The sequence below is a fragment of the Aedes albopictus genome, chromosome 2 (genome assembly GCF_035046485.1).
Source record: "Aedes albopictus strain Foshan chromosome 2, AalbF5, whole genome shotgun sequence".
Lineage (NCBI taxonomy): Eukaryota > Metazoa > Arthropoda > Insecta > Diptera > Culicidae > Aedes > Aedes albopictus.
Genome location: NC_085137.1, coordinates 287,443,858 through 287,985,027, shown reverse-complemented (window position 1 = coordinate 287,985,027; position 541,170 = coordinate 287,443,858). Strand labels below are relative to the sequence as shown.

Below are 541,170 nucleotides of genomic sequence, written 5' to 3'. Positions count from 1 at the left end.
ATTTTTTACAGCTTGATATGGATCCAAACTTCTTGGGAAAAATAATTAACGACAAGTTTTGCAGATAACTTTTTGATTCTGAATTTTTGAATTTACTAAAATTTGTCAGTTTTTGATATACTTTGCATTTTACCGATCATAAAAAGTATCTAAACCTAATGCTAATTTAAAACAATTTCCATAAAAAGATAGACAATTTTATGAGGAAAAACTTTGCCGAAGACAGCATGGCGTTTTTTCTATCCGTTTTGGAGTTATTCACAATTGTAGCATACTCATCAGTTATTTCTTAGCCTTCTCAACCACATGTTCTAGAACTTAAACTTTCTCACAGTCCAGAAACACATTTGACAAAAAACCTACCGTCTTCCTAAACTCAGCTATTTGCCACTTGGTTACAAGATGGCAAGCAGCACTTCAATATTAATTATTGCTTATGCTTATTCTCAAATAACCCAGAACGACGACCCATGTCGTTGTCACCTCAAGAAACACTTATTATACAATTTCCGACACATACGGTAAACGACCGTAATTTGATTCCTTCTTTACCGCGAAACATTAAGGCACTTGAACTCAATCTATATTTCTTACATATGCACTAATTTACCGGTCTGTCACCAAGAGCATAGCAACACAAGCAGTGGCGCCTTACTCTCACTATCTTTAATCTCTCATTCTTTCTCTCTCTCTGGATTCCCTTATTGAACCGTATTGATCTTAGCGCAACTCCAAGCACCTCCCATTAGAATAACAATAATAAAAAGATAAAGAAATGTGCATTAGACTTAAGTTAGCTGTAGTTTGAAAACCTGAAATAAACGCAGACTGTTAACAACCATCATCGGGATATCATGTAATATTACAAAATATCACATGGCGACCGTGACAGGACTATTTGGTAAAATTTGAATTTTTAGGTATTTCTCTAAAAATGTCACATAAGAACTTCCCAAAACCACATACAAAGTAAAAAATCACATATGCTCTACATGTTTTTGTCTTGATTGTGTTTAGGAATTATGGTGACATCATTATTTGATTTTTATTTTTTCTTATTCAACCCCTTCATATAGAAATCAACTAGCAAAGATTTCTTAATAATCTAGCTCTCTTTACAAGCTTCGTACTGCCTATTGATGATTTGTTGTTGCATGAAGAAGAAGAACGATGGTGTTTTGAAAAAAATTCCATCCCTACAACACAGGGGAAGTTTTTAAAATGCCTCTATAAAATCTAAAACAAAATTTAATTAAAAACGGTTTGATGTACGGTGTAAGACTTTGGACGGACTACATATTGAACGTATAAATTTAAATTTAACATCTTTTTCTTGATGAGGTACTTAATTTGTAGTCAAATCAAAGTCTAACACCGTACATCAAACCGTTTTTAATTAGATTTTGTTTTAGATTTTATAGAGGCATTTTAAAAACTTCCCCTGTGTTGTAGGGATAGGATTTTTTCAAAACACCATCGTTCTTCTTCTTTTTCATGCAACATCAAATCACCAATTGGTTTTTTAATGATATTCTTCACAAAATGTTGAGCCATAATTTCGCGTTTATCTTACTATCCTGTCAATATTCTCAATTATTTTTCTACATGAAGACTTATGAGTCCTGGACCACTGAAACAGCCCAAGAAACAGTGGTAAAGTGAATAAAGGCGAATACGTTGATCCATGCCAAATTCAAATCGCGATTACGAACATCTTACGTAAGAATTCCAATTTTTAAATACTAAGTTCCAATTCAAGACATTCTGAAAAGCAGGGCATGTCTTTTTTACATCTACTGATTTGAACTATCTTATCAACACCGAAAATAAGATACACCGAGGCAAATTGAAACGGGTGAGGTGAGATGAACCAGTGAGTTAACGTAATGTTATCCAAGGTTAGAACAATTTGATTACCATAACACATACACGACATACAATAAGACAAGGTAGGCTATTATTGGTAAACAACAGTTTTGGACGTAAACAAGTAACGTCATTTTTATTGTCCTATATGTTGATCAAAACGATAGGGACTACTAGAATGTTTTATTTATGTCTTTGAACGATTTGAAGAACATCAGTGAAAAACAAAATCGGCATGTTTTGTGAAATATATCACCTTCTAAATGATATAGAAAATGTGCCGTGCGTTTGATTGTGTATTATGCTCGTATAAACCATTGTCAGTGCATAACCGTTAAAAATGTCATGGCCCACTGAGGCATCTCAAAATGGTACCTAATGATAAAGTTTCTCTCCAAAGAAAATGGATTTGTCAGCGGAAACAAAAATTCAATGAATGATGCCACCCTTAATTCCTTAACATTATCAAGACAAAAACTTGTTGAGCATACTGAATTTTTTACTTTGTATGTGTTTTTGGGAAGTTCTTATGTGATTTTTTAATACCCAAATACCCAAAAATCCAAATTTCACCAAATAGAAAATTGTGAATAACTCTAAAACGGATAGAAAAAAATGCAATGCTGTCTTCGGCAAAGTTTTTCCTTATGAAATTTCCTATCCTTCTATGGAAATTGTTTAAAATTAGCATTAGGTTCAGATACTTTTTATGGTGGGTTAAATGCTCAGTGTATCAAAAAACGACAATTTTTAGTAAATTCAAAAATTCAGTATCAAAAAGTTACCTGCAAAACTTGTCGTTAATTATTTTTCTTAAGTAGTTTGAATCCATATCAAGCTGTAAAAAATATAAAAATAGTGGGTATTGCCAATTTTTGTACGGTAAAAAATATTTGTATGAAATTCATTACGAAAAATTGCCATTTTTCAAAAATCTCGCCGGGGCGACCCCTAAACGTCATTTCTGAAAGTTTCCGTCATACAAAAGTTTGTTTCTAACACCCTTAGCTATCATTTGCAGGGTGAGCTCCCAAGCTTTTCGACCATGTGCAATGAATACTGACTGGCTGTCAAAGTTCTTGAGCAAATGTAGGCTTTATTGTGATCTTATTGCTGATCTAAATGTACCTTTGAAAACCTCTATAAGTGTGGTCCACTTGGTTGAAAGGCGCTCTTATAGCGGTTGTCAGAAGGTTTCGATGGAATCCGTAGTTTTATTGGCAGTTTTATGAAATTGATCATGAAAACTGTTAATAGAGCAGAATAAAACTTGAAATGTTACTTGGGCCTCTCTCTTCTTGGATTAACGTTCCAACTGAGAACTGAGACACAGCTTGCTCCTTAGCATAGAATTTTATGAGAACTTTCATAATTTTTAACTGAAATCCCCCACATCCAATGTTTATTTTGCATATGCTGGGAATTCTCCATACATATCTGCTTTGATAGTCCAGGAACTTCTGCTAGATTTCCTTCAAGAATTTTTCTGAAAATGCCCATAAGAACCCTTTTAAATATTTCCCTAAGAATTGTTCACGCATTCTTCCTATGATACCCCCAGGAATTCCTTCAGGAACTCCTGCTGACATTCCTCCAGAATTTCTTGCTGGTATTCCTGTAGGACTTTATCCAGTAATTTCTACAAGAATACGCTGAATGTGCCCCTAGAGCCATACTACTAATGAATAGATCTAGCGATTTTCCTAGGAATTTTTTGAAAAGTTCCTGTATTAATGCCTTCAGTTATTACTTATATAGGAATTCCTCTAGAGATTTCACTATGATTCCTCTGTTAGATTTCCCAATTCAGCATCCTCTATGGATTTCTCGGGGATCCCTCAATCCAGGGTTACCTCTTGGTAATCCTATACGAAAATCTTTTGGTATTGCTTTTGAAAGTCCTTTAGAAAATCTTGTTGGGAATTCTCCTGGAATTCATGCTAGAATTTATCAATCCATTCTGCTGTGATTTCTCCTTAAACTGCTCCAAGTATTTATCCAGTACTTTTTTCAGGAATTCCTCCATGAATTTCTCAAAGAGATTTCTTCAAAGATTGCAGTAGGGATTCCTTCAATAATTTTTCAAAGAATGTTCCAGGAATTCCTCCAGTAATGCTTCCAGGGATTTCTACGGTGATTGCAGTAAGGATTCTTTCATAAATTATTAAAGGGATTTATTCAGAGCTCCTGAAAAGTTTTTTTTGCTGACACAACTTACGGGATTCCTTCGGGAGTGTCTTGAGGGTTACGTTCCGTAATTCCTCGTGTAATTTCTCCAGAAATTCCCTCGAACAATTCTTCAAAGATTTCTCCAGAGATTTTTTTAGAGATTAGGCTCTGGAAATTAAAGTGGAAGGCAGCGGAAACGTAGCCAATTCGGGCAGTATGATTGTCTATACTTGTCAATCAGATGTTGTTTTATTAACATTCGTTGACAGCTAAAGTTAGATGTTATGATTTAAGCTGCGCTAACCAGTGTCAACTGTATTCTGTAGACCACAATTGCTATAAGCTATGAGAAAGCAATGTCCAGTAGGGATGTTATGACATTTTTGGAAGAGAAGTTTTGACATTTTATATGAAGCGAACCCCTCCTCCCCTCATTGGCGTTACGTAATATTTGAACAAACTCAAATCAGACCCTCCACACATATCTCCGTCTCTGACGTGCTCAGAATATTTTTTCATGAATAAAAAAAAAAATATTTTCAAAATGTCCCGATTATGTCAGGTATCCGATTTTATCAGCCCAAAATGCTACCAGGGGCTGACAAAATCAGGTCCTTACTGTATTTCGATATGTGATTAAGATGAACAATCAGGGCAGTATCAATGTTACTACAAAAAAATATGACTTTCGCTTACATGAAGAAAAAAATTGGATCTCCCAAAAATCTAAACTTATTAAATTTTTCTAATGAAATTGAAAACTCAGACCCCAGTACTTATTTGAAAAAAAAAATACAAAACAATTGAAGAAAGTACGGTTACATGATAAAATATCAAGTAAATCTCCTGTAAAACTTTAAAAGTTATCCCGGTTTATGGTATTACAGTGAAAGACATTCGTTTAGCCGAGACCAAAAAAAAAATTCAAAAAAGTGTCAGGGAACTCATACAAAAGATTTTATGATAAAACTTTTTTATCGTAGGGATAGTATATCTAGTACTGTTATATAAAAATGTTATACATTACACGTACATATACACTGAAACAAAAACGAGGATAAAAACTCTTCAAATGCCATTTTTTGCCTAGACATTCGTTTAGCCGAGGTATGAATGAAAATGAAAAATTGGTTTTCAATAGATTTTTTTGCAATTTCGTGAGTATATTTCGAGGATATACCCCAAGGCATTTTGTTTATGGCGTGTTAGCAAGATAATTGACCTTAAAAGTTTATTTATTTGTGAAATTCAGTGAAATATTATAAAAAAAAAAATGTCCCGATAAGGAGAAGTGATGATAAACAAATTTGTTTAAGAGAAATGGTTTCTGTAAACACTCAAACGTAAGCGAGATTAGCAGTTTTGAAAGTATGGCACAGAATTATTGTTAGAAATGTTCAAATAATTGCAAAAAATGTCATGAAAAAATTAAGTATATTTTTTTTTTGGTTGGTTAAACCTTAAAATGGGATTAATAAAAGCTAAAATAAATAGTTCTGCGTTGAAACAAAGACATGCCCGAATGCCTGTGGAGTATACCTATTTGATACTATCATTACTAAATGAGTTAGTAGACTGCTAAGTGAAAGAACTGCAAGAAATGTCAGAATTTTTGTCCCTGTTTATTTAAAAGCAGGTGCTCATACAAAAATGCAAGATATGGTCTAACAATTGGCTTATTTCATTCAATCTGAAGAAATATATTATAAATGAGTCTTAGTTGTGAACCACATTAATTTTTAACATGATTTATTTGAAAAGAACGTCCTCCTCTCTTCTTCTTGGCGTAACGTCCTCACTGGGACAAAGCCTGCTTCTCAGCTGTTCTATGAGCGCTTCCACAGTTATTAACTGAGAGCTTCCTTTGCCAATGACCATTTTGCATGTGTATATCGTGTGGCAGGCACGAAGATACTCTATGCCCAAGGAAGTCAAGGAAATTTCCTTTACGAAAAGATCCTGGACCGACCGGGAATCGAACCCGTCACCCTCAGCATGGTCATGCTGAATACCCGTGCGTTTACCGCCTCGGCTATATGGACCCTAAAAGAACGTCTAAATTATGGAACAAGTAGTTCATGCTAGAAATTTGAATACTTTCGGTACCATTTCTCGAAATGTGGGTCGTCCAATGTATGTTATTTCAGCCAGAATACAGTCTAGAATATATTGGGAGCTATTAGAAGACGTAATAGTAGTAAACGCAGTAATTTATGCAAGTTAAACAATCATATTTCATCAAAACAATAATTAAATACGTGATTTTTTTTATGGTTTGCTTTATTTTTTTCTGTTAAAAACATTATTTTCGTAAATTTTCAACCTGCACTCGTCATGAAACTTTCATTAGATTATTTTGAAACACTTCCCATAAAAATAACTACATTAAATCTTAATTTGGAAATATTTACAATATTATGAATTATTCATATGAGATGCATGCAGAATTAATATGGCAACACTTCCAAAAACGATCTAATTCATGATTTACAAGTCGATCTATAATGCAGGTCACCATACAAAATGATTTTGTTGGATATTTTTCGAAATTTGTTTTTTATTATGGAATTTAAAAAATTGTACAATTCGGTTAAACGAATGTCTAGGCAAAAAATGACATCTCACGGAGTCAAAATTTTGATTATTATTGAACTTTCATGTACCTCGAATTTTTCTTCGTAGAATGTTAGAACTTCGGTTATAATGAATGAATGCAAAATTTGAAAATATTCTATCGGGGAAATTTTGAGTTAGCTGAGTTTTAGGCTATTTTCCATACTAAAAATCAATAATCACTATTTTAGCCCAAAAACGTCCCATACAAAATGTATGGAAAAATGTTCGCCGATGAAATATTTTCTAGTTTTCCGATTATGGATATATATCCCAAATACTAATCATTTTCGAAGAAAAATCCGAGGTACATGAATGTTCGATAATAATCGAAATTTTGACACCGTGCATCTGAAGGGGTTTTATCCTCGCTTTTGTTTTAGTGTAAATGTAAGTGTTACACATTTTTATAAAACAGTACTAGATATACTGTCACTACGGTCACTACGATAAAAAGTATTATCATAAAATCTTTTGTATGAGTTTCTTGAAACTTTTTTGAAATTTTTTTGGCCTCGGCTAAACGAATGTCTATCACTGCAGTGTATACATGTATACATTTATAATTCCTCCCAGCCAGTTCAAATTGACAGTTTAAATGTTATTTAATCCAGTTTTTTTTTACATACTTATTGCATTTTGTAATAAGATAACATAACATTATTCAAAACGCTGTTTTCACTTACGGAAAAATATCTTTCACATGAGTTTCTTATTTTTAAGATTGGGTTTCTTAACCAAACACACTCTACTTGAAATATTTTTTTTTTCTGGTTAGCAATCATTTAGATCTCATAATAAATCAATCTTTTGGTAAAGGATATTTTTTCAAATTGCATTGAGATCGTTTCATTTTACTCCACCCGTATAAAATTGGAGCTTAATCTTTATTTTTGCTTTTAGCTGCTCTGAAGCCATACTTAAAAACGTATTTTATACGAATCAGAACAGCTTAAAGCTCAATTTGTTGTTGTTATTTCTCGCATACAACAATTTGCTACAGGAAAGTTACACAGAGGTAAGTTGAATGGAAGTTGAGCATAAGCTTTTTTGCGCTATGTTAATTCCGCATCAGTTTTGGCGGTAGATGGAACAAATGGTTAGTTATTACTCATGATAAACGGTGTTGAAGAATTGGATACCTATAACAGGATCTAATTTTTTTTTTCAGATGATCAACACCTACAACAACTGATTAGCAGTTGTTTAGATAATGTACCCGGATAAATCACAATTAAAATGTAATTGGAAAGTGCTAAGCTGTTCAAATACCTTGCTGCATTAGATGCTGATGGTGCTTGAGTGCTTTCAGCCAAAATGACGCTAAGCCGATGAGGCTGATGTGGACATCAATCATTATACACATAGTTCAATAATAAGATGCTGTGATTTAATCTCTCTATTGATTTTCATTCATCCTCTACATATAACCTTATAAGGCTTAAACAAGGGTTTAAAAAATGTTTCTCTTCGATTGATTCTTTGTTGCAGAAACATATTTTTCGTTGACACGAAATGAGAAAAAATATTTCTGGGATTGTTTGGAAATATTCATTCCAAACGATTTCCGTTGTTGATGAATATCCGATTTGCGGTCTTTGACTGTGACGAGTTATCCGTTAAGTATTGAAGGTATTTTATACATTTGAAATCATCAAACACGAAAGCGTGTGCTATCTTGAACGATTCTGATGGAACCTATCTCGATCTATCGCATTAAATCATTTTAATGACGCTTATACCGTTTGCAAATAAAATCACCTGTTCAGCCAGTTCGAATGCAGTGAGTTTAGGACTTCCGCAAAGCCATATCCATTATGTAGGAAAAGAGAGCTAACGTTCTTGAAAAACTCAATCTTGTATAGGGTAATTTTGATTTTTTCGGCAGTTTTGTTGAAAAGAAATTTAACATTTACGGTTATTTTTTTAAAATAGAAATACAAAAAATGATAAATTGCTATAACTGAACGATCAAGTGGCAGGAATTAGGCTCGATTTATCCATGCAAACATTTCTTCCGAACAGCGATTCGTACACGTTTAACATATTTATTAATGACTAGAAAACGGTATATTACGAATATGAACTGTCCTATGTTGTGGTGTGATATATACTGATTGTCGATGGAAGAAAGACTACGTATCTGCTATTTGCTGCTGGTAAGATACAGCTCTGCACCGGCTATTCGGATGCTGTCCGAACAATAACATTATTTTTAAATCTCCGAAACAGAATGCTAGAGTTCTGAATGACTAAGTAATATTTAATTGTCATTCGAATTTGCCTGTTGCGGAAATTCCGCATCAGCGTGAGCATGAGCATAGACACAATTCGTAGTTGCTACTCCGTGATTGACCAAAGCAATCGAAATTTCACAAGGAACCAATGAATAGGGCTTGGGACTAGCTTACTATTCTCAGTGTGCACAGTTCGAGAGCTCTAAATTATGGTAAGGTCAATAACGGAGCCAGCCACGTCCTTGCGGTCATTGAGGATGGAAGGGAATGTCACCTATGGTTGGTGATGTAATTTGACAATGGATAAATAAATACTAACTTTCGCGCACAATCGTCCACTTTTCTATACGAAAACATATCTAATAAAAGAAATCTTGTCGCACGTCTCCACCCCATCAGGGAGTAGAAACTTTAAGCCCATTCCACGCAGGAATGAACTGAACGCAACAAAGGACTTATCAATAAACCAAACCATTTACATTCACAACATGTTACAACATAATGGACTTATCCATCGATGAACCGAATTCATCGCGGTCCGAGAATTTTGACACTAGAGCGGGGTCTGTTCCAATCAGAATCGTCCAATTCTGATTGGAAACGGCCCCGCTCTAGTGTCAAAATTCTCAGACCGGTTCATCGGTGGATAAGTCCATACTAAACACTCGCGCATCTGTTTTAGTTTTCGCGCGAGATAATTGCGATCGCGGATGCTTATGCTGCGATACTCACTCCATACAGGAGCGATGCATGCACAGCAAAGAACATCACGATACTCTCGACCATTTTTCCTCAATTAAACAATCTAAAAAGAAAATCTTATCGCGCGTCTCCACCACAGTATGAAGTAGAAGTCTTTAGTTCAATCCACACAGGAATGAACTGAACGCGACGCTTAGAGTTATATTTACTAAAGAATGTATCGTAGGATCATGATTCACTTTGGTCATATAGCTTTTTGATTTTGAATCATGCCGTGAAGACTTTCGCGCTATTGTTCGCTTCATGCAGAACAAACAACGGATCATTCACGTCAGATAATCGATCACTGTTTCTTCTCAAAACTTAATCTTGTCTGCAAAACCAAAGAGTCAGCGCCGTTACTTGAAGTGACGGACTATACAAAGTGTGCTTTAGAGAATACCAAATAAAGTGTACGACTATCCAAGTCATGTTATTTTACAACGAACATTCACAATAAAATAATAGCATGAAACGAGCTCACCCATTTATGTGTCTCCATCGCTAGTTGTCTGTTTATCTCGACGTCGAACAAATCACAAAGGCAAGCGCGCACTCCAAATTTGCCTATTGCGGAAATTCCAGCGAGAAAAGTTATTCGGCTTATTTTCAGCGTATACACTACCCGTCATAAGTACGGACTCACAAAAAGTATTGCAACAATATTGCATCACCCTGACTCACCTCGATATCTCCAAAACCTGAGGACTTACAAAGATGCTGTCTTCAGGAAAGTTATTCAGAAGACCAAAAGCAACAACTTTTCTGAAGGCGGCATTTTTATAGGAGTTCTGGTTTTAGAGATAGCGAGGTGAGTCAGAGTGATGCAATATTGTTGCAATACTTTTTGTGAGTCCGTACTTATGACGGGTAGTGTATGTTCATAATTAACCTTTGTGCACAATGTTCGCTCTTCGATCGAACAAAGTTCGCTGTCCCTTCAGGACGCGCGCCGTTGTAAAAAGTACAACACTACCAAAAAACATCGCTCGTCGTATCAGGTATCAGAAGGCCGGCTCCAGAGGCACTTTATCCTCCATTTGGGACATTTGTGCCATCGCCATACATACAAGCCTATTTCATCATTTACCTGAGGGAGAATGGGACAAGGGATGGAATGGGATTAGGAAAGGGAAAGGTGATGAAATAGGAAGGGGTGCCCTAGAAGAGGGAATGAACGCATAAGCGCAACGAGAGCTCATAGCCCATACCACAACGGGTTTCAGTGCCCTGAAAAGGACATTGTAAAACGCATAAGCGTAAAGAGAGCCTATAGCTCATTGGAGGTAGCTTGTGACGTCATGCGACTTTCAATATGACATAGAAAGGCACGTCATCGAAAGCATCCTCAATATTCAAGAAATAACCCAAGCAAAAACTATAGTAAAACGTATACGTTTGAGCGAGTACTTTCTTGAAAACGTATACAACTTTGTGTAAAAGAGTCACTGTGGACATCCCAAATTGGAAGGCATGTGAGTTCACATGAACAGGCATGTCAGCCAGACGAACCTCACAAATGTGATACAGTGGCGTTTCGGTTTTATCACTAGTCGTTTTAATCACTTCACGGTTTACTGTTCGATTTTATCACGATTTTCATTTCGTTTTTATCACACTTGTTTTAAAACATTCCGAAATCAATATAAAATCAATACAGCATTGTCCAGTCCACCAAAACAGTTAATAAATATAAGCTACGACTTATATATTTTGCAGCTGAACAATTTTAGATAAAAAATTTACATTTATTTCTCGTTTCGCCAAATTCACGGTTTCGTTTATATCACGGTAAAATTTAATTTGAGCGTGATAAAACCGAAAAACCACTGTACTCGACAATGCATTTCAAGCATTTCAGAAAGAACGAGGTAACCAGATGAATCTGGAACTCATTCCTTCTTTATACAACGCACGCACCCTTTCGGGATAAAACTAAGGAGTAATTTCACGCCATGAAAATACCCAATAGCAAACCACAAGAGTTCAAAACATGTTTGAAATACTCAAATGCCTTTGGAGAAAAATAGGATAAACCCCCATTTGTACCTGGAGATTTGAAGTAAGCAGAGCTTTTTAGGGCCCACTAAGTCGATTATATAGCTATAATTCTCAAGTGGAAGCTAGAGATTTGTAACTGTACAAAAGAATGGTCTATCCGGAAATATTTTGAACTTGAACAGATCAGAGTTCCATTCAGAAATACCTTTTGCGGTTCGCACAGGCCGCAGAGGACAAGCTTCTTTCAAAGCAATAGTTATGGTATACCACAATAAAGGGCGTTGTAGGTACAAAACCACAATGAAACTCTCTTGGAGTAGCAATGGAAGCGAGTTATTCAGAAAATTCGGTCGCAACTAGTTAGTACAGGTTCCCTAGTTCGTTGAGCAGGGTCGCCTGAATACGCAAATTTTGCGAAGGAACACTCAATAGTGCAAAGAAGGTCAAATGGAGACTCCTCATCTGACACATTCCAATCAGTCAACTCATGACAAATTCTGCTCATGCAGAGTTTGGTTAGGTGCAATTCTAGACGAACATTTGAAAAGGGCCTATCTGCTTTGCGTAAACAAACAAATGTTTTCGGCTTTGTAGGGCCTATATGCATCCACCCATGCACATCAACACATTATCAGAAAGAGTGTTCTTCAAGCTATCGGGTAAGGGTGTTGATGTGCGTGGGTGGATGCAGATGGGCCCTACAGAGACAGAAACATGTTTGTTTACAAAAAGCAGATAGGCCCTTTTCAAATGTTCGTCTAGAATTCTATGTTAAGTTATCCATGAACTGTACTACCGAAGTAATCCATCAAACTGAAGCATCTCAAATTCATGTTTGAGCTACTTCAGATGATGTAATCATCGTAGCAATATTGCCAAATATCAGCAAAAAATGCTTTAAACAAGAGCTTGCTTGAAGGCATCCATAAGGAAAAGTTGAAACATACTGTTAACGTTATTCTAAGATATAGCATGCTCGAGGCACGACACTTCATTTATAATGAAAGAAGCAAACTGGGTTCACAAGGTAACCTATACAGAAGTTACCCTAGGAAAATGAACTTTTTGAAGTAGAGTCACTTGGGCTACGCACGCTTTTTACGCTGGAAATTGGTCAGAGGTTTCCTAGCTGTAGCCACTACCCAAACTAGACAGGATTACACTCTACACAATCATAGCATAAAAAGGAAACATAAATGACAAACCAAATCGGTGTCAATTGAAAAACGCCAATGGCGAAAACGCATTAAGCAAACCCATATACACTACCGTTCAAAAGTTTGGGGTCACCCCCTAAAAAACATGTCATTTTTTTAGGCCCATATCTCTGACAATTTGCGTCCGATTTCAAAACCCTAGGTTTCATTCAAAAGATAATAAGTCAAAGAAACTTTGAACATGATTTAAAAGAAACTTTTTCAAAAAATTTTGTATGTAAACTAAACCCAAAGTCGCCAAATTTTCTAAAAAATGAATATAAACTTACGGCAGTGTCGCTGGAAGTTGGGTCGACCAAATTTTAAGATGAGTGCGGTAATATGACCCATTTTCTATTAGCTTTCAACTGCTTTTTACAGAACTTAGCTAAAAAATCTAGAAAAAAAGTTATTAAGTAAATTAATCCTTGATGTCATCGACCAAAAGTTTGGGGTCACCCCTCAATATGATGTATCGGCCAAAAGTTTGGGGTCACTTTCCTTAAACATGGAAAAGTGATTTGGTGATATCTTCGTTATCTATAGTTCTATTTTAATTATATAGACTGTACGAATGCTCCAATACCAACTTTTGCCAGGGACAACTCAGGACAAAAAAGGATATGCTTTCTAAAGTTTTTAATAAATTTCACCATTTTATATTTTCCGTGTAGCGCAAATACAAATTTATCACTTCTGGAGCTCGATTTGAATAGGTCGTATGTGCTTTTGCCGATATAAAATACGTTCAGTTTATTTTAGTCATTGTAGCAATATGGCAGATATTTTGCAAACTTTTAATGATGGAACAGAAAGCCTATTTTGTGAGGATTCTGCTGTATGTATCAACTTTGCTCAATTTCAACGGTTTTCGCTATAATAAGCGAATCCAACTGATCGAGTTTTTAATCGACAAAAGCACATACGACCTATTCAAATCGAGCTCCAGACTTATTATTTTTTTTTTTTGAAGTTAAAGGGTGACAACTATATTACTTGAAAGAGCAGCCTATGAGTAGAAGAAGGATGAATTATTGATTGAAATATTAACATTTTATACTCCAAAAAACGGAATTCATATTTTTAATTTTTTTTTCACCTTATAACAAAGATAATGTATTGTAGTTTTATGATGCTTAGTTAAAAGCATACCAGCTTTTTTATTTCAATGACATTTTCACTGCCAAAGTGGCCTAAGTCATAAAATTGAAAAAATAAATTATTCGAAAAAAGTAAAATAATAATATTTTGAGAATGGAATGTATGTTTTATGTTATCCAGCATATGAAAGCTTGTTATTGGACTGTTTGGATGCACGTATGGTGCAAAATTAATAAGTCACAAAACTTTTCAAATATTCATATACTGTACCTTAGGAATTTTGGTAACTTTTAAGTTAAAAAACGGTTCATGTCGTCACGTGTCGCCGCAATTTCGAATAGTATATCTTAAACATCATGTTTAGGGCTGCATAAAAACGTTTAAACTTTTTGCAGAAATTTGCAGTTTTTCAAATTAGAGCTTCACATGTTTTGAACAAACTTGATTGGATTTGATCGAAAAATGATCATTTAATAAAACTGAAATTGATTTTCTAACAAAAAACGCAAAAAATGTGGGGTTTACTGATTTTTATCGTTTTTGAAATTATTGAAGTTACGTAATTTTTGAATACCCCTTTTTGAACACTAAAAATACTATATAACATATCTAGACAACCTACAACTTCGATTAAACACATTAAAAGAGTTTTGGCCGAACTTTATCTTTTTCCGACCATTGTACCGTAATCCGGGGTCAAATTGATCACTTTAAAACAACTTTTGCGGATAACATTAGTGGAATTCCAAATATTGCCAAAAAATTTTCTGTAAAATCAGTACCCAGTGGATCTCCATGGAACCACGTGACAGAATTTTGTTCAACAAATTTAAACTTTAAGTAAAATAACTCCAAATATCAAAAAATTGGAAATGACACTTTGGGGCGAAATTGATCAATATACAATTAAGCATCGGTTGGAAATGAAACTTTCCTTCTCCGCTTAATGTTGCTCTTCTAAAACCGAATAACACGTTTAAAATCTTACAACTTGTGAATTTAATACTTTAAATGCAAAATTAAATTGTGAAATTTCCCCTTAAACGCCTAAAGGTAGGCAATTTCATTTGAAATAAGTGATTTATGTCACAATAAATGACTATTTCAACATAAAATGAACTTTTTTGGACTATTTCATGTTATTATCAGCTACATGACTTTCCAACCAAGGCTCGACAAAAATGTTAAAACAGAGAATTTACGGGAAGTCCTATTAGCAATCGATTGTTTAGTAGCAACGATTTCAGCTAAATTAGAAATACATATCAAATTCCTTAAAAAATATGGCAAAACTAACTTTTTCTAAAAAAATAAAAGTCTACGCTCATCTCTAGACATCTACGAACCAGATGACGTAAAAAGTTTAAGATCATAACGACTCTTAAGAGTTCCTAGTATGGAGTTACAATGTAGTACCCGAATGATCAATTTCACCCCGCTGATCAATTTGACCCCGGTTTACGGTACCTCCTAAGGTTTTTCGCACCACGATAGCGTTGCACTGTGGCTGATTTCGTCATTTTAGCACGCTTAATTAATAACTTTTTACCTATGACGTTTAGCGTCATGGTGTCTCCGAGAAAGTTTTTCACTATCACACGGAGCTTCTTTTGAACTATTGTAAAAATTGATCAATCCCCCTAAAAGTGAGATTGAAAATTTATGTTTTAAATTTTTCAAGATACAAGTTTGGCGCCTTCACAGAATTTTTTGAAAATGTTGTTTGGAGCAACTTTGTCAAAGTTGCCAAGTTTGTAACTCCGTTTGTAAGAAAATAGAAGTCGATGATAAGTTTTCATGTAACGTACTTCATGAATGTTCCAGAATACGCCACATACCTTTCTTTACATTCACTCACACACTTACAATACCAATTAAAATGCAAGCTAACATAAACTGTCAAATAAACATGTTGAAGATATAAATAAATCCCATATAAGAGTAACATAAATGGTTATAAGTTTCTATACAAAACCCATCTTACAGTCTCTAACAGTTCGATGATTTTGGCTTTCTAAGAGAGACAATTACTTGCAAGAAATTGCCTATAATTTATTTACATATGCTTGAAATATGGCCCAAAAAACTATAGAAAACGTTATAACTATTTTATTTTTGAAATTAGCGGGTTGTCATGCTCGGAGTAATTGTGTATTTCACCATTATCTATAACTTTGTAAAACATGAGAAAAATGTAGAATCAATTATTAGAAAGTTATTGCGAAAAAACCCTTTTCAAGGGGCTGATGATAGAAAACGTAACATATCTTGAAAAGTAACGGAGTTACAAGTTTGTCAAAGATGCTCCAAACAACATTTTCTTAAACTTTTGTGAAGACGTCAACCGTGTATCTTGAAAAATTCAAAAAATAAATTTTCTATCTCACTTTTAGGGGGATTGATCAATTTTCACAAGTATTCAAAATAAGCTCCTTATGATAGTGAAAAACTTTCTCGAAGACACCATGACGCTGAACGTCATAGTTGAAAAGTTATTAATTAAGCGCGCTAAAATGACGAAATCAGCCACTGTGCGTTGTGCACGTTCAGCGTGCTTGTCAGAGCTGGGTAGTACCGACCCCAACATTCTACTACATGTAGGGTTATAAAGCCAAACAGTCTATGAATTAGGGAAGGACGAATCTCTGGGTATTATATGAGCAAACAAAATGAAATTATTCACTTATACAGTGCAATTCATTGGAACTAACTATCATTCCAAGAGAGGATGATCACTAAGCACAAATGGTCAATGAATATTTTTGCAGTTAAACTAGGAAGAACAGCTATTGAATAAAAGAAGGCAAAATGTCTGATAGAAATATAAGTACCTCAAGAGTCAATAATTATTTCAGTAACAAAACTTAAAAGAACAGCCTATAAACTAAAGATGGAAAAAATCCTAAACAAAAAATCAAACTGAATTGCGATTAAATACTACATTAACACTTAACTTGAAAGAACAGCCTATAAAAGAAAGAAGGAAAAAATTCCTATGGAAATGTTAGTGGCTGAAATGCATATGATTTCTTTAACAGCACTACATATAATGTTCTCTAAATGAGTACCAACAAAGACTCATCATTTTTTTTATTCTTAAAGTGAGTAAAATTTTTGTTCATTCGACCTTTTGTCCATTGGACATTTTGTCCCTTCGACCTTTTCGACCATTTGTCCTTCGACCTTCTGCCCTAAAGCCGATCTACCCACGTTACGGGTTTTGCGCGTAAATTGGGGTTTTAGAGCATAAACTCCTTGCCTTCTTTGTTGTTTTTTTTTGTGCCCTTTTAGTCCAAAAATTCTCTTCTCTGTATAAAAATTAATCTAAATTACACACCAGCATCCTGTAGTACTGAAATTGCGCACCACACTTTCCACTATTTCAGAGCCATCAGGCTTTATGAACAACTTTACTGTAGAGTTAAACTTTTTTGGGGGTCTCCAGTTAGCCTAGTGGGCTATGGATAGTCAATCCGGAGGCGGCAGATTTCTAAAATTTTCTCGACTCCCTGGGAGTATATCATTGTGCTTGCCTCACAATATACAAATTCATGCAATGGCAGGCAAAGAAAGCCCTTCAATTAATAACTGTGGAAATGCTCAAAGAACACTAAATTCAAAAGAGGCATACCAAGCTCCAGTGGGAGCGTAGAGCCATAAATAATAAGAAGAATAAACTTTTGAAATGATCTGAAACATAAAAAAATCATTAGACTCGACTGTCCTACTGGAACTTGGTCTTTCTTCAATGATAACACTATGCCCAGGAAAGTCAAGATATGATTCCGAATGAAACGGCAATCGAACTTGCCGTCTCCGGATTGGCGATCCAAAGCCTTATACACAAGGCCATCAGGAGACACCAATCATTAGATAAAACTTTTGATTATACTAAATTTTAAATGTACATTACAACATTAGAAATACAAGTATAGAGCTGGTCATTACTTACTTACTATATAATATTGCATTGAGAAGCAGCCTAAATCACTTGCCTCTTTAGAAAAAACAATAGTGCAAAAAAAAAAAATGTTTTCAATACTCAAACAGAAACTTCATATGGGATAAGCTGCAAAATATTACATAAATTTCAAATTAATTCAAACGATTCCTTCTCAGTAGTAAACCACACTGTTTCCGTGTCGCCAACGATTAGGTGATAAATAAGTGGTTTGATCTTCCAACGCTATAAGTCCATCACCTGTGCGTGGAGACCACACGACATCAAAGCAAAACCAGAATATGTGAGCCTCATCGGACACGCATCCTCATCAAAGCTAAACATTCTTTCGAAACCAATCTAGTCAAGACGAATAAAAAATCAAAACCAAAACGTCTGACGGATATGCCTCCCAGTCGGAGCTTGCTTTCCAAATAGTCAGCATCAAACGCGGGCGGAATAGAGAATGGAAGAGCAACCGCCAAATCTAGTCGCACAGAAGAAAATTTAATCTCGTGAAGTGAATTTGGCTGATCAACAACCAACCAACCAACCCTTTGCTGGCGCTCGTTGTTCACAATCAGTTCCCACGCGAAAGTTACTCGAAATCAAAGAAGAGCACAGGCAGCAGTAATCGTGCCGGTTACGTCGAAAAATGGAAAAGCTGCAACTGTGTCGAGCAAACAGAAGTGAAAACTCTATCCTGTGAAGAAAGAAAAAAATACGGAGGAAATCTCAATCCGGAAAAGGCAGCATAACATACATAAAAGTGAGCTTCCTCAAGCGGCACTGCGGGAACACTTGTTACAAGTAAAGCTGCCAGTGCGCGGTGTGAAAGCTGCCCGAAACCAACCAAAGGAAGATAGAGCATAGAGAAGATATCAAAATTAGATTTAGGGAATTTTAAGTGCTTTATTGTATAAAGATTTGCGGCGCGATTCTGGCTTCCCTGGGGTTTCCGTTTTCTTTCTTCGCCCGTCCCACTCTAGGCGGGATTTGTAAGCCCTGCATCCGCATCCGCACCGAGTGCTGATCTGCCGGTAAAGTGTGAAAAGTGAAGATTGTAGATTTGGAGCATTACCGCGAGTGCAAGTGTGAAAAGCTACGCGTATTGTTGGAGAAAACCCCACCAGACTTTTCGGCTGTCAGACGAGCAAAGTCAGCAAAGACGGCACAATGCGGCGAGGATATGTTAGTTTAGTGGCATGTAAGTGATGTTAAACATTATTCATTCGATCGTTCGTTGGGGCTGTATGAAATATGGGTAAAAAATACTATAGTATCAACGACATATAGGAAAGTATTGATTGATTGATTGGTTTGTCTTTATTAGAGAGACTTTCAGCCCGTGGCTGGTTCGTCTCTATATAGGAAAGTAATTATTTCCCATGAAAAATGTAAATCAGAAAACTTGATCCTTCCTTCAACTGTGGATGGAAACCGATTTTGAAAATATTACCGTCGTTGGGGGTGAGAATGGATCAAAAATGCATACTTCTACACCTACAGCCATCTTAATAACTTATGCCTCTTTGCATGAAAAAGTCCTTTGATCACTGAAATGTTATCTTTGTTAATGCACGCACAGTGTATCAAACAATTGATCGTACAGCAATATTTTCGTCAAAATAATTTTCATAACTTTTTTATACGTCAATCAAAAACGCTGAAACCGTATATTGAAGCTCCGTTGGTAAAATTATGAGCGAGATTGAATAAGTTTTCGGAAAGTTTCAATACCTATATCTCAAAGAGTATTGGATGAAATATTTTATTTTTTTTTAAGGGAACACTCACACGTGAACATTTTATACGCAATCTTGTTAGGGTTAATTTGTTCACTACAATATATATGAAAAATCTTTTTATGCAGTTGACGATGTGTATAAATTAATCATATTTTACACATATAAAACCTCAAACAAAGCTGCATATGAAAGCCTTAGCTATAAGCAGTAACACAACAAAAATGAAAAAGTTTCATAAGTGTATCGTAAAGTAGTTGAAAATGTTTACAATAGCCTTAAAAATTGTAAGATACAACTTTTAAGTAATTTTATTTTTGGAGATACTGTATAAATCCTTGTAAAAATAAATGGCTCTCATGATTTTCTAAAAACAGTCATTTAACTGGGTTTTCAATCTAGACTACTGAACACTTGTTTTTAAAATTTTGCACACCTTCTAAAAAATTAAAATAGCGAAAAAAGTTCGATAATGTTCGGAAATTGTTAACTTTTTTGTGCAAATATACTAATCTCCAGAATGCTCATGATATAGGCAAATTATTTTTTTCAAGAAAAATCTCCACTGCATTGTAGCGCAATTCTTAACCCTTATGTGGCCGGCAGGTACCCGGGCACTCATTTAAAATACACGGTGTAGAAAAAAGTAAAAAGTTTGCCGGCCACATAACGGTTAAAAATGAAAAAAGGCCATTTTTGAGGAACCCCTTTTTTTCACGCTCCTCCAAATCATGTTTTCGCAAATAAAAAATACCTAAAATGAAAAATTCGCATTTTTTTTAAAATAGGGAATGATTTTTAGTTTATGGACGAGTAAGTTAGAGCAAAAAACGGAATTTTATAACCTTTTTAAGATATTGAAAGCAGAGCTTAAAAGTTTGACCAAAAAATAGACGTTTTTATTGGAGTGGACCATTTTGTAGATATAGGAGATTTTTCCTTCGAAAATATGAATTTTGAAAGTCGTTGTTGCATGATATGTTATGTGTACATAACTGTTAACAAGCATCCATACTTCCCAGATTTTTTATCGTACCGTCAAGGTACCATTCACCGTGGATCTAAAAGAGGATTCAGGGCAAATAAGGGCTGTCATTTGACACCAGTCTTATAAACATTGTTGGTGCCGCTATTAATTGCCTTCATTATAGGTTAAAATTAAAGCAACACCCACAGAAGTAGAAAATTTTTCACAAAATTTGGTGATATAGTACAATTAGTAGAGGGTAGTAAGGTCGCCTAATTCCGTGGTAGGTCACCATTCACCGTGGTAGTAGGGACCCATTCACCGTGTATGAGAACACACCAAATTTTGGATTTCTCATCCAGCAAAATAATTTGCTGGATGGACATCAGCAAAATATATTTTGCTGAGAGATCAGTGATGACAACTGATAAATCAGCAAACATTCGTATCACTGGATAATCAGCAACATACCTGTCAAACACTTACAGTTTCCCAAAAATAATTACGCACCCACTCTCACTTCAAGGTTAATTAAAAGGAATGCATGAGATTTCCAACGGAAAAAGACGTCGGAAGCAGCTAAAGTAATGTGTGACACTTATAATGAACATTTGCAGTGCTGTTGCACTGCAGGAAAACAGAATTTTATTGATTATTTAAAGTTTATTCTCTCGCAAAACAAATAAAAAACAACAAAAAAATCCCGCCGGAATTAAGCGCGGACAAAATTACTGGTCAACCAGCAAAATATGCTGTCAAAACGCATTGCTGAATAGCCAGCAAAAACTTTTTGCTGGATGGATTGCTGTATTTACAGCATGTCAAAAACCAGCAAAATTTTGCTGGTTTTCAGCGAAATGAAAATAGTGTGAAATTTTATTCTATTTTGTTTAAAAATGATCAAAACAAATCAGCCAAGGGAATTTTTTTTTCGTTTAAATTCATTTCAAGTAATAACTTGCAAGATTTTATTAGAAAAACGAATGTTCAAATTTTCATTTTTTTTTTTCTAGATATATGGGATAATATGGGGCACGGTGAATGGAGACCATTGATTTCACTAGTTTACAAAATAAAACGAAAGTCGTGAACTTCTGTCAACGACCAAAATTTTTGAAGTACTATTCAGCCCTGATTTCGAAACCGTGCTTCAAAAATTTTTAAGTAGAGCAGTTTTTGAGTTCTTGCTCAATATCGAGTTTTACAGCTTTTAAAAATATGGAATTTACTAAAATTCAAATATCTTGCGTTTTGTTCAACAAATTTCAAATCTTTTTTCATAAGTTAAAAGCTGAATACAATACCATTCAATCATCTGAATGCAGGTTTTGCGTCAGATTGATGAAATTCAAGATACTGTGAGTTTTAGGGACGATCTCCTTAAATTTTAGCCAAATTTCCAAAAATATATGAAGAAATGTATTTTTTTCAATGAGAAAAAAACAATATAAAAATTCTTTCTCAACGTTTATTTGACATATCATATGTAGGCGAGTTACAGCTCAATCGGATCATTGATTACGGAGAATGAGATGTGTGAAATGAGAACCTAGAAATGAGCGACGTTGCTTAAAAATAGAACAAAAATCGATTTCAAATCATCAACCTTGTATGGAAAGTCGAAAAAATTTCCGCTCTACTGTAATTTTTTTCCTTCACGTTTTCGAACTCAGGGCATGATTCTACACCAAAAATGATCATCAGCTTACCAAGTTCAAAAATGCTGTAAACTAGTGTTTTTAGGGTACCCATTTACCGTGCCTTTTTGTTTCAATTAAATAGTACAAGTGATCGTACTTTCTTGTTAAACTTACTTCGGTAATGCAAAATACATGCCTGATATGTGAATTTAATTGCTTCTTGATGAAAAAAAAAAACGTTACTACATTTAGTTTATCGCTTAAATCACCTTAGCGCAGTTTTCGTTTTTTCACTATGATTGCAGTGAACAAGCAGAAACCCGCTTTATGTAAACACACATTAGTGTCAAAATGATATTTTTAAATGTTTCTAATGAGTGTTTTGTAATGATAACAATACATTAGTGTTGTATTGATGAAATTGAAGAGAAATGGTCATATCATTCAATCGTAATATGGAAATAATAAAAAAAATATTCGAAGGCACACGGTGAATGGAGCCCCCACGGTGAATAACTCCTTGACGGTACAAATTTTATTCGCTACAGATTTTTGAAATATTGAAAAATCTTAACAAAATGCCATTTTGTGCAGATTTTTATTTTGTGAGGTGTTTTCATTAAACCATATTTTGAATAATACCAAACATTTTCCAATTTTTTCCAAGCTATTCTAAACTTTAGTATATTGTGAAGATTTCATAGAAGAACCGAAATAAAAAGACCAACCCAGCTTCGAGATAGAGCATCCTGAACATTTTAAACTACTTTGCATTCGATACATTCCTTAATACACGTTAACAAAAATTAAAAAAAAAATGTGATTTTATAAAATCTTTTTGACATTGATTTTAGATAACAAATACAATCTCTGAAATTCTGAAAATAATCATAGTGTCTCAGATAAAAGTGCTCTTTTGTATGAAATTGAACAATCAATATTTAAGACTTGGCCTGCCTCGCTTAAACTAAGTGTTCTTTGAGCACTTCCACAGTTATTAAGTGTAGGGCTTTCTTTGCCTGCCTTTGCATGAATTTGTATATTGTGAGGCATGCACAATGATACTCTATGTCCGGAGAGTCGAGAAAATGTTTTCGATCGGAATGGAAATCCAACCCGCCATCTCCGATCCATAAATAGTCTTAACCACTAGGCTAACTGGAGACCCAATGTTTTGACTTTTTTTTACCGTCTACCCCGTTGGTTTGAACGACACCTCATGCAAACCAACGGGGGTCATTTTTTAATTTGAACTTCTAGTAACCCTGTGGGCATCGAATAACACACTGATGGTAACCCTTTTCGCTGTTTTGTTTTGATTCTGCGTTCCGTTTCACCAGGTTCCATGAGCAGAATGACGTTTGAACCGTTTTTAGTTTGAACGATGTGCAGAATTGAGAGATGTCGGCTTCTTGGACTCGATTCGTTGCAGCGACGGCGAAACATCCAGCAATCTATGTTCATTGTGAAGTTGCTTAATGGCGAAATTGATGCATCCTCTCTTCTGTCACGAATCAACTTCCGAGCTATGGAGAGGCAACTAAGGTCTTCAGCTTTGTTGTTAACTGAATTTCACAGACCAGCCTACGGCTTCTACGAACCACTATAGTTTTTAGTTTAAATATTCATGTAGACTTAAGTCAGATGAATTAAATAAATAAAAGAAAAGAAAAGAAAAAGAATTGAGGTCAAACCAACGGGGGTAGACGGTATCAAATTTGCAAATCAATATGAGTTATATGTTTTTGTAGTAACTCATAACTAGCAATCGTTGAAGATTCAACGATTTTTTAATAGTGGAGTTTAAATGTGTTTTCCTCTGTTTTTTTTTTTTAAATTTATTATTCAAAAGTTTTTCAGATTTGTTTTTGTATTCAAGATATTGTTAAAGTTTATATACCCAAAATATCTTTCCAAATATTTATATTCAAACTTCATAAGAAATTTAGCTCAAAATTTCTACAATACTCTCCTAAGATTCCACTAGCAAGTAGCTCCAAATGTTAAATACTCATTGAGGAAGAAACATGTGTTGTAGATTTCTGCATGGTTTACGCAAACTTTTTTATCTCCCTTTTTGGCACAGACCTACTGGTCCATATCGATATATGCAAACTTTATTACCAAAAGTGCCTCCAGGATGTTGAGATGCGTAGATTATTAGTTTTTGGTGGATATCGAACGGTCTGACGTTTGGCCTGTGTCGTTTGACAGTTGCTTGCAACTTGCACGCACCAGTCCAAGTAACATTTTCATGGCCAGTTAGCAGGCCTGCAAAATCAGTGTCAGTCCAATTTTCCCTGTTTTTCAGCCGAAAATGAATGACTGCGGCGGTGAGTGCCCTATACGCTACCACGGGTGAAAACACTCAAATACAGAAAATTGAATGGAAACTTAGCCCTGACAGCTCTCGCTTCCAGCACGCTGCGAGCGAGTGTGAGTACCTATTTTATTTCGCTCTCGTATTGCTGATCGGAAAGCAGCATTGACAGGAAAACCGAAACGGAGAAAATGAAAAAAAAGCAAAATATCGCTATCAAGAAGGCCTGTCGAAAAATTGCAGCAGTGCCAGTTAGTCTTGTAGAGGTTTTAAGAACCATTATAAAACCTAATATCTTCCATTTTGGTTTTATGGAGGCTTTTAGAATTTCTAGTTTATTTGACAAAATGTTACTTGGGCAGTTGATGTCTGATTCGTCTGAATGATTCTGAGATACCCACAGGACAATTAGTTTGTCCCAACTTGATTGTTCACGATTTGAAAAGTACCGATGTAACTAATAAGCATTTGAATAAGCCGTATTTCTGTTTTATTCCTGCATTTGGTCTGTTTACTGCCGTATCATAACAGTTCGACTGCTACACTACCTAAATTAACAATTCAAATATTCACACTTAGTTGAGCTAGGCTAATTTTCAATCTTTTGCCGAGATCCGCACAGCCGAGTACTCAGCAATGGAAATTTAACTGAAATATCGGCAAAAAAGCAATTTTATTCATAGCAGCACCTATGGGTGCCGCTGGCATCAAACTTCAAACGTCAAGTGTTTATCTGAGATTCAGCAAATGAACTTTAACCGAGATTTGCACAGCCGACCTCGGCATTCTGTTTTAAGTGTGATTACTTAAAATCTGACAGCAGTTTCGTAGCATTTCAAATGCACGGCATGTATCCTCGGCGTCAACCCACTAAACAGATTAAACCAGAGGTTCCCAAACTTTTTGCTACCGCGGCGCCTTTTGAAATTTTCAAAATTTTTGCGGCGCACCAACAACTTTTTACAAAGAATATTAATAATTTGAACACCTTCAGTTCAAAATTACAAATATAAATCGCAAAAAAGCCTTCAATGTCATGTTTTTTTTATAATAAAAAAGAAAAATTGCTTAAAGATTCGCAGAACTTAACACAAATTTTAAATTTCTGAAGGATTGCATTGAAAAACTTTTAATTTTTAAATATAGTACCTAGATTACCAAATTTAAGGGAAAATAGATATAAAAATGAATTGTTCAGAACCTGTCAGAACGGCTGACAGTGACGGTGAAGGGTCATGTTTTTGTATTCGGTACTTAAAAAACTCAACTCAACAACTCAAAAAAGCGGTTTCAGAATCATGCATGAAATCGACACATAAATTATCGCAGATTTTTCACGATAAGGGGCTAAACCAGTCTATAGGAGAAAATATTAATCATAGAGACAAACTAACAAGTTATGATAGTGATGTAAGTAAAAAATATCGTCCCGAAATGTTTGACACAGCACGAAGACCTGGAGATTGACAGTACTTATAGATGATAGTATTATGGAAAGAACTTCAAAACAGTTTCTGGAAATACCTACTTTGAATTACAAGCTATTGATAAAATCGAAATTTTCAAAATTTCGGATATATAAAAATTTTGTAAAAATCTCAATGCTTCATGAGGACATAATAAATTCCGGAAAACATTCGTAGACTGGAATATTTACTATTTAATTGAAAATTTTTGAAGAGGGAAAACCCCTTTGAATGACTTTCTTTTGAAGTCTTCCACAAAAAAGCCAAAACATTAGTATCGAATACAAAAAAGGGTTTGATTTGACACTAATTTTACAAAACAATACAAAAACAGCTAAAAATTCTGCCTTTAATAACACTATTTTACAGCATTTTTGAACTCGATAAGCTGATGATTGTTTTTGGTGTAGAATCATGCCCTGAGTTCGAAAACGTGAAGAAAAAAAATTACAGTAGAACGGAATTTTTTTCGAGTTTCCATACAAGGTTGATGATTTGAATTCGATTTTTGTTCTATTTTTAAGCAAAGTCGCACACTTCACACATCTCATTCTCCGTAATCAATACTCCGATTGAGCTGAATTTTTTACTGTAACTCACCTACATATGATATGTCAAATAAACGTTGGGAAAGGATTTTTAAATTATTTTTTTCTTTTTGAAAAAATACATTTCTTCATATATTTTTGGAAATTTTTCTAAAATTTAAGGAGATCGTCCCCAAAACTCGCCAATATCTTGAATTTCATCAATCTGACGCAAAACCTGCATTCAGATGATCGAATGGTATTATATTCAGCGTTTAATTTATGGAAAAAGATTTAAAATTGGTTGAACAAAACGCAAGATGTTTTATTTATATTAAATTCCATATTTTAAAAAGTTATAAAACTCGATATTGAGCTAAAACTTAAAAACTGTTCTACTTTAAATTTTTTGAAGCACGGTTTCGAAATCAGCGCTAAATTATGCTTCAAAAATTTTGGTCGTTGACAGAAGTTCACGACTTTCGTTTTATTTTGTAAACTAGTGTAATAAGAGTTTGTTCTTTGTGTTTTGGCCCAAGAGCCTGCGGCGCACCTGAGAGATGTTCACGGCGCACCAGGGCGCCGCGGCGCACAGTTTGGGAAGCACTGGATTAAACAACTGCGTAAGCATGATTATCTATTATTTGAAATGTTTCATGGAATCGCGGATAAAACAATCTAAGATTACCTTGGCGATCGTGACGTTCAATCAGAATAATATTAAATCAGTATCAGCGGTTTACGCTGTTTAGAGAATCACCCTATTACTGCAGTGTTACACATGTACATAATCACAAACTAAAAAAATCTAACCTAACCATTCTATTCCAAATTCCTCTGTTCTTCTGCATCCGGGTCACACTGGATAGAACGAATGCCGTGTAGAGCACAAAACACGACCAGATTAACCCCCACGTTTTTCTGCGCTTCGCTTCGTTCCATGAAGCTTCTCCTATGGGTTTTGGAAATATAGGGAACCCCGCGGCTAAGACGTATGAGATCTATTAAAATTGAAATGAGAACTCATTCGAAAAATTTATCGCCCGTTTCGAATGCCGTAAACTAGCGAACAGTAACAATGGCAGAAACAGACGACGACAGGCGTTTACTATAATTGGATTCAATCTATCAACCAATCACTACCTATCGCTCGCTTATCAGTCCGAGCAAATCGATTTCTACTGGTTTTATTATCGCTTATGATTTCGATCAAATCTTAATAATATTTTCCTATTGCGAGATTAAGGACATTCCTGCTACTTTCGAAAGCATATTTTTACACCTCTTGCCCAACCGATTTAGAAGCTTGGGCTATCATCATTGGAATTATTATAATCTCACACTAATCAGATTATAAGAGAAACCGTTTCTTTAACGCCAAACTGCTTCTTAAATAATTTGTCACTGAAACAAAGTAACTCATTTCAATGCATGAGTGGCTTGGAAAATGTGAAATCTCAATTTATCTTGCCGCGAAGCTGACACTTATGTCCCGTAAAATATCATAAAATGAGTTTCTTCAAAGATCGCAGCGCCGACCGGATAGATTGAACGAACCTAGAACTCAGCCTAGGCGGCTTTTTATCAACGAACGTACTATTTTCAATGTTGTCTGTTCAAACCGGTTGCAACGTTTTCATTCAAAATACGAAAATTTCAGAAACTTAAGCTTAACCGCCAGTCAACAGAACGTGCGCCCTACGATGATGGCGGTGTGTGTATTCAATTATCATTCAGATGAACTCAACACGGCAGCATACGTGAGCAGTAAAATATGGCTTAGCATAAATTAGCTCTTACCTGTGGAAGAAATCCTCCCATGTCGAATCGTCCCCAAAACTTTGCCCACACTAATCGATGCGGATCTATTCTTGTGGTCCGCGTAGCTAAAGATGGTAGCCCACATTTTTCTTCACCTAATCCCGCTATTAGCATTTGGCATCCCTTCCGAACCGAAGTCCACTGACATATACAAGATGTTTGATAAAACGGTACAAGCCCACAGTCATAGTATGTTGCCAAGATTAATCAATTTTAACTAGCAGCTGTCTGGGTAGATACCGTTCTCACAGTGTTTGCATACTATTTGAAATATTTGATTATGTTTTATTTAGTTACACATGCTTTTCCCACTGTGAATGAAGCAGTTTAATTTGAATATAGGCCATTCCTCGCAAAAAGTTCACTCCACGTGTTACAGATTATCACAACATTCGATTAATATTGGCCAGAAAAAGTGGATCAGTCTTCATCTTCTATTCCCCAAATGAGGAGCGGCTGATCGTCGTCCAGAGAAGGATGGCTGTGCGCTATGAACTTGCGGATGATTAGGAGGTTAGTGTCCAGTTGTGCAAGCCAGCTGCAAAATAAAAACAATTGTAATGGAATGTAAGCAAGAGAGAAACACGGTCCGAAACCAATGGCGTCGATTTTAGCGATTAAAAGCGACGTAAAATGACGATTGTAGGCTCAATACGTGAAACTGTGGATCTAATACTTATGACACACATGTGATACAAGAATCACTGTACAATTGCGCTTGAAATGAGTGCCATACTGAAAATTCTCTCAGTTCAAGTCAGTCTTGTTGAAATTTTCTTGACACTGCGTACCGTTGTACAGGAATCACACTCGTATCACATGTCTGTCTGGGGTATAACTTATTGTTGATTCAGTGTTATCTTGAATTTTATGTTGAGCTGAATAAATTATACAAATGGTCAAAATTTGCAATGGAAAATTAGTGATTTTTAATAATTGATGCTCCACTTGTTGGAATTGCACTACAACACTGTCCATAAAGGACTCTGAGTAGCCTAGTGGCACCGACAAATTACCGGAGTACACATGGAGGCGCATGATTGTTGGTGCCTACGCTACCCATGTTAGGGTCAAATATAACGTTCATCGTTTAAAGGACTCTCATGCCTGCTGTTCAACGTCGCCCTGGAAGGTGTTATGCGACGAGCCGGGCTCAACAGCTTAGGCACGATTTTCACGAAATCCGGCCAATTTGTCTGTTTTTCGGATGACATGGATATTATTGCAAGGACATTTGGAACGGTGGCAGATCTGTACACCTATCGTTGGTGTGTTCGACTGTTTTACGAGACTATTTCGTGGTGGCTTGTCAGTCTTGACAAAAATAAAACACTATTTATTTTCTTGTACTGACTTTTCGAACCCTCTAAGCAGAATACCCTCTTCGAATGAGTGTAATCAGTTTTGTACCTTTTAATTCCGCCCTATGTTGCATATCCTTTGACACATACGCGTACTTTCGATATGGTGAAGGAATTCGTCTACCTCGGTTCCTTCTTAAAGGTAGACAGCAACGTTAGCCGAGAAATATGAAGGCACATTATCAGTGGAAGTCGGGCCTACTGTGGGCTCCACAAGAATCTGCGGTCGAAAAAGATTCACACTCGCACCAAATGTACCATGTACAAAAAGCTGATAAGGCCGGTGGTTCTCTACGGGCACGAGACCTGGACTATGCTCGAGCATGACATGCAAGCACTCGAATTGTTCGAGCTGCGGGTCCTTAAGACCATCTTTGGCGGTGTGCAAGAGAACGGTGCGTGGCGGCGAAGAATGAATCACGAGCTCGCTGCATTTTACCGCGAGCCTAGCATCCGGAAGCCGGAAGGCGGCAGAAGCTGGAAGAATACGATAGGCGGGGCATGTTGTGAGAGTGCCGGACAACAACCTTGCAAAGCTAGTGTTTGCAAGAAACACGGATGGTACAAGAAGACCTGCAGGGCATCGCGCAAGGTGGGCGGATCACATAGTCGAGTGTCTCGATTCCAAAGCGTAGTCAAAATGGAAAATGGACTTTTTACGGCCGAATTTAGTGACATCCGATTTAAAGAACACCATACTAGCTGTCGATGCAGAAACACTGCGTCTTGACGTTGCTTGAACACGAAATACAGCTTCAGGTCGATAGCATATTGAAAGTTTCATGCGTTTGAGGATAGAGTTGACATCATTCATATACAACAGGAATAAAAACGGTCCTAGATGACTGTCCAGGGGAACGCCGGACAATACCGTGAACGGTGAAGAGATGTAGTTACCAATTTTCACAGACATACTGCGACTGGTCAGATAGGATCGAAGCTAGATGAGGAGGTTATTGTTCATGCCTACCCGGGCAGGAACGAATAACTGACACATAACTGAACTGAAGCATACCAAAGTCAGGTATCGTACCAAGACAAGGTATTTGTATTGAAAATAACCTATTTTGGTATTTTGTAGGAATTGATAAAATACCTCAACGGGTTATTGGTTTGGTTTTAAGGACTGCTGATTCAGTTATGGGAAAATCGCTATTTGTATGAAAAAATCACAGATTATTATTTAGGTATTGCCATGCCTGATGTCATTATTCAGGCGTTATGCATATAATACACACCAGTTATTATTTCAGGTATTTTACCTCTTATGCAGGGCTTCTTAATACCTCATTTAGGTTGTAGGTATTCAGTTTTCCATACCTGAGTTTGGTATTCTTCAGTTATTTTCTCCTGTTCGGGTAAGTTTGTCAAATTTGGCCACAGCGATTTGGTGATTCTTTTTATCAAAGTCGGCAGAAATGTCAGTATAGATGGCGTTAACTTGATGGCCGCTTTAAAACTGGCGTCAGTTACGACGTAAAGCACGTCAGGATGGAGGTCGTCGATCGTTTTGGAACAAATCCGTGCTGATCCTCAGATATATAATGTGCGTAACCATGGACTAATTTGTTTAAAACGATCAATTTCAACAACTTCGGTGTGGCACACAAAGCAGCAATACCTCTGTAATTTGACACATTTCTTTTCAGCCTTTCTTAAAAACGGGAAAAACGTGTGTCTGCTTCCAGCAATTGGGGAAAACATACTCCGGAAAGAGTCGAATCGGCGAGGTTAGTATCGGATACACTAAGAATCTCATTCTAGTCTATGCATTCCAGGAAGTTATTCATTTCATCGAAATTGGATCGACTGAAATCGTAGCAGATACTTTCAGAGGTTTCGTGAAAGCAACGATAGGGACATCGCCTTGTATACCAGATGACTCACAAAACTCTTTTATTTATTCATGTTAGGCTTATTGAACTTTTGGAGTAAAAATGGATCTAAACAAATGTAGGACATTTGATTAGAAAAGGACCTTTTTTGCGAAAGTCAGATGATATACATTGATCTTGCCTACCTTTAGGCGTATAATGCAGGTCATTCTCAATTTTATATATTTTATTTTACGTATGAAATACATCAGTTGTAAGAATTGAAAATCCTTATTCAGATTCAGCATTATCAAATATAGTTTGTTCAATAATTTTCCTGTCTAAGAATATTATGTCATTGGTTGATCAACTTCACCGCGGGTTGAAAGTTTTCAAATTTGGCCATTTGAACATTGTTTTAGAAAATTCTGGATTTTCTTCTTAGAATTTCGTTTAGGGGACAATGTACATGTTTTGAAAATATTTGTTTGGAATAATATGCATTATACCTGTTTTTATTGATAAGAATAGATGGAAAATGATCACTACGATACTTCACAGCTTTTTTTTTTCTATCTTTATTATAGAGATTTTCAGCCCGTGGCTGGTTCATCTCTTAGAATTTTAGATTCATTACATAATTTCATTTTTGTTTACACACTTTACTTTTCATACTCCTTGTTTTTATCGGAGAAAAATCGGTTGATTCAACTGTTACTACATCGGTTTCCTCAATATCTGGGCTATCTTCCGATCCGTCGTTCTGGCAACTCTGCTTCTGCGTTTTACGTTTGGGAGTGTTCTCTTTCCTATCCGATGACAGCCGTCGCTTGCTTGGTAATTGTTCTTCGTCTGACTCACTCTCTGTTGATTCAGGTTCGCTATTGTCGGCGTTCACGTGTGTGGGCATTTTAACTTCAGCATTTTTAGGCATTCGTTTTGGGCTATCGTTGTTGTTTTTCAATGTACCTCGTTGTCGTTGTGCAGCATCTAGCGGTGGGAAGTCGGCTTCCACGAGAGCGTATGTTTCGGTGGTCGTCCTAACGGTCTGTGTTATAACACAGTATACGTTCGATTGCGGTGTGGTGGTGTTGTTGATATTTCGGAGATGAGGTTTCTTCGTCTTCGGTTGACTTGGGTATGTGATCATCGTGACGTCATTGGCGATGGTCACATACGAAGGGATTGGGTGAGTGAGCTGCATTCTTACAACTCTAACACCATTATAGAGCTCAGGGAAATAGTGTTTCCACCTTTCCCTGGAAATGGAAAGAATAGTTCCGTATTTCCGAAGGTGTTCAACAATCACAGAAGAAGGCGTGTTGGGCGGTAAATCGTGCACCCGCACGTTGATTGCTCCATCCTCTACATTCACGGGGATCTTGTATTCATTTTCACCACATCTGATGATGTGCTGCAAATGGCGAGTGTCTTGGTAATAATGCCTGGCGACGTCCATGTCTACCATTTCGATGCAAACACAGTTTCGTACATTGTGAAGCTGGACATTTCGGATGTGTTTAATGTCCAACTTCAGTTGCTCACATATGAATTTATGCACAGCAGGCACCTCAGGTGTTCTGGGTAAAACACTGAAGTCTACCACCAATGTGTTTTCGCGTTTTGCACTCATTTTATGACGATTGGTATAAACGCGTCCGGTTAGCGCAAGCTTTGGCTGTCAACTGACTTCACAGCTTTATAAACTGCATTCAAAATTCACAAGGTTGTGCAAAGAAGGTAGAGGAAAAAGTGTAACTGTTTTTTTTTTGTTTTTTTTTTTTATCTGGAAAGCCGCCTAGTAATGGTTCCTGCACGCAGTTACAGTACAGTACTACAGTAGAATTTTGCTTTTTTTGTCGTTCTAGGCTTCGTCCCCCCATTGCAGTTTTCTCAAATATACGTCAATGTCCTAGATTCTTTATACGTTTGTAAAAGGTAGGACTTACCACAATGAACTACGGCCATGGGAAACTTCCCAGACAACCAATTTGTACGTATAATGAAGTTTATGTTTATGTTATACGTACTTTTATGCGGTAAAGTTACATCGCATAAGATGCAGTAAAAGTGCCTTATGCGTACAGAAGTGGAGGCGCTATACGTGCATTGACGGAAAAATAATGACGCTATATGACTTGAAGCGATACCTTATGCGATGTACGGTATACACTATTGCGACGTAATATAGTACCTACCTTATGCGACTTAAAATTATTTGAAATAAAATAAATCATGTCACCTAAGTATCGAACTAATAACCCTTAGTTTATCGAGCCGCACTTCACACTTAGCACCAAACACTACTTATGAAACACACTGATTAAATGTCATGACATTCTAACTCACCTCAGTGCTTGTTGGAATGCACTTGGTTTCCGTGCGCTGTACGTGTTCGGCAGGCTCTTTGGAAATCAAAATGATGTAGCATGATTTCCCGCACAGTTACCACTACTCCTCTCTTGCTAGCACCACCCATTGTTAATTATAAGGTCAAGAAAACAAAAATGATGACTTTGTAACTTGTTTTGTAGCCATGATGATGACTTTTCACTTTCTTTTAGCTTTTTGGCTCTCCAACAGCACCTCTTTCATTGTTATCACATATCACATTGCAATATGCCAACGTTAACGATTCTAGCTTATGCGAGTTTGTATGTACATTTGAACGAGTTTATTTTCACTTTTATTCGATTAAGTTTGTACACCAATGCGAGTTAAACTGACATAATTAGAAAAGTACCAAGCGGAAGTCGTATAATCATCGCAGTACGCAATTATGCGAATTCATTTGACACTATGCGAGTTCACTCGAACGCTTTAAACTGTGACCCATTACTCCTAAAAGAAGGTTGGCGAGTTCAAGGCCACCTGCTACAACTGCATTCAGTTCGTGCAAGTGTGAGAGATTTTTCACAATAGTGTGATGTTTCCGTAGTTTTCAGGTATTCCAGGAACAACAGCCAACAATAACAGCTTTTTAACATCCGTGTCCTTTTCTCCTTTCATGATACTTCATACCTTTGCAACAATAGACAACAATGTTATGTTCAACGATCCGCATCCTCTATCAGCACCTATTTTGAAGAATAACTTGGTTTCACAAAGATGTCTTTGTTTTTCTACTTTGTCAATTAAACCTTTTGATGTGGTTATAATAAACCACAGTTTTTGTTTAGATGTTCCTATTGTTTTTTGAAAAATCGAACGGCACACATGTTGATTTTGATTTATGTATTAGCTGTTTAGGTACGTTAGGAGGAACTGCAATATCCATATTACAGAGGATGCTGCTTAAGGTGAAGGTTGCTTGAGATCATAACAATAAGCTTGGATCTCGCTCTAATCACCTTCTTAACCACCCACTCAAAATAAACAAATCAGATGGCGCACAGTGAAGTGTAACTTGGTCAAACAAGCAAAAACAAATCTGATAAAATGAGCCACATTAAAAAAGCAATTATTAATTTTGATTTTTTTGCACCCATTGATTTATTGAATCCGCTTACCGACACATTTTTTTTTCTTAAAAAACATTTTAAAATTTATTAAAATTCAGTAACAAATTTTGAAAACGACGTATAATCAATGGTGTAGTATTGATTATACGTCATTTTCAATTTGTTACTGAATTCATGCTTTACACAATATTGTTAGTATAAATCCCATTGTGCGCCGTTTTATTTATGTTTTTTGACAACTCTCTCCTCTCTACTCTCGCATTCTTTCTCTCCGACCGTAGAAAACTACCGTGTTATGGGGTGATATTAATGGATGCAAGATGCAATATTAATTCATAAACAGCAATAGATGCGATGGTCCCGTTTCCCATTGCAATTACATTGACTGTATGATATTTAAAAAAATTACAATGATTGGCAGAAATACAGCCTTGTTTCACGATAAACGTGTACAGTGGTTTGATCAATTTTACCCTACGTTGAACAACACCACTCAGTTTCACGGTACGCTTTTCCGTTCTGGCGAACCATGATTGAAATTGATTCGGGTTTTCGACCACAAAAGTGGAAAACGCGTAGGTTTTTCGCGACAAACGGTTGATTAGGTGAAAGTGTGAATAGTTTCCAATAATCGATTAAGTTTTCAGAGTGCTACGTTGTTTGGAAGATTAATAAAAAGTGATTTTAAGAAATGGGCGACTTCGACAAGTACGATAAAAAGTTCAGTGAGTGCTAACATTTTGGCACGAAATTGTGAAAACAATGTGAAAAATGCAATGTAGTGCTTCCCGACGGACAGGAATTATACTTGGCTACAACAAGTAGCAACCTGAGTGCATTTCCAGAAGGTAAGCAAGAATTGATAATTTGTTCGCCAACTTCCGTGCTACTCAATGACTGTGGTGAGGGGAGGAAAGGTGTAAGGGGGTGAGTGGCTGCCATACTCGCTGCCATTTTGAAACCCCTGGAACTATGTCCTTAATTGTGTATCTTGTGGTCAAACTACAATTTTTCTTTATCAAGGTTAGACCATCGAAAGGCCCATCGAAGGGCCCATATAGCCGAGGCGGTAAACGCACGGGTATTCAGCATGACCATGCTGAGGGTGACGGGTTCGATTCCCGGTCGGTCCAGGATCTTTTCGTAAAGGAAATTTCCTTGACTTCCTTGGGCATAGAGTATCTTCGTGCCTGCCACACGATATACACATGCAAAATGGTCATTGGCAGAGGAAGCTCTCAGTTAATAACTGTGGAAGTGCTCATAGAACACTAAGCTGAGAAGCAGGCTTTGTCCCAATGAGGACGTTACGCCAAGAAGAGAGAGAGACCATCGAAAGGCAGGCTTTTCTTACATAATGATTTTGGCGCATTGATAATGCATGGTCTTCTAATGTTAGACAATGATAAGGTACCGTTTTCATAGGATTCCTTACTCATTAGGTATACACATATACACATTAAGTATACACATCCAAAAGCATACACAATAGGTGTATACACACCTATTACTGAATCACCGCATTGATATGATTACCCTTAACAATTTGAAGAACATTGCTGCGTCGTTGAGTTTTTGTGCAAACGTGTTGTTACCCTCTACACATTTCGGTAAAGCAAATAGTGCAATACTTAGCTATACGTTGCGTTTTCTGTACTGCCGTGAATCGCAAGTCAGTCCCATCTGCATTTTGGGCAAAAATGAGTTAATGGCCGTTTTCGATCTTTCTTCGGATGATCTTTCAGCTGCATAAATAAAAATATATAGTTTGTTCAGTGAAATTGAAAAACAACATTAAGTCAGATTGTCCCATAATGAAATGTAATCGCAAGTCAGTCCCATTACGAACTAGTGTACCCTCTAGTACAAAACCTAACATTGTTTTAGCCAGTTTTATATTTTTCACTGTTACGTGTTCATGTTTGAAGCAATGTGTGAAAGCTTCATGATGATTGCAGAAGTTTTCAGTTCATGGCGATTTTTTAGAGTTTCACATAGAAATCGAATTTGAAAACTTCAGAGGCCATTTTCTCAATGCCTACTTTTTACATATGGGACCGACTTGCGATTCACGGCAGTGTAGCAGCCGGTGTTCGTTTCCTTTTGTGCTGTTTTTGAAGTTTTTTTTCAACACGCAAAAACGGCTACGCTCAAAAATGTGTTCGGCCTGCACATTTTTAGTAAACATCCGTGCCGCACATGACTGTGTTGGAAACACACATTTTTTTAAAATTGCTCGTACGCTCACATGAGCATGTATTTTGCAATTATTTCGACATGGCAACCTCACTGGGTTTATAAACCACCTTCAAATACCGAAAAATATTGATATTTTGCAAAAATGTGAGCGTGCGAGCAATTTAAAAAAATGTGTGTTTCCAACACAGTCCCTGTGCGGCATGGGCGCTACTCAAAAATGAGAGCTTTTGTTTTAGAGAGAAATTTGGTAATGTTACGCGAACGCGAGCCGCTACACAAACTTCGTATTGGCATAGAGACGTATTACGCCAATATATTTTGGACTTTTCTATTTATTTATTTCTGCCGTGAATGTGCAAAAAATATTGGCGCGTCACTGTGTCCATAATAAATATGTCCGTTCGCCTATGTTGATCGTATCGGTAATGATGCAGTGTAATATTCAAATTTATCTTCTAAAGTGAATCGTTTTTGTATATTTGAAGGTACCATTGAGTACATATTTTTAGCACCAGTTTTTTTTAATCTATGTCAGGAAGAATGTTCCTTTTTATGCGATCCAATGCTGTTTCGGAAACGTTCTGAAAATTGTTTTTTTTTCTCCAAACACAAACTTTTGGTTAGTTTTCCTCGTGACTTTTCGGTTACATTTTTGAACTTTGGACATTTATGACACCACGTGTTGCTGCTCCACATGTGACAAAACCTGGTGCTTTTTCACTTTATAGGGGGATTAGGGGCATAATGGACACCCTAAGCAAATGAGTATGTTAGGCCTTTATAACGGACAAAATCTTAACATATTATCAGTTGGCTTACAACTTTAACTTGTTTCCTTCGTATTTCAATCATTTAAAGCAGGTAGAATTTCATTATTGTGAAGAAATAATAAATTGTAAACCGTGTGTTTTTTAGGCTGGCAGGAAAGGTACGGGGCGAAATGGACACTCATCGGGGCATAATGGACACCCCTGCATATTTTATGCTGTATCTTTGATAACATCGACCAGTTAAGTAATTTGCCTACGGAGATCAATGTAACAGATATAATACTCCATCTTAGACGAGTTTACATAACATCAAAGTTAATTTAATAAATTTTAGGCTAAAATAATCGGATTGATTTTTTCCAATCTCACTAAAACGCCTAACAGTATGCAACGAGCGTACATCCATTAATAATTGCCAGTGTTTATTTCGCCCCGAATCGACTACAACATTGAAACTGCTATTTTGAGTAAATTCTGATCAAAAAAATAATACTTTATCCATTGCTAAATCTCCTTAACACTTATGCATTAAAAGTTTTATGTAAAAGTCAACGGTTTCGGCAAAAACAGGGGTGTCCATTTCGCCCCGGGTGTCCATTATGCCCCTAATCCCCCTACAACACAATCTGTTGCTTATCATGACGGACACCCTAAGCAAATGTGCACGTTAGGTATGTAAAGCTGAGAATAACTTATTATGTATCATATTAACATATTAATATATCATATGACCAATGTTATCAGTACTTTTGAAACTTTAGCGTATGCACAACGTGTTTTAACCATTTACCGCAGGTAGAATCACTTAATTGTGGGAAAATAATGAATTGTAAACCGTGTGGCTTTTCTGGTTGGCAGTAAAGATGGACACCCCCGCGTATTTTAAGCTATAACTCTGATTACATCGCTTGATTGAGTAAATTGTCAACGGAGATCCATACTTCAAATGAAATGCTCCATTTTAAATTAAATTGTATTAGCTTGAAGTAGGTTTATGCTAAAATAATCGAGTTGATTATTCCAAACTCTCTAAAACGCTTAACAGTATGCAATGCACGTACATCCTTTCGTGATCACCAGTACCGTAAACCGGGGTCAAATTGATCAGCGGGGTTGAAATTGATCATTCGGGTACTAGATTGTAATTCCATACTAGGAACTCTTAAGCGTCGTAATGATCTTAAACTTTCTACGTCATCTGGTTCGTAGCTGTCTAGACATGAGTGTAGACTGTAGAATTTTTGGAAAAAAGACTGTAGAGTGTAGAATTTTTGGAAAAAAGTTACTTTTGCCTTATTTTTTCAAGGAATTTGCAATGTATTTCTCATTTAGCTGAAATCATCGCTACTAAACAATCGATTGCTAATAGGACTTCCCGTAAATTCTCTGTTTTAACATTTTTGTGGAGCCTTGGTTGGGAAGTTATGTAGCCAATCAGAACATGAAATAGTTATAAAAAAGTTCATTTTATGATGAAATAGTCATTTAGTGTGATAGAAATCACTTATTTCAAATGAAATTGCCTACCTTTAGGCGTTTAAGGGGGAATTTAAAAATTTAATTTTGCATTTTGAGTTTTAAATTCACTAGTTATAAGATTTTAAACGCTTTATTCGGGCTTAGAATAGCAAAATTAAGCGGAGAAGAACCAGCCTCGGGCTGTAAATCTCCCTAATAAAGCTAATAATAATAACAAGCGGAGAAGGAAATTTTCTTTTCCAACCGATTGTTACCGAACGGTAACTTAGTGCTTATAGTGGGGAATGTAGGGAAACGATTCTATAGTTACTCCAACGGTCGATTCGAAGAGTGGGCGTCGTGCGTATCGACTCAATGCGCGCCGCGTTACGCCAACGCGCAATTAAGAGGTGGTGAGTTCTCAGCAGCCGCCTGAAGCATGCGGCGATGGGGGCGGAAAGACAGAGCGTTGAGAGAAAGCCGAAGAGAACATCTGGCGATGGGTCTGCGAGGTGTCGACAAGAAGTGTTCGGAGGCATTTATTCGCGACTCGTGCTTGGAGGCAGAAGTGCCAGATTCGGTAGATCGGTGTTACCACGTTTGGACCTCCGATCTGGGCAGCTATTTCAGCCTCGTGGGTGAATAAGTGAATTTTGTACGGTGGATGGGCTGTAGCAGCCGCTAGCTCAAGACAACCCGCCGGCACCGGCGGACATTCCTTCGCTGCTCACCTTATCGTCGATCGGTTTGTCCGGTCAGAATACCACGACCACCGGACTGAGCGAAGCACCTCCGAGTCAGACGACACGCGGAGATCACGTGGGCAGTTATTTTGCCGAACCGCTACGGCCTGCCGGCCGCGTCGCTCCTCGGCCAATCGTCGATCACCTCGCCAAGCCTCCGGATCAACCCCGGTCCCCGGACGATCGTCCGATCACCTCCGCCTGGCACCTCAAGGTTGTCCCGTCCGGCACACGAAGAGTTTACCAACGCGCCTTCGGGGAAACCTAGGACGAGATTCACCCTCAAACCAAGCCACCAACACCCCTTGGTGTTCACCTGGTCGCCGTCGGGGACCCTAACGACGGCCCTGTTAGCATCAGCTGGACGCCCGCATCACCGGCGGCGCAGAAGAACGGCGCACTCCGGTCGCCTACCCTGTACCGCTCTACGGTAACCGTAAACCGGCCGGCGACATGATGGACGAGATCCGTGTTCCGTCGCTTCACCAGCCACTGCGCGACGCCCTCTTCAGAAGTTAATAAATCTGTAAGTAATTCGAATCACTTTTTAGGTCAAACCCCACCGAAAACTTCCCCATCCGAAACGCCCTGGGACCCGGGAGTCAAAAGAGGCCTTGTGAGCCCACCCCGGAAGCTGCCGTTGGCTGGACCAGCAGCTTGGGGCTTGGGCTCGGCTCCTTCTGGGCCGGCGCGTTCGACTCCCGGGGTCAAAAGTTGTTTCACGATGCTTAATTGTGTACCCTGATCAATTTCGCCCCAAAGTGACATTTCCAATTTTTTGATATTTGGAGTTATTTAACATAAAGTTAAAATTTGTTGAACAAAATTCTGTCACATGGTTCCATGGAGATTCACAGGGTACTGGTTTTACAGAAATTCTTTTGGCAATATATGAATTGGCACTGATATCCGCAAAAGTTGTTTTCAAATGATCAATTTGACCCCGGATTACGGTACCCGAGCAGGAATGAATAACTGCCACATAACTGGACCATACCAAAGTCAGGTATCATACCAAGACAAGGTATTGGTCGGTTATCCAGGTATTGAAAATAACTTATTTTGGTATTTTGAAGGTATTGATGAAATACCTCAACGAGTTATTGGCTTGGTGTTAAGGACTGCTTGAGGTATTATTCAATTATGAAAAAATCGCTATTTTTATGGAACAATCTCCGATTATTATTTAGGTATTACCATACCTGATGCCATTATTCACGCGTTATGAACACAATACACACCAGTTGTTATTTTGGGTATTTTACCTCTTATGCAGGGCTACTTAATACCTCATTCAGGTTGTAGGTACCGTAATCCGGGGTAACATTGATCAGAATTTTCTTTTTCTATTCTTCTTGAATAATTCTCTTGTTAAAGTAAACGTTAGATGTTTTATATTTTTTTTTTATTTTATTGCTACATCTTCAACTATAAAGTTGCACAGACTGTTGTATTAAGAACATTACATAACATTATTTTATCAACTGCAGGACAAACGTAAAACTAACATACATCAAAATAGACAGAAAAACTTTTTCATCTGATTACATTGAAGTTCAACAAAAAAACATAGAAAAATAACTTCTGCTTGATCATATTCATGGCTTCCAAACATATCGTGTACGGCGTTCAAATTCTCGAAACACTATTCCATCAGGCCAGGTCGATTTACGCAAAGCCGAATCCTTCCATCGATCTTCTAGAGTGACTTTGAAGGAGATAAAATCTAACAGATGCAAATCTGTGCGTTTCGAAACTAATTTGGTCACGTTCAGGCAGTCTCGAGTCGGAGCACCCAAACATCGAGAAACCATGGCTTCTATATCGTGCTCCGTAACAGCGTTGTCAATATTGGTCAACAGCAACGAGAAACAACCATCGTACATTGTCGTTTGAACGTCATGCTTCCCAGTCGTATCGCGCTGCGCATCGCTGTTGTAGGTAGCCGTACCCATTGTTGGTGTTGCACTCGTCTCTGCAGAAGCGATAGGAGTAGAATGGCGCAATAGTCCATTGGCGGGAGGTGTATCATCCGTGATCGATCGTTGCAATGAATCCACTATTAACGATACCTGGGTCTTCAATTCTACGATCTCGGAGTGTAGTTGACTTATGTCCACGGTAGGCGACGATCTTGGCGACGATTTTCGTTGGTTGGTCTTCCATTCATTGAATGCCGGTAAACATTGGGGACACATCCACATCGTACCATTCGTTAGAGTTCGAAGATTATTCATATTCATACCGATGCAAGCAGCGTGGAAAGAGTTGCCGCACGGTCCATTGCACACAGTATACAATGCCAAATCTGTGTATATGACGATCGAGCATTTTCCACATTTCTCCCAATCATTATAGGGTGCTGATTTCTTTTCGGTCATCCTTTCGGCACAACTTGAAGACACGTTTGAGTATTTCACGTGAAAGCGATAGTAGACACAAAACTCTACCAATTATCAACAGTTGCAACAATAAATTCGGTAGAAAACTTGCATAAACAACGAAATAATTCGGAAGAACGTATGACTGCGGCAGAACAATTGGCCGGGGTTCTGCTAAACCGAACTAAGCGCCAAAAAGTTTTTTCCGAGATAATTAAGCTTAAAGTTCAACCACTCAGAAATAAACAACAGCTAAGATTATTTGAAACTTTTTCGCACATATGTAACTTACAAGCCTTTATTAACCATCAGAGATGAAGAATAAATGTAAATTATTTAAAATCATCGATATAATAACACTTAATTTCTAACTTACTTTGCACTCAGTTCACTCTGGCTGAACAAAAACATTGGAATATGGTTTATAGTTCAGTGTGGCTGACTGTGTTTCTTTGTTTCAGAGAAAACCAGTCGGAATGTGATAAAAAATCTCGTGTCTATAAAGTTGAAATCGATATCACTCACAATCCTTTACATGAATCAGAGAGGACGCGTTGTATGGTAGCACAGAGGTCTCAAAATAGTGTGAAATGTAAACGGCGGAAGCCCTCCCAGCTCAGCCCTTCCCACCCATGTTTTTATTTTATAGGCGGTACATGTGTATTGTGCAGGCACAGAGCAAGAGCCGAGGACACCGAGATGAATACGAGATTTTGTAGGTTTGAGCCGATTACAGTTGCTAAGTTGCATTAAACAGTTCATGCGCTGAAAGAGTGTGCAGGAGTTGAGAACGTGACGAAACGAGTGTTACTGGATTCATTTGATGTGATTAAACTTTTGCTGCTAGAAGTTGTTAATAAATCCTTGCAGAATGGTGTTTTTCCTGCTACGTGGAAAAAAACCTTGGTGATTCCTATTCCGAAAGTTCCAAAATCTATGCGACCAGAAGACTACAGACCAATAAATATGTTGCCACTATATGAGAAGATACTGGAAACATTGGCTAAGGAGCAGATAATGAACTATGTGGATAACAATGGAATAATTCTCGAGGAGCAGTCAGGATTCAGGAAGCATCATTCATGTGAAACTGCGTTGAATTTGCTGTTGTTGAAGTGGAAGCAGTCTATTGAACGAGGGAAAATAGTCATGGCAGTGTTTGTTGATCTGAAGAGAGCATTCGAAATCATTGATCGATCAAAGTTGAGAGATGTCTTGAAGCGGTATGGGATCCAAGGGATTGCACTGAAGTGGTTCAGTAGCTATTTGGAGAACCGCACCCAAGTTACAAGATATAATAAATCGGTATCATCTGAGACAGCCGTGGACCTTGGTGTTCCTCAGGGTAGTGTTCTTGGACCACTGTTATTCATTCTATATATAAACGATTTGAAGCGGGTGCTACATCGAGTGGAGGTGAATCTCTTTGCCGACGACACAGTATTGTTTTTTGAAGGGAGTAGCACAGAGTACAGAGTGCTTTCAAGTTATGAACGAAGAACTACGGTACTTTTCAGAATGGTTGAAGTGGAAAAAGTTGAAACTTAATATAGCAAAGACAAAATATATGATCGTAACAACGAGGTCACAAACGGGTTGCACAGGTGAACTGCGTATAGATGAAGAAGTTGTGGAACGGGTAAAATCGATGAAGTATCTTGGAGTAATGCTGGATGAAAAACTGAATTTCTGTGAACACATTAACTATTCGATTAAAAAAGCTGCCCAAAAATTTGGAGTTTTATGCCGAGTTAGCCGTTATCTCCCATTTGATGCTAAAGTGACATTGTATAAGACGATCACCGCTCCCCACTTCGACTATTGTGCTTCTATCCAGTTTCTGGCTTCAAAAACACAATTAAAACGAATGCAAATTCTACAAAACAAGGTAATGCGGCTAATTCTGCAATGCGAACGGCTGACTCCACGGGTAATTATGTTGAACTGTCTTCAATGGATGTCAATACGTCAACGGATCGAATTCAATACGTTAGTGTTCATTTTCCGAGTTGTCAATGGAATGGCACCCCAATATTTAACGAGTACTGCATGTTATGGATCGGATATGCATCGATATGAAACAAGATATGCTGGAAGCCTCAGACTACCGAACTACAGAAAAACATGCACGCAAAATTCGTTGCTTTACAAAGGATATAGTTTATTCAACCAATTGCCTGAAGATGCACAACGTACCAACAACCTACGACACTTCAAAAGACTCTGCTCAGAATTTTTTAAAATGAGACCAATAGAATAGAGAGAACTGGATGGGCATACACGGAAGTAGAGTACGATTAAAGGGAACTCTCTGAAGCTGTTGTAAAATATTATCAAAAGATATCTGCTCATAAACCTTCCACGCTACAAAAAATGTGTATGGGTATGAGGTGGGCCATCCGAAAAAAAAAGAAAAAAAAAATTATGCCAAATGATGTCCGTGCATGTTCTAAGATCCTGAGATGTGAAGGTGGAGCAATTTGTGTACTTCAAATTTATGCTGGTCGAAGAAAACCATGAAAATGTTCTGCCAAAGTGAACCAGGTACAAAAAAGTTTTCTAAAATATGAAAGAGATTTGAACTTGGATCATTTAAGTGATTACCAAGCGCGTTACCTCTAGGTCATTTTAACTAGCTGAAGGTCGGTCGTTACGTCTGAATCAAGTTTCAAACATTCTTCTCAAGAATGGTTTTCGTGAAAACGCCAATTTTCGATCAGCCAAAGAATAGAAATACACTAGAACTCCAATGGCGCTGTAGTCACTTTTCTAATTTAATTATTTTAATAACTTTAGTTGCAATAACTTACTATTTTTAAATGGCCATCTTGAAGAGGACCTTTTGTTTTGGTAAACAAATTTAACTTGAAACTTCTAGTACCGCTGCTGACGCTGTAAGGACGTGGCAAACTAGATGTTAGTCACATGAACAGTCGCGGCATTTGACTTCTGTGGCTAGTTATTCTACTAGCCAAAGTGAACTAAGTGTTTGGGGGTTTTCAAGCTTTATTATTCTTATTTGCCTTGTTGTTCAATGACGGCTCCTGGGTTAAATAATCAGTATGAGGTGTATCGACATAACGCATCTATTCAAAACCAGTTCATTTTTGTATTGTTGAGAATAAATTGATTTTTAAATGCAGTGGATTTGGTTCGGTCTGGCTGAATGTGATTTGGAAAAATGGCGATCAACGCCATCGAAACATTATTGGATCCTCCGACACCCGTATTTTTCTTTACGTGTTAAATTCTCTCACAGATTGTTACTATGAGTCGGTTAGAAGTTAGAAATCTGACGGCGATGAAGAAAACTTGAAATGTACATCATCTGTACCAAAACTAAAATATTTCGCTGATTCTATGGAATAGTTTACAGTTCACTCTGGTTGGATGCAATTTTATTTTTTGTATGTTCTGCCAAACGGAAATTTTGAATTTACTCCACGAATAGCTGGCAGAACTACTGGATTTTTACACGGAAAGAAGATCATCATATTCTTCATGTAATGGTTAAGAAAACTAAATTTTTCAAAAAATGGTCTTTGGTTCGGTTTAGCAGAACCCCGACCAATTCAACACTACAACAATTTTATATTTTTAAAAGAAGTACTGGCCCTCTGAGTATGTGTTAAGCTACTCGAAAAAGTATTGTAAAACTTTAAAACATGTTTAAATAGGTTTTTTAATCTAATTTTTGATTGTGCTGATTTGGGGTAACATTGATCATGTCAGTGATCAGTGTTCATTTGTGTTGAAAATACCCTCACATACTAAATTCGGGGTCGCCGATTTCGAATATGTTGTCCAAATTCTTACAAATAATACACTTTTTAAGTTATTTTAGGATCAAAATCCTCTAAACCACGAATAACGTCTAAAGGTAGGCAATGGCTTAAGGAATTGATAGCCGACTTTTAATAAATCGTATATTTTATTGCAAAATCGCATTTCCATAGAAGTTTCATTTATTAAATCCAACTCTAGGATATCATATTGAAGTAATACAGTGATTTCGAACCTCATATTGTATCTAGTATTCACGCCAAGCATGAATGTTTGACAATGTATCTCATTGCGTTACGAGACACAGTTATGAAAAAATCGATTTAATTCAATGTTTATGAAATTCAATTTTCATAAATTGCATGTCATTTAATAGCTAAATGATAGCAGATTACGATATACCATTCCATAGTAGAAACTGATTCAATGTAAAATGCTTGTTTGAACATTTCATGAGGTGGGTCAAGCCGATCAATGTTACCCCGCTGATCAATGATACCCCGGATTACGGTATTCGGTTTTCCATACCTGAGTTAGTTATTCTTCAGTCATTTTCTCCTGCTCGGATAGTGTTCATTTTTGTGGATTTTATTACTTCGTTCTTGCTCATTTGAAATAAGCTGAAAATAAGAAGATCAGGTGCGCTGGTTTTGTTTACGAAGAGATTTGTGCCTTCAAAATCGTAAGTAGGGGCCAAAGTCGGCCATTGTGGCGGCCATTTTGGGATTCTAACAAGTCTGTCCTTAAATCGGAATCAACCGTCAGATTTGACATAAGTTATTTACCCTCGAGGGGCTTCTGGATGGATATTGGAGTTCGTGATAATGTAAATTAAAATAAGTATTATTTACTTTATAAAAAAATACAATTTATTTCATACGAAACGAAAATATTTAAAAAATCTTCAACATGTTCGATTTAGCCATTCTGCCTCAACCATTTTTGTGCGGAGAGCATTCAGTCGTCAGACTTCTGCAGCATCATGTTTCATAAACCGAATAACGCAATCAAGTGACTTAATAGCATCGCTGAACTCTGGACCTTCATGAGTACAAGTATCGATAAAACTGTTGCCTTCGTCCTTGGCCTCTTCAAGCGATTCTTCTTGTAAATGTAAAATGGTCTTTGTGGAGGACAGATGACGAAATCTCGTCATGGCACAAATTTCCTAAATGGAAAAGAACGTGCCTCTGGAGCTGACCTACTGATCTTCTGTCGCATCTCCATCAGAAATGTCATAAGGCAAACAATCAATTAGTTTCCTCCAAGAATTTTGGATGGTTGCTGTAGAAATTTCATACCAACCAGCAGCCAACCATGTAATGTACTATTGTAGGTTAATCTTCTTCTGACGGTCCTCGAATTTTAAGTCCTCGTACGTACTAAAGCATACGTTTTTTGTACTTACCGTGGCCAGGTCAAATTTCTGTAGACTTGCTTGATTTCGTTGTAGAGGCTGTGCCGGTATGAGCCTCTGGGTCTACCTCTGCTGCGATGTCCTGTTGGGTTCCAATCTAACGCTTGCTTGCAGATTTCGTTTCCGTCCCTGCGTAGACGTAGAGTATGGCCAACCCACCTCCACTTTCTCTCCCGAATTTCTGTCACTATCGGCTTTCGATGACATCGACGATGGCGCTCCACGTTGGAGATCTAATATATACAGCAGGCATCTATTGATGAAGACCTGCAGCTGTTTAGTGTTCTCCACTGATACACACCAGGTTTCACTGGCGTATAGTAGCACAGATTTCACGTTCGAGCTGAAAATTTGGATTTTGGTGCGTCGACTGATCTGATTGTTTTTCCACACATTCTTTGACTCGCAAAAGCAGCCCTCGCCATCATGATCTAGATTTAGATATGAAGTTGGGAGTATATGGAAGGCAATCAAAGATAATTAAGCGACGCAACAAAAAAAAGTTACTCAAGAGCCCCCCACACATTTTTTAACCCATACCGCAAAAATGACAGTTATAGGTCCAAGGTTTAGATTTGCTGAATTTTAGGTTAACTTTTTTTTTTTGTTTATAAAGTTGTTCTACACAACTCACCGTGAGATGCGTTGGTGTACCAATTGATCAAATTTTCAGTTTAGATGGTCTCTAAAATTGAGCCCGAATCCGATTTTAAGGCGTTCGCTTCAAAGCCCAAGATGATGTCGCAACTTCACCATCTTAAATCATGATGCATTTGAACAATTTTGGAATACCCATATGATTAATTGCAGAAATCTCCCTTTGCCCCAAGGATCCAACGGTACCCTTGTGGTTAAGTATCTTCATATATTATAAATTGCCGTTAATGGATTAGGCCTCGATTCCGGCAAGAACCAGACTGTCAGCAATAGTTTCAAACACGCGACAAGACACCAGCATAAAATCTTGTTGATGATGCTTGACACTTCCATCAGACGGCACCTGAGGTGAACAATGTGTAATTTAATTAGCATATTCTCTATCATATGAACCCATTACCATTTTACGACAGTTCTTTTTTTCATCCGAGATGAGCGGGATTCCATTCTGGTGACCCAGAGGGCGCCATGTCAAGTTTGGCTCGTGATTCCGTCTAACCGTTTTCCTATGCAAATGTTTAGCATCTGCATAGTGGTTATGGCGGGCTTATTCGTTTTTGACCTTGAAGTTATTTTTGATTAGCTGTTCGATGCGAGTTCATCATCATCGCCGACGGTTTCTGCAGTTGACTGAACCTTTTGGTCACATTCTGCACATTTTTCCTATGGGTACCGCTATGTTTATGTTTATGTATTTTTCATGTACAAATCACAAACCATAAAAGGTGTCTCGGACGTGAAGTTGTTTTCATAAAAGGAACAGTTTTATATCCTACCTACAAGCGGCAGAGTGTGATGTTGGTTTGAGCTGGTGACATATCCGTGAACTGATGCCTACTGCAGAAACAAACATGGAACGGATTGGTTGGATTGGGAATTAAGTCCAGACGTTGGACTCAATACATGCTGAGCTGAGCCTATCACGTTACAATTCTCCAATAAAATCGTTTTATGATCTTTCTGCTACATCGTTGTTAATCGATTATGGATAGCTTGGGTTTGCAGCCTCCCTGATCAGTGTTGTCGTTTGGTGATCGACAGGTGGATAAGAGGTTGTGATCTTTTGATTTCAGGTTGTTCGTCGCTGGAATATCATTCCATGAAATATACAAATATGTTTGAAAACATAGAAATGTAGAACAATGAAAGAATAACTTCAATGTCTTTGTCATTATTCATATACGCTTCTGAAAGAATTTTTTATCGGTGATAGAAATTTCTGATCAAGTCCATGGTTAACGAAATAATACAATTAACTTATAGTTATTTTGAACATTTTCTTTTGATTCATACCCATTGGATTATAAAAAAAATCAACGGCACCTGCTTGTAAAACATCTATCGTGCATTCTGAACACTAGCGAACCTGGTGGTAGAAAGCACGCTTTTTTAAACGGCGAGCATGGGGCGGTACGCTTTGATTTTATTTTATTTTTCTATTCAAATCCATTCCAATCTAGTTCCCCAAGTGAAAATGCGACTTCCATCTCTAAAATTTAAATTTGTTCGAAGATAAGGTAGGCCAGGGACAAAGTACTTATTCGGTTTTGTAATGCCAAGTAATGTTCCCATGTGAGAATCACAACTTGAGGGAGTGGACAACGAAAATGGATTCAATGGTGGAAAAGAATAATCTATGAAAATCGTTGGTAGTAATACCCCCAAAACTGTAGATATTGTAGAATTGTAGAAATTGTTGATTTGTGGAGCATTTTGAGATACCTATAAAAACTCTGCTTTATAAAAAAGTAATATTTTGAAATCCTAGTCAAAGTGGAGAAATGACCGCAAAGCATAATTAAAATGAACATCTTAATTTCAGCTACCTACCAATTAAAGGATTTCCACGACATGAAACACATAATGTGTGGGCAGAAAAACCACATAAACTTTATCCGCAAGCTCTGTGGGATTCCGTTTCAAAATGGTTCATTCAACGCCGTGCGGTGTTGGTGGGATGCGGTAAAACATGATTATCGTGTTAACAGCTCTGATGCTTAATTCCAGCCGATTAGATCCGGGACATTGGGCTGGGCACAGTAGGTATAAGCAGCTGCCACGGTGTGAATAAAACTCTGTCGGTAACAGGTTCTGTCTTGTATATTAAAGTAGATACGGTAGTATGGCTTGAAACAATAAATAAATCATATGTTGATTGATAGGTTTCATGTGTTTACCAATAGTTATAAAATATAAATAAAAAAAATTAAAAGGTTTCAAATAGTTTTCGATCTTTTTTGATTATATTGATTTTAAATATGAAATACTCTGCTCTTCTCCTTCCAGGTGTAGTATTTAGTATATCGCTACTATCCACAGTGCACAAAGCTAATGCATTTAGTGCATGGCAGGCACTCATGCTCAACCCGGACGTTCTCCAGATGCTGATGAACGGTGGTTTTGACACGCGACAGCCGGCGCGTATATTCCTTCCTCCCAAGTTCTACTCCTCGATCCTGTACGACAATGGCCACCGCAGCCCGGAAGAAATTTTCCGCACCAATCTGGAGCTCATGATGGAAGCCGTTTACGATGACAGTCTCCTGCTCAAGCAAAGCCCATCAACGGCATCATTATCACAAGCCGAGCTGACAGCTGGAACGGCACCATCAGGCGAAACGTTCAATCGACCCAACTCAATTTCGTATTCTGATGGTGCCACAGGAAATCGCAATAAAGGAAGCGGAGCATTGGAGAAAAATACTGTAACAAATTTCAAATTGTCCTCGGCATCAACTCCGGAGAAGACGGTGTCTTTGCCATACATTGTGGATCACACTAGAGGCGGCGTGCCACAAATTGCCAGTGGGAACCCTGCCGGAGAGAAAAGACAGAGCTTCGACAGTAGTAGGTACGTGGTTTGATGGCCGGAAATTTAATTATATCCTTTCCATCTTTGTCGCACATTCATCACTATGCAAAAGAAACAATCGAATGAATATGTTAACATCAATGTCTTCTGCCTTGTTCACACATCGTTTAGGGATCGCGTTCGAGTAGCTGGTGTAGGGTACAATCTTCGCCAAGCACTTCCCGGTGAACCAGATGTTGACTATCCGATTCTGGGGCACATTCCGGATACCAGTTTTAAATGTTTGGGACGACGTGATGGTGAGTGAAATAATTTAAAATATGATAAGTTTGAATGATAAACATATTACGAACGAAATATTCTATGAAACTTAAGATTTAGAAGGTTCTAGCAAACAAACAAACAAACAAACAAACAAACAAACAAACAAACAAACAAACAAACAAACAAACAAACAAACAAACAAACAAACAAACAAACAAACAAACAAACAAACAAACAAACAAACAAACAAACAAACAAACAAACAAACAAACAAACAAACAAACAAACAAACAAACAAACAAACAAACAAACAAACAAACAAACAAACAAACAAACAAACAAACAAACAAACAAACAAACAAACAAACAAACAAACAAACAAACAAACAAACAAACAAACAAACAAACAAACAAACAAACAAACAAACAAACAAACAAACAAACAAACAAACAAACAAACAAACAAACAAACAAACAAACAAACAAACAAACAAACAAACAAACAAACAAACAAACAAACAAACAAACAAACAAACAAACAAACAAACAAACAAACAAACAAACAAACAAACAAACAAACAAACAAACAAACAAACAAACAAACAAACAAACAAACAAACAAACAAACAAACAAACAAACAAACAAACAAACAAACAAACAAACAAACAAACAAACAAACAAACAAACAAACAAACAAACAAACAAACAAACAAACAAACAAACAAACAAACAAACAAACAAACAAACAAACAAACAAACAAACAAACAAACAAACAAACAAACAAACAAACAAACAAACAAACAAACAAACAAACAAACAAACAAACAAACAAACAAACAAACAAACAAACAAACAAACAAACAAACAAACAAACAAACAAACAAACAAACAAACAAACAAACAAACAAACAAACAAACAAACAAACAAACAAACAAACAAACAAACAAACAAACAAACAAACAAACAAACAAACAAACAAACAAACAAACAAACAAACAAACAAACAAACAAACAAACAAACAAACAAACAAACAAACAAACAAACAAACAAACAAACAAACAAACAAACAAACAAACAAACAAACAAACAAACAAACAAACAAACAAACAAACAAACAAACAAACAAACAAACAAACAAACAAACAAACAAACAAACAAACAAACAAACAAACAAACAAACAAACAAACAAACAAACAAACAAACAAACAAACAAACAAACAAACAAACAAACAAACAAACAAACAAACAAACAAACAAACAAACAAACAAACAAACAAACAAACAAACAAACAAACAAACAAACAAACAAACAAACAAACAAACAAACAAACAAACAAACAAACAAACAAACAAACAAACAAACAAACAAACAAACAAACAAACAAACAAACAAACAAACAAACAAACAAACAAACAAACAAACAAACAAACAAACAAACAAACAAACAAACAAACAAACAAACAAACAAACAAACAAACAAACAAACAAACAAACAAACAAACAAACAAACAAACAAACAAACAAACAAACAAACAAACAAACAAACAAACAAACAAACAAACAAACAAACAAACAAACAAACAAACAAACAAACAAACAAACAAACAAACAAACAAACAAACAAACAAACAAACAAACAAACAAACAAACAAACAAACAAACAAACAAACAAACAAACAAACAAACAAACAAACAAACAAACAAACAAACAAACAAACAAACAAACAAACAAACAAACAAACAAACAAACAAACAAACAAACAAACAAACAAACAAACAAACAAACAAACAAACAAACAAACAAACAAACAAACAAACAAACAAACAAACAAACAAACAAACAAACAAACAAACAAACAAACAAACAAACAAACAAACAAACAAACAAACAAACAAACAAACAAACAAACAAACAAACAAACAAACAAACAAACAAACAAACAAACAAACAAACAAACAAACAAACAAACAAACAAACAAACAAACAAACAAACAAACAAACAAACAAACAAACAAACAAACAAACAAACAAACAAACAAACAAACAAACAAACAAACAAACAAACAAACAAACAAACAAACAAACAAACAAACAAACAAACAAACAAACAAACAAACAAACAAACAAACAAACAAACAAACAAACAAACAAACAAACAAACAAACAAACAAACAAACAAACAAACAAACAAACAAACAAACAAACAAACAAACAAACAAACAAACAAACAAACAAACAAACAAACAAACAAACAAACAAACAAACAAACAAACAAACAAACAAACAAACAAACAAACAAACAAACAAACAAACAAACAAACAAACAAACAAACAAACAAACAAACAAACAAACAAACAAACAAACAAACAAACAAACAAACAAACAAACAAACAAACAAACAAACAAACAAACAAACAAACAAACAAACAAACAAACAAACAAACAAACAAACAAACAAACAAACAAACAAACAAACAAACAAACAAACAAACAAACAAACAAACAAACAAACAAACAAACAAACAAACAAACAAACAAACAAACAAACAAACAAACGAACAAACAAACAAACAAACAAACAAACAAACAAACAAACGAACAAACAAACAAACAAACAAACAAACAAACAAACAAACAAACAAACAAACAAACAAACAAACAAACAAACAAACAAACAAACAAACGAGCAAAATGCTGGAAAAAAATATTTGAACGATTTAAGGTGCGAAAAATGTTCCAAATTACGTGGATTGTCTAACAAGGAGTGGAGTATCTTGGTCAGAAACCCAAGTAACCACGGTGTTGAAGCCTTATTCCATGCTGATATAGGGTGTATTTAGAGCAATCATTACTTCACATGCAAACTTAAAGTTGATTTAAAGTGGAAATGGGCAATTATAGAATCAAATTACGACTATACTGGTATAATCTTAAATCAGTCGCATAATTGCCATTTCCACTTTAAATCAACCTTAAGTGTTCATGCAAAGTAATGATTGCTCTAAATACACCGTATATCCGCATGCAATAAGGCTTCAGCACCGTGGTTACTTGGGAAGCCCTGTCTAATTCTCGCTCAACCTTTAACGGTTCGTTTTCTACGTGCTTAGAAAAAATGACGGATTGGTAAAATTTTACCATAATCTCAACAGTTTAACGTAACTTCAATCTCAGGAATACGCATTTGTGGAGCCTCGTGGCCGTGAGGTTAGCGTCACCAAGCGTATAATCGTACCATGCCATGGGGTTGAGGGTTCGATTCCCGCTCCGAGTTATGTGAATCTTTTCGCAAAAAAATGTTTCTTCCTCGTATCCACTGGTGCTCCTAATGTGTGTCGTGTTCGTTGTCTAGTGTTGAGCTTCGTTCAATCTGTGCAGCCTCTGACTGAAGACGGAGTCCGTGTCTTTACAAATATACCGTCTAAAATCGCAGGACGTTCGGTATTATTTTTTCACAGATGAACTGTAAGTACTATGCCCAAACCTCCATTTAGAGAGATTAAAAGGGGGTTTCAAGGCTTTCAAGGTAGTTTCAGAAGGGGGGATTTAGTTGCGATGCATGGGGCTTTAGGGAGGTCTAATGCGGGTCATGTTTTCGGTGGCATTTTTGGAAGTTTCAGTTTCCTACGAATTTCAGAAGTTTGACACGGTGTTTTCGAGGGTTTTTTTCCGGGCCTCAGATGCGTTTCGGAGGGTCTAAGATGCATTACATAGAATCCGAGGGAGTTTCAGGGGGTTATTGGTGGTATTTAAGGAAGCATCTAAAGATTAACGGGGCGTTACAGGTGATCCAAAGGGGTTTTTGCAGGCAGTTTAGGATTTTCATGCGGTTCCGGAGGTGTTACAGGGGCCTTTCCGGAGGTTTTTAGAGAATCTCAGGTGCGTTACATAGGCGCCGTCCGCAAATTACGTAGGGGGCAGTATGGCCGAGCGTTACGGCCCATACGAAATTTTTAGGATTTTCATAGATAAAAGCGTTACGGAGGGGGAGGGGGTGCAAAAATTGCCGATTTAAACGTTACGTAATAAATGAACGTTGCCTTAGGGCCTGTGAAAGAGTGGTCTTTGAAGTTCCGCAGGCATTTCAGAAAGTTTTAGAGGATTTTCAGGACGTCTTTGGAAGCGTTACAGAGCGTTTCAAGGGCTTGGGGGAGGGTTTTGGTGTTGGTTTTCTCAAGTGCGTCATGTGCGTGAAGGCATTTTTGAAAGTTTCAGAGGCGTTATAGGAGCGTTTTCGGGGTTTCAGAGGGTCTTAGTTGCGTTTCAGGGGGCTTTTGGTGGTATTTCAGGGTGATTCAGAGGATTTTCAGCGGTTTTTAGGCGTTACAGAAGCATTTTTGGAAGCTTCAGAGGTTCTTATGTGCGTTACAGGGGTTTGAGGTGGTTTTAGAGGTTTTCGGAGCCATTTCAGAAACTGTAAGAATTTTGACCGGGTTTCAGAGGCGTATTGGGGTAATCCTCGCTAAAACGAGGCCGCCATTTACATTTAGTCTAGGATTTCAATTTTTTCTTGCTTATTCGTTAGACTATGATTAAAAAGATGAAATCCACTTTGGTTAGGTTTAATTGATGGGCCACTTGTTTGCCAAGAGGTTGACAAGGTTACAAAAATGACAATTTTTCACCAAATTGCACCTCGCGTGATAACTCGAAATTTCATGTTGTTTCCTCTTTTTGTTTTTATTAACCTTCCGTAACTCGCGCGGTTGACTACCTGCGTCAGCACCACGCTAATACTTGTACTCACAAAAATCGAGATTTTTTCATCGTGTTGTACAAAATACAACAGCGCGATTGCTCGAGGGTTAATGTAAATTTTATGTGTATTACATCAGGTAATGTAACTCCTTGTAACGCTTCCCTAGTTCCAAACGAGACTAGGAAAACTCCAAAGGTCGTTATGCAATTTTGTTTACACTCTACATAACCATCAGATTCTCCAACATCGAAAGCAGCATAAAACTCAAAATGAATTGCGTGAACGCAAAGGGGTTCATCAACCAGGGTTGAAACCAATCAGCCACGCTAACCTTGCTTTTTCTAACCTCGGAAAGATTTCAAGAGGGGAGGGGTGGGAAACTTCAGCTTTTGGGAAATTTACATCGGTAAGGGCGTAATATACCGGAATGTGTGTAAATTAAGCAAAACTGAATACCTTATCTAAAAGAGAAAGCGGGATTTTGGTAAAAAGCTAATTATAAACATTAAGGGGATTTTTCAAGGATTATGACCTATCTATCCTGCCTCTACGTGATCACGTTATACTTAACTAAACGCACATATATTTATACAGTTTTGGCATGCTTATTATCTACTCTATCTAACCAGCGCGACTTACGGTTTTCCGGAATTTGGACCTCACGGATGTCTTTGGGAACTGTTGGCCTCGGGTATGGACGGAAGCACGATCCGGTGACCCTCTGGGAAAACTGGAATAAGTGGAACGTTCGACGACAAGTTGGGGGGGGGGGGACGTCTTGGTAGACGTCAAGCATTGGCGTAGTCCGAACACCAATGGCGTTCCAAAATGGCGTCCGACAATGTCTTCCACAATGGCCGCTCGCTCGTTTACTGGAGGATCCGATACCGTCTGGATGATGGCGATTTCTGGAAGCCCCGACGACAACTAGGACGATTGGCGTAATCCCTCTTCTGCAATTGTCTCCAACAGAATACAAGCAGGGTTGATCTCTGGCTCAGGGGCATACATATTTGGTCTTGGAGAGATCCTATATGTCGGTGGTCCAGCTTAGCGTCGGTCTTCCTTGTCGAAACTCGCAAATAGACGGAAAAAGACCAATTTTGGCCTATTCAGGTCCCGATTAGTGTCTATTTTGGGGTTATGTTCGAGGGATCTTCAATTCTCCGTTAAAATGTACCTTTTCCGTAGTAATCCGTGTCCCACAATCCACGAGGAACGTGTTGCTAGGCTGAACCACACAGTATCCTATGCATAATATATTTCTTTTAGGTTATGTTCACGAATAACAATAACTACTTTTACCTTTGACAAATACTGCACTTCAAGAGAGGGCCTCGTTGCCTCGAGGCTGCACGTTCGCTTCATACGCGGATGGTCATGGGTTCGATTCCCAGCCCCCTCAAAAACACCTCGTCCAGCTACCGGATGCTACAACACGGAGCGCGATGCACAGGGGACACATCCATCCTCCATCAGTGTCTGATGGTGACTGCGGCACTTGACCCTCTTCGAAGGCAGTATGCCTCACACTACACCACAACAACACGGTAATGAACCAACAGCGTACAACAATGGACTATGACTATGAATAACTGGATATAGATTGGACCACGCGATAATGTATCCACACCGAACAACAATAAACGACAGAGAAGCATCTCTTCCTACACACTTGTACTGGTATGCGATAGAGAGCGCGGTAGTAAAGAATAGGGCTGAATATAGATCTTGTAACAGTAAGCTACAGGTACACTATGAAATCGGCACAGAAGCGGTCATGAACACAGAGTGCCTACCAAATAAATGTAAGGAATAAAAAAAAATACTGCACTTCAAACTTTGTTTTAAAAAAATCTTTCAATAGCTTTCTTCGACTATCTCCACTAATACTAAAAAATAAGGAAAAAGAGTTACTTAAATTCACACATTTTTCTAATCAACTATCACTTCGAGTTTTAATCGCGCCGCGCACTTCTACCTATCCTGAAGTCTTGAGCCAGAAAGAAAGAATTTGCAAAGCTAGGATGACTAGTAGGTTTCGTGGTATAGGTTGACTGGTCCTCTATCTTCCATGTCGAGAATTATGCATTTTCCTAAATAGTTTCCGTGTATTGGTGTAAGTTTAGTTGACCTAAATTTGCTTGGAAAATAAATCCTCATGTTTTCACACCTAGATGGGAGTAGTTGTCCCTTATGGGCAAGGTGCGTCATAAGGAGGTAGCCCTAAATATTGCACTTGGCAGAGTCAATGCCTAATTTTGAAACCAACGGTTACAGTAATTCTACACTACATGTTGTAATATGTTCAAAACTTAACATTTTTGTGAAGGGAAGTATAGGCCTTTTATTTACAGTTAAAAATTTTGTTGGCAGCCTTCTTGGATTTAGACGCCATTTTGATTTTTTTCCCTAAATCGCGATATAAGCTGTATTCGCAATCACCGATTGAACTCATCATTAGCAAGCTGAAAGTTTAGGCTTCTCAGAACATTAAAATATTTAGGTGAGCATTGACCGCAACAATCAGATATCGATGAGAACGTGAGCCAACCTCCCATTCTCCCATACATTTTGTTGTAAGCGCCACGCGTATGCAACGCGATGCCATCGATTCCGTTAGGCGCTGTCCATAAACTGCGTAGATTCAATTTTGGCAATCTCCCCCCTCGTAGACTTTCGTCCATACAAAATTTTCGAAATTTATATGGACCCCAAACTTTGGCCAGAACACCCCGCTCTGAGTCTACGTAGTTTATGGATAGACCCTTATCGCCCAAGCGGATGCGCGCGAGAGAATGTTGGTATGGGAAAATGGGAAGTACCATTTGCGAACATGAGCATGCCGAACGCATTTCTTAACATTTTTTTTTTGTATGGGGGTGATTGTGAATTTTCGGCAGTTATTTTTTTTGAAAGTTGTTGAACTCAAATTTGGCCTCAAATCCTTCCTAATCAAGCTCAATTATACGACCAAATTATTCCGACAAAAATCCCTCATGACGAAGATAACAAACCTGTTTCGGAAATATTCTCGCAGTACTCCCGTAAATTTGTCTCATTCTAGCGGTTTTTCGGTGAATTCTCAGATTTCACAGATTTTCTCATGTAATTTCATCGGTATTTCCGTGAATCCGTTATTTGCTTGCCTTCAGACCAGTTTTGATGATTTTTTCATCGAATACTGTCATTTATTCTGAGTCTGTACTCTCTCATACAACGCAAGCAATATTTATGTAATGCAAATTGGAGAAATTAAGAGATCTTTGCTCTTTGGAATTGAATGAGTTAGATTCAGAAGCTTAATGACGTTCGTGCGGAGTTTTGTTCCCAATGAATGAGATCAAAATTAAGATAGATCGGTTACTTTTTAAGGCGTTCTCGTGATCCGGAATGAACAGGTTTTGATAACATATGGTTACGCTTCTAGGAACGATATCTAGACAAAAAAATCTTTATACCTTTCAAAATATATTTTATGCCTTTCCATTGATGAGGCGCTTTTCATAATTGGCCGTTTGACTATCTCAGAAGTACCACGCTATGCTGACGTACGATGTGAACCAATGATGGCCTTGAACGAAATTTGATGTATCCAGAAGACAGTAGATGTTCACCCGTTACTGAACTAATTTAGGAGTCACATGGAACAGCCTTAGCATATCTGAACCAATCTTTTTGCGATTGTTCTGTTCCGCCAAGGGGGGTCACACACAGTTGGAGAAGCGAAAGCCATTAACCTGGTGATATGCTGTTGTAGAAGCAGAGTTGATCGTACCGATTTGTGACTAGATAAAACTCCACCTGGCTAAGCTTGTGTGAATAAATTAGTGGATTTTCGGAGTGAATGTTCTACTCCTAGGTTTTTTTCTATCATCCCATTGATAATCTCTCGGATATATGTATCAGAAAATATATATATGTTCTTTCATTTGATAGCAGTTGTCATAATCATTATTATGAATAGAGTTTTTGTGGTTGAAGCGATGGCGATCTCGCCGCCTTTATGGGTATGTTCGTAATGATAAAATATACATAAAAGTGCAGGAAATTTAAGCTGAAACCTCGTTTTGTTTGATGCTATTCGAGGTCTATGTTAAGTGGACTTCATGCGTTCTGACAAATTTCGCATACTCCTCAATAGATGAAATATAAAAACTGTTCTAAATAGCCGATTGCCCGTTTTCAACGTCTCGCTAGAGGCGAGATGGCTGTATATTTTATGATCTGTTTTTCATCTGTAATAACTCCTACTTATCATTTTCTTTTTTGTTTTCAACAGGATACTATGCAGACGTGGAAGCTCGATGCCAAGTGTTCCGAGTTTGCGCCAATACAGACGACTCCGGATCAGGCTTTGCCTTCCTCTGTCCAAACGGCACGCTGTTCAATCAGAAGTTCTTTGTTTGCGATTGGTACATGAACGTTCGCTGCGAGGAAAGTGAAAATTATTACGGCAAAAACGAGGAGCTGGGAAAAACCACTGCAGACTTTGGAAAAATGATGGGAGCTGTGATGTCGATGGTTGGCTTCCCAATGATGTCCTCGGTGATGACGGGCGTTGCTGGTGCTGATGGGGCACTCAACTATGGCAAACCAAGCTCACTTAACGATGATATTCTGTCAAACGAGAAAAACGGTTACGGCTTTAATACGGTCGATTTTGCCGGAGAAAATCTATCCCCTTTCAACCAGGATGACAACAGGAAAAAGTTTATTCCATCAAATGAAGGAGCGACGGGTGGTGGCGCTTTCCAATCAAAATTCAATAAGGGGAGTAGTTACCAGTCTCACACGAGCAAGGACGTGACACATCCATCGCATCAAGTGTACGTCTCCAGTTTGGGAACTCTATCAACCGACCCACAGTCAGGGTTCGACCCAGTGAAATCAACTTTCCTTGCACCTCACGTTGGAGTGGAACTGCTACCACCGAGATTGACGAGTGGTTGGGAAGCACCATTCAACGCCCAGAAGCAGCTGTATAACGAAGCGGTAAGATACTCAATTTCCGCCAACATCCACTGTTAACAAACTAAAACAGTTGAGTGTTCATTGTCATCTGCACAAATATTTGAATTCCTAGCTGAGATGGCGGCAAACTTAGACGAGGAACATTTCCACTGCAGAATCGTCGTCTGTCTCTAAAAGTTTTCAACCGCAGTGAAAGTAAATTGAAAAGAAGACTGTTCATTCCACCGACTAATTTACTTCCATCCGGTGCAGCTTGCCTGACGTTGCCAACAGATGAGGTTATATAACGTTTGGGTGTGGGACTATAGGATCCTGTTTTAGGCACTTTCCGCAATAACTTGAGGCGGTATCCAAAAATCGACATTGTTTAACAACCTCCGTAGCGCTTTTTTGTATGAAATAACTACATTTTTAGTATGGGCCATACTCATACTCCTTTTAGATGGCTACGTTATTTGTTGATAATTATCCACAAAATCTCATTCTAAAATGTTCAGATTTTCTGGAACAAAATCAAGTCCACTACCATTCATTTCATGGTATTTTTTATTGTTGAAATCTCACAATAAGGTTTGTTGTTGAACAATTGAATTTTTCGATGGTAGTTTATTGTTATTTTTTTTTTAAATATTGCTATCAGGGTAGGCAAAGCGCAAAACTCTAAACGCAATTATCTCGAATTTGTGAAGAATTGGCCCACCCAAATTCACAAATCTGGCTGACACAAATTTTGATTTTTTCTGGGTCATTCGGGGTAATGTCCTAAAACCGTTCTGTTATATAATTCTGAATATCTGGACATTACCTCATAGTCTCTATTGATGTTATATGGCTTCAAAAGACCTAGTTGATCGTTTTGAACTGTACATAGCTCTACCCACCGTGGATGCTGAAGACGGGAACGCGCAAATTTTGGTCATACAATTTTTTTCATAACTTTAGACTGCGTACATCAAAATAGCTGATTTTAGGACCAGTAATGTTACATTCTATGCAGTGTATAGCATAAAATTTTCATTAAAATCGGTTTAGTATTTGCGGAGCTGTTGTTGAATCCTGAGATCTGCAATTTTAAAGTTTTGTACAAAGAGCTCCATAGTAAATTTTCGGCAATTTAAGGACAGTAAAGCACAATTTTGACTATAGAACTACCAATACTGCTCCGATTCATATGTTCTCAGTTAAATTTTGAGTCATTTTGTATGAATATTTTCAAAGTTGTAGCAGTTTGAATATGAAAAAAAAACTAATGGGGTGCCACTTAAGAACTCAAAAACTGATTGAACTTCAAATTGTTTCATGGGAAGTTATTTTTACATTCGTAGACTTCAAGATGTAGACTTAAGAACAGTTTGGGTGAACTAGCACATTCGAAAAATAACTTTATTCATGTTTGTCAAATTTATGAATTCGAGCGTCAAAATGTCTGTACGATAACATTAACCCGCTAATACCCAAATTTTTTATTTTGATTTAAATATCATTTTTCGACATCTAAAATCGATTTAAACATGCTTCGAAGCATGATTCTTTTTAATTCTCGATTTTATGAATTTCGGTTTTTGATTTTTTTTTAATTTTTATTTTTGAACATCCCTACGCTTTTATATTTTTCCTGGAGGCCTATTTGAGATACGGATTTTTTTAGACGAAAACATTTCGAGATTTTATGGCTATTGTCGAAATATTTTTTATCTTGGAATATTATATTTTCCATGTAATTTTTAGGAAAATTTTTTTAGAGTGTATTCAACTCTCTTTACATTACTATGATGAAATGATAATTTATAATATATTAATTGTAGCGGTTTAATACAAAATAAACAATCATTTCTGAAACCTGACTAAAACATCAATTTTTCAATGATAAAAAGACATCAAAAACCATTTTGAGCTATTCAAAACAGTCCTTAATATCATCCGAAATAAAAATAAAAATTGATTGTCCTCGAAACAAAAAAAAAATTAAAAAAATCTCAAACTATACCCCGTCTAAAGGCGGGGTTGGGTATTAGAGGGTTAAGACAAAACTATTCCTCAAAGGGTTTAATACGGGATAGTATTCTCAGTAAGTTTGAATGGACTGACCCAATGCCATCAGTTATAAGTACCGTAAAACGGGGTATCATTGATCACGGGGTAACATTGATCGGCTTGACCGACCTCATGAAATGATCAAACAAGCATTTTACATTGAATCAGTTTTTGCTATCGAATGGTATATCATAATCTGCTATCATTTAGCTTTTAAATGACTAGCAATTTATGAAAATTGAATTTCATGAACATTGAAATAAATCGATTTTTCCTTAACTATGTTTCGTACTGCAATGAGAAACTTTGTAAAACATTCATGCTTGACATAAATACTAGATACAATCTGAGCTTCGAAATCACTGTATTACTTCAATATGTTATCCTAGAGTTGAATTTAATGAATGAAACTTTTATGAAAATGCTCTTTTTCAATAAAACATACGATTTATTAAAAATAGGCTATCAATTCCTTAAGCCATTGCCTACCTTTAGGCGTTATTCGTGGTTTAGAGGATTTCATTCCTAAAATAACTGAAAAAGTACATAACTTGTAAGAATTTGGACAACATATTCGAAATCAGCGACCCCGAATTTAGTAAGAAAGGATATTTTCAACACAAACGAACATTGATCACTGACATGATCAATTTTACCCCAAATCAACAAAATCAAAATTTAGACTAAAAAGACTATTTAAACATGTTTTAAAGTTTTACAATACTTTTTCGAGTTGCTTAACACATACTCAGAGTGCCAGTACTTGTTTCAAAAATATAAAACATGTAGCATTTGCTTTAACAAGAGAATTATTCAAGAAAGATCAAAAATTATGATCAATGTTACCCCGGATTACGGTAAGTTCGCTTCATCACTCATAACATTTGTCTCTAATTCCAGGCCATTTCCGCACCACCGATGCCAAAGGCAGAATTCGAGCTGCTGATGGGACAGCTGTTGAAAACGTGGACCGATATGGGTTATGCCAAAACTTCCTCGTTTGGGCCCCAACCACCGAAAGCCATTCTACCACCGTCGGGCGTTCTGCCACCATCACCGGTTCCGTTCGGCACGAATCGACTGCAGCTCGTCGCTGGAAAGCCTCAAGTAGCTCAAACTTCAGGCACACGTAGGCCCCATCCTGCCGCGGTTCAGAACGTGATTCGAGTGAACAAAGTATTTGTCGCGCCGCAAAGTTATCGCCCATCAAGTTATGTTACTTTCTCGCAAGCATTCATTCCGCAATCTGTGGTCCAGAGGCTCCCCGTGGGAAGTCGTCCCATCGTAAATCCATCAACAGTTCAGATTTCGCGGCGACAAGGCGTTCCAGTTCAAAGAATTTTGCGACCAGCACCGTCGTCAGCATCAGCTGTAAGGAGCGAAATCGGATACGACATAGAAGTTGTTCCCTCTAATGGGTATTATCTGAATAACGAGCAGGAGAGAAACTCATATTTTGATGCGCTGAACAAACAAGCTAAATCGACAAACGGTTTCAATTACTTCGGTGGCGTGTCGTCCTACAATGTTCCGATCAGTAGTATAGGGCCAGAATATAATAGACGTCGTTAGGAGAATTAGGTTTGAGCTATAATCGTTTAGTTTTGTACACACTCTAGTAGCTATTAGGTTTAGGGTTTTGTAGTTGGTATCTAACAGATCCGAAAGTAGTTCCATTTGTGAATAATTTGTTTGTAGCAAATTTCAAATAAATACTGTACCAAATGTATGTTTTGTTTTGCCTTTCTCCAAAAATGACTTTTTGATAGAAGACCCGGAGGGTTGAGTCACATATAGCAATCAGCTCAGCTCGACGAATTGAGGTGATGTCTGTGAGTGTGTGTGTGTGTGTGTGTGTGTGTATGTGTACAAAAAAACTCACATCACTTTTTGGCAGTAAACCTCAACCGATTTTAATGACCGACGGTTCATTCGACGCGGAATCTGGTCCCATTGTTTCCTATTGAAAATGGTTCGGATCGGTCCAGCCGTTCCGGAGTTATGGCCATTTAGGTGTTCCGAACCAGTATCCTTGAAAGGGGCCATCCATAAAAATGTAACAAACACATACATGCGACACATCAAACTGCGGCATTTTCGATAACCTGATAAACAGTTAGCAAGCAAACAGTCTCAGACCATATCTGAACAGGGCCCATATAGCCGAGGCGGTAAACGCACGGGTATTCAGCATGACCATGCTGAGGGTGACGGGTTCGATTCCCGGTCGGTCCAGGATCTTTTCGTTAAGGAAATTTCCTTGACTTCCTTGGGCATAGAGTATCTTCGTGCCTGCCAATAGAAATACACTAGAACTCCAATGGCGCTGTAGTCACTTTTCTCATTTAATTATTTTAATAACTTTAATTGCAATAATTATTATATTATAATTGGCTATCTTTATGTGTCTATCTTGAAGAGGACTTTTTGTTTTGGTAAACAAAATTAACTTGACACTTCTAGTACCGCTGCTGACGCTGTAAGGGCGTGGCAAACTAGATGTTAGTCACACGAACAGTCGCGATATTGAACTTCTGTGGCTAGTTATTCTACTTGCCTGCCACACGATATACACATGCAAAATGGTCATTGGCAGAGGAAGCTCTCAGTTAAAAACTGTGGAATTGCTCATAAGAACACTAAGCTGAGAAGCAGGCTTTGTCCCAATGAGGACGTTACGCCAAGAAGAAGAAGAACCATATCTGAACTGGTAGTGTTCCGGAACCGGTTCCGGGTGTCCGCCGGAAGTGACCAAATATAAAATAAACCAAATCCATGCATGCGACACATCCAATTGCGGCAATTTTGATAACCTGATGAACAGTTAGCAAGAAAACAGTCTCAGACCATATCGGAACTGGTAGTGTTCCGGAACCGGTTCCAGGTGTCCCGCCGGAAGTGGCCACACAAAAAATGTAACAAACTCATACATGCAACACATCAAACTGCGGCATTTTGGATAATCTGATGAACAGTTAGCAAGAAAACAGTCTCAGACCATATATGAACTGGTTGTGTTCCGGCACCGGTTCTGGATGTCCGCCGGAAATGGTCAAATATAAAAGTGAACCAAATCCACGCATGCGAAGAACGACTTTTTTGATAACCTAATGACAGGTTGGCATAAAAAAGACTCAGACCATATCTGAACCGGTTCCGGATGTCCCGCTGGAAGTGGCCAAATATAAAAGTGATCCAAACCCATGTATGAGACACATCAAACTGTGGCATTTTCGATAACCTGATGAGCAGTTAGCAAGAAAACAGTCTCAGACCATATCTGAGCCGGAAGTGTTTCGGAACCAGTTCCGGGAGTTCCGCCGGAAGTAGCCGTATATAAAAGTTTACAAAACTATTGCATGCGACACATTAAATCACGGCTTTTCCGACAACTTGATGACCAGTTATCAAGGAAGTAGGCTAAGACCACATTATGGACTGTCAGTAGTGCCGAAACTAGTTCCGGGTTTCCCGCCGAAAGTGGCTAAATATAAAGTTGAACCAAACCCATGCATGCAACACAGCAAAGCGCGGCTTTTGTGATAACCTTATAAACGTTAGCAACCAAATAGGCTCAGACTATCCAAGAGACTATCGGTAGTGTTCCGCAACAGGTTCCAGGCCGAAAGTGAAACCAAACCCAAGCATGCGATCACGGATATTTAGATAACATGATGTACATTTGCAACAAAATAGACGCAAGCTGTTACGAACACCAGCTTTCGGGCACCGATCTTCTAGCAAGGCAATGAGAACACACGGTTGGTTCATTCAGCCTATGCTGTAAAGCTGTAATTTATTAACTCAATTAGCCTAAGCGTCACAAAACATATAAAATAAACTTACAACTTCGGTGTTTTACACATAAGAACGGATAAATTTGATCCTCTGCGCCCGTGCTGTTGCTTTACTTTGATGATCTATTCATTGATCTATACATATTGACAGCACGGGTGCAAAACAGAAAACAACCGAAAGTTGACATACACATACACACAGTGCACAGGGGTTCCCACAACATTTTTTACGTAACACTCCCCCCCGTAACACTTCGAGTCAGAAGCATGCCGAAGTTTTACCTAATTTTATCGAGATACACGTAAAAATTTTGGGTTAACATTAAACTGATTGGAACTAATGACAACTAACAAACCGGAACGATGCACTTGTTTGAAAGCATTTGGGACATGTTAGCGATAGTCCGCAGAGGACCCTACGATGCAGATATGTTTGCTTTGTATTTCGATCTGCTACAGCTATCTTCGCGTCGTCCAACTTTCAGTGGTAGCACCTGTCCGATAGATATGGCAAGGTTGTTCTTCAGTTTGACGAAATCCATTTCCGCCTATCTCGAGCTCTTGATTGAGGTTATCTTCAGCGCGATGATTTTGGCTTATCGAACTTGATGAATAAAGATCCTTCTTTGGCGCTTGATGACGGTTTGGAGACGAGAATTCCAGGCAGATTCGTGCATCTCGCGTTGAAACTTAGTTTGGAATTTACTCTCTTCTACTGGGTCGCATAGCGCCATCGGGGAATCTTGTTGCATCGAAGTTCTTTACAGTGTTACGAACACCAGCTTTCGGGCACCGATCTTCTAGCAAGGCAATGAGAACACACGGTTGGTTCATTCAGCCTATGCTGTAAAGCTGTAATTTATTAACTCAATTAGCCTAAGCGTCACAAAACATATAAAATAAACTTACTACTTCGGTGTTTTACACATAAGAACGGATAAATTTGATCCTCTGCGCCCGTGCTGTTGCTTTACTTTGATGATCTATTCATTGATCTATACATATTGACAGCACGGGTGCAAAACAGAAAACAACCGAAAGTTGACATACACATACACACAGTGCACAGGGGTTCCCACAACATTTTTCACGTAACACAAGCCATATCAGTGTATTACTGAACCGATTCCGGGTATCCCGCCAGAAAAAGTCAAATGTAACGCGAAAAATGCGAAAAACTGGAAGTGGAAGTGTGCAAATTTGATTCACTTTGTCTCGGACGCGTGAAAACTTGATTCAACAAAAGAAAATATTTTCATTTCGGTTTCTTTCGGTGGATATAGTCCGTGGGACTGTTATTTATCTTTGCGAGCCGCAATCAGTGGCGCATCAGCGCCCCTACGAAAGTCAGCAGCTACGTATACTTAGTTGCCCCTCGGTGTTACGTTTGTAAATTAGTTGTGACGTATGTAAAGTAGTTTTAAGAATTTTCCATGAATTGGAGAATGCAATTCTTGGAAAATTCTTCGATTATTGCATGGAGTGTGTTACGTTTGTAAATTGTTGTGAACATTTTGTCAGTTTATTTTGAATGTTATACTTAGGTTTGTACATCTGTCCCTGAATTTTAATGTGCATTTGTAGTGCTCCAAACATTTTAGGAGTGATCCAGTACAAAACACACAAGCCGTCCCCTAACACGGGCATCAAATTGTAGACGGTCTTGTGTTGTTGCTCAGATCGGGGTGCCCCCTTAGGATTAGAAATTCCTAGACCAAAACAAGCTTTGAATGCAGCAAAAGATGCTGCGAACTAAAAGGCGAACTGCCAAACAAAATACATTTCTAGGATGACTGATGGACCAAGAACAATAATGAAACCTCGTCATCCTGGAATTGGACTTCGTTATCTGTTTAGATAACTGGGCACAATTTATGTTAAGTGTTGTTAGTTCGTGATATGTTGTGCATTTACGGGCCCATATAGCCGAGGCGGTAAACGCACGGGTATTCAGCATGACCATGCTGAGGGTGACGGGTTCGATTCCCGGTCGGTCCAGGATCTTTTCGTAAAGGAAATTTCCTTGACTTCCTTGGGCATAGAGTATCTTCGTGCCTGCCACACGATATACGCATGTAAAATGGTGATTGGCAGAGGAAGCTGTCAGTTAACAACTGTGGAAGTGCTCATAGAACACTAAGCTGATAAGCAGGCTTTGTCCCAATGAGGACGTTACGCCAAGAAGAAGAAGAAGATGTTGTGCATTTGTAATGTTCCATTTTGTTTTTCGTATCTAAGTTCCCAGACGTGGGGCCCGATACGGAAAATAAAATGTGCATTTATGAGGTTCCAATGTACTATTTGTTACATCGGATTCCGCTGAATTTCATTCGGCGCAGCTAATCAGCAACAGCAGCAGCAATATTAAACGGACGAGAGCTCGTGGAACTATTCTTTGCCGCCGCGTACGACTACGGCAATCAGCAGTGACGACTATTGGATTCCCTCGAATTCCGTTCGGCACAGTCCATTCCAAGGACACCTTAAGAAAACGACGAAAAGGGCGAAATAGATTTCGACATCCGAGAGGAATACTTCGAATTCTGTCGAGCTCCGTTCGGCGCAACTGATCCCGCAACGCAGCATAGCTTATAAATTGTTCACGCGGACGATTAGTTTTGAAGAAGATGAACTAGATCTCGACGAGAACGACATCCGAAGGAAATACAGGAAAGCACATCATGGGGCAACAAGTATCGATGTAAATCAGCAATCTTACAACTAAGGCGCCGACGGATCATGTCGACTTCCGTACCTGACTTTTGATCAACAGCAGCATCGAGCACGACTACATACCGTTCACGTAGGTGGTCACTTCCGAGGACAACCGCCACTCCGAGGATCGGTGCATACACATCGGTACGGGCAAGGACAACGACAACGGCGACGAAGAAGTCGAATCGCTATCTCGACGAATAACTTTGGAACCGCAATTACCAGCACAAGAATCGCCTTATTGACGGTGCTAGGATCGGAATCCATAGCACGGGTCTCTCAACAAAAGGAACGAGCGGATGGCGAGACATCATCCTCATCAGTGAAGTTGTCATAAATTATTTATAGTTTTATAATAATCTAACCTAAGTTTATTATTAAGTTATTATAGTATTATATGTTATTCATTTGAGAACGCACACTCATTTTTGGTTCAATCGCCGGCTTTATCAAGTACTCGCCTATTGAATGGAACGAAAGTCAACCGGACGACGACACAGCTGCCGTAATTCTGCAAAGTGACGTAAGCGCCATTCAAAATGTCGATATTTTTTGGTATATTATAAGTAATATCTGGTGTAAAAATAACACTGTGGTATGCCTGTTGTATTAGAATGCAAGATCTAGTCGTAATCTATCATCTATGGAAATAAACTTAGAGGACGAGCTGCATAATTAGTAGCTTAGAGTTTTATGCATAATAACCAAAAATGGGCTAAAACTATCAATGGCGCTTACGTCACTTTGCAGAATTTGGGCAGACAGGCGCTGGTATGGCTACTCACGCGACAGTTGATAATGATGATACGTTTTCTCTGTTCCTCACCAACATTCATTGCCGTGCTACTGAGGATGATGTGAAAAGACTACCCAAGCAACACACATGTTATATAAAAGTTACGACAGCGCAGGTTTTGGTTGTATAGAAGTTTATTTTACGTTATTTCAACACAATGTTAGAATTACGTAAAATAAACTTTTATACAACCAAAACTTGCGCTGTCGTAACTGTATTATAACATGTGTGTTGCTTGGGTAGTGTGAGATTGCCTCGATATCATGGATCGGAAATCAGTCAGGATTAGGAAGTTAGTACCCAAGGGGAGACAAGCTGATATACTACATTTTATTTCTTTTAAAGTTGTGATCGATGCGAAACGGAAGGATTTAGCAATGGAACCTTGTGCATGGCCTGTAGGACTAAGATACCGCGAATTTGAAAATCGTACAGATGTGTGGATACCAAGATGCAAAACGTAAAAGTATATGTAATTTGTAAACCAATGCCAGAAAGTTTTTGCAATAAGTGCCGCTGTTCCGTTTTAAGTAGTTTATTTGTGATTTGAAATGTCTAGTAGATTAAAAAGAAGAAGTAGATAAATATTGATTGCTGTTTTTTTTTTGTATGTCTTATGTTCGGCAGTAATTGCAGTTGTTAGAAATATGTACATGATTGCATTGTATTTAGTTTTAAGGTACATCATTGGGGCAAAAATTGCCTGTTGATGTTTATACACAAATAAATAAGTTAAAAGAGAACCACTAACATGATAAACAGTTAGCCAACAAATAAGCTCAGACCATATTTGGGAGAACCGGTAGTCTTCCAGAACTGGTGACGAGACGAGTAACCCGCCGAAATCTGGTAAACTATAGAAGGATTGGTATATAGTAGGATTGGTTCCCCATAGCGGCGTTTTTGATAATCTGATGAACGGTCAACAATAAAATAGTCTCAGGCCACATCTAGAACTAGAATATTTCTATCTAGAATATTTCGAAATCGGAATATTTCCATCGGAAATGATTTATTAGAAGTGAACCAAAATCATGCATGCGATACATAAATAAAATCGCGGCTTTTCAAAAATTTGCCGAACGGTTAGCAAGAAAAAAGCCTCAGATCACATTAATGTTCGGCTTTTTAGGTAACTTGATGAACAATTGACAAGAACATAGTCTCAGCTGCACATCAAATAGCGGAAGTATGAAAGTGAACCAAATAAATGTCAAATCAAATCGTGGCTTTTTGATAGCCTGTATGTTGGGTAAGATTATAAGTGAAGAAATGGTCAAAGTCTTCATTATTGCAAGAGAACAAAATCGTGACCAAAACGATCTCTTCAAATCACACCATTTCAGATTCCTGCGGCGTAAATGTATAATAGGATGGATCAACATTTAATGGAAAAAAAATATAATTTTATCGCATCAACACCTTATACAGTTTTTTTTAATCTTCAATCTCCTTTTGTTTCTAAAATTACTGCTCACAATTTATGTGTGGCTGGTCGAGCCTTTGCTCTTCTCATTGCGATTGAAATTTGAATGGAAAATTTACATTTTCTGCATTTTTCTCGTTAGAAGGCCAAATTTTACATAAATCGTGTTCCAAAGATAATAATATATAGTCTAAAGTGAGCTGAAATAAACATTGGCGAAGATCACAAAGTTACAGCCAGATGACATGGGCGAAACTATGGGTTTTTGCCAGGGGGTGCACTACAAACAAATATTCATTAGTTCATCCATTCATCATTCATCGCCCCATATTTGACAGCAATGTATTAAAATTCTAGGGGGTGCCTGGCAACCCCGGCACCCCCGGTAGTTTCGCCTATGCCAGATGACTATTTTTTGAAAATTGGAAATTTTACCTTTACCGATCATTTTGCCTATCTCCTGTATTCGACGAGAAAGGCCCTATCACCACTAGGTGGATTAATCTGGTTTTTTTTGTATTCTAGCCTGTTTACTTTACTGTGATCTGACACCCATTCTTTTTACCTCCTGCTTTCGACACAAAGACATAAAACTGGTCTAAGTGCTAGTGGTTAGGGGGGGGGGGGGGGGGTTCTGAAAAGTGCGACAAGCAATATTTTAAGTAGGTATAGTAAAAACCCGTACAAAGGGGGGGGGGGAGAAAATTCCCATGTTGAGTGTGACGTACTAAATGGATGCCCCCTTTCGGATGAAACCAAAAACCCGCTGACACTCACCACTTTAAGCTTTGAACATTCTCTTAAAAACAGCAATAACAAAAGATGGAGGTGCAAAGTTGTTAATAAATTGATGCAATATGTGTTATGTCATAACACACGGTTCGAAGAGCTGTGCTTGCTATAGCCCACTATTGGCTTACATAAGTATTTACGCTAGACCAGTACACTGTTTTGTAATGATGTATTCCATACATTTTACATTGAAAAAAAAAAAATCAGCTACCACGCACTGACATTTTCTCATGGGATCTCGGGAATTCCTTCAGAACTCTTACTGCCTCATGCGGTTCCTCCAGTTATTCTTGCTATAAGTCTCCTGAGAGCTCTTGCTGGATGTTCGCTGTCTGAAATTCCTTCCAGGAATTACTCCAACAATTCAATAGAAACCATTAGCCACAGAATGTCATTGTTGCGAGTGTTCGTGTGACCAACATCTAAGTAGTGTATCGAAAATTAACTATAACTGTTCAAAATGCACTATCTCGATGCATGCTCAAGTAACCATGCTGTTGAAGCTGTACGTATTGCATATATGAAGCGCATATATTGGCATGCATTGCCCTACATTACCCATTAAAGTTGAATTAAAGTGGCAAGTGACGCCACTATTGGGGACTTACTGGTATAAACGTATTTCAACAATAGTGGCGCCACTTCCTACTTTATTTCAACTTTAATGGTTTATATAGAGTAATGCATGTCAATATATGTGCGTTATTGATGCAATAAGTACAGCTTCAATAGCGTGGTTACTTGAGTGGTTGGTATTTTTATTCCAGTTCTTCTATCAAATCTTCACAATATAGTTAAGTTTAGAACAGCTTGAAGAAATTTGGAAAATGTTTAGTACCTATTATTGAAAATATGGTTCAATGATTAGGGGGATTAGGGGCATAATGGACACCCGGGGCGAAATGGACACCCCTGGTTTTGCCGAAACCGTTGACTTTTATGTAAAACTTTTAATGCATAAGTGTAAAGGAACAAGTCATGGTTCTATTTTTCAAAAGTACCATATATATTGCTCCAAATAACCAAAATATCATTGAAATTGAAATATGTTTTTCATATGGTGAAATTCTTACAATTTCGAAGCAGCATCATATAAGATATTACGAGTGTTGGAGTGTGTCCACCATACAAAGAAGTGAATTGTTAGCTTATCTACATAAATACGCAGATTTAGCAATGGATGAAGTATTATATTTTTGATAAGAACTTACTCAAAATAGCAATTTCAATGTTGCAGTCGATTCGGGGCGAAATGAACACTGGCTAATTTTTTTTAACGTTTCAATAATTTGTAGCGAAGAAAAAATGTACGGTGAAAATCTGGGAATTAATAATTATTACTAGCATTTATGTACACTAGGGTGGCCTAGTAATCCTACATTATAGAGATCTGCGGAGGCGGCCATTGTGAGCCAATCGTGCAGAGAGAACTGTCAAAGTGTGAGCCAAAAGAACATGCTTATCGTTCGTAGGAAGGCGTCGTTCGAACGGTATTGCAATCGGAACTAAATAAATTAAAATTATTTATTTTTAATATCGAGGTATTGGCGGCATATGTATGTTTAGTAAAAAGATAAAAATTTATTAATTCTGCTTTCAAAAGCTCATGCTTATGACGACACTTTTGTTGCTGCACTTAACGAAAAAACTTCCATTGCTGCTTCTTGCTTCACTTCTGCCGATATGATTAGCGTAACACTTTTGCATTGAATTTCAGATTTCTTCGATTGCTCCGCTATTTCAACAAAATTTTGAAAAAAAAAAAATTCTACCATAATTAGAAAATATAAACAAAACAACTTGAATCACATCGAAGTCACGCACAAAGTTTGAACATCTAGCTTTGTAGCAAGTGTTGGCAGCTGTTGTAAACAAAACAAACAGCGTTGCCGAATCGACGTATGTAACTTCCGCTCATCTCTATGTAGAGGATTTCTAGGGTGGCCCACACTTATATGAAAAACAAAAATTTCGAAAAATACCAAGTCTTACCTCCTCAATCAGTTGTTTTGGACTCCCAGAAGCTACGTTCAAAATTTGAGCAAAATCGGTTGAGCCTAAGGGGGCGCTCAAAACGCTTGAAGTTTGTATGGGAAAACTTGGCCAAATGTATGCAGAAATTTTAAGTTTTCGAATTTTGCCGCTAGGTGGCGCTGTAGGCGTTCAATAATCAAACCCTTTGGTATTATTGTAGGTGACTATATGCCAGAGAACTTTGTCGAAGACCGGGAAGTGATCCGACGGCTGTGAAAAAAGTTATGCCCTAGGCAAAGTGAGGCAAAGTATTGAGATTTCATTATTGATATTATTCCTTTACATGTATTGGAAAAATAACAATAAAGTTTATCCTCACTTTTCCTAGGGTATAACTTTTTTCACAGACGTTGGATCACTTTGCGGTCTTCGACAAAGTTGTTTGGCTTATAGTCACCTACAATAATACCAAAGGGTTCGATTGTTGAACGGTTACAGCGCCACCTAGCGGCAAAATTCGAAAACTTAAAATTTCTGCATACATTTGGCCAAGTTTTCCCATACAAACTTCAGGCGTTTTGAGCGCCCCCTTAGGCTCAACCGATTTTGCTCAAATTTTGAACATAGCTTCTGGGAGTCCAAAACAACTGATTGAGGAGGTAAGACTTGGCATTTTTCGAAGTTTTTGTTTTTCATATAAGTGTGGGCCACCTTAGTACACATAACATGTCACTCAATACTGATTTTTAAAATTCTTATTTTGGATAGAAAAACCTCCAACCTTTAGAAAATGGTCTATCCCACAAAACACCTACTTGTTGGTCGAAATTTGACGCTCTGTTTTAAATATCTGCAGAGGTTATAAAAATCCGTTCTCTGGTAAAACTACCTCTTCAATTAATTTAAATACATGCCCAATAAAAATATTATATGAATTTTCAACTTTATGTATTTTTTATTTGCTTAATTGTTCTTTTAAGACGCATTAAAAAGAGTTCCACAAAAAAATGGCCGTTTTTCATTTTTAAGATGCGCTAAAATGCGGATTTTTTTTTGAAAACATTAATTTTCCTATATCATGAGCATTCTGGAATTTGCGCAAAAATAATAGAAAACACTAAATATTTTCCCGCAGTTTTCGCAATTTTAAATTTTTAGGAGGTGTACAAAATTTTAAAAACATACCGTAAAACGGGTTATCTTTGATAAAGCGGGTAACTTTGATAGTGTGACAGGCATTGTACAGTTCATCTTTTTACTATGATTCCTTCAATCAGTTAAGAAAAAGGCAAACGTAGATAAATTCCATACGTATGGAAGTCAATATTAGACGTATTTTCATCAAAACCTAGTTTTTATACAGCTTTTTGGGCAAAAAAAACTTGTTGATATTTTTGTCATTTGTGAACCCCTTCAAACATTCTGCTATACAACTTCGTTTCAACTATTTTCCAATGAATGGCCTCTTATTCTCGGTAGATTCATCATGGTAGATTCCAAATTAGGCTTTGAATCTCTTAACCCGTAGCCTACGGGGCTTACAACAAAATTTCAAACCGCTGCCAAAGACGCAAACATCAATATTTTTCAATGAAATTTTGAGGTTCACTTCACTATTAGTTGTAGTTTCAGTTATGCTGGGAGCCACAAAAATTGCACCCACGAGGACAGTTTTATTCCGGTGGACGTCTGGGTCAGGAGGGGTAAAAATTGCATAACCTTCCTTTTAGCAAGGCCCCATTAGTTGGAGTTTAAATGAATTCATCTGAAAAGTTGTTAGTTCTATGTATTATTGTATATTACGTCAGGCCTGGGGATTAAGAAGTATATAGGTGATGTAGAACTTTTTCCAGGCCTCCAAAATATTTTCAATTTTGAGTCTAATTTCTATGCGCTTGTAAAAGATTTTGAGGCACGCAAGAAGTAGTTTTTTCTGTCCTAAGCAAGGTTTTAGGCATATTGAATTAAACTGTAAGTAAAACTTGATGGTAACATACTGTTTTCGTTGGAAAAATCATGTTTTTCACAAAAGTAACACGATTTTACAAGAAATTGCCTACTTTTAGGCGTTTAATGTTTCACAAAAGGTACCGCAGTTATCGCCTAAAAGTATGCAATTTCTTGTAAAATCGTCTTACTTTCGTGGAAAACATGATTTTTCTAACAAAAACAGTATGTTACCATCAAGTTTTACTAATAATTAAATTCAATATGCTTAAGACCTACCTTAGGAAAGAAAAATCTACTTCATGCGTTCCTCAAAATCTTTTACAAGCGCATAGAAATTAGACTCAAAATTGAAAATATTTTGGAAGCCTGGAAAAAGTTCTACACCACCTATATACTTCTTAACCCCCAGGCCTGACGTAATATACAATAATACATAGAACTAACAACTTTTCAGATGAATTCATTTAAATTCCAACTAATGGGGCCTTGCTAAAAGGAAGGTTATGCAATTTTTACCCCTCCTGACCCAGACGTCCACCGGAATAAAACTGTCCTCGTGGGCGCAATTTTTGTGGCTCCCAGCATAACTGAAACTACAACTAATAGTGAAGTGAACCTCACAATTTCATTGAAAAATATTGATGTTTGCGTCTTTGGCAGCGGTTTGAAATTTTGTTGTAAGCCCCGTAGCCTACGGGTTAACGAAGTGTGTTTATACGAACTGGAATCAATTTTGAAAAATGGGACAAAAATATCCATACACCGATAAACGCCTACAAGTATACAATGCCCTAGTATGTAATTTCATATTGCTGAATTTGTTGAGTTCAAAATTTATTTGTAAAACATACAAAAACATCCCAAAACGAGAGAACTCACCATGAATAACATGTAATCATTTGTTGATGTACTGTTAAAAATATATTTTTGCAAAAATATTGATTTTTAATAGCTAAACTCACTGTGTTTTTCACTCAGTACACCAAAAACTCATTTTTATATGTGGAATTTTGTAAAAAAAAAACAAATTTTGATATAAAAATTCAATCTAATATATTCCACAAGGCTTCTCTTTTCATGTAAATACTCCTAAGGTTTCAATCTGTGATTGTTTTTTTGAGATTTGATGTGTTTTTCAGGACACTTAAAGTTATCCCAAAGTGAAAATTCTTGCTCTTATGGAAAATTAAAAGTCACCCAAAATATTTGAAATGATCGGATCTTTCAATTGCAATTGATAACTGGGGCCCCAGTACTTGTTTTAAAAAAATAAAACTAGGAGAAATACTTTGTCAGGAAAAAGTATTGGGACAATTGGCTGAAAAACTATCAAAGTGACCCCGTTTTACGGTATTTGTAATCTTTGAGATAAAAGTTCAAGTTTATTAGTTTTCGAAAATCAGAACTGCCATTCTTTCAGGATTTATATAGTATCTCCAAAAATAAAGTTGTTTATTTCGAATAGATTATTTTTAAGGTTGTTGTGAACGTTTACAGTTTGCTTACGCCCAAATTAGATTAGGATTACTATAGCGGAGCAATATTTTTATAGACCTTGAAATACTGTAAAAGAATGATAGTTAGATCGCGCGCAGTCAGAAAAACTACTATCGTCAGATGAAATCACAGTTGGTCGAAGCTATGATACAGTTGTGTTCAAAATACAGTAATACAGTGCAAAAGAAATTCGTTGTTTCTACTAGCCATAAACCACAACTAAGCGCGAATTCTCGATTCAGTTTTTCGTCCGAAGAAACTCCATCAGGCAGTGATCCAAACTACAGACGATATTATGGGCGTATTAACAGTTAATTTCCGATACACTCCTTAGTATGCCACGTCCGTACGGCGTCAGTAGTGGTACTAGAAGTGTCAAATCAATTTTGATGACCAAAACAAAATGTCCACTACAATATGTGCATTTAAAAACAATAGGGGGATTCACTAAACAGCGTAAACTGATTAAACTGATTAAACGTCGCGATCACCAAGGCAATCTTTGATTATTTCATTCGCAAAATCGTGAAACATTTCAAATAAGCCGAAAATCATGGCTTACGCAGCAATTTAATCTGTTTCGTGAGTACCCCTAATGAAAAATTACACCTCAGGTATGAAACAAATTAAACTAGGATATTGCTTACAGTGCCGTTAGCGATCTTATTCCTCATAGGGGCTGTTCATAAACCACTTAGACCAAAATTTGGCAATCTCAGACCCCCCCTCCCCCCTCGTAGACTTTCGTCCATACAAAAAAAAATAAAATTTGTATGGAGCGTAGACTTTGGACAGAACACCCCCCCTCCCCTAAAAAGTTTACGTGGTTTATGAACGGCCCCATATATTTAAAAATTAGAAATTCCATCACGATATTTTACCAGGAATTTGAATACCAGGTATTAGTCTTTGAATTTCTTCAGGGATTCCACCAGTTGTCCATAAATTCCTCTTGGGATTTCTTCAGGGATTCCTCTAGGTGTTTTCCAGGGATTCCTCAAGGTATTCCTCCAGGGATCTCTCTAGGGATTGTCTCCTGAGTTTCTTTCCAAGGATTTGTAACTGAGCAAAGGTCGTGTTACTCCTAGTAATGATGAAACCCCCCGTCTTGAAGCCTCAGGGTCGGCAAAACGCTCGTGATACTCAGCGAAAGAAAACACTCATAGTTTTGGTTAACTCTGTCTATTCGTGACCAGGGTTAACTTTATTCCACTTCCTTGACGTTTTACCATTTTCCCCTTCTTTTTTTCCTAGCTACATAGAGTCTGTCTTCAACAGTGGACGACGCTTCCCAATAACTTATTTAGGCGCTGTCCATAAACTACGTAGGGGTTGTGTGAGTAAAGTGGACAACCTAAGCATTTTGGTCGTTTCCAGTGGAAATGCGGCAAAATCCATCTGCTCTTCCGAGTAACATGGAAGATCGTGATATACTTTAGAAATCTTGTAAAGGATTGCATTTGAAAAAAAATTTTTTTTATTATTTTCTGTTTTTAATTACGAACTATTAAATTTCATACAAAACCTTTATTTTGTTGTTTTTAATACAAACTTTAAAACACACTTTAATCATTATTGTAAAAATAGGGTAAAAAACAAGCACTGTTTTGAATGAAAATTATATTTTGTCGATGTATTTTTTTTATAACTTTTACTTCAATTTTATCTCACGATATGTATAGCGGCTGATGATTATGGAGTTTGAAAAAAAAAATTTTTTTTTGGTGAATTATTATTGGTCTTATTATGGTAAAATTATTTCCAAAACTAAAATTTTTTTCTGGCCAAATATGTTTTTGTCATTTTTACGTTGTCTTTTTTTGGTTTAGGGTGTAAAACTTGTAATATTTTGAAAATAACTTACGAGAAAACCTTGGCAATGATAAGCAAATTTTACATCATTTCCGATTTTTTACGTGATATTTTAAGTTTTTGTCATTTTGAAGAGGTTTATTTGATTTTAAAGTTTAAGATCAACAATACTATGATGATTCATGCCTAAAGCTTCAATCGTTAAAACATGTTGACAAAATAAAAGCCATGAAACTGTACCCTGTCCATTCTAGCCCACCTGTTCACTTAACTCCTCCCCACCCCTAGACTCAGTTTTGGTCACCGTAGAACAACCTCCCTCCTCTTCCTCCCCCCTCGTAGATTTTTGTTCACACAAAATTTTCGAAATTTTTATGAAGCGTAATCTTTGGTCAGACCCCCCAGTCCCCCCTAAAGGGTAGTACGCACCTGATAAGTACTGTGGAAAAAGATAGGCCAAGAAACGGTCAAGAAATGATTTCGCTGTTAAAATTTCTTGAGCGGTCCGCAGCTGGAAAGAAATGAAAATTGTGTAACGCTCGTAACGCCTGCCGAGAAAATCAAATGGAGATGTCACTTTTTCTCGCGGAAAAATATTCCGTTCAATTATTCCTCAATGAAAAGCGACATTTTGTAACCGGTACGCCTAGCGTCCGTTACTTTGTATATAATAATAGATACTAAAAGTAAATAACTTTGTAAATATTTTTTTAAACTTTAATAATGAATTCACATCCATGACCCTTGTTTATTAAATTGAGTTACTACTGTAGGATGTAAATATATTATTGAATGTTGGAATGCGCCTAGTCACTATGCAATAAGTTGAACACTCGGTAACGCACCGCGATTTCCAGGAGTTACAAGGTCAAGAAGTAGAGTAATGATTAACGATACCGAGCATAAGAGTTCGTAACAAATCCGAAGGTCAGGTTCAGTTCGTGTCCTTGGGTCGGATGGGGAAATGGGAAAGCTAGATCTAATGGAACTGGCAAGAGCGAGATGCAATCAACCCTTAAGAAATAATTAACGACTCTTTCGTAATTGTTCGGGGTTGATGTGTTTCCGGTTAATTTAGGTTCTTAGCTTTCCTATCTGAGGACCAACGTAGACTCTGTCATTTGCCCGGAGACTCGAAAAAGGGTTGGAAGTGTGGCTCTGCCTGTGATCGCGGAAATCGAAGTAGTGTTTGACTTAGATAGATCTTTCACAGTTAATTAATTGTGCTTCAATTTCAGTAGCTAAAACCCAAAGTCAGTTGACTACCAATAGGATAATAAATTGTGTGAGCTAGTTAGAAACTCAAGAAAGGTAATAAATTGATTCTGTGCGTGCAAAGTGCGTGTCCTCATATTCCGATGTCGTACAGCCGTACGACGGCTTTCTATCTCCAGTTTAGATTTGATTTTGCCAACCGCCATCATCCCAGCCACATTGCTCCATCGAGATTTCTGGTGTGCAAATTGACTGACCACCGTCACCACGGTCAGTCGGGCCAACCGTCATCAACGTGCCCAAGCGAGCCGATCCACGTGGAGTGGGTCCGCATTTACCTTTCGAGGTTCGATTCCGCCGTGCTAGGTGCCAGCCCTTAGCCCTAGTAGTGTGCAAAGCGAGGAGGAGAAGTTTGACGCCCCCCACCGTGTGAACCACCTGATCGACTACCAGGACACCATGTGATCGAGGAGGCGAACGATCGACCACGTTTCCCGTATCATCAAAAACAGGCGCCTGTAAGTACCCAATAGAGCTCTTTATTTTTTTGTCCGTGTGCACATGCGACCGACGATCGAATCGATTCGTCAATGAACGACCGGCTGTGATTTTGCGGCGTTCTGAAATTGGCCTGCCGGCGAGAGGTTTATTTGCTAGCGTTTTGTATTTTGGAGAACAATAGATGGCTGGAGATAAAGCGAAGTGAGACACGCACAGAATAGGATAGGGAATAGGATAAGTGAATTTGAAATGCGACATTAAATACAGATTGTGAACTAGAGCATGGTTGTTGGATTCGTAGAATAATAAATTATCCCTTAGATTCCCTTCCGGAATTTGAAGCATGGTTATTAATTTCATGAAAGATTTCACTGCGCGCGCTTAGATTTGAATTTTGAATGGAGTGAAGTTTTCTATGAAGGTTGGACAGATTTCCAGATCGGTTTCGGTTTTTGGTTTGAGTGATGGGTAAACTTCCGATGATGAGATGTGAAAGCTTTCCGGAAACATTTCATAACCGTTTCAATTAGGGGAGAGTCGTTAGTTATGGTATTTCGAAGAGATTGTCATCTGTAAGACTAATGTGGGTGAAATTGGGGACAGCCGAACCGTTTTCTTATCCTTTCCAAGGATCGAACTGAACCTACCTGAGGTTAGGTCTCATACCGGGCAATCGAACGTGCGAATGGTCCTCAATAGAGGTGGCGCATAAGCCATTCGTTATACAACGGAATGCGGCTCGGTAGTCCCATGCGTGTTCTTTTGGAGTGTTAGTCCCTTATTACGGAGTAGACCGCCAGTCGTTCCCAAACGACTTTTTGGCGTGCTACATTTTGGCGCCCAACTAAAAGTACGAATCCTGATATATTGATGAATTTTAGTGAATACTGATAGTTTTAGGTTGTGAATTCGGAATGTAAAATTATTTCATGCTTATATCTCATTTGGGAATTTTGTTTATTCGGATATTCGGATCATTGAGCAATTTTTGGAATTCTTTTTGAGTAAGTGCATTTTTTTTCTTTCTTTATTATACAATTACATTTTTTTTACATTTTGTTTTTTTTTCTTTTTCATTTGTGTTGCTATTATTTGTATATAAATTATTTTAGTTAGATAAATAGGTTGAAATTACAATATACTTGAATTTGGTGAATTATTTTCAAAAAAAAAATGGGAGCAAAATTTCCTCATGCTGATCATCTATTGGATGACGAAATAGATTATGAACTAAAGCTGCGAAATTTTGTGGAAGAGTTAGGGAAAGATTTAAAGGTGAAACAAAGACTGCTTAGAAGGATTTTCTTAAAAGATGCGAAGGAAAATCGTGAATATCGATCTCCGTATTCTATTGATCAAGAATTTGAGTTGATTGCCTCACGAGTGAACAGTATAAGGTGTAAGCTGGCCAAAACTCCGGATATAAAATTAGTTTCTCGTTTAAAACATTACTATTGGCGTGTCCAATGGTGCAACGCGGACAATGAAGAAGCATTGAAGATGAAAGAGTTGCTATTTGGAAACATTTCAAACCTACTCGCGGAACAAAATGCACTTGAATCGTTGAAAAATGCAAGCCCAGATGATGAGTCATTGGAAGAAACCGATACTGAGCTTTCTGAAACTGAGAAATCGGGAGCAGTGGGCGGAAAGAATGTGTTAGTGACACCTTTAGGTGAGCCTCAGCTGACTAATGCAGATAATTTTCTTTCCTTAATTGGGCCTGAGATACCTCATAATACAACAATAACAGGGGCTACCAGGAAACGTAATCTAGGCAATAGCTTGGTTACAGGCAATAGCGACTTTAACAGAGATAGTGAAACAGAGCAAATGAGAGCTAGGATAGCCGAGTTGGAAGCTCAGATACAATCCTTAACTGTACTATTAACTGCGCCGGTAAGCCAAAATAATCCTTCGGAACAGGTACGGAATGAGGGACACGATTCACGACAGCAGAATTATTTCGAGGTTGGTAGGACTAGTAACGACGATAGAACCGATGGTGGTAGCGAAAGAAATAGCCAGAGAGGAAATCAACAGTTCATTAGAGAAGACAGAGGACAATATGACAGGAAAATTGAAAAATGGAATCTTCACTTCGGTGGAGATTCAAGATCAACTTCGTTAGAGGATTTTATTTACAAGGTGAAAGTCTTGGCGAGTATGAACAGAATTCCCGACAATCAATTACTTAGCAACATCCACTTGCTATTAAGAGGTGATGCGTCAAATTGGTTTTTTACATATTACCAACCCTCGTGGACTTGGAGCATTTTCGAAACGAGAATTCGGTTCAGGTTTGGTAACCCTAACCAGGACCAGGGTAATAGACAACGAATTTACGACAGGAAACAACAAAAAGGTGAAACTTTTATCGCCTTCGTAACAGAAATAGAGCGCCTCAACAAACTGTTGACTAAGCCTTTATCCAACCATCGAAAATTTGAAATCGTGTGGGAGAATATGCGACCACACTACCGCTCTAAGTTGGCGTGTTTTTCCATAAGAGATTTGGATCAGTTGGTTCAGGTTAACTATCGGATAGATGCCAATGATCCTTCTCTACACCCAATAGGACCAAAGTACTCGGTACACAATATAGAAAACCAGGACGTTAGCGAATCCGAAGATGAGGAAGTAAATGCCATTGGAAGAAGACCAGTTAGGAATCAACACCAGGAAACGACTCAGAACAGGGGTTCCCAAGGTACAGGTAGAGTAGCGCAAGTAGAAGCAACGTCGAGGACACCAATGTGCTGGAATTGCCGTCAGCAAGGTCATTTTTGGCGGGAATGTAGAGAATCTAAAACTACATTCTGTTATGTATGTGGAAACCCTGGCAAAATTTCATCGACGTGCGATAAACATCCACGCCGAACTGCACCAGTTCAGGTGTCAGAGACAACACAGAACTCGGGAAACTAAGGAAGGAATGCGGCAAAGGGAACTCTAGCATTCCAACCTGTCAACCCGTTCCCTCTCCTAATTCGATTCCATACACAGATCCTTTGGAAAGTTTGTTAGAAATCAGAATACAGACTAATCGATGCCCACATATCAGAGTTAGGATCTTCGACGAAGAAATTGAGTCCTTGTTAGATTCTGGAGCTAGCATTAGCGTAACCAATTCTAAGCAGCTCATTGAAAGCCACGGGTTAAAAATATTGGCTTCTCCTATCAGAATTTGCACAGCTGACAAAACTCCATACTCCTGCGTCGGTTATGCGAACGTCCCAATTACCTTCAAGGAAGTTACGAGGGTAGTTGCGGTGGTCATAGTACCGGAAATAACTAGAAAACTGATTTTAGGCGTTAACTTTTGGGAAGCTTTTAAGATTAAACCCATGATGATGGGAACAAATGGTTTAGAAGAGGTCGCGGAATTGAGCATAACTGAGGACTCGTTTCCCTCCGATTCGTTTCACTTCTTCGTTCATCCAATTGACACGTTACCAATAGTAGGAAATACAATACCGGATGAGTCATTGGACATACCGGGATTAGACCTACCTGGGGCGTCCGTAACTACGCCCGAAACGGTAGAAACCGAACATGATCTAAACCCACAGGAGCGTCATGAGCTAGAAACCATAGTGAGGCAGTTTCCATGCACAACAGATATCTTTTTAGGTCGCACAACCTTATTGCAACACGAAATCGTATTGCGAGAGGATGCCAAACCGAGACGCCAACCAGTCTATAAATGTTCGCCATCGATTCAAGCTGAAATGGACAGGGAGATAGAACGGTATAAAAAACTAGACGCTATAGAAGAGTGCTCCAGTGAGTGGGCCAACCCTCTAGTTCCGGTTCGTAAAGCGAACGGAAAGCTTAGAGTGTGTCTGGATTCTCGTAGGATAAATGCATTGACGAAGAAAGATTCATACCCGATGCGTGACATGAGGGGAATTTTTCATCGTTTAGGCAGCGCTAAATATTTCTCGGTTATAGATCTCAAAGATGCGTATTTCCAGATTCCTCTCAAAGAGGAATCGCGTGATTTTACAGCATTTAGAACTTCGAAAGGTCTATATCGTTTCAAAGTTTGCCCGTTCGGACTCACGAATGCTCCGTTTAGCATGTGTCGATTGATGGACAAAGTTATAGGGTTCGATTTAGAGCCCTATGTTTTTGTCTATCTAGATGACATAGTTGTGGCAACAAAAACGCTTTCCGAACATTTAAGACTCTTGAAACTGGTGGCAGAACGTTTGAGTAAAGCCAACTTGACTATTTCACTTGACAAATCGCGGTTTTGTCGCAAACAAGTGACCTACCTGGGATACCTGCTAAACGAGAAAGGTGTCGCCATTGACAGCACTAGGATTGAGCCGATCCTTAATTATAGCAGACCCAGAAGCGTGAAGGATATAAGACGTCTGTTAGGTTTAGCGGGGTTTTACCAAAAGTTTATTAAAAGCTATAGCAAAATTGTGGCTCCAATATCAGACCTCCTAAAGAAAAATCCTAAAAAGTTCGTGTGGACTGAAGCGGCAGAGGAAGCCTTTCAGGTCTTAAAATCTGCCCTGGTGTCGGCTCCGATACTGATGAACCCTGATTTTTCGCACCCATTTACCATTGAATCCGATGCTTCGGATAATGCGGTTGGGGCAGCGTTAGTGCAGACTATTGAGGGAAACACGAGAGTCGTTGCTTATTTTAGCAAAAAACTAAGCAGCACTCAAAAACGATACGCGAGCGTTGAGAAAGAGTGCTTAGGTGTTTTGCTAGCCATAGAACATTTCCGCCACTTCGTGGAAGGAACGAAGTTCAAAGTGGTAACTGATGCCAGAAGCTTACTTTGGTTATTCACCATTGGTATAGAATCTGGCAATTCAAAGTTACTAAGATGGGCCCTTAAACTACAATCCTACGATATTGAATTGGAATATAGGAAAGGCAAGCTTAACGTCACGGCCGACTGTTTATCGCGATCATTGGAAGCAATCACTGCGACCCCTCTCGATCCAGATTATGACGACCTCATAAAGCAAATTATGAGAGATCCACAGAGTTTTCCAGATTTTCGGGTAATTGATAACCGTATTTACAAACTTGTTAAAAATCAAGGCAAAGTAGAGGACTCACGCTTTCTTTGGAAACAGTATTTGCCTTCGTCTGAACGTGAATCCATCCTGAAAGCAGTCCACGACAAAGCACACCTGGGGTTTGAAAAAACTTTGGCTTCAGTCAGGGAAAGGTATTTTTGGCCACGAATGAGCACACAAGTTAAGACGTTTTGCCGAAATTGCATGACCTGTCAAACGAGTAAGGCCACAAACGTAAATGCAACAGCTCCATTGAATTCTCAGAAGAAAGTAGCAGAATACCCTTGGCAGTTTCTCACCATGGATTACGTTGGGCCACTGCCAGTATCAGGGAAGGGTAGGAGTACGTGTCTCTTAGTCGTAACAGATATTTTCAGCAAATTTGTGATAGTGCAACCGTTCAGGCAAGCAACGGCAGAATCTTTAGTTCCGTTTGTTGAGAATATGTTATTTCAACTGTTTGGGGTCCCAGAGGTCATACTGACCGACAACGGAACCCAATTCATATCTAAATCGTTTCAAGATTTGCTTCAGGAATACCACGTGACGCACTGGCGAACGCCAAACTACCATCCCCAAGTAAACGATGCGGAAAGGGTTAATCGCGTTCTTACGACAGCCATTAGGGCTTCCATAAAAAAAGACCATAAGGATTGGGCAAATAATATCCAAATTATTGCCAATGCAATAAGAAACTCCGTACATGAGGCAACGCGTTACTCGCCGTATTTCATAATGTTCGGAAGAAACATGGTATCGGACGGTAGGGAATATCGGCACTTGAGAGATAACGCGGAAGGAAACGAAGGCCTGGTCAACACAGAAAGGGACAAACTGTATAAAGAAATTAGGGAGAACCTTAAAAAAGCTTTTGAGAAGCACTCTCGATACTATAACCTAAGGGCGAATGCTAACTGTCCGACTTTTGAACTAGGAGAGAAATTGCTCAAAAAGAATACGGAGTTATCTGATAAGGGAAAGGGCTATTGTGCGAAGTTGGCCCCTAAATACATCCCAGCGATAGTGAAGAGAAAGGTTGGAGATCACTGCTACGAGTTAGAGGACGAAAAAGGAAAGCGACTTGGCATTTACAACTGCCGTTACTTGAAGAAGCTTACTTTATCGTCCAAATAGTTTTCCACGTTCTGTTTGAGCTATGCAACCTCTTAGAGGCAACCATGCATCGTAGAATGCTCCAAAATACATGTTTGGCATCAATTCTCACTCCTTGATAGGGCTGAGATGGTAGGATCAAGCTATGGTACCTTTTTCTTAAAAGGACACTATACACTACCATTAGTGCACTAAAATCCACACTGTGGCATAGTAAACCATCTCCTCGTATATCGAGTCGAGTTTCTTGGATGTAAAGCTATGTATACTCACAGAGTGGACCAAGCAGTTAAAACCTGCACGAAAACACAACCGGCCATTCTTGAAGTGCTCCTCTATGAGTTGAGCCGTCCCACAAAAACTTTTTAACTACTGGTGACGAACTTCAAGAATGTGCATGGACAAGTAGAAGACTACTCTGAAGAATAAGAGTAAGAGTAGTTGAAGAAAGCAGTAGATTCTCCAACATAAAGCTATGAACCATTTGCGACAATGAGATGATCACGAAAACCCTGACGAGGAAACGGATTTACCGGATTGGACCATAATTGACGAAGGTGAAGGTAGTCCTGCCTAACCTGATACGTTCCTAATGTTAGTTATTAGTTATCCTACACTTATATAAGGTTAGTTCTTATAGCTAATATTAGTAATTTTCATGAATTTCATACCCGCTGTTGTAAATATGTAGATTTTGAATGGAATTCCTTGATAAAGTTGTATATACGTCATCATTTCGTCCGTCCTTCTTCCGTTGTAGATAAGTTTCCTTTTGTAGATAGTAGTTTGTAGTCTTCTTCATGATATATTCTTCACCGTCAGGTCGTTTTTCATTCTTGGTGTGGAACTAGTTCGTTCTGGCATCGCAATTTCTTCGGTTGAATTTCGTCCAAATCATAAAATCCATTGATCCAGTTCATAGCGTTTCATACATTTCGTCATATTTCCTACCATTCGTACAATAGCCCGGTCCTTGTTTACATTCCTTCAGCAGAATATCATGCTTTCAGCAGCAGTCAATAGAACAGGCTTTCCTTTGAAAATCCCACGTCGCAGCTCCTAAAATAATAAACCACAAAGCAATTAATTCACTATAATGAGGAAGTATAAGAAATACTCCCCCCGTAATGCACAAAACTCTGATGAATTCACGATTTATTCACGTTTTCAGCCAAATTTCCGTGATTCGTGGTGTTCACGCACGGTTTTCGTTTCCACTTTGTTTTGGTTTGTTCAGTTTGACAGCTCGGTCCGAACCGGTTCTCGCGCGGTGCGTTTAGTACTTGTACCGGTGTGAAGGTAGTGTGAAGCTACTGTGAAGTTTATTCGAGGGGTAAGTTGAGGGTTTAGTTCTTTTCAAATTTCGCTTTATCAGATTCAAATCTGGTGTAGAAGTTTGATTAAGATTTAGTGCTTACGTTTTACGAAGGAAGTGGACAAATTTGCCTGAAGGGAAGCTTCGGGGTGGGCCAGTTCCTTGTAAAATAGTCCGTTGCGCTAAATTCAGTGAATGGATCGGTGCTCAACGCAATGATTGGGGTAGATCCAGAATCTGAATGAGCCTGTTTTGGGGTTTTTGGGATATTACGTGTTTTCATGCAGTTTGTAGAAAACTGTTTTGAAGACATATTCTGGTGTGTTGTATGGAAGATTTTCTGGTAGGGGTGCGTAGTACATAGCGTACCGTTCGAAACCGTTGGGTATGAGTGTCAGTATTTTTTTTTGCCAATTAGTTCTGTTCATTGTTGTGAATATCCGAAGTTTGTTTATAAATGTGGTATGTTTCGTGATTGATGTTAGTAGTAGTAGCATTTGCTGGAGACCGGAGTCGAAAGACGCTGATGGTCAGTAGTAGGCACGTTCATTGTTGCTCGTGTGCTATAGATTGAGGAGGAGTCAGCTCTCGTAGTTGATGATGATATCGTATGACCCCGAATGCGAACATACTTTCAAAAATTTAGATACTTACCTCGCTTGTGTAGATATTAATTAAATTTTCCCTACGAAAATTTAGTTAAATCAATTTAACTAAATTTTCGTAATTAAGCATGGAGTGATGTAACCGGTACGCCTAGCGTCCGTTACTTTGTATATAATAATAGATACTAAAAGTAAATAACTTTGTAAATATTTTTTTAAACTTTAATAATGAATTCACATCCATGACCCTTGTTTATTAAATTGAGTTACTACTGTAGGATGTAAATATATTATTGAATGTTGGAATGCGCCTAGTCACTATGCAATAAGTTGAACACTCGGTAACGCACCGCGATTTCCAGGAGTTACAAGGTCAAGAAGTAGAGTAATGATTAACGATACCGAGCATAAGAGTTCGTAACAAATCCGAAGGTCAGGTTCAGTTCGTGTCCTTGGGTCGGATGGGGAAATGGGAAAGCTAGATCTAATGGAACTGGCAAGAGCGAGATGCAATCAACCCTTAAGAAATAATTAACGACTCTTTCGTAATTGTTCGGGGTTGATGTGTTTCCGGTTAATTTAGGTTCTTAGCTTTCCTATCTGAGGACCAACGTAGACTCTGTCATTTGCCCGGAGACTCGAAAAAGGGTTGGAAGTGTGGCTCTGCCTGTGATCGCGGAAATCGAAGTAGTGTTTGACTTAGATAGATCTTTCACAGTTAATTAATTGTGCTTCAATTTCAGTAGCTAAAACCCAAAGTCAGTTGACTACCAATAGGATAATAAATTGTGTGAGCTAGTTAGAAACTCAAGAAAGGTAATAAATTGATTCTGTGCGTGCAAAGTGCGTGTCCTCATATTCCGATGTCGTACAGCCGTACGACGGCTTTCTATCTCCAGTTTAGATTTGATTTTGCCAACCGCCATCATCCCAGCCACATTGCTCCATCGAGATTTCTGGTGTGCAAATTGACTGACCACCGTCACCACGGTCAGTCGGGCCAACCGTCATCAACGTGCCCAAGCGAGCCGATCCACGTGGAGTGGGTCCGCATTTACCTTTCGAGGTTCGATTCCGCCGTGCTAGGTGCCAGCCCTTAGCCCTAGTAGTGTGCAAAGCGAGGAGGAGAAGTTTGACGCCCCCCACCGTGTGAACCACCTGATCGACTACCAGGACACCATGTGATCGAGGAGGCGAACGATCGACCACGTTTCCCGTATCATCAAAAACAGGCGCCTGTAAGTACCCAATAGAGCTCTTTATTTTTTTGTCCGTGTGCACATGCGACCGACGATCGAATCGATTCGTCAATGAACGACCGGCTGTGATTTTGCGGCGTTCTGAAATTGGCCTGCCGGCGAGAGGTTTATTTGCTAGCGTTTTGTATTTTGGAGAACAATAGATGGCTGGAGATAAAGCGAAGTGAGACACGCACAGAATAGGATAGGGAATAGGATAAGTGAATTTGAAATGCGACATTAAATACAGATTGTGAACTAGAGCATGGTTGTTGGATTCGTAGAATAATAAATTATCCCTTAGATTCCCTTCCGGAATTTGAAGCATGGTTATTAATTTCATGAAAGATTTCACTGCGCGCGCTTAGATTTGAATTTTGAATGGAGTGAAGTTTTCTATGAAGGTTGGACAGATTTCCAGATCGGTTTCGGTTTTTGGTTTGAGTGATGGGTAAACTTCCGATGATGAGATGTGAAAGCTTTCCGGAAACATTTCATAACCGTTTCAATTAGGGGAGAGTCGTTAGTTATGGTATTTCGAAGAGATTGTCATCTGTAAGACTAATGTGGGTGAAATTGGGGACAGCCGAACCGTTTTCTTATCCTTTCCAAGGATCGAACTGAACCTACCTGAGGTTAGGTCTCATACCGGGCAATCGAACGTGCGAATGGTCCTCAATAGAGGTGGCGCATAAGCCATTCGTTATACAACGGAATGCGGCTCGGTAGTCCCATGCGTGTTCTTTTGGAGTGTTAGTCCCTTATTACGGAGTAGACCGCCAGTCGTTCCCAAACGACTTTTTGGCGTGCTACAATTTCTTCCCATACTAATCAGTTGTCAAAATTTCTTTGGTAATTAGAGGATTTTTTTCTGGAGAGCTTTTCTTACCAGGTGCGTACTAGACTTAAGGGTCTACGTAGTTTATGGACAAGCACTTATTTACACACTTAAAAATTCTGAAATTTGTAAGTATGAGACATAACTATCAAAGAACGCAAACATATTCAAGACTGATTCACAAATTGAACTCAATTTTACGCGCATCATGTATGTACTGGTTGGTTGCATTAGATGTCATCAAATCCAATTCACCAGAAACGTAGAATCAGTATAATTTATTCATCAGCCACCTTCTCACTCGGTGAAATAGCTGAGAGGTGAGAGATATGCCTCTCAATCAACAGATCCGCTGTTCGAATCCATGCATGTCAAAATTTTGCTTTTATATGTTTTATCTGTCGAATCGGTAGACGCTAAGAAAAAAAAAAATAAGTCTTATTTTGGGGTGTCCTGGAAGACGTAAATTTACATGTTTTGACCTCTAAATTTGTGTCGAATATGTCAGATTCAGGACGCCTAAATTTACATGGTATTTTCTAGGTGTGTAAACAACACCTCTCTGTTCATTTTATCTTGCCTGACTATTTGACCCTTACTTCTCTCATTCCACATAATGTTGATTACACCTTGAATCTAGTTGACTTTTCTGATCACTACATCAACTGTTTCTTCGGCGTCTACTCGTGAAGGTCACTTCACACAATCGAATGCACACTGCCCCATTATTGATTCAGCAGTTCATCAATTTTCATAAAATAACTGAAGGCCGCGGGTTTGCGCTCATTTGAAATTCAAATCCTTAATAAAATATTCGTCATAATATTTTAATATCCCTTGCACCGCAAAAGCGGAACCTTCCTATTTTCCATCGCTGTTTACGGTTTATTTATGGTGAGAACAGCTAAGGAAAACAAACCGAGAGCAGCAGTGGAAGTGCTTCCCTTCTTCTTCTGGGGGTGTATTCGGTACGGTACGGTTTTAACAATCAAGAGATGAGTGATCCAGCTCGAGCGCTTCGTCTGTCCGGTAGATAGAAACAGAGCCGAATCAAGAAGGATGCTTTCGTATATCAGCCCAACTAATCCATCAGAGTTTTCGAGGAGGTTTCTATGAACTGGACGTTGAAGATTTTCTCGAATAAACGGAACTGTTCTCATCCTCGCACCGTAACGAAAGTGTAAGCATTAATTTCACCATATTCAGCTGGTCCTGTCTCTCAGAGGTTGGGTGGTGGAACCAATTTTGATAAAATTAAGCAGATTATTTACCGCAGTTACCAAGGATTACGAAAAGTGTCTGTGCAAACGGCGGCGGGGAGCTTTACTAATAGGGCACCATTACTGCTAGTGCTGGCTATAGAAGAGCTGCAAGTTTAAGCCGGTTATAAATTAAGTACCTTTGTTCGAGCTCCATCGTACAAGATATTATCTTGATCATCGGATTTCATATTGGCGTTTTTAATCGTTGTCCTAATCTTAGCAGCAGTGGTTGGTGGTGGGTGGGAGCGAGAGGTGGGTGGCATTCGGGTGGGACAACGTGTCGTATTTAGGGGTTTCTCGCCTCCCATCGCCCTCCCTACGTTTTGTTACGCTACCGCAGTTTTCGGTTACATTCATGGATGCTGTGGGTCATTGATGACCATGTGTATAGTAGTAGCAAGAGTGGATGACGATGACAACGTGGCGATGATACCACAACACAACACAGTGTTGATCCACGAACTCAGTGAGTACTCCCCGATGAGTGGACCTGCGCACTAGATTTCACGATTCAAAATTTCGTGCAATCGATCCATGCTTTCAAGTTGCCTCGTTACTCTGCCTCTGCCACCGGGTAATAAACCGCAATCTGTAGCAGATTTCACACATGCAAACGAGCTCTTATCATTGCAGAGCTTTTTCGGCTCTCTCACTGGCTTTCAAGCACGTGGAGTCGTTGCATCCGGTGAATCGGGATGAGTATATTTTTCCTCGAGAGAAATTGCATACTCGTAGCGGCAATTGCACTGATACTACCACTGCACTGTGTGGAAAAACCGGAAGATTGCTATCGTACACCGGTTCCCGGCACCACAACCAGTGCACAAATTGTTTCTCCATTATTTGTCTTGCATATGCAATCTAAAGGGCTGAAGTTGATTTCGTTCAGAATTATGAAGATTGTAAAACATAAATAGAATATAATTCTAAACCAAATGATTTACATTTTATTAAAAGTTCCGCTAAGTTGTTGACCTAACTTCTGACTTAACGAAACTGTAGCATATTGCTAAATACTTAGGCTCCAGGTTTTTTTTTTCTTCCTCCGCTGTTGGGGAAATTAAGCCACTGCGTCCAATAAGCTGAACTTTTGTGACAAAACGTACAGGGCGAAAGAACAAAAGCTTCTAAGTTAAGTGATGCATGTTGGAAAGAAACATGATCCGCAACAAACTCTTATCATGTAATGAAAGCTGTAAATCGCTTATGCGTCGATATTCCGAGCCCAACTAACAGACACTCATTTTACAAGCACCTTTACGACGAATTGATTCAGCATGATGCTGAATTACATTTGGATAATTTTCAGGCATAACCTTTGTTCGGGTTTTGTTCACACAAATTTGGAGAAACTATAAAGCATAGTGTTGTGTACAAACTGAACTGTTTGTTGTTAAATCGTTGTACAACAATATAGTAAAGCTGTTATTCAGCTTTAGCAAAAATGATTAAAAATAAAAAAAATTGAAAAATTTTCAATTTCCACGAGAGTTTAGGATTGGAACTTAATGCTGTGGACAAATATTGTGAAATAATAACTACACGTAAATTTACCTAAATCCAGATTCGAACTCGAGACCCGTAGATTGCCAGCCGCATGTCTTTCTATCTGCGCCATCCTAGAGATGATGAATTGCAGCGCTCAAATCAAAACATAAACTTCCCGTGGTTTAATCATGATCAGACTTCGACTCCTATTCAGCAGTGGTGAATTAGCACAACATTCTGGTTAACGACTGAACAACAGATTAATTCAGCTGTTGTTCAGTAATAAACACGTGTATTTCATCATGTACTCTGAGTCGAAGTATGATGAAACGAAAGCGCTTATTTGACTTGCGAAAAACACATTATACAAATACATTTCCTAATTTTTACATGAACTTAATAGCAAGAAGCAGAAAAAAGTCTTGTTAAACTATGTTGTAAACGAATTACTGCGAGTCGAATAAAAATCTTATTAAACGCTTGAAATGTGTTTAAAATTATCATTGTTAATACCAATACGAAAAGTTGAACATTGGCTACTTTTTCAATTGAAATAGCAATTGTACAGTAATGTGTAAAGCATAATTGTAGTTCAGCTAGAATTACTGTTATAAAGCAACAGTTCAGCATGCATGCTTGTTTGCGGCTGGCGATTGTTAGTTGGGAGGTTTCTGCCCATAATGTCGGCTCCTGTCAATGAGCTCATAAGCATTTGGACTAAACCAGACTCATGCAGACTCATACCAAAAGTGGCGAAGCTACCTGGAGACCCGTCGGCCTCCGAGATAGCGTTCCAGCGTAAGAGGAGGGGGATTTGCTACTGTACAGTAGCGGCTCTGGATGTAGGGAACGTGGCGGCCATTGCCGATGCGTTCCTGCGTCTGGGGATACCCGGGTATCTGTATAAGATTCTTGGAAGTTACTTCTAGAATCTCCGTCTCCGCCAGCGTCAACTGTTCCACGCTACTAGGCACACGACAGTATTTGGCCATAATCATCCACTGGAAAGATGCCTCGCCCTCGTCAACGATTTGCCTTGGTTTGATTTTAATATTAGTAGAACACAATTCAAAACGTGTATTAGAAATATAAGTTAATTTTGTTTTTCTGTTTTATCAGTCTGTACGGCAGTTTTGCCGAAGACGTAGAAATAAATAAATAAATAAATAAATAAATAAATAAATAAATAAATAAATAAATAAATAAATAAATAAATAAATAAATAAATAAATAAATAAATAAATAAATAAATAAATAAATAAATAAATAAATAAATAAATAAATAAATAAATAAATAAATAAATAAATAAATAAATAAATAAATAAATAAATAAATAAATAAATAAATAAATAAATAAATAAATAAATAAATAAATAAATAAATAAATAAATAAATAAATAAATAAATAAATAAATAAATAAATAAATAAATAAATAAATAAATAAATAAATAAATAAATAAATAAATAAATAAATAAATAAATAAATAAATAAATAAATAAATAAATAAATAAATAAATAAATAAATAAATAAATAAATAAATAAATAAATAAATAAATAAATAAATAAATAAATAAATAAATAAATAAATAAATAAATAAATAAATAAATAAATAAATAAATAAATAAATAAATAAATAAATAAATAAATAAATAAATAAATAAATAAATAAATAAATAAATAAATAAATAAATAAATAAATAAATAAATAAATAAATAAATAAATAAATAAATAAATAAATAAATAAATAAATAAATAAATAAATAAATAAATAAATAAATAAATAAATAAATAAATAAATAAATAAATAAATAAATAAATAAATAAATAAATAAATAAATAAATAAATAAATAAATAAATAAATAAATAAATAAATAAATAAATAAATAAATAAATAAATAAATAAATAAATAAATAAATAAATAAATAAATAAATAAATAAATAAATAAATAAATAAATAAATAAATAAATAAATAAATAAATAAATAAATAAATAAATAAATAAATAAATAAATAAATAAATAAATAAATAAATAAATAAATAAATAAATAAATAAATAAATAAATAAATAAATAAATAAATAAATAAATAAATAAATAAATAAATAAATAAATAAATAAATAAATAAATAAATAAATAAATAAATAAATAAATAAATAAATAAATAAATAAATAAATAAATAAATAAATAAATAAATAAATAAATAAATAAATAAATAAATAAATAAATAAATAAATAAATAAATAAATAAATAAATAAATAAATAAATAAATAAATAAATAAATAAATAAATAAATAAATAAATAAATAAATAAATAAATAAATAAATAAATAAATAAATAAATAAATAAATAAATAAATAAATAAATAAATAAATAAATAAATAAATAAATAAATAAATAAATAAATAAATAAATAAATAAATAAATAAATAAATAAATAAATAAATAAATAAATAAATAAATAAATAAATAAATAAATAAATAAATAAATAAATAAATAAATAAATAAATAAATAAATAAATAAATAAATAAATAAATAAATAAATAAATAAATAAATAAATAAATAAATAAATAAATAAATAAATAAATAAATAAATAAATAAATAAATAAATAAATAAATAAATAAATAAATAAATAAATAAATAAATAAATAAATAAATAAATAAATAAATAAATAAATAAATAAATAAATAAATAAATAAATAAATAAATAAATAAATAAATAAATAAATAAATAAATAAATAAATAAATAAATAAATAAATAAATAAATAAATAAATAAATAAATAAATAAATAAATAAATAAATAAATAAATAAATAAATAAATAAATAAATAAATAAATAAATAAATAAATAAATAAATAAATAAATAAATAAATAAATAAATAAATAAATAAATAAATAAATAAATAAATAAATAAATAAATAAATAAATAAATAAATAAATAAATAAATAAATAAATAAATAAATAAATAAATAAATAAATAAATAAATAAATAAATAAATAAATAAATAAATAAATAAATAAATAAATAAATAAATAAATAAATAAATAAATAAATAAATAAATAAATAAATAAATAAATAAATAAATAAATAAATAAATAAATAAATAAATAAATAAATAAATAAATAAATAAATAAATAAATAAATAAATAAATAAATAAATAAATAAATAAATAAATAAATAAATAAATAAATAAATAAATAAATAAATAAATAAATAAATAAATAAATAAATAAATAAATAAATAAATAAATAAATAAATAAATAAATAAATAAATAAATAAATAAATAAATAAATAAATAAATAAATAAATAAATAAATAAATAAATAAATAAATAAATAAATAAATAAATAAATAAATAAATAAATAAATAAATAAATAAATAAATAAATAAATAAATAAATAAATAAATAAATAAATAAGAATCAAGTACAAGTATACGAATCGGAGCGGAGGGGGGAGGTGGGTCGGAAGTGCTTTCACATAACCTCAGGAGTCACGCAAGGTTTCATCCTGGGTCCGGTGTTATGCAATGTCATGTATGGCGAAGTGTTAAGGTTGAAGTTCCCGATGGGAGTGGCAATCGTCGGTTCCGCTGACGACATTACGCTTGAAGTCTACGGTGAATCGATCGAATATATTTTTTTTTTTAAACTGAGGTGGTGGCTGTGAACAACCGAAAGTCGGAGCAGCAAGCGGTGATCAGTACAGTGTTTCGAAATGCGCGGCTCAAGAGGCATACGTAGGACTGCCAGATTAGCCTCCATGGTCAAATGGCAGCGCGCGTGGGATAGTTCCACAAGTTTATCCCGAGGGTAGATAGTTGGATTAACAGGCGCCAGGGGTTCCATCTTCCATTCCAATTCAAGGGGTCAAGCGATCCGTGCCGAGGAATGAGTGATCAAAGGGGTGAAACAGATGTTCGACAGAAGATTTCGATCTTTACCGCGTTAATGCAGGGCTCTGGCGTGGTGGACCTCCTTTCCCGTGCAACTGTGGGATTAAGTATAAAATTTAATCAAAAACAAACAAGTACAAGTGGCAGTGGTAGTGGCGAGGTTAACCCCTTCGCAAGAAGTGGGCTGGCTAGGTTGCCGTTAACGAGAAGTGAGGAGTCAGGAGCAGGAAGCTGCGCATGCAGCTCCAGTGTGGGAGCTCCAATTCATTCCCCGGCCAGCCGACCCCCCCGGTCGAATATTGGACGGAAAGTGATTGATGAGGGCCATCAATTAGAAAAGAGATGGGCTTTCTGCAAATAAAGGTGACTGAGCCGCAGCTTGGCAAGATCATCTACTCTGTGTCCACGATGTCCAACATAAGCAAGGACTTTAAAACAGCCCTGTTGCGACTTCGTAAGTCGATGGACAATGCCAAGCAAGATCACGAGAGCTCGAGAAGACTGCAGCAGCGGCAGAACCGGTAAAAGCAAAGGTTACGAAGTCTACCCCGACGGAGGCCTTCGCTTTCGCAAGAAGTCCAAAAGGTGTGGTGGAAGCGACTGCCCGTGATAAGCACACGCAGAAACAGGTGGGGTAGCCGTCAGGAGCTGTTTGGCGCTGCCCGCAAGGCTAAGAGAATACCAACCCCGAAGGTCGGCAGTAATGCTGGCAAGTCGGACCCAGCCGGGCGTCCCGGAAAGCTGGCAAGGTAAAGGCCTGGAAAGGCTACCCAGACAACCAGTAATCGTATAACATGTTGCATAAGATGATAAAGTGGAGGCCATATCCCTTTCGTGACGAACCAGCACAATTGTGCTGTTGAGCGGTAGCAGTTTTGCATATTTTTTTTCATCTGTTTAGACTTTGCTTTATGTGATGTAAACTGTTTCAATAATTCAGCCATTACTTATACTCGTTTGTGTGTAAACAAACTTTTGTTTACGTTGCCTGTGAGATTTATCACAACAAGGTAAACAAAAAGTGGACAAAAACCGTAAAACATCACAAAGTTTTGTCTGTCGCATAATTTTTATTTCTGATTTGTCTAGGTAGTCAAAGCAAGAAATCGAAAGATAAAGAGTAGTTCTTTCAAATGAGGTAAAATAATTGTTGTTATGTTGGGAAATTTGAGAGTTCTGTAGAGCCAAAGTTGAGCCATTTGTATGGAGATTTCAATTTTTTGCGCTCCGTCACGAAAGGGATATGCGTAAATGCCTCCATTTAGGCGCATGTAAAAAGTATGCATATCGCCTCCATTTTAACATCTTGTTCAACATCTAATACGATCACTGGTTGACTGGGTAGCTTTGGAAGGGAACAGGAGGTTGTGACCGTTGTTAGGCTCCCTCAGAAACGACAGAGTAGGTTGCATCAAGGGGAGGAACCCCCTGTGGACAAAAGTCGAGTGGAAGAGGAAGAAGAAAAGACCAAAAGTTGAAGAGATCAGGTGGAAAAGCTCGTCACGGGACTGCTGCAACAGCGCGTCATGCAGGTGGCCACCGCAGCCGTTTGGCTGCTGAAGAGGCCGGCAGGGACGGAAGAGGCCGGTAGACACGCCTTGGTTCAGCTGCCTGTGGTGGGCGTAAAAAAGTCCGATGAAGTAGGAAGAGTCTGAAACCAACCAGTCAACCAGTGATCGTATAAGATGTTGCATAAGATGATAAAGTGGAGGCGATATGCGTACATTTTACATTCACCTAAATGGAGGCATGCATGCGGCCTCCACTTAATCATCTTATGCAACATCTTATACGATTACTGGTTGTCTGGGCAGGACACAAGTAATGGGAATGTACAGGCTCATGGGAATGTACACAGGCACTGACAGGAGCAAACTGTGTAGGAGATGCTGCGCCGAAGGCCATAAGGCGCAAGTCTGCACAACCAGGGATTGGCGGCATGCACCGTGCGGTGCGAAAAAAGCGTGTGCTTCACACAATCGCAAGTGCTCGTCTCCCGTTTTGCCGAGAGACAAGGGTCAAGGGTTGCTTGTCAAGGGTTGACAAGTGATGGGTCGTTTGATTCGAAATTTTTGCAATCATGCGTAGTATCAAGCCAAGTGAAAAGCACGGAGACAAGCACCGAGAGAGTGCAGCGTGAGAGACAGGAGAGCTCCAGCGCGCGGCAAAGCAAGCGAGCAACACACAACCGATTGCGCGTACTCGTCTCCTTCTAGTTTGTTGTGCTGTCTCGTAGCAGAGTGTGCGGCACGCAAAGAGTTTTGAGTCGCACCCTATCCCTGTGCACAACCCTACTAACAAAAGTAGCTGCATAATAGCTTATGGAGCAAACGCTTTTGGAGGAAAGCTCGCTTAAGCTCTTGTACAGCAAACATGTTGGTTGGGAAGTCCACTCATTTGTCTGATTTGTATCGGGAAATCCGTGAACAATATGTACCCTACTGGTTCCAGGTCTTCAAGAAAGCTGCAGTGAACAAATCACAGTACATACAGGTAACGCAGCTGCTCCTGAACCACTGTGACGCAGCTCAGCAACTGTTTTATCAGGCGGTTTCTGAGTGGGGAACGGATATCGCCAGCCACGGGGATGCTACGGTGATCTGATTTTGTTGCCGCTTATCATGCGCAGCTAGAGCTCACTAATACCAACATTCACTCAATACAGCAGCGGGAGAAAATAAGGGAAAACGCACTTTGGCGAACAAAGTTTGCGAAAACAGGTGTTGTGTGTCTTTTCACAAACAATTCCCACTTTCTGTAGGAACTTTACCTAACAATTGACACTCTCAAATTGAAATTTATTAAATAATGCCACTTTTTCATGATCAACATTTTTATGAGATCTAATGTGATGCAAGCGTTTTGCACCAATATCCCTCGTAAAAAGGTAAACATACAAATTTCACGATTGTGTTGGTGAATATTTTGGCTGGAGCATAAATTTATGCTCCACGTAACGAGGCACAATCCAACCTGTCAAACTCTATAGTGAAAAAATAGTTTGCCGTCCCCGTGTCGCCAGCATAGCGGGCGACCGGTAAATTACCAGTCCAGGAGTTGGTGTCAAAACGCCATTCTTCATTTTCTAGCGATCTAAGCGCTATTTGCGATTACAAATCTTAAATATTATAGAATAATTGCCATCAAGCTGGTCCGTTTGATGATTTGGTGCAGCAAAGCAATTGAAATATCAAAAAGTCTGAAACCCTCGTTTCAGGCGTAATAAGCGTCTCTTTTAAGCAAACCTAAGTTCTGTACCCTTGTGTTATTTTGTAACTATTATGCCGTTAAACAGTTGTTGAAAAATCCTCCTGGGATAAGCATATGGTGGAATTATTCCCAAAGACAGTTTTATCACGGGGCTGGATGGGGCGTATTGCTCCGATTGTTTTTTATCTGTATTAACGAGATTTTTAGCTCTAGGCTAGTTTATCTCGGGACCCAAGCTTTTCCGAAGGAAGAACTCACATTTTGTGAGTTTATTGGGAGTGGAATTCGATCCCAGGTCCTCGGCGTGATAGTCACGCGCTTTAACCATCACACCTGGTCCGCTCCTGAGAGAGAGGAGACAGCTCACTGACAGTCACGATGTTTACATTTCTTCTTCTTACTTGTTTGCTCAACTTTAGGCGCCGCACAATGGTTTGAAAATATAAAATTGGTCAAAAATGATTTTCATATTGAGTTCGCTGCTACAAACCATGAACAATTAATGGATTCGTTGCGCTGGTTTGGGAAAACTGACCATCATTATTTTATCTTTTTTAATTACAAAGAACGGAGCCGTATTTTAAAAAGAAATTTTGGAAATTTGACCACCTTACACCATCAATGTGCGATTTTCAGATGGGTTCGCGGTGACAGTTTGTGACAGGTCCTCCTTGACATTAAGTAGCACACAATCGAAGCCAGCTGTCTCCTCTCTCTCAGGTCCGCTCCACTGCCGCGGTTGTTTTGATATGGTAAAATTTGGAACACTTTCGAAAAACGCTTGAAAGCTTCCATAGCCGTTCTTCCAAAGGCAAAGTTCGCATGCAACACTTCACTGACTCTAAGAACCAAGATTTGCAGTGAACAATAAGTGGACTAAGGCTCTAGTTTCAGAGATATTGCCGTTTCTGCTTAAGGAGGCATATTATATCTGTTTACTCTACTACCTATGGGGGCTTCGTGGTCGCCAAAGTAAACGGGGTCTTCTTCTGTAGCTTTTATGCGCCACCACGGTTCGATTGAGCAGTTCACGTAGATGCTGGACTGTACGACGACCGTGCAAACAGGGCAGCGGGTGGTAATAGCGGGTGACTTTAATGCCAGGGCCTTGGACTGCAAAACGGTGAGTCGATAAGGAGAGCGTCCAACATAGCTCTGGTCCTCACAAGTTCCTACCTCATGCTTCCACGGGTCAAGCGATAACAAAGACCGCCAGCTAAGAGTTGTGTGCTCAGCTGGTAGTGCAGCCTGGGCACTGTTGTCCTTCTGACTGCAGCTAGATTGAGGAGGTACGACCCGATCCACAGCGTTGCGGATGTCCCAAAAACGTGATCGAAATTGTTTTGACCATGAAGACATGATTTGTGATCTTTAGTGTCTTCGGCAAAGTTTTTCTATAAAATAAGCCCTAATTTATGGAAACATTGATTGATTTAGCTTTATTTGAGAGACTTTTAGCCCTTGGCTGGTTCGTCTCTATGGAAACATCAGTTTTGTGATCAATCCTCCTAAAAGTGAGAAACGATTTCTATCTTTTTTTGTAAGCTAAAAAAATATGTTTGTTCAGAGAAGTTGCAGACAATTTAACTAGAAATTTCTTTGCCGGACATACACAATTTCTATCTTTTGATTTGTATGTACATTTGAGGCGTTTTTTATGATGCACTCCTTAAAATCAGTTTTTTGTTTAGAACTTTTTCTACGCATTTTTCACAATTTCCACATAATCTAGCAAATGTTTTGCCTTATTTAAACGCGTAACTTTCTCGAAGAAAGTATGTATCTATCTCTCTTATTTATCATGTTATTGAAAATTTTACCTTGAATAATGCTTATGTTTGACATGCCCATTTGTTTACTTTCACACGTTTTCGCAGACCAGGATTTCCACATTTGAAGATATGAAACAAGTTTTATCTATTGCAAATATAGCCAGTTTTAGCCAGATTTTGCCTGTATATTAAAATTCACATACTAGAAATGACTATTATTATAAAATGAGTCAGAGTCATCCTGACCAGCGGGATCAGATCCTACTGAAGATACTGGCCATACTAGATGTCGAACTGGCTATTGTCGGTACCAAGAGTAACTTCAGGCGGAACGGTGTGGAGTCAACAATTGACGTTAGTTTTTGTAGCCTTGGCCTAACAAGTAGTTCGAACTGCAGAATAGACGATAGCTACACTCGCAGCGATCACCTGGCGGTTCGCTACAGTATCGACTACAGCAAAAGCAGGCAGCAGGTAGAGAAAGAGGCGGCTAGGCCAAGGCAACGCCCTCGAAGGTGGAAGACATCATACTTCGACGAAGGGGTATTTAGGGAGGCGCTCCGCGGTCAGCGAAACCTGCTTGGTTTAGACGGCGATGAGCTGGTAGTGGTGTTCTCGCATGCGTGCGATGCGACCATGCCTAGGCGAGTCGACCCTAGAAATGGGAGACCACTGGTTTACTAGCGGACTCAAGCGATTGAGGATCGTAATGGTCAAGAAGAGAGGTGTAAAGGCTCCTTCTGAGCAATCTCCAGAGATGTTGGAGGGTATCATCGAGGCTTTTTTTTCGCATCATGATCCTAGTCCTTGGCCTCCTTTCATACGATAGTCGGGAACTGCGGCTGACGATAAGGAGAGGGTCACGGATGTGAAACTTGTGGGGGTAGCAAAGTCTCTTAGCGTAGGTAAGGCCCCAGGTCGACGGGGTTCCGAACCTGGCCTCAAAAGTAGCTATTGCAGAGACTCCCGAGATGTTCAGGTTTGCTATGCAAAAATTCCTGGACGAGGGAGTTTTCCAAGAAGAGGGGGGGGGAGGGGTGTAAATGGTCTCTCGAGCAGCCAGTTCAGCTTCCGGAAGGGGAGGTCGACCATATACACTATCCTGTCGGTTACAAAAAGAGAGGGGGGATTCGCTACTGTGCAGTAGTGACTCTGGATGTAAAGAACACGTTTAATAACACCGTTTGGTAGGCTATTGCCGATGCGCTCCGACTTCCGAGTCCGCGTTTGGAAAGGGTTCCTCGGCAAGGTCGGGCCAGAGAGAGGCCCCGTGTCGGCACGTCCTTCTTATGTGCTGGCTGATAAGGCCTTACTTGCGGGAAGGTCAAATCGCTGTGCACGCGGTATCAGTTCTTGATACTTGCTGTGCAGTTGGAAGCAGGCATGGTGTCGACCCTGCCTGCCTTCCGAGGACAAAATGAGTGGTTTGTTTGTTTGTTTGTTTATTTATTAACGACACTTTACACAATTGTGCATTCGTGTCGAAAATGAGTGGTGAAAAACGCTCGGGAAACTGGCTAAGCGACAGCATGCTACCTTGGTGGACTCCCCAAAGCGAGTCATCGATGTTCGTTGCTGCAGGCTACGCAGCTAACCTTCAGGGTGCGATATGCACTAGCCCCTTCCTGAAGCAATGCCTTCGTGGTGGTTCCGGAGAATAGGAGGATTTGGCGACCATGGGAATGTTGTTTAGTGAGTCGTGGAAATAGTGGTCCTGGCATGAACTTTTTTTTATTATTTGTTAGAAGACGATCCTCAACCCCACACTACAAGAACCTTCTGTCCGGCTGTCTGTTGAGCAGATTATCCCTCCATGGTTTAGAAAAGAAATAGATTCATGCATCACACGAGTTTCAGTAGTGAATCAATGCAAAAAGACACGAAATGAAAAGACAAACATTCCTACTAGTTTTTGTTGCGGACAAATTCGTAAGCGAATTTACTCTTGCTTATTGGTTGCTTGTGGAGTCGTAGGTGCCCAGGGGATAATATTTTGTGCTTCTATTCCCTCCACAAAACTATTTTACGTGGTTTTTTTTGCAGTCCGTCGTAAAAAAACGCGGTTTTTTTACACGCGTAAAATAGTCAGGTCCACATCCACCGTGACTTGACTTTTTTACGACGGTTTTTGTAATAACGCGGTTTATTTTCGCGTTTTTTTCTTACGCGGTCGTAAAAAAAACTTCAGTGTATTGGAGTCAAATTAAATTCATGAATCTATGTATATCTTGGATATGTGTTTTTTTTTCAACCTTAGGAGACACTAAGTGGTTTATTTTTATTCTCCTTTGTACACTGTGCTCATCACAACCCTTCACCAAGTCCTGTCTGTGACGTTACCATACCTTTCCATACCATGCGCCCTAATTATATTTTTTGTCGTTCCGCTGTACTTTGATTAGTAGAACGCTAAGCAGATCCAGCCTTTTTTTTCCTTTATTTCTTCGTATTGAACGGTTGTTGTTAAACGTATTAAATGATTTTATGAAAGTCGTTTGGGTAAAAACACGCTACATAGCGTTTCTTAGCCAAATAAAAAAGTTGGACACAATTATCAAACAATAAGATTTGAATTTAAGTTCTGTAATACAGCTACAGTTTTCGATAAATACGGTTTACCTTGGCAGACCCATAATGGTTGCAGTTTCCTCATTGGATGCCGACGCATCCGACTTCAACCCTTTTTTCGCCTGGTAAAGGGATGCTGTGCAATGAGAATCGCATCGGTGTGTGGTCGGTCATCAGTAGGATTTGTTCCTACTGGCAAACGATGAGGTTGCCGTAGAGTTTCCACCTCTTCTGCCGTGCTTTTGGCCGCCACCTTCATCGTCTGGCACTGGCAGGTATAGAAGCAAGAAGCATTCCGAGTGAAAAACCGAGGCTCATTCCTTGACCAAGTGTTGCTAGAGTGAAAAGTGGCAAGTTTTTCTCCGGCGGCGGAGGCAGTTTCACTCACTAAAGCAAAAGAAAGATGGCAGAGGCAGTCTCTAGCAAAAGTGTCTGAGACGAGAAAAAATGGATTAAAATGTCATAATTCAGGACTATTGCCAAAGTTTTACGCTCATCGTGCGAAGCGGGTTCGTCTGTGGTGCGGACAAATTGCAACCCTTTTTTCGGCGGCTTATTTGTCTTATTTTTTCCCAATGGGGATGGGAAGATGCTGTGTGTGTGGCGGAAGACCGGAGGAAATCTTAGATAGCTTCTAAGAAAAGGCGAAGAAAACGTGAAATTGGGGGATTTGTTTGATTTCGGGTGCAATCGTGTGTGAAGAAACGGAAGAAAGTAAAGAAGAGATTTGTCTGATGCTGGCGAGGCTGTGAATGGAGAAGGGTTATACGATCCGGCTCAAGAGTCGTGGGTGGTGGGTGGCAGACGTGACCCACAGAGCGAGACTGTGTTTCTCGGGCTTGGAAATAAAAATAATACCAATGCGATAAAGAAAAGATTGTTGAATGTGGAAGCAGTAAATTGAAGATAAATGTGTATTCGGAATTGTGGCGGTAAAATAAAAACTCTGATCTTCATATCTGCAAACCGACAACTACTCGAACTGAACTTATATAGAACGTAATGCTGAAGAAAAGGTATTGCAACCAGTATCTAAAATAGTGTAGTGAATGTGTATAGAATAAATAATTACTCTGCTAGGACTTAATGCAAATTGCGCTAAACGGAGCGAAAAACTAGGTAAAAAAGTTAGTTCTGCTGCAGTTTCCCTGGGAGAGAAACAAGAAAAATCTCCGAAGTGAAAAGTTTTCAATCATTGCTGCCGACAGGAAATGCATTTTTAATTAACTCACATTTTTGGATTTTTGCTTGTTGACGTTGTTACTGGAGCACGGAATGGCTGCTGGTGCTACTGCTGGTGGTGGCATTTGCCTCGGTTGTACGTCGGCGGATGATATTGAAGCGATGCTGGTGATTGTGATGATGCATTCAAATGTGTTGGTGCGATAGACAGCTCCGTGCCAGCCATAGTGCAGTTGCAGCTTCCGAGCACACAGGAGAAAACAGGTATGGAATTGACGCAAGTCGGCAACCAAGAAATCGATAGTTTTTCACGATTTTCTCAGAGATGTATGTTTGGCTTCGACTGGTGAAGGCTCCTTAAGTATTACCGTTAATTGGAATAATTTATTACTTTTATGTTGTGTACTCCAGAATATTTATATTGCAAAATTAATGTTTACACGCTAAATAGAACTTAATTGTTTGATTCAAAACAAGTTATTAAACTTTTGTTTCTGAAATCTGATGACCAGATACCCAAGATGTGCTTCCTCGGATTATGTAGGGGATTGACCCACTAAAAACTTATTCTCTCTCTTCCTTACCTTCGCGATACCCTATAGCATAGGTGCCAGGCACCCCCTGGAATTTTGAATCATTGCTGTGAGATATGGGGCGATGAATGGATGGAATGAATGGATGAGCTAAAGAATAGTTGTTTGTAGTGCACCCCCTGGCAAAAATCAGTTGTTTCGCCAATGCCTGTAAGTAACACACTTGTCACAGAAGAGTCACGGTGGTGCAGATTTTTGTTGCGCAGATGTCACTATGACTTACTTACGAAAAAATACTTGCTTGCTAGTAGTAAGTCACAGTGACTTCTGCGCAACAAAAACCTGCGCCGCCGTGACTCTTCTGTGAAAAGTGTGTTACTTGGGACGCCCGTTAGGGATGACTTCGAGAATGAATACTCTCTATTGGTTAGCGTTCCACCAGCTACCGTCTTAAGTTGTCCTCTTTCCCCTGTAAGCTTGGGTATTGGCTAGAACTGTAGACTACCCGTTGGACTCAAGCTCTCGGATGGGAAGGAAGGGGGGCAACTAAACTTGCTGTTGGTCGGTCCGCCATTTTCTCTGTAGTTCAAGTACGATTCGGGAGATCGTAGAAGTAACGGATTCTCACTTGTTGGCCCACGTATACATCCTTTCAACAATGTTGTCCGGAGTGATATCTCTACCACATATCTCCTTCATACTCGACATTTGTTCCAGCAATTGTTGTGTGACCTCTCAGTGGTTCAGGTTTAGCTGTGTGACCTGCATTACCGTCGGTTGGTTTAACCTCCTCGCGTGTAAGGACATTTAGGCTCGTCCATCGTGTGACCCTTATTCATCGTGTAAATCAGGCATTTTGGAATTCCACTCTCTGGCGATGTGGCCTAGCACTCCGCACTGCCTGCAGAGTTTGCTCCTGTCGGGGCCATTAAACGCCCACGACTTGTACCCTTGCTCGAAGTACTTAAAGCAGTCCTCTGGCGGTTCGGAGATGCCGAGCAGGCACACTGTCAGGCCTACTTTGATCTTGCCGACTGCAGTCGCCTTGTTTACTTCCCCTAAGGGAGCCTTTTTTCCTTAGAAACCCAATACCTCCTAGGCTAGTGCCTTGTAGGAGGTGCCTTTCTTTGCTGCCTCCTTCTTCAGCACTAGCATCAGTCCTGGTGTTCCGGATGCTTATTACATCCGCGTCCAGCGATGAGAAATGATTTGATTGGCCTTGCATGGCCCTCAGCACCTGTATTCGACTTAGTTTTGAAGTTCTACTTTCCTTGGTCTGGCTGACCTCCATTTCTCTCAAAGTTGGCCTCTTGGGACTTGGTTTCCCTGTCGCTTGCGCGTTTTGCAACCGACTTGGGAGCTTGGTTGCTCGCGCTTGCTGTCTCATTCTTCCTCTTTGTTATTCTGCCCGCCACTTCCAGGGCACTTCTTGCCACCCACGAGCCGCTTCTTGCCACCCACGCCCACTACTGTCTGCGTTCAGAAAACGATTTTGAAACTAGTAATTTTCAATGGAAGGTTTAAGATGCTGGGAAAATTTGGGATATTCTCATGTCACGTTCAGTAGTTTGTTTTTAAATAAAAGTTTCAACTTAAAATGAGCAACATATTATCTGATCCGGACAATAACCCCCGAACGATAATCTTCACTGAACTATCTGTTTATTTTCAACAAACTTCGGTACAACTTAACTTCGGGACAAACGGGCTAAAAAAGCTGCATTTCGGTAATCTGAACTTTTATAGAAATCAGAACATCGAAATAGGTTATTGAAACTACATATAATTCAAATAAGCTTATGAAGAGTGAGATTATATTTTTAAGAGATCTTGTCTGGCCATCCAATAATATTTTCATTTAAAAGAGAAAACGGATAAAGCACTGTAAATAAAACACATCGAAATATTGTAATATTAAGATTGGTCATAAAAGCGATAAAATGTATTTATTCAAAAATACAATATCAATTTTGAAAAATGGCTTATGTTATGTACTGGTGGGTCGCCAAATTCTATTATAATCTAAAGTGGGTCGCAAACTGAAAAAAATGAGAACCCCTGGACTAGCACATATCGCGGAACAATGATAGGTCGTAACTAATTGCTGTCCATAGGGGTAGAAATCACAATTAGTGAGTTTGTCGGGAGCGGGGTACGATTCCAGGTGCTCGGCGTGATAGTCACGTGCTTTAGCCATATATTATGTCAGGTCCGCTCCACATCCAATTCCTTGACACTTATAAGGGCGTCGGTGAGTCGCTGGCCTTTTGTTCAACAATTACCATATCATCATATCTCTTCCTGTATTCGTAACGGAGAAGATGGGCGTGGCCGGCAATGAAAGTTTCCATTCCATAAGTAATAGTAATAATAGTGTTAAGGATTTTAACATGGCAACTTTCAGTATACAATCTACGAATTACTTCATTTCCACGCAACGCAATGCAAACTAAAACTGCCGTGACTTTGCCAGTTTCATAAAACCACCGCATATCGCTCCGATCCTTAATTTCATGCACTTCATCAATCACATTCCCTTCATGCTGCATTTTCTCATGTTTTTAAGGCGGATGTACTTTTCTTCTACTTTTGCCACCCTGTATAGCTCTCTTTAGAATCTGGCGATATTTTTCACGTTCGTCACTCACTGGCATTTCTCGTCGAACCAACAACCATTGGGTTGCGCTGAGTGAGTGATACCTTTTCCAAGTAACACACTTACTAGTCACAGAAGAGTCACGTCAGCGCAGATTTTTGTTGCTCAGAAGTCATTATGACTTACTTCTAACAAATTAATACTTACATGCTAGAAGCAAGTCACAGTAATTTATGCGCAATAAAAACCTGCGCTGCCATGACTTTTCTGTGACAAGTGTGCTACTTGGGATCACGTCTTGCACTGTTGTAGTCACTGTTTTATTTATTAGGTATAGCTGAGGCGCTTAGTGCTTCGTACTTAGCTGTTGGATATGTACCACAGAAGATGTCGCATATTGACCTGTGGAAGCATGAGATAGAAACCACCATCATATTCCTATCAGTTTGGGTGTAGCTCTCTTGTTTTTTACCCACCGTTGGACTTTTAGGACCTTACGACTAGGGAAGTGGAACCATCGCGTCATGGCTTCTAATTTTGTCAGATTTTCACTCAAACTCAGTTTATTTTGAACCACTTGACTGATTGTTTTTTACGCGGTTAGATACGAATACACTGAAGTTCTTTTTACGACAGTAATGGCACCGCGTCAAAAACCACGTTATTTAAAAAAACTTTAAAAAAAAGTCATGCTACGATAGATGTGGTCCTAACTATTTTACGTTTGTTAAAAAAACGCGGATTTTTTACCACGTTTTTATAAATAACGCAGTGATTTTACTAGAAATTTTAAAATAAACCGCGACGTTTAAAAAATTCGGGTAAAAAAACGTGTAAAAAACATTAGTGTTCAAAGCCGTGTTCAAAAATTCAAGTCGATTTTGAAATTGAACGAGTTATTGCGAAACAGTGTCCAAATTACCAGCACTTGACCGGCACCCTATGTTTCTCATTTTCAAAATCTTTCAATTTTTATATTAAAAATAGAAATAGCGATAAAACACCTTATGAGTTTGTATAATAATTGAGCATAAAAAAATCATAACAGGACGGAACAATAGTTGAAGTTTTATTTCTGAGTGTAGATTTTTCTTTCGCAGTACATCGCCATTTACAAGGACGGCTAGATATGACATTTCAATTTAAAACCAGTCTGAACCATTCAAAGAATCATTAAAAGAACCTGTGACCAGAAAGTTGAATAACCTTTCCCATTCGTTGGCAAGGCAAGTCGTTTTGTTTCCCACGGTAGACGTGGTCCGAACGTTCCGAATGAAACAAATGTGTGCACATTCACGTTGCACTGTCCGAACCCAGCCAGCCATCCAACCTACAGGATGGAGGGGGTGGTGGTCCAGAGAACTTTCTTTGTGGCAGATGTGAACTGGACACGTGCACGGAGAAGTAGGAGTCCGGAAAGTGGAAAATTTTGCATGTGTGCTCACGGTGAAAGGTAATAAAAGCGCATGGATGCATATTATGTCCTGTGCTGGACTCATTTGCATCGCCTAAACTGAAAAATGAAACTCAAGTGGGTATGTGTATCAAAACGGTTGGGAAGAGCTGTTACCCTTGTGCAGCGTTATCGTGTGTTGGTGAATCCAGCTGTGTCAAAGCTATTCGGCTTTGAATACTAATGTAAGGGTCTGCTTTCGGACCGGTCAGTTTTGAAGCCGAGCATGGCAGTGAGCTTTCATTGCAGCAATTGATTCGTAGTAGGTATGTACGAGCATCGTACATTGATTGGGAAAATGTCCCGGTCATGCGTTACTGGACGTGCACGTTTCCGTACGCAGCATCCGGCAGGGTTGAATCGAAGTGTGGTGGCTATCATCGTATCGTGGAGATGAAGCATCTTCTCATCGTTCATGAAATATTACACTTATTTACAAAAATATCAAATTCATTATAACTTCGCTATTTTTGCCAACACTGTCATAAAATGAACAAACGACGTTCTGGCTTTGCACGATGTTTCGTCACATTAAAAAAAATAAGACACGAACACCGTCTTCAGCCAGAGTATGTACAGACTGAACGAAATTTAACACTAAACAAAGGACATGACACACATTACGAGCATCAGTGGATACGAGGAAGAAACATCCTTGCAAAAAGTTTCATCACTCGGAGCAGGAATCGAACTCTCACCCCATGGCATGGTACGGTTATACGCTTGGTGATGCTAACCGAACGGCCACGAGGCTCCACATTAAATGTCACAAATTTTGTCGTTATTTGTCCCATATTTCGCCTAACGGAAACTGTCGGATCAAGCTGTTTTTGGTGCATGAATTCGAAATTTCTGATTTCGATCATTCTAGTAGAAAGATTGTGCCATTACCAGTACAAGCATCTTGACCATGTGCATGGTGAGAAATCGCTGCTAGCCTTAGCCAAACTAGCTAGCATGGTCGCTGCAAATTAGCCGCTATTGTTAGCCATACGTACATATAAGCGCCCGGCAATAGTCAGCAGCATAAAGTTTGAGGTGCGCCTTGGCAAATGAATATCGCTTCGTACATTGCCTGAGTGAACTATGAGTGACAGAGTGAATGAGAATAGGCCTAAAATAAGTATTGAATGAGATTTTATTAGAGTTTCTCTTAATTTGTGAATTGTATCGTCCAATTCGTATATGCTACTCCGTGATTGACTAGAACAAACAAAATTGCACAAAGAACCTACAAACGGAGCTTGGGAATAGCTACCGCTCTATGTGCACTTTCGAATTCCACGGTGTCGGCCACGTCCTTACGGTCATCGGGGAAGACGAGGAATGTTTGTTTGACGTACGTTGCTACTAAATACCGAGATAATCTCATCTCACACTTTGCGGTAATTTTTGGTTCTCTTTGAGAAATTTTGCTGGTGAGTTTGCCCGGCAAACCAAGTATATTCTCTTTTTGAATTAAAATCTTCCAGTGTACATAATAATAGCGAAATCTTTATTTTTTGTTACCGGTGGAAATCACCGCACATTGATTTTTGAATTTTCACGACTTCTCAGTCGTAAAGCATCTCAAGTATCTTGTTCCCCTGAGGATGCTCATCGTCATCAGGGACACCCAACTCTTTGGTTTTCAGCTACAGCTCTTCATTCTCGATCACGCGTTATATACATCAAATCACTTTTTATCGTACAGTATAGGTCTGGTCCGTTGTTGACCGGCCGTCAATGAAGCTGACTTGAAAACTTCCCACGAACCCATATACTTTTGTTGATAAACAACGGAAGATGATCTGGGACAGCACTTTGTAGGCGCTTCCATTCCTCCAGTAGCTGTTCAGTTTCCCCGATCTTTACTGCTAACCAGTGCAGGCATGTCGCCAACTTTTCCTGGCCATCATGTTGAGAACTGCTGCGATGCGATACCATCCTTACCAGCTATTCTGTTGTTTTTGAGTTGGCGGATGGTATCCTTAACTTCCCTCAGCGTCGGAGTTGATTTGTTTCCGTCCTCTGCTGCACCAACGCAGTCTTTTCCTTCGCTACCTTGACCCTCCATACCTACAATCTTCTCGCCAGTCAGGTGCTTGTCGAAGTACTGCTTCCACCTTTCGTTCACCTCTCGATCATCCATCAGGAGGTTCTCGTCTTTGTCTCTACATAGTGCACATTTCGGTATGCGATACGAAGCCTTTGCGGGATGCGTGCTGGTAGGCAGCTTTTGTAGTATTTACGTGTATCTTGAGAACAGCCCAGTAGTTCTATTTCATTGTACCCCGCTTGTTCTGGGTGGTGTTTCTTTCTATCGAAAGAGATAGATGTACTGCGTCCTCTGCTGTCTGTATCATTCCACATTCTGTCGGGTTCCATGCTGCAGTATTACTGCCCCACTGCTCGCGTATGTTTCAGCAACACTGATGGCACTGCAGCAGCGCTACGAAGGTTCGCACCATAGATCCTGTCCCCCACACCTGCAGCGCTACGATAACAACTCCACGGTTCTTCAGTATATCGGCAAGTATGCCGGTGCTCCCGATGAAGTTGAGAGATCTGCTGCTCCAAGTACTGAACTTCCAACCCAAGTCCATGTCACATGTTGCGAAATTCGCACGGAAAACGAAATTTAAAAATGTTAATTTCAAGGCAAATAATTATATTTCCAGAGAGGAAATGATTGCTACCCGTACAGAGCAATCTATAGATACATACAGGGGATGGCCAAAATGTTTGGGATAGGCAACTTTTTCTTCACTCACAAAAATGTGCAACATGCTGTAACTTTTCATAGAGTGCATCAAAAATTCTCAAATTTTGACTGTTTGTTCACCTATTATATGTGCATGATTGGTAGAAATTTGAGCTCGATTGGTTAATCTTTCGCGAAATTAGAACCGTTCTGGTAAATCACAACTAATTTTTGAACTGTCATATCTCGGAAACCAGTGAACCGAATTACAAGGTTGCAACCATTCATTTGCAAAGATTTACATTCATTTGCTATTATCTCAGTTCAGAAGCATGCTATCGAAAAACAATGTATGGATGAATTTAACCTTGTAGTTTTATCTGAAAGTTTGCCGAATAACATTGGGGTCGCAAACGTATACCAAAGTCGTGAGCGAGCTGTGAAGGCAACTCTCCACGCGGTGAATGTAAATTTCATTCACGCTGTGGAAAGTTGCCTTCACAGCTCGCTCACGACTTTGGTATACGTTTGCGACCCCAATGTTATTCGGCAAACTTTCAGATAAAACTACACGGTTAAATTCATCCATACATTGTTTTTCGATAGCATGCTTCTGAACTGAGATAATAGCAAATGAATGCAAATTTTTGCAAATGAATGGTCGCAACCTTGCCGAATTAAATGATTTTTTAACGTTTTTCAGCAATATATTGATACCCAAGTAACAATGGTAGCTGAACAGTGAGAATGATAGCTGAACAATGGTTGGTTAATGGTGTCAATAGCTGAATAAGCTGGAAGCTGAATATCAAGTTAAATAGTAGCTTGTTGAGTGTATAACGTATCTCTTGTACAGCCTATCATAATATGCTGAATATATTGCTCAATAGAAGATTATCCATCTACTCTACATTTCTTTATTCAGCTTATCTTCAATATTGAAGGTTCAGCATTAAATAAAGTTTATATAAAAAACAACAGAAATAACACTCAGTACCACCACTACAAAAAAAATACTTGAGGAATGTAAAAAAGTGTTGAGGGCCATATTTTCGAAAAACATAAAAATAAATTTGGTTCTCTCCGATCATGGAACGCTGGATTTCAGAACTGCGGCAGAAGCCACCATTTCGAAAAGTAACCTGCACGGAATATGCAAATGATACAGTATCGCTAGATTAAATATTTTTATTTGAATAATTACAAGTCATTAATGATATCCCTAGTGATAAACAATTGCCAGGGGAAATAGAATCGGCAGGTTCCAGTTCCGCGGGTAGTGAAGGTGATGGTTCGTGATGCACAACCTGATGAGCCGGCGGAAAAGGAAATCGATTGTTTGTCAGAAGTACTCGGCCCTTAATCAAACTTCTACAATGAAATAACAAGAGAAGCATAGAAATTGTCAATTGAACATAATATAAGGCATTAAGCATTAAAAAATCTCTTACGGGTTATAAAACACCAATACCGAGATGACGATAGAGATGTGGGTTTTTCACGTCAAAACTTCCACCGTTCCCTAGAAATAAATAAAAGATACATTTTCCCACGCCTTACTAGTATTTTAAGGATATTTACCTGTATTTTTTATTCATTCTGTGTGACTTTACCAGAGATTCGCGATAATCAAAATCGAGAAGCACTGAACTGTAAACAAAACAATGATGTTCTGACAGCTGATGATTGTGTTCATATCCAGCACGTACATCGCTTATTCAACTTCAGCACAGCCTTTGTTCAAAGCCGTTCAGCCTTTAACTAGACATGGCAGTATATAACTTGTTCTCCCACGAATCACTAAGCCCGTACCATTCCAGGTGGAGCAGATGCTAAGGTAAGTGACTATGAATCAATGCACCCAAGTTCAATTCTCAATTATAATAATTATTTATATATTTCTCTTTCAGCCACTATGAACTGTATCCTACATCTACGCCTACAAGAGCCTAATGGTAATTCTGGCTAGAACTCTGTGGGACAAGTTTCAATTTTTTTTGTTAGTGCTCTATAAGTGATGATTAATTGCTGAATTCAAGATGATTAAGCGACTCCAAAACTTCAACTGATCCTTATCTGTTCTATAAATAGAATAATAAATTATTCCCATTCTGGATATAAGCGCTTCTACAACCTTAATTCAGCCACCTGGACAGCGCAAATCAACCTATGGCTGAATAAAATCACCAAAATTGGATGTTTAAGAGCTGAACAAACGATTACAGTTCTTTTGCACAGCTTTTGTTCAAATGAAAGCTGATTTGCACAAGCAACAGAAGCGCTTAATCAACAGTAAATTGTTACCTGGGTACTTCATACGACGCTATAAAATGTAATATTTTCTCACGATGAATAAAGTTATACCGGTTTGACATTCTGACCCATATAGAGGAAAATAAGTCAAATTTGCAATATCACACACAAATTACTAAATGTGTTATTCATTCAATCCAAATCGGCTCTAATATATCTTATCACAGATATCTTGAGAACAGAAGCAGAGAACTATCAGGAGTTCCTATAGCCACAGGTGTAAAAGCGTGGATATTCAGCATGACCATGCTGAGGGTGACGGGTAGGATTGCAGGCTCTTCGGGATCGTTTGGAAGTTGACCATCAATGTTAACTTCTTTTCCCGATCAGCCTAGATAGCTGTGTAGTGTCGGTAACGGTTGTCTCATTTGGCTAAGAATAATACTACGGATCGCCTGATCCAGTGGTAAGAGTCCACTAAACAGGTGACCCCTAATTCATGGTGTTATGCGGCTTTATGCTTACCGTGCCAAGGATTGAATGGTTAGGGGGATCTAATAAAAACCTAACTACAAACGGAGCCTGTGGAGTACTAGGGCGCCCTCCACAGTATTCTGCCCTTACTGCGCTAACCAGAGCAATGATGCAGTTGACCTAGTGTTTCTCCGAGATAATCTGCTATCCTTCTTAAGCCTCAACTGCGAGGCTCAATAAGGGTGAGATTATTAGTATGTTGTTTATTAGCTTTAATTATAACATATATGGCTCTTCGCATTATGCGTACTTCACAGTGTCCTCTGTGTATGTTCGTCTCTGGCGCTCTTCAATCGATACCGAATAGGTTTTTATCGCTGCTCTTTTTTCTTGTGTTGTGATTGTAAGAGTTTGATCGTGCCTAGTTTGGGTAGTTGCTATGGTTATGACACCTCAGATCAATCTTCAGCATAAAAGAACAGTTTTGGTCCAAGAACCTTACTTTCGTAGGGAGGATTTCTATGTAGATGTAATGTTTTAATTAACACCAATATGGTTCCGCATTTTGCGTTTGACCCGATGTTTGCTACTTTCAGTAAAATTGAAATGACAATTTGCGAGCCCCAAAATGTTTTGATAAAACTACTTGTTTGCAGCCTTGCCATTCCCAAATCTTGGTGGGATTATACTGTCAAGTTTATTCCGTAAGTGGATAATGTTTTCGTATGAAGATCAAACCTATCAATTTGACCTCTTTCCTTTGAAATGATTAGAACGCTTTGTCGAGCATCACACCCATGATGTTTTTCTAGCAAACATGCCTCTCTATGGGCACCAACATGCTTACCAAAATGGAAAGTCCACTGTGACTTGTTTACACAATGTTGTTTATGATATCGGAAACGTATTCATTCAAAAATAATTTTGTTTGGGATTTCCAGGATACCTTTGAACACGTACCTTTCGATTCCATATTGGAAGCCGCATGGATTGTCCTATTTATCTTTCAATGATTTCCAATTGGATTTACCAAATGCTCAAAAACCAACATCTCTTCTTGGCATTACGTCAAGCAGCGATTAGGAAATTGAGTGTTTGTGGATGCCCCCGTGCGGGAGTCTTGCCATGACTTTTGAGGAATCTTGCAGCAGAAACGCAATTGAGATAACTCAATGTGGTTTTCCACTTATGATTTTGTCCATCACAAGCCTCAACAGGCTGCTTCATTTGTATATCTTAGCTGAGAATCCGACTGTGGAACTTTGAATCATTTGATATGTAACTACCCAGTTTTTACGCAACTGCGTTTCCGAGTACTCGGTAAACACTTGATTAAGTGAAACTGACCTAAGAAGCCTGAATCTTCAGGATGTTCTGTTGTTCTGAACCCGTTGTGGCAAGTAGCTATAGGCTTACTTTACGCTTTATGCGTTTTTTACAGTGCCCTTTTCAGGGCGCTGTTTGAACCCGTTGTGGTACGCTTATGCGATTATGTCGACCCTATTCCCTTACCTTCCCTTTCCCTATCTCATCCCTTATTCCTCCCTTCGCTCTCCCTCGGGTAAATGATAAATAGGCTCGTATTCATGGCGATGGCACAAATTTCCCAAGTGGAGGAGAACGTGCCTCTTGAGCCGACCTACTGATACCTGATCCTACAGCCACAGGTGTAAAAGCGTGGATATTCAGCATGATCATGCTGAGGGTGACGGGTAGGATCCCCGGTCGGTCCAGGAACTTTTCGTAAAGGAAATTTCCTTGACTACCTTGGGTATAGAGTATCTTTGTTACGCCAAGAAGAAGATAGTTAGCTACCATAACGTGTATAGATGCAACTGATGTTGGTTTTCCGACCTTCAACCCTTCTCATGTACGATTCACCAATTTGTGCAAACTCACGCAAAGTTCGGCAAGGCAACGTTGAATAGTGCAAAAGCACATGCACAGGTACAAAAACGACGTGATCGCACAAATACGCTGACGTGGTGGGTGCCTGTACAATTGGTCCCACAAGTTTCACTTCGTCGTTAGGTCCATCCTCCATATGTTCCAGGTGAGCACGTTTACGCACACTCGTCGTTAGCTTAATGATTGATCGAATTGCATACGCATTTTCACGCAGCATCAGTTGAATAGTATTTCCCACTAACATGGCATACGAGCCGTCGTGTCACGCGGTGGTCGTAAAATTTAATGATTCAGAACGTAGAACCGGGCCAGGGCCGAACTTATGGATTATGCACTGGGGAACATTTGTTTAAATTATGTTTATAAAAGTAACTCCTTTTTTGTTGTGTGTTTAGAAACTTCAAATTTTGTATCAGAGTGTTTTCTGAATTTGTCAGAAAAACTTCGTAGACCACAGCCAATTAAATACTACTTCCGGATTCGCCGCTGGCCCTGTACGGCACTGTACTATCACCATTGCACCGATATGCCGGGGACAGCAATGATGGAACACACCGACGAAACCGGAAACTACACCATGAAGCTGGGCATCGATTAAGGTGCTAAATATTAAAAAGACACGTATGGCGTAGGCCGGCGATGGCGGAGGGACGAATATTGTCGGCGCATGTTTGGTGAAAAGAGTTGTACACATATGGTGTAGATGTAGTACGGATACGGCCTCGAGATGGCATGCATTGCACTGTGGGACATGTGAGCCATTTACTATATGTGTCTCGCATGTTTATGACCAACCATGTGCAATTGTTTCAAATACCTCGCTTCATTTGCCTCCAAGTTTCATATCGACAATTACGCTGGACGGTTGGGAAATCGTTTACGCTCAATTTATTTGCAGTATTTTTTATTATTTATAGACAAGGGGACCCAGAAAGATATTTGATGGACAAATTCTTCGATCAATTATTTAGTACATCGATTTGCTTTTTCATTTCCACAATTTTCAAGTGTGTCATGAATTAATTTCATATAAATTGCATACATTTTAGGGTGTTTTAAAAATTTAACGAACTGTAGCGCTACTATTCGGCGACGCAGGCCTCTGTTGGTGAATACCTGTATATAATTAGTGCTTTTCGCTGACACACACCAGATTTTAATGGCGTTCATTTATTCATTTCATTTCATTTATTTAGTTCAACTTCAAATTCATGATAACACTGAATCAACAATTTGCCGCCATAATACTCGATTTGCAGCTGCAGATCTCCAACGTCGGTCACGCCAAACACTCGCCAGATCACACTCCACCTGGTCCGCCCATCGTGCTGTTTGCGCTCCACGCCTTCTTGTACCAGCCGGATGGTTAGCAAACACCAACTTTGCAGGGTTGTTGACCGGCATTCTTCTTTCAGGATGTTGGGTTCGCCGTAGAGTGCAGCGAGCTCGTGGTTCATCTTTCTCCGCCATACACCGGTCTCTTGCACGCCGCTGAAGATTGTCCTTACCACGTGTCGCTCGTAAACTCCGAGTGCCTGCAGGTCCTCCTCGAGCATCGTCCATGACTCGTGTCCGTAGAGGACCACCGGTCTTATTAGCATCTTGTACATGGTACATTTGGTGCGGGGGTGAATCTTTTTTTACCGCAGTTTCTTCTGGAGCCCGTAGTAGACGCGACTTTCACTGATGCAGCGCTTTCGTATTTCACGGCTCACGTTATTGTCAGCCGTTAGGAAGGAACCGAGGTAGACGAATTCTTCTACCACCTCGAAAACATCCCCGTCTATCGTAACATCGCTGCCAAGGTTTGTCCTGTCTCGCTCAGTCCAACCTATCAGCATGTACTTTGTCTTAGCCGCATTCACCACCAGTCCGACCTTTGCTGTTTCGCGTTTCAGGCCGGTGTACAGTTCTGCCACCGTTCTAAATATTCTAGAAATAATATCCACGTCATCCGCAAAAAAGACAAATTGGCCGGATTTCATGATGATCGTACCCCGGCTGTTGAGCCCGGCTCGTCGCATAACACCTTCCGGGGCGATGTTGAATAGTAGGCAGGAAAGTCCATCACCTTGTCGTAGTCCCCGTTGATATTCGAATGAACTGGATAGTTCACCCGAAATCCTCACGCTATTCTGCACACCGTCCATCGTTGCTCTTATCAGTTTGGTAAGCTTCCCGGGAAAGCTGTTCTCGTCAATGATTTTCCATAGCTCTTTGCGGTCGATCCTGTCGTATGCCGCCTTGAAGTCGATGAACAGGTGGTGCGTTGGGACCTGGTATTCACGGCATTTCTGGAGGATTCGCCGTACGGTGACGATCTGGTCCGTTGACGAAACCGGCTTGGTTACTTCCCACGAACTCATTTAATACTTTAGGTGAAAGACGACGGAAGATGATCTGGGGTAGCACTTTGTAGGCGGCATTAAAAATAGTGATCGCTGGAAAGTTCTCACACATTAGCTTGTCGCTTTCTTGTGGATGGGACAGATTATCCCTTCCTTTCACTCCTCCGGTAGCTGTTCGGTTTCCCAGATCTTGACTACTAACTGGTGTAGACAGGTGCCCAACTTTTCCGGGCCCATCGTGATGAGTTCTGGTGCGATACCGTCCTTACCAGAGACTTTGTTGTTTTTGAGCTGGTGGATAGCATCCTTAACTTCCCTCAGTGTGGGAGTTGGTTCGTTCCCGTCCTCTGCTGCACCAACATAGTCATTTCCTCCGCTGCCTTGATCCCCCGTGCCTACACTCTCTTCGCCATTTAGGTGCTCGTCGAAGTGCGGCTTCCACCTTTCGATCACCTCACGTTTGTCCGTCAGGAGGCTCTCGTCCTTACCCCTGCAGATTTCGGCTTGCGGCACGTAGCCTTTGCGGGATGCGTTGAGCTTCTGGTAGAACTTACGTGTTTTTTTGAAAACGGCACAGCAGTTCCATTTCCTCGCACTCCGCTTCCTCCAGGCGGCGCTTTTTTCCCGGAAGAGACGGATCTGCTACTTTCGCTTCTGTCTGTATCGCTCCACATTCTGTCAGGTTCCATGCTGCAGCATTACTGCCCTCACTGCGTCCTTCGACTCCAGAACCGCTCTACACTCCTCGTTGAACCAGTCGTTTCGTCGACTCCGTTCCACGTACCCGATGGTGCTCTCGGCTGCGTTGTTGATGGTTGCTTTGACTGTACTCCAGCAGTCCTCTAGAGGGGCCACATCGAGCACACCCTCGTCCGGCGCGGCAATGCTGCCTCGAGATTCTGCGTGTATGCGGTGGCGACATCCGGTTGCTTCAGTCGCTCTAGATCGTATCGGGGCGGCCGCCGGTACTGTACATTGTTAATAACGGAGAGTTTTAGGTGCAGTTTAACCATCACCAGATAGTGATCAGAGTCGAAATTAGCGCCACGATAGGTCCTGACGTCGATAATGTCAGAGAAGTGCCGTCCATCAATCAGAACGTGGTCGATTTGCGATTCCGTTTGTTGTGGTGATCTCCAGGTGTAACGATACGGGAAGCTGTGCTGGAAGAAGGTGCTACGAATAGCCATGTTCTTGGAGGCAGCGAAGTCGATAAGGCGTAGGCCATTTTCGTTCGTCAGCTGGTGGGCGCTGAACTTGCCAATCGTCGGTCTGAATTCCTCCTCTTGGCCTACCTGAGTGTTTAAGTCTCCTATGATGATCTTGACGTCGTGGTTTGGGCAGCGGTCGTACTCGCGTTCGAGCTGCGCGTAAAATACGTCTTTGTCATCATCAGTGCTTCCGGAGTGATGGCTGTGCACGTTTATTATGCTGATGTTGAAGAAACGGCCCTTGATCCTCAACCTGCACATTCTTTCGTCGATCGGCCACTAACCGATCACGCACCTCTGTATGTCGCCCATTACTATAAAAGCTGTTCCCAGCTCACATGTGTTGCCGCAACTCTGGTAGATGGTATGATTACCTCTAAACGTTCGCACCATGGATCCTGTCCAGCACACCTCCTGCAGCGCTACGATTCCGAAACCGCGGTCCTTCAGTATATCGGCGAGTATGTGGGTGCTCCCGGTGAAGTTGAGAGATCTGCAGTTCCACGTACCGAGCTTTCAATCGCAAGTCCCTTTTCGTCGCTGTGGTCGTCGCCATTGGTATCAGTTCGCATTCTTCTCTTGTTGATTTTTCGGTGCTAGTCTTTTTACGGCTGGCTCGCAGGGCCTGACCCCAACCCACTAACCCAGGGAGCTGGGCTTACTTTCCCGGAAGCTACGAGTTCTGCATTGGCATTTCCTCCAACTACAGTGCTAAATAGCTAGGCTCAAGCGCCAGTCTTCGCTGGGGGTCGTGTTTTAAATGGGCGCCCAGGAAATAATAATTTACCTGAGTTTCCTCCCCCATTTCAATGGCGTATTGCCGGCGTATATTTGTGTTTGAGTTAAGTTAGTTATTAAAATTTTAGATCACCGAATAATCTGGTTGTTTTTTGATGTTTTTTTTTTTTAAATCGCAGATTGCTTTATTGATCTATGGACGTACTATGGACTGTACTATCTATACATCTACGTCATCAGTACGCTAATAGTAAGCTGTGGTTAAAATTTTTAAACAAAACAAAAAAAAATCGGTCCGGGTTCCGACTAACAAATCAGTTTTTCGAAATTTGAAGGTTTTCCGCTTCCAAAAAAACGGGCAAATTTCAAAAACAAGGAATGCTCAAATGTTACAAAAAAACAACTACTAGACGAAGAAATAACAACTTATTCGATTCCCAGAAGAAAATCCAATAAGGATCGAAACATTGAAAATAGAAAACATATGGCCACAAAAATACCCAAAAAGTCCAGTAAACAGTCATCGCCAAAGACGTTACTCTGCATATATCTAGAATAAATCCTACTCAGTGACTGAGTCGATAAAAAATCGATAAGTCTTTTGTTTTCCTACAAAGTTTTAGTTGAAAGTGGGGCAACTCATTGCCAATGAATTGTCACACTTTTAATAGAAACTGAGTCAAAAAACAGAAACAAGTGACAGAAAAGAAACATTTCTCGGTGTTTTACCTGAGAAGATCCAGATGCTCAATCATCTACCACAGAAACCCGTGGTTCACGGTCAAACGATAATGGCTAGGGGCGTCAAGACACCGCTATACAGTACTCTGCACTAAAATGCCTCGTACTGTGCTTCTATAAGGCCGTCGATTTTCTCAGGGCTCATCACAAATACTCGTAGTTGAAGCAGCCCAAAGCAGCCAGGCAAAAAGACTTGGTCCAAAATAATACGGAGCGTGACAATATGGTCTACAGATGATCGATCGCCATTGGCGAATGTAGCATTTCTTTTTTGTCACTCATCCTCCTTGATGAACACGAGAAAAAGCGGGATGCAAAGGGGTGCCTCGTGGTTGTTTATGAGAGTGAGCAAGAAAAAAAGCTAGATTCGCCAATGTCGATCACCATGGAATCATGGCTGTAACGCAACGATCGGAGAGTCACGTCAATATGGTCCTCTTCTGTATGCGGTTTTTGTTTACAATGCACAGTAATATGATGCTCCGTCAATTAATAATGCGAAGAGAATTGCCGGAGAAAAGAGACACAAACAAAGGCTAAGGGCAAGGGGCCCAAATTACCAAAGCGGTAAGCGAGCGGGTATTCAGCAAGACCATGCTGAAGGTGAAGGGTTCGATTCCCGATCGGTCTTATAACTTTTCGTAGTGGACATTTACTTGACTTTCTGCAATACGATATAAACATGACAAATGGTCAATTGCAGAGGAAGCTCACACTAAATAACTGTGGAAGTGCTTATAATTACATGCTAAAGGCATATCAACGATGCAGCCGGAAGCAGCAACGCGTACGTAGAACGGGGTTGACGAAACAAACGGTTCCACGAGGAGTGAAGAGCGGTTTTAGATGAGAAGAATACAACGTGGGCGGTAATACTGAAGAATGCTGCCCGACAGAACGTGTATCGATACAAACAGAAACGTTAACAGCAGGCCCGCCCCTTTCGGTAGAAAAAAAACTCCGCTTCTCCCAGGATTGCGAGAATATGGAACTGCTCTGCCATACCCAAGAAACACGGAAGTTCTATCAGAAGTCCAATGATTATTGAATATTACATCGTTGTTACGGTTAAACTGAATCAACATATCCTCGCCACAACACTCGGTTCGTGGCTGCAGTCCTCCATGCTCGACCGCTTCCCACATTTGCCAGAACTTTCTGCACCTTGTCAGCTCATCTTGCACGCTGCCCTCCAGGTCTTCTTATGCCATGCGGATCTCTTGCAAAAACCAGATTTGAAGGATTGTTGTCTGGTATACTCACGAAGAGAACCACTGGGCATATAGCGTTTTATACATGGTGTATTTGGTGCGAGGGTTCATCTTTTCTCAGTTTTTACAAAAACAAAAGAAAAAACAAAAATAAAAAACAAAACAAACAGCATTTCAATCCCTTGTTTTAAATAGGATGAAAAGGAAGCGTCCATAAATGACATAGCATTTTTTGTCTGATTTCCTCTTCCGCCTCCCCCCTTGTAGCATATTCTCCCATGCCAATACATAGCTCGTCACACAATCCCAGACTCCCCCCCTTCCCTGCCCACAAGGCCAGGAGGATACTTTCCCGGAAGGTCGGCAGTAATGCCGGCTAGTCGGACCCCAGCCAGACGTCCCGGAAAGCTGGGAAGGTTGAGCCTGAAAGACTGGCCCATGCCGGATGGAAGGGAACAGGGGGTTGCGACCGTTATTAGGCCCTCGGCAACCAAAGAGTAGAGCGAACCAAGGGGAGGACTCCCCTTGGACAAAGGTCGAGTGGAAGAGGAAGAAGAAAAAGCCGCAGGTCAAGATAGTCAGGGACGCCAAACTAAGTAGGTGTAAAAGAGTTGGTGCCAAGCGCGAGAAAGGCGACGCACTCGCTACCAAGACGCCAAGCTCGTGGATCTGGGAGCCGACTCGGGGCGAGATGATCCTGTAGCTGAAGCGCGATAAGGAACGCAAGGGTGCCACCTACAAAAGTTTGGCGGAAGAGGTCCTTGGCGAAGGGGTGGAGGTGAGGGCTCTCACCCAAGAGGCGAATCTGAAGCTGAAAAACCTTGATGAGGTCACCGAGGTGGAAGAACTCGTCACGGCACTGCGGGAACAGTGCAAAGTGCAAGTGACCGCCGCAGCTGTTAGGCTACGGAAGGGGCCGGTAGGGACACAGGCAGCTTTGGTTCAGCTACATATGGTGGACGTAAAAAGTTCATTAAAGTAGGGAAGATTAAGGTAGGCTGGTGTGTATGCCATCTGTTATTCCACGAGCCACCGGAGGTTTGTTTCAGGTTTCTCCAATGTATCCATTGCCACTCCTAAAAGTTGAACAATTTAAAATGCCCTTCCTGGATTTGTCCTCTTTTCCTTCCAAATAACTCCATGATACCGATCCTTTGATATCCATGTTTTCTTCAGTCCTAAAAGTCAAACTTCGTACATACATCGACGATAAGCACAAAAATATCAACGACGAGACTGTGAACATCTACGTGAGTTACATCCCGATGACGTCGGCAAAAAGTAAGAATGTGTGTTGCGGTTCATGAGCGAGTTCCACTGCTTCTACGAAGACTGTCCACCGAAGCTTCTACGGAGATAACGATGACGACGATGAGGATGATGATAACGTTCCAATGCAATGTAATCACTGTTGCTGCTGCTGTTGTTGTACCCTGGACCCTGTTGCTGTTCGATGAGTTGAATATGTTGCGTTCGGCCTTTCGACAATGATGACTATCCGTGCTTCTGCTGTTGTTGCTGCTGTGGCTTGAGTCCTTTGCTGCTTGATGTTAGATCAATCAGTCAGAAAATCAGATGTTAACTAAAATAGCCCTTTGATATTATCCTTTGAAATCTACAGCTAGTGCTGTTCATCCATGCTTTACCCTCTTTTGTAGCTAGCCAATTCAATTGCAACAGCGTGTAGTGATTTTGTTCATGTTTAGAAACTTGTTAGAATGTAGTATTAGTATTAGGTTAAGTTTCCTCATCATTGATGCTGGTTTGTTTTCGCCAATGTTGCTGAATGGATCTTTTTTGGGTTTTGCGGTAAATCTCAATGGCTACGGATGATATAGTTCAAAACAACGTCTCTGCGTCTATGTTGATTCCAAAAGCTGTTTTCAGTGCTATTTTGACTGAAGATAAAATAAACATTTGTCATATAAATGTTCAAAGTCTTTGCGCGCGTAAGTTCACAAAGTTCAATGAGTTGAAATGCAACTTTATTGATAGTAAAATGGACATTGTTTGCATGACTGAAACCTGGCTGAGTGATGTTATAACTAATCAAATGATTTCTATGGAAGGTTATAGTTTGTTACGAAATGATCGCAACAGACATGGTGGTGGCATATGTATTTATTTTAAATCCAATCTGAATTGTAAAATTGTGAAAATGTCTACATCATTGGGTCACGGGAATCTCACTGAGTATTTACTTCTTGAAGTTCGTGGTGGTGGACACCCCTTCTTAATTGCAGTTTACTACAATCCCCCAGAGATCGACTGTTCAGATGTACTTAATGAGCATATGGAAGAATTTACTGTAAAATACAACCATACTTTTTTCATAGGAGACTTTAATACAGATCTTTTAAAAAGTACTGCAAAATCAAATAGGTTCAAGAACACACTATCTGCATTGTCTTACACTTGCGTTAACAATGAATCTACTTTTTTTCACTCAAACGGTTGTTCTTTATTGGACTTGCTTATAACAGATTCTCCTGATTTTGTGCATAAGTTTGATCAAGTTTCTGTGCCATTTGTTTCGAAGCATGATTTAATTTTCGCATCTCTGAATATTTCTAAGATTAAAGCTGGATCAGTCTCGTACAGAGATTATAAAAATTTCGATGCTTCCCGATTAAATCAAGAGTTCCAAAGAATGGATTGGAACTCTATGCTGAGTATAACTGATCCTGATATATTTCTGGATATTTTTAATAATCGCTTGAAATTTCTGCATGAAGAACTTATACCGCTCCGAAAAAGTAAACCTAAAGTTAATCCATGGTTCAATCATGAAATTGAAAAAGCAATTATTGACAGAAATGTCGCATACTCTAATTGGAAACGTAGCCGAAGTGAAACTAGTGGAGCACATTTCAAAAGCCTTAGGAATCGAGTGAATATGCTTATAAGAGATGCAAAACACCAGTATGATCGAGAGAGATTCAACGCTGATTTGCCTAGTAAACAATTGTGGTCTAATGTTAAAAAATTAGGTGTCTCCAAGTCGCAATCGACAGACTGCGGTTCAAATTTCGATGTTGATGAGATGAATAAGTATTTCACTGATAACTTTACCATAGATAATTCTACTAGATTTGAAATATCAGGCAGTTCAGATGGTTTTAGGTTTCGCTTTGTTGAGGATTTTGAAATTATTAACGCTTTTCATGAAATTAAATCCAATGCTACAGGATTGGACGGAATTCCTATAATTTTTATTAAAATTATGATCCCCCTGATTATACCTTACGTTAAACATTTGTTCAATATTATAATTTTGAATTCAAAGTTTCCTCGGGGATGGAAAATTGTTAAAATAATACCCATAAAGAAAAAGCAGAATGTAGATGATATAACAAATCTTCGTCCAATTAGTATACTGTGCGCCCTTTCTAAGGTTTTAGAGAAGCTTTTGAAAGCACAAATATCAGTTTTCATAACAGAAATGAATTTTTTACATCCCTTACAATCGGGATTTCGTCAACATCATGGGACGAATACAGCTCTTCTCAAAGTTCACGATGATATTGCTAGGGTAATTGATAAAAAAGGAATTGCAATTCTGTTGTTGATCGATTTCGCGAAAGCTTTCGACCGTGTGTCCCATAAAAAGCTCTTGATGAAGTTGAATGACTTTTTCCAGTTCTCTGCTGATGCAAATCGGTTGATTCATTCATACTTATCTGGTCGTTCCTAAGCAGTGTGTTGTAATGGAAATTTTTCCAATTTTGATTATATTACATCTGGTGTTCCGCAAGGTTCGGTGTTAGGCCCTTTATTATTTTCACTATTTATAAACGATTTGCCATCGTTATTAAAATATTGCTCCATTCACCTTTTTGCCGACGACGTCCAAATTTACTTGTGTGATAGTCATAATAGTAATTTAAACGAAATCTGTTTCAAAATTAATCACGATCTGCATAATATTTTTCTGTGGTCGCAAAGCAACCTATTGCCTATTAACCCAACGAAAACTAAAGCCATGCTTATAAGTAAAAATAGGAACACAATAGCATATCCTGATTTGTTCTTCAATGGTGAACAAATTGAATTTGTTGATAAAGTTTCTAACTTGGGGATAACTTTTACAAGCAGCTTGAGTTGGGATGACCACATCAATGCCCAATGTGGAAAGATTTATGGATGTTTGAAGAAACTAAATATGACAACCAGGCATTTCAGTACGAGTACTAAATTAAAACTGTTTAAATCATTGATATTGCCGCATTTCGTGTTTGGAGATTTTCTTATAGCAAATGCTTTGATTTCTTCCATTGATAAATTAAGACTCGCGCTAAATGCATGTGTGAGATATGTTTTTAAACTAACTAGATATTCCAGAGTTTCCCATTTGCATAGTCATCTTATTGGTTGTAGTTTTTCGCATTTTTACAAATTTAGATCATGTGTTACCTTGTGTAAAATAATGCTTTCCAAAAAGCCAGGCTATTTGTTTAGCAAACTGAATCCAATGAGAAGCGATAGAAATAAAAACTACCTCATTCCTCAACATCTGTCTGCTTATTATAGTCAATCACTGTTCGCACGAGGCGTTGTATATTGGAACCAATTGCCCCTCAATATTAAATCTAATACAACGATATATAACTTTAAAAGGGATCTTAAGCAACATTTGGCAGCATAAATCAGCAATAGATGAGAGGAAACCTCAGGAACATGAATTCGATAAATAATATCATAGATAATAATCATGGTGTAGTGATAAAAAAGGCTTTCAGCCTTATGCTACGCGAATAATGGTAATGAAATAAATAAATAAATAAGGGACTATAAAGGCCCTGACAGGAGAAAACTGTATAGGGGATGCGGCATCGAAGGCCATAAAGCACAAGGCTGCACGAGTCCACCCGTTTGTCTGGGGTTCAGAAAAATGGCGGCGATATGGACGACGGGGAAATATCCCGTCCAGGAGTTGATATCTACTACCTTTGAGGGCTTCGTGGTCGCCAAAGTAAACGGGGTCTTCAACTGTAGCTGCGCCTCCGCGGTGGCTGATCGAGCAGTTCACGCCAGCACCTGCGTGACTGTATGACGACCGTGCTAACAGGGCGCAGGCCGATGGTAATAGCGGTTGACTTTAATGTTTGAGCCGTGGGGAAGCCGTTTAATGAACCACCCAGCCAACACAAAGTCTTATATGATGTTGCATAGGATGCTAAAGTGGAGGCCATATGCGTTCATGCTTCCATTTACCCGCGTGTAAAGTGTACGTATATCGCCTCCAATTTTGCATCCTATGCAACATCATATACGAACATGTGTTTGCTGGGCAGCTGGGTCAGAACCTGCTAGAGACACTGGTCATACTTAATTTTCACCTGGCTAATGTTGGGACAAGAGTACCATTAGTCGGAACGGTGTAGAGTCGATAATTGACGTTACTGTTAGTAGTCCTGGACAAACAAGTAGTTCGAACTGGAGAGTATGCGAAAGCTACACTCACAGGAGCCTTGTGCTGCTTTAGAGGAAACGGCGGAACACGTTTTGTTCATGCGCTCGCGTATTCACACAATGCGTGACCGCATGCTTGCCACATGCAGGGAGGACACAACCTTGCCCAGAGGATGTGTAGGGATGAGTTTGGCTGTAGTGCCGTTTCAACGGCTATCACCCACATCGCATCTGCACTAGCCCCTCTCTGAAGCAATGCCTTGTTGGTGGATCCAGAGAAACGAAGGGTTTGGCGACCATAGGGTTGTTGTTTATTTGGTCAAGGAGAGAGTAGTCCTGGCATTAAGTTTTGTTGTTGAAGACAACCTTAACCCCACACTACTCGGACCTTCCTATTCTGGTGTCTGTTGAGCAGATTCCTCCCCCCCCCCATGGTTTAGAAGGAAAAAAAGGCTCCCCCTCCTGTAGTGTCGGAGAGTGGCTTTCGGATATATCACAGAGAGAGACGTGTACACGCGACGTTGGTCTGAATAGAACTGAGTTCTTTATTTACCTATGAATCCACTACAAGTAGATGACAGCAAGCACTCTAAGATTTATCCACACAATATTCATAATGATAGTAGTGCGGACACTACACCTCCATCCTTACAAGCTACGTCATTTATGGACGTTCCCAAGTGGGAGCCACATGCTCAATAAGCGAACCAATAAAATAAAAAATGTATTTCTCACAAATTACCCTACATTCTGTGATCAACGTCGTTCGCAGAAAACGCATTTTCATAGAAACTCATCAGGCTACGCTTCATTATTGAATTCCTCATTCATCCAAAAGTTATTGCACGCTAGCTGTAGTAGCTAAAGCATCGTTGTTGGTCTGCTCACCATAGAGAAATTCATCGTATCTTCCCGCCGTTGATGGCATACAGCACACTAATAGCGTAGCAAGTTTCGGGTTCGACCGAAAAACCATCCCATGCAGAATAAGTGGTTCTGAAAATTTCCGTGCCATCGAGCAAGCTGTCGGATGTCGGCTGTGAAGCAAAGTGAAGATGACGGCGGAAAATGCTTTTTAATTAATATGTAAATTTTAAATCTATTTCCGAGTTTGGTCGGCATTAACTTTTCGCTCCGCACAATTGGTTCGAAGATGAACAAGCCCGATAACGGCGATGACGACGGCGATGTGGCAAGGTGTTTAGCACGGGAGGAACGGGTTGCCGACAGGATGGTAGCGCGTTTTTTCCACTGCCTAATTCGTGGAAGTTAATTGGTGTTGAAAGATGCCTTAAAGTTGACAACAGCTGCGAAAAGGTGGGAGTGGGAGTTTTAGCACCATCAGGAGTAACAACAACAGTACCTGGAAAAATCAACGGTGGATCACGTGTTCCTGTGTGCTTTTAATTGCCGGTGCTGTGGTTAGTGGATGGGGAAAACATGGTCAAATGAGAGATGAGTACACATGTGATGCTATAGATTAAAGCCTGTATCCGCAATAATCGGGACACAGAAATACAGCTATAAATCTGTAATAGATATATAAAAAATGCTCAAATTTGGCCTAATAATATCTTAAGCTGTGTTCATTTCACCTACAAAATTTCATGTGAATCGGTGATGTACTTTTTGTTGTAGCGATGAAAGAGTAAAATGTGCGCCATTGAATTTTGTACAGCCCCTAGTTTTGCTAGTCAGCGCTGAAACTTTAAATTTTGCAAAGAAAATGGTTGAAATTTTAAACACAAACCTCTCAATCTACATTCATTGCATACGCAAAATTTGAAAAGAATCGATGGACTATCAACAATTTTATAGTCGAAACATTTATTGGGACTGAACGCGATTTTAGCCCCTCAGACAGCAATTAGTCAGCACCCCTTATTGTTTCGATTGTACTGTTGAAAGTACTATACCAATAATCATCAAATTTTGCAGACATAATATACACATAATCAACTACCTTCTGTGAAAATTTCATGAAAATTGGCAGAGAAATTCGAAAGTTATGAATAGGCAAACATCGCACATGAAAAACACGAACAATTTTCACTTCACTTATCGACACAAGTAGCTTTCATACCAATCGATAAAAGTTGATGAAATTTTGCAAGAAAGTGTCACTATAAGTATCATAACTGCTTACGAAATTTCATAATTATCATCACAGAACTTTGAACTGTAGCCTAAAAGAACCATCTACTATGCGAATGAAAATTGGTCATGATTGTACAAAATGCTGAAAACCACGTCTGTTTGTTTTTCATCCACAGTTAAAAGTAATGAATCGATTTTTATGAAATTTGGCACAAATAATAAACATACACCAAAGAGTTCTGAGTCAATTATTTGGCCAATTTTGTAGATTCATTACAGAGCTACAGCCGTACTTCTGTGTCCCGATTATTGCAGATACATGCTTTAATAAGTCTTTTCAGATGGTTGCAACCAGCCAACAGCAAACGTTAGCTTTGGATTCAAAACAACAACATCAAAAGTAGTAAAGAGGATGAAACTATGAGGGAACGTCTTTAAAAGATTACCATCCGTCCTGGTTTAGCAGGACTTGTGATTTAAGATCCATTTTGGCCACATTTCTTAGAGCACCGATCTCGTCATCCACAAAATTCGCCTTGACGGAGGCTCTCTGAGAGAATTGCGCTGTGCGTGAAATCAATTTTTTTTAACATGGGAAAGGATAGGAGCTGCATTTTCAAATGCTTCTAAAATATTTTAGGGACTTCAGATTGAAAAAAGTGTTAATGTTTTGCAATATACTTTCAATTAGCTACATTATAACTGGTTTTAGACAAAAGTTTTTAAATCACAATGTTATGTCTATAATATAGCGTATCAAAATCTCATTCGATAACATTAAGAACGTTTTGCTTGAAAAAATTTTTATAAAGAATTAGAAGCATTTGAAAATGCAGCTCCTATCCTTTCCCATGTTAAAAAAAATTGTTTTCACGCAAGCGCAATTCTCTCAGAGAGCCTCCGTCAATTCGAATGCCCGAAAACGAAAATGCTACTCAATGTTTACCGCGAGTGAGCAAGGCTACTCATTGCTTTTTCATCTCTGTTTGTTGCTTGGATGATGAGATCCGTGCTTTCGGTATTTGCAAGGCAGCCATTGTGACGGCCATCTTTGGATTCGCTCATATATGTCCTTAATTAATGGACGTCTTCTTGGATGCAATGCAATATTAAACAAGTGGTTATCGTTGAAGTTTCGTCATGCATACAACACATGCTAATTTCGATTGCAAAAATCTGCAAAGATTATGAAATGGGCTTTTATGTGAGTACCCTTTTTAAGCCTATGCATCTATGTTCACCCTATATAGAAAAAAAGGCGATTTACCCGAGCAAAGGAAAAAAGCTCAGTAATAGCAAGTTTTGAAATGGTGATCGGAAAGTGATATTTGTTTGTTTGAGATAAGAGGTAAAAGTACTGACAATAATATCTCAAATCTATTCCTGGAACCACACACTACGAAAAAATCAAAATTACTCGTGACGTAAATTTATTGCACACAACGTAAACAATTCAATGACGTAAATTTATAGGTCTTCTGTCTTAATAGTACGTCATTCTTGTAAAATTGAGTTCAATGTGACGTAAACAATTTGAGAATCGTGCATCATTACGTTTCATATGACTAAATATTCAGTTGAATGTGACAGAAAATTACGTCACTTGGGCGTTAAAATTTACGTGATATGTGTTGCTTGAATATGTGCATCCAAAGTGACGGAAATTTACATGATTTTTTTCTAAGTGTGCAGGGTTCCTGATTTCCACTTTTCATCTTCTTCCACACTCGAATACAGTCAGCAGCGAACGGTTGTCGCTTTAGTTTGTGTGTTTGCATGTCAGCGACGACAGCAAACACCGGCGAACGGTGGGAAGCCAAACATGGAATTTAAACATTCGTCCACATTCGCATCGCAAGCGATGGAGAGGTGGTGCGATTCGTGAGTGAATAGCGCGTAAGAATATTTGAAGTTTTCAAAAAATGTTTATTATTTTCTTTGCTAATCTAGCATTTCAACAACAATACACTAAAAACGTATACATTACACGCAGAAATTCTCTTCTAGTTATGATAATAGCCGCTTCGATCGCTCACCAGCATTCTTCACCATTCGCCATTCATTCATTCGCTTGCGATCCAAACTGCGACGATCGGCCACGAATATCCATGTCAACCAGCTTGCGCATCGCTTCCCACTGGTGATGGGGTTGTGTGTTTGATCACGGCTATCCGTTTGCTGCATCTTTCCCGATTCGCTTCAGCAAAGAGGAGTGAATATGAATGGAGTGAGGCGAATTTACCGATCCTTGCCTGGAACGTCGTCCTCATTGCACATTTAGCTCTAGGTAAGATCTAATCTATAGCAGTGAGCTGTTTGATTGGTTTTCAAATATGAAACTTGGTCAGAAGGTTTAAGTAAAAAATTTTGATATTATTTTCAGTACTTTTACCTCTTATCTCAATCAAACCAATATCACGTTTTGATCGTCAGTATTTGACCTCTACCCAGCTAAGCATCGATTTTTTAAGACACGGACTCGTTTAATGCTTCTTTTTTCTGATTTAAATTTAAAATCAGGGTACCCTTTTGGTCCCGAGACCAAGAAAACGCGAAAAAACTAAAATACATAATTGCATATTTTTTGACCCTAAACATAATTTGACCTCTTTATCGTTGATTGATTGATTGATTTGTCTTTATTAAAGACACTTTCAGCCCTTGGCTGGTTCCTCTCTCTCTTTATCGTATTTTTCCTTAAAACTACAATTCAATAGCTTTCAAACAAGAAAGAAGAAGTTTGAAATCGGTCAGCTGGTTCGAAAGTTATGATTTTTTGGAAATTTTAAGTTTAAAAAAACCTTGATTTCTAGGACCACCCTATCTGAAAATTGGTCCCCCTAATGACGAAATAAAAAAAAATGCGGGTCCAATTATTTTCGAAGAACTACGATCCTACCCAGTTTCACGACAACCGGAATTGCATTATATCGTTTTTCTATGGAATGGTTGTTATATCAAAAAATATACAGAAAGAAATCATGAAAATTAAACAACACGTAAGTTAAGCATCGACTGAAAATTATAGCAATAGCTACAAAATTACAGCCATTTACCGTGAGATGATACTGTTCGCTCAGTAATCAGTCAATCATGCGTACTGTTTACAGACTTTGAGTTATATTCGCTTGAAATTTACATGCAGTAACGTAAACGAGGGCAGCTACGCTCAGTCGTCTGCCTCGCTGCGCGGTCTGCTCTCTCTCGCTCTCTGTGATCGAAGCAGTACAACAGTTTGTTTCTTTATGGTGGAACATGTTTATCTTTGATTGCCTTCTCTTGAGCATGGTGAGACAGCCTAGAGGAGATAGGCGTGAACTCTCACTCGGAAGATCTGAGTTCGATTCTCGTATAAAGATTTTTTTTTAAGTTTCTCTGAAAAGTCGGTGCTATAATTAACACTTTTCTCTCAGCAATCAGACGTGTAATTTTAAGATCACATATAAAATTCTATCGAACACGATGGAGGTCAATTTGTTACATCCAGTTCGTCATAAATTTACAGATTTTGTTCGTAAGTGATTGCCAAAAAAATGTCAGATCTTTCAATTGCAATTGATTACTGAGACTCCAGTACTTGTTTTAAAAATATAAAAATGAGGAAACATACTGTTATAGAGAAAATTATTAGGAAAATTGGTTATTTATTTATTTATTTATTTTTAACTAAAAATTTGGAAGAGGGAAAACCCCTTTGAGCGATTTCCATTTGAAATACTTCTCAAAAAGGCACAAAACCTCTTCATCTTTTCAAAAACATTATAATAATAAAATTAAAATCTAAAGGCTCAAACGGCAAAAAACCCTAGCAGAGCCAGTGTCTTGATGCATCATCGATTGGATCTAGGGTCATCATTTGCTCAAGAGTCATCAAGGGTCATCAATGGATCATATCTGAAAAAAAAAACAAAAAAAAAAAACAGAAGAAACAAAAGATTTTAAACAGCATATGAAATTTCATTTAAAAATTCAAATAACAATTTCATTATAGGTAGACATTTTCTACCGAGTATATCACGTACAGATTCCGGAATGGAATGATTGAAAAGATTCAAACTACAAAAGAATATTTTTCTAGGTAGTTCAAACCTATGGCATACAAATACAATGTGATCAATGTCTTCATAAAATTCTCCGCAATCACATAAATTAGAATCCTTAATATTGATGCGGTATAAATGACTATTACAGATGCAATGATTCGAAATTATTCTCGAAAAAGTACATATCATATTTCTACTAATAGACAAATTTTTGAACCATGCAATTTTATTTACTTTATTACAAATGGAATGACACCAACGTCCTTTATCACTAGAATCCCAAACATTTTGCCAGTTATTCAAACAATATTCATTAAGCTTTGGAAAGTATTCTGATGCATGAAATTTGCGATTAAAAATTATTCCACGATGCACTCCCAGTGTGGCTAAAGAGTCAGCTTGTTCATTTCCATAAATATTACAATGTGCTGGAACCCATACAAGTTTGATTAAAAATCCTCGACAGAATAGATCATATAAAATGTGTTTGAGATCTAAATATGATATGGGTTTTTAAATTTAAATGGATGGAATTCAAAGCATACAAACAGCTCAAACTATCAGAACATAAAATGTATAAATTTGGATCACTTTCACTGATTAAACTGCAAGAGAAATATAAGGCAATTAATTCGGCAATAAATATAGAACACGAACTTTGCAGTTTGAAAAAATGGGCTAGATTTATGTTATAAACACCAAAACCTGCAATATTTTCACAGAAAGATCCATCTGTGAAATAAATTTGGTTACGATTGACTCCCTCAAATTTTCGTTCAAATAATAAACTGGCAAACCGAGAATGTTCTTGTTTTGGAATTTGCTTTAATTCTTCAAGTAAAGATAAATCAACTAAAGGCTGAAATGTATGAATGGTAATATTAAAATTATGATAACTACCAGTAGCAAGTTTTACATTTTTAGCAGAGCAATAAATAAATGAATCTAATATTTTACTTGTTGGGTTAGTTTCATACAAAGAATTTAGGATATTAATTATCGGATGATTATATGAAAAACATTGTAACTAAAATTTACAATTCAATTTTTGAAAACGAATTTTAAGAGGTTCTATTCCAGCTTAAACTTCAATTGATTGAGTATGAGTTGAATTCATTAATTTTAAACAAATTCTCAAACATCGAAACTGATTTTTTTCAAATTTTGAAAAATGAGTTTGAATTGCACTGCCAAATGTAAAACAGCCATAATCCATAACTGAACGAATTGTTGTTTTATAAAGAGTAATCAAATCAGAAGATGAGCCCCCACCAAGTGCCAGTAATTGTACGAAGGAAGTTAATTCTTTTCGAACATACTTTTTGAATATACAAAATATGATTGGCCCAAATTAATTTCGAATCAAACCATAAACCGAGATATTTATAATCATAAACTTGTTCAATGTCATGACCATTTAAATAAAAGTTTATACTGATCAATGAGCATTTTCTAGAAAATATCATATATTTTGTTTTTAAAGCTGAAAAAGTAAAACCATTATCAAATGCCCAAGAATCAATATTATCTAAAGACCATTGCATAAAATGACATAAAATTTCTCTGTTTTTACCACTGACAGATAAAACATTATCATCAGCAAATTGTATTAAATAACAACCATTAGGGATAACAGAAGCCATATCCGATGTAAATAAGTTGTACAGAAAAGGACTTAAGCAAGATCCTTGTGGAAGTCCAAAACAGCTATAACGACTGATTTTGGATGACCCATTATGGAAAAAATGCATAATTTTCAGTGAAAACAAATTATATAAAAAAATTGAAATCATGTGAAGAATTTTTAAATTATTCATTTTATTAAAAAGCAAATCAATCAAAACAGAATCGTAAGCACCAGACACATCAAGAAAAGTAGAAACTACATCCTGTTTTCTATTAAAGGAAAGTTGAATTTGAGATGCTAAAAGTGCAGTACAATCACGAGTACCACGTCCTTTTCTAAAACCAAAATGAGCAGCAGAAAATATTTGATTACTTTTAGCCAACAATTCCAAACGATTTAAAATCATACGTTCCATAAGTTTTCTCAAACATGATAATAAACTAATAGGTCTACGACTATCAGCTAATGATGGATCTTTACCAGGTTTGAGTATACCAATAACTTTCACAAAACGCCACTCAAAAGGAATGACATTCTGAACAATAAACGAGCTATACATTGAAAGTACCGTAATCCGGGGTAACATTGATCAGAATTTTCGATATTTCTTGAATAATTCTCTTGTACAAGCAAACGTTACATGTTTTATATTTTTAAAACAAGTACTGGCCCCCTGAGTATGTGTCAAGCTACTCGAAAAAGTATTGCAAAACTTTAAAGCATGTTTAAATAGGTTTTTGAATCTAATTTTTGATATTGTTGATTTGGGGTAACATTGATCATGTCAGTGATCAATGTTCGTTTGTGTTGAAAATACCCTTACTAACTAAATTCGGGGTCGCTGATTTCGAATATGTTGTCCAAATTCTTACAAGTTATGTACTTTTTGAGATATTTTAGGATTAAAATCCTCCAAATTGCGAATAACGCCTTAAGGTAGGCAATGGCTTAAGGAATTGATAGCCTACTTTTAATAAATCGTATATTTTATTAAAAAGTAGCATTTTCACAGAAGTTTCTGTTATAAAATCCAACTCTAGGATATCATATTGAAGTAATACAGTGATATCGAAGCTCATATTGTATCTTGTATTCATGCAATGCATGAATGTTTGTCAATGTATCTCATTGCGTTGCGAAACACAGTTATGGAAAAATCGATTTATGATTATAATGTTCATGAAATTCAATTTTCATAAATTACATGCCATTTAATAGCTAAATAAAAGCAGATAGCGATATACCATTCGACAGTGTAAACTGATTTAATATAAAATGCTTGTTTGAACATTTCACGAGGTCCGTCAAGCCGATCAATGTTAACCCGCTGATCAATGATTCCCCGTTTTACGGTAAATATTCTTTACCTTCATCCGGTAAATTTTGTAGAACTATAAATTTTATGTTGTCAATACCAGGAGCAGTATTTTTAGTAAGTGACAAGGTCAAATTCATTTCTGATAAAGAGAAAGGAATACAAAGATCAGGAAAATGATTGAAAGAACTATTTTTGTAATTTGTAAGAGTGGGAACAAAATCTGGACATATTTTTGATGCAAATTTTTGAATCCAATTTTCAGAGTATTCCAGAACAGTAGTAGAAGAAGAATCAAAATTTCTTAAATTTCTTGCAACAGACCATAATGTTGACAAAGAAGTTTCTTTATCAAGATTTTCAACAACATTTTTCCAATAGTTCCTTTTTTTGAATTTTGTAATTCTAGTAAACATAGCTTCAGCCTTACAATATGAAAAATAATGTTTCCTACAACCAGATTTAAGAAAAAATTTATAAGCAATAGATTTATTTTTTAACGCAATTGAACATTCATTATCCCACCAAAAAGGGGGACGTTTTCTCTTGAAAACACCTGCAACTTGTTTATTTTTTTGTGATTTATGTAAACAACTTATCAACAATTTTGAAAAGTTGTTGTAGTTTTCAATAGAAGAAAGTGAATTTACACTAGTATTTAATGATAAAGATATCAGATCACTAAATTTGACCCAGTTAACATTACTACATAAATCAGGGATGTAATCACCTTGGGACGAATTTTCAGTTTTTAAATTGAACCAAAATCGGCAAATGATCACTATTATTAGGATCTTCAATAGTTTTCCATGAAGACATCAAGAAAATTGGTTGAAAAACTATCAAAGTTACCTCGTTGCATGGTACACCAAAGTATACTGATATGCTGAATGTTCTTTCAAAACTCGATGTTTTTACTGGAAATCAGCAAATTGAGTTATTTTTTATGTGTTCAACTCATTCAGCAATACGAATTGCTGTCATTAAACTTTTGCCGATATTTTGATTGCTGAATGCTTTTACTGCGTACATGGATCATTAACGGTGCCTTTGGACATGATTCGTATGATTGAAAAGGGTTTAGGCTCAACAAACCATTATAAATATAGGCATCAGTAAACATCAATTGTTCAAACGCAGTTTTTTCGTTCAAATTTGCAAATCCGTATTTGAAAATGATTTCACTATTGTCCAGATTTAGAATAAAGTGCAGTGATACATTCTTTATTGTAATCAGTTGGATTTTTAGCAAAAAGCTGCATTTGAATTTTTGAAAAACGATAAGGGTAGTGGAGGTATTTTGGATCGGGCAGGTATTTTGGCCCACCTAGGGAGTTTTATGATATTTATCACATAATCTCTACTAAATCTTGGTGAATTTTTATTGGAACACGAAAAGTATTCAATTATGTGATGACCTTTATTTTGGATGTCAGTTAAATATGCTGTTCAGTATCAAAAATAGAGAAAATGTTTTCATTTTCAATGAAACGCACGGAAAAGCACCAAAAACAAAGAAGGTGACAAATTTGTAGTCGGCTTCAAAGAATTAAATATTTATTTAAATATTCATTTCATATGAATGTAGTTAGGGCCTTGTAAGAACTCAAAATAAACTGTTCTTAACCTCGGTGGAGCGATAATATTTACTAAAATGGTGGTTTGAGGTATGGCCAAAATATGTTCAACATAATCAGATGTGGACATATTTTGGACCACCTGTCAGATCCATCTCTCCAGTTCCTTCTAAAGGGAGAAAATATTCATGCCAACGTAATGTACTCTTAAAACAGATAAATAGATTAAGTTGGGACCTCCCGTGATCTGGGTTGTTATACGTTTATTTTACAATGGGATTGTTGTAGGTTCGATTTGTTCTAACAACTTTTCGCCAAGTTAAAAATTTCGATTCGATTTGTGTCCTAACAACTTGGCGACAAGTTGAAATTTTCAGGTGTTTAGTCATCCAGTTTAGAAAAGTTGTCCTTCTCGGCAATCAGTTGATGACTGAGACAATGTGATATCTAATGTATGTTTGACAATTTACGTATCATTCAAATTACTTTATTTTTGATGGCCTTTCCACTCATTACAATATGTGTGAAACGCCTTTATATTTAGTAAAATCACTAGACTTCCACACTTCCTATTAAGCGTTACGTAATTTATGCATGGTGACTGACGTCATGCAACAGTTAATAAATACACGTTTTGCGTAATACTTTTTTTTTATGAAACATCATACTACAATGCGTAAAAATTGGCAATTGCAACTAAATTTCTTTTTTTTTACCGTTACGTAATTTCGTAAACGTTCCTGTAGGGATTGAGAGGGGTACTGAGAAAATAAGTTACTGGGCATATACCATTGGCGACGGTTCTTCACCGCTGCCAATGGTATATGCCCGGGGTTCCCTGCCTCAAAAAATGAATAGAAAAGATGTAAACTTCACGTAGTTTTAACTATTATTAAATTTTTGCTGAGGTGGCTTTCATTTCATCAATCAATTGAAGTTTAATTTGGTGGGCCACAATATGTGCACTTGGTGGTCCAAAATAAAATCAGGTGGTCCAAAATAGAAGCCCGAGATCCTTCAGAAGTTTTGATATTTCTTGTATTTAATACAACAATTTTGAGTTCTGTTTGACCTTTTTCGACAGAAAACATGTTGCTCTACGTAATGCCTACTGACATTATGCATATTTTCAAGTGGGAACCTTCTTTTTTCGCTGAGTTGTTCATCCACTTCCTAAAGGGGTCCAAAATACCTCCCTTACCCTATGTGTTGTTTTTTCTTAAACATTGTTTTCAACTATAACTACACACTTTAAATGTTTGCGTAGAAAACATGACCGTCGTTCTCCTAACAAAAAATACAAAAACAAACTTGGTTTGCAACTATAACATCCCTTTATTCCAGACACGTTGTTGCATGCACTAAGTGAACTAAGTGAAAAGGAATATTATGAAACAAATCACGTCATGGTTGGTTAAGCTGATTTCAAATTGTATTCCCTCGTAAGAAATAATGCCATCACAATCTACTGCAGTGCACCGGCTTCCCATCAAGCGATGAATAACCATTCATTATGCTGATGACATTGACGATGATGATAACAAATTTCAGCGACGGTAAATTTATAGAGCGAAGCGCAGCTGGCTCAAGAACTTGCCCGTCTTCGTCCCCGACCTCCGTTTATTGTTCGGATACTCCAACCGTGTAATGCCGATGCCGAACCGAAAAAAGCAATGCCATGAACCGAAAAACAAAGAAGAAAATAGAAGAAGTAAGAAGTAGAATAGACTCATTTGCTCACACGCAGCATCCTTTTATGCTAATGGAGTGGTATTAGAGCGTACCGATCCCTGTCACAGGAGAATGCAGGGCTCTTGCTTTTTCCTTTTTTATGGCAACTCCTCCCGGTCGTCCCCGAGACTCGCTGTGCTACCCCAACCAACCAACCAACCACCCACAACCACCGCAACACGTTTCCATCTCGAGGTGACATTCCCACCAGTGCCGAAGGAAAACCGAGAAGCGAAACGATAATGGAACTGAGCGGGCCTATTCGGTGACAACGGCAAAGATCCAGTCTCCCCATCTCCTTATTTTCCATCAACGCAGCAGCAGCTGAAGGCGAGGAAACCCATCGCTGATGAAATCGGCAGGTGGCGTTGAGCGATCCGTTTGAGGGTGGTTGGGTGATTGGGTGGTTGCCTTGCCTTCGCTTCTGTTGCTGATGTTTACATTTTTGCTGCTAACTGCTGATGCTGTAGTGGAAGAGTGTTGGAAAAACCACTTGAGAAAGGGAAAAAATGCTGGAGGAGAGAACTGAGACGTGTTTTGTGCTGAGAGCGAAGGACCATCCGTTTACAGATACGAGAGTTAATGAATGCACTGTGGAAAAAGTGAGTATGTAAATAGGGGACGAAAAAAATCTGCTTACAGTGGGCTCTGTGGATTCGGAATAACCCGCGTTTAATAAAAGTAACAAAACCTTAGATTTGACAAATATACATTTTCTTCACTTTCAATGCAGATTGTAGGCGCAGTATCAACCCTAGTACCAGGAATTTATGGCACGTTTTTCCGTAGCATAACGTCTAAACATGTCTAAACATGGCCCTAGAAAGAAGGATATTATGGCGCATCTAAGTTTTGGACGTTATTTCGCAAAAAAAAAAAACGCATCGTTGCGACCGGGACATTATTAGCAACCCCCTGATTGTAGTTTAAGAGAATGAATTTATTGCCCTTTTCCGGGTTCAGCCATACATACTGGCCACGTCAATTATACGTATCTTGCCTGAAATTGAAGTATTTTTAGGCAAAGTATGTTTAAATGGCATACTGGCCATGTCCAGCTCAAGAGAGGAATAAAATTTTCCCTTTTCAAAAAAACATTCTACGGGAATGAATTATTTATTTATTTATTTATTTATTTATTTTATTTAATCCAACTGACCCTTACAGGTCTTATTGAATATCTTAAGACTAGTATAAATTTAACAAACGGGAGACGAACCAGCCAAGGGCTGAAAGTCTCTCAAATAAAGATAATCAACATTTAACAAAAAATCTCTTAACGATATAATTACAAAAAACTCACAAAAATATCATTTCAAAAAGGTAACATACATTAACATAATTACAAATAGACACTACATCCAGAAGCATTTTTCAAACCTCAATTATAATATGAAACGAGCACTATTTGAGCAGTTACGTATGTGTCTGAGGGGGCCCATATAGCCGAGGCGGTAAACGCACGGGTATTCAGCATGACCATGCTGAGGGTGACGGGTTCGATTCCCGGTCGGTCCAGGATCTTTTCGTAAAGGAAATTTCCTTGACTTCCTTGGGCATAGAGTATCTTCGTGCCTGCCACACGATATACACATGCAAAATGGTCATTGGCAGAGGAAGCTCTCAGTTAATAACTGTGGAAGTGCTAATAGAACACTAAGCTGAGAAGCAGGCTTTGTCCCAGTGAGGACGCCAAGAAGAGGAGAGAGGATGATAGGCATACATTTTCAAACAATAAACAAATCGCTTTCGCTCTTCGTACATATGTACAACAGAGATGGTTATATTTGCGGTTTAAGGGAAGATGATATAGTTCGATGAGCTCGATGGCTCGGTAGCTTAGTTGGTAAAGCACTTGTCTAGCGAATAAGGGTCGTGAGTTCAAATCTCACCTGAGCTGTGGATTTTTTTTTCCCATTTTAACCAATAATTTACCCATCTGTACATACACACTTATTTTAGAGTCACTTGTTCGGCTGTTCTATTTTCGGTAAAAGTTCGGATTACCGAAGTTCAACACAGTTTTACCGAAGTTCGGTCAATTTTTACCGAAGGTTCGGTAAACATTGCCGATGATTCAGTAGAGTTTACCGAACGTTCGGTATTTTGTTGACGAACTTCAGTAATATGTTTCTGAACATTCGGTAATCTAAACTTTAACCGAAAATAGAACAGCTGAATACGGTACTTTATTTTAAGTGTGTATGTACGTTGAGTTATTTGAAATTCATAATTGACCACACGGATTGGTATTACCGAAAATTTGCACTTTGAGTGAGTCGTTTTTGAGCATCTACCTCTACGTAGTTATCCGTCGTATCAAACAGAATGTGAACGACGCGTTTGATCGCCTTCCAGGTAGCAATTGTTCTTCCTCTACAAGTGATTGAGGAAGCGGTGCCTGTATGATAGGCATACAGTTTCAAACAATAAACAAATCGCTTTCGCTCTTTGTACATATGTACAACAGAGATGGTTATATTTGCGGTTTAAGGGAAGATGATATAGATCGATGAGATTAGAATTGAACCTTATGACAACTAAGTTGCCAGGTCATTAATTGGCTCGGTAGCTTAGTTGGTATAGCACTTGTCTAGCGAATAAGGGTCGTGAGTTCAAATCTCACCTGAGCTGTGGATTTTTTCCCAATTCAACCAATAACTTACCCATCTGTACATATGTACGTTGAGTTATTTGAAATTCATAAATAATTTATTTTTTTAAAGTTTTTTTCGATAACAAATGTGGTACATAATTACATATGTTCCCCTCAATTTTTTTGGCATACGTTGTTTGGAGAATCTGTAGCAAACAAATATATATTTTTATTTATGCTGAAATAAATAATTTTCGGCAAGTTTAAGAAAAACACAAAAATGATTTGATGCCCCGCTAAATTTCAATGGATTTGGCTGAAATTTTGACCAGTTGCTTCTTTGTGGATGCCAAACAAAATATGGTTCTGGACTTAAGATTCCGAGAACATTTTTGAAAAGTTGACATGCGCTCCGAAGATCCCAAAGGACGTGTCTAGAACATTTCCTACAGCGAAAAATAAGCGGATGTGATCTCGCGAAGAATGGTCCACTGCACGAATTTATGCTGGCCTACATACTCTCAGAGAAAGTTTGACGTTTGAGCGGTGTCGAGACCGCTTAAACGTCAAATTTCGTGTGAGAGTAAGCAGGCCAGTATAAATTCGTGCAGTAATCCATTAGTCAGCAGCGATCTGTGAAAGCATGGGCCCAAATCGTTGTGTGAAGAATCGAAGTGGCCTGTTCAACCTGCTCTGGAGAGCAAGTTTGCCATCGAAGAGCTGGAGGCAAAGAAGCCTGTAATTTTGACCACACACTTAGTTTCGCCGAACTCATTGTTTAAGCGATTTTCGCCTTTTTAAACCCTACTTTCCGCTGTTGGATACTGCTTCCGTTTCTGTAACAATGCCCGTAACCGGGAGCAGAAGGGCAGAAGGTTTCCAGCACAGTTTTCTCCGTCGTCGAAATGCCTAAATATTGCATTTAACCCTAAAAGGGATACCTGGGGTCCATTGGAACTTTTAGTGTTAATAACATCGCAAAAAAAAAACATTGCTCTACAGTTTAGTGTTAAGCTAGGTGTCTAGGCGCTAATATGAAATCAAATAAGTTGTTATAAATTATAATATAGAAAAAGTTATTGCAATTAATATAAGCAAAACACCTCAGCTAGTCTGGGACAATAGAAGAGCATGGATTTTCGATAAGATATGGCAATATCTGTAATAAATTAAAATTATATCCACAGCCAGTGAGCTATCAATGGAAAATTTGCAAACTCACGGCCCACTGTAGTAGTGCATTGCTATTTCAAACTTACGGCTTCCTTCATGCTACTGTTTGACTACACTCGTGGCTCCTGCTCCGGTATCCTGTCGTCGCCGTTGTCGTCACGACCTACCTACTACTTTATAACTGAATGCTCGCGATGCTGTTGGATCTTTTCCCGAGAAGAAGATGAGATGACGATGCGAAGTGAGTGAGGGTTTCCTTTTTCGCTCTCGGTGATTTTTCCCTCCCAATCTCGAGTCATGCAGAGGACCAACTTTGCCACCGAACGAACGTGTTTCCATCGTCATCCTCCTTGGTTGGTGGTCCAGAGCTCCACTTGCTCATCTTCAGTTTGATTTTTGAGGTTCGTTGCGGCGGACGCTTTCCTGAGGAGCAAATATCCGGGTCCGGGTCCGGTGTGACAACCGTTTGATAGCGACCGTTTCCCCCCTCTCGGAATGTGCTACTGAGCTTCTGCCGTTTGTACTTGTTATCGGTATCCCTGTGATTTACCACCCCGGTGTGCGGTTTGGGTTTTTCGTGAGAAGAAGAAATTCTTTTCCACGCGCTGCCAAGTGAAGTCGACGAGTCCACAAGTAATTTACTCAAGTGCTGAGAAACTTATTGTTCTTGAGAATCTCAAGTGGATTTCGGTGGATTTCCGTTCCTGCCCAGACAAGTTGGGAAGAATGTTTCTTTTCTACGGTTACGACGATTGTCTTGGAGCAGCAACTATAAAAGAATCATCGGAGTTTGATATTAATTGAGATTGTTCCTCGGAGAAAACGGAGCGAAATTCAGACGTAGCGGTTCTTTTGAAGTGTAAAGTGCAGACCCAAGCGTCGGGACACTAGAGCTTCGGAGCTATTCAACTGACAACCATCTAAATTAAATTCTTCAACCGAAGTGAAGTTTTCTGTCCTGGCCCTATGTCACCGGTTATGACGGAGAGTGCGAAGTAATCCAGAGTGGACGTGGAAAATATTTAAATTGAAAGCCAACGTGAAGGTATCTGGCTCCGGTACGGAAGGAGCGAAAGTGTCAAGTGAAGTGTGATGAATTAGGTGTTTTGTTCGGATTATAGGTGTGAAATAGCTCATGCAGAAGAAAACGAGTGCACATGGATAGTGAATAATTGAATAATTTAAAGTGAAGGATATTCATCGGAGTGGATGAAATATACGCAGGAAATATAAACGATATGTGAGTTCTCACTTTGGATTGTTTGCAAGAAGTAGTTAACCACAAGAAGGTAAATTAAAAAAAAAGCACATACAATTATTTCAAATATATTATTTTATTGCTTATTGCGCTACAAATTATGTATCAGTGCAATTTTGAATAGACCACCATTGAGTTTTTTTTTAAATCCTATCCTCCTCTTCTAAATCTATCTCATCGATAATGCTTTGGTTTTAACATTAGCCACGGAAAAGAAATTTATCAATAAGTATATGCCATAATTTTATAAAATTAAAGCGGTAAAAAAATTGGAAGTACAAAATTGTACCAATAAAAATCATGAAATCACCATAAACACAAACATTGCTTCATAAAAATTGCAAGTTTCAACAATATTTAAAACAATTGCATATAAACAATTGCTCCATAATTATACCATAGTTGCTTTATATTAAACTAGCTGTACCCGGCAAACTTTTTCAATTCAATTCAATTTATTGGAAAAAAAGCATATATCCTAAGTGTACCTGCTTACGATCCCTAATGAATTACATTCTTTTAAAGGGTCGTTAGGTTGACCTAAGCTAAATCTAGTGTGCTCTTATACATTATGGTATGATATAATTATTAACATTATCTTTAATATAACTTTTCAAACATCTCTTGAATTCTAGGATTGAGTTTGAGTTTTTTATATATTCTGGAAGCTGATTGAATATGTTAGGTCCCATATTGATAAATCTTCGTCTTCCTACTTCACTTCTAAAACCACTTTGTTGTAGCATATGAGCATATCTTGTTTGATGTTGATGTCGTGCGCCGCTGAATATCCAGTTGTGGTGTAGGTTGAAATTGTTAACGACTTTGAACATGGTTATTCCTATCTGGAACGTGAAGAGTCCCAACACTGGCAGAATGTTATTCTCTGTATTGTATAACGTATTTGTAGGTTGCAGGAAAGGGAGATTATAGACAGCTTTCACACAGCGATTTTGTTGCACTTGCATTTCTTTCAGGTACGTTTGGCAAGATGTACCCCATGCTGCTATACCGTATTGGTATCGACTATGAATGAAAGCATAGTACATTTTCAGGAGAACGTGTCGAGGAACGTAGGGTGCTAGTCTCCGCAGGATTCCGCATAAAGATGAGCAGCTTGCGACTGTTTCTCGGATATGAACATCCCATTTCAATCTGTTGTCAATCCAAACTCCTAGGTACTTAAATCTGTCTACTTCTTCGATAGTAGCTCCATTTATAACCAACCCCATTGTGGCGCCTAATGTCTCTCTTTTTCCAAACAGCATCATTTTGGTTTTCTGCAAATTCAGCGCCAAGAGATTGTTTTCGAGATACTGCATAATCAATTTTAGATCATGAGACATATCACGATATAATTCTGAGACAGTCTTGGCTTCGTATGAGATCGCCGTATCATCAGCAAAAAGCCTCAGTTGTCCTTTCAAGTTGAGTTTCGCTATGTCATTGACGTATATTAGAAACAACAGGGGTCCAATATTACTACCTTGTGGGACGCCACAATTAATAGTGGACGGTGTACTTTTGATCCCATCTATCACGACCTGTTGCCGACGATCCTTCAAATAGCTCTCCAAAAATTGATTGGCCACACCACGAATACCATAAGCTTCTAGTTTTTTCAGTAGGATTCGATGATTTATGGTATCGAAGGCTTTCGAAAGGTCAAGAAAAACGGCTGCAGCGGACATTTTCTTATCTACCGAACGGGAAATATCGTCGACCAGCTCAAGGACTGCTACTTCAGTTGATGAACCTTGTCTGAAACCAAACTGATGCTGGAACAGTAAGCCGGTGGTATGCATGAAGTTATTGAGCCGGGAGCATAAAAGTTTCTCGAAGACTTTGTTAATAGAAGGTAGTACAGATATTGGTCTATAGTTTGTCGCTTTTTTGGGGTTGCCATTTTTGAAAACCGGATACACTAGAGCTTGCTTCAAACCGCTTGGATAAATGCCAAGAGAAATACTGTCGTTGAAACAGTCACACAAAATGCTGGAAAGTAGCACACTGTGCCTTTTCAGAGCCCCCACTGGAAAACCATCTATACCTGTGGCTTTCGAAGCATCCAGACCAGAAATAATATTTGAAACTTCTACTTGTGTAGTTGGTCGCAGGAACATCGATGTGTTGGATATCGTCATGGTGCCAAATTTGTTGATGTTTCCATCAGAAACGAGGGTGCTGGCGAGGTTATCTCCGATGGAAGAGAAGAAGGTATTGAAGATATCTCCAACACTGGCTGGAACATTCGTTTCCACTCCATTAGCTTCTAGTATCAGCTGCTTTTTCTTTCCCGACTTGTTGCCCATCAGTTCATTGATTTTACTCCATAGATATTTTGGATTATTTGAGGAAAACATTCGTTGATAATAAGCGGATTTTGCTCGACGTTTCGTATCTGCCAGCTTCTTGTTCGCATGAGCTAGAAGACGTTTTAGGTTTTCATTCATTCTATCTCTTTTCCATTTTTGAAACAGATTGTTTGATATCTTGCCCAGTTTCCAAACATCAAAGTTGAGCCATGGACAAACATTAGTTTTCGTCTTAACACGGACAGAGAAAGTAGACGAAAAAGACAGGATCAGTTGGGAATATCGATCTGTGATTAGCTGCAGACGATCCTGAGGTTGCAAGGAGCCGAAGTCGGTTGTTTGAAGAAACGATTGGAAGTTGGAGTTGACATGTCGGTAATTCACGATGGTTTTTGTTAGAATCCTATCCTCTTTTCTCATTTTCTTGTTGAACTTAGTTAAGACATAGCAATGATCGCTAAGACTGCAGTTGATCGTGTAGTTCGTAATGCGTTCAGACTTATCAGCTTGACAAACAACGTGATCGAGTATGTTGGAGCTGCTAGGACGAGTTACATGCGTATTTGTCACAATCATATTGTAGGATGATAACATTTGCAAATACTGTTGAGCCATTCGACAATTTTCGTTGTTGATTGCTATGTTCATGTCACCCAGTATGAAGCATGGTTGTTTGGAATCCAGGGACGAAAGTATTAGCTCCATATGCGAAATAAACCTGCTTATGTCATAACCTGGTGGACGATAGATACCGTAAACGGTAACACTAGGACTCGTCTGTATTTTTACTCCAACATGATGGTATCCATCATCCGTTGCATTAGCCTTCACCGAGAAGTTTAAGCCATCTCGTACAAAAACTGCCACACCACCAGCTGAGTTACGACGACAAGAGTAAGTGCTTTGGTATCCAGGAATATTGTAGAAATTCGATCTGCTTTCCTTAATCCAGGTTTTCTCAACTACCAGAACATCGATCGTTACTTCCAAATTATGTAGGAAAATACAGAAAGCGTCCAACTTTTCGAAGTTGTTCATTCCTCGGATATTAATTTGGAGCATATTGAAACCATCGCATGAGGCTATTTGGACATCAGAATTATTCAAACGGAGATTTGTAGCACGATTGATTTGTTCCATTTCGCTAATTTGTTCAATTTACGGCGAATAACAGGAAATATTACTTCCTGCACGATATGAGCCTATTCAAATCAGCTCGAGATTGAACTTTGATAAGCTTCGAGTTTTGAGACTGTTTGGCTAGTATAATGCCGTTTCGTCCAGGCCAGACGTATTGAAGATTCAACGAAACTTGCCTCTTTTTTAAGTCCCTGAGAATTTCCATTGACAACGGAGACAAATCATCTCTGATGTGGACCTTGTTGGACCAGCCACGAGGCCAACGAACGCCAGCGATCATTGATACGGTCAGCGAACCGAATTTCTTTTTCCTTGCAATTAAAGTTTCTTTGTCGTGGACATTTTTGAAGCAAACTCTTATTGGGTGATTTTCACCCTTCGAGACGGTCACTCTAGTACAGGAAACAATTGAGTTGCTATTTGTTTCAATGCCTAAAGTACGACAGGTTGCATCAAAAAGCGTTTCCGTGTTTTCGTTTGGAATACGTGGAATCCCCAAAAGTATTGCGTTGGCTGATAATTGTGCCCGTTGATGCAAGTCAAGATCAACTTCCTGCTTGTGAACTGCATCTGAAACAGTTGCAGCTTCAGTTGAAAGTATTGCCAAGGATTTTTTCAACTGTTCGTTTTCTACTTTTAGCTTTCCGATTTCAGCTTTGAGCTTGAATATCTCGTCATTGAAATCATCAAGCTTGTCCGACAAGAATTGTTGGCTTCGTTCGATTTTACCAATCAACTTATCTGCATGTTTAGACAGATAATCAGATATAAGTTCTGGCAGCTCTTCCATTTTCCAGCGAGACATTGAGCTCCTAGTTCTAGTATCCTCTAAGAGATGGCGCTATACAGATAACAATCGACGTGCAGTTGTCTCCGGTAGCGACAAAATGTCAGACGAGAATCTGTGACAGCAACGTTGACTATGTGGATGAGTATTACTTACACACGGATAGGGATGATCTTCATATGTAGCTGTGTTTACACGGTGAGCGATGATCGGATTCGATGCAACGTGCTCGTATACGATCTCGAGTGTCCGCTTTCGTGGGTTACGTAGGATGACGTCAGCAGCAGCGAAATACTTGGCGATGACGTCAGCAGCAGCGAAAGACTTGGCAGTGAGCAGCTGATGGAGAGTGGGCAGGTGGTGGTGGGTGTTCGGTCGGTGACGGGGGAATGAAAACAACCAGCAAAAATCTCCGTTTATTGCAGCACTTTCACGATTACAGGACTGATGCTAACTTATGTCACTTATTTAGGCTGGATAGTGGTATGGCGGTATCAGAGCGCAGCGAGGATTTTTTATTAGGGCGGCAGTTCATTAGCAACAGCAACAGCAAGGCAAACATCAGCAGCAGCAACAAACAGCGCAGATTTGTTTACATTTGTATAGGCACTTGTGGTACGAAATGATATGGCCGTTCGACTTTACAACAGCAGCAGCGGCAGCATATTTCATGGGTTTCTCTGGTGATTCTACTCACGGAAACGCAGATATTTGATGCGGTGGGGCAGCAATGATCAATCGGGATCTTTGAGCAGTAGATGGCAGAATTTTGGTGATGATTGTCACGAAGATTTTGTGAAATTAATCGGAGCACAGAGCACAAACAGCTTAGTCACAGCAGGGTCTTGCCTACTGCGTTTTTTGACGTTTTAAGTTTCTAGTCAAGACAGGTCAAGACCAAGCCCCCGTTCAAAATGTACGGAAGATCAATTTTCAAAAACTTTAAATTTTTCCATGTTTTTTGCCTTATAAACCTTCCTTGGGTGAAAACTAACAGAATAAAACTAAGACAATCAGAATCGGATCTTCCATTCGCAAGTTATGCGCGGTCCCACGTGCCACTGCATTTTTATATATATACATTGAAATAACATCATCAAATTGCTTAATAAATCATAAATTTCACCCCGAAGAACGTAAAAGCACTGGTAAATGCTTCATTTGTAATTAACATTTTCACCATTTTTGCAGTAAAAAACGATTGGTACCACTGGACAGATTAGAATACATGTTACAGTCAGACTCGATTATCCACAACGGCGTTCTGAAGCTTCACAAACATATCCCGTGAAAGGATGCAGCTTTCCATTTGCTGAAATTTTGATATTTTATCGAACCAACTTTGACTCGTAAGCAGGCAAAATGTAAGAATTGTTAAATACAGGGGATGGCCAAAATGTTTGGGATAGGCACCTTTTTTTCTCTCACATAAAAGTTCAACTTGCTGTTACTTTTCATAGAGTGCATGAAAAATTCTCAAATTTTGACTGTTTGTCAACCTATTATATGTGCATCAGTGGTACAAATTTGGGCTTAATTGATCAATCTTTCGCAAAGTTAGAACCGTTCGGGTAAAACACTATTTTTTAGACTACTCATTTTTGAGCTGTCATATCTCGGAAACCAGTGAACCGAATTGAATGAAATTTTGAACGTACGGTAACAATATATAAATGCATCACAAATCATTAAAACATAGGTACTTTTTGAACGTTGAAGAAAGTTTTCATGGATCGACACTTTTTGGATTTTTCGTGAAAAAATGGTAATTTTTGACATCAATGTCAATAAATTTTAGTGTTGATATTCCGTTCTAAAGTCTTCTCTTATCAGATATATTGGAGCCTATTCAGATCAAAGGAAGAACATATTTAGTAATTTTTGTGTGGTATTGTAAATTTGACTAATTTTCCTCTACATGGGTAAAATTTCAACCCGGTATAACTTAATTCGCCGTGAGAAAATATTACATTTTAAAACGTCGTATTATGTATCAATATATGAGCATGAGCATGAGCATGAGCATGATTGACCGCCCGCGGTTGCTCCTCTGTTATTGCAAGGACAACTACATTTACACAAAGAACCAACAGGTGATGCTTGGGACTAGCTTTCTCCTCATTGTGTAAATGCTAGAATCCCAATACTTTTCAATAAGCAATACCAGCGCCGGCCGCGTCCGAATGCAGGTCAATTGAGGATAGGGAAGGAAGTGATGACGTGATTCTCGCTTAGGCCAATAACCGAGGAATTCTCTGCGTTACTACGAGAAATCACCAGGAGTTTGGATATGGGAAGGGAAGATGTATTAGAGATTTTGTCTTGGTAAACAAATTGCTACAATCAACGGACTGATTCTTGTTTTGTTTTGCGATAAAAGATGCACACGCGAAAAAATCCATTGAAACCGTCCTCGCATTCGCGTCGTTTTTAGGGAATATTAAAAGTGTTTAAAGGGTCGAGCACTTTTCCACACGAAAACAAACTAAAAAGAAAATCCTATCGCGCGTCTCCACTCCATTAGGAAGCAGAAGTCTTAAATCCATTTCACACAGAAATGAACTGAACGCGACGTTTACCCTAGCTTAGACTGTCTTAATGCTTGTAAGTGAAGGTATTTTTGATACATGACGCAGTTTGATGGGTAACATCATCACACATCATCATGATAAAAAAATATCTCAATTTACCTCAAACAAAAAACAAGAAAGTTAATAAAAAAAATAGTAAAACCACTTCAAAAAAAAGCTGTTTTTTTTCTTACACACCCGCGACGTTACGAATTTAGGCTTGAATAAAACGCGGAGAACGTGGTCTACTTGTCACTGAATGTGTTAAAAATGTAAAAAGTTCGAGAATAAATGGTAACATCTAATTTATTTTTGAAAGAGGGGAAAAGTTGTTGGAGCTTTCTCACCAAATCAGCAGCTCAGCATCCAATTCAGGATTCACGTAAGGGACCCCAAATTACGTCCTAAAACTACCGGATTTTCCTTCGAACTGGTAGTTAATTGCACCGACATCAGTGCTACAGTGCTACTAATGCAGGAGCCCGGAACCACAAACACACTTTTGCACACGCGAAAAGGCACTGGATTTTTTGGATTGGAACACAATTTTATAGAATCGAAATGAAATTAAATTTGACGCAAACTAAATCTTTCAAAAGGCCGTTAGAAAAATCTATTATGTATCAATATATTGTTGATAAACGTTAAAAATTTCATTCAATTCGGTTCAGTGGTTTCCGAGATATGACACTTCAAAAATTAGATGTGTTAATAATAGTGTTTTACCCGAACGGTTCTAACTTCGCGATAAATTAATCAATCGGCCCCAAATTTGTACCAATTATGCACATATGATAGGTTGACAAACAGTCAAAATTTGAGATTTTTTGATGCATTCTATCATAAGTTACAGCATGTTGAATTTTTATGTGGGAGAAAAAAAGTTGCCTATCCCAAACATTTTGGCCACCTCCTGTATATGGATCGGAAGTTTAATCATTTTCTCTTGATCGTTACAATGTAACAGGAATTTAACAAGAACTTCTACGGTTGCTAACATAATACTTATATTTACTTAGAAATTGTCAAATGGTATTTGAGAGCTGTCCATAAATTAAGTAATCGTCTAATGGGTAAGAGCGAGGAAGGGGAAGGAAAAGTGGATCTTGAGAAATCTCACGCGCCGTTCAAAAATATTTGGGGTTTCCTATACGAAAATTTTCATAATAGGGGCAGGGAAGGTCCAAAACAGATGAAAATATCGCATTGGAAATACTGAGCCAGAATGTATGATTTACCAATAAATCAGAAGCGGCATACAAATTTACCTGCCCGTTTAGCCTTTTTTGGGGTATATTTGCGCACACAACTAACCCTCTAATACCCAACCCCGTCTTTAGACGGCGTATAGTTTGAGCATTTTTGTATGTTTTCTTGCCTGGGCAATCAAAACTTTTATATTTTTAGCTGATATTTGGGACTGTTCTGTATATCTTAAATTGTTTTTTTTTTGTCTTTTAGAGCGTACGTTTTTTAAAAACCATTGAAAAATTGATGTTTTGGTTACCTTTCAGATGTCATTGTTTCTTTTGTAATTTTAAATACGTTAATTGATGTGATCAAAACAATTAACGTATTTTAAATTTTTCCTCAACCATTCTTTTATAGTAAAAGAGTTAAAGGGGTTGAATACACACTAAAATGAATTTCCTGAAAGTTACACGGAAAATCAAATTTTCCATGAAAAAATTAAAAATAAAAATATTTTTACAATAAACACAAAATCTCAAAATGTTTTTGTCTTAAAAAAATCGGTATATCAAAATGGCTTCCAGAAAAAAATATAAAAGTGTAGGGATGTTCAAAAATAAAAATTCGAAAAATCAAAAACCAAAATTCGCAAAATTGAGAATTAAAAATAATAATCTCCCAAAACATGTTTAAATCGATTTTAGACGACGAAAAATGATATTTAGATCAAAATAAAAAATGGGTATTAGAGGGCTAATAATCACATGAACGTAACTATTGTTATGGTTGATACAGTCTCTGGCAGTGACAGTGATGAATGTGATGATTGCTAGCTGACTAGTTGTCGAAACGGTCGCAATTTGTAAGTCAACCATATGCAACTCGATTATAAATCGATTGTGTTTCTTCAAACCTGGAACGATAATAAATGAGAAACACTAGTAGGATCGACGTACCGCTGTTTCAAAACTGCCCCTCTTCCCAGATTTATCGGTCCAACAGCGAGGCGAACCAGGGTGGCCACTCAACCAGGAATATCGGGAATTTTCCGGGAAACGCAAACAATCGGGAAAACCGGGAAATTACTGGAAATATGCTTAGAACATCAACCTCCCCTGGTATTGAAAGTCCAGGATAATCATTACTATTGCATCGTTATGGAAGTTAATGTAATTTTTCTAACCATCTTCTTTTTTTTTAAATCCTACGGTACTAGATACGGAGCACAAAATTATATCAAAAGATTAGAACTTTTATAAAGATTGTATAGAGATCTTGAATTTTTTTCTAGATGTGTTTCAAAGAGTTATAATTATTTTTGAAATAGCATAAGGTATAAACGGGAAATTTCATTTAATAAAAAATGCTTTTTCTATTATATTTTGTATTATATATATTCTTCCTAATGCATCACGTTGGTAACAGCTCAGTAACGGTGCACGGTTTGGGTCGAAAATGACCCCCTTGTGAGGGTGTTTCCTGCGATTTGTGAGGACGTCCCACTCGCATGGCCATTAGCGTGGGACACAAAATGACATTTTACTCCTGTACACTTTTTGAGTTCCATTTTGGCCCCATATCAACTGTGCAAAATTTCAGCTCGATCGGAAAAACTATATTTTAGCGCCAGCCATTTCAAGTTTTCATACGATTTAGTATGGGGAAAATCACTTTTTCAAAGAAAAATCGCCACAGGTTGCCCCTTAACCCCTAAAAATAAATCGATTAATGATTTCTGTTGCTAATTTTACGAGGAATCAACCATTCGAAGACCGCAAAGCGATGTAAGGCATGTGGAAAAAGTTATTGACTGAAAACCGAATGACATGCAAACGCTGTTTAACATGTAAGGAATAACAATAAATAATAAAATCTCGTCATTTTTATCGATCGGGTGAGGCCTAATAACTTTTTCCACGAATGTTTCATCGATTTGCTGTCTTCGGTGGTCTGATTCCTTGTGAAATTTCCTACAGAAATCATTCATCGACTTATTTTAAGGGATCTAGGGGTGACTCCTAGCGATTTTTATTTGCAGGAGTAAAATTTCCTCATAGTAAATCGTATGAAAAACTAAGAATGGCGGGCGCTAAAATATAGTTTTTTCCGATCGATCTAAAATTTTGCACAGTTGATATGGTATCAAAGATAAACTCAAAAAGTATACAGGAACTTGAGTTTTTTTCATTTTTTATATTTTCCCATATAAACCATGTACCAGGCTAATGGCCATCTTGCTAATCGGACGTCTTTGATATGGGGGGTTAAAAAGGACATGTATTTGCGTGACATAATTTGTGTATCATCACTCCATATAACATAGTTGGAACTAATATGAACATGTCTATAAAATTGCAAAATATTAAACTTACGTTCCACGCTTTGAATTGCAACTGATACAAAAATGATTGCTTTCTACATTATCATAAATATTTCCCCTATATTAGCGTAATAGTCAATTTTAATACAAAATGCAAGCAATAATAGTGCATAATATCAAATTGTAGCATTATTTGTGCTATTTTTTATTATTTGGGACTTCAAGGCATGATTCTGTTATGAAATATTAGTGTATTCTATAGAAACCCTGATTTTTTCGAGGTAAGGCCCTTTAAAAGGGCGTAACTCAAAAGCTATGCGGCAAACAACAGTAACATATCGTTTCAATTTTAGCACAGACAAACAGACGTAACACTGTTCAAAATGGCTTGGTACATGCATTTAACGATCAATTCAAATTTCATTTGATTTGCGCGATCGTTCCACCAGATGCGCTAGTGTTTGATCGCTTTGACGTTTGCCAGTGTGCACGTTGCTGAATGATGCAAACGAAAATTACAGGCAATTTGTGTAGTAGTGTGCGTGTCAGAAAAACGTCAAATTGAAATCCATCATGGCCGACAGTGTTGCGCGCGGTTCTACCAACAGATGGCAGTGTGCTCATGAAAATGACACCGGGCAAAATTTTTTGATGAATTTTCTCTAAGAGTTACGTCTGTTTGTCTGTGATTTTAGCACTTTAGAGTATCCACATGGAATGAAAATGTCACTTTGTTTAGATTTTGTAGACGCCATGATTTTTCGGCTTAGTGGGTAGTCTATACATATGATCATAAAGTGCATGATTCTGGAACATTTCGAATATTTTTTGTGAGTTTGTCGGGAGTGGGATTCGATCCCAGGCCTTAGGCGTGATGATCATGTGTTTTAACCATCACACCAGGTCCGCTCCACTTTTCGAATTGATTTTTCGAAAACTGAACATTTTATGCAACGATCAAAGACGCTATTTTGAACTTGTATATTTATTTTCATCGAATATTAACTATTTTACAAATTAAATGTGGCCCGAATATTGAGGACATTTTTTTTTCACTGTGTACCCAAATCTTGGCTCATTAGTAAGGTGACGTCAAAATCATCGCTAAAGTAACGTCAACAACATTGCTTGCGTATGAACCAGAGATAAGTGTATTTTAAGTGATCTATTTATAGTTTTGTTGATATTTGGCTCCGAAAATTTAATTTGAAAGTAAGATTGGTGAACAAACAGTGATAATACTTCAGCAGAAATATTGAAAAATGAGAGAATAAGTGGTTCTAGCGCTCGGCAAGTAATAAGCCCACATTATATCCACTAATAGGCCAATTTTTGTACTATAAACTAACATTGCATACCATCGCATCGAATCTATTCATCGTAAGTTTTTGAATATTTACGTTAGTTTACTTCCAAGTGGTGAAACATGCATTGCCTAGAGTGCGTGATAGGGTCAATATCATTTCTAGTGATATTAATTCACGGGGTCTATACACTAAAAAATCTCAATTTTGATGGTAACATAATTAAAGAAATTGACATATTATCTCACGACCTAAATAAAAATATTACATAATATTAAGTCTTCGTAGACGTCAATGCAAAGAAAATCATTGTCGGATCAGTTTTAGACATGTTTGACGTGCTTTTAAGCGTTTACCAGCAACAATCAAACATGAGGCTTACTTTATAGTTCTATGCGCCAAAATTTTACATGACCAATAACACAATCGAACCCCGTTCATGTTTGTTGACGATGAAACGTCAAGCGCCATCGGTTTGTATACAAACTATAGTTTCTTCTCTCCCGAGTTGTATTTTACACCTGTGACAATATCAATTTGGGTAGTGATTAATCCTAAATCAACGAAGGACGGGCGACAGCATGCGGAATGATGTCCTTCGAGATACGATTCTCTTGGATGCAGTTTATAAAGGCTGAGAAATGTACATAAATGTGTCTACTCGGAGGAGGAGGTTGTCCGGATCAAGGTCCGGATCCTTCTAGTGAAAAACAGTTATTAAACAAATCTTTTACATCTGAAACGATGAAAGCCAAGATAAAAACCTAATCAAGTATGTTGAAATGGTATTTCTAGATTTAAATTGAAAAAAAAAATGGAAAATAAAGTTTTGAAAAAGGAGGGATTGAGGTTAGGTTAACCTTCTAATACCCAAATTTTTGATTTTGATCTAAATATCATTTTTCGTCATCTAAAATCGATTTAAACATGTTTTGGAAGGTGATTCTTTTTAATTCTCGATTTTGTGAATTTTGATTTTTGATTTTTCTAATTTTTATTTTTGAACATCCCTACACTTTTATATTTTTCCTGGAAGCCTGTTTGGCCTACCGATTTTTCAAGACGAAAACATTTTGAGATTTTATGATTATTGTTAAATTATTATTTTTTTAAATTTTATTCATAGAACATTTTATTTTCCGTGTAACTTTTAGGAAAATAATTTTAGTGTGTATTTAACTCCCTTAAAATCTTCTACTATAATAGAATGATTGAGGAAAAATTAAAAATACGTAAATTGTTGCGATTGAATACAAAAGAAACAGTGACATTGAAAAGGTGACCAAAACATCAATTTTTCAATGATTTTTAAAAAATGTTAATACGTTTCAAAAGACACCAACAACAATTGTGAGATGTACAGAACAGTCCTAAATATCAGCTAAAAATGTAAAAGTTTTGATTGCCCGGGCAAGAAAAAATACAAAAATGCTCAAACTATACCCCGTTTAAATGCGGGATTGGGTATTACAGGGTTAACAACAGGAGACGCTTGCTGTAAAATTACAAGCCCGCTGAAATCAGCATCGTGTAAAAATAAGATCAAACTTAATTTTGTGTCATTCTGCTCGCTGCTATATGTCGGCGTTAAAGGACACAAAATTACCACAATTATTTTCGAAGTGTGTAGTACTGTGTCACGCTTTATACAAAATTGAAAAAGTTCTCGTACAAAAGTCTTTACGGGGGGGGGAGGGAAGGGATCTAAAATTGTCAAATTTTGCGTTACGTAATATTTGAGTGAGCCCTTAATCCACTTGAATATGAATATGTTTTGAAAGAAAGTAATTAAATAATAGGCAAAAAATTTTAAAGAGTAATGGGATGCACATTAAAAATAAACTAGTATACAGAAAGATCATAAAATAAATGGGATCGCTATAACTTTTTTTTCTTATGAATAATGTCAAGTGACACATTGTACTAGTCTTTGTTTTTTTTATCTGTATTAACGAGATTTTTAGCCCTAGGCTAGTTCATCCCGGGCCCCACGCTTTACTTCCCTTCCGAAGGAAGAACTCACATTAAGCGAGTTTGTCGGGAGTGGGATTCGATCCCAGGTCCTCGGAGTGATAGTCTAGTGTTCTAAACATCACACCAGGTCCGCTCCCCTAACTAGTCATTGTATAAGTCATAACCGGTCAAAATTTCATTGCATTCGGTTTATTGAATCCGGATATATAACAGTTCAAAGTTGACTATCGGATAATTATGCCTTTTTCTAGAGTTTTTTTTTTCTGATTTCATGTAGGATACACTCAAACCTCCATTTAGGTAGGATCCATTTAGGTAAAATCTATTTAGGTCCCTCCATTTAGTTAACGTTACCTAAATGGAATTTGATTGTGTTCAGATCAGTTGGAGTATTTAAGATTAGGTATTAGGTTGGTTTATGGGAAAGAAGTAGTGAGTGATGCTAGGGGGGTGGGTATGGTGGGAGGGGGATGCAATGTTGCCCACTAAACACCCCCCCCCCCCCTTCCATGCATTGTTGAAAAGTGTCAGTATCCAGCGTCATTTCCAGCTGAAATTGAGATAATCAACCATCCTTCCATCATTCAATTGATATCAGTTCCAGCATTGATGACGTCAAACCCGACATCAACCTATCATTCACCTGTTTTTATTTTGGCCACCAAACACAACATAGACCCAACAGTTGTTCGATGTTGGTCCAACAATGGCCCAACATACGATAAAAAATTAGCCGACTTTGACTCGACATTCAATAATTTTTCAGTCTGGCGAAATTTTGCAGGGTTTCTCGCAAGGTTTTTCGTGTTTCGTGCCCTGCCCAGCTAGTCATTTGAATGACAATTCTGATCTAAGACCCTCCAAAACCCCCCAAAACGTCCCTGAAGCCCCTCTCCTCCTGAAACCCACCCCCTCCTGAAACTCCTTGAAAGCCATCTGAAACTCCGCATGATCTCCTTTATTAAAAATTAAAAATTCTATTTAGGCAGTCCCGACTCATTACCTAAATGGAGGTTTTGGTGTAGTCCGATATTTTTTCAAATTTGAACCTTTAATACATAACTAGTTGATCAACTTACAGTTAAAATGTGAGATGCCCTTTTCATCAAGTTACAGCTAGCTAACATTTTTTTTTTTTGAAAAGTGAAAAATTTTTCTGTCCCCTGTGTAGTAGTGCACTAGTGACTCTAGCTGTAAGGTACGCGTTCAAAAACGCTTATTGGGCGGCTACTGCGCTCCTGTGGATACCCGGGTACCTGTACATTCTCATAAGTAACTTCTGGAATCGAGTACTAGTTTACGACATAGAGGTGGATCGAAAGTGCTTTCTTTCACATAACATTAGGAGGCTTCCCAAGTAACAATTTTAATTTTATCAAAGTTTTTTAGCGATCCAAAAATCCTAAACATAAAACCATTGATGCCGACTTGAAAATGCTCTCGAGTTCTTGTATGCCTCAATAAGCCCACGTTCTGGCTAGTTGGCCCAGCCTTATTAGGTTCCACAGGACTTCGTATGCAAACCGGCTTAGGATTTCGGGTTGTATCATAGTTTTATCAATCTACTAAATAAAACCATCTTCTGACTTGTCAAATAATTGTTTTGATTATTTTTCACTCTCAATGTTCGATCGTCAGAATAAATTATGCTTGGTTGTTTATCCAGCCATCAATTGGAAAGATGCAGATATGGAATTCAGATTTGTTTTCCTATTTAATACGTGTCAGGAGACATTCCACGGAAAATTTGTGGTGAATGTGACTGTGATAATGACGAAAACTAAGTGCGTCACACAAACAATGCATAATTTGGAAGTTAAATGCATTTAATTTACTCGGTGGAATTGGGTGCACCTTAAGGGCCCATATAGCCGAGGCGGTAAACGCACGGGTATTCAGCATGACCATGCTGAGGGTGACGGGTTCGATTCCCGGTCGGTCCAGGATCTTTTCGTAAAGGAAATTTCCTTGACTTCCTTGGGCATAGAGTATCTTCGTGCCTGCCACACGATATACACATGCAAAATGGTCATTGGCAAAGGAAGCTCTCAGTTAATAACTGTGGAAGTGCTTATAGAACACTAAGCTGAGAAGCAGGCTGTGTCCCAGTGAGGACGTTACGCCAAGAAGAAGAGGAGGAGAGGAATTGGGTGCAAAAAAGGTTTTTTCAACACAGCGGAGTTTAAAAGACATAATGTAATTTTTCTGACAAAAAAAAATGACGAAAACGTGTTGTATGGTTTAGTTTCATCTTAAGCTGTACGTGAAATCATAAAATTGAGTAATCATTTTTCTGTATTTACATAAATTATCCCGGCTAGGCGACATATTTTTCTGATAAAACTCTGTGTTCCTGATGATTCCTCCAATAGGGCTAACCTTCCTGAGGTAGTCATAACTGAGCTCATGATAGAACTAGCGGTTTTATCACAGCATTTTTTTGGTTTATGTTACGGCCACGAAATCTATTGTTGGTTTTATGCATTGCCTCACAGTTTTGTGTATTTGTTTACAAAAAAATCTCTCCGACAACAACCGCAAATGCAAGTTTTATTGAAATGGTATATAATAAGTGATAAAACCAATTCATGGCTACTTGCAAGTCTTTAACTGAAGATGTTTATAGCAGAAGTTATATGATAGTTTTATGGAACGCAAAAGATTCAAAGTAAATAACTACCACATAAAACTTGTTTAGAACAACTAGCTTTTTGACATGCTCGTATAAAACCAGGATAAAACATGAATAAACCTTCAAAGCATGCTGATTGTTACTTGGGTTACAAGATTTCATCCAGGCTCCAATGCTATGGAACGTCATATACGACAAGGTGTTCAAGTTAAAACTCCCGGTGGGAGTTACAACCGTCGTCTTCCCTGACGGCATTACGCTGGAGGTCTACGGTGCATCGATCGAAGTAGTGGAATTGACTGCAGTCTATTCGAACGCAGTAGTGCAGGAGTGGATGATCTCCAGGAAACTGGCATTGAGTCACCACAAAACTAAGGTGGTGGTTGTGAACAACTGGAAATCGGAGCATTGGGGCTGTTCATAAACCAAGTAGACCAAAATTTGACCATCTCAGACCCCCCTCGTAGACTTTTGGCCATACAAAAATTTAAAAATTTTTATGGAGCGTAGACTTTGGCCAGACACCCCCCTCCCCCCAAAAAAGTCTACGTGGTTTATGAACGACCCCATTGCATTTTTCTTCAAAGCGCTCCGTCAAACACTTGAGGGTGATGATTGCGCCAGTGCCCAATTGCTCTGCGGTGTATGCCAGTAAGCGCAAGCTTCTAGCTGGTGTCGCCTCGTCCACACACTTAAAAAAAAAAACTGACTTCGGTAGTTATTTACCAAAATCTCAACCGTTAAGTTTGTTTTACAGGAAAAATGGTAGCAACTTCGACCGAACTTTGTTAGAGTTTGACAGATACACAATTACATTTTACCAAAACTTGGTATTTTTTACAGATTTCCGTTAAAAATCCGTTGAGATTTCGGTAAAAATTACCGAACACGACTAGCTGTACATGCTAAGATATGGCGGCTCGACTTGGGGCACGACAGCTACTGTGGTAAGCCACAATAGATCAAATTAATGGTCGCAGTGGTACTTTGTCCCCAACAGGAGAAAAAAAGAAGCTGGAAAGTATTTATAGGCTAATGTGTCTGATGATTGCGAGCGCGTCCCGTAGTGTGTCACACGATGTTGACCCACACGTTGATTCCGAGAGTAGTTGGGTCAATAGGCGCCATGAGCAAGTAACGTTCCATCTGACTCAAGTCTTCTCAGTCTATGGCTGCTTCCGACAGTATCTACACCGTTTCGGGCATGCGGATTCTCCCGAATGCCCTATTTGTGCTGGTATAGAGGAAATGGCGGAACACGTTTTGTTCGTGTTTCTGCGTTTTCGCCCAATGCGTGACCACATGCATGTCATATACGGGGAGGACACAATTCCGGACAATCTTGTCCAGAGGATGTGTAGGGATGAATTTGGCTGGAATGCCGTTTCAACGGCCATCACCTACAGCATCGTCTAGGAGCTACATTAGAAGAGGCGCGTGGACTCGGAGAATAGCTAGTTCAGATGCGATACAAGAGGTGGTCCAGGTGTTCGGAGTCGGCTTCGTAGGTCATGCCGGTGCCCTGCGGTCAGAATCAGCCCTTTTACAGCGATTAAGTGGTCGCGGAGAGAACATCCTGTTAGCATTGCAGTTGTGGCGTCGGCCTACTGGGTTGGATCCGATCCCGCGGTTAGAAGGTGTCTCCGATAAGGGCCGGAGTAGGTTAAGGCCTACTGTCAGCAACCTTCTGGTGCTGCTGATAGGGCTTGAATGATATTGATGCTTGCAAAACAATTGAGTGCGGGTGTGGTGGTTGATCCTACCCGCCATCCGAGGACAAAGGGAGTGGTGAGCTGCGATGTACAGTAGCCCCTCTTTGAAGCAATGCCTTCTTGGTGGTTCCAGGGAGACGTAGGGTATGGCGACCATGGGAATGTGTTTAATGGGTCGAGGAAAGACTAGTCCTGGCTTTTACTTTTGTTGTTGAAGACAGCCTTAGCCCCACACTACCCGGACTTTCCTGTTCGGGTGTCCGTTGAGCAGATTTCCCCCACATGGTTTAGAAGGAAAAAAATAATACTCGGCCCAGGATTAATTCTTGAGGTATCTCCGCGGTGATGTAACTCCTCACTGCTACCCAGGTATCGTAGAGTAGTAGGTTGTTCTGGAAGTAGCATTCCAGTGTGCGGCATAGCCGGTCCTGGAATACAATTTGATATATGACGCTCTCGATGGCTGCCCAGATGAAACTGTTGCACCCACTCACGTCTAGCGTGGCAACCGCGCAGTAGCGAATTCTCTTCACTTATTTTGATGCGCTGATCTTATCTAATAGTGTCCACCGTTGATCAACCCTACCGGAAGTTGAACTGGTTATCCGAGAGTCGACAGTCATCTGGCCTCTCGATATAGACCATCAGCGCCTTGACACTATAATCCGCTGTTCTTTAACGCTTTAGTCATGGTTCGTTTAATCGCTGATGACATATGTGACCCTTCTGGCTTCAATGGATTAAACAGAACAGTTTCCCGGCGGTGTCAAGCAGAAAGATTGATGTGTACGCTTGGTACACATCATAAATTGGTTTCCCGTGTGGGCAGTTTTTATTCTCATGATTAGCTAAGAAGTAAAGCTTAAGATCTGTGCAAAATTTATTATTGGACAAAATTTAAGTTAATGTGGAGTTGCTACCCGAGTCCCCACTCGATGCATTCATTTAGACTGAAGTGAAAAGTATGCCAAACAAGACCATTTCATATTGCTGTGCGTGTTCCCCTAGAATGCTAAATTAATAAAGACACCCTTCCTTGTATTAGCGCCTACGTTGCGGCGCTTGAGTACAACCTATAAACTTTTTTATCCTTTTCATTTTCACACCCGCATATGCCACCCAAAGTGTGTCAGGCACTTAAAAAAGATTAAAGCTCTCCGGCTAAAATGCTGCATGGCGCGCTTCCGCTATTGAAAGCGTTTCCATAAATCAAAGGGAAGCTTTTTAGGTGGATGACAGAGTGAGTGAGTGCTGGGCGCTTTTTTTTTCGAGTGTGTTCTATGAACGCCTGATTTGCATCTGAGAATGCGAAAAAATATGCTGAAATGACTATAAAGTACTGGTCACTTCATGTTACTGATTTTCTTTGAACATTTTTGAAACTTGCATTTTCAATTATAGTGCAACTGAATTTTAATTCATTATTAAGAATCGCAATCAATTTTCCCACATGTGGTACATACGTTTACTTCTCTCTTATACGATCAAATTAAGGGCTTAAATATAAACGACTCATAATATAGTGATCACATTCCATAACATAATCAGAAATTGCCAATAAAGAAATAGGGGTGGGAGAAAAAATAAACTACAAATTTTTTTTTTCATCAAAAAAGATTAAGTTTTCCATATATAAATGCGATCCATAATAAAATTAAAAATTCCCAATTGGAAAACATCAAAAAAGCAATTGAAAATTTAGCAATAAATACGAAACAACGTGCAATTAACTTGAATGTAATTCTAGCTAAAAGTAGTAACCAAAGCCATGCGGCGAAGCCGCATAGAGGATTGAGGAAATGAGGCGGCAGAAAGCAGCCGAAGTTTCCGAAATCCAACGCGCCGTAACTGCGTCGATTCGGTTCTGTGCAATCCACAGACCCAAGAATTTGCCCGGTATAATGCTAACAGAGATGTTATCCCTTTTTAAAGTCCGATGAGCGTTAGCAAAATTGCACACATAGTTTCAGTCTTTCTATCATAGTTCTATGATAAGTATGTTCAATTTTTTTGTTGGAAAAATATATTTTTTATTGCAATAGTGATTTATTTGTGGAAATCCTGACAATTTTTATTGCTCGAAAATCAATTATTTATGGGAAGTTTTAATTTATTTATGCACTTTTTGAATTGTTTATGGAACTTTTATAGTTTATTATTGCTTCCACCCCTATTTATTTATTGGGAATTTTCGAAGAATTTATGAAAATTTTCTAATTTATTATGGAGCGTTCAATTGGCTGCCCAAATTAAGTCATATTAAATTTGCATACACTCATGTAGCCTATATATTTTTCTTCTTCTGTGCGGCACTACGTCCCCACTGGGACTTGGCCTGCCTCGCTTCATCTTAGTGTTCTTTGAGCACTTCCACAGTTTATTAATTGAAGGGCTTTCTTTGCCTGCCATTGCATGAATTTGTATATTGTGAGGCCAGGGTGTCGAGAAAATTTTCCCGACCGGAACGGGAATGGAACCCACCGTCTCCGGATTGGCGATCCATAGTCTTAACCACTAGGCTAACTGGAGACCCCATGTAGCCTATACATACTTTTGACTAAGGGTGTTCCGGCTCGAATCTTGGTAAGGTTCTCCTATTATGATGAAATGTTTGCTCTACGATTTTGACACCTCACGGGTTTAACTTGTGCGGTAATGAAACATCCTATTTTCACGATGCTATTATCAAGGCGAGTTATTCCTTCCTTAAGAGCTGTTAATGGATGCTTAGCAATAATAATTTCCGGCATTTGCTTTTTTCTTTCACCACCATCTACTTTGCATGTAATATTGCTGTGTAATGAAATTACTGTAAACGACGTTATCGGTTTTCCTAATTGCTTTCTCAGTTTGCTTGTGCTGATTTTACGTAAGCATTGTAACTAAAACATCACGTAGCTACGTGCTGGCGGCAACATTCACGCTCCCGTAACCTTTTGCAGCTGTAAGCTCATTTGCTTTTGATCTGGATTGCACTTTCCTGCAGGCGCGCACCTATAGCTATCTGAACCTGCATGCATTGGCTCGTTCACAAGTTGCATACATATCGAAGTATATTGAATGCTTTACTGCATGGCAGCAGGGGCACCCGATAGCACGTGGCGTTGTCTGTTCTCAGGAGCATTGCAGGAACAGCAGCGTTGCGTTGGTAGGAAACCAAACGTTCACATAATGTCGGAACCGGATGCAAGGCCACGTAGACTATTCTGACATTTTTCCGGCGCATAAATCCTACTAATCGAAGCGAGTAGCCAATGAGTGAATTCTAATGCCAAGAAGATTAAGTTCAGTGGTAGTTGTTGGATTAAGAATATAATATCATGTTGAAAAGTTTTTTTTTTCGACGACTGCTTTGTAGCCTTAGTCATTTAGTAAATATATGTTGTACCAGAGAGGTTGAAGGATTCCCAAGTAACACCGAAAACATAATCAGAAGTCTTAAACTAATTATTTTGTCCTATAACAGTTGTTTCAAAGTTTTTCAAAACAAATGTTGTCTTGTATAAGTCATATTCATGATTCCAAAAACTAGTCTTCAATGATCTCTTATTAAAAACTCGTATTTGAGTAAATATTTTGTCTTTTCAAAAATATCTGACATGTTGATATCAATTTTGTTGGATATGTTCTAATAACGTTTATTTTGCCGCAATATCACAAGTCTGATTAAGTTTTATATTTGTCTTAAAATGTTCATCAAACAAATTCTCGGTAGGGACTTTTGGTTCTTCAGATTTGTGCTCATGAAAATTCGAGCTGTGGCTTCGTCATATCTTAACGTTTCGCTAATAAATGCAAATACATTACAACACTCCAATTTATTGGGTTTTACATTACAACATATTTCCTGTATTGCACGCGAACTTTCAATAGCGAACTTTCAATAGATTCTTCTCTATACGACTGCCGTCCAACTTACCCGATTATTGTAATAAATAAATAAACTATCACAATATTTTGCAGCTCACATTTATATTTTACGACATAAAATGGCTTGAGTCTTCCTAAAATAGTTTTTTTAAAGACCACTTCAGACCACTTACGCCAACTCGTAGCACTATCAGGAGGATTTGTTTTGCTATTTATAATAATGGTATAAGTTTGCTACTATTTAATGGGATCAATAGTGACGTAGATCGCAAAGGAAACTTCCTTGAATTTCTTCATGCCTACCACACGATAAACAAATGAAAGCCCCTCTACAGCTCAACAGACTCAATATGTTTGATAAGTCGTATTAGAGTAATATTTTCAGTCTTACTTCCAATACTTGTTTTGGTTAAGTTCTGTCGAAACATAATATGATTCATTTGTTCTTATGAAGTCATATTCAAGGGTTCTGCAGTATGTATGCAAACATGTGTAACATGATGACATGTTCAGTATGTTTCATAAGTCATATATGAGTAACATTTTCAGGCTGTCTTTCAATACTTGTTTTCGATAAAGTTTTTGTTAAACATAATATGTTTTGTTTGTTTACATTAAGTCATATACATGTTTTTTCAATAAGTAAACAAACATATGTAACATAATCGAAAGTCATTATTTTTAACTAGGCTATGTTACACTACCGATCATAAAAATGTCGATATGATGTTCAATATGTAATAAATTAAGAATAAAAACTATACTTTTACCGTGCCAATGCTCTACAATTTTGATTGTATTAATTAATAAAATTTCAATTGGATGAAAAATTACCCATTTTACGAACCGACAACAATGTTGATAATGATATTGATTTTCACGAGGTAGTGACACTACCTCCTGTCAAATTTTCGTTTATAAAATCAGCCCAAAAATGTGAAATACATTTTCTTCTTCTTCTTCTGACGTTGTCAACACTGGACCAAAGCCTGTTTCTCAGCTTAGTGTTAGCCTACGAGCACTTCCTCAGTTATTTATTTAGACCTTCCTCTGCCAATGTCAATTTTGCATGTGTATGTCACTTTAAAATTTCTTTATTCATATCCATATAAATTGTGATGGCTATATGCATGACATTGTAAAAAAAATATGCTCAATTTACATTTACAAATTTTCCAGATTGGTAAGCATTAAGCTAATTTCTAATCATATCTCGAATCATTTAGCATGCTGTGTCCAAGTATGCCATTTATTTTTTCAATAATACTATTAATATTTATAAAATATCCAGTCAAATATCCCATTTTTATTAATGATGTATGATTTTTTTTGCAGGAATTAGAAATATTATTTAGGAAAATAAAGCACTTTAGGTTACACATGCTCAAGTAAAACGATGGTTTTAATTTGTTTTCTTTTATTATCTTTCAAATATACGTGTTTATAAGGCGCATTAAATTTATCGAAGTACAAATGCCTATTTCACCAGAAAAACTGACTCGCACCACAATTTCTGGTCATGGAAAGCCAATTTTTAGTTGGAATAGTTTAGCTGAAATAATATCGCAAGCCATGTTTTGCACTTGAATAATTTTTTTTTTTACATTTTGAATCACAGTTGAATAGGTCATGCAACAAACATTGATTACGCTTTAGAAAAGAAACTGAATTTTCATCCTCAATTAGAAAAAGAAGACGTGTAGTTTGTTTATTGAAAGTTGTCAGAATTATGTACTGTAAAACATATTAGGAAACATTATTAAGTATGCTTTGATTCATATAGAACATGATTATAACATCTCAAATATGTTGCCGAAGCTCCACCTTCTGCGTTTTTTAGGTCATATATCTGTCTAAAAAATGGTTTTATTGTTATGAACCAAAACACAGTAACTGGTCATATTGGAGTCGAAATAATTCCTATAGGACATGTTGTGTTACTTGGGTTATGTGGTTCAAATTTCTTAAATGGGGGAGAACATGCCTATGGAGCCGACCTATCAATACCGGAAGGTTTATTATGATATTTGGATGAAATTGAGAAATTAAACCAGCCGGAGTGTATTGATGTTTTTTTAAGTTTATTGGTAAAGCGGGATGCGTCGAGATTCTGGTAAAACTTCCATATTACTTGAGAATGGCATAGCAGTTTCATTTTCTCGCACTCCCCGAGCAGAAAAGAATAGCAGCAAAATAACATATCGAAGTATTTATCTTAAATAACATTATACCTCGATATGCCCTTCATTTGGTGGACATAAGAGGCAAAATAACACAAATGAATACCATAATTTTGTATAAATCACACCTGAAAAATAACAAGTCTTGTGATTTCAATAACGAATGCATACCATAAATTCAAGTGCTCTATTTGTTATCCTGAAGGTATGAAATAACAAAGTAATAGCATGTCTTGCTATTGAATTGAACATTTTTCGATAGCTCCATGATGTAATAACAAATCTTGTTATTCAGTTATTTTTCCAGCTAAATCAACAATACCACATCAATATCTAACTTTGCTCAAATACCTCCATTTGTTATTGTGGTGTTCTCATAACATTGCGTAGAATAATATAGCAATACCAACTTGAGGTATTAGAGCACAGGTTGCTCTTTGTACAGTATTTGTAAGGTATGCCCTTCTGCTCGGGTCCGCTTCCGGAGTCCGTAAATGTCCATATTCGGTTGAGTTACATGCTGCAGTATTAGCGCTCGCGCTGCGTTCTTTATTGCGACATTTGCACCCATTTAGACTCGGCCCAAATTCATTATTATCACAGTCGAATTTCGCACACGACTTCGCAGTGGCTAGCGTAAACATGTTCGGTTGATTTCATGACAAGGGCGTCGGATACACAACAGGTAAACGAAATAAGTTTGATTAGAGTGAAATATCGCTAGAAAATGGCAATTCAGTGGATTATCAAATTATCACAGTAGTCTAAACATTGATGAGAAACCCAATAACTCAAATTTGCAATTTTCGTTGAACCACTTGTTTCGTCGATTCCTTTCCACGTACTTCTTCCGGTTGCTTCAGTCACTCTAGGTTGTACCATGTGAGACGCCGGTATCGTGCATTGTGACGAAGAGTTTAGGGTGCAGTTTGACCATCACCAAGTAGTGATCACCACGGTTCTAACGTTGATCGATCAGGACGTAGTCGATTTAGGATGCCGTGATAATCTTCAGGTGTAACGATAGAAGAGGTTGTGTTGGAAGAAGGTTTGTAACAGACGAACCCCTAGCAAAGCCGAGCGATACGATACAAATCTTATGTGCTGCGACTAAGGGTTGGTGCTACAGGGTTGGACAATTTTATAGCACGCTTTTGCTTCACCTGAACAAAAATCGAGTCGGATTCGAAACTCCTGGATGTATGTAGCTTTGCTACTTGATTCCATCCTGGCAAGTTGTCGGTCCTCGTGCCGTTATTGACGAGTGGAGTGGCTCATCCTGCCAGATGATACTGGCGGCTTGAAGCGGTGATTGGTCCGGGAGATCTAGGGCGGTCGCCGGCTGCTAGAAGCGGTTCTACTCGTTACGCAAGTGAAGGGTTCCACATTGGAGCTAGTGGCATAACGAAATGATATGTCCGGTTGATCGAGGCTGGTCGCCGAGCGGTTCTACCTATGGTGCAATACGGTTGCCACCGGTTCGTGACCGAGAAGATGACCTTTTGTAGAGGCTGTATATATAGAGATATGCAAAGACGACTTCTTTTGATTGTTGTTCTTCTTTTTCGCCAGACTTTGTTTTCATAATTTAGCGGGCGTGCTCGATAGGTAGCCGATTTGACAGTTCGACAGGTAGATTTGGTTTCACTCTTTGCGGGACTGTGTTATAAACAGACTGTAACCTTTTGTTGCTTCGCTGTCGTATGATACGGACAATGGTTTACACTGGCACGTTTAGTTGACGCTAAGTCGTCTGGGCTTGTGTGATGGTCAGCGATCTACAGTTGTATTTAACTGTTGCTTATTTCAGATCACGAAATAATCCAAATTCAATTTAAAAAAAAAACGCCACAGCCATTACAGAGTAACAATACTATTTAATGTTGAAAAAAAAAACTCAAAAAGCGCACCTAATTCTCTGCTGCGAAGAATGCCTAATGACAGTGAAAGACAATTAGATAAGAAGGCAGATGGGCTTATTACTGTGCTGAAAGAGAATGTTAAACTTGTTATTGTCAAACACATAAGATGTAGGAACAGGAAAAGATGGTACACATTAGAGTTGAAAAAATTACAAAAAAAAGAGTGATGAAGCGTATAACAGAGCTAGTATGAGTTGGGTCGAAGCTGATTGGCTACAGTACAAAGTGTTACGGAATGAGTATGCATGCTCTATTAAAATATCAAATGCAGAGTACACGCAAAGAAAAATGAAACAAAATAGAGGAAATGAGTAAGGGGCTGTCCATAAACCACGTGGTCATTTTTTTGGGACTTTTCAACCCCCCCCCCCCGCGTGATCATTAGTCCATACAAAATTTTTTATTTGTCCATACAAAATGGTCATTGGCCGAACCCCCCCCCCCCCTCATGATCACGTGGTTTATGGACAGCCCCTAACTCTCGCTGAGATCAGCCCACTATTTACACCTTGTCTTCAAAAATGTTTTTGTGGCGATTTTCTAAAAGTCCTTACCAAAAAAGTAAGGAAAATGCATTTGGTCACTCAAATTGATGGACCCCCGTTAGTTAGAGCCACGCGTTTTTTGCAGACCCGATCGATATTGATTTTGGCCGCCATCTTGGATTTTTATACCAAAACTTTTTTTCACCATGTTGGCAACCACCGATTTTCAAATTTTTAACATCAATTGAAAACTTAGACATTTATACACAACATATCAAAAAATTAGATTTTCAAGAGGGTTTCGACTGGATGTTTGATCGATCTTTTGGGTGGCTTTCTCAGTCTTTAAGTCGAGAACGAAATGTTTCCTACTCTCCCGACGTTTTGGCCACGACACTACGACCCTTGAGAAAGGCCAAAACCCTTCGGCCGAAACGTCGGGAGAGTAGGAAACATTTCGTTCTCGACTTAAAGACTGAGAAAGCCACCCAAAAGATCGATCAAAAAATTAGAGATAACTGTTTCTCCTGTCAAAAGTTATCTGCTGTTTTGTAAATCATGCCACTTTTGCCCACTGGAAAAATCTAACGGAAAATTTTTGAAACGCGTGATCATGCAACACTAAGCTGAGAGTCAGGCTCATTTGTAATGCTATGTCCAATAGAAAAAAAAAAGATGTTTTGCACAACATCCACTTCACCTTACTAATAGCAAACTCTATTGAAGAGTGAATCTCCCGAAAGCAGACTCCACCACAATTCGTCAGTTGAAAAGCGCCTACAATTTGTCATTGCGGAATGCGAAATAAATTTGATTTCGTTGCTCTTGATTCCTCGCCGACGGTTGATTGAGTTGCCAAGGCATTTGCTTCCACATCAAGATCCGTTCCATCCACGTATGTAGATATACTTGGAATTCAATTTTTCCTGCTTCTGCGGAAACAAATCAGCCAAAGCCAGTAAGGAATCCGGTTCGTTAGCCTGCAGAAGGCTTAAAGGATTTATCCTTTCGTTACTTAATTTACCGTTGTTGTAACTATTAGCGACAAACTCGTAACCACATCTCGTGGGGTTCTCTCGCTCAAAATGGCAAATACCCGACTCGACTGGCAAACAGGTATTACGCATACCAGCACGAAAAGGAAAACATGATTAAACCAGAAGAGCATTTTCAGGTGAGGGAGTTATACAGAAATAATCCACAGCAGAGCATGGGAGAAAATACCCACATTACAATTCCCGCATCGCTTCCTTAGAGGTGAAATTAAAATTTCACGACTGCCAGTATGGTATTTCGCTTCTCATAGGGCAGGAAGTGGGGTAGCAAATAATTTACACAGACGTTGCCACCATGGAGCAACTGGAGGGTGTACGTACATTCTATTCGAAATTCTTCCATCCCGGGTGATAAACGATGATAATTTGCCTTATCTTCCCCTTGAACGCATTTTGGGAATGTAGCAGCCTCTTCTGCAATAAGTCTAAGACAGCAATATGTGAAAGATAACGCTGTGGTTTTATAGGGTTGATGATTTCGAGTAGGGAGTTTTAAGAGCCTCATCGATATCAGTATCAATAATCATTATTGCTGCAATGAATGTTGGTTACAGACGTTATTTGTTAAGATTTGGGTTTCCTGACCCCTTTCATTCCTCATTTACATTGCTTCTTGTTCTTATTACTGTTTGATCTCTAGATTAGGCGCGACTTCCAATAGCGTCTGTTCCATATGGAAGGGGTGGCAAAGTTAGTGGTTTAGTGTCAGATCCTGTTAACCAGCCGTACTGAAGAATTGCAATGGAAAATCAGCAACAGAATACACTCCAACCTTATTTTACATCCGTTTAATAGTTTCCTAAATAAATACATGAAATGTTCAGTAAAGTTCGAAAGGACAACAAAATCCAACCAGAGATAGTTCCTCATATCATTATTTCTTATATTAGATGCAAATGTACAGCCTTCTCGCAACAGCCCGAGCAAGGCTGAATCGACACTCTGCAGACCATCTCTCGTTACCGTGTGCAACACCATCAGTGAGAAATGTATAGAGGCTTGCATCAAAAACATAACCTCATCGAATTCCCATACGATTTGTAAACATTGCCCTCAAATTTATTTTGAGGGCAAGGACGGCTTTATGGACCGACGCCGACGGAACGAAAGAGAAGGAGACAATGATGACGTCAGCGTGCAAGCGCTCATCGCCAACAGCACGCACACGCATGAGAGAAAGATGTATTGAAACAGCCGCTGCTTCGGCTGCTTGTCTGACAGTTGCATACTCGAGTCGTATCGAGCCGAGTGGGAAACGTCGCGAGTCAATGTTCTAAATTTCACCAGGTTAGGCCCATTGGGCAAAGTGGTGTTTGTGAAATGATAATTTTGAAGTAGTAGTCGTGTCATGTCAACTTCGGCAAGCCGAAATCGCACGAAGTTGCCGAAGGTGACGTCACGTTCCAGAAGCTGCGAACAAATTTTCTGGCGAACGTGACGTCGCGATCAGCTGATCGGTTTGTTTACATATTTTTATCAACAAATACAGGCAAACATATACGTTCACCCGGACCTGTGAATAATTGACATCGGTCGCGAGTATTGTTAGCCGCATGGCGATGACAATCTTCGGCTAACCAAGCCGGCAGTCGCATAAAGGCTGTCATAGGCTGTCACGGGAGCACATGGCTTAACGCTAAAAGTTATTCACAAAATATGTGCTCAATAAATATTTTTTTACAAGCATGATATGCCTTTCACAAGATGCCCCAGGGGCGGAAAGAAGTTTGTGCCAGCGTTTTTCAAAATTGTAATCTGGCTAAAATATACCACTGATGTGAGATTAATCTATCTTTTATGCTGAAAACATGGCAGTGCATTTCACATGCCAATAAAAAATAATGCTATGCAAAATACTCTACTAGAACAAGACTTACAAGTACATATTCTCTATTTGAAAAAATACATAATACATTAAATGCGTCGAAAATTTTGAGCGTGGGATATACCACGATACTCGACACGTTCAACAGAAGTAAAATGCTCGGGCCGAGCGCAGCGATTTTCGTCACTTCGTGTATTGTCTATCCGGTAGGAATCAGGACAGACATTCAATAAAAAATGGTCATTTCCTTGGACCACAAGTGTCGCATCTGTTTCGCATCTAGTGCGCTGTGTTGCTGACAACAACGGGAAGGATGCGCACTACTTTTAACATGATTCAAAAACGTCGCGAGTTGGGTCGCGTCGCGACTTGATTGTGCGAAGTCCGGTTTGGTGGCGGCCCGACAATACAGCCAACGAGAGACGGTTTGGGTGAGAGCCGAGGTTGTCATCGGCGAACGAACGCACAGCGAAAGCAGACGATGTGAGCAGTTCCCGACAGTGATGTTGTACGTCGCATGAGTTTTATTCTGTGGGCTGTCATGAACCATGCATTCACAAGGCTGTCATGGGAATAAGAGTGCGACAGCCATCAAAATGCTATCATGATGCGGTACTTCTGGGAAGCCTGATTAGATGGCATCATTGTTCAAATAGAATCATATATTGCTGAATGAATGTATGCAATATAAAAGACTCTTCAGCATAATTTAAGTAGACGTCAAACACTGTTTCAAGTTCCATAGAACAAAACGAGATTTTTTAAGCTAAAAGTAAATAAATCTGAAAGTATTCACTATAACTAAGATGGTGTTTATATTCATTGTAGTTTGAGCTAACGTAGTACAATATCAGCAAGTCGTCTAGGTCAACATTGAGTACTTGTCTTTGTAAAATTTGATTCTTCAAAATTATCTCTGCAACTGACAACGCTACATAATGTTAAACATCGATTGACACGTTTTTGAGATTGATATATTATCTTTCAATTATTCTCTTGAGATTGATATATTATCGTTCAATATATATATTCGATTGTTTAGTTAAGATTATGTAGAAATCAAGTGGCATCTTTGGCATTATTACTTGGCGGGCCGGAGGGATCACGCCTAGCGAGCGAGACTCTTAGGGTCGGCACGTTTCGCTGGTCAAAAACTCAAGTAAAACACACTTTTGATTTTTCACTTTTCAATTTCAACTGACTGTATGAGGTGTGGGGTGTGTCGTTGCGGCCGGCCGGAAGTGGAGCACTGGGGGTTTCTTGTGCGTTCGGTGGACCAACGGGACTTGGACGGGATGACGGGGTGCGCGTGGTGGGTGCTGATCAGGGGTCTTAACGAGGGATTCCGAGAGCTGCGGGTGTTCGCGGCACGTTCTGAGCGTCGGATAGCCCACAACGCCAGGCGGGACTTTTGGCTGTCCGGGAGGGCCACTACCCGAACGAAAGGCGTTGTTTAGGCCTCCTAGGCAGCGGACGGGGTGCCTCACAGGTGGTCACGGGCCTCGGGTGGCCACTATCAGGCTGAATAAGCCTATAACAATGGGTCCTGATTCAATTATCACTACAATACGAATAGAAATTGAACATACTTTCCGTATTCACTAACTTGGATGCCTCCAACGGTAAATTTAACTCTATAGCTCATGGCGCTAAGACTTTGTTAACTACCTACCTTGAGAGGTCAGAACGGAAAATAATTTGCTCTTCACCTGGTTCGACCCCATTGCCTTTTCCCCATTCCCCTTTGAATTCCATTTTTTGTCGTGGATTGTGTCATGGCAACTCTTCCCCTCTTTGGCTCATTTTGTGTATGTGTTGTGTTAGGGCTGTTCAGTGTAGGGTGAATGTGTATTAACACATTTTGTTCTGCTTTTACATATTAGCTAATTTCTAACAACTAATAACGAATTAATAATTCACTAACAGTTTTACTTAAATTCTACAAACAAATACTAACAAATTTATTCTTAAGAACTAATAAATAAAATTAGCGTTTCTTCACAGTAACAGCGTCATTAGAAGAAAAAAACAGAAATTTTTGTCGTCAGTTAATAACACATATTTATGTGGTAGCAGGCAACACTGGTCATGTAGAATCAAAAATAGTTCAATATCACAGATCCGATGTGAGATAGGGCATTAGAATGTTTGACAATGGTATAGTACACCTCAAGTGCAGTACATTGTTTCACGTTGGGACAGAAAAAAATTGCTGGCAACACTGATCATACAGATTCATTATAGTTCAATATCTCTGGTGTCAGATAAGCGATTCGAATGTTCGACAATTATTTCACATTGCGACACAAAAATTGTTATTGCAGGCAACACTGGCCATGTAGACTTAAATAAAGCTCAATACAGGTCCGACTCGATTCAGCCGAATTCAGCCGATGGTTTGGCGGTGCTCCAAGAATTTGTAGAGGTCTAACTGCCACTGCCGAAGAGCTGACTTGGCCGGTGGCAGTCCAGGCTCACGGATACGCAGGTGGAGATTCCTGGGTCGCGGTTAACTACGTGTGAAACGTCGGCGTCTAACTCTCTCGATGGGCAGTGCCAATGCACGGTGGCTTGAAACCGGTAATCCGAGATTGGAGGATCTTCACTTTGGGATTCACAGGAGCCGAAAATCAGGACATGCCTATCTGTCTTCTGCCACGAACCACACACGACTTTTCGAATCACCTTTTCTTCCTCCCTTTAATTCCTTCTTCTCCTGCGATTTCTTTGCGATCAAAATTTTCCGCCCATCTGTAGCAGCACTGAAGTGGAGTCACCGCTATTGCCACCCAAATTCATATGTGCGTTCGATGATTGACTACCAATAGTGTTCGCATGATTCAAGTTAGACGTTATTCTAACTTCACAATATGATACCGTAAACTGGGGTGTAGTTGATCAGTGGGATGAACATGATCACTCAAATACCCACGGATATCGACTTTCAAGGAAGTTACCATTCCATTTTGGGTCTCCAGTTAGCCTGGTGGTTAAGGCTATGGATCGCCAATCCGGAGACGGCGGGTTCGATTCCCGTTCCAGTCGGGAAAATTTTCTCGACTCCCTGGGGCATAGTGTATCATTGTTCTTGCCTCACAATATACGAATTCATGCAATGGCAGGCAAAGAAAGCCCTTCAATTAATAACTGTGGAAGTTCTCAAAGAACACTAAGTTGAAGCGAGGCAGGCCAAGTCCCAGTTGGGACGTCGAGCAATAAAGAAGAAGAAGAAGAAGAAGAAGAAGAAGACCATTCCATTTTAATGTTTCGTCATTGGATTGCGAATGGTTTAAATATAACTGTTGCTTCCTTAAAAGGCAATATCCGTGGATGTTTGAGTGATCAGGTTCACCCCATTGATCAACTACACCTCAGTTTACGGTACCCTAATCTTCCACACCAATAATCAATTGCTATATTGTTACCGTTCGGTAACCACCTGGAAATGTCAAAGGTTTAGGTTTAATCATAATTTAGCCAAAGCATATTCGACCAGATGACATTTGGACAAATGACATTGGGCCAAACACGAGGACGATGACTTAAGGTGAAACATAAAATAATACACATATGGCTGCCACAATGGCCGGCTTGAACCCCTACTGACGTGTTCATGAGCACTAATCTTGAAAATTCGCAAACAAATGCGTCTGATTTGGATTATCTGCTTCTTTTTACAAGTGAGCAAAGCCAGGATAATTAAATGCAGCGTGGTTCGATGCTTCGTTAATCAGATTTGTACCTTTAAAATTTGTATGCAAAATTGAAATAAGATTTATTGATGGTTCTCCTTAACTGATTTCAGGAAAGTGTTTCCAGGATTACCCAAGTAACACACATGTTATATTGAAGTTACGACAGCGCAAGTTTTGGTTGTATAGAAGTTTATTTTACGTTATTTCAACACAATGTTAGAATTACGTAAAATAAACTTCTATACAACCAAATCTTGCGCTGTCGTAACTCTATTATAACATGTGTGTTGCTTGGGTATTGTAGTATTTGGACATTTAAAACATTTGGGAGAATATTACATTGGGGCGGATGACTTTTGGGCGATTGTATTTTGAGCATTTGTCATTCGGGCGTTTGGTTTATGGGAGAATGTGACATAACCAATGGATGAATCACCCATCTCAGTGTCGTAGACTCGTGCTCGATTCTGAAAGTAACTTCTGACAATCTAGTTCAAGTATTCTTGTAACCGTGTACGTAAATGCAAGCTAACTGATTATAGCGAGTTATGTGTAGCTAGAAACTGCCCACATGTAGGTCCTCCTGGCCAAATGGTCACGAACTCTACTGGATTGTGGTCTACTAGGTAAAAGAGGCGCAACATAAGTTTTCATTTTCAAATGCGTTTGAGTTTTTTTTTTATTTATTGTTTTACACGCCTACAAAATATTCTCCTGCACGACCTGCGTTAGAACTTTTCCGAACACTTCACTTCTGTCCTGACCAATCCGACTCTCTCTCCGTCACGAGTTCTTTCTTAAACAACTTTTACGGGTAATTTCGTTCCACAAATCCACTTTCACCATACAAATGATTCGCGTGTAAAATCCATTAATATTGCCGTTTCTTAATTGCCTACAACAACGGTGGCAGCTTTCCATAATGGCAGACTGGGAGAAGGAGAAAAGTCTAAATTGAAACGGCAAATAAGTTATCCCATTGAAAGCATAATCGTGTTCCATTTTCCAAGGAATCTGAGCACAGTATAGTCAAAACTTTTATGTTTTCTAAACGTGTTTGTTTTTTCGATATCATGACTCATTTACTCGACAGAAAACTCCGATGTGGTCTGGATGCTGTAATTATTTCGAACTGGTACCGTGAGTCTGGCTAACATTGATTGACCCTGAAGTGGAAATTGATGCAACATTTCAAGAAATGTGACATAATTACTCATAAATGCACTTCAGCAATGCATAACAGAAAAGTTGCCGAAAAAAGTATTCCTTATTCAATGTGCAGCATAGTTCCATCTCATGAATCTGGAAGTATTGCTCTCCAAAAGTATTTGAATAAATACGAGACCGGTCGAAGAAACGACACGAACGAAACATTTCTTCCGCCGGGGTTTTGTTGCCAAACTCAATTTTCCGATAACTTTGTCTTGCTTCTGCCTTATTTAAACATTTTCGTTCGGAAACTTTTTATGGCTCTGCTGACTGCTGCAAGGCAACACGGACGGAGAGCACCCAGTACGTTCTACAGCGAACTGTGCACGATGCTGGGAACGGCGGAACGTGTACAGTACACCGGGATGGCTCGAAATACTAGTTCCACTCTGGGTGGGTGAGATTTTGCAGTTGTGTAAATTTGATCAAAGTTGGATTGAAAAGTAGAGCTAATGTTTGAACAGTACAGTTGCAGAGAAACTCTCTCTCTGCCGTTGAGTAAACTAGGTGGCTTGAGGAAAAGTATGAACTTTTTGTAGGGTTTGGTGAAGGGAATTCCAGTGAAATAATCAATGGCTGCTCCAGGTTGACTTGTGGTTAAATTAACTTTTTATTCATAAGAGTTGAAGAGGATTAATTAATTATGCATGTTATTTGCTGATTATGATGGGGGAGTCATAATGGGAGTGATTTTACATAATGCAGCTCGAAGTATATCATATCAAAATGTGTGATTTACGATTGCAATGAAAACTTATTCAATTCCAGAGCGGATACTATAGCATCATCTATCGGATGGGTTTCGATTTCCCGTTGCAATATTTTGACGCTATCGCATGTAGAAACAATTTTTCATACTTCCCAGCAAAGAGTTTCACACGTTCCTCTCTGTACGTCGTACCAGCACCAATGCATGCCCTAAATCCAATTATTATCCATTGCTGACTGAAGTGAAGTGTTGAAGTACTGCCGGGAAGTTAGAGTATAAATTCGCCATAAATCATGACTCTGTGTTAGCAGAACGTCGAACAAGTTTTGAGACCAGTGGCACACTAGGTTCTGCTCCGCAAGGGTCACATTTTGCCATCGCAGGAGTCATAGCATAAATTCAGGCGCATTGGCAATCCCCATTTCTACGGTCTCATTCACATCTGTAGAAGAGAACGGAAGGGGGTCGTGCATGATTTTCGTGTATATATGCAGAAAACATTCGCAAACGAGAAGACTTCATGCATGAATTTATGACACTGTGAGTGAGAGTACGTTTATCTATTACCCTGGATCAGTTGCCGTCGATATCGCCAAGGCGGCCCGCGGCGTGCGCCCCAAAAGCTCTGTAGCTCATCGGATTCATGCATTTTAATGCTGTGCTGACGTTGCTAGTTGGGGCTGTATTTTACGCTCAGAACTCTTTCAAAGTTGATTTGCAAGGAATGAAAAATGGACACAACGACAACTAGTCAGTAACACAACAATTCTAAATGTTTATGCCAGTCCATAACATTGGCAATCGCAAGTTTATTTTCTTTTCAGTTACCAAGTCTTATTGAAGAATATCCATTAAGAAATAATACATGTGTTCGAGATAATTGAAAATTTTGAGTAGACCCCGTGAAGAGAGACCCAAGTTATGTATATTTCACTTCAAGCATAATTGGTCAGCGTTAAGTCAGAGAGGACCAAGTAACAATATTGTTGAAAATTATATTTTAAGGCATTTAATTGAGAATTACATTTATTTATTTATTTATTTATTTGTTATAATCCATCTGACTACAAAGTCTTAATGAATAAAAATCCTAATATTAACACAAGAACAAATTATAAAACAGACAAACGACTTATCTTATTTTTGAAACGCACTAATGTCTCTCCAAAGTCAAAAAAGCTCTCTACCAACGTGAACGTTCTAACCATTGATGTCATCGGTTCATTATAGCCGTACGTAGTTTGGTGAAATCTACACTGTAGCAATGACCAATACCGTAAAGATCGTTGTGGGGCACGAATATCAAGCATTGACAGCAAACGAGGTGAATCGATGTCATTCCTCAGCAGTTTAGCAACAAACATCGCTTGTTGTATTTTCCGCCTTTTCGCAAGGGTGTCCATGCTAAGCAGTCTGCATCTAGCTGGATATGCTGGAAGGTTAAGTGGATCACGCCAAGGTAAATGTCGTAGAGCCAATCGGATGAATCTTCGCTGAACTCGTTCAATTCTCAAAGTCCAAGTAACATCATTTGGCGTCCAAACAACAGATGCGGTTTCGAGAATCGGTCGTACCAGCGCACAGTACAATGACTTCAAGCAGTGAGGATCAGTGAAGTCCTTGGCGATTTTTGCAATGAAGCCCAACTGACGATTAGCCTTAGCTATTATCGATGAATAGTGCTTGTTGAACGTCAATTTTGGATCCAGTGTCACTCCTAAATCCACCACTTCTTCCACCCGTTGAAGAATGGTTCCATTGATATGGTAATCAAACCGAAACGGATGTTTCAAACGATGGAATGTCATAACGGAGCACTTCGGAATGCTGACAATTAATTTATTCAGGTGGCACCACTCAACAAACTGGTCGATAAAATTTTGCAGGCGATGGCAGTCTTCTAACGATCGGATTACCAAATAAATTTTAAGATCATCAGCATAGATGAGCCTGCAGTTTACGCCTAATTTCGAAGCGACATCGTTGAAGAACAAAACAAACAGCAAAGGGCCCAAATTACTTCCTTGTGGAACACCCGAAGCGTTGCAGAATGTCGACGACACGCAGGAATCAATTTTAACACGAAGTTGTCTCCCGGTCAGATAAGAGGCGAGCCACGATATAAGCTTGTTGGATGCTCCCAAACGAGTCAGCTTGGCCAGTAGAATGTTGTGATCAATTCTGTCAAAGGCCGCCTTCAGATCAGTGTATATAACATCAACCTGAGCGTGGTCCTTCATAGCAGTTAAGCAGGTGTTGGTGAAGATGAGCAAATTCGTAGCGACAGATCTTCCAGGCATAAATCCATGCTGATCAGTTGAAATGTAGTGTTTTGACTTACTAAGGAAAACTTCACTGACGATGATTTCGAAGAGCTTCGATACGGCTGACAAGTTGGTTATTCCCCGGTAATTCCTGACATTTCTTCTATCGCCTTTCTTGAAAACGGGGAACATAAAGGACTGCTTCCAGATCTCCGGAAATACGCCGTCATTGAGGGACCTGGTGAAAATGACGGAAAGCGGCTCGGCCAGAACAGCTACACAACGACACAGCAATACTGATGGGATGCCATCGGGGCCTGCAGACAGCGAGCTCTTTAACTTTTTTGCGCCAGCGACAACCATAACAGGAGTAACTATGAAAGGAGTCAGACTAATGAAGTCCAGCGGAACACCTGAGGAGGCAGACTCAGCGTGACTTTCAGAAGCAGGAGATTGGTCGAAAACAGAAGCAAAGAACTTAGCGAACAGTTCGCAACACTCCGCAGATGAACACGCTTCCACATCATCGTACACCACATTCCTAGGGATAGTTGGATCCTTCCTTTTGCTGTTGACGAACTTCCAAAAGCTTTTTGGATTTTGCCGAAGATTAGTTTGCACTCTCATAACGTGAGCCTTGTACAATGCTGTATTCAGACTGCGATACGTATTGCTAGCACGCTGAAAATTAAGCTTACTTCCAAACGATTTTTGAGTACGATGTTTACGTTGGCAAGCATTTTTCTCACGTTTTAGTTTCCGGAGTAATGGGGTACTCCAAGCCGGCGTGAACGGTCGTCTTTGGATAGGAACGTGTGTTCGCAACCATCGTTGAACTACAGAACAGAAATTCTCCGCCATTTCATCGACATTTCGACAAGTGTACAAACAGTTCCAGTCAAAAGCAGTAAAATAATCCAGAAGAGCATTGTAGTCAATCTTGTTGAAATCAGGAACTGCTTCATCAGCGGCATGCGACGAGTCGTCGGTCTGTCGTTCACACTCACGTTGAACAGCAAGCAGAATTTCCAGCGGTGGATGAGGCAGATCAATTGGCAACAACGGAACTGCAGCCTCACTAACGATAAGGTTGCAGTTGCTCGATCGAAATATAAGGTCCAGAGTACGATCGATGTGATTACGATGGAAATTTGCTTGGTTGAAGTTCAAAAAGTCCATACCGTCGATCAACGCGGCACTCGCAGGAGATACAGATGAGTTTCCAGTGAGCTGTACATCGCCATCGTCGGTCCTTATCCACTGAAGACGGGGCTGATTGTAGTCACCACATATCAAAATCTGGTCATCATAGGATGCGCGATCACAAAGTTCACGAACAGAGGCCACATGCTCCTCAATCAGATTCACGTTACGGCTACAGTCGGGTGGGATATACACAGCACCAAGCAATAGGCGATTTCGACCAATGGCAACATCTACAAACACTTGTTCCAACGTTTCACCGCTGCGCATGCGGATCTCAGCACTGGCATAACGACGATCAACTGCTATCAGCACACCTCCAAAGCTCGCTTTGTCACTGTTTATGCTGCTACGGTCGCAGCGAAAGACGGTGAACGACTGTCCAAATAATTGTAGGGAGTCGATACGGTCATTTAGTCCGGTCTCCGTCAGAAAGATGACGTCATAATTGCAGTCCATCACGTTCAACAGCAACTCGTCAATCTTGGTCCTGGTACCTCGAACATTCTGGTAGTACATTATCCACAGGGCACTTCTACCCGATTTGCTTAATGTTACAGTTAACGAGAGATATAACGGAGATCCCATTAGAAATTGTCACGGATTTTCGCCAAAATTTTTAAAACATGTTTTATTGTAATTTTCATTAGAACTGGTATTATAGAATTTCCATTCTTCGCATGAAGAGAGTTTTAGAACCCAAATAACACACTTGTCACAGAAGAGTTACCGCAGCGCAGGTTTATGTTGCGCAGAAGACACTGTGACTTACTTCTAGCAAATAACTATGTATTTATATCCAATCCATGTCAATGGTCGAGACATTTGGCACTCGCGCACCACAAAACGGAGGTGTTGGTGATAAACAACCGCAAGTCTGAACTACAGGCAGTGGTCACCACAGGCGGATGCATGATCAATTCTAAGCGCTCACTGAAGCAATTAGGGGTAATGATCGACTATAAACTGAAATTCGGAAGCCACGTAGGACAAGCATGGCAATAATGGTATTGTCAAAGATAATGTCAAATAGCTCGGCAATAGTCTCGATAAGCATAAGTTGCTCGCGGCAGTAGCGGTTTCCATAATACGGTATGGCACCGCTGCACCACTAGCGTGGTCAATCGAAACGTGAAGCGACTCGAGAGTTCCTCTTAGGCTGATGTGCCTTAGGGTGGTCAGCGCATACCGCACGGTCTCAAAGGACGTGGTATGTGTGCTAGCGGGCATGATGCCCATAGCACTAGTGGTTGCAGAGGATGAAGAGTGCTTCAAGCGACGCTGCATAAGAGCTGCGAGGCAAATCGCTAGAACATCGTCTATGCTGAGGTGGCAGAGGGAATGGGCTTCCTCCTGCAAGAGTAGATGGACACACAGGCTCATTCCGAGCGTGCCCAAGTGAACGAGCAGGCCCCATGGCGAGGTGAATTTTCACTTGACTCAATTTCTGTCAGGCCATGGGTGCTTTAGGTGCACAGATTCGGACACGCAGGTTCCCTCACATGTCCGGAGTGTGCAGACTGCGACAAGACCGCGGAGCATGTGCTCTAAGAATGTCCAGTCCACGTTACGTGGAGCAAAGGTCGAGTATGCAGGATGTATGCGGTAGAGATATCACGCCTGACAACATTGTTGAAATGAGGTGTACGGCGGCGGACAAGTGGGATTCCGTTACTTCCACGGTTTTTCGAATCGTACTTGAACTACAGAGAAAATGGCGAGCCGAACAACAGCTAGTTGAGTTGCCCCCCTTCCCCATCCAGAAGTTTGATTCCAACGGGTAGTCTAAGAACTAGACAGGACCCGAGCCTCTAGGGGAGAGTAAACAACTTAAGGCGGTCGCTGGTTGAACGCTCACTATTACGTTGAGCACATAGTGGGTGAGGTGCGATGCAAAGAGATAAGAGATCGGATAAGCGTCGAAGCACACTTTGTGGAAACTATCCAGAACGCATGTACCGTACATAGTAGATGAGTTGCGATGAGTGCGGAGATGCGATGGAGCTGCTTCGACGCATGTGAACGCAAGAGAACGCTTGTCGGGTATGGATTTTATGATTGCGCTCGTTGTGTATGTAAAGCAATGCGGATTCAATGTGTTGGGCATGCTAGTATGTAATATAAAATGCGTTAATATGTTGTTGTTTTTAAACATAACTCAATGCTTTTTCACATGACTTGCATTTTGATGGACCAGACATAATAAAAATTTATCATACTGTCTATCGATCGCCATTTTAATATAACATATTTCATTGCATATAAAATAGTATTCCATCAATTCGTTTAAGTCGTTTAAGTTGTCGGGGCCCGTGGCGTAGTGGTCCACACGTTCGCTTCATAAGCGGATGGTCATGGGTTCGAACCCAGCCCGGCACTTGCAATTTTTCGTCAGCTGCTCTTCCCCCCCCCGAGAGCAGCTGGCACCTGACCCTCTTCGGAGCATATAGCTCTAACGGACCCGGAATTTGGATATCGGCGAACCGCAACTCATAATGGACCCCCAATCGGACTGGAAAAGGAACAGCAGCCACACATCAGCATCATCGTGCTCATCATTCTACCATGGACAGGAAGAATGAAAGAAGCACAAAGGCAGCCAGTTCAATACAGTAGAATAGAATAGAATACATTTAGGCGCTGTACAAAGTGGAAGTGCAGCGTCCAATTGGAATCGCTCACGTAGTACCCAAGTGGACAAAAGAGCTGTAAATTAGGTTAAGTAATTAAGAATAAAAAATTCGTTTAAGTTTTTTACAGCATAATTTTGTTATTATATGTGTATAAGAAAACATTTTATTTTCTCTGTTCGGGATTTAAATCAAGTGATCAATGTTTGATATGGTCGTTTATTCAGTGCATGTTATTCATGTGCAAGTTAGAAAGTTTAAGGTTTTATGGTATTTAACTTAATTGCTATAAGGATTCTGATTGAAAGGTTCTGTTTTTTTCTTTGTCAGGCTAAACTAGATCCCTTTAGGCGAAACTGGATCCATTTCCTCACTTTTTGTTTTTTTATAAAATAACGAAGCAATATTTTCAAAATCGGTTTTCGTGCACATGTAGAGTATGGATCAAGGTATCTTCTGATTTTTTTTCAGATGGAAAATGTTTTTAGTTTTTGTAGAAACCATTTTTAAACAAAATTTCACAAAAATGTGGTTTCTGCAAAAACGAAAAACTTTTTCCACCTGGGGAAAATTCAGGAGATACCTTGATCCATACTCTACATGTGCACGAAAACCGATTTTGAAAACATTGCTTCGTTATTTTATGAAAAATCAAAAACCAAAATAATGAGGAAATGCTTCCAATTTCGCCTTAACGAAAAGTGTGACATCGATTTCGATTGATACTCTTTTACCTAATGTATGATGAATATTGTGTACTTATTAGAGACATCTTTTCTCATAGATATTGCCGAAAATTTTGTAATAGAAAAACCCTATACCCTTAAATAATACATAGGGAATCGCGCCACTTGGGCGGTGGCTTCTATATTCGTCTTTTTTCCACTATAACTCAGTCAAATTTGAACCAATTAACACTACTTTTGGAATGTAGTGAGATAGGTATAGTATCTACCCGTGTACAACATTTCAAGTCAATTGGTTCAAAATTGACTGAGTTATAGTAGAAAACACACGAATATAGAAGCCACCGCCCAAGTGGCGCGATACCCTACTTGCCGATTTTTTGTTTCTTTTTGCCGATGTCAGCACAATCAAGTAATGTTTTAATGCCGAAAATCAGTATAACAGTCTCATATTGATTTAAATTGAAATCAACACTCAGATAGCCCAGTTCGGAAAGTAAAAACATGTGTATACATAAAGACATCGCTCACACGGATATAATTACATTTTATTCATTCTTTTCTCAAATAATTAATTCAATAATCTCAATCTTGTACAGTTACATCAGAGATTTTTTTGAGCTGATCGGTTTTTGCTATTGAAACAAGATCAAAACTGACTAAGTTATAACAAAAAAAAAACGGCCCGCGCAAAACAAAAAGCGGGTGCATTTTATCTTTCCGCTCTTATAGATGAAACGATCATTTCACTATCCACTAGTATGGGACACGCTTATATGGAACAAATAAAATCTCACCCCAGTCGACTTTTTAGATCCCATTTAGGTCCCATATGAACTGTAAAAAATTTCAGCACAATCGGTGAAACTATAATTTATCGCATGCGATTCAAAGTTTGCATAGGATTTACTATGGAAAAAGTTACACTTTCAAACAAAAAATCCTAGAGGTCGGCCCTTGTCTCCTTAATTCAAATCGATCAACGTTTCTTGTAGATTAATCATTTATTAAACTTTCCTTCGAAGACCGCAAAACGATTGGATGATTGTGCTAAAAGTTATTGATTTAGGGGATTCTGGGGTAATACGCACCACTTAAGGAAGATGCGTCCAAATGCATATAAAAAGGCAATAATTTATTGGTTTAATGCATGCATTCATTGCATATACTTTCATTCTAAGAGAAACCAAACAAAATTTCAGCCTTAAAACAGTTCAGCTCTTGAAAATAACGTTTTCTGTAAAGACTAACATTATGGCTTCGTGTGTTTATGCGGGGCAGTATGCACCCTTGCTCGGGGTAAAATGCACTACAACAATGGGGCAGGATGCACTCAAACAAAGGGGCAAGACGCACCACAACATTGAGGCAAGATGCACCGTCGAGTTTAGAAATATTTTTACTTGTTAGATAAAATGCATGTTTTATAAGGTTTTAAGACAAGCAATAGCTCAATTTTGTTTGCGATTACTTACAGAGCACTCATAGATATTATTACAGCTTGTTTTCTATAGGTGCGTTTTGCCCCAACCAATGGAGTGCATATTGCCCCAATCAATAGCAAAAAATTAAATAGTTTAAAACATATAATTTACGTAGATTACTGTTTAAGTTATTTTTCCTATGCTTAGCATTGCCCTCAATGAACTGAATAAACACAACAGCATTAGACGTTTGGTCGGTTTTCATAATCAAATCATTCGACAAACAATCGGGAAAATTATATCAGAATCGTGCTTTTCAATTTTATTCATTTTTCTCACTAATTACATAACCCAGATATGTAAAATTTTCCAGATGCTCATTAATTAAGACGTTCTATTAGACTGATAAGGTTTCAAAGCTCTAAAATCGATAATCCCTGAAAAACAAAGGGGGTGCGTTTTGCCTCGACAGTGCGTATTACCCCAGATGCCCCTATTACCGATTAGTGATCCAACGAACGGCTTTTTGTTTTGTTTTATCAGCAGCACTGCTGCTGCCGTTGCTGCATGGGGTGGCGGGAGGCATCACCACCCCAGAAACAGCAGCAGCCAAGGCAGCAGCTACAGTGCTGCTAATAAAACAAAACAAAAAGTCGTTCGTCGGTTCACTAATCGGTAATAAATCAATTACTTTTAGCACAATCATCCAATCGTTTTGCGGTCTTTGAAGGAAAGTTTAATAAATGATTAAACTACAAGAAACGTTGATCGATTTGAATTAAGGAGACAAGGGGCGACCTCTGGGATTTTTTACCTGAAAGTGTAACTTTTCTCATAGTAAATCCCATGGAAACTTTGAACCGCTTGCGCTAAATTTTCCACAGTTCATATGGGACCTAAATGGAATCCAAAAAGTCGACTGGAGCGAGAATTTGATGTTTGTCCCATACTACTATCCACATCCATAGAAGCGCTTCAACATACAAGCGACTTCATCGATCAAATCACGCGAGTCGTTGATGCGCACGAAATAGGCGAAAAAGGATGTGAAAACAGCATACGCACCCTCATTGAAAACCTCATGCACTATGGCCTATCAAACATCCCTCTTCTCATCTCAAAACTTATCGCATCCGATCGCATCTCACCTTACCCACTATGGTCACAGCCTTAGAGAATTTATACTTATGTACGGTTCCTCTCTTCTCGAAGTCATTCCTGAAGGGCGTACCGCGAAGGTAAGGAAGAGAAAGACTGAGTTATTAGTGGGTCGATCCCCACATAACCCGAGGAATCACCTCTTGGGATCAGCAGATTTTCTCATTCTATAAAAAAAAATAATAAGGTATGGCGGCGCGGCTTGCGGCACGGTGCCAAGTACCGACTATTTGGCAGGTTGTGAGCGCGTACCGTACCGTGTCACACGATGCGCTCTGCGTCATCACTGGTATGGTGCCTATCGGTATCCTTATCGGGGAGGACAAAGAGTGCTTCGAAATGCGTGGTATACGGGGCATATACAGGACTGCCAGGTTGGCCTTTATGGTCAAATGGCAGAGTGGGTAGGACAGTTCCACCAAAGGAAGATGAACCCACAGGTTGATTCCGAGGGTAGATAATTGCATCAATAGGCGCCATGGGAAAGTAACATTCCACCCGACCCAGGTTCTTCCGGGCTTCCGACAGTATCTATACCGTTTCGGCCATGCGGGTTCACCTGAATGTTCGATTTGTGCTGGTTTAGAAGAAACGGCGGCCACCCATGAGGTGGCGCATGGACTCGAAGAGCGGCTAGTTCAGATGCTATTTCACAAGGGTTCGGAGTCAGTTGCGTAGATCATATCGGTGCCCTATAGCAAAACAGTGGCCGCAGAGAGAGCATCCTGGTAGTGTTACTGTCGTGGCGTCGATCTACTGCGTTGAATCCCAGTCCGTGGTTGGGTTCCCGGCAAGGTCAGGGCATTATCAGCTGATTGGGCCTTAGCATCCAGGAGGTCAAATGACGATGAACGTAGTATCAGTTCTTGATATTTGCTGAACAGTTGGGTGCAGGCGTGGTGGTTGACCCTGATTCTAATAAAGTTGACTTTTCAACAGCGTGCATGCTACCTGCATTCTAACGTACATGACACTTGGAGTCAATGTTCAGTTTTGTGAGCGTTGTTGGGACAGACCGGACAGACGGTCGCCTTGGTCTTGAGCTGTTTGAAGACGAATGATCATTTTAATCAATATCAGACTAAAAACTATTTGATAAGCAATGTTGAACAACTAAAAATGTGTCTCAGGGAGAAACAGCTTTCATATTTTCATCCTAGGAGTCTGCACTATATCTTCCAAAAGTTCTACAACGAATTGAGATACAGTTACGATACAAGTAAATTTGCTGAAAGCACTTACGTATCACTTTCGAAACTCGCGTATCGTGATAAACTGTAACAACATCTGTGTGCATAAAGCATTATTCTTTATCTGATTAATTATTAATATGCAAAATGGTCACACTTGCTGTTTTCGGGAAAACGACAACGTCGTCGTCTTCGTCGTCCCCGATGTGAGTAAGTGGATGAAGACAAACTTTCCCAGCAGAAGAAAAATGCCGTTCTTTTGTTCTTGCCAGTTTCCCCCGCATAATATAAAAGTTCTCTAACGTTTCCATCTTCTTGTGTTTTCCGTTTTCTTCCAGGATTATCACCCACACCAACTGACTCCGTCAACACAGGGGAAGTTCCGTTAAAGTCTTTTCCGTACAAGTCGCTGCTGTCGTATGCGACGACGATGGATCAACTGTAAAAAGTTTCCCTTTCCGCGCTTTTAGTGCCAATAGTAGATATGCACTCACGGGACTGCCAAAGTGTGAAATAATTATTAGTGTATACATGTATCTATATACAATGTTGCCGTAAGGAATGGTTTGGATCGCAGAAGCTGGTGGGACTGACGTTCGGTAATTGGAAATCAAATTAAGAGGGATACGTACCACCCCAATTCTGCTAGAGTGTAAGAGCTGGGAAAGTTTAGACTCAAAATTAAGTGACTTCAGTGAAAGTTGTAATTAGTGGCTTTTGTGTACGAGAGAGAAAAAAAAAGTTTCATTCGAGCGCGATGTGCTACGAAAGTTTTCGGAACTCCATCATCATGCCGTGCAGTTATTTCCAACGAAGGCAGTAGTTGCTGACGGGTTCTCGCTTTGTTGTGCATCATATGATTTTACCAGAGCTAAGCCAAAATGGACGTACACGGCCTGCTGAAGGCTGTTTGCTTGCTGTACATTATAAAAGGTAAGTATACAATTAATAAATAAATGAAATTTAATCCATTCGTACAGTCGAAAAATTAGATAAAATATAAATGCATTGCATACATTTGTGGTTTCAAATTGGTACATATTAATGATAGGATTTTAGTACAAAAGTTCTCATGCAACTAGTGGGAACATTTGACTCCTTAAAAAAAGGTTTTGACAAAATTTTCAAGTAACACATTTGTCACAGAAGAGTCACGGCAGCGCCGGTTTTTGTTGCGCAGAAGTCACTGTAATTTACTTTTAACAAATAAATACTTACATGCTAGAAGTAAGTCACAGTGTCTTCTACGCAACATAAACCTGTGCTGCGGTAACTCTTCTGTGACAAGTGTGTTACTTGGGGTCTAAAACTCTCTTCATGCGAAAACTGGAAATTCTATAATGCCATTTCTAATGAAAATTACAATGAAACTTGTTTCAAAAATTTTGGCGAAAATCCATGACAATTTCTAATGGGATCTCCGGCTTTATTTCTGCAATCTATAAAAAGTATAAAAACTAGCTCGAATCAGGGTCGGATTTCCAGTTAGAACATAGTCCCTTCCAAGTACAGAGTCTGTGTAACTCACTAACTAACGGAAATTAGTTCGAATACAATGCGTATCCCAATGATGATCCGAACAAAAAGTATTTAAAGCGAGAGCTGTTTCTCGTAAATTACTCAAAAGCCTACAAAAGAATCAAACCAACCGTCTGACCAAAACTGAAGAGGCCTGAGGGCTTTTTTTCAATCCCGAAGAACAATAACATAAAAAAAAACCTTATCAAACCAAGGACGTGCTCATGTAATTAATACTGCCTAATACTATATAACTTTAACATCACATAACTGGGTTTAGTATCCTCGTATAGGGTGCGGGCACCGGTTTTGGCCAGTCTAAGGGAAATCATTTTATAAAAGTAATCAATAATCCTATGAAAACAACCAATGTGTCAAATGAAAGGTTTCAATCTATATTTTGAAGGAAAAATGCAGAAATCAAACCATTACTTGATTTTTGTATTAAAAGTGGCACTGGCCAAAATAGAAGCACTGTCGCAGTTTTGGCCATATTTTTAAGTTTGGTTTCTATTTTGGCCAATCACGTGTATTTCTTATGGGAGTGGCCAAATTAGAAGCACCCTGGCCAAAATAGATATATGGGAGCTGATAGAAATTGCTGTGGCTCTGTCCATCAATTTGAGTAACCAAATTTATTTTTCTTACTTTTTTAGCGAGGGCTTTCAGAAAATTGGCAGATTAAACATTTTTGAAGACAATGTGTAAATAGTGGGCCGGTCTCAGCGAGAGTTACTTACCCAATACAAAATCACCCTATTGGCCATTAAACATATCTGAGGAAACATCAGCTTTTATCAGTAGCTCAATAATAGTGGAACAGATATCCTTATGCACTGATAAACTAAAAGTATGCAACACCATTGTAATTTCATGCTATTTGGAACTGTCGTGTTGAAACAAACGGTGGTGTGGTATGACCCTTTGGAAGCGACTGGCTGGAATCTGTCGCGACCTTTGACTGAGCGTGAATCTCGATCGTGCTCAATTGGTCAGACGAACGATTACTTCCTATCGAATACATAGAAAAAACGGTTCTCGAGGTAATCCAGGAGAAAATAAGAAGGCCCTCTGTAGTTTATGTTATAAACTTGTGTGTCATATGCGGCAAAATAACAAATATCATAACAAAAAATGTTCCTGGAAAACAAATTTAATAACATATTTTGTTTGTTAAAATAACAACTTAATAACCATGAATTCGGGAAATTTTTCAATAACAATTTTTGATATTTAAAAGTTATTGATAACAAACCAAACGCAAATTTTTTTGAAATACTTTTTAGATAGAATCATAAAATACTAGCTGTACCCGGTAAACTTTGTCTTGCCTACTGCGTTTTTTGACGTTTCAAGTTTCTAGCCACGACCAACTCCCCGGTCAAAATGTATGGAAGAACGATTTTCCAAAACTCTCAATTTTTCCATGTTTATTGCCTTATAAACCTTCCCTGAAACAAAACTGAGACGAACAAAATCGGACTTTCCGTTCGCAAGTTATGCGCGGTCCCCGCGGTCCGCGGTATGCCACTGCATTTTTATATATATGTATAGATGAGTATAACTATTTTCGAGGAACAACTAACCCACCAAGTAATACAACATTATGAGATTTTCTATGGAAATTTGTACACTCTCAATATCTAAAAAATAACCTAGTTTGTTCCATAACAAAAAATATTATGTAAATGTTGTTTGATGGGTGCATATCAACTCGAGCAGAAGCGAATACCTTACAAATATCATGCAAAAAACAAGCTGTGCTTTAATACCTGAAATTGTTATCATAAAAATAAGAAAGTTGATCTCATCAAAATTCTATGGAAATGGCCTCATGATTTTTTTTCCCAGGTTATGATGACGGCATTTCTTAGACAAGCTATTGAAGTAGCGAATGTGATAAAGAGTTAGATAATTTTTGAAATTTAGTTAGAAATAATGTTGAAAACACCCTTGTGCAAATTAAATTTTCAAGCATGAAGTAAATAATTGAAGAACTCGATTGTTTTTCAAAATATCATGACAGTTTACATGAAACGTAAAAATGTGGAATGTAATACACTGTACTGTAAGAACAATTGGATAAAATCATCAAACATTTTTTTATTAGGAAAACAAAGTGTATTTATAATTTCTGAAACAGTCTATGTTGTTCTACAAACTGTTATGAGAACAACACAATAACAATTTGAAGTATTCAAGCAGAGTTTGGTATTGCTGTGGTATTTGTTGTTTAGCAGTGAAATAACGGAAGATCATGTTGTGCTAGTACATCATCGAACAAATGCACAATTTAATAACAAAACATATTGTTGCTTTGTTATTCAATATCTTTTGGATAACAAATACTGCACTCTCAATTTTAGGTATGCTTTCATTATTGAAATAACTTTACTTGTTATTTTCTAGGCGTTATTCATACAAAAATATGGTATTCGTTTTTGTTATTTTGCCTCTTATGTCCTCCTTATGAAGGACATATCGAGCTATTATAGTACCGTAAACCGGGGTCAAATTGATCATCGGGGTGAAATTGATCATTCGCCGACTAAATTGTAATTCCATATTATCAAATTCTGTACGTCCTAATTATCATAATATTTTTACTTTATCTAGTTCATAGATGTCTAGAGATAAGCGTGGACTTTTCAGTTTTTATAAAAAGTTGTATTACTTTTTAACCCACGAGCGATCGCGCTGTTTTATTTTGTACAACACGTTGAAAAAATCTCGCTTTTTGTACTCAGCATTAGCGTGGTGTTGACGCAGGTAGTCAACCGCGCGAGTTACGGAAGGTTAAGGGTTTTTCAATGTGTTTCTTACATAGCCGAAACCGTTGGTACTAAACAACCGATACCACTAGGAAAACCAGCAAGCTTTGTGTGTTCACATTTTTGTGGAAGTTTGATTGGAATGTGGTGTAGCTATTCTGAACACGAATCAGTTTCAAAAGTTTCAGTTTTAGTTGAAAAAATGATTGAATGTGAATGTAGAAGTATATTTCACCGAAAATTGCATACCTTTAGGCGTTTAGGGTCAATTTCAAAATTTCAATTCGTTATTCAAGAGCCGAATTCACTAGTTGTAAAAGTTTTGACGCGTTATTCGTGTTCAGAATAATAATATAAGTTATTCTACCGGACCTGGTGTGATGGTTAAAGCACGTGACTATCACGCCGAGGATATGGGATCGAATCCCACTCTCGAAAAACTCACAAAACGTGAGTTCTTCCTTCGGAAGAGAAGTAAAGCGTGGGCCCTGCACAGTTAAAATAAAAATGTAATTTTATGTCTTTTTCGATGCACATATTTGGAGCATCGAAATGAATGCCAAATTCCATATCGTTTTAATTTTACACGACGTAATGAAGAAGGCGAATCGTGTAAATTTAAACGTCGTTGAATATTACACGAACGTTATCCCGGGTCGTTTTGTTCCCTTTCCATTTGTCCCCAGTAATCTTCCCGAAGCAGCTAGAAATAACACGTTTCAAATCAATATTTTTTTCATACATCATGTTTTATTGCCGATAAATTTCACTATTTAACACTTTCATTTTACGATTCTGCTTGTCGGTGAACTTATTGAAACCAGATTCCGCTCTATCCTGTTCTTTCGCCCGCTGCCTGAAATTGTCGTCAGCTGCTGCAGTTTGCCACCTGAAGTTTGATATCTAGAAATGATCATATGATCATTTATCCACATAATTGTTCAATATCTGCTTCCAGCTTACCAATAATGCGCCAAACTCCGTGTTTTATACACAAATATTTGCCAAAATAAATCACTTCGAAAGCACGATCACAATCTGATTTACTCCTCCGAGAGCTGTTCCTGTTGGCCATGTTTTGTTTTGATGAGGCTTAACGGTTTAGTTTTACACATTGACATTGGCGTATCTAAGATTTTTTCCTAGGGGGTGCCTTGGGGGTGCCAGTTTCAGTGGCTTCCAGGAAATACCGATTCACCCTTAATTTCTGTCATAAAATAATGATATATGTAGGGTGACAATGGGTATTATCGGCAGGTTTGTTCTCTTCGTCATATAAGGTTTTTGTTGACCAAATTTCCTGAAACTTGGTCGTATAATTCAGCAAGGTTGGGAAGGATTTGAGGCCAACTCTGAGTTCAACAGCTTTCATTTAAGTCTTCTTTTGCGATTTTTTGGACTTTCATTATCCATGCTATTCGGTATTTTTTCGCGAATTCTTTCGAAAACTTCTTTTATAATCCGCTTCTATAATTTTAATGAAAATGATTTAGCCAATTTCTTCTAGATTAGTTCAGTAATTATGTAAGGAATTCCTGCAGCAGTTCCGATTGGAATAACTTTTGGCAATTCCGATGTGACTTGCCTAGAAAATTTATTTAGGAATTTCATCAACAATTCCTTTGGAAATTGGAAAACCTCGATTATTACCTTTGAAACTTTTTCGGTAATTCCTTTGGATTTTTTTTCAGTAAAATTCTTTAAGATTTCCTTCGAGAATTTATTTGAATTTTTTTTTTCTAAATTTTATTCAGAAAATCCTTTGATGATTTCGGAAAACTCTTTGAGAATTTCTTAGAAACTTGTTTTGTGAATGTTTATGGAAAATTTTATAGAATATATTTTGGCAATTTATTTTGATATTGGATTTGACCAATTTCTTTTGAAAGCCTAAATATTTTCTTCAGGAATTCCACTGGTAATTCTTATGTGAATTCTTTTGGTAACTGCTTTGAAAGTTCTAAGGTAAATTTATTGGAAAATTATCGGACAATTCCATTGGGAATTTGTCAAGAATTCCATTCCTTTTTCGAGCAAGCCCAGTTTAGAATTTCTGAATTTCCAATTAAGCCATTTTTGGAAGCAATAAATATAAATACAATTAAATCATAAAGAATTACAAAGTAATCACGATAAAATTGCCTGAGAAATTTGCAAAATAACTGAAAAAGAAATTGTTGAAATAATTTCAGAGGAATTATAGAAAAAAAAACTCCAAAGAAAGCGATGATTAAAGTCTAATGAAACTACCACCGAAATTAAAATAAAAACCATGCCGAAAGAACCCTCAAATAAATGGCCATACTGCGGTCTAGCGAATACGGAGTCGTGGGTATGAATCTCACCAGAACTCAATTTTTTTTTTTTAAATTCATCTCTCAATTTGTTAATTAGCAATATTCTGTGCCTTCTAATTAATTACAAGTTTTTTTTTCGTATATTCCTAAAGGAATTGACAAGAGATTTCTCTAGTAATACCTCCTAGCATTTCTCTGGAATTTCCTACTATTCCAGAAACTCGTATTCCTCTAGAGATTTCTATCGGGATATCTTCAGCTGGAATTCCTTAAAGAAGGTCAAGAGGAGTTCCGGGAGTAATACCATGATTAATTTCTAGAGTAATCCATGAATAAAAACTCTAGATAAATTCCTGGATGATTCTTTAGAAAAATCTCTGGAATAATCAACAGCTATCAACAGCATTTCTGGAAGTATCCTAGGGAAAATGCATAGAAGAATCCCAGCAAGAATAGCAGGAAAAAACCCTAGAGGTATTCCTGCAGGTATCATAATAAGAATTTCAAGATGAGATCCAGGAGGCATCGCTGAAACATTACAGCAGGAGCCGCTTATGGAATCCCAGGAGGAGTTCCTGGAGGAAAGCCAGGAGTTCCTGGAAGAATCCAATGATAAATATTTGGAAAAATCCTAGGATCCTCTAGGATTTTCAGAAGGATACACCGAAAGCAAGGTTCCTAGGAAAATTGCCCTGAATAGTCCCAGTAAGTTTCTGAAGAAATTTCTGGAGAAAGTCTTAGAAGAATATCTAGAATAATTCCGGGAGGTATTACAGTAAGTATTTTAAGAGGAGTCCTAGGAGGAATTGCTGGAAGAACCACAGCAGGGATAGCTTCACAAATCCAGTTGAAATTCCTGGAGAAAGACCAAGAGGAATTCATGGAGGATTCCCAAAAGAAATTTATGAAAAAATCCTTAGATAAAATATTTTGGATAAAAATTCCTGGAGGAACCACCGGAAAGCTTATGAAGAAATCACAGGAAAAATATCGGCAGGTATTATTAGAAGGATTCTGGGATGTATCATTGTAGAAATCTCAGCAGAAATCCTAGAAGGAATTGCTGGAGCAAACGATACAGGAATTTCTAGAGAAAATTCATCAGGAATGCCTGGGGGAATCCAAAGAAAAAATTCTTGAAATACCTAGAGAAGTTCCTGTAAGAACCGGTAGAGGTGTTCTGGAAGCATCTATAGCAAAGGCCCTGAGGAATCGCAGAAGGAATTTCTGAAGAAACCTCAGGAAGATTTCCCGGAGGACTTCCAGTTGACTTCCAGCCACAATGGTAAAATAAATTCGTATAGGAATCATTAGAAGAATTTCTGTACGTATCATAGTAAGAATTTCTGGAGGATTTGCTGGAAGAACCGCAGGAGAAGGTGTTTGAGGTATTCTTGGAGGAAGGCCAAAAGGAATTTCTGGAGAATTATTTGGATAAAATCTCAAAAGGAATTCCTGGATGAGTCTTTGGAGAAATTCGTTGTAGAACAGTCAAAGGAATTTCTGCAAGAATTCCAGGATGTTTGCCTGGAAAGATCCCAGCAAAAAGCCAGGAGAAAGCTCTAGAAGAATCCGTTGCATAATTTTTGAAGTACCACAGTTTGAATTTCTGGAGGAAGAATAACTGGAATAAACACAGGAATTGCTTGAGGAATCCCAGCTGGTATATCTAGAGGAATTCCTGGAATTCCGGGAGGAGGAGCAATTTCTAGAGGAATCCAAGTATCAGGAATGCCGGAGGAATATGTACAGCTCTCCTTGAAAGAATCGGTAGAAGTATACTGGAGGAATCCCTGATGGAATCGCAGGAGGGATTTCTGGAGAAATCTCAGGAAGATTTCTCAAAAGTATTGCAGTAAGTAAGTATGCCAGGAGAAATCCCTAGAAGAATTTCTGTAGGAGTCCTAATGAGAATTGCTTGTAGAATTCCAGCTGGAATTCATGGAGGAAGTTCAAGAGAAGTTTTTGGAGAAATCCCCTGTGGAATTTTTGGAAGAATCTCTGGAGGAAGTCCTGGATAAATCCTTGAAGAAATCTCTGGAATCATCGATTGGATGTTTGGAAAAATCCTGGGGAGATTTTCCGGAAGAACTTCCCTAGTAGAATACCTGAAGGTACCACAGTGAGTATTGTTGGAGGAGTTCTAAGAGAAATTGCTGGAAGAACCGCAGCAGAGTTGCTTGAGGAATCCTAGCAACAATTCCCAGAGAAAGACCAATATTAGCTCCTGGAGGAATTCTTTGAGAAATTTCTGGAAGAATCTTTGAATAAAATCTCTGAAGAAATTCCTGGAAGAATCACTGGAGGAACTTCTGAAGATTGTCTTGAATGATACCACCAGTATTTCCTGAAGGAATCCCAGGTATCAAAGTAAGGATTTTCAAACAAATCCTATGAGAAATCGCTAAACCAATCTTTGCAGAAATTTTTAGTATGTGCAACCCCATCTGGACTGCCTGGAGAATCCTAAGGGAAGTTTATTGAAGAAATATCGAGAGGAATCGATACAGCAAGTCTAGAGAAATCACTGTATGAATAGATAGAGGTATTTCTGAAGGAATCCATTGAGCAGTATGTTGATTGTTTTTACCCATATGTATTCAAAACGCTAAAGTGTGCTTAAGGTTTATTCAAATGTGCCATTAAATAATATTAGTATTATTGTAATAACTTTTAAATTTTAGGTGACTGTCAAGGAAAAATTCTAGGGGGTGCCAAATTTGTTCTAGGGGGTGCCAGGCACCCCTGGAACCCCCCCTAGCTACGCCAATGCACATTGATGGAAATTTAGGATTATATCAATGGAAAAATGAACGTATTTCAGCTTATTTTTGAGAAGTACGTTGAAAAATACACTATTCTGTAATACTGCATTGAAACCATTGTAATATTGGGTGTTTTTTCGTGCTCCAATAATGTGCATTGATTTTAATTTAATTTTAGACTTTTACGTCATATCATTCAATGTAAAGTTACACTGTTCACGATTTACATCAAGTTTAAATTTCATTATTTTTTTCTGTGATGAGATAAACTAGCCCAGTGCCAAAAATCTCTTTAAAACAGATAAAAAACAAATTACAATATTTATTGGAGAAGGCAATTTTCCATTCTAACCGATGATCAATTGTATGTTGATCAATGTCGCCCCAAAGTGGCATTTTCATTTTTTGGATTTTGAAGTTATTTAACTTAAAGTTTAAATTTGTTGAACAAATTTCTGTTACGTAGTTTCATAGCTCGGTACTGGTTTTGCAAAAGTTTTTTTTAAGTGTTCATGTTATTTCGTAGTTATTATCTATTTTGCTATTCGCCTCTGCTCGGGCATGCGGCAGTTCCTCAGAGCATTTTCTCATTTTATTAGCATAATAAAAAAGTGAATGTGTGTGTTTGCTCAAAAAAATGCACACTTTTAAGGTATTTCCTCAACTGGCAGGTCAGTGTAACTTTGAAAGTACAATAATTTATTTTTTGTAATTACGTTGTCAAATGCCCTACTTTTCACTCGCGCTAAGAATAACAAAACGGCCTACTTTTATTCACTTAAACAAGAGTGCCGAAAAGTACTACTTTTCGGCACTCTTAAGAGTGCTGAAAAGTAATACTTTTCGGCACTTTTGCCATCATGCACTTTGTTCCAACGGCCGCAACTCTTGCACATGTAGCTGCTACTTCTACATCGTCTGAATAACTTGAATCAGGACCATTTTTAATTCTGATTCGATTGCAGATCAGATTGGTTCAGATGCAGAAACAGCAGCTGAAACTGCTTTTGCTGGTACCCACCTCTGCCCACTGCTGCTGATTGACGTCGGAAGCTCGATCATTTGTGACACCTACTAAATACACCTAGCCTGACTACACCATAGCCTACCTGATCAAAAAAAAAAAAAAAAAACTACGCTGACTAGCATGAAAGCTAGCACGTGGTCTCTACTGAAACATGCTTGGGTACTTAGAAAAGATTGTACTGGAAGGGTAGTCTTCGTAATTACGCGGCTGTTTTGAGATTAAGGATTGAAGAAAAAAAAATGGGAAGGACGGATTTATGGTTTTAAAACTAAATTATTTGCTAACTTATACTAAAAACATTGAAGGGACAAATTGTCCATATCTGCAACGGAACCAAAAAGAAAGGACTTTATCGCAAGACAACGACAAGAAGAGGACAAACGGAAAAGGGCGACGACAGGCAGGAGCGAACAACAACCAAAAGGCGGACAACGAAAACAAGGAACGTACTACATCAAACTCTGACATCAACACGTCTCAAAAACTGGTAAATCTAAATATTGTTTTATGCAATTCAGAATTATAATTTCTATTTTATACTACTCATTTCAGTATCATAATGACTTACTTATCCGTACCGGTTCATTATGCAACTGAAATGAGTTGCATAATGAAAAATAGTTGCATAATGTTCATTATGCAACTCATTTGAGTTGCATTATGAACATTATGCAACTCAAATGAGTTGTATAATGAAAAAATCATTGCATAAAATTTTGTATGGAACTCGTTGCAAAATTCGATTTTTTCAGCACTCTTTGTATTTATCCAACTCGGCAAGCCTCGTTGGATAAATGTACGACTCGTGCTGAAAAAATCAACTTTTGCAACTCGTTACATAAATAATTATTATATATGTATATGTGCTGTTTAGCGATAGCAATTTTGCATATTTTATTATCTGTTTAATCTTTGTTTATGCGATGTAAATTGTTTTAATAATGTGTGCAAAAATACTTTTGTATACGTTGCCTCTGAGATTTTCCACAACAAGTTAAACAAAAAGTGAACCAAAACCGAAAAACATGAAATAGTTTTGTCTGTCGCATATTTTCTATTTCCAATTTATCTGGGTAGTCAAAGCTAGAAATCAAAGATAAAGAGCAGTTCTTCCAACTTAGGATCAATACACGCTATAACCAAGGAGAAGTATTATGAAAAGTGAATGTATCTCAAATGTTATTCCTTAGGATGGTAGATTTGGATCTCTAGTTTTAGAATCTGCGCGGCTTAAAATATTTCATCTTGGTTTTTTTTGTATATTTTTTATTAATTTCATGCAAATGTCGAAAAAAAAAATAATTTTAAAGGTCAATTTCATCCCATATAATATGTATGGAAACAAAAACCCTAGGTGAAATATTTTAAACCACATATATTCCGAATCTAGAGGTCCAAAAATACGGTTCTAACGAAAACACTTTGAGGTTTATTCACTTTTCATAATATTTCTCTTTGAACATAGCGTGCAAGAATTGTTGTTTGGTTGGGAAATCTAAGAGTTCTGAAGAGCCAAAGCTGAGCCATTTGTATGAAGATTTCGCTTTTTTACGCTCCATCCCGAGATTGATATACATAATTAGGGATTGAAGTTTCGACTCTGTTGTCTGGTAGAATCTTTGGTCATAAGTATTTACTTGGAAGAACTTAGTTTGTACTCTCGGTATTCTTTCAATATTTGGGAAATCAAAACTTGATCAGAAAAGACATCACATATATGATGGTGATAACGATTTTTATGAAAATCTTAATTTTATAAGTTTCACCGGCATGCTTTAAATTTGAAGAGATCGTGCAGACCTTTCAAAATAAAATAACGCTCTGAATGTTTGCTACTGCAGTCTATGTTTAACGTGGACCAACTTAACGTGCGATGAAAACTTTCACCAGCTACTAAACCCAAATAAATTGCTTGCAGTGCCTCTCTTGGAAATGCAAACTCAACACCACACTAAACAAAGAATAAATCTTTCTTAGAATCATTCCAAATGCACCGGTAGTTGCACTTCATCCGGCCAGCAGAGCAGCAACGATCACGCTCCACATTCTTCAGAACGTGAACCAAGAGCTGTTTCCGTTCGGTGCCTGCCTGTCTCCTTGCATCGACGTTCGAGTGGTGTGAATACCACAAGAGTTTGAATTTTCCGGCACGTTTTACTGCACTTTTTATATAGTTCTCCAAGTGCATCGGGCATCATGCTGCACCGGGGCCCTGCGAAGCTGACCTACCACCCTCGTTTTGTAAGCTTGCAGGAATGCTCTGGCACCTTTAGGAACAAACGTGGCGTGAAATTGTGCAGTAAAACTGCAGGAATTCCATCATTAAATTCTGAACAGGAGAAAAACAGAAGGAAACAATTTTCATGTTTTTCGATCCAGTTGTGTTCAACGATTCGTGCTTGGAAAACAGTCTCTGGGTGAGTTTAAAGAGAGAGTCTATAACAAAAGAAACAAATTTATCTCTTGGATCTTGTTTTATCTATTATTTATTAGGTTGTACTTACTGAGCATGTTTTTGCTTTTCATGATTAATAACCTACCTGGTCTAAGAATCTTCTATATACCGTCGTTGGGGGTGAGAATGGGTCAAAAAAGGATACTCAAAGTTTGTTTGTTAAATAACAAATGCAATTGAAGTCAGAATAACTTTTTATTTGGTATGTATACTCTTCTATGTGGTTATGATAGTTTAGCAAGAAAGTATCATATTAAATGAATTGCTTATTAAACTACAAATGATTGAAAATTGACCCAATCTCACCCCTTAGAGGGGGTGAGAATGGGTCAAAGTATTCAAAATTGCCTATTCAAAAATATAAGTTAATTTTATTGATCAATCTAGTAAAGCTACTTGAAATACGATGTAATCATTACGAATTAAGACTTAGGTAATTTTAAAAGATGGTAAATCCGCCTAAAAGGGCTAATACATCCGAAAAAATGGTTGAAATTTGATAAAATAACGTTTGCATGTTGTATCGCCATTTTTAGCCACCTTAATCATCCTCATTTAAAGTTTCAACCTCCATGAGAGGAGGGGGGATTGCAATGAGGGAGGGGCGCATTGAAAGATTGATTAAAAAATATATTTTTAGTATACTGCAACCAAACCCTCCGTTATAAACTCTTACGTACATGATCTTTGGCCTCTATATAGCCAAAGCAAATCACTCCATCTCAAGATAGAGGGTCGATCAAATATTATGTTACACAACATTTCACTTTATTAGAACCTCTCCCGCAATAACAATTAAAAAAGATTTTTGAATATTTTTTTTTGAGCCCTAGCAAAACGATAGATTTATTCTTCTTTCTTCAGTATTTTCTATGTATTTTATGAATGATCCTTATAAGACACTATTTTCGAAAAAAAAACATGCTTTTATGAAGATACGGTAACATGGCACCACTCTAACGTCAAATGGGGACTGGAAAACTAGTTAAATTTTTAGATAAGTTTATGTGCACTCGATAATTTGCTTGACCCAATCTCACCCCCATTCTTAATATTTAGACATAGGGTCGAAAGTATTGACTTTTGAAATAAAAAGAGCAACGACAGCCCGTTTTTTCATTGCATCAACCAGGTAATACCTACAGCTAACCGCTTATAAGAAAATTTATGGTAAGGTACTTGTGTTAAACATTCCGAAGGAGAATTTTTTTCAGAGTGATTTACTAGTAGCTTCATCATATAAGTTTAGCCACAAATTTAACAAAAAACGATTATTGCCAAACATTTTAATCTGCATCATGACGTGTAAAAACATCTCCTCTTTGAAATAATATAAAGTTTTCAATATAAATTAGCGATAGTTGATAAGCTATTTCAAATTTTATATTTCTCCGTTTTGACCCAATCTCACCCCCCAGACCCATTGTCACCCCCATCGACGGTATATATAAATGAGTTTGAAACTCCTTTGAGGCAACAAAACTCACGAACGGCTGAACCGATCAGGATGACTCTTGAACGGTTCGATTCGTATTCGTGGTGGCAGTGTTTATATCTACAAAAAGTTACGAAAATCATCTAGAAAAGTAAGAAAATTGATAAAGTACTGATTTTTCATGAGCTGGGAAGGAAATCAACACGATCGAAATGAAACCAATCTAGAGTGCGGTGCTATTTTGAGCTCAATAGTTGTCAAACCACCACAAGACGGCAAGACAAAGTTTGCCGGGACAGCTAGTTATACATAAAAATGAGTTTGAAGCTCCTTTGAGGCAACAAAATTAACGAATGGATGAACCGATCGGCATGACTCTAGCACGGTTTGATTTGTATTCATGGTGGCTGTGTTTATATATGCAAAAAGTTACTTAAACAACTGAAAAAGTGGAAAAAAATATTGAAATTATTATGGGCGGGGAAGAAATAAAACACGATTGCAAAAAATCTTATCTAGAGTGCGATGTCAAAACACCACCAGATTGGCAAGACAAAGTTTGCCGGGACAGCTAGTTGTTAATAAAAATAAGCCGTGAATCCATTAAATAGTGTTTTGTACAGTTCTAACCATTACAAATGTTCTGTTGCAACTGTAGCTGTTCTTTGGATTTTTCAAATTTAGTGAAAAGTTCAGTTCACTCTCCTGTGCAATTAATTCGGGTAAGGACTTTTTATTTCAGGGGTAACTAAGCTTGGTCTAATGGTAGCTTCTTTGTGTTTGATCACATCCAGGGTTCGTAATTTTCGTATCAGTGATACAAAATACGCTATTCTTACGCCAGCGGGAGAGTTTATTGCCACTTTTTTGCATGAGGAACACTTTTCGCTCCCTCTACTTTTCTGGAGAGTAACGACAAATGATAACTGAAAATCTCTTCAACCAGCGGACAATTCTTTTCCGTTCAGCCAAATTTTCACTTACCAAATTCTCACGAGAAGATTTTCAAAGCAAATTAACAAAATTGTGGTCGCCACGTGATTCGAACCTGGAACATGACTAAAATCAAACGCGACACGCGCACTCTAACCACATTACCATGCTAACTACACAGAAGAGGGAATAAATTTGCTCCATAAAAGCTACCATCGTTGTCGTCATAGGAGTCAAGAAAAGAGAACATGATCCAGCAATCGAAAATCTTGCAGCTGTGGGAGTGAGTGAAATAGTTATTCATGCAACAAGTTGCAAAATGATGATTTTTTTAGCACGAGTCGTTTGCAACGAGTTGCATACAAAGTTTTTCGTAATTGCAAAAAATACCTAATCAGAATAATTGTTGGTATAATCTTGCTACAGGTATATGTATCAAGACGAACCACGTGGCAGCGTTCAAGCGCGTCAGCGTGGTGCTCTTGTTTGATCAAGTAGACCAGAAGTTTTCAGCCCTTTTGGCTCGTGGTGCACTTTTGGGAAATGAATTTCTTCGCGGTGAACCTGTTCATTATAGTCAAAGAATCTAATTTGGGGTTCTTAAAAACGCTGTCATATTTTCCAAAGTGTCTTCCCGGTGCAGCGATATATGTTGAAATACTTTTTCTATTGATTTAATAACTGCCAACCGTTATTTGAACGACTCCTCATGCAAACCAACCAGTTTTTAATTTGAACTTCTAGTAGCCCTAAGGGTGGTTTGCTGTTTTGTTTTAATCATGCGTTTTGTTTCACTCCATTTCATATTCTGCTCATGACGTTTTGAACGATGTGCAGTTTAGCGGGGGTCAAATTAAAAAGTGTTCAGACGGTATAACATTGGTTAGCTTTTTTGTAACTTGTTGGAGCTTACTACAAGTTAAACTGTTGATGAACCTAAGACATTTTTTCTTTTTTTTTTAATTTTTATTTTTGTGTATTTTAACTTAAATGCTAATTCTACACTCAACGACATTTTTTCTGTTGTTGACGGTATTCTTGAAAATTTTCGGACAATAATAATCTCCGGTGGATTCCTAACAAGTTAACAAGAACCTTGATGAATTCTTGCGTTTACCCTTGAATCGTTTTAATTATTTTTCAACTATAACTAGATTCCCGGAAGATTCCTGGCAAATTTGCAATAACTGACAAGATTTTCGGTAAATTTCATCCTTGTTTTCTGGCCGATTCATAAGGAAATCTGAGGGTAATACAAAAGCAATCAAGTACGAGAAGCAATGGAAAATTGAGAGAAATTCTTGAAAGCTGCTTGCGAGACCCTATACAAGGTTACACGAGAATTCGTAGCAATACAGGTTGAATTTCTTTTGAGATTGTCAGCGAAGTTATTGAAGATGCACTACAGATTCCTTAAAAATAATTGATGGTTAGATTTACTAAAAAAAAACCATTTTTAAATTCCTCACGAGATTTTTGGTAAATCAAGGATAATCAAAACTCTCCCTCAGCAAGAACCTTGGAAATTTATACAGCGATCGTTCGGAACTTCATTTTGCAGTGCACCACAAGGTATTTTGGAAAATTGTTCCTTAAAGTGATGGCAGGACTTTTGATATGTCTTGCGGTGCACTTGTCGAGACTCTGCGGTGTACCAAGTGCACCGCGGTACACGATCTGAAAACCGCTGAAGTAGACTATGATAGGGTAGGTGTCAGAAATTTGCAAACTCCCGTCGTCGTCATACCCCAATTGTACCATGGGCAAGAGCAAAAGTAGCTTCAGCTGCTGCTTCTATGCATGATATGCAGTCTAAATCTGAATCTGGATAGGGGTCGTACACAAATTACGTCACGGTCTTAGGGGGGAGGGGGGGTTTTGCAGAACGTGACGACCCGTACAAAAAATATTGAGGTCCCATACAAAACTGTGACAAAGGTCGATTTTAGCGTGACATAATTTGTGTATCACCCCATAGTCCTGATTCGGATTCGAGCTGATCAGAGGATGTAAAAGTAGCAGCTGTGTCTACGGTAGTCTTTAAAGTTAGCGAAAAGTGAGTTCTGGCAAAGGTGCCGAAAAGTGCTACTTTTCAGCACTCTCAAGAGTGCTTTTGTTTTAGTAAAGAAAAGTAGGCCGTTTTATCGTTACAACCACGAGTGAAAAGTAGGGGAAAACGCAACGCAATTACAAAAATGTTTTATCGTTCACCTCTTCGTAAGGGAGTTTTCGCAAACCAGATTTTCGCTGAAAACTGGCGTGAGGGAGAATTCGATTTTCACATCTATCCAATCACTTACGTATTTGCACCCATTTTCAAATTCAGAGTCCTGGAACCAGTGGGTTTGGGGAAGATATGTTAAGGTACTGCTACTGAGCATTTTCAGTCAAAAACACGAAAAAAAATGATAGTTTTGACTGGATTTCGTGAATTATTTACTTTTGCCTCAGCATGTAACTTTTTTTTCTTCAACTAACCTATGAAAAGGGTGTATCTGTTCAACTGATCATATTAACGGCAAATTATTCAAGGACTATTCCTGTAAAAACAAATACAGACTAAATTGAGAACTCCCATAGATTCAGTTTCTGATCGGTGTATCTTTTAGATGGTTAGAGTCAGTGCTAAGTATAAAGTTGCAGCGCAGCATCGTATGATTTTAAATGATCTAATCAGAGCAGGATACGCTAGGAAATGCTTCGATTCTGGTCTAACGAAGTGGGAAATATTGATCCCAAATATCACTTGATGAAGGCAAGATTTCATTATTGAAAAATCTGTGCAAGCGCGAACAACGCTGAAAATAGTGTGACAATCGAAAGTCCTCATTTTAGTTGTATGAAGCGAAGAAGATCTTGTGGCTTAAACAGAGCAATTATTGTAACGCTTTTATAAAAACGGGAATACTAGTTTAGAAATTCATGTCACTTAAATTCTTCTAGTTTCACAACTATATTGTGCTTTCAAGTAAAATTGTATACCTAAAGACACAAACTTTGTAAAACTCAAAGAGAATTCAGTGATTCTAGTGTACTATTTCCAATGCAAATAAGAAATAATTTATTAAAATAGGAGATAGCTACAAGTGACAGGATTATCATCCCGACTTAAATAAATATGTATCGTCGCTTGTGTCTCATATGTGTATTATTGCGCTTGTAGAACCTTCAGGCGAAGGTTTTTTTCGTACGGTTTCGTCAGGTAGCCAATAGTTTCATTACGCCCAGGTCAGCGTGTGACACGTGACGTGGAGCTTCAAGCGGCTCCTTAGGGACGACCAAGTCGCAGCCGGGCCCCCGTGCAGATTCCTGACGACAGTCGCAAATGTTACTCAATGCCGCAGTGACCAAGAAGCATCGGTATCGTGGACAACGGATCGTGAAACAAGGTCAGATAAAACTAGTTTGTAGAAAACGTGCACGTTTAGAGAATCAGGACAAATCTAACAGAATAAATCCTATACAACGAAGTTAGAATGCTTTACCACTTTTTGCTGGGTTGATCCGTATTAGACTTTAGTTTATATCACTTTTTTCAGTTTTATCTCGTTTGGGTATTGCTATTGACTTTAAGTAGTCCATTACCTGACCTACCCTGAGAAGAACTAGGCAAATACGTTCTTTCGCAGCACGATTCGTCGTACTGGCGTTTAAGCGAAAAGGTTTCAAAAGGGTAGTTTCAAACCAGAACACAAGCCTTGGGACTACAAATGCCTAGGCATCCCAAGTGTTCAATATGTTCTTGGATATCCGAGAACAACCACACCTGGCAGGAGGCCCAAAGCAACCGACCTTCACAAAGGTCTCAGCTGATAAAAAAAAGCAGTTCTGACAGTTAAACCTAAGATATTATTGTGAATTGTGACGCATATATCCCAGCAACTACTGTGTCGAGCAGTAGCTGACAGGGGGACTTATATTGCTGTAGAGATGCGACTTGACTGAATGTTGAATAGAATAACAATGATTATTTATTTGGGTACAACGTCATACTTGGAATTACAGATTGCTACGATCCTACATCCCTCCCCTGTTTTATACTTGTTCCAACCACGTTCTGTATTTAGTAGCTCTTATAGACCTCCCTGGGCACATTCAATCCACACATGGTATTGTGTAGCAAGCCACTTGAATAAGATGACCCAATGATCCCAAGCATCGGATAGATATGATTTCCATCATTGATCTGAAAGTAATGATATGTGAATTATTATTGTAAACATATAGGTTAAATTTCAAAGAATTGTTTTGTCGATACTGTAATTCCATTTGGTTTCTGCTAAGCTTTCTTTCTCCATGTCTTGAGTCATTTTCAATAGTGCCATAATAGCAAAAGTTTCTTCATTGCTCTTAATTATTGCTTCATTTCATTTCATAGTGTTTCTTTAAACTCTAAAATACAGAACAGTTATTTTGATTAACTACATTACAAGGAAATTTGATCTAGTTCTGGGAAATCATCTCAATATCCCCAATAAGTCAAGTAAAGTAAAGATTTTATAACCAGAGGATCGCCTCTAGGTCAACCTGAGGATCGCCTGCAGGATTTTTTTCATAACCAGAGGATCGCCTCTAGGTCAACCTGAGGATCGCCTCCAGGATTTTTCATAACCAGAGGATCGCCTCTGGGTCAACCTGAGGATCGCCTCCAGGATTTTTCATAACCAGAGGATCGCCTCTTGGTCAACCTGAGGATCGCCTCCAGGATTTTTCATAACCAGAGGATCGCCTCTAGGTTAACCTGAGGATCGCCTCCAGGATTTTCATAACCAGAGGATCGCCTCTAGGTTAGACTTGAGGATCGCCTCCAGGTGGTTTAGCAGGCTGTCATTCAAACTCAGGGCTTTGATTCAATCTCAGGGTTCGCACTAGATTCTAGACTTTTTCTTGCAACCCAAGGGTCGTCATCAATGGGTGTCGACTATGTAGTTATTGATAAAGATCATATTAATCTTTTCCTTGTTACTAATATCATATTTGTATCTTCTCGAAATATTCGTTCTAGTCGATCCCAGTAATCACCGGCCTCACAATAACTTACCATTCCGTTCTCGTTCGTTCATTAATAAGAATTATTCTGGTTCTGCATTATGTTTTTGTAAATACTCATATACGTATACGTATTATCGAACATTCTCTTCCTCATTACTATGTCTGTAGCTATTGGCCAAATCCAATCCTAAACTATTAAATTATCTGTGTCTAAACTATGAGTTTAGATTCTCATTGCCACCTTTCGATTATAGGCTAGTTAGTCTTTTAAGCCGTGAATCAAAACGTACTATAACTTTTTTTTTTATTCGTGTATCATAGATACATTAAAAATCACTATGCCATATAAATGTCTTGTCATTACTCTACCAATTTCAATCTCACACAAGAGATACAAGAACGATGATTTACAAATCAATTTAATAAGTAGTCATTTGTGCACAGTAGAAATATCATGTAAGAAAAATATCTTTCAGGCTAACGTTGCCTTTGTTAATATATTTCGCGATGAAAATCTTATTAATTACCTTTTTATATTCTAACGATATTTTCAGCTTTGGGCTAGTTCATATCGAGATCTACGGCTTTACTTCCCTTCCGAAAGGATAACACTGTTTTCTTTTTTTTTTACTTTGTAGGAAGATACATTTTATCCCTGGTTCTTGGCGTGAAAGTATGCGTTTCAACCATCACACCAGGTCCACTTCATGTGAACTTTGTCCATATTTTCCTAATTACATTGATCTGTAGCCATTACTTTCAATTGTGGAGTGCGGTAGAGTAATTGATCGACGGCCAAATATGAAATTGAAATCAATCTCGTGTATCGACAATTCAAAATCCGAAATTAACAATGATTCGTTGGTTCTAGTTCTCTAGTTATACATTTGATAATAATCGTTTTCAAATTGAATGAATGCAGTTCGTTCTTGTACATATGTCACAATTTCAGCTTCAAATTCATTTCTATACAGAATAAATTGATGGTCTGTTTTAAATCAGATTGCAATTCCACTCTATCTTTGTTCTCAAAGACAATAATTTCGTGTTTATCTACCAAGGCATATTTTTAATTCGTTACTCGCAATTTCGCATAATTTATAGTTGCTTCTTGATTATTATGCCTCTCAAGAAAAATCAGAATATGGCGATTATCTGCCTCTGGCTTCTGATATCAGCGCGAAAGTCACTAATCATAACAGCGTCACCAGATTTAAAAGTATATAATTCCACTATATGGGGTTTGACAGCAAGAACACTCATTCCACTGAGCTACTCTTGCCGTTCGTCACAAATACATTCAAAGACATCTGTCATTTCGCGAAACTCACGTGCTTTTGTTTTCGGCGGGAACACTTTTTCTTTTGTTTTACCTTGCGACTGTCTTGCGGCGGTATGCCTTGCGAGCGTAAGACCGCCGCAGGACTCTAATAAAAGATAAGCGCGATAATACAAGAGCAAACTAATAATAAATAAAATAATAAACTTAAAGTCCTGAATAAGTGTACCGTAAACCGGGGTCAAATTGATCAGCGGGGTGAAATTGATCACTCGGGTACTACATTGTAATTCCATACTAGGAACTCTTGAGCGTCGTAATGATCTTAAACTTTTTACGTCATCTGATTCGTAGATGTCTAGAGATCAGTGTAGACTTTAAATTTTTTAGAAAAAAGTTAGTTTTGCCTTAGTTTTTCAAGGAATTTGCAATGTATTTCTCATTTAGCTAAAATCATTGCTTATAAACAATCAATTGCTAATAGGACTTCCCGTGAATTCTCTGTTTTAACATTTTTGTCGAGCCTTGGTAGAGATGTAAAACAGATAATCAGAAAATGAAATAGTTATAAAAAGTTCATTTTATGAAGAAATAGTCAATTTTTGTGGTAGAAATCACTTATTTTAAATGAAATTACCTACCTTTAGGCGTTTAAAGGGAAATTTCAAAATTTAATTTTGTATTTAAAGTAATAAATTCACTAGTTGTAAGATTTTAAACATGTTATTCTGTTTTAGAAGAGCAAAATTAAGCAGAGAAGGAAATTTTCCTTTCCAACCGATGCTTAATTGTATACTGATCAATTTCGCCCTAAAGTGGCATTTCCAGTATTTTGATATTTGAAGTTATTTAACTTAAAGTTTAAATTTGTTGAACAAAATTCTGTCACATGGTTCCATGGAGATCCACTGGGTACTGGTTTTACAGAAATTCTTTTGGCAATATTTGAACAGGCACTGATGTTATCCGCAAAAGTTGTTTTAAAGTGATCAATTTGACCCCGGATTACGGTACTGTGTTCATCAAATAGACTATAACGTGCGGATGGTAACCGGTCGTAGAAAGCAAAGTTCTATATTGAACAATTTGTTAAATTTGTTTATCCCCTGGAGTAGCAATCTTACTGCAAATTCCGCATCTGTTGTACCTCACCACGGTCGGAATATAAAATCTTTCAATCACTTACCATGTAAATGTGGGGATCAAGTACATTAATTTCTTTTTTCCCAAGTATCGTTATCAGATTCAGTGGACTCTTGGTGGCAAATTATCGCATGGCTTATCCAGCCCTAACCATCTTTGTTTTCATGTTCGTTCAGCTATCGTCTTCAGAAAGTTTCGTAGTACAGAACTTCCTTGGTGTGTCCAGTCTGTTCAATCCTAGCCTTGTTTCCTCCCTGTTCTCTGGCTCCCATCATTCTCCTTTTCATCTGGTCAAGGGTGACTGGAAACTTTTCTCCTACCGGTCGGATGTTGGGGTGTTGCTTTCAATTTTCTTCTTTCCTCTAATTTGGTTTTTTTTTTTCACGCGCCGTCAATTTTACTCCTCGTCGCCAAATGTAGAGATGCGACTTGACTGAATGTTGAATAGAATAACAATGATTATTTATTTGGGTACAACGTCATACTTGGAATTACAGATTGCTACGATCCTACAATTGCCATCATAGGTGATGCATATTGCGTACCCATCGAAAACGGTAACTGGGTAGTGGACGGGTCCAAAATGGCGGCAATATAAACGACCAGGTGGTTGCCAAGGTAAATGAGGAATCCTCATTTAGGATTCATCTGTAGCTGTTATGCGTCTCCTCAAAATGTAAAATAGTGAGCTGACTGACTAGCTACGACAGATTATCTACGAGTACGGATTTCCGTATAAACTGATACGATTGATCAAGCCGACGATGGATCGAGTAATGTACGTACTACGTAGTTCGATTATCAGGAACACTCTCGAGCCTTTTAGAATCTCGCAGAAGGTTACGGCAGGGCGATGGTCTATCGTGCTTGATGTTCAACATTGATTTAGAGTCGTATATTTGAGACGATGGCGGAAACGTACATCCGACTAAAGTGTAAAGCCAGGCGAACAAGATTAGCCATTAATGTGTCGAAAACAAAGTACATGATGGCGAAGGGCTCTACGGAGGAATTACCGCGTCAGCCACTCCGAATTTCTATCGACGGTGAGAAATCGAGGCGGTTGAAGAATTCGTGTACTTGGGCTCACTGGTGACCGCCGACAACGACACCAGCAGAGAAATTCAGAGACGCATTGTGGCAGGAAATCGAGTGCAGATCAACGCGCCCTTGGTGTTTTCGAACGCAAGGTGCTGCGAACCATCTACGGTGGAGTGCAGATGGAAGACGGGACTGGGAGAAGACGAATGAACCAAGAGCTGCATCAGTTGCTGACAGAACCATCGTCCACACCGCGAAAATCCGGAGGCAACGGTAGAGCGGGGCACGTCATCAGGATGTTGGATAGCAACCCAACTAAAATGGTTCTCGAGAGTCATCCGACCGGTACAAGAAAACGTGGTGCGCAGCGAGCTAGGTTGGTCGATCAAGTGCAGGACGATTTACGGACCCTTCGCAGAGTGCGGAATTAGAGACACACGGCTATGGCTCGAGTAGAATTCAGGCTTTAGTTTGACCGGTAAGGTAAGTAAGAGCTGACATCAGAATTGACAGTGTAAAGGTCGATGATAATTTTGGTTAACTTCAATGCTTGGGCCGTGAAACTAGGAAGTCGTTTCATGAACCAGCAGGGTCCAGTCCGGTTACAGGTACTGTGCTACGGCTAATTTTGGTACAAAAAGTACCGGTAACCGCAACGGAGCGGGACGAAAATCGACATAGTTCTAAAAGTAATATTCATCTGTCATGATTTTTGTTTAAACATGTGAAATTATATTTATAGACAGTAAACCAACTTATGACAGTCGTTGTCCTCTAAAAGGGCCTTATCGCAACCAAAACGATAAACTTTTGTGGAAAGATACTGGAAATAATGGTTTGTTACACTATTATAAAGAAAAGAAAGATGGTAAAACATGTAGAAAGAAAGTTCCAATAATTATGAAAAAAGTTTTTCTAATCCCACGCATAAAGCATCTTTCTTCTCATTCTCTGGCAATTTAAAATGCATGAAGTTGCCTATGTTGTTTGCTGCGCTCCTCGCAACATGCCACTCCATTTAACGATCGGTTATCTGACAGTCTCGCAGCACGTGATTTAATTTTCCGCACAACTTGCAATATTTTATATCCCGGGGAGGAAAAACATCACTCAACACGAGTAAACTATCGTCGTCGTAAAATCCTGGTGCACATCACATACCTAGTTGAAGGAGGAAAAAAATCGTTGGCAAATAATCACTTAACCCCTTTTTTATGCCAGCAATTCACTTTCCCCTTCCACCTCGTCAGCATCCCATATCGCCTTGAGGAGAGCCAGGAAAATCTCCTCTGATTGAGCTTCCCACACTTTTTATGTTCCAGCACCGTCTGTTTGTAGCCCCACGGTTGGCTTCTTTTTTACACTTTGCCGATACGTTGAATATTTATTGCACATACATAGCAAATGCCATACGTATCACTTATACGTAGTCATTTGTAGGAGGGAAATACATGCGGCGGCGATGGATGACTGTCGAGCACATATCGCATTCGCGTAGTTCGGATGGGCTGGGCAGGTACCTACCCGGAGCACTTATTCCATTTGGTCGGATCGGTGTACTCCTTTTCCTAGGTTATTTGCGGCGGTCTCCTTCTCCGTTTCTGCCACTTGACAGCTGGAGTCAACGAGTTTGAACGGAAACGAAAACGTCATTCTTGATATTTCACGTTCAGTGCATTTCACATCGGGAGTGGTGTGGCGTGTACCTACGGAATCATGGATGGCTGGTCAGATGGGTCACACGGTGTAGTGTGTTTCGAATTTATGTTGAAGCTGTCGATGATTTATACATGCTATGTATCAACGGGGAAACTTTTGAATCTTTAGAATTTTATTATTTGTTCAAAACTTCTACTTTTAGTCCTTAGCATCCATGGTGATGCAGAGGGCCGAATCGCAAAACCTCCATCCTGGGCGATTGCCCGCCATTGCCTTGACCTGTGACTAGGTCAAATTTCGGTCGGCTTCCTTTATTTTCTTGTTGAGGCTGCGCTGCCATGAGCCTCTGAGGCTGTCCCTGCTGTCCTGCAAAGTTCCAATCTAATGCTTGCTTGCAGGTTTCTTTCGCGCCTCTACGTAGAGTGTGCCCGACTCACCACCACTTTCGCTTCCGAATTCCTGTCGCTATCGGCTCTTGACGACATCGACGATGGAGCTCCACGTTGCTCCACTTTGGAGATCCAATTTTTGGGCAACCATGTACGAATCATATACTACAGGCATATATTGAAGCCGCTGCGTGTTCTCCAATGATACACACCAAGTTTCACTGGCGTACAGCAGCATAGATTTACGTTCGAAGTGGCAAATACGGGTTTTAATGCGTCGACTAATCTGGTTGTTTTTCCATACATTTCTTATACTCGCAAAAGCAGCTATCGCCTTCTTGATTCGTGCACCTTTGTCGATCTTGGTGCCGCCATCAGGCGTCATTTGGCTACCACGATATTGGAAGCTTTCAACATGCTCCACTGCTTGCCCAGCTACCGTAAAGCTGGAAGGGTTGACCATGCTTACACCCATTGATTTTGTCTTGTTGACGTTGATGGTAAGACCTGCCGCCGAGGAGCGATCGGCAAGATAATTGAGCTTACTCTGCATATCAAAGCGCCGTTAAGCTAGGGGAGCAACGTCATCAGCCAGTTCAAAGTCATTTAGGTACTCCATGGTAATGGGCTACCACAGCAACTCACGATTTGGTTCACAATCAACCGCACCGGTGAGGAATAGTAGCGGTGATGGTATACATCCTTCCTTGCCTTACTCCAACGAGGACCCGAATGGGGTCGTACAAGACATCGTCGTGCAGTACTCTGCACGAAAATGCCCTGTACTGTGCTTCTATGAGGCCGATGACTTTTTCAGGGACAGCCTTGCGCCTGAGGGCTCCTCACATGTTTTCGCGATTGAGACGGTCGAAAGCTTTTTCGTAATCAATTGATATCAGGTAGAGATATTCTTGGAATTCATTGATTTGCTCCAGGATGTTAAGGAGCGTGACAATATGGTCCACACAGGATCGTCCGGCACGGAATCCTGCTCGATGCCGTCGGAGAATTGCGTCAATCTTCTCCTGTATCCGGTTAAGGATCGCTTTGCAGAGGACTTTGAGAACGATACACAGTAACATAATGCCCCACCAATTATCGCATACAGTCAGAGATCACCATTTTTGGGCACCTTTACTACGACGCCTTGCCAGTCAACCAGATATGCCGCGGTTTCCCATGTGTTGCAGAATAATTGATGCAGTAGTTGTGCGGATACTACGGGGTCAGCTTTGAGCATCTCAGCTGATATGCAATCGATCCCTGGGACCCTGTTCGATTTCATGCTACGGATGGCTGTTTCTATCTCCTGCACTGATGGAGCTTCGGTGTTGACACGGGTTATGCGTCGAACCCTTGGTGGATCATGCTGAGGTGTTGATGGCGTGACCGACACTTGAAAAAGGTTTCCAAACTACTCGAACCAGTGTTTCAACTAGTCAGCCGGGTCGGTCAATAACTGTCCAGACGTATCTTTCAAAGGTATCGTAGCATCCATCTCAGTCCCACTAAGGCGACGAGAAACATCGCATCGTAGAGAAGACGGATTTCACCGGTATTTGCGGCTTTCTCGCCTATGTCGGCTAAGGAGTCCACTCACGCCTTTTTGTCCCGTCTACATGAGCGTTTCGCTTTCTTCTCGAGAGCCGAATAGCTCTGACGGGCTGCGGCTTTGGCTCCTCGTGTTTATGCTCGATCTATCGCGGCTTTGAAGTTCTTTCGCTCCTCCATCTTCATTCAGGTATCATCTGTGATCCACTGATTTCTCCGGGTGCTTAACTCACCCAAATTATTCTCACCGGTGGCAATGAAGGCATTCTTGATGGCGCACCATTGATCTTCTACGCGTCCACCTTCCGGAATTTCCGCAGCACGATTCTCCTGCTCCTCGACGAAGGACCTTTTCACAGCAGCGCATTCCTGTTGGCGTGTATTGAACCGTCACCCGATTTTCTCCTCCTGTCGATGAACCCGAGCCATGCGTAGGGGCTGTCCATAAACCACGTGGTCATTAGGGGGGGGGGGGGGTTCGGCCAATGACCATTTTGTATGGACAAATAAAAAAATTTGTATGGACTAATGACCACGCGGGCCCCGTATCCGAATCTCGCCGATTAAGAGATGATGATCGGACGTAATGTCGGTGCTTCGCTTGTTCCGCACATTAAAAAGGCTCTGTTTTCATTTTCGGCTGATGCAGATTTGAACAATTTGATTTCGTAACGCCATTACGGGAAACCCATGTCACTTTGTGCCCTGGTCGATGAGAAAAGAACAATCTCCCATTCACTATGTCATTGTTGCCACAAAACTCTGCAAACAGCTCTCTGTTTTCGCTCATTTCTCCGAGACCATGGCGTTCCATGATGTGCTCAATGCTTGAAATCACCTTTCGGAATCTTGTCCTCGACAGTATTCAGTTGGCTGTAATAGTTCTCTTTCACCTTGCATTTCGGCAGCATCGGTTGGCGCGTAACATTTTACCATTGTAAGGTTTCAAACCCGTGTTCTGAATCGAGCTACAATTATGCTCTCATAAATAGGTTCCCACTTCATGAGAATTCTTGTCCGTTGTTTCGCGCTGAAAGTCTTTGCCGTTGAATCAGTTCGTTATCTTTCATTTTTGGTTTCTGATATAGCTTGAGGTGGAAGAGCATTTCATACTCAGCCGTTGGATGCCAGAACAGACGCTGTTTGAGCTGCACCTCCTTGAGACCGTCCCTCCTCAAACTAGCTGAAGTCAGAGGGACAACATTGCTCAGATTGCACTACCAGCTAAGCACATAACTCTTAGCTGGCAGTATTTGTCATCGCTTGACCCGTGTGTGGAAGCATGAGGGACTTGTGAGGACTAGAGCAATGGTGGACGCTCTCTTTATCGACGCACCGTTTTGCATTCCATCATCCATCATCCGTGACGCAATAGTTTACGTTGACATTTTCACTACACGGAGAGTTCTGCCTTTATATGACGTATTTCGTGTTGGTAGAGTTTGGTGTCAAGCATATCCTCGCTGTATGCCTCTTCAGAGGAGTATACCGATTTATGCCGATGAAATCAATGCTTTCCATAAAGCCGAGGAACATGTTTGACCATGTAATGATAGTACTAATCCATTGCATGCCAGACCTCGCTCCATCAGTGCAATGTATAATACTAAATAAAAAAGTGCCGAGAATAACTAGTCGAGGGCTGAAAATCTCGATAATAAATAATGATAATTACTTTCCATCAGCGTAAACAGTCTTTTAAATTTCACTGGAAAGCCATGTTCTGATATTGCTTGACAAAGCCCATTGCTTCACTGAATTATACGCTGCTCTGAAATCATTGAAAAGATGGTGAGCCTGCATACTGTACCTACACCCTATATTAGGCTATCTCTATTATGCTGATACCGAAAAATATGTTCGGTCATTCAGAAATTTGATCGCACTGTTGACAGTTCATCTTAGGTGTTAGGGTCTGTACATAGTAAATATACAGGGGATGGCCAAAATGTTTGGGATAGGCAACTTTTTTTTCTCTCACATAAAAGTTCAACAAGCTATAACTTTTCATAGAGCCCATCAAAAAACCTCAAATTTTGACTGTTTGTCAACCTATTATGTGTGCATCATTGGTACAAATTTGGGCTCGATTGATTAATATTTCGCAAAGTTAGAACCGTTCGCGTAAAACACTATTTTTCAGACAACTCATTTTTTAGGTGTCATATCTCGGAAACCAGTGAACCGAATTGAGTGAAATTTTGAACGTACACTAACAATATGTAAATGCTTTACAAACTATTAAAACATAGGTACTTTTCAAACGTTGAAAAAAGTTATCATAGATTGACACTTTTTGGATTTTTCTCGAAAAAATGTATTTTTTATATTAATGTCAATAAATTTTAGTGTTGATATTCAAAGATTTTCCACTTCTGTTCTCAAGTTATCTCCAATCAGATATATTAGAGCCTATTTAGATTGAAGGAAGAACACATTTAGTAATTTTTGTGTGGTATTGTAAATTTGACTTATTTTCTCCTATGTGGGTAAAACTTTCAATCCGGTTTATCTTAATTCGCCGTGAGAAAATATGAAATTTTATAACGTTGTATTAAGTATCAATATATTGTTGATAAACGTTAAAAAATTCATTCAATTCGGTTCACTGGTTTCCGAGATATGACAGTTCAAAAATTAGTTGTCTAAATAATAGTGTTTTACCCGTACGGTTCTAACTTCGCGAAAAATTAATCAATCGAGCTCAAATTTGTACCAATGATGCACATATAATAGGTTGACAAACAGTCAAAATTTGAGATTCTTTGATGCACTCTATGAAAAGTTACAGCATGTTGACTTTTTTTGTGGGGGAAAAATGTTGCCTATCCCAAACATTTTGGCCATCCCCTGTATGCTAGTAAACATAAATCAACAAAGTCCATTCTTGATTCAAAGAACACCTCAGTAGAGTGATGTTCTACTCATGTCTTGCAAAGCAGACCCTTAGGTTATATGGGCTTTATTCTTACTGTACATAGTCTGCCTTCATTTGAGTTTTCTATGCCTTCGGGCACTACTGTGATGTGATAGCTAATATTGAAACATTGGATTCAATGTTAACATCCAAAGGAAAATGTCATTCATCATTTTTCCTTTAGGCAAAAGTTGAGGGAGGTCAAACAGCAGGTAGGCTGATGGAAACTACACCCGCATAATGCTAAAACTTGCTCGACAGTAAATGTATTCCTAGAAAACGTTAGGTACCCATTTGGATTCGTTGATCACTGGCAGCAGGACGGAGAAAGTTTCTCCCAATTGAGAACGGTAAAATCAAACACCCACCCGTATATTTCGGGTTCACCGTATCCTGCGCGTTTCTCAAAACCGACGAACTTCCAACCGATTACCTTCTCGCTTCCCACACCAACCGCAAAACGTTAAAGGATTACCACCGGCTTCGCCGACTCCGGTTTCGATGAAATAATCGCGAAACCGTTCCTTTCGCGTATTGGTTGTTAATGTTTCCCCAAAGTTGGGTGGCTGTCAAATTAAGAAGTTCGGTTCATTTTTAATGCGGTTCCGAATCACATTTGCTCCCATCAGCAGTAGCGAGACGCGTGGAAAGTTGGGGAAAATTGAACGAAATGAATCAATGTAGAGAGACCGCTATTTATTCTACTTGTTACTGGGTTCTGGGTTAAGGCTTGAAAATCGTTGGAAAACTCAAAACACTTGTGGCAATAAGACAAACAGAAGATCTAAGAAAAGGAATATATCATGGCAGCTAGATTCAAATGAAAGTGCACTGTTATGTTGGGTCTATAGATATCAGGTTTTTCGTAGATGAACTACATATAATGAGTCATAAAACTGAGATTTTTGGAAAACCCTTATTGAGTAATTGGTGCGATACACAACCCTCTCCCTCTGACAGCCCCGCGGTTAAGTCTGGAATACACACCACGAACGAAAAAGCAATCATCAAAATGAGAAAAGTTTTCCCATGCTGCCGTGCCTTGGCAAACAGTGAGGTAGGAAAACTTCGCACCTGCCCGGATTGCACGTGGCTCTACCTACCTACATGTTGCTTGCGCTGCTGTGACAAAGGAAAGTAAATTTGGGAATTGTCGGTAGCGCCAAATTGATTCCGGAATCGTTCACTTGCTCTTTTTTTTCAGTGTTTTGGTGAGAGGGGTGGTGATGGATCCATTCTGGCTGACAGCAGATTCCAAAATTATTGAAATCTCTACCCTCTTCACCTATCGAATATTCAAATGAAGTCTAGCGCCCATTGAAAATGATGCAGAATATTATTGATGGGCCTCTTACACTTGAGTAACGCAGTCTGTCACTGGTAACTATATGAACCGGTCGAGTCAACATGTACTGAATATAAACATGTGTCTATAAATCTTTCGTTATTGAGACAAATTGAGATGATTTCAGTGATAAATGTCCACATGATAATCTGGCGATCGGTTTTTTTTTTATTATTTGAGTAATGCCGTCGTTTTGGTAGAAATTCATCACTTTTTACAGCCTATTGTTTTTACTTTGTAATAATAAATACTAAGGATACGGGTAATGCCACAAAAGATCTAAATACTGGTCGCAGTGGCTCACCCGAACAGAAAAAAAAATGCCTACGTGCAACCCGATCTGACCTGTCCGTAAGGAAGGGTATCACTACCCTTCAGGTCCTATCAGATGCACCAGAAGGTTGCAGGCAGCATGGTCTCCACCAGCACCGGCCCTTACCGGGAGCCCCTTTCCAACCGCGGACTCGGATCCAACCCAGTAGACCGACGCCACGACAGCACAGCTACCTGGACTTCCTCTCCGCGGCCACTTAATCGCTGTAAGGGTCGATTTCGACCGCAGGGCACCGGTATGACCTACGAAGCCGAGCGCAGTGCCCCACTCCGGGCCGCCATACCTTAGTATGGACGTAGCGACACTAGCCAGAAGCTTGCGCTTACTGGCGTACACCGCAGAGCTATTGGACATCATCCGGGACAGTGCCGCTATAGCTGTGGAGGCTCTTTTACAGGCATAATCAACGTTGCTACCGAAGGTGAGCTTATCGTCGATCATCACGCCCAAATGTTTGAGGGAGCGCTTTGACGGGATAGTGCACTCTGCACTCACCACCCGAGCAGAAGAAAATAACAAGTGAATAACATATCAAGGTATTTATTTTAAATACTACCATACCTTGATATGCCCATAATTAGGTGGTAATAAGAGGCAAAATAACAAAAACGAATACCAAAATTTTGTATAAATAACACCTAGAAAATAACAAGTCTTGTTATTTCAATAATAAATACATACCTAAAATTTCAACTGCTGTATTTGTTATTCCAAAGTTATTGAATAACAAACTCATAACATTTCTTGTTATTAAATGTTTCACATGTTCGATGACTTCATGATGTAATAGCAAATCTTGTTCTTCGATTATTTTCACTGCTAAACTAGCAAATACAACATCAATACCAAACTCTGCTCAAATACCTCCAACTGTTATTGTGATGTACTCATAACATTTCGTATAATAACGCCGCAATAACAATTTTAGGTATTAGAGCACATGTTGCTCTTCGCATGGTATTTGTAAGGTATGCCCTTCTGCTCGGGCTACACTGATCAGCTGCTGTTCCGACTTCCGGTTGTTAACAATTGTCACCTCAGTCTTGTGGTGAACCAGCTCCAGTTTCCTCGCACACACGCCTCTACAATCTTGATCGAGTGGTCGATAGTCAACTTCAACTTCACCAAACCTCTGGGGAGACTGTATCGTTCACACACTTCTGCATAGCAAATCTGACTCTTTGCATTGGATACTTTTGGAGCCGGGTTCGGTTCCATCTGAACTTGCACCCCTACGTATGCAAAAAGATTTAGCATACACCGCAAGTCCTTCATCGGTGACCATTCTCTGATCGCCTCAGGCCGTAGCAGTCCTACGAAAGGGGCCAAGGGCTCTGGCCATGACGAGGCAAGAGCCCCTCAATTCCCCAGCTTCTCTGAAGACTGTTCCATGAGAGCCACTAAACCTCGGGTATTAGCCATCACGACCCGATAGTGTGACGCCACAAGCTCTTAATGATATTCTGCATCCTTCGCCGAGCGCGCGGTACAGGTTCGCAATAGCTTGAGTTCATCAGTACGCTGGTGGTGTCACTTTCCTATATGCACTATAGAAGCATCGCATGCACGCGAGAACGCCGTTACCAAGTGGTCACTGCTTAGACCGAGTAAATTTTGGTCACGGCTGAGCGCATCTTTCAATACCTCGTTGATTGCAAGAGTTCGGACTGGTCGCATCATTCGATAACATAGCAAACCATCAGATCGTCGCAATGAACGTGAAGGTCCTCTACCCTATAGTTCGAACAACTTGTTAGACCAGGATAACAACAACTAAAGCCTTTAGTACACGCTTTGCCAATGTGCGCAAATATTTGGCTATTTGACGTATCAGACGTTAACAGACGTTTGCCGTTTGGCTATTATTTGTCAATGGTCAGTACACGTATGACAAATAAATTTGTCAAATTTTGCCAAATATTTGAACATTTGGCAAAGCGTGTACTGAAGGCTTAAGGTTGATGATAGACTCCACTCCGTTTCGGTAAATGGTATTACATACTGGTAATGTGATTTACCAGCTGAGTTTCTCTTGAAGGCCGGGCACATTGGGCCTACTGGGCCTTGGGAAAGTACTTGTCGTTCTCTGGTTTCACAGAATAGGTCAAACACTAGAGAGCCTTAGTGAAGCCTTTTGTCTTAAGGCCTTCGTCTCCATACCGTTGGCACCACCTGCTTCTGGCTGGACTTTTGCAGTCCCACGACATGTGCCACGGTTCGAAGCACCTAAAGCAACGATCAACGAGCACCCACCTTGAGCATTCGTACCTTAACGGATTCATTGAAGTCCGAATCAAAACCACCTGTGAAGGTCACCAGTACCACGCACTGTTACGGCAATATCCCGGCAGGCTTCCGCGATATCATCAATAATAAGAAACATAACTTCACCGTACGTTATATCCTCCAGAAATTTCCTCCAAGTTCATCGGCGTCAAGGCAGCATGCGATAGAATCGATCAATCAAAGCTATGGAATATCAGAAGAGTACGTTTTTCTTGGGATTCTGGAAGGCCGATCACACTGATCGTAAAGGCTTTTGGTTAACTATTCAGCTCATTCGAGTCCCGCCTGGATTGCCGAGTCGCAAACGAACTCACGCCAGTCATGACCGATAACAGCGCTGCTTTTGGGTGATATTTCAAGTGTTTATCATCCTGTGTACCTCATTTTAGCGAAAACTTTATTTGAAAGGGGTGTCATCACCGGCGAAACGTGACTCGTAAATTTTGCTCATAATTTATTGCAGAATAAAACCGAATTACGACTATATTGGAAGAGACTACTCCAACTGCTCTATCCTTTTGAGGAGCGAGGCGAACCTGACATGGTTGATAACTCATTTTGATCCACTACGCAAAGTGGCAAGTCACTCGTTTCGTTATCTCCACCGGGAATGAAAATAATAAAGGAAGCCGGGTCCATGATGACGACGACGACGACGACGATAATGGTGGTGGAGCAAAAATATGTAACACGAAAAAAATATGCTCGTAAAATGGGGAAACGAAATGTAATCCTTCGTTTCTCGATACATCGAGAAGGGTTTTTTTAGTCTTCGGTACTTGATAATCAAAGTTGTGCTTTGATCCAGTTGCCAGCAAATTCCAGAGTGTGCTTCAAATTGATAAGTTTTCCTGTATCATTTTGGTCATCTATCACCGATAAAAAAGGTATTGGAAGAATTCTCATTACGGAGCTAGTATTTCTATTGGAACGTGTCCATGAATACATTAGCATTCCTGTAATGCTTACTAAAAGATTAATTGCATTGCAGAAAGAAACAACTCGCCGACAGATGAAATTTGTTATTCGCTGGTACAAGTGATGCTCCTCAGTGCAGAGCGACTCCTCGACATGACGCTTAATTATAGCGACATGTCAAGTTGATGGTTCTTTTCCGTTGCACGTGTCCTTGTTGACACTTTACAAAATAATGACCCGACTGTTTTCTTTTATGCCGTTTGTTTGGTTGTTGGTCCTACGTGGTTTGCCTCACTGATGAAATGGTTTATAACCTTTGCAGTATTTTATTAAGTTAGTATTGCATTTGTGATGCTGTAATTTATTATGAGTGTATCCTTCTTATAATACAGGTACAACAGCATCAATCCCTAACAAAAATAAAATAAAATATCGTTTCAGCGTTTCCTTGCTGAATTGTTGTTTGTTTTTATACTTAAATTTCCACATACAAATAAATTTGATTTATTTTATTAATAAGCGAGGTTGATAAGAGTAATGCAAGCATGTGTTTGAATCAGATGATAAATAATTTACGAATCAATACGTATACATATATCTGGTATAACTCAACCTGATGCCACATGTGATCAAACCTATTTTCAGGGTAAAGGATGCAAGGTAATTTTTCAAGCACAATGTCATTCTTGCGATGTAATAAAGAGAACCCAACCTTTGACAACGTGAATCACAGTTCCAAGCACACCCCCAATATAAATTATTCCTTCTGCTTTTTGACATTCTCCTACAATATCATGAGGGGCAAAAGTGCCACACACTCCCCACCCCAAAAACACAATAAATTTCACGATCTGTACGCCCCGTATCGCGCCTTTGCCAGCATCATCTTTGGATGAGGCACCCAAATGGTCCTTCTGACTGTCAGGTCAGTTCACGGCTTTACATGGAGACACTTAGCGGGATGTCACACACAATTGTGTTCAATCTGAGCTGAATCGTGATATTTTTACTGGGAGGGAATCAAATAACACAGGGGTGAATTGCTCGAGTTGCTAGTTTATACCAACAACGATGGAGCAAGAACTGAAAAACTGCTGGTGAATAATTACACACGTGTCAAATTTTATATGTCATTCGTAAGAGCATCAAAACGCAGTCTGAATGGGTTTAAATCAACTTGGAAACGAATGATTTGACAAGCACGAAGGCATTTCTCGTCAGCTGACACAACTTGAAATATTGTATGAAACTAATCAGACTATTATTACCATTATAATGGGCCAGTCTGACGTGCTTCCGTCGATAGACAATCCAACAAAGACAGCGTTGCCTGGCTTGAGACTATCTGAAGGGAAGGATCACTTATCTTCACTAGGGTGGGTCTTCACGTGAAGCTGATCGGGATTTCACGCAACGATTTTATTATCATTTCTTTACCAAATATTAAAATTCGTTTATTAACAATTATCGTTAACGCTCAAATTGTGTATACCCCGCATACCAATGACAACGACCCCTTTGAACAAAAATTACTTAAGAAGGAAGTTCAGTACGTGGAACTCTCGATCCCTCAATTTCATCGGACGCACCCGCTTACTCGCCGATCTACTGAAAGACTGCGGGTTTGGCATCGTATTAATGCAAGGCGTGTTTATGATTCAAGATGTGAGCTTTTATAGATAATCATACAATCTACATCGTGATGGGCGATGTACAGAGGCGCGGAATCGGTTACATGCCGATAGAATGTGCAGGTTGAGAATCAGGGGCAGCTTCAGCATAATCAACGTACACAGCATATACTTCGGAAGCACTGATAAAGACAAGGATGCATTCTACACGGAACTAACTAGAGCGCAAGTACGGCCGCTAATCGAGCTACGACGTCAAGACCATGTCCCCAGTAAACATTTTGGTCTGTATAATTTGTGTTATACACTACTATATAAGAACCAATTCAATCGTATAAACTGCACAAAACTGCTTTATACGTAGCAAAGTGGAGGCCATATACATACTTCAGACGATGTTTCGCGATTTCATATGATCATCATTACGATGTCCCGAATAATCGATCGAAAGAATAAAATACGACTTCGGGTGATATGTAATACGATGTCTGAAATTAGCTATAAAAAAGGTTGACACCTAGTCTAGAACACGGCACCTCGTGATTGTGAGTCTAAGCCCGTACCATTGTACTAACTGATCTGCTTTGACATGAGCACAAATTTTGGCCAATATAAGCTAAAGCTCTCTAAAACACCCATGAACTTTGCCTTTGTCTTCCTACATGAGTACAGATATGAAGAATGAGCTGCAATTTTTCCTAAGTCATTGCGATTTCATTTATCACAATGCTGTACTGATATATAGTATACCTAATGATGAGTTGTCAATTTATATACAACTCGTAGCGAGTTGGATTTGCACTTATTACGACATGTTTTGTTTACAACATCAGTTCCGCATTGTCGTCGTCGTCGTCGTCGTCGCGGGAAAAGTTTGCTGCTCATGTAGGAATAATTGTGAGACAAATGTCTTCTTTCGGTAACTATGAACACTCCCATAGATTGCCCGAATATCATTATTGGCAAACAGAATGTTTCCCGTCCCAAAATATAATCAGCAGCCAGGCGGTGATGAGCAAGGCAAGTGAGTTGCTTTTTTCATGTTGCATCGTCGCGGTGCGGTGCCGAAATTCATTAAGTCATTACGATTCCCAACCAAACCTTAATAACATTATATATGACTTGTAAGCTTATGCAAACAGTGACAACTTCAATTAGCACGATTAATGACTTGCTTAAAGCAAACAACAAACTTACTCCAAAACAAATCGCAGCAACGATTTATATACAATTTGACTTGACATTTTTTATCACAACATTCAACGGTTTTTACGATTTTGATTTCTGACAGAGCGATATACGATTTTGAATGCACTTCCCATTACGATCTGTGGTTTACTGGGTCACTGCCGACTAGCTCAGAGAGATGCCTTTTTGGGACTGTTTGAAACAACGCACCTCAGAGTCGGCATGGTTACTTATCCAGTTCCTCACAGCAGGGCATATTCGCGCTGTTGTACTTTCCAGACTCTCCCGGCCTTCAAATCTTCAGCTTCTCGAATTCTGTTTTGTAATCTAACCAGATCTTTTCACCTATTTGGGACCCCTTCTTCCATCTACCTATTTCCTGTCTCCACGCATGACACACCAGATCATGTACGATGAGGGCCTTACGCTCTCAGCGCTCGAGTAGCTCTCGAGGTAGCGATGGCGACTTCCATAGGCCCTTTTTGACTTCAGTTGGCCTAGTGTGTTGATCAACCCCCCCGTAACTTGACAGATGAGCTCAGTTTCGCGTACCTACTTGCAAATCGTAGATGTCGCTACAGTACGTAAACAACGGGTCCATCCTTCACTGACGCAACAATTTTTGTCCATGCGAAAACATCTTTTTGTTGCGTGGTGAGTGGAAGCCAAAGAGAGACTAGCGTTTCGTATCAAAAGGACGTATTCTACAGAAGCGCAAAAACTAATGTTCATTAAATTCAAATCATTTTGAATTTTCTTTTGGTTGCTGTAATAAATAAAATGAAAGCACATGTTTAAACCGTCGTGCATATTAATTTGTTACTGCACATACAAAATTCAAACCGAGGATAAAACTCGAAAAAAAAATTGCAAATGATTATTTTTAACTTCTTTTTTCGCTTTGCCACCAGATATGCAGCTGTAAAATGTTGACATAAGTAGTAATTTATTACTTGCAGGTCCTTATTAACCGAACCAGAAGAAAACATGAGTTTCTGATTAATTTTATGAAAATTGACTATTTTGACTTTACTCGTTTTATCGATATAATTTTCGCTTCTAGTAAACAAATTCATCATGCCGCACTGTATTTGCATTTTCCTACGGCAGAAAAATGAAAACAACACATTAAGGTTCCTGTTTAATGTATTAATATGTTTTGTGCGGTTTGTTATTATTAGATTTCGTCCTTTTCAAAAGTAGCGCTTGCCGCTTTGAATCTGACAGTACCACCCGGACCAAAATTTTTAGGTACGCTGACGTTGTTCGGCAGCTGTCAAGTTACTCCCGGGTTGGTGTTGATGGACTCGGTTGACGACGTGACTTGTCTGAAGTGCCCAACGTTGGAAAAGCTAAAGGTTGGTTGTATTGTACGCCTCCAGAAGCGAATCTTTGCCCAAAATAGCGAGGTTCTATGGATCCGAATGGAAATATTATGACCATATAGTTTGATGGATTAAAAACCAATTACCTGTTGTCTTTCAGCGCTTCAATCTCCTTTTCTTCTCCATCTTTGGCACTATCTTTGCGGAAATCTTCGCACGTTTGCTCACTATAGGTTGGCGATTCTATTATACAAAAACTTTTAAACACTCCACACTGAACTGTAACACTTGTTAACAAACAACACAGGAGAAGAAACCTAGATGCTCACGTAAACCAGGAAGATGAGTTCAGACCGACGGTTGCAAAGATCAGTGCGAATGAGTTGACGAACAACAACGGCCTACGACTCATAGAGTTAGTCACCTCTGTAAGGATAAAGATGGAAGCATAATGACGGACGGACGTGAGATGACTGGAAGGAAGAAGAAGAACTTCGATTAGCACCTGAATGCACTAAGGGGATTCAGGTGGCCAAAAATCGAAAATCGACTTCACTCAATTTGAGATTTAGGTTCGGTAGTTGATAGTAGACCACTTGGACCAGTAAACCCCAGAATATTAGTTTGCTAATCCGTATACTCATCGAGATATTGGCAACAGAATGAGACCATTGGCAATTTTCGGTAAAATGATTGATATGTTCAACTTCGCACATCTTCGACTTAAATTAGAAATGTTGATTTTTTAAAGTAATTTCTGAAAGCTTATCTACTAATCAACCATTCGAATGACATATCGATCGTAGAAAAATTGATTGTAAAAGTTTCAAATAATGCCTCATTAAAAACATCAAATTTTCTCCATACAAATCGTTCCATACAAAAAAAGTTTCACAAAGTTTCGCTTCGGGACTACTTCTATGTCTTTGTTTAGGATCCCTGGGAGACATTGAAATCAAATTTGGCTGCTACTAGCTTCTATTTTTCAATTTCAATCAAGTTGTCGACGCTGATCGAGATATTGTAACATGAAATCACTCTATTGGCCATTAAATACCTCTGAGGAAACATTTGGTCGTCATGGCCGCTTTTCTCGTGGATCAATCATAGTAGAGTCTAAATCTAGTCTTGAATCCCTTAGCGAAGCGTGTTTTTACAAATTGGAATTCATTTTGTAAATTGGAGCAGAAATCTTTATACAGAGATAAACGCCTAAAAGTGTGCAATGCCGTTGTAATTTCATGCTGTTGAAACTGTCGTGTTAAAAAATTGTTTATTTAAATTTTTAAAACCCCTCAATTAAAGAAAGAACACCATGCCCGGCATAACCAAAGGGGCTTGAATAACATTCAAAGACCATTGTAGATCTTTGCGGACCTCTATATTCCTACGCGGACCATTACAGACCTTCATAGAGTAGGACTAAATTCCAATGGGTTTGAAGACCTAAGAAGTATTTATGACATGTTCAATATGTTTTATCATACATTTAAGGCATAAGCATTACAAATAGGGGCAAGACATTATAAAATTGACGCGAAAATATTTTTGCCACCTGTTTGTATGGAGCCGCTTCATAGTGGAATGGTGTAGAGAATGTAGGATCGGGGGACCAAGGCAGCAAAGGACGAACAATCCAACTGCGACGCTGAGGGCAGTTAACGTCTATGAATGTCAATTACCAGCTTAAAACCACCTGGTAAGGCCAAAAAATTGGCCATGTGTCTGCCCCAGTTGACAGCCAGGATCTGGAAAATCAACCAGCTACCGGAGGAGTGGAAGGAAGGAGTAATCTGCCTCATTTACGAATAAGCGAGCATATGAAATGTGAGGACTTCAGAACAATGCCACTTACAACGCGCTACCCCAGATCATCTTCCATCGTCTGTCACTAAAAACGAATGAGTTCGTGGGAAGCTATCAAACCAGCTTCCTTGACAGCTGATCGACAACAAAGTAGATTCACAACGTATGGTAACACTGGCCGACAGTGGATCACGCACTTTGACCACTTGTTCCATTTCTGATGGATTTTGGCCCGCTGATTCCGAATCTGACTTCGGAATTGCTGTAACACGTACAGTTTTTGAGAAAAATAGGTTTTTTTTCACAAAATTTCATATTTTCATAAAAAATAAACTATTGTCTTTATATTATTATTTTTTGATCTGCTCATCTCAACCAATATTAATATTTGATAGATTTTGATCCACTTATTTATAATCTGACCTTAGAATTTCAGTAACACGTACAGTTTTTGAGAAAAATGGGGATTTATTCACAAAATTTCATATTTTCAGAGAAAATAAAATTATTGTCTTTTTAAATTTGAAGTTTTTATCTACTCATCTTAACCAATATTTTTTATAAAATAGATTTTGATCCACTTATTCGTAATTTGACCTAAGAAATACTGTACCACGTAAAATTTTTGAGAAAAATGGATTTTTATTCACAAAATTTTATTTGGAAAATAAAATATTGTCTTTATAGTTTTATTTTTTTTATCTGCTCATCTTAACCAATATTCATATTCAATAGATTCTCGTATACTGATTCGGAATCTGACTTCAGAATTCTGAAACGCATACAGTTTTTGAGCAAAATAGGGTTTTATTTATAAAATTTCATTTTTTCTTTAAAAAAAATGTAATATTGTCTTTATCATTTATTTTTTTTTTCTCTGCTCATCATAAACTATAATTACTTTTGATGGATTTTGACCCATTGATTCGTAATCTGAAATAAGAATTTGAGTAAAACGTAATAATTTTGAGAAAAATTGGGTATATTGATTAAGATGAGCAGATAAAAAAATTAAAATTATAAAGACAATAGTTTATTTCCTACGAAAATATAAATTTCATTAATAAAACTCCATTTTTTTCAAAAATTTCACGTGTTACTGAAATTTTTTGTTCAGATTCTGAATCAGTGGGACAAAATCTATTGAAAATAAATATTGGTTATGATCAGCAGATAAAATAAAATAAAATTATAAAGACAATATTTTATTTTCCTAGAAAATATGAAATATGTTAAAACCCTATTTTCTCAAAAAAATTACGTGTTACTTCTTAGGTCAGATCCTGAATCAGTGGATCAAAATCAATTGAATATAACTATTAGTTAGATGAGCAGATGAAAAATTCAAAATTATGAAATTTTTGAAGAAAACCATATTTTTCTCAAAAACTTTACGTGTTACAGAAATTCTTAGGTCGAATTCCGAGTCAGTATATGAAAATCTAATAAATATAAATATTGGTTAAGAAGAGCAGATGAAAAAATTTAAATAATAAAGACAATAGTTTATTTTCTATTAAAATATGAAATTCTGTGAAAAAAAAGTTACGTGTTACTGAAATTCTCCGGTTAGATTTTGAATCAGTGGATCAAAATCAATTGAATATAAATATTGGTTATGATTGGCAGATGAAAAAAATTGTGATGACAATAGTTTATTTTCCATGAAAATATGAACTTTTGTGAATAAAACCCTATTTTTCTCAACAATTTTACGTGTAACAGAAAGTCTTAGGTAAGATTCTAAGTCAGTATATAAAAATCTAATAAATATTAATATTGCTTAAGATGAGCAGATAAAAAAATAAAAATTATAAAGACAATAGTTTATTTTCTATGAAAATATGACATTTTGTGAATAAAACCCTGTTTTCTCAAAAATTTCACGTGTTACTGAAATTCTTTGTTCAGATTCTGAATCAGTGGATCAAAATCTATTGAAAATAAAAATTGATTATGACCAGCAGATGAAATAAAATATAATTATAAAGACAATATTTTATTTTCCATGAAAATATGAAATATGGTGAATAAATCCTTATTTTCTCAAAATTTTACATGTTATTGAAATTCTTAGGTTAGATTCTGAATCAGTGGATCAAAATTTATTGGGTATAACTATTGGTTATGATGAGCAGATGAAAAATTCAAAATTATAAAGACAAGATTTTTTTTATGAAAATGTGAAACTTTGTGAATAAAACCCTATTTTTCTCAAAAAAAAAAATACGTGTTACTGAAAATCTTAGGTCAGATTCCGAGTCAGTATATGAAAATCTAATAAATATTGATATTGCTTAAGATGAGCAGATTAAAAAAATAAAATTATAAAGACAATAGTTATAGAATGAAATAGAAAATATAAAATTTTGTGGATAAAACCGTATTTTCTCAAAAATTTTACGTGTTACTAAAATTCTTAGGTCAGATTAAGAATCAGTGGATCAAAATCTATTGAATATAAATATTAGTTAAAATAAGCAGATGTAAAATTTAAAATTAAAATACCAATATTTTATTTTCTATGACATATGAAATTTTGTGAATAAAATCCTATTTTTCTCAAAAACTGTACGTGTTACAGGGATTCTGAAGTCAGATTCGAAATCAGCGGGCCAAATTCCATTAGAAATGGAACAAATGGTCAAAGTGCGTGAGAAAAGTTTCAATTTTGTCGACTAGTGTAATTCTCCAGAAATGTCGTGAATATTAGGGTTAAAAATATCCATCGACTTCAAGGCAGCAAACGCCAGTATCGACCGCAGAGAGCTATGAAAAATCTTGGACGATAATGGCTTCTCAGGGAAACTCACTAGACTGGTCGAAGTGACGATTTACGGTGTAAAAAATTGCCTGCTATTCAATATCGCCCTGGAAGGTGTAATGCAACGAGCCGAGCTTAATAGCCGGGCATGATTTGCATGAAATACGATCAATTTGTATATTTTGCAGATGACATGGATGTTATTGCTTAGGATCGACGAAGAGAACTCGAAAATGTCAGTTAGGACCAAATGAAAAATCAATGTCGATATATTCCATAAGGCTCCGATTTTCATCCTACTAATAACAAAGAATTGAAGTACTGTTTGTTTCGTTTCTTAGTAGTTTTTGTTTGAAGTGAGCACACATGAAAGTAAAAAGAAGGGAATCAATAGGTGCCGTAATCGCTTGTTTTCGAATAGGATGAATTTGGGAGGGTGAGATTACCCGGTGGCACTCGTACCCTATATAAGTTGTAGTAAATAAGACTTACTCCAAGTCAAAAACCTTCAAAACTACACTCGTAACATGATCACATGCAGAAAACAGACACACATTTCCCAAATGGAGGATAAGCTGCTTTTGCAGGCGGAATTCTGATGCATCATACTAGGTGTACTGCAGTTGATAACATCAGAGTTAGTTATCAATTGCTTACAATACTTTCATGTATATTTCAATGAAGTCGTAGTTCATCCAAACTATTCTGAATTTTAAATCTTTCTTCCGAGATGTACAATAGGTTATCATACCTAAGGCACTCATATGTGAACTTATACTGTTTGATTCACAGATGCTCCACAAGTTATTTAAGATAATTTGCAAAGCATCAATGATATCCAAAAGTTTTCAGAACGTAAGGCCATCAGATAAATAATTATTACGTAAGTATGAGATGTGTGTCTGATTTCGACAACTGTATTTTATGCAAAAGACTAGTTGAATTGGTTCGATTACGTATCAACTTATACCATACACTCATATACAGCTTTGAAAAATATTCCAATAAGTATTCAGGGCGGCATCCGAAGTGAATTCGGGGTCGTCCATAAATGACGTTGCTTTTGGGGGGGGGGGGGGTGTTTGTGATTTTGTGACGAAGTGTGACGATCGGGGGGGGGGGGGTTGGTTTAGGTGTTTATGATATGCTACGTAGCTTTCTACTAAGCTCATTAACCCTAAAAGGGATACCTGGGGTCCATTGGACCCCAGGCGCCTTTCAGAGCTCGTCTTTGATGGAACACACTCAACGAGGTGCCGAAACTGAGGCCATGAAGGTATCCCTTTTAGGGTTAAATAAAATATTACGTTATTTATAAAGTTTTTACTTGCATTAAGTATCATAATCCAGTAAATCTAAAAAAAAAATAAATATATATTACATGACCTATTTTTCCATCACATAAATGTAAATAACAAATAATGGACATAAATGTTGGCTTCCTTTTTTAAGACATGCAGCTATCGGACGCAACAGCTGTATCTGAGAAAATGGTTTTGAAATCCTGCGTAAAGAATAATGAATAATGGAAGAATGATGTGTATGAAAATAAATTTCAATCAAATGCTTCTCCCGATCCATAGTTTGCTGCTTGCTATAGGGCACTGCATGCCGCTAAGGTTGCAAAGTTTTTTTGGCATAGTGGCAATAATCTAGGAGTTCCTTATATAGTTTCTACAGGACATCCTCGAAAAATTCCTCCAACAATTTCTGAAGGAGCTCCTCTAGCAGCATTGAAAGGAATTACTAATGGTGTTCTTTACAGGTTTACAGGTTTCCCCAACAGGAGAAGGATAACATTATCAAAGGAATTCCTACTGGGAATCACAGAAAAAGCTTCTAAAAAATCCCAAAAGGATTTGGAGGAATCTCAAAAGGAATCCCTCAAGGAACTTCTAGAAGAATTTCAGAAGAAACTCCTGGAGGAATCTTGAAAGGAAATCATAGAAATTCTAAAAGAAATCCCGTGAGGAGCTCCTGGAGCAATGCAAGATGGAGCTTTTGGAGAAATCTTGAATAAACTCTTGGAAGAATCTCAGACGGAGCTATTTGTAGAGTCTCAGAAGAAACTCCTAGTTCAATTTCTGAAGTAATCACGGAGTTGAAGAAAACCCGGAAGGAATTTCTGAAGGAATCCCGAAAATAACTTTTGGGAAATCCCAGAAGATATCCAGATAGAACTCCTAGTGAAATCCAAGGAAGAAAATCCTGGAGGAATTCCAGAAGGAGTGAATGGAGGGATACCGGAAAAAGTTCCTGGAGGAGTCCTGGATAAAGTTTTCTCGAGGGGCGGATCACTGCCAAAACAACTGAACTGAAAATGCGTTAGAAAAATCATGATTTGGCCTAATGCGTTGTAAAAATGCACTAAAAATGCGCGAAAACATTCCATGCGTTGAAAAATGCACAAAATACTCACGTATTTTTAAACCCGAATACACCAATGCGCAACAAAATGCATATCTAAGTGAATTCCTAAAGGAAACTAAGAAGGAACTCCTGGAGGAATCCCAAAAGGTACATCTTTAGGAATCCCAGAAAGAAGTTCTGATGGAATCTCAAAATAAATTCAGGTTAAAATCCCTGAAGAGATGTCCGAAGAAACTGCTGGTGGAACAGAGAAGAAAACCTTGAAAGAACTCCCGAAGGAAACCATGGATTAACTTTTAGAAAAACCTTAGAATAAAAAAAAGTCCCAGAGAAATCTCAGAAGGAACTTTTGGTGAAATCTAAGAAGGAACTCCGGGAGGAGTTCTTGGAAGGATCTCTGAAGGAACCCCTGAAGGAATACAAAAAGGAGGAAATTTCAAATGGCATCCCAAAGGAAATTCTTGGAGAAATCCTAGAAGGAAGTGCTGAAGGAATTAAAAAGGGAGGAATTTACAAAAATGGGAATCCCAAGAGAAACTTCTTGAGGAATTCCAGAATGAACTGCTGAAAGAATTTTAGAAAAAAAAACTCCTGCAGGGTCCTTCAAATGTCATGGTGAGTTTAATTCAAATGAAATGAAATTCTTAACGGATTTATAAGTGAGCAAACTGATACCTTCGAAAGAGCTCCTAGGCTAAAATGGTATTGAACTGTGTTGGGAGCATCAACTTCCTGTTCTTCGGCATTAAGCAGAACGGTGGGTGGTTTATTGCGTCATTAGCTTTAATGATAATCTCCTCTGATTGTACCTATGGTCTTGATGTTGGCGATCTGAACCTGGCAGTCGGTAAAGTTTTTTGTTTCTATGTTAACGAGATTTCTAGCCCTAGACTAGTTCATTTCGGGACCCACGCTGTCACAGCAAATAATTTTGTAATATCCAGGCGCGTAATGTCTGACGACGTATCCAATTTCGAACGTAATTTCACTCTGTTGCATCGTTTTTCAACAAATATTACACTCACTATATGCACCGTAGTTGGCACCGGATAGTGTCAACAAACCCATTCCAACAGATACCTAGAAACAGTATCATATTTATCACTATCGTTTTGAACTGAGTGAAATAGCTGCGAGGTAAGGGATATGCCTCACAATCAACGGATCTGCGTAGGAATTCATGCTAATATTTTACTTATATATGATTAATCTATCGATTCGGTTCTAGCGATTGCTAGACCCACTTTCAAACTGCGGCGGCTGATTTGCTGCGTTAAAAGAATGTAATCTGTACATCACTTTTACGACGCGACTGATGTGCAGCGAAAATGACGTGATAAAACAAGATTTTTTTTGCTGTGTTCTGAAGATAGACCTCGCATTTTGCGAGTTTGTCAGGAGTGGGATTCTATCCCAGGTCCTCGGCGTGATAGTCACGTGCTTTAACCATGTTTTATTGTTTTTTTTTTACAATATTCGTTAAACATACAAGTTAAAATTGAAATCAGAACTACGTTTCGAGTTTTTTTTTCGTATGCTTTAAGACATGAAATTTTTGGTGGGTGGGGGGGCGTTGTTTAAAAAGCTACGTCATTTATAGGGGGGTATCCAAATTTGTGAGGATATGCTACGAGGGGGGAGGGGGTATTAAAATCGCTTTAAAAGCTACGTCATTTATGGACACCCCCTTGAAGGTATTTAAAACAGAGAATTTTAATCAATACTTGCAAAAAAGTATCGGATACGTTTCATATCGTCCTTTTGTGGCTAACTGATGCTTCCCAATATCAAGAGTGTTTGCAGTATCATTTTTTGCGCCTGAGCCAGCCCACAAGTAGTTGGCTATCCACAATTTCACAAAATCGAACGGATTGCACGAACTGTTCTTGGAAGCTCCAAAGAATATTGAGCTTTCTCGAAAATCATTTTGCGAGGCAAGTGAGTACACTAAAATGCGCTATAGTGAAGGTTTTATTATGTACCTGTTGAAAAATTAGGCGGATACAAATTTAATTTTGATTTTTTGTCTCCCCCCTTCAAAAAATTTTGGCTGGATTTGGCATTTTGAGGGGCAGATAAAAAAATATTTTTCAAAATATCGAGTTTTGCTAAAAACTCTTTTACAAATCCGATGAGTTTTTAATATTTTTCAGATTAAATACTTTATTATTTTTATCCCCCCTCGACCAGCCAAAGAGTGGTGGGACAAAAAGTGAAATTGTTATTTGTAACGGCCCAGTTTATGATTGAGTAATTTGATGCGTTTGTAGAATATGAGAGTATTTTTTCTGTAAGCTTGGCCAATTTTAAGCTTTTTCGATAATTTTCACATGCATGATTTACATTTTGTTATAAGTAAAGAAAAATACTTTAAATACATAAAATCAGTTATAAGGCTAATGAGTCCGAAACCATGCTGGGGAAAAATACGTGTTTTTTGCGTACAAAACAATGGAGACAAATGGTTGTTTATTTTTGAGTTAAATGGTGCGCGGTCTTGGTGTTATTTATCAATCGGAACAAATACCCAAATGTCTATTTCAGCTAAGTATTCATATATCGATGATCTACTTAAGAGACCAATTACCAGAGAGACCTCAAGGATTCGTATTGGAGCACTCTCCCCTGGACATACACTTGTCATGAACCGGTAGGTACATCGTTCGTTCGAGGGGCAATAACTATGTGTATACACACCCCCACTTGTTTCTTGTTTGCAGAAGATTGCAAGCGAACAAGCACGGCAAGCGACCAGGCGAAGGAGAAAAAATCGTTTTGTTGGCACATATGTAGCCACCCTCCCAGTCAGCCACCATTAGTTCGCTCTTAAACCACTTGCTGTTCAGAACAGATTGTTTGTGAGGTACCCACCTAATGCTAGTCATTTTCCACCGCACAGCCGGGGCCACTGCTACACATTGCACCCAGCGTCTACGTTTATCTATCTCATTTATCTCCCATCAAATTAATGTTTGCGTTAACTCCGGCACGGTTGCGCCAGTGAGTGCCAGGAGAGGTTTTTCGCGAATCTTTCGCTAGGATTTTCACACCATCGGTTCAAGGGGAGGCTGAGTTTTTATCCTGAAGTAGGTGAACACGTGTGAATGGAATAGAGCATTAGCGTCGATGTTTCATTAACGTTTATGTTTGAATTTCATGCATTGTCGATGAATGATGGTCTTGCTTTCATAGCAAATGAACTATATTGATTATTTTTTTGGAGGGCATGGTATAGTCAATCCTTCACACATTTTCGTATATTTTTTAGCAAATAGCAATTGAATATTTGTTCAACTGCACATTTTGATTACCCATAGGATTGAATTACACTTAACGTACATTTAACCTTTCTGGACGCTCGCCTGCTTGAGCCTGAAACTGCACCGCGCTCGTCTGAATCCGTGATGGATTTCAAGACATCGAAAAACATGGCCTTCACGTGCGGCCAGTTCTCAGGTTTCCCATCGATTGCGGGAATGGGTGCTTTCATCGGTTGCTGCTGGACAATGATGCGGGGTGCTTCCTTTTCTTGGTTTCGCCGAGCCAGTCTCATATCGGGATTGTCGGTCATGGACTGAATCAGCGTCTCGACTAGCAGACAGGTTTTGTTGTGCTGGGATTCGAAAAACACGTAGCTTGCATCAAGCCCGTGCCCAAGGAAGGAGGGTTTTGGGGGTTAAATCCCTCCCATTGCCGATGTTCCGATGTACACTAGACGCCTTTCCGCCTTCAGCCAAAATTAGGAAAAACCCCTCCCTTGTCGCCTTTTCTGTGCACGGGCCTGGCTTACATCCTGTTCAGCCAGCTTTTCGGTGGGCGTCAACGTTATAAATCGCAATACTCCTTGTAGTGGGTTTCCAGGTTCCGCTGGTACAGCTCCAGCTGGACCGGATCCAACTGCACTACTTCAGCTCCGGATACTTCTTCGACAGCTTTGTGGATGCGCGTCACCTGTCTGCGTAGGTGAACAAGCGATTTGAGCTCTGCCATCCTCTCCTTCTGATCGGTTTACGTTGGTATGTGCTCGATCGGCATCGACCACGACGACGGTGCTTGACACTGCATAACAGCCACGGGAAAAAACGTGTTCGGACAATTTCTTCGGCTCACCGCCGCTTTATGCCCGCTGTCGGAATACTATCCAGACTCGGAGCCTTACTCGCCTTGAATGACTTTGCTTTCGTGATGAGCACGCGCTGCTTGTGATTCCAACTAGATCTTCACGAGATAGATCGTTGGTGGTACCCTCCATAAGCAATCGTTCCATGAATGCTGGCTTGTTAAATCCCGAAGTCACCTATCCCCCATTACTCTTAATGACCTTCCACCTCGGCTACGGTCATCTTCCTCCGTATTGCCCATTCGAATTGCTGGATGGTTACTGTGCGTGAGGGATACCGGATGATTCTTTTAAAAAATCTGTATCCCATGGCGCAGTCCATGAACTACGTAGACTCATTTTTGGCCTTCTCAGAACCACCCCCCTCCCCTCGTAGACTTTTGTTTATACAAAATTTTAGAACTTTGTATGGAGCGTAGGCTTTGACCAGACGCCCCGTTCCTCCTAAGAGTCTACGTAGTTTGTGGACAGACCCCATACAAAATTTGGATGAAAAATCTGTATCCCATACAAAAATCAATTAGCTCCTCTAGCTCAAAAATCTGTATTCCATATAAAACGGAAACGGTACGGACGCTCCAAAAACCTGTATAATACAGATAAATCTATATATATGGCATCCCTGCGTGCGTGTACGCTTCATCAACATTTTAGTCTGAGCTGGGTTTTGATCCGGGCTCCAAAGAGTCACATCGATGATGGACTCTGCACCATGCCTACAGTTGGTTTTTTGTCACCTACGTTCACGAAATACACGTTTGTCTAGCAATAGCTTCGAGTAGAGCCCAGACTTTTGCGTTAGCCGAGCAGCTACAGTATTCGAACACCCAGGCGATGACCACAGACTCAATCCCACTATTGTGCTTGATAGCGAATCTAGCATACACGAGAACTGATCTATCGGCCACCAGGGTGCAACAGTAAATGATTCATAAAATCTCATTCAAATTGAAAAATATCGAATCAAAAATGGCAAATTTGTTCGTGTTTTGGGCTGAAAATGCCCTATCTATAGCAGCACTTTAGAAGAATGATCCGTGATTTTACGATTCGGCTGAAATGTTATCCGCGCCCAGGTTATACTTTGACACTTTGTTTCAATGTTTCCTATTTTTGCACCAAAAAGCATAAACAATGAGCAGCAGACAGAAACTTTTTCATCTATTATCCAATAGAAAAGGTGCACTCTCGTATAGTTGCTGGTGTCACGAACTTTTCTGATGATAAGTCTCATTTTCAGCAGGTCTTCCGGAGTGTGCATAACAAACTGTGAACAACACATAGAGGTACCGGGAGAACGGGTGAGGAGACGCTAGAAGTTGTTTTCCCATAAATTCCATATCTCCAAATCACCAAGTCATCGCATCAAACCCCAGTTGTCCCGAAAGGCGGTGAACCGCCGGGCTTCATGTGTCGGAAGCCAGGCAAGGGCAAAACTTTTGCATACAACTTTGATCGTTTGGAACCGTACCACCATCGTCGTCGTCACTACGGGACATCTCGCTTTCGCTTTCCCAGGCAGGCACCCTTATCCCTTCCCCTTCTCCGGGAATCGCTTGCTGTGCGCCATTTGAGTTGAGTTGTTTTTGCCAACGACAAGACAGCTATTCGATAACTTAATAAAATAAACAAACTGAAACTGAAAACTGATGTGTGAATATGTGCCCCAAGTTTAGTGACGACTGGGTCGAAGAGGAAAATTGCCATCGAAAATGCCCCACCAGAGATAAAAAAAAGTAAATATTTCCTTCCAGCAGAAACCCAAACCTGTGGGATACCGTCCGTCGATTCGAGAAAGTGGTGGGAGGTGGTGGACCTTTATCGCACTCTGGCAGTTTCTTATCTGGTGCCCATGCCCATCCGGCCGACATACTTTGGAAGAGCTCGATGCAGCACCGCTCAAATAGGATGGAATTGGAGGCGAACGTCACGGCTGGCGCTCTTCGAGGACATAGGAACCTCACTTTGCCATAGTCATCGTCACATCTTCCATACATAGAGTTAAATTGGGCAGGCAAACAGAGTGTCTATTTGGATAAGAGAAACTTCTTATAATCTTAGGAACAATTTGTAGCTTGCTACGCTATCTTCAACAGAACTTCTTAAGGTAGATGTTAGTTTTGGTAATTTTCTGTCTATGAAGATAGACGCCAGATGCAATCTTATTGCTAAAATCTATCGTAAACAAGAGGGCAAGAATCAATGTGAATCACAGCAATACTTCGTATGTATACGTAAAATTCAGCATATTCCGTGTTCCGTGTCAAAAATTTAGCGCAATCCATCAAAGCAAACCATAGTTCCAGAATTTCAAACTTAGCGCCATTTTGTATGAAAATAGGCATTACTCCGATTAATTATGCACCACAGTGTACATGAGAGCTATAACCTAAAGTTACTATAAAGCAAAACTCGTAGTTGAGCGCAGCTCGGCCTTCGAGGAAACATCTAAAGCAAACGAGGTTCGAATCTAGTGACTGTGAATTAGTTTAGGATTTTGACGAAGGCAGTGGAACAATTCGGAGTACATAGAAAACCGTGTAGCGCCACGCCTAAACGTTGACCAAACGTATCCTTTGAACCTAACAACACCCTAATTACCATGACACCTAGGCCTAAGTGGGCGTAAAGGCAACCCTCTTAACAGCTTCGGGTCCTATGAAGTTGATCATCAATATTAAATTCTTTTCTCGATCAGCCTAGTATCAGCCTAGATAGCTGTGTAGTGTTGGTAGCGATTGTCTCAATTGGCTAAGAATAACACTACAGATCGCCTGCTCCAGTGATAAGAATCCACTAACAGGTGATCCCTAATTCATGGTGCAATGCGGCTACATGCTTATCGTGCCTAGGAATGATGTTTAGGGGGGTCTAATAAAAACCTAACAGCTAACGGAGCCTGTGGAGTACCAGGGCGCCCTCCACAGTATTTTGCCCTTACTGCGCTAACCGGAGCAATAGCGCAGTGGACCTTGTGTTTCTCCGAGACAATCAGCTGCCCTTCTTTAGTCTCAAACTTGAGGCTGAATAAGGGCGGGATTATGAAAATGTTGTTAATTAGTTTAAATTTACACCTATATTTGCATTATGCGATTTACACAGTGTATTCTGTGCATCCTCGCCTTTGGCGCATCTGGTTTTATTGTTGCTGTTCTTATTTGTGCTGTGATCGTTACGAGTTTAATCTTGCCTAGTTTGGGTAGTGGCTACGGTTAGGATAGCTCAGATCAATCTTTAGTACAAAAGAACAGTATCGATTAATCTTTGTAAAACTTATGCAAAATGGTACAGCCCAAGTGGCGTTAGTCCAAGAACCTTACTTTCATAAGGGGAATTTCTATCTAGGAAATCTTGTGAATCCGGTGTTTGCTATTTTCAGTGAAAATAAAATGGCAAACTCTCGGGTCATGCCTCGAGCATGTGTGCTTGTCAACAACGCAATCGTTGCTACACTCATCTCTGAACTAACCACTAGAGATGTATGTGCTATCACAATCGATGTATCTGCTGAAAACCTAAACAGGAAATACGTCTTTTGTTCCGTTTATTTATCGCGTGATGAACCATCCCCTACGATTACTTTCAAGCAAGTCATCGCATACTGCACTTCAAAAGGCCTTCCGTTAATTGTTGGCAGTGATGCTAATGCTCGCCATATCATCTGGGACAGCTCAGACATCAATTTGAAAGGCTCCAGTTTGATGGAATACTTAACCCATATCCGCCCAGCGTCCTATAAATAGGACAGTCCTTTTGATGTGAATATCTCCAGAATTATGCAAAATTTTTGAATACTTTCTTCAGAGAAGATGGTCTCCACACCCATACCTTGCTCATAGTGGACAATATAGTTTGTGACTGGTTCACTAGGTGGCTTAAACGATGCTGCAAAGATTACATATTGTCACGATCTATGAGCTTCATTTTTAATGCGAAAATAATTTGTTTCCCTGGAATCTTTACAATAATTAATGATTTATAGTTCATTTCTTCGGCAGAGTTGTTTATCAATACATACAAAAGTCAATGTATGTATGATTGTATGTTTATATGCTTGTTTGTGTATATGTTTGTATGTTTGTCTATCTGTATGTTGATATGTATATACGTATGTATATACATATGTATCAATGTACCGCCATAACTCTGGAATGCGTCAAGAAATTTCAATCAAATTTGGCATACACATTCCTTAGGATGTGGTCGTGGTAGTAGGATAGGGTTATAGGAATTCAAGATGGCGGCTTAGGCTCCAAGATGGCGGTCTAAATTCCAGAATATATGCTTTTTTACGGCAATGCTGCTTCGGATACTATGCAATATGGGTATCTATCGATCGGGCATCATAAGTAGAACTTAAAAATGAATATCCGACGCCATTTTGAAATCCAATATGGCGGACCATATCCAAGATGGCGACCATGGAATGGTAGTTTGATCTATAATACCATGCAATATGGGTATCTATCGATCGGGCTTGATGAGTAGAAGTCAAAAATCGATATTTAACGCCATTTTTAAATCCAAGATGGCGGACCATATCCAAGGTGGCGGCCACGGAATGAGAGTTTGAGCTATGATACCATGCAATATGGGTATCTATTGATCGGGCATCATGAGTAGAAATCAAAAATCGATAGTTGACCCTATTTTTACATCCAATATGGCGGACCATATCCAAGATGGCAGCCATGAAATGGTAGTTTGATACCATGCAATAATGGGTATCTATCGATCAGGCTTGATGAGTATGGTAGGGTAGTGGGTAGGGTAAACGATGGAGAAGGCGGTCTGGTAGAGGGTTTGGGTGAAGGATACAGTAGAGGGAGTGGAGTAGAAGGTTAGGGTAGAGGATAGGGTAGACGGTAGAGAAGTGGGTAGCATAGAGAATAGGGTTGAGGGTTGGAAAACAGGTCAAGGTAGAGAGTAGGGTAGGCGGTACGATTAAACACAATATAGACTAGAGGGTACGGTAAAGGATAATGCAGTGATTATGGTAGAGTATAGGGTATGGCAGATGGTAGGGTAGAAGGTTATGATAGAGCGTAGGGTAGAGGGTTGGAATAGAGGGCAAAGGTAGAGACAAGAGAGTGGGGTGAAGAATTGAGATGAGATGAGATGAGCTGAGTTTTTTTTTGAGATACCTTCAGGAATTCTTTCCAGGATTTCTTCAGGTATTCCTTTCGAGAATCTTCCCAGGTTTATTCCCAGGATTCTTTCAGATATTGCTTCCGAGATTGCTGTACGGATTGCTCCGGAGTTCTATTCAGGTATTTTTACAGAAAATCCTGCTAGGATTCTTTAAGTTATTCTTTTCTGCATTCCTTCAGGGATTTGTGATGGAGTTCTTTTAGAGAATCCTTCCCGGATTCCTGCTGTGACTCTTAAAGGGATTCCTCTCGAAAAAATAATATGAAAAAATATAGATTTCTTCCGAGATTTTTTTTCAGGCAATCCTAGATCATAGAGACATCTTCTATGGTTCTTACAGGAATACCTGCTCAGCTTCTGACCGGCTGGACCAGAAGTCATCAGGAATCATGATTATCTCTCTAAGGATTCCATCAGGTATTCTTTACAGGATTCCATCACGAAAAACTTCAGAGATTTCTGCCAGAATTGCTTTAGAAAATCCTGAAAGGCTTCTATCAGAAATTTTAACCACCGTTCTTTCGTGGATTTCTGCTGGAATTACTTCACAAATTCATTTTAGTATACTTTCAAAGTGTTCTGTCGAAACATATTCAGAGAATCCTAATGGAATTCTTTCTACGAGCCGGGATCTTTGCTTAGAATTTATACAGTAATTCCTCCCGGGATTTCTCCTGTGATTATTTCAGAGGTCCTATCAAGCTTTCAGCTGAGATTACCTCAGAATTCTACCAGATATGCCTCTCAGAATTTCTTCAGTATATCCTCTCGGGATTCCTTCAGGGATTTCTACCGGGAATGTTCTTACCCCCAGCGTTATGCTTTTCAGACTTTTGTACGTAATTCTATATTGCAATTGGTAGACCGAATAAAATTGAATTTGTGGGTGGTTGTAACATTGATAGTGCCCAGACTAGCTCCATAAAACCCACATATTGTTCACGAATAAAAAATCATGGAGTAGTACAAACATAAGTGGAGAGGTCGTGTAGAGTATATCTGGTTGAAATTTTATATCAAAACATGGAATGATGATGAACCTGGCGTGTTAGTGGAATAACTGTAAGTACGAGACACTGAAGACGACGTTATAGTTGAGGTCGAAATACGTATTTGCCAAAGGATACAAATGAAAAGGAACAGTATTTAACACGATTTTCTTTTTAAAACATGCAACATTTCTGAAAAGTTTACGTATGGTGAGTACGTAAAGAGAATTTGTGGGGTACTAAAGGAAAAACTCAATTACTTTATAAGAAATCATTATATGTGTAAAATCTAACTTCTACCGTATTTTAACGTTTGGTTATGCTACACATAGTGAGCAGTGCCGGATTTAGGCCCCCGGGGGGGGCAAACCCTATAAAGTGGGCCCCCAGAAACAAAATTTCAAAAAAATGAACCATACAATTACGTTTTGTTCTTATTCTTAGGCCTAATATTGAAAACTTCTGATTTCAGAACATCTCCAAAATTCCGACAAATAGAAAATTATTCGAACATTTAATCTGATATTTGGCTGCAATGTCAAAATTCTAGCGTAAATGACATCTTGTTTAGATAGTACATATATTTTAAACTTTCATTCGAATTGAAAACATTTATACAAGTTAAAAAACTTAGCGTTCTGTTAAAAATCTACTAAAACATGCAGCAACTTTATGTGAGATTGCACGAGATCGACGAGTATTTCAAGATTCAGATTTTACAAAGATTAGTCTCTTGGGAGCAACTGTAGCAATAAATCTTAAAATCTTCAGTAAAACCGAAAATAAAGATATGAAAAGTTACAGTTTCTAGGACACTTGGTTTTCACAACTAGCCTTAACTCCCAAACATCTCCAGAATTCATCATCTTCTCTTTTTCATGATAGCAACGAACTGATGCAAATAAGTATTAGGCTTTTGTTTTCAAAATATAATCATAATCAACAGACGTATGTATAATCATTGTGAAATAATAGATAAATTTGTGAAACTATGTATTGAAGTTTATATTGATGTACAATTAGTCTTAAAGATAATCTCAAAAGCTTAATCTTTCATACACTCTGCTTAGAGACACTTTTTGTAGCAACTTGAAGTCACGGAAAAGTGTTTTCAATCGATAAGAACTTTCAAGGGTTTTTAGAGAAAATCGCGTATTTTTAAATACTGCACCAAAAATTATGAAAGTTTTGATTTCGAATTATTCTTATGAGAAAATCCAGATAAATGGCCAAAAATAATTCCCTATTTTCCTTTACGAAAAGTTCTTGGAACGACCGGGAATTGAACGCGTCACCCTTAGTATGGTCATGCTGAATATCCACACCTTAACAGCTGTGGCTATAGGGGCCCTGTTTAAAATATGAACGCCCATTCACGTGAATTTTATATGGTTTCGTTGAAAAACATAAATTGTATTTCGGATTTTGGGGGCCCCTTTCATCGGGGGGCCCGGAACACTAGCCCCCTTTTCCCCCCCTTAAATCCGGGCCTGATAGTGAGCACTCTTTATTTGATTCGTTACAAAAAAAAATACATTTGAGAAATGTTGAACTGCAGTCGAAACTACATGAAATTACAAGGAGCATGCATTGGATACTCTAAGGTGTTTATCGTGAAATATTTCTGCCCCAATTTTTAAGTCCTTTTTCTGTTCTTTTTGAGTGGTTATCATCTCTCTCACTTGTTTAAAGCTGTATTGTATCTATACGGATCAGAATATAACGATAGCGTAGAAGTTGTGCTAAAATAGAACTAGAGAATTATCAGATATTGAGGACCTTCAATGAAGAATTTTTTTTGGAACTACACCATAGACTTCCATTTTTTTCGTCGAATCAAGCTTATTTTATTGGAACTTGACCTTTGACAACAAATTTATTGAAAGATTTGAATTGTGAGACACCTTGGGCGTTAACGGGTTAAGTAGTACAGATCTTGGATTACTTAACATAGGCAACCGCCCAACCTTTATGGTATCTGCTAAAGAAGAAGTGTTAGATATAACGCTTTGCTCTAGCAGAATTTGTCACGAGCTGATCAATTGGCATGTGTCAGATGAAGGATCTTTATCTCACCATCGCTACATCTTTTCTGAACATGTGAATGCTACTTCGCAAACTTTGCGTTTCAGGAACCCTCGGTCAACCAACTTGGATCTCTTTACCGATTTGGTTGCAGCCAAATTTCATGGATACTCACCATCAATAGACACTACAAGTGATTTAGATGATGCCGTTGATACTACAACGGCTTTCATCATGGAAGCTTTTGAAGAAGCTTGCCCTCTGCGGTCTGTGAAGACCACAAGAGGAACTACTTGTTGTATTCTGATCTGGCGAAGCTCAGGAAACAATGTAGAAAGAGTTGGAACAGACGACATTCAGCTAGATCGGAGGCTTTCAGGTCGGCTCGCAAGTCCTACCAGAAAGCTCTTCGGTATGCTGAACGATCCGGCTGGAAAAACCTTTGTACAAATGTTTCCAGTTTGAGTGAAGTCAGTTGGTTGAACAAAATCCTTGCAAAATCTAAGGATTTTCACGTGAACGAACTTCGTTTGCCAAATGGTGATTTCACTTCCTCTGATGAAGAAGTTTTGGAATGTTTATTCAGTAAACACTTCCCCGGATGTGTGAATATTACATCTTCGGATGAACCTGATGTGTTTTCTTGAAGTTATAACTCTCTGGCTTCGGCTCGGAGTATCATAACTGTAGAATCGATTGAGTGGGCACTAAATAGCTTTGCTCCATTCAAATCTCCTGGGGCAGATGGGATTTATCCTATTTTGCTTCAGAAGGGATTTGATTATTTCAAACATGTTTTGAAAAAAACTACTTGTTTGCTGTTTTGCTACAGGGTATATTCCCAAATCCTGGCGGGATATTACTGTGAAGATTATTCCGAAAGTGGGTCGTGCGTCGAATGAAGAAGCAAAGAGTTTCAGACCTATCAGTTTGACCTCTTTTCTTCTGAAATGCTTAGAACGCATTGTCGATCATCACATCTGTGATGTTCATCTGGCCAATGTGCCTCTTAATGGGAACCAACATGCTTACCAATCTGGAAAGTCCACTGTGACTCTTTCACACAAAGTTGTTTATGATACTGAGAAAGCATTCGCTCAAAAGCAATCCTGCTTGGGTGTTTTCTTAGATATCGAGGGTGCCTTTGACAACGTGCCTTTCGATGCTATATTGGAAGCCGCACGGGGTCATGGTATATATCCAATGATTTCCAATTGGATTCACCAAGTGATCAAAAACCGACATCTCTTCTCGACATTGTGTCAAGCGGCGATTAGGAAATTGAGTGTTTGTGGATGCCCCCAAGGGGGAGTCTTATCACCACTTTTGTGGTATCTCGTAGCAGATACGCTATTGAGGCAACTCAATAACAGCCGTTTTCCTACTTATGGATTTGCCGACGACTACCTAACATTGCTAGTCGGTATGTGCATCAGCACCCTTTTCGACCTGATGTAAAACGCTCTTCAGGTAGTTGAGGGTTGGTGTCGCCAATATGGCCTTTTCAGGCCGAAATCATTGCTCTTATGTGCGGAGTGCAATCAGCAGCACATAATGGGCAAAGTAATATATTTCTGTTCAGATAGCCAGGCTGCTATTAAGGCACATGCTTCGGTCAACTCCAGGTCGAAGATAGTTATCGCTTGTCGAACTCAAATCGAGGAGCTGAATTCAGCAAGCGCTGTTTACCTTGTATGGGTACCTGGCCATTCTTCCCCAAGCAATACAGTTACGACAGCGCAAGTTTTGGTTGTATAAAAGTTTATTTTACGTAATTCTAACATTGTGTTGAAATAACGTAAAATAAGCTTCTATACAACCAAAACCTGCGCCGTCGTAACTTTTATATAACATGTGTGTTGCTTGGGTCCATCGCTGGAAATGAATTGGCTGATGAGCTAGCTCGCACTGGAGCGTTCCATGACTTCATTGGTCCTGAGCCAGCTATTCCGGTATCGAAGTGTTGGGTAAAGCTCCAGATTGACACCTGGGCTGCCAGTCAGCACAAACAATACTGGAATAGTTTGGAGTCATGTCGTCAAACAAAATTGTATTGTACTGAGCCTTCTCTACGGGTGGCGAAGTATCTAACAAATCTGTCTAAGCATAATTGCAGCATGCTGGTCAAAGCGTTGACTGGCCACTGCCGACTCAGTTATCACATGGCGAATATTCAGCAAGCTGATTCACTTGTATGTGATAGCTGTGAATCCGATTATGGAACTTCGTATCATTTGATATGTAACTGACCAGTTTTTGCGCAACTGCGTTTCCGAGTACTCGGTAAACACTTATAAGTGAAACTGACTTCAGAAACCTGAATCTTCAGGACGTTCTGTTGTTCTTGACCCGCTGTGGTAAAGAGCTATAGGCTCTCTTTACGCTTTATGCGTTATCACAGTGCCCTTTTCAGGGCGCTGTTTGAATCCATTGTGGTACGCTTATGCGATATTACAGTGCCCTTTTCAGGACGCTATGTGAACCCATTCATACAACGTTTATGCGAGTATGAAGACCCTATTCCTTTACCTGTCCTTTCCCCTGTCCCATCCTTTGTTCTTTCCCTTCTCCCTCAGGTAAATGATGAATAGGCTCGTGTTCATGGCGATGGCACAAATTTCCCAAATAGAGGACAACGTGCCTCTGGAGCCGACCTACTGATACCTGATACCCTAACTACCGTGACACCTAGTCCTGAGTGGGCGTATAGGCATTAGGCAACCCTCTTAACAGCGGTCTAGGACTGTACCACACACAAATTTGTGCGACTGGCTTAATGCGAATTGCAACCACCTTGCTAATCGTAGTAGTTTGATTTCTAGCCTATACTTGCTACATCAAAGTAGAGCGGTTATTACCTCTTTTATGGGCGTCATGAACTACATAATCTCGTCATCTAAAAAATTGCACAGCTATTACACTTGATACAGACGTCTTCTTATCGAACCATTAATGTTCATTCCAGCATGAGCTGTGGGTCGTGTCTGCATTCTCGACAAAACGCTCAACCTTAAGCAACACAGCAGAGCAACAAAACCGAGTAGGAAATAAAATTTATAATCCATAAATTTCCCGTAGCATCGCAAATGATTCCACGTTGCACCTCGCTGCAGTCGAATTCCAACGCGTGCTGTTGCCGGTTCAGAGCCCTGTGACCATTATTCTTACAGCCAGCGACGACGACTACGACGAAGGCGGTAGTGTATTTTTCCACGATCTCGCAGCGCAGTAGTATGGTGCTTCCGCAGCATCCTTCCGGAGAATGTCTTCTACTCGTTCATGGTTAGGGTACCTTCGTAAATGCAATAATACACTACTGCATGGGGTGTATCCGGTGGGTGGTGTAACGAATTGCAACCCATTTTTGGGAAGGTATACCTACCCTAAGGGCAGATGGGGAAACGATGCAATCGGAAGCAGGTGAAATCGGTAATGTCCTCAGTCGCAATAGCGCAACTTGTTTATTGTATCACTTTTCTGGGAATCTTTTTTCCATGAAGCTTTTACATCGGATCGGAAAAACGATGCCAGTCATACTCCGCAGAGTGAAGGTAGAGCCCGCTGATGGGAGAAAAAGTTTTACGAGTTATATTCGTTGATGGGAAACTAAATTGATTACTACGGTTATTCATTTTATTACTCAGATGTTTTCAGTTGTAGCTTGTTTTTCTTCTAATACCTAAACCTATTCGCATAACAGTCTCATGTCTAAGTCTAAGTCTGAGGTACAGTTTATTTAAGCCAATGAAAGTCAACGGACTTTGTTCTCAAAATTCGCAAAATACTCATTTGCGTTATCCCATCTTGCAAAATAATCGCACATTATTTTAGGGTATTGGATCCCTTATTAAGCATGTGGCTCTCATTTTCATCCTACGAAAAACGCAGGATTGAAGCGCTGTTTGTTTTGTTTCTTATTTTTGTATTTTTTGTTAGAAGTGAGCACGCAAGAAAACAAAAAGAACGGAATCAATCGGTGCCGTAATCGCTCGTTTTCGAATAGGATGAATATGAGAGCGAGAGATTACTGAAGGCACACATACCCCTAATTGAATTTTAATTTCCACTTCTTCTGGTTACTGCTTCATGGTTCAGCTTCTGAATAAAAAGCTTTTATCTTCAGTTTGAGAAGATCGCTTAAGCACAAACTAACATGTTTCATTGAGAACCTTACTTACCGGTAAGACTAAGGCCTGAGTGTCCTCTGCTGTAGATAGGAGTCGTCTCCATTCTACTCGGTCTATGGCTGTGTGTCTCCAGTTCCGCTCTATGCGAAGGGTCCATATGTCGTCCTCCACTTGATCGACCCACCTAGCTCGCTGCGCACCACGTCTTCTTGTACCGGTCGGATGACTCTCGAGAATCATTTTAGTCGGGTTGCTATCCGACATCCTGATGACGTGACTCACCCACCGTAGCCTCCCGATATTCGAGGTGTAGACGATGGCTGGATCTCTCAGCAGCTGATTCAGTTCGTGGTTTATTCGCCTTCTCAAATTCCCGTCTCTTATCTGCACTCCGTAGACGATACGCAGCACCTTCCGTTCGAAAACTCCAAGGGCGCGTTGCACATAGAATCCATGCCTCGTGCCCATAGAGGACTACCGGTCTAATCAGCGTTTTATAGATAGTTGACTTCGTGTGACGGCGAACTTTGTGAGTTCTGCGTTATCCAAAGTAAGATCGATTTCCTGCCACAATGCCTCTCTGAACTTCTCTGCTGGTGTCGTTGTCGGCGGTCACCAGTGAGTCTAAGTATACGAATTCTTCGATCGCCTTGGGAATCCGTATTCGTGCATGATCTGCCAAAGCTGGTCTTTTTTTTTATTCTTCAATCACTTAACCTAAAGAGCAACTGACGAAAGTGCCGGGGCTGGTATCGAACCCATGACCATCTGCTTATGATGCAAACGTAAAGCCACTACGCCACGGGCCTCGGCTTTAGCTGGTCTTGATCGACTGTATCATTCACCGATTTAAAATCGATGAACAAGTGATGTGTGGGCACGTTGTATTCGCGGTATTTCTGCAACATCTGGCAGATGGCGAACATCTGATCCGTTGAAGTGCGTTCACCCATAAATTCAGTCTAATATTGCCCCACAAACTCTCTTGGTGATAGACGGCGGCATGCAATTTAAAAGAGTATCTTGTAGGCAGCGCTCAGTAGTGTGATCGCGCGATAGTTCCCGCAATTCAACTTGTCGCCCTTTTTGAAGATGGGACACACGATATCTTCCATCCATTCCTCCGGTAATACTTTCTCCCAGTGTCTCAATTTATCAAATTACAGTCATCCCCACCGACGCCCAGTTTCTCCTGCGCCGTAGATTTGTTTTTGTTTTTACTATCGTCTCGACAACCCCTGTGCCACTTTCTGAAGCTCAAGCGATGAAAAAATCATTAGGGTATCGCGCTACTTGGGCGGTGGCTTCTATATTCGTCTGTTTTCCACTATAACTCAGTCAATTTTGAACCAATTGACTTGAAATGTTGTACACGGGTAGATACTATACCTATCTCACCCATTCCAAAAGTTGTGTCAATGGGTTAAAATTTGACTGAGTTATAGTGGAAAACAGACGAATATAGAAGCCACCGTCCAAGTGGCCCGATTCCCTACCTCGCTGTCGGCTGAATTTCTACCTCACTCTGATATTCAAAGTCAGCATATTCATGTTCAATTGATATTTTTTTGGTTTAAGCACGATTTAAAAGCAAAAAGTGCTGCTGGTGCATACCATTCACTTAAAGCAAGCATAACTACTAGAATTAGGGCAACATATCGACATTTGCGTGCCTTAAAAAGGCTAAAATCACAAAAAGTCATTTCCAAACTAAAAATTGTTCCAGGTCCGTTTGTTCCAGGTCCCGACGGTTTACCTGCAGTTGTAATTTGTCGCTGTATCTGCTCTCTCGCACAGCCTTTGAGTGATATTTTCAACCGTTCGCTACAGCAGGCCAAATTCCCGCGTATATGGAAGCAATCGTTCATGATACCCGTTTTCAAACGTGGCGATCGTCATGATGTGGTTGTATACCATTTCACCGAAAACCATTTCGCGGAATTTTTTTTCGCTGTGTAACATTTCGCGGAATGAACCATTTCGCCGAAAACCATTTCGCGGAATGACTTTTCGCGGAATGTACTGTTTCGCGGAATACCATTTCGCGGAATTTAGTATTTCGCATATAATTATGGAACAACACATTATTTTCTCTGCTAAACTTTACTAGCTCCATCATCGATTCATGCGCAATCATAATAACCTTAGCTCTACGATTGTATTAATTGATGCTAAATCTGATACTTTTATGAAAAAAAAATGTTTGGCTTCTTTGATTCGTAGACTGTTCTTAAGAATTCTGAACGTCAGGCAAAAGGACATTAGGCGGAGTGTCATTAAGTCGAATGGAAATAAATGCGAAATACACATTGTTCATGTGTTGCGCAGTTTGCGGCGAACTAATTGATAACTTTATAGAATATTGGACCTTCTTTCGATAATAGGCTGTTCTTTCAAGTTACACTGTTACACTGTAGGCTGCTGGCCCTACTTTTTTATCCTTCTTCAAATCAAGAGCTGTTCTTTCGAGTTGCACTGTTACAAATGTTATTTATTGGCGGTCTCACTGCTCACTCCGTAGATTTATTCTTCTTCTTTAAATAGGCTATTCTTGCAAATAACACTTGCTGGTGAAGAAATCTACATCTAAGATTGTTCCTTCTTTTAAGAAATGATTGTTTATTTATAAGTTGCAGTGCTACAGTGTTGTTTGGTGTCCCAGCAACTTACCAATTCCTCTAAGATATTTCCTGCGTCTAATAATAGACAGATCTTTCAAGGCCTATTATCCAATTGGTGTAACATCTATTCAGCCTAACGATTTATTCGACCTACTGTTCATTCAGCCTAATATCCTTCGGCCTACTTCTTAGCCTCCACACTTTCACCCTTATTGATTGAAAGCATCATAAATCAAAATGTTGCTATTTGTAAACCGGGTGACAATGTAACCCTCAAGTCAAGTAACACTCCTTAGTGATAACTTTACCTTCTATGTTTTGATATATCTAGCTTATACTTGTATAATTAGATATAAGAATGGTTCTCAGGTTTTTCCTTCTTTCAAACATAGCATAACATAACATTTTAATAGGAAACTTTTCCTTCTTTTGATAAAAGACCGTTCTTTCATAAATGTTATGTATTTTTTTGTATTAAAACTTCCAAAATTATATTATTAGTGAATTTCTTCTCCTTCATAAAAAGGCTGTTCTTTCAATGTTTACTATTACAAAAATTGAAATATTGATATGAAACATTTCATTTTTCAGTTGGAGATTAATTTTGAATCTTATCATGATGTTGTTTCTCGGTCAATTAAATTTTTCTCTCTCATTAACGTTTTTCCGCGAAACGGTACATTCCGCCAAATGGTTTTCGGCGAAACGGTGCATTCCGCGAAATGGTACATTCCGCCAAATGTCATTCGGCGAAATGTTACACCGCGAAAAGGAATTCCGCGAAATGGTTTTCGGCGAAATGTTATACAATCCATGATGTTACGAACTACCGTGGTATCACTAGTCTATCAGCTGCTTCAAAACTGTTTGAAACTATAATGCGTGGAATACTTCTCGAAGCTACAAAAAGCTACATCTCTAATGATCAACACGGGTTCATGCCAAATCGGTCAGTCACTACCAATATGCTTATTTTTACGTCGAAATGTATTACGACTATGGAAGATAATGCACAAGTGGACGTAATCTACATAGATTTGAAGGCAGCGTTTGACAAAATTGACCATAGGATATTGTTGCACAAATTGTCCCGTCTCGGAGTCGCTACGCATTTAATTTCTTGGGTGGAGTCTTACCTTTCGGGGCGAGAGCTTCGGGTGGCAATTGATGGCTGTGTTTCATCATCGTTTTCCAATAAATCTGGAGTCCCTCAGGGAAGCAACCTTGGGCCACTACTGTTCATTCTGTTCTTCAACGATGCAGCTTTGGTTCTAGACGAAGGATTCAAGCTTGCCTATGCTGACGATATGAAATTGTAAATTGTGGTTCGTACCGAAGATGATTGCAGGCGCCTGCAGAAATCTTTGACATTATTTGCAGACTGGTGCAATAGAAACAAATTGATTTTGAGCGTGGAGAAATGTCAACTGATCACCTTTCATCGCTTGAAAACCCCAGTTATGTTTGACTACCATATCAGTGGAAATGTGTTGGACAGAGTTACCAGTGTAACAGATTTGGGAATTCAGCTGGATGCGAAAATGACTTTCGATCTGCATCGATCTGAAATTGTTTCAAAAGCGACCCGACAATTGGGCTTCATTTCCAAAGTAGCCAAGGATTTCTCGGACCCGCACTGCTGGAAATCGCTGTACTGTGCTCTTGTGCGCCTTATCAAGTTACGTGGTGCATCAGGATTGAGCGGATACAGAAACGATTCATTCGCTTGGCACTCAGGAACTTGCCATGGAGAGACCCCGACAATCTGCCACCATATTCTGATAGATGCCGCCTACTGGGACTGGATACGCTGGATCGACGACGAAAAGTACAGCAATCCTTGATGATTGCAAGGCTGTTGAATGGCGAAACTGATGCTCCTGACCTGCTATCTTTGCTGAATATTCGTGCACCTATCAGATCTCTTCGCGATACAACGTTGTTGCAACCGAATTTCCATCACACCGTGTATGGTTACTATGAACCTATGTCTGCGTGTATCCGTACGTTTACGGCAGTTGAGGAGCTTTTTGAGTTCAATGAGTCGTCAGGGCGTTTTGCTAATATAATTAGGTATGTGTTAAACTAGATTAGTATATTTTATTAATTAAGACAACATTGTCAGATGGATTATTTTAAATACAAATACAAATACAAATACAAAAAAATCATATTCATATTAACCGAGCTCGGACTGAAGATTGTAAGGATGGGCTAGCTCGGGCTCTCAGGGCCGGCTCGTTACCTACTCTGGAATGCTTCACGACTTTCTGGCAATGACTCAACATAAAATAACGCACTTAAAGAATGAGACCTCTTTCACGAACAAATTAAGTTTAACAAACAATTTACATCCTTAACACATTTATTAATATACATTAACATTTATTAGTTCTAAAGGAGGGAGGGTCGTTGCGAGCTCGATGCGATGGGGCCCATACGTATGAAGCTGTTGTAGTAGTGAGAGAGGAGGTTAACGTTTTTGGTGCTCACCAGATCAGCCGGTTTGTCGGTGGTGTGGGTTTCTGCGACCGTTGTCTCCCTCTCCTGGCTTCGCATAATAGCCATTGGAGAATCGCTGGGGGAGGGGGTTTGATTGAACCTGGATGACTGGCCAGGGCAGCGTTGTGAAGCCGATGGAGTCCACGAGCTCGACAGGATGCCGAAGAGGGTGCTTGGCTGGCGGAGTTGGCGTGAGCCGGATGAATGTTGGCGTTCCCAAGTCGGTGAGCAGTCATAGCGATCATGGCGTTCGCAGTATTACAATTTCTGGCCTATTGAAATGTCAGGCGTCCATGTGGTTCGTTGTGGAATCGGCAGGGCTTGGCGGGATTTCCGAGTCTTCAACCGGTGGTGGGTGACGTCCCTCTGCTCGCAAGTGGAGAGACAACCCATCGGATATAGAGTGTCCAAAGAGTTGGACTCAATGGACCTCGCACCTCAATGACAAGGGTTGTCGTCTACGGACCGCGTGTGGTGCGACGAAATGGCTGGGGCTCATCGACCACCAGCAAGAGGGCTCGCCACCTTCCGAGCGATGTGGTCGTGTCCGGCTCCACTGGGCGATTTCCCAGGGCATCCAGAAATGGGCACTCACTAACACGTGTCGTTGGCGATTCTCCCTGATTCGTGGAGGGCAACGCAATCTGCTTGACCGGACTCCTCACAACCGATTCTTACCGAGGTCGTACACTGACTACCCACTCGTCGTCGCTTCGAAAAACTCCTCGTTACTCTCCTCTCTTGCTTCTCTTTCCTTTCTCTTTGGTTCTTTGGCAGTAACATCAACCTCGTAAATACAGTTCCATTCGATACAGAGTAAGACGTCAGCAAACAAGGGGTATAAGTTTTATGGCTTATTTTCGAAAGTTTTTTCTATATAGAACTGTTCATGGAAAATCAGTAACGTTCAACCTAAGCCTACAAGTTATGTCCGTTGAGAGGACTGCATATCCCTAGGTGCGAATAATATCGTTGTTTCCGTCTGTCGGTAACAAGATCAAAACAGAACTTAGGCTACAGTTGATTACACTATGAGATGTCACTCTCATTGTCTTGCTTTCTCTTTGCAATGTTCATTCTCGGTGTCATGTTGGTGGGAGACTGCATTCGTTTATTTGTGTGCGTTTTCGCACTGATTGAACATCATTGGGCTGAATTTTTTAGGCACTGCTTTCTCCTCCCAAATCTTGATAATGACCCAGTGTAGTGATCTCACCAGTGCTTCTCCACCGTCTTTTAGTAACTCGCTTGCTAGTTAATCTGCTTTAGTGGTTTTGTTATTTTTCAACCGGTTAACTGCCGTGAACCGCAAGTCAGTCCCATATGTAAAAAGTAGGCATTGAGAAAATGGCCTCTGAAGTTTTCAAATTCGATTTCCATGCGAAACTTTAAAAAATCGCCATGAATTGAAAACTTCTGCGATCATCATGAAACTTTCACATGTTGTTTCAAACGTGAAAACGTAGCAGTGAAAAATATAAAACTGGCTAAAATAGTGTTAGGTTTTGTACCGGAGGGTGCATAAGTTCGTAATGGGACTGACTTGCGATTACATTTCATTATGGGACAATATGACTTGATGTTGTTTTTCAATTTTACTGAACAAACTATATATTTTTTTGCACGCAGCTGAAAGATCATCCGAAGAAAGCTTGAAAACGGTCATTAACTCATTTTTGCCCAAAATGCAGATGGGACTGACTTGCGATTCACGGCAGTTAACCTCCTCCTCAATCTCTTGGAGGTTAGGGGCTGGAAATCTTTCGTCCTGCGCACGCACTCCTAGATCTGTCACCACACCACCTTCAGTGCTTGTAAAGCCGCCACCTCTCGACCACCTAACGCTCGTGAGAAGCTTCCCATGATTGTCTCGGCACATGTTGGCTTGTGGCACAAATCCTCTGTGCGAGCGGTTCGCTTCTCGAAGAACTTATGTGTGTTCTCAACGCGATACAGCTCTTCCGTCGCTTCGCGATCTCGTTCTTCCTGCTGGCGCGTCTTTCTCTGGAAGACTGAGATCTGCCTGTTCCGCGCCTGTCTATAACGTGCTCTATTCTATTCGCTCTCGTACGGTGTTGTAGCTTTCTTGCCCATGCTGCATTCTTCTCGTTTTTTCAACTGTTCACATTCACCGTCGTACCAGTCGTTTCTGTGATTCGGAGTCACGAAGCCTAGTGCTGCAGCCGAGGTACTACCTATGGCGGATCGGATGTCCCTCCAGCCATTTTCAAGTGTACATTTCCTCCCTTCCTACCTACGCAGGTTCATGTCGCCGACAGCGATTTTCACGTCACGCGGGGAGTAACCATCGTATGTTTGCTCTAAGTGCGCGTAGAACGCTTCTATCTGGTCATCAGGTCTCCCTTCATGTGGGCAGTTGACGCTTAACCTAATTTACAGCTCTACTGTTCACTAGGGCACTACGTGAGCGATTTCAATTGGCAGCTGCATCTGCAGTATTGTACAGTGCCTAGATGTGTTCTATTATACTTTATCGAACTGGTTGCCTTTCTGCTGCCTTCACTTTTCTACTCTATACATGGTAGAATAATGAGCACAAGGATTATGGATGGCCGTTGTTCCTTTCCAGTTCGATTGGGGATCCATTATGAGTAGCAGTTCGCCGATATCCAGGTATCCGGGTCCGTTTGAGCCATGGGGCTCAGAAGAGGGTCAGTGTCAGCCGCTCTCGGTGAAGAGCAACTGACGAAAAATTGCATGTGCCGGGGCTGGGAATCAAACCCATGACCATCCGCATATGAAGCGAACGTGTGACCAACTACGCCACGGGCCCCGACCAATTACACTCATGGTGCCAAAATTATAGCTTTCCAGCATAATTAAAACTACAACTAAACATAAATAAAACCTCATAATTTGATTGGAAACATTGGGTTCATGTTTTCACGTTTGCCAGCGGTTTGATAATTTTTGGTAAACCCCGTCACCATAGGTATAAGTTGAAACATTCAGGTAACATAAAAGGACGATAGTCGAGAAATTACTGTAGACAGCTGTCAATCAGCCAGAAGCCCTTTCTAATGGATCCTTTCGGGAAAAAGGAAAGGGTCGTAGAAACAAATGCACTACCTATAGAAAGTTCCACGGAGGACAATTGCTACAGCTACGGCCTATTGAAATGCTAATTGGTCTAAATTATTCGATGTTAATTATTTACCGGCGGGATGTCAACCCAAATGGTTAAGTCAAGTTGATGGGGGAATCTCAGATAATTGAACTTAATGTGTCACGTTGCTTTGACGTTTGTGCAAAGAGCTTGATAACTGTGAACCAATCAATACAAATTCAAATTTCGGAAAACAATAGTAGTTAAATATACACCGGTGTAATTATGTAATGTTAAGGTTGAAGATATCTGAATTCGAAATACGTGTTCGCAATAAATAGTGAATGTCATCTAATATTCCAAATAAGTTTTGTTCATGAAATGATATTTTGTCCTAGTATTTCTCTTTTCTTTTCTCTTATTTTCGCGTTATATTTGCTTTGGACAAAGCCTTTTCTTAACTTAGTGTGACATAAGAGCTTCCATTGTTATTTACTAAGAGCTTACACTACCAAATCCATTTTTGCATTCGTATAATGTTTGGAAAACACAAACACACTCTATGCTTATTCCAAATTTTCATTATGAAATGTTGCTGGACCGACCGGAAATATACCCAAGGTCTTGCTGAATACATTTGCGTTATACGTACTGTAACAACTAAATAAGCCTTTGTTTATTTTCAGCTCTTATCTACAGGGGGTACTCAAAATAACTGGAACAGGTAAAATTTTCACTTTTCAAAAAATGTTCAACTCGCTGTAACTTTTTGAAAAGGGCATCAAATATTCTCAAATTTTTACTGTAAGCACAGACAAACAGACATATTACTTAGAAGAAAATTGCTTCAAAAACATCGTTTGGCATCTCACTAGCACCCTCTATAATGCTCAATCCGAAGCATTCATTTGCAGGTGTGGTTTCCCTCGGCTCGATGTAACAATTTTGCAGGTGACGACAACTCCCCCGTGCCGTCCTCCATTCATAAAACATGAATGAAGGTTCATGATAGAGTCATTTTATGTAAACATTGATCGGCGTCGCGTTCATTTCTCTGCAAAATTGAGGCACAGCAGCGCCACCATGACACATGCGAGCACAGTCCGAACCACACTATATTTTCAATATGACCGTTAAATCGTGCGAAGATTTCGATTTGAGTAGTATGTCTGTTTGTCTGTGCTGTAAGTTCATCAACTAGTTGTGTATGAGTGTTCAAAATTTGGAAAAGATCGGGCTATTATACACGAAGTTATAAAGGTTCTAGAAAAAGGTAAAATTATCCGATAGCCAACTTTGAGCTGTTATATCTCCGAATGCAATGAAATTTTGATCATTTATGACTATGACTATAATGAGCTTTTAAAAACATTTGACTAAACTTAAAATTCTTTACACGAAAGAAAATTATAGTAACTAGATATTTTTTCTAATATAACACCAATTTATCCAAAACTTCATCATCGTAATTATAGTTCATTTAAATTCCCTCTAATTGACTTGAATATATTTATGTTTCAAAGGAAAGCAACCAAATAGATGGCATTAAATTGAAAAAGTAATGGGATGCATATGAAAAATAGATAAACTTACTAAAAAAACATAGAATAAATGAAATCGCTATAACTTTTTTTCTTATTAATAATTTCAAATTAAGTCAACTGTTTTTTAAAGCTCATTATATTAGTCATAAATGAACAAAATTTCATTGCATTCGGTTCATTGAATCAGGAGATATAACAGCTCAAAGTAGGCTATTGGATAATTATAGCTTTTTCTAGAATCTTTATAACTTCGTGTAGAATGGTCCGATCATTTCCAAATTTGAACCACTGATACACAACTAGTTAATGAACTTACAGTAAAAATTTTAGAATATTTGATGCACTTTTCGAAAAGTTGCAGCGAGTTGAACATTTTTTGAAGTGATAATTTTACCTGTCCCAGTTATTTTGAGTATCCCCTGTATAAGTGACATATTTCCAGTTTCTTCACTATTTAGCAGATTCTTTGGAAAAAAAAGTTATATTGGACACCTACCGCTCATCAGAACGTTTGCGGAAGTGCAGCAATAGAATGTTAAAATAACTGAAAATTAGAGAAATGTTCAAAAGAACAATTAAGCACCTCATCTCATCTGAAAAAAAAAAAAAAAACGTTCTGAAATCTTCTATTTCTCAATCCAGTAAACTTCAACGATAACTGCAGTTTGAAGTTGTCGATAAAAAAACCAACAGCACTCAGTACTGAGAATAAATGTTCACAACGCCGGAAATTCCATTAGACAGTACCACCTCCGAGTCGACCGAAAAGTTTCGCAAATATGCCATAATAATGATTCCAACGATTAAACATAATGGCTAGGTGAGAGAAAGATAATGAACGAATGGAATTTTCCTCGGAGTATTTCGAACTCGTTCTTTGTGATGAAAATTGCTTTGATGGCAAGATTTTTCCTCTCCTCGTCTTCCTCCTCCTCTAGGAAACAAGTGCAAAACATTCAATTTGCCAGACTTTGCTATTGCTGACAATGGAATCGACGGTGGCAATGACTATCCGCCTGAGGTCAGTTTGAATCGCCATTATTTTGGGTGTGATTTCGATTCTCTGGGTTTTTCTCGCCCGTCGGAGTCGGACTGAGGAATGGTAATGGCTGCTAGGGCCAATTGATATAGCAATAGCACATCTAAGAGGTGCTCGAAACCGGTGAACAATAACCATTAGAAGTCAGTTTATGACCGGTCGAGGCGGTATCAGCAGAATACATAAACAAGATAACTACAGCAAAAAAACGGTATGGGAGTCAAATTTGTCGAAAAATATTACCGGGGCAACAATGCGCGTTCTACATTGTTAGAATAGATAAAGACGACTCATGAGGTGGAACATAGTATGCTTGCACGTAAGACTCTCTTGGAATCCTCATAATACCTTCGTGAACTTCATCTACATGTTCCTGTAGCTCTCTGAAACTCCTTAAAATCCTCTGACACACCTTAAAACCCCTCGAATTCCCCTTGAATGTACTATCCAAAAGCTCCCTGAAATGATCGGGAACTTCTCTGAAGCCGCATAGACTAGATTCCCAATGTTTAAAGATCAATCACTTTCTTCATGGTCCTTTGTAACATCATTGACAAAAGCTTAAAAAGTATCGCAGTCTAGTCGCTAGCAAGCTAGGATTTGCATTCCAATTATAAAAGCTCTAAACTAGACCCATTCTCAAAATCACTGATGCCGTCGATATAATTTTATCTGCTGCCATCTACGACCGCAAGATTACGAACGTGATTCACTCCGCGTTTTGTAGAACGAAACAGAGGATAAACTTACATTCTTCTCGTTCATTTCACGCGTCTCTCACCTCGACTGAATGCAGCCAGTCAGAAAAAGGATCTTCACTGGAAACATGTGTCTCTCCGTAGTTTACAGCTGTTTCATCTTGCGAAACCACCCACAGTTGAGTTCACTTTCTTAAAATGTATATAAACTGTTCATGTTTACGGACCCCGGGTTTTTTCCTCGTGCTTTGCTTTTCCACGCCACATCCTCCTGTTGACCGCCGAGTCCTTCCCCCCTAACAACGCCCTGCCATTGAACGGTAGCACACTGGATAGGCACTAGCAGCTCAGTATCATAGTTTGCTTGTCGTTTGCAGCAGTTCTCTGTTCGCCTTCACGCCTCCATGCCTCCGCACGCCACCCAGTAAACGTTTTGCCTCTCTATAATAAAATAAGGAGAAAACATGCTTCTGATGTTTGCTTCCTTTTGCCGGATTTCGTTCCGGACTCTGACGACCGTCTTGCTGTGTACTTTGGAATGATCTCGGCACGCCTTCCAGCAGGTTCTCTCGCTTGGCTTGTGTAGGCTCAACTAGAGGAGGCATCAACGCAGCAAGAAAAGCAAGAAAAAACAAACTTTCCACTCTGAGAGCAAATACAATTTGCTCTAAAATTTATGTTAATGTTTGGATTACTTTTCCGTGAAACAACAGCGCGCGGGTGAATTAAATTGTGAGATCTAGCACTACGATGTTGTTCTACGGGGAAAAGCAGAAGACATTTTCACGGCCGCTGAATGTTTCAATGGAAAACAAGGGGGCCGAGATTGTTTGCTTTTGTAGAAACGTGTTCTAATGATGGCCTTAGGGTAGGAATTGTATTTTCCACTCTTTTATCCTAGAATTGTTGATTACTGCTCAGGAAGTGCAATGTAAAGTGTGTCAATGCGCAGATCCAATATGCATCAATAGAGTAGACCAAGATTATATCTGTTGGCGCACATATCAGCGTTCGTGGAATAATCATTGTCGGTGGAACTTCATTTAGGAACGATTACGAAAACACACTGTGACCGAGGTTTTGATTGCTTCTTTTAATGTTTGACACACGACTTAGTTCTTAACGAATGGACAATATTTCTGACTTAGACGATAACAAAAGTACTCGTGGATTGTAACTTAACTTGGACGAATTGTTTATTCCAACTTGATCTGGATTGTTCGCGCGTATTCTAACTGAGAGTCACTTGTACCGCGAGTTACAAGGACTATTCTGGTGATCTAGGTTCTATGGCGGTTTTATAAGCATCTTAGTTACAAACATTTTTGTACGAACAAACATTGCAGTATTTAGGTTCAATAGAATACTTCACACAAAAAGGTTCAACAGTGACACGCATACATGAGGTCTTTTAGAACTACAGTTATCGAAGAAGTTAAAATCCTCATACTTCAAAACGTATCCCATGAAGTTCAAATTACTATTGAATAGATGGTCAACCATCAATTGAGAAGAAATTAAGCCTTACGTTTTAGTTTTATTTGCTTCTCCGTTCTTCTATTGTGAGATAATAGAAAAAAGTATTTACTGTATTATACACTGAACGGCGGCTTGCGGTGAAAATTACTATTCTGAGGGTCAATTTAAATACACAACGCCACTAGGGTCGCAGGCTACCACTCGGCTATCGAACCGGTTGATGTGAGAAGAAACAAAACGCACACAAGAAGCGTTGGTGGGTCGATGATCATGTTTTGCTATGATAAATTTAAAAACGTTTTTATGCTTGTCATTACTGCAAGCCGCCTTTCAGTGTATGATGATTGGGTAAGCTTTAATTAGGTTGTTTTGTGAATAACATATTGCTATTTTCTATAGCCTAATCGAAAGAGCTCATTTTTCTGAGTATAACGTGATTTTATTGGATTTCAATACCTTTGTTTTGTTAACCATCAAACAAAACTGATTTTTTTTTCGCGGATAGAATGACCACAGACAAACAGACGTAACACTCTGATAATTCCCATCGTACTTCGATTTAACCAACTTTTTCAAAATTTGATAGTTGGCCAACTACCCACCTGTGGCGCTCACATCGTTTTTGTTCGAGTTTGACGTTTGCTCACTACCGCCACCTAGTTGATGGTCGGCCAAACTTAGTCATTTCAGCATTGGGCGAATATGTTTCCGTGACTATGATTTGAATCGAAAAATGTTCGAAGTGTTACGTCTGTTTGTCTGTGGAATGACAATTCAATCGATAAAGTGACAGATCGACCCGAACAAAAAAATTTCCCCATACAAACTTAAAATGCATTTTAAAAATAGTTCCCGGACTCCAAAAATTATGAAATTTTGGATTTCGGCAAATTTTTGGGCGGACAATCAGATTATGAATTAATCGGGATACCCCTAAAGAACCCAATTTCTGTTGAATTTTTTTTTTTTACTTATTCGTTTATTTGGGAGGCTCGGGCGACAGTTGAATTTGTATTACGCTAATCTGCAGTTTTACCTTTTAGGATATTTTACCAGATAATTTTTGTCTCCCTTTTTTAGGGTAATGTCCCAACTAGAATTAAGCCTTTTTCACAGCTAAAAGTGCTACATGAGTTCTTTGTTTTCTCAGGGCTTTCTCAGGAAATGGATTTTGTATTCAAACAAGCATGCGTATATCGTATGGTACACAGCAAATAGTTTTGTGATATCTTGGCGTGTAATTTCTGGCGTAATTCTCGAACGTAATTTCACACGGTTACAGCGTTTTTCAACAATTATCACACTCACCATGTACATCCTGATTGTTACCGGAAAGTGCCAACAATTTTCTGCGTGGACAGAATGTAATTTGTATGTACATCACTTTTACGACGCGACTGATGTGCAGCAGCAGATTTTTTTACTGTGTAGCTATACGGTATTAAGTTCAAGGAAGCATTTAAACAATATTTGGTCTTTTCTATATCTTTTGGACCATCTCTGGCGGGACCCTTGGAACCAGATGTGGTACACTACCGGTAGTCCCAAATGTTACCTGAGCCTATCTTATTGCTAAACGGTCATCAGGTTATTCAAAAAGCCGTGGTTTGCGTGTCGCATGTATGTACTATAGGCATTTTTCCCCTTCCTTGAGATTTATTCCCAAAAATTGACACGATTTTTTTTTTGTACACACAGACAAAACCTAAAGTCGTCGATTCGTAGGGTATGAGTACCCTTCTTCATCCTATGCCACTATGATTATCCAAGGTCAAAAACGTTCTTTTCGTTATCCAGCGTGCTTATTTCTAACAAAAAATAAATAAAAATAAATAGTGAAACAAATAGCACTTACTCGCTTTATTTGATTTTTTATTGAGACTACTGAAGAATTCGTGTATGTACTTGGGCTCACATTTAGAGGCATTTAGAGCCGCATTATGGCAGGAAAGCTAGCCTACTTTGGACTCCGCAGAACTCTACGATCGAACTAAGTTCGTCGTCACACAAAGTTAACCATCTACAAAATGCTGATTAGACCGGTGGTCTTTGATGGGTACGAAGAATGGACTGTGCGTGCAGTGCAGAGGATCACACGCCTTTGGAGTTTTCGAACGGAAGGTGTTGCGTACCATTGAAACTAATCGACAATCTATCAGTGCCGGGCCGACTCAGGACACAAGATCTCTCCGGCAATCCCAAGGTCGGCTAGCTACCGGGTAATCAAGGGGGTTTCGCGATACAAAAACTACAACACAAATCCTTCACTTTTCTTACATAATTTATTGAAAACCTAATTGTGGCGTGTGCGTGTTGTTCTGTGTAATAATAATTTAGTGTAAATTTGTTATTGTGTGACCTAATCTATGTTCGGTGGTAGGGGGGGTGGGGGTAAGACGGACATGCTTAGGAAACACTCTATTTTGACAGTGTTAAGAATGAAATAATTAAAATTTTACCTCAATACTATTTACTTCAACTAAGGTACTTTACAGTCTGCAAGTCGATTTTGCAATAAAATTTGATTTTCCATGGCTTTTGAGATAATTAAAAAGTGATCTCCAAATGTATGTTTTTCAACAGTGTGGGTAAGACGGACCGGTAGGGTGGGTAAGATGGACACGTTTGGAAAATTAGCTAATAAGCCATTAATTGTGTTAAATGATGTTCATGGCCGTTTATATTCGGTAGATTAATCAGAGTAGAATCTTAATTTGGCTTTGAATCTCTTAGCGAAACGTGTTTTTGCAAATTAAAGTCCATTTTGTAAATTGGAACCATCCATACACTGGTAAACGCCTAACAGTATGCAATGCTCTGGCAATTTTACGAAGTGCAATCTGTTCCAACAACAAAAATTCTAATATAATGATTTTTAAACAAAAAATCAATATAAAATGCTTTACACGGCTTCCACAATCATGTTTATACTGCATAGATTTCAATCTGTGAACAATGTGTGGGTTTAAATGTGTTTCTCATGGCACTATCAAAGTAATCCCACCACTGTCCGACTTACCCACCCTCAAGGCGGACCGTCTTACCCCCACGCAACGCAAAATATTTATTCCACCACCGTTATTCATAAGCCATGAAATATACCTGAGTTTCGTTGTGTATAGGACGGAACAGTTTAAAACAACTGGGAAACTCAAAATAAAATGCGAAAACTTAGCAATTTAATGTTAGAAAAGCTTATTTATTGCCGCCTCAAAAATAGATCCCATCACAAAAGCGTGTAGCCAAGTAAATAATTGTTTATTTTTTGCACTTTTGACATATGTTTTCTCTCATGTAGTGGTTTAATAATCATCAACTGATAAGAAGATAGAGTTAATCGTAAAAGAAAGCCAAGTTTCAGCTCTTAAGTGACAGAACTAGTCAGTGGTCCGTCTTACCCACCCGGTCCGTCTTACCCCCACCCCCCCTACCGGTACATACCGCTGCTGAGTTGATGGTGGGTTCGATGGCCGACACAGCGACTCCCGTCGAGCTGTGCGGCCGGAAAACTCGCCGGATGGCGGGGCGAGCGGTGTTGTGGGCCGGTACTCGGCCGACGGAACCAGCGGGCGTTGCTGGGGGGGGGGGGGGGGGGGGATGCAGGCGTCTTCCCTCGTGGACGCAATCGGCCGGCCGTGGACTAACCACCTTGGACGGCCGAGAGGGGAAAGCTCCTTGGTGTTTAGGGCCCTTGGCCCGAGCTGTTAGTCCTCGTATAGGGACTCACGATCATTGACGGTTAGGCGCGGGAACCGTTCCTGGTTCCACGGGCCGAGCCGGCTGCTGGACGGAGACCTTAAAGGTCCATACAAAAGAGGTCCTAATGGACAATACATTTTAAATATAGTTTCCTGTTATAGTGCAGGGTATTCAAATTACCTGAACGGTATTATCCCCACAAATTAAACCCTAGCTCCTGCTAGAAAATAGGGGGGGGGGGGGGGTGGTCGTTCACTCAGTAAAACCACTGCACTGTGAAAATCACACGTCTATGCACACGGACCTGTTAAATTATTAGCTAGTTTTGGGCAATGGCCGTTCTGTTTAATTATTCCCTCATTCCGTCATTCTTTCAGCCATCATTTTATATGCTGTTTCGCTTGAAGTTCAATTTGCTGTCCCATATTCAATCGTTGGTAGCGAGACAACACATTTACAGCGGCACAGGACCCTAACGCTTCTGTGGTACTTCTACTGTTCTTACACAAGAAACGTGAAGGGTCCGACACTCAACATATAATACAAAACAAAAATTAACAATTTGTAACCAAACGGTTACACCATCTACGGCAAAGTGCAGATGGAAGACAGGACTTGGAAAAGGCGATTGAACCACAAGCCGCATCAGCTGCTGAGAGAACGAACCATCGTCTAAACGGCGAAAATCAGGAGGCTACGGTGGGCGGGTCACGTCATTAGGATGTTGGATAGTGACTCGATTAAAATGGTTCTCGAGAGTCATTCGACCAGTACAAGAAGACGTTGTGCGCAGCGTGCTAGATGGGTCGATCAAGTGGAGGACGATTTGTGGACCCTTCGCATAGTGCGAAACTGGAGACACACTGGATCGAGTAGAATTGAGATGTGTCAAAAAGTCATTTTCGGAATGAACATATATCCTTTTCAGTACACTTAGTGTACATACGAGAAAGGCAAAAAGGAAACGGCATCTTGACTTGATGTTGCACATGATTCACGAGTTGTACCAAGTATATAAAGAAATGGATATTGTCAATCTAATAAATCACGACACGACAGGCTGCGTTGGGCTGGTCACGTCGCATGATTTCCAGTAGAACAACAGGCGAAGAATCAGCAGAACCAAGTAGAGGCTGGCGGCTACATGTCAAGCCACGCACATGATGTTTGTTTGCAGTTGAGGAGGACCTAAGTTCGCTAAAGTCTAGCAAGCGAAGTGGAACCCAGGATCCGGTTCATTGTAGAAAATTTCATTATTCGGCGTAGATTCAACGGAGCGAATTGTGGCCATACCTACACGGCAGCTAGAACTCCAGTTATTATTAATTTGTAACACGTAATCCCGATGCAACATTCTCAATAATGGCGTGGTGTCTAACTGTGTAGTAAAATTCATTTGTTCGAGTAGAGGTCTGCTTTTGCTCACCCTATAGGCACATATTCATGAATTGATGCTGCGAGACGTGAGGCACTCCTTACCCATGACCTTGTTCTTCATCCTCACGTACACCACAGGTGCGCGTTGCGTTGCTGCTGGAGTGTGGTGAAGTGAGAGAATGTAAATAAAATATCGCAAATTCCTTCACCACTCCGTTCTTATCCTATCCAACGGATCCCTGCCCCAATGACTTTGAGCTTTCCTGCCTGGATGCGATCCCTCTTTGTAAGCCAGAAAGCGAGTGGTGAAACCCCCGGAGGCCACGTAGCAGCCTGATTTATTGCGAAATATTTCATAATATAAAATACCTGCAAGACCTGACGAAGAACGAAGAACTCGGTCGTTCGATGGTCGATTCAGAAGGAACTTCCGCTCGCACCGTGCGTTGGCTCCCGCAAGTGGAAATTCCTTCGTCATCCGATTAGGACGGGGTGGCGAATGGAATGGAAATGAAATATTTCCCTCGGTATAAATTATTAATGATTCTATTGTTTTAGATGGGATACAGATAGAAAAATAATATGCTCGCAGAAGAGCAGTTATTTTTTCGATCGACGCACACAAATTTCCTGCTCTGGCTTTGGGGAGTGAAGTACATATTTGAGTAGCAGATAAAAAATTAGCCACTAATATGTTACGGATAAATTGCTGCCATTTGCCTTCCATCATGCGATGGCAGATCGACCACGCTTCGCTAGTTATCGAGTGGGATTTCCATTCGCTTTTCACTAATTCGAACTCATAATTTATTCATTGGAGCTATAACCATCGTTTGACTCTCTTGTTTTTCAGGCGTCATACTGTTGGATCTTCAGGGGCCGATGTTTCTCAGTGAGCCGCAGCACCGAGTGGAGTTTTCGAATAACACCGGGGGACACATCGAGTGCTCGGGACATGGGAGTCCTCCGCCAGATGTAAGTAGCAATTGTATCAACTATCAAATGTATAAAGCCTGTATCCGCAATAATTGGGACACAGAAATACCGCTGCAACTCTGAAAGAAATACATTAAAGTTGCTCAAATTCGGCCTCATAACATCTTAAGGACTGTATCGGAAATTAACTATAAACATTCAAAATGCTCTATCTCGAAGCACGGTTGGTCTTTTTATTCCGGTTCTTCTATGAAATCTTCAGAATATAGTTAAGTTTGGAACAGCTTGAAGAAATTTAGAAAATGTTTAGTATTATTGAAAATATGGTTCTATGAGTATACCACACAAAATAACAATCTGTACAAACTTCATTTTTTTGAAATTTTTTTAACGTTTCAATCATTTGTAGCGAAAAAAAATGTACGGGGAAAAATCTGAAAAAAAGTGAATATTACTAGCAGTTATGTACACATAACATATCACTTAAAACCGACTTTTAAAATTCTTATTTTGGATAGAAAAACCTCCAACATTAAGAATACGGTCTATCCCAAAAAACACCTACTTTTTGGTCGAACTTTGACGCTCTGTTTTAAATATCTTCAGAGGTTATAAAATTCCGTTCTCTGGTAAAACTACCTCTTCAATAGATTAAAATACATACCCAATCGAAAAAAATGCAAATTTTCAACTTAACGTATTTTTTATTTGCGTAATCGTTCTTTGAAGACGCATAAAAAAAGAGTTCCTCGAAAAATGACCTTTTTTCATTTTTAAGAATTGCCCTAAACTGCGGAGAGATTTTTTCTTGATAAAAATAGTTTTCCTATATCATGAGCATTCTGGAACAGAATGTATTTGCGCAAAAATGAGAGAAAAAATTGAATATTTTCCCACAGTTTTCGCAATTTTAAATTTTTAGTAGGTGTCCAAAATTTTAAAAACATATGTGCAATCTTAGAGATAAAAGTCCAAGTTAAATGATTATTTTTTGAAAATCAGAATTGCCATTCTTTATTTAAGAGATTTATATAGTATCTCCAAAAATAAAGTTATGTTTATTTCGAACAGATTATTTTTCAGGCAATTTTGAACGTTTATAGTTAATTTCCGATACAGTTCTTAAAATGTGTTCATTTCACCTACAAAATTCCATGTGAATCGGCGCAGTACTTTTTGTTGTAGCAATGAAAGAGTAGACTGTGCGTCATTGAATTTTGTACAGCCCCTAGTTTTGCTTGTCAGCGCTGTAACTTTTGAATTTGGCAAAGGAAATGGCTGACATTTTGAACACAAATCTCTCAATCTCTCTATCCAAAAATAATTTAGCCTTCATCCATAAATTATATAAGTGACAAGAAATTCGAAAAAAAAATTGAGGTACTGGTCTTTCTTCCTGATGGCGCTTCTTCCTTCGGAAGACTGCCTGACACGAAGAAACTCTAAGCCCAAGGAAGTCTAGGAAATTTCCGAAACACTCATTTTGGTTAAAACTAGCAAACTACTATATCTTTCCATTTTTTCTAGGCATTTTCATCTCTGGACCACTTTGGACGTGGTTCCCTCGGTAGTGTGGGGATGACGGAGCTATGACAGATCCACTGAAACCCCATCCTATCTCTTCCTGTTCCGTTCTGTTTTATCCTTGTAACTTACCTTTGTTACGCCCGCTCAGTGCCAAGGTCTCCCAGTCCACTCAACTGGAACTGGAATACACTTTAAAGTTCGATCTGGATTTTAGCCAAATCAGGTTTGAATTTACTACACCAAAATTTAGTAGTTTTCCGCCAAATTCAGATAAAACAACATTTTTTTTTCAACTTTGATCGCATTTTCCCACTAATTCCATCATTTTCAGAGACAATATGTACATATTGTTTTTTTTTAGGTTTTTATTTGAAGTTGCCACATGATTCGAACTTTTGCCCCACAATTCGAACTCTTGCCCCACTATGTGTAAAATGTAATTTCCAAATCTTTTTTGCAAAAAGTTATACATGCTAAAGCATCTTCAGAATATACCTAGTAACGCCCCAAAATAAAATACCGAGTTCGATTTCATTACAATTCCAATCCATTCGTTGGAAGGATCATCGCAAATTACATTTTTTTGATCAAAAATCAACAATTTTGTCATAACTTTTCAAAACATTGATCAATATTCATAATTTTTGGAGTGAAAGACTCTTTTTTGAAAAGGTTTCGAACAACCTTGACACCCAAAAGAAATAATTTGAACTGCGCTCAAAAACTTCAAAAGAAACTCTTGCCCCACTCGAACTTTTGTCCCACTTTACTCTATATTGCAATTTTCGAAGCTTCAAATTGGCCCCACCAAAGTTCGATGGCCTGCTAATTGAAGACGGAAAACGGAAGAAGGAAAATTAATGGAAAATTATTGTCGTCAATCAATGCGAAAGGAAAAATAGCAATACGCATCCTAAGTTGTACTTCTTCGGTGGTTGTGCTGACCCCTCCCGTTTGTGAAAGCTGCCAAGGCGTACAAACTTGGAAGAAGGGGAAATGAGTATGCAGGGCCGGATCTAAGGGGGGGCCGGGGGGGCCCGGGCCCCGGGCCCCCACATTTTAGGGGCCCCCACAACAACCTTTTTTGCTTGCTAACATTAGCTTTATTTTTCATATTTCTCAAGTACTGTTCGAAAATAAGGAAAAACATTTTTGGTCATCCCTCCAAGGGGCCTCCACATCCGCTCGGGCCCCGGGCCCCCACAATGCTTAATCCGGGCCTGTGAGTATGTCACGATGTTAAGCTCTGCCGCTCTGCCAACAATTGATGGATACGAGTTAATAGAGTTTGAAGCGGTAGAGATTTCTGGATTGAATGTGTATTAACCACAACATGCGCTTGAAAGTCGTATAATATGAAGTAGCTTTTATAGAATTCCTTTGAATCCGTTGGCAGTTTGGAACTCAAAGCTCAAAACTTTTAAAACAAACTCAACAAGAGTTAATCATCTTAGGAGATTCAGCCACTTCACGGGTTTTTCAACACTAAAACAACTATATTTATTGTAGATATCCTTTTTTGTAGTCAGCACTTGTTCGAAACATCCGTTTTCAGACCCACCGCGAGCCATCATCATCACTACCAACCTATGAATGAACCTTAGAAGAAAGAAAAAAAAAAAACTTTCGTGTGAGGAATTTTCTTCGTACTGTCATTCACATTTTAGCTCAGTCTCCTTGATAGGCCATCGGTCTGGAGATCGTTACCGCGCAACATAACGAGAAAAATAATAAGTTTAGCACTCAATTACTGCTGAATTAGTTCGGCTCAATAATGAAATTGTGCGAGAACCTTGTGGCCTCGACTCTGTGACCCCGCTTCTTCTGTTAGTACGCTGTCGGGTAGGCTACTGTCTAGGTGCTAAATGTTGAGACTTTATAAATTAGGCAATGATTTTATTGCCCTTTCCGGCTATACCAGTCGGCCAGTATGTCTGAAATAGACGTAAAAACTTGAAGTATTTTTAGGCAAAGTACGTTGGCAAATTGAAAGATAAATTTGTGAAAAAATTATCACTTGTTTTGGTGGGATTCGAACCCACGACTTCGTTATCGCTAGTCCGGTGCATTAACCAACTAAGCTACAGACTAAGCTACAATTCTCTGCATAGAAAGTCAAACTCGATTCGAAAATCGAAGCACCACCCTAACCGAGCAAAAAAATCATTGTCGTACATGAGTTGCATTAGAGGATCGTGCGTCCGTCTGCGTTGAGCGCTCAACGCATACTGAGTTTGCATCGATCATATGGTTGGTGACGAATACAGAGAGTAGAGTAAACATAGATACGCAGACATCGCTGAGTGATATGTTTCGAGCATGTTTTTCAAGAGTGCGACGTTTGAATATGACGTCATGTGCTCCATTGGTGTTTTTAGAATCGTGACGTCTGCTCGTTTGGATACAAATTTTGACAGTTTGCTTGGATACAACAGATTCAACATCGCGGATCTATGTTTACTCTACTATCTATATAGTGACGAAGTATGTGTCAGTCGAGCTTCAATATCAACATTCTAAAAACAATACGCGCACACTTGTTGTTCGTAGGCCGCGACAGTGCGGGAGATTGGCATCTTTTTTTTTATCTGTATTAACGAGATTTTTAGCCCTAGACTAGTTCATCTCGGGACCCACGCTTTACTTCCCTTCCGAAGGAAGAACTCACATTTTGCGAGTTTGTCGGGAGTGGGATTCGATCCCAGATCCTCAAGATTGGCATCTAAGAGCCGCAAGAGAGATAAAGTTGTAAAAGACGGACCCAGTTAGGGTGGTGCTTCGAATCCAGTTTGACTTTCTATTCTGCAGAATTGTAACTGGTTCGGTAGCTTAGTTGGTTAAAGCGCCGGACTAACGATAACGGAGTCGTGGGTTCGAATCCCACCAAACAAGTCTCAATTTGCCAATTAAAGGTACTTTGCCTAAAAATACTTCAAGTTTTTACGTTTATGAATAAGCTTCCTGAAGGGAAGCCACAACTGCAATAATCGTTTATTTTCTTAAGAGATGAAATACATGTAACTGCATTATTGACATTCCTCTCCTCTTCTTGGCGTAACGTCCCCACTGGGACAAAGCCTGCTTCTCAGCTTAGTGTTCTATGAGCACTTCCACAGTTATTAACTGAAAGCTTTCTCTGCCAATGACCATTTTGCATGTGTATATCGTGTGGCAGACACGAAGATACTCTATGCCCAAGAAAGTCAAGGAAATTTCCTTTACGAAAAGATCCTGGACCGACCGGGAATCGAACCCGTCACCCTCAGCATGGTCATGCTGAATACCCGTGCGTTTACCGCCTCGGCTATATGGGCCCTTCGCATTATTGATATTAATCAACTCAAAAAAAAAAAAAATATAAGTTTCGTCATGACTTTAGTTAGGCTTTAAAAGTGGAACAACTTTTATTTTTTTTTTAAATATTTCCACTAAAAACGATAGCACCTATATTCAAAAATTGGTTAGTTGGGGGCTGTCCATTAACCACCTGGTTATTTTTTGGGAGATTCTGAACCTCACCCCCCTTCCCCCGCGTGGTCTTTCGTTCATACAACAAATAAAATAAATTTTAATGGACCGTGATCTTTGCTCGAACCCACCCCATCATGACCACGTGGTTCATGGATGGCCCCTTATATGTTATTATAGTCTTTTCTGAGGTGTTGTTTGTTAACTTCCAAACAGGCTAGGAACTTGTTTTGAGTTAAGATACATAATTTGCAAAATTGTTATTCCTTAATTCTGTGAAAGGTTTTTTAATATCCTTCAGAAGATCCTGTCAAATAACTTTCACTACATATATCCTTCAATACAGAAGAGTTCCTCAATAACTAAGACGTATTTGACTTCACTGTTTAATATTGATGCGCCCCAAGTTTAGCCCGTGTGCGCCACACCGTCGACGATGGGATCAGAAATCGCTTCATGAAAATATGTGAAATGTTACAGGGACATGATCAGAATTGATATCGATGTCAGCATGAGTAACCAATTGGATGCAACGCTAACTAGAGTCAGTTAAGACCAAATCAATAGTTGGAGGATTTCTAGCAGAAGATAAGCTAGTGCGGCATTTGGGATAATTAGGTAATAGAAAAATATCCCAACAAGCATTCATCAAATAACATCCTGCCGTTGGATGATTGAATCTGTTCACTTGAGCGTGCAAACAGATTAAAACTTGCGACTTTTTAAACACAATTGCTTATTTCATTTAGAACCTAGACATCCATTTTTGCAATACTAATTTGCCTTTCCCTTTTCCAGGTGGAATGGTCGGTAGCGACAACCAACCACGAACTGGTGTACTCGTCACCGAACGGAAGTTTGATTTTTTACCCCTTCTCGGCGGACAAGTTTCGGCACGAGATCCACTCCACAGTGTATAGGTAAGTTCTATATATCCTTTTCATCAGTTTTAAGCTGCAGGAGAACGCAAATCCTTTGCCGGTTCTGTATTTTTCATTTCCATTCTTTGTCTTTCACATTTCTACCCCAACAAAGAAACTAGGTTTTGTTTGGTCTCACAAAAGAATCCCGATGATAATGGGGTGCTGTGGCGAAATGAAAAAGATTCTCCTGCGTTATTTGTTGACGTCTTCAGCAGTCCCATCAACCACCGGCGTAGCAGCGATAGCCAAGCATGGCGTATCTGTTTGTCCTTCGATGCATGGCTGGGCTGGGCATCATTAGCGTCATCCGCCTTTTCAAGCCGCTCTGATCCAGACTCAGTAGTCCGGCTTCAAATCGCTTCAAACGGGGAACCGGTTGCAGAAAAATCCCGTCTCTGTTATAAAGTGTCCCGGCACGGCAGTTTTCCGTTATCCCGTGGGCATTTTCCTTTTCGCCTTGACGGGAGCGAGGAACAGCAAAAAATGAAAGAATTCTACAATATTATTACCATTCCGATGCTGTGCACTTTCTTTGAAGTGATCTGTTGGATCATGCTTTAGATATTAATTGTTACTCTCAAGATAAATTAGTTAATCAGAAGCAAAAAAGTAACGAATAGGAACTTTGTAATTTTGAATGAGAATTGAAGCGAAGTATTGCAGTGATGTTGTTTCAAAATTGTTATGGATGAACCTCGACGCCGGCTGTAAGGACAGCACACTTCGAAAAAATCTTGTAATTTTGTGTCATATAAGTCCGACATATAAAAGCAACACATTTGACGCAAAATTGTGTGCGATCTTATTTTTACTTGAAACGGAAAATGTTTGACTCGTGTAATTTTACCGCAACAGCTCAACGCGTCGGCTGCTTGTATACATGATTGAGAACTGTGATATTTATAGCACCGAATAGTAAACAAAAAAATACAAAAAGTTCCGTTCGGGAATCGAACTTCGATCCTCAGAGTGTCAGTTTTCGACCTTGCTCTCTCGGCTGACTCACCATGTTGAAGAGAAGGCAATCGAAAATGTACAACTTCTACCATAAACTAACTTGCCAGTTCGGCCGTCGCGTCGTCACTGCTGCGTGTATGTTTGTACTGAACTGAGACAGCCGTCATCGCAGCCAAGCACACAAAGCCGCCTTTTGATTGACTGAACGTGGCTGTTTTTGTTTTCCATTGCATCGGCTGATGGCAACGGATTGTCATTTCCAAGTTTCTGGCTCACTCCGGGGTTGAATTTATGAGCGGTTTTCATGCTGTTTCACCTTCGTAATAAACAAATTTCCAATCGACTGCAGTCTTCATCTGATTTTGTAAGGTGCTGTTTGACAGTTCAACATCAGTAAACATTATATATATATCTATTTTATTGATATTTAGTAAACATTATATTTCTGTAACATATCGCGTAAATTTACAGCATAGAGAACTAAATTATCAGTTCTGTGATTTACAATTATGGCTGGAAGAACTCAAACAATATCAACTTAATACGTACGTCATAAAAAGTGTAAAAATGTGGCACATTTATGTATATGTCATAGCTTTTTCTGGCAGTTCGATCAATTGTGTCACTATTAAAATTGAGATTTTTTTAGTGTGAGGATTTGATCCTGAAATCCTTAATTGTAGTCGTGCATTGGCGTATCAGGTATCAGAAGGTCGGCTCCTGAGGCACATTATCCTCCACTTGGGACATTTATGCCATCGCCACATATTTAAGCCCATTTCAGGTGATGAAATACACAGATAAAATTAATGATATTTACACGTCATGTAAACTTCATTTTAGTCATGTAAACTTACTGTTATTATGGTTTACATGAAATATCATGTAAATTTGTGTTATATGTCATGTAAATACTCAGAGTCATCCTGTATTACATGACATATAATGGAAGTTTACATGATATGTTATGACTTTTACATGATATGTCATGTAAACGCTCCAATCATGTGCATCACATGTCACAGAATTTTACACTCTTTTTTCGATCTGTGTAGGAAGGGGTATCGTAGAAAAGGGAATGAATGCATAATCAATGAGAGCTTATATCCCATACCACTACGTGCTTAATCGGTGCCCTGAGAGGTGTAAGGTGCTGTCCATAAACCACGTGGTCATTAGAGGGGGTGGGGGGGGGGGGGGGGGGTTCGGCCAATGACCATTTTGTATGGACAAATAAAATTTTTTGTATGGACTAATGACCACGCGGGGGGGGGGGGGGGGGGTTGGAAAGTCCCGAAAAAATGACCACGTGGTTTATGGACAGCCCCTAACCGTAGGTTCCAATTTATAAGCTTGATGGCTCCTTCACAAGCAATCCCTTCATTTAAACCTAGCGCACCAGTAAGCACCTAAATCCCAAATCCAACCCTGAATTAACTGACAGCCTTACTGGTGGAGAACTCACAGCTGTCGGTGAAATGCGCAGGCTGGCTACTCATATAGCACTCGTAGTGGATGCTCACACCTGTCGCTTATTAACAGTGGTTTGAACCTTAAGGTAATGTAACTCAGAGTTCCTTAAGGGATGCCAACTATCACGACTAAACTGGGTGCCCACATTCGGAATAGTTCGGTTTCTCTGTAGACCTTTTAATCATGCGCCATTGCAGAAAGATCTTTCTTTCTGTCCGTGACCGCCAAAGAAGATTGAAGTGCGCGTCGGTCAATCTTAAAAGTAATTTTAAAAGCCCACATTTTAGGGTAGAGTGTATATTTCTAATCAGTGTTTTGTGTTTCTTAAAGTCTATTTCGCAGTTAAAAAGCCAAGTTAAAACCTACAAATTTATCTAAAAACTAATTGTTAGTGCTTAAAAAAAACTACAGTACGGTTAGTAACTTAGAGCTAATGTGTTAGTGAATATGCCTAATGTAAAATTCGTTAATCTAGTTAAACAGCCACGTGTGTTAACCAGAAAAACCACCATCTGTGCCAATTAGAAGTAAACCATTATAGGAAAAGGTAATTTCTCTTGTGTAAAATCAGAGAGAGAGAGTGAGAAAGAAGGGAGAGACGAGGGTACTAATCACCAGGATCAAGTCCGATCCCGGGCCTTTTCTTTTACGGCTCTACGGGCACATCCCCGAAGCCTTTATTCCATCCGCAGACTGGACGACGCCAAAACCCAGATTCACGCCAGAATCTCCCGGCTCGATAGCCATCCCGTTCGCCATCTTGGGATCGGGTCTATTCACGGACAGAAGAACGGGTCGCAAGCTATAGAAAAACCGCCATTTTGGGACAAACTGTAGCTACCACGTACCAAGTTGCCATCCAGCCAAGAGAACACCTGTCCAAGACTGGTAATTCGCCATCCACTGGCCAAACGCCGGTGATTCCCGCCAATTCCACTGGTCAAGCCCCGGTGATTCCCGAGATCCATCCGGCCAGGACCCGGTGACTCCGCCATCGTCAAGGTAGCCAAGGTCAGCTGACGACAAGTTTCGCCCCAAGCCATCGATCAACACCAACTCCGAACCGGTAGGGAACCGGCACAGCACCCAAGCCTCCCACCATGTCATCACGATAGTCACCGAGCAGCCGTGCCTCCGCCGTGCTTTTCGGCCAGCTGCAAAGCAGCCATCTTGCCATCGTGCCTCCGCATCACCAGTTTCGCTGCCGTGCCGCCGTCGTGCCACCACCAAGCCGTCATCGTAGCATCACCACCAAACCACAAAAAGCGCAAGTACCCTCTCATGTGTCGTCTCTCTCGTAAAAGCCTCAAAAGGGCGAATAAATGTATGTAATATGTAGTTAAATGCAATGGTGGTCAGAGTATTCTTTCTGGACGCATTTCCCTGATTACATCATATACACTGTTTTCTTATTTCGCTGTTTCGTACCCAGAAAGGGGTTCTCATGCCTCATTCTTAGTCCGCATTCTGCTTTGGTATCGGTAGCTGGTTGTTTCCCTTTCCACCCGAACCGTGAGTTGATTTTGAATCAAGTTCCCGCTCAGGTAAGTGGACTAGGGTGTTCTAGTGTTCAGAACGGTGCTATTTTGAGTAGACGACCCGTGCTCTACTTAATCCCACCCACAACAAGATTATATCCCGTCGGAGCAGCCGAGGGGCTTACAGAGGATATTGTAAAACGCATAAGCGTAAAGAGAGCCAATAGTTCATTGGAGGTAGCTTGCGACGTCATGCGACTTTCAATATGACATTGAAAAGTATGTCATCGAAAGCATCCTCAATATTCAAGAAATCACCCAACCAAATACTACGTTTGAGCTAGTAGTGCTTTCTTAGAAACGTAAACTACTTTGTGTAAATGAGTCACTGTGGTCATCCAAAATTGGGAGGCATGTGAGTTCACGTGAATAGGCATGTTAACCAGACGAACATCACAGATGTTATGGTCGACAATGCTTTTCAAGCATTTTAGAAAAAAAAAAGAGGTTACCTGAGAAATCTGGAGCTCATTCCTTCTTTATAAACGCACGCACCCTTTCGGGATGAAACTTTAGAGCAGGGTTCCTGATTTCGACTTTTCATCTTCTTCCACATGCGAAGACAGTCAGCAGCGAACGGTTGTCGCTTTAGTTTGCGTGCTTGCTTGGGGGCTGTCCATAAACCACGTGGTCATTTTCTTGGGACTTTTCAACCACCCCCCCCCCCCCCCCCCCCCGTAGTCGTAGCTATACAAACGACTGGTTTATCCGAAGATATTTTGAACTTGAAAAGATCAGAGTTCCTTTTAGGAATACCTCTTGCGGTCCGCGCAGCCCGCAGAAGACAAGCTTCTTTCAAAGCAATAGTTATGGTATATCATAATGGAGGGCATTGTAGTTACAAAAAAATTACCGAACGCGGCCAGCTGTGTAAGTTGTAAATAATAAACAATTCACATTCTAGGTTAAGAGGAAGAGGAGAATTCTCTAAAGGAACTCTTGGAGGATTTCCCTAAACGAACTCCTAGAGGAGTTCCGTAAAGAAGTCTTGAAGAGATTGGGAAGAATTCCCCAACATACGATATTATTATTTTTAAAGGGACACCTCCAGAGATCCTTGAAGGAATTCCTAAAAAAAAAACTCAAATTTCCGAAAACGAACCTGGAAAAACTTAAAAAAAACACAAGAAATTGAAACAGCTCTAGGGAAAATTTTCGATAGAACTCATGGAGATATTCTCTATGGAACACCTGAAGGAATTCTGGGGGGAACTCTTTCTTCTTCTAGAAGAAACATGTGGAGATTTTTCCGATGAAATTCCTGAAGAAATTCCCAATGTAACTGAGATTTTGGTAGAGGTTGTGTGATGATGTGGGGAGCATGCTCAGCTGATCTAAGCCCTACAGGAAATCTTTGGAGGATTATGGTTTTCGGCGTTTATGAATATAACCGACATCTAACGCCTGTTGATGAGCTAAAGCAGCAATTTCTGATGCTTCTCATTCTATTGACAAAACTAAGTTAACAGAGAACATGAAAACATTTTTTAAGTAATCAAAAAGAAATGAAAGCATTTAAACAAATATTATTTTGATTTGGTTTGATATTCTGTTTAACTTTATGATGGCGTCGAAAAAGCACTTTATCTACCAATCTAAAGAGTCTTGTTTTTTAATAATTCTTGGGCTGGTAGTTGGGCTTTTTGAATGTATACTTTTGGCATAGAGTATAAAACTTATCGGAGTTTTAGAATAAATGAACTAGTTAAATTGCATTTGGCGTTATAATTATGAAACGCACCTTATATAGATTGATTGCATTGTGTTGATGTTGGAAGGTAGGGACCATTATATGCATTAGATATTTATACTTAGAAGAGTAATACATTAGAAAAAAAAACTATATCCAAAAAGAAGTAATGGGATGGGCCAAGATTTGAACCCATGACCGACTGCATGCAAATCGGTAACGATCGCCATTTCGACTCCGACGATCACCAAGCCCCACATCTAAAATCAGTAAACGAAGATAAGTTTATTCTATTCAATTAGCTCTGAACCAGCTGGTACTTGTTTTATAAAGTTGAACACCATAAACAGTACATTCACGCAGTACAAAAAAGAATCGAACAGGTACATAATTCACCTCATGACATTCAATTTCCATGCTCGGGCTGCCATGAAATGTAAAATTGTTTAATTAATCAAACAAATGACCTACAATCGAAGCAAAGACCTGTAAAATTCATCTCAACCCGTGGCTGACAATAATTCATTTATTTTTAATTAGAAAACTTAATTCCCACGCCTTTAAAGTTTGCAGAAATATTTCACTTCGAGGCGAGAATCTCTCAGTGGTCTAACTTTCTCATTTTCATTCTCTGTCTCGCTTTCTTTCTATTTCAGATGTAAATTAAAAAACTTAGTCGGTACTATTTTGAGCCGCGAGGTGCACGTGAAAGGAGGTAAGTCCACCCCGAACTACACAAATGTTGCTGGCGACGGGGATCCGAGTTTTCTTCTCACCTGTCTCAGAGGGATTGTACCTACCTACCTTCTCCTACCTAGGGTAGGACTTGCAATCACAGTCAACGGGATGTCTGCTGACTGCGGTGCGGTGGTGGAGACACAGCAACTACGATGAATATCTGAGGTATACCCCAGTGGGATGCGCGCGAAATTACAGCAGTTGTCGTTTAAAATAATTATGCTCAACCGATGGCAATAGCAAGTTGTGCTGCGGCGGATGCAATGAACGGGAAGAACAAAACTCATAATTATGATTAATTCACAGCGCTTTCCACTGCACGGCAGCGCAGCAACAGCGACTGCGGCGACATACGTGCAAGGTTTTGCTTTACAGGAGTTCCATTTTAATTAGGTACGAGGAGAGAAGTGAAATTTGTCCTCTGTTAGTTTGTTCTCCGACAAGGATCGAGGGGTGGTCCATCGGGGAAGCAAAGTTTGTCTGCTGTGGGAAATCTAAGGTTTTCTCTGTATAATTGAAATAGATAGGAACATATTTTTGGCAATCGAAAAACTTAAGACATTACTGAGACTGAAATGAAAATTGAAATCCAGATCCAACAGTGTAATATGTTGAAACCAATTTCTGTGCATATTTTAAAAAAAGTAATTGAAGGACTTCAAAACCAAAATTAAAAATAAAGTATCAACGTGCGACACTATCAATCTTTAAATTGGATTACTGAATCAAATTCAATCATCGTGCAACGATTATGACAATGTCGCAACCTGCATTTGTTGCGACAATTCACACAATGCGACAAAAGCTTGTCCCAACTTGAACAGAATAGGATAAAGATCGTACATCACGAGTTTAGAGATTTTTAAGCCTTGCATTGCGGTTTTGAGCGATAACTTTGACTCGGTAAACACTGCAACGCTGTTGATGATCTACCATCAAAAAGTTCCGATTTTGTGTTAGTAATAACACAAGTTTACAAAATAAAACGAAAGTCGTGAACTTCTGTCAACGACCAAAATTTTTGAAGCACAATTTAGTGCTGATTTCGAAACCGACCTTTAAAAAAAATAAAGTAGAACAGTTTTTGAGTTTTTCCTCAATATCGAGTTTTGTAACTTTTCAAAATATGTAATTTACTAAAATTCAAATATATTGCGTTTTGTTCAACCAATTTCAAATCTTTTTCCATAAATTAAAAGCTGAATACAATACCATTCGATCATCTGAACACAGGTTTTGCGTCAGATTGATGAAATTCAAGATATTGGTGAGTTTTGGGGACGATCTTCTTAAATTTTAGCAAAATTCCCAAAATTTTTTGAAGAAATGTATTTTTTTCAATAAGAAAAGACCATCTTAAAAATTCTTTCTCGACGTTTATTTGACATATCATATGTAGGCGAGTTACAGTAAAAATTTCAGCTCAATCGGAGCATTGATTACGAAGAATGAGATGTTTGAAGTGAGCGACTTTGCTTAAAAATAGAACAAAAATCGATTTCAAATCATCAACGTTGTATGGGAAGTCGAAAAATTTTCCGCTCTACTGTAATTTTTTTCTTTCGCGTTTTCGAATTCAGGGCATGATTCTACACCAAAATTGATCATCAGCTTACCGAGTTCAAAAATGCTGTAAACTAGTGTAATCGGTTATTCATGAGTAGAAAAGTACGAAACATATTCAGCTTCCGTTTTGACCCCAACAAAAATTTCATCATGTCATTTTCTGTTAGCAGTTGAGATAAAGAGTAAACGTAGCATCTTCAGCATGCAACAATGTTTTGTACCTATTTTGTCTGACAAGTCTCTTCTTTTGTTAGGATCATTCAATTATACTATAAGAAAGACTTTGATTTTCAAAGTAAGTCTTAAGCTCGCGATGCTGTTGGTACTCAGACCCATGTTCAAAGTTTCTTTGATTAATTATCTTTGCAATGAGACTAAGGTTTATGAAATTGGACCCAAATTGGCTGAGATATGGGCCTAAAAGTAAGACGTGTTTTTGAGAGAGTAACCCCAAACTTTTGATCGGGAGTGCAGGCGTCGTCTCCATTCGACTCAATCCAGTCCCGCACTCTGCAAAGGGTCCGCAAACCATCCTCCCTCTTGATAGACCTACCTAGCTCGCTGCGCTCCACGTTTTCTTGTCCCGGTTGGGTGGCTGACTCTCGAGAACCATTTGAGTGGGGTTAGTATCCTACATCCTGATAACGTGACACGCCCACCGTAGCTTTCCGATTTACGCGGTGTAGACGATGGTTTGGTTCTCTCAACAGCTGTTGCAGCTCGTGGTGCATTCGCCTTCTCTAAGTCCCGTCTTCTATCTGCACTCCACCGTAGACGGTACGCAACACCTTACGTTTGAAAACTCCAAGGGCGTATTCTGCACGTAAAGTACATGTTTCTTGCCCATAAGACTACCGGTCTAACCAACGTTTTGTAGATAAGTTAACTTCTTGGTTAACTTCGTGTGATAACGAATTTTGTTCGATCCTAGCTGAAAGGCCTTCGTGAAAGTCGTTCCACTCGTGTTTTTCTTCGCTCTCTTTATTACACCCTCTAAAGAAATGTTAAATGCTAAGTACGAAAGACCATCACCTTGCTGTAACCCTCTGCGAGATTCGAAGGGACTCGAGATTGTCCCTAATACTCGAACTCTCGAGCTACGCATATCACTCGATCCATCGTCGCATTGATCAATCGTATCAGTTTATCTGGGAATCCGCATTCGTGCATAATCTGCCATAGCTGTTCAAACCATTAAGCATGGAAATATTTTTTTTAAGCAATCAAAGGATAAATTGGTCAATCAACATCTAAATTAACGACTCATGCAAAATATTTCGTTTTACCAAATCAAATTTGATAGATTTGAGCATTTTATGTCAGTATGTAAACTTGAATGCAACTTTTGGAGGGTCACTTGTATGGGAAATACTGTACCTAACATAATTCGCTCAAAACTTGAAAATTCGATTTGGTAAAACGAAAAACTTTGCATGAGTCGTTAATTTAGATGTTAATTGGCCAATTTTTCCTTTAATTATGTTCCCGATCGTCCGAACAAACACCTTTCTTTTAGTTGCAGACTAAGCAGCTACAAAGCTGTAGTTTATGAAATTCATTTTAATTGGCTGTCAGTTTACAGTTAATAGTAATCACTTACAATTTCAGTATTTTTCGGTCACTTTTCTGAGTGTCGGTAACCGGGGAAATAACGTGGACAGTACAGTCTATAGAAATTCATTACAGGTTATGCAGCAGACTCAACAATGCAACATCAAAGCAAATTCTGACTAACGTTCCTTGAACTGACTGGAATTTCCTCTTACAGTGCGGTGCTGGCAATAGCCGAAATACTTATACAATTTGTCACTATATACAAAAGAATACAATTCAATATAGATAAATGAAATCAAAAAGAACTCAAAATTGAGTTTAAAAGTACCTAATTTTGAGTTTTTCAGTTTCCAATGATCGATCAATTCTTTTACTGTTCTGTTCTTTTTCTGTCAGTTGCTGTCCGATCTGTCAGTCCACTCGGCGATAGCCGCTCAGTTACGAGGGAACTGACGGTGGTTTCACCATCATTTCGCGGTCAACAGTGTTGCCGGTAACAGATTGGTTAAAAAAAATATTACCATGCTTAATGGTTTGCTGTCAAAAAAGCCCAAAATCGCATATTTTGCCCTACAAATTGAGCTATAGCTCAAAATTGTAACGTGCTGGAGCAAATCTGAGCCCAGATTCGGATTCAGCGGCCCAAAATCTGTCAGAGACACATAAATTTGCAGACAGACAAAAAGTTAATTTTTGTTTCGTGTTGTAATACTTTCTCCTCCCAAATCTTGGAAATGACCCAGTGTAGTGCTCTCACCAGTGCTTCTCCAACGTATTTTAGTAACTCGCTTCTTCTTCTTCTTGATAGCTCTACGTGCCCACTGGCACATGGCCTGCATCGCTTCAACTTAGTGTTCTATGAGCACTTCCACGGGCTTTCTTTGCCTGCCATTGCATGAATTTGTACATTGTGAGGCAAGCACAATGATATTCTATGCCTAGGGAGTCGAGAGAATTTTCCCGACTGGAACGGGAATCGAACCCGCCGTCTCCGGATTGGCGATCCATAGCCTTAACCACTAGGCTAACTGGAGACCCCGCATGGTAGTTGATCTGCTCCGGCGGCTTTGTTGTTTTTTAATCGGCTAACCCCCTCCTTGGAGGCTTGGGAGCGGATTTCTTTCATCGTCCGCGCATACTCCCAGATATGTTACCAAGCCTCCTTCAGTACTTGCAATGTCGCCATTATAGAGCTCATCAAAATACATAATATCTCTGCCACCTCACGCTCGCCGACGTGTGGCGCAAAGCCCATGCGCAAGCGGATCAGCTTCTCGTAGAACTTTCGTGTGTCCTTGGCGCGGTACAGCTATTCCATCTCTTCACGATCTCTGGCGCTTCTTCCTTCGGAAGACTGAGTTCTGATATTCGGTGCTCATCTATAACGCACCTCATTTGCCCTCGTGCGGTGTTGGAACATTCTTGTTCGTGCTGCATTCTTCTCGTTTTTGAGCTGTTCACATTTGCTGTCGTACATCTCGTTTCTCCTGCTGTCCTCATCCACCGATAAGTACAACGGACTTCACGAGTGTCGATCACTTGGGCAAATGGCCGTTTCTTAGGTCAATTGAGGATCTCCAAGATCCTAATGGCCTCCTTTCGCTACCAACGTCTACGTCCATGATTCAGACAAGGCAGAGGCATCTGGTGGCTAATGTTGAAGGATGATGGTAGCTGCTATCTATGGCTGTGTCCTTTTCGGGTGACTAGTAAACACAAAGAGTGGAAACAAACAGCACAAACACTTTCCTGAATTTTAAATTAACAAACAGACGAAACTACACTAGACCGCGACAAAATCTCACGAACCTGCTGAGGGGGTACTACGAACAGTTGAAAGTTCTACGTAGTGATCTGAATCTATATTCGCATTGCGGTATATGCGGACATTGATTATATCCGAGAAGAATTCACCGTCGAATAGAACGTCATCGATTTGGTGTTATGTTTGATGGCCCGGTGATCTCCAGGTGTCTTTATGGATTTCTTTGCCGGGGAAGAACGTGCTTCGGAGTACGGGAAGCTGCAAAGTAGGCTGTTTCGCCCGATATCAGTCTATACAGTTCCAGCGCGTTCATGTCGCCGACTACGATTTTCATGTCACGTGGTAAGCAACCATCGTATGTTTGGTCTAACTGCGCGTAGAATGCTCCTCTCGTCAACATGTCGCCCTTCATGTTCTTCAGTACATCGGCGTGTATGCGGGTGCTCCCGATAAAATTCAGAGATCTGGTGTTCCACAAATCGAGCTTCCAATCACAAGTCACTTTCCGTTGATCATCGCCACCCGATTCTTATTTCACGGGGGCTTTACTGCCCTATGCAGCATAGTTGTCCCATGTTAATAGAAATTCCCATGGAACATGGGGCAACTATGCTGAACATGGCAGAACGTACCGTGCAAAAAAGTTTTCGGTTCAAAATTCCAAAAAACCGCGTAAAAAGTAAACTGATTTCTTGACATATCATTAAAAAATAAGAGTTTGAAAAAAATTGTTTATGGAAATTTTTCTACACAGCGCAAATTGAGAATCGGGTGTATTGGGATTCTCTCCAAGTATGTATAGTGTTAAGTATCTAGCCTGAGGTGCCAACCTTCGCTGAAGGTGTTAATTTGAATGAGCACCTACGCAATAATATTCTACATGAGTTTTAACCCACTTAATAGTTGTATCAGACCATGCAAAACTTTACAGATATCGCCTAGTTGAAAAATAGCTAGAGATGAACTTACGTTATCTGAGTGCAACTCGAAAGTGAGAAAAGTGTGAAAATTGGACACTAAGCCCGAAGCGCTAACTTCCTATCATTCTAGTCACAATCTAATCTCACCGAGTTCCTCGAAACACATCTCCATAAATCTAAAACATTGTGCAGATGCGTAACCCCCTGAAGACTGTTTTACGACCTCGTTCCGCATCTACTTCTTCTTAAAGTGATCAAATTTCGATAAAGAAATTGAAACTTTTCCACCTCCTTGAAAAGGCGATGAACTGGATTTCGTTGGCGGCGTGCTTTTATGATCTCACCCTCCCACCCACGTCCAGACTGTTTCCACTTTTGCGACCAGAGCCCTGTGTACTTTCTTGGGAAGATTGCTAGTGGTGACTCGGCAAAGAGGGCGCTCTTCTCGAGCTTGAGTGTATTTGCTCTGTTTTTACGTAATCATGTCCTCCCGTAATGTCATCAAGTGGAGCGTTTTCCTGCATCTAGATTCACCATCTATATTGGGGGCGACGACATAGCGCTGCTGGTAATAGAAGAGCATTGATGTTTAGGAAGTTCCGCACTTCACTGTTATGGATACAATGACTATCGGAGAATTTTTTTTTTTTTTTTTTGCTCGTTACATTCGATTGTTGGGAAAAATACCTGCGTTGTCTATAATGTTATTTGATTGGATATCCCGCACAATATTGCAAAGAAATATGAAGCCACTTCTACTTGGAACGAACCTCAATGTAATCCAATAAAATAAAGGATAAAGCATTAATACTTATTTCATAAACAAAGTGCTCTAATACAAAAAATATAAACCATCGATTCCAGAATATAGAAAAAACTGAAACAATTGATTGTCCTAGAAAATAACAAATAAAAAAATGACATTTTGCCCTACTTCATGGATATACAATGAAATCGAAGAAAACCACTTACGAAAGCAAACTTGGCACAAAATCGGCTCCTCTAAACTAAAGCATCATTCCGGTCTCGATAACGGAGTTCAGAAAATAACCTGGCCGACGCACTTAGAAATAAAGTAAACAATGCTGCCCTGGTCGATGTAGAAGCAACCCAAGAGACTATGTATCTAGAAAGACGGTTGCTCTTCCTCTTCGTTCTACTATCGCTTGTTTTACCTCCACGAGAAAGTGAATCTCCTCTGTCTGCAACGCGTGAGTTTTTACGATCATATTTTGACATAAATTATGCTTCTTTATGCGTCTATCATGGTCTGCACATATTTTGAAGCGCGCCATCGGTCGAGTGTTGAAAAAAAACTCGCTTTTTTCTGCTGCCTACGCTGAAAACAAAACGCTGCATAAGCATGAGAGGAGGGCATAAAAATATTAAAAGTGTGATCCAAAATTTACGACGCTTGAGCAGCTTCTAGAGTGCTTTGGGAAATTTCTGGTAGGCATCGAATGGCATTGCCCATAGAGTTTTGTAACATGCGAAAAGAATTTCCTTTTTCAAGTTCAGGTGTAAAGGTCAAAGGTTGTAAATATGAGACCCACATATTCAAATTGATATTTGAGCTAAACATTTTTAAACTTAGTAATTTGTATGTAAAGGGGGTGGCCATAATGTTTGGGATAGGCAATTTTTTTTCTCTCTTAAAAAAGGTTCAACAAGCTATAACTTTTCATAGAGTGCATCTATTATAAATCCATCATTGGTACTAATTTGAGCTCTATTTAGTATTCTTTCGCCAAGCTAGAAGCGTTCTCGTATTTTTTTTCAGACAACTAATTTTTGAAACGTTATATTTCCGACACCAGCGAATCGAATTTTATGACATTTTAAGCATTTATAATCAATATATTAATACTTGATACGACGCAATAAAATATAATATTTTCTCACGACAAATGAAATTATACCGGTTTCGTTCTTACCCATATGGAGAAAAATGAAAAAAAAATTACAGCACCACACAAAAGATACTAAATATGAACTTCCTTTAATCCAAATGGACCAAATGACATTGATGTAGAAAATTATCGTTTTTTCGAGAAAATTCCAAAAAGTGTCAATCCATCATAACGTTTTTCAGCGTTTAAAAAGTTACTATGTTTTAAAAACTTGTGAAGCAATAATAAATTGTTGATAAGCGTTCAAAATTTAATTCAATTCGGTTTAGTGGTTTCCAAGATATGACAGTTCAAAGAAAGTCCTATACCAAACATTTTGGCCACCCCCTGTATGTTCAAAAGACTGCGTCTTCAACTGTTTTGTAGACATCATGATCTGATGCCTACGTGTAACTAGATCTGACCTGCTGAAGGCAAGGGTATCACTACCCTTTTAGGCCCTATCAGCTGCACCAGAAGGTTACTGACACTGTGGTCTCTACCTGTCCCGGCCCTTACTGGGAGCCTCTTTCCAACCGCGGGCTCGAACCCAACCCAGTAGACCGACGTCACAACAGCAAGGCTACCAGGACGTTCTCTCCGCGGCCATTTAATCTCTGTAAGGGTCGATTTCAACCGTAGGGCACCAGCAAGACCTACGAACCCCTGGACCACCTCTTGTACCGCATCTGAACTAGCCCTTCTCCGAGTCCAGGCGCCACCTCCTATGCAACTCCAAGACGATGTGGGTGATAACCGTTGAAACGGCATTCCAGCAAAACTCATCCCTGCACATCCTTTAGACAAGATTGTCCGGAGTTGTGTCCTTCCCGCATGTAGCTAGCATGCGGTCACGCATAGTGCGAGAACGCGGACACATGAACAAAACGGGAGAACCCGCATGCCCGAAACGGTGTAGATACTGTCGGAAGCCATCATGGTCTGAATGGACCTCAGGTTGAATGTTATTTCCACCTGGCGCCCATAAATCCAACTATCTACCTATGGGTCCAGCTTCCTTTGGTGGAACTGTCCCACGCGCGCTGTCATTTGACAATGGAGGCCATCCTGGCAGTCCTGCGTATGCCTCTTGTGTCGCGCATTTCGAAGCACTCCATGCAAAGGGCGTCGGGTAAAACGGTACGGTACGCGCTCACAACCCTCAGGCACATCAGCCTGTAAGTACTTTCCAGCTTACCACGGTAACTTTCGGTACTTAGCACAGTGCCCCACGTCAGGCCGCCATACCTTAGTATGGACGTAGTGACACTAGCCAGAAGCTTGCGCTTACTGGCGTACCTCGCAGAGCTATTGGATATTATCCGGGACAGGCGTAATGAACGTGGCTACCAAAGGTAAACTTATCATCAATCTTCACGCTCAAGTGCTTGACGGAGTCCTTCGACGTGATAGTGCAATCGTTTACACTGATCACTGCTTGCTGCTCCGACTTTCGGTTGTTCACAACCATCACCTCAGTTTTGTGGTGAGCCAACTCCAGTTTCGTGGACCTTATCCACGCCTCCACAACCTTGATCGAATGGGTGGTCCACTTCTTCGATCGACTCACCGTAGACTTCGAACGTAAAGTCGTCAGCAAAGCCGACAGTCCTTACTCCCACCGGGAACTCTAACTTCAACAGCTCGTCGTACATGACATTCCATAACACCGGACCCAGGATGGAACCTTGTGGGACTCCTTAGATTATGTGAAAGCACTTCCCACCCACCTCAGTTTCGTAAACTAGTTCTCGGATATGGAAGTAAATTACGAGAATCTTGTACAGGTACCCGGGTATCCACAGACGCACCAACTCGTCACCGTCTAAACCGAGTATAGGTATCGCTCATGGTGGAGCGTCTCCCTAAATACCCCTTCGTCAAAGTACAGGGGATACCGTAAACCGGGGTCAAATTGATCAGCGGGGTGAAATTGATCACTCGAGTACTACATTGTATTTTCACACTAGGAACTCTTAAGCGTCGTAATGAACTTAAACTTCTTACGTCATCTGATTCGTAGATGTCTAAGGGTTCCAAAACCTTAGTCGGTAGTTTTGCATCCAAATTTGCTTTAAAAAATATGAAAACTATCTTGTACCTACCGACTTTTCGAACCCTCTAAGCAGAATACCTTCTTCGAATGAGTGTAATCAATCAGTAGGGGTCACAGTACCAATTAGTTTTGGTGAGTACCGGTATTTCGGTACTGGGACTTACAGTACCGGTAGTACCGGTAAAATACCGGTACTGGAAACTTTCACTAAAATGAAGAATAATCTATTTTGTACAGAGAATCTATAATTTACCAGACATTTGTGATTTCCGGTTTTCAGGAATGTCATAAAATCTAGCCCGAAAATTGTTAATTAAACAAACAAAAAAATAAGAAAGATTAAACATATAGAAATAAATGAGTTGTATGCAACTGTTTATGGAACTATTGTTTATCTTCTGCACAGTATCACATGCAGTATCTTGATCAGTCTAAAAAAAATAGGAACAACCTTACATGTACCAAAATTAGATAGATGACTGCTAGGTGAAGACAGAAGAAGATTATTCTTCGATGATGGTTTCAGCGGGTCTTAAAAACTGAAGAAATATCAAGAAACCCTAATCTTACAAGTTTTATTCAAAGCTAGTAAACCCATTTCCAAAGTTCAACGTTCATTATAACAATCATTGCTATGATATCCTGGATTTGCAGTAAGGTATACATATGCAACCTTGAAACGTTTGGTTGTCAAAGTACTTGGTTTTTGAATGTTTTCGTTTACAATATTTCCATTGCATATTAGCTATATTAATGACCAGCACTTCGGGAGAGATTTCGCAGTATCGAAAGTACCGGTACCAAGGTTCAGTTTCAGTAAGTACCGGTATCTCGATATCAAAAATTGGTCGGTAACACCGGGATGTTCAGTACTGGTACTCCCGTAATCAGTTTTGTACCTTTTAATTCCGTCCTTTTATGCTTATACTTTGGCAGATACGCGTATTTCGAGTGTCAGTAATCCAGTGAAAGATTACAAGTGGTACCCCAGCCAACCACATATCGTAAATCATTGTGTGGAAAAAATCGTATATTTTCATATATTGAATCAGAACTGTATAATATAATGTATATTTGTTGACAATGATTGCATGAAATCGCATTTCATGCCAAATTAAATTTCAATTGCGATTTTGTTTCATATAGTCGTCTCCGATCATAAAAGGTGCGAGATACTATCGTTAGGATCGCACAAAATCGGATAGAATCGTGGAAAAAATATACATTCTCAGTGTCAAGCTGCAAGTTCGCTAGCATCGTATATATGATTTCATTGAATCGTGGGAATCGTCGTTTCACATCGTATATGAATCTGCTAAATCGAGCTTGCTACCTAAAGGTATGATGAAAATCGGTGAAATCGTATACAACTATAACAATGTTGTATATTGATCGTTTGCATCACACTTGCGTCGTATACGAAAAGAATGATAACGTAGAAATCGTATATTCATTTTTACAGTCGCATATGATTGTTACTGCACTTTTAATAGTCGAATCTTAATCTCGAAAATCGTAAATGGTTTTGTTTACATATTTGTATGATGGAGAAAGAGAAAAAAAAAGGTTTTCGTCACAAATTTGCATTTTTGTTGTTGTTGACACATTCCAGCCATGGTAGCAATAATTTAAACCAAATATATAGGTTTTCATACTAGCAGATGACTTCCAATAAGTGATGTATAGATTCCAACAAAGATGTCAATTCCGGGCCTCTTGCACGGCACCACTTTTTGTGTCACTCAATTCACAACAACAACGCTCCCACTACAAGTCTCGCACCGTGTCATGCTAATTTTTATTCGTTTCATGCCATTCACTTTGAACTCTCTATTTTCAACTTGGCAATATAGCCTATAGAGATGAAGCGCAATTCTCAATCAAAGGACCTAAGTTCGATTCCCATTGAACACCAATGGTTTTTTTTTATTTGAAAATCTTGAGTCGTATATTGGTACTCTCAATCGTAATAAGATCATGCATAATCGTATATTTAGACGGATAAAATCAGCGAAATCGTCGAAATTTTTCGAGAAATCGTAAATTATGTTGGATGGAATCGCAGTAATCGTATATATGTTCCGATATGGCCTCCACTTTAGCATGTATATGCCTGTTTCGTGCATTGAATACGATTTCTTTGGTGCTATATATGTGTGACTATATCAGTTGCAATTTCGATATAGCTACCAAATTGCTGGCTGGGACCTAGTCGAAATACGCGTATACACAATTTTTTTAACTGTCAAATTCTGTTAAAAAACTTCCGTGTGAAATTTCTGCTATATGTCCTGTTTTTTAAATGTTTTCTCAGTAGTTCAAAAATGTTGGTTTAAAAGCAGCTGATTAGGAAAATTTGCACAATGAATGTGATAGAGACCACTCACCAAACATCCTGAGTAGCGCAGCCGTATCAACAAGATGAAAAAACAAGCACACCGTACACAATTCGCAAGACCCACAGGGAATGAAAGGTGAAAATTATTTCAGCAGAAATTTTAATTAGATGCAGCATGCACACAGCACTCAGCACTCAGCGCATTCGAGACCCATATTCGCAACTTAAATATAAATATAAACACGGAACACAGTTGCCAAAGCTGCTTTTGCTACACCGCCACCTTCACCAGCTGTGCCCGGGGCGTTCCGAGTGGTTTCAGTGGTGCTGGGGCTTGCGAGCGAGGCCACTGGGAAACTTTTTAGCGTAATTAGCAGAATTATTGAGGCAAACCTTAATTTCCTTATTTTGTTGTACCAACCGCAACACAGAGAAGCTCGTCCTTTTATCTTGCTACCTACTACAGTCAGTGTGGGACTGGGATTTTTTTTTATTTAGTAATTGAAACCACTGGCTTGAGTGGGGGATGCAATGATGATGATGTCGGGTGCTAGTTGTGGTTGGGAAGGTCGAAATAAGTCAAGAGTATCAGTCACTTTGCAATGGAACATTCGTAATCCGGAATAAATGAATGAAAATTACCGACGCGACGTCAAGACACAGTAACCATCGAATTTCAGAGGGACAGATGGAAAAACTTGTGGACTAACGATGAGTCACTCGAATTGTTCATGAAAATATATTCTAATGTTCTACCTCACTTTAGTAGAACTACACCATGAACCATAAAATCTATAGAGGAAGTGGAACTGACAGCAACTCACGCAATTGGCATAGCGGAGGACTGGATGAGGTCGAGACATTTGGCACTCGCGCACCATAAAACGGAGGTGGTGGTGGTAAACAACCACAAGTCTGAACAACAAACAGTGGTCACCACAGGCGGATGCACGATCAACTCTAAGCGCTCACTGAAGCAATTGGGGCTCATGATGAACGATAAGCTGAAATTCAGAAGCCGAATATGCCTGCAAAAAGGCAAGCATGGTGATAATGGCATTGTCAAAGATAATGTCAAATAGCTCGGCAATAGTCTCGAGTAAACGTAAGCGGCTCGCGGTAGTAGCGGTCTCCATACTACGGTATGGCGCCGCTGCATGGTCGAAAGCGCTAGTGTTAATCGAAACGTGAACCACGGTCTCAAAGGACGCAGTATGTGTGCTACCGGGCGTAATGTCCATAGGCAAACCGCCAGAACTTCGTCTATGCTTAAGTGGCAGAGGGAAGGGTAGATGGACACACAGGCTCATACTGAGTGTGTCCAAGTGAACGAGCAGGCCCCATGGCGAGGTGAATTTCCACTTGACTCAATTTCTGTCAGGCCATGGGTGCTTTAGGTGGTATCTGCACAGATTCGGACACGCAGGCTCCCCCGCATGTCCGGAGTGTGCGGACTGCGACGAGACCGCGGAACATGTGCTCTTTGAATGTCCACGTTTCGTGGAACAAAGATCGAGTATGCAGGAGGTATGCGGTAGAGATATCACGCCTGACAACATTGTTGAAAGTATGTGTACGGGGGCGGACAAGTGAAACTCCGTTACTTCTACGGTTTCTCGAAGCGTACTTGAACTACGGAGAAAATGGCGAGCCGAACAACAGCTGGTTGAGTTGGCCCTCCTTCCTCATCCAGGAGCTTAAGTTCAACGGGTAGTCTAAGTACTAGCCTGGACCCGAGCCTCCTGGGGAGAGTGAACAACTTGAGGCGGTAGCTGGTGGAACACTTACTATACACTCTAATATTCATGTACGCCCCCCCCCTTTTCGAAGCCATCTCTAACGGGCGTACCGCGAAGGTAAGGAAGAGAGAGAATTAGTTTTTAGTGGGTCGACTATGAACACTATGAACGCTGCCATTTTACCGTAGTCATATGGTAGTATACACATGACTTCAGGGTCAGAATTGGTCTAGAAAGCATTGTCAGCTGTATTATGTCGTCTAGCAGTTACTTGTACTTATTTTGAGCGACCTGTACGCCCATCTCCCATCAACTGCATCGAGTTGACGTGAGAGGTGAATGCTTTCTTCAAGTCGAAAAACTTGATTGTTCGTGTTATGACTGAGTTATGCTACTGCCACGGAACGACATACTTGGCTTTGCGGATAGATAATTCAGGATATGCGCCTTTTTAGTAACGCTTTCAAGTTCACATTGAAACATTTTTTTGTATTAATCTCCCTCCTACAAAAGTGCGACACTAAACGATGGATGGTCGACTAGGCATGATCCTACCGATGCTGGAATCCAGTCTGTTGTTGATCTCTCCATTTGCTTCTTAGTCTTCTATTCGGCTTATATGGCACGTTCATAGACGTTCTTCAGAGTAGTGATTTTTCTTGTCGCAGGCCGTAGACCCCCAGTCTTTTTGGTTCGGAGCCGGCTTCGTAGGTCTTGCCGGTGTTCTACGGTCGTAATCGACGTTTACAGCTATTAAGTGGCCGCGGAGAGGAAGTCCTGGTGGCGTTGCTGTCGTGGCGTCGGTCTTTTTTTTTATAGAATGAGGAAATCTGTTGGTAAGCAACACCGTAGAAAAACCTCATTCGGCACTACCTGACCTTGCTCCGCGGCACGCCCGTAAGGGATTACTTCGTAGGGGGGGGGGGACTGTGCTTTCGCACTCTCACTATCAACTGCCGGCTGTCACATACGGCTTTTCTCTAGGGGGCCAACCCGACTAACTGTTGGTCGGCCCGCCATTTCCTCTGGAGGTGAAGCACGATTGTGGATTCCGGCATTCCACTCGTCCACCCCCGTACACATCCTCTCTATAATGTTATCGGGAGTAGTATCCCTACCGCATACCTCTAAAATGCTCGAGCTCTGCTCCGCAAAACGCGGGCACTCGAAGAGCACATGTTCCGCCGTTTCCGCCATGTTTGCACACTCCGGACATGAGGGTGAATTTGCATGCCCGAATCTGTGCAAGTACCACCTAAAGCACCCATGCCCCGACAGGAATTGTGTCAGGTGAAAGTTCACTTCGCCATGGGGCCTACACGTCCACCGGGACACGCTCGGTATGAGCCTGTGTGTCCACTTACCCTTGATTGAAGAGTCCCAGACTCTCTGCCATTTCACCATAGACGAAGTTCTGGCGTTTAGTCGCGCACCTCTAGTACCTCTTTCATCGTAGCACTCAACATCCTCGGCCAACACCAGTGCTATCGGCATCATGCCCGCTAGCACGCATACCGCGTCTTTCGAGACGGTCCGGTATGCACTAGCCACCCTAAGACACATCAGCCTATGTGTACTCTGTACTCTCTAGTCCATGGTTTCCCAAACTGTGGGTCACGACTCCCTAGGGGGGTCGCCGGCCTTCATCCAGGGGGTCGCGAAGGACAGTAGAATATTTCACTGTAATAGACAACAAATGAGATAATTACTATGGTGGGTCGCGAGAAGAACGTCTTCTGGCAAAAGGGGGTCGCGGGCTTGAAAGTTTGCGAACCTATGCTCTAGTCGGTCAACATTCCTCTGCACCTTGAGCGCGTTCGACCATGCGGCGGCCCGGCAAGGACCGCTACAGGTGGAGATCTTGCTGTCAGCAAGCTTCTGGTGCATCTGATAGGACCTGATGGGTAGTGATACCGCCCTCCTTGCGGGCAGGTCAGATCGGGTTGCACGTAGGCATCAGCTCTTGATGTCTGCAAAACAGTTGGGTGCGGGCAGGGTTGACCCTTGCGGGGAGTAGTGGGGAGCGATTTGTAAGACTTGTAATGCCAATTTTGGAGCCAAAAGAGTTATTTTTATCTCTAGCTTCATTGATGATGACTGATAGGTATACACAAGAACTTTCATATACACTTTTGGAATCATTTTATTTTATTTCTCATATAATAATGTAGCGTAAGGAACTTCCTTTTTAAATACTACAAACGTTGAATTCACGTAATAAAAATACAAATTTAATCCGAAACTGAAGCTATACTGACTGATAGTTTACAAACAAACTTACCTTATTGCTGATGCTGACTGTTGAACAAAGTGACACACTCCTGTCTAAATCCGCTTACACTAGTCTCATTTTTAACATGGGTTGGAAGATGATTCCAAAACACTATGCCCTGAACAAATAGTGTATTCCTGTAGTGCGACGTATTGAACCGTGGTAAAGTAAAATTACGATTACGACTATTTTGAAATGGTTGGAGTTTGGTAAATAGATATCTAACGGACTTTTTAGATATAATTTTAAATAAAAGAACGCAGCTACGAAGCATATAAAAGTCCTTAAAATGACAACCGAGAAGCTGTGGCTGTAAATGGGTCACTCTTGAGAATCTGGAAAGATTAAATACATAGCGAACACAAGAATTTAGAGCTACTCGCAAACGACCTATCGACACTGCTGAAGCGTTCAGCAGAAGAACGTCACCGTACATAAAATGTGGAAAAATTAAAGTATTTGAAGTGATACGAAGCATACGAAGGCAACTGTATATTTTAGAACAATGTTCATTAATATGACCCTCCCACTCGAGATCATTTTGAATAACGAAACCTAGCGTTGTCACTTTTTCAACATATTGAATCAGCACATTCCCAAACCAAACATTTGGACGAACATTTATATCTCTGTTTCTAGTAATCATCATAACCTTTGTTTTATCAGGGTTGGCAGGCAGAAGGTTTCTCGTAGACCAATTCAAAATTCTCAATAGATCCTCATTTAGCAATTCGACCAATTCGACAGTCGAAAGATCGGTAGCCATGATGTAAATTTGAACGTCATCCGCAAACAAATGGATTCGGCAATGTTTCAGAACACTTGTTAAATCGTTAATGAATAATGAAAATAGCAGGGGGCCCAAAATTGAACCTTGCGGAACACCAGATAATATATTAACACTATCCGAGTAACAATCCTCGATGCAAACAAATTGAGACCTATTGGACAAATATGATTGCATCAAACGGACCGCCGATCTTGAGAACATGAACTCCGATGATAATTTGTTTAAAAGTTTCGTGTGCGATACTCTATCGAAAGCCTTTGAAAAATCAATCATAAGAAGGAATGCTACACCCCTCTTGTATATAGTAGTATGTATATTATCATCGTGCACTTTAAGAAAAGCAGTTGTAGTACTGTGTCCTGCTCTAAAACCAGATTGAAATTCCGACAGCAATTTGAAGTTTGACAGATGTCCCTGTATTTGTGATTTGAGGATTTTTTCAAATACTTTGGATAAACTACTCAGAATGCTTATAGGTCTGAGATTGTCAAGAGAATTTCCTGATGCTTTTTTCCGAATTGGAATCACTTTGGATGATTTCCAACCACGAGGATATTTCGATGTAGATATAATTAAGTTGAAGATAGAACTAATTTGAGAAACTATGGAAGGAAGAATCAATCGAATAAACTGGACTGGAATGTTATCTATGCCAACCACATTTGATTTTATAGATTTAATAGCTAAAATGACATCATCGTCACTAATCGGGGAAAACTGGAATCCATGACTATTTTCAGGAGGAATATGGAAAATACTATTGTAAACAGTGAAGTTTGAAGCAAAATATTCATTAATTTCCGCGCTTGTGTTATCAAAATTTCTATTACTTGTAGATGCACTAATTGCACCAATATGTTTCAGTTTGTACCAAAGATCCTTAAAAGAACTAGAAGAGTTAATTCTTTGGGACACAAGATCGGACTTAGCGTCATGAATAAGTTGTTTAACCTTGTTTCGTAACCGTTTATATTGGTTATGATTTACTGACGATCTATTGGAAACCCACAAACGATACGCAATATCACGCTCAACCATAGCCATTTGAATTTCATTGTTGAACCATGGATTACGTTTAGGCTTAGAACACCGCAGAGGAATAAAACAATCATGTAGATCACATAAGATTCTATTGAAAAGATCAACGGCTATGTCTGAGTCGGTAATACTGTCAAAGATAGACCAATCAATTGAATTGATGGCCTGAGTTAATCCAGCGAAGTCTATGTTCTTATAATCCCTGTACATGAAATGGTTAGGGATTGCTTCTCGTGCAATGTTCAACGATGAAAAAATTACATCGTGACATGAAAACGGTGGGGCTGATACTTGTTGTACATTTAGCACTAATTCCTGGTTAGGCGATAGCATCAAATCTATTAAAGAACATCCGGTATTATGAAAATGAGTTGGGAATGAATTTGCACATGTAAAACCGAGAGAATCAACAGAATTTTTGAATCTATGTGTTTGACTACATGGTTTATTTAAATCTGTATTGAAATCTCCTATTATGACTGTGTTAGGGTATTGTACGGACAGTTCAGACAATTGATCCAATATTAAATCAGAGCAATCTGAGCTAGGAGGGTTATAAAAAATGCCAAGCAAAAATTTGTCCAGTTTATATTGGACTTCAACGAATATATACTCAGTTAGATTTAAGTATTCAACACCAGGTAATAATTCAGAATGGCAAAGAACTTTAAATTTCAAATCATTCTTAAAATAAACGCAAATTCCACCACCACGACAGTAACCTCTATCGAGTCTCAAGAGGTTATACCCATCCATAGCAATCAAGTTGTCATTTTTATCACTTGTAAGCCAACTTTCCGTAACGCAGACAATATCTACTTTACTTTGTAGAAAATATAACTTAAATTCATTGAATTTCGACATCTGTCGGGCACACATACTTTGCATCAGCAACAGCAGCAGCGAAAGCGGGTCCAGTAGCATCGGCAGCATAGCAGCATAAGCACTTGACGAACTCGATGAAAGAGTGCTCATAGACTTTTAGGACGGAAGAAAACAAGGGAAACAATAAGGAACGGAGTCACGGAAATCTACGGAAGGATTATGCAGAAACTTTTTGGAAAGGAAAACTTGCAGATAACTTTCAGGAGCGGAATAATCGAAGGATTGATAAGGATAGGAGACATGGAAATATTTTGGGAAGGAAATAGAAACTTAAGAAGGATTAGGATTATGTTGGTAACTGATCCAGTGCGAAAATTGGATTTGGTTTAGCATCAGCAGCAGCTTTTGTATAAACGATTCCATCATAAGTGAAAACGGAGTGAATCTTCCCATCGTGCTTCAACTTCAGTGCGGCTCCTTTAATCGTTCGACCAAGCTTGGTAAGGTTTTCGCTGAGATATATCCTAGTTTTCGTCGCAAGTCCAAGATGTTGCAGTGAAAGATTTCGAGCTGCGAGGTACCGTCTGAAGAAATCATTACGCTCACTTTTGAAGGCAAACTGGAGTAAGATAGGAGGAGTACCACCAGTTTTCATAGGCGCTCGAGCAAGACGTTTGATAAAGGCGAGCGGAACATTTCTCCCACTGTATCCCAGACCAGAACACACGGTTTCCAGAACTCCAGGAAGATTCTCAGACGGGTGGAAGGGAACCCCAAACAGCAATAAATCCTTGCTTCTCTCCATAGCAGCAGTACGTCCAGACATAGAACAGACTTTGTTTTTAACTTTGTCCACACTATTCGTCACTGTAGCAATTTCGGCTAGGCTCCTCTCCTGGAAAAGCTAGATCTTTTCGCGAAGAACGTTGATTTCCGCTTGCAAAGAACTTTTACAAGACTCGATAATTGCAATGGTTTTGTTTACCATTTCGTAGAACATGGACTGCATTCTCGCCAGAAGATCATCAAGAGATGTGACGAATTCTTGATTCCGTTGCAGTACCAATGCTGCATCGCCACCCATCATCAGTAAACAATGAGTGCAGGTGGTCGGATAGACAAAACGGTGAGTGCCAAAAATTGACAGCTGATATCGTGGATGAAAGGAATGGCGCTCCAAATGTGTAGTAGGTGACTCAGATATCCATCAGCAAATTGCGTCAATATTATGGATAATCAGCATTAAATCAGCACAAATCCACAGGCCACACAAAGAGCATGCTCATATAAACTGTTGAACAGCCATTCAGATTGGAACTGCAGTCAAAACATAGTAAAAACTTCACTGAACTGTACAGGCGGTACGATCACTCACTATACCCGATCATAGCCAGAGGCAGACTTCGCATTTGAGTTACGAATATTACTAGACTTTTGTAGTGGCTGAGCTGTTTTGTGTTCTTTATCAAAAATTCGATATTTTTTCCATCACCTCAGTGCTCTAACAAGATTGAAAAAAAAAACATTATTTTTAAATTCTTTATATGACATTCAACGCTCCTGATATTATATATGAATGCTTAATATACGTCAACCCATTAAAGACATGTTCGAAAATTGACTTTCTGCCAGATTTTCTTAAAACTGGACCTTTGTGTACCGTGTGGTGAGCTAAAATTTTGCTGAACAAAGTCACGCCAAAATGTCTTTTCAATTTCGAGTTACATCACTTTTTATATGTGTGTGTGTCTTATTCGAACTCTTGCCCCACCATTGGGGCATAAGTTCGAATCTATATTAAACTAATTTATAATTATTAAAATTTCGCTAACCTAGCACATTATTTTGATACTTTGGTAATAGAAATATGTACCTGAAAACCAATTATAAGTTGATGTTGGAACCGGTATACACTTTGAAGTCCGATCTTGATTTTACACAAATCAAGGTTGAATTTACTACACCAAAAATTGGTAGTTTTTGGTACATTTTGAAGAATTTTAGGTTTTTATCTAAAGTTGCCTCATGACTCAAACTCTTGCCCCACAATTCGAACTTTTGGCCAATATGTGTGAAATATGAGTTCCAATTCTTTTTTTGCACAAAGTTATACATAGCCTGTTGATTAGATAAATAAACAAACTATACCGTCGTATGTATGTAGGATGTATGCAAAATTTGAGCTAAATCCATCAATAAACAAAATAGGTGTTCATACACCAATCGGACACATCTCATATAAAACTGGATGGGGACTACTTTGGACATTTTTAACAATAACAAAACTGCATTTTAAATTCCAAGGTTATTTAGAAAACTACTTTGTACCAATACTGTAGTATACTATATCGTACATAATTTCAATAAATATGTGCTTTTTTAGATGGTTCTGTGCTATCTTTGGTTTTATGAGCAGCGTGATGTTGTAATTTAGACAGCCTTAAAAAAGGGACCATCAATCCTTTATTTAGGTGAAAAGGTCATTTTTAATGTATAACGATTCAAATATTCGATTGTATATGCTATGTTGATACATTTTAAATGATCAACCCTTTGAAATTTATGAACTGTAGAAACAATGCATACAAAGCAAATGTTCTGATACGTTATAAATATTTTTTTGGTTTATTCGATGAATTTTCGCGGCCTGACAAGTAAGTTTAAAAATAATATAGTTTGAAAAATAATTTCAACCAAATGAAGGGGAAAATAGTGCTTCATAATAGTCCCAAAGATATCAAACAGATTTGAACCTTATTTTGAACTCAAAAACTCCATATTCGAAAGTGTCCAAAGTAGCCCCGCATTTCAAAAGTAGCCCCGCACGACGGTACATGTTAAAGCATCTTCAAAAATACCTAGTCACGCCTCAAAATAAAATATCGAATTCGATTTCATTACAATTCCATTCCATGCGCTGGAAAGACCATCGCATATTACAAATTTTTGATCGAAGACCAACATTTTTCAAAACTTTTCGCAATATTGATCGATTTTCATAATTTTTGGAGTGCAATACTCTTTTGAACTTGGCTTTAAACAACCTTGACACCCGAAAAAAATATTTGAGTTGAGCTCAAAAACTTCAAAAGAAACTCTTGCCCTACTCGAACTTGTGCCCCACTTCACACTACTAGTTGTTACAAATTTTGATCACTCTCAAACTTTTTTAGAAGGTTTAATTTTGGGATTTAAAGCCGTTTGACCCGCTCTACTATTCACAGCATAAATTTACTCCACTAAATTTAAATTTTACCTCAAATATGCAGAAGCTGGCAAGTATCATTTGTCGTTAGGCTTCTTTGCCCCAAAATAATATGTCAACAAAGTTCGTTTTGATTCTTTGACGTGGCTCAATAATTTATGTATGCATACTTTTCAAACGACGACGGTAAGGAAGTCACATTCATAAAAAAAGGTTGATGCCTCCATGTCGTATCCTCCTATACTTGCACGCTACCCATCCAACCGAGCGCAAAATGAGAATGACAACCGTCTGGCTGGTGTCTGTTGAGGAAAACATCTTCGCACTTGAGCTTTTCTTCGAACTGTTTTGTATGTTTGCTGCTATATGTTTCGTTGCCACACCGAGATACACAGATACTGACAGATGAACATTTTGGGTTTCGTGCTGTTGAAACGCTGCTGTTGTGGGTGGACGGAAACGCCTCTCTTTTCTTTCGTGTAGGGGTGGGTCGTGGTTGAGTTGGGTGGACTGACTGGATATCACACACAGATCTGTTTGCTTAATATGTTGGCACGACATATCATTTTTGCTTGCTGCTGAACACTGGAAACCAACAACGACGAGACTTACAAATGACATGCAATAACTCAGTGGAGCGTAAAGTGGATCCTATGGGAAACATAGGATTTACTTCTTTTGCACGTGTGGAGGCAAGCGTGTGACTAAATTATTTAGTTGTAAAATTTGTTTAACACGTGAGTGCACTTATGGCTGAGACGTGGTTTTAGTAGAAAGAATAAGGCAAATGTGACGAACTATTTTGTTAAAAGTTCTGAAAAGTGACATTAAGTACCACGACGTCCATCCAACATTGCAATGAAATTGTACAGATGACTGTAGATCGTCAGTTCCCCGGTACGGTTTTGATGTACCATTTAGGTTTTGAACTATCCAGTTCATTTGAATCTCGCCTGGGACTGCGGTGATGGACTCTCATGCCTACTCTTCAACATCGCTCTGGAAGGTGTGATGCGACGAGCCGGGCTCAACAGCTGGGGAACGATTTTCACAAAATCCGGTCAAATTGTATGCTTTGCGAACGACATGGACATTATTGCCAGAACATTTGGAACGGTGGCAGAGCTGTACACCCGCCTGAAACGCGAAGCAGCACGGGAAAAAATCAATTCCCCTCATCATTTACATACATTTTACATAAAAGTTAACGGTATCGGCAAAACCAAGGGTGTCCATTTCGCCCCGAGTGTCTGTCCATTATGCCCTTAATCCCCATATTATCAACACAGTTAAAATTTTCGTGTAATTTTGCGTTTATTTCGATGCACATATTTGGAGCATCGAAATAAACGCAAAATTAAGTAATGTTTTAAAAATACACGACATGTAAATTGAGTCGTGTAAAATTAAATTCGTTTAAATTTAAACGAGGGGTTCATAAACCACGTAGCTATATTTTTACAGCTTTGGATTGCATCCCACCAGTACCCATGATTTCCTAATGATGCCTTTTTGCCTAGAATTCGGTCCCTTCACAAAGGGATCAAACATCAGCTGCTTTGTTTTGCTCTGTTTTACCATACACTGCGCCATGAATGCTGTTCCCGATGCGAAGCGCATCGCAAAATGGAGCACCGGAAGATACGCGGGGGCTGTTGGAGGTGCCATTGCCGATTATTTTAGCTGTTTTTGTCAATACTGTGATCCACACTCGACGTCACGCACTCGTTTAACTTATGGTTTTCTTGTATTCACGTACTCGAACACTCAAAAACTTATAAACAGCGCATCTTCCGGTGCTTTCCGTAAGAACAATTCTTGCGATCGCCAGCAAAACAAAACTAAACCCAGGGACGCCATTTGTATTTTGAGTTTTACACGAGTGATCGTGTAACTTTACACGATAGTTGAAATTTCTAACTTCTTCAACGGGAAATCGTATGCTTTTCAATTTATTTATAAACGCAAACATGAAAATGCGATGCGGTGCAATATTAGGATAATAAAAATGTAAAACTGAGTGTTTTTTAATGCTTAAAATATGTGCATCTATTTCAACTCAATTTTCAATCGTTTCTTCGTTTAAACTCGTGTAAATTCACAGTTACTACGATTTACATGTCGTTTAAATTTAATTATTTTTTCACCTTTATTGTGGTCCTTGGTGGTTGATGATCTTCTCAAACAATTGGCAGCACATGGCTTTGATATAATTGGCATCGCTGATGACATAGTCATACTAGTCCGTGGTAAATATGACCATATTATCAGTAATAGAAAGCAAACTATTTTATATTCGGTTTCTTCATGGTACGATAAGGAAGGTTAAAATGTAAATTCTTCTAAAACCACGGTCGTACCATTTACACGAAAGAGACAAATTGGAAGAAACACTTTTGGAACTTTCAAGCACAGTCAAGTATCTCGGAATACATCTTGACAGTAAGCTAAATTGGAATTTGCACCTTGAGGAAGTGATTGGAAAAGCTACAAATGCTCTATGGATCAGCAAAAAAAACTTTTTGGTATAAAATGGGCATTGAAGCCGAAAATGATCTATTGGATTTACTCGGAAATTGTGAGACCCAGAGTTACATATTCGTCACTAATCTGGTGACCTTTTAGGTGAAAAGCTAGTGTAAAAGAACAACAGGGTAGTCAGACCATGGTGAGTTCCGTATCACCCGTGCCTACCCCTGCGGATGACAAGAGATTTGATGGATTGGATCTCACAAAAAGGAACGAAGGATGACGTTTCACATCGGAGTTGCGAGAGCAAAGGTGCAACGTAATTGTGCTAACGAAAGCAAGTGCTAGCTAATTTTCAATTTACTTTCTTATTTGAGCCTATTAATCGCAAGGCAGTTAAACCAAAACGTATGAAAGTTATCTTTCCTGAAGTTGAGCAATTATTATTAATGGAAAATTTATAAATTTATAGATCCTAAGCCTTAATAGTACGGAGTGGGTAAACGTATGCATTTATTGATCATTGAGTGAATTTCTCTGTAAGTCATGCAAAATTGCATTGATTCCAATTATAAATAACTTATCTACTAAATTTGTTCAACCTAGATAAAACTCATGCAAATTCATGCATACTGATATTAGAAGTGTTTCGGGATAATATACTAAAGACACGAAATGTAAGTCTGAAACTATGTACACCTTGATGAAACTTAACCTAAAACAAATACAATTACAGCTTGAAGCTGCATTCGCTGCTGAAAAGACGTGGCCACTTAATACCCATCCGAAACAGCTAGCTCAAAAGATGCTTGAAAAACTTCAAAGACTTGCTAGTCTTTCAATTACAGGTGAAATGCAAAGTGCGCCGACTAAAGCGCTAGACACTTTACTCTATTGCTTCCATTGCATCAATTTGTTTAATTAGAAGCTACAAAGAGTGCTTTGAAGGTTAAAAGAACTACAAACCTCTTTGAAAGTGACCTGAGAGGGCATCTAAGTATTCCTAAAATAATTAGTATCGAATCGTCTCGTTATTCACAAGTATTAGTGATTGGATGAGCAGAAGTTGAAGTTGAACGCATTTTTGAAGTGATTAATACTGGGCGATATCTGTGGACAAATGGGGGCCCAGAACCAAAACTACATCCAGGATCAATCGTATTTTACACCGATGGTTCGAACCTGAACGACCAAGTTGGTGCAGGAGTAACTGGCCCCGGGCATATTTCACAATAGATCTAACAACTAGTCGTAGTGACTTAGATACCCAACAAGGAATGAAAAAAAAAACCTCTAGCGACTCCTTAAGAGTTTGTGATGGCTGTTATAAGAAGCGTACTTTTGAAGAATTTGCATCCCCGCTTCCCGAGCAGGAACGAATAATTGCCGCATAACCGCAGCATACCAAAGTCAGGTATCATACCAAAACAAGATATTGATTAGCTATCGTGGCATTATAAATAGCTTATGTTGGTATTGTGTAGATATTGCGTCATCGGCCGCAAATAACTCATTGAGTTATTGGTTTGGTATTGAGGACTGCTTGAGGTATTATTCAATAATTGAAAAATTGCCATTTGTATGGGAAAGTTGTCGATTATTGTTGAGGTATTGCAAGGCCTGGTGTTATTATGCACTAGATATTCGTTAGAAACGCTCAAGTTATTATTTTAGTTATTTTACCTGTTATGCAGGGCTCTTCAAAACCTCATCCAGGTTGTAGGTATCAAATTTTGAATGAATTTGGTAAACACTCTGCTATTTTCTCCTGCTCGGGTCCCGTTTCATGAGTGCGCCATATACATACGACAGAGGCGGTTTTTTGGCTGAGATCACTTTGAAAATTGTCGCTGGAAGGCAACGATGTGGAACGGACCTGATGTGATAGTTAAAGCACGTGACCTGGGATCGAATTCCACTCCCGACACTCTCGCAAAATGTGAGTACTTTGTTTGGAAAGGAAGTAAGGCGAGGCCATCTTGGTGGGACTCTCCAAAGCGAGTTATCCATGTTCGTTGCAGCAGGCTACGCAGCTAACCTTGAGGATGCGATATGCACTAGCCCCTCTCTGAAGCAATGCCTTCTTGGTGGTTCCGGAGAGACGTAGGGTTTGGCGACGATGAGAATGTGTTTAGTGAATCGAGGAGAGAGTAGTCGTGGCTTTTGCTGTAGAAAACGGCCTAAGCCCCACACTACCCGGACCTTCCTGTTCGGGTGTCTGTGGAACAGATATTTCTCCCATGGTTTGGAAGAAAAAAGGGCTGCTCTTGCGAGTTTAAGAAATTTGTGAGAAAACATCTTATCTGTACATGACATCTAACATAGATCCGCGATAAATATTACACTCAGTGTATTTATTTTCTTTTAAATATTCTCCTTCAAATATCTGCAAACATCTTTGAAGACATCATTTCAATCCAACAAACCGTTTTCGAGTCATAATTTTGAAATCATACGATGATTTCACTGAACAGTTAAAAAATCTGTCAGCACCTGCTAGTCATCTGTTTCACCCAAACCGATGTTTGGTTCTTCATATTTGGAGCTTTGAAAATCCGAGGATGTGGATTTGCTATTCACTTTAATCTAATATTATCTATACATCGTGTGCATTCCCATCACATGTGTTTTGTATACTCATATACAAAATACTTTCTCTCCAGCAAAAAAATACAACTCAAGGAAATGTGTTTGCGAAATCTGCCGGGGCGAAGAATAATGCTATGCTGCTGACAGACTTCATTTCCATTGGGTGTTTTTTCTCGCTTCGAAACTGATGACTTTGTGATTCCATACTAGGGCTAAGCCTGGGCGATGAAATGTTCTGCTTGCTGGGTGGGGGATGTATGGCATGCGATTGTTGCTTGGCACATTTGCATGTAAATGACATTTCCGACCCAAGAAGCCATGTATTCCGACAAAATTTCCTTGAATTATCGAGAAAAAGATCGCTTATTATGCGACCAGTTTGGAAGAGGATGAGTTTTTCTGCGGAGGTGATTTGTTCGAAATGAAATTATAACGAGCTCCGTTGAATGGTCGGGAAACATATGTGCAACGCTTTTCAATTTCCTTAGGTACAATTGGGATGTTTCAGTTTTTTTTACCATTCGGATGAACTCGATTCAAAGATATATAATCATTTCTGTTTTTTAATTGCTTTGAAAAGCTCTTCTCCGAGCACGACACTCATTCAATGTTTTCTTATCATTTCGTAATGGGTGGCATACAGATCCCTGTATAATTCTGATGAATATTCTCGATACAATGCAGGGCAGAAACGAACGGGGTCACACTGAATACAGATTCCGAGTCCATTTAGAGTAATGGCACCATTCATATAGGAACCGTCTTGCTTCCATTTCTCAGGGCATGGAACCACATGTGAATGCCACCGTGCCGTTGCAATGAAACGGAAAACGTAACTCCGTCTATTAAGCACTATTCACGTCGACAGTTTTTAGCACCTGTCTGCGACGACCGACCGGCGACTGACTGGGAGATTTCTCTGACAACTTTTCACCGCCACATGCTTGCGCAATTGGAAAGCATTGCATTCGCCGAACTTCGAGGGAAATGCAGTGAAGGAAATTAATTATGTAAAATGCCATTTTAATTTCTGCACTTTTGTGTCAATCTACAAGTAAAATAGAAGAAACTTCGCCCAAGAACGATTAATATAATTGCAGCTCGTTTCAGCACGTTTCAGCAATGTATCTAATTGCAAAACGTTTAGAAACCATGGACATTGAAAGCCATTTTATTATTATCCAACTTTTATTTTTTGTCTCTGCAATCTTTCCGTTTTTAACGAGATTTTCCCGAGCTAGTTCATCTCGGGATCAACGACTTTAATTCTGTCACAATTTACGCATCCGTTGGAAACCTCTACAGGAAATACGTCTATTATTGCTTGGATTAATTACCGCATTACAAACCATCCCCTACAGATGCTTTCGAATAAGTCTTCGTGTACTTCAAAGTTTGGTGTTATCTAAACGATTGGTAAAAATATACATAACTTTTTCGAACTGTTAGTTTTAACAGTAGGGTAGCGAACCACTTGGGCAGCCGCCGGTATTTTGGACACTCTTCGTTATGTAGCATCATCAGCTTCAACTGTGTTGCATCACCAATTGGAATTGCAATCGGTGCGACATCCACAGCATCCGATCAGGCTGCTGCATCCACGACCAAAAGCTCCTCCACTACACCAACAGCTATCATGAATATTACCTGCAATAGCTCTCTCAAATTTCTCTCGACACAACACACTATTGTACCTCTCATACCATCCACACTTACAATAGCAGACAATGTACCCTAAATTGATTTTTAATAAAACCAGACCCAATTAGTATTAGCTTACATTTCAATCGAGCCACAACCTTTCTTTTCGCCTAGAGAAAAGTCTCCGAATAATTGAAAGTACGCTAAAGTTATAACTCAGTCAATTCCAAACCAATTGACTTGAAATTTTGTAAGGCTAGATACTATACGTATCTCATCGCGTTCCAAAAATTGTGTCAATTAGGCCAGAATTGGCTGAGTTTTAGCAGAAAAGTGCCCAAAATAGGACCCCTGCCAAGATGGTTCCACCTCCCTATATAGGAATTCCAATTAATTATGTAGAATCTCACAAGTATAATGATTTCGAGTCGTGCTACAACTTTGATCACTTTGTTACTCAATATATTAAGCTACTTGTTTGAAACTCCTGTGCTCCGTGAGCTATGATCTTTGCATTCGTTCAGAGCACTATGGTAGAAAAACAGCAGCTGAAGAATTTGTTTTCATATAATCAATATAGAAAAATGAAAAATAGAACAAAGCCCTGGATTAAATTACATCCCTCGTTTGGTCGACGGCCAACGCGGCCATAGCTTTCAAAGGGATGCAGCCTGGAACAGAAGTGGCCTTGGCAGCGTGAACGACGGACTTGTCTTGTCCCCCGTGCTGCACCATAGTCGCGGTTGATGAAGTGAAAATGGAAATTTAATAGAAGTCCGCTTATCCGGCTGGTCTTTCGCCGGGGATGTCGTGAGCTTTTTTTTTCTTTCTGGTCATCACGATATTCTCTCCTTCGTACAACACTCTTTATGTTATGCACATTCCATTGTAGATCTCCAGCTGGTGCACTGCTGGTGTAATACGAAGTAGCCAGCCCGTTAGTGACCCTGACAACGCTCTGGTAATGGCAATCCCATGGAACCGGCATTCACCACTGGGACAGAAATTGGCTCTTCTTAGTTACTGTGAGCAGCGGATTTGCGAGTGAAAGGGGATGTATACACTAGCGGGAAATTCCACATTTTCTTTTATGAACCTGACTTTGCTGATCAGTAAATTGCAGAATCTAAGGGAATGTTTCTTTTAATTCAAAAATACCTTCTGACAAGAACTGCTAAATTAGCACAACTAGACCTAATCCGGTGTCAAAACCCTGCATAGAAGAAAATCGGGCATACCTAAGTTTTATTAATGAATTCCATAAGTCATACAATTCAGTGAAGGGTGCACATGAAAAAAAAGTCTTAAAGATAGCTCTAAGGAAGCGTTTTACACATCTACCTCCACTCTATTGGCCTAACCGTCAATACAGAAAGTGTGGGTTGCCAGAGGCACAGTCAGCTTCGCAATCAAAGGAGGGGTGAACCAATTATTTTAAAACAGTTATCTGATTTTCTGTTGCTGATTTTCCATTACAATGGTTTTTTACGGCTGGCTCGTTGGGCCTGACACCAACCCCCTACTTTCCGGAGGACCATAGTGCACAGTTGAGCTTAGAGCCCTTCCCTGGTACTCGGACGTAGATCAGCCGCCTCTAACATGGGGATCAGACGCTGTTGTGAGCCGCTCCTCTTGGAGAACAGACGCTCAGGTTTGCCGAAGCAAACCCCCCCTTCCCTGTCAGCCTATGGCCAAAGTTCCCACCGGGGTTGGTTACCCGATCTTCCCTAAGGTTGTTCATAGTTTCCGGCCGGTAACGCGTGGAGGTAGGGATAGGAGTTGCTGGGCAGAGGCTAGTGGATCACAATGGGATCTGAATTGCGCAGCAACTCAGCAATATATATATAAATGAGTTTGAAGTCCCTTTGAGGCAACAAAACTCACGAACGGATGAACCGATTAGCATGACTCTCAAAATAAGCCGACAACAGTTGTCAAACAATCACAACCAATATGGCAGAACAACGTCTGCCGGGCCAGCTGGTCTACAATAAATGCAAATTTTACAACTCACAAATCAACACCGAAATTCAATCTCAAATAGTTTTTCTGTCACCATATTTTCCAAGAGGCATTAATTCCTGCTTTTTTGTGATAAGAATTCAGAATTGCTGCAGGATTTATTTTGAGTGAGTCCTGTTTTTTTAAATGAAATTCTTGCAGAAGTTCATTGAGAATTTCCTTCGTAACCCTTTCGTAGTTTTTGGAATTGATGATGATTGGAAGTGTAACGTATATAAGAACAGGTCTTTTACATTTTTATCTGGCCCAAGTTCTGTCCTGTTTATCAGCAACTAGTTTCAAGTATAATTTATGAATGACCTTTTGGCTGGCCCGAGAAGTTCAGATTAAAAGCTTCCATTAGAATCACTGTAATGATCTGCTGATGTAAAATTCCATGATATTTTATGTAGAACTTGAAAAAAATAATTATATTTGGAAGACATTTTATTAAACATTCCTGAAAAAATTCTTGTTGATGATGAAGGGAAATTCTACATAATCCTGTTTCATGGCAACCATAATGGTCGCCTTAAACTCCTACTTCTATTTTCGAGAGTAAAAAAAAGTACACCTGTAAACCTGTTCATATTTACAGTACCGGACAATAAAAATGCACCAAACCCGTTTTCCCATACAAAATAGACAACTTTTGGTTGCCATATCTCACACGCAAAACAAGAAAAGCTACCAGAAATTGAGATATGCCTTTTCTACCAATTTATGTATTGAAAACGTACAGAAAATGTGATAAATAATTCGTTGTATTGAGATGCGTTACACGGTTCCATAGGTTCCATGCCACTACACACAAACACCGACCTTGATCGGTCCTGCGATTCCGGTTGGAGACGACTTCTGGTTCGCAGGCGCCCTGACGACCATGCTCTGGTGCTTCTTCCCGCTCGCTCTACTCTGACAGTCCCCGGTGGTGGATCTGCCTTACTTCGACTGAGAACTCACAGACTAAAGATGTTCTCCCGCTACCGCCCGTGTGTTGTTTACCACTGCAGCTTCACGTGCACCGAGCTTCTCGGATACTCCCTGGCAGTGGATCTATCCTACTCCGACAGAGAGTTCCCCGACGTAGAAAGTTCTCCCGAATACCGACCGAGAGCCATTTAAGGACATACTTGTTAGAATCCCAAAATGGCTGCCACAATGACCGACTTTGGCACCTACTCACGATTTCAAGGGCACAAATCTCTTCGTAAACAAAACCAGCACACTTGAGCTTCTCATTTTAAGCTTATTACAAGTGAGCAAGAATAGAATAATGAAATGCACTGTTGTTTGAAGCTTGCTTTTTGAGATTTGTGCGTCTGAAGTTCTGATGCACTGTTGAAACGGGATTTCAAGACGTTTGTCCTTAACTCCACACTTTACTCGCTCACGACACAGGTAGTTCCTGGTGGTGGATCTACCATACACTTAACCGAGCTACTGCGCACGGTCCGGATTGTCCCTTCGGTCACTTGTCTGCTGTGCTCGCCACTTCCGCTGAAGAAATAACATAATCTTTGTCACTGTAGCGTTCATCGCGTTCCAGTAGGCTTCGTCGCAGCACTCGAAAACGACGTGTACCGGTGATTCCTCGATATCTCCGTACTGGGGGCAGAACGGCAACCCTTCGTGTCCAAACCGGTGCAGCTTGAAGCAGCCATGACCTGGCAAGCACTGTGTCAAATGGCAATTGACTTCGCCATGGGCTCTGTACACTCATTCTTCCAGATTTGGAATAAGGCGGTGGGTCCACTATCCCTTCGCTGTGGTATTGCACTCGTATTGCCACTTCGCCATCGTGACGAACCGCTGCCTTCAGACCTCTTCTTGCACTTCTGGCCTCGTAGCACTCTTCGTCCTCTTCCAGAACGCAGATGTTAGGATAGGGACTATTCCGGCAATCACGCACACTGCATCCGATGATATCGTGCGATAGGCGCTTGCCACTCGCACGGCCATCAGTCTGTACGTGCTGCAGAGCTGAACGCGATTTCTCTTCGTTTTCGTTGCGGTCACCCAAGCTGGACCAGCGTAGCTTAGGATCGATGTAGACACGCTAGCTAGTAACCACCTCTTGCTACTGCTGATTGCTGAGTTGTTCGGCTTGATTCTCGCCAATGCCGTCATCGCTTTTGCTGACTTCGCACAGGCATAATTGACGTGGCAAATGAAATTTAGCCGGTCGTCGATCATAACGCCGAGATGCTTCAACTACTGCTTTGAATCTATGCCATGTTCCCCGACTGTGATAGCAGCCTTCTACACCACCTTGCAGTTGCTGATCAGCACCAGTTCCGTTTTCTGGTGGGCTACAGATAGATTCTTCCCCAGCATCCAGTTATCAACAGCGTCAACATCGCTCTGGAAGGTGTGATGCGACGAGCCGGGCTCAACAGCCGGGGAACAATTTTCACAAAATCCGAACTATTTGTGTGCTTTGCGGACGACACGGACATTACATATTGCCAGAACATTTGGAACGGTGGCAAAGCTGTACACACGCCTGAAACGCGAAGCAGCAACGGGCGGACTGGTGGTGAATGCCTCAAAAACAAAGTACATGCTGGTAGGCGGAATTGAACACGACCGGATCCGTATGGGTAGTAATGTTACGATAGACGGAGATACTTTCGAGGTGGTGGAAGAATTCGTCTAACTTGCATCCTTACTGAGGGTTACAACAAATTTTCTGAATCACATTCAGAAGGTGTTTCCGAATTCAGATGTTTAAAAAAACGTTTTTTTGTTGTTCAGAGAGTTAAGTGGTAGGATTTTGTAGGATTTTTGCCAACACTTTTTTTGGAAATTTTTGACAGATCATGCTAAAACCGAGCCCACAGAACGAGAACGATTGTGAGTTCTGTAAGGTCTAATGTTATTTAGCTTATTATAATTGGCTTATGATGTCTCGTTTTAATTGTAGAATTCCCTGAAGAAGGTGTAATAAACACCGAAACGTGGGATGAAGAACGATATTTAGTCGTTTGATTGCGTTTGCTGACTGCGAAGCCGAAAAACTTCCCGGTTATAAAGAATTTTCAGTCGATAGCACTCTACGTTTACGAAACATTGTAATTGTAATTGAGTTTGAAAAAGATGACATTGGCTATTATCGGTTGGTTTGTTCTTTTCATCATGGGTGGTTTTTGTCGACCTAATTTCCTGAAACATGGTCATATGGTTCAGCTTGGTTGAGAATGGTATGAGGCCAGCTCTGAGTACAGCAGGTTTCAAAAATTCCCCTGACAAAGGGGACAAAACTTCCGAAAATACATAAGTTCCCATATATAAGGGTCCACCCAAAGCTTCCTCTGGCTACGACCACAGTCGCTGCGCTAATTCCCGTGGCCAAGTGGACACGAAAGACCTAACAGTCAGTGAATGTAAATTGCTCTGAATGCAAAGTGAAGTAATTAATCACCATAAGAAACAGATGTGTTCCAGCTGAAGCGATCCATGTGCTCATTTGAATTTTTAACCTAATTTCCAGTATCCAGATGCAAAGTTTGAAAAATTCAATTCAAAAGACGATAAATCTTTGATAGCTTTGTTCGAACCAAATAATGCCTTTAGCTTGTCCTAGCATTTGCAATCATTTCACTCAATCCGTTCCAATAACTTCTTAACTCAATTTCCGGCGTTCGTTTAGCAATTCCCGCTCTTACTGGCTGAAGAAATGCCAATTAGTGCCAGCAAGGGTGCGCTGTAAATCTGAACTTCAATGAAGTTGATGAACACGATTTGCAGTAACATCCGGTACTCCGCCCTGCTGGTTGTAGGAGTGCAGCGCTGTTTTGCTATTCTCTAGTTCCAATCCAGAAATAGAACAGTACGAGACTTTTTCTCCATTTCCAAACTCTTCAGTTACCATCTCCGGTTGTATTGAGCGCATCGTTTTTACTCCTTTCATGAGACAATCTGTCCTCGGGCGAAGTAGCTTTGTTCAAGTTCTTCACTGGGATGTGCAGTACGCCGGAGTCTGTCTATCTGCGGAGGGAAATTTCGAGTACACACTCCAACCTCCCGCTCGGACTCCCAGAAGCCACGAACCGTCGAAGACATAGTTACCTCTATGTGTACTTTGGCACAAACATGGCAAATCCGTGAAAAAGTTTTTCCACCACTTCTCTGTTACCATTGTGCAGTACTGGAACAGACAGTCTGTGGAAGAGGAAAAGCTGGTAATCGGATGGGAGTGAAATTTTCCCTTCGGCTCAACACAGGATAGGGAAAAAAGAAACTTTTATTGAATTTATAGCTTTTGGACGGGCTGAATGAAAACTACAACCGTCATGGTTGTCGACGAGTGTAAGCATAACAGCAGTAGCTGTAGCACAGCTCCCCAGTTTGGTGGTTTAGTTGTGTATTTATGACAATCTTTCAAAAAACTGCCATTATGGTGTGTTGTAGGAAGTTCATTCAAGTATAAAATTACGGTTGTTATTTATTCAGTGTTGGTTCTTTTGTCGTGCCACTCCAGCGATAAATCTAGTGTTGTAGTTGCTCCGCTTGGAAATGGATATAGCTGTGTGCATGAACTGCCTGGGTTTTGCAAGTGCTGAAAGTTAATGGCTGATGATGGAATACCGGAAAGATGCTGTATATTTTCACTCTAGGCAAGTGAATTTTAGTTTCTTTCATTATAAGTGTATATTTACCTTTACCTGGAGCGATGCATTTTATATTTTAGACAGAATTTGTGACATTTTCATATATTTTGTCATATCACAGACAAAGACTGTCCATAAACCACGTGGACATTTTTTTCCTGAACTTTGAGTCCCCAGTGGTCTGTAAAGGTTTAGTTTGATTTGGTGATCAGCCACGTAAGCTGGAGATGTTCCGTGGTATCGTTATGGTTGGGTAGTTTTATCATCGATAAAAACACCCGAATTCATCCTATCCTGAATTCCTGCATATACTTCGAATTCTGCTTTAAGGGCCGATTTCTTCACCTTGGCTTAAGCGTTAAACCAGGTTTAACAAGAGTGGGTAAGCCCGGCTTACCGGTTAAGCCGAGGTGAAGAAATCGGCCCTAAGAGAAACATGTGACATGGAATCTTGAGCAAACTGGTAGAAAGGCTCAAAGCAATGCTCAAATTATTAGATTGAAGAACAAACATTTACTTATATTAACTGGTATTGTGCAACTTTCAAGTAATTATGAGGAAATGCACGGAGACATTCAAAATAAAAAGACATGTTTCTGAAATGTATCATAAAAGTGCATAAAATGTCTTTCAGCTTAATGCTTAACCGTTTCCTTAAACCGGGGGTCTTCAGTTAGCCTAGTGGTTAAGGCTATGGATCGCCAATCCGGAGACGGCGGGTTCGATTCCCGTTCTGGTCGAGAAAATTTTTTCGACTCCCTGGGCATAGTGTATCATAGTGCTTGCCACACAAGGTACAAATTAATGCAATGGCAGGCAAAGAAAGCCCTCCAATTACTAGCTGTGGAAGTGCTCTAAGAACACTAAGTTGAAGCGAGGCAGGCTAAGATCCAATGCAAACGTCGAGCCATAAAGAAGAATAAGAAGAAGAAGAAGATGCTTAAGCGGTCCGGTGTCATCTCTTTTCTAAGATACACGTAGTACAGGACTCTTAGTACATACTTATAGTCCTGAGCAGCCACGGTAGTGTAGAGGGCCGAATTGAAAGATCGGGTGGGCACCGTAGACTCCCAGCGTTGTCGTCAGCGAAGCTGACAAAAAGCGGTCTTCTTGTTAGATTTTTCGATTGCTGCCGATGGATTCAGTTACTTTTCGACAAAATAAGAATTTACAACGAACAAACCAAAAGTTCAACTGAAAAGAACTGAAAAATCACAAAATAAAAATAGTGTAACAAATATTGCTATGGATATTGTAGCTAACAAATCGAACGTGATCTCTGTTATGTCTTGCCACCGTTGTAACAAAGGTTTGTCGCGGAGCCTATTTTGTTGGTTCTTTTACGATGGAGCGCTATCTCGGAGATTTCTGTAATCGACAGGATAGCGTCTACGGTCGACCTCCCCTTCCAGAAGCCGAACTGGCTGCTCGAGAGACCATCTACAACCTCAGTGTACATCAACATTCTATTGAGGATGATGTTTTCGAGCACCTTTTCCGCCGTGTCTATCAAGCATATTGATTTACACTCCCGATCAAAAGTTTGGGTTCACCCCCTCAAAAACATGTCATTTTTAGGCCCATATCTCCACCAATTTGCGTCCGATTTCAAAATCCTAGGTCTCATTCGAAAGATAATAAGCCAAGTAACTTTGAACATGATTAACCCTAAAAGGGATACCTGGGGTCCATTGGACCCCAGGCGCCTTTCAGAGCTCGTCTTTGACGGAACACACTCAGCGAGGTGACGAAACTGAGACCATGAAGGTATCCCTTTTAGGGTTAAGGTGAAAGTTTTTCAAAAATAATTGTATGTAAACTTAACCCAAAATTGCCAAATTTTCTAAAAAAATGAATATAAACTAACGGCAGTGTCGCTGGAAATTGGGTCGACCGAATTTCAAGATGAGAGCGGCAATATAACCTATTTTCTATTAGCTTTCAACTGCTTTTTACCGAACTCGGCTAAAAAAATCTAGGAAAAAAGTTATTAAGTAAATTAACTCTTGATGTCATCGACCAAAAGTTTGGGGTCACCCCTCAATATGATCAGCCAAAAGTTTGAGGTCACCGTCGTAAAACAAGTAAAATTAATTTGGTGATATTTTCATCATCTATAGTTCAATTTTATTTCTTTTTGGCTCATTTCAAAGATAATTACCTAAATTTACGTTAGATTTCTTCAATTTAACGTATTCAACGATTTTTATGTATAAAAATGTTATGTGAAGATAACACGTTGAAATGTGTTTGATTTCAAAAAATGAGGCAATTTTACGTTATGTTTTAGTATGTAAATTTTAACAAATATGTGTGGTCTATGCAGGAAGTACCCTTCATTATGTTTCAAATAAGCTCAGTAGCAGTGAAATTGGAAGAAAGATGACCAAGATATCAACAAATCATTTCACAGCGTAACAAAAAATAACTTTTGGTCTGTCTCAAGAGCCAGACAGATATTGGGCCGCTGAATCTGAATCCGGGCTCAGATTTGCTCCAACACGTCACAATTTTGAGCTATACCTCAATTTATAGGGCAAAGTATGCGATTTTGGGCTTTTTTGACTGCAAGCCATTAAGCATGGAAATATTTTTTTGAGCAATCAAAAAGTTAATTGGTCAATTAACATCTAAATTAACGACTCATGCAAAATATTTCATTTTACCAAATCAATTTTGATAGTTTTAAGCGATTTATGTTAGGTACGATATTGCCCATACAAGTCACCCTCCAAAAGTTGCATGCAAGTTTTCATACTAACATAAAATGCTTAAATCTATGAAATTTGATTAGGTAAAACGAAATATTTTGCATGAGTCGTTAATGTAGATGTTAATTGACCAATTAACCTTTTGATTGCTCAAAAAAATATTTCCATGCTTAATGGGCTGTAGCCAAAAAAGCCCAAAAACGCATATTTTGCCCTATAAATTGAGGTATAGTTCAAAATTGTGAGGTGTTGGAGCAAATCTGAGCCCGGATTCGGATTCAGCGGACCAAAAACCTTCGGAGACACACAAGTTTGCTTTTGAGACAAAAAAATGTTGCGCTGTGTTATCCATGTTTTACGATAGTGACTCCAAACTTTTGGCCGATACATCATTTTGAGGGGTGACCCCAAACTTTTGATCGATGACATCAAGGGTAAAGTTATTTAATAACTTTTTTTATAGTTTTCTTACCCAAGTTCGATAAAAAGAAGTTGAAAGTCAATAGAAAATAGGTTATATTGGCGCTCTCATCTTAAAATTTGGTCGACCCAATTTCCAGCGACACTGCCGTAAGTTTATATTCATTTTTTAGAAAATTTGACAACTTTGGGTTAAGTTTACATACAAATATTTTTGAAAAACTTTCACTGAATTCATGTTCGAAGTTACTTTGACTTATTATCTTTCGAATGCGACCAAGGGTTTTGAAATCGGACGCAAATTGCCGGAGGTATAGGCCCAAAAAAATGACATGTTTTTGAGGGGGTGACCAAAAATTTTTGATCGGGAGTGTATGCCGACGGGTCTACGGATGGTTTCCCCGCCTTTGGCAATAAAATCAGGCTCTGCTTCTTCCAAACCTCTCGGAAAACTCCCTCGTCCATGCATTTCTACATAGCAGATCTGAACATCTCAGTAGCCTGTGAAATAGCTGCTTTTAAGGCAAGGGGCCTTATACGCTAAGGGACTTTGCTATCCCCGCAAGTTTCATATCGATGACCCTTTCTTCATCGCCAGCCCCAGTCCCCGGCTGTCCTACGAAAAGAGGCCAAAGATTTGGATCATGACGCGGAAAAATCTCCTCGACGATCCTCTCCAACATCCCGGAGATTGCCCTGTATAACCCATTACACCTCTTGCCTTGGCCATCACTATCAGGGTCGTGCATTTTCGAAAGGAAAACATGACGTACGACAGCTGTAGCAAATCGTTTCCCATACGAACGGACTGCTGTGATGCTTCATCTTTCACCCAGCAACACACTCGTTCGCTGCTGCTACAGAAACAAGTGTATATGAAACATGAAATGATACACTTGGATTTTCGTTTCATTTATGAGTCATTGAAATACTTCAACATACTAAAACACTATTTAAACCCCATTATTCGATAGTGGTTATGTTTTACGAAAAAAGATAACAAATTCAACCAATTAAATCCAATTAATCCGCGCCCGTAACCATTGAGAGACTAGCGCGCAGCAGTGAGACACTAATGCTCTGCCGGGTGAAGCACAAGCAATGCGACCGGGTGGGAGACTACCGAGTGCTGCGATGAGCGGAAAAGTTTTGGTAAACGAAACGAGTGGTTAGGAAAATGTATGAAACGGTTGAAGTGACTCATTCAAATGTTTCATGAAAGTTTATCATTGAAACGACATCTACGCCCCTCACTATTCTGTAGGCATCACCCCCATGAATTCGCATTAGCACTCTGACAAAGACCCTCGATGCAGGCCTTTTTGCTTGGCTTTATCTCAGTCTTCAGCGCGACTTTTGCAGCGGCGAACACCACCCGTCGTTCGCAGGGCCCTACATTTTCAATTTCAATTGAAATTTTCAGGCGAAGTTTGTAAACAATGATTTCAATCGTCAATAGAAACAAGGCGCCGTCGTCGTCGCTCATCCCGACTGTCATCGTCACCGATGAACCGACGCTGCTGCGTCATCGCAGATGCCACTTTGTTTCGCACTCACAAGCTCACGCACGCTCGTTCGACATCGAATGAATTTCTCTGTTATAACTCATTTAATGAGTGTAACAACCGTCAAATCTGTGTAATGTTAATGTATGCTATAAATATTTTACTGAAATAGTTTATTACCCATAAAAATAGTAAACAAACATACATTTTAGACAATTTGAAAATTTCAATTGAATCCCAGTCGGTGTGAAAATGAGCCGCCACCCGTCGTTGCGTCGAAGAAAGTGACAAGAAGGGCGGATGAAGCGAAGCGCATGCATGTTGTTTTGAATGTTCCCGTCGTCGGCGTCCGTCCGATGCTGATGGGCGCTCGCTTTCAGCGTCATGTTTTGGTTTCGACGATGTAGACCCCTGGTCGTTCGTTTCGCTCTTCCTCCGATCGTGCTCGCTGCATCCGCCGCCTAGCCCGTAGCCAGGCGCAGCGCAGATTCGCAATCGCTCAAATCCATCAGTAAGCCGGTGGTCTCCCATTTCCAGGGTGGCACCAGAGTCCTAGTATGTTGCGGACCCTCAGTCTGGTTTTCGCTTTCGGGTGGGCCACTTGGTAGGCGGGGCCCTTAATCAGACCTTCTAGGTTGCTTACAGGGGTTCAACACGGAATTTGGCGGCTCGTGGGAAGCACTAGTAGGCCAACATTAATGGGCCGTAATGAGGAGATTAAAATTATGTATGGCTTTAAGGGAGCTACTGGCTTTCGATGGAACTACCTAAAACGGCAAACTTCCGTTTAACAAACCTGATTACAACTTAAAACTATACGTTGGTATAACAGTTTTCACTTCACCGACTGCAAACCTAATCATATTGATTAGGTAGGGAAGTTTCTCTTGTTCGTTCACCATGAACTCAAGATTAGAATGGCCTTTAGATTTAGCGATATAAGGCCCAGTAGTCTGCGTCTTTTTGCCTTTCTCGTACACCAAGGTGTACCGAAAGGCTATATGTTCACTCCAAAAACGAAAATTTGATAGAGCCTCCGGAGGGGTCAAGTCTTATATACCAATCGACTCAGCTCGACGAATTGAGGGGATGTCTGTGTGTGTGTATGTGTGTGTGTGGAAGGAAAACCATCTCAGACCATATCTGAACCAGTAGTATTCCGGAACCCGTTCCGGGGTTCCCGCCGAAGTGGTTAAATCTGAAAGAGAAACAAACACGTACATGCGTCACATCAAATAGCGGCTTTTTAGATTACCTAATGAACGGTCAGCAAGTGTTTCGGAATCGGTTTTGAGTGACCGGAAGAGGCCAAATGTAAAAGTGAACCAAATCCACGCATGTGACACATCAAATCGTGGCTTTTGCGATAACCTGATGAATAGTTAGCTAGAAAATAGCCTTACGTCACTGGTAGTGGTCCGGAATTGGTTCCGAGAGGCCCGTCGAAATTGTCAAACCCTGCATGTGACACCTTCAATTTGCAGCGTTTTTGGTTAACCGATGAGCAGTTAACAAGACAATATTGTTAGACCATATTTGGTTCAGCCGGTAGTTACCCGGAATCAGATCCGGGTAGTAAAATGTAAAATTTAACCAAACCCATGGATGCGGTACATTAAATTACGACCAGTCTTGTAAACATTCGACACTTTTTACTATCTTCATTTCGTTGCCGCAGTCGGGTGTCAGTCGGCTTTGTTACATTCGTGCGCTATCGTTACCTCTTACCTACACACAACACGAGCAGTAGAACGAAGACTGATGACGACTTATCGACAACCTGATGGAAAAATAGGGTCAGACCACATTAGATTCCCGGTAGTGTTGCGGGTTCAGCTGTGGCTTCGAAAGTGATTAGAAGTAAAAGTGAAGCAAACCCATTCATGCGATATATCAAATCGCGGTGATTAGGTAAAGGTGAATAAATAGCAATAAAATATTCTCAGACCATAATTAGGACAACCGGTAGTGTCATGGTCCGGAAATTATCAAGTATAAAAATGAACCAAACCCATACATACGACACATCAGATCGCAGATTTTTTGATAATCTAATGAACAGTTAGCAAGAAAATAGCCTTAGATTACATTAGAGACTAGCTGTTGTGTAGCAGAAACAACGTTCATGTGGAAAATTAAATCGTGGCTTTGCTTAATGGCCTGATGAACATTAGGTATGAACAACAGTGACGAATAGGTCTAAGTTCTCATATATGAGAACAAAATATAGACAAAACTAAAGCGATCTCATCAAATCGTACCATTTCAGATTCCTAAGGTGTAAAGTTATCCAGCTTTTTACGCTGGCTATAAAATGACGAGGGGTGATTTGATTCTGACTTTTCTTGCCGACAGATTTTATGGTTTAATCTAAGTGTAGGGATCATGAGGGATAATAAATATAGGATAAGAATATAATACTCTTTAAGACACGACGCATAAGCAAAGCATCAAGCAGTAGAGATGATGTCAATTGTGGAGACCATCGTCATAGAGAAAAGTTGTATCATAGTAGGCATATAATCAGGATTTGAATGTGATTGTCAGTTTGTTGGTTAGCTTTCGCGATAATACACGTGTTCCAAAGAAAAATGTGAAGTGTTTTGAATTGAAAACGAAATTATTAACGAAAATGATCCAAGAATATTTCAATCACTACACTAAGTAGGCAATAATTTTCGTTTGTTGATTTAGCTGTCAAGAATTTTCACTGTTTTTATTTTGAATCTACGGTATCATCGCATAGAAATGCTTTTGATAATATATTGCTACTATTTTAATTTCTAACTACATTTGTATACTTTTAGGCACCTGATAATCATGAAACTATTCGATTCTTATGGAAACTGGTCTTCTTTGCTGCTAAACAATACATTACAAGTGACGAAAAACGTACACATATATTACTCACCATCCAAAATAGTATCAAGAGGGTGATCCTGGAGCACGTACGACATTTGTACCGGAATCTCGCTAGAAAATCTTAGCAACATCTACCATTGCTTCCCTCGAAATCCAAATTGGAATTGAGTAAGAAATGATCTGAAATTCCATTCAATATTCTTAAAAAAATAAATATATTTGCAATTTCAATACAATACCGCATGAAAATCTACCGGAATTAGCTTCAACATTTTGATCAGATCCCTGCCGGAATTATTTCGGAGTTTCATCATAGCTTATGCCAGACAATTCTATGCATACAGACACGTTTTACAGAAGAAGAAGTGTAGAAGTTATTATCCCTAGTAGGATGTTGGGGTCAATATGCCCCAGATAGGCACGTTGAACGTGCACTACCCCATCGTGGTATTTGTTTCGGAATGTAGTTTGGCCAGAAAAATATTTGTGAGTTTTAGTAAATCTTTTGGTTATTTTTGGTTTGAAAATTTCATAGATAATTTCCAGGCTGAAGTTTTCTGGGAAATCCTCCCCAAAGTTTCCTAACAAATCAATCCAAGAGCTCTTCGGGAATTCCCCCAGAAGTTCTCCCGAAATCCTTACAGAGGGATGCCTTAGAAATACTTCTAGGAATTCTCGAATAGAATAACCCCAGTTTATCCTTGATTCTTCAGAAAACCCTCCAGGAGTTCTCTAGGGACTCCTTCAGCAGTTCCACGAAAATTCCTCCAGGATTTCCTCATAGATGTTCTCCAGGAAATTCTCGGGAATCTCTCCATGGGTTCCCCAGGAATAGCTCCAGAAATTAAACGGGAATTCACTGAGGGGTTTCCTGGATATTTCTTTGAATTTCTTGAGAATTCCTCCATTATATTATCCGGAAATTCAAAAAAATATTTTCATGAGATTTACTTCTGGGGATTCTCAGAATTTCCGCCACGAGTTTTACGGAAATTTCTCCAAAAGTTCCACCGAGATTATACTTCAGGATTGTCCCAGATATTCCAGAAAAATCTACTCGATAACTCATCCAGCATTTCCATCGGAATTCTTCCAGGAGTTATTCGGGATTTCCTGGGCTTTTTCCATACGCATACCATCCATTGAAGTTAATGTAATAAATCTCAATAAATTCCTTGAATTCTTCCATTTAGGTCATTGTGTTCTACTACTCGTAATAATCCCACCTACAATATAATAAATGTTAGAAATTAGAATGGAAAAACAATTCAAATGATGTGTGAAAATTTGAACTTCATCCATTGTCAACAAACAACATTTTCACCTTCGCCAAGCATACTTTGACCCAGCCATAATAATTATTATAGTGTCGGCAAGAATTGTCAGAAGGGGGTGATTCAAAGTTTATGGCAGGCTAGCGTAAAAAGCTGGATAGCAGGATTGGTCAACGTTGAATGGAAAAACAAGAATTTGATCGCGTAAACAGAAGATGGTGGCTGTTTTAAGGAATTTTAAGCTCTAAAACTATGTAGAATAAGTGTATTTGGTATGGGAAATTTGTTTGGAGTCCAAAAGAGTATCCTAAATAGCGGTCCAAAGTCCAAGATAATGGCCCAGTATTCAAGTTAGTGCCTATTTTATAGGATTTTTAATTCTTGCATTATGGGCATATTTTGTATGAAAATATGTCCAGAATTCAAAATTTGTAATCAGAAAACCCAAGCTGTGCGCTGTTCCAAAAGGTCTGCAATATGACTATAGTTTGAATGGGGAAGAATGCCGGTCTTCGTCCAAAACTGGTAACCAGAAAATCATAAACGACATGCCAAAACTCAATACGGCGACTATTTTATGTAATTTTAGGTGCAGAGTCCAAAAATGAATACCAGAACATCCAAGATGGTGTCTCAATGTTCAAGATGGCGGTTAGTTTAGTTGGGGTAGATATCCGGAGTCATAAAATGATGACCGGAAAATCTAAAATGACGTTTCAAAATTTTGCGGCTTCATGACACTTGTTTGGTTTGAGTTTTGGATCGTTGTCTTATATTTTCTGAATATTGGATGTTATGCTAATATAAAATGTATCCATATTGAGTAGATTTAGCAAGCAGTTTTCATTTTGTATTTATGTCAATGTCACCAACATGTCGCTCGAGATTTGTTGAAAGGATATTTTAAAGCACGAGAAAGGCACCATCACCGCTAGGTGGATTAATTAGGGTTTTTTCCTTCTTTTCCCTCATTCGACTCAATGCACTTGTTATCCAAAAGATATTGAAAAGTAAACACATTTCTTATTATTAGCCCTCGAGCAGTCGCGTCTTCGACCACCGTCAGCGACAGCACGCTGCCGCTGTGTACCACAAACGTGCCTTTTTCATGGCGCGAGTACTCAATACACGACGCGGGTTAAATTTTACATTTGTTAAATTATACAATAGCAAAACATGTTCTTCAGCTATTTCACTGCTGAATCAATAAATACTACGTTAATACCAAACTCTGCGCAAATACCTCCAATTTTTATTGTTATGGTTATGGTTATGGAATGTTATAATCGTAGAAAAACATAGCAATAACACTGATAACTGGTTGCTCTTTGCATGGTACTTGTAAGGTATCCCTTTCTGGTCGGGATACAATTGAAATTCTAAGCAGCTTCAATTGCCAGAAATCAGATCCATTATGCAAACATGTGTGAAATTTCTATCCAAATAACTTTTACCAATTGGGCCGTATTTTACGATCATGTTCCCTACGGCAATTTCAGATTTATACCAAAGACAAGCAACAGCTCAGCACTGGTTAATCCCTCTGCCAACAAAAAGCCCAACTTGTAATCGCCCAAAAGTAAACACTCGTCTAATCAATTTTGCATACACTCGCGGTGGTGGTGGCGGTAACGACCGAGAACTTTGTCGGCACAGAACAAGTTTATTCTCATGGAATCAACTGTGCTACAATGCGGTACCCCGTAGAGCATGGCACGCATATTTATCGGGATTGGCATCTGGCGGCATGGCGAAAAAATAATTCTGCACAAACAAACCTCTTTCGGCTAACTCGCTCGTTAACTGTGAAAATGCTACCTCAGAGGTTTTGCTGGAAGCACCGTAAGGATATGCAAAATCTATTTTCTCCTAGTGATTTCTGGAAAATCCTTTGACAAAAAAAAAACGCAACACAACCCACACAGAGAAAAAGAGTTGATGCGAATAAACAAGCATTTACATAAATTGCCCGGTTGGTACCACGTGAAGCTTTTCTTGCTCATGGGTTGTTATTTTGTTGTGGGCTTCTAGCGGGAAGAAAACATCACTTCAGTCGTGGTCCTTTTCTTTATTCCATAAGCGAGCTTCTCGGAACACAGATTATAGAGAGAGTTCAGAATAAATTGAAAGTTAAAGATGTTCGGTTCCCGGCCCAGAGAGCATGCATGGTTTCGCCTGTGTTTAGTTGTGCGAGGAAAAGGCTGACCAACCAAGAAAAAAAGAATCAACTCAATTTGGGTTGGGTTTGTCCCTCTTGTGCCAAAGTGGAATCCGAGATGACGAAATGATGATGGGTCTGCTGTTTTTTTTTTTGTTTGTTTTTTACCTTGCACGAGCAAAGCAAAATACATGGTCTAGGGGAAAAGGAAAACTTTTCATCTGAACACTCAGCGGTATAGGCGAATCTCGGGTTTGTTGTGGAGAACGATAATAAACATGTTGGTTTTGGTCACCGGTGGTTGATTGGGGACATACCAAAGATGCTTTGGTTCAATTTTTCAGGATAAAAGGAAAAGGGTAACTGCTCATAGTGTTGAGAAAGCATAAGGGGAGTGTTCTTCATTTTCTTTTTCCTGTGGTTAGGTATTAAATGGTGCAGAGACTGCTTTGAGAGCGTCCATAAATTACGTCACGCGGAAATTGTCCATTTTGTATGAGACCTCTGAAACCCTTAGATGCGGCCCTGGTCGCGTCGTAAAGTTGATGTACAAATTACATCCTTTCCACACATCAAATTAGCCGCCGCAGCTTGACAGTGGGTCTAGCAATCGCTAGAACCGGGACGATAGATGAATCACATACAGTAGTATGAGACAAACATCAAATTCTCGCTCCAGTCGACTTTTTTGATTCCATTTAGGTCCCATATGAGCTGTACAAAATTTCAGCGAAAAGGAACCGAAGGTAAACAAAATGTATCTATAACTGGTACAGGGTTCCTATCATTGGCACACGCTGTAATAAATACCAAAAGTAGTTTTGGCTCCGTTTCTATATTCTTCCTGTAAGGTATGGAAACTAAGTTATCTCTACCTAGCTCGCTGCGTCGGGCTGCTATCTGACATCCTAGTGACGTGACCCGCCCACCGTAGCCTCCAGATTTTCGCGTTGTGGACAATGATTGGTTCCCTCAGCAGCTGATGCAACTCGTGGATCATTCGCCTTCTCCAAGTCCCGTTTTCCATCTGCACTCCACCGAAAATGGTACGCAACACTTTCCGTTTGAAAACTCTAAGCGCGCATTGGTCCTCTGCACGTAGGGTCCATGCTTTGTGCCCATAGAGGACTACCGGTTTAATCAGCGTTTTGTAGATAGCTAACTTCGTGTGATGGCGAACTTTGTTGGATCGTAGAGTCTCTGAATTTCTCTGCTTGTGTCGTTGTCGGCGGTCAACAGTAAGCAAGTACACGAATTCTTCAACCGCCTCGACTTTATCACCGTCGATAAAAATTCGGAGTGTCGAGCGCAGTGATTCCTCCCCGGAATCCTTTGCCATCATGTTCTTTGTCTTCCACACATTAATGACTAATACAATTCGCCTGGCAGATGTACGTATCCAAGCAGCTGAACGGACTTCGTGAAAATCTTTTCACTCGTCCAGCTCTCCTTATTACGCCCTCTTAAGCAGTGTTTAACAGCAAGCACGAAAGACCATCATCATGTCGTAACCCTCTGCGAGATTCGAAGGGACTCGAGATTGTCCCTGATACTCGAACTACGCACATCACTCGATCTATCGACGCGTCGCCTTGATCAATCGTATCAGTTCATCCGGGAATCCGTATTCGTGTATATTCTGCCATAGTTGGTCTCGTTCGATTTTATCATACGCCGATTTAAAATCGATAAACAAGTGATGTTTGGGCACGTTGAAATGCCGCGAAAATTTCTGCAACACCTGGGGATAGCGAACATCTGGTCCGTTGTAGCGCGTTCATCCATGAATAGAGCCTGATGTTGCCCACAAACTCTCTTGGAATCGGCGGTAGACGGCGGCAAAAGATTTGAAAGAGTAGCTTGTAGGCAGCGTCCAGTAGTGTGATCGCGCGATAGTCCCCGCAATCCAACTGGTCGCCTTTTTTTTGTAGATGGGACACACGATACTTTCATTCATTCCTCCGGTAATACATCCTTCTCCCAAATCTTGGTAATTACCCAGTGTAGTGCTTTCACTAGTTCTTCTCCACCGTATTTTAGTAACTCGCTTGGTAGTTGATCTGCTCCAGCGGCTTTAGTGTATTTCAACCGGCTAACCTCCTCCTCAATCTCTTGGAAGTTAGGAGCTGGAAATCTTTCGTCCTGCGCACGTACTCCTAGATCTGTTACCACGCCACTAGGGTGGGGCTAATTTCAAAAAATCTCTCCGATATATGATTTCCCAAGTGGAAAGTGATCTACTAGTCGAAATAAGTGAGCTGTACAAAAATGAGCGATTTCGGTTGATATTTAGGGGTGGCGCAAAGGGTTCAAGTGAAATGTTTGCTAGAACAAACTTTCAAAAAACTTTTCAAATTTAATTTTCAAACTTAATTTTTCTAGACTAAATCGGTGATTCTAGAACCCAATGATTATCTCGGCACATGTTGGCTTGTGGCACAAAGACTTCCGTATGTCCTTGGCACGGTACTGCTCTTCCGTCGCTTCGCGATCTCGTTCTTCCTGGTGGCGCTTCTGACTGACTGAAGCTCTGTCTGTTTCGCGCCTTTCTATAACGTGCCTCATTCGCTCTCGTACAGTGTTGCAGCATTCTCGCCCATGATGCATTCTTCTCGTTTTTCAACTGTCCACATTTACGGTCGTACCAGTCGTTTCTGTGGATCAGAGTTGCGAAGCCTAGTGCTGCAGCCGAGGTACTACCTATGGCGGATCGGATGTCCCTCCAGCCATCTTCAAGTGTAGCTGCACTTCCTTTGGTAGGGCCACTGCTAGCTGCTATGCGTAGCACGCCGTTGTAAAAAGTACAACACCACCAAAAAAAACACGCCCATCGTATACAGCGCGAGCGTGGTGCAGTTTAGGCTTTTTTTGTAATTATGGACGAGGTGTAGAATCCACGCGTGGCTAGTTCTGATGCTTATCAAGAAATTGTCCAAGGGTTCAGAGTCGGCTATGCAGGTCAAACCGGTGCCTTTCGGTTGTAGTCGTGGCGTCTGTCTGCAGGGTTGGGTTCTCGGAAAGGTCCGGGCAGGTGAAAACCCATGTCGGTAAGTCCTTCTGTGTGGCAGCCGAAAGGACCTTTGCCTTCAGCTAGTCAAATCGCTGTGCACGCGGTATGAGTTCTTGACACTTGCACTGCAATTGAAAAAAAAAAAACCGTGAGAGTGTCAGCCCTATCGCCTCTCGAAGGAAAAAAAAGTGGTAAGACCACCTGGAAACTGGCATTGCGTTTGTAAATTACCTTGTTGTTCTCCTGAAAGACATATCATGATGTTCACTGTTGCAAGGCTACGCAGCTTACCTCAAGGGTGCGATGTGCATCAGCTCCTCTCTTAAGCAATGAATGCTTTCTAGGTTGTTCCGAAAAGAAGTAAGGCTTAGCGGCAATGGAAATAGAAAATTGGGTCGGAAATGTAGTCTTGCCTTCTTCAATGGCTGTTCGAGGCGGTCTCTAACCTGCCTGAGCCTCCCGATCGGGTCTCTGTTGAACAGATTATCCTCCCGTTTAGAGAAGAATAAAAAGCATGGCATACCATGGACAAGATTGCATCATCACTTCCTGCTCCTTCTCAACAACATCCATGTTCATCTACAATCTGACGTGGTAGACATTGCTTTAGAATAGAAGAACAGTGAAGGAAACACCTCTTTCCAGTTTGAAGGTTGTTTATTCAATGTCAGTCAATTACAATTTTCATATTGTCTGTCCTAAAAGTCATGCCTACTATGATTTATACCTTACTTAACTACCACATTTCGGCCATCCTGACTAACCGATGTCCTCATCGGTATACCCATTAGTTGCTTCTGGGTCTAACAAATTATTGGGAGATAACCAATGTTTCATGTTTCCTGGTGAACACACTGAGTGAAAGGGAAGGCTGGAAGCCTGAAATCCTTCTATATCCGATACTACGTAACGATCATTTGGTAACACTTTTTGAATTACATATGGACCTTTAAATTTCTCCGTTAATTTTGAAGCTGAAACAGATTTGAGAACAATGAAATCTCCGACTTTGTACTCAGTAGCCTTTTTACGCCTTTTATCAGTTACCAATTTGTTGTAAACTTGATTTTGTTGAATTGTCTCGCTAGCCTTATTGCGTTCAGATTGAATATCAATTCTATTTTCTCTTGACTGAAAATTATCAACAAAAGTCTCTAAATTGTGATCTATTATGTTTAAATTCCTTTGAAGAGATCCAAACAACAAAACACTTGGACAATTTTTAATAGATCTATTGTACGTGTTATTGAATATGTATTCAATTCTATTTAAAAGATGATTCCATTTGAGACCAGTATCGTTAATCATTTTTGAAAGCATTGGTGTTAATGTTCTGTTAATACGCTCTGCTTGTCCGTTGGCCTCTGGTGTGTATGCCGCAGTTTTCACATGTTCAATACAATTACTTTTGACAAATCTTTCAAACTTAGATGAAGAAAAGCACGAACCTCTATCGGTAATAATTCTCCTTGGTTTACTATAACAGTTCATATAGCTAGAAATGTGTTTTATAACCTCTTCGGTATTGGTTGTTTTAGTTGGAAATAATTTTACAAATTTAGTAAATGCATCCACCATAACTAAAATGTGTTTAAATCCACCGCTAGAGGGTAGATTAATAGGACCATAGTGGTCCAAATGTAACGTATCAAACGGTTCATTTCCTTTGTCAATACTCTTTAGAAAGCCTTCCTTTTTCCCTTCTTTCGGGTTGTAGAAAATACAGCTTAAGCAATTTGAAATGTATTTTTTAACAATTTTCTTCATACTTGCAAACCAGTAATGTTTTTTTATTTCTAGTATTGTTTTATCAATGCCGATATGTCCAATTTTATCATGACAAGACCTAATAATATTATCAATCATTAGCTTTGGTATAACTAATAATGATTTATCATCAAGTTTTCTGAACAAAATACCATTTCTTAATTCAAAGTTTGGAAATGTGCTATTCTCAAGGTGTTGTTTAATGTTTTTTAACTTTTCATCTTGCTCTTGAGCCAAAATCACATTTCTTTCAATGTCTTCAGTCTCTAACAAGTTCAATTCTTCGACTTCATTATTAGTTGATACAGTATTTGCCTTAGTCATGTTTTGTCTACTGAGTGCATCTACATGTCTCATTTTTGTCTCTTCTCTATATTCCAACGTGTAGTTATAATTTTCTAAAAATAACGCCCATCTACTAATTTTTGAATTTATTTCTTTTTTTACCAATGTTTGAGCCAAAGCATTGCAATCTGTGAAAATTTTGAAATGCTTCCCAGATAAATAAACATGGAAACGTTTTATTGCATATACTACAGCAAGAGTCTCTAGTTCAAAACTGTGTAATCTAGACTCAAAATAATCTGTGTTCTTACTGAAATAGCTAACTGGGTGGAAATTGTTATCGTCTTGTTTTTGCAGTAATATAGCTCCAAACCCATACGAACTTGCATCACAATGCAATTGAGTTTCAGCATTTGGATTAAAAATACATAATATTGGAGCTGATACTAATTTTGCCTTAAGTGTTTCAAACGCCTGAATTTGTTCATTATCAAATTTAAATACAGAATCTTTTTTAAGCATATTGTATAACGGCCTTGCAATGGTAGCAAAATTTTTAATAAACTTCCGAAAATAACTTGTCAATCCTAAAAATCGTTGAACATCTTTCACATTTTTGGGTATTGGAAAATTTGAAACTGATTCTATGTGAGACTTGTTTGGACGTCTACCATACTTATTGATCGTGTAACCTAAATAATCGATTTCTTCAAATAAAAATTTACACTTATCCAAATTTAACTCCAAAAGATTATCGCTTAGAATTTTGAAAACAGTTCGTAAGATTTCTATATGTTCTTCAAATGATTCAGAAAATATGATAATATCATCAATATAAACACAAAGTTTTCCTTCTTCAATTAACTTTTTGAAAATAGTATTGATGAATCTTTGAAAAACTGTAGGAGCATTACAGAGACCAAACGGGACACGCAAATACTCATACTGTCCAGACGGTGTAACAAAAGACGTAAATTTAGTACATTCAGGTGCAATTTTGATTTGGTGAAACCCAGATTTCAAATCTAATACCGAAAAAAACTTTTTGTTTCTCAATTTGTCAAGAATATCTTCAATTAATGGCAATGGGTAATTGTCTCTATGAGTATCCTTATTTAATTTACGATAATCAACACACTTTCTAACATCTCCATCTTTTTTCGGTATCAAAACAATAGGACTAGCAAAAGGAGAGTCACTTTCTCTAATGGTGTTATTTTGTAAAAGTTCTTTAATTTTTTCGTCTACTTTAGATTTTTCAGCAAATGATAGTCGTCTTGGCTTAAAATGAAACTGAGTACCACTTTTTAAATTAATTTTCATCTCAAATTTGGTTTCAGGATTTAAAGGTTTAACGGAAAACAAATAATACTTCTTAAAAACGTCCATAAATGTTTCCAATTGATCGTTACTTACTTTTCCAACATTCTGCAACATTTTTGATTCATCGAAAACAAAGTTAATTGGCTTCATTTCATCAGCGTTCGATTTCCTAATCACAGGAGTTCTGCAAATCTTAATTTGGTTTCTCTCAATGATTGTCCGAACTCCAGGCTTCATTATTATGTCCCTACCAATAATGGCATCATATGAAGACATGGTTTCATCAGGAATGACCAAAAAGTTAACCTTAAAAAGAACATTTTGAACATAAATGTTAGTACTGAAAATACCTAAAATTGTCAGTCGTGATCCTCCGATACCCCTATAGATTTTCCGTTTATCATGATTTTCTATTACTCCATTTTTTGTAAATTTTAGGTGTATCAGAGAAACAGGACTGCCCGTATCAAATAAAGCTCTCAACGAATGATCATTGTTATCAATTTTTAAAACTACCAATCCTTCAGACCCTATGTCCAACTCAGTCATCTTGTCTTGTGTATCGTCAACGGTTCCAATCTGGTTTGCTCTAGGACTAGTTTGATTTCTCCGTATTGACTGCTGGCAATCTTGATGACATCTAGCGGCAATGTGTCCTGGCTGGTGACAGTTATAACAAATGACGGGTGTTCGAGAAGAATTTTGATTTAACTTGATTAAGGCAAAGGCACTTCTAAGATCAGCAACTCTTGAAAAATTTCTCATCTTTGCTTGGGTTCTTAATTGTACATCTGGAATTCCTTCGACAATATAATCAATCAGCTCGAACTCTTGAAGACGTAGTGGCATCGCTAGAATCTGCTTTTCAACACAGTATTGATTGAAAGATTCACGAACGTTCCATTTCCTTCGCTCCAATCGTTTATACAACTCCAACGAACTTGTCTTGACTGAAAACACTTCCTTCATGCTTCTAAAGAGTTCCTCAAGATTCATCGCCATCAAATTCTGCTGCGACACTGACCAAATCTGCGCCACGCCAGTGAGACGTTTCAAGACTATCAGCTTCATTACTTCATCGTTAACCTTGAAAAGCGTTTTCATTTGATTCGCCACATTCTCGAAATGTTCAAAATTTTCACCACTGGCTCCCGAAAAGTTTGGTAACAGGAAAAAAATTTCATCCAATTTCAATGTACGATCTAATCCTTCTCCAAAAAATGTAGGGTGTGTCTCAGGATTTATTTCTCCAGGCATATTGTTGACCAACATTCGACAGACGTTTCCACCAGTCAAGAATCGACCTTCCATGGAAATGCGAGTACCAGATATATTTGCTTCAGATGAATTCTGTTGATTCGCAAAAGGAATACCAGTTCCGAAATTTTCCGAATCTTCTGCATCCGCAAGTCTCTGACTGCTCGACGACATCATGAATATTTGGCAGTATCCCACTTCTGAAGTTGAAGGAAACACCTCTTTCCAGTTTGAAGGTTGTTTATTCAATGTCAGTCAATTACAATTTTCATATTGTCTGTCCTAAAAGTCATGCCTACTATGATTTATACCTTACTTAACTACCACAAACAGCAACACTTACACCCTGAAGATGCCTGTTAATCACAATAGATTTCCCATAAGAACCTTGCGTAAGTGTCGCTGATCTGACGATATTGGACTAGCAACAACAATGGGCGGTTAATCAGTCTCAAGCTTGAGCTGATGAATTATTTACATTTAGCCCTACTATCTACTATCGTTGTATTTGTAGACATTTGTTTAACCGTCACGGGTCGGATACCCGACAACTCATTTTGAAATAGCTGGGATTTCCTCAATTTTCGTCCGATTTTTTGGAAGTCGCTCTCAATCGATCATAAATTGAAGCTAGTTTATTATACTCGAGTGGCTAAGTAATATTCGGAACCATTCCGGAGATATTTTGGATTGTACTGGGGTCAGAAGTTAGGAGAGAAGTCTGTTTTGCTAAATGGTTAAAAGTGAATATTTTATGTGTTATTGTGTTTCACAGGCCCTACGGAACCTGTTCCAGGTGCTCCGGAACGGCCACATCAGTTGATACATACTTCAGTCTTTTTGTTGTGCCCCGTTCTCTAAAATTCGTATAGATTGATACATCGTACGGCATTTGCAACCAAAACGCAAATCAGAAATGTCCCCGATTACACCTCCGTGGAACCTATGCTAGTTGTTCCAAGGTGGCCATATTAGTTGATACAGACTTCAGTCTATCGTGTCTGACTCAGTTAAAAGATTAAAAGACACCAGAAGTGTCCAAAATGAGGCCCCGCGGAACCTGTCACGAGGAACCGGAAGGGTAAACTTATTCACACGGGTAAAATTCTGCTCCCAAAAATCATAAAAACGACTCATGATTTCATGAGCCTAGTACATTTTCGTTTTATAAAAATACACCATGATTTATGATCATGATAGTATGATTTATTGTCTCGTAACGCTATCAATGCGTTACTTTTTTTTTTCAAAGATCATAAAGCTAAATCATATTTTTGAGATTTTGAATCATGGTGTCGGATGCGCATCGCTTATGACCCTAGTGGATTTTCTATGACCATGAAGCTAAATCATGTTATTAAGATTTCGAATCATGGTTTCGAGTGCGCATCGCTTATGAGTCCGCTGGATTTCTCGGACCATGAAGCTAAATCATGTTGTTAAGATTTCGAATCATGGTTTCGGGTGCGCATCGCCTATGAGACTGGGTGATTTTCTCAATCAAATCAGCTCGTAAAATGGACTATTGGCTAACATATTTTAGTTTTAATTTCGCAAAAAGGGAATTATAAATAACGCACTTACTACGATGCAAATACTTTCTTCGGAGACTGCGGAGTCAGAATAGGGTCGGTGCTATTATGAAGTTTGGCCAAGCCGGAACGGGATCGAGCAGATACGGGACGAATAATGAAGAGGCCCGGGTGTAAGCAATTGGTACAGACACTATCGAAACGGTGCTTGCGTCGTTTGTTGCTGCCGAAACAAGAGCAGAAGGATGCGGTCGGGATAGTGCTGGTGTCAGAACAGGAACGAAGCCGGAACGGGATTGGACGGATCCGGGGCGAGAGTTGACAGCCGCAGCCGTTTGAGCTGGAATAAGAACGATGGCGTACAATCGGATATGAGTTAGAAATGATTTTGCACTCTCATTTGGAAGAAATTTTTAACACGTTTTTGTTTACTCACGCGTCGCTAAACGGAGCCGAAACAAGTGTTGAATCGTACGCTGTCGGGATGGGGCTGGTGTCGCTTGACGGCAGTGGAACTCGAACACCGAAGCCGGAACGGAATTGGGCGGAGCTGAAACAAGAACGATGGCGTGCAATCGACTTAAGGAATGAGTAAAAAAAGTACGTAAGAAAACATTTTCGGTTTTATTTTTACACACCCACTACACTTTACACACTAGATCGCTAAAAACACAGAAAAAGTAACGATATAATAATTATTCCAAACTATATTCCCACTGAAATAATGGCTTTTTACATTTTTTCACCATTCACTAGCGATGCCACACACCGAATGACCACGTTTTGACAGGTGTGCGGAGTGCGCGTAACGCTTGATAATTTTCATGAGTTTGAGTTCATAAAAATGGTTGCAACAAATCATGATATTAGTTGCTCGGATAATAATCATGAGCTCGAGCTCAGAAAAATGGTTGCAACGAATCATGATATTAGTGGCTCAGTTTATGAAATTATGATTCGTGATCATGATTTCATAAAATGACAAACTTCAATGTTTTATGATTTGTGAATCATAAAAACTGGATCGGATTTGTTTCCGTGCAAATATGGTTATCGCAGTTGTGTTTCACTGTTTGCAGTAAGAAATTCGCTGAAAATCGATGGTTCAAACACAATTAACACATGAAATTATCACTTCTAGCCATTTTGGCAACCTCCTGACCCCAGCACAATCCGGAATGGTTCCGGATATTACATGACCAGGGCCGTGCATAGAAAAGGCGTAAAGGGAGGGGTTTTTGGCATTTTCGGTAAAAGGCGTAGGGGCGCCTAGTGTATAAAACTATGGTAAAGGGGAGGGGGGGGGGGGGTACAACCAACACAGACACCCCCCCCCCCCCCCCCCCCCCCCTCTTACGCACAGACTTGTACATGGCCACTCGAGTATAATGAATTAGCACCAATTTAAGATCGATTGAGGGCGACCTCATAAAAATCTGAAGAAAATTGACGGAATGCCAGCATTTTGAAAATGAGTTGTCGGGTGTCGGGTACGTGAAGGTTAACCCTACTAGGATGTTGGGGTCCATATGATCCAAACTGGCACGCTGCACGTGCACTACGCCATCGTGGTGCGAAAAATCTAGGAGGACTAAATCGAAAAATGCAAACATCCAATTTTAAGGAGAGTACATAACAAATGCATGTTCACCATTATCCCTTAAATGCGCAATGTTGTTTTAAAACAACATACCTAAAAACGCTCCAAAATAATTGACCTTCACTTTTTTTACATAAATTATGTACCAGAATTTTTATTGTAACTAATGAAGAATCTTGCCAACTGGGAGCACTGTGCTGAAGTGTTTTGTTTGATTTATTTGTTGACAAAACTCCGAAAGCTAAACCCTCTCAACAAGTGTGACTGCGATTCTACAGTTATTTATTGTAAATTTCACTGGTAAGTCGTGAGAAAAAAATGTCTAACCCAACAGAAACATTCCTGCTTCGTATGATCTGACATTATTTTGATCAAAAACTAAAGTAAACTTAAGTTTTTCTTCATAAATCTGTTTGTTATTTTAAAACAGCATTGCGCCTTCGCTGCATTTAATGTTTGCTTCCAGCAGGTAGACATGTCACGATCTATTGACCAGCAAATTCTGCGGTATCTGGAGAATCTAGATGATTCCGAGGATGGGTTTGAGCAATCGGATTCAGATGTAGAGGATGAGCATGCATACTACACATCCGTACATCAGCTCATACAGGATCTTGAGGACTCCGACCAGGAATCTGAAGACGACGAGGATATCCCGCAAGAGCTATCAGATGAAGCGGATGAGAAACCTGGACCCTCGAATAAACCACCCAAGAATCTCAAAAGGACTATCTCTAAACCTGTCTGGAGGAATGGACACATGCATTTTGATGAAAACAAGATCGCTTTCCAGGGTGAGAGCATCTGGCCCGATGAGTTGATGGATTGTAATACGCCGTACGACTTTTTTTGTTCCTACTTCTTCAGACGGACTTGAAGGACAAGATCGTCGAGGAAAGCAACAGCTATGCAACTCAAAATAACATCTCCAATCCAGTTAGCATCTCCAGAACCGACTTCAACAAGTATTTGGGTATATTGATATACAGCTCTGTTGCAAAATTTCCAAACACGAAGTCATACTGGAGTAACAAATATGGTTACGATCCTATCAGGACAACTTTGCCACAGAAAACCTTCATCAAGATTAGCAATGCTATTCATTTTAACAGCAATGATGGGTTCTTGCCTAAGGATCATCCTCAGCATAACAAGCTCTATAAGATACGGCCAGTTATAGAGTCTCTTAGAGAACGTTTCGGCACAATTCCAATGGAACAAAAGCTGTCGATCGATGAGCAAATGTGTGCTACAAAGATAGGTCACTATATGAAGCAATATCTACCGAATAAGCCACATAAATGGGGATTCAAGTTGTACCTACTTTGTAGTAATGGAGGGATTTGCTCACGACTTCGAGGTTTATTCTGGTAGCGGTAAGCAAACAGACCTTCTGTCAGATGAACCAAATATGGGCGAGACTGCAAATGTAGTTACAAGACTAACCAGAAACGTGCCGCGGGATGTAAACCATATTTTGTACTTCGATAACTTCTATACTTCGCTTCCTCACACACCTCGCCAAGGAGGGCATTTATTCTCTTGGCACAGTAAGAGTGAACCGATTGAGAAACGCAAAACTTCCAGATAGGAAGGAAATAATGAAGAAGAATATTCCCAGAGGATTTCACCAAGAGTGCCTTACTACTATAGAAGGTGTCGACGTCAGCGCAATTGTTTGGAAGGACAATAAGCCTGCTGTCGACGTATGTTGGAGCAGAACCAACCACTACAATCGCCCGGTATGACAAGAAAATACACGAAAGAGTTTCTTTACAATGTCCGAAAGCTGTAAGGGAGTACAATGCACATATGGGTGGAGTGGACCTTATGGACAGCTTCATTGGTCGTTACAAAATAACTGTAAAAAGTCGTAAATGGACCAGACGCCTGTTCCATCATCTTGTAGATATGACGGTCGTGAATTCATGGATCATCTACAAGAAAGTTAATCATCAAATCAAATCAAAGCCGTTGAATCTTCGGGAATTTAGGCTACACTTGGCGGACACTCTTTGTATTGTTGGATTACCATCGGCAAAACGTGGAAGGCCAAGCAGCTCAGGAATAGCTACACTGCAAAATATTTTTGCTGGTAATCAGCAAACTTTGCTGATTTTTAGCGTGCTGATTGCATTCAGCAATACAAATTACTGAGTATCAGCAATTATTTTTCAACTTGCTGAACCATCCAGCAAATTTGACAGTTGATCAGCAACTTTTTGCTGAAATTCAGCAAAAATGTTGCTGAAACTCAGCAATTTCTTTTGCTGATTTTTGGCGTGCTGGAAGCGTTTCAAAAATTTTGGTGTGTACGAAGCTTCAGCAGAAGAAACACAAAGGCCCTGCTCAAGCAGCACCAACAACTGCAGTTCGGTTGGATCAAGTTTCTCATTGGGGGGTGTGGTCGGATAAACAAACCCGATGCAAGTATCCCGATTGTAAGGGGTTTACATATAACTACTGCGAAAAATGCAGAGTTTCTTTGTGCAATACAAGAAATAACAATTGTTTCTACAAGTCATCATGATTTGTAAGTAACTGTCGATTAAATCTGACAATAAAAGTAATTTTATCGTTACAGTTTCAATTTAAATTCGAAGCCCTCGTTCTTCGATAAAGGCGCAGTGTTGTTTTAAAACAACATACTCATACCTACGTAACAAAACGTCTTTCTTCAATATACCATTTGTCTAACGATTAGTTTAGGAGTCTTTAGTGTGTTGTAAATAAAATTTATTTTTTAAATCAGTTTTTTATTGTCGTGCGCATTTAAGGGTTAATTGCTGTATGGTTAGGTTTCTGTATATGTTCATCTCCTGACACTTCCTGAATAAAGGTAAGTGAATGAGCCTAAATATAACAAATCTGTGAGTAGAAGCAGACTGCAAAAATTTATCCTATTTGTTCGTCTGTCACCATAGTATTCTTCGGTGAGGATTCAAGCTTTTCTGCTGGTTGGCTACGATGCCGCTAACCGTGAACAACCTCTGCTATTTACGTGTTGCATAATAAACGACCGAGATAACAGCTTAACGAAACGAAAAGGATTCGAAGACTGCTAGCCGTAGCGAGCTTTTTACCAATTTATGTGCATCTGGGGTACTACTGTTGATGAAGTCTCATGCTGGCTCGCTGTGTCACCCATCAGCCTCTAGATTTTGACCCTGGCTAGTTTAGTAGAAGAAAAAAAAGCGTGCTCTGTTTGCTATTTGGATGGAAAAGAAATTTGTTCTACTCGCAAATAAACAAACCTGTGTTGATTTTATCTGTCGGTAAGATGCTGGCGATACAATGAAAAGTCTGTATCTCCAAAATTTCAATTCATGCAGAACAATCTTCTCAGAAACAATTTGAAAAGGATGAATTTTCTATAGCAGTGGGGCATGTGTAGAATATGTAGAGAATACGTGAAAATCATTTGTAGCTTGCTCCGCCTCACATAGAGTTGAAAATCTAGTTTTTCTAACAGAGCTAGTTCTTATGTTACTGCGCCGTAAGTTCCAAAGCTGTTTCAGCATCTTTCTTCTAAATCGTAAAACTTATTCTTAAACACCTATGTGCATCAGATGTAAAGTGCTTTATCAAATTATTTACCGCTATATGTGAAAAACTTTTCCCCATATAGATGAGCTTTATGTTCAAACTTATGTCGCAAATCTCTTGTTCATTTTCAGTTGTTAATCATCATCAACCTCACCGGAGTAGTGTTCTGCATGACGTATATTCCATTTTCTGTGCAAAGAAAGAATTTCAAGTTGTAGAGCACCAGAAACAGGAGATTCATTACCGAAGCTCATAATCTTACTTATACTGACCCAGACTCTCTCCTTTGGGATCGATTTTTTTTTTATTTCTTGCGGCAAATGGTGTAGAAAATGAAAATCTAGATATGATTCAAGTGCTAAAATGAAGTCCCGCACCGTAGCCCGCACTTTAAGAGAGGTTACCGTGTTTTGTACCTATTCGGAAATGTAAAGAAGCGACCGGCTTGCCGGATTTTTTCCCCCTCAAAAGCAAAGAGAGCGCTTTTATCGATGCCGGAAATCAGCAAACGGTGGGATGGAAATGAGTTTTCTTTGTTTCGCTTGGGGGTTTCTTCTCTTGCCTGGTGGTGGGCGTCTGCCCCGACGTTCGATGAAAGGTGCTGAAAGTAAACAAATTTTTATTGTTCTAACTGTAAGGGTTTAGCAGGGACATATGGCGCAGCGGTCACACGTTCGCTTCATTGGTGGATGGTCATGGGTTCGATCCCAGCCCCGGCATTTACAACTTACCAAGTGGCTGACACTGACCCTCCCTTGAGCCCTTAGATCTAACGGACTTGGATGATTGGATATCGGCGTACGGCAAATTGATAATGGACCTTCAATCGAACGGGAAAAGGAACAAAAACAGCCACACATCAACATCATCTTTCTACCATGGACAGAGCACATTGGTCGGGCTCCATACAAAGGGGCGGCCAAAACTCTCAAAAAACGAAATTGATATTTTTAAACTTTATTTCACCTTATAACAAAGTTAATGTATTGTACTTTTATGATTCTTAATTAAAAGCGTACCAGCTTTAGTATTTCAATGACATTTTCACTGCCAAAGTGGCCTAAGTCATAAAATTGAAAAATGAATTATTCGAAAAAAGTAAAATAATAATATTTTGAGAATGGAATATAAGTTTGAAGTTATCCAGCATATGAAAGCTTGTTATTGGACTGTTTGAATGCTCGTATGGTGCAAAACTAATATGTCACAAAACTTTTCAAATTTTCATATGGGGTTCAAATATGGGGTTTTACTGATTTTTACCATTTTTGAAATTATTGAAAGTACGTAATTTTTGAAACCCCATTTTAAGCACTAAAAATACTATATAACATATCTAGGCAACCTATAACTTCGATTAAACACATAAAAAGAGTTTTGGCCGAACTTTATCTTTTTCCGACCATTGTGCAGAGTAGAAAAGTGAAAGCAGCGCAAAGGCACATTTTAGGCACTATACAAAGTGGGTGGTTCTCCAGAAATTGACTGAAAATTTCTTCAGCAATTTCTCCAAGGTTTTTTTTTTTTTTAAGAAGGCCTCTGATTAATTAATAGAAGTTCAAAGAAATCGTTCAAAATTTTCTCCACGTATTCTTCTTCTAAGGAATCTTTCAGCTATTGCTCCACGATTTTTTTTTCAAAAATTTCTTCGAAGAATTTCTTCAATAATTTCCTTAAGGACTGTATCGGAAATTAACTATAAACGTTCACAATTGCCTGAAAAATAATCTGTTCGAAATAAACATAACTTGATTTTTGGAGATACTTTATAAATCTCTTAAATAAAGAATGGCAGTTCTGATTTTCAAAAAATAATCATTTAATTTGGACTTTTATCTCAAAGATTGCACACATGTTTTTAACATTTTGGACACCTCCTAAAAATTTAAAATTGCGAAAACTGTGGGAAAATATTTAATTTTTTCACTTATTTTTGCGCAAATATATACTTTTCCAGAATGCTCATGATATAGGAAAATTATTGTTATCAAGAAAAATTTCCTCCGCAGTTTAGGGCAGTTCTTAAAAATGAAAAAAGGCCATTTTTCGAGGAACTCTTTTTTATGCGTCTTCAAAGAACGATTACGCAAATAAAAAATACATAAAGTTGAAAAATTTGCATTTTTTTTCGATTGGGTCTGTATTTAATTCTATTGAAGAGGTAGTTTTGCCAGAGAACGGAATTTTATAACCTCTAAAGATATTTAAAACAGAGCGTCAAAGTTCGACCAAAAAGTAGGTGTTTATTTGGGATAGACCATATCCTCAATGTTGAAGATTTTTCTATCCAAGATAAAAATTTCAAAAGCCGGTTTTGAGTGATATGTTATGTGTACATAACTGCTAGTAATAATCATTATTTTCCAGATTTTTCTCCGTACAAATTTTTTTCGCTAGAGATGTTTGAAACGTTAAAAAAATTAAAATTAAAATGCTGTGTGTACAGATTGTTATTTTGTGTGGTATACTCATAGAGCCATATTTTCAATAATACTAAATATTTTCCAAATTTCTTCAAGCTGTTCTAAACTTAACTATGTTGTGAAGAATTCATAGAAGAACCGGAATGAAAAGATCAACCGTGCGTCGAGATAGAGCATTTTGAATGTTTATAGTTAATTTCCGATACAGTCCTTAGGAATGCCCCAATGATTTGTTCAAAAAGTATTCTAAGCATTTTATTCATTTCTCTAAAAAAACAAATTTTTCCCTTCAGAATATCTCCAGAGATTCTATCAATTATTTTTCTTGACAAATTCATTCAAAGAATCGATCAGGAATTCCTTAAGGGATTCGCTCAATAAATCCTCCATAAATTTGCGGCAATTACTTCAAGAATCTTTCCTAGGGATTCATCCAACAACACCTTAAGTATACCTCCTTGGATCCTTTTAAATATTTCTCCAAGTAATAGGTCTGATATTTATTCAAGAATCCCTCCAAACATTGCTCACATAGTTGCTTTGCTAATTTCCCAAAGATTTCTGCTGAAATTACTCCCAGCCTTCGTTCAGGAATTACTTCAAAGATTTTCTGGAAATTCCTCCGCTCCCTTCAGGGCGCACGCCGTTGCTAAAAGCACAACACTACCAGTAAACTTCACTCGCTGTATACAGTGTGAGCACGATGCAGTTTCAGCATCAACCAAACACGCGTCCAGTAACGTTAAGAAGGTTTATATGCAGTAATCGCACAGGTTATTCAGCAAGACCATTCTGAGGGTGACGGGTTGGATTTCTGATCAGTCCAGGAACTTTTCGTAACGGAAATTTCCTTGACTGCGACCAATATTTGATCTACTGTGGTATACCCCGTGTCCTTAGATAGTGCATGTCGTATTACTTTACAGTAGTTACTTTCAATTTAATCGCGAGGAAAGATTCTGATTGATAAGTTCCGCTTCGAACACGCTTCTTTTTAGTCAAAATCGGATCCCTTAACTAAAAAGTCAAGCAACGATACCGATATTGACGCAACCCCTACTGCCTCAAACTAGTGAACACCGAATAAAATATTAGGATCACTAATCCATTTTTCCCTTGTTTCCCTCGGCCAGCACCAACCGAAACCTATCACAATGAGGTATTAAATGGTATAAGGACAAAAGTGTTTTCCTATAATTACTAAAATAGTCGGTTCCATAGTTGGAAGTAGCATTGGGCAAGTTTGGCTGATACATCGATTTTTGTGAATCGATTTGAATCGGACCAGCAGAATCGATTCACCGGTTTAATCGAATGTTTTGAATCGATGTTTTCACATCGATTTGATATTATAATAAAATCTCTGGTACGTCTCATACTTGAAAACGCCTCTATTATATAGACACCTTATCAGCTTTCGTGAAACATCAGGAGAGAACGCATCCAGCGCAGATTTATAAGGGTTGCACTGCGGAATTTGCCTTGGCGTGATCCACAAAACCTCCCGCCATATATTGAGAGATGTCGGCTTCTTGGACTCGATTCGTTGCAGCGACGGCGAAACATCCAGCAATCTACGTTCGTTGTGAAGTTGCTTAACGGCGAAATTGATGCACCCTCATTTCTGTCACGAATCAACTTCCAAGCTATGGAGAGGCAACTAAGGTCTTCGGCTATGTTGTTAACTGAAGTTTACAAAACAGCATACGGCTTCTACGAACCATTAACTGCGTGCGTTCGAACCTTTTCGTTACTCGATGAGATATTTGTTTTTGGTGAAAGTTCTAGATGTTTCAAGAGAAAAGTGTCAAATTCCAGTTTGCTATAGTTTTTAGTTTAAATATTCATGTAGACTTAAGTCAGATGAATTAAATTAATAAATAAATAAATAAATAAATAAATAAAATGTAGCAAAACCATAAAATGATCCGTTCGCTGCATGGAGTACAAGTTGGAACATTTGTCTTAATAAATTTAGTATCAAAAATTGAGATTGTTCATCGAACTTTCTCTGGAGGAATTCCTGGATGAATGCACATAATTGATTGATTGATTTGTCTTTATTAAAGAGACTTTCAGCCCTTGGTTGGTTCGTCTCTTACAATGCACAGAAGAAATCTTAAAGCAATTCCTGGCGGTATTCCTGCAGGAATACCTGAAGAAAACCCTGAAGGAATCCCTGGAGGAATTCCAGGAGAATTTCCTGGATGACTCCCTGGAGAAATTCTTGAATGAATGCCTTGAGCATATTCTGGATGAAATCTCGAAGGCATCCCTGGATGAACTCTTGGAGGATTCCCTAGAGAAAATCTTATAGGAATCCCTGGAGAAGAAACATCTTGAGGAATTGCTGGAGGAATCCCTAGAGAAATTTCTGGAGAAATTCTTGGAAGAACTTCTGCAGGACTTTTTGGATAAATCGCTGGAGGAATCCCTGTAGCAATTTCTGGATGAACCTCAGGAGGTATGCCTGGAGGATCTTCTAGACAAATTCCTGGTGGAAACCCAAGTGGAACTCCTGGAGAAATCCCTAGAAGAATTCTCCAGGGATTCCTGGAGAATCCCTAGAAGAAATCCCTGAATGAATACCTGGAGGAATCTCTGAAGGAACTCTGGAATGAATCCCTGGAGAAATTAAAGAAGAAATTCCTATAGGAATTCCTCGAGAACTATTTCTGGACGAATTCTTGGAGGAATCGTCGAATAAATTTCTGGAGAAATATCTGGAAGAATACTAAGAGGAATTCCTGGAGAAATTTCTAAAGAAGGAATTCTTGGAGAAATTCCTGAAGAAATACCTAAGGTGATCCCTGAAGAAATTTTTGATGGAATTCTTGGAAAAGTCCCTGGAGAAATGCCTGCATGAAATCCTGGAGGAATGCCTGTAGGAATGCCTGGAAAAATGCCTGGAGGAATGCCTAGAAGAATACTAAAAGTGCTCCAGTAGTTTTTCAAGGGTCCTCCAAGGGTTCACCATGCAATGTATAGTATGGTGAAACTTTCAGGAAGAATTACTGGAAGAATCTCTATAGTAATTCCTTGAGGTTACTCAAGAGGAATACCTGCTGGAATCTCTGGAGGAATTCCTAGAGGAACTTCTAGAGAAATGGTAGAGGACTTCCCGAACGAACTTCTAGAGGAATCCATGCATGCGAAGGAAAAAAAATCAGTTGAGCGTAATTGTTTTTCGACTTTCAATACAAGGCGAACGATTTCAAATCTATTTTTGCTCTATTTTCAAGCAAATTTGCCCACTTCATACATCTCATGCTGCGTAACCAATGCTCCGATTGAGCTTTAATTTTTACTGCAGCTTCTTATATTTCAAATATACAAAACTTAATTCATGCCAAAAGATTTGAAATTGCTTGAATACATCGCAAAGTATTTTAATTTTTGTAAATTCCATACTTTCAAAAACTGTTAAACGGGTTTGCGTTGCGTTGCGTTGCGTTGTGTGGTAACGGAGTAATTCGTAGATTGCATACTGAAAGTTGCCATGTTAAAACTTTAATACTCCTATTCAGGCTTCCCAAAAGTACCGCATCATGATAGCATTTTGATGGCTGTCACACGCTTATTTCCATGACAGCCTTGTGAATGCATGGTTCATGACAGCCCACAGAATAAAACTCATGCGACCTACAACATCACTGTAGGGAACTGCTCACATTATCTGCTTTCGCTGTGCGTTCGTTCACCGATGACAACCTCGGCTCTAGCCCAAACCGTCTCTCGTTGGCTGGACACGAAGTGATGAAAATCGCTGCGCTCGGCCCGAGCATTTTACTTCTGTTGAACGTGTCGAGTATCGTGGTATATCGCACGCTCAAAATTATCGACGTGTTTCATGTATTATGTATTTTTTTAAATAGAGAATATGTACCTGTAAGTCTTATTCTAGTAGAGTATTTTGCATAGCATTATTTTTTATTGGCATGTGAAATGCACTGCCATGTTTTCAATATAAAAGACAGTTGAATCTTACATCAGTGGTATATTTTAGCTAGATTACAATTTTGACCCTGATTTTGACAAACGCTGGCACAAACTTCTTTTCGCCCCTGGGGCATCTTGTGAAAGGCATATCATGTTTGTAAAAAAAATATTTATTGAGCACATATTTTGTGAATAACTTTTAGCGTTAAGCCATGTGCTCCCGCGACAGCCTATGACACCCTTTGCGCGACAGCCGGCTTGGTTAGCCGAAGATTGTCATCGCCATGCGGCCAACAATACTCACGACGTTTCCCACTCGGCTCGATACGACTCGAGTATGCAACTGTCAGGCAAGCAGCCGAAGCAGCGGCTGTTTCAATACATCTTTCGCTCATGTGTGTGCGTGCTGTTGGCGATACATTTCTCACTGATGGTGTTGCACACGGTAACGAGAGATGGTCTGCACACATAAGAGAGTGTCGATTCAGCCTTGCGCGGGCTGTTGCAAGAAGGATGTACATTTGGAAAGCCTGCTCCTATTCTTATGGAATGCTATTTGGGAACACACTTGGAAAAAATCACCGACTTCGGTAATTTTTTTACCGAAATCTCAACCGTTAAGTTTTTTACCGGAAAAATCGGTGACGTTTACCGAACTTCGTTAAATTTTGACAGATAAACGATAACATTTTACCGAAATTTGGTAATTTTTACAGGATTTCGGTAAAAAACCATTACCGATCGCTCAGCTGTTGAGATTTCGGTAAAAATTACCGAACGCGACTAGCTGTGAAGGAACAGCTATCCAATCAGAGGTTGAAGTTAAAAAGACATGAGAACTTCCATTGCCGGCCACGCCCATCTTCTCCGTTACGAGGATAGGGAAGGATGTGATGATATGACACCTACTTTACAAGAGGTCAGCGACTCACCGACACTTCCATAGGTGTCAAGGAGTTGGATATTTGGAATGGGGTGATTTGGGAATCACTATACTGCCAGTGGACGCATAAATGTCACATGTGCAAAAACAGATAATCGAGCAAATCGCGTCCAAAGCTCGAAAAAGTAAATTGTCTCAACTATGTAACATTAATGCCGAATCGTGTTCTAACATCAACCAATTTTGAATTTGAGCACTAATTTTTGTTTTAGAGCGATTTTAAAATTTCATAGGATTTCCAATTAAACGTGACACGCGTCCACTTTTCAGAATGTGACAAATCGGCGTTGCATTTTTTTCAACAATTTTCGGAACAAACTTTATATTTTTATTTCCCTATATGGTAGTACACCATGATACATGGTCGTGGGCTGCAGAATCTCAATATTGCCAAAAATGCACATGTGACAATTATGCTTCCACCGGCAGTATAAGCGAGTGATGCGACAAGATTCAAACTGTGTAAGTATATTGTGTGATGTGTTGTAGTTAGTAAAAGTGTTTTAGTATATTTAAATACCAACGTTGGGAGTGACATAGCTATGAAATGTTGTCACTCCATGGGCCCTTTTGGTTCCGGGATGGGGCACAGGCCAGCGACTTACCGACGCCCTCGAAAATAGAAAGGAAATTGGATTTTGGTACAGGAATGGTCAGGAATTCAGTATGATTAAGTTATGCGTTAAATTTGCTGCTTAATATGTTAAAATCGGTCGCTTTAATTGAAACCAAAAGTCGAATTGCGCTGAAAAAATCATAGATTGATTACTCCTAACAAACGAATAAATAGGAGTATGTAGATATAAAAGGAACAATCTCACCAATTTTAAAATTCGTCGTCAACGCTGGGCTGAAATTTTCGGAAAAAAATGCCCTGGAACGCCAGCGTCAGCCGTCGGACGTTTGCCTACTGCTCAAAAACTGTTGAACTCGGTTTGCAAAAACTGTTCTTCTTAAAACTTTTTGAAGTACAGTTTTAAAATCAACATATAACTATTCTGAAAAATTTAATAGAAGTTTACGATTTTCGTTTATTTTAGAAACTAGTGTTTTTGTGGCAGCAATTGTTGGGTAATTATTGTCTTGCATTTGATTTGAAACTAGGGAATTGATAAAGTAACCAAATTGAAAATTACAGTTCACAGTTCGTAACGTAACATACCCGAAATTTTGATATTCTACATGTGCGCTGCTTACAAAAACCTCTCATAAATTTAATTATCAACTCATCCATGCTTGCTCACTATCAACCAGTTCTGCAAATTCCAAAAAAGGTCCCTATAGAGAAAAGCTCATGACACGAACAAAAACTGATTGACGTTGGATGACTGGTGACTGGTGAAAAAAGTTCTTGGAAGTTTCTGACTTGTGGGAACTTCTCAGCTGAAACGATGACTGGCCAGTTCTTGCTTGTAGGTTTATCTTCTCATATGCACACATCGTTGCTTTCTCCACAAGCGGAAGCGACCCCGACGGGTGGATTTCAATGCTTCAGCTGGCCGGCGCCAGTTTGAATTCCTCCGTTACATTTTACTATCAGTGCGTGTAGTCTGGATAAAGGATGAGTCAAAGTCATTCGCTTGTGAATAAATCTTATGCTTTGCGAACATCTTAAAAATGGCATCAGGTCTGCTTTTAAATAGCCTTTTTTGGTCAATGAACAACCCTGTTTAACAAAAACCAGTCGAGAACGCTCTATAATATTTGATTTTCCGGTACATTTTTGGTAATTTATTGATTCAGTTTAATTACAAACCAATTGAACTTGGATGTTGTTAAATAAACACAATTAAGTTTATTAAAACTATTTCACAAGATTCTTTGCAAGGTTCTCTAAATCCTGATCAAATTAAATTAACTGAAACATGCAACAAAGCGCGCACCACAGTTCAACTGCACTGCTCTACTGCAGCATAACAAATATTCTACAAAAGATGTAATTAAATTTTTATGCTTTCAACATCAAACAAACTCGCCGGCGGCAGGCAGGCTTTAGCTATCGTGCTCATCAGAAAAGCACTCCACTTAAAGCAAAAACAACTTGTCATGGAGAACTACAACTTCCACTTTTATAGCTAGGACAAGTTGCCAATGTCAGTATCCCAGTTCCCTGCATTATTCCACCGCCGCAGAACAGGTTTTAGTAACTGACTCGATTGAAAAAATCAATTCTGGAGCAACATTTGAAAAGGGCCCAAGAGCTCTTGTGTCTTTTTTCGAAAACGCTCCGTAGGGCAAAACAGCAGCCCGCCCACGCAAATGAACACCGTTATCTGAAAGATCGATGTTTGCTCTATCTGATAACGGTCTTAGTTTTTGTGAATAAGCTGATGGGGGCTCAGGAGCGACGTGTGAAGTCATTGTTTACCAATGCTTGTATGCCCTTTTCAAATGTTGCTCCAGAATTAGCATATTGCGGGGATACGCTACAAACTTTGGCTTGAATAAAATGAAAATTGAAACTATTTATTGTTGCATTATTTAACTGAACGCTGTTCATTTTATCAGCAATGTTTCAGCTATTGGGTGTGGTAGGCAATAATTGCGAAAAGTTCAAGGCGCTATCACAGGTTAAATATGGGATAAATGAATATTTCTTCATGACAGTGTATCAGTCAATGTCTACACGGAACCGCCAAACTACCCAAAATTGAGTTCTTTTGACGCAATCCCATAGTTCCGCCCAATAAGCCAAATTTGAGTAAATCGATTAAACTCACACTAGGTAAATTGCCTTTACCTCCAGCAAAAAAATATACTTAAGAGTAGGTAAATTCAACCCAAATTTGAGTATACCTACATTTACTCAAAATTAGCTTATTGGGCTCAAGGACCCTCATTGGGTAGAAGCATCTCTGTTTGTTTTTGACAACATCGGTGGGGGAAAGAGGGAAAACAACCTAATTTTGGGTAACTAGTTTATTCGATATACTCAGATTTGAGTAAAATCGACCCAAAAATTAGGTAGTTTGATTTCTCCGTGTATATTCTAGCACTAAAAATAAAAAAAATTGTTTTTTTTTCAATCAATTTACAGCTCTTTTGTCCACTAGGGCACTGCGTGAGCGATTCCAATTGGAAACTGTGCTTACAATTTGTACAGCGCCTAAATGTATTCTATTTCAATTATACTACACCGGGAAAATTTTCTACTCAGTGACTGAGTTGGTCTTACTCAGAATTCGAAAAATCCTTTGTATTCTTACTCAGTTTCCGTTAAAAGTGGGACAACCCATTGGCAATGGGTTGTCCCATTTTTAACTGAAACTGAGTAAGAATACAAAGGATTTATCGATTCCTGAGTAAGACCAACTCAGCCACCGAATAAAAAATTTTCTCTGTGTACTTCCAACTGGTTGCCGTTGCGCTGCTTTTACTTTCTACCCCAATGTTTCCCAAACTTGTAGGAGGTATCGCCCCCTTAGAGCTACAAAAAAATATTTTCGCCCCCCTAGGTGAGCTTTTTTTCTATAGTAGAAGGCTGAAACTGTGCTTAGCTAAATCCTTTAAAAGCGCTACGGCGCTAAAGCTAGTAGTGTCATTTAACCCGCGTTCGTGTCGTGTACTGAGTACACGCACCATGAAAAAATCACGCTTATAGACTGTTTCAGAAATTATAAATACACTAACGATTAACTGCCATTTCAATTTGAGCACAATATCCAAAAAAGTTTCTTCTAGCTCTTATAGTAAGCATTCCAACGAAGCAAATAATACCAATTTTGTTGATGTTTCTGGTAAAAGTTAAAAAATAGGGCTCTGTAAAGTAGATGATTGAAATTTGAAGTTGCACAAAGAGGTCAAAAAATGTAGCACAGTAGAAAAGAAAAAAATCTCACAGATAAAATATTTAATTCCCAAACACAATAAAAATTGCTGTATCGATAATAAAAGATATTACTCGATTGGTAAGAGTAATTTTTACTGGAATATTTGATCAAGAACCATCATTACGGGCCTTCTCAATACAACATTTTTGTTTCAAATTTCTCAACAACACCAGTAGCAACAAACGTTAAGCAAACGAATGTCTTAATTACTGCTTACTGTATTCATTTTTATGGTATGACAAGCATTACCATCTGAAGGATCGAATGAGCTGAAAAAATAAATTTGTTTAGATTAAATGCGTTCAGGAAAGCTAAGAAACTGTGTAGTAGTTCTTATGTTCCGTAGAAAACCTTAAAAAATAAGAAACTTGTTCTCCGAAAAAATGTTGTGGAAATGCCTTTATCGATTTTTCCCAAATTTTGGTCAACGCATTCCGTAGACAGCTTGTTGAGAAAGCGAATGTGATAAATATTTAGATAATTTTGGTATTTAGTGATAAATAATGTTGAAATCATTAAAAAACACCTTTGTGCAAATGCAAATTTGAAAAATTAAGTTATTTGTTAAAGAACTCGACTGTTCTTTAAAATATCAAGACAATTTTAAGGAAATATAAAAATATGGAGAACAATATGCTATACTTTGAAATAAGTTGGTAAAAATCATTAAAACAGTTCATTTAATTTAATAAACAAAGTGTATTTATAATTTCTGAAACAGTCTATATGATACACAGCGTGAGCGTGGTGTTGTTGAAGGTGCTCGAATACGCGACTGCTCGAGAGTTAATGTATCTAGACATATGTCACTCTCATTTTCATCAAACTGTATTGTAAATGCGTTGATTTTCTGCATTTGAATAAAATATATCGAATTTTAATCGTGCTTACATAATTATTGATATCGTGTTTGTGCATACTTCTCAAAACGTTGTTGATTGAGCGTTGATTAACCCTCAGTGCCCCAGGACAAACTTTTTATTTTTGATCGGCTGATACTCAAAATCTGTAAAATATAAAAATAAGCGGTTTTCAGTATGATCGATGGGAAGAGTTGTACTTCATGCGAGGGTAGTTGTCAAACCGGAAGTCCATGCTTGAACCTGATTTTGCACCGGAATTAAGTGTTCCCTGGTGCTATGTTTGGCGATATGTTCTACAGCTGCCTTTAGACTACTTTTTCAAAAATTAGTTGTTAATTCTCGATAGATCAATCAAGGTGGAATCTCAATCAGGCCTTAAATTTCTTAGCGAAGCGTGCTTTTACAAATTGGAATCAATTTTGTAAATTGGGACAGAAACCGATAAACGCCTAAAAGTATGCAATGCTCTAGTAATTATTCGTTGGCTAAAAGTATGACCCGTGTTTGAATTTTAGGTGGATTAATCACATGAGTGATACTTTTAAAAGAAGGGCTCAAATATACGAAACAAATTCTTCATAGACACCAAACTTCTAAAATCATCTTTTCAGGTGCAAAATGATTATGATCACGAAATTGGGTCTTAGGGAGTCCTACCGGAAGTACACCCCTGGGACCAAGTTTCAGATGCATCTCATGCCAGAAAGCAGCCCCAGCATTGTGTTCTTGCGTTGGCCTACCATTTCAAGTTGTTAAAGATTTCAGAATTATTATAAAAACCAGATTCATAGACGACTCGCCAAAACATTGCCCCAGGGAACACTTATTTCCGGTGCAAAAACAGATTCAAACATGGACTTCCGGCTTGACAACTACTCTTACATGAAGTACAACTCTTCCCATCCATCATAGTGAAAACCGTTTATTTTTATATTTTACAGATCCTGAGTATCAGACGATTAAAAAAAAGAAGTTTGTCCTGGGGCTTTGAGGGTTAATCGAAAGGGAACGTATTGTGAACATCTATGAACACTCGATATTCCCAACCAGTTGTTTAACCATTGTTCTTAATGGGAGTTTTTCAACAACCGAAAGCCAATGTTTGGACACAAGTAGTCAAATAAGACTGGTGGAGAATTTGAAAATAATTACAAAAATATGATATGTAAAAAAGTGCAAATCAGAAAAATATCGGTGTATTTTCAAATATATTTAATTTTTTCTTCAAATCCAAATACAGATCAAAATTAACAACCTTCGTATAAATTTGCATGCTTCCTGTATTTTAAATAAATTGTCAAATAAGTAAATATGCATCATTCAGGACTAAATTTGAACGGATTTTACGCAGATTTTTTTGAATGTTTTCAAATTAACTTCCAGTGAAGTTTGGAATTCCTCCGAGAAGCTTCTCTGAAATATTTTCAAACACTGTGTGTAAAGTTGTTTGTAAGCACTGTGTTACGAATTTCACCAGAAAAGTGTTCTGAAACTTGTCTGAACCTCATGATTTTGGTTAAAATTCCATGAAGAAATCCACCTACGAGTTAAATCCCAATTTTGCTCATCAATTTTCAAAAAAAAAAATATGTTATTTTCATGAATTTGTCAAAACTTATCACGATTCACGAAGGTTCGTTATAGGAGTTACCAAATTCATTTTTTAAATTTCCAGAATAACAGAAACTTTTCAGAAATACGTGTAGCAGTCTTTTTTTCTAGCAATTTTGCCAAAGAGTCCACATAAAAACGAATAATTATGTGAAATAAAGTCGATGTTTAAGTTTAATGGTGGCAGTTTTTTTTTCTATAGTCCTAGACAAAACTTGGGGCTGTCCATAAACCACGTGGTCATTTTTTTGGGACTTTTCAACCAACCACCCCCCCCCCCCCGTGGTCATTAGTCCATACATTTTTTTTTATTTGTCCATACAAAATGGTCATTGGCCGAACCACCCCCCCCCCCCCTCATGACCACGTGGTTTATGGACAGCCCCTTGCACTGTTAGCTTGAATATCAGGGAGTTTTTATGATTAAGTTGACATTCTTGACTTGTAATTCAATACTATTCATGTTTTCCAATCATTGAAAAAATCGCCCCCCTTTTTAGTATTTTCGCCCCCCAATTTTGATTTTTTAAATTTTCGCCCCCCTGTGCCTGATTTTCGCCCCCAAGTTTGGGAATCACTGTTCTACCCTATCGTGGTGTAGAATGATGACCACGAGGGTGTTGCTGTGTTGGCTGTTGGTTGTTCCTTTTTTTTCAGTGCGATTGTGGGTCCATTATGAGTTGCCGTTCGCCGATGTCCAAATATCCGGGTTCGTTTGAGCCATGGGCCATGTAGCCAATACGCCACGGGCCCCAGCAGGTTTTATTTTTGATTTGTGATAATGTAAGCCTATAAAGTGAGTATAAATAAACTGCGCGCCCAATGGTCATTAGACAAAATGGCAAACATAGTAAAAATTTGAACTTTAATTTAATGAAATACCAGGCCATACTAATTCAGAACCATGTAGTTTCACCTGCTAGATGAAATCAGCACATACATAAGATGATAGTATAGAGATAATTGAATCATTCATTGTATCAGATAAGAAAATTGGCGACCTGTGTACTTTTCAGTGCTTTGAAATTGGTGACTGTCTTCAATTTCAGGCGCCGTCCTGTGAAGGTTAGTGACCAAAATAAAAAAAAAAAAAAAACAAAAAAAAAAATTTCGGAAATTTAACCTGTTAGAGATCATAGAACGTTAAAACATAGACTGATTAACGTCAAATGGACGAAAATAATGTTTAAAGCTAAAAAGCACTTTCGCATTTTTTCCTGCCGCGTACTATAACACAACTCGGCCATAGTGGATAACTGACACTTAGGAAGATTACAAGACTTGTGGTAGTCAAAATACGTGTATCTGTCAAGGGATAAGCAAAACGGGTGGAATTAATGGGTACAAAGCGTATTACACTCATTCGAAAATGGTATTCTGTTTAGAGGGTTTGAAAAGTCGTTACAAGATCATATAATTCAGTTTCGTTAGAAAAAGTTGGATCCAATTTTGAGTTCAATAGGTTTCAGAAAACCATCCTTGGCGAAATGTTCTCTTCGAACTACAGAAAAAACATAACTTCCTCTACGCCCTCCAACATTTTAACTATGGTAGGTATATCTTATATAAACATACATACATTTATTTGCTCAACATCAGTAGGATGTTGGGGTGAATATGATCCAGATAGGCACGCTGAACTTATACTTCACCATCGTGGTGCGAGAAAGCTAGCATCTTAGGGTGGTTGAAATAAGCCATAATCAACAATAGTATGCTGATTTTTAGCTGCTGCTCTCCATCCTCGGTCACACCCAATGCTCGCCAAGTCATGCTCCATCTGATCCGCCCATCGTGCTCTCTGTGCTCCACGCCTTCTTGTACCAACCGGATCATTTGCCTACACCAATTTTGCAGGGTTGTTATTCGGCATTCTTGCAACATGTCCTGCCCACCGTATCCTCCCGGCTTTGGTCACCTTCCGGATGCTGGGCTCGCCGTAAAGTGCAGCGAGCTCGTGGTTCATCCTTCTCCGCCACACGCCGTCGAAGATCGTCCTTAGCACGCGTCGCTCGAAAACTCCGAGTGCTTGCAGGTCCTTCTCGAGCATAGTCCGTGGCTTGTCCACCGGTCTCGTTGTCGTTTTGTACAGGGGATAGACAAAATGATCGGGACATGCAAAATTTTTACTTTTCAAAAAATGTTCAAAAAGCTGTAACTTTTCGAAACGTGCATCAAATATTCTCAAATTTTCACTGTAAGTTAATCAACTAGTTATGTATCAGTGGACAAAATTTGGAACATATCGGGCTATTTTACACGAAGTTATAAAAATTCTAGAAAAAGCTATTATTATTCGATAGCCAACTTTGAGCTGTTATATCTCCGGATTCAATGAACCGAATGCAATGAAATTTTGACTCTTTATGACTTATATAATGAACTTTGAAAAACTTTTGACACAACCTAAAATTCTTAATACGGAAGAAAATTATTACGATTACTTTATTTTCCTAATAAATCATAAAATTTTCTAAAACTTCAACATCGTTTCAAAATTCAAGATGCTAATTATAGTTTATTTAAATTTCCTCTAATTGTCTTAAATGTAATTATGTTTTGAAGGAAAGTAACAACATAGCCTTCAATGAATAGAAAAAGTATTGGGATACATATTAAAAATAGACCAATTTATCAAAAAATCATAAAATAAATTAGATTGCTATAACTTTTTCTCTTGTTGATAATTTAAAGTTGTGTCAAACGTTTTTCAGAGCTCATTATATAAGTCATAAATGGACAAAATTTCATTGCATTCGGTTCATTGAATCCGGAGATATAACAGCTCATAGTTGGTTATCGGATAATTCCACCTTTTTCTAAAATGTTTATAATTTCGTGCAGAATAGCCCGATCTTTCCCAAATTCTGTCCACTGATACACAACTTGTTGGTCAACTTACAGTGTAAATTTGAGAATATTTGATGCTCTTTTCAAAAAGTTACAGCTAGTTGAACATTTTTGGAAACGTGAAAATTTTGCCTGTCCCGATCATTTTGTCTATCCCCTGTACATGGTGCATTTGGTGCGTTGGTGAATCTTTTTAGACCGCAGATTCTTCTGAGGGCCGTTGTAGGCGTAACTTCCACTCAAAGCGTTAATGATTAATCATGAATTTTATCATGATTAATGATAAATGATTAAGATTAATCAAAAATCATTAATCATAATCACTAAAAAATTTTATTCAATCATTAATCACTAATCTTAATCACTCTGATTTCACAATTTAATCATTAATCAGTAATCATAATCATAACAAAAACGAATCAATCAATCATTAATCATTCATCGCCAAAAATGATTCACCATATAAAATATACATACATACATTTATTTGTTCAACATCACATTTAAGACAAGACATAATCAACAATAGTACGCCACAATACTCGGTTTGTGGCTGCCGCTCTCCATCCTCGGTCGCGCCCAATGCTCCCCAGGTCACGCTCCACCTGGTTCGCCCATCGCCCATTCGCTCTCTGCGCTCCACGCCTTCTTGTGCCAACCGGATCAGTTGCAGGGTTGTTATCCGGCATTCTTGCAACATGCCCTGCCCACCGTATCCTTCCGGCTTTGGCCACAATCTGGATTCTGGGTTCGCCGTAAAGTGCAGCGAGCTCGTGGTTCATCCTTCTCCGCCACACACCGTTCTCCTGCAGGTCCTTCTCCAGCATGGTCCATGTCTCGTGCCCGCAGAGGACCATCGGTCTCAATAGCGTTTTGTACATGGTGCATTTGGAGCGTGGGTGAATCTTTTTAGACCGCAGCTTCTTCTGGAGCCCGTAGTAGGCGCGACTTCCGCTGATGATTCGCCTTTCCGAATTTCACGGGCCCCGTTGTTGTCAGCCGTCAGTAAGGATCCGAGGTAGACGAATTCCTCCACAACCTCGAAAGTATCCCCGTCTATCGTAACATTACTACCCAGACGGATCCGGTCGTTTTCGGTACTTTGTTTTTGAGGCATTCATCACCAGTCTGACCTTTGCTGCTTCGCGTTTCAGGCGAGTGTACAGCTCTGCCACCGTTCCAAATGTTCTGGCAATAATGTCCATGTCGTCCGCAAAGCACACAAGTTGACCGGATTTTGTGAAAATCGTTCCCCGGCTGTTGAGCCCGGCTCGTCACATCACAACTTCCAGAGCGATGTTGAAGAGTAGGCATGAGAGTCCGTCACCTTGTCTCAGTCCCCGGCGAGATTCGAATGAACTGAATAGTTCACCCGAAACTCTTACGCAGTTTTGCACACCGTCCATCGTTGCTCTTATCAGTCTGGTAAGCTTCCCGGGAAAGCTGTTTTCGTCCATGATTTACCATAGCTCTGTGCGGTCGATACTGTCGTATGCCGCTTTGAAGTCGATGAACAGGTGGTGTGTTGGGACCTATAATTCACGGCATTTCTGGAGGATTTGCCGTACGGTGAAGATCTGATCCGTTGTCGACCGGCCGTCGATGAAACCAGCTCGGTAACTTCCCACGAACTCATTAACTTTAGGTGAAAGACGACGGAAGATGATCTGGGATAGCACTTTGTAGGCGGCATTCAAAATGATGATCGCACTGAAGTTCTCACATTCCAAATGGTCGCCTTTCTTGTGAATGAGGCAGATTACCCCTTCCTTCAACTCCTCCGGTAGCTATTCAGTTTCCCAGATCCTGACTATCAGCCGATACAAACAGGTGGCCAACTCTTCTGGGCCCATCTTGATGAGTTCAGCTGCGATACCATCCTTACCAGCTGCTTTGTTGGTTTTGAGCTGGTGAATGGCATCCTTAACTTCCCTCAGCGTGGGAGTTGGTTCATTTCCGTCCTCCACTGCACTGGCGTCGTCGTTTCCTTCCGTTGCCGTGGGCTCCCGTGCCTACGTTCTCCACGCCGTTCAGATGCTGATCGAAGTGCTGCTTCCACCTTTCGATCACCTCACTTCCGTCCGTCAAGAGGCCTCCGTCTTTATCCCCGCGACACGAAGCCGTTGCGGGATGCGTTGAACTTCTGATAGAACTTCCGTGTTTCTTGGGAACGGCACAGCAGTTCCATTTCTTCACACTCCGCTTCTTCCAAGCGGCGCTTTTTCTCCCGAAAGAGGCGGGTCTGCCGTTTCAGCTTCTGTTTATAACGTTCCACGTTCTGTCGAGTCCCTTGCTGCAACATTACCGCCCTCGCTGCATGCTTCTCCTCCAAAACCGATCTGCACTCTTCGTCGAACCATTCGTTCCGTCGATTCCGTTCCACGTACCCGATGGTGCTTTCACTGTACTCCAGCAGTCCTCTAGAGGGGCCTCATCGAGCTCGCCCTCGTCTGGCCAAGCGGCCTCGAGATTCTGCGCGTATGCTGAGGCGACATCCGGTTGCTTCAGTCGCTCTAGGTTGTACCGTAGCGGTCGCCGGTATCGTACATTGTTGATGACGGAGAGTTTTGGGCGCAGTTTGACCATCACCAGATAGTGGTCGGAGTCGATGTTGGCGCCACGATAGGTCCTGACGTCGATAATGTCGGAGAAGTGCCGTCCGTCAATCAGAACGTGGTCGATTTGAGATTCCGTCTGCTGTGGTGATCTCCAGGTGTAACGATAAGGGAGGCTGTGTTGGAAAAAGGTGCTACGTTTGGCCATATTTTTGGAGGCGGCGAAATCAATGAGTCGTAGGCCGTTTTCGTTCGTCTGCTGGTGGGCGCTGAACTTACCAATCGTCGGTCTGAATTCCTCATCCTGGCCTTCCTGAGCGTTCAAATCACCTATGATGATCTTGACGTCGTGGCTTGGGCAGCGATCGTACTCGCGTTCGAGCTGCGCGTAAAATGCGTCCTTGTCATCATCAGTACTTCCGGAGTGTGGGCTGTGCACGTTTATTATGCTGAAGTTGAAGAATCGGCCTTTGATCCTTTGGTAATAGGGATATTCGGACTCTAAATATTGAGGCCACAATATTCACCGACCTTAAATCCAAAATGGCGGGGTAAAATGTACGAAATTTTGCTCCAAAACTATGCTCTAAACCATTGGAGGATGTCCAAAGTCCAAAAACGGCGACAATGATATCCAACACGGTGGCCCTCAATCCGAAATGTTGGCCAAAAATTCAAGAAGGCCGACTTTTTTTATGGAGTATTGGGCTCTTAAATCGTGCATATGCGTAGATTTGTATAAGTTCTGAAAATGGAGACTAGAGTTTCCAAGACGGCAGCCTTAAATCCAGAATGGCGACCTGAAATTCAAGATGTCGGCTGTTTCATGGAGTTTTAGCAGATACACTGATAAATAGCTCTGCGTACACATCTTCAAGAAAATGTGCGCCGCTCTGCTTTGCTACGAATGTGAACCGTCAACAAACACACATTGCTCAGCCGTAAAACTTTGCGTGAGCGTGCGAATGTGTAAGTTGTCACACGAGCTGCGCGAGACGTCGCAGATCTCAAACTTCTTCTGCGTAAGCTTCGCTCATTTCTAAGAATGTTCTACACATCTGCGCTGTCTGAGCTGCAATTTGTAGGCTCTCGGTAGTACAGAGTAGCGCAGCGCTGCGATGTGAGCTGTATGTTGGACTGTACTTTCTCTTGCTTTCCTGCGCTCACCGTCGCACAGTGGGACGAATTCAAAAAAAAAGTTGGACATTGGGTTTTGCGGCAAAACTATTGGTTAAAGCCATTTGGTATCTTCGGAGGAGTTGCATAGTTTTTTAAGTACGTTTTACATTTTTTAGGTTAAGGGAGTAATACACCAAGATAAAAAAATATTTTTTTAATTAGTGGTCAAAATCGAATGACCTCTATGAACACATTGTAGATTAAGCCATTTTGAGGAACTTTTTCGAAGACGGGAACGTTCTATCTCCAAAACTTACAAAGTTATGAGCACCAATATAAGCATATAGTGCAGAGGTTCCCAAACTTTTTGCTACCGCGGCGCCTTTAGAAATTTTTCAAATTTTCGCGGCGCACCAACAACTTTTTACAAAGAATTTTAATAATTTTAACACCTTCAGTTCAGAGACGAACCAGCCAAGGGCTGAAAGTCTCTTTAATTATGACAAATCAATCAATCAATCAACCTTCAGTTCAAAATTTCAAACATAAAACCTTCAATGTCATGCTTTTTTATAATTAAAAAAAAAGAAACATTGCTTTCAGATTCGCAGAACTTTTTAGACACAAATTTTAGATCTCTGAAGGAGATCTACCACATTTAAGGGGAAATAGATATAAAAATGAATTGTTCAGAAGCTGTCAGAACGGCTGACAGTGACGGTGAGGGGCATGGTGAGGGGTCATGTTTTTGTATTCAGAACTCAAAAACTCAACTCAACAACTCAAAAAAGGCAGTTTCAGAATCATGCATGAAATCGACACATAAATTGTCGCATATTTTTTACGATAAGGAGTTCAACCAGTCTATGGGAGCAAATCTCAATCATAGAGGGGTAACTCTCGCTGAGACCGTCCCACTATTTACACCATGTCGTTAAAAATGTTTAAGGTGGTGGTTTTCTAAAAGTCCTCCTCAAAAAAGTAAGAAAAATGCATTTTGTTAATCAATTTGATGGACCCCCCGTTAGTTAGAGCCACAACCATTATTGCGGACCCTTCGATTTTGATCAATTGTTGGCTCATTTAAACCGTTATAACTCAAAAGTTTCTCCAAAAACCACCTCATAACAAAATGTTGTTGAAAAGAGGAAAGATAGAGCTACTATTTACGGTTATTAAAACATGGGTCGGCCATATTGATTTTGGCCGCCATCTTGGATTTTTATACCAAAACTGTTTTTTCACCATGTTGGCAACCACCGATTTTCAAAATCTTTGCGTCAATCGAAAGCGGGGACATTTTTACACAACATATCAAAAATTTAGAGATGTATCTTTTTCCTATCAAAAGTTATCTGCACTTTTGTTAATCATGGCACGTTTTCTTCATACATTTCCTTGCGCACCGGCAACGACAGCCAACAGCATCAAAGTTGGCGCCTGCTTGTATACACAACGGCACCTGCAGCCAAATTAGGGAAAATTGGAGGTTCGTTCCCGTTTTTGACTGTTTCTCAATGATGCGGACATTGCTTTTTAAAGTTGTTTGGTGTTTCGAAAAGCTTAAACCTTCAGCTTTCCATTAGTTGGTTCAGATTTCAAATAATTGTTCGTAAACACTGTGAAATAACGCTGCATTTATGTAAACAACCGGCACCTGGCCCAGTGCGCTTAAGTGTCATGATTTACAAAAGTGCAGATAACTTTTGATAGGAAAAAGATACATTTCTAAATTTTTGATATGTTATGTAAAAATGTCCCCGCTTTCGATTGACGTAAAAATTTTGAAAATCGGCGGTTGCCAACATGGTGAAAAAACCGTTTTGGTATAAAAATCAAAGATGGCGGCCAAAATCAATATGGCCGACCCATGTTTTTATAACTGTAAATAGTAGCTCTATCTTTCCTCTTTTCAACAACATTTTGTTATGAGGTGGTTTTCGGAAAAACTTTTGAGTTATAACGGTTTAAATGAGCCAACAATTGATCAAAATCGAGGGGTCCGCAAAAATGGTTGTGGCTCTAACTAACGAGGGGTCCATCAAATTGATAAACAAAATGCATTTTTCTTACTTTTTTGAGAAGAACTTTTAGAAAATCACCACCTTAAACATTTTTAACGACATGGTGTAAATAGTGGGACGGTCTCAGCGAGAGTTACCCAGAGACAAACTTATAAGTTATGATAGTGATGTAAGTAAAAATGTCGTCCCGAAACGTTTGAGACAGCACAAAGACCTGGAGATTGACAGTAATTATAGCTGACAGTATTATGGAAACAGCTTTAAAACAGTTTCTTGGAATATGTACTTTGAATTACAAGCTATTGATAAAATCGAAAACTAAGCCGAATCATAAAATGTCCAACAATTTGAGAGTCTAAGAAAAATTTTCAAAATTCCGGAAATATAAAAAAAATGTTAAAATCTAAATGTTTCATGAGGATATAATAAATTTCGGAAAACATTCGTAGACTTTGGAATATTTACTATTTATTTGAAAATTTAGAAGAGGGAAAAACCCTTTGAATGACTCTTTTCTTTTGCAAAAGTGAAGTATTAGTGAAGTATTTTTAAATTAACTAGAGTCTGAAGTAACAAGTTCTACTAAAAGCTCTAAAGTAATAGTAAACCTTTGAATGATTTTCTATTGAAGTCTTCCACGAAAAAGCCAAAACATTGGTATCGAATACAAAAAAGAGTTTGAGGTGACACTAGTTTTACAAAACAAAACAAAAACAGCTCTAAAAATTTTATGCCCTCAATAATAAGAGTTTGTTCTTTGTGTGTTGGCCCAAGAGCCTGCGGCGCACCTGAGAGATGTTCACGGCGCACCAGGGCGCCGCGGCGCACAGTTTGGGAAGCACTGATATAGTGTAACACCAGCTTGAAAAGTGTTTTTTCGACCTAACTTTTTTGTTTTAATTTTCTTGGCTTACAATGTTCAACAAAGTTGCAGATACTGTAAAAATGCATATCTTTTCTGAAGACTGCAAAGTTCTATCTCACCATTCAAAGGTAGTACGGTCATTTTTTAATTTTTTAGTACAAAATTCAAAATCTTGCAACTTTAAGAGTAGCAGATATTAGCGGCTAATTTTTTGCACCACGCAAACAGTAACTCGTACACTATCGAAGCACATAAGAAACATGACGGGATCGCGTGGTATTCTTAATATTTTTTTTCAAATTAAAAAAAAAAAACCTCTTTAAATCGGGTTTTTTAGTGTAACTTTTTTGATATATTTTTTTAATATGTTTGATGTTCTATAAAGTTGTAGAGAAGACTTCAAAACTACATATTTTTTAAATATATTTTATGTTCTTTAAAGTTGTAAAGGCTTTATAAATATATGTTTTTGAAGAAAATAGTAAACGACTTATTCTTTAATTTAGAGCCTTTGCGATCAAATTTGATTTATATTATAGAAAATGCACAATAAATTATATTCTGAGTTAAATTTTAAAGAGAGCGCAATACTGTCTTTCACAAAAATATGTAGTTTTAAAGTCTCTATAACTTTGTGGAACATCAAACATATTTAAAAAATATATCATGAAAGTTACACTGAAAACCCCGATTTAAAGAGGTTCTTTTGAATTTGAAAAAATATTAAGAATATCACGCGATCCCGTCATGTTTCTTATGTGCTTCGATAGTGTATGAGTAACTGTTTGCGTGGTGCAAAAATTTAGCTGCTAATATCTGCTACTCTTAAAGTTACAAGATTTTGAAATTTGTACTAAAAAAAGTTAAAAAATGACCGTACTACCTTTGAATGGTGAGACAGAACTTTGCAGTCTTCAGAAAAGATATGCATTTTTACAGTATCTGCAACTTTGTTGAATATTGTAAGCCAAGAAAATTAAAACAAAAAAGTTAGGTCGAAAAAACACTTTTCAAGCTGGTGTTACACTATATTCTTATATTGGTGCTCATAACTTTGTAAGTTTTGGAGATAGAATGTTCCCGTCTTCGACAAAGTTCCTCAAAATGGCTTAATCTACAATGTATTTATAGAGGACATTCGATTTTGACCACTAATTAAAAAAATATTTTTTTTATCTTGGTGTATTACCCCCTTAACCTAAAAAATGTTACACCTCTAAAACGTACTTAAAAAACTATGCAACTCCTCCGAAGATACCAAATGGCTATAACCAATAGGTTTGCCGCAAAACCCAATGTCCAACTTTTTTTAAATTCGTCCCACTGTGCGTCGTGCGCGATGCGACAACGATGCCGAGCGCATGCAGTCGGACCACGCAGAAGATAATTCTTTACACGCACTCTTTCTCATCATGAAGGCGGTGTGTAATGTCAGCCGCTCGTTTATACGTATCAGTATGAACAATCTCCATTGGTACGAGTTGAGACCGTTAAGGACCTAGGAGTGACTCTTGATCATGCGCTAACCTTCCACGACCATGTAAATCGAATCGTACAGGAAGCATTGCATCTTTTTGCTCTTCTCAGAATGTTTGGACGAGATCTTTTTGACCCTCACGCGATTCTACAAGTATACATAGGTCTGGTTAGATCGAAAATGGAATTTGCTAGCGTGGTATGGAGACCGCAATACGCCGGCCAAATTCAGCGCCTAGAGGGAGTTCAGAAGAAGTTCGTGAAGTTTGCTCTACGAAATCTACCGTGGTCGGGAGATCATATGCCGTGTTACCAGGACTTGTGTGGATTAGTCGATTTAGACACATTATTCGCGCGACACCGGATAGCAGATATTGTATTCTTCACCAACGCACAGTGGCCGGAAGCCGGACAAAACCTCAAAAATCGACTTCAACTTTATAGATACTTTAACTAAGAAAACCCCAAATTTTCAAGTCATTTGGTCAAAAATTGAGTCTTGTCCCGAGCAGAAGAGAAAAACAACAGCATAACAAAATGCGTTATTTTGGCAAAATAACTGCATAACGGAATTAGTAATTTTCATGTTATTAACATAACATATTGAGTTATAAACTTGGCTGTCATAAGCGGCAAAATAACAAGTCACATAACAAAAATTTGTTCCTGAAAAATCAATTTAATAACATGTTTTGTTAGTGGCAATAACAACTTAATAACAGTGAATTTGGGAAATATTTCAATAACAAATTTTGATATTAAAAGCAAAATTAGGGTAAAAACTAACTTTTTTTACTCATTTTTGGGTAATTATTTAGTGTGTTATTCTATTTTTAGAAAATAACAGGTCACATAAAAAAAATTCGAATTCATTATAAAACTTACAAACATGGACGGGATTTGAACCTCCAATCCTGCAGTCGTAAATTTCCAGTCGCCTTTACCAATGAGGCTATCACAGCACTTGCAGTGAGGGACGATAGAAGCTTTACTGGTTCTACGTATTGCCAGTTTCCCCATTCCCCCATTTCATGTTTGCCAGTCGCAGGACAAAAATAGACAGAGATTTGAATGCAAGATCAAACAATGAACCTCTCTCTCTTACCAACAGCGCTATCGCGGTGCGCAGACATGCGCACTGAAACACTAATAACAGTGGTGGCGTTCGCATGGCCCGTCGTCGGCTGTTTCGGAACAAAGAGAACGACAAAAAAGTTGCTAGTCGACTATTTATGATTGAGCTTCGCCATGGGGTGCATTTTGGCGGTGACAAAGATTCTTTCCAGACGGAGATGATTTTTTTTAATTTTTTGTTTTGTTCGCGTTGTGAGAACGGCGATTATACATGTACCTACGTGAGCGAAGGTAAAAGGTAATTATATCATATGCCGATATGATTACTTCTGCAGATGCTGTTTAGTTTTATTCTGTTTTAGATTATTTTTAGTAATGAAAAAAGATATTTATGACATAATGTCAAACAATATATGATCGAATAATAATAGATCGAAAGAAAAAAGTTATAATAGACAAATGCAATCATCAATTGAGCAGAATTGTCTGTATAGTTGACATTTTCGTTGATTAGAATTATTTAGTAGGTACCATATTTGCTATCTCCACTCTCACTAACATTCATTACTTCGTAATACATAGTCTGTTCGGTACTTTTTGACGTTATAATTAGAGGTTAGAATAGCAGTACTGTTAAAATGACATATAAATTCAACTAAGTTTACTCAATTTTGAGATAAAAAAAACTCATTTGCAGATGTATCACTTTTTGAAGGTAAAATTTTACTTAACCTATAAGAATTGGGAATCGTAGAAAAGTGATAGGAATTTGGCACCGTAACGGGACTGGGATATTGAAAGAAGGAAATTAACACAAAGATAAACATATCAATAGCTATGATGCTATATTTACCCAAAACTCAAATTATAGCAATGAATAAAATAAAAAAATACGGAAGAGTCTGATGAAATTTCTAGAAGTTGCAATGCCTTTATTTTTTACTTCATAATATGAAACAGCAGACAATAAAATAAAGAAGGTAAACTATGTAATGGTTATATCTGCGATGAATTTTCTCCGATTTTGACAATATTGATCTCATGTGATCCAGATTTATTTTTTCCATCAACAACAAATCCGACTGAACCGATCTGGTCATCGTGAGTTAAGAAAAAACCCGAATTGCCATACACGTGGAGTTTTCCATAGACCAGCTGCAATTGGCTTCTTTGGTGGTGTTGAGATAATTCCATATTCACAATCTACATGCCAAACTGAGCCGACATCCAAATTTTCATGAACTTTGGTGCCCGGGAACCTATTTAAAAATCGATTTAAAGTTTGTATGGGAGCGATTTGTCGAATCACCCCTCGTCGCATTTCGTACTGGGCGGAGCTGTCAAGCAGTTGCCCAGCTGTCAAAAGGTGATTTCAAAAAAATCTTTTTGTAATTGAATTTAGGTATCAAAATAAAGTTTTAAAAATCTGAAAAAAATCATAAAGGTGCTCTTTTGAATAAAATCAAAAAATCAATATATTATTCTTAATTTGAAAACCCAATTGGTGATTGGTACAAATTAAGTACCTTACCAAGAAAAAAATGGTAAATTTAAATTTATACGTTCAATATGTAGTCCGTCCAAAGTTTTACACCGTACATCAAACCGTTTTTAATTATATTTTGTTTTAGATTTTATAGAGGCATTTTAAAATCTTCTCCTGTGTGGTAGGGATAGGATTTTTCAAAACACCATCGTTCTTCTTCTTCTTCTTCATGCACCATCAAATCACCAATAGTATATCTGCCCAGCCTAGGCCCAAAGTATTGACTTCAAAGTAATCATTACGAAGCATAAATGTCAATTTCTTGATTTTGCTTTGGCTGACCAAGCCAAGGTTGACCGTAGCATTTTCATAATTCAAATCTCAATTTGTTCATCGAGCACATGTTCTGTTGTGCTGCACGTGGATGTCAAAGCGTTTTCAACAGTGTAATTACGAAGCATGTTTCACGAGAGACCATATCTTTTCAATACGCTAACTCCACAACAACGCCGATATTACTGCGCCACTTGGGCAGTGGCTGGTATTTTGGGTACTTTTCAGCTACAACTCAGTCAATTTCAGAAATTTAGCAAAACCTCGCGTCGCTCAGCAGGGACTTTGTTTTGTACACATTACAGCGGCTCCATGTTACGTAATATACCACACCTCTTATCAAATGTGATACCGTAAGCGTACCATACTTTGCGCACCTAGGGCCTAACTTTGCGCACTTTTCAAAAAATCGTTAAATAGTTTTTCTGGTGCATTATGCAAACTTTTTCCCACGAAATACTAGCTAATGATATGGGGCATGCACTTTGTCTCAGTTTGGATGTAATGATAAATGGAAGAGGAAGACAAATTGATGAGTGAATATGCAGTTGCTTTCCCTAAAATGCTGTAAATAACGTTGTAGAATGACGTAGGTTTTGTTTCAAAATTTGTTTTAGTTCAGATAGCAATACCATAAAGTATTTGTGCACTCTCAATAATACAATAATAACCAAACTTGTTCCACAACAGAATGTAATATTGAAATGTTATTTAAGGGCTGCATACCAATTGCTTGGTCATAACAAAATAAGATTGTCCAACAAAACATGTTATGGAAACGTAATGCCTTGATAATTCAATAATAACAAAACAAGATATAAAAACAGGTTTTGTGATTTCGTAGTTATTAATTTGATATTCCCCTCTGCTCGGGGTAGATTTTTTCAAAGTTGAGGTTTTGTGTGGTAGTTTGCTAGTGTTTATTGTTGTTATTTTAAGAGCTTTCTTCATGAGCTCGTTGTAAAACTTAGGAAGCTTTGGATAATGTGACAATATTATTGTTGTTTTTGGGTATGAATAACCATGCTATTTCATGGTTTGTTTGGAATCCAATCACAAAATTATTATATTTTTACAACATGCAAAAATATGGTCTTTTATGAAATTTTGGAGAAAAACTTCGTATTAAAAAGATCCAGTACTTGTTTAGGAAACATCAGAAAACAACGCCGTATCCCGGATCTGACGTGCAATTTTGTCTAGTTTTTGGCTATATAGGTCACTGTTTGCGCATTTTTGCGCTAAGCGCGAAAAAAAAATTTTTTTCGCTCTCATGTCACAAAGGAGCCGCATGGTTGTAGAGGAAGTGATATTGTTTGAAGTTTATATTTAATCTTAACACAATTCAAACTGAACTCGGAATACTGACAATGAAGTGTAATTCTCATTCTAGTAAAAGACCTTCACTAAGTCACGTGGTCATAAGGAGAGAGGGGGGGGGGGGGGAGGGTTGATTACTGGATGGCCACAGCTCTAACATTTTTTTTAAATTTATTTCATTTATTTTTTTAAATTATTTAATTTTTGACAGAAAAACACAATAAGGTGGGCGCTCCAGTTATAAAGAGTAAACTGGAGAGAAGGGGAGTGATAACTAAAAATGATTAAGCCTTTATTCAGAGCCGTAGCGTGGTCCCATGGCGCCCTTGGCAAGCATCCAGATTGGCGCCCCACGACAAATTGGACATTGTTGATTTGGAAAAGTTGGTAGTTATTTTATTTTTTAAGTTTTTCCAACCTTTAAGAATTTTGATGTTTCGAAGAAATGTTTTCCGCTCGAATATTTTTTTTTTTCTAAAAGTGTTTTTCATTCGTGTATTTCTTTAGTGATTTTAATGGGAGTTATCCAAAAATGTTCCCAAATCTACTTCTCTTATACGAATATAAGTACGGAGATATTTTGCATTTAAAAGCAAAGTCCTGATGATTAGAAATGACATTCCAGAATTCCAGCATAAAAGCTGCATAAATTTCTTCAAGAAACCTTACAGTTTTTTCTTTCTTGTTTTTTTGTTCAATTGAATTTTGTTTTCCAAAATATTTAACCTTTCAACCACGTACTTTTTTACAACGGCGCGCGTCCTGAAGGGTTGATTGTGTTTCTAGGGTTTACATCTCCAAACAATCTGTTTTACCAATTGCTGGCCATTTGTTTGTTGGTTTTATCAAAGTTTTCTATGTTGAAGAACTTCACCAAAAGATTCTTCTGAAATTTAATCAAAACATTTCCCAGAAGATCTGTAAGAAAATTTTTAGTATCCATTAGACGAACCATGGACATGGAGGAAAACCGGGAGGAATTCCTGAGAAAAGCTCTATATAATTTTTATCGGACTCTGGAAGAATTTCTGCTAGAATCACTGAATAAAAATATGCAAGAATTTCTAGAGGAATTTCTGCAGGAATATCCGGTGAAATACCTGATGATCAACTGAGAGACATTTCAGCAAGACTTTCCAATGAAGTTCATGGAGTAATTCTTGCAGGAATTCCTGGATCAGGTCGTGAAGAAATACCTGAAGAAATGATAGTAGGAACAAGTAAAGAACACTGGAATTTTTTTGGAAGAATACTTGAGAAGAACTTTTGAAGGAATATTCTAAAAAATTTCTTACGGATTCTATGGGGGATTATAAAACAAATCCCTGGAGAAAACCTGGAGACAATTCTGAAGGCATCCCAAATTTATGATTTTGTGGAGGAATTTATGAAGGGTTTACTAGAGGAATTCTAGCAGAAGTTTATGGAGCAATTTCCAGTGAACATGGAACAACTTCAGAAGGAATCAATGAAAGATTTGATGTTTAAAGTGAGAGATTTCTGCTTTCTAATGGAGTGTATAGAAAACTTTCTAACAGAAACTTTGGTCGAATTTCTTAAGAATGTTTTAGAAGATTGAAAAAATAAATTATTTCTGTAACTAGCACAAGGTACAATTCACGAAAATAAAAATATATAAAAAAAACCTAAAATAGTTTCTCTTTTAAAATAGTAGACTAATTTCCAAGTAACTTATGTACATGATTCATTTCATTTATTTAGTATTACATCAAATTCAAGATAAAACTGAATCAACAATATTTCTCCATAATACACGGTTCGTGGCTGCCGCTCTCCATCCTCGGTCGCGCCCAATGCTCGCCAAGTCACGTTCCACCTGGTCCGCCCATCGTGCTCTCTGCGCTCCACGCCTTCTTGTGCCAACCGGATCAGTTGCAAACACCAGCTTTGCAGGGTTGTTGTCCGGCATTCTTGCAACATGCCCTGCCCACCGTATCCTTCCGGCTTTGGCCACCTTCTGGATGCTGGGTTCGCCGTAAAGTGCAGCGAGCTCGTGGTTCATTCTTCTCCGCCACACGCCGTTCTCCTGCACACCGCCGAAGATCGTCCTTAGCACGCGTCGCTCGAAAACTCCGAGTGCTTGCAGGTCCTCCTCGAGCATGGTCCATGTCTCGTGCCCGTAGAGGATTACCGGTCTTATTAGCGTTTTGTACATGGTGCATTTGGTGCGTGGGTGAATCTTTTTCGACCGCAGTTTCTTCTGGAGCCCGTAGTAGGCCCGACTTCCGCTGATGATGCGCCTCCGAATTTCACGGCTCACGTTGTTGTCAGCCGTCAGTAAGGATCCGAGGTAGACGAATTCCTCCACCACCTCGAAAGTATCCCCGTCTATCGTAACATTACTACCCAGACGGATCCGGTCGTTTTCGGTTCCGCCTACCAGCATGTACTTTGTTTTTGAGGCATTCACCACCAGTCCGACCTTTGCTGCTTCGCGTTTCAGGCGGGTGTACAGCTCTGCCACCGTTCCAAATGTTCTTGCAATAATGTCCATGTCGTCCGCAAAGCACACAAATTGACCGGATTTTGTGAAAATCGTTCCTCGGCTGTTGAGCCCGGCTCGTCGCATCACACCTTCCAGAGCGATGTTGAAGAGTAGGCATGAGAGTCCATCACCTTGTCTCAGTCCCCGGCGAGATTCAAATGAACTGGATAGTTCACCCGAAACCCTTACGCAGTTTTGCACACCGTCCATCGTTGCTTTAATCAGTCTAGTCAGCTTCCCAGGAAAGCCGTTTTCGTCCATGATTCTCCATAGCTCTGCGCGGTCGATACTGTCGTATGCCGCTTTGAAGTCGATGAACAGGTGATGCGTTGGAACCTGGTATTCACGGCATTTCTGGAGGATTTGCCGTACGGTAAAGATCTGGTCCGTTGTCGACCGGCCGTCGATGAAGCCGGCTTGATAACTTCCCACGAACTCATTTGTTTTAGGTGACAGGCGACGGAAGATGATCTGGGATAGCACTTTGTAGGCAGCATTCAAAATAGTGATCGCCCTGAAGTTCTCACATTCCAAATGGTCGCCTTTCTTGTGAATGGGGCAGATTACCCCTTCCTTCCACTCCTCCGGTAGCTGTTCGGTTTCCCAGATCCTGACTATCAGCCGATGCAAACAGGTGGCCAACTTTTCTGGGCCCATCTTGATGAGTTCAGCTGCGATACCATCCTTACCAGCTGCTTTGTTGGTTTTGAGCTGGTGAATGGCATCCTTAACTTCCCTCAGCGTGGGAGTTGGTTCGTTTCCGTCCTCCGCTGCACTGGCGTCGTCGTTTCCTCCGTTGCCGTGGGCTCCCGCGCCTACGTTCTCCACGCCGTTCAGGTGCTGATCGAAGTGCTGCTTCCACCTTTCGATCACCTCACGTCCGTCCGTCAAGAGGCCTCCGTCTTTATCCCTGCAGATTTCGGCTCGCGGCACGAAGCCGTTGCTGGATGCGTTGAGCTTCTGATAGAACTTCCGTGTTTCTTGGGAACGGCACAGCAGTTCCATTTCTTCACACTCCGCTTCTTCCAGGCGGCGCTTTTTCTCCCGAAAGAGGCGGGTCTGCTGTTTCCGCTTCTGTTTATAACGTTCCACGTTCTGTCGAGTCCCTTGCTGCAGCATTACCGCCCTCGCTGCATTCTTCTCCTCCAAAACCGTTCTGCACTCTTCGTCGAACCATTCGTTCCGTCGATTCCGTTCCACGTATCCGATGGTGCTCTCGGCTGCGTCGTTGATGGCTCTAGAGGGGCCTCATCGAGCTCGCCCTCGTCTGGCAACGCGGCTTCGAGATTCTGCGCGTATTCTGAGGCGACATCCGGTTGCTTCAGTCGCTCTAGGTTGTACCGTGGCGGTCGCCGGTACCATACATTGTTGATGACGGAGAGTTTTGGGCGCAGTTTGACCATCACCAGATAGTGGTCGGAGTCGATGTTGGCGCCACGATAGGTCCGGACGTCGATAATGTCGGAGAAGTGCCGTCCGTCAATCAGAACGTGGTCGATTTGAGATTCCGTCTGCTGTGGTGATCTCCAGGTGTAACGATAAGGGAGGCTGTGTTGGAAAAAGGTGCTACGTATGGCCATATTTTTGGAGGCGTCGAAATCAATGAGTCGTAGGCCGTTTTCGTTCGTTTGCTGGTGGGCGCTAAACTTACCAATCGTCGGTCTGAATTCCTCCTCCTGGCCTACCTGAGCGTTCAAATCTCCTATGATGATCTTGACGTCGTGGCTTGGGCAGCGGTCGTACTCGCGTTCGAGCTGCGCGTAAAATGCGTCCTTGTCATCATCAGTACTTCCGGTGTGTGGGCTGTGCACGTTTATTATGCTGAAGTTGAAGAATCGGCCCTTGATCCTCAACCTGCACATTCTTTCGTCGATCGGCCACCAACCGATCACGCGCCTCTGCATATCACCCATCACGATGAAAGCTGTTCCCAGCTCGCGTGTGTTGCCGCAGCTCTGGTAGATGGTATGATTACCTCTAAACGTTCGCACCATGGATCCTGTCCAACACACCTCCTGCAGCGCTACGATGCCGAACCAGCGGTCCTTCAGTAGATCGACGAGTATGCGGGTGCTCCCAATGAAGTTGAGAGATCAGCAGTTCCATGTACCGAGTTTCCAATCGCAAGTCCTTTTTGTTCGCTGGGGTCGTTGCCGTTGGTCTCGGTTCGTATTATTCTGTTGCTGATTTTCCGTTACAATGGTTTTTTACGGCTGGCTCGTAGGGCCTGACACCAACCCCCTACTTTCCGGAGGACCATAGTGCACAGTTGAGCTTAGAGTCCTTCCCTGGCACTCGGACGTAGATCAGCCGCCCCTAACATGGGGATCAGACGCTGTTGTGAGCCGCTCCTCCTGGAGAACAGACGCTCAGGTTTGCCGAAGCAAACCCCCCCCCCCTTCCCTGTCAGCCTACGACCAAAGTTCCCACCGGGGTTGGTTACCCGATCTTCCCTAAGGTTGCTCATAGTTTCCGGCCGGTACCGCGTGGAGGTAGGGATAGGAGTTGCTGGGCAGAGGCTAGTGGATCACAATGGGATCTGAATTGCGCAGCATACCCAGCCTTTACCGTGCCTCCACGACGGTAGCCTTAAATCCAAAATGGCGACCTAAAATTCAAGATGTTGGCTGTTTCATGGAGTTTTAGCGTTTAAAATCCTACTATGGGTAAATTCGATCTTTGAGAAATTCCCGCATAACCTGTAGCTTCTCGAAGATTTTTCAGAACATTTCCAGGCAAAATTATTGAAGGAAAACTTTCAGAAAATAAAAAGAAACTCCAGAAAAAAAGCTTCTGAAAAACAGTAGAAACTCACCAGGCAACCTCCGTATGAGTTAGACCGCAACGAGTTGAGAATGGTTTTGCTAGTAACAATGCAACAGCCACTGACATACGACCCATGTATATGTAAAAATTAAAAAAAAGAAGGTTTGAAACCTCCCAATATTTAACATAAATGTACATAATTATGTACATTCCACATAACTAGATTACCGCTTGTGTAATTTTGTTAAAAAAAAATCGACAAAAAGAAATTCCATTCTAGAAGAAGCGCTAATCACTGTACTTAAATACTCGCATCAAATTTATGTGCATTCTCACGGCAGTACATTACAGGAGGTGGGTAGAAAGTAAACATTTTATGATGCCGTTTAAGAGGAGCCAACTTGCCGGTACATATCATTCTTCTCGTATGTACTACATACATGCTGGAGGGTACTCATGAAACGAGAATAACACAATACTCTAGAGAAGTGAACCCTTTTCCAAATTTATGGGTCAAGCGCATCGATAAATTATCCCTCACGAACATGGACGAGGCACCACATACATGCAATGCACGTTCCCGCCCACATACTGATTGTGCTTCTGACCTCTCACCTCTTCGGTACTCGTATCTTCGGCGTTCGGTTTTCAGAGCCGGTTAATTGATAATAGATCAAACGAGCGTTGGAGTTTAATTAGCTTCAAAGGTGGAATTTCTGGGTCATTCTTACTTTCAACTGAATTGGTGAGATTTTGTTCATCTCTCCTCTTACCATTATTGTAAGTTCCAACAAATTTTAGAAACGCATAGTTGCTAGTAGGTAGATCTCTAAAAAGAATCAGCCCGCCACTGTTTTCGTCATACAACTAACGGATCACATTATCTACCTATCATCCACATCCAACCATACTATAACAAATACCCACTGTTCCAGAGACAACTGTGGAGATGCATTTAGGTCTCTAGTAGTAACAGTGGTCGAACTAACATATATTCCGTATTCTGTTAATACTATTAGTCACTTCTGCTATTGATTGTATTATTGGTGAACTCTCATTTTTTTTTTTCATATTGGGTATGAATAGTTGTACTGAATCGTAAATCAATTGAGCCCATAACAATAGTTTACAAAATAAAAAAAAAAGCTTGAGCTTCAATCATCGAGTTTTACACTGTTTAAAAGTTTAGAGTCTACTAAATTTCAAATATCTTACGTTGCAGTGAAGCAATTTCAAATCTTTCGGCATGAAAATAGTATTGAATACAGCATCTTCCATTCAACCGAATTGAATGTCTGTGGTGGCTAGTTTACGGGAAGGTCTTCAAATGTGAAGAATTTCTTTTAAAGATGAAGTATGAATGAAGTATAAACTTCTTTCTCGGCCTACATTTGAAATATAAGATGTCGGCGAATCATAATAAAAAAAAACAGCTCAATCAGAGCATTGGTAACGACATGCATGAAATGAACAACATTGCTTGAAGATAGAACAAAAAGCAATTTCAAATCATCAGCCTAGTATGGAAAGTCGAGTTACAAAGATGTAATCTTCGTTCCACCGTTCGATCACGCATGTAAAACAAAAGTGAAAAACTTTTCTTAAATACCTTTGTTTGATAGCTTTGATAGAAGGCCCAAAGCTTTATGACATCTATTGTGTACTCGTATCTTGTTGAATAAGAAAATAAATAATTCCACATACATTCAAGAATGTACCCTCACGACAAATGGTCATGGCCTCACGACAGAACTAAACGAAAAGAAAAGAAACTTTTCAATTTACGTTTTCCCACTAGTCTGTTTCGACCCTTACAGCAGGCTTACACTATAACACAGTTGAATGCATCACAATCCTCATGATTCCGCACTGCCAGGTCGAATCGAATGCTGCTGCATCCAGTCCTGGGGCTGTCCTTTGTCAATTGTAGTAGTCGGTAGTCGTTTCCGTTTCAGAATTTTTATTTTCTCTCAGCGTTGGCCAAGTTAAAAGGAATCTTCGTTGTTCTGTGAAGCTCAATGCTTTTCCCCGTCGTGGTATTATTAATTCATTACGAAAGAAGTTTTTGTTTCTTAGTTAGTCACGTTTCCTAGCTGGAAAGCGGAGCGAACCTTCAGGAATGTTCAGAAGTAATGGGAATTCCAGATGTAGTTTGAGCTTACAGCACTCAATGTATGTGGTTGTGAAAAAAGTTATACCCTAGGCAAAGTGAGGCAAAGTATTCAGATTTCATTAATGATATTATTCCTTTACATGTATTGGAAAAACAACAATAAAAATGGAGCGGACCTGGTGTGATGGTTAGAACACTTGACTATCACGCCGAGGACCTGGGATCGAATCCCACTCCCGACAATCTCGCAAAATGTGAATTCTTCCTTCGGAAGGGAAGTAAAGCGTGGGTCTCGAGATGAACTAGCCTAGGGCTAAAAATCTCGTTAATATACAGATAAAAAAAACAATAAAGTTTATCCTCACTTTACCTAGGGTATAACTTTTTTCACAGACTTTGGATCACTGTGCGGTCTTCGACAAAGTTGTTTGGCAGTCACCTACAATAATACCAAAGGGTTTCATTATTGAACGTTTACAGCGCCACCTAGCGGCAAAATTCGAAAACTTAAAATTTCTGCATACATACATTTGGCCAAGTTTTCCCATACAAACTTCAAGCGCTCAAAACCCCTTTAGGCTCAACCGATTTTGCTCAAATTTTGATCGTAGCTTCTGGGAGTCCAAACCAACTGTTTGAGGAGGTAAGACTTGGCATTTTTCAAAATTTTTGTTTTTCATATAAGTGTGGGCCACCTTACTGGGCACCCATTAAAAACACCATCCCCGGCGAGGACTGGCGCTTGAACCTAGCTATTTAGCACTGTAGTTGGGAGAAATGCCAACGCAGAACCCATAGCTTCCTAGAAGGTTTGGTGTCAGTCCCTGCAAGCCAACTATAAAAAGACAAGTACCGACAAATCAACGAGAGAAGAACGCGAATCGATACCAGTGGCGACGACCACATCGAATAAGAGGGACTTGCGATTGGAAGCTCGGTACGTGGAACTGCAGATCTCTCAACTTCATTGGAAGCACCCGCATACTCGCCGATATACTGAAGGACCGCGGGTACGGAACCGTAGCGCTGCAGGAGGTGTGTTGGATAGGATCTATGGTGCGAACGTTTAAAGGTAATCATCTCTCGTTTGTCGGGTGAAGATCACTGCTTCCAGATTTTGAAACTATTGTGATATACCCATTTTGCTGTGAGGTACGCAAGTTAGGCATGGTACACAAATTACGTAACGCTAAAATCGACAATTTTAAACTACCTACCCCCCCCTCCCCCTTGTAACGCTTTTTGTATGAAAACCAAAAATATTTTGTATGGATCGTAACGCTAAGCTAGACTCCCCCCTCCCCCTTTAGCGTTACGTAATTTGTGTGTAAATATCCTGGAGGAATTTTTCTCAGCAGTATTATAAAGGAGTACTTATCAGGATTCAACGGAATCTCTGGATTCTAAGAAAAATCATTTCAGGATTTTGAGGTATTCTCTACCAGGGTTCCATACCATGAGTGGAATCCCTTTCAGTATTCTAAGAAATTTCTGGATGATCTTGGTTGATTCTTCTAAGGATTGTGGAAAACCCTCACTTAGGATCCCACTCAGAATTCTGAGGAAATCTTTTTTGGCATTCTCAAGAACTCCTCTCAGACTTCTTGGAGAACCGTACTCAGCATTCTCAGAATTGTGGCGAAATTTCTCTTAGAATTCTAGGGAATATTTCTTAGGATTCTGGAGGAATCCCACACAGGATTCTGCGTAAGATCCTTCTCATGATTCTCTGAAAATTCGGCTTTCTGGGGAAATTCCCGTCAGGATTCTGGAGAAATCCTTGGGATTCTGAGGCTATATTTTTCAAGATTCTAGGGCACTTTCTTTCAGAATTATTAATTATTGAAGAATCTCTCACGAGATTGTGGGTAGAATTCTCTAGAGAAACTTGGATTTTGGAGAATCCCTCGCCTAGATTTTGTGATTCCTTTTAGAATTCGGAAGAAATCCTTCTCGGCATTCCATGAGAATCCCAGTAGAATTCTGTTTTCTGTATTCTGGAACAGTTGCTCGCAGAAATCCTTTTTATGATTCTGGGAGAATCCCTCTTAGTAATCAGAGAAAATCCCTGACAGAACGTTCTGGAACATTTTGGAAGAATTCCAAGGGAGAGCTTCTCCTAGGATTCTGAAACAATCTATCATAGGATCCTGGGAGAATTCTTTCCGGGACTCCTAGATAATCCGTCTCATAGATATGGAGTAATCTCTCTCAGGATTCTCAAAAAATCCTCAATGGAATTCAGAGAGAATTCCTACCAAGAACCGGAAGAGTTTTGCTTTCTTTTCTAGGTAAGGACTGTTCAATTTATAAAACGGACAACTTTTGAAGGCCATAAAAAGTAAACGCGTAGCTCAAATTAAATCAATCTTGGTTTGTTGTTTAGTGCATTATGTTTACATATAATAACCACAATTGAATTGAATAAAAACAGTTGAACTTCATAGAAATGTGGCAAAGTGTTAGGAGGGGTCAATTTTTCGATTGCCAAAAACTTTAAATCAAATTAAAACTACTGAAAAATATTAGTATGTCATTTTTTATGTCTGAAAAGTGTGTGGCATACTGAAGCAGTATAAGTATTAAATATTCTGGCAAAATATGAACCCAAACGGATTATTAGTTGTTGAGATATTATAGTTATAAGTTGGACTCGATTTTTTGAAAAAAAAAATAATAAATAAAGCAAAAAAAGTATCAAAATATTAAAATAACAATGTTTTCAGTGCATCTTGCCGAAAGTATGAACTCTGTAATTTCTAATGCAGAAAACCGCTTCTTGATAACATTTCTGGCTTGGTTACTGTGCACCATAACAGTTCCCGGAGTCAGAACAGCTTCGTTCTTGGAAGGTTCTTCCAAATAATGATGGAACTTATTGCAAATTTAACATAATAATGATGTCAGAAAATAAAACATTGCACGCGGTTATTATTAAATATGATGTAAAATCACATAGGATCAAGCCTTGTTTGAAATAAATAATTATAAGCTTATCTGAAGTTGAAATGTTGCATTAATGGAGCTAAAAGTATACAATTTTTCTCTATGATCATAACTATGGATTAAATTTATGATGAAGAATGCACTTTAAAGCATATTTCTCTTCGATATAATGTAGAATACGATTCTCTACTACACAGGATAAATTTTTAGCTGAACCCATAGTGTCACTGCAACACTAGACTTGAATAAATATTTTGTATCAATTTCTTTGAAAACAAGGCATTTCACTATATCAAACTGGGTAATGCTTGGTGCATCATTACTGACCAACTATTCAAGAGAATAGTATAAAATTCCAACACATTGAAAAGTTCACGAAAATGTAAAAGTTAACCCGGGAGCGGTCGCGTCGTGTACTGAGTACACGCACCATGAAAAATACACGCTTGTGATACACAGCGTGAACGTAGTGCCGTTGCAGGTAGTCGAAGACGCGACTGCTTGAGGGTTAAATATGTGTAAAGTTGGGCAGAATTTTGAGAAATGGGTTTTTATTAAGTTTTAATGGAAACCGCTTCAGATACATAATTAGAGTATATTTTGTATACTGTTATATTTTCCTACATTTTAGAATAGCTATTGGAAGTTATGCAAAAAACGGATAATGGTTTGATTGAAAAAAAAATTCGTCCGTATTATAAATTGAACAGTCCTAAATATCGCTCAAGATTGTGGTGTGATTATTTTCAGCATTCTTAAAAAATCTCATAATTCTAAAAGAACTTCTTTCAGAATTCTGAAGGAGTCTCTTTAAATATTTTGGGGGAGTTTCTCTTATAGTTTTGTAATGTCTTATAAAATAGAATCGATGTTAAAACATCGATTCAAAGCATTCGATTAAATCGGTGAATCGATTTTGCTGATCCGATTCGAATCGACTCACAAAAACCGATGTCTCAGCCAGATTTGCCCAATGCTACACTAGACCACAAAGCTCGTCTGGTGGGTATCTTTCAATACTTAATAAGAGAAAAATAACTTGAAAATAGTAGATTGAAGTCAATTTTTGAGGTTTTGTCCGGCTTCCAGCCACTGTGCGTTGTAAATATGATATGATGACGATGCTCCAGGAGATATTATTTTCAGATCTTTCATCTCTTATATCATGAAAAACAATCATTTCAAAGCATTCCATTACTTCGTGTGAAGCACTACAGCTGAAAAGAAAAATGCTTCCAAATGCTTGACCTTATTCGTCGAAATCTGAGTACAAAACCAATTTCGCGTCTGTCAGCGAAAAAAGCAAACGGTTAAGCTGCACTGCGTGCCTCCGGCCAAATGGTCCATGTCTCATGTTTTATTGGCCAATATACAAATCACGACACTTGAGCTTTCGTAAACAGTCTGTGAAATTGATTTTCTCTTCTCTCGTTGGCACTTTTTTCCATCATGGTTCCCCCTTAGTACCAGAGGACATAGACAACGTGAACCAGCAGCAGCAACAACAACGATGGAAATGGATTTGATTCACATCGTTTGCTCGGTTCTCCATCGGTGGTTTCGTGGAAAGGAAGGTGGAAAGCTGACCGGCGACCAAAGTGTTGTGCTCAATCGAGCTTGGTTCAATGTTCTGTATGCTCACGTCAACATCAATGTAACCGGTGAGCTGTAAAAATAAACATCCTTTTCTTGCCTTCGATTTGGATGTCTTGCCCAAAACGGTAATAAAAGTAAAAGGATGGGGCAAACTCGATTGGAAAATGTGGGAATAAGGAAATAGTAACGGCTTCATAGGGTATCATAGAATATTAGCCATATTTTAACCAATTCATTCGGAACTCAGGGAAAGCATCTAGAGTCTTCTCCACCTTCTTGGCGTAGCGTCCTAACGAAGATAGGACAAGAAACAAAATTCTCTAAGCCCATATCAAGAAAACGATTTCTCCATTACGAAAAGATCAAAATACGCGAAAATTATTGTCACAGATTATGAAGTTTTATGTATTTAGATATATTGATCACTTCTTGAGTCCACTCTTATTATTTATATAGATACATAAGGACTGGGACCATTTCGAAAGAGAAACCTATTTTGGGTACTGTCCGCTATAAATCATACAGATTTGCTTCAATTGACATAATTTTTGTTACACAAGTAGCTATGTCCGTTGTTCACGCTAACTATCAACTGTTATAGAACTCGACTTACGAAAAATATCATCACATGGGAAGGTCATCTAGGAAATACACTGCCAAAAAATCAAAATGACGCCCAGGTACAAAGCCTTCTATAAACTCCCATTCACTCCACATGTGGCAGCAATTCCGGATTATCATTACCGCCCACACATGTAAATAATCATGATACTGCGAATTTGTGGCGCTATAGCTTCTAATTTTGTCACGTATCTCGCTTATGATGAGTATATATGCCGTCAACTCTGTCATCATCCAACAGCATGCTAGTACATAACTCATCAGCCACAGGATTTTCCCGGCACACCGAGTTGTCAACGAAAAGCACTGTACGACCCTACACAAATAACCCATTCTGCTGATCCCCGCACCAGCCAGCTTCAAGCACATCCAACGCATAAAGACACGTGAGAAGAAAATTATTATCTCTCGAGCTATATCGTCGTTGCCGCACGTTTCCCACGTCGTCTTAAACGGTTCACTCATTTCTATTTTTTTTTCTTCATATTCCTTTCAGTCGTTAATCAGAAGTACAATGTACAAGTACATGACGAATATGTCATGACGGGGAACACCGCAGTCCTGAAATGTCAGGTAAGTGTGCCAGAAACCCGGCGTTGCCAAGCTCTCATATGTACGTGTGATGGTATTTAATCTAACACCTGTCAGTTGCCGTTCCCAATATAAGTCTACATAATTCCTTTATATCATAAGCCATGGGAAAAGAGTTGGGGGTGCGTTGACGCACAAGGTGTTACAGTTATCAATTAATCAAACAGCAGGTTTGATTGTTGAATAGAAACTGATCTTTCTTCGATGGACACTACTTTTTATTTTCTATTGGTTGGCTTGGCCATTTGTACTGGGTAGTTTAAACATAACATGGCTGAGTAAATGTTTAATCATTTTCGTAATACGTAGGAATTTTTACATTATCTTTCCCTGTGCCATAAATGCAAAAAATATGGTTCACGGAACTAGACATTATTGTCACAATGTTCACCTAGATGCTCATTGCTCATTGCATAAGTTGTAGTGTGGTGGTACTTCTCACTATAAGGACGATGTTCCTTAGATGTAAGATGCCCGAAAATTTGAATATTTGTATTGCGGAAGTAACCTCAAGCCCAACTTGTAGGATTGCGCTTACCGTAACAAAATTGTTAAATCACTTGCCGGGCAGATGAACGGGAACGTTAACCGTATCCGAAAGTAGGATGCCATAGAGAAAAAACCCTTGTCCTACTTGCCTTTTCAATGCACCGGCAAGCAAATGCATTTTCTGAAATCGAATTTGCTGAGATTGACTTACAATAAGATCAATTCATTATTGTTGGGTTCAATGGGAAGTTGTGATTTGTGATTTTGGGTGAAATTGATCGCCGTGAGGTCTATTTCTGGAGCAACATTTGAAAAGGGCTCAAGAGGTCTTGTCCCTTTTTTTTTTTGAAACGCTCCGTAGGGCATAACAGCAGCCCGCCCACGCAAATGAACACCGTTATCTGAAAGATCGATGTTTGCTCTATCTGATAACGGTCTTAGTTTTTGTGAATAAGCTGATGGGGGCTCAGGAGCGACGTGTGAAGTCATTGTTTACCAATGCTTGTATGCCCTTTTCAAATGTTGCTCCAGATTTTTATTAGTCAAAAACAACGCTTTAGACTTGAAACAATATGTGAAAAATGATCGTCATCTGACAAGGGTTATTGAATGATGAGATAACAAGTTTTATAACTAATTAGTGAAATATTTCTGTATTAAATTTAATATTTTCTCGAACTGCGTGTTGAGTGATCTTGAAAGACATGTCCAAACTTGACTCGCCGTGGTAGTATCTCACATGCAATAAACTATCCAATCAATGTTTGTAGCTAATCAATCATCGATAAACCCGATTATGTAGTCAAAAATTCTGTAAATATTTATATTTCTGCACAAAAGTTAACTTTTCGTAAGTTTTTACTTATTTAAAAAAAATTGCATTCTTTCAGGCGTTTTCTGCGGATTTAATAAACTTTTAACTTAAATAATTGAACATTTAGCAAACTTGTAAAAGTTTTGCGTAACTTTTAGCAGTTTGGGATGTCAAATTTTGGTCTACGTGGTTTATGAACATCCCCTAGCTAACCTCACTTTTTTTTCAGTCACCCATCAATCTCATTTTTTTAAAGACACGGACACGTTTTTAATGCTTCCAGTGAGCTATTTGCTCTTTGAAGGAAGCACGACACTAGACAACGGCCAGTGGCACAGCCAAAAACTTTTCCTGACAGCTGCGGCGGGAATCGAACCCCCGCTCCTTAGCACGACGCGACTAAGGGCTTGGTGACCTTAGCCGCACGACCACGAAACCTTACTTACCATACCGATCAGGCTGACGCCGGAGTGGCCTCTGCTGTACATAGTAGCCATCTCCATTCCACTCGGTCCATGGCAGTTTGTCTCCAGTTCCGCACTCTGCGTAGGGTCCGTAGATCGTCCGTTGACGACCCACCTAGCTCGCTGCGCTCCACGTCTTCTTGTACCGGTCGGATGACTCTCGAGAACCATTTTAATCGGGTTGCTATCCGACATCCTGATCCTGACGCCCACCTTAACCTCCCGATTTTCGCGGTATGGACGATGGTTGGTTCTCTCAGCAGCTGATGCAGCTCGTGGTTCATTCGCCTTCTCCAAGTCCCGTCTTCCATCTGCACTCCGCCGTAGATGGTACGCAACACCTTCCGTTCGAAAACTCCAAGGGCGCATTGGTCCTCTGCACGTAGGGTCCATGTTTCGTGCCCATAGAGGACGACCGGTCTAATCAGCGTTTTGTAGATAGTTAACTTCGTGTTACGGCGAACTTTATTCGATCGTAGAGTTCTGCGGAGTCCAAAGTAAGCACGATTTCCTGCCACAATGCGTCTCTGATTTTCTCTGCTGGTGTCGTTGTCGGCGGTCACCAGTGAGCCCAAGTACACGAATTCTTCAACCGCCTCGATTTCATCACCGTTGATATAAATTCGGGGTGGCGTTGCCATCATAAACTTTGTTTTCAACACATTAATGACTAATCCAATTCGCCTGGCTTCACTCTTCAGTGGGATGTACGTTTCCGCCATCGTCTCAAATTTACGAGCAATAATATCAATGTCATCAGCGAAACCAATCAGCTGAACGGACTTCGTGAAAATCATACCACTCGTGTTAATCCCCGCTAGGGGTCGCAGTACCGACCACTTTTGGTGAGTACCGGTATTTCGGTACTGAGGCTCACAGTACCGGTAGTACCGGTAAAATACCGGTACTGGAGAATTTTTCACTGAACTGAAGAGCTATCTATTTTGAACAATAAAATCAGCCATTTACCAGACATTTGAGAATTCCGGTTTTAACCCTCGAACGATCGCGATGTTGTATTTTGTACAACACGTAGAAAAAATCTCGCTTTTTGTACTCAGCATTAGCGTGGTGCTGACGCAGCTAGTCAACCGCGCGAGTTACAGAAGGTTAAACGATGACATAAAATCAAATTATAAATAGAACTAAAATATAAATAGATAAAAATATAGAAGAAGTTGCATGAAATTGTTTTCAGAGCTTATGTTCAGCTTCTGACCAGTTTCATAGACAGTGCCTTAGGCAGTCTAAAAAACAGGAACAACCTTACATGTACCAAAATCAGATAGATAGCTATTATGTATAGATAGAAGAAGATTGAACTGATTTTTTTTCCTAATTCCTTCTTAGAAACCCAAATCTAACAAGTTAAATTCCAAGCTAGTAAATGCATTTCCAACATTCGAACTTCAATGAACCAATTATTGCTATGATTATCATGGATATCCAGAAAGGGTTTCATATATGAAACGTTTGTTTGTCATAGTACTTGGATTTAAATGTTTTCGTTTATTTCTATTGCATATTAGCTATACTTATGACCGAATTTCAATACTTCGGGAGAGATTTCCCAGTACCAAAAGTACCGGTTCCAAGGCTCAGTCAGTACCGGTATTTCGGTACCAAAAATTGATCGGTAATACCGGGATTTTCGGTACCGGTACTACCGGTACTACATCCCTAATCCCCGCTCTCTTTATTACACCCTCTAACGCAATGTTGAACAGCAAGCACGAAAGACCATCACCTTGCCGTAACCCTCTATGAGATTCGAAGGGACTCGAGAGTGTCCCCGATATTCGAACTACGCACATCACTCGATCCATCGTGCCTTGATCAATCGTATCAGTTCATCCGGGAAATCCAGCCTGATATTGCCAGACGAACTCTTTTGCAATCGGTGAAAGATGGCGGCATAAAATTTGAGAGAGTATCTTGTAGGCAGCGCTCAGTAGTGTGATCGCGCGGAAATTCCCGCAATCCAACTTGTCGCCCTTTTTGTAGATGGGACACACGATTCCATCCATTCCTCCGGTAATACTTCCTCCTCCCAAATCTTGGTAATAACCCAGTGTAGTGCTCTCACCAGTGCTTCTCCACCGTATTTCGTTCGACAAGACAATCTGTTTAGTGAGTACCCCTTGTGTTTTTTTTTTGCTCGTCGAATTTTGCTCAATTTCTTATAAAAATCGCCACGAAAAATCTTCCAAAGCTGTTTGTTTAAAGTGTATTCATCGATAATTAGCTTGATCAATACAAGAACTGCCAATGGACTACCCGCTTTGCGCGCAGCCACAGTTGATCAGCAGGAGTAAATCAATTTAATTTTGTATGGCGAAATGCATCTAAACTTGAATTACTTGAAATACAAAGCTTTTCCCGAAAAAATATTTGGAAGGCTTAACAGTGGTCACCATTGTGCACAACCACTACCAAATATTTTTTCGAATAATGTGTTCCACTTCGAGAAATACGCCTTTAGATGCTATTCGCCATACAATATTTTTGCGATTTACTTTTAGCGATTTTTCGCGCATAGAAGCTAGCGCCACAATGGTCGATGCGGAGAGTAGGAAAACAGCCGATGTAGTTAATTCATTGATAACCGCTCTGTGATAAAAACCGTAATAAAACTGTGCATCGAAGTAATCCTGGATTGCAAAAAATGCCATCACGACGTCGCAAGGGAAGAGGAACTCTATTCTAATGGCTTGTGTAAACGACTATATCACGCTGTTTGTGTCGGACTAAACAATGAAGAGCTTGCCGCTTTATCACCGCCAAAGAGGAATAGTTTTTGGTTGTGCGACGATTGTTTTTCCAAATTTCTTCAGTGGAGAGAGAGTCACAAAGAACCTACCGTTCAATGCAGCCCAGTAGTGTGCAGTTCAAAGTGGGTGTTGCAGCATGACGTAGATGAACTAAAATCTAAGGTCGAAGAAATAATGTCTGTTCTTGCTTCGAATGCTACATGCCCTTCGGGTTCGGATACTTCTGCTATACGACATTCAACTCCTCGTTCATCGCCGCAACGGGAAACGATCCCCAATCGTGTGATGCCGCTTGTACCTGATGTTACCGATCTCACACGATCACAACTGTCAACCTCTTCCTCAAATACTCTTGATGAGAGTTTTGCCCTATAGAGGTAATCACGTTCAAATGTATGCGTGCCTTTTTTGTAGATGTAGTTGTGAAACTGCGAGGAAAATATTTGCACTCTTGCCCCGGACGTTAGTTTTATCATTATTTACCCGTTTTACCCAATTCGATTGGGTAATATTTGCATATGCAATCTGAATAGCCTTTCAATCGGTGTGCACTTTTGTGTGAGGAAAAATTTGCGCTAGTGTTCGTGTGTTGAAATGTCACTTATCTCTATTACCACGGGGGTGCAATGGTGGTCTGATTTTGTTGCCGCTTATCATGCGCAACCAGAGCTCACTAACACCAACATTGAATCAATATAGCAGCGGGAGAAAATAAGAAAAAACGCACTTTGGCGAACAAAGTTTGCGAAAAGAGGTGTTGTGTGTCTTTTCACGAACAATTCTCACTCTCTGTAAGAACTTTACCTAAATATTGACACTCTCAAATTGAAAATTATCAAATATGCCGCTTTTTCATGATCAGCACTTTTATGAGCTCTAATATGATGCAAGCGTTTTGCACCAATATCCCTCGTAAAAAGGTAAACATTCAAATTTCACGACTGTGTTGGTGAATATTTCGGCTGGAGCATAAATTTATGCTCCACGTAAGGAGGCACAATCCAACCTGTCAAACTCCATAGTGATTGCCGTCCCCTTGCCTATTACTGACAAATATTGATGCAAGCGTATCTGAGGCAGATGTTCAACGGATGGTTTCTCGATGTTTGGGGGCCTGCGACAACGAATGTAAACATCTCCGGAAGCTTGTTCCGCGATGGGTGGACTGTGATAATTTAGATTACGTATCTTTTACAGTTGTATTGAGCAAAAGATGGAAGCCTTCCGCTATGAAATCGTCTACTTGGCCAAACAATTTTAAGTTTCGAGGATTTGTTAGAAAACAATGTACCTGGAAACCCGATATTGTGTAGATTTTATGTACTTCATGTAAATGATGTAAATGTATGAGCAGTGATTTTAAAATGTTTATGTTGCTAAAGTGAATGTGTATCTCTGTTTTTTTGTAGTTTATATGATGTGATAATAAGAATTATGTATCTCTGTTTCTTGTAGTTGAGTTCATATCTTCAGTATTTTTGATATCTTAGTATAAGTATATTCAATAAGACTAAAAAATGTCAGTTGAATCAATATAATAATAAATAAATAAATAAATTTCAGAAGCTCGCTTGGTAGTTGATCTGCTCCAGCGGCTTTGTTGTTTTTCAACCGACCAACCTCCTCCTCAATCTGTTGGAGGCCAGGGGCCGAAAGTCTTTCGTCCTGTGCACATACTCCTAAATCTGTTACCCCGCCACCTTCGGTGATTGCAACGTCGCCATTGAGGTGTTCATCGTAATGCTGCCGCCACCTGTCGACCACCTCACGCTCGCTCGTGAGCGACCACGAAGCCACACAATTTATATTTGTAAAATTTGAAAAAATCCATATTTTACTATAACATTTCAATCCAATACATATATTCCACAAGGCTTCTTGCATCATGTTCTAACTCCTAAGATTTCAACCTGTGGTTATTTTTTAAGATTTGATTTGTTTTTCAGAGCACTATCAAAGTTACCCCAGAAAGAAAATGTGATTCTCGCTCATATGAAAAATTAAATATTACCCAAAATATTTAAAACTATTGGATTTTTCAATTGCAATTGATAACTGATACCCCAGTACTTGTTTAAAAAATATGAAAGTAGGCGAAATACTGTTACATGAATAAATATCGAAAAAATTTGCTGAAAAACTATCAAAGTTACCTAAAATTGGGTAATACTAAATTTGTGAAGATGTGGTAAACCATAGTTTCCCAAACTGTGGGTCGCGACCCCCCAGGGGGGTCGCTAGCCTTCATCCAGGGGGTCGCGAGGAACAGTTTTAATATTTTACTGTAACAGACAACAAATGACCCGGGTAGAGGTAAAATACTGACGATCAAAACATGATATTTGTTTGATTGATATAAGAGATAAAAGATCTGCAAATAATATCTGAAAAATGTTCCTGGAACATCTGAACAATATCAAAATTTGATATTTCAAGATCATACGAATAGCTCGCTGCTATTGGTTAGATCTTACAAAATCTAAATATGATTTGATGATGATGTCCCAGGAGTAAATTTTTGATTTTATTTTTAGATCTTTTATCTCTTATGTCAATCAGACCCAAATCACTTTTTGATCTCCATATCAAAATATGCTATTATTGAGCTCTTTTCCTCTACTCGGGGAGGGAATTATTATGGTGGGTCGCGAAAAGTACGTCTGCTGGCAAAAGGGGGTCGCTCACCCGAAAAGTTTGGGAACCTATGTGGTAAACTACTAATTCTCAAAAAGCTGGCTAATGAACATGAATAAGATAGATTTGAAAAGGGAAATTTCTAGGAACTTGTACAAAATTTGTAAAAACTAATCTTAAGCCAAAGTTGTGGCAGGTTATGTGCTGGCTGGTTGACGCTGGCTTAAATTCTCAGTGGATGGTGTGTGCTCTCCGTCATATCCAAGCAACTACCATGCCATGGACATAAAACAGAAGCGGAAATAGTTCATTTGCGGTCAGATAGTGCGTCTAACGAGAAAAATATCATTTGCCTGGGGCGCTGAAATCGATTTTGCCACGTCCTTCCTCGGATGCAAAGTGAGGTTGGTTAACTCTAAACACCATCGTCATTGCACAGTGGTTCAGTTGTCCAAAATAGCTAACTAAATCTAGAACTTCTGGAAGGCATTTGGGAAGTCTTTTGATGACAAATATTTGAAAACGCCCTGGAAGGAATTGAAACGCTTTGAAACGCCTCTTAATCCCCCATCAAAACTCCGTGAAATTCAGCGATAGTCAATGAAGCCCCCTAAATTCGCTCCGATACCTCCCTAAATGCTCTGAAACGCATTGGATTACTTTGAAACGCTTTGAAAGTTCTCTTAAATTTCCATGAAATCTCCGTGAAACGGAGCCTCTGAAGGCCCCTTAAATCACCCGGAAATCTCAAGAAACGCCCAGAAATGCATAAAAACGTATTCAAATGCTTTAAAATGCTTTGACATGCTTTAAACCACTGTAAAACGTATTTTAACTCTCATGAAATCTCCGTGAACTTAACCTGGGAGCACCTGCAAACCGTCAAAAATCCATCGGGAACCTCCTGAAACTCCCTGAAATACATTGAAACGCTATGAAACGTATCTGAAACTCGTGTAATTTACCTGAGAGCCTCTAAAGCCTCTAAATTCCTCTGAAACCTGCTGAAACACCCTGAAACGCCTTGAAATGGTTCAAAACACCTCAGAAACCCTTATGAAACATCCGTGAAAATCATGTGCGAGCCTCGGAAGTTCACTCAAACACCCCGGAAACCTCCTAATACGCCCTGAAACGCATTGAAACGCCTTGTACCGCTTTGAAACGCCTCATAGACCCCTCTCTGAAATCTCCGTAAAATACACATAAGCCCTCCAAAATCCCTCTGTAACCTCCTGAAACGCCTCTAAAACTCTCATGAAACGTTCGTGAAATTCACCTTAGATCCTCTGAAGCCCTCTGAAGCTAAAACACCTTTCAAATGTCCTTAAATGCCCTGAAACGCATTGAAACGCTTTAAAACGTCTCTGAAACCAACTCTGAAGTCATCCATGAGTCTCACCTAGAACACCTCTGAAACCTCCTGAGATACCTTGAAATGCTTAACGCATTAAAACGTCTTACTTTATTCATAATACAATGAAAGACCACTTGCCCAAAAAGATATATTTACGGGAGTCCTTGGAAATACCTAGACATTTCAGTAAAATCTCCGTACTCTGAGATTCGATTATTTTTTTCTAAAATTTCCAAATCTTCACAACTGTGCAGCTGTATCCCGTGGCCAGCAAAATTCAGGTGTGGGGGTCAATTTTATGATGCGCATGCATTGGAAATAATGAAATGATTTTAAATTGCTGTAGGAATCCAATAGAAACTTCACGTTTCTTGGTAACTAATGAGAAATTTATAAATTGAGTGCATTTTGATAGTGTAACACTATGTTGAACCTAATTTCATATGAACTCAACTTTTACCGCCAAACTGTGACAAGGAAGCGGCTGAACTGAAGCTCTTGGTCCTAACGTCCCATGTCCTGTCCGTGTCCCCGTACGGCAGTTTATGGTTCAACGCTATCCTGCGAACATTGTAACCACTGACTGCCGCAAGAAGCTGCTTGACAGGAAGTAATTTCATTAAATGGAAATTGCATTGGGTGATTGGAATTGAACGTTCGGATGGTTTTGCGGTGGCGTTGGACGTTTGCTTCGTCAATCTCTGTTAGGCGATTTAAAACTGAAAGATGGCCAAAATGGGCTGGGCAATTAATTAAAACCTTTACACAGCATTCAATCTATTCCAGGTGTCTAAAGTGAAAATGTTCAAATCGCATCCATCACCTCACAAAACAATTCGTTCCGCCTCGGCAGCTTGCAAATTGCAATCAACAATCCGTGAAAAGTCCCCGACATCAATTTTACCCATATCATCTCAATTAACATAATTGTCTGATAAATTGCCGCAATTGAGGTGTTCCTTTTCATTGAATCTTACACCTTCGCGTCCTGTGAATGTCTGGGTTGGTTCACCGCAAAGAAAAGAAAACCGATTGTGACGTGTTGGCTGCTGCTACAGCAGTTAGTATACCTGAAGCGACGTCGTGTAGCCGTCTTTCTTCCAGCGAACGTGACGACATTATGCAAATTATAACTTTGTCGTACGTGTCGACATGATTGGGAAAACTCAGTCTCTGTCGGGCTGTCTGGTGGACTGGTGAAGAAGTTTTCTTTCCGAGAGGAAATTAACGCGGTTGGCTGCCTTAGGCCAAGGGAATAGGATTGCGACACGCGAATCAAAGCAACAATTTAATCGCGAAGGAATGACAATTGCTGGCAATAAAAATCAGAACCAAGAGAAGTACCTGCCTTTACTAAGAAGTAATGAGTTGCGCATATCCATTGATATGATATAGTATGATGTTGTAATTATTATATATCTAAGACATTTTACCACTCAAGTGACATTCGTTTGTGAATAATATGAAATGATATGATAAATTTACCAAAAAAAAAAACTTTCAAATCATCTCTTTTTATGTCAACTGCTTCTACTAACAAACTTACTGTGCTCATTCATCATTTATTTAGCATTACATTACAGTCATAATAAAACTGAATCAACTATTCTTCGCCACAATACTCAGTTCGTGGATGTAGTCCTCCATCCTCGACCGCGTCTCAGACTTGCCAGATCGTTCTGCATCTGGTCCGCCTACCTTGCACGCTGCCCTCCAGGTCTTCTTGTAACATCCGGATCTCTTCCGAACACCAGCTTTGCAGGGTTGTTATCCGGCATTCTCACGACATGGCCCGCCCATCGTATCCTTCCAGCTTTTGCTAGGTTAGCCGTCGAGTGCAGCGAGCTCGTAATTCATTCTTCGCCGCTACACAGCGTTCTCCTGTATACCGCCAAAAATGGTCCTAAGCAGCCGTCGCTCGTACACTTTGAGTGCTTGCTTGTCCTTCTCGAGCATAGTCCTGGTCTCGTGCTCGGTCTTATCTGTGTTTTGTATTTGGTACATTTGGTGCGAGGGTGAATCTTTTTCGACCGCAGATTCTTGTGGAGCCCATAGTAGGCCCGACTTCCATTGATGATGCGCCTTCGTATATCGCGGCTAAAGTTGTTGTCTGCCGTCAATAAGGACCCGATGTAAACGCCACATCGAAAGTATCCCCGTCTATCGTAACACTGCTGCCTAGGCTTGCCCTGTTGTTCGTGGCACTTCGTTTTCCACGCGTTCACCGTGAGCGCGACCTCTTCTGCTTCACGTTTAAGGCGAGGTACAGTTGCCACCGTTCCAAATGTTCTAGCAATAATATCCATGTCATCCGCAAAACCGACGAATTGGCCGGATATCGTGAAAATCGTGCCTCACCTTCCAGGGCGATTTTGAACAGCAAGCATGAGAGTCCATCACCTTGACGCAGTCCCCGGCGAGATTCAAACGAGCTAGCTGAAACCCTTACGCATCTTCTTACATTGTCACTTTGTTCAATCTAATGAGCTTCCCAGAGAAGCCGTTCTCGTTCATGATTTTCCATAGCTCTTTTCGGTCGATACTGTCGATGGACAAGTGGTGCGTTGGAATTTGGTATTCGCGGCATTTTTGGAGCATTTGCCGCACAGTGAAGCCGGCTTGATAACTTGTGGCGGAAGTTGATTCAGCCCACTTGTACTTGTGGAGACCTGTGTAGGATACTCTCCACGAGGTGAGTTTAAATTATACACACACCGCACCGTGGAGAGTCGCCTTAGACCAAGCCCACGCATGGGCTCCATCGAGCGTTTTAACGTTAAGAAGAGCCGCGAACAAAGACGTGAACCGCACCGCGCGCTGCTAAGAAAGGCTCGAAAACGAAAAGTTTACGTACGGTTCGTAACGGGGCTTAGAATTTAGAGACAAGCAAACTACGGTCTCTATCCGTAGGCTCGTACGCTCTCTCGCGTTCAACTCTCTGGGTAGCGCAAAGAGGAGACGAAAGAATATGAGTAGGGATTTGTTGACAATCGTTTCTGTTCGGTTCATTTAGTTTGCAGAGAATGATTTCCCAGTTTTGTGTAGGTATTTTTTTTTTTTAGTTTGTATCAAATATTGATATTTATTCTTGCTTTGAAATTTCCAACGAAATAATATCATACATCAAAAACATAACAATTAATCCGACACACAATAGTGATAGAGTGACAATACAAACGCAGAAAAATAATAGATTGAAACAAACAGGTTTTGATTAAATATGTTTTGAATAAAGTTTTCCTTTCTTCGCCGATCATACATATCGAAAATGTATTGACTTTCTCTTAAAAGTAGTTATGATTGTTCTAAATTGCACCTTCAATTTTTTATTCGGCCAATCGTTTTCAAACTTATATTTGAAGAGCTTATATTGAATAGTAATTCAGTTCGGTTACTTTGGTGTCATATCTCTGATACGCTGCAATCATCTATATTGATAAGGATAGTAATTGGGCGTGATCTTACACACGGAGCCGCCAAACTACCTAAATTCGAGTTCTTTTGACGCAACCCCATAGTTTGGCCCAGCAAAAAAGTAGGTAAATTCAATCCAAAGGTAAGGTTTTTCAACCCAATTTTGACAAATACGGCATTTACCCAAAATTGGTTTATTGGACCAAAGTACCCCAAGTGGGTCGATGCAGCTTGCTTTGTTTTTGACAACATCGGTGGAAGAAAAAGAGAAAACAACCTGATTTTTGGTAGAAAGTTTAAACGATATACTTACTTTTGAGTAAAATAAACTCAAAAAATAGGTACTTTAAGTTCTCCGTGCACGATTACTTTCCAGGGTGCTTCCTCGTACTGGGTTAGATTAGATAAAAGTAGTTACGATTGTTTAGAGATACTTATGAATATGGATTCATTCAAAATTTGAATATTTAATATTACTTAACGCAAGATTTTGCAGTTTTAGATCGCCTCCCTCTCCAACGTAACAACTTTTGCGTTGGAAATATCGAAATTTTATGTGAAGCGTAACACAGCGCTAGACCAACTTCCCCTTCAACAATACGTTTGCGTAATTGAATCATATGTAACTCAATTCAGAAATCACAGAAAAACTACAGATATTTTTTGTAAAAAAATTAAATCATACTGATATAAATCTAGACTGTTGGAAGACAGTATTTACTATGACCAATAATGTTGACCTACGCGAAGTTGTAATGGAGACAACACACATGTCCAGAAAATTATAAGGAAAATGCAAGGGATGTTATTACTCAATAAACCTTAATATAAAATAATGCTCATAAGCTTTAATTCAGATATATTATTTGCGGGCTGATAATTTTTTGCAAGAAAGCAACAGGGATATCGAAGAGATAAACATTAATTTAGGACAAAAATCAACCTACAAGCCGTACAGTAAGTCACAATCATATTATTAAGTAAAAAAAACTTGAATACCGGGATTAAATCCAATAACACATTCTTGAAAAAATGTTATCTTTAAACGGAGCAAAGAACAGTTCTGATTTTTATCCAAAATCCTCTCCTTTAAGAAAATACTGCTGAGATTATTTGCCAGAATAAGATTTGCAATAACACCACAAATGATTTACAGTGCAAAAACCGATGATACGGATAGAATAGAGACCACCGGTGCGCAAAGGCGACCGATAATTATTTTACTCACATGGAAACGAACGACCGGTGCGAAAATTGTTAACGACGTGCTGTTTTGTGTGTAGTATGGAGCCCACGCGTGGGCTTGGTCTTAACAGCTCTTTACAATGAAGAAGTCCTGCATACACAGTTATTAGATAGCAGGCTTCTGAACAGAGATAATTACAAGTGAATATTACTCTTTGTAGCTCAGTATGCTCAACCCTAGACTAGACATTTCTGCATAGCAGATCTGAACATCTCAGGAGCCTCTGCAACAGCTACTCTTTATGAGAGATTCGATACTCCGTCTGAACCATGGGCCTTACGTTAAAGGATTTATCTACGAAAGGAGGCCAATGATTCTAGGCATGCAGCTCTCAAACTGACGTCCAGTTCAAACTACTTGTTAGGCCAGGACTACAAAAAGTAACATCGATGATCGATTTCGCTACATTCCGGCAAAAGGTACATTTGGTACCAACAGTAGCCAGACCGAAATCTAGTGTGGCCAGTGCCTCTAGCAGGATCTTATCCCGCTGTTACGTGGAACGGCTTCCCCATTGCACGGCCCTGCTATTATATCACCGATCTTCACCCTGTCAGCTCGGTCTTCAAATAGTCCAGCATCTGCGTGAATTGCTCGTGCGATCACCTTGAAAGCACATAACAGCTACAGCAGAAGACTCCGTTTACCTTGGCGACCACAGAGCTCTCGTAAGATGTAGACACCAACTCTTGGATGGGGTATTTACCCGTTGTCCACATCGCCGCCATTTTGGATCCATCCGCGACCCAGTTGCCGTTGCCGGTGAGTATTCAGTATCAATCCGCTAGTATGGCGATGTACGTTTCCCACTCAGCGACTGAATAATTTAGCAGGTTCCGCAGTTGGGTCACAATGGTTTAGGTTCGGCTGCATTACCTGCACTTTGACTTACCAGCTGTGGCTATTCTGAAGGACACATTGGGCCTCCCGTCTTGTGCTTGTTGTTCGCGGATTTCCCGGAACATATCAAGCACTTGGGAGAGTTCATTCAGTATTGTGTCTTATGAAATTCACATCCACATCGCCTTCTTGCTCCCAGGCCCGGATTAACCTTTGCGTGCCTGACGTTTTTTTGCGCACTCAAATTTTGATGTTCATTTAGCTCTAATTTCATCAATTTTTACCCTATTTTGATGATAATTTGACAGAACAACCGAAAATTACTACCGTTTCATAGAATGCACCGGTTGGTCAAGTTGGGTGATCGGTTCCGGATTTATACAAAAACCCAGTGTGGTACGTCGGTTGGTCAAAGGAGTCCGCCTTCAAACAATTTGCTCTAGAACAACGTTTTGGCTATTTTTTCAATTACTGGCTAATTCTCGGTAGATCGATCATTGTGGAAGCTAAATATGGTTTTGAATCTCTTAACGATGCGTGTTTTTATGAATTGAAATCAATTTTGAAAATTGGGGCGGAAATTGGTAAACGCCTAAATGTATGCAATGACATGTAATTTCATGTAGTTAGAACTGTCCTGTCCAAAATTTGTCAATGTAAATTTCTAATGCAACTCAAAAAGATAACTCAATATGCGTAGCACATAGTTATATGTTGATGTACCCCGTTTCACGGTACCTTGGAATCCAGAACAGGCCACTATAGTTCCAAATGACCTTAAAGTAACCAAAGATATGAGTACTGTATGGTGTTTTTTTTTATCTGTGTTAAGAGATTTTTAACCCTAGGCTAGTTCATCTCGGGACCCACGCTTTACTTCCCTTCCGAAGCAAGAACTAAAATTTTGCGAATTTATCGGAAGTTGGATTCGATCCCAGGTTCTCGGAGTGATATTCAAGTGTTCTAATCATCACACCAGTTCCGCTCTACAAAAATTCAGATGGTGAATTTTATTGTTCCATATAAGATCTGTAAAATCCGTATAAATCCGTATAAATCCGGAACTAACTTAACCCTTATGTGGCCGACGGGGTACCCGGGTACCCAGTGCCCATTTAAAAAGCACGGTGTAGAAAAAAGCAAAAAGTTTGTCGGACACATAACGGTTAACCAACTGGTGCATTCTATGAAATGGTAATAATTTCACAGCGTAACAAAAATTAACTTTTTGTCTGTCTCAAGAGCAAACTTATGTGTCTCTGAAGGATTTTGGGCCGTTGAATCTGAATCCGGGCTCAGATTTGCTTTACCACGTCACAATTTTGAGCTATACCTCAATTTATAGGGCAAAATATGCGATTTTGGGCTTTTTTGACTGCCAGCCATTAGGCAAGGAAATATATTTTTAGGCGATCAAAAGGTTAATTGATCAATTAACATCTAAATTAACGACTCATGCAAAAAATTTCGTTTTACCAAATCGAATTTGATAGTTTTAAGCTATTTATGTTAGGTACGATATTTCCCATACAAGTCACCCTCCAAAGGTTGCATGCAAGTTTTCATACTAACATAAAATGCTTAAATCTATCAAATTTGATTAGGTAAAACGAAATATTTTGCATGAGTTGTTAATTTAGATGTTAATGGACCAATTAACCTTTTGATTGCCTAAAAAAATATTTCCAAGCTTAATGGCTTGCAGTCAAAAAAGCCCAAAATCGCATATTTTGCCCTATAAATTGAGGTATAGCTCAAAATTGTGACGTGTTAGAGCAAATCTGAGCCCGGATTCGGATGCAGCGGCCCAAAATCCTTCGAAGACACATAAGTTTGCTCTTGAGGCAAAAAAATTTTGCGCTGTGTTTTCGGTTGTTCTGTCAAATTATCATCAAAATCGGGTTAAAATTGAAGAAAATAGAGCCAAATGAACATCAAAATTTGAGTGCGCAAAATATGTCAGGAACGCAAAGGTTAAGGATTGTGGAGGCCCAAGAGGTCCGGCCCTGCTTGCTCCTGTCAGGGCATTTTCAGTCGCACGACTTGTGTCCTGATTCAAGACCCTGTAGTAAGAAAGAACTGGTCCTCCTTAACTTCCGTATCATCAGGACTTTCACTCTTCTTCCGCTTCTGCGAGCATACATAACCTCCCTTAGACGAAAAGAGAAGCGGAAGAACTGTACCAATGTGTCGGATGTGATTCTTTGTAAATGTGCTTCGACCGGAAGTACCATGCAATATGGTAAGATAACTTCTTCTGGTGAACCACATGTTGGGAGAATCGTAGAGAAACTATGGACCACGGAAACAGCGGTCAGTTCGAAGCCCCTCTTTCCGCTTTTAATCCTGACCCACAATCCGAAAAAAATGTGGCGGCTGCCACATATGCCTCCTTGTTGGCGTCAACAAACATGTGTTGTGTAAATGCAGAGCCCTCATGACATCAATTTATAATTGTTTAGGCTAAACCAGGGTTTCTCCATGGCTGCTTTCTCTTACGGGCGGTGTTCTTCCTCGATTCGTTGTAGTTCTTATTGTACCTCGAGCAGAAGAACTCATTCATTTTCTTCACTTCGACCAAAGAGGCGGAGGATCCCGCCGTAGCCACACACACAACATGTTGAGTTCAGAGCGGGTTTTTGCTTATGCATTTAAGATCAAAATGCCACCAAGGGAGTTGCACGGCCTTTCCAAAAAAGTGTCAAAAAGAGGTGGCAAAAGATAGTTTAAGAGGCGGGGGGTTGCAAAAGGTTGGATCTTAGGGGTTCAAAGGCAGAGAAAATTTAAAGGTAAATTTCAGAATGTTATAGGGATTTCATAGCAGTTCCAACACTTTTCAGGGAAAATCAAGGGGTTTTAGGACGGGTTTCAAAGAGGCTTCAGAGGAATTTCATTTCAGTTGAACGTTCAAGGAGTGTAGGGATGTTTTATAAAGCTCATAAAGGATCCTGATGAAGTATCCCAAAAGACCCTGAAGCCTCATTGAAACCACCATGAAAATACAATAAACCTGCTAAAACAATAAATTGACTGAAACCCTATTAAAACCTTCCAAAATCCTACTGCAAACCGAAATCATTAGAAGTTCCTACTGAAACCTTTTTCAAAACCCCCTGCAACTCCTCGAAAATCCCAGAAGCTCTCCCAGGAACTTGAAATCTTTTGAGGCTCTGAAATCTTCTAGAGCATGAACCCCAATTCACATGAAATACATACATGAAAATCTCTCCACACATTCCCCAAAACCACTTGGAGCCCCTGAGCCACAAGTAAAATCCCAAAAGCTCCGTTGAAACTCTCAAGAAATACACAAAATCCCCTAGGTTGCATCTATAAATCCCTTGGAACTCCCTAGAAGTACCTCAAAAAGTCCCCCTGAATTCACCTAACAGCCTCTAATATCCTCTGAAATACCCCGAACCCTCTAAAACCCTAAGAAAACCTCTGATAATTAAGTGAAGTCCCTTTGAAATCCCGCTTTTAAAATCCCTGGAAACCTCCATCTCCATGAATTCCTTCGATACCCCCTAAAACCTTTTGAAAGTTGTAAGCCTCATCACTCATCATCACTAGATTTGTCTTTAGCAAATTACTTGAAACATCTTCGGCCTTACTTTTAGGTATGTATATCACTTGACCATAGCCCTGAAATGTTCTTTCCCCCTTTACGGAAAGCTTCCTTGACATCTTCTCTCCCTTCTCAACCTTCCAACATCGTCGACTGCAAAAATAACGGCGAAAACTGATCAATTTCACCCAGAACGACGGCAACCATTTTAAAATGCAACCACCATGAGATGCCCAATATATAACTTTATTTTCTGTTTCATTCCAGGTGCCTAGCTACATTCAGGACTACGTGGTAGTAACGGCCTGGGTGCAAGATACCGGTGTGCACCTGTACCCAAACACCGACATCGGGGGCAAGTACATCGTCCTATCGAACGGCGATCTGTACATAAACAACGCTGGACCAAGTGATGCGTACAAAACGTACTCTTGCAGAACTGTAAATAGACTAACAGGTAAGACGGTGGTCCCTGATGGAACGGTATTGGTTTACCACTTAATTTTATAAAAGCATTCCATTCGACGAGGAAGGTATGCGTCTGTAGGAAAAGAATGATATTTTTAGTTCGTCAATAATTACTTCTTGGAATGCACCTGAAAATTGTGGACCGGAGCACACAGAGCAGAAATGTGGCGAAAGAAATTCTCGTTAGCAGCTTCCAACGGGCCCCACTGACTGTGTAATACGAACCAGTTGGAATGGAATTCTCTTTTCCCAGCTCCCCCAAGTGCTCCGATGATGGTTTGGCTATGCATGCAAATTGCTCTAGGAATATTTTTCCCAGTGCTAGTTTTCATTTCACAGAATACAAAAGCCATGAAAGCCCTCAACCAGAGCCACATTTTTCATTCGTTTAATGCATTCCACTACTTCTCGGTGCCACTCGAGAAGGCGGAGTAGCCCCACAACAAAGGAGAGGGATATAAATGAATCAATGGAGCTTTTCTCGTTGACGAGCTAAACCAAATCATGATTCGATATGGGCGACAGGAAAGTATAAAGTTGAAATATGCTATGTGTAACTGTCTATGCTATGGGCACTGTGCGTAAAGAACATGGAAGACGTCTTTCAATATATGAATCTATGTGATATGTACTGTGATGTGATGTTGGAGACCAGTTTCTAACTAGATAAGTGGAGTTAAGCATCGGTTTATAATATATTTTAATGATTCAGCAACATCATTGATTGGCTCTGAAAGAAAATATGTTATGTCCCCACACCGATCATAAATCTAAGATATCTTGTTTGCACTGTTTGCACCATCAAATGCATTTTCCAGCCTTACTCCTGCATCGCGCGTGTTATAGCTCCATGAGTACCTCTAGTAACATTTGTAGTCTAATAAACTGAAAGTTCTAAAAGTCATTATGAAGGTTGCCGAGATGAACCAGCCCTGGGCTGAAAATATCGTTAATAAAGATAATAATAATAATAATAAAACTATGAAGGCAAAACAAAAGGTATTTATTCTTACGACGGTTTTCAGAACCTCTACCTACCTTGATATCTTATTGGCTACAAAGTAACTTTACTCCAACGCCGACCGTATAGCAGAGCACCATCTTCGTCGATCTTGGGCGATGTTCCTCCAGTTTCTCCGAACGTGTAGGGATCGTAGATCTTCTTCAACCGCGTGCAGTCAACGAGTTCGCGGTCGCCGAAGTCGCCTACCTCTACCGGGTTCTCTGCTGAATATTGTTTTCACTATTCTTTCGCACTACGTGTCTAGGCCACTGAAGTCTGCCTTATTTTATACGTTTATACCAGTTCGAATCAGCGTCTTATACAGAGCGAATTTTGTTTGCGTTTGCAAGTTACGGGACCTAAGTTGGCTACGCAATCCGTAAAAGGCCCTATTCGCAGCTGCAATATGCCTTTTCACTTCACGGAAAACGTCATTGTCTCATGTCACAAGTGTTCCAAGATAAATACAAGATCACTACCTCAGCACTAACACCACTAGGCCTGCTTCTGTTTCTACCCGCAATCATGTACTTCGTCTTGGTAGAGTTAATCGTCAAGCCTATCCTCGCTGTCTCTCTCTTCAGAGGAGCATAAGCTTCCTCCACTGCCCTACGATCGATGCCGATGAGATCCATATCGTCAGCAAAACCGAGGAGCATGTGCGACCGTGTGATGATAGAGCCATTCCTCTGCACGCCTGACCTCCAAATCGCTCCTTCGAGTGCAATGTTGAACAATAAATTTGAAAGAGCATCCCCTTGCTTCAATCCATCCAAGATCATAAACAACGTAGACACTTCGTCCGCGATCCGAATAGGGTCTGGGACCATTTGGGCAGGAGCACCTATTTTGGGCACTTGCTGCTAAAACTCAGTCAATTTCGAACCGATTGACTTGAATTTTTGAACATGACTAAATACTGTGCCTATCTGACCGTGTCTCAAAAATCACATCAATCGGATCAAAATTGACTAAGTTATACCAGCAAGTGCCCAAAATAGGTTCTCCTGCCCACCCAAGTAACACACTTGTCGCAGAAGAGTTTCGGTGGCGCAGGTTTTTGTTGCGCAGAGGTTACTGTGACTTACTTGTAGCAAGTAAGTATTTATTTGTTAGAAGGAAGTCATAATGACTTCTGCGCAACAAAAACCTGCGCCGCCGAAACTCTTCTGCAACAAGTGTGTTACTTGGGGAAATGGTCCCAGACCCTACTTGATTTTGATCCATCCAGCGTTGTGCGTATCAGCCTAAACCATGTTCTGACATTACCTGCCAAAGCTCATTTCTTTTCACTGAATCGTACGCTGCTTTAACCTTCGCGTACCCAACGTCAATTTCGGATGATTTTCGAATCTTGAATCAGCTATGAAAAAGGCATTTCCGAACCGATTTTTTTGAAGTCAATTGCATTCGCTCCAGGTTTGTCCAAATTGTCAAGGACTACCATACGGAACCGGTTCACCCATCCGTTCCGGAGTTATTCCAGATTCCGTTGGGGTCATGACCGGCCGGAAAATGACACATTAATGTACTTTACTCTGAATCTATAGTTATTTTGGAAATTTGCGCATATTATACGCCAGGAATACAGAAATTATATAACTGCAAGGAACCATTGACTTGAAATGACACAATCAAGCAGTCTCATGAAACGGATATGTCCCGGGTGCCCCCAGGGATGTGAGCAAAGTGGCCATTTTAGCAACATTGTCAGAATCATTCATGCGGCCCCTCGAACTTCATGATTTGTCGAAACATGAAGGAAAATAGTCATTTCACGCTCCTAAGACCCCTCGGGAACGGCCTGGCCATACCCTGAATGTTCCGGGTGCCCCCAGGGATGTGATAAAAGTGGCCATTTCCACAACATTGTCAAAATCAACCGTGCGACACCTCGTACTTCATGATTTGTTGAAACCTAAAGGAAAATAGCCCTTCTTGGCCCTTATGGCCACTTGGGACCGGTCTGGCCCTACCCGGAATGTTCCCGATGCCCTCAGGGAAGTGGTCATTTCTCAAACATAGTCAAAATCAGCCGTGTGACACCTCAAACTTCATGATTTGTCGAAACATGAAGGATAATAGTCCTTTCAGGCTCCCATAACCCCTTGGAGGGGTTCTGGCCACACCCGAAATATTCCGGATGTCCCCAGGAGTGTGGCCAAATCGGCCATTTCCGCAACGTTGACCAAATCAATCGTGCGGCACCTCAAACTTCATGATTTGTCAAAACATGAAGGAAAATAGTCCTTCTAAGCTCTTGTGACCCCTCGGGAACGAACTGGCCATACCCGGGATGTTCCGGGTGCCCCAGGGATGTGACAAAAGTGGCCATTTCCACATTGTTATCAAAATCAGCCGTGCGACACCTCTAACTTCATGATTTGTTGAAACATAAAGGAAAACAGTCCTTCTAGGCCCTTATGGTCCCTTGGGACCGGTCTGGCCATATCCGGAATGTTCCGGATGCCCTCAGGAAAGTGGTAATTTCTTAAACATTGTCAAAATCAGCCTTGTGACATCTCAAACTTCATGATTTGTCGAAACATGAAGAATAACAGTCCATTTAACTTCCCATGACTTCTTAGAGTGGTTCTGGCCACACCAGAAACGTTCAGGATGCCTCCAGGAAAGTGGTCAAGATGGCCATTTCCACAACGTTGGTGAAATCAATCGTACGGCACCTCAAATTTCATGATTTTTCCAAACATGAAGGAAAATAGCTATTCTAGGTCCTTTGGACACAACCTCGCCACACCGGATATGTCCCAGATGTCCCCCGGAAGGTTGTGGAAACCAATTGGGTGATACTCCGAACTTCACGATTTATCAAAACATAAAAGAACATAGTGAGTCTTGATCCCTTGATTGTTAGAAATGTCCTGTATGCCCCGTGAGGAAATGGTCGAGGATAACATTACCTTAGGTATTATTAGGACCTGTCCATAAACTCCATAGACTTGCAGGGGGGGCGTGGGGGGTCTGGACAAAGTCAACGGTCCATACAAATTTCGAAAATTTTGTTTGGACGAAAGTCTACAATGGGGAGGGGGGATCTGAGATTGCCAAAATTAAGTCTACGTAGTTTATGGACGCGCCTTACCACAACGTGTCGAATTCATTCTTGCGGCATCTCAAAGTGCATGATGCTATGAGATTAATCATCCTGAAGACCTTAGACTATTGACGCTTAGACTATTGACGCCTAATTACTACCGCAACGATAAAACCAGAAAACTTAAATTTCTGGACTGGCTTGCAAATGAGTTGGCCCTTGAACACGCAAAACAACGATAAAAACCTTTTGGTTTGTTAAGCAATGTAATCGATAAAATTTCCGCTTATCTGAAAAGTTATGCGGAAATATATGGTAACTATCTTCCATTGACAAAGACTTTTTTATGTGTTCGAGTAACGATAATTTGTCCAATTGTTATATAGCGCATTTAGTTCACCACTGGACTATCGCACTAGTTTTCACAAGTGTGAAAACGCAAATAAAAGTACACGATTGCAACAAATCAACTCGGTGTCTTCAGAGCATTTATTCAGCATAGTTCGTAGAAATAGTGCGCCGAAGACATCAAATTGATTTGATGCAAGCGCGCATTTTTATTTGTGTTTTCGCACTTATGAAGACTGTCGCAGTCCAATGGTGAACTGAATGCGGTATAAGTGTTCAAACATTGCATGCAAAGCCCATATTTATACTGCTAATTTGATGTTGTGCCAACTTTATTAGGATTTACAAGAGCGGGTTTTGCATCCTGATTTCAGATTCGTATCCGATCAAAAAAAAAAGGTTTTTTACTAATGCCGATCCAAGGATGTGGAAATTCATACTGAATGTTCCTCATGTCTCAAGGCAATATGTAGAGAACATGGAACAAGCGAAATTCTGCAAAAATTTTGTTGCTAATGCTGGGCTAGCGAAGAAAAATGAATGTTGCAAACGGTTGGAGTATGAAAATTTAAAAGTTTTAAAAATTAACGTTATTTTTGAAGTTATGTAATTTACCCGGCATCCTGAATACAACCAAAGTTCAGACCATGCATGTTCGAATACAACATTCTATTCATGTCTCAAAAATCTTATATCTCAATTTCACGATTGATGCTCTCAACATTGTAATCATCACCATTTTTGTGAATTCTTCGAAGCATATTCTATGCAACCAGATTGATCCCGAATACTCATTGCTCTCAATCTTCTTTATTCTATTTTGTTTTTCGAAAAAACTACAGCACTGTAAAGATGGCATCTCAAACATTTCGGGTTAAGTTTCAAATGCTTGAAGTTCTCCAGAATGACTTCATCGCTTCATCGAATTATGAAATTAGAAATCACACGGTTGATTTTGATAACATTGTTGGAATGGCGGAGCATGGGAACCTGGAAGTACTATTTTTCTTCACGTTTCGGAAAATCTTAAAGATTGAGGTGTAGTACGATTGATTTGACGAAAGTTGAGAGAGTGAGGACATCCGAAACATTTCGGGTGTATCCAGGACGTCATGGGAACCTAAAAGGACTGTTTTCCTTCATGTTTCGACATATCATGGAATTTGAGGTATCGTACGGCTGATTTTGACAATACTTCAGAAATGACCAGTTCCCTGCGGCATTCCGGAATAGTTCGGGTGTGGCCAGACCGATCCCAAGGCGCCATAAGGGCCAAGATGGACTATTTTCCTTCATGTTTTAACAAATCATGAAGTTAGAGATGCTCACGATTAATTTGACCAACTTTGTAGAAATAGTCATTTTGACCACTTCCCTGCCTGGGGACACCCGGAACATTCCGGGTATGGCCAGACGGATTCCAAGGGGCCATAAGGGCCAAACATGACTATTTTTATGCTTAAACATCATGAAGATTGAGGTGTGGCATGGTTGATTTTGACAATGTTGTGGAAATTGCCACTTTTGTTACATTCCTGGGAGCACCCTGAACATTCTGGTTATGGCCAGGTCGTTCCCGAGGGGTCATAAAAGCCTAGAAAGACCCTCCATGTTTGTAAAAATCATGAAATTTGAGGTGCCGTACGATTGATTTTACCAACGTTGTGGAAATGGCCATCTTGACCACTTTCTTGGAGGCATCCTGAACGTTTCTGGTGTGGCCAGAACCACTCTAAGAAGTCATGGGAAGTTAAATGGACTGTTATTCTTCATGTTTCGACAAATCATGAAGTTTGAGATGTCACAAGGCTGATTTTGACAATGTTTAAGAAATTACCACTTTCCTGAGGGCATCCGGAACATTCCGGATATGGCCAGACCGGTCCCAAGGGACCATAAGGGCCTAGAAGGACTGTTTTCCTTTATGTTGCAACAAATCATGAAGTTAGAGGTGTCGCACGGCTGATTTTGATAACAATGTGGAAATGGTCACTTTTGTCACATCCCTGGGGCACCCGGAACATTCCGGGTATGGCCAGTTCGTTCCCGAGGGGTCATAAGAGCTTAGAAGGTCTATTTTCCTTCACGTTTTGACAAATCATGAAGTTTGAGGTGCCGCACGATTGATTTGGTCAACGTTGCGGAAATGGCCAATTTGGCCACACTCCTGGGGACTCCCGGAATATTTCGGGTGTGGCCAGAACCACTCTAAGGGGTCATGGGAGCCTAAAAGGACTATTATCCTGAATGTTTCGACAAATCATGAAGTTTGAGGTGTCACACGGCTGATTTTGACTATGTTTGAGAAATGACCACTTCCCTGAGGGCATCGGGAACATTCCGGGTAGGGCCAGACCGGTCCCAAGTGGCCATAATGGCCTAGAAGGGCTATTTTCCTTTAGGTTTCAACAAATCATGAAGTACGAGGTGTCGCACGGTTGATTTTGACAATGTTGTGGAAATGGCCACTTTTGTCACATCCCTGGGGGCACCCGGAACATTCCGGGTATGACCAGGCCGTTCCCGAGGGGTCTTAGGAGCGTGAAATGACTATTTTCCTTCATGTTTCGACAAATCATGAAGTTCGAGGTGCCGCATGAATAATTCTGACAATGTTGCTAGAATGGCCACTTTGGTCACATCCCTGGGGGTACCCGGGACATATCCGGTTCATGAGACTGCTTGATTGTGTCATTTCAAGTCAATGGTTCCTTGCAGTTATATAATTTCTGTATTCCTGGCGTATAATATGCGCAAATTTCCAAAATAACTATAGATTCAGAGTAAAGTACATTAATGTGTCATTTTCCGGCCGGTCATGACCCCAACGGAATCTGGAATAACTCCGGAACGGATGGGTGAACCGGTTCCGTATGGTAGTCCTTGACAATTTGGACAAACCTGGAGCGAATGCAATTGACTTCAAAAAAATCGGTTCGGAAATGCCTTTTTCATAGCTGATTCAAGATTCGAAAATCATCCGAAATAGACGTTGGGTACGCGAAGGTTAAAATCAATGAACAGATGGTGAGTCTGCAAGTTATATTCCCGAAATTTATCTAGGATCATCCGCAGGGTAAACATTTGATCCGTTGTTGATCGGCCCTCACGAAAACCACCCTGGTGTTCGCCGACGAAGGACTCCTCAAGAGGTCGCAGTCTGTTGAACAGGACATGCGACAGTATCTATACGCCGAATTTAAAAGGGTAATCCCTCTGTAATTGGCACACTCTAGTCTGTGCCCTTTCTTGTAGATTGGGTGGGCAATTCTTCATTCTCCCAAATCTTTATAATAATCTGGTGGATTGATTGATGTAGCTGCTCGATTATCTTGTGCCGTGCGCCATTGACAGTTGCATAAAACCTCCGCATATCTTTCCTATCCATACTTTCCTGCGCTTCAGCAATAACACTCACTTCGTGTTGCCGTTTTTTTCTGCGGTGGATTCGTTTCTCTTCTGCTTTTGTCACCCTGTACCGCTCCCTGTTCTGCCGGGTTCTCAAATCCTCAAATAGTCTATTTTTCTCTATAGATTAACGGCTACGCAGTCTTAGGGTTCAAAAAACGAGTTTTATTATTCAATAATAAAATAATAAAACTCGTTTTTTGAACCCTAAGACTGCGTAGCCGTTAATCTATAGAGTCAAGATTACAGTCGATTCCCAACAGCAATAGTCTATTTTTTACACACAACACGTAACGCTATAATTGCCCTTTTAATGGGGGGGGGTCGTCCCCCTTTGAAACGCTTTTTGTATAAAAACCCAGATTATTAGTATGGATCGTAACGCAACGCAGCACTTCCCTTTTTCCTATAGCGTCACGTAATTTGTATACGATGCCATAAGCATATGAGGTCATCTAATTGGCTGGCACTCTTCATCTTACCATATCTTTATAAGAATCTAGTGCATTGATTGATACTGTTGTTCATTCCCGTACTTAAGAAGTTATGCCGGGATCTCGCCCTTATCCAGCAGCTTTGTTGATTTTAAGCTCCTGTAAGACCTCTAAGCCTCATTCCGTGTTGATGGTTTAACTTAACTCCTTCACCATAATGAACTCCTTCGTAATACTCCTTTCACCTGGTTATCATCATATATATAAAAGCCCAGAGTTGTCTGTCCTTCCGTCACGCTTTGAAATGTTTCATTGAAATATTTCACCATAGTTGTATCACTTTAGAAATAATAAGAAGTTCTTATTTTGAATGATCTGGAGCATACATATTCTGAAAATTCCAAGAACTGTCTGGAAGTTACTGAAAGCTCCAGAAAAAAAAGAAGAAGAAGGTTCTGGAATTTTCCGGAGTATTGAATTTCTTAAATATTCGAAACCTTTTAGAAGTTTCTGAACGCTCCAGAAGAAAGATGCAATATTATGAAACATCTTCTTCTTCTTCTTGGCATAACGTCCCAATTGGAACAAAGCATGCTTCTCAGCTTAATTTTGTTGTAATTACTGAAAGTTTCAGAAAAAAGAACGTTCTGGAATGTTCTGAATGATTAAACTACTTTAATGTTCGAGAACTTTCCGGAAGTCTCTGGAAGTTCTCTTACCCTCAGCATAATTTTGCTTAATACCCGCGAGTTTACTGCTCGGTTGTATGCGCTCCGAACATTAATTCACGGTGACTGAAATGAAATAAAAAATTCGTAGTTCCAGAGAAGCTTCTAGAAGTTTCTTACCATTTCAGAAATCAGAACCCTGTAACAGTTAAAAGTGTATAAATACATGGAAGTATACTTTCTGGCGTTTTTCATTTCTGAATACATGATAGTATACCTTGTGGCGCTTCTGATGAGTCCATTGCTGAGTGAAATGTTTCGCATATTTACAATGGCTTCTCGGGCTTCTGAGGAAACTTCTGGAAATTGTTATTCCAGAAAGCTCAAGGGATGACCATTTTCTAAATCTAAATTAAGGAGATCAAAAACGGCATATGAATCCAGGTGTTGTCTATCTGTCCTCCCGTCACGCTAAGCAAAGTTTAACTGAAATATTTCACGTATATTTCGGTGAGGCCAGCATGATATGATCTGCGTGTTCGAGATTGAAATCGAATCGAAGTCGAAGAATTGGATTCGAAGAAACTCTTTTTTTATCAGAACGTCAATATAATTCGAGAGGTTTCTGTTTCAAATATAAAGGCATTTTTCTAACTTTTCTGGGCAAAAAGGAAGAAGCAGAAGAGAAGAACAATATTCTAGAACATTGCGTATTACCCGGAGAGATGAAAATGCTATTTATACAAATGCTCAAGAGTTTTCCAAACATAATGTAAATTCTCGGCTTGGCATACAAAAAAACTTCACCAAGAAGAAAAATAAATTTATAGAACATCCTAGAATATTCTTTGAAGGAATCAATATGCTTTTCTTCATTATTGGAAGAAATTTTCAGGAACTAAAACAAGGAAAAGAATATATTCCAGGACATATTTCGAAGGAAGGACAGGCGTATTTCAAAACTTTCCATAATAAATTAAATATTCGTAAACTTTTTGTTTCGAATTAAAAGAAATTTCTAAAACTTTCCTGAGCGAAGAAGTTGGAGAAGAGGAACGAGAAGAAGATAAAGATACGCATGTTTTTGGAACATTCTAGAACATTTTCTGATGCAGGAAATTCTAAAAATGTTCGTGAATTTTCGATAATGGAATATTTAGAAGCTTTCTGTTTCTAATTCTAAAAAATTAGGAACATTCCTGTTAGAATCAGGAGATGAAATCGAAGATTCATAAACATTCTCGAACATTCTTCGTAGGAATCAAACCAATAACATACATGTTCAAGTATTTTTCACAAATAATAGCATATTTGAAAACTTTCTGTTTAGAATTCGGAGAAGTTTTTGGACCCTTACATTGCAAAGAGATTAAGAAGAAGGAAATTCTAGAACACTTCAGAGGAATAAATATGGTTTCTGAATTAAGTTGTAGATAAGCAAAAAATGCATACCTACCAACATTTTTAAGCCATCGTCATAATTCTCGGGATTGTGAAAACGTGGCTAGCCACGTCGGGTCAGCTAGTTACCATTGTTAAGTGTGACAGCAAACATCCTTCCCGGCTATTACATCGGGCTGTTGTGTGAGACCTCCACTTATCCTTGCGATCCATTCCTTTCTACTGAAATTGAGCAATTAAACTCTCTTGATGAACTCTAAATAAAAGAATCATTTACAATACCGTGATTTCCCATTTTTTCTACTTGCAGAAGAAATACAACTTTCGACATATCCAGGTAGAGTGATAGTGACTGAGCCGAAAGGACTAGTACAACCTAGAATTAATGTAGAGAAACATTCACTCAAGCACGTGGTTGTGAATGCCCACGTGACGCTGCCTTGCGTGGCCCAAGGCCACCCGGTGCCAACGTATCGCTGGTTCAAGGAGGTCAAGGACCAGATCATCCCCCTGCAGCTGAACGAACGGATCAGCATCGTTTCAGCGGGGTTGCTCAAAATTGCCAAAGCCCGCCTGGAGGACAGCGGGAAGTACCTTTGCTGGGTGAACAACACGGCCGGCGAAGAGACAATCCAGGTGACGTTGACCGTTACCGCTCCTTTATCAGCACACCTGCAGCCGCAAGTACAAACCGTAGATGTTAGCAAGGATGCACAGTTTCAGTGCATCATTTCGGGGTTTCCCGCCCACGAGGTGCTCTGGATGCACAACGGGAAACCGATTGTCCGTGACAGTCGGATAGAAATCTACACCGATACGCCACGTATTGTGATCAAGAACGTTCAGAAGGAGGACCAGGGCATGTATCAGTGTTTTGTGTCCAACGAGTGGGAGCAAATCCAGAGCACGGCAGAACTACAACTGGGAGGTGTGTATGGACACGGATGCATCAACGAATTGCTAAATAAATCATTTCCCCAATGATATTCCATCCAATTCTGTCTATTCCACACTGTTCATACTGATTCATTTTTTCAAATATTCCTCCAGATGCAACGCCGGAGCTACTTTATTGGTTTTCCGAGCAAACCCTTCAGCCAGGCCCGACCGTTTCGTTAAAGTGCGTTGGGACTGGAAATCCTCCACCGCAATTTACCTGGAAGCTGGATGGTTTTCCGGTAAGATAATTTTCTTATCTTGTCCTCTTTTCCTTTTTACGTATATGTACGGAGACTGCGGCAGATTTATCAGCCAGCCGCAGCCAGCAGTACGTCGGTTTGCGGTGGCAGTGTAACCATTATTATTTTCCTTCGGCTCGGTATCATGCTGCAAATGTACAGCAACCAACGAACGAACGGTGGCAGCATGCGACCGGCTTAGTTCGCTTGAATGGACAAATCACAGCACAGACGATAAGCTACTTATTTTCATACCAATTTGTGTATTCTTATTTTCCCGCAGATACCGGATAATTCTCGCTTCGTGGTTGGCCAATACGTAACAATACACGACGACGTAATCAGCCATGTAAATATTTCAAACGTCAAGGAAGAGGACGGCGGCGAGTACACCTGTGTGGCGCAGAATAGCATAGGAAGGTAAGTATATTGAGGCTGGCCAGAGTGTAATTTAGTTGATCCGATGAGATGGCAGGCATCTTTTCGGATCATTGTCATCGGATTATCATAAGCATTCTTCTGGTTTATCTACTTGTAATCTTATTATTTGGAGTCTTTTTTAAATTTGAATTTGTTGGATTTGCATCATGCCTTGCTCTCAAATATTTTAATAGTTTAAATAAGCTCTCGTTTAATGTGATTAATAACATTTGAAGAATGACTATAAATAATACCACCCTTGAAAAGCAAATATATAATTATTTTTGGCGTGATTTTTAATAGATCCGAGCAGGGGTCAAATCAAGCAATTGGGAGGGTTTGTGCCGTATGACCTTCATCTCCGCATCACCTACAAAGCCTTCTCATAACAGGGCCTTTGTAGTCCTATGACCCGGTTCAAAACACCTGAAGCAAGCCACTGGTGGCTCATGTATGCCCAGCAGACACACATACCAGCCTAGCTAGAGCTTCCCCACACACTTCGAAAAAAGCATGTAAATTTCCGTCACTCTGGATGCACATATTCAAGCAACACATATGACGTAAATTTTAACGCCCAAGTGACGTAATTTTCTGTCATATTTAACTGAATATTTAGTCATATGAAACGTAATGAAGCACGATTCACAGATTGTTTACGTCACATTGAACTCAATTTTACAAGAATGACGTATTATTAAGTCAGAAGACCTATAAATTTACGTCATTAAATTGTTTACGTTCTGTGCAATAAATTTACGTCACGAGTAATTTTGATTTTTTCGTAGTGTGCAGTTTAAAAGACCTATAAGCGTCCGCCACAGGTAACTGTTTCAAGGCCACTTGTGTCCCTATCGGGCCTTTCCGTAGTCGAACGGCTGTTCCCGTAGTGCCGTGACATGCTCTTTCGCGTTCGTGATCTCGTTGAGGTTTTGATCTGTAGAGTCGCTTTCACGGTGAGAGCCCCCTCCTCGACAACCTCACCAAAGACTTCTTCTACCAAACATTTGTAGGCGGTGCCTTTTCGGGCTTTGTCGCGCTTTAGCTCGAGGAACATCTCACCGGTACAAGTATTTCAGATACTGCGTACGTCGGCACCAAGCTTCGAAATTGAAAATGGGAAATTTTTGCGTGACGTAATTAATCCCTTAACTCAGTAAAAGCATTACTTCATGTGACTGCCCTGTTAGTTCTTTTCATTCCTCGGCTTGTGAAGTTCAGAAGAACCTGCCTCCCTGGAGCCACCATCTTCCACTATCAGTTGGACTTGTACATCCATTCCATTCGTCACGCCAATAACTAATATAAGATCTCCCTGTTCTAACGGCATCGTTGGTTGGAACCACAGTGTGGATCTGCTTATTAGAATATCGTCGTCCCATTCCGTACCCGTTTTCCAAACAAACTGCATTAACATCTCACTATATTCAATGCGTAGTGAATAATGAATCTATACGGATCGAAGAGCCACATTACAAGTCGCAATATGTACTAGCAAGCTAAATACATCTCCTTCCACAGAATTTCAAGAGCACGATCGACATGGGTTAAGCTATCCAGATCCAGTGACTTTTTATGCGTACAGTCGGCTTCACCCAACTGTTGTACAACGTCCCTCCCTCTTAGAGAGTGGGCGTGCTTCACCTTTTTCAGGGGGGTGAATATTCTGCCAGCATACATACATACATACATTTATTTGTTCAATATCACATTTAAGACAAGACATAATCGACAATAGTACGCCACAATACTTGGTTTGTGGCTGCCGCTCTCCATCCTCGGTCGCACCCAATGCTCGCCAAGTCACGCTCCACTTGGTCCGCCCATCGTGCTCTCTGCACTCCAAGCCTTCTTGTGTCAACCGGATCAGTTGCAAACACCAGCTTTGCAGGGTTGTTGTCCGGCGTTCTTACAACATGCCCTGCCCCCCGTATCCTTCCGGCTTTGGCCACCTTCTGGATGCTGGGTTCGCCGTAAAGTGCAGCGAGCTCGTCGTTCATCCTTCTCCGCCACACACCGTTCTCCTGTACACCGCCAAAGATCGTCCTTAGCCCGCGTCGCTCGAAAACTCCGAGTGCTTGCAGGTCCTCCTCGAGCATGGTCCATGTCTCGTGCCCGTAGAGCACCACCAGTCTTATTAGCGTTTTGTACATGGTGCATTTGGTGCGTGGGTGAATCTTTTTCGACCGTTCTTCTGGAGCCCGTAGTAGACCCGACTTCCGCTGATGATGCGCCTCCGAATTTCACGGTTGACGTTGTTGTCAGCCGTCAGTAAGGATCCGAGGTAGACGAATTCCTCCACCACCTCGAAAGTATCCCCGTCTATCGTAACATTATGTTTGTTTGTGACCGTTCAGTCTGTGCAACCTCAGCCTGCAACCCAGACGGATCCGGTCGTGTTCGGTTCCGCCTACCAGCATGTACTTTGTTTTTAAGGCATTCACCACCAATTCGACCTTTGCTGCTTCTCGTTTCAGGCGGGTGTACAGCTCTGCCATGTTGTCCGCAAAGCGGGAGTTGGTTCATTTCCGTCCTCCGCTGCACTGGCGTCATCGTTTCCTCCGTTGCCGTGGGCTCCCGTGCCTACGTTCTCCACGCCGTTCAGGTGCTGATCGAAGTGCTGCTTCCACCTTTCGATCACATCACGTCCGTCAATCAAGAGTCCTCCGTCCTTATCCCTGCATATTTCGGCTCGCGGCACGAAGCCGTTGCGGGATGCGTTGAGCTTCTGATAGAACTTCCGTGTATCTTGGAAACGTCACAGCAGCTCCATTTCTTCACACTCCGCTTCTTCCAGGCGGCGCTTTTTCTCCCGAAAGAGGCGTGTCTGCTGTTTCCGCTTCTGTTTATAACGTTCCACGTTCTGTCGAGTCCCTTGCTGTAGCATTACCGCCCTCGCTGCGTTCTTCTCCTCCAAAACCGTTCTGCACTCTTCGTCGAACCATTCGTTCCGTCGATTCCGTTCCACGTACCCGATGGTGCTCTTGGCTGCGTCGTTGATTGCTGCTTTCACTGTACTCCAGCAGTCCTCTAGAGTGGCCTCATCGAGCTCGCCCTCGTCTGGCAACGCGGCCTCGAGATTCTGCGCGTATGCTGAGGCGACATCCGGTTGTTTCAGTCGCTCTAGGTTGTACCGTGGCGGTCGGCGGTACCGTACATTGTTGATGACGGAGAATTTTTGGCGCATTTTGACCATCACCAGATAGTGGTCGGAGACGATGTTGGTGCCTCGATAGGTCCTAACAACAATGATGTCGGAGAAGTGCCGTCCGTCAATCAGAACGTGGTCGATTTGAGATTCTATCTGCTGTGGTGATCTCCAGGTGTAACGATAAGAGAGGCTGTGTTGGAAAAAGGCGCTACGTATGACCATATTTTTGGAGGCTGCGAAATTAATGAATCGTAGGCCGTTTTCGTTCGTTTGCTGGTGGGCGCTGAACTTACCAATCGTCGGTCTGAATTCCTGGCCTACCTGAGCGTTCAAATCTCCTATGATGATCTTGACGTCGTGGTTTGGGCAGCGATCGTACTCGCATTCGAGCTGCGCGTAAAATGCGTCCTTGTCATCATCAGTGCTTCCGGAGTGTGGGCTGTGCACGTTTATTATGCTGAAGTTGAAGAATCGGCCCTTGATCCTCAACCTGCACATTCTTTCGTCGATCGGCCACCAACTGATCACGCGCCTCTGCATATCACCCATCACGATGCAAGCTGTTCCCAGCTCGCGTGTGTTGCCGCAGCTCTGGTAGATGGTATGATTACCTCGAAACGTTCGCACCATGGATCCTGTCCAACACACCTCCTGCAGTGCTACGATACCGAACCCGCGGTCCTTCAGTAAATCGGCGAGTATGCGGGTGCTCCCAATGAAGTTGAGAGATCGGCAGTTCCACGTACCGAGTTTACAATCGCAAGTCCTTTTTGTTCGCTGGGGTCATTGCCGTTGATCTCGGTTCGTATTATTCTGTTGCTGATTTTCCGTTACAATGGTTTTTTACGGCTGGCTCGTAGGGCCTGCACCAACCCCCTACTTTCCGGAGGACCATAGTGCACAGTTGAGCTTAGAGTCCTTCCCTGGTACTCGGACGTTAATCAGCCGCTCCTAACATGGGGATCAGACGCTGTTGTGAGCCGCTCCTCCTGGAGAACAGACGCTCAGGTTTGCCAAAGCAATGGTTTTTGATAATAAAGCCCAACAAAAGAGCCGAGACGTCGGGCAAAGCAAGACACACCGTTTTGATTAGTCCAAAACTGAAACGGTCAGTTTTTCGGAAGTAACCAAACTTCCAGTCGCACGCATCCAGCACAAAAAATAAACAACCATCTACTCCACACTCCTTCTCTGAGCTAAACCGAGCTCAGATTTATATACACAGCTAGAATGACTTTAATTGCCAAATAACGTATTTAAACTAAAATTTTGTTTGATATGTTGAAGTATTACATCTCTTACTAAATCTTGAATTAAAATCCATTTCCTAATGATGTGTGTTTTTCCAATATTTTCCAGAGTATCACACAGCGCCAAAGTGAACGTCTACGGGCTTCCATATATTCGAGAGATGCCTAAAATTACCGGTGTGTCCGGCAGCGACCTGATAGTGAAATGTCCCGTGGCGGGATATCCAATCGATAAGATACACTGGGAACGTGACGGCCAAACACTGCCCATAAATCGTCGCCAGCGAGCGTACAACAACGGAACGCTAATCATCGAACAACTACAACGGACGGAAGATGCCGGAACGTACACCTGCATGGCGCAGAACAAGCAGAAGCAAACAGCCCGGCGGAACGTCGAGATACAAGTCATAGTGCCTCCAAAAATCATGCCCATTCAATCCATGACGAACATGCTGCGTGAAGGGATGCGGGCTGCCATATCATGCCAAATACTGGAAGGTGACCTCCCGGTGACCTTTCGCTGGGAACGCAACGGAAAACCGATTCTCGGCACCGGGAATGAAGTAATACGGCGATTAGACGAATACTCTGCCAGCCTGGTTGTTGAACATATCACGTCCGAGTACTCGGGAAACTATACCTGCATTGCAAGTAATGTCGCTGGAAGTGAAACCTTCACCGTTCCGTTGACGGTAAATGTACCACCGAAATGGGTTCTGGAGCCAAAAGACTCCAGCGCACAGGCGGGTCAGGACATCGCGTTGCACTGCCAAGCGGGAGGTCACCCAAAGCCGACAATCGCGTGGAAGAAAGCAATCGGAAGCACTCCCGGGGAATACAAGGATTTTTTATACGAGCCCAACGTATCGTTGCACGCAAACGGAACGTTGGAATTTCGTAAGATCACCAAAGAATCGCAGGGACATTTTTTGTGCGAAGCCAAGAATTCCATCGGAACCGGTGTCAGCAAAGTCATTTTCCTGAAAGTTAATGGTAAGGGGACGTGTAGGAAGGTGATACAACCCTGCTTGTTTTCGTTTATTTTGTATTATTATGTAGTAATCTGCAAGGCCTTACCCTTCGTCCGTGATCCAACGCATGTCCTTTCGAACAACTAATCTGCAACATTTGTCTTTCCACTTAATAACCTAACAATCTTTGTTACGCTATTGATTCAGGTGAAACAGAATGAATCGGTTTGAGTTGTCAACACCCTCTCAAGTCCCCCCAAGGCACTTTTTTTTTTCTCTAGACCGTAGGGTATTTGATTACCCATGGAAAACCCACTGAAACCTTTCTGTACCCCTCCCCTCTAAACTCTCTTGGCTTTGAGCCTATTGATACGTTCGTTCACATGCAATAATTCTGTTTTATTACTTCTTTTAGTGCCTGCTCATTTTAATACTAAAAGCAAACAAATAACATCTCCACGGAACAAACAAATCCATATCCAGTGCAACGTACAAGGCGATAATCCCATCGATATCAAATGGAAATTGCAAAACTCACAGCAACACATAGACGAATCCTTGGATAACCGATACAATATCCGCGAGCAAGTTCTAGATGACGGTATGGTATCGGAGCTAGGAATATCTCATACCTACCGTCAGGACACAGGAGTCTATGTATGCCACGCAACGAATGCCTTCGGTCACGACGAAATGTCGATCCAGTTGGTTATCCAAGAGGTTCCTGAACCGCCCAAGAACCTCCGGATAAACTCACAGCAATCACGAACACTCCAGCTGTCTTGGAGTCAACCATTTGCTGGAAACAGTCCCATCGAAAAGTACAACGTGGAATACAAACTCACGACCGATTTATGGCAATCGGCTGAACACATAACAGTAGCGGGGACGCAAACCGTCATCACGTTACAAAATCTCAAACCAGCGAAAGCATATCATATACGAATATCGGCCGAAAACAAACTGGGCGCGTCCGAGTACTCGGAAGTGATCCAAGTGACTACTTTAGAAGAAGTGCCTTCCGGTCCACCGTTGAACATCAAGGGTGAATCGAAAAGTTCCACCGAAATCTTCCTCTCGTGGGAGGCTCCAGATCGTGAGCAATGGAATGGTAATCTACTGGGTTACTACGTGGGATATCAGGAAGCATCTGGGCCTAACGATAAGGAAATCAAACCAACGCAAGGCTTTAATTTTAAAACCGTTGAAGTGCGAACGCACTTTGGTGGAGAAACCACACTAACCAACTTGAACAAGTGCACCCAGTATAACATAGTGGTGCAGGCCTATACAAGTCAGGGAAGTGGACCACCCAGCAAGGAGATCTCCATCGGTACGCTGGAGGATGTGCCATCGACTCCTCCTGACAGCCCCAAATGTGACGTGCTGAGCTCCACATCCATCTACATCACGTGGTCTCCACCGGCACCAGAGGGGCAAAACGGGAAGATCCGAGGCTACAAGGTGTCCTATATTGAAATTGATGATCTTTTCGGTAGGTATTCATTTGGATTTGTATATCTGGAACTGTGATATTTTTTTTTGTTTTCAGAAAAAGAACCATACGTTACAAAAACCAATAATCAATATATGACCTTGGAGAACTTGAAGAAGTTTACCAACTACACATTCTGGGTGCTTGCATTTACGAAAGTCGGTGATGGCGTTCGGACCACCTCCTTTTTCTGCACCACGCATGAAGATGGTAAGTTCACATTTTTTGTTTGTTTGTATAAATATTCGCTCCACCTGGCTGCAATAATTTGTTTTTAATTCGAGCCAGCTTAAGATTACCAGAGCTCTAGAAAAATATTCAAAAGAAATAAACTATTCCTGGGACACCTTCATAAATTCCTCCAGGAACTTCTCCAGGGATTCCTTCAGGAATTCCTCAAGAGACTCCTTTACCAATTTCTCCTTCGTGAGTTCCTCCATGGGCGTATTACGGGGCTCCCAGTGATTGTTTCTGGGCTTGTTCCAAGAAATGCTTCAGGAATTCTTCTACCAGAGATTCCTTCAAGAATTAGTCTAGAAATTTCTTTTCGGGTTTTTTTTTCCTGGAATATCTTTAGATCTTCCTCCAGGGATTGTTCCAATGCATTTTTCGAGGATTCCTCCAGGAATTTCTCCAAGGATTCCTCAAGAAATTTCATCAGAGATCACTTAAGGTATTTCTGCAAGTTATTTTCAGGGATTTATCCACGTATTTCTTCTAGAATTCCGCTGGAGATTGCTCCAGTAACACAAGTTTACAAAATAAAACGAAAGTCGTGAACTTCTGTCAACGACCAAAATTTTTGAAGCACAATTTAGCGCTGATTTCGAAACCGACCTTCAAAAATTTTTAAGTAGAACAGTTTTTGAGTTTTAGTTCAATATCGAGCTTTACAACTTTTCAAAACATGCAATTTACTTAAATTCAAATATACTGCGTTTTGTTCAACCAATTTTAAATCTTTGTCCATAAATTAAAAGCTGAATACAATACCATTCGATCATCTGAATACAGGTTTTGCGTCAGATTGATGAAATTCAAGATATTGACGAGTTTTAGGGGTGATCTCCTTAAATTTTAGCAAAATTCCCAAAAATTCTTGAAGAAATGTATTATTTTCAATAAGAAAAAAACAATTTAAAAATTCTTTCTCGACGTTTATTTGACATATCATATGTAGGCGAGTTACAGTAAAAAATTGCAGCTCAATCAGAGCAATGATTACGGAGAATGAGATGTGTGAAGTGAGCGACGTTGCTTAAAAATAGAACAAAAATCGATTTCAAATCATCAGCCTTGTATGGAAAGTCGAAAAAAATTTCCGCTCTACTGCAATTTTTTTCTTTCGCGTTTTCGAACTCAGGGCATGATTTTGCACTAAAAATGATCATCAACTTACCGAGTTCAAAAATGCTGTAAACTAGTGTAATTACATATGGAATTTTCCGAAGTATTTCTGCAGGAGTTTCTTCCAAGAAGTCATTCAGAAAATTATACCAGAGATAATCTAGGAATCTAGGAATTCCTTAAATATTTTGGTTAAAAAAATCCTTTAAAAGTCCATCCAAGGATTCCTTAAATAATTCGTCCAGAAATTACTGCAGACATGGATTTCTTCAATTTTTTTCCAGAGATCCCAACAGACTATAAGTGTTATGCCTCGTCTCATGTCGCGCGTATTTTGAATGTCGTTACTGCTCTTACGTTGGCACAAATCACGAAAATTTGATAGTATCCCTACTGAAAATCTTCCAGGAATTCGTAGAAAGCTCTCCTGGAATTTCCTAACAAATTCCTTTTGGAATTTCTTACGAGAGTCAACATGGTTTTTTTTTAGGAACTGCTACAGTGATTCCTTCAGGAGTTCCCCCATGAACTATTCTTAAGATTTCACTAGGATTTCTCCAAGGAAGCTTTCTGTGATTTCTTCAGTACTTCCTGAGATTTCTTCAGAACTTCTCCTGGGATTCCTTCAGGAATTCCTCCTGGGATTTTTTCAGGATTTCTTCAGGAATTCTTCCTGGGATTCCTCCAGAGATTGCTCCGGGAATTCCTGCAGGGATTTCTCCAGGAATTCCTTCAGATATTCCTCAAAGGAATTTCTCCAGAGATTTCTCCAGGAGTTCCTCTAGAGATTTTTCCAGGAATTTCTCCAGGATCTCTTCAATGGATTTCTCAAAAGATTCCTCCAGTGAATCTTCCTGGAATTTCTTTAGGCATTCCTCCAGGAATTCCTCCAGTTATTCCTTCAAGAATTCCTCCAGGATTCCCGGGATTTCAGAGATCGCAGGACTCTAGGGACTCCTCCGGGAATTCCTCCAAGAGTTCCTTCAGCAATTACCCAGGGAATATCTCCTCAAATTCCTCCAGGAGCTTTTTCGAAAATTTCTCCAAGATTTCCTCCAATAATTCCTCCAGAAATTGATCTTAAAATTTCATCTGAAAGTTCTCGATGGATTTCTCCAGGGATTCCTCCCAGAATTGCTGCAGGGGTTTTCCAAGAATTCCTCCAGATGTGTATCTCGAGATTGCTTCATGAATTAATTCATGTATTTTTCCAGGGTTTACTCTGGGATTTCTTTCAGATATTCATTCAAAAAATCCTCCAGGGATTCCTCCAAAAATTTCTCCAGGGATTCCTCTAGGGCTTCCTTCAGGAATTCCTCCAGAGATTTCGCCAGGAATTTGTCCATTAGTTCTGCCAGGCATTCCACGAGGATTTCCTCCAGAAATTCCTCCTGGATTCCTCCAGGAATTCCTCCAGGAATTCCTCCAGGGATTCCTTCCAAAATTGCTCTAGAAATTTCTCCAGAATTCCAAGAGAATTCTTCAGAAATTCCTCCAGGGGTTTCCTCAGGGCTTCTTCCATGAATCCTTCCAAGGGTACCTCCAGAAGTTCCTCTAGAACTTTAGACATTTCTCCATGGTCTTCTCCAGGAATTCCTCCAGGAATTCGTCCAGAGAATCCTCCAAGAATATATCCAAGAGTTTCTCTAGGGATTCCTTCATGAATTCCTTCAGGTATTGCTTCACAAATTCCTCCAGAAATTTCTCCAAGAATTCCTCAAGGATCCCGATTTTCTCCAGATATTCCTCCAGGAACTACTTCAGTGATTTCTTCAGAATATCCTCCATGGATTTTTTTCAAGAACTTCTTCAGAAATTCTTCTAGAAATTGCTCCTGGAATTTCTAATAAAATTCTTCAGAAACTTCTCAAGATATTCCTCAAAGTATTCCTCTAGGGATTCCACCAGGAATTCATCCGGAGATTGATCCAGAATTTTACGCAAGAATTTTATTTCTCAGGAAATCCTCCAGGTATACTTTCAGAAATTCCTTCAGGGATTCCTGCATTAATTGATATCGGGTATCACCATCCAATCACAAGTACGTTCGACTACCTGAAATAAAATTTCAAGTTTGTTCTAGGATTTATGAGAAAATACACAGTCATTTTGCTTCATTGAACAATGTAACCGCATAACAGTCACACTGGAAACATAGACGTGTCATCAGTTACAATCAGGTCCGATTTATTTTTCAACAGTTCGTCTAGCATATGAGATGTGCTGTAGAAAATTTTATTGCAAAACAATGGATTACGAATTTATGAAAATAAAATAAAATTTAGGTTCATTTCCATACTTTGAAAGTTAAATCTTTGGGCTCCATTTTCTCCAATGCCTACTTTTGTCGAATGTTACTCTTATGCGATTGTGGGCAGTTTAGAAGTTGCATAAATCCTTCCGTTATCTTTTCTGGTGAGGCACCCAAGAATTTCTTCAGGATTACGTGAAGATTTTTTTTTATTAACGTAAAGGATTTCTAGAGGAATTCCTCCAGCGATTTGTAATAGAATTATTCAAGATAATTTTAAAGGGACGCGTTGGAAATTTTTCAAGGTGTTAACCAGAAATTTTATCACAATTATCTCACAGAAAATCTTTTAGGAGTTTATCTATGCATTTGTTCAGGAATCCATTCATGAATTCCTTTAAGAATAACCCAGCAGCTCCTGCAAAGGAATTCCTTATGAAGTTTGTCTAGCGATTCTTTCAGGAACATATCCTGAAATTCTATTTTTCTCCAAGAAGGATTCTTCAAGAAGTTATTCATTGATTTTTTTAAGAAATGCGCCAGAGATTCTTCTAGAATTTCTTCAGGAATTTCCGAGTTTTGTGTAAAATTGTGGAAATTCTTCTAAACTTGCCTAAAAAAATTTCAGGGTTTCCTTCAGGAATCTCTCCAGCAGTTTCTTCAGGAGTTCACTCAGGGATTCCATCAGGAATTCTATCAATAAATATTCTAGCGATTCTTCTAAGAAACTTGTCACCGGAGGTCACGACAGCGAAGGTTTTGGCTCCACAGAAGTCATTGTGAGTTACTATAAACAAAAAAGTACTTTCATGCTAGATGCGCTTTCGGACATTTTTCCAGGGAATCCTTCAGGAATTCACCAAGGGGGGACTCCTTTGATATTCTCTCAGGGTTTCCTGCCGGAATTGCTCAAGAAAATGCACACCATTTCAAATACCTTAATTTTCAATTCCTTCAAACATTTATTTTTGAATGCTTTCCAGCGATTTATCCAAGAATACCTCTAGCAAACTCTTCAAGAACCTCTTCAGGGATTCCTTCAGTGAGTACATTTTTACAAGGGTACCTCGAAGGTTTTCTCCAGTGACAGTTTCATGGTTTTTACAAGAAAACCATCAAGAATTCTACCAAAGATCCTTCCGGGAATCCGTCAATTGAATTTCTATAGGAATATGCTCTGAGTATATGCAGGATGGATTGCTTCTCAGTGTATGTGCGCAAGTATGTGCGGTTTTTATGTGAAAATGAGCTAAACCATGCACAATTTCAGTACAGAGTGCAATCCCTGAGTACAGTATGAATATGAGTACATAAAACTGTCTCTAGGGAAATTCTGGCAAAGATGTTCTCGGAACAATATAACCAACGCTGATTTGTGATGAATAGACGAGCTATTTTGACGTACCTACATATATAACTAAACACAACAGCGTAACTGCTGAATAGTTAAATAATGCTTTAAGAAAATAATGTTATTACATTCAATTCCATCGTGTTGCGTTTAGTTATAAAACCGAGTACGTATGAATTTGCTAAGGATGCTCATTTTTTCTTTCCATTTTCCACAGTTCCTTCCTCACCGAAAGCGATCAAGGCTGTTCCTGCATCGAGTACGAAAATTATAATTTCCTGGCTCCCACCGGCGAGTAGGAACGGCATCATCACCGGTTACACTTTCTACATGGCCCTCGTAGATGGTGGTCGTGACGAAGGAACACATAAACGATCATTGGTACCTTACGCAGAGATACACGAAACAGTTCGACTGCAGGAGCATGCCACCTACCAGTTCTGGCTGACGGCATCCACGAAGGTGGGCGAAGGCGAGAAGTCGGAAGTGATCACAGTTCCTCCAAATAATAAAGTTCCTGCTCGAATCGTGTCGTTTAGCCAGGAGATCGTCACACCGTGGAAGGAAACGTTGGTTCTGCCGTGCAGGAAGGTAGGAGTTCCTGCACCGGTTACAATCTGGCGGCAAGACGATCAACCGATGGAAACCGGTACGAGGAAGCTGATTGCCAAGAACGGAACACTCTACATAAAAGACTGTCAGCATTCGGATGCTGGAAACTACACTTGCAGCGTCGAGAACAACTGGGGTAAAGACGAAATAGTTTACCATATTAAGATTAAGGTTCCTCCGGATCCACCGAGCTTATCGGTTATCAATACCTACACGGACAGCTTACTGCTCGAATGGTTGGACAATCGTCATGGAGGGTCGCCAATTCTAGGATATGTTATAAACTATAAACGAGAGCACGGTGATTGGGAGGAGATTCAAATAGATTCTAAGACCAATACTCACCTCTTGGTGAATTTGTGGTGCGGTACAAAATACCAGCTGTACATTACGGCCTACAACAAAATCGGAACCGGTCTTCCATGTGACATAGTACATTCCCAAACGAAGGGACTGCCTCCAGTGCAGCCGAAACACTCACAAATGATAACCAACAATTCAACCAGCGTGACTTGTTGGTTAGACTCCTGGGGTGACGGAGGCTGTGGGATTTCCCATTTCTCCGTGGAAAATCGAGTGTATGGAAGATCACAGTGGAATATGATTTCAAACCATGTCGAAGCAACGGAACGGATATTCACAGTGTCAGAGTTGATACCGGCAACCAAGTACCAGCTTCGAGTGACAGCTTATAACAACGCCGGGGCTACGATGGCGGTCTACAACTACACCACGTTGACTGTGGCTGGAGGTATTTCAGCTGAAATATAGACCCTTTTGAAATGAATAACTGATTACCCTTTTCATTTTCTCCAGTGATTGTTCACCCCGATTTGACTAATCCGGTTTCACCTCACTTAGGAGACAATCCTTTCTACGCAAACTTCAAGGTTCTGGTACCACTTTGCCTATCAATTCTGATTCTGTTCGCACTGATAGCAGCCGCTCTACTCATACGGAAGAAAAGTAATTCGTCCTTAGCATTTGTTTTCTTCACTTCTGAATAATACATGCTTTCTCTCAACCTTTTTTCAATGCTCGGATTTGGATATGTCCCCAGAGCTTAACAACCAGAACCGAATACCATCGACATCTATGTCGGAATCGCCATCCATCGCCAACATCCAGAACAAGCAAAACCGGGACCAGCAGTATCTGGCGGTGCGCGCTCAGCAGAACAGCCGCAACAGCAACTCTGTCGATTCCGGTAGCTTTAAAGCCGAAGGAAATGGTAAGCTTTGTCTCTCGTTGTCAATGTTCCAGCAGCTATGGTGTCAGCATGGCAGTTCATACATATTTGATAGAAGTTTAACATTAGGTCAATAATTTGTCTCCTCTTTTTTCCGTCCCTTCCCACTCTAGAATACATTGAAGACATTTGCCCGTATGCAACATTTCAGCTGAACAAGCAAACGTACAGCGAAAGTTCATACAGTGGAAATGTTTACAGTGGACCCTATCACTCGGTAAGAGGATCATTTGTGTATCATGATGTAAAAACCGAAAATTATCATGTAAGTTTAATTTTATATCATCACTCTTTCTCACGTTTGTCTCTATATTTTAGACATCTCTCGCACTCATTGTTAGCCTTTGTTTGAAGAATAGAGGAGAACCAATCGAACAGGATTGAATCATGCCAATTGATGTGCCTTTGTGGTCTTGTAGATTTCTAACCGTTGCGTTGGTTGTTACAATTCCAGAAAAAACTTTGGGAATATGTTGTTGCAATCTACACGAAAGATTGTAATTCAAATAATGTCAAGCATGTTAAATTGAAGTCATTTTGATGGATTAACAATCAAATACTACTCATTTTTTTTCTTTTTTTTTCTTGTACATATGTATCTTTTCGGAGAAAATGATATTCATTATGATGGGTATCATTTTACTTTTCAATGGCAAAGTTGTAAATAACCTGGAAAGATTGACGAACTTACGGTTATTTCTGTTTTTAACAGTTCTTACTACAGAAATCTTACTAAAAAAATGTATGAAATGTTTTTTACATGCCTGGATTCTGTTTTTCACTTAAGACATGAATAAACCTAGAATTAATTTGCAGCCATTTATTGCACCCATAAATAACTGGGAACGTTCCATAGAAAATCAAAAAGTGCTCCATAAAGAATGAGCAGATGTTCCTCGAAATGTGCAATGTTACCCATAAATAATTTAAAACGTTCCATACTTTATAGAAGATGTACTGGTAAAATACAAACATTCTTATCTTATCTTGGAGTCTTCGACAAAGTATTTTGGATTGAATGTTACTACATTCTTACGTCTTTGGTTCTGATCTAGATCTGCTAAAACTGAACTAGAACTAGTGTTCTTGGTATGCATCCTACAGGATTGGAGTCTTCGGCATAGTGCTTTGAATTGGTTGGTACTACATTCTATCGTCTTCGATTTTGATCTTGGTCGGCTGAAACTGATCTAGATCAGTTGCATCTTTCAACACGACGCTCTAGTGTTCTCGGTATGCATCCTAGAGGATTGGAATCTTCGACAAAGAGTTTTGAATTATTTGATTGTCTTCGGTTTTGATCTAAATCTACTAAAACTAATCTAGATAACTTTTATCTTTTAATACGACTCTCTAGTGTTCTTGGTAGGCATCCTAGAGGGTTGGAGTCTTCGAAAAAGTGCTTTGGATTGATGGGTACTACATTCTTACGTCTTCGGTTATGATCTAGATCTGTTGAAACTGATCTAGATAAGATTAACCTTCCAATACGACTCTCTAGTGTTCTCGTTATGCATCCTAGTGGGTTGGAATCTTCGGCAGAGCGCTTTGGATTGGTTAGTCCTGCATTATTAGGGGAAAGTGGGGTAATATGCACCCCCTAAGCAAACGTGGCCCTATAACTAAGATTAAGATGATTTTATGGTGCCTTGCGTTTTGAAAGTAAGTTTATTTATTTGACTAAGAGACGCCAACTTTTGGTCCGCGTGATATCAAATTTACCGAATCAAATTAACAATTTAAAAAAGTGTTACGTTTTGAGTGCTGAAAAACTGTTGGGGACAAAACGCACCTTGAGGTGGGGTTTAACGACCTCTGGAATTTTCCGCATAGAATTCTAATGAAATACTAAGCGGCTCCATTTTACTATTTACGGCAGCAAATGGAAGGTGTAGGAGGCGGGTGGTAGTTGATAGGTTGGTTCCATATAATCAGCGCGCAATTGCTTAAATTGCGTACGCTTCAAATTAGTCAATCTTTCCAAATGTGGAAAACCATCGTTTTCCACGCTTTTCATTCGAATATTCTTAGCATTCTTGGGCATGTCCGGCTCAATTTTACGTCTAGTTTGCTTGCATCGGATGGAACTTCACTTATAAAATGAAATAGCGTGAGGGCGTTGTAACGGACAAATTGGAACCATATGAATGCACATTTTATTTTCCGTATTCCTATAACGCCTGTAACTTTTGAACCAAAAGAGATAACGACCATGTCGCACGAATCGACGCGTCTTCTAATGCTCTACAAGTGTTTCTTGGGCGACTTTGATGAAAAATCGAAACTGAAAAAGTTAACGCCAGAAAACCGGATTTTCTTGAACCATGTAACGGAAAATGCATTGGAACCTTATAAATGCACAACGCCCCACGTTGGGCGCCAATGTAACGGAAAAAACATTGGAACCTTATAAATTCACATTTTATTTTCCGTATCGGGCCCCACGTCTGGGAACTTAGATACGCAAAATAAAATGGAACATTACAAATGCACAAAACACAAACATGCAACCCATAACATAAATTGTGCCCAGTTATCCAAATAGATAACGTAGTCCAATCCCAGGATGACGAGGTTTCATTTTTGTTCTTGGTCCATCAGTCAATCCTGTAATCGTATTTTTTCTGGCAGTTCGCCTTTTAGTTCGCAGCATCTGTTGCGGCATTCATAGCTTGTTTTGATCTAGGAATTTCTAATCCTAAGGGGGCATCTAGATTCGGGCAACAACACAAGACCGTCTACAATTTGATGTCCGTGTTAGGGGACGGCTTGTGCGTTTTGTACTGGATCGCTCCTGAATTTTTTTGGAGCGCTACAAATGCACATTAAATTTCAGGGTCAAATGTACAAACCTTAGTAAAACATACAAAATAAACAGACAAAATGTTCACAACAATTTACAAACGTAACAACCACCCTAAGCTAATTCAGAAAAATATCTCTAGATCGGTCAATTTTAAAGCTACATAAAAAGTGTCTTCAGCAAATTTGCTCAAAGTTAGATCTACAACTTTCCCGAAGAATGTATATAAAAAAAGTAAAAGTTTGATTCTCAATTTCTTTGAAAATATGGACCACCCTATTTTTCATGTATATTAAAAAGAGGGCCTTATTTTTACGAACAACTTTGTAGAAGACCATATTAATCTGGAAAATCATTTGAAGGCGTTGAATGCATCTTTCCTCGTAAATCTGTCTCGTGGCCCATTGGTTCCGCATTTACAAGCCTTCAGATTTAACGATGTAAGGGGATCGATTGTGATTAGTATTATGATAGCGGGGATTTCCAGTGTCCATGCAATAAGGGGTAATACACAAATTATGTCTCGCAAAAATCGACCTTTTTCAACCCCCCTCCCCCCTATGTCACATTTTTTGTATGGGAGCTAAATATTTTTTGTAAGGGTGGTCACGTTCTGCAATAACCATCCTATATGCAGTGCTAAAAATGTCATTTCGACCTATCTAATTTAAACCACCAACAGTTCATGTTAGAAGCTGTACCCGAGAATATGATATATGACAAACTTGTGTGGCTGGACCAGTTTTACTACAATGTCAAGGAAAACCCGCACTATTTCGAATATTTAAGGTAAATGTAACGGACTAACTTCGAAAAATGTCAATTGATATTCATTAATTGACTTTTTATGTTTCAAAAAAATCTAGGTAAGTTACAACAAATCTATACCAAAACCGAAAACGTAAAATTGTTGCATCTAAAAATCTGAAGCACTTGGTCCAAGACTGCATCGCCCCGGGATGCAAATTCAGAACAATAGACCGACACACAAAAAAAAATTCTCTAGAGCATGTACCGTCAAGGCACCATTCACCGTGGATCTAAGAGGATTCGGGGCAAATAAGGGCTGTCATTTGACACCAGTCTTATAAACATTGTTGGTGCCGCTTTTAATTGCCTTCATTATAGGTTAAAATTAAAGCAATATCCATAGAAGTAGTCGGGGCCCGTAGCGTAGTTGGTCACACGTTCGCTTCATATGCGGATGATCATGGGTTTGATTCCCAGCCCCGGCACTTGCAATTTTTCGTCAGTTACTCTTCTCCCGGAGAGTGGCTGACATTGATCCTCTTCTGAGCCTATGGCTCAAACGGACCCGGATACCTGGACATCGGCGAACTGCTACTCATAATGGACCCCCAATCGGACTGGAAATGGAACAACAAGCACCCCATCGACATCCTCGTGCTCATCTTTCTACCGAGAAAAGTGTAGAAAAGTGAAAGCAGCACGAAGGCAACCAATTCGATATAGTATAATAGAATACTTCTAGACAATGTGCAAAGTGTAAGTGCAGCTGCAAATTGTAATCGCTCACGTAGTGCCCTAGTGCTTTTTTGTTTCAATTAAAAAGTACGAGTAATCGTACTTTCTTGTTAAACTTACGTCGGTAATGCAAAATACATACCTGATATGTGAATTTAATTGCTTCTTGGCGGAATAAAAACGTTACTGCATTTAGTTTATCGCTTAAATCACCTTAGCGCAGTTTTCGTTTTTTCACTATGAATGCACTGAACGAGCAGAAACCCGCTTCATGTAAACACACTTTAGTGTCAAAATGATACTTTTAAATGTTTCTAATGAGCGTTTTGACACGGTAACAATGCATTAGTGTTGTATTGATGAAATTGAAGGGAAATTGTCATATCATTCAATCATAATATGGAAATAATGAAGAAATATACGAAGGCACACGGTGAATGGAGCCCCCACGGGGAATGGCGCCTTGACGGTACAGCCAATCTAGATCAAAATCGAAGGCTTGAAAATGTGGTACCAATAAATCCAAGATACTTCTTCAAAGACTTTAACATTTCATGATATCTAGAACATTACATAATCATATCAAAAGATACAACTGATATGGATCAGTTTCAGCAGATCTAAAGCAAAACCGGAGACGTAAGAATGTAGTACCAACCAATCCAAAGCACTTTGTCGAAAACTCCAACCGTCTAGGATGCATACCAAGAACACAAGAGCGACATGTTGAAAGATAAAACTTATATAGATCAGTCTCAGCAAATCTAGATCAAAACAATCGACATGAAAATGTAGCACCAATCAATCTAGACAACTTTGCTGAAGACCCTTTCCCTCTAGGATGCTTGGCAAGAGCACTGGAGCGCTTGTTCGTCGAGAGCCGCAATTGATCGTAGCTAGTTATGGTCAAGATAGTTGCGAACATTTTGTATAACCTCTGCACTATACCTTATTAGCAGAAATCACGTTTTGTAGTAATTTCAAGCTGCCACGACTTAAATTTGGCATGCAGACATGAAAATATGAGATTCCCTAAAAACATTAGTTTTGTATAAAGAAAAATAGTTGAGTAAAAGATCCCTGATAGAACATTGAAAATCGGTTTACAGGCGGCTGAAAAAGAGCAGCTCAAACTTTAAGTTCCCACTTTTTCCTACCACGGTATTTGTAGTGTTATTAAGATTTTTTTTTGTTCTACCAGTACGTTTGCTATAAAATATGGAAGGTTTTTCAATTATTTATGGGTAATATTACATGGAACGCATTTTAATTTTCTATAGAGCGGTTCTAGTTTTTTTATGGGTGATTTTAAAAAGCTGCCCTTAGAACCAAAAAAAAAACATTCACAAATCACGGTGCCAATCGATCACTTGCGATTACGAATGGGTTTAATGCGACAACCGTTCGCTACTGAGTGTCTTTCAACGCGAAGAGTGTTGCAAAGCACAACTTAAGAACAATGGTTGTGAATGTCTAGGAGTGTTCATTGAGGAATGAATAAATTAGCCAACGCCCTCAGCATAGTCTTGCTGAATACCAGAACGTTACCCTGATTAAAAAAAAAGATCATAGAGATAGGTACAACACAATGTGTTGTTACAACAAGCTGAAATGAATGGTAGTTACCATTAGTTCAATTGTTTAAAACGATAGAGTAACAACAGACCCTATGGTTTTCCACCATAGCATGTGTTGTAAATGTTACTTTTACAATATTTGTAAAATTGTTGAACAGTCAAATTTGTCATTATTCAATGGTAGTTCATGGTGATTTTATTGGAAATTTTTATCAGGGAAAACAGCTTTGGCTATTTGAAGATAAAGTTAAATTAAACGTTGTAAAAAAATGTCTGAAGATCTTTTGGGCAATGCATTGAAGATCTATGGAGAATTGTTATTGAGTTTTTGACAGCATAGTCCGTTAAATTCTATTAATAATCTATTTGATTATTCAATTTATGCATATACTTATATTTGAGACTTGAGGTGCATTCCGTCCACTACAAACAGCTAAAAACATACATAACCCTCCGAAGATGTTATGCTAGGTGCACCACGATGGCGTAGTGCACGTTCAGCGAGCCTTTCTGGGTCATATTGACCCCAACATCCTGCTAGGTTAAAACGCTTTAATCAGAAGTGCCACATTATTCATTTCGATTCCATCGCTTTAACAAAATGGTAATTCTAAACGTTTCCCACCCACATTCGTTTCAAGCATGAACCAGAAATCATAGAGGAAAGCAATGTACAGAACTTAAACTCCACTTCTCCGTGAGTTCGATCACATTATAAATATCCTTTGTTGTGCACTCGTACCATCAATCTTTTCGATTCTCATAGATATTGTAGCGCAAAGGTCATAATTTTCTACCATTTCAAGTTCACTCTAATCATCGTTTTCTTTTCCTGAGCATTTCAGCAGAATCGACATCAAAAGAATCTCACAGCCATCACATTTCCCCGAACACCATCCGCCATCATTTCTCACCATCATCATTATGAAATCGATCCTTCTCACGTGGTTCAGGTCCTAACTTTTCTCTGTCTGACGTCTCTGTCTCGTGCTCCTGATGTTCGCAACAAAAAACGAAGGAATAACAATTGGCAAATAGATTAGTTCCATTTCATTCATTAAACTAGTGCAGAGAATCAAAATTTTCCCAAATGATGCAAAAATGTGTTGAATAAACTACCAGAAGCCCCCTTTTTCTTTTTTCTCTCTTCTATACTCTACAAATAAAATTTCTTCCATCAAAATCAAACCGTTGACCACGTGACCTTCCTGAACACGACGCCGATCGCGATCGAAATCGAACTTCTCCCATCCAAATGTACAATTCGCTCGCAAATGTTTGCATCCCTCCAAAAAAACAAACGCCCAAATCTTTGTCCAACCAATAAACTGATAAAACCAAACTGAACCACATAACCAACCAACCAGAACAAAGAACCCGAATATACAAAAGTACGCAGAAAGGGCGGATCTCGTCTGAGGGATCCGGCCACCTCGGAGCCGATAGGTGAGTACGAAATTCGATAACGTTGGTGTTTTCTCGCTGTCTCCCGCAAAGCAAACCATTTTTAGATATAAATCAATTTATAGAATCTGACAATCCCGGATCCACAGATTCCGAAGTTAGGAAGATACTAACACTTCATATACCGATTACAGAATATGATACGCTTGGTTCCGAGTCCGACAACGACATGGCCTCGCGTTCTAACCAGTCCAACTACCGACACCACAGAGGTGAGTACAATGTTGCAGGGCTAATATTGGGCTGATGCTGTTACAAGACTAACATCATAAAACACGATATGTAACAAAAGCAATGCATTTACGAAATGAATACTACTATGTGATGTTTCTTGGAAACTAAAATTACATACTTTACTATAAATAAGGTGCCAAACCACTTGGGCAGTGGCTTTTATTGTGGGCACTTTTCCGCTATAACTCAGTCAATTTCTAACCGAATGACTTGAATTTTTGTACACGGATAGATTAGATACTATATACGTCTCTCACCGCGTACAAAAATAGGTCAATTGGTTCAAATCTGGCTGACTTATAGCGGAAATGTGCCCAAAATAGAAATCATGCCGCCATGGTTCCACTTCCCTACTAAATTTCATATGGTGTTTAATTTTTAAATTGTGAAAGCAACATGAAAATTAGTCCATAGATGATGATTTCATCACCTCATAAAATTGCGCTTAGTTTCCAAATGCAACATACGATATTTTATGATGTTAGCCTCTTTTTTGTACTATTGCACATGCTGTTATCAACCTTCAGGGCAAACTTATTACCCGTTTAGGACGCGCGCCATCACCGAAACTGCACCGCGCTCGTGCTGTATATGACGAGCGAGGTTTTTTGGTAGTGTTGTACTTTTTGCAACAGCGCGCGTCCTGGAGGGTTAACAAAAAAATAGATTTAGTTACCCAAGCACCAATGGCTTAACTCTATGTGTATTGATCGTCAAAAAAAATCAAAATTTGAATATGGATTACAATCAGAATGTTAAAACCATTATGATATTTTTATCGAAACAAAACGAAACAAAAGAAACAAAAGAAAACCATAATTAACCCCCTAGCGACATCTTTCTCGTGGCTTCAAAATATCTTTCCAGCAAAACATAAGGGACATGTTGATGAATAGGGTAAACGCTCCCTTAGTGGTAGTAGTGACAATTAGCACTATTTGTACTAAAAAGTTAGTAAATGACATTTTTAGTTGATGCATTTTACTTAATCTATGAGATTAATTCATATGTTCAAGAATCTATTTTCAATAATTAATTTCCAAAATTTGATGGTGATAGTAATCCAAGTAGTAATCCCATAGTGGTTGGTCCCAAAAGAATTGAATGGGATGCACCACTACAGAGCCAGTGAACTAACAGAAAATTTGCCAATATAATAGGAAGCGTGTACTTATACTTGGTGGAAGTGATATATTACAAAAAACCCGATTTAATCCACCCTTCTTACACTTATTAATACTATTGTTGTATTATTTGTATTTAACATATTTATTTTGTGTGATGGACCAAAAGTTCTAGAAAATATTGTGGATTTAGCTAGTTATTTTGGCTGTCCAGTTCTTGCATTTTTCCTACAATATATAAATTCAAAGCTTTCATATTGTTAGTTTTCATAGAATTCCTGTTTATTTGTAATTTGTTATTTAGAATTTTATTGAAAACAATAACCTGCTAGTATACACTTTATATGAGGTCAGTATTATTGATTGAACAATAATTTCCCATAGACTGGTCAAAAGCTCATGCAAGATAACAAACGAATATAATAATAAAACACCCAAATTAATCCACCTAGTAGTGATAGTGCCTTTCTCCTCGTCGTATATGTTCTCACGATCTTTCCGTCGACGAAAGTCAAAGTGTTTCTGAATCCTGATATTTTTTAAGAAAAGCAAGCATTTTATCAAAGCCATCATTGAATTGACTTAAAACTTATTGATGGCACATAGTCCGACGTTATGTTCAACGTATAAGCAAAGCTGAATAATGCCAGATTTCTCAGTTGACTGCTTGAGCACCTTCACTAACCCTGAGGGTCTGGAGTCTGAAGGCTGATCAATATCAAGACGATACTAACAAGCTAAGGTATAACTTTTTACACAATCACAGATCACTTTGCGGTCTTCGCCAAAGTTTTTTTTTCTGTACATTTTAGGTTATATTTTATTGACCGTTGAAAACACGAACGTAATGAAGAAGAAGTTATCAAAAAATCTGCTATTTGATGAACTGTCAAACCCCGCGTATTCATTCTTCTTAATGCGACACTTTTTAATTCGTACCCCGCCGAATTAAAAAATGATCTAATGTCACAGTGTAATACACTGTAAATACGAATGATCCGATATTGTGATGTTTTTGACACCCACAGCAGCTCCTCGTGCAGTTGCTACTTCCGGAAGTTCAAATTTGGTGCTTTGCGACGACTGATCAATAGTATGGGACAAACATCAAATTCTCACTCCAGTCGACTTTTTTGATTCCATTTAGGTCCCATATGAACTGTGCAAAATTTCAGCGCAATCGGTGAAACTATAATTTTGCGCAAGCGGTTCAAAGTTTTCATAGGATTTACTATGGAAAAAGTTACACTTTCGGATGAAAAATCCCAGAGGTCGCTTCTTGTCCCCTTAATTCAAATCGATCAATGCTTCTTGTAGAAAAATCATATATGAAACTTTCCTTCGAAGACCACAAAACGATTGGATGCTTGTGAAAAAAGTTATTGATTTATTACCGATAAGTGATCCAACGAACGGCTTTTTGTTTTGTTTTATCAGCAGCACTGCTGCTGCCGTTGCTGCATGGGGTGGCGGGAGGCATCACCACCCCCAGCAACAGCAGCAGCCAAGGCAGCAGCTACAGTGCTGCTAATAAAACAAAACAAAAAGCCGTTCGTTATGTCACTAGTCGTTAATAAATCAATAACTTTTTCCACAAGCATCCAATCGTTTTGTGGTCTTCGAAGGAAAGTTTCATTAATGATTTTTCTACAAAAAGCATTGATCGTTTTGAATTAAGGAGACAAAGGGCGACCTCTGGGATTTTTTGTTTGAATGTGTAACTTTTCCCATAGTAAATCCTATGAAAACTTTGAACCGCTTGCGCTAAATTATAGTTTCACCTATTGCGCTGAAATTTTGTACAGTTCATATGGGACCTAAATGGGATCTAAAAAGTCGACTGGAGCGAGGATTTATTTTTTCCATACAAGCGTGTACCATACTACTGATCAACTGAAGTGAACTTCGGAAGCCAACAATCGTAAAATTAACAAGCTATCAATTCGTACCACCACAATATCTGTAAGATTTGTGTTCAAAAACAAATCCTACAATCTAAACAAAACTAAAATAGAGTTTCTATTATTTGGTTTGATTGGCTTTTATCGGTGAATTCCAATCAACAAAGCCAATCAAATCAAGTAATAGTAAAGGTCCACGGTGATTATCTTCATCCGATAAAACAGAGTTAGTTCATCGAATTAAAAGTTTACCCAGGTAATTTGACAGCAATCATTGTCGAATTAGCATGGTTTTATGGCACCACACGCATGGGTTCGGTTCAATTTCACATTTTACCACTTTCGGTTCACATTTTTCCACTTGCCGATTGTCCCTGATGTGGCCATTGACTAGTTTCATGCAAATTGTTAATCAGTTTTCCTAAAAATTCACAAATTGATGTAATGCATGTATGGGTTTGGTTCATTTGTGAATTTAGCCAGTTTCGGCGAGGCACTCGAACCTGATTCCGGAACGTTACCGGTAAATGTGGCCTGAGACTATTTTCTTGCCGACCGTTCTTTGCGTTATCGTAGAAGCCGTTATTTAATGTGCTGCGTGTATGCGTCTACATTTGATTGGTTTTCCAAAGTATGGTCTAAGATTTTTTTCTTGTTAACCGTCAATCAGGGGACCATTTAATGTGTAGAATTCATGGGTTTGGTTCTCCATTACATTTGGTAACTTCAGATGGGGCAACCGTAATCGGTTGTGGATCACAACCGGTTGTCCCCAATATGTCCGGAAACTTTTTTTTGCCAAATCAAGATACGTAAAAATCCACGATTTGATGTGTCGCATGCATGGGTTCGGTTCACTTTTGCATTTGGCTATTTTCGGCAGGACACCCGGAACTGGTTCCGGACCACTACCGATTCAGATATGTTCTGGGAATATTTTCCTGCCTACTGTTAATCAGGATATCAAAATAGCCACTATTGGATATGTCGCATGCACCTTGGCCACCTCCAGCGGGACATCTGGAACCGGTTCCGATATGGTATGAGAATGCTTTTCTGCTTACTGTTCATCAAATTATCGAGAAAGCTGCGGTTTGATATGTCGCATGTATGGTTTTAGTTCAATTTTATATTTGGCTACTTCTGACGGCACACCAGGAACCGGTTCCGGAACACAACCGGTTCAGATATGGCCTGAGAATATTTTCCTGCTTATTGCTCATCAGGACATAAAAAAAGCCGCAGTTTGATATGTCGCATACATTGTTTTAAATCAATTTTATATTTGGCCACTTCCGACGGGACACCCGGAACCGGTTCCGGAACACTACCGGTTCCGATATGCTATGAGAATGTTTTCCTGCTTACTGTTCATCACGTTATCGAAAAAGCCGCGGTTTGATATGTCGCATGCATGGGTTTAGCTCACTTTTATGTTTAGCCACTTCCGGCAGGACACCCGGAACCGGTTCCGGGACACTACCGGTTCAGATATGTTCTGAGACCAAATTTCTGCTTACCGTTCATCAAGTTATTGAAAATGCCGTAGTTTGATGTGTCGCATGGGTGGGTTTGTAGCGTTTACATATCTGGCCAATTCCTGGGGTACCAATCCAGAACACATAAATGGCCATAACTCCGAAACGGATGGACCGATCCGAACCATTTTCAATAGGAAACAATGGGACCAGATTCCGCGTCGAATGAACCGTCGGTCATTAAAATCGGTTGAAGTTTACTGCCAAAAAGTGATGTGAGTTTTTTGTACACACACACATACACACACATACATACACACATACAGACATCATTTCAATTCGTCGAGCTGAGTTGATTGGTATATGTAACTCTACCCTCCGGTTATCCTATCAAAAAGTTATTTTTGGAGTGAACATATAGCCTTTCCAGTACACTTGGTGTACGAGAAAGGCAAAACGGATTTTATTGAAATACTCTTCGGAAGATATCTCAGTAACCAAATGTTCAATCGAAATAAAATTTCAGGGCCTTTTACAAGGATACTGCAACTTTCATTCAGTGCTAAGAGAACCCAAATCGGTTGACAGACGGCTAAGATATTTATTATGATACACTTGGTCAAAAATCTCAAAAAGTTTAGTTGTAAAAATCTTAAGTACTCTTCGAAAGATATTTCTGTAACTACATGTCCAATCGAAATAAAATTTCTGGGCGATCTACAAGGATATTGTAGCATTCATTTGGTGCCAAGAGAATTCAAATCGGTTGACAGACGGCTGAGATATTTAGTATGATACACTTAGTGAAAAATCTCAAAAAGTTTAGTTGTACATATAACTCCTAAGCACTCTTCGGAAGATATCTCAGTAACCAAATGTCCAATCCATATAAAATTTCCAAGCGTTCTACTAGAATGTTGTAGCTTTCATTTGCTGCCAAGAGAACTCAAATCGGTTGACAGACGGCTGAGATATTCATCAATATGCTAAATGACAAAAATCTCTCAAAAAGCTAACCTATATTTCTTCAAAATACTCTTCGAAAGATATCTCGGTAACCAAATGTCCGATCGTAATAAAATTCAATAGGGTTCTACTAGGATGTTGTAGCTTTCATTTGCAACTAAGAGAATCCAAATCGGATATCAGACGGCTGAGAAACGTGCCCCCTCCCCCCCCCCCCCCCCCCCCCGAAGTAGTCGCTTCTAGTGGAATCCGGGGGAAGCAGGCACGTAGACCTTGGTGGAGGTTAGAGGCGTAGGGTTCAGAGTTCTCTTCTCTGTTCTGAGTCCCTCACGAACTGGCACGCGATGGACGAAATCGGTAGCACTGGTCATGCTTATCGAACGCGTGTCGGGAAGGCATAAAGGCTTTACCACCAAGTAAAAAAAAAAAAAACACTAACAGACATTTGCTCAGTTGGTCGAGCTGAGTTGATTGGTATATGGGACTCGGCCCTGCGGGCCTCGGATCGAAAGTCGCTTTTTCGAGCGGTATTTATACCCTTCTGGGTGTAAGAAGGGTAAAAACTGAAACAAACGATGATTTTCATATATTTTTCTTTTTTTAGAAAACCGATTAACCGATTAACGTTTTATAAGGTGCTGTCCATAAACCACGTTCTCATGGGGGGGTTCGGCCAATGACCATTTTGTATGGACAAATAAAAATTTTGTATGGAGTAATGACCACGCGGGGGGGGTTTGAAAAGTCCCAAAAAAATGACCACGTGGTTTATGGACAGCCCCTTAGTAGCACTACTATTGCTACGTTTTCTCTAAATATCGCACTTTATCCGTGTCGTTAAGACATTCTGCATCTATAATATGTTCTTATGAAATGATGCGCGGCATGATCGAATTTTCTTCAAATTCAATAAATCTAGTTATATGAAAACCAAGCTTTAAATTGAAATTCACGTTAATAGAAAGTAATAAAAAATACGGTAAAGTAAAACATCAAATTACTTCTGCTGCTGTGATTTTGCATGCTACACTTAAATTTCTTGCTCACGGCACATTCAGATTACTCTATTGGTGATTCGTATTCGTATACTCGCCCGATCAAAAGTTTGGGACACTCTCTCAAAAACATGATACATATCTTTTTAAGCCCATATTTCCGCCATTTTGCATCCAATTTCAAAAATCTTAAAACATTAATTTTCAATTTATGTTAGGAATTTATGTTTACGTTAACCCACTGTTTCATCTTACCACACTCGGTGTACCTTAGATAGAAAACGATCAACTTTCCGCCTGCTTACGGTACTCTGTGCTGAAGTTTTATCTTCTAATGAGCACAGAGTATTCTTTTGAACAACAATGCTTTAACGCATTGTAACGTAATATAGCGCATTTGGTTCACCACTGGACTATCGCACGAGTTTTCAAGAGTGCGAAAACGTAAATAAAAGTGCGGAATTGCAACAAATCAACTCGGTGTGTTCAGAGCACTTATTCAGCATAAATCAAAGAAATAGTGCACCGAAGACATCAACAGGATTTGATGCAATTGCGCACTTTTATTAACGTTTGGCACTTACGAAGACTGAGTGCGCAGTCCAGTGCACACTGGGCTAGGAACAGAAATGAGCAAGACAAACCCTCTAGCACATTAGGGTTACGTCCTATCAAGTTGATGTCTTCGGCAAAGTTGTTGGGTTTTATCTGCGTCTCAAATTGCGCTTGGAATTTAGTTTGTAAAACTGCTGCACAGGTGGCGCTGCGGTGCTAACTTCTTAATTTCACATCCTAGAGCTTTGGCGTCCTCGGCAAAATTGTAGAACAGGCAAAAATGTGAAAAGTTGTCGAGAACACCAAAACTCTAGCTCTTGAAATAACAAAGTTTCGCTCTTGAAATAACAAAGTAAACGCATGTTTCTGTTATGCATATGGATGTCAAAGCATTTTCAACAGTGAAAGAATAGTTATTTATGTGACGAGTTGCAAAAAGTTGATTTTTTCAGCACGAGTCCAACATATAAACATTATGCAACTTATGTTAGTTGCATTATGTGAACTAGTACGTAAAAGTAGTATAAAATAGAAATTATGACACTGAATTGCATAAAAGAAATCTAGAATCGGTCAACTGGTTCAAAAGTTATGATTTTTTGATTTTTTAAAACCTTGATTTTTAGGACCACCTTGTCTAAAAATTGGTATCCTAATTACGAAATAAAAGTTTCATCGCTCGGAGCGGGAATCGAACCCTCAATGGTGCGATATTTATTAATTTATTGTACGGGTCTATTTGTTTTCGATGAGCTACAAACGCATCAAGTTTCATGACCATCAGAGTAGCACTATATCGTTTTTCTATGGAATGGCTGTTACCCTATGCAGTTGCATATTATGTACAGAATTATGAGGAAGCGTTTCCGGACGAGGGCGAGCTCACCCCCCTGCTGAAATAAAGTACAGTATGGTCCATAAAAAATCGAAAGGTTTTAAAAACATGTTTCACCGGCTTCCAATCTTCGCATTTATCTCTTGGATAATATAATCAAGACACTTCTGATTTCTTAAAATTTAAAAAAAAAACTAAACTGACCCGGTTTTAAATGAATTCCACACCCTGCGTCCCAAGAAACAGATCCTGAGGGAAGTTGAGGGAAACTAGCTAAACCAATAAGCGGGAAACAAATTTACATCGTTCAATGTACTTTGGCGACATAGACTGGATAATTCAAATATGAAATTATGTTGATGAGTAAATACCCACTAGCAGCACATTGAAAAACAAACAAGTAAACATGTAAATGATTTGTTAAAAGAAAAGCACACAAAAGGGTTACAATGAACAGCAGCGTTAATATTGAATTTACACGTTTTTATGATACAGAAAATTATAGTTTTATGAAAAACCGCCATGAGAGCTATTCAAGGCCGCCACGAAAAAATGATGCCATTCGATATTAAAAATCCATTGAGTTTTCAGCCACTAATTTTAAAGTAAAACGTACTAAAATAACATATTTCTCTGCTAATCGTTTCCAGACACTCAAGACGAAACTTCTTCGTCCTCTGAAAACTCACCTTCTAGTATATCTAGAAAGTCTAAACCACCGTACCCGCCGCGAAAATCGGCCAAATCATCGCAGAACCTGGCAAAACGACATGTCCGGAGTTCCAGCGGCTACTCGAGTCACAACGAGGAGACAACGTTTAGGTACATGCACCGATTTCCAAACCACCACCTACCGTCCCACCTACTAATGCAGCCGCCGGCCCCAAATAGCCAAAATACCAATGCAACACTTCGCTTTTCTTCCTCGTTCCAGTATATCTAATTATCCAAATTATTCCGATCATATAACGCCGCCAGCCAGGTTCTCCGATATCCTAGGACGGGACGCCACGCTGGCCGTCTCGTCCGTGAATCCCTCCGGGCTGGTGGGCAGTGCCAGCGAGCTCGCTACTAGTACGAAAAAGTCGAGCAATCACTCGCCGCGACCACGTGCCAATCAGAAGCTTCAGCGAGAAGCGTTCCAAATCAATGTGTGATGGGATTGTTACAGCGATTTTCAGGAGTTTTAGTCAAGCTCACCACAATCATCCCTCATCTTCCAACTATGTTGTACTAGGTCGCTCACTAGCATTGGATACAACTGTGTTACTGGGCAATGTAGGTTCTGCATCATTTTTACTTTAGTCAATCAACCTATTTGTTAGGACATGCGAAAATCCCTGAACCAAACGATTCCACTGGAAAATTACCTACCTAAACTTATATCCGTATTTTCATTCTGAAACTTTTTTTTCTGATTCGGTAACCTGATTCTTTATTTCTTAACAATACACAAGTCTTATTTTTTAAGGCCGGACGGGACGGTGGTTGAATCGTCCGCCATTGCTCTGTTGTTAGTAAGATGCAAATCTCAACTTCTACTTCATATTATTGGCTAGAAATTTGATCGTTTATTTGCTCACTTGCGGTGCACAATCGACTAAAGTTTGAGCTACGTCAGTGCAGTGGAAATTGATATTTGCATCCTCAAAATCGTGAGGCAAATTGTTAGAAAGAGAAGGAAAATAGGAAAAATTACACGTCGTCCCGTGCGGCCTTAACAAGTGATACAAAACTCAACGTATAAGGTCAATGACCTCAATTGAATAATTGGCATAAAGATACAAGGAGATTTTACTAACACCATTCTTCAGATACACTTTGTTATTATCTCTATCTTCTACGTTTGTTAATTTCTTTCAAATTTTTTAACGATTTCATTCCCTTTTTTCACGAAACATCGCAAACACAAGTCGAATAAATCCAAACGGAAAGACGTAAAGAACAAGTGAGAACACAAAGAGATTGTTATCGAATACCATAGACTTAAACTAGATAGCCATTTGATACAAAAATTTAACACAAAGAGTGAAAATGCGCAACATTCGCCAAAAAATATAGGAAAAGTGATGTGTAAATTCGTTTAGATATTTTATATCGAGATAATATTTAAACGTCGGTAGTTACCCCTGCTGCTGAAGCAGATTTGTTAAGCGCATCTCAAACATTTGCTTTGTTTCCTTATCGAAGAAAACTGTCGCTACATGTTTAGGTTTCAACGATTGACATTTATAGTAGATAGTGTTTTTATGTTGAAGTCTCGTTGATCGGAAGAATTCGTTAGACTAATAGTATCAATCCCCGAAACACACCAGTATTATTGCCACGTGGAGCTTTATTTATACATACGAGCAAGTCGATCTCATTTCACCACAAGTAGTGACAAGTACAATAAGCCTAGAATGTATCGAATCGTGTTGCGGGGAGGCTGATCGATTGATTTTATAGTGAATTTATTTAGTTAATCACACATGACTGACTGAGTGTTGTCACGGGACTGTTGCAATCTTAGAGAAAATCTAAGGAAGTATAGAACACGCAAAAAACGAATTAGGATATTATTTTCAAGATAGTATCGATATAATCGATCACTCACAGAGCCACAAGGTCGATAGCTGTTAATAAATGTGTAAAAATTGGAGGAAATAGTAGTTAATACGCAAATTGATTAAACAATCTAGTCAAACTCGAACCCCAGTAAAAAAGAAACACAAAACAAATCACAACATTCCACTTCCACTCTGTACATATGATACAATGATTAATGAATATACAACAAAAGAAAACTAAGACTCAAATCTAAAACAGGCTTCTGAGTTTGTAAGTGGTACTGCGATTCTCAAATTTGATAACTATATCCCAAATAATGTTGAAGTCTATTTCTCAATGGAGGTGACCGTAAACTTTTGAACGGGCTCTTTGTTTCGATTTCAAAGGCAATCTATTCAGTTCCACCTTAGCCTTCTAGATATGTACATTAAAAAGTTGGACAGCTATTATGTTATCTTGTTATCACCTATTTCGTTTTCATCTACTTCAATTCAATAATACACGTTACTGCCTACAAATGCACAATGCAGACATAAGAACAAACGACAATGCAAACAATATTGTCCAAGCGATCAGCGAATGACCCATTGTTCGCTCATTTCTATTCACATAAGCTTGATCCAGATTTAGACGAATCCAGAAAATTGATGTTTCAACAAACGGTTGGTTTTCAGCGCTTATTCCTACTCTGAAGCTCACAGAAATACACAAGCGTCCATCTTTTCCAGTTTTTTTTTTTTGCTGTACTAGTTGGAAATGATAAAGTCGAGCCAACTTCCACGCTGAGGGAAGTTAAAGATGCCATTCACCAGCTCAAACCCAACAAAGCAGTAAGGAGTATGGTAAGGATGGCATCGCAGTTGAACTCATCAAGATGGGCCCAGAAAAGTTGGCCACCTGTCTGCACCGGTTGGCAGTCAGAATATGGGAAACCTAACAGCTACTGGAGGAGTGGAAGGAAGGAGTAATCTGCTCTATTCACAAGTAAGGGACCATTTGGAATGTGAGAACTTTAGTGCGATCACTATTTTGAATGCTGCCTACAAAACGGTATCCCAGATCATCTTCCGTCATCTGTTACCTAAAACTACTCAGCTCGGCTTCATCAACGGCCAGTTGGCAACGGACCAGATCTTCGCCGTACGGAAAACCCTCCAGAATTGCCGTGAATACCAGGTCCCAACGCATCATTTGTTCATCGAATTCAAAGCGGCATACAACAGTATCGACCGCACAGAGCTATGGACAAAAACAGCTTTCCAGGGATGCTGATTAGACTGATTAAAGCAACGATGGACTATGTGCAAAACTGTGTAAAGGTTTCGGGTGAACTATACAGTTCATTCCAATCTCAGCGGGGACTGCGACAAGGTTACGGACTCTCATGCCTACTCTTCAACATCGCTCTAGAACGTGTAATGCGACGAGCTGGGCTCAACAGCCGGGGTACGATTTTCACAAAATCCGGTCAATTTGTGTGCTTTGCGGACGACATGGACATTATCGCCAGAACATTTGGAACTGTACACCCGCCTTGAACGCGAAGTAGCAAAGGTTGGACTGTTGGTGAATGCGTCCAAAACAAAGTACATGCTGCAAGCGGAACCGAACACGAGCGGGTCCGTCTAGGTAGTAATGTGATAATACACGGGAGTACCTTCGAGGTGGTGGAGGAATTCGTGGATGACCCTTACTGATGGCTGACAACAATGCTTGCCGTGAAATACAAAGGCGCATCATCAGTGGAAGTCGTGCCTACTATGGGCTCCAGAAGAAGCTGCGGTCTAAAAAGATTCACCAACGCGTCAAAAGCACCATGTACAAGACGCTTATAAGACTGATGGTTCTTTACGGACACGAGACATGGACCATGCTCGAGGAGGACCTGAAGGCACTCGGAGTTTTCGAGCGACACGTGCTAAGGACGACCTTCGGCGGTGTGCAGTAGATTGGTGTGTGGTGGAGAAGCATGAACTACGAACTAGCTGCACTCTAACCCACCATCCAGAAGGTAGCCAAAGCCGCAAGGATACGGTGGGCAGGACATGTTGAAAGAAGGTGTTCGCCACTAATCCGGTTGGTACAAGAAGACGTGGAGCGCAGAGAGCACGATGGGCGGACCAGGTGCAGCGTGACTTGGCGAGCATTGGGCGTGACCGATCATGGAAAACAGCAGCCACGAACCATGTATTATGGAGAAATATTGCTGATTCAATTTTATCTTTAATTTGGCGTTATAGGGTATTAGTTCCCTTCTTAAGCATGTGGCTCCCATTTTCATCCTACGAAAAACAAAGGATTGAAGCGTTGTTTGTTTTGTTTCATATTTTTGTATTTTTTGTTAGAAGTGAGCACGCATGAAAACAAAAAGAACGGAATCAATCGCTGCCGTAATCACTTGTTTTAGAATAGGATGAATATGGGAGCGTGAGATTACTGATGGCACACATACCCTACTAAATAAATAAAATGAATGTACTGAGTGTACGATGCGACCGCTCCCAGGGTAAGTAGATGAACCTTAGCGGACCGTTGGGTTAGTTGAAAGCCCAATATACAGAAGCAAATTCACCAAATTATTCCTTTTTTAAGACGAATTCCAGTACCCTTGAGACTTCCGTTTGCGTCTCCCGAACATCCAACAGCAATATCACCAAAAAAAAAATACACCGAAAACACGAGCAAATGAAGATAAATCCCGGCACCCCGATAGAAATAATACAAATGCTCCAAACAATCGCGAGTTGTTCTACTCAGCACTACGTGATCCGCTAAATCAGAGGTTCCCAAACTTTTTGCTATCGCGGCGCCCTTTAACATTTCCAAAAATGTCGCGGCGCACCGAAGTTTTTAACATTTTTATTTTATTTTGGACAACTTTCACTTTACAGTGTGCAAGACAAAACCGTGAAACACTTCCCTAATATCATGTTTTTAGAATTCAATATTTGGAAAACTAGCTTTTTTTTTAAATTAATTTCTCAAAGATAGTTTGAATATTTGTAAGATTTCAAAATCAAAGGTAAAACAAGCTGCTGAATTTCAACAATGCAGCCAAACATTCTAAAGCGTTTGCAATAATTAAAGAATTCTTATTGAATGAAAATGACTACACGGAACTTGACCAAAGCTTCAACTTTTTGCGGAAATTCCAAAGCAAGACTATTTTTTTTTTTTTTTTTTTTTTGAAAATTTCGGCAAACAGGGACACATTAAGAGATTGTAAAGACCTGCCAAGTGGGCTTTGATTGAATTTATTTTCATAAATGTCAACTTAACCCTTTGGGCCTGAATTGGCCATATATAACCCCATTGATGAAACCGAGCATAACAAACTTATTCGAGTTCAGCGAGGTTGCGGCAGTGCTGATGAAACAGTCCGGTTCAAAAAGGTCAAAGGTAGCTCTTCACACTACCAGTTCGACAAACCTGCATGCCGCTAAGCTGTTCCGAAGACCTTGTAATTATTATGAAAAGAACGTTAATAATGTCCTTGAAATTAAAAACTCTGGACATGTTATAGTAAAATCAAAAGCTATGCTAAAGCTTAAGAATTCCAAAAACAATTTCAAAACTTGAAATTTTAAAATGTGGTTTCAATTGATATGTTTAAAAAGGATATAAGAAATCCTATGGAACAATCGAAGAGCCAGGAAAGATTTAAAAAAAAAGTAAGTGACACTAGTTTTTATAAGGTCCCATTAGACATGACAAATATTTGGCCAAACAAGCCCAACAAATGACCAACATAACGTGAATCATAGCAACCTTAGATGAATGTCGGACTTCAATGACAAATATTTGGCATAATGACAAACAGTGTAATGGCTCCTTAATAAAAAAAAATTAAAGGTGTTCCGCAATACAAATAAAGAGTTTGTTTATTTTTTTTGCTTCGTCACAAATGCCAAAATCCTGAGGCGCACCTGGAAAAGGTTCGCGGCGCACCAGGGCGCCGCGGCGCACAGTTTGGGAAGCACTGCGCTAAATCGTCAGGGAAATGTGTTGAACACCGAACACCATCGACCGTGTTTTCAATTCGGCCGGCCAAAACAACATGGAGCAAAGAAAACGCATGACAATTTTGAAAACACAGCCGTTCGCGCGCACAGCCTGCTTCGATAACTCCTCCGGACACTCGAGAGTTTCTTGTCAAGTACGCCTACTTTTTTTTTTCATTTCAATAGCCCATATGAATAAAGATTCACAGAGATTTGCTCCACGGCTTCACATAGATTTAGTAAAGAGTATTTACTCAACTTTATTCATATGGCCTAATAATGGATCAATGAAGCAAACTTTTCTAGCATTCACCGCATGTAAACAAAGGTGCCACTGTATATGGACTTTAGCACTGTGACAGCACATAAGTAGCGCACATTGGCTACCTCGATGACAATCTTAACGACTTGTTTTGGGAATTCTCCATAGGTCTTGCGAAGACACTCGTAAAGGTGTTCAATTCACTAATTTATTATAAGCTAGCCTGATGTTTCAAAATGTTATATTGATAAATTTCAGTCCCACTTACAACATCAAAAGCATTGGAATTAAAGTTTCGGAATACCAAAATAGTTTTGTAGAACAAGCAGGAAAGTGGAAAGCAGCGCCTTAGATTACCATGTAAATAGTATCCAACCAAACGCAGAAAATCATAGAAGCTTCAATTTCAGCTACACATTTTGCGTCTCGCAGGTCATTCATTTTTCAAAATTTGTCAATATTCTGTACCATTACCCGCAGCTTCCTTGCAAGCTTCATTGATTATAACGCGTACACCAACGTGAATACGACTGATAGTGGTTAGGGCTTATTACGTTTCAAGCACGTCATGGACATGAGCCAATTGGGAAACTCGAACAAATCCAGTAGAAATAACGAGAGCGCCAAACAACACTGATATGACAATATTGAACGAACCCATTCCAGGTGTGTTTAGCATATTATAGTTTTTAAACTAAGCGGAAAGGTGACACTAGGAACAAAAGATTATATTTGCGGAAATGTCGTAGCCAAACACATACCCAGAAACAGATAGGATCATATGGATAGTCAGCAGAACACTCTAACAAAGCAAATACTGGAACATACCAAACCATACAGAAAAAAAAGCAAAACTATGAACAACAAAACACAACAAACAATAGCAGAAATATACCTCGAATTCATTTCTTTCCTCAAACAGCGGAAGACAGCCGTGTAATCCTATTAGCTACTCTTGGCTAGACACTCATCAACGCATTCTAAATACCGAGAAAAGTGGCTCAGATTGTAGAGCTATTGTAAAATTTCGGCTTCTCATATCGATGAAAAAAGGAAACCAAACCTTTTACCACGCAAATTGAAGGGTTGAGCGAAAATTGAGTATATCTTGTACATGCTGGCATCTAAATCCATTTTGGTATTATGGAATTTTACTGTAAACACTAACGAATTGTCAAAAGAAAAAAAAAACAACAAAAGAAGAAACGAAAGAAAATGCGAAAATATACTATATTGAAAATTTTGCGTTTGCACGATGATTTGAGCTTGAAAGAACTCCAAAGTGATTTTTACTTACCTTGAGGATACTTAGCGTTTTTTTACTCATCTTTGAAAGAACATCCCTGGACGTGTCAGTCCGTAAACCAGCCCATGTAAATACCCAACCGTTCTTTGTCCAATTTAACGCCAATAAAGAAGTACGAAGTCTTAAAGAAAAACTTCACAGAATACAAATATGGCTGCCACAACTGGCCGACTTGGATCCCTACTCACGTTTTCAAGAGCACCAATTATAAAAATTCGTAAAGAAATGTGCTCTATTTGGAAAAGCTGCCTCTTTTTGCAAGTGAGCAAAGCCAGGGTAAACAGCAACTTATTGACTCCATCACTGATTTTGCATCCTCGAAATTGAACATCAGCAAGGACCTTGTTGAGACTTCGTAACTCAACGATGGGGACCACGCAAAACCATGATCAAATATGGCACACAAGGCAACTGCGACAGCTGCAGAGTTCGTGAAGGTGGAGGAGCCGAAGTCTACAGGAAAAAAAACTATGAATAAGAAGAAGGAATATGACGTTAGGGGCGCAAGCCAAGGAAGGACAGGAGGGCAGGTGCCAAGGAAGAGACGGATGACGCGCTCGTCATCTAGACGGATGACTCTAAGTACTCGGAAGTCTTAAAGGCGATGAGGATCGATATCAACCTCGAGGATCTTGGAGCCGAAAAACTCACACGGCTACCGCCTACAGTATTTAACGGAAGAGGTTCTTGGCGAAGCTGTCGAGGTGCCGGTGGCTACCGCATCCGTTCAGCTACAGAAAGGCTCGGCAAGAACACAAGTGGCCTTGGTTCAGCTACCTGTGAAGGACGCTAACAAGTCCATTACAGTAGGTAAGTTCAAGATAGGCTGGTGAATGTGGCGCTCGAGCCTTCCAAACAAACGAATAAGTAAAAAAAAAAGATAGGCTGGTCCGTTTTCACTGGATGTTTGCTTCGGGTGTCTTGAAACTGGATATAAGTTGTGAAAAAGTAAAGGCCCTGACAGGATCAAGCATTGTAGAGATGTGGATTTGATAGCCATAAGGCGCAAGGCCACACGAAGTTTCCATGTGTTTGATTTGCTCCGGGACACCCGCAGTGGGTGGGGCAAATTTTGAAAAATCTCTCCGGGATATGATTTCCCAAGTAGAAAATGATCTACTGGTGCAGATAACGCAGCTGAACACGAACCACTGACTGAGCGGCAGCCCAGCAACTGCTGTGGCATGCAGTCGCTGAGTGGAGGACGGATATCGCCATCATAGCGAATCCATACCGATTACCCGTCGGTAATGGCAACTGGGTCGCGGATGGGTCCAAAATGGCGATAATATGGAGAACTGGGAAATATGAAGTCCAGGAGTAAATGTTTACATTAAGGCCTACATCCTATGAGTGCTCCGTGGCCATCAAGGTCAACGGAGTCTTCTTTTGTATCGTTTATGTGCCTCCTCGGTGGTCGATCAAGCAGTTCAAGTAGACGTTGGACTATATGACGGTCGTGACGACAGGGCGAAGGCCGATGGCAATAGCGGGTGACTTCAATGCCTGGGCCGTCGAATGGGGAACCTGTTTCACGTACCAGCGAGATCAGATTATAATGAAGGCAGGTGAAAGACATCATACTTCAACGTCGAGGTATTTATGAAGATGCTCCGACGTGAGTGAAACTTACTCGGTGTAAGCGGCGAACAATTAGTAGCGATACTCTCGCGTGCATGCGATGCCACCATTCCTAGGCAAGTCAAGCCCTAAGAATGGGGGACCACCAGCGTACTGCTGCGCGGAGCCTGTCTGCAGGCTAAGCAACGGACGCAATGAGCACGTACTGATGAGGAGCGAAATGCATTCGTGGCTGCCAAAACCGCGCTAAAGATTGAGATCAGGGCAAGGAAAAAGCATAGCAGGGTCTGTCAGAGTGGCAATACGGACCTAAGAGGTGTGCCTACAGGGTCATGCTGGCAAAGACTAAAGGCGTAATACCTTCGGCCGAGCAGTCTCTAGTGACGCTGTAAAGAATCATCCAGTAGCTCTTCCCGTGCCGTGATCCAAATCCTTGGCCTCCTTTCGTGGAACCACTGAGACTAGCGATGAGGGGCAAGTCATCGATGCGGAACTGGCGGCGATTATAAAAGTTCGGACGGATTTCGAATTTAAGTAGCTATCACAGTTGCGCTTAGGATGTTCAGACTGTTATGCAAAAATGCATGGGCGAGAAGGTTTTCCCAGAAGTATGGAATCTTCAGAGCCTGGTACTATTACCAAAGGCGGGAAACCCGCCGATGTTCCGTCAGCATGTTGACCAATATACTGCTCGACACAACGAGGGTGCTCTAGCTAGAAGATCATCTTTAACAGCCTGCTGAATACAGAGGTACACCGAGTCACTCGAACTAGCAGTTTGAGGTTACGCAACGTGTCTATATCCCTTTCGTGACGGAGCACAAAAAAAAGTGAAATCTCCGTACAAATGGCTCTACTTTGGCCCTCTACAACTCTTCGATTTCCTTTTTTTACCTCATTTGAAAGAACTACTCTTTGTCTTTCGATTTGTAGCTTTGACTGCCTCGATAGAACGGAAATAAAAAAATATGCGACAGATAAAACTTTTTCATGTTTTACGGTTTTGTTCACTTTTTGTTTAACTTGGTGTGATAAATTACAGAGGCAACGTAAACAAAAGTTTGTTTGCGCATATACAAGTATAAGTATTGGCTGAATGATTGAAACAGTTTACACCACATAAAATAAGCACTAAACAGATGAAAAAATACGCAAAAATAATATCGCTCAACAGCACAATTGTGCTGGTTCGTCACGAAAGGGATATGTGTACTCGAATCGAGTACTGGTATACGACGCTGATGTGAGTCGAAAGTGATGACGGGGTGCTGAGGTCGAAGTCGCCAGTGGGCGTGGCGATCATCTGCTTCACTGAGGTATATGGTAAACGAAGTCAGTAGTTGCAAGACTAAACATAAGAGTGAGAACTCCCTCTCCTAAGCAAAACCTTACTGTGTCCCTGAAGAAACGATAATATGGGCTTGCCAGCTTAGAGTAACTATAGTTAGTAGTCCCTAACTACAGTTACCCTAAGCTGACAAGCCCATAGTCGTTTCTCTTTCGTTGGTGTCGGATCAGATCCCAGTCCCTCACTACCTGGGCTATCATCTTCTCTAATATCTGTACTCTTCTATAATATCTGCACAGTAGGAAGATTGTGGTAGGATGTAGATGTTTTGTAAGGACTTCTTCAGTAAAAATAAAACATTGTAAAATGATTCAGTAATAAAGAATAGATTCCAGATTTACGTCAGTATTTTCTACCCAATATCAAACAACAAAATCAGAATTTTTCAAAACAATGCGATGACTGGTAACAATCACCGCCGATATTATCCTAAACACTACTCTGTATCTGTATATAATCTATAGATCAGCTGACATCTGCAACGATTCACGTTCGACGAAGACTCCGACTGCCGACGTCCATAGTCGCTGGGGTGAATCAGTTTTTTTTTTCAGGCACACACGATTTCTCATACACACTTTGCGAGAGCACTAGTACATGATCGGCTTATTCTTACATTGGTCTAAAACATATCCTGTGAAGCGTTTAAGGAACTTTGGATATTCTTTCTTATAGATAGCACGAAGCACGGTCGCTGGAGCCCATCCACCGGGGTTCACTAAAAAGAAGGGAAGGTCACGCATTCAGAATGGATGGCGGTCGTATCTAGTGATAATGGTTTGGTTACCTGTAGAGCAGTAGGTGATTTTACACGTCAGGTCATCTCGGGTCGCTGTTTTGCTGTCCTTTCCGGGAGTCAGATATGTTTGACAAACTAATATCACTGTCAGATAAATGCGGACGCATTTTCCTTGGTTTGCGGGCTAGAAAAGGATAAATTAGGATAAATCAACGGTTCATGACATGGTGCTGTACAATTTATGACAACAAAATTTTCAAATCGTACTAAAAAATGTGCTGCCCATTAACCACACATCTACTTTTGGGCTTCTGGGTTTTTGGGAGCACCATCGATTTTCTTCGAACTCGGGACAAACGGAATTAGAAAGGTTTGATGCAATTAGTTTTAGAATATGATTTAAGCCCCATACAGTTAATCCAACTACTAACTACTTGTTTTAATAGTGTAACTATTGATAAACAAACAAAAATTGATTTACAACCTCGTTTTTTTTTCTCTGATTTCGAAATATGTAGGTATATGATTTGCAATAACTTTTGTTTGAGCACTTTTTTCGGCAACGCTTTTTGAGCATACAAATAGTCGCTCAAAGTCGTGGGAAGAAAAAGGTTATGTAAAAGAACATTGACAGAACATCAAGAATTAGAAGACTCAACAGCTATAGCTTGAAACTCAAGGGCCATTAACAGGCAATATTTTCGGAATTCCTGACAAACTCTATGAGGATTTATTTAAAAAGTCTATTTCCGCGACATATCTGATTTTCAACATATGTAGGGTCTTGTACCATTTGGGCAGGTGTACCTATTTTGGGCACTTGTCGCTTTAACAAAGTCAATTTCAAACCGATTGATTTGAATTTCTGTTCAGAGTTAGATACTGTACGTGCCTAACTCTATACAAAATTTCAAATCAATCGGTTTGAAATTGACTTAGTTATAGCGGCAAGTGCCCAAAATAGGTACACCTGCCCAAATGGTACAAGACCCTACTTCTCAAACAAGCGTAGTGCTAAATAAATCCAACTCTTCAAAAAATCGCTTATCCCTTTGATGACAGCGAGGTCTCAAATTCACTATATTATCTATAGTCTTAAAATACTATATGATCTAAATAGATTATAGATGATAAGATCCGTTAATAAATTATAGAAATTACTGAAAAGTAACTTGTTTGGCTAGCATTTGCGCTGCAATATTATCTGATTTCGGTAATTAATAAATGAACTAGAACAAAATCTGATAATTGAACAACACTGCAGTTTTTATGGCGAATAGTTTACAAGCATGCAATGTTTTGCATAGTTCGCTCAAAACACGTAATGCAATAAAAAAAACTCACCGGATACTCTTCATTCTGATTGGAGTGATTGCACACCACCCAAACGTCGTGCGCACCGTGGTCCAAGTTGTCGGTGATTTTGCGCATGTGCGACCAAAACAGAGCATCGCGTTGACTGGCCGGCCAGATGCGCTTGTAGGTTTGCAGGAAGACTAATGTATCCGGTGCTACATTATCCACTATCTGTACATCTTCCAGCGTTGTTTCCCAGTCGTTCCGGTAGGCGGGATCGAAAAAGTAATGGCACATTTCTCGCGCAGTAACGCCCTTGACCACGTGGCAGGATTTCAGCGGATCAATCACCATTCCATCGACTTCCTCCTCCCGTCGGTACATTTTCATTTCACCCTCGTCGGCAAACAGTTGCCAGCCGTTGCCGCTGTCTCCGACGCCCTGCCGGGCCTGGTACAGCTGTTCCGTGCAGATTTTGTCGATTTCTGGCCACAGCTTGTGCGTGCGAGCCTGCGCTCCGGTTCCGAAGTCCTCCGATTGCTGATTACCATCGTCAGTCTCTTGGTTGATAATAACAGAACTGGTCGTGCTGATTTGTGACTATGGGAGGTAAAGATGGAAGAATGATGAAAATGACTCCATTATTTTTTTGCTTACAAAAGATTGAAGACTACAAATTCATATTATAAATCGATTACTTGATCTATGCGATTTTGAGTACGGGTTAGGTTCTATTTGACTATTTGACTCATCCCTGGATAAGTTCTAAAGTCCAGAGTTCCCCAATGTCTTCCGTAGAAGCTCCTTCATATGTTTGTAATAAAAAGTGAAATTTCAGACTTTTTAATAATCTGGACCGTAGGCGATTTTGTTTTAATATAAAACTGATATTTTGGATGGAAGTGTAGCAGAATTAATTAGGGAGAATTCAACTTTGGAGCCCTACATGCTTCCACTAGCTACGTATTTCAAAATAAGAAAAGGCAATGTCGAAATTATTCAGCGTTTGAAATTGAGTTGAAGTTTAGTTTGATTTGACTTGATTTGAATTTTGATTTGACCTACCCTGGTTTTGAAAAATAAACAACGTGCTAGCCGACGGGTGACATGTTTCATAGATGTTAGACCCTACAATGTTCCGAGCTGGCTCAGATCATTATCATGAAATCGCAAAAACTCGAGCGTGATAGTCTAGCGTCACGAATTTAGGGATTGTAACATAAGGCTGAATTTCAAAAGGCTGAATGCACAAAAGGCTGAATACGAAAGGCTGAAACCAAGCAAGTGTAACATAAGGCTGAAATTACAAAAGCTGAAAATTGAAAAGGCTGAAAATTAGAAAATGCATGTACAAATAAGTTATAGCACTTCTTCTTTTTCTTACAGTAACGCCCGAACTGAGATCGAGCCTGCTTTTCAGCTTTGGCATATCGTGTAACAGGCACGAAGATACTCAAGAAAATTTTCATAATAAAAAGTTCTTAGTCTTAGTCGCGTAGCCCTCAGCATGGGCCCTAGTTTCGAAACTGAGCTTATAGTGAAATGGTGTGTACCAACGAACACAAAAAGGAACAGATAATAGTCATATCGTTAATTTATCCTTCTTTAAACATGAGCAATTCTTTTCAGTCATATTGTTTACTAACCAATATCATCAGATGTTGTACCGACTTTTCGAACCCTCTAAGCAGAATACCCCTCTTCGAATGAGTGTAATCAGTTTAGTACCTTTTAATTCCGCCCTATTTTGCTTATCCTTTGACAGATACGCGTATTTCGACTACCACTTGTAATTTTCCTCAGTGTCAGTTATCCACTCAGTGGAGTAAAGCGTGGGTCTCGAGATGAACTAGCCTAGGGCTAAAAATCTTGTTAATACAGATAAAAAAAATAGTTTGGCCAACCATGAACTAGGGACGGTAGGACGATCAATCGTCAAGCACAAGCAAAACCAAAGCGAGTGCAACGGCTGGGTTATCGACCAACAAGCAAATTTTCAAATAGATCGTAAAATCAATGAATGCATGTAATTTTTCCCTATTGGCGTGATCTGTTTATCTGAGTTGTTAGTGTTGAAATTAGCCTTTTGGCTGGTGCGTTTGAAAACTAGTCGGATCACTATTTCAGCCTTTTGATGCATTTAGCCTTTAGCCTTTCGTGTTTCAGCCTTTTGTTATTTAAGCCTATCGTAATTCAGCCTTTTGTACGTAACCCCGAGTTTAACCCCTTTGACACCCATGGTGTCTGTAGAGCACCATCACTTATCAGGCACAGCTCCTCGGGTCAAACGGAAAACGAAACTCCCACAACAACAACAACAACCATCACTTATTGGTGAACCCGACCTAAACCAGTTGACTTCGTTTATAGGTTTCAGCTGTTTATTTTTTTTCTGGAAAATTTTGGCTGGCAGTCTAACAATTTGCGTTGATTAATTACTGATCATCGCCGACGTTTCGATCCGGCTATTGGAGAAAACGTGACTTGATTTACAAAACTGCAGATAACTTTTGATAGGAAAAACATACATCTCTATTTTTTTTTTTTTTTAATGTAAAATGTAAATTTTGAAAATAGATGGTTGCCTACATGGTTGAAAAAAAAGTTTCTGTATAATAATCCAAGATGGCGGCCAAAATCAATGTGGCCAACCCAACTTTTTATAACTGTAAATAATAGCTCTACCTTTTCAACGACGTTTCGTTTAGAGGGAGTTTTAGAAGAAGCTTTCAAGTTATAACAGTTCAAATGAGCCCTCATTTGACTAAAATTGAGGGGGTTCGTAAAAATTGTTGTGGCTCTAACTATTTGGTTACTATGCAATTTCCTAACTCTTTTGGCTAAGACTTTCAGAGAATTGCCACCTTAATCATTTTTAAAAACAAGGTGTAAATAGTGGTACGATCTCAGCGAGAGTTACCCAAAGTGTTTTCCAACAACTTTTGTTCAAGCACTTTTTATTCTAAGTATTTAAAGGCATTCAAAACTTTGTGGAAAGTCGTGGGCGGGAAGAGGTTAAAGTATAACAGAACCATGTGTTTCAACGGCTAACTCATGTCCGCCGAAGGGGTTGTTGTACAGTACCATAAGGGTCTGTCCGTTCACTACATAGGCTGTTGTGGGGTCTGACGAAATCCTACGCTCCGTACAAGTTTTGAAATTTTTATGTGGACATGAAGACGGCGAGGTGGGAAGCGGACTTTATTCTTCTGTAAAAAGTAATAAGTTGATGATGATTCACCTGGGCTTGTTAGGGGAATATCTGTAAATAAAAAGAAAATCGCGTTAAGTACTGTTCCTTTGAATTCCACTAAGAATTTGCATTTGACAGATACGCATTTCGACCTCAACTGTAAGGTCGTCTTCAGTGTCTTGTCAGTCGAGTCAAGTACAAGACACTGAAGACGACCTTACAGTTGAGGTCGAGATACGTATCTGTCAAAGGATGCAAATTCTTAGTGGAATTCAAAGGAACAGTACTTAACGCGATTTTCTCTTTATTTAGTAATAAGTTGATCAAAATCAACGAAAAAAACAAAATCATATGATAATTTGAAATGTCAAAAAAAGGGATTTTTATCCATTTATACTCTTCATGCTGCATGTACTCCGTAATGGGTTAATAGGAACTCAGATCCGGAAGACAACTTTTTTATCTACTCAACTTTTTTTCAAGTTATTCGAAATCCGTGAAAAAATGCAGTAAAGCGTTCAACAACGCAGAATGCTGGTAAGTTAATCTGTATTACCATAACGTTGTATTACGGTTTGTTATACAAATAATGTAGATTATGCCGTCCCTTATTAAAAAAAAATGAAAATGTTGTAAGTTCGTTGTTGGGAAATGATTTGCTAAAAAATGATCGTGTCTAAATTGGAAGTTCGTTTCTCAAGGCTAAGTGGTCCCTCAAGGAGCCTAAAGTTGTCAAAAATTGTATGTGATCCTACATTCCCAATTAATCGTATTTTAGCACGTATCGAACCGAAATTTTACCGCATTATTTGCTATTTAAAATGGCCCAGATCGGTCAAGGCGTTCCGGAGTTATGGCCATTTCAGTGATTCGGACAAGCACCGGTAGAACTGGCCGTATATAAAACTGAACCAAGCCCCATCATTCGACACATCAAAATGCGGCGATTTAGCAACCTTTAGCATAATTGAAGAATTTTGGGCGGAAATCAACACTGGAGCCCAAAAATTCCACGATTTCAAATTCAATATGGCGGCTGTTTGGTGGAGTTTAAAGCTTTATAATAGCGTTTAAGCATCTATGGGCGCAATATGTCTGGAGTCCAAAACGAACGACCGGAATATCCAAGATGGCGGTCTAAAATCCAAGATGGTGGCTCCAAATTGAAGATAGCGGTTGTTTAAATGAAATTTAGGATCTAAAGTGGGTATATTAGGTATGGAGAATCAAAGGGAGGCGAAAATATCTAAATCATATCTCAAATCGAACAATTTTTGCTGTCATAGCTCGATGTGATTTTGATATGTTATTCAAAAAATTAAAGAATATCGCACCAATAACTCAAAGTGATATGATATCATTGTTTGTTCTTGTCGAAATATCTAAAAATATCTACATAAGAACAAATTTAGCTGTTCTGCACGAAACGGAACACATACACCCATAAAGATGGCTCAATTTTAGTGACATGTCATGTGCCCCTTTCTGAGCTGAGGAAACGAAGAACCTCATGCTCTTGTTGCCATGATATTCACAACAGTGAGCCGCAGTTGATTGATAAGCATCGCCGCCTGTGAATCCTAAGATCGTAGGTTCGATGCTGGATGTTGGCATTTTTTTTTATTTTTTCAAGAAAAAGGTCGACAAATCTTGTCTGCTATTGTTTTGATCTTGTAATATCTGAACGAACTATTATTGAGCACTTTTCCAAACTAGATTTTGATATTATTTCTGATGTTTTACCTCATATCTCATTCAAATCAATATCAGTTTTTGTTCTTCAGTAATTCAATTATTAATAACTGAATGTGCTATTTGTTAGATTTTCACACCTACTCAGGATATGTCCGGACTTCAAAAATGGTGGCCAGAATATCCATGTTGGCAATTTCAAATCTAAGATGGCCTCCCAAAATTCGAAATGGCGGCTGTGGAATGGTGTTTTAAGTTAATAAATCATTCAATATGGGTATATTTGGTGGATTTCCGGAGTCCAAAAACAGCAACCAGAATAATCAGTATTGCGGTCCAATATCAAAGATGACGACTGTTTAATGGAGTTTTGGGCTATAAAACCATTCAATATCGGTATACAAGTTAACGCCGAGCCCACGCAATTATCACCAACTTGCACATCAGCAGACAACGCACGTGGACCAGCACCAGCACCGGCACCGAGGTCAAGTTACACCCGTGAGTCGACAACAGATAGGAATGCCAGGCTAGCAAGTCTGTTAGGTAGCTCAGGGAACGTTAGGCCTTTGTAATAATTAATATGAGAGAATAAAATCAGTCTTAGTTCAACAGTGAAGCGAAATAGTCGTTTTTTTAAAAACCCCTTCCGGGACGAGTAACTGATAGTTTACATGGTATAATTATGGTAAGATTAAGGCTTTTTAGGAGTTTAAGGCCTAAACAACAAAAGCCACATAAACGATATGATTTCTGGTGCTATGGAATTGATTTTTGTTAAACGATATTTATCAACATGCCACTTGAGTTTTGTTGAAATTGATTTTCGAAGGCAAGAGAAAGGTGCCATCACCGCTAGGTGGATTAATTAGGTCTTTTTAACTGTTTATATTTCTAATCTCATGGTACTGAAGGGTTAACTTCTAATAAATAAATGCTTAGTTGGCTTAAACTGTTTAAACTTTTTACACAAACAACGTGTATTTTATCGAGAAAAAAAATGTTTTTCGTTAAAGTGAACCGTTCTGTAGGGGGATTAGGGGCATAATGGACACCCTAAGCAAATGAGCATGTTAGGCCTGTATAACAGACAAAAACTTAACATATTATCAGTTGGCTTACAACTTTTACTTGTTTCCTACGTATTTCAATCATTTACAGCAGGTGGAATGTCATTATTGTGAGGAAATATACCGCATTTAGTTCACCACTGGACTGCGAACTGCGACTTCTATAGTGCGTAAACGTAAATAAAAGTGCGCGATTGCATCAAATCAGGTTGATGTCTTTGGCGCACTAATTCTTCAATTTATGGTGAACAAGTACTCTGAAGACACCGAGTTGATTTGATGCAATCGCGCACTTTTATTAGCGTTTTCGCACTCGTGAAAACTAGTGCGATAGTCCAGTGGTGAACTAAATGCGCTATAATGAATTGAAAAACGTGTGTTTTTTGGGGCTGGCAGGAAAGGTACGGGGCGAAATGGACACCCATCGGGGCGTAATGGACACCCGTGCATATGTTATGCTGTATCTTTGAGAATATCGACCAGTTAAGTAGTTTGCCAACGGAGACCAATACCACAGATATAAAACTATATCTTAGACGAGTTTACATAACTTCAAAGTTAATTAAATAAATTTTAGGCTAAAATAATCGGATTGATTTTTTTCAAATTCTCTAAAACGCCTAACAGTATGCAACGCGCGTACATCCATTTATAATTCTAGACGAACATTTGAAAAGGGCCTATCTGCTTTGCGTAAACAAACATGTTTCTGTCTCTGCAGGGCCCATCTGCATCCACCCACGCACATCAACACCCTTATTAGAAAGAGTGTTCTTCAAGCTATCTGTTAAGGGTGTTGATGTGCGTGGGTGGGCGCAGATGGGACCTGCAGAGACAGAAACATGTTTGTTTACAAAAAGCAGATAGGCCCTTTTCAAATGTTCATCTAGAATTGCCAGTGTTCATTTCGCCCCGAATAGGCTACAACATTGAAATTGCTATTTTCAGTAAGTTCTGATCAAAAATATAATACTTCATCCATTGCTAAATCTACGTATACATGTAGATAAGCTAACAATTCACTTGTTTGTATGGTGGACACACTCAATCACTCGTAATACCTTATTTGTTGCTGCTTCGAAATTATAAGAAATCCACCATATGAAAAACATACTTCAATTTCAATGATATTTTGGTTATTTTGAAGGAATATAAATGGTACTTTTGAAAAATAGAACAATGACTTGTTCCTTTACAGTTATGCATTGAAAGTTTTACATAAAAGTCGACGGTTTCGGCAAAAACAGGGATGTCCATTTCGCCCCGGGTGTCCATTATGCCCCTAATCCCCCTACCACAAGATTTTGAATACGAACAATTAAAAAAATGAAAATCGGTGAACTAGTTTATAGATATCGTGTTCACCGCCGCAGCACTTTTCTTTAAAACGCCGTTTTTTGATAATCGCGTTTAATTTTCGCGCTTTGTTTTGTCCTAATGTAGCGTGCGTTCGATATTTTTTATCCTCGCAAGATATGTACCCCCTCAAGCCTATCATGTACTAAATAAAACAAATCAAAGAATCGAATAAAGAGTAAATAAATCGAGTCTCTTACTAAACTAATTCCTATTAAACGGACTCCTATTAAACGAAATCCTACTGGACAGGGGTGAGCGTTATACTGCCCCCATTCGCACAACAGTCCCATGTGAATAGGAAACCCAGTAAACATGGGACTGTTATGCGAATAGGGGCAGTATAGGAGACTAAGAGCTTATGGGATTTCGGCTTTTTGGGGGTGTGGCCTATTATCTCGGGTGTGTTAAGAGTTAGCGCAATACTTTCTTCGGCAAAGTTTTAGGGCTTGATAAGATCTACCATTTAGAACTTTGGTCCATATGATTTGTTGGCAGCTTGGCCGCTAGAGGGACCATCAACAGTTTGCACTACTGGAACCATATCAGGTTGTCAAGCAAACGTTACGATATGCGACAGCTCGAGACCCTGATCATTTGGAAGGATAGTGTCTTCGGAAAAGTTGTTGGGAACGCCAATAACTTACTGACGATGAGTTGCGAAGTTCGAAATTCCTCCACTGGGCGGCGCTAATGAGCAAGTAAATTTTCAAAACCTCATATCTCAGAATCCTGATAACTCAGAAAGTTGGTGTCTTCGGCAAAGTTGATCAGTATGACATAAACTTACATAAAAATAAACACTTGTTTCGCAATTCTGCCACTAGGCAGCGCTAGTGAACATGCAAATTTTAGAAATCTCATAGCTCAGAATCCTGATAACTTAGAATGTCGGTGTCCTCGGCAAAGTTGATCAGTATGACGTAAACTTAAATAAAAATAAACACTTGTTTCGAAATTCTGCCACTGCTCAGCAAATTCACAAACTATGATCTCAATGAAAATTACGTATGTTACCTGATTTTCAGCAAAACAGTTGCCAAATCTTAATAATTGTCAAAGTCGCTGAGATCTTGAACATGTTTTTGTATGCTGTGTTATATGTAGTGACAAGAGCCCAAAATTGGTACACCTGATCAACCTGAACCTCCTTCGCAAACCAGCACCACTATCGGAAAGCGGATCATTTTTCTGTCTAGTGATGACTTAAAATTCCGGCATAAAGTATGATCCTTGGAAGAAGGTGTTGTTCCTAAAAGTAGTTAGGCCCTTCTGATATGTTGGTGTTCGTTTGTGTAATTTGTCAGAATAATAATGTTTTCGTCTTAAGAGGTCTTAAGCAGTCCCTACACGAGCTCCAATACTTCATCACTAGCACTTTTTTTTCTAAATTTTCAACACAGTTTCGGGTTTTTCAATATGTTTTTCTTTAAAATCACTCGATTGAGTTAAAGTTGTGATTAAAATTCTAATAAAAAAGTAGTGATATTGATGATGTATTGATGCAAAAAAGCATTGATAGTGTTTTACTGAGATTTGATGTAAGTGTAGAATTAGCATAAGTTAAAATACACAAAAAAATGAGAGTTGGTGTAAATATCACGACTAGTTGCCCTTTATGAAAAAATAATCTGAACTATCCCAGCAAACACACGATCGTATATGATGTTGCATAGGATGCAAAAGTGGAGGCGATATACGTACACTTTACACGTGGGTAAATGGAAGCATGTACGCATATGGCCTCCACTTTAGCATCCTATGCAACATTATATAAGACTTTGTGTTGGCTGGGATTTCATCTAACCCTAAGCGGTTTTGTTTCGAAGATTGATATAACCTCAGAATTCCTTACCTGTTGAGATTGAAATTTCAGACGGACACGCAATTGTCGGTCTTCCTCTATCTTGTCTAGGCCCGTTTCCACTGCATCGAAGAACTCATCCTCCGGTATTGTCGAATGTGGGCCTTCCTGCAAAGAGATAAAAAAATACACCGTTAATAAAGCCTGTATCCGCAATAATCGGGACAGAGAAATATGGCTGTAACTCTGCAATAGCTACATAAGAATTGCTCAAATTTTGCCTGATAATATCTTAAGATGTGTTCATTTCACCTGCAAAATTTCATGAGAATCGGTGAAGTATCTTTTGTTGTAGCAATGAAACAGTGGAACGCGTGCAATTGAATTTTGTACAGCCCCTGGTTTAGCTTATCAGTGCAATAACTTTTGAATTTGATAAAGGAAATGGCTGAAATTTTGAACACGAACCTCTCAATCTACTTTACCTGCATAGGCAAAATTTCAAGCAAATCGATACATTATCAACAATTTTATAGTCGAAACATATATTGGGGCTGACCGTGATTTTAGCCCCTCAGACAACAATTAGTGAGTACCCCTTATTGTATCGATTGTTTTATTGAAAGTACTACACCAATAATCATCAAATTTTGCAGACGTAATATACACGTAATCAACTACCTTCTGTGAAAATTTTATGAAAATTGGCAGAGATATTCAAAAGTTATGAATGGGCAAACATCGCACATGAAAAACATGAAACATTTTCACTAACACTACCCCCTATCAACACCAGTAACTTTCAAATCAAATGATAAAAGTTGATGAAATTTTGCAAGAAAGTGTCTCTATAAGTACCATAACTGCTCACGAAATTTCATAATTATCCTCGTAGAACTTTGAATTGTAGCAAAAAAGAACCATCTAGTATGCGAATGAAAATGGGTGATGATTGTACAAAATCTTAAAAACCACGTCTGCTTGTTTCTCATCCACAGTTAAAAGTAATGCATCGATTTTTATGAAATTTTGCACGAATAATAAACATACATCAAAGAGTTCTCAGTTAATTTTTGGCCAATTTTCATAGATTCAGTACAAAGTTACTGCCGTACTTCTATGTCCCGATTATTGCGGATACAGGTTTATACGTGCCAAATAACATAAGTTCCTATGAGTTAAATGGGTGCTGTTGTTCAACTATGACAAACCATAACATAGTTGCAATCTCACATCATAATAGTTGACACATTCGGCGGCAACAGAAGTTAAGTCTAGAAACAGTAGCGCTTTCAGCAGGAAAAAAAATGTGGCCGCAACTACTTGCATAATAAGCGCGCGCAAATCTAGAGTTAAATCGCATTCATTGTCGCTTTTCAGACTAAATTGAATCAACGCAAGCTTCAGCGCGCAACGGTTAAACCAGGTTAGTCATCAGTGCTCAAATTGGAAAGCGGAGACAGATCTAAACTGCATCTATGAGGTATGCAGTACATTTCAGCTACCCGATAAAAGAACATTGTTTCACACCATGGCCATGGTGGTCTATTTATTATAAACTAATGTGTCACTTTTACTATTAATTCAATATAATTTTAAACAAAATTTAACATTTTTTACTGTGGATGGAATTCATTATTATATTAGTTTGTTTTTTTTTGTTTTTATCAAATTTTATTGAAACACAAAAGAATTCGGTTTCATGTTAAGTACTTGATTAATCAATGCCGAGAATAATGTGTGTAAAATATGTTGGACATGGTGTACTTTAAGCCACGCTTCGATGCTCATCGCGTTTACAACGCAGTACTGCCATATCAAGATATGCTTCCTTTTCAGAAAAGACTATCACAACTCAAACAGTCGGTGAATACTAATCGTTTTCATTCTAATAAATTATAAATATAATGTATTGTTCATTCGTCATCTAATAAAATCCCTCAATTTATTTATAGCAAAATCGAACTCGAATCGCAACCCCAACAACAACGGTCGATCGCACGTAAATCAGGCGCAGTTTCATTGCCAAGGCTTTAGCTATGCTTCCCACTGGCCAAACGACGAAGAGCATTCCGCTGACCGTAACCTTCGAATAATGGTAGTAATTTGAACGCGGGTTTCACCGTCTTAGCTTGTGACATCGCCGGAACGAAGTCATCAAGCGGGCCTAATAGCATGGTCCAGCGCTAGCATAAACGCACCCTGCCTGTGGAGGTAGACATAACATCCGATGTTATGACTGATTGAATGGCCTTTTATTTCCGCATTTAGATTATGTGATAAAGACCCAGGAAGAATTCACATTTTGAATAATGTTTCTGTTCATCCTTGATGATGCAGTAATTCGTCGCATTACATTGTGAACCTGAGCCAAAATTTTGAAAATACGGCACCGATACTGTATTACAGAACTATGAAAGAGTTAACTTCTTTATGGCGTAATGCCCCAAATGGAGCAAAGTCTTCTTTGCAGGTCAGTGTTCTATAAGCACTCCTACAGTTATTGCATGACATCTTTCTTCCTAGGAGTTTAAGGTGCCGTTTGGGAGTTTCAGGAGCTCGTTGGATAAATGTACGATCCGTTCTGAAAAACTCTTCATTTTGCAACTTGTTGCATAAATAACTGTTTTTGGACACATTCTACCGTGACGTTACAACGTTTCGACGCATTCGTAGTCAGATTTTCCACTATAACTCATGAAAACGATTATAAACCTCAAAATATTTTTTCATTTTCGGATTCCTTGTAAAATTTCTGATATATTAGACCTTTTGAACATTTTGTTTTTATTTGAAAAACGTGTTTAAAATGCGTATTTGTAGCGTGACGTAACAACGCGCTAGAATCCGACCCTCTTCACCCCGCTACTAACATCTTAAAAAAATTGCTTGGATTTTTATGTTATTCTGATTTTTTTTCACAATTGAAATTGATTGGTTTGTTCTTCAATTCAATGGAATAAAACATATAAATTTTGAATTTGTTTTTGAAAAATCGACTTTTACATTTCGTGACGTTACAACGCCCGATCAGTTTCAAACAGGGTTCTGCTCGCGTTGTAACGTCACGAAAATGCACATCATGTAAGAATCAGAATAATCAGCCAAATTTGCCCGAATTTGTGAATATATTATTGCAACATCTTCACTGCTTCAAGGGGAGCTTTATTTTATTGAAAATCTGTTTTGTGATAAATGGCTCGGAGGGCCAAGTTATTGCTATCAACAGTATGAATACTCCTTCATGAAGGTTAATGACACCGGCACCCATCTTCGGCTTAGTACCACCCATATTCTTCTAATTTTATCCCAAAGACTAGACCGCAGAGATCCACTACTTCGCACCGCCGTATATTTAGATTTATCAGCACAGAACTCATCACACCGTCGAGACAAACATTTTCTCTATAATCTATGCGATGTCATCAATTCAAGTAAAAACGCTTTAAGATCTGTGCGAGAATCTATTGAACCAAAGGCAAACCAGAGGAGCTGCATACCACTTAGGACCCTAAGATCAACTTCTGTGATCTCATAGACAAATAGACCTGACAGTGATAAAAAATTCTTAATTACTTAAGAGAATAGGTGTTTTTGGCAAAGTTGTTTGATAAGTCAAAGACTTACAGCTGATTCACCATTGGACGTGAGATTTCACCACTGGGCGACGCTAATTAAAAGTTTATAATAGTTTGCAAATGATGAGAATTTCTATAAAAGTTTCCTACAAGTTTTGACTAATTGAGAAACTCAGTCATAATTTGAAAATTTTTGGGCACTTTTTAAAAAGTTTAAACTTTTCTTTTCTGAATAAATATAATGTGCATGATTTTTCAAAATTTCAACCACCACTAGGCAACTAGAACCTTAAACCAAACGACCTTTATACTGAAGATCCTTGAAAAGTTAAACAACTCTCTAAGTAATCAGAGTCCTGAGGTTATGAGTTGGTGATTCAAAGACAGACGTAACACTGACATGATTTCCATCCCATATATTTCAAGATCCTTATTATTTAGTCAGTTGGTGTCCTCGATAAAGTTGTTTAGCTAATCAAGAACTTTCAATTGATGGGCCGTATGATTTTAAATCCTTCCACTAGGAGGCGCTAGAGTGCATACACATTTTTAGTTTCGTTAATCTCAGGAACCTAAATAATTAGAAATATTGTTGCTTCGGTAGAGTTATTTGATAGATAATTTCTGCTAATACTGTTTTGAGAAATTCTAAGCATTTGCCAGCTTTTGCAAAATGGAGACTAGCGTCTTCTAGTGGCGAAATCTTGCATCTAATGGTAAATCCACTGCATGTTCTTAACTTACCAAAACATTTTGCCGGAGAAACCATCTCTCTAAGGTTTCGGGGTCCTGGGATATATGAAATTAAAAAAATATAAGTTCTCTAGCGCCGCTTATTGGTGGAACTTTAAACCCAACTATTCATCAGCTGTAAGTTTCTGACCAACCTAACAACTTTGTTGAAAGCAGAGAAGTAGTTATGAACTACCTTTGTCCACTGCAGGAGCCGTCCAAGCCATAGAAATTTGGTCTTTCCATAAAACTTTTTTCGTGACGTTACAACGCAAACTTCAACCAGGTGAAACTCAGGCGTCAGTAAACCGATTTACTTTTTTTTAGTCTCATTTGAAAGATATTCTGGAGTGCAAAGACCATACAAATTTTGATATTCGAAACTTGTTCCGAAATTGAATAAATTTCATAAAGGTTGCTTTTCCGTGACGTTACAACGCTTAAAAAACCTATACTTTGACCAGCCATACCTCAGCGTTGTAAAGTATTACAATTAAAATTCTTTGTATGCTAAAAAATCTACATACAATTATCTGTTAATCATGGAAGACTTTTGAAAAATCAGTGCGTTAATGTTTAAAATACGACAGCTTTGATGAATAGTGTGTCTAAACCTTAAAACCACTATTATATTTTTATCTTAACCGTCGTTCAAAACATATTTATTGATACAAAATCAATGTTGAATACATTTTTGGACGCCAAGAGTAATGTAAAATGTTACAAAAATGTGAAATATGCCAAACTTCAACTTTAAAAAATCAGTAATGACGATACGGGGCCCGTAGAATGTGTCTGGAATAACGTTGCGAAAAATTAAAGTTTTCAGTTATCTGAAGTGTGACGAAATGGCCTACTCCCACCACTGTTGCAAGTGTGCCGAAAAGTACTACTTTTCAGAACTCTTAACAATGCTAAAAAGTAACACTTTTTGTCACTCTTACCTACACACATTTTTTACTAACTGGCGTTTTTTATCCGTAGATTCAGGCTCGGATTCAGCAGTTTATTCAGATTTGAATGCATATCGGATGAAAAAGCAGCTGCTGAAGTATTTGCATTGCGACTTTTGCCTTTCACTACACACGTTTGACAACGGGATCACTGGCTACCTCATCGAACAAAAAACTACGCTGACGAGCAGGGATGCTCTTAGAATCTAAGACTTAGATGGATCATCTTGATGCACATTTGTGTCGCGAGAAAATGTTATACTGAAAGGATATACTTCGTAATTACAAAAAAATGAATAATCCACCTAGTGTGATAGTGCCTTTCTCGTCAAATCCGTACTTATGATACTCCATCGACGTAGGCCGAAGTGATATTGAGTCCTGAAAATACTGGATTTGTTGTGTCGAATCCATATGTTTGGTTCACATTTATATTTGACCACATCCGGCGGGACACACTTAATCGGTTCCGATGCACTGTCGGTAATCTCAAATACGATTTGAAAAAGTTTTCTGGCTAACTGTTCATCAAAATATTGGAAAAGCCGCGATGCGATGTAGCGCATGCATGGGTTGGGTCACTTTATCATCTGATCACTTCCGACGAGACTTCTGGAAGCGGTTCAATAACACTACCGGTAGTCTTAAATGTGGTGTGAGACTATGTTCTTGTTAACCGTTCATTGGGTTAGCGAAAAAGTCGCTTTCTGTTGTGCCGCGTGCATGGGTTTGGTTCACATTTACATTAGACCACTTCCGTCGAAACACCCGGTACCGGTTCCGGGCTGTACCTGTAGGTTTAGATGTAGTCTGAGACTATTCTCTTGCTGACCTTTCTTCAGGTTACGTTTGACCACTTTCGGCGGGGTACCCGGAGCCGATTCCATGACACTACCGATTATCCCAAATATGGTCTGAGACTATTTCATTGCTTAACGTTTATCAGGTTACATAAAAAGCCGCGATTTGATATATCGCATGGATGGGTTTGTTCGTTTGTTTTACTTTTACTTTTGACCACTTCCGCTGGAACACCCGGAACCGGTTCCGGGACCATAGCGGTTATCTAAAAAATGGTCTGAGACTATTTTCTTACTAAATCTTACTCTTTCTTTCCGATTCCGGGAAAGTACCGATTGTCCTAAATATGAGTTGTGACTAGTTTCTTGCTAACTGTTCCGGGTTTCCTGAAATTCCGAGAATTGATGAGTCGCACGCATGAGTTTGGCTCATCTTTGCAACTGACCAATTTCGGCGGGACACCCAGAACAGGTTCTGAAACATTTAGTCTTCAATGTGAACTGCGGCTATTTCCTAGCAAACCGTTCATCAGGTTATCGAAAATGGTACTATTTGATGTGGCATATGCATGGGTTGCACCCGAAACCGGTTCCGGGACACTACTTGTAATCTTAGAAGTGGTCTGAGACTATTTTCTTGCCGACCTTTTTTTCAGGTTAACGAAAAAGCCGCTATTTAATGTGTCGCATGCTTGGATTAGGTTCCCGTCTACATTTGACCACTTCCGGCGGGACACCCGGAACCGATTCCAGGACACTAATGGTTTTCTCAAATATGGTCTGAGATTTTTTTCTTGTTAATCACTTATCAGGTTACCTGAAAAGCCGCGACTTGAAGTGTCGCATGTATGTGTTAGGTTCTCTTTAACATTTGACTTTCTGTGGGACACCCGGAACCGGTTCTGGAATACTACAGGTTGTCCGAAATACAATCTAAAATTATTTCCTTGGTAACCGTTCAAGTAAGTAGCTGGATAGATCCAAACCATTTTCAATAGGATGCAATTAGACCAGATTCCCCATCGAATGAATCGTGGGTTATTAAAATCGGTTGAGGTTTATCTCAAAAAAAGGGATGTAATTTAAAAAAAATAAAGCATTTAATCTGAAAAATATTAAAAACTCTTCGGATTTGTAAAAGAATTTTTAGGATTTGATTATGTTTGGCTACGCAGTCATTTATTGAACAAACGTCGTTTGTTCAATAAATGACTGCGTAGCCAAACATAATCAATTCCACCAAATCAGTCGATTTATCATCAGAATTTTTAGGAAGACCCGATATTTTGATAAATATTTTTTTATCTGCCCCCTCAAAATTCCAAACCGGCCAAATTTTCTTGGAGGAGGGGGGGAAGACAAAAAGTCAAAATTAAATTTGTATCCGCCATGGGAAAAATGGATATGTTTTGATTCAAAAGTACACAAATTAACTACGAAAGCCAGCGCATGAACAAAACCTCATTCCAATATCGTGTAAAATATGGCAAATTACGTACACTGAAGTTTTTTTTTACGACGGTAATGGTACCGCGTAAAAAACTGCATAAAAAAACCGCGTCATTTCAAAAAACGTCGTAAAAAAACCGCGTTATTAACCGTTATGTGACCGGCAAACTTTTTGCTTTTTTCTACACCGTGTATTTTAAATGGGTGCTGGGTACCCGGGTACCCTGCCGGCCACATAAGGGTTAAGAAAAAGTCAAGTTACGTTAAATGTAATCCTGACTATTTTGCGCGTGTTTTAAAAAAAACTGTTTTAACGACGTTTTTTGAAATAACGTAAAAAAAATACCGCGTAAAAAAATCAGTGTATTTACGTGTTTTACGTGTTGTGTCCTGGTAATGCTAATAGGCTTTCCAGAATTGTTGAGGGCCGCCATATATCCAAGTTTATTGATGCATGATTTATGTATTTGATGATTCAAGCTAGTTAATGAGCGCTTCATGACAATCACTAACAGCAGTAGCCTACATAGATAATGTAAACGATTTCCTCAGAATACCAAAATTGATAGTTTTGATTTTCAATAGTAAGAACGTTCTATCTTTAGATGAACAGTGTAGCTAGTTACCATATTTTATGGCATTAAAACTTCCTTACAGTAAACATTGTTTAATTTCCGACCAAATTTACATGATGAATTTTTGAAGGCAGATTCTGAATTTCTAGTGAAATATCTGTGTGTGCCAAAGACATAAATACTATTTGCTTTTCTCTAGCAAATGGTCTTTATAATATTGTCTTGAATAGATCAACGGAGATCTAAGAAAATAGAATCAAATTTCGCTAAATAGAACCACGTTAGGACATATGATTACTAAACTTTTCCCTGTTAACCTACACCATTGAGTTTTGCAATTATACACTTGACATAATTTCAACCATAAACGTATATCTAAAGAAACTACCTCGGGCAACGTTGCTTAATAATAGAGCTCGAATAATACATACAATTTCCTTGTGTCTGAATCCTTTGAATAGTCTAGCTGCGGTGAGGGACGGCATGACTGTAGTTTGATGTTGTCAACTAAGGTACAAATATCCACTGGCACTGCTCTGCTCTATGTGCACCATACACCGCGGCAGCTTTGACAAATCTTCTATCACTCGGAAACTAAAGACGACCTTCATGCACGAGCACAAACCAATAAGAAGCGGTGAACTGTATCAATAGGCTGTCTACCAGTAACTCAACGGTTTGTTCCTAGTTAGTTCACACTTCACAGCATCTCACAGACCATCACTAATTCCAAAATACTTCACTGATAAATTGGGTGTATATTCTTTCTGAGCCCGGAACCTGAGCTTCTGCAACAGCAAGGCAAACAACCTTTTCTTTTAGGCAAACTATCAGTTTCAACCAAAAAAAAATCACACTTCAGCATTCATTAGCTAAATTGCAAAAATTCATATCACAGCCGCCGCGACGCAGTGATAATAACCTCGGAGGCAACGACAACAGTTGACGCTGGCGACGACCACGACACAATAGTGTATCGTCCGGGCGAAGGAAATTAACCGACTGACTTAGTGATCTTGTTGGTTGACTTCGTCGTCGTCGTCGGTTGGACTGACTGGACAGCCAGTAGAGCGCAGAGAGCGGCGAGCGCGTATGGATTTGCCAATGTCAGAACCACGCCACCGCTACCGGGGGTTGAATGCTATACACATTGACATCAAAATGCAGTGCTGATTTGGGCCCGGGTTTACCAGAAACGATTTGTGAGTTGTACTAAAGCGTAAAACGCGCTAAACTTGTCAGTTTGAAAGATTAAGGTACACCGGGGCAAGTTGAAACGGGTGGGGTAAGATGAAACAGTGGGTTAACATGATGTTTTCTAATGGTGACAAACAATTTGATTTTCTTAATACATAGTTTTTGATTCAAACAATCGTGCGAAAATAGCGAAGGATAAATTTCCAAATTTGTTTGAAATCTGCTTCAAAACTTCATGTTTCATCTTGCCCCATCCGTTACAACTTTCCCCGGTGTACCTTATAAAATGTTTTATACAGTTGTGTGGGTTGGAAAATAATAAAGAAATTCAACAATTTATTTTAGTAAAATCTTTAACTAAGCAGAATTTAACCAAATATGCTTGAGGTGCGTGAGTATTGAGTAATCTACAAAAAATTACAGCTAGTTGAACATTTTTTTAAAGGGAAAATGTTGCCTGTCCCGATCATTTTGTCTATCCCCTGTAACTATACTTAGGGAAGTGAAACCGTCTCGGCAGGGGTCCTATTTTGGGCACTTCTCTGCTATAACTCAACCAATTCTGAAATAATTGACACAATTTTTGTAACGCGATGAGATACGTATAGTGTCTAGCCGTGTGCATAATTCCAAGTCAATTGGTTTGGAACTGACTGAGTTATAGCGAAGAGTGCCCAAAATACCGGCCGCTGCCCAAGTGGTTCGCAAACCCTACATGATGATTTGTGGCTTCAATCATACCTACCAGATCTTCATTTTTTTCGTTTTTATGAAACGTCAAAACTGGAGCTGAGAATGCTTCACAGAATTTCGCTTTAATATGTCCCAACCAACGACTGGATTGAACGCGAACAGATTTGGAATCATCCATCCCCTTCCCAGAGTTATAACAGATACTCAGCACATTCATCGGGTGGAGATGGTGTGTTTGCTGCAAACAAAACTTTGAATAGCAAAACTAACAGCTAAAATAATAGATTGAAGTTCATTTGCACCTTGTGCTTGTTAAGTGACACAGTTCATGCATTTACGCATCTGTTTATAGATGAATCTCCGTTTAGTGCACCGATTCTTCAAAAAAAAGTTTTGATATTAAGATATTATAGAATAACGGCATGGTTGAAATCCTAGTGAAGTAAATTGAGGTTGAGAGTTGAAAATTTGCCAGCTTCCTAGAGTCTATAGAATATCTTCTTCTTCTTCTTTATGGCTCTACGTCCGCACTGGGACTTGGCCAGCCTCGCTTCAACTTAGTGTTCCTTGAGCACTTCCACAGTTATTAATTGAAGGGCTTCCTTTGCCTGCCATTGCATGAATTTGTATATTATGAGGCAAGTACAATGATACACTATGCCCAGGGAGTCGAGAAAATTTTCCCGACTGGAACGGGAATCGAACCCGCCGTCTCCAGATTGGCAACCCATAGCCTTAACCACTAGGCTAACAGGAGACCCCGGTGTATAGAATATACAATCAGATAATATGATATTCATACTGTGATAAAATGCAAAATATTTCTCGAATATAAGTATATGACAATTTAAAGACAATATTCGTTGTGTTTTCAAATGGACGAATTTTGGGGCCACAAATTTCCATTGGGGAATGTCACACTTTTTGTATGGGCTCTCTGAATTTTTTGTATGGGTTGTCACACTTTGCTGAAGCCCCCTCCCCGTTCAAAACGTGACGTAATTTATGGACGTTTCCATGGCACCATTCATAAATCACGTAGACCAAATTTTGGCCATCTCATAACTCCCTCCCTTTTCCTGTAAGCACGTAAAAATTGAAATAAAAATGTGTACATCTCTCTTGATTAGCGGCCACGCAGTCGTGGGATTTAAAAAAACGAGTTGTTTTATTCACCCGACGTTTCGACACGGGAATAGTGTCTTCCTCAGGGGGAAACTGTAATTGGTATTTGGGTTTTTGAACAATTTTGTCTCAACATAAATTTGCTTAGTTACTTACATAATTACTCTCGTTTTTGTCAATTGTTTTGTCTACCTGTAACTGTCCCTATTTGTGTCGCGTGCCGCGTAGACTTTGGCCAGACCCCCATTAAAAACCCCATCCCATTTCCAAGAAGGACTCACATTTCGCGAGTGTGCTGGAAGTGGAATTCGACTCCAGGTCCCGGCGGGAAAGGCAAGCAAGCATCACACCAGGTCCACTCCATGAAGGTTATAAACTATTCTGTAGCATTCTATGATGACATATTTCGAAAACAGTTGTTTCCCATTTTCTACTTAAAATCTGTTGCCTTAAGGATGCCGAAATTTACACTGAAACCTTAATGAGTTGCAACTGCCTAAATAGAAGGGGTTTCATATAGGATAGGCTCTCAGGAGAGCTTCAGGCTGATTACACAGAGCTTTCACAGGCATTTCACGGGGTTCTACGGGGGTTCAGAAAGGTTTTAGAAAGCTGCAAAGGTTTCCTGGAGAGTTTCAGGTCGGTTTCTGGGAGTTCCAGCAGGTTTCAGAATTCTTTTAAGAAGATCCAGAGACTTTCAGATGGGAGGAGGATTTCAGGGGGGCTTTCGATGGCTTATCAAAGTGTTTCATGGGTATTTCAAGCTATTTCAGAAGCGCTTCCAGACGCTGCACACTGATTACGCTTGTTGAGCCAATGATCTATGCTCATGGGCGCTCTTGGAGATTCTCAAACATACACTGAACTCACGAATTGATAGAACATAGTTTCATGATGTTCTGCAAGCATGAATCCCTTTCAAACCCACAAGTTAAACACATATCTACGACTGACTTATGCTCAAGAAAGTTTAACCTTCCGTCAGTCGCGCGGATGACCACTACCGCCAGCACCACGCTAATGCTGAGTACATAAAATGAGATTTTTTTTCAACGCGTTGTTATACAACAGCGCGTTCACTCGAGGGTTAGGTTACCCTTATATCCCTTTCGGGACGGAGCGCAAAAAAGTGAAATCTCCATGCAAATTGCTCAATTTTGACTCTCTAGAATGCCGTTTGGCCGAATCATGATCAAATGAATTCAGAGGAAGTTTTTGACATTTTAACTGCCAATATGATCATCAGAAATATTTATTTTCTCGTAATCATAGGCTATTCTTTCTAGTTTTAATATGCAGGGATTAGTTTGAATCATAGGCTGTTCTTTCGAGTAATACTGAAATGGGAAATAGTGGCATGGTCAGTTAAGTTCATCATTAATTTTTCGGCCAAACGGCATTCGGCCAAATGTTGCCTTCCATAGTTGCTAGATTATTACTACATCTTGCATCCTAATATTGCAGATATACCACAGTGTTATTATTTCCCCAGATATTTACTAAAAGACTGCGAAACTTGGAATGGCGCTTACGTCACTTCGCATAATTACAGCAGCCTTCCCCCCTCAAATGCTACGTCATTTATGGACGCTCCTTTGGGACCTCTTGAAACGCTTTTAACATCTAGTGGTATTCCTCGGAACCACCTAAAACAATCTGCGAGGTACCTGAGACTCTCTTAAATGCCCGAGAGTTGAGAACTCGATGTGTCCGCCTGAAAGCTCCTGGGACTCTCTGAAACGCCACTGTGTGTGTTGTTATATCGTATCGACCGTCTCTAACTTAGCTCCGCAGTTTGTTTCCGAAATTACTGCTGTTAGTGGATTCGTTATATTGTTGTTGATTTAGTACTCGAAGAATAGAACTTTTTTACGACTCACGTTGTTGAAATTGCACAATTGAAACGCCAGCAAGTGCCAATATCGCCCTATATCGCCTAAATAGAAGAACGTTATAGTACAGATTTTACGGCCATTTGTGAAGAGCTCGTGTCTTCCAGCGATGAGCGAAATTCACTGCTACGAATGCTCTCACACCATCGATCGCAAGAAGGAGCGATACACAATATGCGAAGGAAAGTGTGCTCAACGTTATCACGCTGCTTGTGTGGGACTGACCGATTCAACTGTTGCTGCTCTATTTTCGAAAAACATCCTCTGGATGTGCGATAGCTGTTTGATGAACTATTGTTCAATGCGAGATACCTCCAACGAAGAGCCTGTAGATAACGATGTCTCCTGTGCTCAATCTACAGTGGAAAAAGATATTGCCGAACTAAAAGCAGCTGTGATGGATATTTTTGGAAGGCTCGCGACAATTGCACCGCATAGTACTGTACCGCAACAACAACACGATACAACCCACCAGCCGGTTCACTCAACGCCGAATGCATCACGTGATGATCACCTTTTAGAAGGAACAAAGTCTTGTGTCTCTGATGAGTTAGATGCTAGGTTAGATGGAAGTAATTCCCTTGATGGTGTTGTTTCAATTCCCGATACCTCCGGAACTAGTAATACATTCTCACTTTTTCTAACGAATATAGAGTGCCGTACCACGGAAGATGATATTCATAGGCTTGTAATGAGTAGTCTTCAAATTGATAATACAAGAAAAGTTAAGGTTAGGAAACTTATACCGAGGGGAATAGCAAATGATGAACTAGATTTTGTGTCATTCAAAATAACATTGGATTCCAATTTGAAATGCATTGCCATGAAACCTACTACCTGGCCGATAGGAATAAAGTTCCGAGAATTCGAAAACCGACGTTTCGTGTGGAGACCTCTGACATAGTAATTTAATGAGATTATAGAAGAAGACTTCAATATAATACTGTAATGTTTTGCTCTATGTATATGTTGGCCAAAATTTGTTGTGTTTCTGCGTTTCTGTATTAGGTATCGCATTGTATTTCTGTTATTTTTTTTTTTGTCAAATTAGGTAATAAGTTTTCAATTAAACCAAAAAGGTTCGTTGAAATAATCCAATAAATAAATAAATAAAATAAATAAATGTACTGGTGCTCCAACACTTATTGGTTTGTTTTGCTAACGTAAGAAATAGATACACGACATTCACAAGACGCGGCACGCGAGACAAGACATAACACTTATCGTTCTTACAATCGTCAAAGGGTCCGACATTGTCCCGAGGATGGGTAACATCGCACCCGAAACCGGTCGACAACAAAGGTAATTTTAACCATTTGACGATTGTAAGAACGATAAGTGTTATGTCTTGTCTCGCGTGTCGCGTCTAGTGAATGTCATGTACTGGTGCTCCCCCTGAAACCACCCTAAACACCCATGAGACTCCCTGAAACGTCTCTGGACCCTTTGATGTGTTTCTGAGGCCTTCCGGAATCCCTTGAAACCGCTTGAAGTGCCTTTGAGGTCCGTTGAAACCCCCTGAGACCACAAGAAACGCCCCTGAAACCCCGTCAGACCCCCTTGGAGGTCTCTCATTACCCCGTAATCCAATTGAAGTGCCAACGAAAAGGAAACGAGCTTGTCCCTATCACAAATACATAGGAGAGAGCCATGTTTAAGTTTCCTCACTAAAACCCTAACTTAATGTATGCGCTACCCAACTAACATTTATTGAGAATGTAAACGTCAACAAAGCGTCCTCAATTCGGCTTGATGCTGAGTTACTGTGTTGTACATATGGACGGAAGCTTCTATGCAAGCCCTATACCAATGAATCTGGCGAACTTAATCCACTTGTACATGTTGTGTGATCAGCTTCTATGCCACCTAGTCATAGCTCTTTTCTCGGCTCCTATGTAACCAATAACTGAATAACGCGTGTGCCAACGATAGGAACCCTGTACCAGTTATGGCTACATTTGTTAACTTCGGATCCTTTTCGCACTATTTGCATGCATTCCTTATGGGATTAGCCATAACTGGTACACTATGGCGAAAAATGGTGCAAGGAAGCCGAAATTTTGAGGAAAATTATTTATTCCTACCATAATTTGAGCAAAATGTGGTGTTTAAATGAGTGCAACCATCTTTTGTGAACGTGATCTGTTGTTCATATTTGTTTCTTGTTGATTTACATCGTTAAAGGGTGAAAATCAACTATGGCGAATAATTGGTACTATAGCCCTTAATTGGAGCACTTACCCTAGTAGCTGTATATCCCGCTTAAAGTTTGTTTTGACAATAATGTTTATATCCGACAAGCCGTGTTGGTAAACCAATAGTTTCTTTATTACAGCTTCTAGCCATAATGAAATCGCATAACGGCCTTTAAAGCGCTGCTGGTTTGGGGATTTGTCAGTATAACGAATTGTACTGTATAGTAGCAGCTGTTTTGTTAGTGGGGACTCCTATTCGATGTGTTCAAGTTTTCACATCTTCCGGGAAATCTCCCGGAGTTGGAATAGAGTGGAGTAAAGGCAGCCCCAGTGACAAGCAATGGATTTCTGAAAACCGAGTTTGGTAGCTGTATGGTGCTTGTTTTGCAGTCGTGTATTAGCTTATGATTTATATTTGACTAGCTTTCCTTTTATTCAGTGTTGACTGCTTTTACTCGATGGTTACACAACAGAAAGCAAATGACTGAAGCTTATAGCGCTGAAAATGTTAGTTAGGTAAATTCTCTCTTTTTATGGCGTTTTATAATTTATGCACATTTTGAAAGATGCACCCTCCAGTCAGGTGCACACACAGATGTTCCAGTGTACCGTATTTTTAGGTTAACTTCTGAAATGAGCTGTAGGTGGTTGAATCTAGGTTTGTCGAAATAACATTTTCAGCACTTGAATCTAGGAGTTAATTATTTAAATTTCGTCATAAGAAAAACATATATCCTAATTCCTGTCGGTAGTTGAATGAGAGGTCTCGCCATGTGTAAAAACTTACACTGGCACTGACCGTGATTCTGATCCACTGACTAAATAAACATTAACCACATAATTTGCAAACTCATAAAAACATAACATTTCAAACAAAGTTCATACCAAATTAATGGTATTTCACCCTTTATATGTCATTGTTTAACTTGCACTTGCAGACAAATAAATTATAGATTTTTTTTTCAAATCGTGTTACTGCTAATCCATCTCATGATCACCATTGATTAAGCAAAGAACAGTATTCATACATACTGTTGAATTATAGGATAATTTTAAACCTTTTTGGTAGTCATGGTATCCTTCTGTGTGAATTTCCGTCATAATTGCTCTATTCCATTTATTATTTGGGAAAATAATGATAGCTAAATTTATATTATATTTTCCGTTTTACGTCCTTCAATAACATATAAGGTACCCCGGGGCAAGTGGGACCTAAAAAAATGCTAGTTTAGTTTTGTCAAGCCAAAAAAAATCAAACATAAATAATTTTATAATTCCAATGGTTCTAAAAGACATTGTTGGTATATTTCTCCTTATTACCGGGCGTTAAAACTGTTCCAAAATTTTTACATTCTGTATATTATGCATATAATAAAAAGTGGAGCAGATCTCCATTGACTCCGTATCACGGGGCAAGTGGGACCTATTCGGAATGTTTATACAAATGGCGTAATATAGTTGCTGCTTATATGTAAAGTAGCATTTATTGTAAATATCTTATACGAATAACTATGTTAGGCGATTTATGTTGGAAGAGTTTTAAGGTATCGTGCATAAATTACGTAACACATATATTCACGAATCACTGAGAAAAAAAATGATTTAACTTTAAGCAGCTCGTGCAAAACAAATTGCATTTTTTATTTAGAAAGCGCCATAAAGTTAAACTCCGAAAGATTTCCAAAATTGCTTTTCATGTTACGTAATTGATGAATCTCGTCAAAAGATTTTTCAAGATTTACAGATGTTATGTTTTCCCTTGCATAATTTTACGATCATAAAATAAATATTTTCAAATCGTGAACATTGAATAAGGCGTTTTCCATTTTTTTTCATACTTTATGGCCGGTTCCTTAACACTCAGAAAAACTCATTATCCAGCGAAAAACGAAAAAAATAATAGAATTTGCTTAGACGAAAATATGAAAAATTGATGGTTTCGAAAAAAAAATATGTTCAACCCAAGGTTTAACCATTTTAAACAATAGTTTAATCATCAGAATAAAAGGAATTAAGTATAATTCAACGATTCATTATTTCAGGCGCCGATTTTTACTTCACTTCTGTGTAAATTTCGACTTAGGCTGACGAAAGCGAGATCAAACTGTGAAAATGTGTTTGTTTACTCTCATAGGTCTCACTTTCCCCAGATGCTGAAATGCACTGGAGCAAGTAAGACCCGTTATCTAAAGGTAAAAAATGAAAACAAATTACAGCTTTTTTGCTTAAAATAATTCGCAAGTACTCCAAACATTATCCTGAAACCGAAAAAGCTTTACTTTATTTGTTATTCTATTTGAAAACGACGAATGCAGTAGAGTACGTTAATCTCACTTAGTGAATTGAAAATTATATATGAACAACAATAACATATATGATCCCTTTATGGTGAGAACAATAACAATTTTTGAATTCAAAGTATTCATTGGTGTGATACCTATGTTTTCCATGAAGAATGTTTGCCTTAAAAATGAAAAATAAAAAAAATTATAGCTGTAGGTCTCACTTGCCCCGGATTCTCACTTGCCCCGGGGTACCTTATTAGGTTTTTCCATTCGACTTTCTTATTTTTCACAACTTTCTTGATAAAACTGACCTTTCTATTTTCAAAAATAAGATCTTTCAACCCTGGTTTCATTTTTCCTCCTTTCAATCCTTAGAACACTGTTTAGCCGATTCTGTTCAAACTTTTTGGTACAAAAAGACGTGGAGTGAAGAATAAGGAAAATGGCATATGTTTACATGATAATGATAAAAAATTTACAAATTCTGAATGAAGTTCGCATGACATGAAATGTTTATTATTTTTCTAAATTTGGCATACATAATTAGGATAGAAAAGTCCAACTGCCGCAATTATACAATTATAGCGAACATGCTCCACTACTGTGTCGCGCAATCCAACTTCGCAAGGCCTGGTTGTACTTAATTGTTGCCAAATATTTCGCATTTCTGCCATCCACGCTAGAGTAACCTTTCAAGGAAACACCACCGGTCCATTGATTTTCTCTTCGTACGCCTTGAGCTCGGAAATCTCTTTCTACATAGAGCAGAGGATCATACGACGCGCAATCCAACCAAAAGAGATGAAGAAAATTCGTACCAAAACAAAACCTCGAGAAGGTAAACGGCCACGCAGCAGAATTACAGAAGGCGCAGTCTGTCGAGTCGATCGTGGATGGATATCCGACTGTCGGCATCGTTCGCGCGCCCCTGCCAAATACTCCGAAACAGGTCATTGGTCGATGCTGCACACGTGAAGTCGACTGTGATGTTTCATTGGGGCATAACTGGCATGGGTGGTTCCAATGCAACGTTTTTATTCCTTTGCATCAAAAGAGAAACTCAAATTTTAAGAAAAAAAAAACCCAGATTAATCCATCTAGTGGTGATAGTGCCTTTCTCGTCGAATATGTACTCATAAACTTTTCTTCGACGTTAGCCAAAATGTTCCTGAATCCTGAAAACACTTTACATTAGCAACAATTTTAACAAAGCCATCATCGATTTTCGAAACTTATTGATGATACATATTCCGATGTTATGTTCAACAACAAAACAGAGCAGAAAAAGATCAGACCTGGCAGTTGACTGCTTGACCACCTTAACCCTAGTCGTGTATTGGGGTCATTGTGACCCCATTTCATCCACTACGGCAGCGGGGTGAGCGTCAGCTAATGCTTGAAGAAGGTTAACTTTATTCACAATCACAGATCACTTTGTGATCTTCGCCAATGTTTATTTCAGCACACTTTAGGCTATATTTTATTATCATTGGTAACACGATTCATGTAAAATTTGACCTTCCTACGAGGAAAATGCAGAAAATGTAGATTTTCCATTCAAATTTCAATCGCAATGAGAAGAGTGAGGGCTCAACCAGCCGCACCCAAATTGTGAGCAGTAATTTTAGAAGCATAAGGAGATTGGAGATTGAAAAACTGTATAAGGTTGACGCGATTAAATTATATTTTTATATAAAACGTTGATCCATCCTACTATACATTTACACCGCAGGAATCTGAAATGGTGTGATTTGAAGAGATCGCTTTGGTCACGATTTCGTTCCTCTTTTTTTTTTTTTTTTTTTGATCTACATCAACAGGCTTACTAGAGCCCCAATGATGGTTAAAAAAAAATAATGACAATAATTATGATAACAATAATATTAGAATTCAAAGGTCAAACACAAACAAATTGGAACATAATAGCGCAGTCAAGGTATTGAAACTTAAACTAAGGTACATAACAATGAATTCGTCAGTTATTTCTGTTGCTAAAAAAAGACATAAAACTACGACGTAGAGCGTTGCGTGTCAAGTGGAAGTCGAAGAATGACGCCACCCTATTGAAAACGCGCATCAAGCCCCCAAAAGCTCCATGTTGTCCATAGTTAGTTCGTCGAAGTGGTATTCTCAGCATGATGCTATTGCGGAGTGATCGCGGCTGGACATTTACGTCGATTTGTTCCAGCAACGCTCCGCAATCTATTCGTCCCTGTAACGTATCAGCGATCGTCAATGCTCTGGCGGCATCCCTCCTTGTACGCAGTAGATCTAGATCGATCAGTTGGCATCTGCTCTCGTAACTGGGTAATCGGAACGGGTCTCTCCAAGGCAGCCGTCGTAATGCAAACCGGAGAAAGCGTCGCTGGACAGATTCAATCCTCTCGACGCCATTGTTGTACCCGGGACTCCAAACTGTAGAGCAGTACTCTAACGTAGAGCGTACGAGGGAGCAGTACAAAGATTTCAGGCAATAGACATCAGAAAAGTTTTTGGCTATTCTGAAGATGAACCCTAGGGTCTTGGACGATTTTTCTACAATGTACGAGATATGTTGCCTAAATGTCAACGGCGAATCCAAAATGACTCCCAAGTCCTTGACATGGTGCACACGTTCGAGAGCTGTGCCTAGCATGCTGTATACGAAGATAATCGGCTGCTTCTTTCGTGAGAACGTAATAATAGAGCACTTCGTTGGATTAACAATCATTCGGTTCAATGAGCACCAGTTAGAAAAACGCGTGACCTGCTGTTGCAAGAAGACGCAATCATCAGTTGAGTGAATCCGAAGAAAGATCTTCATGTCATCGGCATACGATAACCGAGGGCCTTCAATCACGAAATTGACGTCGTTGAAATAGAGCAGGAAGATTAATGGACCAAGATGACTTCCTTGTGGTATGCCGGAGGTAGCGTTAAAGCAGTTCGATTTGCAGTCACCTATGGTCACAATCAGCTGACGGTCGGTTAGATATGAGCGGAACCAAGCTAGGAGACTCCCGCCAATACCGTACCTATCGAGTTTTGCGATCGCAATGGCGTGGTTCAGCTTATCGAAGGCTGCTGACAAGTCAGTGTAGATAACGTCGGTCTGAGCACGTTCGATCATACTCTGAGTGATGTAAGAAGTGAGGCAGAGCAGATTCGTGGAAGTGGAGCGACCAGCAGTGAACCCGTGTTGGTCATCAAGTTGTCAAAAAAGCCGTGATTTGATTTGCCGCATGCAAGAGTTTTGTAAACTTTTATATACGGCCACCTCCGGCGGAACACCCGGAACCGGTTCTGAAACACTACCGGTTCATATAAGGTCTGAGACTGTTTTCTTGCTAACTGCTCAATAGGTTATCGAAAATGCCGTAGTTTGATGTGCCGCATGCATGGGTTTGGATCACTTTTATATATGACCACTTCCAGCGGGACTCCCGGAGCCGGTTCCGGAACACTACCGGTTCAGATATGGTCTGAGACTGTTTTCTTGCTGACTGTTCATCAGGTTATCCAAAATGCCGCAGTTTGATGTGTCGCATGTATGTGTTTGTTACATTTTTATGTATGGCACCTTCCAAGGGTACTGGTCCGGAACACGTAAATGGCCATAACTCCGGAACGGCTGGACTGATCCGAACCATTTTCAATAGGAAACAATGGGACCAGATTCCGCGTCGAATGAACCGTCGGTCATTAAAATCGGTTGAGGTTTACTGCCAAAAAGTGATGTGAGTTTATTTGTACACACACATACACACACACATACACACACATACACACATACACACACACAGACATCACCTCAATTCATCGAGCTGAGTTGATTGGTATATGTGACTTGACCCTCCGTGCCTTCTATCAAAAAGTCGTTTTTGGAGTGAACATATAGCCTTTCCAGTACAGTTAGTGTACGAGAAAGGCAAAAATGTGGAACACAGTACGAAGCAAAAGATTCAAAGTATCCAATTTAGTTAAATAGTTAAAAAAGTTTAGGTAAATTAGATTGAATGGGTGATCAATAACATGTTGAATATTGATATTTAGTCAAGTGCAAAGAAATTGATAAAGAATATCCGACTATGTGAGTTAAGTCCTAACCAATAATGTATTGTCCAACTCTCCGCTCCACTCCAAAGGCGGTTACGTAATAAAAGTTGTAGCCACCAGCAGCCACTACTGGTTGGCATCGGAATCTGATCTGAACTCGACGCACTTTCAAGATTGGCGGACGCAGGCAGACAGACTGCATGTGGGAGATGGAGAAAGAAAACCCCAGAAAATCGTTCAAGGTTGACCAAAGAGTTAACACCACAGACGTCTGTACCTATGATCAACGACTAGTTAACCCAATTAATGCCATTGCATATAATGATACAAAAATGCTAAATAAAATTTATAAATGATTATGGAACTGATGCGCGAAAGTGTACGTAGTTTCGTAGATTTTAGTCAAATACGCCAATATTGTACACATTCATTAACATTAAATGTTAATGAAAACCATTTTAGAATGGTTAAAACAATTTTAAGTTATTAAAAATAGAAAAAAAACTATTCACAGTGACAGACAAGATTCGAACCCAGGACCGTGCTTTTCAATTTCTATTTATATACGATGAACCATTAAATAATGATTCTGATCGAAACTAATGTTTGACCATGTTCATTCCATCGCTTCCAAAAGGGTTAACGAGACTTCAACGGTCAAAAACTGCATTACAGTCCATGGACGTTTCCAGATTTTAATTCAGAAACAAACATCGACCAAAATTGGACACTCTTAGCTGGAAACATTGGAACCTTGAATTAAAAGCGATTTCACCAGTCCCATTACCGAAAACTACATTCACCTTCATTGCGAACCGAGTGGTCGCTGCGCCCGCCGTGTGTTCAATGATTCGTCGGTCAATCCGCGTCTCGTGTGCGCGGAGGAAGGCAACTGCCAAAATCAATTATCATAAAGCCATCATCGGCGGTCGATTGTTTATGCGACTGTTGTTTACACACCGTCGTCGTCAGCCCGTTTAGTGCTGATAGGTAGGTATAATGTCCTTTACTAACCATTACAATAACAAGAAACTTCGTTTGTCTACAACAAATTTATTGCTCGGTCATTGACTAAAATGGCGAAGAAGGGCAACGCGTAGGAGGAAATCAGGTTCATCATCCGCCGAATTTTCATTGTCAGCTATGTACATGCTTGGAATTCAAAGCAGGAACAAATGCTATTGTTGCATAACTGCTTGAACTCAACGTTTGTTGGAGGAGGAGGAGACCAAACCTCTTATTCTTTAATTATGCCGATAATGATGACTAGGGACAATGGAAATTCGCGGCAAAATTTCTCAAATTTCGCGGGCCAACATTGAAAACTTCGCGGCACCATATTTTTGACCGTATCGTTGAAGAAATCACCAATTTCGCATGCGAAATTAATAATTTACTTTGATTTTGTGAGGTGTAATCATAAATATACAGAAAAAGTAACAAATTTGATGAAAAATCAAAGAACAAGTGGATGCATTTTAATTAAACTTTAATTTTGCCAGATTTGAAATCGTTAATTACATTACACTGTTAAAAGTCATAAAATAATGTATAAATTTAAAATTGGCGGAATTTTGAGGTTATTTTCTAAATTTCCTCATATTGCGCATCATTTCGCGGGATTTCCTTAACTTCGAGTCCATTGCCCAATTTCGCGGATTTCGCGGCTTCCGCGAAATCGCGAATTTCCATTGTCCCTAATGATGACTTGGTAACATAGAAATAGATAGAAATACTTATTAACGGCTAAGGAATAGAGTGTTAGTGTTCGCTCTAAAATATCCAGTATATTATGATTTTACATCTAAACTTTTTAAGATTTTTGACCAAGTGTATCATAATAAATATTTCGGCCGTTTGTCAATCGATTTTAAAAAAAAAAGACACTACACCGTCTTCAGCCAGAGGCTGCACAGACTGAACATTACATACACGAGACAACGGACAACACACATAACACCCAGTGGCCCAATGGAGAATTTTCCGTTTGACGAAAAGTTGGAGATATCTTTCGAAGAGTACTTGGATTTATACAACTAAACCTTTTGAGATTTTTGACCAAGTGTATCATAATAAACTAGCTGACCCGACGTGGCTAGCCACGTTTTCACAATACCGAGAATTATGAAGATGGCATAAAAATGTTTGATATCCTTGGAAGTGTTCTAGAATACCCTACTACTTTACTCTCTTTCCCATGTAAGGCTCCAAAAACTTCTCCGAATTCTAAACAGAAAATGTTTAAATAAATATGGTATTGTTTGTGAAAAATACTCGAACATGTATGTTATTGGTTTGATTTCTACGAAGAGTGTTCGAGAATGTTCACGAATCTTCGATTTGATCTTCTATTCTCACAGGAATGTTCCTTATTTTTTCGAATTCGAGACAGAAAGCTTCTAAATATGCATTATTTATCGAAAATTCGCGAATATTTTTAGTCTTTTCATGCATCAGAGAATGCTCTAGAATATAAAAAAACATGCTTATCTTTATCTTCTTCTCGTTCCTCTTTTCCAACTTCTTCGTCCAGAAAAGTTTCCGAAAATTCTTTTAAATTTAAACAAAAAGCTTACGAACATTTAATTTACTCTGGAAAGTTTTGAAATACATCTCTTCCTTTCTTAGAAATATGTCCTAGAATATATTCTTTTCCTTGTTTTAGTTCCGGAAAATTTCTTCCAAAAATGAAGAAAAGCATATTGATTCCTTCAAAGAATATTCTGGGATGTTTCAGAAACTTATTTTTCTTCTTGATAAAGTTTTTTTTTTGTATTCCAAGCCGAGAACTTTCATTAGGTTTGGAAAACTCTTGAACATTTGTATAAATAGTATATTCATCCCTCCGGGGCATACGCAATGTTCTAGAATATTGTTCTTCTCGAACACTCAGGTCATAGACCATACCTCTGTACGTGAAATATTCCAGTTAAACTTTGTTAGGCGTGACGGGAGGACAGATAAACAACACTTGGATTCATATGCCGTTTCTGATCTCTTTAATTTAGATTTTGAAAATGTTCATCCCTTAAGGAGATTATTGAGCATTCTAGAATAACAATTTCCAGAAGTTTCCTCAGAAGCCATTGTAAACATGTATGCGAAACATTTCAGCAATGGACTCATCAGAGGTGCCAGAAGATATACTATCATGTATTCAAATATGAAAAACGCATGAGAGTATATTTCCAGGTACACACTTTATACTGTACAGGGTTCTAGTCCCTGAAATAATAAGAAACTTCTAGAAGCCAAGGTTGCGACCATTCATTTGTAAAGATTTACATTCATTTGCTATTATCTCAGTTCAGAAGCATGCTATCGAAAAACAATGTATGGATGAATTTAACCTTGTAGTTTTATCTGAAAGTTTGCCGAATAACATTGGGGTCGCAAACGTATACCAAAGTCGTGAGCGAGCTGTGAAGGTAACTCTCCACGCGATGAATGAAAAATTTCATTCACGCTGTGGAAAGTTGCCTTCACAGCTCGCTCACGACTTTGGAATGCGTTTGCGACCCCAATGTCATTTGGCAAACTTTCAGATAAAACTACAAGGTTAAATTCATCCATACATTGTTTTTCGATAGCATGCTTCTGAACTGAGATAATAGCAAATGAATGTAAATCTTTGCAAATGAATGGTTGCAACCTTGCTAGAAGCTTCTCAGGAACTCCGAATTTATCATTTCATTTCAGCCACCGTGAATGAATGTTCGGAGCGCATACAGCCGAGCAGTAAACTCGCGGGTATTTAGCATTATGCTAGAGGATGAGAGAATTTCCAGAAACTTCCCGAAAGTTTTCGGAAATTAAAGTAGTTTAATATTTCAGAACATTCCAGAACGTTTTTCTTTTTTTCTGAAACTTTCAGTAATTTCCACAAAATTAGCAAGCTGAGAAGCATGCTTTGTTCCAATTCGGACGTTATGTCAAAAAGAAGAAGAAGATGCGTCTTCTTTCTGGAGCGTCCAGAAACTTCTAGAAGGTCTCGAATATATAAGAAATTCAATACTCCGGAACATTCCAGAACCTTCTTCTATTCTTCTGGAGCTTTCAGTAACCTCCAGAAGGTCCTTGGAATTGACTATTGATGTTCCAGATCATTACAAAAAGTTCTTCTTATTATTTCTGAAGTGATGCAACTATGGTGAAACATTTCAATGAAACTTTTCAAAGCGTGACAGAAGGACAGACAACTTTGGGCTTTTATATATATGATATCTTAGTCGTCTGTCAACCGATTTCGGTTATCCTGGCACCAAATGAAAGCTACAACATTCTAGCAGAACCCCCTATTCAATTTCATTAGGATTGGACATTTGGTTACCGAGATATCTTTCAAAGAGTACTTGGGAGTAATACAAGTTAACTTTTTGAGAGATTTTTGACCAAGGGTACCATAATAAATATCTCAGCCACCAAATGAAAGCTACAATATCCTTGTGTAAGGCCCTGAAATTATATTTCGATTCGATATTTGATTACTGAGATATCTTACGAAGAGTATTTCAATAAATTCTTTTTGCCTTTCTCGTACACCAAGGTGTACCGAAAGGCTATATGTTCACTCCAAAAATGAAAATTTGATAGAGCCTCCGGAGGGGTCAAGTCTTATATACCAATCGACTCAGCTCGACGAATTGAGGTGATGTCTGTGTGTGTGTATGTGTGTGTGTGTGTATGTGTGTATGTGTGTATGTGTACAAAAAAAAACTCACATCACTTTTTGGCAGTAAACCTCAACCGATTTTAATGACCGACGGTTCATTCGACGCGGAATCTGGTCCCATTGTTTCCTATTGAAAATGGTTCGGATCGGTCCAGCCGTTCCGGAGTTATGGCCATTTAGGTGTTCCGGACCGGTACCCCAGGAAGGGGCCAGATATGAAAATGTTACAAACCCATGCATGTGACCCATCAAACCGCGGCATTTTCGATAACCTGATGAACGGTAATCAGCAAAATAGTTTCAGACTATATCTGAACCGGTAATGTTCCGGAACCGGTTCCTGGTGCCCCTCCGGAAGTGGCCAAATATAAAAGTAAACTAAACAGATACATGCGACACATCAAATAGCGGCTTTTTCGATAAACAGATAAACGGTAGGCAGCAATATAGTTTCAGACCATATCTGAACCGGTAGTGTTCCGGAACCGGTTCCGCGTGTCCCGCTGGAAGTGGCCAATTAAAATAGTGAACCAAACCCAGGCATGTGGCACATCCAAGAGCTGCTTTTTCGATAACCAGATGAACGGTAAGTGGGAAAATAGTTCCAGACTATATCTGAACCGGTTGTGTTCCGGAAACGGGCACAAGTGTCCCACCGGAAGTGGCCAATTAAAAAACTGAAAATCAAATAGCGAGTTTTCAGATAATCAGGTGAATGTTTAGCAGGAAAGACTCGGAGACGAACCAGCCTCGGGCTGAAAGTCTCGATAATAAAGACAAAAAAAAAATTAGCAGGAAAATAGTTTCAAAACATATCTGAACCGATTATGTTCCAGAACCGGTTCCAGGGGTCCCGCCGGAAGTGGCACATTAAGAAAGTAAACCAAACCCATGCATGTGACACATCAAATAGCGGCTTTTTCGATAACCAGATGAACGGAAAGCAGGAAAATAGTTTCGGATAATATCTGAAACGTTAGTGTTCCAGAACCGGTTCCAGGTGTCCCGCCGGAAGTGATCAATCAAATAACTAAACCAAACTCATGCATATGACACATCAAATAGCGGCTTCTTCGATAACCAGATGAACGGTAAAGAGCTATTTGCAGTTCGGAAGGAATTTCTCACCCTATCTTAATGCATGGGAAATTCCTTGCCTGAATCACTCAAGAAATCTTTTTTCTTCGATTGCAGTACGCAGTCGAGAAGAAATGACAGTTCCAATGGCAGTCATTATAGAAAGTTTCTGCCAGGAATCGGTCAAGAAATTTCTTGAGCGATTCCTTTCGAACATGAAACTGGGCTTTTAGCAGGAAAATAGTTTCAGATCATATCTGAACCGCTTATACTGACGGAGTCGAAGTGGTGAATCCAGCTGAAGGCATCTGGTGCAGACCGAAGAATAGCAGGTTGAAAAGCGTCACGCCAAACAAGTTGCTTCCGTTATTTGTCAACGATAATTGCAAATAAATCCAGATAATAAGATATCTGAACCGGAGGTGCTCGATACCACCGACTCTTTTAGCAGAAATTAGACAGGTATTTGTCATGATCAGCTACATAGCTGCAAACTCATATTTATTAAATTATAAGTACAAATATACAATAATTAACTTACAAATTCGTTGATAAAATTAGGGAGCACGATTTGCTCATTTACTGAAGGTACCTTCTCGCTAGCTACTAAATGTCTTTACTGAACTACTGCACAATAATGTCATTCATATGATTTAAAGGGGTGTTCATATTTTCAATAATGTTGAGTTCAAATTTAAGGCTACGCATCTTTGCGTAACACCGGTTGTGTTCCGGAACCGGCTCCAGGTGTCCCGGAGATAAACGGTCAGCAAGAAAATAGTCTCTGACCACACCTAAGATTATCGGCAATCCTGATTGCTTCGCTGAAATTACGAAAGTGAAAATTTAAATTTTATCGCATCAATCCCCTTTTGCGTTTAAAATTGCTGCGCCCAATTTTGATGTAACTGGTTGGTTAAATGGAATGGGTTTCATTCACGTGTTTGCCATTTTTTCGACAAATTTTATAAGAATCTTATATTCAATGATAATAAAATATAGACTGAAGTGTGCAGAAAAAAATTATCGAATTGTCTTGATAATGATCGGCATCCAGTGCTAGTGAAGCAGTCAACTGAGAGTATGATAAGTTTCCAAATTTGATTATGGCTTTGATGAAACTCTTGCTTTTCTGAATACGGCTGACCCAAATTTAGATTTTCTCCTATGTTAACCCCTCCCCCTCTTGGAAAATTTGAGTCGGAATTCAACATTTTGAGGAAGGGCACAAAGAAATGAATCAAGAAATTTTTAAATTTTAAGGTGAAAAAGAGTCCTCCATAAAATTTCTCAACAATTCACTTAACTAGATTTTGCTTAATTGATTGGGTATTTTTTCATCAAATACATTTATTATTTATCATCTCCCCATTGGCGAGTCAACGAGCACTGTGACAAAAGAAAGAGAAAGGGATTTGTTCTGTCCTAGAGTATCTTCAGGATTCAGGAACACTTTGGCTAACGTCGACGGAAAAATACTGATTACTTATTCGACGAGAAAGGCACTATCACCACTAGGTGGATTAACCTTCACATACCCGCACCTCGACATCTCATTTTCAAAATGCTGGCATTTCGTCAATTTTCAGCCGACTTTTTTGAAGTCGCCCTCAATCGATCATAATTTGGTGCTAGTCTATTATACTCAAGTGGCCATGCAATATCCGGAACCATTCCGGAGATATTCCGGATTGTACTGGGGTCAGGGGGGGTGCCAAAATGGCAAAAAGTGATTATTTCGTGGGTTATTGTATTTGAATCATCAATTTTCAGCGTAACTTTTGTTGCGAGCAATGAAACACAACTGCAATAACCAGATTTGTATAAGTTGACCGATCCGGACCACCGTGACAGGTTCCGCGGGGGCCTCATTGGGGACACTTTTGGTTTTCAACCAAAACACGTCATGCGACGTATCAAACTCCATGATTTCGAGAGAATGAGACAGAAAAGGTACACTGAGGTATGTATCAACTGATATGGCCGCTCCGGAACACCTGGAACAGGTTCCGTGGGGGCCTCGTTGGGGACACTTCTATTTTTCAACCAAAACATGTCGTGCGACGTATCAAACTTCCTAATTTCAAGAGAATGAGACAGAAAAGGTAGACTGAAGTATGTATCAACTAATATGGCCGATCCGGAACACCTGGAACAGGTTCCGCGGGGGCCTCATTGGGGACACTTATGTTTTTCAACCAAAACAAGTCGTGCGACGTATCAAACTTCCAGATTTCGAGAGAATGAGACAGAAAAAGTAGACTGAAGTATGTATCAACTGATATGGCCGATCCGGAACACCTGGAACAGGTTCCATGGGGTCCTCATTGGGGACACTTCTGTTTTTCAACCAAAACAAGTCGTGCGACGTATCAAACTTCATGATTTCGAGAGAATGAGACAGAAAAAGTAGACTGAAGTATGTATCAACTGATATGGCCGATTCGGAACACCTGGAACAGGTTCCACGGGGGCCTCGTTGGGGACACTTCTGTTTTTCAACCAAAACAAGTCGTGCGACGTATCAAACTTCGTGATTTCGAGAGAATGAGAGAGAAAAAGTAGACTGAAGTATGTATCAACTGATATGGCCAATATGGAACACCTGGAACAGGTTCCGCGGGGGCCTCATTGGGGACACTCCTGGTTTTCAACCAAAACATACCATGCGTCGTATCAAACTTCATGATTTCGAATGAATAAAACACTTTGGCGGAGTGGAAGGTACAAAATGATGAGAAGACCTCTGGTCTTCCTAGGTTATGCTTCAGGAAATCCTGTACGCATGTGGAATGTCCACGTTACGCGTAATACGAACGATGATCGTCAGCAAGAGATGAACCACGCTTTCCCCTATAGCAAAACAAATATACATAAAGTTGTAAGAAACGTACAGTCATACCACGATTATGGTCACCCTCAATAATGGGTCATTTCCATTTTAATAGCGTAGTGAACTAACTAACTAATAATTGTGATAGAGGGGACAATAATTGTGCAATGACATTACGGTAGAAAGAAAATATTTTAGGAATATTAAAGAATAATCTCGTGCAGATTGTGTTGGCAACGAATTGGGATTGAACAACAAGTATATTGTAGTATTTCATATGTCATTTATCTGCTGTGTATTATTTTTTATTTTAATTTTAAACATGCATGCTGCTACCAAGGTAGGAACAAATAACAGGAGGATATAAAATTTTGCAATTGAAATTGAATATAGTCATGGAGCTATTTGTAATCCTATACACCCATATTTATTCTATTTCGGAACAAAGCGATTACATTGCTACAAAGGTAGTAAAGTCTTCGAAACTGTTGTTTGCACAAATTGCAAATCAAAAGCCTAAAGATGACTACTTCGATTGTTATCTGTTGTGTGTTGTTATTTAGATATAGAAGAAGTAAAAACATATTATAAGTATAAAAAGTATTTTTGGAAATAAACATCTAATCTTTTATTTTTTCAAACATATGCCGATTTTTCAGAAAATATACAGCTTGTGTACGTTTTGTGGATTGCTTAATCTAAATTTAAAAGGAATCTATGGGAAGTTTTCTAGAGCGCCCTTTCAAGTCGATACCGAGTCGAGTCTACTTAGTTTTATCTTATTTCTGGCTTATTCATTCGAAATCATGAAGTTTGATATGTTGCACGGCAGGTTTTGATTGTAAACCAGAAGTGTCATCAATGACGCCACCGCGGAACCTGTGCTAGATATGCCGAGGTGGCCATATTAGTTGGCACAGACTTAAGTCTATCATTTTTGGCTCATTCATTCTAAATCATGAAGTTTGGTACGGTGCACGACATGTTTTGATTGAAAAAAAAGTGTCTCCAATGAGGCCCCCGCAGAACCTGTGCAAGATGTTCCAGGTGGTCATATTAGGTGATACAGGCTTAAGTCTATCATTTCTGGCTTATTCATTTGAAAACATGAGGTTTGATACGTCGCACGACATGGTTTGGTTGAAAACCAGAAGTGTCCCTAATGAGGCCCCCGCGGAACCTGCTCCAGTTGTTCCGGAGCAGCCATATCAGTTGATACATACTGCAGTCTACCTTTTCTGTCTCATTCTCTCGCAATCATGAAGTTTGATATGTCGTACGACTTGTTTTGGCTGAAAAACTTAAGTGTCCCCAATGAGCCCCCCGCGGAACCTGTTACAGGTGTTCCGGAGCGGCCATATCAGTTGATACATACTTCAGTCTAACTTTTCTGTCTCATTCTCTCGAAATAAGGAAGTTCGATACGTCGCACGACCTGTTTTGGTTGAAAAACAGAAGGGTCCCCAATGAGGCCCCCGCGTAACCTGTTCCAGGTGTTCCGGAGCGGCCATATGAGTTGATACATACTTCAGTCTACTTTTTCTGTCTCATTCTCTCGAAATCAGGAAGTTTGATACGTCGCACGACTTGTTTTGGTTGAAAAACAGAAGTGTCCCCAATGAGGCCCCCGCGGAACCTGTTCCAGGTGTTCCGGAGCGGCCATATGAGTTGATACATACTTCAGTCTACTTTTTCTGTCTCATTCTCTCGAAATCTGGAAGTTTGATACGTCGCACGACTTGTTTTGGTTGAAAAACATAAGTGTCCCCAATGAGGCCCCCGCGGAACCTGTTCCAGGTGTTCCGGATCGGCCATATTAGTTGATACATACTTCAGTCTACCTTTTCTGTCAAATTCTCTTGAAATCAGGAAGTTTGATACGTCGCACGACTTGTTTTGGTTGAAAAATAGAAGTGTCCCCAACGAGGCCCCCACGGAACCTGTTCCAGGTATTCCGGAGCGGCCATATCAGTTGATACATACTTCAGTGTACCTTTTCTGTCTCATTCTCTCGAAATCATGGAGTTTGATACGTCGCATGACGTGTTTTGGTTGAAAACCAAAAGTGTCCCCAATGAGGCCCCCACGGAACCTGTCACGGTGGTCCGGATCGGTCAACTTATACAAATCTGGTTATTGCAGTTGTGTTTCATTGCTCGCAACAAAAGTTACGCTGAAAATTGATGATTCAAATACAATAACCCACGAAATAATCACTTTTTGCCATTTTGGCACCCCCCCTGACCCCAGTACAATCCGGAATATCTCCGGAATGGTTCCGGATATTGCATGGCCACTTGAGTATAATAGACTAGCACCAAATTATGATCGATTGAGGGCGACTTCAAAAAAGTCGGCTGAAAATTGACGAAATGCCAGCATTTTGAAAATGAGATGTCGAGGTGCGGGTATGTGAAGGTTAATCTGGTTTTTTTTCTTTTCTTCTGAATTGCTACAACTAACACTCTAAAATTCACTCTCAAATTATATTACTTTAACCCTAGTAGGATGTTGGGGTCATTGACCCAGACAGGCACGCTGAACGTACACGACGCCATCGTGGTGCGCCTAGCCTAACATCTTAGAAGGGTTAAATTACGCGTAAAAAAATCCTTAAATTTTTTTTCGTCTTACAAAACTTACAGATTCCATCCCAAAGCACTCACAGAAATTTAAAATTGTAGGGATGTCCAAGAATAAAAATTTAAAAAATCAAAAACCGAAATTTACAAAGTTTCGATTTAAAAAGTATCCCCTTCATGTTTTATTATACGATTTTGGATGACGAAAAATAATATTTAGATCAAAATTTAAAAAAAATGGGTATTAGAGGGTTAATGCAGGAAAAAATTATAATTAAAAAAATGCATTTTAGACTGTCCCTGTACTTGTAAAAGTTTGAAATGTTTAAAGTTCAATATTGCAAAAGGATCGTCTCAGCTAAAAACAATCATGCCAAAAATTGAAGTTCGTTTCTCAAGGGTCCCCCACAGGAATTAAAGTTCTCGAAAATTGCATGAGGGAACAAAGTACATAAAAATTGAATCTTTGAAGAATGTATCATTGGAATTTTTCAGGAATTAGCCAAACATTACTCAAACTAACCTGAGGAGTAGTTATCCTACTCAAAATTATGCTCATTTTATAAATTCTTCTAAACATTTTGTATAAGTTACTGCTTCAAAAAATATTCTGACATTCTTTAGGAATCTGAATCCCGTTTCATTCAGTTTTTTAGGTATTTTTTTAAAGATACTCTAAGGACTGTTCAATTTATAAAACGGACAGCTTTACAAGGCTATAAAAAAAGATGCGTAGCTCATATTTAACCACCCTTGCTTCGTTGTTCAGTACATCATCTTCCATTATAGTAATCATTTTGGAGGCGAATGAATTAAAATTAATAAATTTAAAGCCTCAAAAAAAAGGAATCATTTTTGAATCGATTAAAAATAGTTTTATTTTATAGAAAATCGGCCAGGTGTTAAATGAAGTGAATTTTTCGATTGCTGAAAATTGAAAATATATATAAAATTATTGTTCACATATGGTATATCGTTTTTAAAACCAGAAAAGCATGTGCAGCAGCATGAGTAATAAACATTCTGGCAAAGTTTAAAGTCAATTGGAAAATTAAGTGTTGAGATAATAAAGTCTCGAGTGAGATTCGATTTTTGCCTTTCTCGTTCACCAAGGTGTACCGAAAGGCTATATGTTCACTCCAAAAACGAAAATTTTATAGAGCCCCTGGAGGGGTCAAGTGTTATATACCAATCGACTCAGCTCGACGAGTTGAGATGATGTATGTGTGTATGTATGTGTGTGTGTGTGTATGTATGTGTGTGTGTGTATGTGTACAAAAAAGGTCACCTCATTTTCAGATAGTAAACATCAACCGATTTTAACGACCGACGGTTCATTCGACGCGGAATCTGGTCCCATTGTTTCCTATTGAAAATGGTTCGGATCGGTCCAGCCGTTCCGGAGTTATGGCCATTTAGGTGTTCCGGATCGGTACCCCAGGAAGGGGCCAGATATGAAAACGCAACAAACCCACGCATGCGACCCATCAAACTACGGCATTTTAGATTATCTGATGTACGGGAAGTAGGAAAATAATCTCAGACTATATCTGAACCGGTAGTGTTCCGAAACCGGTTCCGGGTGTCCTACCGGAAGTGGCCAAGGGTAAAAGTGAACATAACCCCTGCATGCGACACATCAAAGAGCGGCATTTTCGATAACCAGTTGAATGGTGAGCAGGAAAATAGTTTCAGACCATATTTGGACCGGTAGTGATCCGGAACCGGTTCCGGGTGTCCTGCCGTGGCCAATAAAAAAAATTGAACCAAACCCATGCATGCGACGCATCAAAGAGCTGTTTTTTCGATAACCAGATGAAAGGTAAGCAGGAAAATAGTTTCATACTGTATTTGAACCGGTTGTGTTCCGAAACCGGTTCCAGGTGTCCCGCCGGAAGTGGCCAATTAAAACAGTGAACCAAACCCATGCATGCGACACAACAAAGAGTGGTTTTTTTCTATAACCAGATGAATGGTTAGCAGGAAATAGTTTCATACCGTATTCGAACCGGTTGTGTTCCAGAACCGGTTCCAGGTATCCCGTCGGAAGTGACCAATTAAAAAACTGAACCAAACCTATGCACGTGACGCACCAAATAGCTGCTTGATCGATAAGCAGATGAACGGTAAGCAGGAAAATAGTTTCAGACCATATCTGAACCGCTTATGTATAATAACCTGACGAAGTTGAAGAGGTGAATCCAACTGAATGTGTCTGACGATGACCGAAGAATAGTAGGTCGAAACGCGTAACGCTTAACAAGCTGTTTCCGATATTTGTCACCGATAATTACCAATCAATCCACAAATAACATATCTGAACCGGTTGTGTTTCGGAATCGGTTCCAGATGTCCCGCCGGAAGTGGCCAGTTAAAAAAGTGCCATGCACCTCATGCACATGAAACATCAAATCATCAAAAATGTTGAATAACCAGATAAACGGGCAGCAAGAAAATAGTCCTAAGATTACCAGCAGCGTTGTAGAATCAGGATTGGATGCATCGCTGAAATTATGAAGGTGAACAAAATCAATGCAAGCGATAAATATGCGTTAAAAAAACAAAATCTTAATAAAAAGTAAAGCGATCTTGCCAAATGACACCATTTTAGATTCCTGAGACGTAATTATACAGTAGGATGAATCAACGTTGTATGGAAAAATTTATATTTTATAGCATCAATCCCCTTTTGTGGTTGAAAATACTTCGCACAATTTTGATGCAACTGTTTAAGCCCTCGCGCTCTGTAACACGGTTGAAATTTAAATGGGTTTTATTATGAGAAATTTCACTAGCTTGCACTTTTTTCTGTCAAATTTTACATAAATCTTATAATCAATGATAATAAAATAAAGGCTAAAGTTTGCAGAAAAAAATTTGCCGAAACATCTTGATAATGATCGGCATCCCGTGCTAGTGAAGTTTGTGAAGCAGTCAACTGAGAGGTTCGATATTTTTCAGCTCTGCTATACGTTTAACATAATTCATAACTTCGGAATATGAGCCATCAATAAGTTTCCAAATTCGATTATGGCTTTGATATAATAATGTTGCTTTTATAATGTTGCTTTTCTGAATAAGGCTGACACAAATTTCGATTTTCTCTTAAGTCATGAGGGGCCCCCCTTGGAAATTTTATTCGGAATTCATAATTTTGAGGAAGGGCACAAATAAATAGGGGAGATCGGGGCATAATGGACACCCCTATTTTTGTCGAAACCGTTGACTTTTATGCTAAACTTTTAATGCATAAGTATAAAGGACATAACAAGTCATCGTTCTATTTTTCCAAAAGTACCATTCATATGCCTCTAAAATAACCTAAATATCATTGAAATTGAAATATGTTTTCCATATGGTGAAATTCTTATAATTTCAACGCAGCAGTAAATAAGGTATTACGAGTGTTTGAGTGTGTCCACCATAACAAGTGAATTACCACCTTATCTGCATGTATACGTAGATTTAGCAATGGATAAAGTATTTTATTTGTGAATAGAATTTACTCAAAATAGAAATTTTAATGTTGTTTTTGATTTGGGGCGAAATGAACACTGGCAATTACGAATGGATGTACGCGCATTACATACTGTTAAGCGCTTAATAGTGTTTGAAAAAAAAAAAACAATTGGGTTATTTTAGCCTAAAGTTTATTTAATTTACTTTGATGTTATGTAAACTCGCCTAAGATGGAGTATTTAATCTGTGGTATCGATCTCCGTGGGCAAATTACTTAACTGATCGATGTAATCAAAGAAATGGCATAAAATATGCAGGGGTGACCATTATGCCCCGATGGGTGTCCATTTTGCCCCGTACCTTCTCTGCCAGCCCTAAAAACACACGATTTTCCATTCATTATTTCTTCACAATAAATACATTCTACCTACTATAAATGATTGAAATACGCAGGAAACCAACTAAAGTTGTAAGCCAACTGATAATATGTTAAGGTTTCCTCTGTTATACAGGCCTAACGTACTCATTAGCTTAGGGTGTCCATTATGCCCCTAATCCCCATTAACCAATAAATTTTCAAATTTTAAAGTGAAATTAGAGTCCTCTAGAAAATTTATTACCAAATCCGATGAGTTAAGCGGATTTGCTCATTGTTTGTGTATTTTTTCATCAAATACATTAATTATTTATCAACTCTACTCCCCCATTAATAAGTCAACGAGCACTGTGACAAAAGAAGAAAATGCGATTTGTTCCGTTCTAGAGCATTCTCAGAATTCAGGAACACTTTGGTTTATGCCTCTTGAGTACATATTCGACGAGAAAGGCACTATCACCACTAGGTGGATTAATCTGGGTTTTTATTATTATGTTCACTTGTTATCTTGCATTAGTTTTTAATCAGTCTATGGGAAATTATTTTTCAATAAATAAAGCTGACCTCATACAAAGTGTATACTAACAGATTATTGTTTTCAACAAAATTATAAATAACAAAATACAAATTCACAGGAATTTTATGAAAACTAAAAATATGTTAAATGAAAGCTTTGAATTTATATATTGTGGGACAAATGCAAGAACCGGACAGCCAAAATAACTAGCTAATGCCAAAACTGATTAACCTAGTAGATATATCATTTTTGTTCTTTTTACACCATAACCATGAATACCAAGTACTTCGGAGCAAATTTATTCGACTGTTAAGGAGATATTAGACAAAGTGTATCTAGCTGATTTTCTTATCCATTTGTTAATCGATTCAAGATCTTTTGGCAGTTAACAAAAGATACAATATTCCAGAATATGTAAGCTATTTTTTTTTACATTCCATACAAGATTCTAGGAGGTGTATGGCATTTCATCTAGTTTAATCCATGTTCTGATGCTATTTTGGAAACCAATCCACTAGATGCCAAATCCACAATATTTTATAAAACTTTTGGTCAATCACACAAAATAAATTTGTTAAATACGAATAATACAACAATATTTTTAATAAGTGTAAGAAGGGTTCTGTTCACCATAGGTGGATTAAATCGGGTTTTATGCTTAAAAACGCTGTATCTCTGGAAAGGACCAAAATACCTCGGAGGGTTGAGATTTTTCGATTGAAAAATGTCTGATGAACATAATGGAATTAAAATTTTTAGAATCAAAATATACTCATTCAATGAAAAATCGATTTTAAATTGTGAAATAAAAAAATAACATGTTTGGCAACACTGCATCAAAAAAATAATATTTTTCCTGGATATCTATGACAATTTTCTTCAAAAAATGCGGATATTAAAAATGTGTATATGTTATAGTTTCAAAGCTATAAATTGTGAAAAGGCTGGAAAAACGAGGATTTTTCTTGTATTGCCAAAGACGAGGGGTGCTGCCACGGGCCGAGGGGTGATCCAGTCGACAACAAAATTCATATTTTTTTCTTCCTCCATTTAAACAAAAATTCCAATAAAATTTGGTCAAAATCCGCGACTTAGTTATAGCGACAAGTGCCCAAAATATGTGCATCTGCCCAAATGGTACAAGACCCTACTTACATTTTTTTTAAACATCGAAAAATTGATGTTTGTTTACCTTTTAGGTGTCATTGTGTCTTTTGTATTGAATCGCAACAATTGACTTATTTTATTGTATTCCTCAATCATTCTGTCATAGAAAAAGAGTTATGCGGAGTTGAATACTCACTCCACAAATATTTTCCTTACCCCAAGTAAGACGTTGGGGTCAATATGACCCGCACAGGCACGCTGCACTTGTACAACGCGTTCGTGGTGCGAAAATCCTCAATTCCCGGGAGGTAAAACTAAAGTTTCCCACGAACTAAAGTATTCATTCGAAATAAATTATAAAACAAAAAAATCATAAAATCCCATTTTTTTTTTCATTTCAAAAAATAAATGAAAGTGTAGGAATGCTCAAAAATAATATTAAGAAAAATCAAAAACTAAAATTCATAAAATCGCGATTAAAAAGTGTCGTTTCCCAAAACATGTTTGAATCGATTTTTGATGACGAAAAAAGATATTTCGTAGCACCCAGAGTGATAACAATAATGAGTTACACACCCCCACGCGCGGTGCATCTTCACAGTAACCAGCAGGTACAATGACATGGTCAGGCACCCTGGGCCAAACTGCGCAATCAAATACGCACTGACTGGTCAACCTTCTGCGCACAACCCGATCGTCATCGAGTCGACCCGTCGTCATCGCAGCACGATCACCTGGGGGCAACAACGTGCGTGCGTGTCGTACGAACGAAAACCAAATCGCTCGCAGTAGATAGGTACACAACGCAGGAATACTAATTTCGATGGTCACCTCGATGATGCCCTTTACAGAATGTCGTTTGTTATCGATTACTGTATTCACGCGTAGCTGACTAGCGTGAAACCCACCCTAGAGTGCTGCATACGCGTGCCTTTTTGGCAAATGATTTTGTGATCATTGAAATAGTAAAATACAATAAAACAAATTGGAAAATGAGCAATTCTTTATCTACGCAGTAAAATTTGCGTAGAAATGCTTGAAAAATCCATTGCACAGTGGTCCACGAACCAGATTTACGAGGAAAGATGCATTCAACGCCTTCAAATGAGTGGTTAGGCAAATATGGTCTTCTACAAAGTTGTCACTAATAATAAGGCCCTCTTTCCAATGTGCATGAAAATTAGGATGATCCCTTTTTTTTGAGAAATTGGTAAGCAAACTTTTTTATTTCCAAGAATAACTATATACATTCTTCGGGAAAGTTGTAGATCTATCAATTTTGAGCAAGTTTACTGAAGACACTTTTTATGTAGCTTTAAAATTGACCGATCTAGAGGTATTTTTCTGAATAAACTTAGGGTGGTTCAAGAAAACCGGTTTTCTGGCGTTAACTTTTTCAGTTTCGATTTTTCATCAAAGTCGCCCAAGAAACACTTGTAGAGCATTCATTTCGTGCGCTGAGATGGTCGTTATCTCTTTTGGTTCAAAAGTTACAGGCGTTTTCCTTAAAAAATCATAGTTTTTTTAAAAGTTGTTGCGACGGGTTGGGGCAAACATAAAAATATCTTTTGCCCGCATTCAAAAGAAGAAATGTTGTTTTAAAACATATCAAAAAATTAGAGGGGTGTTATTTTTGTAACTCAAGTGAAAAATACTTGAAAAGTGCCTATTTTTTCTAGAACATCATCAATATCTTTTGAACGGAATGACGCAGCAACATTCTCAGCGCACGAAAATGCGCGTTTTTGGAAGCTCTAAAAGTGGTTCTTAGGCGACTTTGACGAGAAATTTGAAAAAGATAAAGCAATAAAACGATTTGTTCTAGCGTCACCCTATGAAAACTATGGGAAAAGCTCCAAATTTGGTCAAAATAGTTTAAACGCATTATATTTTTTGTTTCGAATTTCTCATCGAAGTTGTCTAAGGACCATTATTAGAGCTTTAAAAAAACTCACATTTTCGTGCGCTGAGAATGTTGCTACGTCAGTCCATTCAAAAGATATTGATGATTTTCTAGAAAAAATAGGCAATTTTCAATATTTTTCACTTGAGTTACAAAAATAACACCCCTCTAATTTTTTGATATGTTTTATAACAACATTTCTTCTTTTGAATGCGGGCAAAAGATATTTTTATGTTTGCCCCAACCCGTCATAACACCTTTTTAAAAAACTATGATTTTGGAAAAATATGAAAGTGTAGGGATGCTCAAAAACAACAATTTTAAAAACCTAAAACCAAAATTCACAAGAAGAAATAATGAGTGTAGAATTAGCTAAAGTTAAAACACACAAAAATATAAACAAAAAAAAGAATCATCTTCCGAAACATGTTTAAATCGATTTCCCACCGGCTATATGGGCCCAATACGTATGCATACTATGTATACTATGGGTGCAACAAATAGACTGTGAAACTTTTTGACCATTTTCATTCCCTTCTCCATCTCTCTCACCAAATTTAACGATAGCAAACAATAACAGCCAGTGTATCCATTAGAGTTTTAAAAAGTAAACATAATCAACGAAGCAAAGTGTCTATAGACATCACATTCAATAGCTATGACGCGTGGTATCACCATACAGTGAGTTTGAGCAATACTCGTGAATCCCTACAATGGATGAATGCATCGTTGGTACTTTGCACTCTTCAGGCGGAGTGAGTATAAGCAAGTAAATAGTATTAGCTTAACAGTTGTTGTAATCTGTAATTTACAAAAAAAGTTATCCCACGTTACGTTACATGAGTTACAATCGTCTTTAGAGAAAACTTTGTTCAATAATTCTATCTGTTTACAAAGTCATCGTATTTTATTTATTGACTTGTTCTACTCTGTTGAAATCAAAATTGAAACATAAAACAATGCGTGGACGCCTTCGACGACTTTACTGGTTGGTCAAAAGTTGCTTAAAAAGTTAATAGTAGACCATTACGAAACTTGAAATCTGTAGATTTTGAATGGCATCCCAAGAAACAGATTCTGATGAAAATTGAGAAAAACTAGCTAAACCAATAAGCATAAAACCATTTCACATCGTTCAATGTTCTCTTGCGATATAAGCTGAAAGAGAATACTGTGAAAAAATATAACATAATCACCTGCAGTACATCACAATACACGCCATTTATGGGAAAAGGTTGCCACAAAAAAAAGTCGAAATTAGTAAATAAACGTTTTTTTATATTGTTGTTCAAGAATGTATACTCCCAATCAAAAGTATGGGGTCACCCTCTCAAAAATACGTCATTTTTTAGGTCCATATCTTCGCCAATTTGCGTCCGATTTCAAAATCCTAGGTCTCATTCAAAAGATAATAAGTCAAAGCAACTTTGAACATGATTTTAAAGAAACTTTTTCAAAAAAATGTGTATGTAACCTTAACCCAAAGTTGCCAAATTTTCTAAAAAATGAATATAAACTTACGGCAGTGTCGCTGAAAATTGGGTCGACCAAATTTTAAGATGAGAGTGGTAATATAACCAATTTTCTATTAGCTTTCAACTGCTTTTTTACAGAACTTAGCTAAAAAATCTAGGAAAAAAATTTATTAAGTAAATTAACTCTTCATGTCATCGACCAAAAGTTTGGGGTCACCCCTCAAAATGATGTATCGGTCAAAAGTTTGGGGTCACTATCGTAAAACATGGAATAGTGATTTGTTGATATCTTTGTCATCTTTCATTCAATTTTAATTATTCTTGGCTGATTTTAAACAAAATGAATGATACTTACTGCATAGACATTGAACCACACATATTTGTTGAAATTTAAATACTAAAACTTAACGTAAAGTTGCCTCATTTTTTGAAAGTTAACAACTTTACGTAACATTTTTATATACAAAAATCGTTAAATACGTTAAGTTAAAGACATCAAACGTAAATTTAGTTAATTATCTTTGAAATGAGCCAAAAAGAATTAAAATAGAACTATAGATGGCGAAGATATCACCAACCCACTTTTCCATGTTTTACGAAAGTGACCCCAAACTTCTGGCTGATACATCATATTGAGGGGTGACCCCAAACTTTTGGTCGATGACATGAAGAGTTAATTTACCTATTAACTTTTTCTCTAGATTTTTTAGCTAACTTCTGTAAAAAGCAGTTGAAAGCTAATAGAAAATGGGTTATATTACCGCTCTCATCTTAAAATTTGGTCGACCCAATTTCCAGCGACACTGCCGTAAGTTTATATTCATTTTTTTAGAAATTTTGGCAACTATGAGCTAAGACGAAACTGGAAGCATTTTCTCATTTTTTCGGTTTTTGATTTTTTATCAAATAACGAAGAAATATTTTCAAAATCGGTTTTCGTGCACAGGTAAAGTATGGATCAAAGTATCTTCTGATTTTTTTTAGGTGGGAAATGTTTTCCATTTCTGCAGAAACCATTTTTTTTGTGAAATTTTGTTCAAAAATGGTTTCTGCGAATTGTGAGTGTAGAATTACCATTTAAGTTAAAATACACATATGATCGGTTCTAAACATTAAATTAGCAATTTTTTCCGAGATTCCTCCAGGAGTTCCTACTAGGATTTCTCTAGTTCTTTTGGGGATTAATATGGGTGTTTTTTAGGATTTCTTTAGTAGTTTCATCCGGGACTCTTCATGAGTTTCATCCGGAATTCCTCCATGAGTTCATTCCCGGATTCCTTTCCGGATTCCTGGAGATCCTTCTGGAATTCATTCGGAAGTTCTTTCCGGGATTCCTCCAGATGCTTCTTTTGGAAGTCCTTCAGATATTCTTCCAAGAATTCCTTGCGAGATTCCTCCAGGAATTCCGTCTGGGATTTCTCCAGAAGTTCCATCCAGGATTCCTAGGTGTTCCTTCCTAGATTCTTCCAGGGTTTTTCTAAAAGTTTTTTCCAGAGAACTCCAGGGAACGTGAGAAGCAGAGGACACCGAAGAATAGACGGAAGAGAAGGTGTAGTAGCGGAGCAAGAAGAAAGGGCCCCGCCAAGAGGGAAGAAAAAGCAAGAAAGAGGTAGGAGGTAGACAGTAAGAAAGTGGGAGGCAGTAGTTGAATAGAAGTAGCTGTAGTGAAAAAACGAGAATAAAGTGGATTTGTGTTCACGCGAAGCGCTTGAGTTTTTCCTTTTCCGCGTCGACCTTCAAGCCAAGCTGTTGAAGGAGGGGGGGTCGCACCAGTGCTGGGCAAGGATCTACACTAGTTACAGCGTTTTGATAATTCAAGAAATCTTATTTGGGTACTTCTCGCTGAAACCTGGCCGCCATTTACCTTAAAGTCTGGGAGTTATTTTTTTCTTGCTTATTCGCTAGAAAATGATCAAAAAGGATGAAAACCACTTTGGTTGGGTTAAATTGGTGGACTTTTGCTTGACAAGGGGTTGACTAGGTGATAAAAATGACAATTTTTCAGACAGATTCCCATGCCTACCTACTCTTTAGCATTGCTCTAAAGTTCGTCGGTGAGTCAATGACATTTTCACGAAATTCTTTTTCATCTGCTTTATGACTCTACGTTCCCACTGGAACGTAGTCTGCCTCTCTTCAACTTAATGTTCTTTGAGCACTTCCACAGTTATTAATCGTCGTCACGCTGGACGTTAAGAATGCGTTCAACAGCGTCAGCTGGGCCGCCATCGAGTGCGCAATACACCACCTAGGAGTCCCGGTTAGCCTATGCCGGATACTGGAGAGCTATTTCCAGAATAGAGTGCTAATCTATGACACCGAGGAAGGCGAGAGGAGCTACAACATCACCGCAGGGGTCCATCCTGGGCCCGGTACTATGGAACGCGGCGTATGATGGCGTATTGAGGCTCAAACTTTCACCGGGCGTAAAGCTGGTCGGCTTCGCCGATGATATTACCCTCGTGGTATACGGCGAGTCGATAGAGGAAGTGGAACTGACAGCAACTCACGCAATTGGCACAGTGGAGGACTGGATGAGGTCGAGACATTTGGAACTCGCGCACCACAACATGGAGGTGGTCTTGATAAACAACCGCAAGTCTGAACAGCAGGCAGTGGTCACCACAGGTGGATGCACGATCAACTCTAAGCGCTCACTGAAGCAATTGGGGGTCATGATCGACGATCAGCTGAAATTTGGAAGCCACGTAGAATATGCCTGCAAAAGGGCAAGCATGGCGATAATGGCATTGTCAAAGATAATGTCAAATAGCTCGGCAATAGTCTCGAGTGAGCGTAAGCTGCTCGCGGCAGTAGCGGTCTCCATACTACGGTATGGCGCCGCTGCATGGTCGAAGGCGCTAGTGGTTAATCGAAACGTGAAGCGACTTGAGAGTACTCACAGGCTGATATGCCTTAGGGTAGTGAGAGCATACCGCACGGTCTCAAAGGACGCGGTATGTGTGGTAGCGGGCATGATGCCCATAGCTTTAGTGGTGGCAGAAGATGAAGAATGCTTCGAGTGACGCGGCATAAGAGGCGCGAGGCGAATCGCCAGAACCTCGTCTATGCTGAAGTGGCAGAGGGAATGGGATTCCTCCAGCAAGGGTAGATGGACACTAGTGTGGGTCATCGGAAGCGTTTTCTCAGATCACACCTTTTTGGTTTCGTTTCGGGTCCTGAGTGTCTGTGCAAAATTTGAGCACGATCGGTTGCGTCTACACTTTGCGCATTGCAATTCAATTCTGTATGGGATTTTGTATGGGAAAACATACTTTTTTGTATTTTTGTCATAAGTTGAAAAAGTTTGTCTGAAACTTTTTAACCGATACTATAAAATGATAGCCTAGGATGTTCTGAAAAACTTTGTTAAAGACCGCACAGCGATCGGATGCTTGTGAAAATAGCTATAACCAACGTACCACATGCATGTGTTTATGTTTTAACATGTAAAGGAATAACAATAGCAACAAAATCATGCTGTTTCGCCAAGCAATGCCAACGTTATAACTTTTTTCATAAGCATCAGATCACTTAGCGGTCTTCGACAGAGTTTTTCAGGACACTCTAGGCTATGTTTTCACTTTATTGGTTACATGGTTTTAGAAAAAATCGAGCTTGTTATGAGGGAAATGCAAAAAAGTATGTTTTCCCATGTAAAACCCCATACAAACTTCAAACGCGATGCGCAAAACGTAGACATAACCGATCGTGCCCAAATTTTGCACAGTTATTTGGGTCCTGAAATGGGATCAAAAAAGCTTTGATCTGATGGGATACCATTGAATTTTTCATTTTTCCATATAAACGATGACCCACTCTAATGGACACACAGGCTCATACCGAGCGTGTCCAAGTGGCCGAGCAGGCCGCATGGCGAGGTGAATTTTCACTTGACTCAATTTCTGTCAGGCCATGGGTGCTTTAGGTGGTATCTGCACAGATTCGGACACGCAGGCACCCCCACATGTCCGGAGTGTGCAGACTGCGACGAGACCACGGAGCATGTGCTCTTTGAATGTCCACGTTTCGTGGAGCAAAGGTCGAGTATGCAGGAGGTATGCGGTAGAGATATCACGCCTGACAACATTGTTGAAAGGATGTGTACGGGGGCGGACAAGTGGGATTCCGTTACTTCCACAGTTTCTCGAATCGTACTTGAACTACAGAGAAAATGGCGAGCCGAACAACAGCTAGTTGAGTTGGCCCCTTTCCCCATCCAGGAGCTTGAGTTCAACGGGTAGTCAAAGTACTCTTAAGTACTAGCCAGGACCCGAGCCTCCAGGGGAGAGTAAACAACTTAAGGCGGTAGCTGGTGGAACGCTTACTATTAGAGTGTACTCATGTACGCCCCCCCCCCCCCTTCCTTCTCAAGTCATCCCTAACGGGCGTACCGCGAAGGTAAGGAAACGAGAGAATGGGTTTTTTAGTGGGTCGATCCCCACATAACCCGAGGAACCACCTCTTGGGAATCTGTTGCAGATTTTCTCATTCTATAAAAAAAAAAAACAGTTATTAATTGAAGCTTTTTTGCATTCCTTTGCATGAATTTGCATATTTGAGGCAAGCACAATGACACAGCCTTAACCACTAGGCTAACCGGAGACCCAATTCATGAAATCCAGTCAATTTGTGTATTTTGTGGCATGGATATTATCGCGTGAACATTTGTGAACGGTGCGTCTGAACAGCAAAGAGGCAAAGGTTGTGAATGCGTCAAAAATGAAGTACATTCCGGTAGGTGGAACCGAACACGATTGAAATCGTCTAGGAAGTTACGTTATGATAGACAATTGTCTATAGATTTGTTTAGTATGTGCGTTTGTTGATGTTTGGATTTAATAAAAAAATATCTGGATCTTACTTACCTCGAGATCTGGACCTGGTATGGTAGAATTTCTATTTTTAGAAAGTTCTTCCTTACAAATCCTGTAAAAAGAATCGAAACATTAGTATGAGCCACAACAAAAACAATAGATATACAGTAATGTTCTGATTTTTTCACCCTTTTTTTAAATATATTTAAACACTGTATAAAACCTATTCGAGTTTTAAATGTATGAACGCTGCAAAGTGCGCCTTCTACGTTCATCTTGAAGAAAGGGGGGGGGGGGGGGGTATTCAGACTAAAATACACTGGTAGGCATGTTAGCCGTTGAACGTTAACGCATGTCTATCGAACATTCTCTTCTATTTTCATAATGATATAGCTTCCAAATTCTCTTTCATATGTTCAAAAGAAGTTCACGTGCGCTGTGACAAGAAAATGAAAAATTAAAGTCCACGCGGCGGTGGTGATAAAATCAAAATATTGTTGTAGAAAATATGGGAAAGATTTTGGTTGATTCATAAAGTGTTAGCATAAACATGCGCTTGCATTTTGACCATTGCCCTCACTGCACTCTTGGGGAACAACCATAAATTACGTGACGCTTTGAGGGGAATAGGAGGATTCAGCGAATTGTGACGACCCATACAGAAATTTTTAAATGCTAGATGTCTCATTCAAAAAATGACATATGGGGAGGGAGGTGTTTTAAAATGTCCAAATTCATTAACTTGTGCTTGGAAGAATCCCTAAAGAAAGAACAGGAGGTACAGGGGATGGCCAAAATGTTTGGGATAGGCATCTTTTTTTCTCCAACAAAAAAATTCAACATGCTGTAACTTTTCATAGAGTGCATCAAAAAATCTCAAATTTTGACTGTTTGTCAACCTATTATATGTGCATCATTGGTACAAATTTGGGTTCGAATGATTAATTTTTAGCGAAGTTAGAACCGTTCGGGTAAAACACTATTTTTTAGACGACTATTTTTTGAACTATCACATCTCGGAAACCAGTTAACCGAATTGAATAATTTTTTTAACGTTTATCAACAATATATTGATACTTAATACGACGTTTAAAAATGTAATATTTTTTCACGGCGAATTAAGTTATACCGAGTTGAATTTTTTACCAATATAGAGGAAAATAAATCAAATTTACAATACCACACAAAAATTTTTAAATGTGTTCTTCCTTCAACCTAAACAGGCTCCCAAGCAGCACACAAGTCACAAAGGAGTGTCGACAGCGCAGGTTTTTGGTTGCACAGGAGATACATTCATGTAATTCTAACTCAAAGGCAGAATAACTTGAAAATGACTTGTGTCCAACCTAAAACCTGCGCTGTCGACACTTCTTTGTGACTTGTGTGCTGCTTGGGCTCTAATACGGTGATTCCCAAAGTGGGCGAAATCGCCCCCCAGGGGGCGAAAATCAAGGCGTAGGGGGCGAAAATTTAAAAAATCAAAATTGGGGGCAAAAATACTGAAAAGGGGGGCGATTTTTGAAATAACTGAGGAATATCAAAAGTATTGAAATGGCAAAAAATGGCAATTTCTAGGATTTGCCTGTTTCGAGATAGACTGAAGTTAACAGAATTGTTTATGTTTATGTTGATTCATGATTGAATTTTGTCAAAATTATAAAAAAAAACAGGGGATTTTACTTACTTGATGAGAATGTTTTGTTTTTAATTCATATGCGTTTTTTTCTTCATGGATATTTCAATCAAAAACAAGAAGTTTAAGATGAATCTTACAACACTTTTCGGATGGAAGTCGTCACACATTGTTTGAAAATATTTCAGAGAAGCTTCCCGGAGGGATTTCAAACATTGCTTATTACTAGGAGCTATTTTGAAAATTTTCCACAAATTCGGCGTTGAATTCCTTCAAAACCGAGTTCTGGCTGATGCTACTTATTTGACAATAAAAATGTATCCAACTCATACGAATTTAGATCACTATATTTGAAAATAGTCCATTCCAGAGTTGTACGTTTTGCATAAAATATATTTTTGTAATTGGTTTTCAATTTCCCGCCACTCTTAATTGAGTACTTGAGTCCAAACTTCTCGGGATTTGAATAACCCCTTTTAAAAACACTGATAAAACCGAGGATAGAACATCTTGTTGAAGATAACGAATTTTGTAAATGTTCACAGTTCGTTCTGTTTCGCTCGTTTTTGTTCAAGAATATGTGTAACACAAACATGATTTCAAAATGTATTATGTTCACATGCATGGAGATGAACCAGCCTCGGGCTGAAAATCTCTTTAATAAAGCTAATAATAATAATAATAAGTTCACATGCAAAAATGCAGTTTTTTTCTATTGCAGATAATCAAAACAACTTAATGCAAATGAGAGCGATACTAATTTATATGCATTAAATACCTGTTTTGCCACAGTAGTGTATAAAAATGTGCTTTTAAGGGCATCCGCTAAGCAAAGTTTCAGCATTTTATTATGGAAAAATTAAATTTCACTTAGGGGGGCGAAAACGTTTTTCTCAAGCTCCAAGGTGGCGAAACCTCTTAAAAGTTTGGGAAGCACTGCTCTAATATTACAGGTATCAGGTATCAGTAGGTCGGCTCTAGAGGCACGTTCTCCTCCATTCGGGAAATTTGTGCCATCGCCATGAACACGAGCCTATTCATCATTTACCTGACGGAGAAGGGAAGGAAAAAGGATAGGACATGGGAAAGGACAGGTAAGGGAATAGGATCGTCATACTCGCAAAAGCGTACCACAATGGGTTCCCATAGCGTCCTGAAAAGGACACTGTAATAACGCATAAGCGTGCCACAATGGGTTCGAACAGCGCCCTGAGAAGGGCACTGTGATAATGCATAAAGCGTAAAGAGAGCCTATAGCTCTATACCACAGCGGGTCAAGAACAACAGAACGTCCTGAAGATTCAGGTTTCTGAAGTCAGTTTCACTTAATAAGTGTTTCCCGAGTACTCGGAAACGCAATTGCGCAAAAACTGGACAGTTACATATTAATTGATACGAAGTTCCATAATCGGATTCACAGCTATCACATGCAAATGAATCAGCTTGCTGAATATTCGCCATGTGATAACTGAGTCGGCAGTGGCCAGTCAATGCTTTGACCAGCATGCTGCAATTCTGCTTTGACAGATTTGTTAGATACTTTGCCACCCCTAGAGATGGCTCAGTACAATACAGTTTTGTTTGACGACACGACTCCAAACTATTCCAGTATTGTTTGTGCTGAGTGGCAGCCCAGGTGTCAATCTGAAGCTTCACCCATCATTTGGATACCGGAATAGCTGGCTCAGGGCCAATGAAATCATGTGATGCTCCAGTGCGAGCTAACTCATCAGCCAATTCATTTCCAGCGATGGAAGAATGGCCAGGTACCCATACAAGGTGAACAGCGTTTGCTGAATTCAGCTCCTCAATTTGAGTTCGACAAGCGATAACTATCTTCGACCTGGAGTTGGCCGAAGCAAGTGCTTTAATAGCAGCCTGGCTATCTGAACAGAAGTATATTACTTTGCCCGTTACGTGCTGCTGAAGTGCAGATTGAACTCCGCACATAAGAGCAAAGATTTCGGCCTGAAAAACGGTGCAGTGTCTGCCAAGTGAATAAGACTGATACAGCCTTAGCTCACGAGAATAAACACCAGCACCTGCTCGACCTTCGAGAAGGGAGCCATCAGTGTAACATACGATGCCGTCAGAAATACTTCTCTCCAGATAACCAGATGTCCACTCTTCCCGGGAAGGGAATTTCGTGGAAAATGTCCTATATGGAAAATTACAAGCAATTGTAAGATCACTTGGAGCAAGGACAACTTTGTCCCAATTCACCAAAAGTGGAAACAACAAGGTGTGTGTTGAACTGCGGTTCACAGGAGTTTCCTCTAGTAAACCGAGTATCCATAGGCGGTAAGTGCAAGAAAGTGCTTCTTGTTTGAGATGAATGTGTAGTGGGGCAACGTCAAAGAGAACTTCGAGCGCTGCCGTGGGAGTTGAAGAGAACGCTCCAGACATCGCCATTAAGCACATCCTTTGGAGATGGCCTAACTTTGGTTGGACCGTTTTCACTTCGCCCTTTTGCCACCACACAAGACATCCATAGGCCAATATTGGCCGAACAACAGTTGTATAGATCCATTTGATATACTTGGGTTTTAGACCCCAAGTTGTACCAAAGGTTCGCCGGCATTGCCCGAAGACCATACAAGCTTTCTTGATTCTGAACTCAACATGAGGTGTCCAGGAAAGCTTGGAATCAAGAATGACTCCAACGTACTTTACCTGTTCAGTCACATTGATTTCAGAATCAAAGAGACGTAAAGTTCGAACACCATTACGGTTTCGCTTTTCCGTGAAAAGAACAATAGATGTTTTACTCGGATTTACCGAAAGGCCATATTGGCGACACCAACCCTCAACTACCTGAAGAGCGTTTTGCATCAGGTCGAAAAGGGTGCTGATGCACATACCGACTAACAATGTTAGGTAGTCGTCGGCAAAACCATAAGTAGGAAAACCGCTATTATTGAGTTGCCTCAATAGCGTATCTGCTACGAGATTTCATAAAAGTGGTGATAAGACTCCCCCTTGGGGGCATCCACAAACACTCAATTTCCTAATCGCCGCTTGACGCAATGTCGAGAAGAGATGTCGGTTTTTGAGCATTTGGTGAATCCAATTGGAAATCATTGGAGATATACCATGACCCCGTGCGGCTTCCAATATGGCATCGAAAGGCACGTTGTCAAAGGCACCCTCGATATCTAAGAAAACACCCAAGCAGGATTGCTTTTGAGCGAATGCCTTCTCGATATCGTAAACAACTTTGTGTAAAAGAGTCACAGTGGACTTTCCAGATTGGTAAGCATGTTGGTTCACATGAAGAGGCACATTGGCCAGATGAACATCACGGATGTGATGATCGACTATGCGTTCTAAGCATTTCAGAAGAAAAGAGGTCAAACTGATAGGTCTGAAGCTCTTTGCTTCTTCATACGACGCGCGACCCACTTTCGGAATAAACTTCACAGTAATATCCCGCCAGGATTTGGGAATATACCCTGTAGCAAAACTGCAAACAAGTAATTGTTTCAAAACATGTTTGAAATGATCAAATCCCTTCTGAAGCAAAATAGGATAAATCCCATCTGCCCCAGGAAATTTGAAAGGAGCAAAGCTATTAAGTGCCCATTCAATCGATTCTTAAGTTATGATACTCCGAGCCCGAAGCTAAAGAATCATAACTACAAGAAAAGACATCAGGTTCATCCGAAGATGTAATATCCACACATCCGGGGAAGTGTGTACTGAATAAACATTCTAAAACTTCCTCATCAGAGGAAGTGAAATCACCATTTGGCAAACGAAGTTCGTTCACTTGAAAATCCTTAGATTTTGCAAGGATTTTGTTCAATCGACTGGCTTCACTCAGACTGGAAACATTTGTACAAAGGTTTTTCCAGCCGGATCGTTCAGCAGACCGAAGAGCTTTTTGGTAGGCCTTGCGAGCCGACCTGAAAGCCTCCGATCCAGCCGAACGTTGTCTGTTCCAACTCTTTCTACATTGTTTCCTGAGCTTGGCCAGATCGGAGTTCCACCAAGGGGTTCCTCTTGTGGTCTTCACAGACCGCAGAGGGCAGGCTTCTTCAAAAGCTTCCATGATGAAGGCCGTTGTAGTATCAACGGCATCATCTAAATCACTTGGAGTGTCAATTGATGGTGAGTATCCATGAAATTTGGCCGCAACCAAATCGGTAAAGAGATCCCAGTTGGTTGACTGGGGATTCCTGAAACGCAAAGTTTGCGAAGTAACATTCACATGTTCAAACAAGATGTAACGATGGTCAGATAAAGATTCTTCATCTGACACATGCCAATTGGTCAGCTCATGACTAATTCTGCTAGAGCAAAGCGTTATGTCTAACACTTCCTCTCTACCAGATACCATGAAGGTTGGGCGGTTGCCTATGTTAAGTAATCCAAGATCTGTACTACTCAAGTATTCCATCAAACTGGAGCCTCTCAAATTGATGTCTGAGCTGCCCCAGATTATATGGTGAGCATTAGCATCACTACCAACAATTAGCGGAAGGCCTTTTGAAGTGCAGTATGCAATGACTTGCTTGAAAGCATCCGTAGGGGATGGTTCATCATGCGGTAAATAAACCGAACAATAAACGTATTTCCTGTTGAGGTTTCCAACAGATACATCTATTGTGATAGCACATACATCTCTGGTAGTTAGTTCAGAGATGAGTGTAGCAACGATTGCGTTGTTGACAAGCACACATGCTCGAGGCATGACACGTGAGTTTTCCATTTCATTTTTACTGAAAGTAGCAAACACCGGATTCACAAGGTTTCCTAAATAGAAATTCCCCTTACGAAAGTAAGGTTCTTGGACTAACGCCACTTGGGCTGTACCATTTTGCATAAGTCTACAAAGATTGATCGTTGCTGTTCTTTTGTGCTGAAGATTGATCTGAGCTATCCTAACCGTAGCCACTACCCAAACTAGGCAAGATTAAACTCATATCAATCATAGCACAAAAAAGAACAGCAACAATAAAGCCAGATCGGTATCGATTTGAGTGCGCCAAAGGCGAGAATGCACAGAATAATTGATACTTGATTGATAATTGATACTTAATACGACGTTTTAAAATGTAATATTTTTTCACGGCGAATTAAGTTATACCGAGTTGAATTTTTTACCAATATAGAGGAAAATAAATCAAATTTACAATACCACACAAAAATTATTAAATGTGTTCTTCCTTCAACCTAAACAGGCTCTAATATATCTGATTAGAGATAATTTGAAGTGGAAAATCTTTGGATATCAACACTAAAATTTATTGACATTGATGTAAAAAAATTACATTTTTTCGAGAAAAATCCACAAAGTGTCAATCTATGATAACTTTTTTGAACATTTAAAAAGTATCTATGTTTTAATAGTTTGTGACGCATTTACATATTTTTAGTGTACGTTCAAAATTTCATTCAATTCGGTTCACTGGTTTCCGAGATATGACAGCTCAAAAATGAGTAGTCTAAAATAGTGTTTTACCCGAACGGTTCTAACTTTGCGAAATATTAATCAATCGAGCCCAAATTTGTACCAATGATGCACATATAATAGGTTGACAAACAGTCAAAATATGAGATTTTTTGATGCGCTCTATGAGAAGTTATAGCATGTTGAACTTTTTTGTGAGAGAAAAGAAGTTGCCTATCCCAAACATTATGGCCATCCCCTGTATATCTGGAGGAATATAAAACCAATATTGGTTATTGAATGGTAATGTAAAGTGAAAAGAACATTTTTTGTTCAAAAATGGTTGACGTAATCATGATCATAAGCCGACAAAATTCAGGGGTACACAACATTCGGAGTAGACAAAATCGGGTCACCACTGTAGTCTATAAAGCTCTAAAACAATGTGATATTTACAGGGGATAGACAAAATGATCGGGACAAGCAAAATTTTCACACAAGAAAAATTGTATACTGACTATTATTTTTCGAAAAGTGCATCACAAATTTTAAAATTTTTCTTGTAAGTAGATCAACTAGTTAACTATCAATGATACAAATTTAGGAAAAATCAGACTATTCTACATTTGGATTCAATGAACCGAATAAAATAAAAAAATTTAGCGCTTGTGAATTATTTAATGAGCTTCAATAAACTTTTGATTTGACTTGAAATTAAGCCCAGGTTAATCATCATTGAAATTCTTAACACGTAAAACAATATAACGATTAGATTATTGTTCTTATATAACACGAAATTGATCAAACGTCATCATTGCTTCAAGATGGTAAAATTTAATAAATTTATTTTTTAGATTAAATTTTATATAGCTATATTCAAAACTAGCAAGAATCTGCCAGACCCGACGTCAAGTTTACTAATCCAGTCCAAAATTGTATCAGCTGCAGCCAACAAGTTAGTAAACAAACAGCAAAAATTTGAAAATATTGATACACAAAGAAGGCGTTTTTTTGTTAAAAAAATATGAAGTTTTAATTATCCCAACATTCCATTCTCTGTACAAAAAGACTTGAAAAAAATTGTTTAGTTTGAAAACTATACATTACCTATACTGCTCCTCTGCTTTCTTCCGTCTATCCACTTCTCTATCGAGCTTTTTCTTAAAGCTCTCTTCCTTCTGGGAAATAATATCTAAACAGTGCTGCAAAGTTGTGATGACACCGGCAGTGGTCTCTCGGAATGTTATTGCCTCGCCTTTGAAATCAATCGGCCGCAAACCGTCCCCCAAGTCTAGCGGAGTATTGTCTTCATTCTTCTGATGAAGAACGTCAAAATAGCTGAAAAGGAAGTAAGATTAGAAAAGATCTTGGATATGGAATCGAGTTGCCGTACCGTTGTAAGGTCTCAATCTGTCCGTACAAGATATCCCGATAGGTTTCAATTTCATGCATTTTTTCGCGCAACCCTCGGCTGACACGCTTCAGGCTGCTTCCACTGGCCGTCGACAAAGTATTGGACTGCAGGGATATGGTACTGCCATGACGCCGAAGACTAACCGTTTCCGGGTAGTCCGTTTTGTATGACTGTAGGACTTCGATCCAGTTCCGTTTGTCCTCCGGATTTTCCGCCCGCAGATACCATACATTTTGTCCAATGGATACATCAAACCGGCATTCGTCAAATTCGTGTGACTGCAATACAAACACATAAAACGAAAAAAAAAAAATGATCAGGTTAATTGGATATATGTACTTCTCAATTGACCGCGATATCGCATTAGATGAATTTGAACTCAAGGTCAAGAAATTGACTCATTTGTGTATGGTTTCACTATCATCCTTGCTGCAATGGAACCTTATGTAAATACCAGCCCATCCACCCCATCGCCGGCTAACCAAACCACGCGACGCCTGTAATGCATCAGGCGAGATCAAGTGCCCATAATGCCTGTTATTGAGGCACATGAGTCATGCGGAAGGGGCGGTAAAGCATCAGCGCTTTCGCTTATCAACAATTGATTCACTGTGAGCCACCGAATGAATGTACGCTCATCTAGGCGCGAAATATACAGAAGACAAGAAATTTGGAATAGATTTGCCATCTTTTTGCAGGGAGAATTCCGCACTTAAAATTCTATTTACGTCAAAATTAAAGAAGTTTGAGCGTTAATTGAGGGAGCGCTATTTAGAATTCAATGCATAAATGGGATTCCGTTTGAATGTGTCAAAATCAGAAGCGCTCTAGCAATTTTTTATGTTCTTCCGGATTCTGCAACTCAGGTTAAAGGATTCGTCATTGACTCAATCGTCATTATTGAAAATAGAAAAGCAGTTTTCTCATTGAAAGCTGAAATTTCGGCAGTGAAAATGTATTCACTGTTTTGCGGGTGCAGAATGAGGTACAGTGAATACATTTTCAATTCGAACATTCATGTTTTGAGCGAGAAATGACGAATTTTTCAACCTTAATAGTACCGTAAACCGGGGTCAATTTGATCTTCGGGTCGAAATTGATCACTTGTTTTCCAGTTAGGTTGAGCATATTTTACATAGTTTCTTTTTATGTTTTGTGCTGTTGGAAACAGATACTAAACGATATTTGCATCAAAACTATTTAAAGTATACTTTATCCAATGGAAAAACGTCTGATCAATTTCGACCCGGAGATCAATTTGACCCCGGTTTACGGTACCAAAAATATACACTCAGTGAAGTAAACTACCGAATTTCATCGAAATACCATATGAAATTTAGCCATAACTGTCAAGTATGGATGCCATAAGAATACCTTATGAAAATTGAACATGCTTATTATGACCTAATTACATAAGATAAACTTATGAAAAGAGAAGAAAAATCATAAAATGATGCAGAATGGAATCGATCCATGAACGTCGAGATCACTGAGCTCGTGCGCAACCCACGCGGCTATCGACGCTTGAGAATATCGTGTTGCTAAATGTGTATAAAAGCCAAATTGTGAGTCGTTTCTGCGTCATAGACCGACCTTATGAAAATCGTTCTAGCCGTTATGAATTGTTTAAAGGCCATTTCATAAGTTAGACCTTTTGAAAATCTTAGGTTTATTTGCCTGAGTGTAGTCATGGCCCGTCAACCGAAACAGAAACCACCGAGCTATTGAAAACAGGATAAGTACGTGTTGTTGTGTTGCTGGTTCAATTATCAATGTTTATTCAAATTCATATCAATTGGGTTCTTTAGGGGTATGCAGAATATTTCATAATTGGAATCTCCGCCCAAAAATTAGTCGAAATCCAAAATTTCATAAATTTTGGAGTCCGGGAAGTATTTTTAAAATGCATTTAAAGTTTGTATGAGGAAATTTTTTTGTTCGGGCCGAACTGTCATTTTATCGATTGAACTGTCATTCTATCCACGAAAACTAAAATTGTTTTATTAATTTAATCATCAAAACAAAGGTTTGGAACTCAATAAAATCACGTTATACTCAGAAAAATAAGCACATTCGATATGGATATAGAAAATAGCAATATTTTAGTCACTAAACAACCCAATTACAGATTGCTTAAACTCTACACAATGTTTCTTCATTCTATATAATTTCAAATAGTGGGAGGTGCTTGGAGTTACCATGAAGGCGGCGTTTACCGCGGCGTCGTCGATAGATAGTGCACACAGTTCTTGCAAAAGTTGTATTTGATAATTTTCACATCGCCAAGTAGAAAACGATTGATGAGTCGAGGCGTAAGTAGAAAGATCGAATTACGCCTCACAGTGATCGATTGTCTGGGAACGTATTTGGGCGTTTATTGCGAGGTAACAACATTGGTCATGGGACATTACATGGACTGGACATGCTGTCGAAGAAAAGGTCAGCAATAAATTAATTTGAAGTGAATGCACTTGACTTGGTTCGTATAAGACGAGGGAATGATGATTTGAGCTATTTGAATGCAAAAGAATTTTGTACTGAGGGAAAATTTCGTGTATGTGCTAATGGCAAGGATTTCAAGAAGGTTTTGCTGTCATGTATGTTTCATGTATCAAACGCCAGAAAATTATGTTGAGATTTTGAGTTTTTATAATTATATGTTATTCGATGTTTTAGGGATGCTACACTATGCTAAATTATTATACCAACCTTCGAAATGCTCAATATGAAAAATGCTTGCACTTCCACTAAAGACACTTTACGCTAAAGACACGAAATCTGATGATTGGTGCTGGTGATGATGATTCCCGCATCATGACGATGATGCTGTCGAGCAATGCCTTTAAAGCGCGTTTGACAGGTCTCCTGCTCGATTGGAATGACATTGACAGTAAAGTTGGAATTCCAATTGGAACATTTCGTGTCTTTGCATATAGTGTCTTTCACTTCCACCAATCACTGCACAATGATCCGTATTTAACTGGAAAAAAATAATTATACCTAAATTTTTAGTTTTAGCTATATGCTGTCTTCGGGAAAGTTTGTTCATATTTTTGAACATTTTTTTCAAAATGGATCTCAAGATCACAATTTCAACTATTCATTGTCTCCATATAGAGTAATGAAATGTTCTACAAAGTTGAGAAACGCTTAATTCTGAACAACTTCACCGAATAAACTTTTTTGTTATCTCTTATAGTTTCAGAGATATTATTTTTTAAATAAAAAAATGAGGGTGAATCCCAAAAAAAAAAAAGTTTTTTTTTTCATAACTGTTTATACATTGATTTTTCGCAAAAACTTTGTTCCGAGCAGTTTTAGTGCATTTAATTTGCAACATTTTTTCCGAACTTCTATATCCTCAATTTCAAAAGTTATTCAAGGTTTTCTTCAAAAAATTGCTGTTTTTTGAAACTTAATATCTCAAAATGGTGCAAGCTGATTTCAAATATTTTTGTCTTGTTCAAAAGATCATACTCTCATATTTTAATGGTGGAAAAACCAAAAATGTGTTTTTTGTTTGAAGCTTTTAAAATGATTTTAAAAAATATGTAAATTTTCATAGAAAAAGGACCCTAGGTACGAAATTATATGAGATACGAGTTTGTCGTCTTCGGCAAAAATGTGTGATATTGAAAGTATACAAAGTGTTCAGAACAAAGTATTCCAAAAAAAATCAACAAATCAAAACATATTGGAAGAAAACCGTTTCTTATTAGAAAATTCGACTAGGAACTAAAATCATTTAGAAGAAACAGTTTTACTCTCTTGGTGGATCGACAGAGAAGTTTACTGCACCAATTGCGTAAAGTCCGTTGCAGAACAAGACAAATGAAATCAGTGTAAGACAAAAAATTATAATCAGGCAGTTACAGCTAGACGAAACGTAAGACCAATAATGAACAATTAGTGTAAGTAATCCAGACCAAACTTTGTATCCATTCGTCGAATTAGTGCATGTATTAAATTTAAGTACCCCTGAAGATGACACAAAACCCGTATCGAAACGTCGGGGAAACAATAAACCTCGTTTTTTTCGTATTGAAGATGGAGTAGCCGTTGCGAATTAGACCGGCCCACATTTGTATGGCGAGAAAAAAAAAGAACAACTTCTACGAGGCACCCCATAGAATTGTTGATTTGGACGTGAACAAAAATCTTGTGAAAGATTCAGCTTAATCAGTTAAAAACTGAGCTGGAGCAAGTTAGTTGAAGTTTGAATGTGGTTTTCAGGACTAATACATCTGAAATTTGTGCGCCGGCATGCGCCTTATGTATGTCTAGATATAAATACGGCAAAAGAACGCAAACATAAGTATAGCGTATGACCCCTAGAGGCACAGCTGTAAAAGCGTGGGTATTCAGCATGATTAGGCTGAGGGTGATGAGTTCGATTCCCGGTCGGTCCAGGAACTTTTCGTGAAGGAAATTTCACTGCCTTGCTTGGGCATAGAGTATCTTCGAGCCTGCCATTCGATATACACATGGGCCTGTCCATAAACTGCGTAGCCTCAGGAAAGCCGTTTTCGTCCATGAGCTAAGTAGTTATATTATTTGACTCTTTGAAAACATATTTTAACGATTCCACCGCAACAAGGAAATCTGAATCAACCGCATTACGTTTTGCTGAAACACACTGAGAAAGATAACAAACCAACAAACGTTGATTGGCGATGGCTCTTCGCCTCTCGCGTCTTCACTGCTCTCACCTTAATCGTTGCTTTCTGTAGACTGATTGCTCCACGACATCCAAAGTCACTGTCCTGCTCACTTTTGTAGTACGATAATGTGCCATCCTTGAGTACAATGAACCGAGGCTGCCATCCGTGGATGTAATTTGTCCACTTACTTAGGTACCCCTTAAGCTCCGGAGTACTCAAGTTTAGTTCCGACTCCGAATCATCGCTGTTTGATACGTTGTTATGCATATAGTAGTCATCAGCCATTTCAAAAACTTAGGATTTCCTTCTATAGCACTTCCGCACCTTTCCGGCTTCACTATCACTAAATGTTACTCACTAAGCGCTCTTTAAAGCCAAGAGAATTCCAATTTGTAAATTAATTTTGTTTTCTGGTGACAAATCACTGGTACCGAAAATGAAAATATGTTTCAGCTTTCTCCTAGTTTCCAATGAAAAGTATAAAGCCAATAAAAACATTCATAAAACCCCGCACTTCAGCCAAAAATAAACATCACCATACTGTTCACCGCCGCGACATGAAATACTGAATAGAATATCAATAATATAGCGAAATTGGTCCTACAATTTATACCCCCAAAAACACCAAAATCTCGTTTGCACACTGATAACGGTACGGCTGATAAAGACACCAAATTTGCCAAGTTTGATTTTCCACTTTCGAACGACCGACCGACCGAGCTCAATTGCTATGCGGTTGTTTTTATGTTTTCCCCGTGCAAGACTGCATTATTTTTTATCCCACAGCGTGACTGACAACTCAGCTGACAATGCGAAGAGAGGAGAAACGATAACGTCAAATAATTACAACCGTTCGGATCCATCTTACGGCGAGCACTGTGTGTGCTTTCAACCGGGCAGTTTTCTCTGCTTTCGTGGGGAGGTTAGTCCAGTTCTCTGTGATTTCAGTAACTCTTTGCCATTGTTAGTTGTTCAAAAATATGTATTTGATATTTAAGTATTTATTGTAACGGAAATCCTGACAAATACCTTTAAATTTAATAATAAAAAAAAAACAAAAATACACCGCTCGTAAAGGCGCGAAAATCAATGTTTATCAATGAAACTTCGAGGCTCACTTCATCAGACCGCAGCAAGCTTTGCGAGCGGGGCGCAGGGAGATGTGCTCAAAAATTGTTGTCACAAACTTTGGGGGGTAATAACACTAGTTTTATCAAGCCGAAAACAATCAATCAAGTAAAAACGAAAAAACCCTGTAATCTGTTGCGGATTTTACCGTTTTTTTTCGTCTTTTTTAGGGCTTTTTGAAATACTTCGGCTTGGTAAAAGTAGTGTCGGACCCGGACAATTTCATGTAGCTTAGATCTGACCTCACGATACTCATCGCATTCCCATACGACATGTTCGATATCTTGGGAAGCCACTCCGCAGACACAGAGATTGCTTACCGAGATCCCATCTCTCCATTTGTGTCGTCAGCAAAATGCAAAAAAAAATCGTCGAAGGCGATTTGACGCTCGTAAATATCGCCTTCGCTAGCGCACACCTTAGCCAGTGAGTCCGCTTTCTCAGTGCCCGGAATCGAGCAATGTGAAGGGACTCATGATGTATGAGCGTTTGGACAAAGCACTCAAGACCTGGCGTATTCCATTCAGGAAGTACGCTTAGTGCTTCATCTGTTTCATTGACCAAACAGCCTCCAGAGAACTTAGACTGTCGGTAAAAATAAAGTAGTGCTCAGGTGGAAGACTGCTAATGTACTCTAAGGTGTAGTATATAGCAGCTAGTTCAGCTACGTATACAGATCAGGGCTTTTATAGCATCAAGGTGGCGCTATGAAATTCGTTGTAGACACCGAATCCAGTTGAATCATCGGATTTTGAACCATCTGTGAAGAACTTTCTGTCCCCGCAAACATGCCCGAACTTATTTGCAAAAAAAAATGTGGAATACCTACGGAACTAAATGATTCCGGTATACCGGTGATCTCATCCTTCATAGAGAGATCAAAATCCACAGAGGAGCTGTCGAAGTCTGAGAAGTTGCCACGATTGGTGTTAACCGGAGATGGGCTTACCTCCAGCGTCATGTGCCAGTAGTACACACTCATAAAACGAGTTTGAGGATTCTGTTCGAGCAGCTTTTCCAAGTTTTCTATGACCAACAGATTTACAACCTCGCATCGGATGAGGAACCGGAACGACAACTCCGCAAAGCGATCTGTTAGAGGCTGTACTCAAGCAAGTACCTCTAAACTCATTGTGTGAGTCGAGTTCATGCAACCTAACGCGATCCGAAGGCAAGCTTCAGCATGTGTGTTTTTGCCGCGGATTGAACACAAAAACTACCGTATTCTAAAACCGACAGAATGGTTGTTTGGTACAGCCTGATCAGATCTTCTGGGTGCGCTCCCCGTCATGTTGCGGTAATAGTTCGCATAAAGTTGGTTCGCTTTTGGCACTTCTGTATCACATACACAATTTGCTTCCCCCAGCAGGTGCATTTGAATCGAACCAGAAACCGACATATTCTGAAGACATGCTGTGAGTGATTGCCTTACCCAGCAGATGGAGCGAAAACTTGGTCGGTTTGTGTTTTTTTAGAAAAGACAACCATCTCAGTTTTCTCCGGAGAGAATTCGATACCCAGCTTGAGAGCCCAAGTAGATAAATTGTCCAACGTATCCTGTAGTGGTCCTTGCAGATCGACTGCTATTGATCCCGTCACAGAAACAACACAGTCATCCGCAAGCTGTATTAACGTACAATTTTGCCATGAGACAATCATCTATATCCCTGACATAAAAGTTATAAAGAAGGGGGCTTAAACATGGACCCTGGAGAAGACCCATGTAGCCAATTCGTGAAACTGTCAAGTCGCTATGAGCAAAACTCATCTACTTCACAAACAGCAAATTATACAAAAAGTTTTTCAGAATTGGTGAAAGGCCACTTTCGTGTAGTTTGTCGGAAAGAACATCGACACAAACTGAATCAAAAGCCCCTTTAATATCCAAAAACACTGAGCCCTTTGCTGTTTTTGAGCAAAGGTAAGCTGAATTTCTGAAGTACGCAACGCAAAACAGTCGTTCGTTCCTTTACCTCTGTGGAAACCAAACTGTGTATCGGAACGCGGAATTGTTACATGAAAGGAGAGCAACTGAGAATTCATCCATCGAAAACGGCCTATCCATATCATCTCTATCATCGGAAACATCACGAATTATTCTCTCTACGGGTACGGAATCAGGACAAACTTTTTTTGTGAACTTGAGGACCCACGGAGGAGAGCTTTCTCGATCCTCATTAACCGACGACCAGTGATGGAATTACTCTCCTCATGAAGCAATTCGCAAGTGTAAAGCCAACACAAGGCTTACTCACGATTCCGAGAGTAAACAGTGTGTGAGTTTATTCGCATGCACCCGCTTGCTTCGTGAGTAAGAATCAAAACAAAAACAGAAATACTCATGAGTTTTTATTCGTGAAGAACTAGTCGCGGGAGGCGCGGGAAGTGCAATTTGTTGTGGTTATAATAGCAAATCCAGTGATTATCCAACAAAAACTAATGCTTTATGCTTCATTGTTCCTGAAAAGCAACACTGTCAGTCGTTAAAATGTGCTTTTCGTCAAAATGCAAAAAAAACTCACGAAGCTTCGCGAATCACATGCGAGTGCTTGCCAGCTTCGTTTACTCACGTATAAAGAAGTGCGAGTATTCACGGGGCCCTGTTGTTCACGAGTATGTTTGTTTTGGCTTGTGTCTGCTCAGCTGCAATCTTCATCATTTTCTATCCCTGCCGACGACGCGTTGCGCATTCTTCTCCCGACGTTCCATAGAGTTCTCATCGAAGTCTCACGCGACAAACCCTCGACAAAGTGGCGCCAGTAACCGCTTTTCTTCGCCTTGATCAAGTTTTTAAACTTGCTTTCAAGGGAAGCGTACCGCTTAAAGTTTTCAACTGAACCGCGTTTCCAAACGCGGATTTCTCGCGATAGACCTTTGTGCACTCACTATCCCACCACGGATTGGGGGGCTTCCTGAGAACCGATGGACCTGACCAGGCCCGGATTAAGGATTGTGGGGGCCCGGGGCCAGAACAGATGTGGAGGCCCCTCGGAGCGATAAGCAAAAAAGTGTTTTCCTTGTTTTTGAACAGTATGTAGCATCATCAGCTTCAACTGTGTTGCATCACCAATCGGTGCGACATCCTCAGCATCCGATCAGGCTGCTGCATCCACGACCGAAAGGTCCTTCACTACACCGACAGCTATCATCAATAGTACCTGCAATAGCTCTCTCAATTTCACCCAACACAACACACTATTGTATTTCACAATAATCATCCACACTTACAATAGAATACAATGCACCCCAAATTGATTTTAATAAACCAGACCCAATTAGTATTAGCTTACATTTCAACCGGTTCACTCCATCTCTTTTCGCTAGAGAAAACCCCGCGAATAATTGAATGTACGCTAAAGTGGTGATTCCGACGTGATTAATTACCACAAATCGCTAATTTTTTCGATCACGGGTACCGCGAATCGCGATTCGAAGTAGTTTTTTTCGGTCGACTACGTGCAAGTGCGACGATGAAGGATAAATCTAGCGCCAGTGGGGTGATTTCCCCGATAGCCCAGCCGGCTGTCGAAACAATCAATGCGCCGCGTCTCAATCCTCCCAGCATGGCCGACACGAATATCGAGACCTATTTTATGTCGCTCAAATTCTGGCCGCGTCAGGCATCGGTGCCCAACACGATTCCCGTCGGTATAACATCGTGATGGCACAGGTTCCTCCAAACAAGCTGACCGAGCTGCGGTCGATTGTCGATGCCACTCCAGCGAACGATAAGTACGCCTACATCAAAACCAAGCTGATCGCGTACTTTGCCGACAGCCAGCAGCGGCGTCTTCAACGTGTGCTGACCGATATGCCTCTGGGGGACCTCAAGCCAAGCCAGCTCTTCAACGAGATGAAGCGCGTAGCTGGAAGCTCCCTCGGAGAAGCGGTGCTGCTCGAACTTTGGGCAACCAGATTGCCTCCACATGCCCAAGCAGCAGTGATCGCATCGAGAGGCGACGCGGCGGACAAAATCACCATCGCCGACGCCATTGTAGATTCGATGGTTCTGCGAAAGATCAACGCCCTGGACAGCAACGTGCAAAATTCAGCGATGGCGGCAACGAAACCCGCAGAAGTTGCAGCCATTGATCCAATCCAGGATCTGAAGCGGGAAATCGCCGAGCTCTCGCGGCGGCTCGAAAAGATGCTGCCTATCCAGAAAAGTGTTCGTGGTCATTCCCGTTCCCGTTCTCGTGGAGGTGAGAAGCGAAGTGCCAATCGCGAGAGGGATTCATCGTCCGGCCCATGCTGGTACCATCGAACATTCGGGAACGATGCCCGAAGATGCCGGAAGCCCTGCTCTACAAGCCAGCAGGCCTCATCGAACCAGAAATGACGTCACTCTGCTGATACTGTGGGGGAAATTGGCGAACTTTCTACCACAGCCGCAATCTATCGCCTCAAAATTACGGACTCGACCACCGCTATGCAGTTTTTAATCGACACTGGTGCCGATGTGTCCGTAGTGCCGAAAGGATTACATTCAGCAAAAGTGAAACCAACGACCACGAAATTGTTCGCCGCGAATGGAACACCCATAGAAGTGTACGGTGAAGTGCTACTGAAAGTGAACCTCGGACTTCGCCGCGAGTTTTTGTGGACATTTCTGATCGCGAATGTGACATCGGGAATAATTGGTGCGGACTTTATTTGCAATTTCGATTTGCTGATCGATTTTAAACGAAACCGTCTGATCGATAACACCACCAATCTCGAATCTGCCGGTGTCCTCGCGCGTACTAGTGAGTTCTCGATAAAGACTTTTAGTGCAGTGTCGCCATATGCTGAACTATACTGGCAGAATACCCTAGCATCACTCGGCTCGCCCCGCCGGGTACGATCAGCAAATCATCGATTGTGCACCGCATCGAGACGACCGGTCAGCCCGTCTATGCCAGACCGCGACGACTCCCACCGGACAAACTCGAAGCAGCGCGCACTGAATTTGAGCACCTAATGAAGCTAGGAATCTGCCGACCGTCCAGCAGCAATTGTGCCAGCCCGCTCCATATGGTGAAGAAGGCAGACGGCTCCTGGCGACCATGTGGAGACTATCGTGCGTTGAATGCCCAGACCGTTCCGGATCGATACCTCCTGCCGTACCTGCAGGACTTCACGACCATTTTGCAAGGTAAAACTATTTTTTCTAAAGTTGATTTGCAGAAGGCGTTCCATCAGGTGCCAATTCATCCCGACGACATTCCGAAAACGTCTATCACGACGCCATTCGGGCTGTTTGAGTTTTCATTCATGACGTTTGGATTGAGGAATGCGGCCCAAACCTTACAACGGCTCATTCACGAAGTCGTTCGTGGATTGGATTTTATTTTCCCCTACATCGATGATCTGTTCATCGCCTCGTCATCGCCCGAAGAGCATCGGGACCATCTTCGTCAGCTGTTTGAGAGGCTCAAGCAGCACATTCTGGCAATAAACGTTGCCAAATGCGAATTCGGCCGCGAAGCACTGGATTTTCTGGGACATTCCGTCTCAGCCGAAGGGATTCGCCCGCTTCCTGATCGTGTGGAGGCTATCCAGAATGTCAAGCTACCATCTACAGTGAAGGAGTTTAAAAGCTTCCTGGCGATGATCAACTTCTACCGTAGATTCATCCCAAATGCGATCGAAGCTCAAATTCCGCTGCTGGCGATGACCCCCGGCAACAAGTACAACGATCGTACACCATTGACCTGGAGTGATGAAACCCGCGCAGCTTTCGAGCGGTGCAAACAGCAGCTCGCCCAAGCAACGCTTCTTTCGCATCCCGCCAAATCCGCCGAACTATCGCTCTGGGTCGACGCCTCGGACATTGCTGCAGGTGCAGTGTTGCACCAAATCGTCGATGGGCAAGCTCAACCTTTGGGTTTTTTCTCGAAGAAATTCGACAAAGCCCAGCTTCGCTACAGCACCTACGACCGTGAACTGACCGCCATCTACCTCGCCGTGCGGCACTTCAAGTTCATGCTGGAAGGACGAAGCTGCCACATCTAAACGGACCACAAGCCAATCATCTTGGCCTTTCGTCAGAAGCTCGATAAAGCCTCAAACCGACAAGCTCGCCAGTTGGACTTCATTGGGCAAATTACGACAGATATCCGGCACATAGTTGGCAAGGAAAACATCGCGGCGGACTTGCTCTCCCGCATTTCTGCCATCCAATCTACACCCTCGATCAACTTCGACGCGCTAGCTGATGACCAGAAGACCGACGACGAGCTTCGTGATATTCAGCAAGGTAAATCAAAAACCTCTTTAAAGTTAAAGCTTTTTACCGTTCCAGGCAGCACGAAGCAATTGCTTTGTGATTGCTCAGGCGATCGCATTCGCCCTTTTGTGACGAAACCGTTCCGTAACGTCGCTCTGCAAGCTACCCATCAGCTGTCGCACCCGGGAACGCGTGTAACGGCCAAATTGATGACGGAGAGATTCGTTTGGCCCAGCATCCGCAAGGACAGCATTGCTTTCGCCAGGAGCTGCCTCCAGTGCCAGCGATCGAAGGTGACTCGCCACACGCAATCGCCAGTGTCCCGCTACTCTGCGCCCGACAGTCGATTTTCCCACATCAACATCGACATTGTTGGACCATTTCCGCCAAGCAAAGGACATCGCTACTGCCTTACGGCCATTGATCGATTCTCTCGGTGGCCTGAGGCGTTTCCCATACCGGACATGACTGCGCCAACGATTGCTGAAGCACTGGTCTCCGGGTGGATTGCTAGGTTTGGTGTTCCTGCCTACGTCACGACCGACAAAGGACGGCAATTCGAATCATCGCTGTTCTCCGAACTGACTCGCATGCTTGGAACCACCCACATACGCATCATCATTCTTGAGCAATATGAAAATAAAAGCTAATGTGCAGCAACCAAAAATGGTTTTTGTGGGGGCCCCTAAAATGTGGGGAGCCCTAGGGGGAGCCCAAATCAAAATATATTTCTTGCAATAGTTCTTCATTTTTCTTGTTTCATATGTTTATACATGAAGTGAGAATTTGTAGGGGCCCGGCAGCACCTTGGCCTCCTTTTCCGTTTAACGTATATCTCACTCCGTATATCAATTAAAAATAATCAGAATATGTAGGAAACCACCATACTACAGAAAACCAATGGAAACGGATTTCGGATGAGATAGGAAATAACTAAATAAATTATAATATCTTTTAATCTACAGTGACCCCACACCGTTGAATCACCCACAGTTTATGAATCAGCTGGCTTTAAATAACAAAATCAGAAGGTAGTTTGTCACAAAACATCTAAAAAGTATTTTTGTTAGACAAACCCTTGTGTATATCGAACGTCACAACAGTTGTTACAGCGCGGAATCCGATATTGTTTCCGAAATCAACAAAAATTGTCGGCGTGATTTTTATGCTGTCATTGTTGCCATTTTTTAGTCGCTTTTGTAAGACACACGGCTGTTGTTGATAAGAAAAAAATGACAATTTAGACGATTCTGTACAGCTTTTTGAGGAAAAATCGAACAGTAACCTACTGTAACATGATGAATCAGCATGTTTATGAAGGCAAAGTGTTGTGGAATGACGATTTCTCATAAAAATGGAAGAAAACATCTGATTCATAAATTGTGGGGAAAAAACGGGTATGGCACAATTTATGAATCAGGTGAAAATCTGCTGAACTTTTGCATTTTTGAATTATATTCACCAGGTTTTCTATTTTTGTAAGAAATGCTCAGCATCTTATAGAACCTGGATCGATTTCGACAGATTCGATGCCATTTTGTATGATGTTATCGCTCCTGGACACTTGATAAAGAGCGTATCAGGAACGAATATTGATCTAAATCACAGGATTTTGTTTATTTTGGGGCTACGCTGATTAAAATATGTGTGATGAGATAGTACAAAACAAAATTTGAAAACATGTTGGTAGCAAGGATGCTTTAACTCACCTGACAATCTTTAAATTCATTTGTCTGTAACCCAATTCAGAAGCTTGTTACTACAATGTGATGTTCGGCAAACTTGTAGGGCAGTGTTTTCCCACCAATTATCACCAAGGACATCATGTTATAACTCCCATATCTATGGCGTGACAACGCTAGTCTTACCTACTCATCCTAAATGATCGCAAAATTCAATCGTTTAGTAACAGTTGGAGGTACCAACACTCTCACGCCGTAAATATAAAAGTTATAATATGGCGTCCTTGGAGATAATTGTAAGATAAACACTACCTCACAAGTTTGACGAACATCACATCGTAGTAACAAGCTTCTGAACTGAGTTATAGACGCTTGAATTAAATGATTGCCAGGTGTGTGAAAGCATCCTTGGTTGGTGGCCTCAACTTGGGTCTAAATAAGATTTTCGATGAAATCACCGCCTTATTCATTTGAACCTTTTCTGACGCTATATAACACCAATAGAGAATATCAAGCAGCAATGAAAAACGCTTCTTGATCCCGATCTTCAATAATTGACTATAAATAGTCTTTAAACCTCTTTAATACCAGTTTTGCGACACCTTTTAGTGCATGTATAGTTGCATAGTTGTAAAATTGCCCATGCAAATCGAATGTGAGAATACTATGTTGCAGTTTTGTTCATTTTAAAAGTAGACACACCTGTCTGAAATTGATTCAGATTTTTGGCAGATGTCTATGAGGTGTTCTGAGATGATGGTTCTACTGCCATTGAGGTGTATGGTGTCATGAGCTTTAAGAAATTTGGCCAAAATTTCGATGATTCATAAATAGTGTCTCAACTGATTCATATCTGTGGGCAAGTATTCTGCTGATTCATAAGCTGTGGTTTTCGGCGTTCTTCGAGTAAGTCAAAATTTTAACATTTTTCATTGAATTCAACGAACAAAGTGTTCATGAATTAGAAGTATAGACATAATCCTACTGTTTGGTTTTGACTACATTGAAATATATGGTTCATTTTCTTCTGTATTATTATTTTTATGATGCAAAAACCTTTAGATGATTCATACGTGTGGGGTCAGTGTACTATATGTACAAGGCAAATGCACAACATTCTTACATTATTAGATACTGCATATCATCGTGTTTTGAACACTCAAAAAACAGAAGAGCACACATTCCTATAGTATTTCATTCAATATGTTATCATTATGGATCCGCCATGCTTCATTATATGTGTTTATAAATTATTCGTTCTACCAACGACAAGCATCGTACCCTGAATTTAGAAGCCTATCCTAAACGATACTAGTTTTATTATAATATGGACACTCGATATATGCATATGTTGCAGGCACAGATTTTCATTTGCGGAAAATAATTCCATATTCCACGCAGACACCTTAAGCATTGTGTTGCACCTAACTGCAGATTTGCTGAAATTTCCATTTCTTATTTTAGAAATTTAAAAGTGATGTCTCAATGTTGTAACTTAATGCTTCCAAATTCTGACACGCAGTATTTACATGCATTTAACGTTTAGGAGTTTGACTTGACCCAGTGATATACTAAACCTACTAAGCTTTTCGAGGAAATTA

General features: G+C 39.4%; 5 protein-coding genes and 1 non-coding gene across 23 annotated transcripts; 5 read left to right on the top strand and 1 right to left on the bottom strand.

Annotated features, from left to right (window-relative positions):
* Nucleotides 1-18,001: 18,001 nt before the first annotated feature.
* Nucleotides 18,002-64,904, top strand: LOC109411119 (uncharacterized). The gene is made up of 5 exons (XM_019684574.3): nucleotides 18,002-19,071; nucleotides 50,681-51,245; nucleotides 51,378-51,505; nucleotides 60,460-61,172; nucleotides 64,086-64,904. The coding sequence occupies exons 1-5, from the start codon at nucleotides 19,041-19,043 to the stop codon at nucleotides 64,755-64,757; spliced, it is 2,109 nt and encodes a 702-aa protein (XP_019540119.3). The 5' UTR covers nucleotides 18,002-19,040; the 3' UTR covers nucleotides 64,758-64,904.
* Nucleotides 64,905-80,581: 15,677 nt separating this feature from the next.
* On the top strand, nucleotides 80,582-87,845 carry LOC134286619 (uncharacterized). Its single transcript, XM_062848260.1, has 3 exons — nucleotides 80,582-81,255; nucleotides 81,314-84,370; nucleotides 87,235-87,845. Exons 2-3 carry the CDS (start codon nucleotides 82,834-82,836, stop codon nucleotides 87,843-87,845), a joined length of 2,148 nt encoding a protein of 715 aa, XP_062704244.1. The 5' UTR covers nucleotides 80,582-81,255; nucleotides 81,314-82,833.
* Nucleotides 87,846-106,026: 18,181 nt separating this feature from the next.
* Nucleotides 106,027-450,390, top strand: LOC109411163 (cell adhesion molecule Dscam2). Of its 14 annotated transcripts, none has more exons than XM_062852025.1 (21): nucleotides 106,027-107,488; nucleotides 193,991-194,585; nucleotides 275,083-275,204; nucleotides 280,959-281,080; nucleotides 287,398-287,456; nucleotides 389,755-389,831; nucleotides 407,714-407,903; nucleotides 418,542-419,159; nucleotides 419,282-419,409; nucleotides 419,693-419,829; nucleotides 424,340-425,226; nucleotides 425,620-426,699; nucleotides 426,757-426,909; nucleotides 431,866-433,011; nucleotides 433,077-433,226; nucleotides 433,321-433,491; nucleotides 433,623-433,774; nucleotides 440,742-440,820; nucleotides 440,886-441,050; nucleotides 449,577-449,748; nucleotides 449,861-450,390. In XM_062852025.1, the coding sequence occupies exons 2-21, from the start codon at nucleotides 194,534-194,536 to the stop codon at nucleotides 450,081-450,083; spliced, it is 5,883 nt and encodes a 1,960-aa protein (XP_062708009.1). In that variant the 5' UTR covers nucleotides 106,027-107,488; nucleotides 193,991-194,533; the 3' UTR covers nucleotides 450,084-450,390. The 14 variants fall into 14 exon arrangements, 12 of the variants coding, with proteins under 12 accessions (XP_062708009.1, XP_062708018.1, XP_062708017.1 ...); XR_009997781.1 differs by lacking the exons at nucleotides 106,027-107,488; nucleotides 449,861-450,390 and adding exons at nucleotides 146,955-148,233; nucleotides 440,016-440,071 and having other exon boundaries at nucleotides 433,623-433,726; nucleotides 440,973-441,050; nucleotides 449,577-449,636; XR_009997780.1 differs by lacking the exons at nucleotides 106,027-107,488; nucleotides 449,861-450,390 and adding exons at nucleotides 146,955-148,233; nucleotides 440,016-440,071 and having other exon boundaries at nucleotides 440,973-441,050; nucleotides 449,577-449,636.
* Trnaa-agc (transfer RNA alanine (anticodon AGC)) lies at nucleotides 145,738-145,809 on the top strand. The gene has a single exon. It is a non-coding gene; the product is annotated as a tRNA-Ala (tRNA).
* A 9,891-nt stretch (nucleotides 450,391-460,281) lies between the features above and the next one.
* LOC109408185 (ceramide transfer protein) lies at nucleotides 460,282-531,317 on the bottom strand. 5 transcript variants are annotated; one of them, XM_029872973.2, is made up of 9 exons: nucleotides 531,088-531,317; nucleotides 530,600-530,975; nucleotides 525,870-526,168; nucleotides 525,584-525,814; nucleotides 517,503-517,563; nucleotides 471,176-471,292; nucleotides 462,058-462,609; nucleotides 460,762-460,897; nucleotides 460,282-460,692 (listed from the first exon to the last, which is right to left on the bottom strand). In XM_029872973.2, exons 2-9 carry the CDS (start codon nucleotides 530,834-530,836, stop codon nucleotides 460,565-460,567), a joined length of 1,761 nt encoding a protein of 586 aa, XP_029728833.1. In that variant the 5' UTR covers nucleotides 530,837-530,975; nucleotides 531,088-531,317; the 3' UTR covers nucleotides 460,282-460,564. The 5 variants fall into 5 exon arrangements, with proteins under 5 accessions (XP_029728833.1, XP_029728834.1, XP_029728835.1 ...); XM_029872974.2 differs by having other exon boundaries at nucleotides 530,600-531,011; nucleotides 531,165-531,310; XM_029872975.2 differs by having other exon boundaries at nucleotides 531,165-531,308.
* A 4,023-nt stretch (nucleotides 531,318-535,340) lies between these two features.
* On the top strand, nucleotides 535,341-536,018 carry LOC115266680 (uncharacterized). Its single transcript, XM_029873203.1, has one exon. The coding sequence runs from the start codon at nucleotides 535,341-535,343 to the stop codon at nucleotides 536,016-536,018; it is 678 nt and encodes a 225-aa protein (XP_029729063.1).
* The last annotated feature ends 5,152 nt before the right edge of the window (nucleotides 536,019-541,170 follow it).

Coding starts and splice junctions, on each gene's coding strand:
- LOC134286619 (XM_062848260.1), top strand. CDS start 82,834: ATGGGAGCAAAATTTCCTCATGCTGATCATCTATTGGATGACGAAATA. Junction 84,371..87,234: donor TCAGAACAGGGGTTCCCAAG/GTACAGGTAGAG, acceptor AATCGTTTCAAG/ATTTGCTTCAGGAATACCAC.
- LOC109408185 (XM_029872973.2), bottom strand. CDS start 530,836: ATGGCTGATGACTACTATATGCATAACAACGTATCAAACAGCGATGAT. Junction 526,169..530,599: donor TACAGAAAGCAACGATTAAG/GTGAGAGCAGTG, acceptor TTTGTATTGCAG/TCACACGAATTTGACGAATG. Junction 460,693..460,761: donor AATCACCTACTGCTCTACAG/GTAACCAAACCA, acceptor CCTTCTTTTTAG/TGAACCCCGGTGGATGGGCT.
- LOC109411163 (XM_062852025.1), top strand. CDS start 194,534: ATGGACGTACACGGCCTGCTGAAGGCTGTTTGCTTGCTGTACATTATA. Junction 275,205..280,958: donor ATGGGAGTCCTCCGCCAGAT/GTAAGTAGCAAT, acceptor TCCCTTTTCCAG/GTGGAATGGTCGGTAGCGAC. Junction 419,160..419,281: donor GGCAGAACTACAACTGGGAG/GTGTGTATGGAC, acceptor ATATTCCTCCAG/ATGCAACGCCGGAGCTACTT.
- LOC109411119 (XM_019684574.3), top strand. CDS start 19,041: ATGCGGCGAGGATATGTTAGTTTAGTGGCAT. Junction 19,072..50,680: donor ATATGTTAGTTTAGTGGCAT/GTAAGTGATGTT, acceptor TTCTCCTTCCAG/GTGTAGTATTTAGTATATCG. Junction 51,506..60,459: donor ATGTTTGGGACGACGTGATG/GTGAGTGAAATA, acceptor TGTTTTCAACAG/GATACTATGCAGACGTGGAA.
- LOC115266680 (XM_029873203.1), top strand. CDS start 535,341: ATGGCACAGGTTCCTCCAAACAAGCTGACCGAGCTGCGGTCGATTGTC.